A 571225-nucleotide genomic window follows, 5' to 3' on the forward strand; every position below is an offset into this window, starting at 1 on the left:
AGCACCACACTTGGACATCAAGGGACAGTGTAAGCACAAAGCCCTGGACTATCCTATTGCTACCCCTAGTAACAGACCATAAGCTTTGGTACAAGTCTGAAAGCCCTCAGGACTGAGCATGGTCATGCTTGCCTTGCCTGAACTCTTCCTCACCTGCCTCAGCTCTGCTTACTTGGTTGAGAGAGCAACTCCTCTGACTGTTCAGATGTCATGTTCTATATCTAATATCTTTTATTTTGTGAGACACAGTCAGAGTAAGAAGCAGCTGCTCTGCCCTGGGTGAGATGCACCACTCCAGCAGCAGATGCAGTGCAGAGAAATACAGACCTGGGGCAACAGCAGAGATCTTGGGAAGCAGGGACATGGAATGCAACGTGGAGAAGCACAGGCAAGGCATGACAAGAGATGGGGTGTAGGCTGTCACCAGAGACATGGTGGCTATAAACAGTGCCCTAATGGTCAAAGAAACACAGAGATAAATCTGGAGAAAAGTGGGTTTAGGGGTAACAAAGAGAATAAAAGGTAGTACCTAACCAATGTAAAAGTACAGTATTATCTACATTATCTATTCTTTATCTACAGTAAATATGGACACAATGTGAAGTTGCAGACTGGTGAAGACAGGACAGAGGTGCAAGAGCATGTTAGCAAAGGATGACCTGGGTGGAACTTGGAGAGAGGAAGAAGAAATTATGAACATGAACATTAAATTCTTTCAGAGAGGCACTCCAGGTGCTGAAATCTCCCCCACCAACAGCCACCAGCCTTAAGATCCATTGGAGCAGTGGAGGGATGAGAAAGAAAAAGGGTAGAAAATAATGTGCGTGCGTGTGTGTGTGTGTGTGTGTGTGTGTGTGTGTGTGTGTACAACAATTTTTAATTTGATTCTTGTTTTGGGAATCACCCTCTAAGCAGAAAAGTGAGGTACACAGAAATCCTCTGTGTTCTGAAGTGTGGCATTATTATTATTGTTGCTGTTATTATTTTCTTCTAAATTGGGAACTGAGTTCCACAGGAATGTCTATTGTACTTACATATGGCTTCAATGAGTACTTCATGACTTCACAAAATGTCTGTGAAATGCAGGCATCTCAGAAAGGTCACTGACTATGGTCCTTCCAGTTGCAGTTCCACATCCATCCTATTAGATAACTCTGAAACTCCCCATGGTCTATCCATACAGAATTACTTCTCCATTTACATAAAATTGAACTAGTTATTCCTTCCTCTTGACATAGAGTTTCAGTTCCTTCAGTGAATATTTATACCCTCTGACTTGATATTAATATTATTAACACTATAAAATATATTATTGACACTAAGGAAATATGGGGAAAATATTTTTATGGTTAGTGTTTAGCATCCAGACATCTTATGTTTCATGTCTCAACCTTAACAATTAATGAATGCATTCAGTTCCTGAAAGAGTCCCAACAGGCACAAAGAGTCCTATTGATTTCTGGCGCATTTGGGAGGTCTGGAGCCAAGGTTTTAGTGCAAGACTGGTCATGAGATGTTTTCTGGAAACAAAAATCACTAGCATAAGTGATTTAAAGTCTACCAGCACTTAAAGGCCACATGGGGATATTTCTATTACTGTTTTACCTACTACTTTAGTAGGTAAAAGGAAAATTTCAATGCCCAAGGCTATTGAGCTGGCTCTAAGAATGTCTCCAGCAGCTTTGGTTCAGTGTTGGCCAGAGAAGAGTTTGTGAAATCAGTTTTAGTCATCCAAGGTGATCCACCCAGATGATGCAGGGGTAAAACCCCCTTGCATAGTGACTAGAAATACTCATGTAATTTTCAGTGATGGAGGTTGTGATTTGGCATTTGCCTTCTGAGCAAAGCTTTCAGGCAATTTCAACCAAGTAGGCACTGATATTATAGCCTAGGTTTCAATTATCTGGAGCATGTAGAACATGGAATGCCCATACTGTGACTGCATTCTTGAGGTTTTTGATACCCAGACCCTTGGAAATTAAAAAACAGATTTGAAATCCAGTCCAGTATTGCACATGTTTTGTACACAGTCACCCTTGCCTCATAGGTGTCAGGGAGATATATCTGAGAAGTGAAACTGATTGCTGCAATTATTAGAGAGCAGTGACTGAAAAACAAGGGCACCATCTTAACATCAGGGGTTTGTAGATCTTAGGATTTAGGTTGCACTGTGTGTGAGATGAATAACTGAGCAAAAAGTAATGCAGCCTGAGGAGGCTGCAAGAGTTTATCTTGTCTTCCTTCCCTCTTTTATCTAATTATTTCATGGCCCTTATTTATAAGTATTGATTCTTTAGTAAATGTTAATATGGGATTCTCCTCCAAGAAAAAGGTCAGAATATTAAACCATGTATTTTAGTGGTCACATAACAGGGTTAAGTGGGGCAGTGATACATCTTAAATCTACCAAAGGGAAAAAATGTTATCAGAGCCAGAGGATGGGAAAGATGTCAGGACCCCACTGAACAGATTCAGTGGAGTCTTCACTGTCCCTGTGTGTGCATGGCTGGCTTCTGTCTGTCAAATGCAGTACATGCAAAAGATAATGCTGAACAACAGGGAAGAGCAGAATGCAAAAAACCAAAGAGAGAAATACATAAAAGCCCATTGCTAAATAATGCCTTTTTCTAGCTGGGAGAAAAGCAGTGCATGTAGCGCAGTTCAGCAGAAAGCATTTCAGAGAAGTGCTGTGGTGGCTGAGCACCTCATTGCAGCCAGCCTTTCCATGGAGCCTTGCACTTGAAGAGTGAGATAATCTAACCTGAAGTTCGTCTCTGTCCTGCCCACCACGTGCCTGGGAGTGTGACTGCAGAGCCTGGCAGGACAGGCAGCCAAGGGCTGTGTGTGTGCTGGCAGGAGAGGCTGCTGCCAGCCCGTGCCTCTGCTCTCGTGCCCAGCAACGCTCAGCACAAGCATCTAATGTAGAACTCTTTCCTGCAATTTGAGTATGCTGTGATCTGCAGTGGAATAAATGAATCCTGCAGTTCAAAGATGACAAGGAAAACCTGTTCCTCCACAGGCGGCGCAAAGCCCTCAGAACTAATTTGCAAAGAGCGAACTAATGATAGATAACTCTCCACTTTTCCTTTCTTGGGCTAAGCAAAAATGTTCAGAAATGCAAAAATGCTCAGACCACCATTAAAACTGAAATTTATTTCAGAGATCAAACCTTTTAATATAGGAAATGAGAGGTTTTAGTGAAAATAAAACATTTTACATTTTGGTTTCCTGTCACTCTTCATTGCACAAGGCAAGCCTGTTATCTCCCACCAGTTTCCTGGGACTCTGCAGGGCCCCAGGTGACTCAGAGCAGAGGCTGCAAACCTTTCTCCAGTTAGTCACCCTCAAATGATTGCTTCTCTCCGTGGCTCTGTCCTCATCCACCCCGGAAATTGTCTCCCCGATCAGTGTAACACTTTATTTACCTTTGCTCCATTCTGGAGAAACATTCAAGAAAGTATCTTTGTGTGTTGCTCATCTTAATAGTCACCATATTAAAACAACCAACCAACCAACCAACCAACCAACCAACCAACCAAAAAACATTGGATACTTTTCTCCACCCAGAGGTTCCAAAGCCCTTAAAAGCCAATAGACAGACGTCCACCAGATACAGTTTTAACCGCAACAGTCAATAGGAATTTTGTTGATGACGTTGATTAAAGAAGGAACTGAGACAGACATCTCTGTCTCAGGGTGGGCTCCTCAAGTTTAAACAGCAAATTGTTTTAAAACAGAGGGTACAATTCCTGCATGGTTTTCTGTATTCCCAGCTTGTACTGACTCGCAAGTTCCATTATCTTCCTTTACTCATCTTTTCTACAAGCTTGGGCTCAAAATAAGGCTCCAGTTAAATAGCAGCCAGTTCAACCCAAGGTTAGTAGCAGAGCCATAGAATGGCCAGAGAGAGTGGCCTAGGCAGAAATATGGCATTCAGCTTAATTTCATCTGCTTTAGAAATAATATCTAATATTACAAATAAACCTGCACAAATCTGCTCTCCAAGGTAACAGTTATATGTGTTCACAAACATGCTTGCACAAATCTGGTTTCAAACAGATGATCAATTCCTCATCCTCTGAGTGCAGAGGAAAACAGATGAATTTGAGAATGGATGAGTACATTTAGGCCACAGAACCCCACTCCAAAGTTCCTGTATAAAGTCAGGGGTCTTCCCTCATGCTGAAGGTAATTTTTCAGTACAACAGCCAGGCCCTAAAAACTAACAGTGATGCTGAAAGTATCATGTCTGCAGGCTAGCAGCATATTAACCAATAATATCCCGGAAGGAAAGGAAAAGGAAAAGGAAAAGGAAAAGGAAAAGGAAAAGGAAAAGGAAAAGGAAAAGGAAAAGGAAAAGGAAAAGGAAAAGGAAAAGGAAAAGGAAAAGGAAAAGGAAAAGGAAAAGGAAAAGGAAAAGGAAAAGGAAAAGGAAAAGGAAAAGGAAAAGGAAAAGGAAAGAAAAGAAAAAAGAAAAGAAAAAAGAAAAGAAAAGAAAAGAAAAGAAAAGAAAAGAAAAGAAAAGAAAAGAAAAGAAAAGAAAAGAAAAGAAAAGAAAAGAAAAGAAAAGAAAAAGGAAAAGGTTACCATTTTGTTATCACAAAGTGCTGAAAGCCGTACCACTTTGTCTTTGGTCTTGTTGAGCCTTTTCTGTGGGGCTGGAGAACTGTCAATTAGCAGACATTTTGTTCCTGAATAGACCAGGTTTGAAAATTTGGTAGGAAAGCCCAGGAGTAGCATACAGGGAGAACTCTAAGAAATACAAATAATGCATTTCTCTTAGTGTGTTCTGCCTTGCTTTCTTCCAGCACCTATTTGGTTTCATGCCTCTGGAGCAGCCTCAGGAGGCAGCATCCATCCTCTGACTGTGCTCTGAACATGGTGCTGTCACCTCCTTGGGCTGGACTGGTCTGTTGTTGTCCATAAGACTCATAAAGAAATGTTCCTTACATGCCTGTGATTTTCTCAACCAATGTCATGTGTATATTTTAGGCTGAACTCTGTATTACAAAAATGGTCTGCTAAAATCAGGCTTAGCCCACAAGTGTAGCAGTGATTTCTGCAGCTCTTACACAAACTAGATTCCCTTTAGCACAACACTTCCAGTCTCACAGCCCTGGAAGTGTCAGTCTGGACAATAACAGCACCTTCCCCAGCCACAGGTTATTTCAGCTGCTGTCCTACAGGCCTCAATATGTGTCTCCAGTGGCTCCAGAGGGGATGCCACAGTGGGGCCTCCAGTGCTAGGGCAATGTAGCAGGCTTCAGTCAAAAGCCCATTTGAGTCAACAGCAAGACTCAGTTTATGGGTTCCAGTGGACTAGATGTGCATCTGAGCTACTCCCTTCATAGCCAGGGCAAGAATAGGCACAGCTAAGCTATGACTTATTTTCTTCTTAAAGGAGTGTGCTGGTTTGAATGTAAACCAGCAGGAGAAATGAACCACACACAATTGCCTTGAGATTTCAGGTTGGAGTTACAATGCAATAGAAAGATTACAATAAATGCAATGCTGCCCAGGAAACTGGCTTAAACCCATGAAGTCAGAGTGCAGCCTCACACCCTGTTGGTCAGGGTGGTGGTTACAGTCCTGTTGAAGTGATGGTGGTTGCAGTCAAAAGTGGTGGTCTTGTAGAGGTTCTGGTCATCCTCTGAATCCATTGAGAGGTGGTAGTGATGCCCCAGATTCCCAGTTATATATGGTCAGGTTCAGGTGGGAATGCTCAGTACCACTCCCACCCAGGGCAGGATTTTTACAATGGAATGACGTAATCCAGTGAGTCATCTGCCCATTTTGGTGGTGCCATTGAGTCCATGATAGCCCACTAGCAGAACTGACCCCCTCAGGAAGGGTGACTGTGCTGGTGCTTCCCCAGAGGGAGTTATCACAGCTGAGCTGTTTGTAAAGAGAAAAGAAACACAGCCCTGCTTCGAAGGGTTGCCTCTTCTCCTCTGTCTCGTTTGACACCCAGCTTGTAGCCTGTGTGTACTGAGCAGCTCCTGCAAAGGACCCAGGATTAACAGCTTGTCAGAAATCATATAGTGGGGAGTAGAATACACAGTTTGGGTTACACTCACATAGTGCAAAACTTTTCCTGTAACCAGGACAGGAGATGTCTAAAATATGTTTCAAAAGTACCAATTCCACTGCCTATACAGAGACACCACAAGACACATGGCTGTCTGGCTGACCACTGAAATTAGGTGAGATGAGTTCATACAGAGTTGCCAGACAGAGGAGCAGCCTCAAGCTTCAGTACCTGGGAGCAGGCACTGCAAAACACAGGGGAGGTGTTGACACAGTTAAGGGGCATGCATAACCCAGGCAAGGCACTTGAGAAACCCATGCAGCAGGGAATAGAATCTGATGTCAGGGCAGCCAGAGAGCCCAGTTTGTAACAGGGATCAACCATCACAAAATCTGTCCAGTGCCATTAGATGAAAAAGCTGGAAGAGTCCTTTCTCACAGGGGGACTGACAGAGGGAGGTAATGCACCTCTTTTATGCAGATACCAATGGATAGTTTATTTACCCAGTCTTCCAGGGTAGTGGAGCACTCAGCAGCGGGCACTCCTCAGACCTTGCACAGAAAGGGTTTGGTAACACAATAACATCATTCAGTGCCGACTGGAGCAGTGATTAGAGGGCAGGTCTTTCTCAAAGCTACATGCTGATCAGCATCCAACTCAGCCATGCCCATCATCCCCGAAGACCTCAAGGGATCTGTGTGGTTTCACAACTCCCACAAGTGGTTCCTCTGAGGCTGGCTTGAGCTCTTCTCCCAACAAAGAAAAGTTCCAGAGAAAGCTCAGTGGGAGATGACTGCATCACAGCTTCTTCCAGCTTATTCTTCCCCTGCGGAGTTTTGGGTAATAGATCTTCACTTCCAGGGAAGATGTTGTATGTGATTTGGCATCAATTGACAATGGCCTATTGTGGAGCCTTGCAAGGCAGGCACTTATTCCTTAACTTTCCTTTTCTGCATGAATTGTGTGATGTTTCCATCCAATTTGCCATGTTCTTCTTGGCCCGTACTCAAGAAACCACTGCTTTTTTTTTTTAAGAATTTGTCTGGAACAATTCAAGATGTATTAACGGTTATGACCTGGGTACATGTTGTCAATAAATAATAGCATAGTAAAATATAAAACAAAATCACATTTGGATGTAAGGATGATTGAGAAAGAAAACAGGTGTCAACTGATGACTTACAAACAAGTAATCTCACCTTTGGGCCATCTAATTTCACTGTTATTTGGCATCCTTAAAGACAGACCAGCAGCAAGACTAAAGCTGGTCTTGAAAAACATGGGAGTCACCACCCTGGATCCCAGTCTCCTGTTTCACTTTGGTTTGTCAAGTATCCTTGCTAAATGCTTCAGAAGAAAATACACGATATGCTTTGGATAGAAGCAAGGTAATCTGACCTAACAAAAGAATTTATCTTCTCTTGTGCCTAGAAGCCATTTTCAGCCCTGAAACTTGGGTAATTGCATCACTTCCAGAAATTTGTCAGGAGTGGTTGTAATACTGAGATCAGTGATGGCTCCTTATGAGAAAACCCACCAGCATGCTGCTTGGTTTTCACCTGTTGAAACAATAATGGGGTTGTATCACAGGTGCCGAACAAGACAAGACAACACCGTGGTTGTAGCCAAGGGATGGAGAGGAAACAATTAACACCTCAGCAGGTGTTTTGGTTTTTTTTGTCTTCTCCTTGATTTGCTTGGTTCATTCATGTTATCCTTATTAATTATGATTAATTGACTGACCAAGAGTCTGTTCTCCTTTTGCTAACTTGTACAAGTAGGACTAATTCGAGCAAGGTAAATATTCAGCCAGGACAGCAGACTTCTGGAAAAGTGGAGAGTGGATCCTGTAATTTACTTTTCCTGCAGCATCTCCTCAGGAAGCTTGCTGGCTCTTACCTTTCCTGCCAATGGGAAGCAGGCTATGTGCTAAAGTGCTTTTTAGTACCTTCTTCTCCTCCCAAACCTTCCATCTCTCCTGTGCTGGCAGCAGCACACTGTGGTCCTTAAACACCACCCAGATGTTTCACAATCACAGAATTGTTGGAGGGGATCTCTGGAGATCATTCAGTTCAGTACTCTGCCAAGGCAGGGTCACCTACAGCAGGTGACACAGGAAAGTGTCCAGAGTGTCTCCAGAGAGAGAGACTCCATGACCTTACTGGGCAGCCTGTTCCAGTGCTCTGTCACTCTCAAGGTGAAGTTCTTCCTCATGCTGAGGTGGTACTTCCTGTGTTTTAGTTTGTGGCCACTGCTCCTCATCCTGTCTGTGGGCACCACCAAAACCAGCCTGGCAGTGTCCTCTTAGCACCTTCCTTTGAGATATTTGTATATATTGGTGAGCTCTCCACTCAGTCTTCTCCGGACTAAACAGGCCCAGCTCCCACAGTTTCTCCTTAGAAGAGAGGTGCTGCATCCCCTCATCATCTCTGGGGCCTCTGCTGGACCCTCTGCAGTAGCTCCTTGTCTGCTTCAGACCAAAACTTCCAGTTTTGCTCACAGTGCCCAGGAGCCTGGCCATCTTACAATAGCTTTTAATTTAAAAATTCTTGTTGATTTCAGCCTTTCTCCCTTAACAGACTTGCATTTATTTACAGATTTGTTTAAGACCACATGGAGTGAAAGAACAGGCTTCAAATCTGGCAAAAGAAGTGCTGTGTTCCCAGTTTAAAAAGGACAGATTTACCCTTTGCTCATCCACTTGGACTCCCATCTGGCTCTGCCTCCCCACATGCCCAGGTGGCCAGGCTGCAGCTGTACGCAGGGACAGGCCATGTCCTAAACCCCTGCATATGTGCCTGTGCCACACTCACTGTGCCATCTCTGGCATGGCCCCTGCCATGGTTTTAACCCACAGGAGACAGCACTGTCTCAGGAAATACTTTATGGTGGCATTGGAGAGCCCTTGCTCCCAGAAATCTGGGACAGGAAAACTCATTTGGGGCAGGGAAGGAGCAAGAGGAAAGAAAGAGAGTTCAGGTGTATGGATGCAAATCACACCATTCTGCTGGGTCTCCAGGCCTGCAAAATGGAGCTGGCATGCTTCAGTGAGCAGTGCAGATGTGACCCAACTGAACAAGGGCCAGAGGCTGGAGGGAGGCAGGGATGCCAGGACAAGGCTGTTGCAGGGCTCCAGCAGCAAATGGATCTCCAGTTGCTGTTTGAGAGCAGGAGTATGACCAAACCTCATCCAGTGACCTCTCACTGAGGCCAAGGTGAGCCATGGTGTTAGTCTGAAGGGCTGAGGTTTGCATGAGAGGATAGAGAAGCTTCAGTGGGTCCAATTTTGCTCTTCCCCACATTTTTGCTTTCACAATGTTCAATTTCATTGTAATTTGGTTCTCAGGAAGGAGATTTTCCCAGGTGTTTCCTGGAAGCAAAAAGTACTGAAGGGAAAAAGGACCTGATATTCTTCTATGTCTTATCCATAGTGGCATCCTCATTTTAGGAGCTATTTTCATTACCTACCCTGGAAGCTGAACTGCCTTAGACCTCATAGGCAGCTGATACTGAAAAGTGTTCAAAATGGCTTTCCAGATGATCCTAAATTAGAGTTACCATGGAGGTTCTCCTGTCTCTTTTCATTGAGTGCAATTAAATAGACTATTAATTTTGGCCCTCTGAGTTTCACCTAAATTAGATGTCTGAACACAGCCTGAGTATCCATCTTGGACTGTAACTGTGGCTTGACCCAGCTGTCACAACTAAGTTTATAAACCCAACACTGGTTAGGAAAGCAAAGCTGCTGAGGGTGTAAGAAAACTGTATTCTGAATCTGTTGCCTAAGGCACCTGCTTATATTTTAAGTATCAGATATGCATGAGATGTGGAAAAGTCACAAGGAAGCATCTTGGTTCTGGATCCTTCTTAAAGAAAACAAGGAAATAAAAACTGTGCCTAAACAGGTAAAGAAAACAATATAAAAATACATTCTTTGTTAAACATGTATAACTAAAGAAACTAGTCCTACAGCTGCACAGATACTGTGATTTTTACTGATATCATGCTAATTGAAAACAAAAAATCCTGGGTTAGAAATGACAAGAATTTTCAGCAATCCAAAATGAGGATTCTGATGTTAATTTTCCTTAGTTTTTTATCTTAATGAAACTTTCAGAAACTGAAATTGTGCCAACACTGTTTTGTTTGGTTTAAGATTCTTTAAGGGCTGACAGGAATATGTCACCTCTGTATAAATGGGGATTCAACATTTCTTTGTCTATCACCTGACCCATGTATTTAAGGGACAGCTTAGAAATGCAGTTGCATTTTAAGTGATTTAAGTGGCCTTTTTCCCTTCATGTTACCCTTATGCTTCTTGGCTCACTCAGAGATCCACTCTTCTTAGCTCTCACTTTATTTCAATGGCCAAAGCACATGAGGATATATAAAAAATGTCAATTCTCCAAGTTGTATTTTTGCTAGTGAAGAATAAAGTTGTTGGTGAAGTGCCATCCTACCCCAGGGCTGTTCCTAGAGAGCCAGAGCTGCTGGCTTCTAGGCTGTTGAGCCAGAACAGTGTTTGTACAGCCAAAACACAGTGAAGGACAGGACTCACTTGTTTGTGCATGAGGTTGTGTAGCTGTGTGCACTGACACCTCAGGCATGTGGCAGATGGTCACTAAGGTGTCTGGAACGCCAGGTTAGCAAATCTGAGAGTAAGCAGTTCCTGAGAACAAATTCCAAAACACAAAATCATAGCTCAGAATTTGGTACAGAATCAGAACATAGGCTGAGAAACTGTTAGATAAACAAAATCTTTGTATCATTTCTGGTGTGTGGGAGACTGTAAGAGGAAACTTCATAAGTCCTCAAGCTTCTTAACTGAGTTTCTTGCCAAGCAGCAGAACTCGCAGTGTGCTGGTCCCTGAGAGCTGGTGCCTGATATAAATGATTCCTCCTCATCTTCAGGGATCTGTTTTGCCAGTATTCAGGAATGTTGCAGCAAAAATACTAATAAACAAGAAACAAAAGGAGGGGATCAGAATACATATCAATAAAGTATCTGCTACTTTGATAATTTCACATTACTATTTAATGCCTCAGTATTACCTAAATCTCTTTTAATTCTCATCAAGGGGATAATAATTTTGGCTGCTATTGGCACTCTGCACTGGCAAAGGTAATACTGGCCTTATTCTTCATGTGCCAGTTGCACTATCAGCATAGCAGGACCTACTGGTTGAGATTTGGCCTATCAAGTTTTGGTGTTTTGGTTTGTTTTCATTTCAGTGAATGGTGTGACCTTAATATAAATATCATCTTTAACATTCCTTTACCAAAACTGTAGCTAGACAGAAGGACTTTGACTAACAACTCTTACATGAGCCCTAACATCTGTCCAAAGAAATCATGGAATATCTCAAGTTGGAGGGGATCCCTAAGGAGCATCATGTCCAATTCCCTGCTTCTCACAGGACTACCTAAACCAGGTGACTACGAGCATCCTCCAGACACTTCTTGAACTCAAGTCTGCTTCCCTGGAGAGCCTGTTCCAGTGAATGATCACTTTTGTTGAAAAGCCTTTCCCTGATATTCAATCTGAGCTTAGACCAATGCAGCTCCGTTCCATTTCCCCATGTCCTATCACTGCTCCCCAAAGAGGAGATCAGCACCTCCCCCTCCACTCCTCCACTGGCACCTGGGAGGAAGCTTTAGACTGTGGTGGAGTCACTCCTTATCCTTCTCCAAGCTGAGAAAGCCAAGGGACTTCAGCCACTGCTCGTGAGTCTTGCGCTTGAAACACTACCAGTGCCAAACCTGCTCCCACCTCAGTAAGATATCCTAAACCTCCATGTCTATAAAATTAATGGCATCCAGCACCACTCACCTATTCCATCTTCATGCCAACATTACTTCCATTATATCTACATTTTGGATAGCACTTGATAAGCTGTTCTTAGTTACAGGAATAGTCACAGCAGACAAGAACTTTTGACAAACTTTTCCATAGCCCTGTGCCCTGCACCCTCTGCACATCTAGGATGCTGTTTCTTTTCCATGTGACCTCATGGCATATTTTAGGGCATCAGTGCTCTGTTGGTTTAATTAGTATGGCTGCTTCTCTTTCTCCCTGGGGCTGGGCTGAGGAGTGACCTGACATGACAGTGTGTCAGATCTGGGAAATTATTTCACACCCATTTCCTCCTTCATCAGTTATTGGCTGCCTGCTGCCCTCAGTCCTGATAATTATACAGGCAGTTCAGAAAGGTCTTGCTACTGAAGGACTATGTAATCCTCATTCTTATTCCTGGCTATTATGCTTGCATCTGCTTCTCCTAAGCACAGCTGCTGTGAAGGTAGAAATTCAACACAAGCCAGTTTCTGCCTCTGTGGCCAATGGAGAGAGAAGGAGAGAATCTGATGCCCCCAGCGTGACTCATCCCATCCTAAAAAAGATATCAAAAATAGGCAGGTATTAAGCAAGTAATGCCAGAAGTTAATTCATCTTTGGTATTAGTAGCAGATAGCTGTAATTTTTTTCTTGCCAGCTAATCTAGGTTCCATAAACTTGTCCTTTGAAGGTGAACCATTCTTTGCTGGACACGTGCATCTTCTTTCTTTCATTGCTGTTTGCTCCTGGTGAAGCTTTGCTGTAAATACGTACCAAGGAAGGGACAGAGAGGATAGTCACAACTGGAGGCTGATTGTGACATCTACAGATGTGGTGTCTGCTCTTTGCTGCTTGGGTATCAGAGAGGTGAGAATCGCACAGAAATGTGCCAAGGCAAGAAGTACAAACTGTTCTACACTCCCACATAGCATTATCTAACTTTGTGAGGAAGCTATGAAATCTATTGCTTTGTTATCTTTTATGCCATATTAAACATCTATATAAAAAACTATAACATTTTAGGTATTATACAGTTGCGCACAGATATTTGATAGTAGTGGGAAACTGCGAGAATGCAATGATGTGCTGGTTAGGAGGCACTGGCCCCATGCTCACACTCAACATATATACCACTGCTATACCACTGATATGCCACTGCTATGCCACCATGCTACTTAAACCTTCTAAAACTGAAGTAAAGGCATGGAAGTAGAAAGCCCCACAGTTAGGGCACCATGGTGTTTTACTGCATTTTTTACAGGCACAAACTCTTCTCAGCATAACCAGATGAATCAGCCATCTGAGCCAATGTTGAGTAGTCATGAGTAAGGTGGTACTGTTAATATTAAAATGATCTAGTTTTGTTTTGAAATTAAGTGGACATAGACAAGAAGAAATTGGAGAGGGGAAACAGCAAGCACTCTTGAGAAATTGTCTCAGAGAATAGGACCCTTTAGAAAAGTACATGTTGTAGCTTTCTTGGTCTGTACAAAGGGCCTTTTCAAGGATTCGCTGAGTGTAATGGAGTACATTTCTAAAAAGTGCCAAAGACAGACACAGTCTCATGCTCAGCTGGGGGAGGAGGTGTTTTGCTGCCACCCCACCACAGGTCTAGAAGTGATGTGCTCCAGGGCATGGGACAGCCTCACCTGCCCCCAATAGTTCCCACCCAGTTCTCACCCCGAGACTTGCCTGACATGCAACAGCAATGTCAGCATCAGCAGAAGAGGGACCTGCTGGGGTATTAGTGGTTTAACACACCAGAAACCTGGGTCTGTTCCTCCAGCAACCCACTTGCAGATGCAATGCAACAAATGGAGTTTCTATCTTCACAGTTCCCACAACTGCTCTCGGCCCAAAATACATTTGCTTGCTTTTTTGGAGGTTTTGTCTCATGACAGTACTGCAGTGCTTTTCTTTCACCTCATATCTAGAAATAAATACACACACTTTGCTGTGCAAACTGCCAGCCGCTCTTCAGTAAATTTCCAAGTCATAAGTGCTTAAGTTTTGCCCAGTCACCACTGCCTGTGCTGATGCTGCCTCTGAAGGGTCAGGTAGAGATCAATCCTCTAATCTCCCATCTCCACCCACCCCTCTCATCGCTGCAGAGGTGTTGAACCCCTCTCCCTTCTGCAGAGGCTGCGTGAGCCCTTGCAGGCACCACTGTCAGGTGGGCATTCTGTCCTCATTTGTACCCTGCTCATGAAGAAAAAAGGCAGCTAACATTAGGTGGTATCTAGGGATAGGGTGGAAGTCTGACTGGATGGTGCAGCCACTGCACAGCAGCTGAGGGGACCTGCTCATGGTCTCAGCACATTCAGTGCACTGGCTATATCAGAGCTGGAGCCTGTCCTGGCAGCTGGGAGCCAGCTCCATCCCAGGAGCCGTGCACTGGGCACAGCTGGCTCCCACTGCTCCTGAGCCTGGCAGTGACAGCGGCACCTTGACACGGCATTTCACCTGCAGCCCTGTGGGAGAGGAAAAGCACAGTGCTCTCCAGCTTGCTCTCCAGCTGCATGGGCTGCTTGCACCAGCTCCGCCGAAGGGCGCGGGAGGATGCTGCTGACCACCTTAGAGAAAAGCAACAAAATTCTGCACACAAATTCTGTAAAGAAAATGTTTTATTTAAAGTGTTAAATACCATCACCAGAATGAGTTTGATTTACATTAGTTGGTGTTCATTACAGGCCTAATCTGCCCTTTTTTTTCCCCAACTGTAATTCCTTTTAACTTTTTAAAACGTACTATTTACAAGACAGCAGTGATCACTGGAATAGTACTATTTACATGACTAAACCATAAGTAGAATTGCAGACGTGTGAAAATTAAAAAAAATACATTAATTTTTTTAAAATAAATACTGCATAATGACAATTATGTACAAACCTTCCATGCGTCATGTCCTTGATTTTAAAATTTGAAATAATTTATAGAGGACTATGCATACAAGAATGTGTGAGCACATCTCACAGTTTCAGGAAAATGGTTATGTATTTCTGTTTAATATCCTAGGGGATATTGTAGACTGCATGTTAGTAGCATTTATTTGCTGCTGGTAGACAGGTGTCTAAATTATTTCAATAAATATAATTTTACCAGTCTGTCTATTAACAATAATCCATTATATAAACTCTGCAGACAAGACACAATCTCATTTTCTATGATATTGCACAAAGTAAAAGGCATTATAAGTGATACTGTTATTACTTTTTCCCTCTTATGAGGCATGTACAATTTGTTAATGGGAAACTTCAACAGATTTTCAAATAAACTCAGAATAATTCTGTGTGGCCATAAAGGTAAATGTAACATACTTCAAAAATTATTGCAAGATTTCAATATTAAACCTTAAGTAGGTATTAAAGGCATACAAAGACCCAGGAAAAAGAAAAAAAGAAAAGGATATTTTGTTATTAAACATTAGCCAGTTACATTCCCTTTAAATAACGAAACTTAATGAGAAGCTTGAACTTGCAGCACCACCCAATGGTAGTTACTGTCTGCTACAAAACCCAGGGTTCCGAAGATCCATTAACTGCAGTGAGGTTCTGGCAATGGTGTCAAAGAGCTGACAGAGTGGTACTGAGAAGTTTTCTTTAAGGCTATTTTACCAACCAAAGACTGATACTTTCCAGACTGATATTATCTAATTATGTCTTTTGCAATGGAAATGTAATTTATGAAAATTGAACTTTACAGCAGAAGAACTGTATGGATTTGTAACCTTTGTTGCTTCTGTTATTTCAAAAATGTAGCAATCAATTTGGTTTAGTGCAAATAAAAGTGCTTAAATTTGTTTCCTAAAAATCAATCAGGTACTTAATTTTTCCTCTTTCCAAAAACCTTCAAGAAATAATAGTTCAGTCTTTGAATGAAAGATGCTGGTGCTGAACACAAATTTATTGAAGACATCTTACAATGGCCACATGATTCCAGTATTTTGCTGTAGAATTCAATTTGAAGGTGAGAAAAAATGAAAATAAGTTACCATGCACTGTACAATAAATTGCAAAAGTTCAAATATCTTCTTTATCAAATACATGCTGAATTACATTAATGTACTCCCAAGCCATGTTGCAAAATCCTTTTCAACATGCTTGAAAAAAAGTAAGCTCTTAAACAATATTTTCTCAAATAATTCAGAAATGCAGAACAATCTGCAACCCTGAACCAAATATGGGGCATAAGACAGTAATAAGTCAAAAGGTAGCCATTTTAGAATATGCTGATCATCCTGGGAGGTAGAGGGGGAAAAGAGCAAAAGGAAGAAGGGAGATTGGGAGGAGACATAGAGAAAGAAGGAGGTAAAAGAAGTGTACAATTTGCACATTATGTTGAACTTTACAAGGCTTGTACCTTTTACATTTAAATAAATTTAATATATTACACTTATTTCTTGTCACATAAACAGAATTTTAAATATTTTGCTAGAAATTATTTTTTATTTTTAATATAAGTCTGCAAAAACACAGACCATGACTGGTTTAAAGAATGATAAACGTGGTATGTCTTTGTATCACCCTGTTGCATTCTCTTCCCTTTAAAACCATGCACTAGTGAAATTTATCTTTAAAAATAATATAAACTGTTGAAAATGGCTGATTTATTCTTTTTTTTTTTTTGTTTTGCAAGTTGCAGCCCCAAGAAAATAATTTAAGTGTTCAGCTAAATCTGTGTCCATGCAAAAAAGTTTCTTAATTTCATACAGTACAGTATATCCACAGAACTTTATTTTTCAGAGAGTCCATCATGTCTGGGGTTTCACCATGTGAACAGCTGGAGGTATGAAGCCCACCACTTTAAGTCTTGAACCTTTTCAATATGAAGAGTTTTCAGATCTCAAGCAACTGCTGCAAGTGCCAGTTGACTTTTCCATCATCCTTAGATTCTTCTTTTCTTCCAATGTCTGCTAATCCACTGACTTGTAACGTGGCTCCATGGGAGGGTAACTCCGTTTCTGTGGCATAACCAAACTTTAGGAGGGGAGGGCAGATAAATAAAGAAAAGGGAGCAACAAAACAGATATGCCATTGAAAAGGACTTTTGTTGCATGAAACAGATTGATTTTTTTTAGTTTAGTCCATGGCTTCAGATTGGACCAAAACTGAGTCCCTGAACTCCAAACCTATCAGTTCTTCATGATTTCAGTCCATCACCTGAGGGCCTTCCGTAGGGCACAATGTGTGCAACTTCCTTGAGAACACAGGATCGCGTTGCAGCCCTAGAAACAGGCTCAGAAGACACAACATTAAGCATGCAGTGTTACCAGGGTTTGCGACCTGTAATTTTATTTTTTTGTAACGCTGGTTGCTATGACAACAGTTTCACAGCTGCTATGAGCGAGCATACGAAGGTCCTGTTGAACTTTCAAGAGATGATTGGGAAGCTCTTCTAGTGAGAGGAGCTAAGGTTGGGTCTACTAGGGAAGAAGGAGGGAAAAGTTTGAACCACCCAATCACCATGTTGGACAGGTCCAGTTCATCTAAAAGTATCTGTGCCACTCCCATAAAGGATTTATGATCCATACGTCCATAGTCTCCCCAAACAATTATCTGTTAGGTAAAGAAACACAAGAAAATAGAAAAATTTTAGTGAAAATGTCAAAAGCTTTAATCTGATTTGTCAAAAATCTCTGGTTGTTTAATTACAGTAAGGAATGAAATATCCAACTGCTACCATAGTTTAGTTCTGTGCATCCTAATCATGATGCAGTGACAGAAATGATCTGGGCACAAACAACAGTTACCCACGATAGCAGGGAAAGCCCAGTGAGAGGAGCCCATACATACAGCAGAAGCAAAATAATCTATAACTCACTTTTGCTCCCTTCTACTTGCATACTCAATTTCTACTGGCATAAATAGCTATTACTGTAGTGTTTATGTGCTCAGCAAGTATATAAAATATGAGCATTTACGGCCAAATGAAACCTGAAAGAAGTTTGAAACTCATTCAGTGAAAACTGTACAGGTGACATTTTCAGGTTCAGAGGAACATTTATGCAAATTACCTGTAAAACTTTCCCTTGGGGACTTTCTTCAAATGATAGAAGTTGCTGATAAAGTGGTTCCAGCGTTTTTCTTGCTACCTTTGTTTTCTTTTTGGCTATGCAGACTCCATTTTCTAATAGATACACCTTTACATATGGTGCTTAGAAGAATGAAAATAGAAAACAGAAGGTAAAGAAGAAGTCCAGTTTTTTTTTGTGTACACACACACTTTCTATCACCATATAAAAATCTGCTTTTAAAGGATATATAATTTATAAGAAGAAATATCCACAAGCAATATTAACAATTATTCCCATACAAAGCATCCATGCATTTTCTTTACTGTTCTCCTTGGGTGTATTTTTTTCTTGACTTCTTTTTGTATGTCTCTTTTACCATGGAACAATTCAGATTTTGACCTGAACAAATCAAGTATTCCTATATATAGCATCCCTATACAGTGCAATATGCAAAATAGGCCTATTAAGTAAATGCAAGACTTGCAATGACTTTGGTGAAATCTGGATCAATGCTCCAAATTTTTAATAATTTTAAATTATCTACAAGGTGAAAATCAGTGAAGAAAGGACTCTGACACAATTTCTATTTTGGCAGAAGAGCTTGCTAAAAATATCATTATATTGTCCTTTTTACATAGCGTTACAGGACATCAGATTATAAGAGAAGGAGTAAGTATCAAATAGTGGTCTACTTTTTGAGTAGATACCTATTCCACATCTCTTAATTCCCTCTTCATTCCTGAGACTTCTATATAAAATCTTCAGTATATACTTTTCTTCCTACCCCATAACTAAGGATGCCTTTGCTATTACCAAAAATACTTTGAGGTCTTCTGGCAGCCTGATTTTTCATTTCCTCCCGAAGTAGGGCTGATTTCTGATTTCAATACAATATGCATTTCAGTACACAACATTATAACCTACTGGGACTTGAACTTGTTAAGAGTTGGCAAAGCTGAACAGAAAAGCCACAGGCTTTTTATGTAGAATGCCATTCTCAGAATCACAGAATATACTGAATTGAAAGGGACCCATTATGATCATCAAGTCCAAGCCCTGGCCCTGTGCTAAGATTGTTACTAAGGTTTTTCTTCCTTACCTGGCAGTGTCTTTGAACCTGGTTTTACAACAAGGCCACGGGCTCGGATTATTTCTACTTCCAGTTGTCCTTTCTTATCCATCATTCCCACCTGAATATCTCCTAGATAACAAAAAGAAATCCCAGCATTGTAATTCAAAACTACTTTAGTATACGAAATGTTGAAAAAATGTCTAGGATGAATACGTGGTGACTTTTATCACCTGTTTTCCATCAATAAGTATGATCTGGATTTTAACACTACTATGTAATTTAAGGTTTACCCTCTTCACTGCTATTTATGTTAGTAAACAATTTAAAAACTCTGCAATAACACCTTCTCTCCCATCTTCCATGGCCTCTTTTACTTCAAAATAATTTCTACTTCCTAAGAGTTTCAAATTAAAAAAAAGGCAGCAAGGGAATTTATACAAAGCAGCTCTGTAAAGCTGCTTGAAATCTCTTCACCATTGCTCTAGTTAACGACAAATTATGAAAAGATAACTTGTGAATACACAAGCCTCTAAACACAGTAATAAACATTTTGCACCAAAATTACAGATTTTTATACAATATTATCCAAGTGATTCAAAGAAAAGTTTGGTCTCATTAGTCCCATTTTAAAGATGGAAAACTGAAGAAGAGGTAAAAGGCTGAACTTTTCAAAGCAACTTTCTACTTTTGCACTTCTTCATAAGCATCCACGATTACATTCAACTTTGGCTGAGGTTACAGCTTTGGTCTTAACTGAGTTGTTCAAAACCACAAGAGAAATCCATATTTAAAGGGACTCTAGATAAATTTTATGTTCTAACTACCTGACCAAATAGAATATATCCTATCTAGAGGGCATAAACACTTAAACACTTACCCATTGATGGCGTTGCCAATGTCTGTCGTCCTACAAGCTGGGCAGGACCAAGTCCATCCAGAAAATCACTGAACTGGCTGTCTGCAGCCAACCTCACACCAGGGAAGATCAAACTAGAAATAATATTGAAAAAGAAACCAAACAAAAATACACTTAAATTTGCCCTTTGTTTGTGTTTTTATTTATTTGTTTGTTTTTTGTTTTGTTTTGGCTTGGATTTGCTTTTTGTTTTCTAGATGTTTTGCACTTAATGTTTGTGGGTTTGGTAGTACTGTAAGGAACTTACCAAACAATTACTGTAATTTTTGAAATCCCACAGTGTGCAACAAGCAGCAATTTAGCCTCCAGCATATAAACAAACAGGTAAAGAAAGCACTCTCCTCAATAATTTCCAAATTTGTATTCTTCCATAATGTTCTCCTTTTCTAATGCATTAAAGGTCACTGTTAATTAGTGCTGATATGAGACCAGTTCATTAAGATACTAACACACACCCTTACCAGTGATTTAGTTACATGAATGTTACGTTGCTCACACTTCTCAGTTACTGTGAATTCAATGGTTAAATATCAAATGTACACAGTGAAATGATGACATTAGACCAAATACTGGTTGCTATTTTCAAAACTGCCATTCATTCAAAAGATTTTGTTGAAAATGTCTTTGAGAATGACGTCTATTCAATAATAGAACTGAAATCCCTTGTGGCAAAGGACCAAAGTAACTTAAAATTAAAATGCTTGCCATAAATTATCTGTACCCATTACAGAGCAACAAGAACTAATGACATTTGTAATGACCAATCATTAAGAAACGTCCATTTCAAATACATATAGTGCACCAACTTGGAAACACAATATATATTGTGCAGCACAGATGAACACCACTAATAAATCAACCCTCAATAAGACTTCTCTAGGCTATGTCTCAGATACATCACTCAGAAGTTTTAACTTGGGCTTTTATGATGCTATGATAACCATGATACGTGACAGACTTGTACTGCTGCCCAGATAATTTCTTCAGGTTAAAAGCAGCAGAATCTTTGAAAAACTCTTGAGTCCAGTGACCTGGAAATGCTCTGGAAATGCTTTGCTCTGCATAGCACTGACGTATGCCAGGAGTTTTTGGAACAGAACTTATCCATATCTGTGTTTTACTTGGAGTACTGCACCTGCTTCCCCTCCTGACACACCTCATGATGATGATCTGCCCCCCGATGTGCCCTTCTCATGGCACAGCAGAAATGATCCTCCTCCTTCCTGCACCAACACTGGGAGACTCTTTTCACTCACAGGGGAAGACTGAGGCTTAGTCCATCAATGACACTGGTTTGTGAAGGGAATTCTGACTGAATGGGACCTACAGCACTCACTGTGCTTCCCTCTAACAACTAGTTCCATGGAGAAATGTCAGGAAACCACAGTGTAAATGCTGCTTACTTTCCCTCGGAGCTGTAGCTGTTCATGCTCCCATCCGTTGACTCCCGGCTCGCCTGGCGAGTCATCCAGTTCCTCATCTCCACGGCCAGCCCTGTCTCCGTGCTCCTCTGGACGGTGCTCCGCAGCTTCTTGCCCCCTGCTTCTGTTGGAGACAAAAGAGAAGCCCCCATGCCACTGTGCTGCCGCAGCTGGGCAGCCGTGCCCACCCCTGCACCACGTGGCACAGACAGTCAGAGCCACAAATTAATGACCTGTAACAAAGCTTCCATTTAAAATGCATCAGTTTTTTAGTAACAGGAAAACAGCAGCATAAATATCCTTACAGGATCTTGGTTCTGTCGCCACGTGCTTTCCAAGGTCAGACAACACAAGTCTGCCCATGGAGGTAACCAGATTTAAACAATCCATAGTCTAGCGCGTTTAAAATATATTTTCCCTGGATGAATAAATCCCTCTTAGGAATTAAATTAAAATGTTACCATGATGTCAAAACCTGAAGAGAAATGTTCTAATTCAGATGGGTTATTGTTTTAAAAGCATTTGGTCATTATCTCCTAAATCAAGTTACAGATATCCATCAGTGAGGATAGTAAACTAAAAATCAAGAAGCCTTCCTATGCCTTCTTCTCTATTCATTAGCTGATTAATTTTAATTTATATTTAAAATATACAGTATTTATATGCACAATAAGAAACTTTATTACCACCTTCAAGAATAACATTTTTTCTATCTATTTGCATAGTTTAATTTTACTTAGACAAGGGAAAAAATACTCAAACAATACAATAGCATTTTTTAGTGTAGGCATTTTGATCAAGACCTCAATTGGATAAAATGAGTAGGAATGAAGCCTCAGTTTTTCTTTCATGAATAAGACAGATGTTCCATGTAATTTCTGATTTTAAACACTGTTCCCTGCACTGGGACAAGGAATTCTGCATACTTATTTCTTTTAATCTGCTCTATGCACCTCTGAGTGCAGCACAGTTATGTGTAATATACTGGTATTATAAAAGAGAAAAAAAGTTTAAAACACTACAATAATAATAATTCTTAAATACTGATACAATGAGGGCAGAGTAATATCCAATATCTTAGGACATCAATGGACTCAATTTTCTTGTGCAGTTATTTGTAGCATCTGTTACCCTTTACACCTTCTCTGCCTTGTCACGTGCTAGAGGTCAGAAGAACTTCTGGACCTGTGAGGATGGTGAAGCATTAGGGATTTGAAAAAGGAAACGAGCAAAAGGAGGAGATTGTCCTGGGATGAGGACTACCACACCCCAGGGGGAATGTGTGAGCACAGGAACTGGCTCAGAGTAAGAGGATCTGCACCCTTGGCCAGGGAATGGGAGACAGACCTCAATTTCCATGAGTGCACTCATTGTCCTAGGGCTGCAGCGCGGGTTGAAGTCTCCCAGGCCCCTCAGTCAGGAGGAATATTAGGACAATAAAGAACATGGGAAATGTAGTGATGTGGGAGCTAGACACCACAAATACCTTGAAAACCACTGTCTCCTTGTCAAGAAAGATTAATAACTCTGCAATATAGCAGCAGTGAGACATTTCTACAGCAGTATCATGAGTGGTTCAAATAATATTGCTTATTAAAAGCCTTCTGCATATTCCTTAAGGCCATCACTTTGAATCAGTACATACAAATAGTAACAATAATAGAAGTAAAATTTTTCCTCTAGAATTTCAGCTACGCAAATGAATTCAGCACACAGGACAATGAAAAAATAAATTTTATTGCATCAAAATTACTTCTAAAAATGCCCATCATCTTACATCATGTTACCTTATGTAAGAAATGCAAATAAAAAAGGCACCAGGGTACTACAACACACAAAAATGAAGGTCAGAAATCAACAATTTCATTTCTTTGGGTTGTATCATTCCAAGTGCCTGCTGGTTTATTATTTATATTCAATTAATGAAAGCTGGCATCTGACTTCCAACAGTGGTCCAGTTGTTCTAGCATACAAGCACTCATTTCAGAGAAATATTCCCACAAACTGCCAGGAAAATATCGTGCTGTAGTTTTGTAGAAAAGGTACACTGCATCATAGTAACATGTGAAAGGCACACAACTCTGAAGCCCCACAGGACATTACTCCTCTGTTCTAAGAACTCATTTGATGAGTAAGCATTAATTTTCCTTCAGTCTCATTAAATGATGGTCATTCTCAATTCATTATTGTAAATATGAAGCCCCTAATGTAAATTTAAAAGAACACCTCCATCTTGCATGATTCTTCAGTATCTTCATACACCTTTCAAACATTTGGGAGTTTGAGAGAAATATATGTTTGATTATGTCATATGTGAAGGAGTATATAGTAACTTTTATTAATTTGTAAGGCAGATTTTTTTTTCTGAACTAGAATTGTAAGTCTGTATGCCTTCATTGTAGAACAACAGAATTAAAAAATGAACATAACCATTGCACATCAATTTACTGAGAAATCAAGGCAGAACTCATGCAACCGCCAATCAAGTCTTCATAGACACACGCGTTTACAGCATCCCTCTAAACTTTAATTTAATGCAGTTTTACTTTCCCACATTCATTCTAACTGAAATAAGTGGTCTGGTTCATATGACAACAGGCACACAAAGATACAACTTTGATATACCATGAAAGTTAGATGTGTAGTATATCCAACTTTTGTGTAAGTACAAGTGGTAAACAGTAATTATTTTGACCTTAGCATGGAATTTAAGGAGGGCTGAAAGGAGGTTATGTGAATAATTATTTCCTAATTTTCAATAGAAAAAGGCAGTGCTCTCGAATGATCTCCAGAGAAAGATCTGACCTTCCATCAGTAAATAATCCTACAATTCCTCAAACCATTTTAAAGCAAAGATAGTATTTTTGTCATCCATACTTTATGTTTTATAAATTCAGCATTAAAAAATTAAAAAGGTTTCAAACAGCAATGAAACCACAAAGTTGCTGCTCAGCTTAAAGAAATAGCCTTTGGTGCCAGACTTCCAAGCTGTAGCTGGTAGAGCATCTGATTGAAGATCATATCACTCTACTAAAGCCAAACTGTTTTCCTCATTCCTGCCTGGAAATTGAAAAAAGAAACTCCTCTCTTGTGCTAATTCAACTACTCATGTAGCTGCATTCCATACTGGACCCAAATCAAAAGGAAAAACAAAAAAAAAAAGATTTAAAGTTGTCCTTTTTCTTTCAAGACAGATAATTTTGGAAAAGATATTTGTCAAGACAAGCATTCACCAAGACAAGCTGAAATGAACCCAACTACAGCAATACTAACCTCTAGCTACACAAGTAACTTGGGAATGAAACACTCACTCAGAAATAACTATCTAACTAGTGTAACTGCAAAAGTGAGGGTTGGTTTTATAATCCTAATCTATATATACACTCATGTTATGCATGCTGTTTTAATCTTAACAAATGAAAATATACGGAAGTGAGAGCTTAGAAGTGTACTTAGTTTTTACGTTGCTGAGTACCTACAATCAAAATAATTTTATTTATCATTTCCTAAACTCTAAAAAATAACATTGAAAATGTTCTCCAAATTAGTATAAACTAATTGCCCCAGCAAAAAGAAATTTCCCTCAAGTCCCCCAACAAAATATGGAATATATTATCTGAAAAACACTAGCTCAGATTCTCGCAGCCATATCATAAGGAGTGGAATAAATTACCAGAAATAATTGCACTGGTATTTATGAAAGCACACTCATTCTTACAGTTAATCACACTGGTAATTTAACTAATATGGTTGCTGCAAATAGACTCCGCAGGCCACATTTTCTAAGTTATGCACAGAATTATTTGTTCCCACAACTTGGAGTGCAAATCACTTACAAATTAGGGATGCAAAACTACTGATACAATCTTCAGCAGCAGATGAGAAGTCAAAAACTGCAGTGAATGCAACAGATTACCTTCCATCATCTGGGATCCAGCCAGATGAAATCCACTGCTGGTGGTGAGAGTGAGAGCTCTCAGTTTGCCCTCAGCAGGAGCTTCCTACAACTGCGCCCCAGCAGGCACAGAGCCACAAGAAGACAAGGCACAGGCACAGGCAGGCTGGCTATGCCAGTCCCTAGCTGGTCTGTGATCTCTTGCTAGGACTTGTAGGGGGTACAGAGCAGCTGTGGCTTCAGAAACACACTGAAGTGCTTGAGGTGGCTCTTCTCTGCTCTCCCCACCTCATCAGAAAAGCTGCATAAAAACTCCTTCAGCCTTGTCATCTCAACTCAGGAGTTAGATCCACAAAGAGAACAAGCTGCCTTTATGTGCCCATTTTTTAAGACTAAAATAATTACACACCTAGTTACCCACTCCAGATATGTGAACAACTGGCTAGATAAAAGATAGTCTAATAAAATGTGAACCTACAGAAGAAAAGGCAGACAGGGGAGGTCTCAAATTCCCTTACAGCTGCACAGCTCTGTTTCTGGAGTAGCCCAAGTTTTGTTTGCACTGAAGAAGGCATTTAGCTCTTGTTGAAGCACTAGGAAGCACAGCCAAGTTATTTCTTTCTCTGTGTTACCCACAGACCCCAAGCAGAAGACACAGTTTAGAATCTATTAATTTAAGCAGGATTTGGGCAGTACGGATTCCATTGCCACTTGAGTTTGAGCTCATTTCACTGATTCTCTTGGGCCAGTGCTAACAATCAGTTTATGAAATTTTGGTTACAATCCTTCCAATGGATATTTTCACAGTGCATGCTGTCAGCATTTCTGAAACCCAAAGAGCATTTCAGAGCCAGGGGAAACTGTTATCAGGGTCTTTCTCTTACTTGTAAGGAAGAAAGGAAGATCTGCATTCTAGTTCCTGCTTCCATGAGTATCTGAATGTAAAACAATGATAAATTATGACTGGGACAGGAATGGCCTGCACTGATATGCCCAAAGCAGAGCTGCCTTCAGCAAGAGAGCTCTTCAGTTTGGAAGGTGTGAGAGAGTCTGGGCTGAGTGTCAGTCTGCCCCATATGTTTTTAAATTTCTTGGGAGTCCTGACTAGTTTTTCATATTTGGTCAAGGAACACTTTTTCACTCTTGTCCTACTCTTTTTGTTTCTTCCTCTGGCCATAATAGAGGCATGGTTAATCAAGACAGCACCTAAGAAAACATAAAAGATAGAACTGAATTAAATAATCAACAACAATCAACTGCAAAACTGTTGCTTGGACTTCTGGTCAAAGGCTGGTATAGAAGATTTGGCATGCCATTCTTGATGAATTTCCTACAGGACCCAAGAGGCATCATGAATGTCATTTGCTCCTGGCCAGATTGCAGCATCCTTTGCCCGCATTCTGCTTCCCTGCCATGGCAAATCGTATGTTCAGCCGACTCTGTGCCTTGGTGTGGCCATGTGATGTGAAGTCAGTTTGCCATGTGGCTTCTGAGCAATCCTGTGGTTTAAGGCAAGCACCTGCTCCTTATTCTCTCCCACATCTTAATTACATCTTCCACTGTAATTTCACTGTTGCTCTGATGCCCATTCTCCAGTTTTAACTGATCCTTCAACAAATTGTTAAGAGCATCAGAAAAGAGAAACTGGTTTTGTGTGTGGAACCCATCACTTCAGTATCTTCAACTCATGGTTTTATGTTCCCAAAAAGGTTTTTGAAATATTTTTACAGGACTGAACTGTAAACAAAGAGCTGCTTTCCTGCATGCTATAAGTACAATAAGTACTTAATGTTCCTAAAACTTTAGTAACCCCAGCATTATTATTCAGAATCACATGCTACATATAAAAAGCATAAATAACTATCTTGAACACCCTATGGTTTGTTTTCAAGTACCAGTGCTAAGTACCACTCCCGGTGATCCCAGAAAAGTATATACAGCATCAGACTCGTTGTATATATATATGCAGTATATACAGCACAGAGGTCTGATGCTTGGCCATTTCCTTGACAAAGAATTTACCCCTGATAAGAGAGGCTGTCCCAGGGAATCAAAACTAATTAACCACAGCTGTAAGGAAGAGAGCAGTTAGTGCTGACGTAATTCCCACTTTTGGTTATCTGACTCTGGTTATACAACAACAAACAGGCTATGCAGGTCTGGCTGGATCCTTTGTTTTCCAGGTGCTGATTACAGATCTTGACAGTGAGGTGCAGATCAGGAACAGAACTACACACGGCCACTCAGGCCCTTCCAGCACCACTGCAGAGGTCTCTGTTACTGATAAGGCCCTCAGTGTTCTAGGTGTGGTCTGAGGATTTACCTGCCAAAAGCCATTTACCTGCTGTAAACCTGAACACAGAGGTACAACAAAAAGCACATGTCTTTGTAGCCCACAGCTGTATCTCCCATGTGACAAGTGATCTGAATGAACAGACCTTCAAGAGCCCTCATTTAGACCAGTTATGATCTCCACACAGATAAATGTTCTTATCATTCAAATGTAACAGATCTATAATCATTTGTACGTATTTTGTGCATGTGTCAAAACAGAATGGTAGCATTTTATATCCACTTTGTACATCCTGTACAACAATCTATATAACTACAAAAAGTGCAAAGCAGTGGAAAATCAGTCTCATCCCCAATCTATTAAAATCCTGAAAAACAGAGAAAGTAATTTTGTGGAATTACATTCTAATTTTGTATAAAATTTATATAAGGAATATAGATGTACAACTAGATAGGTGTACATCTTAACCACAGGAACTCTTTACATCCAGTCTCTGATTTTGCCAATGACAAAGGATGATCATCCAAAGCAAACAGAAACCATTTCTGCCGTTTCAAGAGGAAATGATTTCTATGTTTACATGAACACTCAATTTTCTAGATGTATATACCATTCTTATGTATTTTTTAATAACCATTATTTCATGCATTGTCAAGAGCAGATTAAAAATGCTTAAGCAGCAAAGAGTACATATATTGAGGAGCTTAGAACTGCTTTTTTTTTTTCATTATATGAAGTGAGAGATACTTTCTAAATTTGGAATAGTGGCAGTAACACTATTCTTTATCCCAACCTGTATTATTTTTATTGTAGCAAGGGTCATTGCATACACTATCAGACAGATCTAGGCAGCATTTTTGAATGATGTAGCAAATGTGTTGAAGCAATTCAACACCCTCTATTAAGGCTTAATGAGGTAGATGGTGCCAAGAACTTGGATGGCTACTGAGATTACACAAATTAGAAACAGCTCTTCCTCCATTTCTTTGTCTAAGATGAATAATGATCCTATGCAAATACCATTATTTAAATAACCACAGTTCACAAAAAACGGAGCAAATTTCACATTGTAATGACCTACTTTCAAACTACTGTTCTTAAACATTTACCTCTCCAAACTGAAACAATGACAACACAGTGCATTGATCTTCTGACTACATTCTTGACCTTGACATTGAAAAATGAAAATTACAGCACATAGATAGGAGATGGGTTTTTACACGTTTACGTAGGTACCACCAGAGATGCACCCTATCATGCACTGTAGCTCCACTGCTGCTGCTACAGCCACATTCAAATTATCTGTCAGCTATTCAGGTACATGCTGCACTGTAATCAGCAGCTCAGAGGAGAAACACAACTATTAGAGAAATACAGCTTTAAAAATATACTGGGCATTTCTAACTCAGTTATAAGTATGCTGTGCTTTGAATGCCAATCTTTCTGCAGTTTCTTCTACTTTTCCCTTAGTTTTCCAGAATACATATGATTTTTTGTCAGGCTCTTTGCTTTGCCTGCAACAGTATAGTTTTTTCTATGCTTAATTTTTTTAAAGGTCTTATCAATTTTGGCATCTACAGCCACTTCATTAGTACAGTACCTGAGTATAACTGGTAAAAACACTTGTGACTAGCTTGAAATGCCTGCTATACTGCCTCCACCTTTGAACTCAGCCCATGGAGCTGCAGAAATGGGACAGACCGACCACCATGATGGAAAGGCTGACCCAAGACAGCCCCTGAACTGGGCCCTAACAGCAAACAGAAAAATTAATTAACTATAAAATTAAATGTCATGCAGATTGTTACGGAACAATTATTATTGCATATTCAGAGTGCTTTTATCCTCCAAGATGAGTGACCCCACTGTTGCATGCAATGTGCAGCAGACGATCTCTGGTGTGCTAGCATCAATTGAGCCAAGATCTTTAAAGGTTCATCTCTTACAGGATAACCTGTCACAGGGCACTATACCCTTCTTTCATATCCTTCCTTGGCTCTGCCTATGAACATTCCACATAAACAAGGTCATCTTTACCACCAAGGCTAAAATGTAGGCCAATTCCCCCAAGATGATGTAGTTATTTTCGTTTTCTTCATAGCCTGATACTCCTATATTACTTTATTCTTTTTAAGATGGTAATTTTAAAGGATAACTACTTAATCTTCAGAATTCTCTTCACTTTAGTAATTACTGTGCTAATGAATTTATTGTTACTACTTCCCCCATTTTCTATTTCTGGTCAAATTATTGTCTGCTTGTTATTGTCTACTGGGACATCCAGAGGGACACTGTGATCTGGCGGTCTAACCACAGGAACAGAATCCAGGAACTGCTGAGTTTTATTCCAGCTGTGCCAATGTGCAGTGATTAATCAGTGAGAAATGCCACTGAAGCCATTACCAGTGCTCAACTGAGCAGCTCCATGTACCTTTAAATAAAGTCCTGAGTCTTCACTCAGGGGCAGCACTCCTGCTGACACCTATGTGGGATCCAACAACCCCTCCAGCAAGTTTCCCAGCTAATTATCAGCCCGGTGACAGGAGAGTGCAATGTGCTTCTATTCCTGCTGAACTCCTGCAGCAACCCTCAGATACTTCTTTCAGTAGACATCAATATGCAAAACTGTAACATAACTTCTCCTCAGCTAATGCAACTAAGTTTTGCTATTTTTGGCACGATTGTCTTGGACTGAAGAACATTCTCTGGCTTTTTTTTTTAATTGCCTTTTGTTTTTCTAACATACTGGGAGACCAAGTTGCTTTCCAGTTCTTTCTGAATTAATTTATGTCTTAAATTATCATAAATTATCTGTTGAATTGTCTTCAGCACCTGCAAAGCATTTGGCTTTCCCCTTCAATCTCATAGCTTCACTACCACCCAAAAACTTCAGCAAAGGAAGATATTAAATTGAAATATACTCCCTTTTGGTAGGCACAGTTCTGCATACAGACCTTGCCATAACCAGCAGCTCCACAGCTGCACTCCTGGCAATGTGCTATTTAACTGTTTATTACAACACCTCAGTGTAAATGCAAATCAGAAGTGAAGTATGAAAAGGAAATCATAGTGAAAATTTATTAAAAAACAATACACAGTGTAATTTGAGGAAGCACCAAGTTACCAGTCCCAATCATAAAAACAGACATAGGCTTTCTAGTGATCACATCGTGTGACCTGAGCCTCTCTTCTTTTCTCTGCATGTTGGGTAACTCTACTTCTTCTCCAGTAAGCTTCTTGTACATAGGAATTCATTTGCTCAGTTGTTCACAGGAAAGTTTAGTGCACTCATGCACTACTTGTAAATATAGCACGTGTATGAGACTTTGCACTATGACTACACAGACATCTAAAAGGATATCACATATATTTATAGTGGAAATTCTCTTATCTTTTGACAGTCACAAAATTTCTTTAACTTCAACAAAGCCAAGATTTCAGAAAAAATATGAATGCTTCAAGAGCATTTATACAGATACTGATTTGCACTCTGTCCCCATACCTTTTCAACAATTTCCATGTAATAAATTACATTTCCATGTAATTCCAAGTCTGTTCTAAGTGGTATTTGACACCAATTCTCACTTCAGTATGCAGGCCATACATTTTATCATTAGTGAATCTAACAAAATAAAATGCAAGACATCTCTTTAAAATCCTTGATACTTTGACAACATAAATTTCTGGTACCATGTTAGTCCTGTGTGTATACATGCAGACATGCCAGAAAGAAATGGATGATACAAAGAATATTTTAATCCTAAATAATGAATGTGCATAAACTTGAAGGATTCATCCCAACTGATCAGCAGGTAAGAAATGCTATTTTAAATAGTAGCTCCCTGCACTGCAAACCAGGCCTACTAGCCATGACAAACCGCCCTGTACTCTGTACTGGTGAGGCCACACTTTGAGTGCTGTGTTCATTTTCGGGTCCTCCAAGGACACTGAGGTGCTGGAGGGTGTCCAGAGAAAGGCAACAATGCTCTAAAAACAGAACTTATGAGAAATAGCTGAGGGAGCTGGGCTTGTTTAGCCTGGAGGAGACTCAGGGGAACCTCATCACTCTCTACAAGCACCTGACAGGAGGCTGTAGTGAGGGGAGCTTCAGTCTCTTCTGCCATGCCTGCAGTGAGAGGATGAGATAAAATGGCTTTACACTGAGACAGTGGAGATTCAGATTAGATATTAGAAACAAAAATTCACTGTTAGGATGGTCAGGCATTGGAATGGGTTGCCCAGGGAGATGGTGGAGCCACCACCCCTGGAGGTGTTAAAGAGGTGTCTGGAGGTGGCTCTGGGTGATGGGGTTTAGGTGCTACAGTGACAGTGCTGGGTGGGCAGCTGGACTGGATGTTCTTGAAGGTCCCTTCCAACCTTCTGATGATTCTGTGATTCAAATTCATGGCTACCAAAACCAGCAAACAGCAGCCTTTCCACAGCCCACTTCTTCAGTACATCACAGCTTGGATGCCAGGGCTTAAGAGATCTCCTTTAATCAGCCGACACGTAAAGGGATCTTCTTAATCATCATGCTCAAAAATAGCTACAAAAATTATTAATTTGTTGTATTGAGTTACTTGCTAATAAATGACTTCTGACCTTGACAACACTCATATTCTTTCATAGCAAAAGATATACCTCTGGACCACTTCAGCAGTTAATAAAAAAAGTCTTCAAGAGAGTATCCCAAATAAATGCCTCAACGGGTCAGATTTTCTAGATTTTCTATTTGTATTAAAAATATGACTGAGTGTGAAATGTAAAAAAAAAAAAAAAAGCACCCTTGTAACAGAGTTTATCTTTTTTTTTAGGATATCCACTACATGCAGAAATAACTACATCACGAGGATAATTAACTTATGAAGTTTGACACCTTTTTCAGATTAAACTGTAAAAGAACATTTGTATGTGAACATGGGAATATTACTACAACTAATGTATTAATTACATTTCATTAATATAATTGTATAAACACTCGTAAGATAATAAATTCCAATTTGAGTGCAGAAGTAACTTGCCATCCAGAGAACACATCACAGTTTTTTCTTTCTAATCCCACTGAGGACACTTGGAAAATGATCTTTGCTTCATGGCTGCCATTCCCTCTGTAACCTGGTATGTCTGAACTGAGGTAGCAGAAACTCAAATCCATAAAACTGCATAGCAGTTCCATTTCTATTTTTTTCATGGGAATTAATGAAATGTATTTTCAAGTGTAGCCTACATCTAAATAGGATCAGATAACATAAATCCACACAATATGTGACATATTCATCATTATACAATCTTTTAACACTTTGAATAATTTGCCAGCACAAAATAAATAAATCATTACAATTATCCTTAAATTTACAGACATTTCTCTGCTGACTTCCATCTACTTTATATTTCTTTGAACCAGTGAACAGTTTTAAGCAAACACAGATTCCACCAAGGAATAAATTAAATGCTTCCTAGAGAAGTAAAGAAAACCAAGTAGAATAAAACAAATCAACACTCTGATTTCACACAGGATTAATGCAATTATTGTATCTAAAAATCAGGAGTGAAAAGAAAAAGCTTCAGGAATGATAAAGAAAAATAATCTCTAAAGAATACCTTTACACATTTAGTTTAGGATAATTTATGATATTTTCAGTGTGTGCTTTCAGCCATAGTGTTTTATTAGCACATCAATAGTATTAAAAATGCCATCTGAAGCCTACCCTGCAGTCTACTGGCAATATTTTGCAGTTCACTTCATTGTTCAAGGCAGGGAGCAGATGAGAGTACTGAAGGACAGCAGAGTTTGCCCCAGGGGGAAGCCACTTCTCTTCCACTGAAAGAGGCAAGCTGGCCAGCCCCAGAGTAAGAGCAGGGAAAAGGTGAGGGACCATGCCTTGGGATTTAATCAGAATTGAGAGATGCTTTGGAGAAAAAAAATCACAGACCATTGCACATGAGAAGATAAATCAAAACACACAAAGACAGACATTACCCACTGAACTCTCAGCCTGAAATGTGGAAGGTGATAAACGAACATGCAGATATTTTAAATAGATCATGAATGGTGTACACACACAGCTGATACATGTTTGCATGGCAGCATTGGACATTGGTTTCTCTCTTTTATAGTGTTCAAATCTATTGAAGGTGCAATTTGCTCCATTAATCTTAGTGGAATTAAAAATCTTGAATTAGTTCTGATAAAACAAGGGAAATCCCAGCGGTTCATTCTATACATAAATATATTTAAACACAACAGATTACTGTCGTTATGAAACCAGTATACTCAAAACAAACTCATGAAATACAAGTTCCGTCCTGGACACAGTTTGGTGCCACGCATAACTATGTATGTACATTTGCACATTCCAAATAGCAAGTCTCTTTGGGGGCCATGCCTACACACAAAATCCACTGTATTTCTCCTGTTAGCCTTCCATCTGCACTGCTACTCTAAGGAAAGGATACTTGGGGCCAGTATTTAATTGCTCAACTCTGGTGTTCTATAAAAATTCTGTTGTAATGACAGGCAAGGGATACTTGAACAAGCCCGTAGATTGTCAGAAAAGCACCCGCGAGGAAGTGTGGTTTGTTTTTCGTATGAATGAGCAGAAAATGGAAAGAATGGAAAGACCCTCTATCCTTTACTTCTCCCCCCAACGTAACTAAAGTTCAGCTAGCAACTTCATTCCCAATGTGACGAGAAACATCATCCGTTAAATCCCACCTCACTCTCCAGCTACAAGCACGCTGTTACCAATCTCTCTCTCAGCCCAAGCCACTCTCCATCACTCGCGTCCCATATCCAGCTCCTCGCCCAGCCGACCCCCGGCCCTTCCCGGCGGGCGGCCGCCGCCGAGCCCCGCCCGTCCCCGGAGCGGCCCGGAGCGCCCGCGGTCCCCGCGCACACCTGCGGCCACCGTGCCCCGGCCCCTCACCTCCGTCCTCCTCCTCCAGGGAGTTCATGCAGGGAAAGTAGACCGCCAGCGCCTCGAAGGAGGCGGAGAGGCTGCTCCGGCTCTGCGACCGCTGCATGGCGCGCCCGCCGGCCGCCGTCTGCCGGCCCATCTTGGCCGAGCGGCACCCGCCTTTGGCGCGGTACAAGAAGCGCGGCGTCTTGGCGGCGGGGGCTGAGGGCGGCGGGGAGCGCTGGGCGGGCTGCGCGCCGCGGAGCTGGGCTCTGCCCCGCTGTGCCCGGCTCTGCCCCGCTGCCGCCGCCGCTGCTCTCGGCGGGGCGGGCCGCCGCAGCCGGCACGGAGCCGCCTACGAGCGGGGCGAGCAGTGAGCCGGCGGCGCGGGGCTCTGGGGCGGGCGGAGCGGGACGGCGCCGTCGTGTGAGACTCGCGGGCGGGACGGTCCGGCCGCGGCGGCTGTAAATACCGAGCGCGCCGGAGGCAGGACCGGGGCACGGCGCCGGCCGGTAGCGGCGGGACGTCCCGCAGGCACCGCCCGCAGACTTTGTTCTCCGCCCGGTTCCCGCCGGCCTGCGAGCGGCCCCTGCGCGGCAGCAGGCGGGAGGGGCGCGCCGGGGCCGGCCGGGGCTCGCAGGGTTGCTGGAGGCGGGGGGAGGCCGCAGAAAGGGCGGCCCCGTGGCTCGGCACGGAGCGGGGAACGCAGCGGCGGCCCCGGCGGGGAGCGGGGCTGGGCAGCGGGGCTGGGCAGCGCTGCCCCCACTCCCGGCCGGCAGGACACACCTGCAGCCTACGGGCGAGAGTCCGCTCTCGGGTGGGATCTATAAAAGAGGGAACGAACCACTGGACCAGAGAAAGGCTGAGCTGGGAAGGTGTCCCTGGGTCATGAGGCAGGGTCACTAGGGCCAGCTGCCCTGACTGGGGGCCAGACGGCTTTGAGTCTCTCTCTCAGCCTCCCTGGGAAACCTCTCTCAGCAATGCTCACTCACCCTCACAGTGAAAAACTGCTGATGTTCGGCATGAGGCTTCTGTGAGCGAGCTTGTGCCCATTGCTTCTGTCAGTGGCCCAGCATCTCTTGAGGAGCTGGCCCTGCAAGCCACAGGCAAATCCTTCATCTCTTCTCCACTTTAGGCCAAGCTGTATTTCTCTAAAGCACATCTGCCTCCTTAGCAAACATGAGTGTACCTTTTCTAAATTCAGTCCTTAGAGGATTTGCTTATAGCTACATCACATAATTTTGGGGCTTTTATATATTCTTACTTCCATATCTTCCTCAACACTATTTAATGTTACCTTTTTTCTTTTATCCAGTATGTTACCTTAATTGAGTATATAGCAATTCGCAAACTTTTCCCTAAAATGCTAAGAAATTAAAGCACTGGGCAGGATTAAAAAGAGGTACCAGTTACTGTACCAATCTTTTGAAGCATCAGTGACTTATTCCACTATAGTTCATGGCAGTGCAAAAGTGCTATCAAGCCTTACACATGCTTGTTGTTTCCTTACTTGCCCTTTGAACAGTAATGACAGTAAATGCAGGACTTGGGGTGCATTCAGTTTTCTTTCAAATAAAAAAAGAATTATCTCAAAATAATCAAACCCTATCTCAAAATTTATCAAACCCTAAACATTAAATATAATGTTTAGGGTTTGATCTAACGCATTTTGCAGACAGAATGATGGTTTGAAGTGAAACTGAAACTCTTCATGAAGAAAGTATGTAGAGTGAAATACACTTCACACCCCTCATGTGTATTTCCTTGAGCTGATGATTGGAAAGTATAATAATAAGACTTTAAAACCAGCCAACACTGTCACTGACATACTTTGCTGAGGAATGAAAACTAGTTGGAACTTTAGCATTCAGGGATGGAACCATCATCACTCAATCTACATCAAAGCAGTGAGTTTTTACAGGTATTTTTATGATTTGCCCAATAACTTGATTTCTAGATAACTATAATATAACAAAGCAAGTCTCATGTAACATCATAGGAACTTATTTTAGAAGAACATAAATCCCTTTTTTCCTCTTTACTGGCTATAAAAGATGCCCAGGGCAGCTTCTCTAGGCTCTGACATCTTTTAGATGTCTCATTCAGGTCATGTTCCAAAATGTGTGTTTAGTTGCTCATCATGTTTCTCTGGCCACATGCCCAATTTTGTCCCCTCCCTGTGATGTTCTTCTGATTAACAAGAAGGTGAGCTGCCAAGACAGATAGACACCTCTCTTGTGAGCCACAGGCAGGCCCACAGGCACTCCATGATGGCAGAGACCTGCCAAGGTCTGTGGAGGACACCTGGTCAGCCTGCAGTACCTCTTCCCTAAAATCACGTTTTGCATTACATCCCTGTAAGGTATTTTCAAGTGGTCGAGTGAGCTTTTCCTGTTTACACTTTACTCTAAAAAGACATTACTGAAATACTATAAAGCAAACAACTCTAAAAGAAAGTGTAATGGTAGTAATAATAATAAATGTCTAGTATACAAAATCATATACTTGGCAAAACCCAATAAAGCATGTTGAAATAATTGCTAAAGATATTTTTAAAAGACTTGGTGACTACAGAATTTTCTATCTATAAACATTAAAGCAGACAAAATAACTTCCTTCAACATTTTTATGAATGTGAGATTTGGCAGAAAAGTAAATGTCCATTAAATAATAATTCATGACTGCTTTTGAGAAGTTGAATGTAGGGGCCTGAATATATGTATTGTTATAAAGGAGTCCTTGTGAATATATATATGTAGTGAGAGTCCTATGTATTAGATAGGTGGGTCCTGTTGCTCTGGATGAGCTACAGCTGTGGGATCCTTGGTTGGGTAGCAGCTGTAGCTCATGAAGGGCTCTGGGATAAAAGGGGGTTGGGTCGAGAGCCCAGGAGGAGCCCCTATGGAAGCCATGAGGAACTGTGCTGCAGAGAGGAGCTGCATAATAGGACCAGCAAGAAGGTATGGACTTTAAGATGGGACTCCAGAAATATGAAATACAATAAGATAACAACAACAATTGGTGACCCCGACGTGATGGAGGTATGCAGCCTGAAGAGCTGTGGAAGATAGGTGTAGCAGCCTGAAGAGCTGTGGAAAATAGGACAGCCTGAGAGCTGTAGCAGCCTGAAGAGCTGTGGAAGATAGGTGTAGCAGCCTGAAGAGCTGTGGAAGATAGGACAGCCGAGAGCTGTGGCAGCCGGAGAGCTGGGACAGTGGAAGATAGGACAGCCGAGAGCTGTGGCAGCCTGAGAGCTGGGACAGATAATGGAGAAATTGTTAAAAGAAAAGGGGGGAAATGTAGGGGCCTGAATATATGTATTGTTATAAAGGAGTCCTTGTGAATATATATATGTAGTGAGAGTCCTATGTATTAGATAGGTGGGTCCTGTTGCTCTGGATGAGCTACAGCTGTGGGATCCTTGGTTGGGTAGCAGCTGTAGCTCATGAAGGGCTCTGGGATAAAAGGGGGTTGGGTCGAGAGCCCAGAAGGAGCCCCTATGGAAGCCATGAGGAACTGTGCTGCAGAGAGGAGCTGCATAATAGGACCATCAAGAAGGTATGGACTTTAAGATGGGACTCCAGAAATATGAAATACAATAAGATAACAACAACAGTTGGATAATAAAAATGAGTTAATGTTCATTACATTTCAGATTAACTACTGGTTACTTTCACAAAAACAGTTGAATAAAACTGAAAAGACATTGAGAAAGCAGAGAAAGGCAAAACAACAGTTGGGTGACTTGGAGATACAAAAAAATAAATAAACTCTAGAATATATATTCAAAAAAGAGCAACATGATTTGGAACATCTGTTTCATCTACTTTCACTCACATTTAGAAATATTCTTGTGTAAGTACTCCCCTTAGAAGTATCTCTTGTAGAAGAAATAATACCTGCTTGGAAGCCAAGAGGCTTCTAAGCCATTAATAACAAATTGACATTTTTGCTAATGTTGTCAATATAAAAAACCTGTTGCTGTCATTGATAAAATCAGTCCATACCAAGGAAAGCACTTTAAAACCTCAACTATCTGTAGTCAATTACAAATTACCCCAAACAGACACTGGGATATTAGGCACCTGTGCAAAAAAATCCGTAACAAAACACTGGATCACCATCCTATCCAAGCTTCCTCAATATGCTTCTGTCCTAATTTTCTTTCTTTAAAATAAATATTTAAATGGAGAATGAAAACAGACACAAAGAACTGAGGTGACAAATCCATAAATTCTCATGGTATTTTGGGAGGCTGTCCTCAGTTTCTAATGATTGCACTATACAAATAATCTAATTGATGGCAATCTAGACACATCCTGAACTGCAGAAAACAAGTTTACTACCCTGACATTGACAACATCCCCCAGCTGTTTTGCTGATTGTTTAAATTTTAACTGACACTCATTGATTTGCTTCACCAGGTAGAAGTGAATAAAAATCCTGTTAAAGAACAGCACCCGAATTCCCATCTCAATGCTAAATGTTAAGACAAAGCAAGAGACTCCAAGGCATGCTATTTTGTTAACATTTATATAGTTTGCTGAAAGAAACCATGTTGTAGGAATCGAGGTCAAACAGAACAAAGTCAAACACCTTCTATAAATGTATGTATTGTCCTAAAGAAATGCTATTTGTAGGGTTGGATTTATTATCAAATATTTTGGTGGCTCATCTAAAGAATTGTGGAAGCAATTGCTTACTAGTTGTGTTCCCTGAAAATTGCTAAAAGATGAATTTGTGGCACTGGATATTTGGTGTCAATCTACTCTAAATACAGCCAGCCAATAATAGAATTCTGAATTTAATAAATGTACCTTTCTCTTTTTATGTAGGTATGCCATGTGAGGTAATTTAAAAAGTACATGGAAGTTAATGTATTCCCCATGCTTTTCCATGTTTCTTCTGTAACTGGGTGCATTTCAGCAAGCTTGCCTCAAGTAAACACTAATTATTAGACTTAAAATGGGGATGCTTCAGAAAAATAATGCTTTGATGATTCCTTCATGAAACCATTACTTTTATCAAGGACAGAAAAATCAAAAGGAAAAATGATATTTCTTCACTTCCCATTTCTACTTCTATGTACTGAACCCAGAGGTCAATTCCCTGGAGTGAAGAATTCAATAATTTTTATGGCAATTATTTTTTTATTATTGCCTATATTATGGATTAATTCCTAAAGCCTGCTTCAGCTTCTGAACACAAGATAAAAGCACACATTGCCATAAAAGAGTTCCTGAGCCCTTGTGCACATTTTGGAGAAGATTCTCCAGGGCAGTCACTATGGAAGGGTGATCTAAAGTTTCTCCTTTAACCTGCAGTTAAGGAAGGTTTCCTGGGAATGGGACTAGAAAGGAGTTAATGACTTTTCTTTGTCACCTCTTCTGTCAAGCATTGCCCACAGACTTCTTTTGTTAGCTACAGAAGGGATTTATTTTGTTCATGATTGTCTTCAAAAAGAACCAGTTTATCTGCTGAGCTTTATATGCTGGTTAATTACCTCTAACTTGTACCACACCTATCAACTACTAGGCACAAAATACTAAAATTGTAATTCAAACTCTATATGTATTCCCACTTATAAGAAATCTTTGTGCAACATGCCACTACAAGAAGGGCAAACTGCTTCCTCTTAAAACAGGAGGAGGAGTCCCCCACACCTCCCACACTGTTTTATTTCACTGAGTTTTTGTCTCTCATGCCTTCAGTCTTCACTAATCAGAGACAGCCAACATGTAAACAGAGAAGAAATACTTGACAAGGGCCTCAAAAAGAGTTAACTTGGAATTGTCTCCCACTCCAAAAAGTAAGCCAGTTTGAAAACCCAGCATTTATCTGATTCTAGGAAGACACAAAAGGAAAAATAAATACCAGTATTGGTTGGAGGAAATGTTATTCTCCAACTGAGTCTCCAATTATTCAAGCAATTTCCAGTAATTTGTCCAGATTAAGTATCACTGGAATATACAACTGCTATTATTACTGAATTGAACCTTTTTTTTTTTCCTTTGTGTAAAGCTAAAACAATACATGGAAAAGATCATTAAAACCATGGCCCAGTTAGTGTAAAACAGGGTTTATGTATAACAACTTGTACCATGTAGTAACAAGCTGCCATTGCCTATAATATGCTAAATGTTAGGACTGTGCTGGCTGTCCTCATTCCCTACAGAGATGGCCAAGTGCCAACTCCAGCCCAGCACTTTGAAAGGGCAGATTCCAGAAATCTACAAGGTCCTTCACAAAGTAATGGCTGCTTTTACTGAATCCTATCTTATAAAAATTCACTGTTCTTGACTTAATATTTTTTTGATCATTATCAAAGAATCATAGAATGGTTTAGATTGAAAGGGACAGTTAAAGGTCATCTAGTCCAATACTCTTGTGACGAGCAGGGACACCTTCCACTACACCAGGCTGCTCAGAGCCCCATCCAGCCATCTAGAATGTTTCCAGGGTTGAGACATCTACCTGTTCCAGAGTTTTTCCACACTTGTTATAAAAACCTTTTCCTTATATCTTATCTAAACCTACCCTGATTTGGTTTAAAACCATTACCCCTTGTCCTGTCACAACAGACCATGCTAAATAGTTGTCCCTGACTTGTCATGACCTTTGTCATGAACTCCATCCCAGGGCAACAGCTCCCATGCATCATTGACCTTCAGTGGTCTCCTACTCTTCTTAAATTTTCATGATATAACAATAATTCCTACGTTATTTCTACATCTAGCAGTTAGAAATGAGTTTTCTAAATTCTACTTTATTTAAATCTTACATTTTGGGTTTTCTGCGTCTCCCCTACTAAGCAGTTCCAGAGAATGCAGGTACACTTTTCTGTCTGCTTACATGGTAACAGTAAATTTTTCCATTCTCCCACTTCTTTTGGCATTTTCTACTGTAAGGTCAACTCCACCCCAAATATCAAGCTAGGTACACAGATTTATACCAAAATAACTTTGCTGACTGACACAGCTGTTCTGGGAGAATTCCCTAGTTGTTAGTGCAAGTGCAGTTATATCAGCAAAACAGGATTCTCCTAGAACTGCTTGTTTTGCATGCCCACCTTAGGACTCATTTATTGGTACACAATTCCAGCATTCCTGCATGGGAATAGTGGTTCCACTGATCCCATCACCTCAACAGTCTCTGCCAATGGGACTCTATCTTCAAGTAATTCAGCCTGTGTGGAGATAATTTCAGTCTTGCACATTTTCAAAGGATGCAGGTTTGAAGAGCTGAAAGAAATTACTTTCACTACATCTCTTTCAAACACTCAACAAATTTCAGTTTCTAAAAATAAAATCAGGAAATTTTAACATAAAAATTGTTTTAAAAGGTAGAAATAGAAAAGTCTTTTGGTTTTTTTCTTAGAAACAGGCTGCTTTCAGATGCATAAAGACACCAATTTTAGTTTGGATTGCTTGCCCTGCAGTTGGCATTCTCTTCTGCATTAAGCTCTCTATAATGAACATAAAGGAAATCTATAAAAGTAACACTTTTTCTTTAATGCTAATATTAATCACATGTGAAAGCTGTCTGTTCTTATTTACACAAAATATATTTACTTTCCCCTTCAATATTTATGAGAAAGCCACAAAACCAAAATAAAGTAGTAATTTTTCTGGATAACAAAAGGAGTTTTTAATGGGCTAGCATGAAGCAACACACTGTAGATAGCTCACAAGTAGCTAGGAGGTTGGAGAGAGAAACTCTACACTGCTATTTCTGTTTTGATTAAAATAATTTCACATCTTTATGATCACAAGGTGATCTGCAAATCACAAGGTGTCTTAGAGGTTGGCAAAAACTACTACTTCGTAATGCTTCATCAGGGAGAGAAACCAAGAGCACAGAAATAAAAAGCTACATGGTTTTTTGAAGAAAGAAGTGTTGAGAAAAGAAACCCATAGGAAAAATATCAAGCTGTTTGAAAAGCTAAAGGCAGGTGGTGGGGTGTTGTTTGATTTGGTTTGGGGTTTTTTTTTGTTATAAATACATACGTTCTATCTGCTTCCTTTGTTTTGATCCCAATCCACCTTTTTGCCTCTGAGAATGACCTTCATAATTCATCACACCCATCAGCTTAAAAACAAGCTGTAGTTATTCATTTATATGCTCAAATTATATTATTGCAGCTGCCTGTGTACTCCACTGAAAGTTTTCAGAATGTCTTAGAGGAGGACAGTGTAATTAGTTTCAGACACTCTAATTTCATGAAACATGATTTGTTTCCCTTCTAATTCCATCTTCAGTAGAGATGGGACAAAACCAGTACAGAACTATTGGCACTTGAGTGGCCTGTGGAGCACGGTGTCCTGAACCTCTGTTGGGGCTGTGATCTGCTGATGCTACTGAAGAGGATGTACTGCAGAAGAACACTCTATGATCTTTTGCTTGTATTCTGGGTCCTTATGCTTGTGTTCTGCCAGAAAAATAAATACAAAGAGCATCCTGCTGAAATGAAATGTGTTTTGCAAACAACATGTAAAATTATGAGCATGTAAACAACAGGGTGAAAAGTGAGGTGTGTACCTGTCACACGTTGTTCTCTGCACTCAAGAACTGCAGTGACTAGAGAGAACATAGTTTGCCAAGGACAGAGCAGGTCTGGTTCAATATGTTTGCCTTTTAAAAGTAATATGTTATCATCAAGTGTCAAAAGCCTTGGGGAGTCCAAATGTCAGCGTTGAAGAGACATTTGTCTTGCAAGTCAGTCAGGTAATTTCAAAGTACCCTGTAGAAGGTTAATATATCAAGGTGGTGTGATTTTGCAAAGTTCTGTGCCCATTAGGTTATCTGTTTTCCTGAGACCACAGATTACATTCATTGAATACACTGTGTGCCAGAGTCCTGTGCATGACTTCAGTGCAGAAAAACAAAACAGGATTTTCTGAGGCTCCTTATGCTCTGCAAAGCACTGCAGAGACTTGCCACATCTATTTGGTAAATCATGCTTTTTCAGACTGCCTGCACTGTGCAGTGCACAGGTAACCAGCTCCATCCATCATCAATGTAACCATCCCATGGTTCCATCTATAACATTATGGTTACCATCCATATGGTTACTCCTAGCTGGTAGAGTGGAATCTCTGAATGCCTCAGACTTCCAGAATGTCAGTGGAAGCTACACAATTTTAATGGTGTCATAAATGTCCCTTCTTATGGGTACAAGTGTATAGGGTGCAAATACTTTAAATCTTAACTAGGATTTTACAAAGGGACCATATTCACTTATGAAACACCTTAATTTTAATGGTCAGCAATGAACTCACTGTCTAGAATCTGAGTCAGCTGGTGGGCACCAGAATCTATCTAGAAATAACAATGAAAATATTTTCCAAGCAAAGTTGAAATATATTTTTATCTGGTGATGTCATGTTTATCTGACAAAATCACAGATTTCAGTTTTATTTTGTAAGTTTTCATATTATTTATAACTCTGGCAGAGGAATGTGTGCTGTTGTCATTAAATGTCTCTCATTTCCATGGTGTTTTAGTCATAGCAGTGTCTCTTCAGACATGCTCACACAATCCATGAATCTCAAAATGCCAATAATGAAAAACAATTTTCTTTTTCTATTTCATTTGTTTATATCTGGTTATCCACAGCTATGTCTACACGAGCAAATACAATATCAGGACACATTCTGATGCACAGAATGTGTTGGGCTGGAAGGGACCTTAAAAATGATCTAGTTCCAACCTGCCTGCTGTGGGCAAGGACATCTTTCATGTGTCACATTGCTCCAAGCCCCATCCAACCTGGCCTTGAACACTTCCAGAGGTGAGGCACCCTATCAGCTTCTCTGGGCTGCCTGTTCCAGTGCCTCACCACACTTAAAGAATTTCTTCCTAATATCTTATCTAAACCTTCCCTCTTTCAATTTTGACCCATTACCTCTTGTCCTGTCACTGCATGCCCTTGTGAAAAGTCATTCTCCAGCTTTTTTATAGGCCCCCTTTTGGATACTGGAAGGCTTCTATTAGGAACTGGATCATTTTACTGCTACATTTGCAAAAGAGTCTCTAGCACAGTATCAGCTTAAAGTTGTAGAGCACCTCCAAAGATATTCTGATTCAGGAGTTCACATGGGCCAAAAATCACATCCAAAGTCTGTTTTGGTGTATCACAATCTGGATTTGTGTAATTGTTCCACCTGAACTCAGTGCCAGGGTTCCACCCTGTGTGATTTAACACTGTAATACAGTAGAACTTTCTCTCAGGTATGACACTGCTACATATTTAAAACTCGCAGGGAGGATTTGAATTGCAGATGTAAAATATGCAGTTTTACAACAACTTATTTGACCCCAGAGTCACTGTGCTACAAAGAACATTTCCTCAGTTAGCTGTTTGAAAGCCAGTTAGCCATACTATCACCATATTAATGAGTTCAAATGGGATTTGAAACACCATATAAAAAGACTTAATGTGTGGGCATAACCTGGAACTCTTTGAAAGCTTTCATTCACATTTCATACATGTAAGGCCACACTGGACATCATTTCACAATCTTGCATTTCAGGACTGAGAGTAACAGATATAAAGCAGTAAAATTTCATTGACTAAGATTCTACTACTGCTACTGTTGTTACTAGTGCACTAGTAACAACATATCGATTACAGACCAGATGTGCTGATACAAATTTGGCAATGCAGTTGGTGTATCCTACAAAATACAGAATAACTTAAGCTTCTTTACATATGCTGACCTTTAAGAAATAAATTTTACTTCTCCGGCCAGTAAGATGTCCCATCCAAGAGGATCTAAATATATCATACTTTCCAAAGATCCCTCAGATACGAGTTTCATTATCTTCCATGTACAATTTAGGCTGTTACCTAAAGAGTAAATAACTGAAACCAAAAGGTGAGAGGTGTATAATTGATATCAACCTGAAGATAATTTTGTTCATCTGCAAAACCAGTTATGAGCATAGGTCTGTGAATAATCTTCTCATTTTGATCAGTTTTGCCAGGATTATACAATGCTTGCTATTTGTATTTCAGAATCTGGCTACTTTTTGCTGCATATTTAGTTAATGATAATGCTAGAAGAGCAAGAAAGCTTGGACATGAATACAGAAAATATTATATGAACTCATAATTTGAGGTTTTTTCCTAAAAGAGTTTGCAATCTGGATGCTACAGCAGATAAAAACCTCAGGCTGCAGCATAGGAAGAAATGGCACCAAATTTACACTACCCCAAGTAAATCAGCAGCAAAAACTTCCTGCCATCTGGATAATCTGCATCAGCATAGAATATTTCAAATGTACTAGCAAATAACATCCTACAAATCTTTTCATATGTTTCTATATTAAGAGAGAGTTTGTATCAACTTCCTTTTCACTTGTGTTATTTCAGACTGGTGTATTGAAGTGAGGATTATGATTTCCTCAGTGAAAGGGACACTGAAATGTGTGCCTCTTTCTTTATCTCCTTGTATTAGCTTTTTAAAATAAAAACCAGCACCAATATAATTCAAAGAATTCTATTCTTTTTCAAGGGTCCTAGCAGTCCTCATTGCTAGTGATAACCTAAGGACTTACCTAAGGACAAAGGTGTTTCTCTGGCTTAGAGAAGAAAAGAGTCTCTTAACTAGAGAGAAAGGGAAAAAAAAACCAACTCCCAGTGGTTCATGCTGAGTGACATAATATGTTTACTTAGCACAATGGACCTGGTATTTTAGCCCCAACTCAGGTACTGGAAACTGCATCAGTGCTGGGTCTGGCCAGGCTAAAAAGCTTTGCAGGAAGTCACTTGTTTGCCTGGAGTTAGCTCAGGTATTTGCAACCCTACTGTGCTGTGTGGCCATGATATGCACCAGGAGTCATCTCATTTCACTTCTGCATACCAAAACTAGGAGTCTAGTCTAAACCAGCTGCCTAGGCTGCCTCTGTGCACAATGGACAAAAATTTGAAACAACATGACTGCAATGCCAGAGTACCAACTATAGCAAATGAATGAATTTTCAGTCCCAGAGGAGTTAACAGCCAATGCCAGCTGAAAATAGAAAGCCTATGGACTCCAACAGGAACTACGCACAGCCAAAAAAATATCAGAACCAAACCTAGAAGATGACAGAACCCCAAAAATCTGACTCAGCTGGTGACTGTAAGCTGTGTAAAAGGGATTCTCAAACCTTTTTGGACTAGTAAAGACACATCCTTCCTCCATAAATTTCAGCTAAACAGTACATAAGCTACTTCACACAGGAGCTAAGAAATATTCCCCTTCTTTTGGAGTGATTTTTCAGGAACTCTGGGTTTTCAGAACCTTAAAAATCAAGCCAATAATTCTTTGCTTATTTCTTTCCTTCTATCCTGCTTCTTCTGTTTCAGAAAAAAAAAAAAAAAAACAAAACAAAACCAAAAAAGATACACGTTTTGTTAATTAAAATTCCTTTTTTTTTTTTTTTCTGTATGAATACTGGCTATTGTTACTTTCTAAAATAATCCTTTGTGGATTTAACAAATGTCAGGATTCTGCACCAGCATACTTGTTTAGAGAGCTCTTCAAAATTCAATTAGAATAGAAGCAACCCACTAAGTTGAGCAAGTTAGTTATTTGAATACTTTTTTTACATCTGCCTATTATGCACTGCATCAAAAATAGTTGACTCTTTTCTTAATTTTGTAATGCAATTTCTTAGTTAATATTTGAATAAAGTTTAGTTAATAAACTTTAAACTTTCTCTATAGCTATCCTTATTCAGTCTGTCCATGTAAAATAATCTTAATATCTTTTTATTTAGTTTGGGGAATATCTTTAGATTCAGGGTCATTTAATACACATATGACTTCAGTTCTGTATGCATGGAAAGAGAGAAGAATGTTCTCCAAGAATGAATGTGACAAATGAGCATATGAGAACATTTTTTTCCCTGTAAATATTTAGAGAACGTTTTAAATTTTAATTTAAGCCTTATTTTAATCTATGAAATGTCATATATAGCTAAAAGGTACAGACTGCACAGCTGAACTCTACTAAAGACACCTCCTGTCAGCTTGTACCCATGCAAATATGTAGCTACTCCATGAACCTCTCTAGATGATCACTAAATTTGAGGTTTCATAAAAGTGTGTCAGGTAAGCACAGCAATCAGTTGAGTTATACACCTATTTGATTTAAAATAATTTATAATTAAGCTAAGATCATAGAATATTGTTTGTAGGAGAAATATATTATTGAGCAGTAGTAAAGATAAAAAGCTTAATGAAATGTAAGCTCTTTAACTGGGATGATGAAAACCAGCTTTGATATGAACTACTTAGACTTTTGCCAAAAGCCAACCAAAATTTATAAGAGATGAAGACTTCAGAGTGAGGAAAGAGATGTGACTTTAAAGACCTGAATCTACCATGCTAGATAAGTCACACAAACTTCTGGTTTCCAAAATCCACACAATCTAGCAGTCAGACTGCTTTTTTCAAGGCCCAGACTAGAGGCAAATATGAACAAAACATAAGAAAATCAAAATGGCCATAGCAGGAAAAAACCAAAGATCCAATTATTCAGTATCCTTTGTCAGCATGGCTAATACCAAAGCTTAAGAAATATATGTAAGAAAAGAAAAGTATGGGAAAGAACACCTTTATTTTGCTGACTGCTGGTTTAGAGGCTGAGTTAGACTTTTTTGTGTTTAATTGCCATTGCTAGATCAAACCCAACTCACTGGTCTGATCTCTTTTCGGGGCTGTATATAAATCAGGTCCATGCAGTATCCTATAGAATGGGTTTCTTAGTCTAAATTTGTACTGTGAATTACTTCCTCTGGTAATGGTCTGCAATGCTCTAGTTCTTGCATTGTGGGAGCAATAAATAAATCATTCGGTAGTCACCTTTTTCACAGTATCCCTGACTTTACAGGCCTCAAATGTCTCCTTCAGTAATTTTTTTTCTGTACTGAAAAAATCCTGTTTCACATTCTTCATCATCCCTGCTGCAATCTCTTCCTACTTTATTTAGCTCTGTGTCCTTTCTGAAGCTGTGGGGCCATTAGATGTGCATACATCAGAATAATTATATTTTCTGTGCTGGTTTGTGATATTATTTTCCCAACAATTGTAACTTCATATTTTGGGGGAAAGAAAGCACATAGGAATTTGAGTGTGGAGACAAAACAGAGGGGAAAAACATTAAACCACATCTTCAATTTGAGATGATTAAATAAGAAGTGAACTCTCTCATTTTTAAAAAACTTTTAAGCTGTAAAGAATGATGAAAATATTTCTTTTCTGTTTTGGAAAGCCTTGACACAAAAAGATCTCTGTTCAGACAGTGAGCAAACTCTGAGTGCTTGAACTCAGGGACCCATGCCTCTTTCAGCACACAGTATTTGACTCAGGTCCTATGCTTACTTCATATTGCATCCAGCATGACTGAGGTGTATCAGATAGATAATCCTATTTCAAGTTCATGTATAATTGACAGAGAGAAAACTATAAACTTGGACCATTTTACAAAATGAAACTATAGAGAAAAATGGAAAACTTTTTGCCTTCTTAAGTAGGAAAGTCTTTGAGTGTAACTAGAATTTTGTGATGGGATTAAGAAAAATAAGTGGCTAAATTGTTGCCAAACAACTAAAGAGATCTGTGAAAAGCCAGCAATAATGTCTGGAGAGAGAAATGTTAGGTGATGATCATATATAAGTGAATGATAAAACAAAAGCATTTGCTTCCTAGGAAGCAAATGCACCCCAAGAAATGACAAAAATCCAAATGGAAACTGGTAAACACTGTAAAACACAGAAAAATACCTCGGTCTGTGGTTTGACATAGATTGTGCAATTAATTTCTACATGAGACTAGGAGAAATGACTGATCCTCAGTGTCAAATTTCAGTTGGAAGGGGAAAAACAATACCATTCATGCAGTTCAGGGTAGATTGATAAAAATGAATTAAAAGAATTACTGTAGTCAGCTACCCAGGAAATCTGTGGCCCAAATAACATAAAGGAACCTTTGGACAAAATCCCTAGTGCCTCCAGAGGGATGGTGATCATAGTGAAATCTGCAGGGACATAAGGTCAGAATAGTCATTTACTAGCTCTGCACCCTAGGTAAAGGATTTTTTATATAGGCAAGTATATGCCAAGACCAATTGGAAGACAGATAATTGATTCAGTATTTGGATTCAATATGTCCAAGGATGGGATTTCTTATGGAGGAGAAACAATTTAAAACAGAAAAAATTCACTCTGAAAGGAAACTTCATTAATCGTATGAAGATTGGGAACATGAGGAATTTTGCAACAACTGCAGAGGAAAATAGACTGAGGACACTGCTGAAGGCAGCTTCAGAAGATTGTGCTGTGAGGGTTACCTTGTGAGATTTGAAGAGTCACTGAAGGGTTCAGAATTTATCCTTTTGGATTGGGTGAAACCAGCAGAGAATTGTGCCTATTTTTGTTACAGAGAGCACAGAGGCTTTGATTATGTTTTGGACTCCTAACCAAATGTCCAGATAACACACATAACTGACATTATAGGAAATTTGACTTTGCTTTCAACTGGCTAAAGCATCAAGTAGTGTGGTCATTGTTTTTTCCACTGCCCTGAGACCCCAGTCCATGTTCCCTGAGGTGCAAGGAGGCAGGTCCTTCCAGCTGGTACCCTGACCAGCTCTGCCTGCCAGCTGTGGCAAACTCTTGGGACAGAGATCCAACTACTACACTTTAAATCACAACCTCCAGTCACTTTGAGGCAGTAAAAGAGGGAGTCTTTGCTCAGTGGCTAAGGTTTAGCAGTTCTGACTCCATATTTTTCTTTTTTCTGCAGTGCTTTTGCAGGTATCCTGCCTGTGGCAGAAGGCTTGGAATTACATGATTTTTAAAGTAAAAAATTAATCCAAACTATTCCATCATCCCATGATTTTATGATTTTCAGTTAATATTTTCTTTCGTTTGCTTGTGCTTTCTCACTGTGGTCCTACATATTGGCATCATATCCAAGGTTGCTGCTAGAAGGCTGTTTTACCTACACATGAAGGCTGTTTTGCAAGATGGCATCATATCTTTGATTCACAGTTTAAACTCAAACATACAAATTATCACACCAAAGCTACCTAAACACTTTCAAATTAGGAAAACTTAAACATTTTGTATCATGGCTACCTCATGAACTGCTTCCTCCTTTTGTAATGACTCCACTAGAGAGTGTCAGCTGTACCTAATCTATCAAACAGAAAAGATGTCAAGAGAAGGTTAGTTTTAGAAAAGTATTCTTCACTTTCTACTGTATTTCTGCTTGAAGATCAGGAATGACTAAATTTTAGGGGAGTCTGTGAACCTTTCCTTCTTCCTTAGGATTTAATTTTTAGAAACAATGCTATATGAAAAGAATCCTTTAAGAAAATGTAAGAAATTTGTGGAAGATCATAGTACTAAATAATGTTTGGTCTGTGAGATACTGCATTTATAAATCAACTATTTCAATAGAGAGGATCCTTTAACCTCAGCTTATATTGGGTTAATTTTGAATAAAAAGTCTGATCAAGTGCCTTGGGCATTGCAGGGGGTGTCAGTCCAAAACACTTCTGGAAAGGACTTGGGTCATTGGAGCTGCAGGTCCTTTGCTGCAGGACTTTGGAATCCATGAGTTTTGAAAAGACAGCATTTACAGGTGGCCACATTGCTATTTTTCAGTCTCTCATCAAGATGCACTAAATGTTTTGTGCCACTGCCCTGCTTTCCTTGGACTTCCACGGAAGGGCCAAAGGTGCATTAAGCATCAAGATCTGTTTCTTTGCCACAGTCCTGTTTAGGAAGATTAACCAGTAAGAATATGGGAGGAAACAGTCAAATGCAGATTAATTGGGGTAAGAAATAATGATGCTGAGGTAAAATAATATTAGCATCATAAGTGCTGAATATGATGAATCTGGATAAACAGTCATATGAAAATCAGGTTGACAGATTTCTAAAAGAGCTGTGGAGTTCAATAGCAAGGAACACATCTGTTCTTCCCTACAACTTAGGTACTTTTAGTGACCTTTTCTTTAAAAAGCTGCACTCTCAAGAATACACATTTATTATTTAACATTTTATTAAATACTTCTGCAAAATCAAAAGATAATGTACATGCTCTGAATGTCTAAATGATGAATTTGAGAGTGGAATGAAGCTGCATTCCTGTTCCTTTTATGGTTCTCTGCACTGACAATTTATTTTCAGAACAAATAAAAGTAACGTTGTAATTACCCTTTTATGCTAACAGTTTTGGTATTATATTAAAAATGTTTTAAAAGGAACACATGGTATTCACTGGCATAAACACTTGTGAAATTGCTTCATTCTGCTTATGCCTTCTTCTTCACTGATATAATTTTCCATCAGTCTGTCAATATTATATTTCTATTTCTGCAAGTTATCACTTTTATGAGAAAATACAGTATTGTTTGACAAAAATTAAGGAAATAGAGAAGTCCTGATCTACATTACTAAGATCATATTATGTATTTAATTGCCAATAAACTTGACAATTCTAATTTAATATGACCAGATGAAGTAAAATACAATAATGTTCAGAAAAGTATCAAAATATTGCATGTTAATAGTTAGGATACAACTCAAAAGGAGTGTGGTTTTCTGGCCTTGTAAGACAAAAGAGGGTGCAAAAAGAAGTGCATGAAAAATAAGTTTACTGGCATCAGATTATATGCTCATCAGATTATATGAATGAAGGTTCAACATTCATTCAGGAAGTGGGAAAAGCACCAAGTGTGCAGAACACCACATTTCTGTCAGAACAGCTGGGGAGCCAATGACATAACAGAGCTGCAGGTTTGGCAGAATAATTTTAGGCACTCAGTACAATCTACACATCAACCATGCATAGGACTAATCTAATAAAAGTTAATTCCACTGACCTCTACCCTGTCTGACAACCTTATATTAATTTCTCCATCACTGAACTAGTATCTTCCTGAAATTTCTTTTTTGAATGTTCACGTTACCTCCCTTGTTGAACTATATTAATCTAAATATTTTTTCTATGACATATGGTGGTGTACATGTATATGTAAACAGAGTGAAAGAAGAGCAATTGTCTTCTCTTCCCACAATAAACCTTCTTCATTTCCTCTCTTTTTTTAAATGGAGACAAAACACTTTGTTCACATGCTCCATTGTTTTCTAGCCACTGAAAAACCATGTAACCCAAACCTGAGGGCCTATAACTGTAAAAGAGAGATTTTTACCTAAAAGAGAGATCATTTACTTAGTTTATAAATATGCAAGGCTGTTTTTTGTAATGGAGCAAAGGAACTTAGTAAAAAATTCTGTATAAATAGATATTGATAACACGGCCCTTGCCATGGTCTACCCAACATAATTTTCTAGTTTTCTTCAGTCTAAACTCTATCTGTGCATCTAGCTTAGCTGTGAGAGTGAAAGGAAAAGTAACTTGCTGAGAAGCAAAACTCAGTTAGGACAAGAGGATGAGGGATGTTGAAAATCAGGACACTGAGTTTAAATTTATGGACAGAAAAAGCAAGAAAGTCTGTCAGAGCAGTAGGTAGGGGAAATTATTTTAACTACCAAGTACATGAGGGTTTGGTGACAGACAGGAGAAACCAAAGCATGCTGGGCTGCAGGACAGAGCTGCATTTACAGCACAGAACTCTACAGTACAACAATAGAACTTGACTACTCTGGGAAAGGGTGTTACTGTAAAATAGTGATTGCCTTCAAAAATTTATTGTTTGCAATTTTCCCTACAAAAACTAATCTTTTCACATAATATCAAGTCTCATCATTCCTGTGTCTGTCATATTCTATCCTAATACAAATAAGTATTCTGCGCTTATGAAGCTAAGAAAGGATCTACAATTAAGTCCTGAAGGAAGTCACAGGAAAAAACAGCTCCAGGAATAATCAATGGTGAAGTCTTTAATTTAATGTAATTTAATTCAGTTTAATTTAATTTCAGTCATTCTTTCAATTGATCTTCTTCCTGCTTAGGGCTTAGTCTTTTGCAAAACAAAGCTTTGTTGTGTTTTCAATCTGGCAAAGAGTGGGTGGAAGTAATAGTCACCATTTAAGAAATCATTTCCATGCCTTCATGTAAATCTCACTCTTCTTTCTTGGAGCACTTATATGGCCTTCCTCACTGATGACTGAAATGTATTAAATTTTTCATATGAACTGCATATGGGGATTGATGAGTAGATGGTCCCTGAAGCTGTCTCTTGACAAATCAGAAGAAAAAAAATCCCATACTCTTTTAGTGCCAATTTATTGCAAAATTAACTGAAGAACTACTACGTTGCAGATGAGCTGGCATGAATGAGTCAGAAATTAAGCTGTTGGTTGGCTTCCAGAGAAAGCATAAGCATAGGCACTATTACATGGCGACTTTCTCATCACGGCTCAGTTTGGAAGATGGGAGTGGAGTTCAGTTAGAAGAATATCTACCACATATATAGAATATATCACTTTTCATCAAGAAAATTACAGAAATTAGAAACAGAGAAATCTCTTAATCCAGCTACCCACTGCCAAGGCCAGAGACAGCTTGTATACTCTCAGGAAGCCCATTCAGGAAAGGAGCAAAAATGCTATCAGCATGAAGCTGTTACTTACTGTATGTTGTACCAATTGCATGTTTAAAAATAACTCAGCCTTTCTACAATATACTATTAATTGTTATGTAAGGAAGACATTAATTTACGGGCTTCACTTACATACATTTGGCTTTAAATTTGGCTCAGAAACCAGTTCATGGCATAGTCCCTCAGAAAGACATTGCAAACTCCATGACCAAGCACCCGAGCCAACTCACACATTCAGCTGGCAACTCTGTGCTCAGCCCAGAAGTGAAAAGTGATGGTGACAGTGAGAAAAGCTCCATTTCAGGACTGAAGTAGGCCACCAATACTGGTTATCCTGTCCCGATGCACCAAGAACCCAGCAGTGCCCAGTGCTGCAGCCAGGGCTGTAATTCCTCAGCAACCCCAGTGAAAGGTTCTCACACAGTTACCTGTCTGCCTATGTGGACACTCTTCTCCTCTAACTAACTTTTCAACCCAAGTAACATTTTCATTTACATCCATGGTAGATAGAGGTAACTTGCCAGGGCTTCAATGAAAGCAAGGAGCCCGAGCTCAGGCTGGACTGTGCCAGTCACCATTTGCACAGCTCATGTCCCGCAGGAGGGAGGGCGTGAGGGAGGGAGCTCCGGGACCTCCATGGATGTAGGAGGTTTGAACAAGAACTGTAGGCTGAATAAGAGATGTGATCTTACTGTTCCAATGAGAGATGTAGCCTCCAATGCTTCTAATATTTGTAGAAAAACTGAAGTTAGGAAGAAATAAAAAAAATAAAATGTGTACACAGAGAATACACATGTATGTATATATGTGTATTTATTAAAAATCCATGACAGAAGTGTGTTCCACTCAAACACATTTAAATCAGGTAGGTATGCCTTGAGACTGTTGAATCTAAATTTTTTCCAAGTAATCAAATATTTTCTATTTTACTATAAAATTAAAAGAGATACTTAAAAAAAAAAAAACAACACCTCAGAGGCATCTTAAGGTAACACAAAAATCCTGATGAACTTTTAAATCAAAATAAAAAGAGAATTTAATACAGCTGTCTAATTTTTTAATGTGTTGAGTGAGGATGGCTTTGTGAAACTATAATCTCATTTCCTATCCCCAGCAAAGCAGTGATTTTCAATTACCATTTTTACTTATTAGAAACAAAACAACAATTTTTAAATTGAATTTAATAGTAATTATTTAATAATTAATATTAAAACCAACAGGGGATACATTAACAATATGTAAATATTTTTACTGAGCCCAAACAACAGCAGAAAGCTAATTAAGTCTTACAAGGAATGGGGAAGAAGAAAGCATAACACTGAGGAAAGAAAAGGAACTGCTCTCTGAGTTGCTCTTGTACTCTGCTTTCTCAGGACTGCCCTGGTCACTCCAAACTGTCCTACACAATTCTCCTCCACAAAAGCTTTTGTCTTTTGCTATAATTTTTTCCAGCTGCTAGGTCTTCCTCTAACTGCCTTGTTCCTGATTCCCACACTCTAATGTGCAGCCAGAGCCATGCTGTCATTTAGTCCCCTCCTGTGTGTGCCTTCTTCTCCCTCTTTCACTGTTATAATTGCTGAATTTCTCCATACTCCACTTCCCTCACCTCTTGACTTTCTCTCACATTAAAGTCTGCATTGCTGCCTCCTGCTGTGGTTCATCCTCATCAATCACTGCTGCTCTCAGACTGTGGCTCATCTTTGCTGAAAATCTTTTCAACAGGCTCCCTGCTACCAGCCACTGACCCTGAGCCCTTCAGCCTGGACCTGTGCACTTCTACTGAGCAGGTCTACCCCGCTACCTTCCTTTGATGCCAGCATTATCCCACAAAATTAGCAACTTTCTTCATACTGATTTAAGGCCCACGTCTTAAAGACCCGTTTTCACAGAACAGAAAAGATTCTTCGTAATATTTTTAACTATTAAGGCTTTTTTCCTAAAATCTAGAAAATTCCTAGGTGGATGCTTTTTTTAATATCGGATATCATGTCAAGGATACTTACTTTTGGTGAGATCCAAGCTGTCTGTGCTGAAAGCAAAAAAAGCAACCAAATATGCTCACATGTTTCGTGTTTAGACACTGGACAGACATGCCATAACTCAGGATGAGACACAGAGAAAAAGCAGGAATTGATGGGCTGAAGGTGGAACTGGAAAACACAGTTAACTCTGCTAAAGGGAAAGAGCTTAAATTAGCTGCAAATGGCTAACTAACTGCCTACAAAGTATTTTCATGTGGAAACAGAATTCTTGGTGATATGCCAAAAATTTAAATGGAAAATAAGGTCAAGGATTTTAATGAGTTTTACCTGTGTGATCACTGACTGATTTTGGCCACTTCTATCCTGTGCACATTTATATATATATGAGTGTGTATGTGTGCAAAAGAAAAGAATTAGGAAACACAAAGCTATAAATCAGAATAAAAAATGTGGAAACAGAGACTGCAATAAGGATTTATATGTAGGTACTTACTATGAGCACATTACTCTGCCATCTACCTTATTCTCCTCAAGTTATTTATTTTTGTGGTCTATTTATTCATATGTAGTTGATATTAACCAAGGCATTATAAAATTGTAAGGAGTTATGGACAGTGCATGCAGACAAATAAATCCTCCATCATGTAGGGATGGCTGCACAAAAATAATTTTCTTAGTCTATGTTTAAAATACCAGAGACTGTGGTAATTTTATTTATCCTTACAGACAAAACCTTAAATGATCATAGGATTGAGAGCTTTAGAGGTCTTTCCAGAAGGAGACCTTCAGGTTCCTTTCCCCATATACTGCATATCTTCAAATGCCAGATGAGTATAGGATTGATACTAAGGTCAAATCAAATGACAAAATTTTTCTTTTTTAATCCTGAAGGGGTTAGGATATGCAACTTGAACAAAATTGGCACATGCTAAGATTCATCTCCCCACTGAGAAAAGACAGGCATGGTTGTAAAATCCAGGATCCAGCTTTAACCATCTGAAAAAAATTCATTTCAAAATTGCAAAGAATTCTTTTCCCAGTAGGGTTCTATTCAACAATTCCTATAATCAGCCAACACGCTGCATGAAAGCATTTGCTTAAATTGAATAGCAAAAGGCATGCAAGTAAATGACTTCTACTGAGCACTGAGCACTTAAGACTTCATAGGAAAGCTGCTGAAACGATTGATCTGTGTACTTCCATGCAGCCTGACCTCTGAGGGCTACCAGCTGCTGGCACCTGGCTTTGGCAGTGCAGAAACAGAATGTGAGGAGGCTCAGCCTGCTCACTGCTGAGAAATGCTGCTTTCAAAGGTAACTCCTATGGCAAAATGGTCTCCAGCCACTGATGGATTGGCACCGTTCTGTCCAGACTTTCATGTGCCTTATTTAAGGCAAGAAAACTGCAAGATACTTGACTGCAATTAATTTTCTAAGCTTCCCTGCATTTCTGTCCTTCTCCTGATGAACACATGACTTTGGCTTTTGACTGGGTGGTGAGGTTAAACTACAAAGCATAGCAATGGCAGCAGTGACAGAGATGAAGAAGATTCATCTAATTCTTGTCTCTTAGTGGCCTTACCAAAGAAAGAGAGCAGAAGAGAAAGGGGGTTGCCTGTATGTGAAAAGTGGACTCATGTCTTCCTCCCCTGTGTGAGGGTCAGATTTCCTCAAATGAACTACTAACTTAAGTAGAGCTACTCATATGCTTTTTAGTAATCACTGTACATAGCTAATTTCCAACATACATAAATAATATTCAAGCTCTGAAATAATACCAACATCGGAAATAAAATCAGAATGTCTGTAAAGCGGACAAACAATAAAAAGTCTGCCTAAATGTTCTTCTTCCTTCAAGTTATGCGGATTCATACAAACCAATTTTATTTTCATCCTCTGGATGTGAGCTCAGTTTTCAGTCACTAATGCAACTCATGGCTTGCAGAGATTAAAACAGAAATTTTTCAGTTACCTACAAACTCAACCAAGGAAAGAACCAAATGCTTGCTCTGTAGGTAGGTCCAAGAGCAGCAGGGAGATCAGCACTGCTAGTGAAACAAGAGGACATAGCAACTGGGAAAGAGTGACAGATCAAGGAAATACAGCTGGTAGCAGGGAGAAGTTCTTTGTCCTTTTCAAGAAAAAGAATGCTTTGGTGAAGCAGGTAATGCTTCTCACTAGATCTTCAAATTCAATGGTATTTTTATGATGTTCATATATCATAGCATATTTCTATGCTGTATTGAAAAAAAAAAGTAGAATATTGCCTTGCTAGAATATGTAAGTTACAAATTTTAAGACACCTAAAATAGAAAGTTTCTATAGAACTTAGCTTTGTTTTTTTAATATACTACTATGTTAACTTTTCTACATAAATATTTAAATTGGCTGTGCCTTAACACTGCAGGTTATAAAAAAGATATTGCATTAAATTAAAATTTAAAAAATATTAAACACATTCACCTTATGAAAAAATCCATAATGTTGATAACTATTAATTAATTTAGTTAATCAGAGGGAAGTAATTTTTCCTTCACAGTACAAATTTGTTCTTGACAGGTCTTACTGCAGCAAATAGTAACAAGAACAGTACTTATTACTGTGAATATTTTCAATTAAGTCTCAACATGATTTCATAGACTGAGCTAAAAATAATTTTTGCTGGCACCAAATTCTAACCAGACAAGGGCAAACCCAAAATATTAGAGTACTATAGTTACAAAAATGAATAAAATCTGATTGTAACTTTTGGAGCAGAGATTTAATTAGTACAAGAAAACACATATAATTTAACATTTCATTAAATGAAATGATCATGACAGTAAAAAAATTGAATGTCATTCACACAAGCACTTGCAAGCATAGGAAAAACTCTTAAAAGTAAATATAAAAGGACAATCCATCATTAAGGAAACTATGTTTTGCTCACTTTACCAAAAATAATGTGAGACTCCTAAAAAAATATCTCCCAAAGGTAGACATAGAACCATGCACAAATTATTTAGGTGATAAGGAAAGAGGTAAATTTTGCATTTGTTAAGAGGCAATTAATCTTTTCCTGGGTAGACTGCATTACAAATGGGTTGCAAACAGCTTAAATGTTTTTGTCCTTCTATTAAATGTTCTCCATGACAATTTTTGGCTCCCTGAGTATGACAAGCAAGTTTAACTGAACCCACATATGCCTAACATATTAGAGAAAATTGTATCACTTTGTTTAAGCAAACTCAAAAGGCAATAACAAAACCTGTACTGACATATAAAAATAATATATGGAAAAATCTTTCAGTTGTAAACTGCCAGAATATAAAATACTGCATCAAAAATACACAGTTAGCCGCTGCACTCCTTGAGCTAGATTCTCATGTTTCCACTTAATTTAGATGCACTTGGGATGTCTTTAATCTATCCATTTCCTAAGTAGCCACTGCCAAAGCATTTGGTATTTGTAAAGTGTAAGGATATGTTTTACTTTCTCAAATTTAAAAAAAATTAAACTTTAACCTGGAATTCTCCAATAGCATAGCTAAGAAGCACAATGTGCAATCCAGAAGGACAGAAAATATAATTTCACAAAATCCTTCTTGTTGTGCTAAAACAGAAAGTAGAGTATTGACGAGTTTTAAGTTTATATTATGGCACTCCATTGACTTCTGCTGGTCTCAAGCAATTCCTCTTTTCTGTTCTTTTCTTATCCTCCCCTGTGTTTATCTCACTTCTCTATACAGACTGCAAAATCACATATGAATGAAAAACAGTTTGGTATTGGATACAAGTTCCTAAAATGCACAGGAATCAGTCATCTCATTCCTAAGTAAAAAAAAAAAGTTCCTCAGATTCAGTATTTTTATCCCAATTTTCCTTCTAATTTTGATTCTATACTAGCTGAGAAACAACTGACTTGCCACACCATGGAGGTAGCAGGGCCCTACACATGAGCATTCAGAAAACACAGGTCATGCACATTCTGCCTCAGGGACAGGTCTGGCAAGCCTTTAAAAATGCAGCTGCAGAACTTGGCTCAAGAAATTTAGTTTTGACTGCTGCTTTATTTTATTATGTCTCTAGAGAAGCAGAGACCAAATGTCTGTCTCATATTGCAAGTAACCAACATGTATCCTTGCAGAAGGAAAATAAAGTTTTCCAGTTTCTTGGACCATACCTGGCATACACCATCTGGCACATACCTGAGATGCACTACTTTGCAAACTGAAGTTTTTGCTAGCATCCAAAAAAAAAAAAAAAAATAGGATGACCCAATATGACAAATAAAGCATGGATAAGAGACTTGAATGTAAACTAATAGTTAGGGTATCTTGATTGGGAGCAAAAGGTTCAGCTTCCTGATCAAGTGGTTGCCTGTGTATTTATCAAAGCTACACTTAAATAATTTTAAATTACTCTGTTAATTTAATTTCTCCAGTAGAGTTCTCTGTTAAGAGTTTACTGTTAGTTTTGGGTGATAGTATCATCACACTTGTTCCGTGGCTAAAGGGCCTGGAGGTGCCCTGTGAGTCATAGCCCAGTTCATTACACACTAAGTGCCTGCAGGTGTGAATAGCACAACTGTGGGCTCAGCACCTGTGTGATTTCCCACAGGCTGCACATCCGTGGGGTGTTTAAAAGCAGGAGTTCTGCAACTTTTCCTTCCCTGTCTTATCCTACAGATATCCTACAGCTCTGTGCTGTAAGGCAGAGCCAGCAGCAGCTGAAAGGGGCAGTGGGAGAGTGCAAAGGAACTTCTGTGACACAGCAACATCCATTTAACTTGGATACCAGTCCAGGCCAGAGAGCTGTTCTGAATTAGTCTGCACAGCATGCCTCTATTACTACCTTTTGTTTTGGGGCTATTTTCATGACTTTTTTACTTCCAGGTAATTATTCTATAAATTCACTTCTATCCTTAGAAAGAGAATTCCATTTCTCAAACAGTTATTAATAGCATTGATAGCATGAGTGGTGTTAAAGACATAAATTTAAGATACCAAAAGATTGCCAAAAGACATTTAATACTGCATTCCATTTAAGTACAAAGAAAGAAATCCTGTATTATTACAAAATGTTAACTTAAAAAAAATATGCAGCTGTAATGAATCTGTAAATATAACTGTAATATTTATTTTTGGTGTGCAAAACATGTCTCTGATAACTGTTTAACAGCAAAGTACTACAGCCCTTTTCCTGCTGGCCTTTGGAGATCTGAAGTAAATCTCCCTTCACAGCCCAGTGTTATTTAGTGACAATGGTTTACAGAGCAATGGATAAATTAATATTTTCCTTCTAGAATAATACAGAGTGTTCATTGAGGTGGCTATGTACGAAATTGACAAAACTAGAGATATTATTTAAACTGAGAAAAAAACCCAACTGAATTTTCTTTCTTGAAGTATAAACTACATATATACACAGAACTGTAACTTCAGATAAATATCACAGACATTTCAGGCAAAGTGAAAACTGAATAATTGCCAAGGTATGAGATTGCCCTATAAAGTTCTTTTTTTTGACTCTCAAGTTTCAGTAGACTGAAATCAGTGCCTTCTTTCACAGAATAATGAAAAAGAAATTTCATATATTATATCACATGTTAACTAAGGGATTAAAAAATCCCAAAAGGAGTTTCTAAATGGAAACTTTCTTAAGGAAAGCCTAAATTTTTCCTTATGTAACAACACAAAAAACTCCCAAATCTTGTTTACTGCAAAACCAGAAATAAAACAGCTTTATAGTTTGGGGTTTTTATGAGATGTCTATTTTTTTTAGCAGGGATCTTATGAGAATTCTTCCACTCTGAAAAAGAAAAATAGTTAAGCAGTATTCTTACCAGGAAAGATCACCCTACATTTCTGTCTATTTTTGCCTCTAATTATGGAAAGAAAGAAATCTTGTAGAAGGTCAAGCTAAATGTTCTGCTCTCACTTAGAACTTTCTCCTTTTTCCTCCCCTTATTAATGAGTTCAAGTAGTAATATAAGAAACTTTCTTTTTAGTAAAGAAATGCAGAAAATAATTTTTTAAATTATAAGGAAGGATTTTTTATATCATAAATGCCTACAGCTTGGGGGATTAGTTCTACTTCTAACACAGGCAGGAGAAAGTCTTAAGGTGAGTACCTCACTGAGTTGATAACTGTATTACAGAAAAGTTTGATGAGTTATTTGTGACTGAGGCAGTAAGGCTCAGTTGGCGTACATGATCTGCACCTTTTTTCCTGAAATAAAGTCTTTTATTCTAACTCTCTAGTTTTACCACAGGGCTTCCTTCTCATTTGCCTGGAGTTTCTCCTCATATATGGTGTAAGGTGTCTCCCACACTTTGTGTGTGAGAAATGTCTTTCAGAGGACTTGTATAAGATCACAGCTAACATTGGCTGGAGTTAGTTCTGGCATCTCAACTCTGTGTTTGTTTTCACTGCATCCATCTCTCAGAAAAGCTTTGTGAACATATGAAGATTCAAATACACACCTACTTCCTCTACAGAAAATCTGCATAAATTTTTCACTGCCATATCTCCTTTCCTAGTGTTTTCCTACATGTAGAGAAAAGCAACAGAATTTAATGACATTTTAAAGCCTTTTTAGTTTGCAATTACAGTCTCTTTATTTATTAGCATACTTTTCAGAGCTTATTTAGTAAAAGCTGATTAATGCTCTTGGTAATGTATTTATTATAATAGTGCTTTCTCTTTGGTAAAGGATTCAGTTCACAATTCTCAACTAATGAGTAAGATAAATATGCCCTAATCTCTTGTCAACTGCTAATCCTATATTTCTATCAATGTATTATGTGTTAATTTTGAAAGTAAATCAGATTAGACATCAAGAATATTGACGCAAGTGTAATACTACACATTAAGCAATCTATTAAATTAGCAGTCTGTCTCTGGGATAGGAGAAGAAACAAACCCCCAAACAAATAGCTTGTTTCAAATTGCCTGTATTATATATATGATTATAAAAAAATTAAAATACATTTCCAAATTAAAAGTAGTGGATGATAATTTCAGTTGCCATTTTGATCACATAAATTAATTCTAGGGATAGAAAATAACAATTATGTAAACATTGTAAACAATTATGTCTTTTATGCAAACAAATACACTTTTATTCAGTAAATTGTATGCTTACCATATACTATCTAATTTTAGATAATGAAAGGCAGTCAGTTTCTCCTTTAGTCACCACAATTCCAAGTGATTAAGCACCCTTTTTTTAATAGGAACATTGACTCTATGTGTAGTAGAAGACTATTTTTATATCAATCAAATTTTGAATTGAGAAATGTGAAGTTCTATACCAATATTACCAATAGATTCCTCTCAACTATTCCATAAGTTGAGAAAATTCTTTTACAGGCTATGTCATTGGTTCCTAACAGACATAAGTGAGACTGTTCTACTTATAAGTACAGCACTTCAGACTGCAGTTTCAACTCTCTTCAAACCATACAGAATCCAAAATTTGTTTTTAAACACAAATAAAATAAAATTTCACTCAAATGTTTTGCTCTGAGACCTGGTTCTCTTACATTTCTTCTAAGATGAAGCCATGAAACATCAACATTTCTAAATGCTTTAATCTCTTTTCACTTGGGACCTCTCCAGAATTTGTTAAAATGGAAATACCTCATTTTGATAAAAACTATTGAGTTCACACAACATCAATCATCATTTTGTTGGTACAGAATCAACTGCTGTTTGTATTTTTCCCATTGAGAACTATAATTTCAATAACATATGGCAAAGTTTACCCTCAGCAGAATTATGAAGGATGTCAAAATATCTCTTAACACTGTCTCAAAATTCCAATGTCACAGCCCTATAACTTCATGCCACATTTGGCATCCTAGCAAGGGTTCTTAGGTGACATAGAGCAACATGTTGGCACAAAGCAAGCGCAGTTCATGCAGCATCAGCTGCCCCCAGCACCACCTGTTACGTTTACATGTGCAGGGCCCTCTGGGGCGCGGCGCCTTGGAGCAGCACTCTGCAGAGACACACGAGGGCTCTGATTTCTATGCAAACATAGTTACACCTCTCTGAAGGCATTCCTGCACTGGTCACTCTAAAGCTGTGCTGTTACTTCCTTTTTTCATCTCTTTTAATGAATTCCATCTATTTTAATTGCATTCCCAAAGACATGATGGGTCTCAGTCCCTGAGAGTGCGCTGGACCTGTACAGGTCACCCAACATACACACGTGATGTTTTAGTATATGTGATCCATGGACCGCCCCAGATTCTGAAAACATGCATTAAAGTGCTTTGGCTCTTGGCTATAATCAGCCTACAAACACAATAGGCTTTGGCTAACTAAAGAAAAGACAAAATATTTACCTCGCTGAAAGAGAAATGTCAGCCAAATAAGGGCAGTGAAGGCACACAGGTATCTGCCTGCCAGAGACAGTGCGTGTAAATTGAAAGGGATGCCTATGGTGGCATGATAAGAGGATGGCAAAGATTTTACTCATTAATGAAATATAACTGAGAATTAGGTCTGCATCTCTATAGAAGTCTGATCAATTCCCTCAGGGCTGACCAGCAGGAAATAATTTCATTCCAGATATGAATAGCTAAGCCTGTTAAGTATTGCATTTTGCATTGTCTTCCTCAGTAAAGAAAGCAGTCTTTTCCACAAGGAAGAATGCCTGTTACAACATAAACTTCTAACCCATCAAATTTTTGCTTCTAGAATTCATAGCTTGACTCAAGAATGACGAGTATACCTTTAGCTATCAGGAGCCCTGGAAACGTACAGGAACCAGAAATAAAATAAATTCTAATTTATCTTGCTGCTCTACTCTTCAGAATCTTGTCATTTACTGAAGTCTTAAGTAAAAGCTACCGTATGAAAAATTACTTTTGTGTCATGCTCTTTACCCATAAAACAACTGTTCCTACCTGAAAAGGAATACAGAGCAGAATAAAAAACCAATTTCTGTATCTATTTTGAGTGTCATCTTCTTAACACTATGAAATAACAAGAAACATTATAAATATAATTTGAAAAAGCATTTAAAACTGACCTTATAAGGCATATACTGTAAGTCTGATACACAGTCCTGAAAACAGTTATGATGACCTACTTTCAGAAAAACTTCTGGCATAGATTTAGTTATAAAATATGAATGAAGAAAACCACTGAAGTAAAACTGTGCTTTACAAAACACTTGAAAAAACTTCAGAGATACAGATAGTATCTCTGTGTGCTCATATGGAAATACTATCTGTGTCCCAGAGATAGTATAAAAAAAAGTTATGTGTATATATATATATACACATATATATATGTATATATATATACACACACGTACATACATACATATATATATATACACACTATATATATATATATATATATATATATATATATATATATATATATATATATATATATAACTTTTTATAGAAGTAGTGTTATCTTCTGATACTGGTATGCTTTTTCAAGCCTGATCTGTAAGGAGATACTTAGCCAGTCATATTATAGGATATAATGTCTTCAGAAAGTACCTAGGAAATTTATATACTTAATCCAGTTTCTGCATGGTACCAGTACCCTGGCACCTGAGTAATTCCTGCCTCTCCATTCCAGAAAACTGTACTTACAAGACACCTGCAGGAAATTAGTGTTTTGGGTCCAGATTGTACCAGTACATGATTCCTTGTGCAGGCACCCACCATCTGAGAAAAGGAATATGATGAGACAAGCCAGAGAAATTTATAAATTCATTAAACACCTTATTTGAAAGTTTTAATTCTCTGGTATCAACGTACAATGCTGGTGTCCAACATTTTCTGTAAGATGTACCAATGGATGGAAACAGAGCACTTTGTGTTGGAAGGGACCCTAAACCCCATCTAGTTCCACCTCCCTGCAGAGGGGACAGAGACACCCTCCACTTGGGTTGCTCAGGGCCCCATCTAACCTTGCCTTGGACATTTCCAGGGATGGGGCATCCACAAGGCAAGCTCTTCTGGTGTCTCACCATTCTTTTTGTGAAGGATCTGAAGACATATCAGGTATTTCTTCATGGTGTGGCCTCACACTCACCAACCCAACAGGCCACCACGTTGTGTCACTGTAGACACAGCACCATGCATGCACCTCATCCAGGGCCTGACCTGTGGCCACAGGCCTGCTCACCACAACCAGCAATGCTTGTGTGACCCAGCTATTAAAGATGCTTGTGCTGTCCTGTAGCAGCAGCCACATGTGGCCACCAGACAAGGCCCCTTGGAGACACTTGTCCAAGAGAGCAGCAGGAGCAGGTGTGCAGTACCAGCTCTACAACACAACCCTCAGCCCTTACCTGCACCCCTGTTCCCAACCAACACCAGGGGCTTTTCCAGGAGAAGGCAGCAGGAGCTGCTCTGGCTGCTCTGGTCAGGGCCAGGCTCAGGCCAGCCCTGAGCACAGGCCAGTCCTGGGGAGCAGCCAAGGGCCAGGGGCTGCCAGCCAGAGCCATGCCAGCTCCCCAGCTCCTGCCACTCCTCTAACAGCACCAAATTACAGCTCCTCACTCAAGAGTTTGTCTGAGCACCCTACTCACAGTCAGTGGGTCTAAAGACTTTGAGTACTCTTTGAGACAGTTAAATTTCACATTTGTCCCTGACTGGAGCATCTAATCAGTCATTGGGCAACTGATTGGATATAACAGAGAGAAAACTTCAGCTTAAAAGTACCAAATAACAAAGACAGTGTGGTATTTAAATCAGACCTAGACCAGACACACAATACAGATTCTCTCTAGTGCTGAGACATACTTGAGCAATGTACAAAGAACTGATATCCTTCATTTAATAGCTCTTATGGCAAGAGAGACCAGATTAGATAATAAAAAGTAATGTAGTGCATGGTATATGATTTGATATTCAAATGCATCTGTACAGTTACATAGCTCTGTACTATCAGAAGACAAAATTTTAGACTTCCAGGTAAGCAAGAGATCAATTTTTTTTTCTTGCCTAACCAGACATTTCCCAGAATTGTCCAAAGGTGATTTCATCTTTTATCTGTCATTTATTTCAAAGAAAATAGAAATGTACATGAACCTGTCCTGCAAGTGAACTGGTAAAAGAACAAGGTTGCTGCAAAGTCTTGTCTACTAACAGATTACTAATGGAGTCATCAGTGTCTGCATGGTATTCTGGGTTTTCCCTACAGACATTATTTTTCCTCTTCTTCATTTCCTCCTGTTCGTACTGCATTCAATAAGTCACAAAGACAAGCTTCCCACCCTCTTCCACATTGTTACCTCTCCTTTTTTCCTTTCTTTTTTTAGTTCTACTCTTTACAGTACTTGAAATCCCACTCACAGCCCCCAAAAGTTTACTTGAAAAATTTACCACATTTTCTGACAGTGCAAATCATTGTTTTGCTCCATCTTGTTGTACATGAAAACTCTTATCACTTTGGTTTGGAAAGAACAGAGAAATCTCTTATCTGTGTTTGAATGGTGGTTGGCACAATGGAGACCTTCAGATGGGACCTCACACAGCAGGGCACTGTAAACTTACATTGAACTGTATGAAAGAATTACAACAGTTTTTTCTTAAATACTGAGAATACAACATATCTTCTGCATACACCTTGAAATATATATTATATATTTATATATGCATACTTATATAAAGTGATTAAATACTTCTTTTATATTAATATTATTGAAACACAAGTAACTTTTTTCCATGTAAAATACACTTGTCCTATACAGTGTCATTATTTGACATTGAGCTTTTCAGAGTGCATTATATGGATTTTCCCCAGAATAGGAAGAAATAGAAAAAAAAATGTAAGATTTTAAGTGCTTTAGACATCAAAGCAGAAAAACTCTCCATTTTCCTAGGCAGCACATTGAAGTATCCAATTTTAATTGAGAGAAACAGAAATGAGGAAAATTTCTACGGATGGCGAATAGGCTTGTAGGCTGAAAAGAAAGTAATCAAAACACAATAAAACATTTGCACTAAAGTAATAGAACATATAATTTTGTTCAGGAAAATTGCTTTGTTTCAAAATAAGGTTGTATGTTTAAAGGTGAAAAAACCTTATGTTGAAATACACAAACACTATCTGTGACAAAACCAAAGGCATTTTGCAGCATTTCAGCGACCCTTCAGAAACTTCAGTAAGAAATCCCCCCAAATGAAAGTACAGCTCATGCTGGTTCCTGAAAAGCTGAAAAGTAAGGAATTAGTGTATTAAGCAGGTTCCAGCAAGCAGAGGATAAAAGCTTCAGTCCAACCTGTAAAGGATCTTTGCTGAAAAAAAAAATTAGTAAATGTTCAGAGGAAAAAGATAATTGACCATTTTCTTCATTCCATAGAATATTGTTGATGAGGCAACTTCAACAGGATCTTCAAATGATTAAACTGTAATACATAAGTATTATATTATGCACATTTAACTGACTATTTGAGAGAGAAAAAAAATGTAGTTCCTACCAGTTTGGCTGAGTTGTGACGTGCTGCGGCTCTTTCTGGACAGCCCCACGATGGCGACCATCTTGGCACCAATGCTGGAGCGCCTCTTTTTGCTGCCACCACCAACAGTGCCCACCGCCGTGTCCGACTGGCTGCCATCATTCTTCTCCAGCGTGTACATCTCCCCGCTGATGCTGGTGCTCTTTGTCATGTTCTTTCCTGAGATGGCCATCTGTCTGCTTTGCATTTTGGATGTAAAGACACTGTCAGCCAGTTGATGGATAAACAGTGCAGACAAAGAGTAAAAAGGGGAAGACAGAAAAGGACAGGTTTCAGATGGAAGGTTTTGGGAGACTAGAGGGTAAAAGCAGTTAATCACACAGATAGGGTTTGGTTTTAAGAGGTAAAAGGAGAAACTTTAATTCTAGGGTCTTGGCTGGTCCACTGTAAACATACTTGACTCATCAAAATTGTGTTTTAAATAACAAGCTCTTATTAACTGATTGACTAAAAACTTATTTCCAGCAAAAGCATACCAAAGAATTAATGCATCCATATATGATATAATACTTCTTGCTTGGAAAATTTAAGTTCTGGCCTCAGTGCTATGCTACGTGCCTCTTCTTCTCACATATATACACACAAATAACCTATATTCCTCTGGGAAACAGACACTTGATTCTTTACTGAGTGGAAAAGAGCCTCAGTCTGAAGCCCAGTTTTGATTACTAGCCATCAAGACATTTCAAGGATGTTCTCATTAATCTGGTTTATCTCAGTTCATCATACAGCAATGAACACCCACAGGTTTTTCCTCCATCTCTGCATCAACAAATACAAGTACTAGATATGCATTTCACACAACACTTGACTGTTATGTGGACAGATCATCAGTACTGATAAAATGGAATTCAATTCTAATGTATCTTTTGTACTTGTTTAGAAGCTCTGTGAACGTGCTCTGTGTGGCTGCATCTGAACTGTCCGCTGCAGCATTTCAGGGGTACCAGGGGAACCTGATCTGTCCAGGCTAAGAGACTTTTCCTTTCCTCAGAAATGGCCATCTACACTGATGACAACAGCACTTATCCAAATTTTGCCCTGACATCTAATTGGTAGGTATCTGAACAAATATCCAGAACTGGAAGCTCTGGGAGACATGTGGGGCTGAAAATATACAGAGAATTTTCTATATCAATGAAGATCTTTCACAGAACTTAGACCTTTATTATTCTTTTCATTACAGTACTTCTCACCAAAAAGTCCCCATGAGACTCCATTTCAAACAATCCACAAAACTGTGGAATATTTCTGGAACCCAGGGGAAATTATTTTTTGTTAAATCATCAATATATATAAATGCTAAAATGAATACTTTTTTCTTCTTAAACAGATTTTCAAATACATGCTAAAGCTGTTGTCAGAACTTTAGTGCTCAGCAAATGTCTCTAGAACAAATTTTTATGTGTATAGAAAAATATATATACTCCTTTTCCCTTACCTATAATGGCCTGAAATCAATTTCATAAAAGGAAGGAATTATTGTTTCTTTATGAAGTTTTTTTGCAATACTCTGTCAGTTTTTTTCAATATTCTGTCAGTAACTTGTCTATGGAATTAATGCAGTGCACTCAAAAGTAGATAAATACTTATAGCTTAGCCACAACCCAAAGGGAAAGCTAAGAGTTGGTTCACAGCAGAAGTAGACCTTTGCCATCGAAAAATGCTGAGTGTACTTCTCAGGGAAGGCACAAGGAAAAATATGAATAAGAGTTGGGGTCAGCAGATGGAGAAACACAAAACAAAGCTGAGAGAGAATCATGGTGGCCTTGCCTGGACACACAATCACAAAATACTGAAAAGTGGTAACCTGAAAGCTTTTTTCTTACTCTCTTTTAGCTCTCTGTGTTGTTATGTGTTAGTACACAGTGACTCTCATTTGTACATTTATCACCAAGGGACGAGTGGGATAGGATGTGGGTAAAGAGGAAGGCAGGGAAACAGTAAAAGAGAATTTGTATTTCTGTGTCTTATTAGCACCATGTTAACTTACTTGTTAGATGATAGCTTCACATGCTGTATTTTTAATCAAACTAACACCTCTAAGAATTCAGTCAAAGAAAACAGATGACACTGAAACCAATTCTCAGTTTCAACATTATCTTGCATGTAAAAATACTAGAGGTCTAGGAAAAACATGGCTGTGAAGAGCTAGTATCTTCAACTTTATCTTAAGCAAAATTTAACTAAGAATCAGAACATTAGAACCCCTTATCCAATAATGCTGTTTATAATCCAAATTCTCAAAGGAAATATGATTAATGTGTGCTTTCAGTCAGGTCTCTCTCTTTTCAGTATTTTTTAAAATCAGATAAATTTGACAGAGCAGTAGGAAACTAAACTATTTAGTTTCTAAAACTGTTTTGAAAACAGATCCCTGGAGAGAGATCTTATGCATGTCTCTTTGGGGAAAGATGGCAGAAGAAGTCATAGAATCTCTCTTAGTGGAAGCTAATTCACAGATGCAGACTGGTGGAGGAAGTAAGTTTTTCACTGCTTACAGAACAACCTATTTCAGTGATCCATTTTTTCAAAAATAATACCCAGAAAATCAGTGAGTTCCTATCATATAGCAAACAGTAATCAATGCATTGTTTTGTAAGTGTTATTACCATTCAATAAAAGCCCTATGTCATCAGTGGAAACAGAAATATTCTGAATTTTAGTATAAAAGTTACACTGAAAAGAAAGTCACCATTTCCTGGGTTGAATGTGTCTTTGAGGTGTTTTTTTGTGTCCTTTCCAAGATTTATAGTTCTATTTAAGTGAAATGGATTACAGTAGTTGCCCTTATTAAAGAAATCAGTGTCTTTAAAGAGGCTGGTTGCTATAGTTTCACTGTGCACTTATCTATGAAATTGTTTTGAATTACTAAAGCTTGCTTCTTGGCTTCTGTACCACAAAATGTTTTGCTGTGTACTGCTGCCAGTAATGATGTAGGCTTCAGTCAGACACCTTCTCTTGGCCAACTTTTTAAGAAAGGTAGGAAAGGGAATTCAAATGAGAAGAAAGGATGGGATTTAGATTTAAGTGGATATACCAAATACTAGTACAAATGGCTGATACTAAAATTCATTCACAAGCCTCTATTTTTTTTTTCCCAGTCGAACTCTAAAACTATTTTCTTCAATTAAAGGCTTGGGGGTTTTCCCCTTCTCTAAAAGCAGCAGGGAATACATCTTTGCTACAGTCATAACCAGCAAACAGCCCTTGGGGAAAACCATCCCATAGCAGGGACTTTGGTTTTCTCCAATTCCTCTCTTAGCAAAAAAACTTTGAGAAATACATACTAGGAGAGTTATGAGTGGTTTATAGTGCCTCAAAATAAACCTAAAGTGGTCATGAGCACTTCCTCCAGCAGCACTTTGAATCCTTTCTGGCCATCCAAACCCTCATTTACTAATTTTTCTTGGCACATACTTGATACCCTCTCCAGCAGAAACCATGCTTCTACCCAGCCCACCTTTTGACAGTGCCACAGATGGATCATTCTCAGAAAAACTGGGTATTGTATGTTAGATTTGGTTCCTTTCTGAACTAATAGAAATGTTGACCTCAGAGTATAATTTAGAGAGTAAATCATACAGTCTTTTTCCTTAACAGGAAACAGAAATTACTGGAAGTTTTCTTTGTATTACATATACACAAATCTAATCTCACAGACATCCAGCTAAATACATGCAAGAGTATTTTAAAATAGATATTATATAAAAGTAATTTATGAAATTGTATGAGGTAATGAATAGATATGAAGTAAAAATAGGGTTCTCAAGGTGTCTAATAAGATAATAATAATTTTAAAAATATCCTCAGCAAAGAAAATATGCAGCCAGATGCTGAGGGGAAGAACAAAATAAAGGGGGAAATAAAGTAATTATCCTAGTCCAAATAGTATGTGCATAATGACATAATAATACTATTATTAGAATGAAAACAAGAACAAAATCAGCACACAACCCCAGCTATGTGGCAGCCCACAGCCTAGAGCAAGAGCTGAGTGAAGGTGGCAGCCAGGCCACTGCCTTTGGCTTAACAGGACCAAACAACCAACAAGAGCAGAATGAAGGACAAAGCTCACACAAGAGCGTTGCTTCACGCACTATCCCAAAATCCAGGAGAGCTCTTGAGGAAACCAAGAGCTGCAGACAGGTCTTAGTGTAAATATCTTTTCAGACACTTCAGTTTTCCAGTGAAAAAAGCAAAAGGAAAGATGCATACACTTTAGAGGAATATATTCTCAAAGATAAAGAAGAAAGTCCTTTAAAAAATCACAAGAGAAAAATAAGGCATTAGAAAAGAAATTACAATAGGATATCTATATAGATTTGTAATTTAAAGCCAATGGTGGAGTATGAGAGCTGTAGCCACGAAACAGTATTCTTAAAAATATACTATGTTAGCCAGCTGAGGAGAGTCAGACTGACAGAGACCTGTGACGTCAAAAGTATTCCTAAGTTTGCTGATGATACTAGATTAAGAGAAGCTCCTGACTCCCTTGAACACAGAAAGGCTCAGCAAAGACTTTGACAAATTAGAAGTCTGGGAAATCACCAACCATATGAAGTTTAACTAAGACAAGTGCTGGATTCTGCCCCTGGGATTGGACATACAGACTGGGAAACAAAGACCGGCACCACCAAAAGGGACCTGGGGGCCACTGGCAAACTGACCATGAGCCAGCAGTGCCCTGGCAGCCAGGAGGGCCAGGGGTGTCCTGGGGGGCACCAGGCACAGCATCACCAGCCGGGCAAGGGAGGGGATTGTCCTGCTCTGCTCTGCTCTGGGGCAGCCTCACCTCGAGTGCTGGGGGTAAATTTGGGCACCACAATAAAAGAAAGATATAAAAGCATCAGAGGGCACCCAAATGGCAATGAATAGTGAAGGGCCTTGAGGAGAAGCCATATGAGAAGCAGATCAGGTTACTTGGTGCGTTCACTCCGGAGGAGACTGAGGGGAGACCAGTCTTTACAGCAGTATTAGAAATCACAATTTTTAATCTCATTGCTCTGCCATAAACATATGCATCAGAGAATCAGATTTACACAAGTCATTTGGCAGACCTTGCAGGTTTCCTTATTTCTTTAATTCAAAGTCAAAGCAAAATTAATATTATTGCTTTCCAGCTTAGCTCTCTGTTAATGATCCCAAATGAAAATAAGGCATCCATAATAGTGAAAATTCAGGTTGCCAAGTACAGCTGTGGGCTGTGATGTCCTAGGGAAAGGATTTTAAAAATTTTTCAGTTGTTGAAAAATATATTTTCTAATATATGTCTCCTGTGAGACTGGAAGACCCACTGAAGACTTTGTTTACTGCTTTTTACAAGCAGGAGATGAATTTTAATGCCATTCATAACAGACCTGCTAACTCAATCAGAGATGCTCTTATTTCATTAGTTAACTGAAGAAATTTAACAAAAGCAGCATTATGGGGACAGCTGTGATGTAGGAAATAACATTTCCATGGGAACAGCGCTTCTGGCCAATACTCGTACTCGTCTGCCAATTCACATCCAAGAGAGACACTGCAGGTTCAAAATGATAATGACTTAGTCTCTGGAGATCCATTTGGTCAAAAATTCTTCTATTAACTTATTGGTGGTATAAATCTCTAATAGCTACTGGACTGACTTAATTATTAGGTTCATTTTATTGAAATTATAACAAGAAAGTTGGGAGGAAAAATAGAGCAGTTTTTATAATCTATTTTGTTATGTATATTGCTATTCAAATAAAACTAGTGGCCACATCTCAAAATATAAGTAGCAATATTTTGATATGAAATTTCTTTTTTCAAAACTCTCTTTCATTACTAATCAGGAATACCTCACTTGCTACAGTACATAGGTTGACTTGAGCTGTATTTCCCCCTTTCTGGTAGATGTAAAGCTGTCCACACTGCTTTATTATTATAAATTAATGGAAGTATTCCATGACATCTCTGGCAATTTTTTTTTCAAATAGGAATAAATGGCAGAGGCAGGGGTCAGAGCATAAGATTATTTCCAAATCATAGCCACAGCAAATGAATGATGCAGAAAAAACACTGTAACAGCTAGCTGTTTCCAAATGCTAGCAGTTGAATTATACACAGAGCTTCAGAGATTTTTGATATAATTTCTCTCCTTCTCTGATAGAATAATTGGATATTTTTAAAAGTAAAACATACAGTTGATATTTTCTGTTAATTTAAATAGCAATTGTAATGAGGATTATATTAATATTCATCTAAAATAAAAATTTTCAATTTTTCCTCTACAAAGTTACAGAAGAGCTTTATTACCCTGCTAACACTAATAAATCTTTGATGAAATCCCTTTTTTTTTGATACAGTGAACTAAAACAGTGATTTACTCTGCAAAAAAAGTCTAGCAAGAAAATTAGTTGAGGTCTAGAAGTCTTGTATTAGTCAGCTGTCATATTCATTAGTAAAAAGTCCATATGAGCTCTGAAGGCTTGGAAATAAAGTACATTGCAGTCAAAGACTGAGTGAACTTTGAATAACATCCAAATTCTTTGAGCTTAGAAAGCATCTTCTTTAACCCAGTGTGGCAAAGAAACAGTTTGTAAAAACTGGGTACCAACTAGCTTGCTAAATTAAAACTGATCATGAGCAACCTGATTTAATCGAGACTGTTCTCTTGCAGAAATGTGCCTTGCATGTACTTCATCTGAAATTTAAATGTTGTGTGCCTGTTCCAGCCTGCTATTTAATTATTCTTACAACAGGGAGGGAGGAGAGGGCCCAGTTTTCTGTATTTACACTGCTATGTCACAATCTACACTGCAAACTTGCTTAGTGCTGCTCAGTGTTGTTTCTCAAAGGGCTGAATAGAGCTCTATGAAATGGAAAGCAAGCAGTGAATAGCTAAACCAGACATTAAATCCATTATGTGTCCCAGACCTCAAATCACCAGAGAAATAATGTAAAATTAAGTCAGGAAAGTGAAAAAAAAATTCAGACTTGAAGGCTGAAGTGCTCAAAAATATACAGAGGTAAGAGACATAATGTTTTGCCTGAGGGTAAGAAGTACTATGATTTATCATCTTGCTAAACTGAAATTGCTGTGAGGGAGATTTATTTATTTAGAAAACTCATTGACAGTTAGAAAACTTTGTAAGATAGACATAGGGGAACTAGACAGGATGAACTACTGAGATTACACGAAGAGAAAAATCACATAATACACAGGGAAGATCCAAATGCCTTGAAAAGTCTTTATTTAAATAAATTTCTGTCAGCAATATGGATCTCACTATAGCTGCATCTATACTTCACTCATGAAAGAATGCATTTCTTTGATTAGTACTGCACAAAGGGAATATGCTCAGGCTCATTTTAATGTTTATATGCATGTATGAGGAAATGGCTGTCTAAAGAATAAAACAACTCTAACATTTCCTTCATCCTTGTGAATGCAGGTTGCTTGAGGACTCTGAAAAATCAGGGTCAGAATAGGCACTGCTAACATCTCCAAAACTCAAAGCATGTCTCTGAATTGATCTTCTGGGACTGAGAACTAAATGGACACGAGCAAGAAATCTGAAGCCGCAATTACTTCAACCAAAGAGACATTATCTGGGACACCATGATCTTGCCTGTCTGACTTCTGTCACTTTGACAAAATGACTTTGAGTCACTTTTGGTCTCTGGGGAAATTATAAAAGCATACAGAAAACTTAAGACCATCATAAAAAAGAAAATGTGAGAAAAGGTGTCTCACATGTTTCTGAACATGAGCCTGAAACCTTTGTTTTTCTGAGCTGGAGAAGGCATGTCTATGACCAAATGTCCCTGCTGAGACAGTGTGTACATGGCACACCATGCAAGTTTGAAGCAGCTTTCCTCTTTTTTACCTTGGGCCTCCACAGGAGTCATTTTTATGCCATGGCTGCTGTCTGGGAAGTGCTGGGCTCTCAGTGGTATTTGTAAGGAAGTTTGATTTCCTCCTCGGGGCAACCGGATGAAATCTCCCAGCTTGTTTAGCTGGCACCTTACGGGCTTTAGGAGAAGTATGAACATGCAGTGAAATTACTGAAAATGTTAATATGTTTGGTCAGAAACCATTAAAAACAGATCTATGGGCAATGCCCAACCCCTGGAGCATTATCTTTCCATAGCTATAAAGAACACAGTAGTAAGAGCAGCACTGGGCCCCTTATCCTTAGTCAAATACAGCACTTGCTAGATGGGCCTGGCAATGTGCTTCAAAGACAATATCACAAATCCAGCAACTGCATTTTAGAAATACTTCTAAGAAGTAACATGAAGGAGTTTATGTTTGCTTCTTAGAAGGCTAAGTGATAAGCATATTCATATTTTTTTATGAAGTACATTTTTAGCAATATGTATTAATTTTACAGAATCTTATCACTATTCTATTAGAATAATACTCAGGTAAAAAGAGTGAAAACTGCATCACTAATACAGAGCCATATCTGTTCAATCATAACGTCCAAAAAAGAAAAGCCTTATATTCTTCAATATTCAATCCCTTGTTTTTATATGTTTCTACACCACTTTTTGCTGTTGCTATTCTTGTCACCAGATCTGTTGTGCTCAGTCCTGTACAAATAAATATTAAAAAGTCTGTCAATTAAAAACCTTATGATTCAATCTAGTTTTAAATATTTTTAGAAAATTAATCTTTTTATAACACACTTAAAAGTGCAAAAACTAATTTCAAAATTTATATTTGCTTCAAACCCTCATTTTAATTTTTTTTCCTTCATCTCTGCTTCCTTGAGTGTCTACAGGGCTTTCTCCCTTCATTTCTTGTGGTTTTGTTTTGTATAAACTACTGACGCACTGTTTTAAAATAAAATTTAGCAACAGGAGTGCACCATGGATCAGGAGTGCTTTATGGATCACAGGTCTGAGCTGACTCAACAGAGGTAAAATTGCAGGCTTCATTTCATGGAGAGAGAAGCAGTCTCAAAGATATTGCATTGCAGTCAAAGTAAAAATGTCTGAGTTCCCTGCTGGATATCAAAGCTGCAGACTGTTTCAAATAACTTATTTTTACTGTTCACCTGTTAATAATGTATACTTCCAAATTCATTAATTTATGATATCCCAGTGTATCAAAATCATTTTACTAACTGTAAAGGAGCCTGTATATCTTTTGTATTTACTCCAAAGTAGCAGGAAAAATAAATCTCCAAGGGTTCTATAGACAGTGACAAATAACTTAGAAATAGGTGACTTTAATAGATTTCTTAAATTATTTTTATTCTTTCCTCAGTACAGATTTCAAAACAAATATAATTGCTCATTCAATTCTGTTTGGAACCATTGATCTTCTGCATATTTTTCCATAGTATTTTTCCAGAAGATATAGATAATTCACTTCTAAATTTCATCTATGAAAATGTAAAAAAACAAATGGCTGAACTATTGTCCATGTGTGTTGGTACAGACCAAGCAGCTCTATGAATTTATAGCTTTTGAATATTTGCCTTTCTGTAGAAAATTAAAGGTAAAAATCTTACATTGAAAAGTAGTGGCCTTGAATGTAAGCTTTAAATGGGCAAGAGTTTTTTTCATAAATTCCTAACAGAATCCACCCAGATGAATAATACGAGGAAAGTTTTACTGAAAAAGCTTTTTTTGAGTCCTCTGTTTTTAAAGACACAGACTAGCAATATGCAAGCAGCTCTGCTTATCTAGTCATAAGAGCACAGAAGAGTTATGTTAGAGAGACAGAAAGCTCCTGCTTCTTGTTCAAGGACCCAGCGCATCACACCTGCCCCAATTGCCTGGATAATGCAACATTTTGCAGCTGAAAAGAGCTGGTGAACATTGTACTGCAAACTGCCATTCTCATCCCAGGAATGGCAAGACCACTTGGCTGTCACGTTAAAAAGTTGAAAAAGACCAACATCTGCTGAGAGCTGCAGGCAAGCTTTCCCTGAAAACTACATCAACATTGGCATAACTGGACCCAGGTTCTCTCTCCTTCCATGGCAGAAATGACACTGGGTGAACTTCATCCATCTATCTATCTATCTATCTATCTATCTATCTATCTATCTATCTATCTATCTATCTATCTATCTATCTATCTCTGTTGGAGGCACAGACTACCTTTACTGCAATTCTGCCAAAAGACTGCTCATGCAATTTCTCTTCCAATCATGTGGCTACAAAGGTTAGACACGATTAACTTCTGTCATTGAATAGTCTAGTTGAAGCAATCATTAAAACACTTTTGAAATAACTTTAAAAACCAAACAGCACATACAATTGAAAATGGATTCTTAGTGTCTGTTATCTTTTGTACACTTTTTTATATTTTTACCAGAATAAAGACTTTCAAAACCATTACTGGCTTCCATCCCTGTGAAGGAGCTTGCAAAGACTGCATTGAAATGCTTTTTCTTCCAGAAAAAATACTGCATTTAACTGTTAATAGCTGCAGTTACAGTGGAAGGGTCATAAAACCTGAAATACTAAAATTAGAATTTAATGATAAACTAAGGAACAAATACTCATCAGGAATCAGTTTTAAAACCTACAAATTAAATTCTCTAAAGTCTTTTTTTTACTGAATGAACTAGAACTAGAAAGTAAATTTGAAATGAATCTTTTTACCTAACAGTGGAAGGGGCAAAAAAGCATTAAGAACCTTTGGAAAGAAATAAGGGTTCAGCTGAATAAATACATTACTTAAAGCCATGCATTGCACTCTGTTTCTTGAATTTTTAAGTGCTCTGCAAAATTACATCCCAGCTGAATTTTTCCACAACAAATTTTTCTTTCTTGGTTGTGTCATCTTCTTACTTAATCAGCTCTATTCCTTCTACTATCTTTTAGAATTTACTTTCTTTTTTCAAACAGGATATCACTGATTCCTTCCAAATACATAGCAAAACTTTGTGACTTGCACATGCTTTTTATTTCCCATCTCTGCCCTCTGTCCACCCACATAGACAATTTCTTTGTCCACTCTCTCACCATTTCAAATGACAGATACTGCAGTGCTTTTCTCCAGCCCTGGCAATTAACCCAATAACACCTTCCAGGATACTAGAGAAAAGGTAAGTTTCATAGCCTTTCTATTTGGTTCTCTCATCTTACTCCACATTTCAGTAAAAAGTTACACTCTCTTTTACATAGTTGTCTATAATTCATCCTTACTTCCTAGTATCTTGGCACATGTTCCTTATCACATTTATCATCTCTCATTCAAGACTGAAAGATCAACTCCTGATCATCAAGCTTGCCCCTCATGCACTTGATGTATTTTTAGCAAGGACCTCATGTTTTGTCCTCATTGTCTTGAATGCCTGAAAATAGCTCTCCAGAAACATTCACAAAGATACCTTATTTTCTCTCCTCAAATCTCCCCTTAGTATTCATTCTCTGTTGTCAAGATGTCTCCAGCACTGTGTTGTACCTATGTCCCGTGGAACATCTCTTTGTTCTTCTGTGCTTCCCCCTCTGGACTCATATGTAATTTCATAATTTAGACTCTGTGTGCTTGGAACAGAAGTTGTATTTTTCTGCTGTATTTCAACAGTGAAATATTGCTCTGTCGCTACATTTGCTCTGTACTCTCATGGTAAAATAAAACTATTGTGACTATCAGAATTAATGCTTGGGATTGACATTTTAAAAAATATAAAGGGATAAAATTTAGGGCAGTCTAAATCACATTGCCTTTATTAACAAGTATCAATGATCAAAGATTATAGATAATGAGCCTTTATTTTTTGCCCTGAGATTATCAAGGAGATGGAATAAGAAAAAAGTTAGTGAACTCTACATAATAAATACCCAACAGCAAAGCTGGAGCCACTCTTTTTTTGTTAACATGTACTGCAAAGAACACAATTATGATTTCCCTACATATCAAGCATATGCCAAAGTTAAGTTTTACAAAGTTTAATTAAGGCTAAATCTGATGCTGCAACTACTTCTGGCAAAAAAAATTAACTGATTTAATGTACACCAGTGCTCCGAAAGCTAACGCCTTTTATTGTGCCAAGGTACTCTGTGAAATAGGCATGGGATTAATTAGTGATGAATGTCTGTGTTTACAGTCATTTCAACCCACCCATGATCTCAGCAGACTGAAGACCTCAGTGGGACTACTACCATTACTCCTGAAGTATATAAACACAGTAACATCAAGAGGTATGAGGTATCCTTAATAGGGTGATTTTTTTGATGATGGAATGATTGTGAGCAGCCCCTGCATTCCACATTGCCCAGAGGAAAGGTGCCTGCTGTCCAACTACAGATGCACCTCTGAAGTAAAAAATACCTTGAAAATTCCCATCTGCAATATATCTTTCCTTGATGCCCAAGATCTCAAGAACTACATGATAATTTATTGCTATTCTATCAAGGGAGAATTGGCCACCTTTGTTCTGCTGGGCATATCAAATACCTATTGATATGTTTAATTGATATGTTTGGTTACTTTTAATATTTGTGGTGTGTCTGAAAACATTCTTTTTTGGAAGCTGAAGTCATTGCCTTATCTTATAAATTTCCAAGTATCTGTTATTTTAAAAATTGCCAGAGAAATGAGCAGAAGGCACTGAATTTTCAAAAACTGATCCTGCCTTTAGGCTTGTCCACTGAGCACACAAGTCATAATATTTCAATATGCTAATGAGACACAGCTACGTGTGTATATAAATGTGTATACATATCTATAGCTGCCCGTATCCAGGAATCAATCTAGCTTTTCTGTTTCATTCTTACCCTAGAAAAATGCTCAGACAATGCTAAAAAATGAGCACTGACTCTACCATAGTAAAGGAGGTGAATATAAACTTTTCTGTTCATTCCAGCTTGCATATTAAAATGGTCAAAATGTGCAAAGTGGGGAAATAATATTAGAGACTTATTTCCATGAAGGGAGCCAAACTCTAACACAAACAAAAGTCACTACACAACAGTCACTTAATAACATCTTGTTTCTTTATAGAGATTCCTAACTTGTGTCACTTCTTCCTGAAGGCAGAGAGCAGCTAGCGACCAGAAGAACAAGCTGGCTCAGGAAACAAGAAGCTGTTCCTCAAAAAGGATGTTACTTTCTATGGGGGACAGCATATTGGCTAAAGATATTTCACACAGCTTGAGTGAAATCTAGAAACCTGGAACAGAGTCATGCTGTTGAAAGGCAAGACTTTCAGATCCATTAGAATGGGAAATTAGTGGGAAATGGAAGAGAAAAAGGTCCTCAAATAATCCTTTCACACACTACCATACTACAGGCCCCGGAACACATATGCCAAGGCACTCTTAAAGACAACTGGTTCTAAACAACTCTTTTTGCTAAAATCTAAAATGCATGAATATGAGTGAAAGGAATGATGGCACAATACATAAAGGCAGTAGTATGGCTATGTTAGTTCATATGACCCAAGATTATACACTAGGCATCTTGATTCTCTCTTTGAATCCCCTTTGTTTTGAGTATGTCAGTATCTTCAAGCATGCACATGTGTAAGTTTGTAGCAAGGAAAGAAAATGGATTTCCATGGATTGCTCTGCACTTACCCTAATGTGTATTACCACAATATAACAGGCATAAGTTATTTAGAGGTAGTGCAGAATTGTCAGGCTAAAAGAAAATGTATTTTTTTCTGAGATTTTCTGCCATTCTTGTGTGACAGAGAATGGGTTCAAAAATATTCATCAAATATGAAAGTCATTTTTTTAATGAAGAAAAGAGGAATGTTGTATTTCTCTCAATAGGACATACATGGATTTTGCAATACAAAAAGTCAGACAGTTACATTGTTTTAAGGATTTGTGGCAAAATGTATAATTCTAGAATATTATCTGATAAAACCAGAGCCAGTTGGGCTGCAATGTTTCTGGATACAACACAGCAGCTGAAGTGCATGACCCTTCCACAATACAGCAACCCTTGACAATTATTCACATGGAACAAAAAAAGGAAAAGGAAGAATCTGCTTTATCCACATAGATTGTCAATCAGTATGCACCACAAAGAGGACTGAAAAGAAAATCCAGATTTTCTTCTTTAGTATGGCCGTAAATATAAGTAAAGATAATTTTGATATTGCTGAGTTTTCACTCAACAAAACATTTTTCCATTAAATAATAATTCAAGTAGGAAATCTAATAAAGAAGCTTACAATTTCTACTGTTTATTACAGTCAAACCCAAACTTTAGTCTAAACTAATTTAAAAAATAATATGCTGCATTTGTATGCATATTAATGAGTCAAGTTGATGTGCTGCCTCATTTGGTATGCAGAACAAGTTCATTGAAGCTGAGAATGAAACTTGATTAAATATGAAAGCATGATGACTGAAAGCAAAAACAAACAAAAAAAAAGAGCTGCAGAGAGCATAGGCAATAAGCAAGCAAAGGGAATAAAAAGGGAAGACAAGTAGGGTGCTGGTACAGGAAAAAGAATAGATCTACATAAACAGAAATATATTTTACCTGTCATCCTCTTTCCCTTCCTCAGCTTGGTCTTCTTGAGCTTTTTCATCATGCCCTGATTCTTTGATCTCCTCCTTATCACAGTTCTCTGTCACCTCTTGCCCTTCCCCTTTTTCATTAATTTCTTGCTCTTTTCCTTTTTCCTCCTCCTCCTCTTTTTCTTCCTCCTCAGGAAATACTTCATCTTGTTCATCCCCTTCCAGCCCTCCCTCTTTTTTCCCCTCTATATCCCTTGTTCTTCTGAAGTCAACAAAATTGAAAAAGGCATGCAAAAAGGAAAAAGAAAAGAATAAATTAAAGTCAGGAGAAGAGCATGCATGAAGAAAGAAAATGCAAAAGAAATTAAATAAAAACTAAAGGATAGAAGCAGACATAATGTAAGTCATGCTTGCTAGGAGCCCAGCCTACACTGGAGAGCTTTGGAGCATTATCTTAGTAAGTCCCTATTCAAATAAAACTTGCATGGCAATACCTCACATTTAGAAAGAAATGTGTGACTGAAACAATGTGGACCTAACAATGCTCATATGAGCAGATGCTTAAATTTGCAAATACTTTCTTTTAAGAGGACAATTTTCTGAGAATTACTATAGGTGATGGAGGTGGTTTACACCTAGAAAAATTATCTTTCATTTGTGCACCAAATGAAACCCAAAGCTCCTCTGAGCGCACACAGGGTGCAGGCAAAGAAAATGCTGTGTTTTAGTCACAGATACACAATGTACATCTTGTTGAAGAGCAGCTCAATGATTGTACACCTACAGTTAAGTTGGACTAGTGTAAGTATTAAATAAATTGAATTGGTCTCTCTAATTATTAAATAATACATCTATAAAAGTTCAGCGTTCTATTTAAAAGAAAAATAAGATGCCTCGTCTGGCACAAAATTTTTGAGTTAAACTGTCTTTTCAGTCATATTAAGTATATTTTACAAAATGGTTTTCAGAAAGCGTGTCTAATGCTTCCTGACAGCATATGTTTGTTATTTCAGGGTATATTAGATAATCCAAGACAACAAAACTTCGCTAAAAACAAATTCCATGAAGACTTGAAGAAGCATTAGATAAAAAAGACATTTGAGCCAGTATTTTGCAAAATCCCTGCAAATGTCATTCTAGGCGAAATGCTAAAGTCAAACACAATATTGATAAGTGTTCCGTTACTGAAGTTACACAGCTATGGCTGCCACTGTAGCTGATGGTGCTCACCTTATTTTCTTGCTGCCCCTGGGGCGCTCTGACTGCACAGACATGTAGCTGGTGCTGCTGAAGCGGGACGCGCTGCTGGTGCGGGACACGGCCGAGACGTCGCTGACATCGCTGTCCGAGGACTTGTTGGAAACGTTGTCCGAGCCTCGGTGAGGATCCCGCCCTGACCGATACTGCAGGAGCAAAGGGACAGAGAGATGGTGTTGTTGTGACATGCCACCACAGAGCAGCCGTGGACCTGGTCCCTCCTGCTATCTAAACTGCCTGAACTTTTAAAGGAAGTTCTTCCCTGATACAGAACAGAAGTTATGTCTTGGTATCTACTAATTTTAGTCTGCTTTGCTATCCCGGTCCTCAGTTTCAATTTGTACAAAATTTCCAGCATGTCCAAAAGTTTCACAAAGCTTAGAAAAGACATCTAAACCCTCAAAGAATATTCTTACCACAACTGCTTCACCAGTGCAGAAAGGAAAGCAGAGAGATTAGTGACTTGCCTATGATCACTGAGCTCATGAAAGATTAAACAGGAGACAGAATGTGATGCATGCTATCTGTAAAGTACAAGTCTCTTTTGGGGCCTAGCCTGTTTACAAGAACTTCTAACTGACAAATATAATTTTTTTTCTTTTCCAAGTAAATAGATAGATAAGGTTATCAAATCAAAAGACAAAGTGATGTTGCAGCTATGCAAACAAACCCACACTTTGCTGAACTGCTGGACTGAGAAGTCTGAAGGATGGGAGTGTACTAGAGGTGATTTGTAGAGAAAATGTACACTTGCCTGAGGAACTAAAAGATTGCAAAGGTATTAGAGCTGGTTAACAGTAATATCAAACATAGAACTGGCAGGTGACTGGTGATCACCAGTCAGCCCATACAACATAAACAGTATCCTGCAGCAGTATTCAGGTTAGATCTGAACAAAATATGATAGACATTTGTTTTTGTTACACATTACACTAAATTAATGTTAAGTCTGTGCCACTCTGCATGGCACTATATATAAATATAGTAAATACCAGAAAGATATTCTTCCTTCTCTTTATATACAGACATGCCTGTGTATACAGAAATCTGATGGGCTGCTACTGGTAACCTTTTCAGGAAAATAGTACTTCAAGATGAATTGTCAATGATCACCAGGTGATTCTTTGGAAATAAGGCAGTACAGAGCAGTACAGATGAAGAGCAGCACAGACAGGACTGAAAGAAAACAATAGGAAAAAATAATCTACCCAACACACCAGTGGCTTGTTAAACTCTTGGGAATAGCGACATTGTACTCAGCCACATGTAGAAAAGAATGTAAATGTAAAATGCAGACCTGTGTAGTACTGCAGAAGAGAAGGATGTCCAGATTTAGCTCTTAAATTGGTCCCTTTTTATAGATTTAGAAGATGTGTCTTTGGTGAACTAGACGGATAATTTGTTTCTCTTCTCTTGCAAGGAATGTTACACGACTGTGCAATACCTAAATAGGATTTCAGATATATCTGAATAGGATTTCAAAATATCATTTCAGTGCCTTTCTCAGAAATTATTTTTACAAGTTATTTTGCTCATTTTAGGAAAGGGAAATGAACAAGACAAAAATGCTCATGCAAGTTAGACTGTACATCTGCTGCAGAGAGTGACCAATCATAGCCATAACTCCACACTTACAAAAATGGTTGCACATTCTATGCCAATCTTTATCATTTTTCCTGATCTCTACTAACATACCATACTTGTGTTCATCAACAACCACTCAAGTCCCTCACAGCCTTTAAGTGTAAAAGTGAACTTAGCCACCCATAAACTCAGAGTACCTCTGTGATTATAACGTTCAAAAGTTTTAATATTTACTGACTGCTTCTATTGATGCCATTCATGTTTTTGCTTGATGAAGAAGACAGTGCATATTATTACCTATATATTCTATTGGAAATGTAAAAGCAATGATTAAACAGCTGTCCTGGTCATTGGAGATAATGGAACATTATACCAAAATAAAAGGAGTATCCTTTTAAAGGAGCAACTACTTAGCCCTTTAGAGAAATAAAAAATAATTATGCCTAGAGATATGGTCATGTATTGAGTCTTATCCCCCCACCAAACCTTCCCAAGGATGATTCTTCATTTAAGACGTAGTTATGAATGTGTTTTCTGCTGATTTAGCCCAAAGCTACCAAGACTGGGAAGTGCAGCCGGGTGTACTGTGCAACCATCACACGCCATGGAAAAGGCAATGCAGAGCTGCCCGCAGGCCTGCAGCACTGTCTGAGCCCTGGGCAGATGTCACTGCTGTGCCAGGCCCTGTGCTGCCATGGCCACGCTGCCACTGGCTCCCGCCAAGCCAAGGGACAGCAGGACATGGATGCCTGTGCGAGCAGGGCTCCTGCTTTGGTGTGGCTCTGCTTTGGGGAACACAGCACCACGAGTAAGCCATCGATGGAATTGTTAATCCTATCGCAGTTGGCGGACAGACAATTAGGTGTGGTGACTCATAGAATAACAGGACTCGACCTGCAGATCCTACACTGAGCTTGCCCAGCAGTCCATGGAAATGAGCCCTTCCAAATTTAACGTGAAGTCACAAACAGAATCAGCATTGCACAAAGTTGTTCTAGAGTCATTCTGCAGTACACAAACTGTCAAAAATATGTGGTTTTGATTTTCTGTTTCATTTCTACACCTAGAGAATGTCAGTTTTCAGACTACTACATAGCAATGTGGTGTGTATAACAAATCAGACATTTCCATAAATAAAAAAAAACCTTATTGTGTTGGTTTGGGTTTTTTTTTTTTTTTTTTAGCCATGCAATAGTAATAATCTAGTGATACACAATGAAGACTGAGAATTGTTTTGGCAAGAAAAGCAACTTAAAAGTAAATAATTTTACAAATATAATGTGGAAAAGGTCATAAAATCATTACCTTGCCTCTTTTTTCTCAGTTGTACCTAAAGATATTTCCTATTAAATGCTTTTTGTTGAGACAGATGTCACTGAAACATTATTTGACTGTTACAACTTCAGCATGTTTTAAGATTAAAACTGGGAAAGTTAATTGATCCTTCCCTTAAACTGGAATGTCTCAATATACAATATTTTTTAAAGGTTTTTTTTATACCTTGTCTGAATTACAGTGTCTTGTACCTTGTCTGAGTTACAGCTACCGGTTCTAATATATACAAAAATGCTGCCCACCAAGGAAATGTAAATTAAATGTAAATGAAATTAAATTGTCTTTCTTGCTGGAAAAAGTTCAGGTACCTCATATTCACTCATTAACTGCTCCTGATTACCCTTTATTCTGCTGCTGAGGTGTACTTTTAACCTTATATCTGACATAATTTTATTTAGGAAACTGATTACAGTAGGGTATTGCACAGTAGTGTTTCTGTTACTCCAGCACAGAAGACCAAAGGAACCATAGTGCTTGTCTGAGAGAAGCTATGCTGCCACTTTAGTTTCGAATTTGTTTCTTAAATTGCAGTTCTATACAAGGCAGCTTTTGAAATGCTCCTTTGCTGACTGCCTCAAGAGTAAAACTGCACTTTCACTGTGCAAATATTGATTTTTTCAAAAGCATTTGGTCCTCATGTCATATACTTTAACTGTAAAATGCAATCATTTCTTTCAGTTTTGTGCTACTGCTTTTTCAGCTTTTGTGTGGTTAAAGTTGCCCCAAGGCATCACATCATATATTTCACATCCAAATTTCTTTCTTCCTCCAAATTTCACTTTCCTTTTTTCCTAAATGTCACCCACTGTATGACAAGATCAACTATTGGACTGAAAAAGTAATTTTTAACCAAGTGCTAGCCCCCCATTATATCTGAAAAGCAGATACCATTTTCCATCCCTCTCCACTGCTGTTCCTGAGTCTTGTGCTGTAGGATTTGCACAATCTGACTGCACATTGACAGGGAACTGCAGTCCCCGTGGCTGGATCAGCATGGCCACTGATTCTGATCATCCAGCAACTACCCTGTATGCTCCAGCATCCCTCAGCAGAAAACATGAGTGCAAGCGCACTAATGAGCATCACACCTCCCCTGGGTTGAACAATAAGATTATCAGGGTGAGGTGACATGTACCTGCACACTATAAAGATTAGCTAAAAGGTTTCTTTCAGATTCTTTTTTTTGTTTGTTTTTTAAATGCCAGCCATGACAGTAGGAAAATTATCTCCTGACTTTCTCCAGGCTGGAAATAGTGTTGGAATACGGTTAAATTTTCATTTCCACCCAAATAAAGACTCATATAATAAAGGTAATATTCTGGACTTTATGACCCAGTAAGCAGTGAACCCAACCTCTTCAAGCTGCTTCAAAAATGGGAAGTCTGCTGAAAGCAGAGGGACTGATTAAAAGCTGCTTTTGAAATTTTAATAGTAAGATGGTTTTGTCCTATTTTGCAGTGTTGAAGAATGTGAAAAATTTCATTATTACAGATTCTATTAAACAAGCATTCCAAAGTTTCTAAAAGCATTTTTATCTGCGTTAGCAGAATAATCATCTGGAGAGCCTAACAAAAGGACAGTTAGGTGTTAGTACCTATGCCTTTTAACTTCAAGAGGTTACTGTCCTTTAGTGAAAAATTCATGATTTTTAAAGCTGAAAAACAAATACCTACTTTGCTTCCTAATACAACAACCTCTGCAAACATTTTGACCTCTTTGTGAACTACCAGTAAATGGCTGACAGGACACATAGAGCTGCAACTTCTCTGACACTGATGCTCTTTTTTCTGCAAAGAAACTGGTTTGGAACTTCTAGTTCAAAGGGGTTTTAAAGTGTTTCATGTTGCTTTACTCTATTGTTACCAGTCTTCTATCTTGGACTATACAGTCATGCAGTTATCCAGACAATTGACATTGTCAGTGATTTCTAAATGTCTTTCTATTTTATTTTCTTTTCTTTTTTTATGGTCTACTCATCAGGTTTTATTTGCTAGCATTTACATAGGGACATACAAATCTGGTCAATGTTTTCAGTGATCAAAATGTTGGGAAGATGTTTCAGACAATTGTCTATTGTGCTACTACCAGAAGATTAAAGAACCATTTTGGACTATTTCAATAGTTCTTTGGCTCACTAACAAAAGCTCTCAAGCAGCCAGAGCACAGCAATTTGAAACGTTCTATACCTCTTGGTGTGAATTCACAACCTCTAAAGGCGCTGCAAATTTTAGTTATTACCACACATTATTTGAATAAATGTTACTGGATTGTTTGATTCCTTCTAAAACTTTTGTTAATGGCTGCCTAATGAAGTCTGCCATTAAAATTAAAGCCAAATACTTACTAACAATTACAGCAATAACACTAGACTCATATAAAGCAAAAAAATCAGACATTTTTACAAAATATCACATACAGATGAGTACATATGTTTATCTTTAGCTTGCATACACACAAACTCAACATGAAGGCTATGATTAATCTGCCCTTTTATGTAATTTATACACAGGCAGCTCAATAATCTGTGTTTACATTTGCCACTTCTGTCAAGATCAATCAAGAAAATTGAGGTACAGCCAGCCAGGTCTGCCTTTGCCAGTTCTGCTTTAGCTATCACATGGCACACAGCAGTCCCTCAGGAGATTAATTCTTGCACTGCTCTTGCATTAGATGTTAGATATATAAGGAGATCCACAGTTGCCTTGGGCTTCTCAATATGGAGCTGCAGTCAGTCCACCTTAGACTCATTCTTGGCCGCTGTTCCTGTCTTCTGCTTTGTGGTCCTGGATCCTATCCTGTCTTCCTCTTTTTTATTTCTAACTCTTGGATCATACTTTTTAACCCTATAATTTACATCTGATGAGTCATTAGAACACTGGCATTGTTCCAACTTTTCTCCTTTTCTCCGTTCTTGCTTTGTAATCAGCACCCTCTGATCTCCTGAGCCTGTGCACCTCTCCTGGCATTCTTGCCTTGCACTAACATAAAGGAGAGAGCTATGATGTCACTACTTCTGAGCAGGACAGTGCCTGGACCATAAATCTAAATCTAGCTGGTTCTACAGTGGTTCTCTATACATTCATCCATCACTTCCATTCCTTATGCAATGATTTTTTTCCTCAGTATTCAAAACATTCCAATCCACTTCTACCTTGAATAAAAAGAACTGACTGTGATCAGATTTGCAAACCCACCTTGTAAACCATCAAAATTTCCAATAAATTTAGACCACCAACTAAAAAATCAATAAAGAAGAACATTCATTTTTCTATTGAACATGTGAAAAAACTTTTTTCAAAAGTTTTCACATACTTTCCTTTGTGGTGTAGTGTCATCTATTTATCAATTTCACTAACCAATACTCACATATGCAGCTTTACAGAGTTCCTAAAACCTGATTTCACTATGGAATTAAGCAATGCTGCAAATAGCATCCTACAGCTAAATTAGGGAAGGAAAACAACAATGAAAAATATCAAGTCAGCTGTGGGCCTTTGCAGGAGAGAAGGGAAGCCTTGGTTGTACTGACTTGAGCACAAATAGAACAAGAGGAGAGATTATTCCCCTCTATTCAGCAGTCACTAGCCTGCATCTACCATACTGTAAGCAGTTTTGAGACCCAAAGTGAAACACTGACATGGATAAATTAGATTAAGTTTATTGGAAGGCCGCCAAGCTGGCTGGGGGTGCTGGGCTCCTTCTGACTGAGCAGTGATGGCCATGGAAGTACCTAACAGCAGATTATCAGGTCATACAGGGAAGAAGACAAAAAGACAGAGCCAATAAATTTACAGCAGCTCTGAGTGGTATAAGGCCCATTTTTACCATAGGCAGAGTGAAGTAATGGATCAAGTTACCCAGAGTTTTGATGCTTGAATATTTTCAAGACTTGACCAGCTAAAGCCCTGAGGAATCTGTATTGATTGACCTTGCCTTGGACTTCTGCTAAAGGTTGGGCCTGACAGCTTTTGAGGTCCTTTCCAACCCAAATTACTCAGGCTGATCCAGGAGTTGAAGTTGAAACTTCAAGGGCAGAAGTAATACAGAAGTCCCCAATGTATCAGTGCCTAGGGACAACTGGAAATCTAGAGGGAAGTAGCCCAGAAGCAAGCCAAATCAAAAGACAAAAAATCATCAGCTTCACATATATTTGCATATGGTGTAATTTTTTAAAAGAACTTTCAAAGGGCACAATGTTATATAAATACAGGATAGCACTAGAAAATATTCTGTCATTACTTCAAGAGAACTTACAGACCCTGTAAATATTTGGTAAAGTAGGAGCAGTAAGGCAGCTCTTCAGTATTTGTGTCTTTAAGTGAGCTTGAAAATTAGCTTGCCAACAAGTTTGGCTTCCTACAAAAGAATATGTTCCTACAGTAATTTTCAAACACCAAGTAGCTTTTTATCTCATGGGTTTTTTTCATATAATATGACTTTCAGAATATCAAGGCAACCTCTAATTTCAACTGCTCTAATACTTGTTCTGAAATCAAGCTGTTATTGATGCAGAATTAATTCACAAAGATTCTTTCATCTAGTCTAGGGAGCTAAATGTTATTATTTAATCTTACTTTAAGTCAAGACCAAATTTAAAAAAATTTGGAAGGAGAGAGAACTGCAAACTTTCAGCTGGAATATATAAAGTTACCACTTTATTCCAGACTGTTCAAAATCACAAAGACGTTCCTTAAAATCCCATCTCTTCTTTGATAAACACAGTGGGTGAAAAACTGTTGTTTAAGATAAAGTAAAAGACAAATCAAGAGAGGAATAATTATAATCATCACCACAAAAAATTCTTAAAAGGCAATCTAAGTTGTGCTACATATTGGAATGAAAATACAGGGTTTATAATGGCCAAGCAGGTGTCTCCTAATATCTCATCAAAAGATACCTGAAAATAATTACACATAGAGAGAGAGACTCTACATCAAATCATAAACATAATTGAAGTGTGGGACATGACACCACAGCAACACAATGGACCCCTTTGGTGGTGTGCCTCATCTACTGTATAACCAGACATCATCTTTAAAAGTGAAGGTAACAGCTTTCTATTATTTATCAATGAAATTGAGATGTTTAGGAGGAGTTTTGACAGCTGGAATAATAGAGGTGATTCTGACAGACTAATTGAGGCAAAAGAGAGACCCAAGTACAGCACATGGCTAGGGTGAAATAGCTATAATTGATCATATAACCTACAAGGAATAGAAAACCTTATGTGCCCTGTGGATGCACTTCATCTTGTTACAAGAGCTGATGCTTTGTATCAAGTTAAAAGTGAAGCACAGAATACATTTCTCTAACCATAATATACCCAACATTTCTTGAAAAAAGACCAAGATCTTGAAGAAATATGAGTCTACCTAATATGAAGGTGAACAAATAAGAGCTTCAAAGGAAGAACCTTTCAATCATACTTAAAGGTATAAGGATATCCAACAGTCACTCCTCCTTTTCCATGTGAAAGGAATTCAGAAAAGTATACAAAATAGAAAATAAAACAAAGATCTTCCAACAATTTCTTTGAAACATTTACTATCCAATTTCCCTTTCATATTGCTGATCTCCACCAGAATTTTAATTGCTATTTAAAACAGGGCAAAGTCAGTCACCAAGTTTCACTTTAGAGAAATGGGTCCACAGTCTGGCTATGTGATGGTGGGTAATAAACTCTAAAGAACATCTTCTCACACTTCCCTGAATCTTTTTGACTGCCACATATTAACTATTCTGCCTTACACAGAAGGCAGAATTTTCTTTTTAAATAGACACCAGCAATCCTTTAGCATTCCACAGCACCACGTCAAGACTCCTGAAGATGCATCACCATGGACACAATTCACTGTCAAAAGTCTGGGCTGTTCCAGTCAGGGCAATTGCAAAAGACAGGTATTCAGGGACATCCCAATTTACTGTGCAATTACATTTGACAGTATCTCCAGTACTTTAAGTCCTGTTGAACTTCAGAATGTTTGTAGGACAGCCTGGTGAGCCTACACTTGCTCAATGGGTCCAGTTTGAGTGATAACTCTGTTTTTTCTGCTCCTCATTGGTCTTTTAACACTACTACATCCTACTCACATTGGATAAAATGAATCAAAGCATGCTTCCTGTATTTGTTTCCATTCCTCAAGTGGTTCACATGCCATTTCTGCCACCACTGCACTCAAAATCTTTTGCACTTCATATAGTCCTGGAATGAAGTCAACAGTTTATTTTTTAAAGAGGAACAAGGCAGAATTCCTGTTTAAAAAAAAATAAAAACCACATTTTTCTATGGTTGTTATACCTAATTTGGGCTTCTTTGAGTTGTTACTTTGCAAATGCAAGCTAGGACATCAAATCATATGCAGTTTATGCAATTTTTTTATACATTAACCTGGATTTTGAAATCTATTTCCATAATTTGATTTCAGTCCTTTGGTCTCACGAAAACAAGTACAAATGAAATAAAAAAGATGGCAAGGCAACCAACTTTTCTTATCACAGAATTTCTATTTCATTGCATTTTATTTCAACCCACAAGCCTGTTAACTATTTCAGCATACCTGATGGCTTAAGAACAGAAATAAGAACTTTCCCCTTAATCCCACCTTCATTATGTAACATTTAATATGCCTTTCACCAAATTTGTCCTGGGACAAAGCACCTTCAAAAGAATTCATGCTGAAGAGAACAGCTGGATTGACACATGGCCATCTGGTGAGTGCTTATTCCTGTAAGCAGAAGTGCCTAAGGCCACAATTGTTCAAGAACAGGATATAAATATATCTTTATACATCTATGATTTCACTTTCGAAGTCCTTAAATCCACAGATATCAGAGGATAGCCTGTAAAATCAAGCATGATTTGAGGGGACATGACATAATCTTATTTCTTAATGTTTTGTTTTCACTGATTATTAGGATACATCTTGGAAAATCCATGTACAATAAGAAAATGCAAGCTCAGCTGATAACATTCCTGAAAATTTTCTGCTGATTCATGTCAAGCTAAAGGAGGAACCAATCTGCTAGATACCACAATTTCCTTATCAATCCATAAACAAGGTAAACTGTTTAGAAAACATTATTTTCCCTAAAACATATTTCCTCAGCAGCTTTACTCTTGTTTTATTGCAACTAGCAAAACAAAGGCTGCAGGGAGATCCTGAGCAAGCAAACTGCTCCTACAGATCAGAAAAACTGAACTCTGTTTTTCTCCCAGTCATTGTCCTTGAGGGAGTAATTAGAAAACATTTACTACTTATGTCTCCCATATCTCATTTTAAACACTGCGATTTACCTTTGCTTGCTTGTAAGGTTAATCTGAGTTCACTTTTACTGAAAACATGCAACATCTATTCATATTATTTACAATTTCATCTTCACCACAGAAACCACTTAAACAGTAGGGCAATAATACGTAACATTTGCAGAAAAAAAACCAATTAAAAAATATCAATTGAAACCACATGAAGAATTTATTCCATTTCAAAAGACAGGTACTTAGATTGGAGCTATTCTGAGATCAAAACTTCTGTAAATATTTTTGAAGATTTTTAATGTCTATGAATTCTTAGAATAACTTCAGATCTTGAAGTTATTTTAATTTTATAAATGTTTCCTCAGAATAGCATTAACATAATATTTCCCAAATTTATGTGACTGGAAACTAGCTTAGATTATGGAAAGGAAACATTTTAAAATGCTTCCTAAATATCACCCAATCTGCTTCTTTACAATTCTTGAAACTCAGAGTCAGCAAGAAATGAATTTAAGGTTTTGTCACTTACTTACAGAACTCTATGTCACAGTGTTTTGATTTTTTTTAATAGAAAATCAGATGCTAATTAAAGTTCAGATGCTAATTTATTAATTAGCTGGTAGTTTCAGGTTAAACTGCAGAACTATGCAAATCACCAGAATTGTTTTTTACATGATGGTATATGTCACTCAAGAGAGAGCAGAAACAGAACTATGTATCCTGGTTCTCTGAAATCAATGCATCTAAGATGCTCTATATGTTGCAACAAATATAACATCCTTCAAGGATTTTACACAGTTTGAAGAAAAAAGATATATTAGAATAATTTTACTGTGATAGAACAAGCTGAACCTCGGACAAAATTGTGTTATTTCCTGCCATTATTCACTGACTCCAGCCTGTCAATGAAATCTCTGGTAAAACAATGATTTCCATCCACAGGGGAAGGATAATACTCCTCCTGATAAATTACTAAAGAAAATATTCTGTTTCCTAGCACTAAAAATACTAGTTCTTGTAAGCAAAGCCTTTAGTTCCCAGAAACAGCAGTAAATACCACAGGTTAGAAAGGACACAGAGGTAATTTCATATCTTGGTAACATTCTCACTGTGAGTGTTATTGAAGACATTGAGGCTTTACAAGAACCTCCCTATGCTGAGCTGAGACTCCAAGGTCCTGACCCCACTTTGATTAGCTCCATTGTGCAGAACCAACTTTTCACAATAATGGCTCTGTAGAATACCTCTCTAAATCCTTCACATGAGCTACTTGCAGTACAGGTGCTTGAAGCCACAGTTATATCAATGAAAAATAACTGTAAGAATTTAGGTAGTTAAGGTACTTACTAAAATAAGAATCAAAAATCCACAGAGAAATCTGATAGACACACACACACATAGCATTCTTTCCCATGTAACAGCTGGCAAAAATTCCTCAAAACCACAAACCTATTGCTTGGAAAAAAATTGATAAGCTGGTTAAATTTTCATTTATAATTTTGGGGTTGCTATCAAAGAAAATCAACCTGTTGAATAAAGAGGAGCACTCCCAGATGTGAATGAAACATCCGGACCACTAAAACATTATTATAGTCAGAGTTACAAATGATAACAGTAATCTCTGGGCAAATCCCTCCTCTAAGGTTGCTCAGCTAAACCACAGGAGCAGCTCTCCAGGGGCTGTCCCAGGAGCACCTCCTGCAGCTGGGCAGGGCAGGAGGGCCATGAGGTGAGGGGCAGCCTGCAAACCTGACCGTCCCTTCTCCTGCTGCTTCAGCCTGGAGAAGAGAAGGCTCTAGGAAGACCTTACAGAAGCCTTCAGTAAAAAATGACAGTGAAGGAGTTTTCTACAAGACTCTGTAGTGATAGAATGAGGGGTAATGGCTTTAAACTGAAAGAATAGACAAGATATTAGGAAGAAATTCTTTACTGTGATGGTGGTGAGGCACTGGAACAGGTAGCACAGAGAAATTGTGGATGCCCCATAGGTGGAAGCGATCAAGACACAGCAGGGTGGAGCTTTGAGCAGCCTGGTCTAATGGAAGGTGGCCCTGCCCAAAGCAGGGGGATAGGAAGCAGATGATCTTTAAGGTCCTTTCCAACTCAGGCCATTCTATGATTCATTCTGGGGTTCATTTTGAATCCGACACATTTAAACAGGCTCTGTGTAAGCCCTGCACTGAGATTTCAGGTCTGTCCTTTCTAAGTGTGTGCCACACTATACTTGATTTTTCAAGGTCAGCAGTCTAGCAGATTGATCTGGCAAACCTGTTTCCATCATGGAGCCACTGCTCTTTTGTACTTCAAAGGTGAATAATGACTTTTTTGTACACATTTGACATGGCACAGAATTAAGTAGCACAATATGGTGTGATTCATGTTATCACAGATTATTATTCCAATTTCTTAGAGTTCCCTGATTGTTGTAGCAATTCAATTAACTTCATATGTTCTCTATTTTTGAATCCCACACCTTGGCACCCAGATATTTAACACATGTTTCCCAGGTAATTTTTTTTCTTTTCTTTTTTTTTCTGTAGATTTTCTCATGTATTATCAGGATAACAAGACTTTCATAAAAACTTAAATCATTAATTCAAGCATAGTCACAGTATTTTGCGCACTAATTGCCACTTAGTTCAATAGCATCTTGGAACTTTACAGCTTAAATTCAGATAAAAACCGTACACAGAAATAATTGAGTTTACTATGAAAAGACAGTAGCTCTGAACCAAAAGACTAACAGTTTATCAATTCACTTGTCTATACAAAGCCATTCAGAAAGGAAAATACATTCTATTATAAAAAGGATAAAAGGATTTAAGATAGATTGCAGTGATTGCTCTGGATGGAAGTTGATCAAAACATCTCCCAGGTGAGTTTAAAATGTCATTATTAAAGGAATGGTTACAATGCTCAATTGAATTTGGCTTTTACAGAAAGCTTTGATATAAATTTTGCTGTATATGAGGGATCTATGTGCTTACTAAAATATTTTTTTTCTTGAAAATACTTGCTCTTTCCAAATGAATATTTAACTCATCACTATAAAACACAGGACTGTGTTACAGTTATAATTTGTGCTTTTTTAATGGAAACCCAATTCTCTGTGATTGAAAAGCCTTTTTTTTCCCTAGTAGACACCTATAACTAATGAAAATTCAGAGCCAAAATAGAATGATGGTTTTACTTTTTTGATTTTGGGGTCATTTTTTCTCTTTGAGATTCATTGTAAAATTATAAGGTACTTCTTCAATAACATTCTATAAAGTATTTAACCTCTTCTTTCTAAACATGATCACCAATAGAAGCTTATACAAAATCTAAGAAAATGTGACAACAGAAAGTACCTGTTGACAGCTAAAGACAGCCAGCATCAGCCTCCTTTCAGATGTTTAAATTTCAGACACAATCATCATATGTGAATGCAGTATTTTTGGTAATCACAGTACTAAATTTTAAAATACCATAAATTTCAGATAGAGACATGGGCACTCAAGATTAAAAAAATTGAAAAATTATCAAAGCCAAAATAAATAAAAAGAGTGCTTAAATTTAAGGAGAAGGAAAATGACAGCAACAGAAATATTTTCTAAGAGCTTGCCACAACTTTTACTGAAGAAGAAAATACTAGAAATCACAGCAACCCCTATCTATCTTCAAAGTCACTAAATTAATTCTAACACATCAGCAAAATACAGCTGGATAAAAATAGAAATTAAGGAAGAGGTATTTTCTACATTACCATGTATATAGAGTTCAGTTCTAGAATTCTGAATTTATTTCATCTAGATATATTTTTGAGCCTTATAACTGAGCTTTAAATCATGTACTTACAGGAACCAGAACTTCCATTTCAGCAATTTATTCCCAAAATTCTTTCTATTAAAAATACAAAGAAATACTTGATTGAAAATATAAATGCTACCAGCACTATGGGCCAGAGAGATGCTCTGCCATTGACCAGCAAAATTCATTAGAGATCACACACATGAGTGATGGATTAGATGACCTGAGCACCCACAGGCCGTTGGCAGTGACAGGACCTGTCCTTCCAGACCAGCTGGTGGAGCTACCAAGTTTCTGCCCGAAGAACAATACTCAATTAGTCCTCAGGAGAGCACAAAAGCCATGGAACAGGCAATAAGGAAAATGTTTCCTCACCTGGGAAGTTCTCAGTTGGTGTAATTGATGTTTGGTTTATTTTCTGAAGACAGGAGCTTATTGGTGTAGAGGAGGGCAGTGGGAAGGAGCAGGGAACTACACAGTGCTCTTCCCTTTGGAAGCCTACCAAATTGTACTGGCAAGGCCCTCAGCTATATGGGCATTCTACAGAAATGTATTACACTGAATATTTGTGGGTGGTCCTATCTGTGTTAGTCTTTGCTTTCTTAACTATTCTCCAGCACAGCTCCTTTAGAATTATTTTGTTTCTCCAAGTTTTATTCAGATACTTAAAATTTTAAAATTTAAACTGGTATAGTAAAAAGAAGTATATACAAAACAATTTATGAGCGGTTTTGAGGGCACATGGATATCTAAATAGCCTCCATTTTGTGTTTAGTATTTTGAATATTTCTAATTACATCCTTAACAGCATCAGCTGTAAGAAACAATTACAGATCAAAGAGGTATATTCATAATTATCATAAATTGTCAAATTATTACAGGGCATCTCATGATCCTCCAAGAACTCTAAAGCAGTTGTCAATATAAAACCAATATAAACTAAATATAGCTTATAGGCAGCCAAATATCAAAGTTCCCAACATCCCTTTAGTTCAATGTTTGTTTAACTCCCTTTTCCACAAGAGTTTCAAGAAGAAATGTGGCAAGTGCTTCTGCTAGCTCACTTTGCTGCTCTGTGTAAGGCTCTGCTTTGATTTTAAAGGAGACAAAGGGATTTCCAAACCACCATTATACGAAATCTTTCAGTTGACAGTAAAGGTGAAAGGATTCCACATGTAGTGTACCCATGGCAAAATTACTTCCTGCAGGTTTCAGAGGGAAAAGGCAACTCTTGGCAGCACTTTTGCACTTTACATGACCTTACAATTAAGATCTGCTTCTGAGGCATTCAAATTCAGGCTCTTCCACCTCCAGATCTTACCTTTTCCACATTCTCTCACACAGGAATCCCTTAAGGTTTTACTTGATTCACTGCTGAATAAAAGTGTCTCATTCTGCAGAGCTGAAGCTGCATCTACACTACTCAAAAAGCTAAACACATGCTTGACTCTTCCACAGTTTAATTTGTCTTGATCTTGTTATCAGGCTAGAAGATCACAAACTAGCATGCTAGTATGCCTTACAGTACACCAAACACAGAGAATTAGGCTTGTATCTAAAACTTGAATTGTGCTGATTGATTATCAGGAAATGCAACTTTACATATATCTGATGATGCAGAAAGTTCCAGTATTATAATCAATATGAATCATTAAAGGTGGATTTAAGAAATCCTCTTTGATGTTCTGTATTACTGTGTATTTGATGTAGGCTTTTCTACATCTGGCTAAATAAGCTTGTTCAGCAAAAAAGTCAAGTTTTTATCTGCTCTTTTACCTCTTTTATTCCAGCTTTATTCCTTGGTTCTCTAACATACTCTTTTGCTAATTACTACATTACTGACTATTACTAATTGCTATATTATGTAACTGGATTTCTCTGCCTTTTTGTAGGTCATTTTTTTTCCTAATAAAACAAATAAAATGAGTCTCAAGATACTTAGAGGTTTAAATGTGTGTCAGATAGTTGTCAGTCTGTTTTACCTTTATTCCTAAAGAAAGCCATAGTTTGTCACTGCTGCTGCTCCTACATAATTCCAGCTCCCTTTACTTTGACATCAGTGACCAGACTTTCTGTAGGGGCTAACATTAGCCCAAGTTGTTAGAATTTTCTTATGATTTCACTCTGATTGCAAACACTTCTAGGTTTCTTTATACCAGAAGTATCTTCTCTCTTTTTTTCTCAGCATCACCAAAGCTTTTTAACTCTCCTCAGCTGATCCACTGTGCATGATCTAGTCATGGGGCAAGGAGAGAGGAATGACAGGATTTCTCTCATCCTCCATCCTCAATTTGTCAGCAGGAATTCCTGTATCTGAGCACTGGTGGGAATGGCCAGAGGAAGATGCTGCTCACCAAACACAGCACCACCAATTTGTTTGCCAGAATGGTGGGAGTAAAAAGCAGGGAGCAAGGCAGAGAGGTTCAGAGAGATTTGATGAGGGAGTTTGGGAAGTGACTCCAAAAACCAGCTCTACAAAATGGGAACTGTGTGAGTCCAGCATGTGGCTCGCTCAGCTCCCATCTCGCCCTTCCCTCTTCAGAGTACATCTTGCTTAACAATTTAGAACAGGGAAGCTTAGCTCTTATGCCAAACAATAAACTAGTCACAGAAAGATTCTTTTAATTGAGGGAAATTACACAAATCAGGCTGGGGTTGCAGAGGCACAGTATGGTAAATGGCTAATTTTGCCTCTGGTGGAACACTCTTGTGCTACTGAGCATTTTTTCTTTATTTATATAGTTCAGGTTTTCCATTATGTCAGCATCTATCAGCACTGAAATTCAGACTTTAGTATATAGATCCTATTTAGTACAAGTTTACTAGTACCCAATAAGCAGAAATAAATAGTTGTTCCAATACCAGAAATTAATTTACCTCATCCTTAGTGCCTAAAATGTTTTTCTCTCATCTGCTTAGCTGTAAATATTCCTATGAAAGTTAATATATTACTTGCTTTTCTTATGTCTGTCCTGAAACCACACTTCAGCAGCTTCTGAAGGAAGTTATTTAAGGAAATGTCTTTTGCACCCTACTAAACTAATGTATACAAAATATTATGGAAGCAGAATAATTATTGTTCCAAAAATCATGAGGAATGTACAAGAATAATAGAGATACAATCTCTATTATCAACCCTGAGTTTAAAATATAAGGAGAATCAATTTCATATTTCAGCAGCTTCTAAGAACACTGAGATCTGGAATTAAACTTTTCCCACAAACTTCTTAATTTATGACTATGCACCACAGAAGGGTACCTTCCTCTAAAGCCTCTAGTACTGACTTCCAGAGGTAGAACAAAGCTAGAGAGATACAACACTGGGTGCCTATTTTAATATTTCAATATTTAATAGAACTTCTATTTTTATAGCTTTTGCCTTCTCAGCAAGGAATGATATTGGATATTTTTTCTTAAGTTAAAGTAATCAAGAGGGACATAAAGATGCTGTTGACCTGTTGACTTCTATTTAAAGAAGGAAATAGAAAAGTCAAAAGAAAATTCCATGTGCTGGCTTTTCTGAATGTGGCTTAATGCCTACTTAATGATATTTTTCTCAGGCATGGCACTCATGAGTGCCATGCTTGTGCCAGCTGAGAAGTCTAGAAAAATCAAAGTCACTGTGCACTGTACAGAACATTACAGTCACCATTCGACATACATGTTTCAGTTCATGATTTCTAAAGAATTTCTGTAGAAACCAGGTAGATAAATTTTACTTACTTGTTTTCAGTCTCTAGATAATATAGGAATTTAATTAAGGGGAATTGAAGCAGTGGTAGTAAAAAAAAGTGAAGACAGAACTCTCACATGGCTTATGAGATTTATGGTTCTCACATGGCTTTGAAACAACACAATGTTAAGAATGCGTGTTGAATTACTACATATATGTGAAAATTCAGTGTCTAGTTCCACAGGTTTTGTTGATAGAATAAAAACTCACTTTCAAGTACTGAAACTACACTTAAGCAGAAGAATAAATTAACTGTTTATTTCTGGAGACATTATTTGATATGTGCAATAAATAAACCACCATATTCATCAAATAATTCCATTTATAATTTTCCTCTTTAATACATTCCAATAATGCTGAAGGCAAAATTTTAATTAAAGAGATAAAAGATGTAGAGTGATGCCCAATAATATGGTGTAGGTGAAATGGAAAAACAAGGGTAATAAATACTTCCTTAGAGAGTCATGTTCCATCTCACTCCTTTACATGAGAACCAATTTAATCTGTACCAGTCCTACTTCTGACTCAAATTTCAGCTAAGCATTGGGGGAGCAGGAAAATCAGCAGATTAATTCTGGTTGTACATACAATACATAAAGTCATATTTTTGTGGTACATACAATCACAACACTTACGATAAGGGCCACTCACAGTGTTACGCTCACCTCTCAAAGGCAACACCTTTCACAGCCAACAATATAGAAATACTTTCCATAAGTGTCACATAAAAAACCAGCTAAACAAACAGTACTCAAGTCCCTCTTACATGTTAATAAACATTCCTATGCTTTGTGCAGTTAAAACTCCATTTGCAAAATATCCAAATAACCATGCAGCACATCTACGGAATTTCAAAGTATCTTAAGCCATTTTTGTGGCTTTGGTTTTGTCAATACTATTTTCAGTAGTAGGGCTTTCCATTTGGAAATGGACTTTGCTAAAGCGCTTCTATTTTCCCACACTGAAATGTATATTCTAGAAAGTAATTATATGAAGTGTATTAGTCTAAATTATCTGAAAAAAAATTAATTATAATAATAGTTAATAATTTATAATGAATAAATTTGATGGTTTATTTGCATTCAAATACTAAATGTCTCATTTTACAGTAGCTTTGCCAATCCTGGGAGCAAGGAAAAACAACCTGGAAATAAAAGTCTAAACCAGATATCTTTTCCTCAGCCAAATTTTATAGGTCAGAAGTCTCGTGTTTTCTACTTAAAATGCGACCTCAATTAATGAAGTCTTTTAGAGGACACTAAATTATTTTTGCATAATAGAAATTTAAATTGAAAATATCTTGATTATTTTAATTAACATACTCTATATGACATGACCCTGTTCCAGATAGCAGGAAATTTTGGATAGTATATTTAAGGTTATACTACTACGTAGATATTCAGATTCTTGGCAATCTGCCACAGCTGGGGTAAAAGCTTTTGTTGCTGCATAAAATACTTTACGAAGTGCTAAAAAGCCACTATTAAACTAAGTAACACTGTATCTTCCAGTTTTCAGTTGATCAAGATAACTCTCTGTTCAACTACATGAGAGCCATGAGCAAGTTTCAATAGCTCTCATGCCATCTGTCACTCAATAAACATCTTTTTTTCCTTCTTTGAGTTTTAAAGTCATGGCACTATTGTTCATTCTGATAGACAATTACACTGGTTCTTTCATTTGCTTTAACTTATCCTTCTTAAATTTTAATAATCAAGAACACTGTATGTTAAGAGTTTTGCTGCACATTTCCAAAATTTTATTATAGACACATTAGAAACTTTTACTGAAGAAACAACCTGGCACTCATCTATTACTTTCTAATAGGGTGTTGGATATTTCAGTTTAGCATATTTTGTTGCTTTTCAAAATAAAACTCCCTTGCCTTAGAATGATAATCTTGTTCCAGCCTGGAATCTGATCCTGCTACCTGTTTGTACTTGCTCATTTTCATTTGGCGATTCCTTTCTTCTACATCCAGTGCACCTGTTAAGTTAAAAACAGAAGGAAAAAAAGAAAATAAATACACAAGCAGTCATCACTTTCAAGGTTAAAATTATGCTCATGGAAGTTATAACAGAAAGAGATGAAATTTGATTTACTTAAGTTCCGTGCATGTAATTTTAGTTCCTGAATTATGATTTTGCAGAAAACCAAAGAGTTGCAACAGGAGGAAAATAGCAGATAAGTATTTCAGCAGAATCTTAATAAGTGTTGTATTATCTACACAATTCAAATGAAGCCAACTTTGTGAAAAAAACTCAATACAAATGAAACACAGTGTTTCCACGGAATATAATTTTATTGTTTTAAGAATATTCAAGAGAAACTGAGTCTTTTATTTAATAAGGAGGAATGCAAAGATAACCTGTTTATTTTGGGTAGAGATTCTCATTCTGCATTTATCATAGTCTGACATATCAAATTAATAATCAAGTAACAGCCATGGACTAGCCGACCTTTCATTTACTATTTCAGTATATTCTTAGTATGCTCCAAAAATTCAAAGAATGACTAAAGGAATCTTAAAGAGCCACCCAGTGGCATCACTGTATTACATTCTAATGAAACACAGCTTCAAGAACAATCCCAGGATTCACTCATCTTGGACAACATATGTGATTGGCTTTAGTCAGGGATGGGGTCTCACTACATGTCTCAGCCAGTAGCTGCTTTCAACAAACTGGTACTGTACCACAATTTACAATGTAAAATAATAAGGAAGTGCCAAAGCTGAGGTGGAAGATTGAGAAATAGAAAAATGAGAGGAAGACAACAGCTCAGAAAAGATTTTCAAACATGATGTAATTAGCTATCATACCCACATAAGTATGATTCTTTTCCACTTTAACCTGGTATAAGTCAAGAATAAATCATTATCCACCAAATGCTAAAAAGCATTACTTTTGAATTACATTTGTCCTAAAATATCCACAATTTTAATGCAAAAGTTACCTAGGATAAAAATTTCAGGATCCCACTAATCATAAACAGAAGCTTCTGTACATTGTAAGTATTAAGCAATATGGATTGCATTTATGGAACTGATATGGGAATGTTAGGTGCCAGTGTACTACAGAAACCTGGTATAAACTCTAAACCTCAGTTGAAAGTCATGATCTAACAGCAAAGTGGGGCTTGGCACCTGGGCCTCTCAGCTTTGTGTTTTCTTTGTGAGAACAATAGGGGTGGTAGCACATACTATGAGAGCTGCCAGGTAGGGGTTGTGGCACTTCATAGGAAATCTGGAAGGAGAGGAGGTAAAAGGAAGTGGGAATGCAAAAACACTAAGCTCTTCTGCTCTCTATAAACTCTCTGGCTTCTAGTTTTTGTATTCTGACTCTAACTTTACACTCTACAACAACATGAAAGAAAAGACTGCATAAAAAATTCTAAGAGAAATTAAAATGAAGAAAAATTAATGAGAAAGAATAAATGGTGCTTTATAGGAAGAAATAAAATGAGAGAACAGCAGATGAAAATTTCTAAAATAAAATTTTTCCTGTCATAATTTTCCTCAACCATTATAGAACCCATAGCACTGTTTCTCAATTTATCATTAAGTGAAATTTTTAGGATCTAGTTTTAAAAGCTCTATTTTTTTCTCTTGAAAACAAAAAGTTACACTGGAAAATATTTTTTTTTCAATTACAGAAATAACACATAAGTTTTTTGAAGTAAAATACTTCAGCCTCCTCTCAAAGAAAGAAATCATATTTTGCTGAAATCAAAATCTTCTTGTCATTTTTCAGTAATGTAAGAAAGGAGACATTTTTCTCAAAAAGGGACATTTTTTCAATTTTTCTTATGTTTTATTATGAAAACGTGGCATTTTTTCTCTGTGTCCAGACATTCTGCCAAATTTCAGGAAAGTGCAAGTGAAGAAATAACAGGTCCTGAGCATAAACTAGAAACTTCACAATTACTTGAGAAAATATTCATTCTTATCTATGATCAGTTGGCAAAGTGAGATTTCCATAAATCCAATTGCCTATGATATGTACAAAATATGCCATTCAAAAGGGAAACAAAAGTATAAGGCCTTGGTGTGAGTCCTCTGCAACAAAACAAACAAAATTTGTGGCTTATTTTTTCTCAAGAGAAAAACAAGACAGAAAAATATTGAAAAAAAAAATATTCAATTCCCATAAAATCTTATTAAAGGAAAATCTAACTTCCTCTCTATTTTTGAAACTGTCTTTAACAAGTGAGAGGATTCAGTTATGAGCAAAAAGAGGAAGGGCTGAGGGCAGTGGATAGTTCATGAGGCAGCAGAGAGCTCTGGCTCTGCTGCGCACGGAGCTGACAAGCAGAGAGCGCAGGGTTGCTGCGTGCCCCGGGCTGAGCTCGCTGGCACTGCCGCCAAAAGCAGCTGGGAGCTGCATGGCAGCAGGAAAGGCTGCAGAGCATCCTGGCACTGCAGCCAGAAGCAGCTGGGAGCTGCATGGCAGCAGGAAAGGCTGCAGAGCATCCTGGCACTGCAGCCAGAAGCAGCTGGGAGCTGCATGGCAGCAGGAAAGGCTGCAGAGCATCCTGGCACTGCAGCCAGAAGCAGCTGGGAGCTGCATGGCAGCAGGAAAGGCTGCAGAGCATCCTGGCACTGCCCATTCCCCTGGCCCAGCATGAGAGCCTGTCACACTGAGCGCTGGGAATGCAGGGCTACCATCACCCCCACTCCTGCTGGCAAGCCTCTGCTCAGTTCACACCTATGTGGGAGGGCTTAGCAGGAGAAAAAATACTTCTAGAGGGCTCAGTAACCCTCTGGGTGCATTAAAGCTACAGCTTTTAACATGAGTTTGGTAACCAAGGCAGAACATTGGTCCTACCCAAGGACTCCACTGCAGGCAGGAGCTGTTCATGGAGCATGTGTCAACAAACCTGAACTAACCTGAATCCAACCATTAGTTATCAACAGGGCTTTAAATGTAGGAGCATAAGCTTTCACACACCTGAAATACAAGGGCTGACTGACCCCTTGTGTTATTAGATCCTGAGCTGGAGCCCAGTACAACACATTTTCATGGCTATAAAGACTGGCACTAGAAAAGTTAAAGCTGCTTCTGATATACTGAAGTGCTGCCACAATATATTGAAGTGTATGCCACCAAATTTTGGCCAGGTAAAGTGAGTTCATTTCTTCATGAACATCCTTCCAGAATTTTATAAACAGTAGTTGTGCCTCCAACAGAACTATCCAATGAGACACTAAAATTCCAGCCATATGAGTGCAAAATTTAAGACTGAAGGGAGGAACAAAGCCTGGCGCTGCTCACCAGACATAACTGGGGGCATTGCACTTAGGCAACATTCTGGAGTTTTGGTTATTTTGAACTCTCTAGCATTAAATACCCATGGCCTGAAGGTTAGTTCAGTGGGGTTTCCATGGGCACAAGGCAATTCCTGGCTGACAGAGAGACAACTGCTGATTCACTACCAGCTATTCCCCAGATTTTCAGAAGAGAATGTGCTAAGGGAAAGTAATATAACTACAGAGCAAAGACTCCTGAAATGCCAGAGTAAGCACAGAAGTACTGTGCAGTGCAGCCCTGTAATCTCTCAGATCCACAAGGACTGCAGTGAGAGGCTGCTGTGCCAGAGCTTAGCTCTGGTGATTACAGTAAATTAAACCTTGGGCCATGTGAATTTGATGCTTGCTTTTATCTATGGAAATATAACCACTAGACAATGAACTGTAATTTCAACTTTAGCTATAGGATATTTTGTAAACAAAAGTAGGGATATTTCTCAAGACACAGACAAAAGGGTGCCTGGAGGCTGTGGGAGTAAATCAGAAGAGAAGACCCCAGATGCTGCAAACAGGATTGTATGAGCAGGAATGCAGTCAGAAAATGAAGCCACCTATAGAGACTATAAAATCCAGTAACAAGCAACAGGCGGGGCCCCAAATAAGAGGCAACCAGCTTGAACTCCAACTACTATTGCCAATTAAACATAGTAGAAAAAGGAACTCTACTTGATACTTTTATTGAACTGGAAGCTAGGGAGAAGTCCTATTGAGGTGAGATCCACATAATTCCTACCATGGTCTAGGTGGTGGCTGTATAATTCCATTCCTGCAACAGGACTCAGGACAGGCACTAAAATCACTGCTTCAGCTTCAAATAAAAAACATTATTTTCATGTTTTACCTTGAAATAAGCTAAGATGTGACAAGATAAGATTCAGCTACTTCACCACTAAAGTGAAAGGCTGCAATCAGTGATTTGGTTAATACCTAACTTTTCTTAACCCCTGAGCTGCTCACTGAGTCAGTTTTACAAGGAGATAAGCCATCATTGAATTCGGCCTAGAGCTAAAGACTGGTATTTTCTCTTCAGGTCAAATACTGGCTACTCTCCTGGGTAAGATTCTTCAGCTGATAGCCTGTGGGCCACACCAGAGACAACAGGGACAACAAATGGACTTATCATCCAGCTAAGGCAAACCTATCTGGTTAAAAATCATAATCAGCTGTGACCTCTGCTCTTTCATTCTTTCATTGTCTTCTCCAGTGGGACTTACTAAACCATTCTAGTTCCTAGAGATTCTGGTGATGGAGATCCTGCTGCAGGAACTGAGTTTGGAAGAGGAGTTTGCTGTACAGTGAGGCATCTGTGGCACAAAGAATTAAAGGGAATCTGGTATGGAAGAAGAGTGAAGTTTCCCTTACAGTATTAGAACAGATTTAGTTTTGAATACATATGGGCAAAAGGGATAGAAAATTTGGGAGGCACAGCCTTGAAGGCATGGGGAAAAAACTCATGATGAGGGGACTAAAGTCTGATAAAGACTGATATTTTGGAAATCCGAAACCTCTAATAGAGCAGAAAAACATGTGCAGATGAGCATGCTCTATGTCTGGAGAGGGGAGGACAGAACAGAGGTCTTAAAGTGTATGATATCTGCATTTAGCTGATTCTGGTCTCTTTCTTACCATTTCTCACCCTTATTTGACACCCTTAAAATAGCAAAGGAAATACATTTAGGGAAGTCCTTTCTTAGGTTCCATTTCCTAGTGTCTATTTTGAAATCTATAAAATACATAAAAATTGCACTCCAACTCTTTGCTACATCTTTGCTCAACATAACAGATCAAAGAATTTAAGAGAAAAACACAAAAATATTTTTAATAAGTCACCCTACCTGTATCCTCATTCTCTGGATCTGTTTTCTTTTCTTCTAAAACAAATGAAAGTAATATGTAAAGCAAAAAGAAGGGGAGAGAAAAAAAATGCAGAAATAATAATAATAAAAGTAATATAAAATGCATTAAAAAGGAAAACATTAACAAAACTCACCAAATTAATATAACATGAAGAATTTAGTCAACCAACCAAGTATGGTGCTCTGAATCTAGAGGCATATTTACTGTATGTTAGTGCATACATTTGTGTACTGATATTGAACATTTACTGAAGGGAACCCATGGATATTTTGTGCACTTCCAGAATCATTAACACACTCAAGAAAAAGAGAGCAAGGCAGGTGTCAGGTAGAGTTACTTTCCAGTTTCCTTAATCAGGATGACACAAAAATAGAAGTTAAAAAAAATGTGCTTGTGCTGTAGGTTTTATGCAGTGCACACACAAGACACAGTCTAATGGTTCAGGCATAAAAATTGAATGTGTCAGAATGGCTTTTGGCAATTACTTTAAATCTTCTTTGGTTTAATCAATTCTCATAGCTTCTACAGGTTAAAAGGTTTAATAATGATATTACTGTAACTTGTCTTAGAGTTAAAAATTATGAAGAACCAAAGACACTACAATCAATACTCAAAAACCCAGTTCATGCACTAAAACTCAGCTGACTGATGCCAACTCTGAATACATATCAAAGGTTGTAAATGGCTCAGGGCATTCATCTGTCACAAAGAAATGAAAATATATTGGATCCCTATCAAATAATTTGGCAGCCCATAAATAATCTGAAATCCAGTTTTGGTAAATAATGTGAAAGAATTTTAAGTCAGATGAAATTTACTTAAATTAGAAATACATTAACTTTGAAATAGGTTCTCTTTATTTTTCAAAACTATATTAAATTCAATTAAAACAATCCCATGAATATAGAACAGCCCCCAGGCTACACACCAAAAACAGTATGCATTAGTAGAACTAAATATTTTTCCAGTTATTGGTTATTGAGGACTGCTCAAAAAAAAAAGATCTAATTTACAGTACACAGACTGAAGAAGAAAACAAGAGTTGTTGTATTTTAAGGAAATATAATTTTGTAATTGGGTATCAAAGCAGAGGATGAAGTCAAATTCAGAGAGAAATCATACTCAAGCAAGGTAGAGTCATGAGAAGGAAAAATGTGTTCCTACAGAGAGCATAAATAATATGCTACACTCCAATAGGATCTGGCTTCCTATCATGTGTGGGTTCAAGATTATTGTTCTACTAGCAATTTCTAGTGGAACTATTAGGCAAATTAATGGGAAACAGATATGGCAGGTCATAAGCCTACACTTTCAGCAATCAGTGGCTATTGAATCAGTTCTTGGAACTTCTCCCATTCCCTGACCCTTCCTGCCCCACACTCTACACCATTTTTAAATGAGGCTTTTTGTGTTCTTCTGAGTTGGCCTTTGGGCAGCCTGGCCTTACTATCTATGTGGGCTGTGGATAGTGCTAGGAAAAAAGCAGAGAATGATAGATTATTTTGCTCTTCAACCTTTTTCTTCAACCAAAATATTTTTATTTTTCTTTCAGTTTTAAATTGCTGTTACCAATATATAATCTACAAATACAATGTCTTTTATTGTTGCATTACTTTCTAAAGTAGAAAGCAATTTGATAGCAATAGCACTGATCCAACATAATGCACAATAGAAGAAAGTGAATTGAGTCATTAAAACACCCATGAGCTTGAGCTCAGAGAAAATGATGTCATTTCTAGGTTGGTCCATATGCATAGTGACAAGAAATATTTACTTTGCCTAAATATTATCTTAATATAGAAATCTTATATAGAGTAATAATTTTTAAGAGGCCTAGAAATCCATTTACCCTTATGTCTAGATGTCTTTCAAACATATATCTTTAAATAAATACATTGTCAAAATAAAGAAGTTTGAAACCTGTCAGACTTTCATTCATTCTTGTTCTAGATATAGAAAGTATATAGGCAAATATTGTCAAACCAGACCATAGAAATTAATACCATAGCATTTGCAAACACAGAAGTCTATTTGATTCTTGAATTTTAAGTGTGATTGAAAGGCTGTAACAAATCTCTACAATAGATATGTTCTTTAGATTTTTAGTAGAAGGCTCAACACAGTAGATCCGACTCTTCAAACTGAGGTTTCATATGTATTGTCAAGAGCTGCCAGAAGAAGTACTAGAAAGGACTGAAGATTGAATTGAGAAAGATCTGATTTGGGTGGAAGCAGCAGAACTGAACAAAACTGATATCATCCATTCACCAAATAAAGCAACATTAACATCACAGTAGCAAAGATCTTCACTGCAGCTATGGGCCTATACATCACCTCTAAAGGAATTCAGAGCAGGTTCAGGATGTTGATACTAAAGTAATTAATGCTTTTGTTTGTAATGTGTTCAAAACAAAAAAGCTCTAAGGACCCTTAATGTCTTGAAACTGCTGAAAACCCATAAATCACTATAAGATTATTTTAAAATGTCTCAAACTGAAAAATATGAGAAGACAAAGTCACTCCTAAAAAATCTTGATCTGATTTTCTTTCTATATATGACCAGTATCATCACATTAGTCATTATTTTGCTATATTATCTAATTTAACCTTGATTTACAAACTGAAAAGCATATATTGTGTCCTGTGGTGTAATGTTCTCAATTCAAGAACTAATTTTTTTCAGAGCACTGTACTTTGAAGAAAATAAATCAATGCTCTCATGAAGGAGATATTTCTGCACATTACAGAAAATGTATGTTTTCTGCTTGATCAGACTACAGATATATTTAAGTATATGGATGAAATATAGAAATGAACTATAGATATAGAGAGATTGAAATGCTAGAATATTCTCTCTCACAACCTTCTTCTACCATCACAGCAGACATTGCTATTATAACAACCACTGACATTTTATTTAATAGTAGACACAGCCATGCTCCCATGGTCTACCTTGTTTTTTCTAACTGGTTCTAATATCTCTGAGAGAGATCTAACAATCTAATATGTATCTGGAAGATAAAATGAATGGAAAAGAATACAAGAGCAGACTTGTCAAGAACTAAAACTGATCTAAAGTGGCCTTGATTTTCTTGGAAATGCCTTAATTGAATGAGCTTTACTCTTCCGATGGGTACCTGGGGGTGCCAGGACTCCATCAGACTTCACCCACATCACACCAAGAAGTGTCATGTAGCAGGGACTCCAAGTTCCTTGGAACAGATGAGACAATAGAATAATAGTTCCACAGAAGAAGTAGGATATCAGGTTTCTCCCTAGTCATAGATACTGTGGCAGTATTGAACAATTTCTCAAAAATTACTGATGGCAGCACTGAACAACTGCTCAGACTTGCTGGCTTCCTGGTGGAGATGAGGGGCAACCTGATTGTGCAGCCTTCGGGTTACACCTGGGAGGCGCTGGGCTTCCCAGGGTCTCTCCCTTCTCTCACAGCTGACTGCTCCAAACTTAAGGTTAGATCCTGGTTCTCTCGTGACCTTTCTCTTCTCATTCACCTGGGACCCAGGTGAATGAGATTTGCATAAACTGAACAGTGGTCTAAAATAAATCTCGACTTAATTGCTTTGAATGGAAAAAAATGCAACTTCCAATGTTGGAGGATAAGCATGTCACTGCAAGAAACAGATATGGAAGTCCTAGTTTGTTTCAGAGTTTAAGCACAAGATATGACAATGACATAAAAGATTTTATCCTTCTATTTTTCATATTTGCAGACACTTAATATCAGCAATATGACTATGAATTCTATTTCTACAGTGGGTAAATTACCTCCTGTACCTATGTGCTTTATTAAAAATTGAGTCTGATTTCTCAAGGTAGTCCAAATTATTAAATAACATTTTATTTTTAAAATTAAATATATATGTAGTATCCAAACTTTGGGTAAGTACTTCAAAAATGCTAAAATGCTAGCTGTATTTCTTACTAGAGATTTCTCTTGAAATGTTATTCATGAGAATATGGGAAAATCAATTTTATTCTGAAAAAAAATCCCTGAAATATCACAAAATCACAGAATATTCTGAGCTCCAAGGGACCCATAAGGATAATTGAGTCCAACTCCTGGTCCTTTACAGGACAGCCCCAAGAGTTTCACCATGTGCCTAGGAGTATTGCCCAAAGATTTCTTGGACTCTGTCAGGCTTGGTGCTGTCACCCCTGGAGAGCCTGTTACAGTGCCCAACCATCTTCTGGCTGAAGAACCTTTTTCCTAATATCCAACCTAAACCTCCCCTGACACAACTTCAGGCCAGTCCCTCAGGTCCTGTGACTGGGCACCACAAAGAGAGATCAGTGTCTGCCTCTCCTCCTCCTCACAAGGAAGCTGTAGATCTCCCCAAGGCCTTCCCTTGTTCTCCTGCAGGATGAATAGACAAAGTCACCTCAGTCATTCCCTGCATGGCTTCTACTCACACCCCTGCACCATCCTCACAGCCCTGTTATCAAATCAGGCAAAGGAAAGAAGATTGTCTCCTAAAAATAAACAATAAAATGTAGAAGTATTTGCTTCGAACATCAAAACTTGCCACTTAAACGTCTTGTACTCAAAGGATAACATTTCCTTCTGTTTGCTGAGCTATTAAATTCCAAGTCTACCTTAAGGAGTTAGCTCTAAATTTTTTCATTCTGGCTTTCAACAGTGTGAAAAATTAAGCTGCCTAACTGGTACAGGTCTAGCAAAGTATCAGATACTGTGATATAAATGGTTACTGAACTTCACTCCGGGTGTTTTTGTCTGATCTGTGGCAAATATAAAAAAAGTATTGCTGCAGCAAACAAGTTCTTTCCAAGTCTGTGATCCACATCACAGTCTGAACGAAAAGAAAAAATAATTAATGGTTGTTGAAGGGTTCTTCAATATATATATATATTAGCTTATATATTCTTGATACTTAATATTACTGTTTAAATGTAACTTATTTCCCTTGAAAGGACATGCTCAAAAAAAGACTATTTCAGCCAGCCAGCTTCCTAGCAGGGAACATGGCTTCACATTCCTGTTTGCTATTTGAGGATTGCTTGACAGCTTTTTTCTTTTTTTTTTTTTTCTTGTTGGTTTCAAACTTGACACACCAAAGAAAGGCTAAAACCTGGGGGACATTTCTTGCCACTTAAATAAATTTTTATCACAATGCTAAAACCATGTTAACAACTTTCCTTTGGATTATTTACAGAATACATGGCACTGTTTAGTAAAAGAACTGAATAAAATGGTGTGGTAATCTAAACAGGCAAGTTAAAGTTGAAGAATCTCTACAATCCTGGGTTTATAAATTGACAGGGTCAGCTAAGGTCTTCATCATTAGGTACAGATCAGTGCAGATGGTAAAGGGCAAATATATTTTTAAGCAAGTTGGAAAGTTCTATTTTGCATCTTTATTAAAGTGATGATTAGGGCTATGGCTAGCCCTTTTTTTATGCTGCATAGATCCTTTTCTATGATGATTTTTGCAGGGTAGCTGGTGATGTTTTTCCGTGCCTCATACAAAGGTGTACACACATTTTGGTGGCTTTCATGAAATACTGAGGTCTACATGGAAAAAGCATGGAAGAAAGAAGTAGTAAGCCAAATATTAGCTAAAATATCCCATTTTGCTTCTCCCAAGAATTCTGGCACATCCTCCCTATATAAATGACATGAAATAGGATTTTGAAAGTGTAAAAGAAAAATATCTGAGTGGCCAGTAGGCCCTTATACTCTGTACCCATAAAAATCAATTCAGATCAGCCACATTATAAGCTCTTCATTGTTTTCAGGAAAACCTGAGCAGTCTTATTATAAAGCTTTCCAATATCCTGCTTGCCAAGCATGCTTCTCAGAGCTCCCACCACTGGTACATTCCACAGCTTAACCACAGAGAATTCCACATTCTGATACAGCCACTTCCAATCATAGGCATAAACATTTGGTAATAACTGTGCCTCTGCTCTCAGAAAAGCTAACAGGTATTAATAGAGATTCTTCAGCAATAGAAGAATGCAAAATACCTCAATTAGCATCTCAATAACTAGAAAGATAGTCAAAGGTTTAGCCAAAGAACACAAAATGATCACCTGCATTTAGAACTCAGAATAGTTACAAATTAAACTAACAAACATTTTGCAAAATTATGCTGTCATTTTAAATTGCATAGTCTGATGTATTTACTATTTTAGCTTCAGCAGACTGATCATCAGCATTTATTTTTGTGGTTTAGTACAGATGGCTACTTCAGAAGTCTTTGGCTTCTGGATTTAATTCTAAACAAACTAAAAAATAAGAACAAAGAGCTGCCCAGCCATCCAGTGTGATACATCTATTACTATGCTAAGTACCTGTACATTGAATTCAGAGTTTAGAAAATTAGACTGAATTTGGAGTTTACCCTTTGGGTTTTGTTGACCAAATACAGATTTAGATGCTTTAAATGTTTCTTTTACAGTATAAGGCACCAGATTGTAAATAAGCCTGTCAAACTAAATATCACAGAAGTGTTCAGAGATGCACAAGTAATTTAATCATAGTTGTGCTAAAATGTTACAAATCCTACCCAGAAATGTTTTTTCAACATAAGGAAAATGGAAACAGAACAAGGCATCATCCTGTTCTATAAAGGAAAGTGTGTCACAGAATACTGACTGTAATAATAACTCAGAAGCAGAGGGGTGTCATGTTCTGTTTATAAAGGGTAAGTATATCACAGAAGATTCACTTTTGGAAGACTTGAAAAACCTCTCATGGTTCTGTAAGATAAGAATGAATTAACAGACCTGTGCTCCTTGTCTTCTACTGCAGTTGATTTCTTAAACACTCTGAACTGTGACTTTTTTGTCCTTGTTTTCTCCTACAGTTAATTTGCCACACCTGTTCACTGTTTGGCCCTTCACTGTCCAGGTTTTTGAGCTCTTCCAATTTGGTCACTCATCCTCAGCAGGGTTTGTTAGTTTTTGTAGGCTTCATTTCCATCAATCATATTATTACAAAGAAACTTCATAATAAAGCACTTAAAAAATGGTATTTCAAAGTCCTTGTCTATTTGAATTTCACTGTTAAAGTCAACAAAAACTCTAATCAAGCCTTTGTGTGCTCTTAACATGACAGTTTTATGTCAGAGGTTGCAAAAAAGGACTTCAATATCTATTTCCATTCCTTTCATGGCCCTTTAGAAATGGAACAGTCCCCACTCTCTTCTAACTTCCATTCATGTTAGAAAGTTTAGGATGGGTATCACTATGCCAGCCCTTCTCATCCTAGAATTACTCACTCAGCACTATTTCTGCTGTCTGTGCACTGACTGCCTTTGTACTGGCATGGATTTGCCTTTGCAATGCTTGGATGATCATTTTTTGGGTAGTTACTTGAGTCAGCTAGATCAATTGTTGGAATTCTGAAGAATGTATTTTATGTTTGAAGAACCCAGTAAGTATTATGTGCAATTGCTAGTAATTTTTGCCACGATGATAACTGGTTGTTCTCACCCATCTTAGAGATGAAAATAAAGATGTATGCTTCTCACTAAGGCTTTTGGGCAGACAAGGGCTCACTTCCACTTCTCCTGAATGGAAATACTCTTAGTGAAAACATTCTCAACAGTTTTGACAACATCTAAACCTATGAAACGTGTTAATTTGAAAAATATGAAAACCCTGCATCTCAAAGCAGGTTAGTGAAAGGCCTGGATCGCAAAGCTCCTCCTTCACCCAAGAAAAACAGGGTTTAATCATTAAGGATGCTATCAAGCTTTACTGCTGTCAGATAACAAAATTGATATTAAAATTCTTCTTGGTCTAATAACACCTCAAATCAATAGCTAATCCTCTGAAATACATTAATGTTTGGTAGCATGAAAAATAAACCATGATAAATAAACTATGTGAAAACCATTTCCTAAGAAAACTTGTAAATTGATAATCCTAGATTCACACTTTTTAAAGCAAATTCTAAAGCAATGGGAAAACACTCTGTTCTAAAGTAGGCATGTGAAATGAATCCCTTGCTTTTTAGCTGTGCTCAGTGCCTTGTACTAAAATGTGTAACCTAATTTGTTACTAAGGCAAATGTGGAAGAGGACCTGTTTCAAATATGCATCTGAAAATATGCTACTATTCACACAACAATTTTCTCCTGAGTTTAGAGGTACTAATAACAATTATTGCAAGGGCAGAGCTGATCATGCTTTTGCAAATGTGTGCTAGACAAATAAATCAGTGCCAAATACATTTATTTAACACTTTGAGCTAAGTAGTGTTTTGTAGAATTGCAATGTCAAAAAATTTAATAATAAAGAGTATTAACTACTTATATATGTTCAAGAAACACAGGTGGTGAAAATAAATGTTTTTTTCTGACCATTTTAAGGCCTGATTTCTTCCAGCACTGAGAGAGATATGAACAGATTCCATATTCTGATTTAATATATGGATTCAATAAATAACTCAGAGGAAGGTTTTGGAATAAAAAGGCCTACAGCTTTTATTATGAACAGATAGGAAATGGCTCACCCAATCTTCTAACTTCATTTTTGTAATAAAAGAGATTCAGAATCATTGCACAGGAACTGGCAGTGAATCATAAGCACAAGGCAAGTAAACTCAGTCTTTCCACAGCAAAATTTATTAATTCCTAATAATAGTGATTTACAAAAGAGCACTTTCACAAAATACTGCCAGTTATCTTCCCTACCTATCCTCAACTTTTTTTTACTCTGTAATTTTAACAATTTCTATATTGAGATTTGTTTAACATGAAAACCACAGCAAATAACATCTGCAAGATTCTGTAAAAATTCTATGGTTCTAATTTGGACAAGACCAGTATGAATGGTAAAACTGAGCTCTGAGGGAGCCAGTCATAGTATAGAAAAGACAAAAATGTTTCAGTAAATATCACCTAAATTTAATGGACCAGTCAATATATCCCAAAACTTCTCCAGATTTGCTAACCTAAATGGCATCCAAGTGGCTTCTCTATTTTGTTGGGATAATAGCAGATAAACAGGGAATTAATTAAAGCTTTTACACAGTAATTGTAAAATTTGAATTTTATACCTGAATTTAATTTAATTAAATTTGGGGAATTGAGGTATGTTGTCCTACATACCCCAACTGAAGAAGCAGAGTAATATGAACAAATACTGCATTTTCAGGGCTAGGATGCCTTGATAGATATTAGTTCTCTGACAGTAATATAAACTACATGGAAAATTCAATTAAATGGCAGCTTAAAATTTGTTATGAAAGAAACCATAAGTAATGTACAATATCCCTCATAATGCAGCTAAGTGAGGACTCCTTCAGTGTTCTGACTTCTTGCTCCCATACTATCATAACTTTTTGATTTGCACTTTTTGGCATGAGAAGAGAGCTTTTGTTCACTAAAAACTCTACTTCTAATTGAAACACGTTTTATTCAAAATCAAACACTAAGTTTGGAATTCCAGTGCATGAAATTTAACTTACTGAAATTATTCTGTTTTGAAATTATATCCTCCCAGAGTCAAAAAGAACTAGGTATAGAAGAGCTTCTGCAGTTTTTGTAGCAGTTTTCAAATGTATAGATAAAACAAATTATAGATTGTTTTCATGTGTTAGCTGGAACTGTAAGGGCTAATTTTCAAATTATTTGAGACGAAATAAGAACTGATGTGATAGAATTGAAATCAGTTTAAAGTCTTAAGGTATAGCCTACTTGTCATCAGCTACCTTTCATGACTTTTATAGAGTGCAGTTTGTAGGTTATAGAAATTACATAAGTGTCTTAAAATGAAATTCTTAAACCTTGTCAATATTTTGCTAGTTTATTGAGGGGGAAGAGAGGGAAAAGTATGTGAAGTGAGCTGTGATAAAATCTATAGAAAAGGTAAAATGAGAAAAAATAACACAGAGAAAAGCAGTAGAAGAGACAGACCTGAGTTTGTTCTCCTTGATGATTCCGCTTCTTCTGTGATCACATCGTGTAATGTACAGACATAGACAAAGGAGATGGGCGTGAGAGGATGTATTCAGAAGGTTAAAACTGACACTGAGGGAAAGGGCCAAAAATTGTTTTAGAGAGAAGTCTGCAGAGCAGAGTTAGTAAGTGGAGAAAAAAAGAAAAAGACACTAGAAGAAAAAAGAAAGCTGAGAAAGAAGTGGTTAAACTATTGTTATTGGAAAAGAACAGGAAAGACAGAGTTAGTATAGAAGCTGAGGAAATAATAAAAGTTATAATTGACAGCAAAGTCAATCCCTGTAATGATGCTGAAGAAAAAGCTGGATAGCAAAAGGTATGTTAACTAGCATAAATACCTTTGATCATGTCTGTTCATTTTTTTGAATGTTATCTACTTGAATGCAAATATTATTTTTCTCTTTCAAGTATTGAACACTCAGTTTAATGTTCAAGGGACTTCTGTTGTTAGATTTTTCAATTATTAAATTATTGTAATTTATGCTGAACCAAACTTCAGATACCCAAAACAGAAAATACTTTTTTTTTTTTTGCAAATGTATGTACAAGCTCAGACATTTCAGAATCCACATAACACACTCTGGAAAGGACTGCATTATTTTAATGCTCTGCCAAAGGCAAAATTATCAAGACCAAAATACAGAATGTGTGAAAAGAGAATGTATAGCTATTAACTCTCATGGTCAGCTCAGAATACTTTTCCAGAACTAATGTTGGTCTCATCTCACACAAGTCTGTTACTACAAATGCATGCAAGTCAAATGCCAAAGCAACTATCTCATCACTTATATTGTTACTTCGCATTCAAAAGCACACTGCCATTTTAGACATGGAAAACATCTGAGGGACAGTGTCTGCTATGTACTGAAAATCTATTTGTAGCAAAAGAATGGGAGGAATTCGTCTTGAAAAGTAATAACAATTGCAAAGAACTGTGAAGCCACAGGTGCTAGCAGAACAAATGCTTTCTCCCCAAAATCATCAGAAATAGAAAAAAAAAATCTATAAGCTTGGTCAAATTTCAACATGCAGTTTTCTAATAAGTCACAAAACACTGCTCATAAATTATTAATGCTGAAGATACTAGACAAAGAAGTCCTGAAAGTTTTACACACCACAAAAATATCTGTAATTTTATCATTGTTTTACAGTCAATATCAAGATACCATTGAAAAAATGCAAAATTAGAATAAGCAACATAAATCAGTAAAACAAAATTAAAGACAACACCAAATTTTATCTGATAACCATTGTCTTCTGTATTTCAACAATTTTATATTATAGTGTTAGATTATATTTCAATCTACTATCAAATGCCAAGACACTACCAAAGTTGTTGCAAAAGCAAGCAGCTTGAAATGTACATAATTAGAATGCATTTTTAGGCAATTAAATTTCCTTGCAGAATGAAGACATATTAGAGCTGTATATGAGATATGTAGTGTGAAAGCACAGCAGCTGTAGTTTTGACAAAGGTTGCTAAGTTTTTGCATGTTAAAAAAACAATAATGGAGTATAAATATTTTTTTATCTGGGCAAGTACAAAGAATCCACTGGAAGAAATACAAATAAGTAAATAGAAAGATCTACTTCTCCACATCATGTTACACTCATACTAATATAATGTAGCTATAGTTGCTGTAAGTACTAAATACATAAATAAATCATGTTTTAGCACCACCAAAACACAGCTAAAAGTATTCAAAATGTTCTGAAAATATTGATATTACTTATGTATAACCCTGAAGTGAGCATTCCTACTATAGCAAAAGCAGTTATTAGAAAGTCTATACCAAGACCCCCACTCCTTGGTTGATTTTTTTTAATATCCATAAGAATTAGTAGCTTTGAGACATATACTGCAGTAAGAGAAATCCTTCTCTATAAATTTTCAAAGTATTGAATCATGTTATTTCCAAACTTGGAACATGTCTGGTAAGATAATGCAAGGTATTCTAGTTATGCCAGACAAACACAACTGAATAGCAAGAAAGTCTCTGAATATTTTAGGATCAAATTACCAGTATTTACATGCATATCAGTCACATATACCAATACTTTTTTAAAATAGCCTTTTTAAAAGTCCTCATGCAAAGTATTTGTTATGAAAAAAATTTACATTTCAAAGTGGCAAACAAAAACCATTCATAATTACAAATATTTTTCAGTTTTAGATTTTTACTTATCAAACATATTAGAAGAATACTTCTAATAGAAGCCAGAGGGGAAAAAAGATAATAGTTGTTGTCTCACTGTGGATACCTGACCAACTGCTACCTCATCTGTTGAGATAAATGGATTATAATATTTTTGTATTTATTGTTGGAAATATTAAATAATTCGTAGAAGTTGTGGCATGGCAATGCACCAACTTCTTCCAAATAGTGATGTGAAGAAGAAAGTACTAACAGACTGATTAATTTAAAAACAGTACAACTTATGTGAATCACTTTTTCTCTTGATTAAGGCACCATGCCAGAAATCTCAAACAATAGTGTGAAAATTCTCTGGTTTTGTAGCTTTTATTCTACAAAATAATCCTTTTGATATAGGTTTAAATGTAAGAATAAAACAATGTCACCAATTCTATTAAATTTACATCATGTATATAGTCAGTCTTCATTTGTAGTTATTGCTTTTTTTTTTGTGGAACCATCATTTATTTTCACCAATTGTTCATCTCAATGTATGAGAGTATTATGTATAAGGCTATTATATGCAGATTTAGAAACAGATGATAATCTCAATAAATAAACATAAAAAGTTAACAAAAACTTTAAGTCTGAAACCTGCCCAAAATAAGTACCATCTCTTTTATTATGCTTAAACATAGAACTGTTCATTGTAAGTAATGTCACCCATTGAAGAGAAGCATTTAGGAACTCAGTGTTCAAAAATTGTTACATGGCAAACACACCCAACCAAAATTCCTAAAGCAGCAAAGGACAGAGAGATATAAGTTAATTACTGGCTTTTTTCTCCCTCAAGAGTTTTCTTAATTTCATTTTTATCTTTTCCTAAGAACCAAAGATCTTGCACTGCAAGCAGAAGCTCAGATTTGTAAAGTCTCATTTCTGGACACTCCTCATAAAATATGATCTGCAATAGTACAATCAAATAAGCATCATCTTAAAACATGGAAGAGACTCTAAGACAGAAATGCTCCATAGAGTCTGTATGTTCCATAATTATATGTCATTAATCTGGATGAGATTAGACCTGATGACTGATATAATACATTTAGCTCTCAGGTAAGATATCCCCTGACATTATTCTAACTCTGCAATGCTAAGGATACATATATACAAGAGTAGATAGAGAAGCTAAGAGTACAAATATTTGTTAGCAGAAGATGTAGATGAAAAGGCCATTTTACTACATTGAGATGTGAAAAAAAATCAGTATTACTTAATATTCTCCAAAAGCATTAAGCCACAATTAAATACAGAGCCTGTCCCAAACTTCTGAACTTCTTAATGAGGTAGTTCCCTCTTAGTCAGAGTTCTTTACCTTAAAGCATAAACCTAAACACACAAAATAGCATCTGTATACTGGATGTATGCTGACATTTTAACTCAAAAATACAGCAAGAAAATACAGGAAAGACTAAAGCAATATATTTAATTCTACAATTACATAATATAGACTATATGTAATACACACTACATAAAAACACAATAGGTAAAGACAGTAAGTATGAAAAATCTTACTCTTATCCAAAGACAAGGATAGTAGAGACAATAGTAGAAAACAGCAGAAGGAATTGTAAATATTCTCAGTATCATAAAATCTCTAATTCAAATTAAACAAAGTAGATTCCATAACTTTCATAAATCTCAAAAGATAAACTAAATGAAGAATCCAGAGAGAGTTTTTATTGTTTTGCTTCTCTGAGTAAAGTTCACATGGTAATTTTATAAGGGGGGAAAAAGACAAAATACTAACACTTCAAAATATTAATGCACTGTAGTTACACATTGGATTGGAATTATTATGAATCCTGAGAAGGCAATTAATTCTCTCTCTCTCTCTGCCCTACCCTTACTTTGCCTTTTCCAACTAATTTCTAACTATTTTCCAACTCTATTTTCCAACTCTTTTCTCCCTTTCTATAATTTTCAATCTCTCATACTGTGAATTCTGACTACAAACTTCTATTGAAATACACACAATTTTGAATGATTTTGGACTACTGTTTTCACACTACAACTGAATTCATGGTAATGGATAAGCTACAATTAGTTTTCATTACATAACATTAGATTTGTGAAAGTCTTTGTCTATGCAGGTGTCATGGCACAGTCCTACCCACGAGAGAGACTTAAATGTTCCACAGATAAAAATAAGCATGATTCCCTTTAAATGGAAAGCAAATCTACCCATATAAAGACTTATCATTTTTAAGCATACATTAACTTTATATTTTCTGATGTGTTTAACCTACCATTGCTAGGATTTCTCTAAGATTTTCTTTTACTTCCATATTACAGAAATATGTCTTTCCCCAAAATAATTACAAGGACACTCAATTTTTACTTAATTCCAATCCAAGATTTATAAATCCATTTTAACTTGTGTTCTTTTGTTCAATAATGTTAATGTATGTTCAGCACTTTCTCACCATTCTGTTCTTCAACTGCTCATTGGAAATCAAAAGTTTCTGTTGTAAAGGTTGGATATTTGATGACACGTCAATGTGCTCAACAGCCAGAGAAAATGAAACCATTACAGGAATGTTTCACATAATAGCCATCAAATCTACTACCTCTCTGTAGGAAAAACAGGGGAAAGCCAATACTCTTCTTTGCTATCCTACAAAGGCAGTTTCTGTATTGTCACCTCTGGATGGAGACACAGGTTGCTAGGCTGTATTCAGCTTCCAATATTTTGGATCGTGAAATGGAATAGAAATGAGTATCTCTGCCATGGTACCCTAAACTATGTCCTTTTCCCATTTTAATTACTTTGATGGGGTCAAAAGACACTAGTGATGATACTGATGAAAAGAATTGCTTTTTAAGAAAAACAGCATCCTGCCTAGTTTTATCCGTATCAGTACAGGACGCATTCTCTACATACAACCTTCTTTTCCAACTTCTTCTCTTAAGGCCTCATATATAAAATGCAAAACCACGTGAAAATGTTTGCCTCCTGTATTTCTTTTTCTTTTCTTTTCACTGAAAAACAAAATCTGATTAGAGGACCAGAGTTTTATTCACTTTCTTTCAAATACCATCTATTCCAGCTCAGATGCAGTGGTGAGTGCTGAAGGTACTTAATAATCTCAGGGATGAACAAGTAACTTTCTCATGCTTTTTGATGTAGTGGTGTCTAGAATGCAGTATTCTCTGACAGAGTACTGACATCAGTTAAAGGAAGGGGACAGATTCAAAATATAGCTTGAATTTTTATGCTATGCTTACCTATGAATCTGCAGTTTTACCCTTCCAATCCTTCAAAATCTTTACATAAATAAAACTGAGTCTTTGAAATATGCTTAACACTGATTCTGCAAATTTCATCAGAACGTAAAATTTTAAAACACTGTTAAAAAAACCCATCACTTTGGTTTCTGATATTCAGGAAGAGAAATCTTATCATCAACTTCTATTGAAAAGTCTGCAACACAAGAATAATTTTGCTATGTAAGTTAATGACCTTCAATTTCTCTCCAACAAATTTGCTAATCCCATTTCCAGTCATGCATATTTCTAGAATATTAATGCTTTACAAGGTACAGCATTACTGCTATTTTTCTGGGGTTTGAAATCACTTTTGTTATCTATTCATTTGCTCACAGATCTCAATTCTGCACTCATGGTACTCATGTAATCAATGCCTATTTGTTCTCCCAGGTTTTCTTAGCTATACTACTGCCATGGCTATTTCCATGGCACTGGTTAGGTTAAATTCTTAACAGACAAAATGCACTTAAAGACAGTATATGCTTTCATAAAAGATCAAATCAGAAAATTCATCAACAGATGAAAAGGCAATCAAAACTGGGGAATATGAGGTGTCCCTATTCCTTCTTGCCTCCATTGCACCCTCTGAATTCAGGAACTAAGTTTCATTAGTATCTCTTCACTGTCTTCTGTGCAGACCCAACACTTAGAGCATTCACAGATGAAAGAAGGTGCAGTCCTGTGCAGAGGGTAAATCCTAAATTGTAAGGGTTCAAGGAATTTGAAGTTTCCTTAGGTAGCTTCTGTCAGGCTGCATCACGATTAGATCATGGTCATACATACAATATAACTCAACATCCAGACGTGAGTACAGTGTTGTGGCACCTTCTTCTAGATGTCCTGACTGCTATGCCTTGAAAGGTAACTGAAATGATACAGGGATGTCTGTAGGGAACAGTGGTGTGCACACATGGCAGATTATGCCAGTCCTGGAAGCTGCATTACTCCACTCCTACCGTGGAAGTACATAAAGCTCTTTGAAAGATTCAGTTTGGAAAAGCATCTGAGGCATGTAGGGATGTGCCATTTGAGGCCCATTGCAGCTTGTTCAGAAGCACCTCAACGTCTCTGCCTCGTGTATCACCACCCCATGCATTACTGATTACAAACATTACTGATAATGCAAATTAAAACAGAAGTTATGCTCTTATCAGGCATCAGCCCTCACAGAAAGACTTAAGACTGTAAAGTGAAGAACACAACTTTTACTTAACTTTTATCTATTCTAGATTTTGATAATGGTGACTGTGGCTTTCCAAACCAATTCTGACTGGAGATCACTGGTTCTTTTCCAGACAGAAAAATAGGTAGAAATCAGATGACTACCATGTTAATATACAGAACACCTGTAAAGTGAGAACTTTTTGTTGCCATATTTGATTCCGATTTCTATTCTTCTGCCTGTTTTTGTCTTTCAATTCTAAGATTTTACTCATGTTCCAAAAGGTAGAATACCCCATCTAAAAAATATGGTACCTCTTTCTAAAATATGGAGAAGGTGGCCCTAAAAGTACCGCCAATAACTATAAATGAATTATATGTCTAGAACACAGTCTTAAGCCCACCTCAGCTGGAAGATGGAGTTAATGTTCCTACCTAGATACTACATAAGAGAAAAGTCAGGGCAGAGGCACTACTGTGCTCAACTCTCCCTGGAAAGACAAGAGTGGAGACGCTGTATTTTGAATCTATCATGCAACAGTTAAAACAGCTAGAAAAGAAGATATATGATATTCTGATCCTGACTGTTATAAACAGCATTTGTTTTATCCTGCAACTTCTTCTGATGCATCAAAAAGTTGGGGAACAGGAAATGCAAGGGCACATCTGGATTTTTAATACTAGGTTGTCTAATTCCTGGGTTAGAATCAAGACAGATTTCACTGGTTTTCTTCAGTTCTGAGTCTGGTACTTTCAGCTGTACAATAGTTGAACTTCAGCAAAAACTTTGGATATTATCAGTAATATATTATAATTTAGGTGAGATTACATTATTAATTTAGGAGGTGACACAGCCAGCCAATCTTGTAAATTTTAATTTGTGCAACTGGGAGAAGGGTTGTTATTAGAGTCAGACAACTAATATGCCCAATAGAGTTATTTGCAATACAAAACTGAACCAAGATATTCTTGCAACTGAAAAATCCCATTTACTTGAGTAGATTCCATCAATCTTTAAATACAGGATGAAACCTGCAATATAAAGATCCCATTTCTCTTTCCTTCCCCTTCCTTCTCTCCTCCCTACCTTCTCTACTCCTAAAAGTGTGCTTCCCCTTTGCAAGTGTATAAATTAATGTGATTAGGACCTTTTATTCTCTGATTGTGAAGACAGAACAACACTATTATTATCATCATCGTTATTATTACTACGTTTACATTTTATTGCTATGCATTTGTAGGAACAAAGATAGCTGAATAATTGAACTTGCCATTTGGGGTGAAAAAAAGTTTATGACAATTTTTAGTTTCAGAAGAAATCCATTTGTGTACAGAATGGAGGAAAGAAGAGATTTTTTAGATTTGAGAATTTCCAAGTATGAAGATATAAACTGCAGCTTGCATAAAAAATTACACTGGAACATTATTTGTGCCTTGTGTGATGGTGAAAGAAGGTTTCAGATTTAAGCCTGTAGAAGATTATTTTCTCACCATACATGCAGGATACCTTGGTTTGGTCAACTAAATAAGAATCAGCATAGATTATATTTGGATTCCTGAGGCTTGCACAAACTTATTTAGTCTTAACAAAATTCAAAACTAAAAGCAAAATATATCTAATATTGTGCCAGAACACTTCTTTTCTAATGTATGTGCATTCTAACACAATTGTTTACAAAAGCAGATCTATTTTGGCTATTCTAAAACAAAACTATATCATCTAAATGGTCTCTACATGCTAAATATTTCACACCAAAGTGAAAAAATAAGGTACATAAAGCACACACGCATTACAAAAGCATGAAATGTGGTTTTATAGTCTCATGCTTTCATGTGGTTTTCCAAACCCTGACAAACCTGTCTCAGACTGGTGTTTCTTTTTCGGCAATGGTTTGTCATCAGTTATTGTACCATTCACCTTTTTCTGCTGGTCTTCCCATGTAACTTCTAGTGTAAATCAAAAAAAAAAAATCAGAAATATTATGTAACTTACATTATAATACACCTAATATCATTTGGGACAAGTCGATCTAAACAAATGTATTATCATTAACAATAAAATTTAGATTAGTTCTTAGAGGCCTGGGGTGAAGAGAATAATTACACATCTTAAACACTCTGGAACAGAACATCTTATCCAAAAGTTAGTGCCTATGTAACTTTTCAAATATTCTGCTGTCTTTAATATTTAACAACTGACATACAAAACAGGGGCTTGTTTACACAATAATGTGGTCCGTTCTTAAAAATTAGTGTTCTACATTCTATAGTGTCTTACTATAGATTATAATACATATATAGCTTATAGTTTATACATAGATTATAGTATATGTATAGCTTATTATTATGGATTCTTATTATCATTGTGTTTCTGTAAGTTATAAAGGAAGTTAGAAATATTTTGGTAAAAAAGTCTATGCAAAGATATAATTAACAAAAATAACCCACCAAACAAAACAAATTAACAAACAAACAAAGAAGCAAACAAACAAAAAACCTGAACAAGCAACCATGCATGCCTAATTTAAGTTGAAAAAGTGTTTTTAACAACTAATTCAGATTTATTTTCAAAACATGGAACTTGATTTAAATTAAGTCTTTAATTTGGGCAGATTAAACTACTCAATAAGAACTTTTGCATCAATTAGTCCTGCATCTGAAACTGGCATTTCTGATGCAACTGCTCAGGAAAAGAGCTACAGACAGAATCAAGTACACTGCTCCACAGAACTACATTCTCCAGACTTGAGTGCTGTTAGCATTTGGAGGTTGTCAATTTTTTTATTTTTACACTTTAATTCTCTTTCTTCTGACAAAATAGGTAGTTAGCATAAATACTATCAATTTTAAACCCTTTGGGATCTCATGGCAAAACCAAATCTACACCAATTAACAGGAGAGATCCAATGCTCCAAGCTCCATTTTTGTTTTGGGCTGTTAAGAATCTGCTAACTTTGCTTATTGTGTAAAGTGCAAAGCTCCTCACAACCATTGCCCCCAGATGTTATCACTTCTACAGTCACAGAAATAGCCAGTGATGGAGAATAATATGACAGATATGGAAAACATTTTTAATCTTACCAATTCAAATATAGTAAACTGACACAAAGTATGTTAGATTATGACAACATTACTATTACTATTACTACTACTACTATTATTATTAATAATAATAATAAAAATAATTTTCCTTTTGCAAGAAAATGGATGGATATCTAACATTCAAAATGTAAACTTGTGAAAGTGTTATCTGTGTGCATCCTGCAGCCTTTTCTCTGTGGCTGTTGATGGTCCATATAGGCTGCTGTCCTATAAAAGGCTGCTTGGATTTTTAAAATGGGTGGAAATGTAGGTTCAAGTACACTGTCACTGTAATGATTTCATGACACTACAGATATACAAGCTGAAACAGACTCTATCATCTTTGAAGTACCATGTGTAGTGAGTACTAAATGAGAAATTTCAAACAGAACATTCTGTTACCAAACCATGGAAATAAAATCCTAATATGATTATTCCTAGCAAGAATGTGATTCTTTCTTTTTCTCTATGAATATACACAGTTCACAATAAAATATTCTTTTTTCTCAAATGAGTCCAGAAGTATCTTCTTAATTTGCAAATCAAAAAACTCAATGACCTTAATAAAACTACTTTTTAATTTAAGGAATAGTCACTGCTAGACAAAAATACCATTAACAGTAATTCAGGCCAAATAGTGGAGATTGTATTTAGAATAAGATAAAAAGCAGGCATAAAGTAATCCAAAGGAATTTTTCATAATATACAACAAATAATCTAAATATGGGAGAACACTGAAGAATATCAGGAAGTCCACTGTTTTCCATGCTATTTTAATGCAAATTTTAGAAGAGACTCACTCTCTCTCTGACTCTAGGTGAGTGTCCTTTTCAGACATCCTGGTTTAGTTCTGAACATAAAAACTGTAGTTGTCTCAGCCACCAAAGTCACTTATTATTAAAAAGTTCCCTATCAAAAGTAAAGCTTTACTAAACCTTGATAATTCTTTGAGAGCTCAGCATCTAGAAAATAGTTAATCCTCTCAGTAACACTCTGTAATAACGTTTGAACTGACAAGAGTGAGGAAATAAAAATCAAATAAAAATATCATTCTTTGAATAAATACTTTTGCCTCATGTTAACCTTAAAAAGAAAAAAACAACAACATTACAAAAAGCAAGACAGGCTACTGTATGTTTTTGAGGAAAGTCATAGCATGAGCATGCAGACACTTTCAGAAAAGGTTCCAAATGACCTCTTTTCTATAGCTTCAGTTAAATTTATGGCATATCAGCATTAAATTCAAATGGCTGTTTAGTTTTATCAGCAGTTAAGTACAACATTTAGATTGAGTATATGGGGTTTGGCAGTACTCCAGATCAAGTCAAAAACTTCACTAACTTCTAGAAAATTGCAAGTGTTTTTCTAACAATGGTTATTGTTTCAACTGAGAAATAAAAATAAATCTACCCATTGGAATTAACCAAACATTTGACCTTTTCTTCAACACTTTCTAATTTCATTTCCATTTCTATGTTTTACAAAGATGAGAAAATATGTTTTAAGGAAAGCTCAAAGGACGGCTTTCTGTTTGGGAACTAGCACAAGATGCTGATGCTTATTCAAAGTGCCAAAATGTCAGTGTTGCCCTCCAACTCTCTGGTTAGACAAATAAGTTTAGTTAAAAATGTACTTTGCACAATGTAGTTTCTAAAATCTTTTTCTTTTTCCCCAAGGCAAAGCGCCACCATCTATTCCCTTGTTGTTTTAACCAAAGCCAACTTTGGTCAGATAGTAAATATTGTGAAAGAAACCATACATTTTCTAGATCATCAGTCTCCTACTATCACTCTCACTTCCCATAACGTAAACTTTATCCTGTCATTTGTTGTGATAATCAGCTTTGACTTATGTATAAAGAGAGATGAAAAACTATTAAATATTTATCCAAAAAGATCTTATGTAGATTACATAAAATATGGGATTCTTGAGTCAGAGTATTTCAACCAGCTGGTGCACCTTTAGGGCTAGAAGGATTTGACAGGTGCCCACTGCAGATTTTTCCCACCAGGACGAGACGGACAATCTTTAGATGCAGTTGTTTCTTTAGATTGAATTGTTGCACCTACACAGCACAGTGAATAATGCAGCTGGGGTGACACTTGGTGTTGTGCCATTCCCTGTGAGAGTGACACTCACCTGTGCTGCCTGGGAGAGGGGGCCTGGTGTGCTCCAGCACACAGTGTCAGGTACAACCTCAGCATTTCTTACACTTTTTTTAGAATATTAGATTAGTTTAGAATATTTCATATGAAAAAAATTTAAAATGTGGAAATAATATATTAGAAGAATAGTTGCATATTTCAGCTTTTCTGAATTTCTAACCATGACAGCTTAGCACCAGGAATGTTGCAGTTGAATTGGAAATGGTGCAGCAAACTGCAGAAGTACAAGATGATGCAGCAAAATACCAGATACTAATGATGAGGATTTCTCTTATGCCAATACTTGCCTCCTCTCTTCTTTCCTCAATACTACAACCAGTAATAGTGTTTCTCACAACTACCCTTCACTTGAAACATATTTTTATATTTTCTCTTTTACTGGATTGTCTTTTTTTTTTTTCAATTAAATCCACTTCAGGTTTTATCTTTTTTTCAGCACCTAACATTTCTGGGAACCAATTTTTATCAGTGCATTTCTAGTTTTAGACTTGAAGTCTTCTCTTTTTCATTAGGACGTACTTAATTTAGTCATCTTTTTCTGCAAATGAAAAGTATTAAAAGTACTTAGAACTTCTTTCTATTTTTAATTTTATATGAAGAATGCTCAGAAAGAAATTATGTTATTAATAATATATGGTGACAACTACTGTAAAAATAAGTCAAAAGTGGATTTGGCTAATGCTTCTTAAACCAATGCAGCACAATAGGAAGTCATTAAAACTGTGGGATAAACTGTCAAAAGATGAGAAACTGTTTTGAATCATATACTTAAGATCTCAACTCATGCATGCAGGATGCAAGAAGAAGAATTAATTAAGACTAAATTCATGGCATACAAGTCTTACTTTTTGCGAAACAAGGTCCGTAAGAAAATTAAAGAACATCAGTCTCTAGAGCTCACACAGAGAAAAATATTTTCAGTGTGTCAAACCTCTACTAGGGGAAAGCAAATGGCTTCAAACCGTGCTGTATGAATTGTCCCAGATGTACTGAATTGTATCTGGAATGAATCCAGGCCCACCTTGCAGCACCAGTGTGCTGCTTAATGGCATCAAGGCCAAGTGACACCAAGGCGAAGTGACACAAAGTCAGCAGTCAAGATTTTATGCCAGACTGCTGATGTTCCTACACCAGAGAAACCTTCAGGTGCCTCATTAAAACAGTGTCGATGCTTCCCTACCCTGATGTAACAGGAACAAAACTCATCCAGTACCCAAAAACAACACACGTAGGAGCACAGGAGGAACACACGTAGTCTTTCTCTGACAAATACAGAACAAGACCTCCTGCCTCCCCAGGTAACCCACAGCCAACCTGAGGACATAATATTTTAGCTTCCTCTTTTGTCACAGTAACAGTTGATCTACATTTTTTTCTCCAGCACTGGAAGAATACTTTACAGAATGTTTCTATACCTTAGAGATCAAAGCATTTATCTGAGACATGATGATCTGTCTTTCCTTCAAAATCTTAAATGCTTCTTAACACTTTGCCCTGAGTGCTGATAAAGTGTGGACAGTATAAAGGCAGGGAGGCAGGGACACACATACACATATGTACACACAACCTTCATGTGAAAATAGTTTGCAAATTAGTGCCAAATCAACCAATGAATGCTAAGAAATGTTCTAAAATTTTAAAATAAAGAAATTGTTGAATAATGGCTTATATAATGATTTTTAATGAATAGAGTGTTCCGATACAATTTCTGACATATCTCAATTATTTGTTGTTTTGATTTAATCTTTCTTACTAAACTACATACACATTCTTCAAAAAAAGTAAAAAACAAACAAAAAAATCCCCAATACCCAAACCCTGAGCTTCATTTCCCAAGGCTGCAGTTGGAATACATCAAAAGAACTTCAATGTAACTCATCAGGTCAGCAATAAAAAGTACAGCAACATATCTACATTTCATATTGTTGTTACTAACATTAAAAACATAATAATGCGCTGTAGATTATTCCTTACTCCAGAAATGTTTTCTTCAAGCTGACTCCAAGGCTACATTCATTATTTGTGACTGCAAATCACTTAAGTCTAGTCCAGTAGCAATCTCTTCTTATAATCTTCTCTACCTGCAAATTCAGTCAATTATATTTTAAATTTATATTTTCAATTTTTTGCTAGTGGATTTCTCTGTATGAGGAATAAATTGATTTTAATCTTCTATTCCTTATTTTTATTAAAAAAATTAGATATACTCAACCAAGGTCTCAGAGAGCCCTTGTTGAAATATCAATCAATAAAGTCATAGCCTATCTTTAGCTAAAAATCAGAGTAACATCTTGCTACTTTTATAAATACAATGGATTTGTAAAACATGAAGAAACGCCAGAAAATAAATTAATCCTCCAGATGGCTGAGAAGAAAACAGTCAGTTAAGGTTACATTAAACATGAGTAAATTAATATTTAGTAAAGTATATTTAAATAACACAAAGATATTATTTGTAATCCACTACCAAGACTTTTTTTTTCCAGTACTGTTTGGGGCATGGGGAGGAGTTGTTTGTTCGTTTCACATATTTTTTCACGTTTTTAAAATATGGCAGCTTTGCTCCCTCTTCTGGTTAAATGCCTGCACCACGGCAGGCTGTGCTGGAGGGAGGTCACTCAATTGGCTCCTCTGGGACATCTGGAAGGACAGCTGCCCCAAGTCCCTCGTTTGGATAAGCACTCCGGGGGCATTTTGAAAGGACTCATTTAAGGAGAAAGAAACAACATAGAGAACCATTGAGGGAGATGAAGACACCCTGCAAAGATACCACTGTTGTTTATGCAGATTCCTGAGGCACAAGGCATAGGAGACTGGGCAGCCAGGATCCTGGATAAGCTTCACTACACATTTGAACAGAATTCACAGAATTCACAGAATGGCTAGGTTGGAAGAGACCTCTGAGATCATCAAGTTCAACCCACGCCCCAACACCTCAACTAGACCATGGCACTGAGTGCCACATCCAGTCTTTTCTTAAACGCATCCAGGGATGGTGACTCCACCACCTCACCAGGCAGACAATTCCAGACATCACTCTTTCCATAAAAAACTTTTTCCTAGTATCCAACCTATATTTCCCTTGGCACAGCTTGAGATTGTGTCCTCTAGTTCTGTCAGTTGCTGCCTGGAGAAAGAGACCAACCCACACCTGGCTACAGCCACCTTTCAGGGAGTTGTAGAGAGTGATAAGGTCACCTCTGAGTCTCCTCTTCCCCAGGCTAAACAACCCCAGCTCCCTCAGTCGTTCCTCATAGAACTTGAAGAGTTCCAGACTCTTCACCAGCCTCGTTGCCTCCTCTGGATGTGCAGAATCGTCTCAAGGTCCTTCCCAAACTGAGGGCCCAGAACTGGACACAGCACTCAAGGTGCAGCCTCACCTGTGCTGGGTACAGGGGAAGGATGACTCCCTGCTCCTGCTGGCCACACTATTCCCATACAGGAATACTTGTCCTGCTTATTTCCCTTTCCCTCAGCATCCACACCTGGTCTACTGAAGTCCAGACACTGGGCACATGGATTTTTAGTGAGGAACTGGTATGGGAATCCTCATACTGCTCCAATAGGTAAATACAATAAAAATCAAAATATCTTCAGAATTTAATGAATAATGAATTTTTAAAAAGAAAGAAAAAGAAAATTACAAGTAATGTCCAAAATAAATATGGAGATAAATATGGAGCAAAGAACAAGCTTCTGCTCTACACCTCTTTTCCATAGTGCCTCCTCAGTTTGCATTTCCATGCCCTGGATGTCAGGGAATACTCTGTGCATAAAAGAAAATGTGAAGAGCCTACAAATTCATTCTGCAGAATGCAGAAGGTAAGGTTTAGCTTGATATAGGGTCTAGTATTTCCTTTCCATGTTATTTTTATATTTATTGAAAAAGATGTAATCTTATTGTAAATCCTCAAACATTTTCTGAGCAGAAAGATAATTTTGTATTATATGATTATATATCTCTCACAAACACACCACACAAAAAGAAAAGCTCTGCAAGGTGCTAAGATGCAGCTAAGATTGAAGCTTATGGTACCATTCTAAATTGTAAAAAAAGTCATTCTGCTCACAAAAGGGGTCTGAAACTAAGCCAATAGATGTAAGCAGTAATACCAACCAATAAAGGAATTACAATAAATGGCTTACACAAAGATGAAAAATACATATTTCTTTCTTCAGAAAGATCTAGGTTTTTCTGAATGTCAATTACTACTACTTAATAACATAAAAGTTTTCTTATTGCTCAAATTTGCATGGAATTTGTACATGCATCTTTACATGCAAATACTGTCTGCACCAAAAGGCCCTCTTCATTCTTCTGCATTACTTCTGAAACATTAGGTTAGTTACCAGACAAACTGCGTTTGTCTAGCAGATAAAATGACATCCCATTGTCACATACCAGCCTCAGAAATGCCATGTGGTATTGCCATGTACTTTTGAAAGATGAAAACTCAAATTTATTATAAGTAAAATTTGAAGGTATTTATGGACAAGTTAGTAGCTAGACTCTTTCTCATCTGTAACATTTCCCTGGTAGTTTTAGAGCTAAATTTGTAAAATAGCCCCCTATATCATAAGGAATTTTAGCAGAATGTAGGTTACTCAGTCTAGAGCATTTTACTGGTACTTCATTTTTCCTGGTTTGTGTTATTGTATTGTGGGGTTATTCTAATTTCACTCCTTTCCCAGCATGCAAATTGAAGTTATGTGCCTGTCCACAACTAGCACAATCTAACCAGGTCTTTACTTTATTTAGACCTTACTTTGCTTGAACTAGAATTTAATTAAAATGCAGTGTTTCTCTAGGTACTCATAACACATAGGAATATGTTAAGTATTCTTACAGCCCACGTAAAACACATCCAGTATAATTTCTCATGCAAAATTCAGAAGCTGTTGTGGTCTTTTAGTGAAGTCTGGAGTCAGTGAGCCAGAGGAAGAGAAAGCACCTAGGAGACTCACAGCAGTCCTGTTCAGTAGTTCAGGCAAAGTGTAGGCCCCAATTCCACAAATCCAAATGGTCTTAGAATGGAAAAAGATGCTCGGATCAGCCATCAAGATAAGAATGCCCTCTGGACTGACAGGAACCTGCTTGGTTTTCAAAAAAGTGTATTTGAACACTGCTTCTGCAAGTCAGTTAAGCAGGTCCATCTGTCATCATTTCTTTGACTGGGGCCCCTCTATTCTGCCTTGTTTGCCTTTCAGTCACCTAAATTCTTTAGATTGTGTCTAAACTGTACAACAGTTCCCCATGCATGGGGAAACAAGAGTGCACAGAAAGGGCAGGACTGGGACTTGGGTCTTGTCTTGCTATAAACTCAAGACACAAACATGCTCCAGACACTTCTCAGTCTGGGAGATGAGAACTGCAAAGCATTCCTAATTCCCATAATATAGACAAAGCTGTAATGTAATCCTATAAAATTTTAAGCTTTTCGTATTCCCTCACTGAAGACTGAGGGAATATGAAAAGCTTAAAATTTTGCTTTGATAACTACATCATCTTCTATGCACCCTAAATTAGGACAGTAAAAGCCAGAATTACCTGGATCCTTTTCCCACAAACTCGAATGATTAAAAGAGGTCATACAAAATACATGAAAGGGAAATGCTAAAGACCTCAGGAACATTGGAAAAGGATGACAGTTTGGGTAATAAATATTTGAAAATCAATAGAAGACACTGATCATTCTTATGGAGAATAAGAGCTCTGCAGAAAAAAACCTAAAACATTAAATGGATGCCTTATAGAACTTAATAAAAGTATGAAACAAACTATCTAAATAGAGGTTAGTAGTTTATTGTGCAATCTACATCTTTCAGGCTCTATAAGTGTATAAAATAATGGTTTTGTTGAAGGAGTGGGAGATAAACCAAGAACAAAACCAACTTTAGCCTGACGAAATCACTGTTAATTGTTTTGTCAGCTTTGCCAGGTCAGTGGCAAAAGTCTTCAATCTTACTATGACTGGAATTTAAATCTTAAAAGTATGACACTGAACTATCTGGTTAGTAGCACAGATTGCAGTTAAAACAGCAAACTCTCAGATTTGAATTCATTCAGGACTATGCTGGCAGAGCCACCAGAGCAAGCAAGGTGACCCCTCAGGCTGGTGACAAGGCCCCTTCTCTGCAAAGGCACTCCACTTGGTTGCCTACACTTGATATGAGAGACATTAAAAATGGTGTGGCTGTCCTTCCCAGACAAGAAACTGGCACAGGCAAAATAGAATCCCTGCTCTGCTGGTATCTGTATTCCATCTGCTAAGTTGTTCTGGGGAATAGACAGGAATGGTCCATGACAGTGTAACTGGGTTTGTACCCCTTGCAGGCTCCTGTAGAGATGGAACTGTAAGAGTGAGTACCCAAATTTTAATAAATCCAAAACAACAACTAGTTCATATTTCATTCACTGGCAGAAGACACCAATGACACAAAATATACATGTAATAGGGTCTTAGAAGTACATGGAAAAGTAATAACATACTTCTTCAAAATTATCAAAGCAGTTTAGAAGCATGAACTCGAATAAAACTTCAAAGTAAGCTATGGTTGTTCATTGTAACTTTCTTGTTCTAATTTTTAGATAAGAAACCTAAATCTCCATTTTAACATTTTAGTGCTTTAAATTAAGCTTATTTCTACAGAATTTGAAAAAGAACATCAAGCAGGACTACAAACTAGACAATAGAAATGACTGTTAATAACATAAGCCTTTCTCTAAAAGTATATGATAATGAAAATGGTCAATTTTTTCTAGTCACATTAAAAAGTGCCAAGCTTGTAAAATATCCAAGCAATGTAAAAGAATATAGACCTGGTAAAAAGTGGAAGATAATGCAGACAATTTTGCAGGTGTCTGCAAACTTTATTTGGCCTCTTAGGGCAAAGCAGCCTAGGAATTCCAAAATAAGAAGAAATAGAAACCTACCCCCTTAGCTCTCCATAGCCAACCTGATCATATATCAGCCTAGTGCAAACTCTATCTTCAGTAATACAGTTAGCTGCAAAAACATAAACATCTGGAGGTTTTGATTCCGATAAATATTTTTAAACCTCAGTTGAAAATAATTATATCCAAGAAGTAAAACAACACACTGGAATTGAACATATGTGAACTTACTAATTTTGAGCTAGTAGAACTATGCAACACACACACATGCAGCAAAAAATAAAATTAAATTTCTCAAGCACCCACAATTCATAAGCAATATCATAATCAACTTGCCTTTTCGCCCATTAACAGGTGGGGTTTGATGTTTTTCCTCACAGTCTTTACAACATTAAAAACAGACAATGATGATTAACAGTTGGAACAGGTACTATGAAGAACAAGGTAACTACAAGCACACACAAAACTGTTGCAAGCTATGTGATCAAAACTCCATGCACTAGGCTAGAGTTACCACAAAACACACAGAGAGAGCAGCACACAGCACACAGCCCACTGAACACCGCAGAGACAGAATCTTAACAAAAGCAATAAAAAACTAAACTGTACTATAACAAAAAATAGGAAGGCAAAGATCTTAAAGGACAATTTGGATGCCTAAGTGAGAACTAAAATTCAAAAAAAGTAAACCTACTTTCCACCACTGAAATTGTGAAATTACTCTAGCATCCAGTGTTTTGAACAAGTAATGAATCCCATCACAGTAATTACTCCTGACTTTTCTTCATAGAAAAAAATACTAATCTGCATTTTCTTCTCTTCAATGGGAAGAAGGTTCAGGGCACAGGATTCAGACACACTTTTAAGCAGCATTTAGCATCTTAGGCATGTGAAATGTGTTTCTTGATCCACTCATCGTTTTTTTTGTGCACCAGGCTTCCACCACTTTTGGCAATTATTAACTGTTAATTCGTTATGGACAACAGAATGTAACCTATTAAAAAGGCATATAAATGCAAATGTATGCATTTATGATTCTTCATTTGAAAAGGAACCTGAAGAACAGAGAAATTATATCTTTAGATCTCTGCATATCTTTGAACCAGTACTGAGTGTTTCCTGAAGTTAGAAGTTAAATTTATGTTTTAATCATATCGTATTTGAATGGGAAAAAAGTATTTGCAACTGTTTGATTTGATCATGAACTGTTGGTTGTCATCACACTACCAACTCTCTTCCAAGCAGGATGGAGGACATCATACCAAATGGTTGAAGTATTTCTACCTAATGCAGTTGCCTACTATTTTTGTCCAGCATCAGTCTGCTAACACAAACTAAGGGGAAAAAAAACTGTCATGATACAAAATGATTTACTTCCCTGCGTGTAAAAATTATTAATGCAAAGTACCACATCTAAGAGGTACCCACCCAGATCTGCCAAGGCTGTTACTTGAGCATAGAGACAGAGTAACTTCATAAAAAAGAATAAAAAGAGTAAAATAGTTGGGTACTTTTTTTCACATTTAATTATCTTAAGCATTCACAACTGGCAAATAAACTCAATTAATTTGTTTGTATTGTTCTTTCATAAAAGAATATAAATGATATAAATATTCTGTGGGGGTTTTTTATGTTCAATATATTTACAAGCTAGCTGGTAAATCTTCCCTATATACTCAGGGGAAAACATATCTAAAGGAGATAGGCACTTGTGGTCAGACAGACCTGCCTCAACCTCTGCCTCCTCAACTCCAGCATCCTTGTTTTCTTCAGCTCCTGCTGCATTAGATAAGCAAGGGATGGGATAGGGAGAAAAAGCAAGACAAAACACGCATGCTTTGTTACAAGCTGTTCAAATAAAATAAAAACATTAAACAAAAGACATCCACAATAACATACAAACCCTCAGCCTGTGGCAGAAATTATTTTTTTTAGTGAACCAAAGATGAAATAAATTGTTGTGCTATTTTTCATTTATATCTTTAGCTAATTTCAATGAGATCTTTCTGCAAGTAATGATGCTCGTATGCAGCCCTTAATGTTCTTTGTCACCAATTTCTTACTAAACTTTTAAGCACTGGAAAGCAGAAAATAACTAGCAAAGCAGAGAAAACAGACGGAGATTGGTAGCTAATTAGTTTAAATCTTCTGCTTGGCTTTATTTTAGTTTATCTGGGAAAAAAGTCCAAGCTTCCATTCTCAAACACCATATTTAAAATTGTATATTAATCACAAACTAGTGGACATACTTGGTACCTAAAAAGAGCAGAAGAAACAAAGCAAATGCTTTTTCAGCTTTGGAAAAAATATCCCACATTTGCAGAATAATATGCTTTTTTTATCTGGATTTCAGAGTAGTTAGAACACAAAAAGAAAGACATTTTCCACTAGTACCTACAGTTGCCTAGAGCATATTTAGATACTGGAGAATACTCTTGGAAACAACAGTGAAAGTGCTATTAATGATAAGAAACACCAATATATTTTTAATGTCATTAATAAAGTACCATGAGCTTTCTTTAGTGACAAAGCTCATGAGGGTAACAACAGTAATAATATTGAAGAGTGTCAAACTGAATTGCTCATATACCATATGCCTGCTTTAATTTAAATGTCAATTATTTATTAAACAGCTTTGATGTGATGCAATATGTGTAATTTTTCAAGGCTCAGATTTTGATTGCTTATTGATTTTTCATGTTATCTGTTTCTAGAATTCTGTCCAGTTCTCTCATTACATGTATATGTTTATATTCAATTAAATAGTTCATTTAATTATTTGACTTTATGTTTAGCTAGCATGTAATAATAATTTTAAAATTAAGGTTTCTAGGAGGGTAGTTAACAGAGAAATTCAGGCTATAATCAATGCAGTGCAATGCAAACTACTCTGTGCTTGGATTTCTGCTCTCCAACTCCATGATAAAACCAGGACATTTAAATTCCAATTGAAATCAGGACATTGAAAATTTCTATTAAAATATTCAGCAGGGATGTAATCTATACTGTCAACCTTCTCTCATAAAAAAAAAAAAAATAGAAGATGTGCCTAAGATTTTTAAAAAACCATTTTCAGTAGAGTTGAATTAAAATGTTTTTTGCATGTAGGTACCCTGAAAGGTAAATGAACAATGGCTGTCATAAGCACAGTTGTATGACTTCTCAGTCATTTTCCTTCTATGCCCTTTGTAGTCTCTGACCTATACAGTAAGATCTTCAAATTTCATGAAGCTGTTTCATTTCTTTTCTTGCCAATCCAAGAGAAATTTATAAGCTATTACTTCCCCTGAAAGATCAGAATTTTTAAGTAAGCACTTTAAACTCTAGGTTATAGGTTAGGTTTGTTCAAGTTTTTCTATGGAAATTGTACCAATGCAGCTTAAATATTTTAATACTCCTCAAGGTCTGCTGCCTCTCAGGGCAGTGAACTGAGCATCCACAGTCAAAACCCAAAGGTGTATTTTTGCAAAATCGTAGTTGAAATCAAAACCCAAGAGTAGATTCAGAAAGTATCCTAAGGAAGCCTTACAGATGTTAACTAACCTATTCTGTTTACTTTGCAAGTTACACTGTGCAAGTATGAAGGCCAGTACCACAGAAGCAGTCACACAAAAAAGGATGGTGCAAAGCTCTTTATTTCCATTTTTTGGGCTGCTGTGTTTGCCTAAAACATCAAGTCTAGATTACTTCACAGCCAAGTTGAAGTAATCTAAGATCATATCCTATATTTTGGATATACATTTGGATATATATTTTGGATCCACATGTGATCAATCACTTTTATAAAACAAAATATCCATATGCCAAATATTTTTAAAACCCTGCAAAATCATAGCTGATAGAGTATGACTGAATTATGACCAGTCTTAATTGCGGTTTTCTGCATTATAACCACCTTTCTGTGTCTCCCATCAAACTATGGTAGGGCTGTGTAAAACACAATAGGATTCCTTTTCATTTTGCAAAATGAATTCCCATTTAATGAAATTGCATTCTAAATGAGATAAAACCCCTTAAAATAAATGGCATGCACTTCTGTCAGTAGAATCTGTGCCTTCCTAACCATCAGAATGTCTCTGTAGCTTCCACTCCAGACTGCATGAGTTGGAAAGGTGTTAGTCACTACACATCTGTCCCTTTTAGAGATTTCAATCTGTATCTGAGAGATTCAAACCCTAACTAATGGCTTCTAGCTATCCCTGATTAAACTTAATCAAGTATTCCTATTAATCCCATATTCCTGCTAATTTTAATATCTAATTTTATTCTGGAAAAAGATTACCCACACCTGAAGTTAAGAGAGGACAGTTAATCAGCATTAATTTCAGGCCTAACAGGTTCTGAAATAATTTTCCCAAGACACAAGATTATTATGAGATCATATAATTCAAGTCTTTATGATAGAGCATAAATAGAAAGGCAAATCCTTACTGAGCTCTGTGATTTGTTAAATTTCTGAGCACTTCATTTCCAAGTTCTAAGGTTTTATTACACCTGTTTAGCCTAACATGATTTCCTATTTTTTTAATGTTGGGTGAATACTTGGGGGATGTTTTTGTGAAAAGAAGAAAGAAAGGGCTTGTCTTTAAAAGGAAAAGTAAAAATCTATATCAGGAAAAAGTACTCTCTCTCTGATTAGTAACTAACAATGAACTGAATGGGTGAATACTGAATACTTTCACTTTATGGTGTTCCATTTTAATTAGGAGCAAGTGATCAGTGATTTCATCCTTCTGCCAAGGTGAGTAAGGTGAAAGAAATACATTGTGGCCACATATAAATAAAATATAATGCTAACCCGTATGAACTATAAATACTGCACTTTTCACTTCTTGTCAACCAGTGCAAAAAATACAGAACACTTGAGAGTACATCAACATGCTAGCACTAAAACCAAATTCAATTTAACAACACTTTCTACAAATGTTCATTTCAACAAGATATTTCTATCTCTTGTGTAATTTAAAAATATAGAAGCAAAAGTTTAGCTGAAAAAAAAGTCTTCTGGCATTTCATTAGTGAAAATTTGTTAGGTGGTCCCAGACATCTTTTCAGAATTATTTTCAAGCCACATAACGTGAAAATTCACCAAAGTAATAAACTCTAAAGCAAAACCCAGACTGCCTAGATGCTAAGGTACAGTCTGGGTACACAAGGCAATGACATGCATTTCAGAAATACCCAGTCATTCCTCTCAACAGGCAAATCTGATACTGCAATAAACACAGTAGTGGCAACCTAAGGAATTAGCAAAAATATCATAACCATAAAAGGCTGTAAATGCAACTTAACTAAAGATATTGTATGTTCTACTGAGCCTGTGGGACACTGATTAAAATGTTTGAATCAGTACAACACAGATAGGTGTGGTCCTTCACAGCTACTCCCAGGCAGCTTTCTTGAAAGCAAACAGTTTGGGCTATTTTGAAATAACCTTCTTGTCCTGGAGCAAACACTCCCAACCACATAACACAGCTCACGGAACTAAATCTAACCCAAATAAATGTTTTTTACTTCTGATCCTAATTTGGAAAGCAATTACCCAAAGGATTGGGGTTTTTCCCTGTAGATTCCTTCCCTTCCATTTCTAGTCACAGCCATAAGCACACCATATTCCACATTCTAGTCAATGCTGCCCTGTAACAAAAAACTACCTCCAGCAGCAAATTACTCCCTTCTTCCTACTTGAGTTCTGGCATTTGTACAACATTTAAAGAAAAGGTATGCAGATACAACCATTGTAAGAAATACAAATTATTCAAATGTATGCAAACTAAATGAGCCCACAGTAGGAGTCTGCTACAGATCAGTTTTTCCTTCTTTCTTTTTCTGTTTTACAAAGCTAGGATGACTTCCAATTCATCCTTGCCTATAAGGTACCTTTAACTAACTCTTTTCATCAGTTTGATTTTAACTTTATCTAGTTGACAATTAAATCCTTCATTTCAAAATACAGAAAGTTTAACCTTCACAGCACGTTCCCTGCAATATAGAAACATCTTTCTCATTTGAGTCTAGTATGTGTTCTGTAAGACAGAAAGGACTACTCTGTGACAACATTTTTAGGTATGGTCATATAGCCTCCACAAACACATAAAAAAAGTTTTGATTATCACTGGGGCTTAATAAAAGGCATTAACACTTACCCAAATATCTACAAAACTTGCAGGTTTACTTGGTGCTATATTTGCTAAATATTAACATAAGTTCCTTCTGTGATAGTCAGTGTTTCCAATTCTATTAAATTTCAGTTTTTGTAACTAGTACTTCCTTTGCCTAAAATAACTTTCTGTAAAATTCAATTCTCCACAGTAAAAAGACTGCTATTGATCTTAATTATTTCTGCCACTGAACAAAGTTAGGTAATCTGCTGTTCTTGCAGAGCACTATCCTTTTAAAAGAAAATTATTACTCCCTTTAAAGAAAATTATTAGAAGATCCTAGAGAAGGACAGGAAAATCTTCAAAGAAAAACTCTATTGGTATTAGAATATGAGCTCTTAATTCATGACAGAAAATTACATAGGATGCTCTATGAAAGCTGTAGCTACGGATTAGGTTTTTAAGAGTGTTTACCATCTTTGTATGTGTAAGTTCAATATGAAATGCATCTTTTTATTGTATCTTGATGATACTTATGATGCTTTGGTTGTATATCAGAACATCAGAATCTGTGGATCTGACAATTTTCCATAACCCAGATTTTCCAAAAGACTACTTTTTCCAAAAGAAAAAGTAAAAGGAAAATATTACTCAGTTTTCAAGTAAAAAGAGATTTCCTCAAGTCCCCGCAATACTTACCAGAGGAAACAATTCTATAATTCCTATAAAAATTAGTTATTTTACTGTATTTATTACATTTCTCTCTATAGAACTCATGACATAAATAATAAATAAGACTTTTGCCCTCTCTAATCAAACACAGCAAAAGGACAGCACTTCAAAATTGCTGCTCTGAGGAGCTCACAGTCTAAATAAATATACTAAGCAAAGAGCAGGGAAGAGTGGTAAAACATAAAAGCATATACAGCAATGACAGCAAACATCATGTGATTAGATGTGATTATTTCCTGGAATATCTAGACTCTATTTTATATAAGCAATTCACAACACATAAGGTGACAAAGAAATTAATATACTAAGAGTGATGATCCAAGAAAACAAGAGTTTTCTTTTAATGAAGTTTTGTTTCCAAAATGGAAATAAATATTGTAAATATTGGAAATACTAAATTAAAAAGTCTGATGAGACAAACACAGTAATACTACATAAAGATCCTTAGTGGTATAACCAAGGACTGCAATTGATATCTTGTGGCTTGCTATTAAGCAAATTAAATTGTTTTAATACTGTAAAATATAAGGGGATTTTATTTTAAGCAAAAGTATTTTAACTTTTTGAAAGACTACTTCAATTGAATATTTTTCCCATAATATTTGCAAATTACCTACTAATTCAGCAAATGTATCACACTATAAAATATTTGGAATAAAAACATTCTGATTAAATGAATGGCTAGCATAAAACATGTCAAATGTCCTCCAATGCTTATATAGAAACATGTGCCTGAACATCTGCTAATCCAGGAAATGTGCCTACATAACTACTGAAATGCTTTTCTTTGCCATAGTGTAAAAGCTAGGTTTTTAAAAATGGGTACAGGTCCAGGTACTTTTCTCATGACAATCATATTTAGATAGCATTATTTATATTGTCTTTTTTTCATACACAATCCTGTAGAATTTATGAGCCACGGGTCTAAAAATAAAGACTAACACATTATGACAATACTTCTGACTATGTCTGTGCAATCAAGTAACATCAATTGCAGCTGGGTTTGTTTTTCCCTATACAGCCTCTGAAAAAAGGCTTTCATGTGAAAAACAAGCCCTTCTTTATGTACAGACCTTCATAAGACTCTATCTCCTTGTCTCCATTGTCTACGGAAAGTCACAAAAACAAAACAAACAAAACAAAAACAAAAACAAACAAAAAAAAAGGAACCAAAGCACAGGGGTTAAAAACAACAGAATTTTTTTAAAGACACAATATACTTGTTAAGAAGGATCAAAAAAAGGAGTGTATATGTCCATTTAGACTGATTTTGCACAGCACACCTAGTTACTAAAAACAGAAGTGTGAAAATGTATTTGCTGTCAAGAATGCACTTGTATACCTTTGCTTCTAAACATTTCAGAAAATATCTCCATCAAGCAGTGCTTTTAATAGACATTAAAGGTAAGCAAACTTACAGTACCAGTAAAACATGAATCATTAAATATTTGACATTTCTTATTTTAAAGATCATTACCTGTCTTCTTGCTCTTCCTGTTCCAAGATGCAGAGGTTTTATATCAGCATTCTGTAATACACTCCATGTGAGCCCACAAATTATCAACTAGGTTCCTGACTCCCAAAAGAGCCAGAAATTTGTCACTAGACACATACTCATTTCCTGTGCCTGTTGAAGTCAATGACCAAACATCTACTGACTTCAAAAGGAATAGGATCTTGCTAATAGTTCACCTTGTTTTGTGTGCATTATACTGCTAATTATTCATGTCAGCCAAAAGTACTGTAGATGTTAAAACATAATAGAAGAAAACAGTACAAAATGCAATACCATTACCAAATCCCAACTCTGTAGACAAAAACTCAAGAGATTTCAACTGTAATCACAAAAGGAAAATAACAAATAAAATCGACCTTCATGAGCAATTTGGCACCGTCATTAGGGAGAAAACCATCCACTTACTTCTCTCCAACGTCCCCTTTGGTGGGAGCTGCGGTAGCTGCCTGCCCCTTCGCCCTACTACTGGAGTACTTGAGGGACTTGTCTGGACAGACCCAGTTCGAGGATGTGACCTATGAGACACATATCAAAACAAACCACAGCCATTAAACCACAAAGTCATTCTTAAATATCCTCAAGAACTGATAACGTAACTAAGTAGATTTTACATCACTTGGGACCCTTGCAGTCCCAGAGGGAAACTATTATCTCTATTCAGAAAAAGACCTGATTAAAAAGAGAAATCTCTCCATTAAAAGGAAGCCAAATTGAGGCTGAGGATGCTTCCATAAGATGCTTTTTCACACAGTCAAGCCAGAAAATATGTTGTGTGCATATTCATGTGCATATGGATATAATAGCCACATACACATAAATTTATTCACAAGTCAAATTCAATTATCTTTACTCAGCTTGTATTTTTTAAAATTACCATTGAGTTGCAGTGAGATTACATTAATTTTTCTAAACAGAGTAATGAACTGAGGAAAGACAATGATATTTGACTTAATTTTCACTGGGGATTTGATGATACTAACTCTAACTTTCAGAAAACAAAAGAATGTATTCTGCAGTTCTAAAATACAGAGAGGCTTTCCTGAACACGATCTAGACCAGAATGTCCACATCTTTTTATTGTATTATGTTTGTTTAAGCTAAGACTAATGTATAGAAATGCTCAAAATATCAATAAGGGGTACTCAAACAGGAACAGTACAGACTATGGCACAGTAAAATGTAGTCAGAGAAAATGGTGGTTAAAATGATAAATAATAGACAAAGTTAGTACAGTGCAACTAAAGAAACTTTTTTTTTTTAAAAAATAGTTTCATTTGATGTTATGATGTTCCATAAGCAATGTCTGATGAACACAAATAATTTCTCATTCTGTAAGAGAAGAATATGATAGTTATGAGGTGCTTTATGTGGAAACCATCCAGGATTCCTGACAAATGAGAAATCATAAACAAACGTAGTTAAATACTGTCAGCAAGCAATTTGCAATGGTAGTCACACCATTATATCCAGAATAGAATATAAATAGTGTGTTCACACTGAAAGGGTTAGTATCTATTGCTGCTAGTGATCGGCTAAGGATGAGGCGATACCAATCAGCTACTGGGAAAATAAAATGGTGAGCTGGTGGGGCAGAAGGGTTTAGTCCGACTGATTTGTCTGTTTCACCTCGGTAAGGCAGGTGAAGGAGGGGCAGATCTTCCAGTCATTAATGAAGGCATCGACCTGATGAGGTTTGAGTCAGGACGCTCTGTGGATCGGGAGCGGGAGTTGGTCCGCTCTAGCACAGGACGTTGCTCTGTTGATCTGGATCTTTGATATGGCTGTCTATCTGCTGCTTCACAATTCCTGTAACGTTAGTCAAAAAGCAGCTCAGTTGAACTTTAGCTTTTCTATTAGTTATAAAATATGCTGCATGATACTGGTTTGGAGCAAATCATTTTATTACATATATTTTTAGGGGGAATAAATTTTCTGAGATAACTTCTTGATAACATATAGCTTGTTTACACGTATGATTTGACTTGCTCCATACTCTTGATAAATGGGCTGAAATGTTTCCAATGTCTCAGTAATGACTATCCATGCAATAGTCTGTTTCCTGACAATTTCTGGATTAAAATATTGTTATTTTGTGTATTAATGTATCAACCTGTGAATAAAAGAGTAGCTGACATAATATTAAGTCTCAATAAAGCTAAGAACTCATTAATAGTGCAGTTTAATTGTGCATTTCTTTCTCATATGAATAGGTTTTTTACATATTTCTTAGAGATTGCATTCTCTCTAGAGGTAGCACTCTTGTTTGTAGGAAAGTCCACAATCTGGTTGTTATAATTACCATGTAGCACTGTTAACTATTATTAGACTTGGGGATGTCTGTTATATATAGGCTAGTCAATAAGTGATAGATTCATGTGTGGTGCTGAGACTGTAACCAGGTGAAAATCTACATCATTAGTACTTACAGAGGTTCCAACAACTAGAAAAAAAATTGGTTTGTAATTCAAAAATTCTTTTAACCCTCAGCCTATGGAACTGTACCAAAACAGCAGTGGAAAGAGTTATAGTTAGAGATGTAATGGGAAGAAATTAGACTGAGTTTAAGAGATTTTTTTGATCAAGCAGTGATATCTTCTACTATCTTAGGCTATTAATTAGACCATTACTTTCAGTAATTAATCAAGCCCCACCTTTTTTCCCAATGTAAATGGTCTGTTTTCAAGGTGTGATATTTGTTAGCAATATCCTGAAATCCATTAAATCAAGGCAATTTAAAAACTAAAATCCATAGCCTAATGGAGCTATTTATTAAAACCACACACTTCCCAGCTCTCCTTGAGTAACTGAACAGATACAGAATACAAATGGGGAATGTGTACCCTTCAGGACTTTTCCTTGAGCGAAGTCATGCATTTTACAATGAAGTCAGTTAATACAATGAGTGGCTTGATGGTGATTAAGTGTAACAAGAAGTCAAATTTTAATTAGTATCAAAAAGGAGAGAGACATACCACAGCCTTATTATGAAGACTTTTATGCTAGTAACAGCATTTTATTTCTAAAAGCATTGAAAAAGAGTATAGTGGCTGACTTTGCTGAATGTGTTTATAAAATATTCATTAAAAACAGTCTTTTCAGGCCTTCCATGAGGTCATAATTGCTCTCCTAGAGCATACAAAGGGCTTGCCACAGACAGATTCAGAATAATACCATACATCATGAACCTACATCTATAAGCTCCTAACAAGCAAACACACCACAGTGACACATAAATGGTAATTATAAGCTGAGGCACTAAAGATTGTAGGAAAAGTACAATGAGCCTGGCACAAAACCACAACAAAATTACCTCACTTCTTCTTCTATCAGTTCTGTTTCTGAATAGGAAGCTTCATCAGCAAAAACATCCACTGTCTCGCTTCTTTTACATTGTTGATAGACAGAGAAACACAACCTTAGCTTTGATAGAAATGCTGTTTAGTTTAAGTAACAGTTTAAGTGAAGTTTCAGTGTTATGGAAGGTGACAAAAATGTCACCCATCTTCATGATGCCAAGAAATGACCATAGAATACATTCTTTGACTATGGGAATAAATTCCAAGAAAAAATATTCCTAAATTCAACAAAATTATAAATAATTATATCCAGGTCTTGAAAAACCCACCCTTATCATGTTTATCCACATATTAAGGAATATTAATGAGCCTACTGACCCTTTTTTGGGTCTGTCAGCATTTCTCCTTTCAGTGAGTAGAGGACTGCTGGAACACCCAGCAGCAGGGACTGGGCCTCATTCTCTTTAGCTCTCCAGGTATAAAAAGTATTTTTTAGGATATTAGGGGTCTGATCTATTGCCTGATTAGAAGGAAGCAGGCATTCCTACCATTGGGATCAATACTAATGTCTTAGTGGGCAGGTTTTGTGCTCTGCAGAATATCATTGAGCAACTGCAGCTAATCAGATAAGGCCTCAAAAATGTCACACTCAGTAGCTAATATACTGCTTGCCACAATCTCCAGTGGGCATTTCCTTCAAGTGCAAAAACAACTGGGAGTTCCCCGAAGTGAAGGAGAGGGTGGATTTTGGCAGTAAACCTTTGAAGCTGAGGCAATGCTGTTTTGTAGACGGAGGGATTTGAAGGCTGAGTCCTGAAGCCAAACTGATTGTCACCCTCAGGTTCCAGGCTACAGGCTGCAATCCTCCCAATAACCACTACGGCAAATGGAGGGCTGTGTCAAGGGGACAGCCTTCACCTTGAAAGCTTCACTTTGCAGTTTTGCATCATACGCATATAAAGAGCAATTAAAAAAATAGTTTTACTCTCTTCTCACTTATTCTTTTATCCTTTTAACAGTAAACACATGTACTACATCATCCCAGTCTTCAGCAGCAGTCTCTTTTACAGGAAAACCATCTGATTACCTCTTGTGCAGGGAAACCCCTTCCTAACCACTGTAAGTCATTACAGTGAAACCCCTTCCTTACCAATGATGCTTGAATATCAAAACCCAGCCATACTTATGGGAGGAAGTTAAATCAAAAATGAAAGTTTCTAAATTTTCAGATATCATTCTTAAAGATTTAGGCTTACAAATTATCTAGATGAAACTTTCTTCTTTTCTCATTAGAGATCATATCATATGAATTACTGATTTTTAAAGAGGGAAATATGGTAGTCTTAGTTAAACTATTCAACATCCATATAATATTTTAATGTACACTAGCACTGTTTACCTTTGCTAAAAGACTTTCATTATGAAAATACTGTTAATGAAACATCAAATAATGACTTCCTCCATCTAATACTACCTATTGTAGCACTCTTCTATTTTTGCTGGGGAAGACAGGCATGGTAGATTAAGATGATAGGCTAATTTCCATGCCAAAGTCTGCAAGACTTGTAAGCATAACAGTCCGTTACTGTGAGGAAAAGGTACAGCAGCGTTTGCTTCTAAACCAAGCAATCCCTATGAGACTGTTTGAGCTCTCTGTAAGCCACTACACAGAAAGCTCTGTGAGTATTCACAGTTTAACTTCTTGTTCCAAACCCATCAAGTATTAGAAATAGAATCTAATATCATTTAGGTACCACTGTAAACTTTAGCTGCTATAGTACCTAACCAAAGGTGCTCCCAGATTTTATTTTATATACTGATTTATCTCCATTTATATATATAGATACTTCAAATTTCAAATGTGAACTCTTTTCCCAATGCAGTAAATAAGACTTTCCGATTTTTGATTTTTCAGATTTGTTACTTTTCTTCACAAATAAAAAAGAATTTTCAACAAATTACTATAGTCATTTATCTAAATTTATGGATAGAGAAAGCTTTATAAAAGATTAAAATTTTCCAACAGTAAGCAATTGTAACAGCTTACATAACAAATAGAACTTTTTTCCCCCCAAAATTACTGAAAACCACTTATTTAAAAGCCCATCTTAAATTTTGTTACTCTGTAAAAGTGATGAGATCATGTCAATCACCATTTTAGCATTAGGTTTTTCTTGTAACAAAAAAACTGAAGAAATAAAAATAGAATTGCTGTAGGATTACAGTACGCTACAATTCAGCTCCTAGTATATCTTTTTCAGCTATAAACACTGCACAGAACAAGAAAAATACAACAACACACTTTCTAAGTATCATAATTTCAAACTCCAGCTAATATACAATGGCAATACCTGTCAGTGTCTGTGGATGGCTGCTGGATTTCAATCCTTGGACATGTTATTCTTCTACTATCTATAGGAACTTTGCTGTTTAGTCACAGACACAAGATCCTCTGTTAGCATAACATAGATAAGCACATCTAAAAACAAATGATATTTCCAGTACCAAGAAAACTTAAATTTGAGTCATAAATATTGCAGTGGAAAATGGGAAGGAGCAGTACACTGCCCAATCTCTAGAAACTGGTGACAGGATATCTCAGCAAGTAACTAACTCATCTGTACTCATAAAGGAAAACTCATCTGTACTCATAAAGGAACTTAATATAAAATCATGTGCTGCTATAGTTTTTAAAAGACAGGAATGTACAGCTTTTAGTTACTCTGGTTTAAAAAAAAAGGTAAAGAAAAATATTTTGGTTGCTGTAATATTCTGTAATGTTTTTATATATTATACACACACACACAAACACACACACACACATATATATATATATATACATACACACACACATATATATATATATACATATATATAAATATACATACATACATGCATCCATACACTGGTATGATCTCGTCACATCCATTATTAACCTGTGGTATATGGTATAACTACCACTATATCCCCATGCCAGTGACAGGCATGATTCAACTGCAGCATGGCAGAGTCTGAACTAATCTGCTAACTCAGCTGGGCAGACAAAGCAGGGAACTCTGCCATGATCCCAGGCACGTTGTGCTCCACTCTCCTGGGTTCTGCTGCAGCCACAGAATTGCAGTTGCTCCCAGCTTGCTCAGGTATCTGTACGTGACACTGTGGTCACTTCATGACCATGCTAACACACGGCATGGTATAATCATAAAAATGCTTAAGGAAAGCATATATATCTACACCTGTGGAGATTTCCTCTCCAAAATATGTGTCATCATTGATGTTTTTGCTGAGGAATAGCAAAGTCATGCTTCAGAGAGGGAGTTAGAGCAGACAGTGTTTTTTCCAACCCTAACTATTTTATGATTCTTCTGATGCAGTTAGAGCTTTATACTAGCTATTACAATCAAATATATACCACTAAGTAATGTAAATCCTTGGAAGACTGAAATTATATGCATTTCATATCATTTTTATCTGCAAAAAAGTTGTAGAGTGTTTTTACTGTATTGCTTCTGGTACTTGCAATGTATCTTTTGACTTATATAGCCAGCTGCCTTATATAATATCTTGTATTTTGCCAACTACTTCTAACTTTCAACATCCTTAACACAGACCCTCCGCTGACACATGTAAAAGAATCATCCTGAAGGAATAAGCATCTCTATGTTCATGAGATGACTCACTGAAGATCATGATAAAGCTGATTAGGATTCAAAAGCTGGGAATTCAAAATTCTCGAAGATGAGAGCTGAAATCCTCTCCTCTCCTTCACCCCAGCTCAGTTTTATAACTGAATGTACTGCAGTGATTCTCTCTAGATAATAATCTAAACTTCCATTAAAGTACTGGAAATATTCCAAACTATAACACTTTCAGCTTTATATTATAAATGTATTCCACAGTTTTTCCCATTTCAGAACAAAATATTTCACCCACTCAACTTGAATATTATACTACAAGGAATGAGCAAAACCAGGAACATGCCTGGGTTTTAATTAACATGTCTCATGACTGAAATATAGGGGTACATAAGACAATGCATAGAGGATCTTGAGAGGGAAGCAATGAAAAAGAATTTCCTAGTAGAGCTTGAGTATTCAAATGTAGTTCAGCAGAGCACCTAGACTATAGACTAATCCATTGAAGTAGTTGTAGGCTTAAAACTAAGCATGAAACTTAAATATGCCTTTTAAAAGTGCAGTACTAAATGCAAAATATGAAAAGTACTTGGTTCTTGATGGATTTTGTAAGATTTTTTTCCTCAGATCTTACATATAACTTTATTTCTATATGGCACACATACATGGTTGCCTTTTTTTCCAGTGACATTTTCAAACACCAATAATATGTCAGATGTTTAAATAGCAAATTACCACAAGAGTTGTAAGTATGCAGTTACTGTATATATACATGGCAGCTATGTATTTATCTTCTTAACTTTTGGCAACAGATCCCTCTCTGATATCAAGGGTCTTGCCTTCTCTGATATCCAGGGTTTTGTGCCTTGATGAGACCAGGATTTCAATCAGATCATTCAAACAGGAGCAGGTATGCAAGACTTTATTATCTTTAGAGTTCTTAAATTATGAATGAACAAAATAGCACTCAGTTTTTGTTAAAGGCATTCTCTAAATCCATTGATCGGTACAGAATCTGATCCATTTCAGCAGTCTTTACTCTATTAAAGTATTTTCTATGCCTTATGTTTTATTTAAAAGTCATAATGGTTCACAACAAATTATTTTATCATTTTTGTTTTTCACCAAACATTTTAGGAGCTAAATTTAAATGGAGAAAGAGAGTAGTAACTAATAAGTTTCTTTTTCACATTAAAAAACTATTTTTAGATATTCACCCCAGTTATTTACTTATGTTAGTATCTAGTAGCTTAAAAAGTAAGAAAAGAGAAGACAGGACTATTTCATGTGACTATCAAAAGCAAAAGCTTTAGTTACACCATGCACTTTCCAACCTCTTTTAAATGCTGTTCATTTTCAGTTTGCTTATGTAGTTTCCAGGATGAAGTAGTAAGTGTGGCCTTTGCTGTGCACTTAAAAACGAAGAGCCAAGGACCAGTGGCACTGTGGTTCAAAAAGCTAGAGAATATGCATGGTCTCAAGTCTCTGCATCTGCACTAATGTTTAGCCAAAAGACCTTCGCAAATCTCTCCTCTCTAAAGAGGAGAGAAGTGCACATTAGAATATTGATTAATTAATTCTGGGTTCTATCAGATTTTTTACATTTCAATTTAACAGTCTCTCATGTTCTCTGCTCACATTCACAAAGGAAGGAAGTAAAAAAAAAAAAGAAAATTCTTGCAAATGAGGGAGAAGCAGTAAAATCAACGAACTAAAAGCAAGGAAAAATTGTGTGCTTTCTTGATCAGAAGCCAACCACAACTGGGAAGAGCTACAGATTCTAAGGCACACAGCACTTTGCATGGGTTGTGCATCAATCACAAAGGAAGATAGGTTAGACAAATAGAACTGGGATTATTTCTAAAAGTAAAAATGCATTAGGTTTCAAAGACACCTTCCCCAACACTGCAGATGTAGGCAGCTATCACTAAAAAGCTGCTTTTCTTTAAAGCAGCCCTGAACACTGAGAACATGTTTTAAAAATAGTTCAAACATAATTAATGTTCTTTTTCTATTTGTAACTGAATAAAACAGTTTAATCTTAGAAAAAAGACTAGAACATAAGTGCCTTAGTTCTGAGCCAAGAAAGAAAGACATCAAGAAAAAGACATTTATTAGGAATAAATTTGGTACAATTATAAAAGAACTCTTATTATAAAGATCCAAAATACATTTTAGCTTTATCTGTAACACTACACTCTTTACTTACCCATATTTTTCAGCTGAACCATTGACTATATCATCTGCCCATGAACTTGCACCATTGTACCACCTTTACAATGCAGTCAAAATAAAAGAAGTGTTATTAAAATTTATGTATTACTATTAGCACTCTAATTCATGTGACATGACCACTTCTCAACAAAATAGGAAGATTTCCAGATGTTTTCAAATAATTTTGTACATTTCATATTTTCTCTCAGGTATGAAGAAAACCAACTTTTTCAAAACCAAACATCAAGAAAATTATAGGGCTTTTTTTCCTTATATAAATTTTATATTTTATCTCTAGTCTTTTCAGCAGTTAAGCCATAAACTTCAGTTACATAAAGATTAATTGATCTCTTATCTTTGCTTACATAAATGTCTTCATGTTTTCAATGGCCATTGAACTTGTGGAATAATAAAAAACTAATTATGGTGACAAAATATTAACAAAAAGTAACATAATATACATTAAGAGTTTAAAATATTGCTTTTAACTTCAAATACATGACCTTGCCAGTTGTGATCTTTTTTTTTCCTTATGATAGGTTAGATGGTTTCTCACAGGTATGTAACAAGCAGAAGAAAATTTGCTTCAATGATCAAACAATGAAAATTAATTAAATTTTTTAGTGGTATTGTTCTTCCAAGTACTGAATATGGGTTGCCCAAGCATCTGCAGCAGCACTTCAGCACATCAGTTGAAGAAAACATAAAACACATATAGAAGTATTTTATCTTAAGAAAGAAATCGAGAAAAGAAATAATACGACAAAAAGTTGCTTTAAGAAATCAGGAGATAAACTGCTTATGTGTCACTACTCCAGTATGTTTAAAATAAATAGTAGATAAAAATCATCCACCATTTGGTTAAGGAGTTTCAACTAAATCTCTGGAGTTTTATACTTTCAGGATCTCACTAGGGTAAAGCCAGGGAACTCCTATGTTGTCTGCATTCAATGATTTCCACATGACAGCGAGTGAGAAGACAGGGATTATCAGAAAATATCAAGACACCGCTATATCATCAATTTGCTTGTCTGCCTTTTCTCCAAACTTCTCACGCTGCAGAATCTGAGCGTTTGCAGTATGTTTACAAACTTAATAACCCCACATCTCCTGCATATTATGTTGAGGGAAGACCATAAGGGGGGCAATATATGTGAATGTCAATTAGCTGCCCTTGTTTATTCTACGTCCAATTGGATGGTATGGGGAGCAGCTTTTTTTTTTTCATGGTTTATAGCCAGATCAATGGCTGGATGAAAGTCATTTCAGTTAAATCCACTTGAGTTTTAGATTAGATTTAGACTTAATCCCATATAAATCAGAATAATGCTGGAGTATGACAGGTACATTTTTATACTCTCCCTGATAATCCATATACTCAAAACTGAAGCCAGTCTCTCCAGTTAGCCAGTATTTTAAATAAGAGTTTTTGATAAAACTACTTCATTGCAGACACCATAAATACATAAATATGGGTTTAAAATTGCAGTGCACTTTATTTTTTTCTTAAATATGACTGTATTTATTTATAGCAATCAAATAAAAACAAAATTTCTTGCTATTTGTTAGGAAAAGATCCTTGCTTTACATGTTCCCAAAACATAGACAAAAATCAGACATTTAAAGAGGGAGAGGAACATTGATTTGCTCTTTTCTTCAGATTTCCTTCTCTTTTGGCCTAGTTCTTTAAACATGAATGGCTGTTATCAAATAACTATTTCCAGAGACACTCCAAAACTTTTCAGATTGCATGCCAGATTTTAGTGATATTATGCTCATTGTGATACATTTTACACATAACAAAATTTAGGAAGAACAACATTACTTTGGTTCCTAGCATGGTAAACACTCAAAACCAATTTGAAAGCTTTGGGTAGTCATTTTTTAAGTCAGTGTGGGCAGTACCATGCTAAAAACTGAGTACCATCTTAGGATACTCAGGTTATTGAAAGAATTAAATTGCCCTAGAATCACTTCTAGCGACAGAAAAGGTTAGCCATTAGAATTATGGTGCAGTTAAGCTTAGAAAAAACCTTCAGTTGTACCTAAGCTCCTCTGTACTATTCAGTTTTCCTCCCACATCTAACGAATAAAAACATTTTCAAGCTAAGAATTATGCTTAAAAAAATCCAAAGTCAAATTAATGGAGGGCTAAAAAGAAAATGAGGTACTTAAAACTATGGAGATTAGTTGTTCGGTATTTAGAGAAATATGGCATAAAGTGCACTGTAAATTTAAATATCATTAGTCTAGGTCAATTAGAATTTTAGACTATGCTTCATAAAAATTTATTACTCAACTCTATCTATTTTTACTATATAAATTAAAGTACCTTTCAGGAGTATAGGCTGTGTCATCATAATATGAATTAGGCACTCTTCTCTCATGCCTAGTCCTCCTGAATGTGGAATAAATAGCACAGATATTTCAGACATTTTAGAGCGTGCTTTTTTCATTATGCATTCCCTTACTGTATTATTAAGATGTGATGCAGATGGAGCTCATTTATGTTCAATTCAGCTATATACTCTGAACATATATTTTCATATATATATATATATATATATATATGAAATTTAAAATCCTGTTCAAATTCGATTCAGAAATAATTAACAACTAACTGAGAACAATTGATCAATGCACACGTATTTCATGGAAGTAAAAAGTTACATTGACAGAAAACTGGTACTTGAACAACAGAGAATGTTCAACAAAAGTAGGATTTTGATGTTAGAAAATGTCTGCTGAGTAAAACAAAAACCAGGAAAGAAAATGGAAGTAAAATCTAATTTCCTTAAGTGAAACAACAGAAATTCTGCCTGAAAGAAACCTCACATCCTACACAAAACATACACAAACCAGCTTTTATGGACCTACAAATGCTAAACTCAAAGGCTAAGCGGAAAAAATAAATTGTACAGTGTGGTGCTCTTGCTGATAAAGCTGAGCTCTTAGGTAGGGAAGTTGAGAAAGAATTTTATACAGTGAGGTTTTCAGCATAATTTTATTTGGAATGAACTGCTAATATTTTTTAAAACACAAGAAAAAGGTCAAGAATAAGAACCTGGAGAACATTACTTTGTTTTTGAGATCAATGGTGTGTCACACAATTTAAAATGTTACTGTCCAGTTATGAATTAGCCCATATAACTCTGCAGGATTCTGAACTGGGGGATACAAATAAGTGTGAGTAAAGCTCAGCACGTCCAGCCATGATGCCTTGTGTACCTGCAGTGTGAGTAGCTGCAGCAGGGCGAATTGATCCCTGCTGGTGCTACCGTGCTGACTGGAACTCTGAACGGTCAAGGGACCTGGGGTGTGGCACAGAGCAGCAGGATGCTCTTGGGAAGACCCCAGGTCCTAAGGGCTCTGAAGTCACTGAACATGCACAGGTGCTTGCTGCCTTTCTTAGGCATGTGCTGGAGTAAATATATTGCCTATGCTGCTGTTCCTTTTGGGAGGGAAAGAGTTGGACTTCTTCAAAAGGGGAGAGCTATCAGAAAAAAAAATTATAACCTAAGAATGACCTCAGAAATTAAGGTTTTTGCTAATGTAAATGTGTCCTAGAACCAATGAACTGAAGTCTGTCGTATCAGATAAACAGTGACTGACACAAACTTCAGCAGAGAAAAGACGAAAGAGAACGAAGTAGTCACTCTGTGGGGAAAAAAAAAGGAAAAAATGCTAGAAGAGACCACAAGAGTTAATGGAGTGGCTGTGAATGGCTACAAGATAAGCAATAAAAGGAGCCATGAATAAAAAAGGCAATTTTGACTAATATGTTTATATCATTTATTTGCCTGCAGGACGCAGACACTGATGGATTCAGAGTGACATGAGATAAAAAAATATCTCTGTCCCAGATGAGAGACTCTTTCCTGAATGCTGAACTGTGCAGAGCAATATTTGCTATTTTGGTGAATAGTGGAAACTGGAAAGTTGTTTCATATGCATGATAAAGTGAAAGTAAAAGACAGGAAGAAATGTGGTTGCTTGATATCAACAAGACATTGATTAAGAAGATGGAACAAAGAAGACAGGAAAAACACCTTGGCCTACAAAATAATGTATTTTAGAGTAACCACTGAACTGGGAAAACTGTAAAGATAAAAGAGGAAATACTGTTTAAAAGTAATTGTTCATATAATTACAATGAAATTGTGGAATAGAAAATGACTTAATGTTTTTCAATGTCTAAGGAGAAACTGGATAACGATTATGCTATAAATTGTTCTTAAATTGCTATTAGAGTACAGGAAGATAAAAAAGATGAAAAATCCAGGAACTACAATTGTGGCTTTGAGGTATTGAGAGGAGTTCATATCTGGTAGGATGACTCAAGTAACTTGAACACTAATGTTACCCTCAGGCAGCCTGGACTCCGGAGGATCACAGAATCCAGGATCAGTTCCTAGGCCCAAGGAATCTCGAGATACTGTTCTAACAGTGAGCTAGAAATATTCCACTTCATGTCGGATTTTCATTTCTGATCCAGACAGAATTAGCTTTAATAACTTTCTGTTCCATAAAGCCCTGGAAAAGATTTTCCCACTGCTTAAATCCTAGCTTTTTAATCTTTATGAAGTACTGTAAATTTTGTTCTTTATTTTCATTGATTTTATTTTTGAGAGAATAATTTCAGAATCAAAGATAGAAATTTACAGTCAAGAACCTCAAAGTAAACCAATTTGAGAATAGCTCCAACTTTCACTATTATCTGAACAGTCACAGACATAACCAGTAATCTGAAACAGGTTCAGAGAAACTAGTGCAAATCAGAGTATATTTCTGAGGCAAAAAATAAAGTGTATAAAAATTCATTCTTGAAATAGCATACAGATGAGCACACTTCATCATGCATTTTAAGAAAATAAACAAAAAATCCCTTTCCTTATTGAAGTTTTTACATGTGGACAGAAATATTATACATTTCCTTTATCCTAGGTTTCATGTAAAACAGAGTCATTTCAAAACAAATGCTTGACTGAGTTCTAAATGTTAAAATATTTAATATACCATAGCTTTGGAGAATTTTAAAAAAGAAATCTTTCTTTCAAAGTACTTTTCAAATCCTTTTTTGTTTCTGCATGCAAAAGTAATTTCACATTCACTTAAAAATATGGTGACATATGATCTGAATACAGAGCAAGCATTAATGAACTTCTCAGACTCATATCCAGAGGGCAGCCATGAAGTTTATATATAAAGAGTTCTTTACTTGCTTTGGAAATTTTTTACATGGCCCCTCTTTTAAAGCAACACCTCTATCAACCATTGTATCTGATCTGAAGTCACCATTTCCTTTTTACTGGCTCACAATTTTCAGTTTGATATTCTTATTTCCATTTACACACAGCTATGTAAACTATTTTGGTTTGCAACATTTTTGAAAATATCTTAATTACAGTACTTGAGCAGCATAACTTAAAAGCCACTGTATTTCAAGTGGCAAGTTATTTCACAGAAATTGCTATGGGCTCAAATTCTCTCTCCATATATTTCATGTGTAAATAGCAACTATGATGTTCTGCAATCACACACAGGTATTGTGAGTGTGTACAAGTATTCCTAAATCACAGAATATGCATTATACAAATATAAACAACATAAGCTTACATAAGCATACACTTTTACTTTTCACTCTATTTTTCAGTTAAGCAAAGTATAAGACTTCAGCAGACACTCTTTCTGTGTACTTTAAAGTAGATAGGCTTTTCCTTGTTATTTCAAAGAGAATAATAAATACTACAAGTGCTCTGGAAAATTGCAACAAAAATAAGGGTTATAAAAGACACAGATATATAATATCCATATAATCTATTTAAAGCTGGCTTCTGCAAAGCTGTTTGGTACCTCTTGGGATTTACCCATGGCCCCAAATAGTCAGTTTCAAGATGCATACATACTCATCAAGTACTATAAAAACATATTCACTGCATGTGTTTATCTCTTAAAACACAGATCACATTCCCAGTTTGTAAATCAAACATGGCAGTGTCAGTGTGGCAGAGCTAATGGCACACTCCACATCAGTTATACCTCTCAAGATCATAGTAAGCACCCTCAGAATAGGTACGGCACATCGTACGGGAGCGGAGCAATCTGATTGCATCTTCACAAAACAGAGGATACATTGTGTGATCCTGGCTGCCAAAACACAATGGGTGAACACAATGAAAAGCAAAAAAAGATGAAACAAGGACAAAACAACATGAAAAGCAAGCAATGTCAGCAACAGAACAAAACACTGGAACAGAACATGACTGGAACTTTGGTGAACTTTGCAAAACTACTTTTAGAAATTTAAGTATATTGGCTCACAGCTACAAGAGCTACTAGGCTGAGAAAGGCACCACTCTCCAGTTTTATCATAACCTTTAGCACAGCCACTCATATATGATTTTATGCTTACTAAAATCACAGTATTAGCAGGTATTAGTGTTTGCTGGTCTAAATTATTTTCTTTATGTATTCTCTAAAAGACATCAGAGTGATGTAAATAAAGCATTATCTTTGAAGACCATCAATTATAGTCTATTGGAAGTGATAAAATATTCAAGTGAAGCACAGGAAGAATTACCCAGTGTTTCTGTGCACACTATGTTAACAAATCTAAGGATGATACTAACTCAACTTCTAAGTTTTCTACCACTATACACAGACAAATAAAACCATAAGGGGACATGTAGGCACACAGAAGTACATGCATTACCCACACATAGTCACACAGAGGAAAACATATACCTGACATCCCTGTAATGGTGATCTGAGGACTGGGTATACCGGGAACGAGGTAAAGTAACATAATGACTGAGGTGATGGCAGAAAGAAAAATACAGATATGAGACAATAAGATGGAGAAGGAATGATACACAACACAAAACAGAAAACATTATAATCATAACATTATGGTTTAAGAACACTGGACTTATTAACAAAATAATATGAGATATGGTTCTAAACATAAAATTATCTAGATGATTCACATATTTATTCTGAGAAGCCAGTTTATGGAGATTATGGATCAAGAAGATAGCTAAAATTTGGGATTTTCTAGTGTTTCAATTAGGAAGAAAAAATGCATCAATCTCTGAAAGCAACTCAAGAAGTTGGATTGCTTATTTCTTTTTTAAAGGCAGTCATAACTTTAGTATGAATAATATCTTTGAAAGAGATTTACCTAATCTGTCTGAAAGGCTGCCACCATTTTGAGATCTGTCCCCACATAGGTCCAGAGCTTTCCCATTTCTACGTGTAAGTTCTCCTAATACTGACTATATTGTGCTAAAAGGTGAACTTAGATCAAAATGTTTCATTATTTAAATAAATAATTAAGAGATGTAACATCAATACCAGAATATGCCAAAAAAAAAAATGCAATTCAAATAATAAAATTATTTATATTTTGTTTGTATTATGAAACAGTGTCAAAATTGATATATTTTAAATATACTGGTTACTCTACATATCTCCAATTAGCAAAAATAGAAGAAAGTAATTTTACTTTTACTACAAATATAAGCACGCAGTACAGGGAAAAGGGTTTGGAAAGAGAGGGGTTTACCAATAACAAGGAGTTAGTGACTACAGTTTCCATGAAGCTGGGATATTTCAAAGGGAAGTCTAATCACAACTGTCCACATTGGAAATGTAAACTGACTTCACAAGAAACATGGAAAACCTCACCCTTCATTTTTATTTCTCATATCTTAATTTGCTTATGATTACTGTTTTCCCAGTAATCAAACACACTGTTACCAGTAGGCATATTACATACACTTATTATATTTGTCTCTTTTGCATGAGGATAAAATGCACCATCACCCACATGAAAATATTCCTCATATTAGGTCAATTATACATAGTATGAGATGTCTTTGTGTTCACTTCTTGTCAAATAAATGCAAAAGAGTTTCCACTATAAACAGCTAACTTAAATCCTTGATTATGCAATTTAAGTTTTACAGCTTGTAACAAGAATGAAGAGCTGCAGACAATTCAACAGGGCCCAATTTAACATGGTATAGTTAAAATTTGAAGAAGAACTAATAATTATTAAAATAGTCACAGAGTTTACACTGCAAGCTGTGAAAAACTATGAATGTTTCTAAAGTAATATAACGACCTAAGTATCAAAAGCAGTCTACCCATGACTGCCTGTCAGTCAGCATGTTGTCAAGAAACATTAAAAAAATTCACCACGATCTTAAAATATTCTTTGGAATATATGCACACCCACAGGAAGAACAATCAAATAAAAATCTAGGAGTCTACCCCCCAGGAGCTAAATGTAGGATGATGGTGAACAACTGCACACAGGTTATTCTCTCCACTACATGGATACATTGCCAGGCTATGTCCACATCAATATGCCTTTAAATTATACAGGTGCAACCCTGGAATTAGCATCTCAAAACTCTTGCTCTACTATTAATAAGTAATGAAGTGTTTCCAGCTGGTAGATGACATTTTAATTTTAACAATTCACTTTATCTTTCCAGTGAACTGCTGACAAGTTTTCCTGGTAGTTTTTGAAAAATATATAAAATAAATGACATAAATAAATGCAATCTATTTAACCATTATTTAAAAAAAAATCTTAAACAAAACTAGGACTTTAGGCAGAACATGTGCTGCAGAACATGAGTGTGCACAGAAATGCACATGCTATTTGCAAGTAGATTACTTACTGCCCATAAGAAGGAACACCTCAGACTGTTCACTTCACTGATTTGGACATGAATGAGACACCATCAGTTCATGTTCTGCTTACGATTTCAGTCCTAATAACTTTTCATATCTCCACCAAACTATGTTGATTGCCCAATTTCTGGTATAGAGTTTCGTTTTAATACTTCTAGAAACTCAGAACTCCAGTGTCCTTACCATGTTCTGGGAATTTTTCTTAGGAATTTCTGGTAGGAAGTTCAACCTTTTCCTTTTTTTTTTTCTTTTTTTTTTTTTTTCCATTCTGTTCAGGATTTCAGAATCAATATGATAGCATTTAGATGGCATTTAGATACAACCACTAATGCAATTTGATATGCAATAACTTGCAACAAGTTTTAAAAAGCTTCTTCATCACCCAGAGCTTTGCCTATCTATATATAGGAGTGGGGTTAGCTTGAGCTTATACTTGACCTGACCCTCTGGAATTACTGTCTATTCATACTTTTCCTTTTTTCTCAGAGCCCATGTTAACCATGCTATGTAACTTGACAGAGTCATAGCATCACTACCAAAGATCATTAAACAAAACCTTTGAACAAATACAATAAGCCCACTAAACTATATTGTAAAATGTGACTTCTACTCATTTTTTGGACACTTTCAGAAATGGTGATTCACCCATTTCCCTGGAGAGTGTGTTCTAATGCATAGACTGTCCTCTCTTTCAGTGAAAAAATATTTCTTAATATCCAACCTGATTCAACATGCAGAGCAAAATGCTTCAACGCCATTTTTCTTCTGAGCATCCAGCCAACACCAAACTAGTTGATTTTTACCATTAAATATATTACAATACATTTTTATCATTTAGGTTCAAATAAATTCCTTTTGTTTTTATAAATATGTTAGCAACACCAAAAATGCCCATGACTTATTCGCAATGTCCAAAACTGAAACATACACCATATTTATTTGGCTAATCCCCAGTACAAACTGCTTAAAATCATGAAGTAAATGTATTATAATGTAGTAAAAACTTTAAGCTTTGCATTGCCTAAGTGCAAAAGAGCTCCAGTAATGTCCCAGATCTCCATCTCAACTAAATATATCATTTGAGCTGTTAATGAAAATCATTACCTTATATGCACATATACATGGGAATGCTCAGAAGACAATGGAGACTATGACATAAGAACTCCAGGATACCTTTTATTCTTTTTCTTTTTCTTTTTTTTGCAACATTGATTTAGATTTCTAACCTCTTATTACACATTCTTTACTTCCTACATTATCTTAGTTCATGGTACTAGTATGTAAAATGATGGCATGGCAAAATGAGCCTAACTCACATCCTAACAGACTTATGAAACATTACCTATTTTGTTATAGATAGAATATACAGAAAATTTGCAGCAACAATTCATTTTACTTAAAATAATAAAGTTATTCTAATAAGGCAGCATTATAGGTTTTGCAATATGATCATTATTATACACACCCACACAACCATCTCCCCTTTCACACCATATCAGGTGAAAAGTGATTTCACTGTACGGACAAGAAGATTCCAGGTACATAGGTAAACAAGATAGCTTTCCTTTTTTTAAAAGTGAACAGAAAATTACTTAAAATTTTTCTGATATTTCTCACCTATTTGTCCATTTTCTTACAAAATTCAGTGAACTATTAGGGTAAGAAGTCAGTGATTCAGCAACTGATTAGATTGCCAGATTGGAAGTACTCAGTATCCAGGATCAGGCTTAGAAAACCAGAAGAGTCCCAGAAGCATGCTTGAAAACACTCACACACACAGAGTACCTCACTTGAGCCTCATGGAATACCTTTCTGTTCTTCCTATGCAGCAAGGGCAGTTTAACCTGCTCTCTATTGCTTGGGATATTGTATTTAATAGTGAAAAAGAGGCATTTAGGAGATAATTTATTCCATTCAATTTTCACACTCTGTGACCAGGTCCTAAAATTTGACTGACATTCCACCTTCAGCAGTACAGTGGGCAGTAGAGGCCCAAATGTTTTTGTGCAAAGGCTAAAGTGCTGTGCATTATTACACCCTTGTGCTTATTGGAATACCCTTAAATAATTCTGAATTCAAAACAAGTCTTTGGGTTCCTTTCTGTTAAAGCCTGCATGAATGAAACTCAATTGATACTGAAATTTCTCTCATCCTGTCACTGTTTATCTATTCTCATATTCAACTCTTTCCAATGTATTATCTAATTGCAATTAAAGAAATATATTGTATCATTTGCAATAGTATTATCCCCTATTTTCAGTAACACTTCTTTACATTTTTTCAATTGAAATAACAAATTAAATGTAGGGAAATTATAAAATTATTTAAATTGTTAAAAAATAAATATTATTTTTTACTGGTATGAACTTGTCTTTAACCAAATACTCCCCAATTTCTCAAGTTACAATTTTCTGAAAAAGTAGCAATGTGATAAAATAGAAATTAGCTTAATCAGACTGCAGAGCAAGAAACAGGTGGTTTTTGGGGTCAACCAGCTGGAAATTTAGGGGGGAAAGAGCCACTGAAAGTGGTAGAAAAGAGAAAACTGCTGTATGAAACTTAGGGAAAGTACTATGGTAAGGAAGGAAGTGCAAATTTGTGCTTGGGGTCACATTGACTGTGAGGTTGAGCACAAAATTTTTCATAGGAAAAGGAGCCAGGAATAATAAAGTTATGTGGATTCAGAGAAATGGCACAGCTCGATGAGGAGCTTACTCATTTCAACAATGGAAAGCAACTACTAAAACTAGTTACTCTTTCCAGGGTTCACTTATACCATTCTAAAAGATTATATTCTCATCTGAATAAAGCAACACTTAATATTCTCTGTGGTAGAACGTTTTCCATGCTGCTTCCCAAACACCTGGCAAATCACATCAACAAACTATGTGAACAAAATGTGAAGTCAAGCTGTTAACTCTTAGAAAATGTCAAATGCCATTCAAGAATAAAGCACTGGTTATGTAATTTCCCCTGCTACATTTCATTGAATACATTAATAGAATAGTTTTATTTAATAATTGGTTTTTTAAAAGAAAAGAACAGATTTTCTTTACTTATAAACATCAACAATTTTTCCACCAGTAATGGTATGGATGCTTTTTGCTACACCGATTCTATAGAAATTTCTGCTAATCTCCTGGAGTAGATGAAATCCTAGAAATGTTCCATCTGAATGTAACTGAAAATTTGAAGACCTTAGTTGTGAAACAATAGCAATTATCAGCAGGAAATTATCAGCTGACACACATTCAATCAAGATGGCTTTAAATAAGAAAATCAGTATCACATTATCACAGTGCTCCCCATACTGCATTTTAAATCATTGCTCCAAAGGTGCAACACTGAAGTCTTTTATAGAACTGCATTGTTTTTAACACAGGCTTGGGTTTGGTTTTTTGGGGTTTTTTTTGGTTTTTTCTTTTTGTTTTGTTTTTTTGGGTTTTGTGTGTATGTGTGCATTTTGTGCATTTTATTCTGAGGAATATATCTATGACTCTTGGTGGTGGGGTTTTTTTAAAAAATCTGACTCAAGGCTTCTTCTTTACCACCTTCCTACTCTGCCATCCCTGTTGGAGATAATCATCCTTCAGCAGACTCATGGAGGTACCAGGTGGGTGGTGCAGATAATTGTGCAATTAAACAGTGATTTGAAAGGAGAAAAAGAACTTAAAGACACACTGCAATTATTGAGATTCAAACTGGTGCAAACATTTTATACCATAGCTATAAGCAAATTTTCAGTAATGCATTTCTTTTACTTTACTGGGTATTTGAAGAAGCAAAGCAGTGACATTACATATCCCCATATGGGCATGTTACCTACACAGTGCACACAACTGAAGCCTGAAAAAATTGTCCCAAAATTTCCAAACAAAGCATCAGGAACTCTTTATACTTTATAATAGCTTTGTATTTTAATTTGCATTTAAATGATTTTGCAGTACAATTTAACTAAATAATAAATAAATGGCTACCTAGTTACCTATTATTCAGGTCTGTATTTAATAAAGACTGGGGGCAAAAAAAGAGTTCTTTTCAGTGTTTTAATATGGGAAAATGTATCAAAAAAACTTTACCTAGTTTGACCTAATCTGGCATCTATTTAATAACAGTATTAGATTAGGAGTCTGCTACCCATAGATGAAGCAACCACACAGTTTAAGATGACATTTAGAGATGTAAAATTTATGTTGCTCTTTCCCACCTTAAACTTTGTGTCAAATAATAGAAGAAGATCTTTACACTGTGTTTTAGCTAATATTTAACAGGCTCATTGTAGTGAATTATTTTGGTCCTCACTGGTTTGATTATAGCAAATGAAATTGTTTGGCATGTATTTCAACATTCACTTTATGTTAAAAAAATCCAAGTCACATGGCTTGAACAGAGTAAAAAAAACCAAACAAGTGTGTATTCAAATATGTGAATGAAATCTCCTCTCAGTAACAGGGTGTGATACTCCTGCTAGTCCCAGCATATCCGGATAACATCTTTAAAGTGATTTTAAAATAATGGACAATATTGCTCTAAATAACCATGCTTATGACTAGCCAATTAGTTTAACAAAACAGGTAGCAACTTTTCTTCTTTCAAATGAAAAGTGTGCAATAGCTTTGATGAAAAAATAGTGGTTGGATAATTTCCCTTTTCTCTTGTTTTCTTGGAAGTGCTTCTCAGAAAAAACACTTACTCCAGAAGCTTTTCCATAGATTTCTCCTGCAGGACTACTTGAGTTAGGCATTCTCCGAATGCTCTGGCTTAACACACTTATGCTAAATTCCCCATAGAAACATTATTCCTCAGGGAGAAGCCATCTTGGACATCAAATACAGTTAAATCAATACTTGTTAAATAATATCTAAGTTTGTTGAAGTTGTGGGCCTGAGTACAATTTTCCCACACTGTCTTGGTTAACAGTTGTTAACTGCTATTAACAGTTGTTAACTGTTGATATATCTTGCAGAAAAGAACACATAGATATAGTTAGGTGGTTTTGTTGTTTTTTTCTTTCTGTAACTATGCTAATATTCTCACATTTTTCCTCTAATTCACCTAATTATATTGATTGTTTAAATATAAAACTCTGAGGTTAAATCCAACTGTTTCCAAAATTTTCTCAATAGTTTTATAGTTTCAGTTTCTGAAGGGAGGTAAAATCAGTTTTAGAAAATTTATCAAAACATGTCAAACTGACATTTACAAGGTTATTCCATTACAGAAAATGTTCTTATGGAAATTGGGTCCATATTAGGTCATAAGCATTCATATTTCTTTACATTACAAACCTTGGCTATTTCATAAGAGTGTGAGTACCCACAAAAATCTTCACATTTTGATAACAATTAACTAGTAGATCTATATTAAATATACAGGTAAAAATTTGACATGGTTTCTCAACTTGAGTTAGCAGTATACACAGTGCAATTTCACACTTTTGTTAATATAGCAACAGATACAAATCTAAACTGTTAATTTACCGTTACAGTTTACAAAAATGATTATATTATATGGCCATATTTTACATAATTAAGGGGGTCTGAAATTAAAATTATCTCCAAATGTGTCTTTCAGGGGTTTTAAAAATAATCTTTTTTTCTATTCTAACTATGCATTCAGTTTTGAAGGAATGTTTCATTGCCATTAGACTTAAGGTCAATAGACTTTTTATGTAGTTTCAGCTAACTCCTCAGTGCAATATACTTTAGAGAACTTAATGCTGAATTATCTAGAAAAGGAAGGAAAGAATTTTCTTACTCATATTCTCAGTCACACTTTAACTTAGCACTGAGCATGTCTACAAGACTATTTCAAAATCCTCTTTTTGCAAGCAGCTTCAAAAGCTGTTTCATGGAAACAAGAAGCCATCAGAGCTGTGGGAAGGAAATATGTGATTTGTTTTAGAGCCAAGTGCGGATAACATGTAGACAGATTACAAACCTATGCAAAAATGCAGTTTTTCAACTTCCCCCAACTGCCTGCCATTCTAGAGCTTTTCAAGAGCAATGCTATTAAGAGCTACTTTAGGGATACCATTGGGTTTTTATTATATAGCAGAGACAGTATCATAAATACTCGCGTAAAAATTGAAATATAATAATTTTTCCATGCAAAAAATCACTGTCAAATTAACAATGAATATAAAAAATATAAATATTTGGAAATAGTCTTTTCCTGTTCAGAGATTGCATGTTGCAATAGAGGCATAGCTAGTCAATAATTTGCTTGCACAGGCGACCATTCACCATGTGAGAAGAGGGGACGTTACAGACAATATATGCAGTACACAGACAATGTATAAAACTGTGTTCAGAGACTCAGAGCACCCCTCTCAAGCAAACACCTATTAATCTAGAACGGTCATGAAAACTCAATAATCTCATCCCCAACAACCTTCTGACATTGTTTTTCTGATGTGTTCTAAAAAACCCAGTTATTTTCCTCTAAATCAAGACAGTCCAGGAGGGATTATTTGACTGAAGGGGTGGAAAAACATTGTGGTACTGAAATTCAAGCAACCTTTCACAGCTATGCATTTATCTGGGAGGCAGCAAGTGAACTTGCACAGTGAGCAAAGGCAGAGCATTCCATAAGGCATACACAGGCTGCAGGGATGAGTTTAGATTCTGTTTCAAGGATGACTGGTCTAAAAATCAACATAACATTGCATCCCAAAAGGATTCTGTAATCATCTTTTAAAGAAACAGCACAGAATCTTCAAGTTATTGCCTTCTGTAAGAAAATCATATTCTAATGAATTAAGTGAATAGACTTTTTTCCATAATTTAAACAGAAATATTAATTATTTTAAAGCAAAAAAGAGGTTGAATTATGATCTACCCTACTTGTGGTGAATACACTTCCTATTCTAGATGATAAACATTTCACTGTTTTTTCATTAGCTTTATTTTTGCCCATTTGACTTTTTTATTAACCAAAATAAATTACAAATCAATTTGAATAGATTTGGGTTTTAATTCCATTTGATACTTTTTTGTAACATGTCTTTGGGAAAAATCAATTGATTTTTTAATCTTATGAAATTAAGATATTATAATATTTTGAAAAGTATTGTCTTGCATTCCATACTATCATTGATGATCACATTACTTAGGAAATACGGTCTCTTAAGAAGTATTTATCTTTTCTGTTCAATATTACTAACAAAAAGCCACTGATTTCTCAAATTCCTTGTATTACTGTAAGAAACCCCAAAGATGTGTTTTGATGTCACTTGAAGAATAACCTGTGATAGCTATCTGTAAAAGCATTAACTTAAATGCAATTCCTACATTCCTCAAGATTACAAAACATATCTGTATTACTCCTTGGTATATGCAATTATAAAATTAGACAAAAGCTAGCATTATGCCTTTCATTATAAAGTGCAGGATTTCAACTTGGTACAAAGCAGCTGAAATATTTTAAAAATTAAAGGTAATAAATGCTTCCTGTTTTGATTTTCTACCTGAAGACAATGAGGCAGAAAAGACCAATAATTTTTTTAATGTAACAAAGTCATTGACACAATTAATTCAGCTAAATTAACTACATTGTTCAATTATTGCTGCAATTCTTTTTTAGATCATTAAAATTCATAGAGGTTGCTGAAGCTCTGCTTACTGTTTGGGAAGTTCCATTAGGCAAAATATTATTCATAGTCAGATGTGCTTCTAAACACAAAGACTCCGATTTCATACATGCTGTCCTAATAATTTTTTCCTTTTCTTTTTTACCAAGTGTCTCAGAAGGTTGAGCAAAGACAAAAACAGAACACAGTACTAGACTATACTTTTGTTACATATGTTACATATGAACTGCACTGTATCCAAAGGGAGCATTACATTTATACTGAGCTGAAATTATCTACTTTTATGCCTCTTTATGCAGCAGCAAAAACAATCAAGTCTACCAAATTTTTTAAAAAAATATTTGATACTTAAAGAATTCACTGTATAGCACACAAAACAAAAATATTTTATATGAAAAAGGACAACTAAACTATTCAAATTTTATATTACAAATTTTGTCATAGATTTTTTTAATTCCCTCCTGGCAAACATACACTCACTGGACAGTTTTGTCAGCCTTATGTGCACTGATATTTTGCAATGTATGTCATGCGACCAGTGGATAAAGGAGAAATGCTAATCTCTGGGATTAGGTGTGTAATGTATTTTAGCAAGCTACCATAGTGAAGTTACTCACAGTGATGCCTGTAGGCTGCAGCTGTTCCTAGTTGCAGCCAGGTACTTACCTCTCTCTGTCTGGGGAGTAGTGGTCGTCCGCAGCTCGGTGTCTGTCCATGCGGTTCAGGGTGTTGTAGTGCGCAGGGGTGGATCGAGTCCCTCGCAGTCCCTGATCCACATTCCGACTGAGGATAAAAGATATCAGATCATGAGTTTTTAGTGTGCCTGCATGAGATCCTCTCGCTGCTTTGTACAAACAATTATCAGCAACCATGCTGGTAACAAGATCTGTTAGCTGCCCAGATTTTTCTATACATTTATAGTAAAATATTTTTAAATCTTAAAGTAAAAAAAAAAAGTCTCATTTAGAAAATTGTGCCAAGTCCATGACAGGGATAGAGTTCTCTTTTTTGTTCCAATGTGTTTCTCCTAGAAATATAAGGAAAGCTTTTTCATTTCCTTCATTAAAAATGTTAATCTTGCACAGCATTACATTAGTCTTTCCAGACTTCAAGCAAAAATTCTATTCTGCTGGAAACATACACTGTAAATAATTTTTCATGAGTTCTTGATTTTGGCTTTATTTTACAGATGTAAACTGTAGTAGGACACAATGGGGACTTGTGGCTGTTACAGTAGAGTGCAGCCTGATGAAAACATGGTCATCTGAATTTAAAAATAGGACTGTATGTGGTACCCACGTAGAGGCTTAGTGCAGGCTTGGGTAAAGACCACCCGTGCTAATTGAGACCAAAGCTCTGCCAATCAATTGTTTTGCTCAGTTTATCTATCAATACCTACTCACACACTTTACTTTTTGTGCTCTGTAAAACAAATCCACAAGAATAGGAAAATAGGAGACAATGGTTAACTGTAATAATTACTGGATAATAAAAACATAACTGTTTTGTACCAAATTCAAAAACACAAATTGGATGCTTCCCTCCACACAAGATCAAGACCAAAAAATTCTTCTGTCTCCTGTCCTTTATTACAATCTGCTCTAGCGTGAGTCTCAATTTCCTTTATTGTTTTGGTTTTGTGTGGCTCAGTTCCCTATTCCTTTCTTGTCACTTTGTCTGCCCTTTTAGTACCTGTCATATTTACCTTTTGTCATTTACCACTTTCTGACTAATGTTAACTTGGACATGTATCCTTCACTGCTGCTGCCATGACATTATTTATTTCTGCATATAAGTGCTATACAGATGTTGCATTACACATAAATTTTTGCCTTCAGCTCTACCTCATTTGTCATAAAGCATTTTCCACTCTGGCATTCATGAATCCAAATACTGGGTTTACTCTGGCTAGTAAAGAGTAAAAGAGCAGCAACAAGATCTTGTCGGCTACGATGAAGTGGGTCTTTGGAGGAGTTTATTAAAAAACTAAATAGAATTGAGGACTACAAAATGGTTTCTAAGAAATAACAGCAACTTCAATGGCCCAAAACCTCCTGCAGAGGTGTCAGCAATAGGAAATCTCTGGGCATACAGAATGCTCACTGCAGTTAGGACATCTACAGAGTAGCACATGTATAACAAATTCACCTGAACAGGGTGCAAAATGTGATAATTCGTATAGATTTCCTGAGTAGACCTGTATTTTCAGTAGAGCTAAAAAAGATATTTCTGTAACTCATAGCTTATACTTCTCTTCTGCAAATCCTCAAACTCTCATAACCCAATTTTCTGAGCTCCACAAGTCCTCAAAGAATTTGTTTGGTATGTGGGCAGGGAAATATTACTCAAATAATGCATTTGATTCTGACATTGTAGGAAACAGCTGCAATAATTTCAAAACCATATTTAAAAATTTAGCTTTAGGAAAGTTAAAAAGCAAGAGATTTTGAACATGTAAAGAAATCCAAGACTATAAGAAAATGAAAAGTGGATTTTTCAATGGTGTTAAACAAGTGTTAATCACCAGCTTGGGTAAAAATTCTGCCAAAAATGCAGACAGCATGCATGCAGGCAGAAAAACATAAAAACACAAACACACACACAAAGAGATTTTGCTCATATTTATGTCTATATCCAAGACAAATAGTGTAGGCAATTACTTAAGCTGAAATCAGTAGATTAAAAATCAGAATAGGCCCCTTTGTGTCTACCACTTATGTCTCATTTCAAGTCAGGCTGACTTGGTTTTAGATGGGTTTAGACTTCAAGTAGAAACACACAGTTTCTGCCACTTAGCTGTATGAGATGATGGGGGATAATTTGAAAACCTAGTATCTCACTAATGCAAAAGGCTATCATACAGGCTACATCCATTAGAGGAAATGGTAAGTAAAAACATAAATAAGATATTATGAAGTCAAGAGAATTTTAACTTAAAAAAAGAACAAAGATAACAGAAGGGAAAGCAGAACAAAAGAGAATTAGGATTTCTGAAAGAAAGGGAGATGAACATGGACCTGCCAGAAAGTATTGGATAACAGATCTTCAGTGTCAAAGGGGAATTGTGAACATTATGGGCAAAACAGAAAACTTCCACTTTCATTTCAACTGAATTACATCATCTGGAAACCTACCCATACACAGCAACAAAAGGACTGGAAAACAGGTTTCATTCCCATTTACATCTATCTCTCTGCTTCCTTTCTCTTAAGAAAGATTATCCTGCAGAGTACTAAATGAATTATTACATGTTATCCAAAAGTACCAGGTTGTTGGAAGAAATTTCCTGGTCTAATTTTCTCAAGATAAATACTTATCAGAGATCTCCCAAGATCAGGAGTTGATACCTTTCACTTTAAAATTGTATGTCTGTCAGTTTATTCTTGGTGATTTAGAAGTGGAAAGGAAGCTACTCTGGGCAGCAAGGGAGGCTTCCCAGAATCCTAATTCTACAGAAACAAAAGGGTTGAAAACATCCACTGTCATATGAATGCTAAGGTAATGTCGAACTATCACATACTATAAAATATGGCACCTGTAAATAGCTCTAGGAAATGACAATGTGGAGAGATATTTTTATTTCCTTAGATTGGACTGTACTGAATTTTGACGAAAAATGAGATATAAATAGGTAGAAGTAAGATACAATTGTGAAATCATATAAGAATATTAAATAATATAGTAATAATAAACCATAAGTAACATAGAATTATATATAAATTAGGCACATCACTATAATGTAAAAAAAAACCTTAATTGGCATTACATAATTTTGTAAGATCTAACCAATTCATTTTTGAAAGTCTGGAGATTATTTCCAGTATTGGTACGAGATGAATACCAGTTTAATTTATTTAACTGCATAGTTGAACAAGAGTTTACCTTTGTGGGGGAGGGACACTGGGAGACCACGATCTAGTCCGTCCTATACTATCTCCACGGTGAGGGGACCCTGATCGAGAACAATGATTAGATGACATTACTTGCTCAGGCACTGACAGTGTTGAACTTTGAAGATCTCTCCCGTTATGTCGGTAATCTAAAAAGAAATGTAAATATTCAGTGAATCTGAAGTTGCACTTTCCCACTTCCTGCCGTATCTGTAGTACAGAGTTTCTCAGTAAAAGATGGGATTTGATCAAGAATGTTATAGTGTGTTCTTGGGTTTTATAATAAAACATACATATGTAAGTTGACTCCTGTTGTTATGCTTTTTTTAAGTACAATTACAGTTCCTATAGTTATACTGCAAAAGTATAGAAATTAATACCATGCATCAAACTGGAGACTTACCATTTATGGTTAATACAATGTATTAATAATAAAACAAATTAAACTGATTTTTCCTTAGAATAAAAAAACTAATTGTTGCATTTTTAATTAAAATTATATTTCAGACGTTTTGTAAAATGTTTTTCAAATAGAAATGTCCATAATTAAAAATTAATCCATAATTTAGTTTAAAAATTTGGGATAGGAAGCCACTATGGAGTTAAATAGTGAGATTGAGTTCAAGAAAGATTTGTATTTCAGAAATATTTAAGGTAACAATGACTCAACAACATCAGATTTCACTCACAATTCTGAATTAAAAAACACATTTTCTTCACAAATAGCTAGCACCCTGGACTAATCTTGAATAAGCCTATCAGAAGGCATAAATGGTCTAAACAAAGCCTCCAAGTTTCACTGTCCTAAAAGGCTACCACATGGACATTTAACACAGGCTTTTAATGAAAATCTTTTTTAAAAGCTGTATGTGTTAAAAATGATGGTCTTCATGTAATTGAAATAGTTGAATTCACTGTCCCATGGTGCAATACTCTCTGTGGAAAAAAAAAAACTACATCTACAGCAATTTCAAGTAAGTTTCCCCAAATTTTGTGATGATGAAATTAAAACATAATGATAAGAAAATGAAGATTTGCAATTGTTAACCTGATTATAACATTTAACAAGAATAGGTCTTCAGAGAATTCCTGGTGGCTATGACAACTGATAGAACTGATTTCTTTTTTCCGAAGACAGTAACCAAAAAAAGAATACTTAGAGAGATCCACCTGGCACTGGAAAAATTCTGGCTCATGCAACTGTTAAACTTTTCCCATGAGAATCTTCCAAGAGTAGAATAATCTTCTGCTCATGATTTTCTTATTTTTCTTCCTGGAAAATGTTCATTAGAACCTAAACAAAACCTTATTAATTCATTCCACTTGATGGTTCCAAGTATGTTCAATACTTTCAACTGAGTACTCATATTTACTATATGGCTTTACAACCAAGGATATATATAAACAATTCTAATTCGTAAACAACTTCTTCCATGTTTAGTATAAATGGATTTGTGTGTATCTGGAATGTGTACTAAAGGGGAAAAAAAAAGCACATCACCCTTACATTCCACTAATATAATGATGCTGAGGATGACATAGTCTCTCCTCACTACACCACAGTCAAATCATGTTATGTGTACCTTCAGCTAAGTCAGTACTGCAATACCAACTTTTATCTTATATACAAAGTAAATTTATTATTATAAGCACTGAAAAAATATATAGGGGCCAGTGGAACATAATTCTGAGATCATCAGAGGCAAGATGGGAAATTTTATGTGTGTTTGAAATGCTGTTATTCACTCACTAGTAAAATGTAGGAGATAATTTAATTTTTTGCAAGTCAGTCTGGAAATCAATACACTCTGCAACTCTGCAATTCTTTAAGTAAAAGAGCTAAAGTAACAGTAGTGAAGAGCCCACCCTGCAGCAGACTCCTGGCAGGGCCTGTGGAGAGAGAAGCCCCCGCTGGAGCAGGTTTGCTGCAGGACCTGTGACCCAGCCTGGAGCAGCGTGAGGGGCTGCACCTGATGGGAGGGATCATGCTGGAGCAGTTTGTGAAGAACTGCAGCCCATGGGATGAACTGACGCTGGGGGGTTCATGAGGGATTGTCTCCCATGAGAGGAACCTCCCTGTGGAGCAGAGGAACGGAGTGAAGGGAGGAAGGAGCAGCAGAGACAACGTGTGATGAAGGAGCTGCAACCCCCATTCCCATCTCCCTGTGCAGCTGAGAGGGAGGAGGTCGGGAACCAGGGGTGAGCTGAGACCAGAGAGAAGGAAGGGATGGGGGAAAGGCTTTGAAGTTTCAGGGGCTTATTTTCTCATTCTGCTACTCTGATTTTATTTGCCATAAAATAATATCTCTGAGTTGTCTGTTTTGCCCACAGCCAGAACAAGGAGTGATCTCTTCCTGGCCCTATCTCCACCCACAAGTCTTGTTTTATATTTCCTCTCCCGTTTCCAGCTCGTGAGGGCAGTGATGGAGCAGTTTTGGCAGCCACTTGGAACCTAGCCAGAGTCAATCCACCACACATAAATGAGCAGCAAGTTATTATAAACTTCTAGATATTGAAATAAAAAAACATTTACAGTACAAGAACGGAAAGAAATATTGTCTTATTATCCTAATAATGCATATCTATTGACAGAAAAGATAGACATAGTGTATCTAGATAGACTATCTCTATTTTTTCTGTCAATAGATCTCCTTGCATACACAAATAGAATTTGTTGAATCTGGAGATGAAAAGCAATGTAGAGTAGTAACATGAAGAAATGGGTAAATTCTTTGAAAAAATCAGTAGTTTTTATAATATTTGGTATGTACAGACATCAAAGTATGAGGGGAATGAGCAATACTGTAAGATTTTCTAGGCGAATAAACATAATGAAGGGCAAGGTAATCCATTAACAAAACACAAACAAAAACCGCCTTTAAAATTCTAAAAAATGCTTTAAAAGTCTAAAAAATTCCTAGAAGTGAGAACAAGTAAATCAAAATTATTGAACTTATTACATATGCACACAGAAACAAATTAATTACTTTGGAACAAAAAGCCTCTTCCAGCTCTAATTTGTTATTGTAGTTGACCAAATGAGCAGTATTGTTGCAATAAATCAAAATATATAACTTTGTAATTAATTGCCAAGTCTAATCCTGATCAAATATGTGCTTTACATTAATTTTGAGGTAGTCATGCAGTACTTTCTGGTAACTAACACTGGTACTGCTTCCTTATAACAATAACAAAGGCAGAAACAACCAGCATTCCTAGCAATTTTGCTAAATCTTGATAAACTTTTGCTACATTTTTTGAAGAAAACTAGAGGTGTTTAGCTGTGATCAAAAAAATAGATTAATGTTGTCTAATAATATTGTTACCAAAAAAATTGACATTTATAATCCATTTACCTAAAACAAAAAATAATTATATTTACAAACTCCTCTTTTTCCAACAGGCCACACATTGAAAAGCAACTGTTTAAGTAAGACAACCCACTAACATGGGTTAATGAGGTAATTTCAAAGTTATCCTTCAGTTTTGTAGAGTTAATGTAGCTCTGATTTAACTGCCTGTACTGTAGGTAATTTACCTTCCAATTTCAAAAACTATTGCACATCCTGAAAATAAGGTTAGAGAAGTTAAGTAAAAAACATTTTCTTGTGAAAAGAAATTATAGACAGAAAAGACAGGTCATAAGGGCAGCTTGACCAATGAGTTGCTATTGAGCAAAGCAGATATTTATAGCAGTAGTAAAAATAGGATAAACATTATCCTGCTTGCAGCTATAAGTATTGAGTCATTACCATAGAATCAAAGGCTCTGTAACTATGGCAAGCCTCTTAAATCAACATAGAGAGTACACAGAACCTGATAATCAGTGTAGACATAATCAGTGGTAAACAACTGTGAGCTGCAGACACTAAAAGACAGACACACGACAAGGATAACTGCAATGCCACCACCTTCTTCTGTCATGGGAAGGTTTCTTTAAAAACTGATACATATGAAAAGAGGGATTTTACAAAGCACACTAAACACAGCTTCTTCAGACCTGAAGTTTTAGTTTTATCTGATTTAAGAGAGACAATATATTTGACTTAAAATATTAATCCACAAAGTATGTATTGTGCTAATATTATGCTATGCAGGTTACATATTCAGTAAATACTGATGATTGAATTGTTATTTAAATTATGAATCTTTCAGGTCCAAAAATGCAAAAAACCACAAACTTCCAAATATTAGGTTCATATCAACAGCCCTAAAATAGGCCTAAAAAGAATTAACTGAAGTGTACTAATGAAGATTTTAATTTAAATGCCTTGCTGCTTGATTTACTTGAAAGAAACTCTTAGTATGAAAATTGTTCTAGAAAGGCAGTACTAGAATGGCTGCTCATCACAGGCAATGTAATTGACTTGCTTCTGACACTGATGTTAAGTGGTATTTTCTCCACTTTAACATCTGTATTTGATTGAAGCATCAAGCTTTCAGATATTTAACTTTTTAATACTCACAGTGGTTGGGCTTTGAACAAGCACTAATTAAAAACAATTATATAATCAAATTGCCAGAAATGCTTAACATACCAACATTTCACATATGGGCACTTTAGAGAGAGTTCAGTTCTTTCATACAAATGTGCTCAGCTTCTGGGCTGACTTGCACATCTAAATGAAGATTTTAGATGTTCTCCAAAAAAAAGTGCTGACAGTCACTGATCAAATAAATTGAATTATTGATATCTGAATGCTTTATAAGTTGAAGATATGTTATGGATTGCTTTGGGGAATTTTTCTGTATTAAATATTATTCTGAAAACATAGGAAGGATGAATGTACAGTGAAAGGAATCAGTAAACATTACAGTAGGAATAACTGGTAACTTGCTGCATAGCAACTCAGTTCCTCACAGGTATAATTAGCTCTACAGCACTAATTGTATTTATGGGCCCATTACACTTAAGACAATTCTTTTCTTATGGAAAAGCATTCCCACACAGTCACTAGAGCTAGCTGAGTTTTCAGTGCTGTTCCTATACCCAGCATGACATGAAAAGCTTGCAAGGGGGAAATACCTAAACCACCACAGGCACTAAAAAGATGTTTCTTCCTAGTTGAGCATTCATCCATGTATATTTGCATCTGTACAGTAAGTCCCTCAAATTAGCCTCCTCTTCACACTGTTGATTGGAATTTATCAGTCTTTCTTGCTATATTTCCTTTTTAGAAGTGCTCTTCTAAATTGCCACAATTGTAACTCATCCCAACCAGTGATCCCCTTATGTGAGAAGTATCCACAAAGAGCATGTCTAATAGGAATGCAATTTCATTGCAATTTTCATTGCCTTTTAATCCCTTTGTTACTTCACAGATATAGGACTATGGTAAAAATATAAACTAACACACCAAGTTCATATTTCTTTAACTTTCCTCAAAGAGAGTACTATTGATAATTAGTAATTATCTGAAAATAAAACTTGAATCAAGTTACGTACTTACTTACAAACTGAAGTGATATAGCTTATATTTAAAAATAGTTTTGACTAGTTTTTACTAGTTTAAAGAAAAGCATTGAGAGAATTTGGATGTTTGAGGAGAAAGACGATTTTTCAGCTGAGGAAATTATACTGAAGAATTTCTTTATTTTTTAAATAATAGAAGTACTACATTCAAAATTTAAATAAGATAATAAAGATGAAAAATGGAAAGTATATATTAGGAAAGAAAACTAAAATGAAAGAAAAGCTTAAAGAATTATAATAATGTGTAAAGAACTTTAGGCAAAAAGTTATAAATAATATATAAATTATTTGTTTGGAAAAAGGAAAATGGTTAAAGATCCATTGATCAAGGCAGTCAGCATAAGGACTATTTAACATGGCTTGAATTTCAGTTTGGAAGGGGGATTTTTGTGACACACAGACTAACATTTTTAAATCAAGGGAGAGCCTAGAAAGAACAGATTTTAGAGCAGGCCATTTGGTATCAACATACAATAAAATAAAACTCTTGTCAGTGTTTAGGTCTGAAGTTACTGGGCTTTTGGGTCACAACAGGTTCCCATTTAGGGCTAGCTGGTAATCTGGTAATACAATGAAATCTGTATTTTAGTAGGGATAAAAGTAATCCACTCTATGTGCTAATGCTGTAAGATATCTTTCTATAAGCAGTGGTAAATTCTAGTCGAATTTAATCTGTAACCAAAGTGTGTTTTCTGCATCTGCTTTGAGAAGCAATCATCCACAGGATTCAGGCATAAAAATTCAGCCCACGTTATCAACAAATAGAGAAAAAGACATTTCCTCTGCAGCAAAGGCTGCAACATGACAGTGAAAGTATTCTTTTGAACAAAGAATTCCTCAGGTGTTTTGAGAGGTGAAACAAAAATTGATAATTTCTTTTCATTCTTCTTCAAACACAGAAATATTTTTGAAGGTTCAGTAATAACTGCTGTACTGATGGTATTCTGTACTATTTTTTCATAATTTACATGGACCCAACTATCTGAATAAATATCTTCTTTGCATTCTTATTTCCTCCTGAAGCATACAGCTATCTTCTGCATAATGACAAAAACTTATCGCTATAAATGTTTTTCTTCTCAAAGCCGGAGACTGCACTCTTTTACTCAGAAAAGCCCTTCTCTACAGAGGCTTGTAATGCAGTCTGTGCAGAATTCACTGCCTTACGTTCTCCCATGATTCATTTGTCGCTTCTGTTGAAACATAGCTCAGATTGCAAGTGTTTCATAATACGTAATCTGTTGTAATGCAGATGAGATATGGGTGTAGAACTGAATTTTAAACATTATTATCTTACTTAATATTTTAGTGTTACAAAAGCAATAGGTGAGAATTTTACAATTAAATGGTCTTGACAATACATGTCTCTGTTCATAAAGTCAGACTCAGTAGGCTGCTTGTATTCCCTAGGTTCAACATACACTAGAAAATATCTGGGAAGAAAACTATTTAGAAATTATAGTCCATATTCCTTGAATTTGTTAACTGAAATGCATGCTTAACTTTGGACACCAGAAAGGAAAAAAAAAACCAAAAAGCCAATCTGCCTTTCACTGAGTTGTATTTATTGTTGTAATATAAATGATGTTTTGTAAGCCTTTCTGGAATTAAAAAAAAAAAATCAATATAAAAATGCTGTATAGCTTTTATCAAAAAGGACACAAGAGCATTCCAAAGGGCAGGTGTAGATGCTGATGTAATCTCACACAGAACTGCTGGTGACAACTTTGAGGGCCCAGGTTTATTGTTCAGGACAGCAAAACAGATGCTTCAAACTGTTTGAGAGCTATGTATAACCAATCTAAAGACATAACCAGAACTGCTAATGCTGCTCATTCCACTTTCCTATGGTAAGATTAATGCTAGCAAAGATGAAATATTAATAGAGATTCTATTCTAGTGCTTTCCAAGATGAATGTACATAATATTTGAAGAGAGATATTTTAGAATCTAGTAAAAATTTGCTTTTTAAATGTGTAATATGCTATAACTCTTTGTGACAATTGGTGTTGGATAAAACATGTAGCCAGAAAAAAAGACATTGAAGTTTTTCAATCTGTTTCTCACTATTTTTTTAAAGGCCTTTCCTGTTGACCGAAACAACAGACTGAAGCTTATTACATTTGTATAAGAAGGCTAAGATCCAATCCACAAGAAGTGATAGATTCAGTAAATAATTTTTCCAAAAGATCATAAAATGACAGAATAGTTTGAATTGGAAGGGAACTTTAAAGGACATCTAGTCAACCATTATGAATAAAAGTAAATTGAAGAGGAGCAAAGAGTTAATTTTTCTTCCTCTTAAAGGCTTCTGGAGTTTTGTTCACAGGTGTGATACTAGGAATTAATTTTATGGAAAGGATCACTGAGAGTACTTGAAAGATGTTGGCAAGCTTACTTCATGTAATGCACTATTTATATAGCAGACAGAAGAAGAGCAAAGTGTCATGTTAAATAAAACCTGAAAATACAAAATGAAAGAACTGGGGTAAGTAAGAAAGAAAGAAAACTAAGGGAGACAAATGGTGCATAACAGTGCATATATTCAAACCAAGATTGTGATGAGTTTAAAAATGAAGAGAGGAACTTTAAACGATTGAGGGAATGATAATGAGAGTGGATGGTAAGACAAGACAAGACTAAACAAGACGACTTACAAACAGTGGCAGCAGCACAAAAACAGTAAGGCACTAAATATTTCAAAACCTAAAACCCATCAAATTTCCTACCCACACAGCCCAGCTGAATTAAAAAGCAAATAAGTTGTAGAATTGTTCAGCAAAAATTCAATAGCTTAAAGATGCTAAAAAACTAAAGGTATGTCAGAAACTCAGGTAAGAAAAGTAGGCTCATTCATAGAAATGTAAAGATCATAATTTTACAAGTTGTCAAAAGATAAGTTTATTGAATCGAAGTTGTAAATCTAGATGCTCCATAAGAATCCTGCTCATGTTCAAGCACCTGGTAAAAAAAATCTGCAAAACTTGGTACCTTTTTCCAGGACAGGAAAAACATTTCACTTTCAAAATGATGCTATACTGGGCACTCTAGAAATATATCCATTAAATCCAGTTACTTCCAACCTTTGTTTTTTAGTTCCTAAGTTAGATTGATACATTTTAATTTAACTGACCCACAGCAATATGAAAGCTCTTAGTTTTGGAAGGACAGGCAATTTGAATGTCTTAGTGACTACTAATTACAGACAGCAAGCTCATCAAAGATTGAAAGTACAGTAAAGAGGAACAAAGGGCTTCTGAGGATGGTTGCCTCTTTGGTTCCAGTACTTCACGCCACTCTGGCTACCTATCCTTCCTGTGTTCTGACTGCAATAAAGCAAACAGGGGAGTGGGAATATAAAAATGCTGTAAATTTTCCTTAGTAGTTTTCTAATTAAAGTAATAATCTGAAAAAATAGCCTGTTACTGTTTGAAGATAAATGTTTTAAGGAACATAGAAACTTTAGTGGTTTTTCAGGCCTAATGTTCTTTCTTTTTTTAATCTGGTAAAACTCCTGGAACCTTAGCACAAATATGACTTGCCCTGTTTATATCACAAAGTCTGTAAAATTTTATCAGTTATTGAAAATAACTGATTTTTTAAATAAAATTTACATGCTGTTTATTAAAAAAAAAAAAAAGTTATCTCCTTATCCCAGCAAGTGCAAGACTCATAGCACGGAATAGTAACATACCAGGGTCAAAAATGAAGCACAGCCTATGAGCTAACCATGAAATAGCTGGAAATAAAAGCTGGAAATAAATGACTATGTAGACAAAACAGAAATGCATCTGAGTTTAGACAGGTAACAGATTTTAAAGCAGGACCAGGCCAACTCATATAATTAGATAGTTCACTAAATGTCTGGATTGATCAATAATTGGCTTCACACCATCTCACAATATTCAGGATTGCCTACCTCACCTCATTTATTCCCTCTTAGTTCTGAGGTGAGCTGTACTCCTCTCAGCCTGAGCAGAAGGTCCTGCAGCCCATGAGCTGACGGTGGCTCGGGCTGAGCTGAGCGGATCACGCTCCCACAGCTGCTGTGTGGAGCAGACAGATTAAACTGCTCAGCCTTTCCCAAACCCCACTGTCTCACACTGGAGCTGGACCTCACCCAAGAGAACCAGAAGCTGTCTAGCACAGAAAACCCTGTGTGTTAAAAATCTCAGAACAGCAGCAGGGCAGCAGAACAAACACTGGGAGGAGTACTCCACTCTGTGCTGACAGTAGCACACTCGGTACTGGTTAGAGCTAGCACAGCTGCCTCCTTTGGACTGGATACTGGGAAAAATCTTCCCAAAAGAGTTGTCCAGCAATGGAACAGGCTGCCCAGGGAAGGGGTGGAGTGACCACTCCTGCAGGTATTTAAAAGACGTGTGGCTGTGGGACTCATGAGCAAGGTTTAGTAGTGGATTTTGCAGTTCTAGCAGGTGGACTTGATCCAACCTAAAAATGTCCATGATTCTTAAATAAATTATCTGTTGTATTCATCAAAACTATATGGTTAGGATTTTATTGTTTTCAGCAATGATTATTTTTTATTTGGTATTATCTTTTCTCTTAGAAGGGGAGACATACTCTTTGACATGATAACTTTTTTCTCCAATGGGCTCCATTCCAATACTTAGTGAAGCAGATTATCTGCTATCTCCTGTCCTGCCTTAAAATGCTCGTGTTTCAGACCTTTAGCAGTGTTATTAGTCCATCATGAAGTTTTACAGGATATATCAACATATGTCTGTCAAAAAAGGAGAAATGAACATTTCTGGACATTTATTAAAAAAAATAACTTTATGCTATTTTTATCCTTATATAAAAGCAATAAGGACATTCACACACTGACTTTTTCCCCCCATTAGTAATTTTTTGAGATTAGACATGCAGTATGCATAATATTAATTCTGTCTCTTAGAAAAATATATACTTAAGTTCCACTTATATTTCATCAGAAAAACATTGCAAAATTCATAACAAATTATAAATAAGAAATATTTCTACTGAACTCGGAGAAGTAAACTTAAACATTAGTACCTGAAACAACACCAATTCCATCATCACAGTCATAATCAGAGACTTCACTGTCACTGATTCTTTTGGATCCTGGAAAAAGAAAATATATGCGTCATCTTCCTTCCTGTAAGTTAAAACTGTCCTCTGTCAATAATACCTAAATTAATGTATGGATTCCATACTATACCATGAAGCATTAACATCAGCATATAAAGGTAATCATTCATGTTATAATTGTTGAACATATATGACTGCATCAATTATTTCAGCTAAATCTTGAAAGTAATATAAAATGAAATACTGAAATACATCTCTACAACATTGCTTTTATGAAATATTTTTATATAGTTTATATTAATTCCATATACACCGATATTTGTATTCATTCTGTACTGAAACTAGCATCACACTGTTCATCTTCCAAGTTTTTATGTACAAGGTACCATCCCTCCCCAAAGTCTCTGAATAACAGAAAGATTATTAATAGCAATAATATTAAATGCATGTAGTACTTTCTTCAAGTTCTTAATAAGGATTATCAGGAGAAAGGGCAGCTTCACACATATAGCGTGCCATGGAACATAATCAAACTATTAAATGTATACCTGCCAAAATATCTAGAGCTGAGTTGGCTAAAGCAGATTCCACTTCCACAATTAGAACCCAAATGTAGGTCACACAGGAAAAGTAAATATGTCAGGTTTTGTTCAGCCTAAATTTACTTCAGTCTTCTGTGGCATATTTAAACAGTATTTTATTGTTGATATCAGGGTTAAACACTGGCATGTGACTGATAATTATTCATTCACTTCTGTTAAAAGTGAAAAAATCCCTGCTCTTCAGCAAGATGGTGTGTCTATTTTAAGTTTCTGACCATCTAAAAATGGGTAATTGGAAGGGAGAAACTTTAATTGTCACCACACTTCCAATCACATGCAAGAATTTTTTTCCTGCCTCAGGACAATTTTTCTGAAAAATGTAGACACAAAAATATCAGCAAAAAACTTTGAGTAAACCTGAAGAAGTCCAGGACAAAGCAGCCTTAATGCTCTATCTGAGTGACTGGCACAGAAGGATGTCTACACTCCTTTCCCAGCAAAAAACTGGGAGAACATGTACTTAGAGTGGTTTTGACAAAAATGAAGAATTTTCAATTTAAAGAAACTTTAGAAATTATTTGAATTATAAGAACTGCTGTCATTTTAGACTGTTGAACATCTGTTTACCTACCCACTAGAGGATAGTGGAAGGTTTTCTTTAGCAGAAAGAGTGTGCTTACAAGATCTGAGACTTCTCCTAAGCCATCCTGTATACAGTAATTAATCATCTTATTCTCTACAAATTCATGTAATTTCATTTTTAGTCACAGTATTCTCTTGGCCTCTGCAACATTCTATGTGAGTAAATTCTGTAGTTGGAGTATGCATTGTGTGAAATCAACTTCCCTATATTTTATATCCGTTATCTCAGACAATGCCCTCCAAGCTTTTGTATTCTGAGAAACATGAATCAGCATTTTGTGTTCTGCTATAGTTATCTCTTTGGTTTGCACTTTTTTTGAGCTGCAATATCATTCTTTGGTTCCTTTACACATGCCAGCCTTTCCAAATTTCTGATTGTTCCTGCTGTATTTGTTTGTACATTTTCTATTTCTTCTCTGCCTTTTATGAGAAGTCAGAAGTCACTGCAGCAATTGAGATGTGGGTGTATGAATTTGCAATCTGGACTGCAGACTATTTCTTTGAGGATTTTTATTCTTTGAGGATAAAAATTTCTCAGTTTAAAACTTATTCAACTAAAACAAGATGTGTGATATGTGCTAATTATTAGAAAACAATTTAGCCTGCCAATACATTAAGTAATTTCAGTAAAGAAATTTTAATTGTCTTTATTTAATTGCACTAAAGGCTGATGTTTTCCTCACAAATAGGAAATTAAAGCTCAGGGAAAATCATGCAATTCTTATATGGTAGCTCAATTTATTATAAAATTTTAGAAATAGCCACACTACAATGGGTAGGGGAGAAATATTTTTGAATTCAAGAAATAACAAGTCTTCCTCTAAAACAAATAAATTACAAGCAAGTGATGACAATTAGCACTCAGGAAAACTTAGATGATGAGAGCAGAAATGAAGGAAAAGGTTTCAACCTCCTCTGATTATTTTCTTAATTACAGTATTAAAAGGCCCACTCTCTCTTTTTCCCCAAAGAAAGGATCCATTCCACCTGTGATGCTGTCCCTGTTGCCATTTTCAGGAGAAGCTTCTAATGGTGTAGTGATACATGTGCCAGTGAGCAAGAAGGATTAGTCTCCATTCTTCTCAGCCGCCGATTCAAATCCAGGTCCATTAAAAGAGGGCGATATTTGTGACCAAACACTGAGCAAGAGAGCCCTACTATCTGGCTGGGCTTTGGCTGGCACCTGGAAGGCAAAAGGCCCCAAAGAGAGCGCAAAGCAGTGGGAGTCTCTCCTTTGGTAGCCCTGACACTGATGTTGCAGTGGGTCTGTGGCTGCTGTGCAGAAATGCCAAAAAGTCACCCAGGCCCTGTCAAGAGGGGATTGTGGCATGGGAAGATGAGGGCAATTCAGTATGCTGATGCTCATCACATGGCTGCTTGGAAAGGTTTCTTCATGAAAGATGTAAAAAGGCTGAATCAACTATGATTTGAATAGATGTCATTTACTCATCAACTAATTCATTCTTATGAATGAATCTAATTAATTACAACTGAGGTTGCTTTTTATTTATGTTTATATTTACAGCTAAGTACATCTGCTTTAACATATTTTTAGAATATTATATTCTGTATTCAGGAGGAGATATTTGCATCTTTGAGGATGAAAATAGTCAGCTGTTGTCACAGTGGGCTCTACACTTCCCAGCTGTGTAGCTAAAATTATATATTGTTGTAGTCACAGGATACATCTGGCACAAAAGAGAGATTAGGAAGCTTCAACAGAGCACAGGTATAAAAGACAGGGTTCTCTCTCTCTCTGTCCTCTCAAGCCACATCCACCTGTTCCAGAACCTCCTAATACTTCAGCTCCCCATCATCTTCCAGGATCTAGAGATCTGAGCCTCAGGAAAGAGCCAGCGCAAGAGAAAGTGAATGGGCCAGGATTGAGACCTGCCCAAAGGACAGGAGTAGAAAAAGAATAAAGTAAAGGAAGAATCAGATTTCAATGATTTCTCAAACTGTCCTTGCCACTGAAAAGAGGAGAGTCTCTTGTAACACCTGACATCCTTAAAATATGAAACTTGATCTGTAAGATGAGATATGAAGCTTGTTCAGCTCAGATCATCCACTCTATCTCCTCAAGCTGCTACAAGCCAGCTCTAACTACTAACAGAATTAAACCAATTGAAAAAATAATCACGTTTAAGGAATATTTTTCATTTCCTTACAAATGTAAATTTAAATGATAGTAAAGAAGTCAGAAGAAATTTAAAGCAGAATTAATGACTTGGTTTTATCTTTGGCAATCAATTTTTTCAGGAAGGGGGAAGGAAAGCGATGTTATGTCAATTAAATGTGTAATATCTAGAACTACTGCCTGGAATACATAATTTCTGCAAAGGAATCAGATTATACCTATTTAAAACATTTTCCATTAACTTCAGAAATGGAACAAACTAGAAAGTGCCCAGGTCAAAACCTTTTATTGAAGTAAGTATTTGAAATGTCAGTATAATTACTAGCAGAATAGTTTAATAGTTCTTGGAATTTTTGCAAGAGTGATTTCATCTGCTTTATATTAATTTTAGATGGTACTTTCCTTTTTAACCTATTGTCAATGTAAATGTGAAGATTTAGGCATGTGTCCCACCTTAGCCATGTCTTTTCAAAGTACTACTTCACTAAGTAATTTGGACCACTGATTACAAAAAAGAGAAAAAAAATTTCATATCTTATCTATGAAATGGGACATTGAAGCCTCTCACAAATTATTGCAAATTAATATTGTGAATGAAACTGTTATTTAGTTAATATCTTAAACTCTTTGACATATACATTATAAAATATGGTCCAAAAATCAAGAGCAAAGGGTTTAAGTCCATTCTTACATAAATTCAGAATTCAGTAAAAATCTTATATTCCAGGATACTGTCTACATTAAATGAATGCATTGGTACCAATGGTTTGCTTGTAGTTAACTTTCTCTTTGATGCCATTCCACTAGTATGTAGCTTATTTATAAAATTTTATTGGAGGTATTATTCACCTTTTGTCTGATAACTGGGCAGTAATAGATGGTGAAGACAAACTTTCAAATCCCTTCCACCCAGATTAACAATTATTACAGTTATGGATTGAAGGCAAAATAGATCCCAAGCTACTGTAACCCTCAAATGCCTTAACTCAGCATAGCCCCCGGGAAATAAAAATGTATTTTTTTATTCCATTTATCAAGTTTGGGTTTAACAGCCTTAAACTATCAATAAATCTTTTCAGGGGAGCGTTTATACTGGGGACAATGGAAAACCTCCCCAACCAGAACTTGCCAACGTTCAGCATCCTCCTGCCCTTCCACACGCCCCTACTCCTTCCCTGCAGTGCTGCTCGGGCTACCACCTCACCCAGCACGAGAGCTCTGGGAGAACACGTGCACAGCAGGACTGGAAGTTCACAGCACTTGCAGGGTTGGGAACAAAACCCTGTCACCTAAAAACCATTAGAACCATTATTTTTAATTTCAATTTAGCAAGTACTTTCTATTTAATTTTTTACTATTTGGATTTTTACTTTCACTTACACAGAAAAGGAACTTATAATACAGTAGTTTCTTAGTATAAAAACATTTCCATTTTTCTTCCTTGGGGCTGAAGTAATAGGAAGTAAAGAAGTAATAGGAAGTAAAGAACAAAATGAGGTGCTTCATTCAATTTCATTAAGGAAACAGTTATTTATTTTTTGTAAACTTTTAATGAGATGCAGTGTTGATGGCCATGGAAAGCTTTAACAGCTTCTAAATAAAAAAGAATATGGGGAAAATTGAAAAAATGTTTACAGACTATTCTTTGGTTTTCCCAAAGCTGTCCATGTTTAAAAAGCATTCGGACCATGTATTTAATAACTTGCTTTAGATTTTGGTCAGGACTGAATGGTTGGGCTCTTGGGCTAGATGATTGTGGTAGGTCCCTGCCAACTGGAATATTCTATTCTATTTCACCAGAATCACATTTCCCTTCATAACAACATTCTAAATAATTGGAACTCTCCCATGTGAATAAAACAATATGCAAAAAAAAATTATTTTCTTACAAAGCAACCAAAATCTGTGGAGGGTTCCAAAAAACCTTCTGCCTTCCACATGACAACTGCAGTTGGCACACAGCTTTTCTTTGCTCTCTTTTTAATATACAGAGGAAATAATACAAAATACCTTCTGCACTTCATAAATTCCCCACAGACATTTCTGATAGACCTCAAGAGAAGATTAACACAGGAGGTTCAAAGGTCTACTCAAGTGCATTTGACCAGCCAACATAGTTACCAAAATGAACTAGGACAGGGTAGAATGAGAAATAAAATTAGTGTGCATCAGCCTAAATACAGAAGAAAGTGCCAAATTTATGGCTCAGTAATTCTGCGCTTTTCTTGTGGAGAAAGGAAAAAAAAAGGAAAAAGAAAGCAGACCAGGCTCCCAATCCTGTCCCTTACAATGCAGGAAGCTTTTACAAGGTTTTGTGGACTCCCTGGGGCAACCAAGGGTAGTGAAGCATGCTTGCAGTTCCCTCCCTGGAGCTCACAGAAGGCCTTCACCACCACTTAAAGTCACTTAGCATGGCCTGTATTTCTTCTATGTTCAGAGCTGACACATAAGTACCCCCAAAAGAGTCTCACAACAACTGTTTTAAGAATTTGCTCTCTGATATTCATCCAGGCCGTGCCCGAGGGTCCTTAGTGTGAGCTAATTTCTCACGCAGTCCTGCTGTCTCCATGTCAGTCTGTCACTTCATCTTCCTGCACATAATAGTGGGGTTTAGAGGCTTTAGACCACTTTCATCTACACTGACAGAGGAGTTTAAATATAAAATTCTATTAAGTTCCTACAGGTCTTTGAAAATCGTTAGAATAGGATAGATGAAAAAGATAAAAGAGATACAACTTCTAGATAGAAGAGAGAGATACAAATTGGAAGTCTTTAATCAAAAAGAAACTTTATCCATATAAAATTTGAATCTAATCTACATGTGTTCAAGCCCACAGATGCCACACCAAACTTGGTCTCTCCCCATATGAAGATATTGTAAAACATGAGAAGAATTTGGGATTATTTCAGGAGAGAAAGGAGTAGAAGAAATATGGGAGATTGACATTAGATGTAATCAAAAAAGGATTTTATTAGTACTACTCTCAAGAAACTTCTGCCCTAAGGGGCTTTTGTTTCTCTCCATCATGGTATGGATCTATTTTCATAACAATGTGAGTTTCATTTTTTAAACATAACTAAAAGATAATTAGTTGAACCAATTCTCAAAGAGATTCCAATAATTAAAACTGCAAAAACTGCAAAAAGTCCCAAATGAAATGCACTACAAAATTTAAGTTGGTAAAAACTGTATGTTATTAATTTACTTATATTTAATTAAGGCAAATTCCTCCGATAGAGCTGGATTTGTAATGGGGATTTCTATCAACAAGAAACTGTAAAAATATATACCAGTGTAAATACTGATTTTGCCAGTACTTCACTTACCCCACGTCTGTATTCTAAATATACTTACACTAGTTCTCAAACAGCTGTAATATAATAGCATTCCTTTTAATCCAGTTAAAGCTAGATAGCATTTTCCTAGTAGAGTTAATAAAGCTCACTACAGCTTTCCTACCATATCTTTACCTAAAATAAAGGCAAGCAAAGCAAGTGTGGTGCTACAGTATTGCTCCAATATCAATACTGAGACATTAACAATAGAGAAAGAAAGCCAACAAAAGACCTAATACTCAAAAGCAGACAAGAAAAGCCAAAGAACTTTTATGCAATTTAGTATCTGCACAATAGGTAGCAAAAGCACACCAATAAAATATCAAATTAAATTTTGCACATATATGGAAGCAATAAGCATTTATGGCATGCTGAAAATTTACCTGAATGATATGAATATAAGCCTTTATCTGGAAAAAAAATATTGAAATGAAGTAGTGTCAGGGAAAAAATATATGAATCAACACATGTAACAGGGATGATTAGAACCTTAAACTTTTCTATAATTGCTGCCAGAGATGGAAGAATTTGATAGTGTAGCCACACTACTTCAAAATTATAAAACTCAAGCAGCTAAGAGAAATTAAACCACAAAAATGCCAATAATCACTTCTGGATCAACAGTTATATACAACAGCCACAGAGATCTAGTAGAGCAATTTCAGTCATTTCCAATTTTGAAATACAGTTGCACATTTTTATTACAAGTGTTTAACTTTTTAAGGGCAAAATGTATATTCAGCTGGGCATACAATATGAGCTGCTACCCTTAAAAATATTGCATGCTTCTCTTGGCCCTGCAGCACTAGCAGAACTTTCCCAAGGTGTAGTTTTGAATGCTCCTTTAAAATTAACAGACTCTGAAGTGATGTGCCAGTCAATCTTCTCCCTCCTGCTAGGTCTTGACCTGGTAAATACGTACATACATGAGAACCTTAATTATATACTGTTGTTACCACTGAATTTTAGAACCCTGATATGAGCTGAATGATTAAATGCTTGCAATACCTGATTTATTGTTTGCACTCCTTAAGTCTGACTGGTTTATGTATTTTAGCTTTCCAAACAATCATACCAAGTTTTCTAAACTGAGCCAAGGAATAGGACGCGGATATCTGGACAATTCTGGAAACATGAAATGTTCATTGGATTTGTAGATTTTGAAATATGACTTCCATATTAAGATGTCATAATACAAAGAAGGCAAGAAGCCAGAATAACATTAACAATATCTTGTCATTAGCAAGATTTTGTAAATATTTTTATTCCTTGTAGTTGAAAAGCTCCCAGACAACTTACTAAACAGAAGAGTGCCAGTCTGTAAGTAAATGATGCACCTCAGATTATATGATATGACAGTGTTAGAGAAAATTTCAATTTCTTGCCAAATGGTGCTGTTAATGGATTCACTGGATGACTAAGTGCCTTCTGGCAAGTCACACTTTTTCTGACATCCAGGTACTAACTATTTTAATATGTGGATCATACTACTAAATCACCTACTACTTACAATTTCTAACTCTATATTTTCAACTTTGGTTTCTTGATAAATGTAATACATTTTTATGTCTCAGAATTCCATTAGTCAATGTAATTTCAAAGTAAATTATAGGGGTTTTTCAGCATCACTTACAACCTTTTAGATGGGATTTATTGTGTAAGTTCTCTAATATTTGTATTCCTTAATGCTAATCTCTTCTGGTTATGGACTTCATTAAAAATTATACTTTTTTGGCTACAAAATTATGAAAAATGCAGTTTAGAGACTTTTTATAGCTTACCCTGACAACATCAGGTGTTACCTGAACACTAAAGGTGGAAGTGTGCCATGTGCCCACAAAATAAAATCTATTAACACAGTGTAGAAATTATTCATCTAGTTAAAAGTTAGGGACTTTCTGAATTTAACTGCTGGATAGATCTTCAAAAACATACAGTTTCTTGAAGACAACAAGAATATAAACTTAGTGAGATTATAATGGGATTGAGGACTAGGAAAGCAATGTTTGTTTCTATATGGTCATAACACAGAAAGGAAGAAGTCAGAATAGTATTAAAACCATCTGAAAACTTCATTGCACAACAGAAGAGTAGTTTAATAACATGATTTTATCATGTATCAGAGAAATAAAGTAATTATCTTAAACTGCTTCAAAAAAGCTTTTTAAGTATTTTTGTAGTTTAATTACAATTTAGTAAATTAATATTCTAAATTAGTTTCTTTTATTAGAAAAAGAAAAATATTTTGATAGTTTAAGGCCTTTTTAGACATCCCTGTATCATGCTAAATACCTTTTAATTAAAGTATTTAAGAAACCATAGATGTACAATAAAATATAATAAATAAATAATAGATGTACAGTAAATACAATACTGGTATATATATCCATATTCTATGAACAAAATATCAATGCATGCAAACCAAGATAACATGCCCAAGGCCTATGCTTCATTTAAAGAAAGAGAAAAACTAAGGAAAAAGCATGAAGGAGAAAATTAATTGTCATTTTGGCTCTCTAGGATAAAATGCATATAATAAATTAATCATGGCCTGTGCCACTGACCATAAAATGCTCCATATTATAATTTGGAAAAAAGTCTCTGATGCGTGTGTCCATTAGGTACAATTCACTTACCTACCAGTGAACAGCATTATTGTCATTTCCTCAAGTCAGGTTCAGTGACATTCATTGAAAATTATGGTGCTGACTTCCCAAACTCACAACAAACTAAAGGAACTTGCTGAGACAGCAAGATCCTGATTCTGCAGTGAAATGAGCCCCTACAGGGCTCCAAGGAAGGGAATAATTTTCAGTGGAAGAAGATTGGCCATCATTTCACAGGTGCTCATATTTCACAGATTAAAGTTCCAGATACATTTGTAATTAATTGTTGTTAAACTTTAATGATTTTGGTACTACGAAATGTATATCTTGATGTTCTACAATATAGACTTGATAGCTTTACCATTTAAATAATGGAAGAGAGGGATTAAATTAACAGTTATGACATTCCTCCTTGATCAGATGGTAGAGCCACATAACATTCAAAAACTAAAAACTGTCAGCACTCAGCATTGATGAGTCCCTCTAAAAATGTTTTTCAAAAATTAATAAGCAATGGGATTATTTATTTTTTAATTCAGTCTATCAGTTTGATTTTTTTCTAGTCGGATTTAATAATTTTTATCATGTTAAGGTCTCAGCATTGCTGCAGAAAATACAGTCTGATGGAAAAATGTACAAAGTAAAAAATTGAAAACATGAAAAAATTTTCATGTTACTCAAAACACTTTGTTTACACATCATAGCTTTTCTTTATTCCCATTCAAAGAATGAATAAAATCTAAAGAAAAAGAATTATATATAGCTTTTTGCACACTATACGCAGATTTTTTTTAGAACATAACTGCAGTCAGATTTTGTCCCAACAGTTTAAACTCTCATTACTGTAATTTGTCTCCTTCCAGATTTTTATGGACCTGGTGAATCATGAAATTCAGTGAATGGAGTCATTGATGAATTTAATTCTAAAAGTAATGAAATTCCTTTTACAAGAAAACTACTCCAAAGTAGGTTTATTTACATTTACTTTAATTTTGATTTATTTTTTCTTGTCTTCAGATGTTGGGAAAAAAAATTGACTCCTACATGTGGATTTTCAAACACTGTAATTTCTAAAATCTTTGAGATCTTGTTCTCAGCAGAGTTTATCTCCCGTAGATTTATTACTTTTCCCTTACTGAGGATGTTCAAAATATAATTTTTTATTTTTCAAACCATATTGTGAATTCTCATGGTATTCAAAAACTGTAGAGACCTGCTGCTGTACAGACCTATGCTGCAGCAAGAGACCTGAAAATGTCTGGGTTTATTGCTATATTCATATTTCTTCTCATTTGCACACTTAGCTGTTACCTACACTGCACATTGCACTCTCTGTGGACTGCAGATCAATAATTCAGACAGTTTCACTTTAAAGCTGCAGAATCTGACTTAGAAAACAAGTGTCAGTCACTTTTCAATCCTAAGTATTTGGGAAAGTCTTAAAACACTTGGAGTAAAACAAAATCTGCTTCTGAAACAAATTCAGCATTAATATAAAACTAAAATACTGTTGTTCTTCAAAACATAAAATATCCCCATATTCTTTCTCAATTCACAATACCAGCTCACACTTCAAAAATGCTCACATTACATAGATAAAACTGTAAAAGATGGAGTAAGAATGCATCATATGCAATTTGATTTCTATCTCTATATTCCGGGCTCATGGAGAGAGGAACTAATTTTAGATACATGATCCCATGGTATAAACCTTGTTTTATTTCTGTATCATTTCTCAAAAAACAGAAATAATAACAATAACTTGCACATCCTAATAACCACGGACCCAGCACCCAAAGCACATTCAATTTTGTATGTATTCTCCAATAAGATTCTTAGCTAATGTGAGATGGAAAAACAGCCTACCAAAAATGAGAATTCCTAAATATTGTCTAACATTATTTTTAATTTTCTGGTTGCAATCTTTTTCAGAGGCAATATAAAAAGAACTTCAGTTTGGCTGTAATTCTAATTAATGCTGGAATTCTGGGTGTATGGCTGATTTTATGGTAATTAGAGAAAATGAATTCTAAAAACTCACTTTTAAAGCTGAGCACAATAAGTAAAAGAGACCTACTCATTACCCCACATTTCTCATAAGAAAAAGTTTAAAATATACTCATTGGATCAGGTTATGAAAATCTCAAATATAATTAGCTGAAAGAGCTAGTAAGTCATAATCCTATGTTCTATATTAGTTCCAGTTTCTAAGTAGATGTCTGTCAAAAAACACAAAGGAGAAAGTATGGGAATGATTCTTTATCACTAGGAAATTAATGGAATGTATGGATCAGAGGACTGGGAAAGAGAAGGTGGACAGCTGACTTAGATCAGTCTGTACCACAACACACTGCCCACTCAAAGATATTGAGAGATAAATATATGTAGAAACGAAGCTACTGGCTCTGAAAGCTGGCTCCTAAAAAACCAGCATATGGGGCTCCGTGGGAAGCTTGCACTTTGCTACTGGCAATCTGTAAATACAACTTCACTCTTCAGGGCTGACAGTCTGCTCTTCTTCAGGAACACTGCAATCCAGGGATATTAAAAAGAGAATAGAAGTGCTAAGCGTAGGTGGTTCTTTTAAACTACCTTTAGAGAGTAACACTTAAGTATTGTCTTCAAATAAATATGTTTATCCCTACTCGACAATCATAAAGATAAAAAAGCTTAGATGTGTAATGTGTATTTATATAAACAAAAAAGAAGCTTGTAATTCAAAATATCTCTCCTGTCATTTCCCACACTAGCAATTTTTGAGGTTATACAATAAATTCTTTCATCACTAATTCTATACATAGAGAGAATGCAGAAAAGAACAAAAGGTAGGAGGACTAAACTGCTGAGATTTTGCATCCCCAAAAAATTGAAATCATCCTGCTTAATAACAGCCCAGTACATGTTCTAAGAAGTGCTTTGAAAAGCATTGACAAACATGCTAGACGTGCCTTGTTCTAAGAGATTTTCTTCACGTTGTCATAATGTGCTGCTGGATAGCATCTTCTGTTTCATGATATACAAGAATGTTATTGAGAGATACAAAAATATCTTCAGATACAAGAAACTGATCTATTGACTTCATACTCTTTTGACATCTCAAAAAAAGGTAAAAAATCCTAGACTTCTATGTGTTATTAATATAGTATAAATATTTTACTTAGTGACGGCAAACAGTCTTCAGAGGTGCTGTCTGCCCTTCACCAGTTCCTGGTGATGACATTTAGATTGGGAAGAGCATTTTTGGAGCCCATCTGGTGCAATGCCTGTCTCAGGCCTGGCCAACTGACACTGCATTGTTTACAGCCTTGTTCACTTGGGTACTGGACCTCTCAGTAGGATATTGCATGACCTCTTTGGACACCAAGAAGTACTTTTATTTTCATTTCAGAGGTGTGACAGCAATAAAAGAAAAATTTTGTTTTCCCAATGCTAAATGGATTCTGCTGCCATAGCTGAGCTCTGATCAGATGCTAAATTTCCAATTGTATACTCTTTCAGACCCCAGAAAGCAAGGATTTTAATTCCAGGATACCTTGTTCTGTACATTAAAAACTATCTGTTTAAACTGAAAATTATTTATGATACACAAGGAATCAAGACATTAATATATTCCTAGACCACTAGAGAAAATCCTTCTTTATCAGGTTCCTATACCTGTACAAAAGGAAATAGGATTATTTAGTGTAGGAACATCTGAATTCTCCAGCAATAATAGTGAACATCTGAAATTGCTTATTTGATTGGAGTTTTTAAAACCAGAGGCTGAAAAACTAGTGCTCTGGGAACAGCCTAGCTAAACTATCTTCACTGAAAAGCAGGACTTTTATACCAAATCGTAGTATTTCACCAAAAAAGAAGATATGCTAATTCCTTTCCTCTATATTTACAGACAAGCTTGTACAATTGTTCAGTTGAGCACATTATGAGTATTAGTATTTATTAGTTTAGTTTTATTATTTATTAGTACATAGTAATATTGCTATGTAAAAAAACCTGAATGTCTTCCAAATTTTGAGCCAATATCATCCAACAGAACTTTACTCAAATATCACTAAAATTTGTTAAAAAACAAATCATAAATTCATTCTTAATGTCAGTTATTTATTGCACAGACAGAAATTCTGACAGACAAATAGTGTTTGTTTGCAGGATTGGATATTTCCTGAAAACCAGAATTTCACTAACTTCACACACAAAGAGTCCAATTGGTCTGTAAAAATAGTCGTAGATGGAAACTTCTTAAAATGTATTAAAAATGGCATAGACTGTATAAGAAGTACAATTTAAAAACTTTAGTTAAATAACAGTCATGTCATGTAAGACTGAAGAGGACTGAATTGCAATAGAACTCCTTATCTTTTAACTATCACTTCTTCCAGCTTTTTGGGGACAAGTATAATCTTAAAATATCAAGGCTATGCAGTGTGAGTCTCTGACAGTGTGTCTATCCCAGAATATTATGATATGGAGCATTTTAATCCTTCTCACCATCAAGTGCACAGAAGCAAAACAGATCAACTGCTTGAAATACTTGTATACAATGGGTTATGCAATAAAAACTCTACATAGCACATATGAACTATCCAAGCTTGTTTTCATGACTACACACATAAGGTTCTGTGAGTTTGTGTGAAACATGCACACACACTCACATACAATGACTCAAAGAAACTCCAAGTAAATCTTAAAAATTACATTTGGGCTGTTGTTGTGTTGTTAGGGGTTTTTCTGTTTGTTTTGGAGTTTTGGTTTTGTTTTGTTGGGTTTTGGGGTGGTGGTGGGTCTTTTGGGTTTTGGGAGTTTGGTTCATTCGGTTTGTTGGGTTTTTTAAATAACTGCCAACTGGTATTTATAAAATTTATTCAGTGAGGAAGAGCTTTAAATCACTGGCAGTATTGAACAGTTAAACCGGAGAAACCACGAAGTATTGAAGAAGCAGATTTTTCCCCTTTACTGTCTTATTCTCATGTATTTATTTTTATTACCATACTTTAAATATGCTAGTTTCAAAATATATACTGATAACTACTGCAGACCAAGTATAAAAAAACTCTACAAAGTAGAATTTTTAAAGAAATTTCATTTGTGAATCTAAGCACATAATATAATATCAAAGGAAGACAACAGGCCATGGTATTAATTTATCTACATATGATGTTAAATACAGGTTACTTTAAGAAATACGAGCTAAAGAGAGAGGTCCTGCAAATCTACTTTTGCTTAAACAATGAAATTATGAACATAATACAAAAGAGCTTCATGAAAAAAAAAAGCCCATTGCAAAAAACAAGATAATTTACTCCAACTGAGAATCTGAACTGAGTTATAAGAAAAAAATGGTGCGATGCACAGTGGTTGATACCATTTGTAGCATGTCACTCTCATCAGTAACCACAATGATCTAATTCATAACAGCTACAAATTAACATAAAAATTCTGTCAGCTTTCCATTTGCAGGAATTTAATAGATTTTATTATGCATTCATTCAAATGAACTATACACAGAGTGAAAAACTAATAATAACCTACTTTGTAACCTCCGTGTGGGACTCTCGCCATGGAGCTGTCTGCGTGGCAAATATGGTGAGGGATGGGGAAGTGGCAATGAAGAGACATCATGTGTTTGAAGTTTGTACCAGTGGGGTTCATCATCTAGTAATGCTGTCTCTAACTCAATAAGAATCTAAAAAAGAAAAAATGGTTAAAAGTAGGAAAGCATTGCGCAACAGAATATTTTAAAATAGAAATACCCATGAAATTTATTCTATTATTCTCTTACTGCTAAGGACTTTGTTTGAAGTTATATAAAAACCTTGCTTTAATATGCAAGAATCTTCTGTGCCTTTTAGAACACTAAATATACCCAAAAACGTTCACAAAACCCTTATTACCTTATGAGAGCCTTTACAGTTTTCAAATAGGTAAATGAGCAATGTTCCAAAGTTTTAGTAAAATATGACTATGGTTAATATAGATTTGAATGAGCAATTAGAAATTAAGAAACCACATTCATGCTGTTACTAAAACAGAAAAAATGCAGAAAGAATCTCATATCAGGATTATGTAATTTGTGTGAGATCACTGTTTGTTTACTACTAAGTGAAAGAAAAAGTAAAACAATAAAACCAGCTTTGCTTTGAGCAGTTAGTAATTTTTTGAAAATAAGTATCTATACATAAGTATGAGAGAGCAACTGTATTTCTATAGCAACTACCAATACTTGTATACCTCTCCTAAAAATTCACTTTCTTCCTCTCGAACTCGTGCTTGGTCCCAAAGAGTGATTTCTAACATTCGTTCTCTAAACTCTCTCCGATGAACTGGAGAATAAATAAATGTCTGATTCCACTTAGGTTCCAATGTTTTCTTTACTGTTTTTGTTCTTCTTTTATTTTTATCACTGAAAAAAACAGTTAAATATTAAATATGTTCAAAACACCATTAAACTGCATTAAGTATATAATGGAAAATAGGAAATCTTAAATCAGCAGTTCAATTTGTAGGATCAGGGGTACTATAATCTACATCACGTTATAATGGTCAGTGCATATATTGAGGATAATTCATAAGCTCACATTAAAAACTCAGGTTAGGTGATTTCAAGTTTATGTGCCAATTCCAATTTTAAGATGTTTCCCAAAACCCACAAATTTTTTAATATGATTTTGCATGTATTCTCTTTTATTTTGGAAACAGCATTTTATAAAATAAAATGTACTTCCATAAATGGGATATCCACAAAGCACAGCCTGACAGTAGAACATCTCCACAGACAACATTGGGCATTGAGCTGCATTTCAAAAAAAATGAGCCAGCTGGTTCACTGGAGTTCCAGTCCTACAGCAGCTCCCTCCAACTGCAGAGCGGGAAGGAGCAGCTGGCCCACATGCAGGATGGGCAGGGAGCTGGGGGCAGTGCAGGGCTTTCCTGGCTAAGGGCTCCTTATCCACCTGGGAAACCAGAAGCCCCAAAAACAGGTTACATGTTCTTTTCCAGCAATACTGGAACAAACAGCCTTCTCAAAACAGCTTCCCAAATCCTTTGGTCACTCCAGTGAATCGCCAGGCCGAAGGTGGACCTCCATTGTGAGGTGAGGTCTCCAGGCAAGGCTACCCTGGCAGCCTTGGCTCTGGCTCCAGGGTGCTGTTGAAAGCAATGTTTTTGCAGAATATTTCTGCTAGAAAGAATTAATATTTTCTGATTGAAACAATTTTTGCTGGAAAACACCCACACTGCTCCTACTGAGAATACTGACAGGAGTCCTCATAACAATGCTTATTCTAAACCTGCTGATTGCTGCATAATGCAGCTGCCAGACTAATTTATAAGGATTTTTTAATAGGCAATGCAGATGCAGTCCATTCGTTAATACTTGCAATTTTAATAAAGTCATTGTATTTCTGAACTGTTACTTGGAAGTTGGATCAAAAAATTACCTAAGTAATAATACTTTTAGACACACTGTTAAAAAAGACCATAAATTATTTCTAGCATACTAAAGGTTTGTTTACTCTTGTGAACTGTTACATTGTACAATATTTTTCAATTAAATTTCTTAATTAAAAGAGAATTCACCATCTTCATCTAATTAAATGATTGACTTACTTAAGTGTATTTTACCTCCAGCATGTTTCTTTCTACTACACTAGAAATATACTGTTGCTTACTTAGCTTTTAAATCTAAGGAAACAAAACTGAATTTCCACATCAGAAAAAAAACCAAAATTCTGTAAGACAAATTGCTGATCATAAACACATAAAACAACTAAAGAAAAGTTCTGAATGTTTCTCATAAATGGGAAAAAATATAGATTAATAAAATTTAATGTCACTATATTTTAGTTATCACAATTTACATTGTAAAACATTGTGAACACACTTTTGTTAGTCTATTAATTATTCATTATTATGGAAAAAGCAGGTAAGATAATTGGAGCAGACCTGATTCTCAGTTTAGCACAGCTTCAGCAGCTACAAACACACTACAGCATTTTGAATAAAGTAGGGATGTACACCAACTGTTCAAATACTGGTGAGGCTGGGAAAATCTATCCTTTTAATCATCAATGACACAGCAAATTAGGTAGTCACATCAAATTTGCTTGTCAACCTATGGTATACAACAAAATTGGAAAAGCAACTTGGAAAAGTCTTCCAAAATACTAAATAGCTTTAATTCGTACTGAACTCAAATGGTAATGGAGATAGCTAGCATCTTCCCAGTTTAGCTATTTGGAAAAGCAAAGGAAGTAAAAATACAAGTTGCATTCTGTTCCACAGATTCAGTAATCCAATGATCTATTATTTTGAGTGGCATTAAAACTTTGAATTATTTGGTTAGTACATTATAAAATAAAGGTAAACATGTCCCCCTACTGACACAATCTGAGGAAACATCAATTAAAAAAATAAACTGGAAAACACACTATCACTTCTGCTGGTCTTCCCAACACCTAAATTGAAACACAGAAAATCATGGACTAAGAAGTGAAAGTTCTTTTCAGGAATAGGGGTCCTACTGCAGTTTAACTTTTCCTAAGTGCATCTATGATACCATCCAGATTAACACGAGTCCTGTGCTCTAGGGAAAGTTTTCAAAGTGCAAACGTGAACTCTCAGTTGAGTCCCCTTCAGCCTTACCTCAATTATACTGTGAACAGGTATCTGTGTGTTTCAGATGCCAAACCTGTTATTGCCTTAGTGTATAAAGGTGGGGCAAACCAAACTGCTGGACTCATCAGTCCAGAAATTTATGAACCCGACCGTGTAGCATCTTCTTTGCTCTAGAGAAGAATAACTGCCATAGGAAATAAAGGCACTATAATACACTAATAACATTCTTTGCAAATAACAGATCCCCATGTTTACCTTTCTTTCCTTTTCTATTCAGTATTTTATAATATAACCAGGGAAAGCAAGTTTGTGCTTAGTGTTCAAAGACACCTTGCTGTTACATACCATGTTCAACACAAGAGCTCAACACTGCAAGCCATTATTCATGTAAGCATGGCTGACAAACTCAGCTGTGCATGTCACCTGAGTATCAGACTAATTCAAATATTCCTTGTTTTTGTGTTCACCCTACCTTCTGTCTGGAAGAAAGTAAATTTTAACATAAGGATTCCTTGGCCTCCCATCTTCCCTTGAAGGAAGATCCTTTGCTCCCAGTATGGTCACTATTAACTGATGACCAACCTTGTCATACCACAGTTTTATCTGTAGGAAGAAAATATTAATTAGTGAACTCATTTCTACAATGAAGTTGTATAGTAATCCTTAAAAATAATTTTGCTCATGAGCTTCTATTTATATTGGTTACTTAAACAGAAAATATTATATTCTACTTTTCATTTATAACAAAGAATAAAAATAAGTTAATACTGTAATAGCTTCAGTATATACCAGGAGTTACTCTTTTTTTAAAACCCTGTACTATAAGTACCTTGCTTCACACTAACTGTTTTTCACATGGTGCTCTGGTTAGGATTATTTTCCCTTGTATTGTATTACTTGCATTATTAATGTATAGTATTCATATATATACATCTCTGAGGAGTTTGTGCACAATTAATTAATAATGTTTCATCTGCTGTTGTGCTAAAGAGACTATGGGATAAACCCATAAATATTTCATATCACTTAATATTTTTCAACATATATACACTTATTCTGAAATAATACAAGTCCTCCATAAATACTGAGAGGAAGGCTCAGTAATCCAACCCTCTTCATAGTCCAAGTAACAAGATAAAAACCACTATTATTCATTTGTAGATATTGTTATTAACCAGTCTAAGGCTTGATTTGCTATCCTGCTTTATTACAGTCATTACAAGCTGCTATTTAGCTATATCAGTTTGAATTCTATGACTGCAAGTACATCAGCCAAGAAAAGGATATGACTACTCCAGAGCAGTCACTGCAGAAGGGGGAAATGTTGCAGTTAGGGTAAAACAAAGCCTTACAAATAGCCAGGAAGCCACTGCATGCTGGTAGCAGTGCAGTGTCTCTAGCTGCAGCTTACTGAGGAGCCTCTCCTCATGAGGACTTTGCCCGAGACAGGACAAACCAGGACATTTAAAGAAAACAGTGACCCTGCCTGAACTTAAGGGAATCAGAGAGGATAATGCCCAGCTGCACACCTACCCAGGCAATACACCTTTAGGCATGAATATACCCTAGCTCAGGTAGATATAAAGAGGAGAAGGTGCATTTTCTGTGGAAACAATCTCACTTAATTTCAGCGACAGGGTTTTCTTCTGCTATCATAGCTCCTCATCTTCAACATTTCAGTCTCCTAAAGAAAGGTCTTGATGTAATTCTCAAGACTTTTAACCCATAAAGAAGAGGCTAATTTAGCTCTCTGCCATTCCTAATACCTCACTAAGTGAGATTACACTAAGACACACCAACTCAGTTATTGGTGGCAGTGTACTTCTTCCTTCACTGCTTCAGATCTTGCAACTCCTGTAGCCACTAACCATTTGAATGGATATTAAAAATGGGATATTTGTCCTCCATTACCCTGTCATTAGCCCTGCTACAGACTTTAAAGGTGTTTGGCACTAATAGTTAAAGGGCCCTGTGGCTAATCATCTCAGCATGAATTTTAGATATTGTTCCTACATTCTTACAAGCCAGGGGCTTTGAGAGTATTTTTTCTACACTGAGAATTATCTGGACTTCTAGCTATTTACATCCAGCTACAGATGAAAAGCAGAAAGCTTGTACCAACAGTACACCTTTAATGACCTCTGAAGTGCAAGTCAACTTAAATGTTCTTTGACACTAAACCCACAGGTTTCCTTGGGAGTCCTGAAGCAAAAGACAGACTTGGCTGGTCCCACATCTCAAGTGGAATAGCACTGAAGACAATCTTCTTCATTTATTTTTTGTGGAAAATTATGCTTGCTTAAGGAGAATGAAATAAATTTGTGATACAGATACTATCAAAAACTGTGACTGATGAATGTGAAATAATCTAGATATAGGCACCAAGAATACAACCAGAATTATGTGTTCATATGCAAGCTAAATATATTTGTTTCAGACTGATTTTTTACAGGAAAACTTCAGTCAAAATATTTAGAGAATTACTTAAGCAGAAACTGAAATAATCTGACACCACTTCATTGAGATGCTTTAACAACTGCAGTTTGGATCAGGAGCTCAAGATTTGCATTGACTTGTACCTTCTACTTTTCCCTTGATGTTCTGAAATAAAAAATTGGAAAAACTTGAACTTAATGGGCATATTTTCCCTGTAATGCTCTTTAATTTGCCTTGTTACAGGAAAAGCCAGGAGTCAGAATTAAGACCAGAAAGCTCTCTCTCCCCTACATTCACACTGCTAGCACTCCAATACACAGCACAGGTACTTGTAACCCAAGCAGTCGTTTGACTAGGATGCAAGGAGAAAAAGGGAAAAAACTGTGAGAGAATGGTCAAAGAAGCCCATAGAGGGGAGAATGGGATTGCATTCTTATGGGATTAGAAGAAGGAAGAAGGGACAAATAAAAAGCTGCTTTATAATTACAGTGAAAGTAAAACAGACAGGATACTTTTTGGTGAAACACGGGAAGAATGAACCACTAATGTCAGGGACCAGAGATTAAAAGGGGAAAAATAGAATGAATGAGAGAAATGTTATGAGGTGACAAAATAACTAGCCATGCTAACTGGCACAAAATGTGTTGAAAGAGAGACTGGGATGAATAAGAATCTAGCAAGATTTTTTTACAAACACACACACTTGTATAATTTTAGAACATCTAAGAAACTTCAACAAAGCAATCCTGATCTAAATGAAGGAAAGGGAAAGCTAAACTAACAACACATAAAATATGCTATATAAAAAATCATGCTAGCTGATGCTAATGTTGAGACTAACACCTGAACAAAACCTTCTTGAATGGGATTTTGTCTGTCTAGGTTACTTATGATGTAGGCACCCAAGATTTGCTTGGAAGTGGTGCAACCTGAATACTTTCCCACTTTGCACTGAAGTCTTGGAGACAAATGAGCCATACACATGCTCATATACTTTCTTTCCCTGGGCTCCTTCAGCAGCCAGACATGCACCTAATGCTTTATTAAGCTTTTGCTGTGACCTACATTCAGGCAAACAGGCATGTAAATTCAGAGCATCCTGATACTGAGATGCACTGAGATGGTGTGTTATTCACAGAGGGGTGCATCTGCTGCAGACAGGCTGCCAGGTAGGAATAACTGCCACAGAGTGCAGGAAGCAGGAACTCTTCTGCACTCAGAGGATTGAAGGAAACGGAGATGTGGGTCTGACCCCAGCTTCATTCTTTCTGGTTTTTAACCACTAGTGTTCTAATACAAGAGCAATACAGGTCTGGAACCTGCCATGCTAAACTGAAGCATGCTTTGGTAACACCACACACTCCTATTCCCAGCAAAAGTGTGTCTCAGCTTCAGATGAGACTTGGTACTCCAGAGAAGAATGCAATGTGGCATAGCTTGATAATAAAGTCACTATTTTGATACACAGGTTCAACCTCTTCAGTCTAAACAGTATTTAAACAGCAGTACATGTCCTGCTTCTGGAATAAGCTTCCTACACAAACAGTATATAAAAGCTGACTGCTGCTGCTGCATTCTGAGAAGTGAGGATGCAGGTATCTAGTACATCTAGCTAGCATTCCTGGTTCACAGAATCACAGAATAATGGGTAAGATTGGTCCTCTGTAGCCTCAGTAGAAGGTGCCTCCCCTGGAGAATCAACTCACCCTCTGGAGCAGCCTTAGTTTCAAATAGATTTAATGGGCTTAGGTGTCTTTAATTTGGGTTAATCACCCACTGCAGGTATTGAGGCACTTCGATCTTTCCCTCAACTGTACAAGTGAAAGATCTTCCTCAAGGCACCTGTCCTGGGTTGACTATATGATGCTTTTATCCCCAATCGTCTCATTCTGTTTATGTTGAATAATAAGTTTTGCACCTTTATTTGAAGTTAGTATAAGTTATATAAATTAAGGATATAAATTCAGTTTACTAGATTTCATCTTTTTCTATTAGATCTCATCTTCACTAAAATTTTAGAGCACTGACTGAGGTCAGAGTTTAGAAAAGAAGTAATCATGTATAAGAACCCCCTACTCTTATTCCCCCTGACAAGGGAATCAGTTAAGAAATTCTAGAAAATATTATTGTTGCACTTCTTATACTCCTATCTCATGAATGTTTGACTGTTTCCTCAACTATGCAATTCTAATGGAGTTTTATACACAGGACATACAGGCAAAACATATCTTCAGTCATAATTTAGATTTAGAAACAGAGAATATTTGAAGTTTTAAATCCTATGCTACAGTTATGTCTTTGTTATATAAGGGTTACTTCACGAATCTCATGAAAAGAGATAAAACTTGTGCCACTGGGAGAGACCATCTGCCCTACAGCTGATTTTTACCACACAACCTATTCAAACATCTCTGGCTTTTAGAGACAGCTGGCCAGGCATTTTTTTTCCTTCTGTTGCTCATTATAATTTTTCATGTAACCTACACAGATGTTTATTATGCTTATTATTATTTTAAAATTACATACTACTTTTCTTTCTCACATTATTCTGAAACTAAAGATATACCAGTGGGATCTGTTGTTTGAAAAAAAAAATCTCAGTTTAATTTAAAAAATACTTGCAATAATCTTTTTTTGGACTTAAGCTTATGTAGATGCTGAAACTGCCCTGAGGTGGTGATGTCCGTGGCATAGCTGAGGCCAGTTTTGAATGTTGTTAAACACACCTCTAAAAAATCCTGAGCACTGAGGGTTGCTAAATCAAACTACTATTGCTTTCTGCTTCAGCTGCTGTCTAATATGCTTGAACAATTACAAGAAAAGGGTGTCAAATGGAAAAGCATGTAGGATATAAAGGCCAGGAAATTATAGAAGTATTTATGCTGCCCTAATCTATGTCTCCTTTTTAAATCTCTTTTTTAGTGGTTTCACCTTTTACATATTTTTATACATGATCAAATATATTGATGTTCTGTGTTAAAGCCAAAAGGATGGCTGAAATTTTTGAAGTTAGAAAAACCCAGAGGCAACTCTAGCTCAAAAGAATGCTTTGCCAAGTAAACAAGAGATACTGCATAGAAAATACAATTTTAAGAACAGATTTTTCCCTACAGAGATTCATAAAGCATCACTCTGCAAGTTTGAAAATTACTGGTATGGCAAACTGAATCTAAAAGTTCAGGAAATGAAGATGCACTTTTACAAGTAATGTAAAATTAGTAAAAGCTCAGTGGGCATTTGATAGGAAAGAAACTGAATGTCTTTCTTCCCAATGAAATAATGATGATTCTATGAAATCATCCAGTGAGCCAGAAGATGAATGCAATGTCATGGAGGGAAGTGTGGAAGAGGAGCTTTTGCCAGAAAGGATCAGTTTCAGAATAAAAAGTAAAGAAGATGCAAGCAAGAATAAAGATATACATTTCCTGTTTAGAGTGATGAAACAAATAAGTATAAACAGAATGTTTGGAGATTTTCATTCTTGTAAGGAGTTCTACAGGCACAGCTATACCTCAGCCCACAATGAAATGTATACTTCCTGACAACCGTAAACAGCAGCTCAGAGCTCTGATTTAGTGAATTTGTCATGCCAAAAAAGTAACCAGAGTTCTGCACTGCTGCTGGACTGCTCCTAATACCCTTGTTTGCAGACCACTGGAGAATTCCTGTTCTTTCAGCAGCTTGCATGGTAACTATATCTAACACTAATCTTTTTATACTATCTACTATCACCACTAGAAGTGGGCAGATGGATCACTTTTTGTTTCAGAGTAGGTGCAATGATTTTGCCAAGGTCATAATTTTGAGTTCTTCAAGAACTCTTGTCAAAACCCTTATGTTTAGCATGGACTGTTACTGGGCTCTGCAAAAAAAACCTGTTAGACATGTCCACAAGGACTCCACAGGCACTGATTGTTTAGACAAAACTGGGGGTAAGGACAATTCTTACCTACAATATAAAAAATAATGCAAGGGTGAGCAAGTAAGCCTTAAACATTTTCACCTCTTGTTAGATACTTTCTAGCAAATGACTTTTTTTTCTTTTCTCAACTACCATAATCATTTGAGCAAAGTATTTTTTTTGTTTCATGAGAGGATATTAGTCTAAGTGGAACAGACAACTTTTATGTCTATGTCTTTATTTTGTATAATGGAATTAAAATATGGAACTACTACATGTTATTTCTACATTACAGTATTTCATGAAACATGCATATTTCAGGCAGAGATTTCCTTTTTAACTTGAACAATAACTGTCATATAATTTATAATTTATTTAGCACATATATAAAAAGAAATAAATATTAAAAAAGCTACTTATATAATATTTACCTCTATGAACTACTTAACAACTTGTAATTGTACTTCTCTAAATTCATTATCATGAGCAGAATACAGCTTTCTTAATCGTGCTAAAGGAAGTTTTAAATTTTTCATACAAAGCCAGCTTATGTCAATAGCACATAATAAATTAGCTTTAAATCATACAATCAAGGCATTATTTTATAATCTCTTTTTTCTTTAGAAGTTCTTAATTTTTGAATTTATATTTAAGCAGTTGAAAGGAATACTCTTGAGAATACTGCATTGTGAAAAAAAGCGTACTTAATCAAATATGGTTCATATCTGATGTCTTAATTACAGTCTTATTTAGAATTCCTTTATTAAAAAAAATTATCTCTTTTCCATTTCATAATGAAATTCAGTCATCTCCTTCTGATCACTTAGATCATCCTTTACATTTTGGTCAATTAATCAAAGAAAAACATTTATAAAACTGCCACACAAAAGATTAACATCACCATAAAGATATTTTGTAAGAAAATCAGATAATATTCTGGTTAAAAAAAAAAAGACAAACATGCAGCAAAGCAAGAAAAGCATTGTGAAATATTAGTAAAACCTATTTTTGCATAAATCTATCATACCTCAGAAGCTTCCTAATGAAAAAAAGGCAAACAACTTGTACCTAAACAGAATATCAAAGCTGAATAAATTCAGTAAGACAATGGGAGAATTTATTTTTTATTCAAGTAAAGTTTTGGCTATAATGATGTAGTTAAAAATACAAGAACCAAGTTCCATAAACAACAAATTTGTTTATTTAAACAAGGTACAAATTTTTTGCCCATCTTCTACTCAAGGAGCTACTATTATGAGGAAAATGCAAAAAAAAAATGTGTTGAGTAACGATAATGAATTATTTAAAGAGACATTCATCTTTACATTATAAACTCAAGCACAAAATTACTTATTGCCTAAACAATACACAAATTTTTTATGTGGTATGCATAGTCATCATCACTATTGAAACCTGTTTAAGTTTAATATTGAGCAACTAGAAAAAACTAGATGTCTCTTTAAATTTAAATTTAATATTTTAATCCCCATGCAGAATTTTACAAGCTGATCACAAGATGACATGAAAGTTGTTAATATGGTTTAAAGCAACACACTCAAAATATGGGAAAACGGACTATAATGTAACGTTTTCCTACTATGCATTTTCCATAACAAACAAAAGAAAAACCCACAACTTTAGTTTCTGTCAGGCAGACGAAGTCTTTACCTGAACCCTAGGAACAAAAGGCGTTGTTCTTCTACTAAGGCTTTGGCTCTGGTAAGCAAAATTAAAGAAAAAGCAATAAAACAAAACCAAAAACGACAACACGCTGGAAACTAAAAGACCAAAAGTAAAAACAAAGACACATAACTATTACTTTAAACACAGCTTTACACCAACAACATATTTATCTAACAAAAAGTATTTTAATGCAATGCATAAATTAAATCTGCAAATCTGTTACCAAATCATATCAAAACTCTTTGGTGGAAATTCTTGCCGTAGGGAAGTCAGCATGAATTTTGCCACTGATTCCCCACGAGCAAGGATTTCTCTTTGCAAGTCTATAGACAACATTTACAATAGATTTAGAAATAACATGTAACAGAAACAAAAGGTAGGCAAAGTGTGATTTAAAAGTGGGGTTGGAAACATAAGGTTGATCATCTCTTTCAGGGAGATTGTACATGCATATTCAGAGAGAAACAAGTACAATTCACATACTGACAGCTTTGGTTACTTAGGAAAGTGAGTAAAATAAAAGGTTTCCTCTTTTTTGCAACTTTAGGAGTCATGTCTTTGATAAGTCCTCCTAAATACTTAGAAAACAATTAAAGAAAGTTCGTGCTCTCTGATATTAATTTTACATGAGGGAAGGTACAATGTATTTCAATTCTCTAGCAATCACGACAGAAATGACATATGGTATACACACAAAATTCTTGCATGAAATGGGATCTAGAAAATTTAACAAACTGCATTTATAGATGCATTTACAACATATTTTTGTGCTGTAACACTTCAGACCCCATAGAGCCTTGTGGCCTCCAGTAGGTTCATCAAGACTACATTGAGTACAGGCAACACAAGTTCCTGGACTAGCTGCAAATTCCAAGCAACCACTCCCCACCTTCAGCTTAGGGCAACAGCTAATGGGGTGGCACAGAATTAGTACAGAGTATAGGGCATGGACAACCTCAGAGGGCTGGTGAGGGGGAGAACAGGAGCATGGAGTAGGTCACAAGAATCACAGCCATCTGACACGTTGGAATCTCCTTTACTTATGCTCAGTTTTCCTGATATTATTGCCACCCTCCTTGCTTATTTGGCATGCACAGATGATCAAGAAATCTGTTCTATAAAATGTGTGAAATAATCTGTTCTTATACCAAAGAAAGAGGATACATAAGAAAATTTGGCAGTCTGGATCACGGGTTTTGTCTGATGTACACCCTGCGTTCTGCAGGGTGCAGCAGCTGCACTGTACATGCCACTCTGCACAGGCAGGACTGCAGAGCCCAGAGTGAAGGGTGTCAGAATGTGACCTAGTCACAATAAAAGTAGACCTTCAGCTTGTTTCAGTTCAATTTTACAAGGGAAAAAAAATTATCACAGGCTATTGCAATCCCAAGAGGGACAGAATCTCTCCCACCATGCACCACGGGCTCTCACCTGTCATATTCTGCCTTGGAAATGGAGGAAAATCAACACATTGTGTGCACTACCTAGAACTTTCCAGGTTTTGGTGTTAGAGCAACAGCAATTTAATTTTATAGATGTACAAAGGGAAGAAAGAAAAGGAAAAAGAACACATGAAAGGGGAGGGGTTAGCATGTGTTGTACTTGATCTCATCCCCTCAATGTGCTGACATATAGGCCCTTCTTAATGTACCATAAAGGCTTTCAATTATGTTGTATATATTACAACTATAATTACTATAACTTTATTTTTTATTGCTTTATAAACTGAATATGTATGGAAAATCTATTGAAGTGGTTCTATGGTTCAAGTGTACAGGGATATAGATTAATTTTATAAATTATACCCTTTTTCTGCTAGAACTTCCACCAGCACAAAAATTTAATACTGTGATTTTATACTGGTATTCATTTACATGGTCTTATGTTGTTATTCCCCAAACCTAACTATTGGAAAAGAATTTCAAGTTATACTTTTCATATAGTATCAAAAATGTAGATAAAAATCAGTAGTTAAGCTAAGAGCACCAACATACAAAGAATACTTTTGATTTTTTCAAAATTATATTAAAGGAAAAACAACTCAGTGAAAAAATACAGAAACAGAAATGAGACAAAGCAAATAATAGAAAAACTATAATTGCAATAACAGATACTCCCCTGAAAAACAACATGAATAAAAAGTGCTATAAAATAAAACACAGATAATATGGATAAATTATATGAGCCAGTTATAACACACAATAGTTTACTGTAGTTGCACATAATTTGTTCAATTACACATGTACTTGGGCAGAATAATTATTAATGTAAAGAGGATTTTCTGTCTATGTGCAATGGTTTACTTGGTGGTCAATCCTATTAGTCAGCTCTAGACTGACACTGTGACCTCCACAAAGAAAACATTTACACAGACCAACGCCAATACAGAGGAAAACACAGAAGACTGAACAGAGAAAGACATCCCTGAATGCTACAGTGGCATTGCTGCAGCTAAACCAGCCAAAACCATACTGAACATAAAGAAATAGATTCCAAATACCAACTTGTATATAAAAATGCTTTAAGGATCTATAGTACTGTTTGAATAAGCCTATACTCCAGTATTCATTCAAATACTTCAGACTTTCATCCAAATTGTTATTTCCATTTCTGCCTACAGCTTTTGTATTTCACTGCCTATGCCAGTAACCACAGCTGCACTAATAGCAATCCCTCAGGATACATGCTACTGTTCAAAGGCACAGAAAATACAGAAAACACTTCCAAAATCTTGCCTTTCATCTGTTCCCTCAGATCCATCACACCTGCTTGAATTCAGCCACCATCAACCAGAATATCACTGACCCACCACTTCCACAATAAACAACATCCTCATTTACTAATTTACAGCTCGTTTGTTGCCAGGGTTCTGTAGTTATTCTCCTGTCTAGGCACTCCCCACAAAGAGCACATTCACAATTACATTCAGAATTTAGTATTTCCTTTCATTTCTACCTTACTTAGCTATTTTGAATGAATATATGATCCATCAACTGTTCTGTTAGAAAAGAGACGATTAAGACATGGAAAACAAAAATACTGAAGCACATCCATTTTGAGGCATTCAAAATAAAATATTTTTTGTAACTTTAAAATTCTTTTACCTTACTACTTCACTTTTGTTAAAGATCCAAAATTAGAAAATCTCATAGTTTATTCTAATTTTTCAAAACATCTCTAACTTTACAAACAGGATTTTTTCACTATCTTTTCTAAAGTTTCAAAACTTCCAAAAATGGTAGAATGATAAACCCAAATATTAAAAAGTGGAAGAAAAACTATTCATCATGCTACTTTCAAGAACATAAACACCCAAATCTGATGTTACAACATTTTTAATTTTTCGAAACTATCTTAAAGGATCAGACCAAAAAGAAACTACATTGATTGTTTTGAAAATACTCTTCCTGTAGAATACTTCAATTCTCCTGAAGTCCTCTATTTCTAAAAATGCATATTAGCCTATACATTGCAATTTACATATATATACATAGCCTAGACCCCATGTTGCCACCTATGCAGAGCATCCTCAGACACTATGACAGCCATCTTTGCTAGCAAAGCAAAAAGTTTAGTACTTCTCTCCCAAAGTCTTGACCCAACAGCAGCAGGAGCTGGTTTGTGCCCTTAACATGATTAACATGAAATACAGCTATTTCCATTGTGTCATTAGCTGGGCAGACAAGGCCAGCTTCCAAACTTTCAAACTGCCTATTAATTTTAGATGTCTAAATTGCAACTTTAGAGAGTTACAGAGGATTTCTGACTTCAGTTTCATCCAGCTGGAGCTTTGTGTTCTCAGATAGGTATCAGCTGCTCTCTGAGGGAAAGAGATAATATGAAGTAGGGAGTATTGAACATAATTGCAAACAGTAGATAAGGAAGCACCAAAAAAAAAGGCAAAGATTTTCTAATGTCTTGTAATGTTATTGGGTTTCCTTGGATGGAAAAAACATTTTAGAATAGGCATTTATATATTGAAACATTAAAAAAAGAAATAAAAATAGGAATTATGTCTTCTTGAGTTAAACACTGAATTTTTTATGCCATTCTGAGAAATAAAACCTTTGGATTTCTGTTATTCTCAATAAAATAGAATATACCTCAAAATTTCCCAATACTATGATTATATACCTTGAACTTCAGAATCCTATGAAGCTCCTAAATCAAAAGACTTACTGACTTTACTAAAAAAATCCTAATCTTAAACTCATGATTTTGATCTGAAACTGAGAAAGTGAGAAAGTCAGTTCTATGTGGTTTCTTTTTGGATAATTATTCCATCGTGTGTGTGCACTGGTCAACTAAGCAGCTAACTCTGGCTCTTGAATTTCCTGCTGGGAGCTAGACGCCACAACTTTTTGATAGCCTAATCTTTTATGAAGTTTAGAAAAAATAAATTTCTTCTTTGTCTCCCCTATCAACAATTTTTACTGTCTTGTAAAAATAAGGTTTTTAGAAACTTTGTTCAGTGTATTCTGACAGTTCATGTTCCCTTGTCATTGTACTTTTGCAAAGCACTTTGAATTCTGCAATCAAGATTTTTAGTTTTCCATTTATCCAAACAATTGAATCTTTTAAAGTAGTTAAGTACAACAACTACAGAAAATTATGTATTGTAAATGTTTTTTCTGATGAGCAAACAAGTAATGTCTCATGCACCGCAAGATGGAGCCAACAGGGCCACTGAAGAGACAAAAATATTCTGTCTCCTCTATCCATACCATAAACCATTTCTGTGAGACCTAGAAACAGTCTACTTGGATTTTATGCATATTTTTATGGTACACTCAACATATACAACTTGGAAGTAACATGAACGTGACATTTCCAAACTTAAACACGAGTTTTGCACTGCTTCCCTTCCATTTGCCTTTCCTTTTCAATATGTCGGGCTTCACCTGAGCACTTTTAAAAAATCACACTTTGGAATTTTAAATAACATGGAAAGATGCACAAAACCCAACTTTTTCAGTTTATTACAAAAAAAGTATCCTTTAAAAGAAAATATTCACGTAATGAACTTTCTTCTCAGTGAGAGTGAAGAACAAAACTGAGTAACATCAGTACAAAGAATACAACATGAGTAAAATATCAGAGGGATATCTGGGGAAGTTATATATGAAAGTTAGTGCATAAGAAATAACGAGCTGTAACATCCAGGCACACAGGTAATAAAATCTACCAACTCTACACACAAGTATGACAGTTTAAAAATGTTTACTCTCAACAGCACAAACATAACTGGAGGCCAAGATAAGACCTTTAGGAAAATTTGACTCTACATGTCTAGCTTATCAGATACATATACATGTATATATCAAATTTTCAAAAGCTAATAAAAGGAATATGATTATGAAATTCTGTTCCTGCCTAGACTGAGATGTATGGCATTAAACAAAAAATGTGGCTAGTTTAACAAGAAATTTCTGTAGCTAGCACTACAGTAAGAGTTGTATATGCTGCAAAAAGTACAACATTAAAATCAATGAAATGTTTACATACTGAAAGTTGTCCAGACAAGAACTGTGGAACATCCCTTAACATGCCAGGACTCATAGGAGAAGTCACTGAAATAGAAGGTCGGTCCATTTTTTGAGATTCAAATGAACTAGAACCTGTAATTATAAACAAAAATATTTTATACATAGTAGAAGTTATGCATATATTTCAACATTCTTTAAACAGAAATGGTAGAAATATAACCAAACATGCAGTAACATTGTGAAAAATATCCATTTTTAAAATCTATTTAAAATTACCAAATGATGATACTCAATCTTTTGGTGATCAGATGCAATCAGGAGCTTTTATTTATAGAATGGAATATAGATTATTCAGATATTTGTGACTGTAATTATGTCAGTAAGTTGAAGGTCCAAAAATAAACACTTCACTGTGGTCAAATGAATTCAGTCTTCTGATTTATTATCTCATACAATTAACTAATTTTTAATTAGATTTTTACAAAAATATCAAGACGTGCGCAATGATTTTGTATATTTTGTTTCAAATCTACAAGGTCTGAAAATGGTCAGAGGACAAATTTTGACAAAACATAGAGGAAAAGTGAAGTATTTTTGTAAATACAAAAGACAATCCACATCTCACAAAACATAAAATTAATTTTAAGAACTGGGCAATGAGTAAAAAGTCATTGAAGGAGTTTTTCATATTATTATAATCAAGCTTATGCCATTTCATTTATTCATGGCTTCTATTATAATAGCGTTCTGAAACAATGATAAAAAATAACTCCAGGCTGAAATCCATCTTATCAGATCCAAGCCAAAGAACAAGTTATTCTTCCCTACATGAAATATGGGTGTAGTCAATTTAAGTATCAGTGATTGGCTCTAATAAAGTAAGGGTATTCTGAGTTCAAAGTAGCTATCACTCAGGCTGTAAACAAAAAACATTTCTTTCCCATTTTTAGTTTATAAGATACTATTGAAATGCAAAGCAAGAGAAGAGGAATTAAAAATTGCTATTAATGTTTTTTTATATTATTTAGAATTATATTTTCTTCAATCAAAACTCATCTTAGCTTATAACCAATGTTGAACCTAAATCACAATATTCTGTTTTGATAGCTTATTATTAAACAAAGGTAGATAGATAATACAGTAAGATGACATATGGAGACAAATATAGACAAAAAGACGAGACCTATACTGACTGCAGAGGACATTTTTCGTTCTATTTGTGCTTACATAAAAGAGAGAGAAGATTTTCCTACCCCACAATTGAAACTTACTGGACTCCAGCTGTGCATGTGTGCTGTCAGGTATTCTGGGAATGTCCCTGAAATCAGGAAAATTAAGACAGGCTGATCCTTCATCTAACAACATATTTAAATTTCAGTTAAACTATAACACTTCCCAATCCATCATGGAATGCCTCAGGAATGGTGCATGATCTGCTGGCTGTCTTCAGCTACTGGGATGATTATCTGTTATCCAGTATAAATAATTTCAGTGTCAACTTAAATCCTACAGAAAAGATTTGGTGGAAGTAGGAAACAGGCTGCACAGTCATAAATAAAATAATTCAGTAAATAAAAGAACAGTCTCAGAGTTAACTGTAAACTAAAACTGTGAGTAGTAGCTTGACAATGACATTATACATTAATTAAATTTACTGGACCCTCACCAAAAGATATTCGGCTGCCAATCATGGCTATCCCAGCACATTCTTTACTGAACTTGAACCACAAATTCAATCTTACCTTTTCCATAACCAAATAAAATGTATAAATTCATCTGGCAAAATTGCATTCGTTCATATACAAGACATGTTGCAGCACATGTACTAAATTGTGTGCAGAGCCACATCATTTTAAATCACTCAATCACATCCCCCCAAGCAAAGGAACATATTATTCCTCTGGGGGGGCAAACATTACTGTATGCTAATAAAAATTATCAATATGCTAATAAACAGTTTCAGAGCTATTTGAGCAAAACCGAGCAAGATGAAGAGCTTCAGTTCTGAGTCACAGCAAAACCAATATTTACAATCCTGTTGTGTGTTTCAGTGCAGTTGGTTTCTCCAAGGCCACAGCCAGTCCTGAGGGTGGCCATGGTGAGGAGAGGCTGTGGCTGCACCACGCTGGGCCCAGCTGGCTCCTTGGGTGCCTCTGTGATAACATATTTAATAAAGGACAAAACAGCTGTGCAGCAGCTGTGAGAGAAAACAATGAGGAAAAAAAGGCCATGAGAGAAAAGTCATTGCAGACACCAAGGTCAGGGAAGAAGTGGAGGGGGAGGACTGGCTGCAAGTCCCTTTCCCCATGCCATGGACTGCTTCGTGGAGAAGGAGGCAGAAAAACCAGGGGGAAATGAGTGAATTTGAGCCTGGGAAAAAGAGAGGTAGGGGTAAGGGGGCTTCAGTTTTGGTTTCATTTCTCACTATTATTTTATTTTATTAATTCCTAAAAAATTAATCTTCCTCAAGTTTGTTTTGCCCACAATGGTAACTACTGAGTGGCTCATAAACTTTTTCATCTTATTTCCTCCCCAAGTCCTGCTGAGGAGGGAAATGGAGAGAGCAAGTCTTTGGTGCTCAGTCAACCCACCACATAGGTAAATGAAAAGGAAGGGGAAATTAAAAAAGTTCCAGTGATATCTACTGTTTCATACAATGAAAGAGTCAGTATGATACATAAATAACTTATATATTTTCTTTAGTATCCATTTGCTTTAGAAAAAATTTTCCAGAATACCTTCAGTATATCTTTTCCAAATATTTTTCAAGACTCACTAGAAAGACGGCTTTACTAAGTAGACGAGGAATCTTTCCAAGTGAGTTGATGCACAGTATCCAATGATTGAAATAAACCAGAAGGCATGAAACTGCTCTAAGTGCCCAGTACAGACAAGAAAAAAAATCTCTGTTGTTAGTACACAAAATTTGTGAGAAACTCACAAGCACTGTTGAAGAAGCAAATATTTAAGTTTGTATATAAGGAGAATTTATAACAGGATCCAATACTTGCCTAGTAATTGACTCTGAGTTACACTCTCGAGCTTAACTCATAAATACAAAAAACCTTCTACCATATGAGTCTGACAAGAAAACCTTGGGAAAAAAAAATACATATATATTACATAAATCATTCTGAATAGAATGAATAGGAGTTTTCTATAGATAGCTGAAAAAATAAACTTGAGAGCTTTGAACATTATCATTTACACTCCTAAAGCATACAGATCCCCATATTTCATGGTAGTGTGAATGGTTTTTCTTATAAGGAACTCTCATAGAGATAAACAGATGGAGGAGAAGTAAAATTAGTTTCATAAAGACTCTTTGCATAGTAAGTCATGTTCCACTGCAAGCAGGTTGTATAGAGTAATTATTAAAACACAGTGCATTATTTCTTCCAAATCCAAAACTGAAGAAACCATGAAAATAACATGTTCCCGTTATAGGGACAGCCAGCTCACACTGATTACCAATTTGGCCATCAATTTTATTCTAAGATTTAAAAAGTGATAAATTGCATGATTAACTGGCATGTTTTGTTTTGTTGGGATTTTTTCAGAATGGCTTTCAATTTTATCTGCCTTGTCAGCTTAGCTTGTCATCTTCAGTTTTCATAAAACTCAGCCCGTAATAAAGAGAAAAACAAATAACTGTCTTTACTTGAATTGGGTTTTATTCTCAGAATATCAGGATGTGAACAGGTTCTCGCTAAGTTAATTTCTGGTAACTGAAGATTTCTTGCACTATTTAAAGTGTTGCCATGAAACCATCAAGAAATTCTCCTTATAAATAATAGGATTTATCTCAATCCAAAAGCAAAATCCTTCAACTGGGCATTGATAATTCTAATAAAATAAATTTCACTTCTGATATCTAGGAAATAAGAAACTTTAAATATTGTGCATACACTGAAACTTTACATCCCAGAGCAGAAGACAATCTTATGAAGTTATGGTTCCTTGGACAAACATGACTTATTAATTTTTGTTGTGCATTTGATTCTGAACATAAATCTAAACTGAAAAGAGTAATAGCTCTTCTAGTTCACCAGCTCTAACCTCATGAAAAACATTTCTGACATTATGCTGTTAATATCAAACTCCTAAGAGTTACACACACCTAACCAAAATCTAAAACCTAGCAATTTGTAGGAAGTATTCATCACTGAGACTCTTTTACATATACTGCAAACTGACACTGGGAATCAAACACACTGATCTTTTATCACTGATCTAGCTCAGTTCTTCAGACTATGAGGTGAGTGGTTATGCAGAAAAAGGCATCTTGAGAGCCAACAACACTTGGTTTAAGGAATTATAGATGAGCTGCTCAAGTGACAGCAACATAATGGAGGGCATGATGATAAGGAAGCTGAAAAAGAGGCAGGAAATATAAAAGCACAAGAAATAATACAGGAGATTTTACACAATGAAAAGAATGCAGAAGGATTTTTAAAAATAGGTTTTTTCAATATGTGAGTTGTTCTGAGAAACTTTTGCTCTAAACTTCTATTAGAGAGATACTATGGAAGATTTGTGCATGAAATTAATTTGGGACCTCCTTTTCTGAGACAAGTAATGCAGTCTGTCCCTTAGCATTACTATTATACCCACATCTCCCAAGTTGTGCAAAGACATGACAGACGATACAGTCATTACCCTAAAGGGGTTGCAATTCCATATGTATGCAGGACATAACCTCTCATCTCAGTGACAACATAAAGCTAGCTTTTGTTATTATCAAGTTTGTTTAAAATTGGCATACCAAATTAAATTCCTACACCTTAAGTTCCTGATGTGTCCAACCCAATAAGTTCCTATTATAGCTGAAACTCTAACAGTGTCATCCTCACTGAAATGCCATTCTCAGATTATATAGCTCTAGATTTTTTTAGTACTTCTTAATTTTTAGTCATGATTTCTTATATTAAGTTAATGTGCGTCTTATACAAAATAAAGGGATACATATATTTATTTAAATGTGATTATAAAATCCTAAAACAGGCCAGGTTGGAAGTGATCTTGAAAGATCACCTGGTCCAACCTAAAATGGAAAAGAGAATCTAGATGATATTACCTATCACCCTGTCCAGTTCTGTGTCCCATATATCACAAAAAATTCTGGGGGAAAAAAAGAAAATTCTTAATAACTGTAAATATCTTCAAAATCAGTGATAATCATTCCCCTCTTCACAACCCTGATGTGACCACATATAGAACTTCCAATGGAGAATTAAAAATGTGATACATCTGCCTTTAGGGTCTAGGAATTTGGAAGAAAAAGAACAGTTGAAGAAGAGGAAGTACAGTCCAATACAACAAAGCAGCTACTGCTATGCAAGAAAAAAAAAAGTTTAGACATTGAGAGGTAGGTTTGAAGCTTAATAAGAATGGGCAATGTACAGCACTAAAGAAAAAGTCCTATACAATTCTAACTATTCATTTAAGTATGTTCTGTATTGCATATCAAGCGATAATTTAATAGTTCAATAGATGAAGGTGATGTAAATGTGGATCAAGACATTCCAAAGCATATTGATCTTTTCATTAGCATATTATATTTCAAACAAAATTCTACATTGCAGATTGTCAATAAATGGAGTTCATCATCAGTTCATAGACTAATTATGATCTCATAATTTTACTTATGTATTATAAAAAATGGGGATAGAGAAATAAAAATCAACAGTCAAGAATCACAACAACCAGTATAACCACAGTTTCAGAGCCAATATAGGCTGGCTCACCAACTGAAAAGCCAGAGAAGGAAACATATTTTTTAACCATAACAGCAGATGATGCTCGAGACTCTGAGAACACAGATTTCACACCAGCTCTTTTTACTCACTGGCACGATCTATCATTCTAGCTACATTTTTGGTTTACAGAATTTTGCGTAAGATTTTTCTTTTTACAATGTCAATGAATGTTTGAAATACTCCATCCTAAAAGTGAACAATTTTATAATATATAATATAAAGCACATGAAATTACTTACCCTATTGGTCTTGAAACTACAAGCTCTACTTGTGGCTCAGGTTTGGATTCTAAAATGATATTATACACCTCCTCAAAGGTGGCTCCTTGTAGTATCCTTCCATTCCATTCTAATACTTCATCACCTGTAAGTAATAACACCTTGCTTAGGAAGTTTGCTGTGGACACCACTTACAACTACTATTTAACCCATTCTACTCTCAGTTTATTGGATTGTGAAACCTGTATTATAGAACAAGTTTGGAGGCCTTCATGCAGGAAAAACCTGAGTATTAAGGGTTTTCTGCAGCTCAGCCTCAAACATGTAAAGTTCTGTGAAACAATAATATAATCAGTAGGACCCCTACTGACTCAGATGGTGCTCTTACTTGCTTTGGCAGCTGTGGCTTACAGAAATCCCAACATGCTCTTTAGAAAATTCATAACTAAAACGTCATATCTCATCAATTTGGTTCAGATAGTTCATATGCTAATATTTCTTGAACATCCAGTGTAGCAATCTATGGTTTGTATGTTGAAACAGAAGCAGCTTCCTAGGTAAGGTGGTTCTGCTCATATCTTTGTCACAGCTTGGTTTGCACTAAACAAAATATACACCACAAAATGACTGGGGAGGGCATCAACAGAATATTACTTTGAGTATAAAACTGAGCAAAAATATGAAAATATTTTTTGAATAGCATGAGAATTTATATTTTATAAAAGCAACCATCTAGTAACAGTGTCAGGTCGAATTCTGCAGTATTTCATCACATCTATTCAATATAATTTCACATGTAATTAAACTTGCTCACTTGTTACCACCTTCAGAAAAGAAACTTAGCAGTATAGATCTGTAGTAGATACATACCTGGTCTAAGATGCCCCACTGTATCAGCTAAGCTTCCTTTTTTAACTTTGGTGATAAATGCGCAGAGTCGACCTGATTCAGTCATCTTTCCTCCTACTACCTGTTTCAAATAGGAAGTATTTTCACAGTATGAAAATTTCTTTAGATTATTTAAATGTTCTGGCAATAGAAAGAATTCAGCTTTTTCCTTGGGTTTTACATAGTCCAGGTAATACATATACACTTGGAACAAACACCACACAAGTTTGGCTATGGCAGGTTATTTTTGTAGCTATTCTGGCAATGTGTACAATTGAAAAACAATGCAAACAGAGAATCCTAAAGCTTTTAAATTTTAGCAAATACATGTATAGTATCTCATTGTATTGTAAATTACCACCCAAAACAATGTAAGTTATTGGTCATTTAATTGCTCACTTCGCTATTTTTTTAACTGGGAAAAGATATATTAATGTAACTCAACTCAGGATGTTCACAGTAAGCAATGAAATTCCCTTTGGCTTGGCAAGTCAGATGAAAACACTTGTCACACTGAAAGTCCAGACAGGATGTGGCTTTCTCTACAGGGAACTTCAACAGGTTTGACCTTAATATTTATCTTACAATCAGACTTACATGTCAGAATCAGTAATAACTAAATAATCTTCAAATTCTTGAAGTTTCTTAATGGCCTTCATACTGGGATTTAAAATTTGTAATACTAAATCCAGTTTAGTTTACTTTCAATATGTAAATACTTGAAAATTCAGGTCAGGGATAACTGTTGGAAATCACTCTTTCCAGATGTCTATTGAGATTAAAAAGTAGTTACTCTTGAATCTGAACTATTAATAAATCTCACTGAAGAGTTCATCTTCATAATATGAGATTTGAGAAATTTTAACATAGATGTTTAAACAAAAAGTGCTTCCTAATGGCACTGTTAATCTTTTCTCTTGCATTTTCCGACAAGACAGAAATAAATATTTAAAACTTGATGTTCAACTGGCTTCTCCATTGACTTCAAATAAAATTATTTATTAATTAAATAAAAAATTTAAATCTTTGCAAAATACGTTAGCATATGTAATACATAACCACACTGATTCAATCCTTACTCACTGGGTGTGACAATAACATAATCTGTATACCTGAGGTGAAGTAGGAGTCATGCTAAAGGAGAACAGAAAATTTAAACTCCTTTATAATTTCTCACAGCAATGGTATGGAATCAAAATAAATACATGTTTGTTTCTTTCACTGTTTATAGTTTGTTCTCATTCTTGTACTAGCATTTCTGGGACTGCAAATAATAATATCACAAAAAATTGAGATTAATATATGAGCTAGAAATAATTAATAATGTATTTAAAGAGCACTGCATCGTGAAAAAGATGTTAACACATTAAAAAGAGTACATTTTGTGATAAAAACCAAAAATACTAAACAATTTTCCGTTTTTTGTTTTTAAACTGTGGCAAATCCAACAATCGTTGGAGAGAAAAATTCAAAGAGGAAGTTCAATTGGCATACTCTGATCTGGACTGAAATGTCATTAACTCACAGATGGCCCCCAGGTCTTCAAAAAGGGAAATTTTTTTTTTCACTTTTCTTCTCTTTCTTGGGAAGTAGAAGTAATACCATGGTGCAATGCTCCCTACTGAAGAAGACAGACAGGACTTGGCTTTCCTAGCAAGGGTGCAATTTGCACTTTGCTGAGAAGACGTCCTCAGAAAACATCTAAAAACATGTCTAGTCTTTCAGAAAGACACAATTTTTTAGTTCTGCCAAGGACCCTACAAAATTACTGCAGGTAAATTAATATATTATGTCTACATTTTAATTTTGAGAATGGTAAGGCATTATCAATATTGGTATGCATGCACTATATGGTATGAGAATGCTTTAATTATGAAAGTAGCTAGTTTAACTGAGTTGTTAGTTTCAATATTGTTCATCACCAACCTTCAATCCAAGCATTGCTCCTGAATCTCTAGGCACACTTCCATCTTTCAGTCGCTTATTTAACAAAATCCGACCAATGAGACGATCTCCATCTTTGGATGGCTGCCAAGTTACTGGATGCTATCATATGGTGTTAATGGAAAATACAGTGAATAGCATTTTAATGAAAAATATTTCAGTAATACTTTTCATTTGCTGATATATTTTAAAAATGCTATGGAAGTATTATGATTACACTAAACTTTAATATAAAAATGACAGAAAACTGTGCCGGAAAATATTTATTTGGACATATCATTCATCAAAATGGATGTCTAATATTTAATACCATTATCTATTTTACTAAATCAAATTTGTAAACATCTAGAATGATCTTTCAATCTTGATTTGACAGATATAGACAAATACCCATAGTTATCTACACACAATGAGATTTATACCTGAGTACTGAGAAAAACTTTGCTAAAAATCTAGTATAAGAATAATACTGGAAAAGAAGTTTAACTCAAACTGAAAGTTTGATATCATAAATATCTTATTTTTCCACTACTTCAAACATTTCAATTTTTATCCAAGACCAACAAATATTTTTAGTGTTTTACTTTCTCTGAGTAGTAGCAGATTCAAATTTAAAAATACTGGTAAAAGGTATATTCATTGATTAATTTTAATACTCTGTTTCTTTCTTGGAATAATTAATTCACACATGAAGCACAGTTACAGTGAGCATTATTATTCCATTACTATACATGGGCACAGTTATACTTGTCTATTGGCCTAATTAATGAATTGTTCAGATTTTCTTTTGTGTAATCATAGTACTTTCTCACAGAAAAATATTATTTCATGCTCTATTTCATGCAAAATTAGCAGGCACAGATAAATTTGCTCCCATTACCACTAATAACTCTAAAAAGATTTATCATAATCTCCACCAAACAGAAAGCAAAAATAAAAAATACAAAAGCAGATGGCAAAGCCTTTAATTCTGCACAGTACTGCACAAAATTACATGGCAACAAAACAAATGAACAACTATGACAGTGAAAGGGAAAAAAGAAAAACAACTTTTCTGTGCAGAGAGACCCAATTTTCTCCCTTTTTCACCTGGGGTTTCAGCTATTAATTTAATTTCAGCCCCAGGAGTTTGGAAATAGTAAATCAAATAAGCCAATTGGTAGAATCCTTATTGTTAATTACTTTGTTCTTGAAGGTAATATCAAGATATGCTAATTTGCAACCATAAGAACAATATTCCTTTATGCCTCTCAATTTTTTTTCTTAGTCTGCCAAACAGTAAAAGCTGCAAGCATGCAAAGACTTTTCATTTGTTTTTCTTTTCTGCACCTTAAGAAATGCTATATTGCCTCTAGAAACACCCTATCTTTTATTTTATGCGCTATTTTAATGAGTGACAGAGAGCAAACAAAGACCAAATGAGCAGGTTAAAATGCAGGCTCCATAATCTCAGTACCTTCTCACTATGGCTATGTTCCTCGTTTAGAGTGGTGCTACTACACGTATCTACCCCAGAGTCTTTTATCTGAGGCTCAGACCATTCCAAGTCCTCTTCCAAGGAGTGGCCACCAAAGCACACCATTTTCTTTTGCCTCTCGGATAAGGCGTTAGAATCCGACAAAACTGCCTGCTCACTAGTTTTTCTTTTTCCCCTTTGACTGTCCCCTATAGGTGTGGGATAAAAAAGGATACAAAAAAAGAAAACATGCAAAGGTGTAAATAAAACCAAGGAAATGTAAAATGATAAAGGCAACTAAATGGTAAGGCTCCACATGTCTCACCAAAGACATTGGGGATGCCTCACTGCTATGCCAAGACGTATGGTCCAACCAGTTGTAATCCATGTCTCCTGCGAGAATCAGACAGACAAGATAGTGCAGTAAAGGAAAGGTGAAAGAAAGGACAAACAAAGATACAGTAAAATTGTTGAGACTTCTGATCATCCTATCTGATTCATAACATCTGCCAGGAGGACTTGCAAAGGGCTTCCAAGAAAAAGTTAAGGCTTCAACAACAGAGTACATGGAATATGAAAAACATTGAGGAAGGAGATATATTTGTGTGTGTTGATGTGTGCAAAGAATTATGTACAGAGCAAAGCATTCTTGTGCCAGATTTATTAAGTGTCTTGATAAAATTATAAAATTAAAAGACAAATTGTATTTCTAATAGAATATCCAGAAGGGGAAGCATTTGAATACAGAATGTCTTAAGGAACTTATTTCTTTGCTTTTCTAACACAAATTAGTATTTATTCTAATCACATCAGTAAAATACTTAAAACAATGGCACACTGCATTCATTTTGCAGTAGGTGATATTAAGAAAGGTTAAATGAAAGTAAAAATCTAGAAACTATACTGAGAATAAAAAGCATATTAACTTTGCTTTGTCTACCGGTCAAATATTAGGATGAATTCTAGTAAGTGCAGGTACCCCACAAAAGGGAGTGTTTAGGGTTTTGACAAAACAAGTATTTCATAGAGTCAGAATTTAACCTCCATGGCAGACACACAGTAGAAAGAAAAGTTTGAAAAACAGTTTAAGAAGAGAGCTAAATTAATGCTGCTGTCCAAAGAATTAGGGAATGACTCATGTATTTTAATAAAACATTCTCTTTTACGTAGGTACTTTAAACTGTAAATTATGCCCACACATTCTGCACTATTACGTTTATCTCTTTTTTTCCCCTCACCATTGTTACTACATGTAATATGAAAAATATTTTGTTACTGAATGTTACATAATATTTTTATAGTACTATGTGCAGGAAAAAAATGTTTCATTTTCTATCAAATTTGACCAAACTAAAGCAAAGTAGTTCAGGGTTCCTTAACAAAGACCTCAAAAAACATTTTTCTATTTCTGTTACTTCAGATCCTGCTTCAACATTGCTCAGCCTATTCCTCTGGAACTACATCAGTAGGGAGGTGAAACGTAACTAACAAGTCTTAGCACTGTCTTAATACTTGTCTAGAAAACTTTACAGAAAGGATGTGAAGATACAGCCCCATAAAACTACAAAAAATAAAAGATGCTTTAGTAAAGTAAAACGTTCTCCTTGGAGAGGTATCACAGAATTAACTATGTTGGAAAAGCCCTTTGAGCTCATCAAGTCCAACTTAGTATATTGTATATGTACAATAAGAAATACAATTTTTCAATTGTCTCCTCCAAAAATCGAGACTTGCATATGCTGTATGGAAATAAAAAATCAAGTCTCATTTTCATTTTAAGGGAAATATTCAAAATACAAAGGCTTTGTTTTCAAAAAGATACTTTGAACTTAGTCCCTTACACATTGCAGAAATCCTGTAGCATATTAAATAATCTTTTCTTTCATAAAAACAATGATAAAGTAACTTCATAGAATTATTTTAAGGCATCAAATAATTAATATTTTCTAAATAATAAATAGGCTGTAAATCTTTAACTATGTTTCTTGACTCTTGAAAGGAAGATAACATTTAAAAATGGGAAATTCTTACCAAAACTGCTTTGCCATGAATGTTAATATCTTGCCTGTGTTACAGATAAAAGTGTGGCTATCCTGCCAAAGGGGAAAGAAATACTCTTTTGAAAGCTAGTAACATTTTGCTAAAGCTACTTCTGCAAAGCAATTTCCAGGTCTCCTTTTGCCTCCAGACACTGCTTTGAGGGGTACTGAGTGAAATCATCAGGGAGCTCGTGAAGATCTAGCCCTTACTCACAAATTAGAAATCATCAGAGGATAGCAAGAGTTCCAGCCTACATATTGCCTGTTTTACAAATTCCCTGGGGCCCTTAAGCATTGGTCCCAGGCTCGTCTGCTGGTATAGCTGGTTTCTGCTTATTCCAAATCCTGTTACCCATTTATTACTGTATGGTGCATCCACAAACAGTATGTGTCCAAGATTAGATTCAGTCATTTTGCAAAAATAGTTACTCTTCATCAAATGATAAACCCTGGAACTAAATCTGCACAGAGGAAGACTTGAAAAATTGAGCCTGTTACCTGATAAAAGCACTCCCTCTTCTTGCTCCACCATTTTCCCTTCCCTTTTTCAAACAAGATGTAGAAGGCTTTTTTTATTGTAGTTGTGTCTCACAGTAAATACTAAATAACTGGCATTTATAAAATGAAAAATTAAAATAAGCAACAACTCCATCCAAATACTGTTTTGGTTTTATCTGTGTAAAATATGTAGTTACATGTTTCCAAAAATTATCATATAAATTAGAAGTTGTAAAGCTACTGTAGATCTTATAGATTTTGCCCTTAATACTGTATTAATTGATCTAACTGACAGGCATAAATACTATGCAAGTTAATAAAAGGATGATTGTCTGGAAGCTCTGTAGTGTATTACATTTCTATGACAGACATGTATGGCTTACCATACCTACAACTTTTTGAAGTAAAACTAATAGCTTGATAAAGTCACTGGACATCAGTTTTTCAATGGGAGTTCTAGAAATATTAAAATCTTGACAAGGTAAATGATTTTTGAAATCTTGTAAAATTTAAAGTAATATATGTAAAACACATAGGTCTTTGCATACAAGAAAAAAATCTATAAGTAAATAAACAAAATAAAAGTAAAGAAATAAAATAAAAGTTAAAACATGATCTTTTGTAATATAGACACCATAGCTGTAACTCTGAGTACCAGAAAATACACTTGCTGCTCTCTTAAAAATTAATCATCCACCATAGAAAATACTTTATTATTGAGAATATATACATTTAGGGTATGCAGCAGAAATTACACAGGAAAAAATGTGACTTCATTGATAAATTAAAAAGGATATAATATCAAAATCATGATTCATGGAAGAGGAACCTAATATATTACTAAGGAAGATACAGTCCTTGTTTATGCCATTATAACAATATTCAGATGCTTTTTGAGTTCAGGAGTACAGCTGGATATAGGAAAGGACATATGTGAGGTCTGCTCTTATTAATGTCAATGAGTTCTATGTGTATATGGAAAGCTTCCATGGACTAATCAGGCTGGGAGAACCACAACATCAGTAACCTTGCCCTTCTGCAGAAACAGGGTTAAGCTGAAGCCTTTATAACCTTACTAGTATTCAGTGTGCTTTTCTTATTTTCTCTTTACAAAGCCAAACAGGCAGTGGAAAATATTTTTTTATTCTACATGCATTCAGGACCCCCCATCAATGGGAACTTTGTATTTTGGAGTATATTTTAAAAGAATATACTCTATTTTGGTCAGTTTCTGCTTTTTGTTTACGATAATGCCTTTCCCACACAGAAATACGATAATTGAGTATTTTTTATAAAGCATTAAGGAATTTGTATCTAACATACAAGGTGCGTGTGTACTATTTTTTGAATGCTGTTTAAGTTCATGGTCAAGTGCAGAACCATTTATCTTCCAAACAGGCTAGACATAGAGCACTCCATGTAATTGGCTGTTCTCCTCATACAGAGTTATTTGGATGCTCTAAAGTGCCCAAAATCTTCACATAGGATATAAGCATAACCCAGGCCATTTCTACCTAAAGCAAGACCTCTCTAAACTGTCATCTGTTTCCCTTAGTAAACTAAAAACATAATCTTGTTTTGAACCAAAAACTTGTCTTCAAATTCATATCTCATTGCCAAAAAGGACAGGTCACAGAACTTTAAATTCTTCAGGCTGAGGAGACTACCTGACTACATGGTGTATACTGAACACATACTCCTGACTACTTGAGCCACTAATGGTACATATATGTCATTACTCAAAACTGCAAATTATTTAACCTTGCAATTGAGTATTTTCCTCCTCAAAGCTTATTTTCAGCATAAGGTACAGTGAGCTGAACACATCCCATGTGTCTGTATCCTCCTCCTAACTGCACAGCTCCCAGTGCAGCCTTGTACCGGAAGGTCTCTGGAGTGAAGTAAAAAGTGAACTACAGCTATTAAGAGCTTCCATTTAAGCAGGTTACTTTCTGTGTTTGCAGTACTATCCATCCAGACTGCCACACAGTGGGTGACTCCAAAGAGGAGCTACACAGCTAGAACTGCCTGGAGGTGATTATATGAGTGCTTAAACAATTGCTTTGTCAGCTCTGGACATTTCAGGGACATTCTAACTTTTGGTGCAGGAGCAAACGTAAAGCTGCCTGTCACACAGCTGACTGTAAAGCACAGAAATATTATCCAACACAGTCACTGATGAAGTCTGAGTGCTGATTTAAAAAGAAGCACCTTCCTGCAGGGTTTGCAGAGGCTTTGAAAATTCCTACCATGCATTTCAACATTTCTTCTTGGAAAACTATTATTTCTCTGGATTTGTCAATTTTCAACATGGAACAGCCTAGGAAAATGTCTGAAGCATCTGATCCTAGCAAAGAAAAAAAAGAGAAGCTGTTCTTTATGTAACGGATACGAAGTATATTTTGACTTCTAATAAGTGAAATACAGAGAAATATAGCAAGTAAGAGAAAAATGTATAAATCTCCATTAGTGAATAGCAGAGTGCTGCATTCCACAAGGCAGGTGAGAGAAAAGATTGAGGGAGGTGGGAGCAGGTAACAGTGCATACCCCTGTGGCAAGAATGATGACATTGACACCATACAACTATTGAATAGAGATGCTGCACCAAAGAAATGTCTCAGGACCTCATGGGCTAGTCATTGAAAACTTAATTTCTTTTTTTTGTTGTTTTAAGCAATACTGTTCAGGGGAAGATCTTACTAAGAGATTTTATTTGAAGAACCTGGTTTACCCTCAAAAACTATGTAGCCCTGCTTTCAACTACTACAAGAACCGCTTAACAGAAAAGTTATTACTCTTGAAGTAAAGATCACCTAATGGAAAGGTGAAAGGGTTTCAGCATGTCTATTTCATTCTGCTTCTCTTTCTGAAACTGAGACTTAGGATCACTATTAATAGAAGAATATTTACTGGAAGTATTTTTTTCAATTATGTTTTGTTAGAAGGATTTAAATTGCTTTCTTCAAAATTACATATTCTAAAACAAAATTATGCTCGGTCTGTTCATCAAACATATTTTGATAAATGTTTTTCCTTGGAATAAATTGAAAGAAAACATATCAGCATGGCAAATACACTTGGTCACAGGTCAGTACACAAGCTGGGTGACCTTATACACTTACAATTATGTCTCTCATATGACACCTGAAGTGTGACGCTGTATGCCACACCATGACCTCTATCATATGATTCAGTACAAAAACTTAATCAACAAGAAAATGGACAGGTACAGTTTAGTTATGGGAGACAGCCAGACATTTTATACTGTGGTTGCAGTCTACCATGGCCAGTTTGTTTCCTAATTAGGATTCAAATTTTTCAGGTTTGCACACCTTTGTTATATATTTCCTGCTACTCTAATGAGTAAGGGAATATATAACGAGATGAGGGAAAACTAAAAAGAATTAAATATAATTTCCTGTGGGTTTCTCTCTTGCTTGATTATCTTAAAAATTTTATCTTAGGAAGATACCTATTTCAAATTATGCTTTTGACCCTACTTGTAGCATTTTCATTTTTTTCCTTCTTCCTTCTGCTGTTACAAAATTTAGAGCCTGTACCCAAAAAAAGGAAGTTCTTTTGGCAGAATGCAAAGGAAAACACACATTGAAAAGTTTCAGTAAGACTATTTTTGGATCCTGCCCAGTGGTAAGTAATCAAATGCAATTTATTACTCTTTCATTATTATTTTTAAAATACTTCTTTCTCCCTTTTTCTTCCCTATTCACATCCACAAAGACCACATATGAATTCCTGGGCTGACCTCACACATCTTCCCTGATTGTGTGTTATAACCATGCATCCTTTCACCTTAGATTTGCAACTGACAGCTCGATCACAAGTTCTTCACCATCTCAGTCCTGCAACCAGTATCAGCAATACCAGCTTGCCTACATCTGAATGAGGGACTCATATAAAAAGGAAACAATGCATGGGAGAATAATCCTATTAAAGAATCTCATATCTGGCCCTTGTTTCAGCATCTTAGAGTTGTATAATACTGTGAAAATGTTCTCATCATCTAAAACCCGATAGCATATTTAGGTGTTCCCAATGAGCCCAACCTTTTTCACAGACTAGTCTGCTGAAAGTCAACAAGTTCTTGGATGTAATGCACAGAGGAAGTGTTTGGTGTCTAGCAGGTGAGGAAAACCCCTGTATTTCCTGAATCACTGAAATCCTGATTCAGAAAAATGAGCCATCTTGACAACTGCTAAGGAAGCACAGAATCCAACGTTTCTGTGATGTGTTGGAGCTGCTGCACAACTGGGAACCAAATGGCACATGCACAAGAAATTCTGTCCTCAGACTTTGAAACCAGTCCAGGCAAATTCAACTGTTTTGCTGCCAACAGGAAGGTTATAGTAAAACCTGACAAGCCAGTTGGAAACAAGCCTTATAGCCCCCTGGAAGTGAAGACAGTTCATAATTGGAGCACTTTCAAAATTTGTGAGAAACAGCTGCAAAGTTTAGGAAACAGGTTTGGGGTTTTGTGGGCTCTCAGTACCTATTTCCATTAGACTTTTCATTACCATTTTATATACACTCACTGAAGAAGGCTTGGTTAAACTGAAGAAATAAATAGCTTGATGAAAAGTCTATTTAGCATTAGTAGACATATTTGCTTATGCAATTCACTTTGTGCTGGCTTACCCTATACCCAGCTTTATGCAGATATACACTTTTTCTACATCCTGAAGTTGTGACTGTGCCAAAATTACTGTCAGAGTAGCTCCAAAAAGGCATCTCCAAGTCTCAAGGCCATAGGATTTAATTCACATGAACTGAATCCTAAATGTGACCCTATTTCTATTTGGACAGAAATAAGCTCTCTACCTTTGAGAGGCAGTGTATAACCAGGTGCATTTTCATTCCTTTTAGTAATGGACATATGTTGACAGGGAGCCTATAATAATGTTTTCTATATGCATAGTCCATTCTAATACTTATTAACAAAAGAAAAAAGAAACCAAGAAAAAAAAAGTCCTCTATATTGTGTACTTATTTACTTTCATTCTTTACTGCTTTGATGCCAACACTAATTACTACAGAAAATAACCCCAAGCTACTTTGAATCAGTATATCTTAATTAATAAGTAAGCTTCAAATTTGCAAAATTAAGACAACAGGAGACCAAGAAAAACAGCAAAGGAATAGATTCTTCATGAGGCACAATATCAAATTCACAAATAAGGACATGGACTTAACATGCCAGCTGTACTCATGACAGAGCTGTACTGTCATAAGTACAACTGGCATGTTAAGAGTTCATCAAGAGACCTGTCAACCATAAGTAAAGCTGAAATAGTGAACATGTCAAGAAGAAAAGTCTCCTTAGCTCAGGTTTAAAGAAACATAAATATATTTATTCATAACAGTTTCCTATCTTTTATCCCATGTAGAGCTAATCCTAATGAAAGGAGACATTACTAGAAATGGCTCCTCTCATAGGCACATCATTATCTAGAATCAATTTCCATCACCAGACCAGCAGCCACCCATATATTGTGACTGAGGACCACCCAGTTGTTTCACTGATCACATCTTTTTCCTTTCTCTCCACTAGTTCCAGTCAAGATCACTGACATCTTGCTACCAAAAGTGATATTAAGAGTTACTTATTTTGTGTTTTTTTCAGTAAGAGATAAACAATATAAAAATAACCTATACAATTATTTTTATCTAATAGAAAAATTCATCATCAACAACAATAATAATAAATTAAAAATATAAAAAACTTTTACATTTTTGAGGTGAAACAGTTTTTCTAAAATAAATCAAACCAGTATCTAAGTTCCAGATACTTTCTGCCTTTTTCTGTTCAGTTCTTAGATTTTGTTTGGGATGAAAATACATTCTTACTTTTACCCTTGGACATGGCTGTTATCCTACAAGGACAGCTGAAGGGAAGGAGTAATGCAAAAGAGGTCTAGTTCATGTTTTTAAGCATAGCATTACCAATAATTTCTTACAAACTCTCAGTGGGTACAGAACACTCTAAATTCACTCTAAATGTCTTGATAACTGATGAGGAAATGCACATTTCATAATAGGAATAAAAATAACCTTTAAAACAATCCTCTGTGTTACATACTTGAACAACTAGTATTTCAATAGTAAATCATTTCAATAGAAGTTAAACTGATTAATTTTCTTGTCTGTAACTCTCAATTTACATTATGCAGAAAGACATGGGCAAATTTCAAAATTCTACCTAAAAATCAAGTGGAAAGTAAAACTTCTGTGGCAAATGTCACCTTTTACACTGTGCATAACATAAAGAAATTCAGCATTTCTTTACAAGTCATAGCAGTTTTTTGGGTTTTCTTTTCTTTAAACCTGACCTAACATTTCTCATGTGGAGTACAAATAACTTTCTGGTTGTCTAAACAAGTATAATTTTTATCCTTCTAGCTTCTCAAAACTAAACTGCAGGAGACACAACATTTATTCACTATACTTTTAAAATTGTTTGCTTTAAGATATAAGAGCTTAATGGCAGGTGTAAGTCCAAAGCATCATCCATCTCTGGCAGCACACATGCCATAAATGATCTAGAAATGTGCAGTGCATCTGCTGATTCAGTTAGCTGTAGTGGAAGCAAAAATAAAAACAGTGCAGGAGGCTCTTTCATCACCTTGACACTGCAACAAAAGCCTTTGTAAACTAGTAATTGGATCATTAATTATTGATCTCCCCTGTAGCAGTCATGATGAAGAAAGTAATTTGGTATATGTAAAAACACCTTTTGTTTTGAGCTTGCTTACATGTTATTTTTGTCAAACCATCTTCTTTGAAGGAAATTAATTACCTCTTTAAAGAGGAACAGAAATCTGAAAATGAAACTCCAGTGGATCCCAGAAGTAAAAATCATATCCAACTGTCTTACTACTTTCATACCTTCTGTGCATAGGCTTGACAGTGTGATACTGTATAATCAAATTAGTTTAGAGCAATGATCTGTTACACCTGGGTTACAGCTTAAAGAACAGATGTGCAAAAATAAAATACCAATGATGGTGGTTGATTTTTAAGACACTGAAGCACAATGAAGGTTATTTTGCTCATGTAGGCACGTTTATACATACATGGAGGAAAATTCCCATACACATTACATTAAGAGGAAGGGCAGGTTGAAAAATTAAATATTCAGAAAGTAAGGGTGGTACAAGACTTAGCTTGCCATGGAGGATTTATTTAGTCCCTATACAAATGTCTTTACGTATAATATTTCATAATACTATGGTAAAGTCCCCCATCCTCTCAATGGATCTTCTGTGCACAGAGGGAAAGGTGTAACCTAAATAAGGAACTAGTTCATACCACTGTTTCTTCAGTTAATGACCCCTTTCATTAGTTACTGAACATAATCTAAATGCAAAAATATTTGTCTCCTGAGAGCTCTGGTGCTGTGAGAATATTCTCCAGGAGTCAGGGTTAAATTCAAGGAATTGTTCTTTGTGGACTGTCTGCATAATGAAATGAGCAAGATGCTACAATTAACCTCTTAAAATGAGCTGCTGACATGCAGATGTACCATCAAACACTTTAAAATGTTCCAAACAACTTTCAGTGCCAAACATGAGAAATACAGGGCACGTTTGGGTTTTTTTTCCCCTTGGATTTTAGTTCTGCCTTTTCCCCACTCTATTATACCTATTCTTAGAAAATGGCAAGAATTTACACAAATCTACTCGCAAAATTAGCAGCAAATTTTATTATATGATTAAAACTAACAGAAAAAATCATATTCCCAACATTTATCCAAGCCTGCTCATGTCTATGTATACAAGCTGGATGGAAACCTCCTTCAAACAGAAATTCCCTAAGAATGTATTTCAAAGAAAACCGAAATGGTTTAAAAAGTGTTGTGGAGATTTAAGGGTAAGATTGTTACAGTAATAAATAGAGAGATACAGATGCAATTTGTATTTTAAATTAATTTAGAATCCTAATGTAAAAAGGTATATTTTTTCATTGTAATTTGCACTGACTTCATTATTATTTGAAGAATATAGAACAATGGAAGAAGTGTCCACAGAAGAATAGGGGATGTTAGCTCTGCAATTATTTCATTTCTCTGAATACATGAAGAAGCACACTGCTCAGGGACCTTTCCACAGTCAACAAGAACTACACTCATAATTATAGCCTTCATGGTAGCTGAAGCTGTAATAGAAGTTACATAAGGGATTTAATCTCAGTCTCTTGTTTTTCTATTACCACAATTACCCAAAAATATATCTCCTGAGGCTAAATATTTCCAGAACGAGTTTAAGTAAAAGGTCAGTGTTTTCCACGACTTTTCAAGGAAAATTCCCTCACATCCTCTACTTGTTCACGTTCAAATTTCTGGAAATTTGTGATAAGAGAAGAAAACCATCAGGGTTTTCAGATGCATCATCAGATGCAAAACCATCAGGGAATTCTGCCTCATAAATTGGACCAGGCCCTACACTATGGAGGCTCTGATTGCTCAAAGCAGTTCTTCAGACAATGTAATTTGTGTGGGTCACACAGAGGTTTTCAGAAGCAATCACATCGTGTAGCAAAGGGTGGACCAGCCTTCTCTTCTCCAGGTAGAAGAGCTACATCACAAAATAGGAGGTGCATAATTGTGATGTAAACACAGAGGCTACTGCTTCAAGGGAGGTCAGTAACTTAATCTAGTTACAAATGTATTTAAGACAACAAAGCAATATACTCAAAAGGCTTCAGTTGACTTCAGACAGAGTTGAGTAAGATACTTGTAGGTACAGCCAGTTTGAAGCCATCCTCTCCCTTGCTTCATTTGCTCATTTCCTTAGGTGTGCACCTTACTTGGCAATATAATTTATCCAGATTAACACAACTCTTCAAACCAGTTTTACATTTCCCTGTGAATGTCCAGTTCAATTTAATTTTCAGATAAACTGCTAGCAAACTAACCTGTTACTGCTTAAAGAAGAAAATAAACAGAAAAGGCATCATGTTATCTCCATATGTCCAAAGACTTATGCACTTCACTCATTAACTACTTATTCATCTCTATGCAGTATGAAGCTGAAAGTCCTTAATGAAGAAACATAGCAAGAAATATGAAAATTACATGTAAACATTTTTGATTGATTGGAGGATTTTGGTATTTTTTTTAAATTAAAGAGGCTGCCTCTTTTCATTATGCATTTTTAATCTGAATGAATATAACACTCAGATGTCAAAAAAAAACAGGTGTGGGATACAGCTGGCACAGGTGTCTACACATTGACCTAACCAGATATGGCCATCTGACTGTTAAGCAACAAAAGGATCGTTCCCCTGATTTAAATCTGGCAGTGAACACTTGGAAATGCCTCCATTAGACCCTTGGAAGACTGCTCAGCAAATTTTTCTTGGAGTTCCCTAAACATTCTTCTGCCTCTGTCTGCTCAGCGCAGACAAAATTGCATAGAGCATCTTCACTGTACTGTAAGTACTGCTGACTTGTCAGAGTGAAGGTTTTATAAAAATGCAGACCATGAATAAGCTATAATAAATTTATTATGATTAGACTATGTTATTACCTAAATCTGCCATTTTTTAAAAGTCTGTGATAATATTTTACTTATTTTATAGTGACTAGAAATAATTTAGCTGTCAGTATTTTTCTGTTGCTCCTTATTATCATGCAAGTAAATTTGGACTATTCATATCTATCAAAAGAAAATAAAATTGTATTCAAATGAAATTTTGATTGGTAATACTGAAAATGTACAAATAGTAACACCATTAACATTTATTATTTTACATTTTACAATGGACTATGATTTGTAATTCCCTTTCTTGAATTTGTTGAAGTAAGGAGATACTACAGCTTTTTGCAAATGTAGAGATTAATTTGTTGAAAGAAAGAGATACCACAGGATTTTGCAAATGTAGAATTGGCTATGCTCACAGCTATACACTGTATACAACACAAGTAAATGACTTTTTAGGGTGACATTGCTGTTCTGCTTTTCTTTTTTTTTTTAGATCATATTCTGTCAAATCTGATAAAGAACTGGAAAGTATGATATGCTTTGGGAATAACAACTTTGGCAAACTACTCATCCCAATGTGAACAATTACAGATTTTGACTGCTTCTCTGCCACAACTCAGCATCTTTTTTATTGTTGATTTCAAATGAGATCTTATGCCATAAAAAACGGTTTCTACATTTCATAGAATCATAGAATTATTTGGATGGGAAGATTCTCTAGTTCCAACATTCAACTTCATAAATGACTGTGTTATTAAGGTGTTTCTTGGAACTTTCTTCTTTGCTTGTTTTGCAACATCCTTTCTTTTATAAGGAAAGTATAATAAGGAATTTGTTATTTCTTCAAACAAAGTCAGAAGCAACAAAATTTTACAATAAAAAAATCCTATTTCCCAACTTCATATATTTCCAAGTATTAAAGTATTCCAATAGGGGGAAACTAAAACTTCACGGCACTTTGTCTTTAATTTCAGCTACTGCACACCGCAAGAACTTAGTAGGAGATTGCCTGTTCCTAGGGAGCACAGAAGTTCAATAGGATCCTTCAAAGGGACATTTAAGTGTCCCTTGCAACCATAAAATCTTTTCTACTTATTTTCAAAATCTTTTCTACTTATTTCCATATGCAATCAACATCGTGTAATCAGACATGGGAGTTAAAAAAATAGGTGAGTGCAATCCTAGAGCAAGACAATTTTGGATTCAATTTCACTCAGCTACTTGTCTCAACCTACATCAAACCAGTACAATGCCATAGTCTTCTCACTGGCAGCTGCTGCTTTCATACTTCATTCCTTGTGTCCCTGAACATGACAAGGAAGCATTCCAGGTGACACCTTAGAGTAAGCCATAGGCTATGAGTTACCAATCCACAGCGTAACAAAGACCTACATGACCACTGACCTCATCCTGACAGCTTGGGCACGCTGAGGAATGGGAGCTCTGTCGTCTAAGACAGGCATAATAAAATAGTTGACTCTGCAAGATTCACGCACTCTTTAGCTTCTGTGGAAGCTGTCTACTCCAGCAGCAAACACTGCAGAACTGTTGTGTAACCAGCAAACGGGGTATGGTGGATGTCAGGGCTGCAGTTCTTTCCCTGGTTTAAAGGCACCCGTCAGGAGAATGAGCGGGCAGACGGCACAAGGAGGCACCCGTGTGGGTTGCCCTTCCTCAAACGCTGTGTAACAAAGGCAGACATTCCCCACTGGAGACTTCAGGCCCTGTTCCCAGCCCTGGCCTTGTACAATGCCCTAGTTACTTAATCTGCTAGAAGAGATTAATCATAAAAAGAGCAAATTTGGGAGAGCTTTGAATGCAGAAAAAGGGTTATGAAGTTGATGCACAGGAATGAACAAATGCTAATAGAAGAGAGTGAAATGCATATCACAGTTAAAGAATTTAGAGATTTTGATTTTTGCAAATTTTACAAGACCCAGAAGAAGGAAGAGTGTCATGCAGAAAGTGGAAGGAGCAAGCCTGGCAGTTAGAGGGAAGTGAACTGAATGAAGGAAAAAATTGATCTTTTGCTTTGTTTAAATGCTTTGTGCCTGAACAGAACCCAGATTTTAGCAAGCAACCCCAACTGAAATCTAATAATTATAAAAATAGTTAGCTGAAATGTGGATCTTCAGTTCCTCACAAAAGAGTAATGAGCAAAGGACTCAAAATACAAGGGATTTGAATGCTAAGCTGAGTTCTGACAGTGATCCATTGATTTGCAGTCCATAAAACCAAGATAATAAAGCTTTCTTCCACTTATGGAGATAAAGGAATAAATGCAAGTCATTCAAACACTACTGTGATGAGTGTTCTGCAAAGGACTGTTAAAAGATGGGACCGTTAAAACAATCCAGGCTCTCTTAATAAGAATGAAAAGAATGTCTCATTTCTCCAGATACCATCCATTTCCTACAGTGAAAAAGGCAGATGCTGAAAAAGGACCATGGGGTAATAAGCAAAAAGATTGGTACAAATGAAATATTTCAAGAAGCAAAATATAGCTGACCATCTACTTACTTACATTTTTTAATTCATATGTGATTCTGAAAGACAACAACGTTGTTCAAGGGAAGCAATGAGAGATGGGCTCTGATTCTGTGCACAAAGGAGCAAATACCTTCTCAAAGGTGAATACTCAGAGTGTAGATTCATCTGGCTGATATGTAGAATCATTTTTTGGCACACTGTGAATTTAGTTTTCAAGAGTAACCTTAATTTTTTTGCACCAGTAACTTTTTTTAAAAGCTCTTCTTTACAGTTCTTGTTTGCTTTTAAGTCACATTCTAGAATGATAACTTGGAAAAGAGAAAGAAATTACATTAAAAATTCACCTAGTTCAGCTATTTCACACAAAGCTAATGTAAATTAAATTAGTCTATGTATAAATAAAATAAAAGAATAAATAAATAAATGTGATCACAGCTATGATGCTTGGGAGTATACACACACACTTTTTTACTCAATTCAGATATTGTTGACTTCAATATTATAATAGCATTAATTATACCTCAGCAAGTATTATGCTGTATTTACTAACATCAAAATACTGTTCTCAGTCCATATTTGACATCACCCAGAATGTTGTCAGATTGCATTCCAAATACAGATGTGAAAATAATTTGGTCGGCATTTCTCACATTGTATTTATGCAGTAGTTTATTTCTTCTGGCTTAAGAAAATACTTGGCTTTGTTTTATATAGATATAGCCCTTTTAAGTAAGTATTGATGGGGATTTTTTTATTTTGCTTTCTGCTAACATTACAGAAATGAGGATCATTGAAAGAGAAGTATGCCCATCATTAAACCACATTAAATAAACTGTATTCATGGGCACATTTTTTTTAGAATTGAGGGGAAAAATGTGTTTCTTCATATACAAAATTCTCATTTTTGAATTTATAAAATACAGTAAGAATTAAATACATCACTTTCATCTGTCAAGAGTAATTACTTTTGTAGCTTGAAACAATTTGCCTTTGGTGACTAGGGTCACATGAGGTATATTATGCCAGAATGTGCATTGTTACAAAAGCCTTATGTGAAAAGTTGCAAACTTTTGGTCTTTCTGTAAGCAGCTAATGCTGTATTTAATGGAATTTTTCCAGGACCTCACAATGAAAAAGATCTGATTGCAGTAAAACAATACTCATTTTTCAGATGTTGAACACTGCTTTGTTAGTCAGTTCTACATCAATTGTTTTCAGTATTTGGCCCTTCTGCACACAATGAACATAAATCCCCAGCCTCTTTCTCATTAGAACTTCCTCCAAAATCTGCACTACACTGTGCACACTATGGAGAACACAATGAACTTGATAAAGAAAAATTATAGTATTATGTCTGCTTCAACATTACTATAAACAGTCAACATTTTAAAATATTACCACAATGCTCCAATACTTATTCCTGATTTTTCATATAACCAAATTATTTCACATTGTTTCTGCTGGGACAACCGAGTAAGTTGCAGATATAAACAAGCTCACTAGATTTCTAGCTTTGACTATGCATGAACATTATACTTAGTAAAAAAGACAACCATAATCCGTATAAATGCCTCCAAAGGAAATAGAAAAATTCTCAGCTGACTTCTGAATTCATGACTTGGATGTTTTGCCCTTTGCTCTGCCTTGTTCATTATTCATGATTCAGGATAACAGATACCAGGACACATTAACATTTAAAATTGAAAAGAAAATTCCATTTTTGTACCCTTTCCTACCAGTAGAAATACTTCTCAACTACAGGCAAAAAGTATCTTTCAGTGCATATTAAAATCTTTCCCTAAAGCGAGTTCCATACTTTAATGAAGAGCTTTCAGTCTGCCAGCATTAAGTATCACATGCACTTGCCATGCTGCATTTCCACTACCAATTGCTGGTACTTTTATGCCATTTTCTTTGCAGAGTTCTAAAGGCCTGATGCTGGGTAAAAGACATGTAATTTCTTAGAAGCTGGCATAAGTGGAAATTCATATAACTTAATTTTCAAAACAAGAACTTCAGTAAGTCGCCTTCGCTCAGACAAAACGCAAAAGTTGCCAATGAACATCACAAATAGAACTAAGAACAAATTGAACTAAGATTTCCAGTCATTGTTCAGCAAAAAGGAACTATAAAATGTGGAGATACATACTGAAGTCTGGTGATTTCTGGATGAAATCTGCCCCTACTGCAAGCTTAAAAGGCACTGTTTCCACAGGAAAATCTGCCTGTACCTCAAGACCCTCTTCAAGCTTGTACAACTCCAACTGGAACTTGCTTTGCAACCAGAACTTTTCTGATTTCTGGAATTGAGAAATAAACCATCTTTTCCTCCCACATCTCTGGGGTGTTTACAAGGACACAGCAAAAGAACATTAGTGAAGAGATTTGACAGGGATGGCAGCTCTTTTCACTAAGACACCAATTTGAAAGTCATTTTACAGAGGAAATAAAACACTTTCAGCTGTGGCTAAAGAATGAATAATACAGCTGTTATTAAACAAATACATTGTGCCAAGAATACAATCTCATAAGATTAATGAACACTTTGCTTTTCTGAATTTCTTCATTGAATGAGAAAGTAACTGCAGAGTTTATTTGTTCCCCATGTTTTAATTTATTTATAAATTTGCATATAAATCAAATAATAATAGGACTCACCACTAAGAGTAACATAATGAAATACATGAAAACAATTTTTGTTATAAATAATGACAGTCACAAAACAAATTAATAAGAAATGGCAAATGCTTTGGCAGTGTCAAGTTCTTTGCTTTGTCTCTAATTTCTATTTCTTCAGTTGTGAGTTCTGTGTAACAATGCAGAGATGTAAGCAAAACAGGTGAAGTGTATAGCAAGCCCCCCATGGTATAATGGACTCATTTCATGTATTTTAAAAATTGTTTTAAAATGCTGGTAGCACGCAACATGGATTTACAGCATCACCAGGGCCACTGTCATATACTTGCCTATTTTCTTCATCAAATACCAGTATAGCAAATTTCACCCTTAAATCTCTGAATACTTTAAATATATAAATCTGTAGATTCATAGAATAGTTTGGATTGTAAGAGATCTCTAAAAGTCCTAGTCTAACTCCACTCCCCATTCCCATGTATCACCCCTCTGGGCATCCTAGTTCTAGTGTTTTACCACCCTCTTTTTAAAAACCTTCTTACATCTAGTTTAAAACTCTCCTCTTCTGCTTGAAAACAATTCCCCCTTATTCTGTCACTACATGCCCTTCTAAAAAATCCATCTCCATCTTTCCTGTAGGCGCGTTTTAGGTACTGGAAGGTGCTCTAAGGTCTCTTCAGAGCCTTCTCTTCCCCAGGCTGAACAGCTCCAATTCTAACAGCCTCCCTCCACAGGAGAAGTGCTTCAGCTCTCTGATTATCTTGGTGGCCTCCTCTTGACTTTTCCCAACAGATCCATATCCTTATTTTGGGACTCCCAGAGCTGGGTGCAGTGTTACAGGTGGGCTCTCATTAGAGCAGAGCAGAGGGGCAGAATCCCCTCCCTCACCTGCTGCCCACAGGACTCTGGATGCAGCCCAGGACAGGTTTGGCTTTCTGGGCTGTGAGTGACCATTGCTGGGACATGTCCAGCCTCTCACCCACCAGCACCCCCAAGCTCTTCTGGGCAGGGCTGCTCTCAACCTGTTCATCCCCCAGCCTGGATCAATACTGATCTGGGTGTAGCACAAGCACTTGGCTTTGTTGAACCTCATGATGCTCCCATGGATCTCTTCTTGCGCTTGTCCAGGTCTCTCTGGGCAGCATCCCATCCTTCAAGTGTTTCAACAGCACCACTCAGCTTGCTGCTGTCTGCAGACTTGTGAGAGTGCACTGGATCCCACATCTCATTCACAAAATATTTCAAATTAGAAAGATTAGGTAAGGAAGAGCAAAACAGTGGAAATTTGTATAGACTTACTTAAGACTATAGAATCTAACAGCATTGAATGGAAATAAACTGCAAATTTTGCTTCCTTAATTCTCTCAAAATTTATCATTCAAAAGCTGAAAAGAAAGAAGGAAGTATGCCTTTAATTTCTTTGTATGCAGAACTGCTTATTTGTAACTCTCTTTTAATTGCTGATCTGTCAGTGGGATTATTTTGATCTGATACGCACAAGCAAAAGAATAAATGTTCAGAGTAAAAAATATGCCTCATCCCCACTGCAATTCACTTTCTCTTTAAAAACATGTCATTCCATCCTGTTTGTTGACCAAACCAGCACTGAACTTCACGAAAACAGAACAGCTGTTTCAAGAAGCTGAAATTGCAATAAAAGATAGAAAGTTCCAGAAACAGATCATTTGAATTGTGTTTCACAAGGGCCGTGCAGTGAGCAGCCATGAGAGAACTTGGAAGATTTGCATTAGAAATGCTTTTAGCCATTTTATCAGTCTGACTCATGTCAATGACAGGCATTATCTTCATGACTGCTCTGTTTGCTGCACTGCAATTCCGCGCTCTTACGTGCGAATCCAGGGTGTTAGCCTGGATTTACTGCCCTCCTGTCCTACTGCAGAGACCTACATCAGCCCCGTGTCCCAGTTCTCTGCGCTGCAAAGGCCTCTTGCCAGGTCCACACTGTTCCATCCTCCTCCCTTTTCCTTGCTACCACTATTATTTTTTTCTTCTCTCTGCTCTCTGTTCTTTCTTTACTAGGGTGCCAGAAAATGCAAAGACAGATCCTGCCCTGTGATTCTGATTCTTCAGGTTGGCAGATAATTTCTGATGACTTCATTATCCATATTTTTTCATATAATTAAACCATCACTGTTAGGAAATGACTTGCCAAGTGTTTTACCACCAAAGTACCACGGGAATGAATTCACTGTGAACAAATTGCAAGCAAATGAACATAATTTTTATCCATAATATAAAGGTTCTAAGTTGTTTCCTAATTAAATTTCTTATGTGAATATGATTACTTTGTTTGATCCAATCTTATCCTGTGTCAAACTAATGTTTTTTGAAATTTAAGTCACAAACAGCCTTCTTCTTCCCCTCAAACTAACAAAAGCCCTAATTTCTCTGTTTTCTAAGAAGTAAAAATATTAATATAAGAAAAAAATATTAATATAAGAAAATGGTGGTGCCTACATCTTCCAAGACAGTTATTACATTAAAAGTCTCTCTTAAAGGCAATGCTTTCACCAAGACTAGCAGGGGAAAAAGGCTGGAACACGAAAAAGGCTAAAGACTAGACACAGAAATATGGTTGGATAAAAGGTGGTTAATCCCAAAGACTTGAATTAGAGGATTATGGGGCTTCTGTAGGGCAGATGGTTGTTTATTCATGTCACAGGACATAAAAAGTAAACAGAGGGAGGAAAATGAATAATCTTTCACTGACTAAAGACTTCAACATCCTAGATACACCTAGTAGTACAGGCATTCTTCAAAACCACTCAACAAACTCTGGTCTGCCTACAGACTGCAAAGGCACTAAGGAGTTTTTTTTTTGTCAGTTTTCAGTTATTTCCCCCATCTCTTTTCAGCAGTTTATAACTGGCACACTGCAAGTGTCCTGTGTGGCAAATATTCACAAGATGCATTCACAGGGAAAATCATTAACACTCAGAGAAATTATAGCATAGAAAGAAGGTCACAACAAACCAGTCTGCCCTTTGAAGTTCACCTCAGTGAATGAGCACTACATTATAATGATTGCATTCTCTCATCCTTTCTATTCTTAACAAATAATGTGCTGCATTGTTCTCCTCACTGGCTTAGGAGAGCATTCCATCTCAAATGAATTTGTTCTGCAAATGTGAGTAATGTCAAACTAAAGATAAGAATGTGTAGGTTGTTTACTAATAAGTTGAATCAAGAAGCTAATTATGAAAAATTAAACTCTCTGTAGATATAAATACCTACAACTGCAAAAATAAAATCTGGGACAGAAAACCTTGAGGTTAGTTTGGATTAAACACTATATTTTATTGTCACTTTACCTGAGCATAGTATTAAAAATTTAAATTCTGAAATTACATTATCTTAGCCTTATAATACATAGGAATTTGTAGTGCTGAAACACTTTTTTATTATTTTCTAGCTGAAGCACCTGGCTAAAAGCAACATATGACTTAGATTTTTTCTCATCTATAATTTATGCAGACTGTGGGCCTTTTATTTTGTGAGGAATGCACATCATGGAAGCAAAATATGTCATATGCACAATTTCAACTGCATTAAAATCCCACATTGTATCATGATATAAGTCAAGTTTTACAGCACAACCTAGTTTAGAAAAAAGAATGTAGATGACATGCTTTTTACTGCTTAGTCATATGTGTGATGCTATAAAAAGATGTAATCCTTACAACCTTCTTATCAGAGAGATATTTTAACCCTGGACTTCAAAAGTCCATATGTTACTCATCACCATTCAGAATTCCCCTGGTTTGAATCTTACTCTTCCACCAAAACAATTCTCTTTTGTATTGCTGAAACTACATTCGTCATGATACTTTTCTCTAAATATGCTCATAAAAGAAACTTTCAGAAAATCATAAAGATAACTCACCAGCCTTCATAGTAAAGTATTTGTATAGATGTAATTCAAACACCTCCTCAAAAAATATCAATGTATTTGGAAAGATGACTAAAAATTTCAATCAATGATGAGGCAGAGCTTTGCAAAAACATTGCAGTCTTGGCACAGATGCAATTAATAATTATGTGTAGATGATTTTCACAGCAGATGTATAAGTGCTTTACTTAGTCACATCTGCACATTTGAGAGCAGACCTTATCTGGTGTGCCAATACATTACCATAGCAAAGGTTTACCATACTAATAATTAAACATAGTTTTGGTTTCCTCTTAAAGAAAATAATTTAGACTTTTCTTAAAGGCAAAAAATATTTAATTAAAAATTATGGCTCCCAGGAAAAACAGGTTTGGCTTTCAAGACTTTTCCCAAATAAAAATTAGGAAAATATAAATACTGTCATTGAAAGTGCACAAGCAAGCAAAATACTTTCTTCTTTATTTCTTTTTTAAAGTTTTGTAGTATATAGCAAGCAGAAGTTGTTCCAGGTATTTTACAGGTCCTCCACATAAATGTGGATGTGTTTCCAAGTCAGTTATTTAAGTATTTATAACTTAACAATTTTTTTATTCATGCTCGTGCCTGATATTAAAATTTTCTACCACTTTCAATTTTTATGTTGTTTTACTTGAGAAGACTTCTTAAGAATTTTGAGTCAAATGAGTCAAATGAACACTTAAAACTTACACAAACTATCATGTTCAGCTTCTATTGGCTTCTAGCAGAAAAATCTAGTCTGCAAACATTAGTCTTTGAAAGAAAGTGGCTGAGCATTAGCATTTGTTAAAATAGGCTATCTTGAAAGTGCTTAAGTTAACTGAATTCATTTTTTGTAATTAAAACACAAATCCTCACTCCAATTGATGCATTTCAGAAACTTCCTACTAAATTCAGGGAAGTCAAAAATATTCTGATGATTCAGGTTGATTCAACAGAAAATAATCTCATTGTCTAGGTCTTTGTGCAAACCCTTCATATACACATTTAAAATATAAATTGATGTTAAATGTAGAAAACACATTTTGATGGTTTTATTATCAATGATAATGCCCCTCTCAACAAATAAACTTGGTTACATCTAAAAAAGGAACAAAAACTCCCACTGACTGCAGAGCCTAGATTTCTCTACTGCAGAGCACCGTGGAGAAGCCACTGGCCATCAGGGATCTGCAGCTCCCACCTTGTCATCCTGGAGACCAAACCTTTGCTTTCAGGCTGCTTTACTCACCACTCCTGATGGCACTGCTCTTCCTGCTGATTACCTATGTGGGTCACACCAGAAACCTGTGAGGGGGCTGGCTGGCTGAAACAGCCTTCAGCAATACACTCACAATCACTATTACATTTTCTCCTTCACCATATTCAATTTCCTTCTCTGACATTTTCTTGACTTCTATATAACCAGTTCCAAAACTGCCCAGTTTCTGAATTGACTTCATGCTATCACCACCACCATAACTAGTATGAGAAACCCCCAGATGTAGTTAGCAATATTGTCCAGACTGATAGCAAAAGTAAAGGAGGAGAAAAGCAAAGCAGTTAGTATAACCCCAAACTAAAGTCTGGAGATTAAAAGCCTGCCTATTCTCAAATATTATGTTTTCATATTCCTGTACCTATTGCACAAAAAAAAAAAAAAAAAAAAAAAAAAAAAAAAAAAAAAAAAAAAAAAAAAAAAAACAAATGGGAAAGAAGCTTCCTTATTTTTTTATGAGTAATAAGGTCCTAAACTGAAGAAACAAAGTTAGCCAATACAAATGAGCCCAAAATCCTCATTTTATTACCTCTCCTTTTCCCCAGTAGTAACAATTTGCACTTGTCAGAGTCCCTTTAACAGGTAGGATTTTTCCTTCTGAGGATGTTAGATAATATGAAAGAAAAAGAGTCATTCATTATTTCACTTTAATATTCCAGTCATCAATTCATCGTCTGGTTTTGACTGTAGATATTATAGATGTCAGTAGCAATAACTTTAAAAAAAATTCTTCCTGTGGAAGAAAAAACTATTTTAAGGGCCCATCAAACATAAAGAGCAGTTCTGTTGCTGCAACAGTACTTTTGCACATATTATTCCCTTCCTTATAATAGGTATCATCTATAGAGACGTGTGGTTTCTATAGGGAGAGTGGTCAATGTGCTGGTTTAGATTATGATCTGAAAAAATTAATTAGAAAGACATCTACCCATCCTTTGATCCCCTCTGTTCTGCAGGAGACCAGAAATGTTAGCAGGCATGTACAGAGCCAAAGAAAAGTTTCTCAATTTTGTAGAGAGAAGTGAAATTTTCTGCACTGAGGGCTAGTGGTGTCCTGTATTTTGGGAGAGGGAGGCAGAGGACATGGAGGTGAGGGTTAAGGATTCAGGATCAGGTTTGCTGTTCCTGCTTCCTTCAGGCCATGGCTGTCACTGCAGCCTGAGGCGACCACACAGCTCATCCTCTCCCTGTTTTCAGCAGCAGCCACTGCACCAAACACAAACTTCTCTTACAGCAGCAACAGCAAACTCAGCATGCAAAACAATCAACTGGGCAATTTCACCAACCCTAATTATTCTGGGCTGCTGCCTACTTAGATTAGTCCTGAAACTCATCCAAGACATTATCTCCACAATCAGCTGCAAAGTCAGACCTGCTTTCCTCTTCTACCACTTCTGCCAAAGATGCACAAACAAACCCCCAGTTGGAAAGGGCATAATTGTATTTATGCAAACTGTGATCATGATTCTAACCCCAGCCACTCTATTGAGTTTATTACCAGTCACACACAAACTGTAGAAATGTCTGATGGCAAATGCTGCTCTAGTTCAGAGCACACAAGGGGATGGCACTTACCTCTGAGGGTACATTCAATTGCTAATTTTACTCATTTGCATCTTGTTAGAAATTCAAGCCAATCCAAGTAACACAATACATCAGTCTTAGAGACACAGAAAATTCAGTTCTTTTCAGTAAACATGAAATACTTCATTTGTTTTAATAGTCTCAATAGGTCACTTCTACATAAAAAGGCCTCATAGGGCACGTGATGCCAGTACCACAGTTTACATAAATATTTTTACCTTAGTTCATTGCAAGTACTTTAAGGTAGAAGTACCTTCACCAAGCATTTCAACCTGCTCCTTCAGGCAGATGCCACCTGCTCACACTGTCAGGAAGGAACAGTTTGGTACAAACCCTCCCTGGCATCAGCCTGCTGCAGGATCCCCCGTGCCACCCGGAGCTCAGTGTTTGCCCCATAAGAGCTGGCAAGGGACAGTTTTCCCACTTGTCAGCCCATCCCACCAGCAAAGAGGCTGAGGGTGCATGAGGAGCTGGGAGGGGACACAGCTGGGACAGCTGGCCCCAGTTTGACCAAAGGGGTGCCCCACACCACACAATGTGTGGTCAGCAATAAAAACTGCAGGGGAAGATAATAAAATCTGAAAGAACAAAAGTTCTGCAGTCCACAGGAAAAATACTTCATGTCTGTTCTCACTCTTTGACAACTATATTAATCAGGAAATAGATGATGAAATTGACCTATTTTTCTTTCTTTCTTCAATATTTGACTTTCAGTTGTCATAAAAAAATTTTTCTCTTTTAAATATGATCTCTTTCATCAAATTAATACAGCTTCTAGATTTGATGTAGTAAAATATTGTATTAAACTTCAACAGTCACGAATTCAACAATTCCAAGTAAATTTCCAGTTTTCAAGTACACAAAACATGAATCATTTGAACCCAACTTATGAATCTCTACTTTGTCCTCACATAATTTTAGAACTGCCTCCTCTCACTGATTTTAAATTCACTAAGCATCTTTTTCTAATAAAATAAATAGTTAAATAATTACATCATATATGTTATTCTCTTATTACTGGAATGGTAATGATAGAAATAACCATTTTCTTGGATACTCATTTTAAAGAGCAAGAAAACACTTACTCTAAATGCATTTGTTTTTGAAATTTTCTCCCAAAGAAACCTATTGTTCTCTGCAGGTTTTTTCCTATATAAACTTTTATACAATTTTAATATTCTTCCTTAAATAATATTAATCTATTTGCAGGTTGTTAGCTCAAAACATCTAGACCATCTTGAAAACCTAAAACAAATCAGTCAGTTATATGATGCACACAGCAATGTATGTTCTCAAACATAAATATTCTATAATTAAAATACCATTTAATCTGTTCTGCTTATTTCTTCACATATTTTAAATTCATAACTTCTCATATTAAAAGATGGAAAAGACATCTAGCTGAATTCCAGAGCACAGCAGTTAGGAGATCTGTTCAGGCATTGAACTAAGGTTATTTTGTCTTTTTTAGATAGGCTCAGTCCTCATAATTATTAATGAAGATATATTCAAGTTTAATGAGATGAAGTTTTACCATTTGCAACAATCCTAGGAGCCCAAATTACATGTAGTTATGAGTGTTGCTCTCTATTTCTGTTTACACACAGTCTTGGGCAAATGCAGAAACTTACATTGTAAGATTAATTCCACTGACTTTACCAGGATGCTTTAGAATGCATAAAATTAAGACTGCATCTTTCAAGATGAAGGTTTAAAATACATGCAAGGCTAGATTAATATTTTGAATGTAAATTCTCACCTTAAATGGCAACAGAAATCATCTATTTAAATGAACTTTTAAGAGACATCATAGATTCTCATCTCTCCTTCACACAAATGCTGGATGCCTTTCAAGAAATGCCCTTTGATCAAGCACGAGATGTTCTTCAGTAATACAAGTTATTGAGCTCAATAACAAATTAACAGCATGTGACTGAATGGACTGTGATGAATAGCAGGCTGCATTAGATGTTGTAATGGTAATTATTCATTCTAAATTCTGTGAAGCTATAAAAACAGTTTAGAAAAAAGGAGCAGAAACACTCCACAAGTCCTAAAGCAGAGCTCTCCTGCTCAATAAAGCATTGCCAGTTCACCAAGTTAGACTCTGGACAGCACTATATTGGTTCTCTTGCAATAGTAGCTAAAAGCAGCAGTCAAGGATTAGGACTCTCTTGACTATTCCTCAGCCTGTAATTTGGAAATGCAGCTACAATTTTATGCTTATGTTTTTATCATAAATAGTTTGCAAGTACATGATCCGATGGAGCTGTCTAGTTCAGCAAAATCTGCTTTATTTTTACAGGGAATATAACAGCCAAAGCATTTGGTGGATTATGCTATGTAATACCAAATTTAAACCTCTGATAGGCAGGCCAGATCCCTGGCCTTGAAAAGGACCTACTGTGCACTCCTAAGCCATCCAAGCAGGCTTAGCCAGGCTTCTGATGAGCCAGAGGGGCTGAGAAAGTTTTGGGGTAGGTAGCATGGAAATGAAAGTGCCAGCTACTTGGCATATACTTGTGCAACCAAAATATTTCTGCACCCCAGCAAGGCTCAGCCTAATAAAGAATAAATTGGACAGGCAAAAGTATGTGTCTACATTTCTGGAGGACACTAGGACATCACAAGCTGATGTGACACAGTCCAGTCACAGCTGTGCAACACTTGAACCGCAGCTGTATCCTCCAGGAGTCACACTGACACCCTACCCACTCTGTCCTCCAAGGACAGTAAAGCTTTTGGGAGCTGTTGTATATGTAACTTCAGTGACAGATAAAATAAACAAACCTCATGAAGTAGGATCAACAAATGAATACAGATCCAAAGCCTAAAATGCAAGAGAAAACTCAAATCCATCAATCTTCTACAACTGAGTTGAATTCCCTTTTGTCACTTGCTATTAGGCAATCCATTTGAAAATTATTTACAACCCCTCTTGACAAATATGATTAGAAAGGATTTGGCGACTGTACTAGCTGCAATCATCCAAAGATAAATCTTTAATAACTTCTAACCTTACAGCATCAGTTTTCAAAACAAAATTGGAGAAAAAACATTCAGCTAGAAAGATCTAAAGAATAGCAAATACTGAGAAAAATATAGAGCAGCTAAAAGAATGATGAAATATATTAAAAACTAAAAATTTATTGAAATTTGTTTCACAAATTGCAATTCCTGAAGTTTTCTTTTTTGAGCTTGCTTATCCCATTGCAATTAACTGACAAGAACCATGTAATAGAGAACAGTAGAGACAGTTTCCATGGCTTGTTATTGCCAAAGAAATCACTTAATAATGTATTTTAGTGCATCTCTGCCAGAGGTCTAGACTGCAGGAATTTACTTAAGGAACAATATTATTATAAGTACAAATAACTTATAAAAATGATTTTAATTAAATTGCAGAGACTACTATCTGAACAATATTTAACATAATTCTCACCAACCAACATAAGGAGTCCCGGGGTCAGCAGGATGTAGAAGACATATCAAGAATACAAAATACATAGTCTTTAATTTGTAATCCTGTACTGCCTTGGTTCAGAGCACTTAAAGGGAAAATGCTCTTGTGGCTATGAGTATGCAAGACAAAACAACTTAATTCCTTAGGAAAGGTCCCTATGTATTGCAGTTATACACAGCAGCCTCAAGAAGTTCAGCAGAGCCATAGATATGAGCAACCAAATACTAACAATTCTCTCCTAAGCCTCTGTGAATTATGATTTTTGTTCAGAGGTTTACAACAAACTCTGCCAGTTTTCCTCAGTGACATAAAATGCACACCCTCAGAAGGAAGATTATGCACCACTTCAAATTAGTGTCTTAAGTGTTTCAACATGGACAAAAAAAGACATTTTCCTGAAGATTCATTCTTTGAAATGGCTGAATTACATTTTCTGAATTGTTATGGGGATTAAAAAAAAAAAAAAAAAAAGAAGAAGAAGAAGAAGAAAAATCAGCCCACAGCACAAATCCAGCACATACAGCCAAGTCTCACTGATATAGAACCTAAAGACAAAGCAAGTCACAGACAGTGCTACAATCTGGGTTTTTTTTCAAACAGGTGACCTGCAACTGTTATCTATAATTAGGAACAAAATTACATAAATACAATGTACTTTCATAGTACTTCTTACAGCACAATTTACTGTCAATGAAAAGGGAGCTTGAGCTTCACACAGCTCTGTCAAATGCTCAGCGAGCTGAATCTGCGCAGTCACTGAAGGTCAGCGCCTTCAAAGGGTGATGGGATTTCACACTCACAACACAAACGTAAACCACTCAAAGAGACAGGGCACTGTGTACAAGTCTCTTTCCAGATATTTAAAAAGAACAAAGGTGTTGACTAAAGCATTCTGTGCTTTCATTGAATTTCATAGACACACTGAGGCTTTACCACTTCTGAAAAATAAAGCTTTTATCTTCCCCTGCAATGCATGTTGTCTAATCATCTGATCTACTGTGGAGTGAACACAAGGAAGGTGTTAGTGTTAATGTTAGCAAATCAGAATATTAATTTTTTTACACCCGCTTTTTAGTTACTTTGTACAGATAAAAAGAGAAGGGAACAACACTAATTCAGGCTCAGAAAATATTGAATGAGAATCATGTCAAGATTCCTTATTATGTATCTATTTTTGCTGCATTTTTCCTTTCTTACAGAAAACTATTAGTAAAAAAGGCAACAACATTAAGTAGATAATACATTTTTCTGGTACAAAGTTTGCCACAACCATATATTTTGTGAACATATCCTAGAGTAACAACACAAAGTACTGGCATTTTCCTAGATGCTTGTTCTCATCTTACACAGGTGCCATAAAGGACTCTTATTTGCACAAGCTTACTGCTTAGAGTAGTCATCCTTTTCCAAGAGGCCAGGGTTGAAAAGCTGCTTATCTCACAGGGTATCTGTACACCAGCAGAGCCTCTGTAGTAACAAGGACATGGACACAGCAGCTCAGCACGCACTCATCACGTGAATATTTACCCAGGGTCTCAGCAGTCAGCACTCTGCAGCTCCAGATATCAGCACTGTAACTGCTGCCCTCAAAACTGGTTTGCATCTGCCAAGATGAGCTGCAGTCATGCTTTGGGCTGCAGTGCAGACCTATCTTTAGATAAGATATGTGGTTTCAATTTTAGGAAAATAGGAATACCAAGAGGTTCTCACCTACTCTGTCACTTCTCAATCTGTCACTTACATCACCCTTTATAATTTGCAATTTTGCCTGTGATGTTGCCAGTGTTGCTTGAAAGTCATACTATTATTTACTGCCTAGTGGAAATGTGGTCCATTAGGCAGCTGAGTTATCTAAGAGCTCTTTGTCCCTGGGCATGGCTCTCGCTCTTCTCCATGCTGCTCCCAGCAGTGTGACTGTGCTCTTTTGTGCCAGTGCTGGTAAGGTGATATGCCATAGGAATTCTTCAGCTTATTAAGGTGAAAGGGATGTGTTCATTTGTTGTAGCAGCTTAGTTTCATACCAGTGTAGTCACCTAAAATGGCTCACTAAAAGTCAGGTAAATGATGGATTTAGTCCAGATAAGCAATCGTGAGGTAGGATGAGGATGATAGGATGATTTCCTTCCAGCCGACAATGAGCTTCTGGCTCACCACAGCTCACCTTTTTGAGCCACGCTTCAAGACAAAACCTTGTGTTCTCAGTCTCTTGAAGTGGGACCCTAGCACTTGGTGACTTCACTTTTTATGGGGTCTTTAAATTGGTTCACCCACTCAACTGGCCTGAGTTTCCATGACAATTTTTTACATTTACAATGAAATTCATGGGTTTGAAGAGATTAATTTTTTCTTGCAATACTACAAACACAAAGCAAAGAGCAGAAAACCTTCTCCAACTACCTCTGGTTATACTGAATTACATCTATGAAGATTTCAAATACTGACCAGCTTTGGGTTTTGTAAAGGTTCATAATGATTGACTTGAGGCAATGGACTACATACGTCAGAAAAGAATTTTCAGCCTCGTAAATATACTTTGTACACTAAAAAACAATTTTAAAAAGCAGCCCTTTAAATAGTGCTGGGATATTAGTCTGAAGTTCAAACCAAATTCTGATGACTGCCCTCAGTCAGAAGCTTTCAAGAATAAATTCAATTTCTTCAACACATCAATATCCTAGCTTTAAAAAATGGTGACTTTGTAATATTCTTTTTTAAAATGTATTTAAATTGTGTGATTAAAACAGAACATGAAGACTTCTCAAAGGAACTCATCTTTTAGAAACTTTCAGTATGAACAGATTTTCAGAGTTAATCTTAAAAAAATTAAAACAAAATGATACTATGCAGAAATGGCAAAATTATTAGAAATTATAAAATCTAATGAAACATACTGCATACATTCACTTCCTAGGACTAGTAAGAACTGTGGTATCTAAACATCTTTCATAGTGCATCACAAGTTCAGCCTTTCCTTGTTATAGATGTATATAGAAAATGGCCTATAAATAGGGAAAACAGTAAATAGTCGTGGAGGTTTGTGATGAAAACTTTTATTTTATTCTATTTAGATTATATAACTAATGCCCATATATTTACATTTTCCAAGTAAACAGATTATATAACTGGGAACCTAAAAGATATTCATAATCTAAATGTTCAGAAAGGCAGAAAGTATGAACACAGGAACTATCTCTTATAGAATATTTCTCTAGAATAACACTGATCTGAGTACATTTTCATAAGAATTGGTGCCTTCACTCTGGTGTAAACCTCAGTGTGTGACACAGGTGTTTTTTATGCACATATTCATTCAGTTCATCTGCCTTTACACATTTTAAAAGAACATCTTAACATAGAATATAGTGTTGCATGAACACAGGCTACTAGGTTCACTTTTCTATTGCAACAGATGAGACAAAAACCAGGAGCTTCAATACCACACACTTCTTCACAATCTACTTCTCCATGCTCATAAATGCTACTCAAACATTCCTTGGAAACAACTTAATCAGTGAGGTGAAATGGAGAAATCAGATGTACCTGACTTCTACAGCACTTTTGACAATTTAGCAAGTTAAATATTAACTGAAATAAACTTTCAAAAGTATCTTCAAGTCTGAAAGCCTGTTAAGTGCTGCAGCATGATCAAACAAATCCTTGCCTAAAGTGTATGGCTTCAAAAAAGAGGGAAGGGTGAAAAAATTATAGAAGAGAAAAATTGAAAATTCAGTAAAGGGAAGAAAAACCACTGAGTAATGTAAAGCCTTTGATGGGTTATACAAAGGGACACCAGGCTGCAGTGTGAGTAATGGGGGAACTCCGTGAAATTTCTGAGAGGTATTTCTCCATTTTCCCCTTTCTTTTTTATTATGTAATGGTTCTGTAAACATGTGACAATGACCAACTACCTTCAGTACTAGTTAGGACCAAAAGCTTGCTTTGTCCTCAATACAGCTGAATATTATATGATGCCACTATTTTAGTGGAAAAGCATGACATATTTTGTGTGAAATATTTTCCAAAGTAAATTAGAAATTAATTTTTTTAATCCTTTCACATTTCAATGCCACATACTTTATGGCAATAAAAGTTATGATTTACACCCAAGAAAAAGCAATGGGGGCTAAACATTCTTATTTTCTTTGTGCAATAGTCTTTACCCTTTCCATGAATTATAAGACTACTTCAGTAGAAGAGATAAAAATATTATTATATATGTTAGCATAAAACTTCACTATTAAGAGAGATGCAGATACCTTGTATTTCAAAGCAAAACAAGTTGCTCAACACAACTTTATAAAAAAAACTATTAGCACTAATTTGATAGACTGCAATGACCCAATCCTCTTCAAAGAGTTTCATTTAATATTTTCTTAATTATCATAAATTTCATTATCATTACATCATTTTTTTCTATCTTCCCCCTAAAATGAGGATTTCATCATCAGTGGACCATCAGAGTAGAAACGCGTTAATAATTTTTTGATGTTACTGACAAACACCAAAAACTTTAAAACACACGTATAGCATTTTAAATATACTTTTGACAGAATATTACTATTGGAAAAAGCTAGCTAGAATTTTCAACTTAGCCAGAAATAGGGTGAAATTGCACTGCTAAATCAATAATCAGATTCCTAGGCAGATGGCCTGATTCTTGAGGCACCCATCGCTCGGCACCTGCTGAGGCTCTGGCTGGGAAGGGTTTCTGCAGGACTGTCCTTGGGGCTGCCCCAAGTGTCTGTCTCAGCCCTCACCCTTGCGCCAGGGCCTTCCCCCAGGAGCAGCTTCGCTGCTACACAGAGCTCCTGAACAGCTGAAACTACAGCCAGGCAGAGGGGGACGCAGAAACTGGCGCCACTTTGCCCAGACTATTTATATAAAAATATTTCTTCCTGGTGCCCAGATTGTGAATTGCAATGGATGAGACTTGGATGGAGTGAGAACTGCGAGAAGATGGAAAGAACATGCTTTCCTCTGACAAGCATATGCCTCCAGGTCTCACCCTTGGCAATATTTAGTTTAATCTCAAGCCGTTTCTGTGAACAGCTCCAGGTCCTGAATGGTTCATTTTGGGGAGTTTGGGACAACAGGGCCAAAGGACAGAGCATCTTAGGAACAGTTCTCACTTGAATGACATATGCCAGTTCTGCTTATTTCCCCTTCACTTTGGTTTCTCTATTTCTCCCATACTGATTATCCTATCCCTAATGAAATATACATCAAAATAAAAACAGAACAAGAAAGACATGTTTTTACATAAAATGAAGAAAAAACCAACCCAAACCACACAAATGATAAAATACAACCAACTAAATAATCATTTTTTTCATTAATTAAATTCATTTGACAGTGACCCATTTAGTTTCTGACAGTTAACAGAAGAAGTAACAAAATTACCTGCAAAATCAATTTAAATATGCCATAGGAAAGCACTAACAAAATCTAAAATGACACAGAGTATAATCTGTGACAGATAGATTTGTTTTGTTTCATTAGAAGAACAATGATTTCATCAAAGCATGAAGAAAATTATAATTTGAAAAATACACTTCATGTATTCTGGAGATAGTACATGAGGAGTTTTTTTTCTTTTTGTGTTGTCATTATTTCTGTTTGTTGGGACTCTGTAAAAAAGACTAAAAAATCCAGTATTTACATAAATATTCAGAAAACTTCAAAAGAAAAACTCCATGATGTTTTTTTGTTCTAGCATGGCATTGTAAAGAACTGAAATGTTTCACATAGAATCCAATAGGTCTTCATTTTGTCTTATGTGTGCCAAATCTGTATTAATTATTAGCACTTAGCCCTGATGCAAGATTTGATTATCGAGTTAATCTTTCTAACTTAGCTAAAGTATAATTGCAGTTTGAAATAAGTGGAGCAGGTTGAATAAGATAAGAATTCCCTACATTGGAAGCCTTGCATGTCATAGGATGACTCCCTTTCCAGCCATGTTTGTACAAAAATTTCTTTCATCACTATTAAAAAGTTTATGGATATTTATTGATTTTATTCAGCATATATTCCACCTACCACAATGGTAAAGGATAGTGAAAAAAGAATCTTGGAATGATAATTCAAGTTTCTTTTGTTTTCTATTTAAATTTCAAAAAGATAAAAAAGGGTTACAGAGAAAGCAAAATTGTTTATGATACTTTTAATATTGGTCACTCATATGATTCAGTGGTCTACAGTTTCAACTGAAAAACAACAATCTTTACCTTAAGAATAGCATATTTTCATAAATTCCAGGGGAAACTACATCTTGCAGTTAGTGTTAAAAGGTAAACTACAGCTAGGTTCCAATGATCCATAAGTTAACAATATTAAAAACCATTTTGTTTGGTTAATAAAAAACTTAATCTCACCTTAAACCCCAGATAACTACAACAAATACACTAAAATACTTTAGTAATAATTCATAGTTCTTGTGTTACACTATCTCAGAAGATTATTAATCTTTTGCCCAGACAACATTTCACCTACACTATAGTTCCAGCAAAGTCACAGAGTAAAAGGAAATATGATTAAGGAATTAATTTTTAATAAGTTTTAATTATTCCTGTACATTTGTATACAGAAGGTTCAGATTGCAATTTAGGCAAGGTTTTAATCAATAAAATTGAATATTAGACATTTTAGTTTGAATTTATGTGCTAGGAAATTATTCATGTTCATTTAACTATGATAAAATATTCTGTATGTTCTGATTACTATATGAAAATATTTCTTCTTCCTGACTTCAGGAAATCCCTGTCTATCCCCAGATTCTGAGAATGCGCAAGTTACACACCATCTTTTCAGCATGTATTCTACAATCTTAGAGGACAACCATCATTTTATAAGGAAGCTTCTAATGTTAATATTTCCATCTTTTCACCTAGTTAGAGTTACCCCCAAAGGTTTCCTGGCTTGATGCAGTGTGCACCTGCCAGAATGCTTCTGCCAGCAGGAGTGATAATAAGGATGTGAATATGCAGCCAAGAATAGGGAAAAGGCAGGGCTTTTTTCAGTGAGGGATGTTATTGTCTTACACCAATATTTTAAATTACTGCAAATTTAAAATATGTTACAGTAGAGTCCTCAAAATGGTGCAAAAGATCACACCCTTTTCATATATTCTAAGTACCATGGAAGTGTGTAAGTAGGAGAAGGTTGAGCAATACTTTATTTAAAAATTCTCTACAATTAGAAATTTCTGTAGTTGAAACATTCTAGTTCTATTCTCATCTATACATCTGTGAAAGATATTTTTCTATAAAAAATATCATAGGCAATACTAACATTTTAAAGTAGTTAGGTACTTCTTAGTCAATGTTATAAGTACTTTCAAAGCAGTGACTTTTTATTGCTTAAAAATAGACAGAGAAAAGCGTAATATTTCTTATCTCTCAATATTTCTTATATTTGCACTTAAAATAGAGGTAGTTCATAGGAGTAGGATTAAAAAATGGAATAATAGCATTCTGAATTTCCAGTCAAACTCTTTATATATTTAAGTTATATTTATCTTACATAAGAGGTAGAGGTGTCTATAAAAATAAAAGTTATTTAATCACAAAAACAAAACACAATCTCCTAAACTGCAATATTAAGTGAAATAACAAAAGCAAATTTTGTGACTCTCTGAAATCTGTTTTAATAAAACATGTCAAACATTTCATCATTTTAAATAACCATTTTTCTTTGATCATTTAAAATTTGTACTTTGAATTGTAAGATATTTCTATACTGAAACTGTGTGAAAATTCCAAGTCTTTTCGTTCAACTGCTGCAGCTTAATCCTAAAATTTTGCCTTCTAGTATAATTTGTTCCAGAGAAGTTAGACTTTCAGGAACTCTCTAACCTGAATGAAACAAATTTTAGAAACAATGACCTCGTTCTGATCTAATTTAGCTCAGTGTAACTTTGAAGCCAAAGTTGTTGAAGACGTATGAAACTGGCACAAGCAAGATTGAAATCAGGTCCCTTATCTCTCTGAATTTAAAAGTGAGAGCTCTCTGATGGAATCCCACTTCCTTGGCATTTCTGCTCATGTAAGACACGCACTGTTCTTGCAGTAGCACTCAGGAAATGTGCTTTCTGCTTCTCACACCATGAGCTACCACACTTTTTCTAACTTGTGACAAGCATATTGTTTTCAAATAAACCTAATTCTCCATCAAAAACTAAACTGGATGTTTACCAGATTGGTTTCAAATCTGCAATAAACAAGTAGGCCCTGAAGGCTATTCCAGACATGAGGATATTTTAACTTCTATCGTGAAAAAGGGCAGTTCTTCACAAGTTTGTAAATGACCACAACACAGCCAGTGCAAGGTTATGTATTTATGTTTTCATGTGCTTAGTGACAAAGTGTATTTTCACCTGGTCCTGCAAGCACACATTTCTGCTCAGACAGCCTGCACTCTGCAGCTTTCAATCAACAACACACGGATCTTCAATGTTTTAAGTTTGCTCGAGTCTATCCACATGTTTTGTTAGGGGGTTGGTAAACAGCTGGCTGAATATGAGCTGGCAGCATGCCTGGATGACTAGGAAGGCGAGTCACATCCTGGCTGGTATCAGCAAAAGGGTGGCCAGCAGGACCAGGGCAGTGATCAGCCTCTGGTACTCAGCATTGGTGAGGCTGCACTTTAAATACTGGGTTTGGTTTGGGGCACCTCACTACAAGACAGACATGGAAGGGCTGGAGCGAGTCCAGAGAAGGGTAACAAAGCTGGTGAAGGGTCTGGAGCACAAGTCCTGTGAAGAGGAGCTGAGAGAGATGGGGGTGTTTAGCCTGGAGAAAAGGAGGCTCAGGGGGTACCTTATCACCCTCTACAACTACCTGAGAGGAGTTGTAGCCACGTCGGCGTGGGACTCTTCTGCAAAGTAACAAGCAACAGAAAGGAGAGAAGAGGCCTCATGATGTGGCAGGGGAAATTTAGACTGGATATAAGGAAAAAAATTCTTCACTGAAAGGGTTATCAAACACTAGAACAGGAACAGGCTGCCCAGGGGACTAGCTGATTCACTAGTCCCCTGGGCAGCCCTGGAAGTATTTAAAAGGCATGGATGTGACACTGGTTTAGTGGTGACATTGTCATTCTTAAGTTAACAGTAGGACTTTATCCCAAAGATCTCTTCCAAACTAAAGATTTCTATCTTTCTATGCATATGAGTTTCTTTGACAATAAAAACTAACTAGCTATGATGTTTTAATAAAATAAGAGTGAAAGCAAACACTAAATTTAAGAACTGACAAAACGCAAACACATTTCACTTTCCCACCACAGATTCCACCCACATTAGATGTCAGCCACCATTTGTGCAAACAGATACCTTTCACAGGGTGCTCTGAAAAGTGCTGGGAGCATGGTTTGCATGTATGCCTGAACTGTTTACCATCATTGGAGAGTCTACTATGTCCTACTTTCTATTTAGAACAAATTAGGGCAATATTTAGAACTATCACACACCTAGATTTCCTTGAATGAATTCTCTTCTTCCATGTAGAGATTGTCTCTTGCTGAATCCCTAGAGTTTGAGAGATTTGTAAAGACTTGTTTTTAAGACCCTCAAGTGTTTGGGGAAGGTGCAGACAGAACCCCAGCTTCAGCACAGGTCGCCTCTCTCGTGCCTTTCCTCTGAGTGGGGGTAAAACAACCCCAGGGATCACAAGATTTCCTGAGTCTCTTCAGATTGGTCCTTTGGCAGACTGCAGGTGTGACAGTATTGCCATAAGGAACACAAGGGCAATGGTACTGTTTGATTTTCTAAATTTATCTGTAAAGCCTGTGGACACACAGAATTAGCCACTCTGCTTCACATCTGCTTCATGCTAGCCCGCAAATTATGGGGGCCCTTTCAAACCTCCCCTTAAGGCCTCCTCCTTAGAATTGCACTGGAAAACATCAAACTGAACATGAAGGTAAAAAAGTACTCTAATTGTCCCTCACAATAGAAGACAGTTAAATTGGACAATCAATGTAGAAAGGTTGGCCTGACTTGCACAACACAAAATTCATAGTTCTTGTGTTTTATACATATAGCTTTATTTGGACCTCTGTTGGTGACATAGTTGACTCTGCTACAATACCATCACAACTGTTTTCTTTTTATAAGTCACATTTCTCAGAGCCTTCAAACTACACCATGTAAACTGAGATGGTTTTGGGAAAGAATTGGTGATTTGAACAGTCTAGAACATTTATAATGTCATTATAATACCTGGGTTTAGTGATGGAGGTGGCATTTTACAGCCATTTAAAATTCATGATTTCATAAAAACATTGACATTTCAATACTTGTTTTTCTCTAAAATTTTAAGCAATTTTGATCTTTCATTATTAGGGAAAATAGCAATATACCTAATATTTTGGTCCAAAACATAGAGGCAACTTCTTTTTTTCCTCCAAAGTGTATTTCCTAAGACAGCCAGGAGGTCCTGTCATGGAGATACAGCTTTGAACTGTCTGCTACACTGATCTCAGGACTGGCAATAAGTGTTGTAAATTGAGACATCTTTGCAGTTACAGAAGCCTGGTATTCACAGCAAGAGTGAAGAAGGGTCTCTTACATAATGCAGAGAAAATATTATTAGTTTCAGAAAAATTTGAATAACACAATAGGAAAGGATTGTTCATCCTATTCACAGAAAAAGGCAGAGGCCATCTATTAAATTGGTGCTCAGTTATGTCACTAAAGAGTTTCAATGTCTATGAAGATCTGCACAAAATTCACTCTGAAAAATATGTCTAATTCTGGCACAACCTATGTTTCAGGTAAACTCATTTGTAATCTCAGCTATGTCCATTTAACACTGTTCTCATGCGTTGTTTCCTGAGTTTCTAAAGAATGAACTCACCTGTCAGTGTCAGCTCCTGACCGTGGTCTTAGCATATCTCATCCCACCAAACACCATCCCAGCCCTTCATGTCAATGCTGACAGGTCCACATTTCTTGCACAGGAGTCCCAGTCCCTCTTTGCAAAAAATGCCACTCCAGGGGTTAAAGAGCAGGGGAGAAGTCGGAGGGTCTGAAGATATTATTTGATTACGTGACATGGGCTGCTGAGCCTGGCGCAGCTGGCTCTGGTTCCAGTACAGGAGTTACTCCTGGAATGACTTCCTGCGCTATGCATGGTCCCTTCCCCCAGCTCAGGATCCCCAGCACAGGCTGGGAGCAGACACACTCAAAGCAGTCACATCCTTCCCCAGTTCAAGCAGTTGCTCTTCTCCTTTATGAAAAACCAAGGTTTTCTCCACATTGGTTCCAGCTGCAGGCCACCACTAGGCCACTTTGACACAGTTATACTCTATATGTCATTAAAAAGTGCTTACACTAATTCAATCAAGATGAACAAAGCATAGTAAGGAATGTTTTTTCCCTGCAAAATCTTTGCAACTTTTTAAAATTAATTTGTATAACAAATATCTAGCTTCATTCATTCCCTCAGAAAACAGGACAGACACGACATTGTCATTATTATTTACTATTGTTATCAGTAAGAATGTTTTCTTTGACACCTAAAATGAAAAATTATTTACGTGAAAGCTGTAAGTTTTGTAAGATGACAAAGAACCTAGAATTTATTACAGAGAACCTAGAATTGTTAGAATTGTAGAGGATGTTCTAAACTCTCATCTGAAAGGAGCAGAAGATCCAATATGTAGACGAGACCCACTTCTTGTCAAAGTCCAGTGGATCCCTGAGACCCAGACATGAAGGGAAAGGCTCCTATCCAGGCAAGGTCTTCAGCAGTTATGGATTTTTCAGGTGGGCAGAAAAGTGGCAATAAGAAATCCAAGGGCAATCAAAGAGAGACATCAGTGCTTTAGGATGACAGGTTAAGGAACCAGGAGTACAAGTGGGCTTCTACTCTATTCTCCCAGTTGCAGGAAATGAGGAGGGAAGAGAGGGAGATCCAGCAGACCAATATTTGACTCTGAGCCAGCAGAATTTTGTGGGGTTTTGATCATGTTTACATTACATGACACCACACCGGCTGATGACAAATGGGGATCACCTGTCTCAAAAGAGAAAAAGGATTTTTCTCAGGCATTAGCAGGGTTCATGGACAGAGCTTTAAACTAGGTCTGAAGGGGAAAGGCATGAAACCAGACTTGTTACAGATAAATTAGGCAGCACCCTTCCAGTGTCTGAGAGACATTGTGCCAGTGGGGTCCTTCATTCTGCTGTCTCCATGGAGGTAGGGGATAGAGAGCTGTGCAGCAGCAGACACAAGGGTTATTGATGTGTTAGAAGACATGGAAGTGCTAAATTAGTGGAAATCAATAATCTTGTAGATCTTTTCCAACCTAAATGATTCTGCGCTTTTATAATCCTCAATGTATATGCTTTGTTATGTGTACAAAAAATATATTGTCTATATTACCTTGTATAATACATTTCCTGCACTGAATTGCATTAAATAAACATTTTGTTACTACTTCCCCTGTATTGATTGGTTCTATCTTTCTCAAGGTTGCTTCAAAGAGCAAAATCATGAACACCATAAAGTTGGTATAAGTCTTTTCTACTCATCAGGAACACTAAGGGGGTCAAGGTTTCAGCACAGCTGTTTCACAGAAGTACATGGAACTGTCTACTTCGACATAGTGAAAATTCCTTCCATTCTACACAATCTTGATCCTTACTTATCAGACCATGGTTGTGGATATTGACATATGAAAATTCAGAGTTATTACACTTACTCAAGTTAATTACTTGCTTCAGAACCAACTTGATAGCAACTTAATAAAATAAATAGTAGTAAATTTTCTATTCACAATCCAAAACAGCAGATAACCATTTAGAGGAAGTAACAAAGGTTCACTGGTATAAGAATAAAAACTCAAAAAAAGCTTAAAACAACATACATGAAGGTAAGTGAACTCATAATATTCATTTCATTGAGTTTAAATTCATGGTCCCCAATACTTTCATATTTAATTAGAAATTATCCTTTTATAGGCTAGGAAGTAATTTCAATCAATCTTAGTTTTCTTTCTGAAAGTAATTCCAAAACTACTTCTAAAAAGCACTAAAATAAAAATTCATCATAGCACCACAAGGAAAAGAAACCTCTATTGGTGTAAACAACATCAGTAATTTTAAATTTGTCTCAAAACTTCAGTGGGTTAACCTTACATACACAGATCTTTTTGCAGATCAGACATTCTTTAACCTGCAGCAGACAGCATGAAACTGGCATAAGGGCTGTATCATGTGCTCCAGTTAATTCAACAAAAACGCAGTCATGCGCCCACACTTGATCCAGATCAAGTATGCACTCATTGTGATCCAGGAGCACACAAATCTGGTATTAAATAACATGAAACCGTGGCCTTATATGACAGCACAGCTTTAGATATTTTGCAGATTTCATTGATAGGTTTTTCAGTAGGCATGTTTTTTCCTTTAACTAATCCAAATACTTATAGGAGCTGTGATGATCTTTTCCACATAAATCATCAAATTTATGTAAATGAAACACAAAATCAGAAAAAAAATCCCGATTCCCATCACAACAAAGTTGAGTCATCTGTGAAGGGCTGGAGATGTGTGGTTGCAACCATTTTAAATAGCTAAATGTCCAAAGCAGTAGAAACCAAATAAAATCTATATAGTGAATCAATAAAAAAATTAGAAATCTTACCTTTTTCACTAACACTTTCACTTTCAATCTCTACATCATCACAACTTGTATATTCTGGAGTGGATGCCAGTTCTTCTTCTGAGCTACTTAATGAAACCTGGCGCATTTTACCTCCTTTTTTTGTTTTATGGGGCTTTGGTGGAGGAGGTCTGACGGATTCAGACTGGTCCGAGCTGAGCGAATCATTCCGTAACATGGTCTCCATCTTTTCACGCTTTGTTTTCCGAACAGCAGAACTGGGATCCAAATGGTGCTGTTTCCTTAAAGAATCAGAGCGCCTCATGTCTGGTCTTTCCAGAGGAATTGGACTCCTCCTAGGTGTAGGAGGGCTATGATTTGTGGTCCTCTGACGATTGGGACTTGGTCCCTGAGCCTCTCGAGTTCTTTCCATAGAGTATGAACGTTGGTTTTCCATGGCGGCCCTGCGCTCAGACACTGATCTTTGTCTTGATGGCCGTTCCATCCTGAGCATGGACATCCGAGAATCATCCAGCTCTGTATTCGCCAGCGAGACATCGCTATGCCTGCGTTCGTGTCGTGCGCGGGACACTTCAGCGTGGATACGCATTTGTTCCTCATATGGCTGCGGCTTGACTGGATAACGAGCCAAATTAGGATCACTCCGGTATCGTGCCTGGTATTCCTCTTCCCTCCTTTGCCTCTCATATTCTTCCCTGCTTTGCGCATCTTCTTCTTCTACCGGATACTCCTTGGAACGCCTGCGGCTCCTCCTGTTGGAATCTCTATAATCACCCAGTTCAGGCTCTTCGTACAACTGGGGCCCACGCTGTGACCGCCTATCTGAATAATCTGATGGTGACCTGGGCATCGCACTGTCTGATGTAGCATACTGCGAGTATTCGTCTCTCTCGTCCCTTTGGTCGTATCTTCTGCTCTGTTCTCTTGATATTGAAGGGCTTCTTTTCCTAAATAATCATGGCAAGAAAGCAGAAAGAGAATCCTGTCAATATTTTATGTAGCACAAATATACAGTTAATGCTAGTTAAAAGATAAAATGACCAGCTGATGGAAAAAAAAAATCCATTCATTGCATTTTTTGTGAATATGCTCCCACATTTTCTGTACCAAATTAAAGAAAGGATGTCATGCTATAAATCTGCTTACAGTGCGCAGTTTGAATAAAAAACAGCTTTGAAGGAAAAACGCTGATGTGACTTTATAAAATATAGAAGACAAATACTTAGGCTACTTTGTAGTCATGACTGGTTTACAAGTATCAAAATTTTTTAATCCTTTAAATCATTTTACAGCAATATAACTTGACCATATACTTGTCTTCAATGGAGTTTTTTAATCACCATGAAAATTAGGGCTAGAAAAATCATTCAGTTAGTTTATTCTTTTAGCAGCTGTTATTGCTCAAAAACACACATTTCAGTTCCCACAAAACTATAATTTGTGCCAAGGGCAGAAAACAGACAAAGATTCAATGGCAGCACTTTTCTAAATCAGATGAACTCAGAAGTCCTGAACTCAGAAAACAAACCACATTTTTTGCTGTGAAGGGAAAGAGTTTCAAAGTGCTGCCTCTGTCTATCTGATAGGAGAGAAAACATTATTTTCACAGCCAGGAAGGAAATGCAGTCTCTGCTGACCAAGAAAAAACAACAGCTGTCAGTGCAGAGTGTGCATGGCCTGTGGGGTGTCTGGCAAACTGGCATCCTGTACTGTTTTAGGTACCATACAGAATTATTAAACTGTGCTTGAAAGATTTGGACCCAGTATTGCCTTGTAAATAGTAAAGTACTTTAGCTTTGCAATGGCATCTAAAAATGAGGAAACTAATTAAATCTTGCAAAAATGAAACTCTTAGTGTGAAGCATGACAAGTTCTGTAAGAATCATGCAAATGCCTATTTGCTTACAGTGGAGCTAAGACATCCCATCTGTGTTGTTACAGAGGTGTGTTAGTTCCAGCAGAAATTATAACTTCTGTACATTTTACAAAATCTCTACAGACTCTGCTACTGGGGACTCAACCTGAATAATTCTAATGTAACATGAACAGAGTTTCAGAAGGCTAAAACCAGAATGGCCAACAGGAAGGGACAATTAGAACAACACAACTACCCAAATGCAGTTTGCAAAGACATAGAAGCTTCATTAGGACAACAGCAATTAGATGCAGAAGTGCTTTAAGGAAGATAAATATTTTTCACTTAAGTACTTGAGATGATGAAAAATTATGCCACATCCCAAAATAAATTGTTCCAATAGAAAATTACCCAATTCCTGAAAAATTCTGTCATGGCTATAGCAAAAGTGTGCATAACTTCCTCTCCCCGATTGTGTCCCTCATATAGGAAAAATCTGCATTCATCAGATACAGGCATTAATCCATGTGAATCTCATTGCAAAATCAAGACAAATACATGTACACATGAAATGTACACATACTATACTGCCAATAGTCACACTGTCTATACTCAGTCTATATAACCTTCATGTGTCTTCAGAGCAGCATTGTTTACATCAATTTGATCCTCCAAAGCATTCAAATTCTCTAGAACATATGGTTTGTGGTATCAACTCCATGATGAACAGTGCAACACACAAAGCCATACAGATTCTAGTTTGACAAATCTCATGTGTGTCTTGGAGCAGCCTGAGTGTACACATGCTTCAGTATTAAACTTCTACACACTTATATCTACAGCAATACAAACAACACAGCAGTAGGAATTGGTTTAGCTACAAGTAGAAGATTATATAAACATACAAAAAACATGCACATGTGTATATATACATAAAATAAATAAATATATCACTCCGTGTCACAGCAACCTCATATGGATACGATCCTCTTCTGATGACATTACAGCTATAATGTCATGGGGGGGAGGCTGAGGGGCATAAATGACATGGATTTCTGTACAAGTGAAAATATTGTTGTAGACTTGCTGCTGAGGAAAATGTATTTCTGTTAAGGAAACACATCATCAGATGAACTGCCACAAGACTTACTAAAAAGTACACCTGTTTTTTCTATGTTAATGAGAGGAGAATTTGCCGATTTAGCATTTTATTTTTAGGCATTTATACAAACATTCTCTAACCTCATGTGCTACATTTACTACAAACAGTAATTTTCCTTCCTCCATTTAAGATATAAAAATAGGAAACCATCTATGGCTGACAGTTATGTGAAGAGCAGCTGGGTCCTCAATCTACTCTAACCTTAATGAAGGAAAAAGCTTTGCATGGCTGGCCTGTGTGTGGCAACTACTAGGGCACATGCAAGAAAAAGGACTTACCTGCAAACATAGTGCTTTTCTTCAGAGAAATCAGCCTAACAGAAAAAAAGTAGCTAATTGAATTCCTGGCCTAAGTTGACTGACATCATCAGGCCCTCTTTCTAATTAATTTCATTCCTGTTGAAGTCAGCTTACTTCACTACTGAAGTTACTGAATTAACCAGAAGCTGTAATACTGTCCATCAGAAATAAATTAACTGTACTGTACACCTGATCAGCCAGAAACCTGCTGCAGGAGAGGGCTCACCCTGCCCCACAGTCCCCAGACCCTCAGTACTAAAGTCTGTCATTCTCTACTGAATATCACAGCACAATTTGCCTCCCTTTAACATTCAACAATTTTTTAATTTTAAAAATATCTGCTATATACAGAGTTGTACAATGAATGCTATACATTTCAAATCAGAATTATGAAATCACAGTAAGAGGCAACTAGTACTGATGAAAACTTAAGGCCTGTCCCTACTATTAAAAATCTGCTGCTATTTTCAGATCACTAGCTAATTCTCACTCACCTTCATCTGTCTAAGCCATTTCTCACCATTAATTACCCTAAGGACACCTTAATAAAACCCTTCCATCAAGCACCCCCAGCTGGATACACTATGGAAAATGACTACTCCTGTCTTCCCAGGACTTCCCTGGAACCTTAAAAGCTAAGTGAACTTTAAGGGTGTGATATGCACCCTCCAGCTGCCAGCTGAACTAAGCACTATATATCTCTTGTCAGAAGGATTACCACCTTTTCTGGAAAGGTTACCACACCTTTTCTGAAAAATCCTCCAGGCCATTGTGATTGCTACTTGTTTGAAACAACCATAAAATAAAATCTCTATTATGGTTTAAAAACTGCAAAAATCTCTTTGTCAGGCACATTCTATAAATGGGGGTTTTTTTCAGATACAGAATATGAAACTTATTTTTTCCTACTTATTACTGTGTATTTATTTTTACTGTAATTTATCAATACGTGACATTTGGTCTTTTAATACACAACCCATAACCCTACACTGATGGAAACTTTATTTGCAGTGCACTACAGATATTACTAATATTATGGAAAAGCAAATAGCTTGACTGTAATCTGTACTCCTGCTCATAAAGTTAAATTATTCAACTCCCCCACATCACAATAGAACTCAAGGGCTTAAAATATAGCATAGAAGAATATAAGACAGCTATTCAACTTTGATGGCTGTGATTTCCATAATGGAACTAAATATCTTGAAACTCTTTGACATTCACTTGGATTCTGCCTTAAAGAGAAAAACTCTTTTGCTTTGATTTAGGTTTTTAGAAAATTGACCCAAATGTATTGTAGAAAAGGATATTTTAAAAATTAAGTCTCCATCACAATTCAGAAGTCAGAGACATTAAGAAACATTGTAATATGTAAAGTAATTATATCACTGTCAAAACTAGATATCAGACCCTCCTGCTAATGATCTTTTCCTCAGACTAACAAAATATACATTTGAACTGGAGAAAACCTTCATGAAGATATAATTCTTAAGTTATATTTGACCACCTGAAGCAACCTGCAGTTACTTGAAGAGTATGATTTATCAGAAGCTTTGGGTCAATTAAAAAATGATAATTTGGGTCAATTAAATAATGCTCTCAGTGGGCCTGAGCCATCAGCTACTTGGAAATGAATACTGGCCATCTACTTGTAAGACCTAATTATAATTTACTAGAAAATACTTTCAAATTTTGTTCTCTCTTTCCTATAAATTATCAAGGAATAAAGTTGAATGGAAAATTAAAACTGAAAATATCTCTCCTGCATATATTGTAATTTTGCTTAACTCAAAATGTGATCCCTTCAATACGTGGAAAAATAATTCAGAGAAGGTAAAAAATTGTCATTTGCCACCAGAACTTTTTCACAAAAGTCATTCAAGATACAGAGCTTCTTGTTAGAGACCTCATCATACCCTGAACACAGCTTCATTTCTCCTTTACTGTATGGCTTCTGTCAGCAAAAGTGCATTTGTTGGCCCCTGAGCAATCGTTTAAGAATAGTTCTTCTACTATTTGAAATTCTGTACTTCTATGTGTTGAATTCAACAGTCAGGACACTTGTTTAAAACAACAGTGACAGGGAGCAGATAAAGCACTTGTCCCACAGATCCCAGGAGCTGAGCTGGGCACTCTCTGGACCTTGCACCCAAAGCCCCATGAGCGCAATGAGCCCAGAAAACTTGCTGTGCAGCTTAGAGTCTGCCTGCCTTTCACAGGGAGGGTTCTACTCTCTCATTTAGGAAACCATCTCCACAGACCTCCTTTGCCAGACTGAAAAATCTCCAATTTTTTTGGCAGTGGTTTTAAGAGGCTATCTGGTAATGATTTAACTTCATTCTCCTCGTAACTTCTGCCTCTGCTGAGTCATACTGTGCAGGAGAATTCATTTTGCACATTCTACGAAGCAGCTATGGCTGCCTTGTTGAAAAAAGATGGTTTTTTTTTTTAGTTCAAAGCAGTTCCAGTTTTCACCAAGATCTCTCTTTACAGTTACTCTATGCTGTCTAGTTTTATACTAGATTAAACTTATGATTTATCAGTTCCCCATTCTTAGTTTCTCACCCCTCAAAAAATGAAGAATGTAAGCAACCAGTGCACAATTCACAAGTTAATTAACTTAAACAGCCTACTTTGATAAATAGAAAAGGTGTGTATTGCATTTGACCAATATGGTTTTCAAAATTTGTTCTGAAGTACATCTAACACTCACATATCTAAGGAGTCCACTAGGTAAAGCTCATGTGAGACAATATTTCCTTCCTCATTTCAGCCATGCCTTGCAATTTTGCCTTATAGAAACCATACGTAAAAACATTAGAATACATTCCAGCTAAATATCTCCAAAGAATATGAATTAAGTTTACAATGAATATGAATTAAGTTTACAATTCAATAAATTTCCTGAAGCATGAGATTGGTAGAGCGGATGTTGATCTCTATTAGATTTTATCTGAAAATAAGAATTCACTGACTGCAGGCTTGTATCAACAGAATGAAAGGAAATCTGCAGTAACAAAATGTTAATATAATTAAAGTCACCACTGATAACAATTTTGCTTTGAACTTGACATGATTGCACAGACATATGAAACAATACATTTTTATTCTATACAAGAAATTCGTCAAAAATTCAGCATTGCAGCAGGGCTACTTTCAATTTGTATGAGGAAAAGAGTTACAACATGGAAAAAACTGCTGAACAAAAGAGGTGATTTAAGTATCAATTGCTAATTTACAAATTTTTAGCTAATACTTTTGTTTCACTTTTTTTTCTTTAAATAAAAAACAACAGAGATAGGAAAACTGGACTAACATTAGAAATTATTTTGTCCTCCTTTATTTTGCCTGAGTATTTAGCAGCTCTTAAATCATATAATGTTATTTTAGAGAACTGCAAGCTGAGAAATAAAGCAACAATATTTTACTGAGTGTTCTTTCAGATATATTGAAGAATGCTTACCTCTTAAAAATAGGTTAAACATGCCAAGATTTTTCATTATTTCTACTTCTGAACATTTTCAAAATTAATATTTTGCTAATTATTTCCACTTAATAGATAAACAAGCAATATTGCACCTTTTCTTTCAGTAAAAATTTTGTCCCAAAGAAAATAATAATCAAAACTATAATAAAGAGCAAATTGATTAGTTTTCAAGAATTGGTAGGAATGGGCATTCTTGTTATCTGCATCAGTACTGACACTACAGAAACCATTTGCAGAAGGGTGGAATCAATTAACATCTGTCTAACAGCAGGATTTAAATTACTTTAAAACACAGGGTATTAAAAGAATAGTAGGTCACAAAAACACTAACATAAGAATGAGTAAATATAATACTGAACTGTTACTAAAAAGTACAAATAATATAAAATAAAAGAACATTTCAAAATTCTACATATACTATTTTTATTAAGATAAATATAATGTTTCAAGAATTATTTTTATCACAGAAATTAGAATACAATTTAAGAAACTAAATTATAGAGTAGCAAAAGATTTTTTAAAGATAATATTTGCATATACTTGAAGCACAAGAAAAAGTTTTTCAGTACTTCCACTGAGTTTTTTTACTAAAAGTAAAAAAAAATCTCCCTAATCATCCCCCTAGAAGAACAAGAAATGCTGAGCAGAGACATTGTTTTCACACAACACATTCGGTATCTTTCTTCCCTGCTTTACCTTTTGATCAGCCACTGCACATCTGGGTAGTTGGAAGCCTCGGGTTCATGAGAATACATCAATTTCTGCTCTCGCTAGCGCTTTCATTTAATCCTCTAGGTTCAGTGAAATCACACAAACAGCCTCTTCATTTCGAGACACAATTTTTTAGGCATGTATTTTGCAAACCCTTCCCTGCCCCCAAAATGTGCTTATAAAATATAAGGCATCCAGGAAAAAAATAAAGTTCAGTGTCTGCAACAACAGCAATGCAAGTCAGAGAGCTGACCCAATGGGAAGCTATTGAGAGCATGAGGGGAGTGTTATAGTTTAATGCTGTTATCATGTGCTGTATATAGCTGGAGGTCAAGTAAGAATTTACCCTATAAGGAGGATTATGGTATTTAGCTGATTAGTGCCTTGCTACAGTACTATTGCCTACAAATGTACATGCTGGTCAGGACATTTCATTTAAACTATTTTTCAAATTTGGCAGGTCCAGTATTTCATATTTTGTGATATTAGTTCCAGCATTTTCTTTATGTTCTAGGTCTTCAATAAAGTTATGTATTATCATACTTTTAGTTTGAAGTTTTAGTTTTAGTAAGAAGTCAAATTTTGGCATAATTTTCAACTATTAGGCTAAAATGGTTGTGGCATGTATTCCAGTCTGATGTGTTGCCCATACTGTAAAACTGAAAACGTTTTTCTTACGCAGTTAAAAAAAACAGTGAAAATCAATGAAAAACAGTCATCAAAACTCACATTAAAAATATGTTGAAAATGTGAAAATAATAGAAAGCAAATGCATATCTTCATTTGCCTTAAATATATTATAAATACATTTTTGTACAGTTTTCCACAGCATTTCCTACCTATGCAAACTAGCTTATGAATACATTATGTTTATTATAAAGCACCAACCAAATCTGACTGCAATATATTTAAGTCATGACAAAGTAGCATGACATGGAAAAACTAAAGACTTAGAAGAAATCTAGATTTTCTTCACCTCAATAAGAGTTCAGATTCCAAGGAAAGCATTCTGCCATCAAAGTTTATTTGTTCAGCCATCATAGAGAATATATTATAATAGACTTAATCTATACATAATTTCATCTAATTTTGAAATCTAATCTAAGCGTTTCAGTTTCTTACCCCAAGGATTGTTCAGCAGGTGCTTTTACCAGCAGCTGGAAGTATCCTGGTTCTTCAAAGGAAATCTTTAAGTTTGATGACAAGGAGAATTTTCTTTCAAATAAACACTCCATTATTGTGTGGGCATTATTACCATTACATAAAAATTAAAGCTATTTCAATAATGACCAAACTAAGAAAATATCAGTGACATGAACTGTCACTTGAGAATTGTTTTTCCTAATAACATCTGGAGGCTATTTTGGACTGTTGAACTTTTAAAACTAACTTTGCTAATGAACTTGAGTCGGTACATATTCTGTTCTTTCTCTCTATCTTCATTGTGTCCACAATTAAAATATAAATATGATATCATACAATGAACATAAGTCTTAAAATATCTCTGTGATTCATATTTCAGTCTGGAAGAGATGAAATAGATCATACTGAGCTGTTTTGATGCCTCCATAAAAGAGCAAGCATAAAATAACCGCTGTAAAAATGTCCAGTTGCCTCAGTAATGGGAGGTAAAGACCCGTTATTAAATCTTGTGAATTTGATCAGTGGTGGCTCATCAGTGAATGATGGGCTGTCTGCACCAGCTTCTCCAAGACCAAGATGTCAGGGTAAATGTGTTCCTGCTAGGGAACATCAGCTGGACCACTATGGAATGAGACAAGTGCATTAAATAACTCTTGGAAATTACCTTGGTACATAAAACTTTAAATTTCTGGTTCAACTGTAATTCTCAACATACTGCTGAGACGAGATTAAATGTCTGTATTTTAAAGAAGCACCTAAGTCTATCATAGAAGCAGACCACAAGTTTAGGTGAAATTAAGTTGTATTTCTGTAAAAACTATAGCATCTGTGTTATGTGTTGTTAGGACATGATTTTACAATGTTTTTTAAGCAAAAGAACTTTCTCCACAGTAGTTTAAGCAGTGGGCTCACAATCCACAGCTGTTATTCACCAAAATGTTCAGGATCAAATGATTATGGCTGCCTAGACAGAGCCCCTTCAGTTCAGAGCCCCTCAGGCAGGAGGTTAGGATGGAAATCATGTCTGTGTTGCCGGGTTTTCAGAGACACTATCTGAAAAATTTCCCATCGCGCTACCATGTAGTAACAACCTCACAGGGGATAATAACAGCCTGGTTTTTGAAACATCAACAGGTCAAAGAGACATCCTTAGATAGTCAGATCAGATCTCTGATGTAGATATTTCTACCAGCATTAATTTGTTTTTCTGCAGTGCTGAGACCAGCTCAGGATATTCCTCCCTTTTATTCTCTTATCATCTGTTAGAGATGTCTGCACTAGAGCAAGCCTTCCCTAAAGAGGCTCAATACAAAGCCTTCTGAAAAGAAAATATATTCATGGATGCTTGCAAAAATCCATATGGAAAATCACTAAGTACTCTAGAAAGTGTGTGGAAGTGAACACTTGGAAATGAAAAGGGTAACATGGCATCTTAGCAACTTCTATACAAAAAGGTGGCACTCAGTTAACATGACACCAGTACAGACCACATAGAGGAAAATAGCAACCACTTCTAGCAGGAAGCAAAACAATACTGAATAGTCTTTATAGAACTACTAGCAACAAAATAGCACTGAATAAAATTCACTGAAATGTTGACTATGTTTCTTCCAAGAAACAAAGAAACGTGTGGAAATCTAAAGCAATTTAAAATGAAACAACTAAAATAAACTTCATCTTGTAACATAAACAAGTCCATGGATGTATTCTACATTCTACTGCAACGAAGGTAGACTTAGTTACTCTAGTTTTACTTCTAAAATAAGATGACAGCTTTTTATATTCCACAGGAGAAATGAATACTCATTTTGTAACTTCATGTATATATAAACAGCCCAACTCATTCATGTTTTACAGTTCCTGTCACCAACATTATCTGCTTTACCCAATAAACTTGTTTCCAGCAGGATCCTACAAAGTCGAGTGATGAAATTATGACTGAAGTTCAGACTGTGCTATTCGCAGATTTTTGACATAACAGTGGCCACTTTTTCCATCAATTACAGAATTACTGTTATTGTCAGATTTTAGGGACCAGAAGTATGTTTTAAGTTAAACTTTACTTTCATTGTTGACCCGAGCACGAAAGGTTAAATGTTTGCTCACTGAAGCACTTTTCAAGAATAAGATCAACTGGATAACAGGCTGGGGAGCCAGGCTATAAAAATTATTCGAGATGCTTGAGTTGACAGAGCAGAAAATCACAATCAAGTTTCAGTAATTTAGTTACTGTAATTTAAACAGTAGAAATGGATAGTTGGACAGATCTGACTTTTACAATTAGCAAAGAATATTTCATGGTATATAGTAATTTTGAAATGCATATTGAGGTGAACTAACACAAAATAGTTACAATATTAATAGATTCATATATAAAAAAGAGAGAAGAGAAACCATGATCAAGTAGTTTGATTTCATTCTTCCTGGATACTTTTACAGAAATGAGATTAATTCCAGATATAAATGAAACTTTGCTGACAAGGAATAAAAAAATTAAATTAAAATCCTTATATTTGGCCTTACAGTGGCACCAAGCTCATTTACCGTTATCATTAGAGAGATATATCCCAAAACAATGAATCTGATTATTTTGGATGATTATTGGATTATATGCTATTAAAAGCACAACCTGAAGAACTACTACATTTCCACTAGCTGGCCATTTCCCTACTGCTGTAAGTCTTGTAGCAAGGTGAGAAAAACCAACACTACTCTGTTGGAATTGAGTTTGATTCATAAATACATAGAAATTTGGAGTAGAGGGTGAAGGGAGAGGCAGAGGAGAATAAGTGAATAGTTATAGCCATGTTAGAATGTTCTTGCAGCATATAAAAACCACTTAAAATACAGGGAAATTCTTAAGAGAATTATCATCAATTCCTCATAGAAAAGAAGAGATTTTCTAAGGTCAAGTTTTTGTGAAAAGTGGACTGAAATATATCACTGGGGTAGTGGCTGTGGACATCACTTCTTTGGCCCCTTTTTGCTTTTTTTGACTAGTTTCAATATTTTCAATAACATATTAGAAACTGACTGTGAGTGAAGACCTCAGCTGCAGCTGCTGATCAATAGAGTGAAGGGTAAAAGCTGATATTTTTGATACAGAAGCATTTTCTATTCAATGTTAGAAAAATACAATATTGAAACACAAATTTTGTTTCAAAAATAGAGAAATATTATGACGTATTTTCTCTTCCTCATTCCTTTAAGCTAAGAGGAAGAACTTTATTTATGTTTTATGATGTAAGAGTGCCCTGCCTGGCTGATTGTTTATTCTGCACTGCTCTTGTGCCTTGTGATGTCTGTTCCACAACAAAGTTACACTGCACCAGCATTAGTTGGGAGAGGATAGTTCCTCCCAGTGCAACATACCCAGAGACCTCCAGAGACAAGTGCCAAGGCAGATTCACCTACTCTGCTTCAACATTAAGGTAATGTCAAGTGGAAATTTTTTACACTGAAATACGAAAAAAAAGTCAAACTTCTAAAGCCATTAGGAATAATACACATTTCTGCAAGACAGAAACTTAACATGAAAAACTCTTTCATAGCCAAAGATTCAACATTTTAGCAGACACTATGAACAACGTTTGTCAAGAATCATCAAAGATTGAGACCCACAGGCTAGTACAGCAAAATACCTGAGGACTTTGCAAGACGGGCAAAAGTGGGCAATTATGCAATTCATCCTAATTCAACTTAATGCAAAATTCTGTTTTCTCTCTTTCTCAACATTTTCAGGTCAGGTCAACCTAACATTAGAAGGGCCACGTTGTCTCACTGACTGCAAATGGTATAATGTTTTCTTCAAAAACTCTGGATTTGAAAAAGAGCCTTTAACTTGTGCAAGAACCTGGAAGATTTTGTTTTGGATTTTCAAAGATAATGGATCTATTTATCACAAAAAATAAAATCATGAAAGATTTTAATAAAGTCAATTATATGATTGGCATTTTATGCAAATTATGTATAAACAGAGGGACTACCACAGGGGCCTGTAAATCCTGCAAGAACCTGGACTGGGAACTGCTATTATCTTAAAAATACAGGGAAGCTACAAACAAACATAGGCATAAGCATTTCAGTGAAGTGGAAAAAAATGCTTGCATTAATTATTTTATATGGAAGGTGTATGTGTTGCAATCAGTATTGATCACCAGTTGGTACAATAGGCAAAGGATCTCATTAAGGTAAATTCTTAATCTAAGGAAGTTGTACTCAAAAAGGTAATGAAATTGTCATTAATAGTGATTTGGGAAAAAAAAACCCAAGAACAGTAAATTGAGACTACAGCTTTTCAAATACTGCCTACAGAAATCAAAAAATAAAAAACAGTGCCTTGAAAGACAGACACAAAATAAAATACAAACCAGGATATTTCTAATCTGATAAGTTTCTGTCATTTCATCCTCTGTAATAATAATGCCAGCTAGAAACAAGAAGGAGAGTTGTACATTCTACAGGAGCTATAACTTGCTCAGTGTAAGTACAGGCTAAATACCTGTGCAGGAACAAATCGTGATACTCTTTTTTATTTAGTTACCTAAAGACATGCTCAGAAATATTCCTGCTTTCAAATGTTTCTTATCATTCCCACTGCCAAGTTTTCCAATATAATTTTGTTAGGCTTTATATGATTAGGAATGATTTGTCCCTTATTCTTCCTTGTTGGAATGGATATTGCCCCAAAGAATCTTCGGGTCTGGAATAGGACAGGATTTCTTCCCAAGGGCACCTTCTTGTCTATCAACTCAAAGGAAAGTAGGGAGTTAACTGAGAAACTTATGTCCTAATCAGCCTTAAACTAGCAACAAGATGATAATAATTTACTCCTCACCTTAAAAGAAAAAGGGCAAACAAAGCACACACACATAAAAAACCAGCCCTTTGTCTCTTAAAAAATATGGGGGTGGCCAAGATTAAGAATTCAAGATCCCTAAGGTCCTTATGATATATACTCACAAACTCTAATTTTCAGTAAATCTCCATGATAGAGTTTAACAAGAAGGAGTACAAGTCTCCATATTTCATTGTTTATGGCAAGCTTGCAGGTGCCCGAAAATGTCTCTGTGGCAATTATCTTATAAAAAATAGGAACAACTGCATGACTAAAGTTAGGATAAATATACCAGCACTAGGAACCCCAACAGAAATGCTCACATAAATAGCCTTCAGAAGTGAACAACAACAGGTAATTTTGATGACGGCATGTGAAAAAGCAGTGGTATAGCGTGATTCCATGACCAAGCTCAAGCCCCAGCTTAAGAGGGGGTTTTTAATATATATTACATCCAAAGATCAAGTGACAATTAATCCCCTGAACTTCTTTCTTAAGCTCGTTGACTATTAAAGGGAGCTTCAAGTCAGACTTGATTTCCTTTCCTGATCCCCTCTGCTGTCAAGCTACCTGTTGTCTAACAATAATTATGCTGATTTCATATACCACACCAAGACATAAATACTCCAAATATTCTAACACAGAAGTTCATTTGTTTTGGTGCCCAAGACCCAAATATAGGTCTCTTCCAGCAACACAACCTGAACACATATTGTATTGCAAAACTTGTTTTCTGCTCATGCATTTTTTAAACTTTCCAATTCTTTTTATGTCCAGTAGTTCACTGGCATACTGAGGCACACAATGCCAGGTGGCAAAAGAGTTAATTCAAAGAAATCCACTTTATATGGACACACTTTTCATATTTTAGTTAGCCTTCCTGAATCCACATATATTCTTGTTCTTTGCCATCAAAAGTATCTTGTGACCTTGGTTAAACCACAACATTACCAACACAAGGGATCCAGGACCTCTATGATCTTACACCATTTTTTACAAAGGGGTAAAAAATGAGGTTTCAGATGCAGTGCAGTGAATCAATTCTCTTCCATCAGAGAATCTATTTCCAAATCAGGCCTTTCAACAAAATATATTTTTAAGCATTTCTCTTCAGACCATTTTTCTGACAAATCCTACTGTCTTTCTGGGTCATCTTTTATGACACCCCTTTCTGAGGTAGGCAACAAAAAAACAGGCATGGGACTGAATGGTATCCCCTCATATGAACAGGAATATGCAGGCTTTTTTCAAGCAATGATTCAAGATCATCATGGGGGATAAAACTGAAACACATTCATATAAGAAGTGGATAATAAGCAAATAGAAAGATTAAAATCAGCAATTTAAATTAGAAAACTCCCAGAATTCTTGGTTTGAGGCAACCTGTGTGATTATACTACAGTAACTAGTACACTGAGGAATAATTGTACAATTACTCTCCAATTTCTAGCAATTACTCTTACAGCTAAAATTATTTAACACTCTATCTTCACTATTCCTATTCAATATTGTGCAGAGTGGTGCCCAGCCATGAATGCAATTTAGGTGAAATCACAACACTTAAGCAAAGCCTCCAATGCTGCAACTGTATGAGGGAGTTTCAATGCTCATTGCCCATATGCTCCTGTATGGAAACCAAGATGCATAGAACATCAACACACACACACTCTGATTGGAAGTAACACTTGATTCTTCTGAATTTGTTACTTCAGTAATGGATCAAAAAGTAGTAAGTCCATGGCAAATATAAAACCTTTATTTGGAATTTAGATGGAAAATGTAAAGTATAAGAATATATGTCTCAATCTTCACAAGCTACTGTGCTGCCAGAACAAGACCACAGATTACTCCTCAATGCCTTCAGCACAAGAAGAAATGGAGAGAAAGAACAAAGAGGGAAGAATACATCTGCACAACTTCAAAGAGGAGGCTGTAGAAAAAGAAATAGGAAGAGAAGCCAAAGAGCGTGTGCACCATAATCTGCACCTACTGTAAATGGCATTCTCTTCATTACTTTTGGAGGCCTATTTAGTGGTTCTGATATCAACAAATTTAATACAGCAAGTAGTCTGAGATTCTCAAAAATGCCTAGTATCTCAGTCCATATTTCCTTACTTTTCCCAAAACCATTACATTAAGACAGATAATCTTCACCAGAAAAACTATTTTCCTCTTATTACTTTTATCTCAGTAGAAATGCTGTAGGGGATTTAAAACCTCTTTATAGCTGGTCCATAACACTCAGCCAAATAGCACTGTGAACGTCAGAAATCTAAGCAAAAAACTGTTTAAAGACATGGTCTTTAAAATAAAAAGTCCTGACTATTGACCAGACCATTTTTTCCTCTCAAAAAAACTTTAATATAGAAAAACATTAATAACTCTAAACATTCTTTGTGAATATTCAGTATAAAAAATTTATCTTAATAGTGACTGGTTGAAACAAAAATTTTTCTTTTATCCAGACTACTGCTTTAAAAAATATTTTTTAAGACTTTATTATACTAAAGAGTAAAAACTACTCTAGGATCACTAGCAATTTTCTGTGACTGCAGAACATGCATTGTCTCATCTTTGAAGAATTAGTCACCTACTCCTTGAAAGCTGATGTTCCTGTCACACATATTGTAGTGGTGGTTAATAACACAAAATTTATTCAGTCAGGACAACTATCAGCAGCCAGTAAGCTTCAAAGCCTATTTAAAATGTAAGTTATGAAATCAAGTCCACTTAGTCAGTCATATCTAGAGAATTCAAGATATTTCAACAATATTTAAAACAGAACTTTTAAAAAAGGAGGGCTGGCAACAGGAAATAATTATTCCATCTGTCATTGGATGGTTTATTGTACTTGACTTTACTAAAACTTTTCATTTTCTCCTTCTTTTGGTTGTGATAAAAATAAGACCAAAAAAAAGTATTGGTTGAAATTCAAAACGATGCATCTTAACAAAGCTTAATCTGACATTTGTCGAGTGTGATCATCTCCTGTTGATATCACTATTAACAAAAACGTGGCATCCTCTAGAGTCCAAACCCTCTACATCTGGAAAAATAGTCCATTTTAAAAAATCTCATACTAGGTTAGATTTTCTGATGGAAAGCACAATATCAGGGGGAAAAAATTTCTATATGGATAACCTCAGCCTTTATTGTAAGTGGCTAAAAGTAAGTATTGGTGGGAAGCCTGACTTTGGAAAGACAGAGATGTCCAAGTAGACATAACTTGAATTGCAATTCCAGGCACAACAGATATTGTCAATTTTTAAAAGACGTCCAGAGCTCTGTCAGGATGATGAAAGCTGGCTGAGACAATGGGCAATCATGCCATAAGTTTAATAAAGTTTCAAATCTTTTAACCAGCAGAGTGTTGACAATTCCATCAGACAGTTTGGTTTCACCGTAAACCAGTTTTCAGGGCTTAAACAGCTAACATCAAAACATTGAATAAGTGCATGTTTATGAACTCTCTGGACCACTTTGTGTAGATTAAGATTTATACTTTTATATAAATCATAATATTGCTATTTTACCGCCCTCTGATCAGATAAAACAGAGTAAAAGAGATATTTCTGTTATGTTTTCATAATGAACACAAAACCAAACGCAGCAAGTAAATGTCTTTATAATTCAAATCTTTTTTCCTAAATTCCAGATTCCATTACTTCTGAAATAGAAAACAATTTACCAGTGCTTCTAAAACATTTTGAAACAAAGGACAGTAAAATTACACACGTTATGCTGTTGTAGTTAAAACTGCAGCTGTTTTTCTTCTCGGGATCTAAGGGGGACATTATACAAGATATAAAATGACTGCTGGATCAAAAATGTGAGAGGGAGAGATGCTTCTTTATCTACTTTGGAGTATTGCACCTACATTTGTCACTTTTCCAAAGACATTTGTATGGAAATTTCTCAGTTATCAAGGTTCAACATGCCCCTGAAGTATGCTCCTCAGAGTAAGAAAGCCCTGGAAATTTTTACATGTATTTTCTCTCTTGAAAATCATACTTCAGTGAATTCATTAACTTCAGGTTTCTATACATCACATCTTTTTAAATCCATAGCATCCCTTGCTTCCAAGACAATGAGGTTGAACCATTTTTATTATCAGCTTAGAATAGAAAATATATTAAAATACAAGTAAATTATATTTTTCTATATATTTTTCTATTATATTCAGAATCAAAATTATTTTTTACAATAAATGCATTAATACATTATTAAAATGTCCATCCCTCTGGCATTAAGTATTTAACTACTTTTACCTATCTTTCCCCAGTATTAATTATACAATGAGATAATTATATAAAGCAACTGGCATAGTGTCAAGGTGATTTTCTGTTCTGCTAATGCATGTATTTTTTGAGCCTTTAAAGGGTTAGGATTTTTTCCAGACAGTTTCTAAAAATCACCATAGTATTTAGTCTCTAAATATTCTCTAAAACTCCATGCTTTTTCTACTGGAGGGTACATGCTGGGGTTGTATTGTACTTTCCAGTTGAAAGAGCAGCAAAAGAAGAGAACTGCACATTCATTCTGATATTCACTAGAAAAAACCTTTAATCCCTGCAAAACAAAAAACATGTTCACTCTGAGAGGCACAATAAAAATTGCAATAAAAAATCCTTTCAGCAAATAATGACTCATGCACTTAGGCTTTGTTCATTCTCTCTTATGGCTCATACGAAATGCTACAAAATATTGGGTCACTGAATATATAAAATGTAACTGCACACTAGTATCACAAAGACACGTTCCTTTACAGGCTCCTTTAATAACAGGACATAGCTAACAAATTCAAAATATGCAATGCAGTCTACTGAATAAACCATAAAAGTGATGTGTCTCAGTTTACATTTGTGGCTGTGTTTAAGAAATGTGATTACATGATGAAGAAACAGAAGAATCTAATCAGAAATGGCTTTCTGAGAGAATTCTGTGCCCTGTACAAACAGAAATTTTCAGAAGAATTCTTAGAGAAAGTCAGTGAAAACAAAATCATCAGAGGAAAATATACAGTAATACATAAGCAGTCTGATTTTGGTTTATTTTCCAAAGAGCAGACAACAAAAGAGAAGAAATATCTACAATAATTAAGGTTCTGAGTCACTTATTTAGAAGCGTTATATTACAAAAAACATAAGAAGACCATAGAATTTAAAACCCCAAAAGGAGACTGAAATCTTTTAAAAACTATTATCTTTACTCTTCTGTGAGTCACCAAATATTATGCAACAGCTCTGGATATTTGAAAGCATACTCAGTTCTTCCACCTGTGTATGCAATAAAAATTTCATTTATCTACTCATCATTTAGTCACTGCAGATAAGAGAGATCCATAAAATTTCACGGGAAGAGGCAGACTTTTTGGTAGTTTATTTTTAAAACTAAAGGCTAAAAGAAACCAATTCAAAATTAGTTTTACAGAGAGCTTTGGCAGCCATCATTTTTTCAGATAAGCCCTTTAAAGCACACATAGAGCCTTAATCAGTTTGCCTGTTTGTGGGAATAACCATGGGAAGAGAGAAAAGAAGAACAAAAGAGAGAATAATTCCTTACCTTACAGTAACTGGAGTTGTGCGAGACGAATGGCTTTGGTGCACAGACACCTCAGGCACCCAGCATGGAGTCCTAAGGCCATCAGAGTGATCACACCCTGCTCCCTACGAGCACCGAGAGGCTGAGGCGTGGTCCCGCGGCTCGGCCGCTGCAGGATCCAGCTGGGAGATGCCCAGTGGGAGCAGGGAGGAAGCACCATGCCTCCACGGGCACAGGATGCCTCTGGGAACCACAGGCATTGACATCTGCTCTCTTTGGCAAATGACAGGTCATCAGCAACTCATTTTTGCTGACTCACCAACAGTAACCTGATATGCAGAGTCTAGATGCTCCAAGTCCATCTAAAAATGACTCATGCAATTCTGCCAAAATGAGCAGCATACCTATAAGCCTTTATAGAGGAATACTATCCCACAAATGTCCATATTAATGCCAGAGAGAAGTGTTTTAAGAAAACCTGCAATCCAGTTCAGAAAGTAAAAACTCAAGTTCCAGCATGTTCATGTTCCTTAAAAATAATTCACTAAAATAGTAAAAAACAAACAAATAAACAAAACCAGAAAACCGCCAAGCAAACAAAAAATCCCTGCCCCAAAATACCAAATCACCCAGTGATTCACTGTGTTGTATTCTAGACAGAGTGACTTCCCAAAACAAAATACTTAAGAAGGGGGGAAATGCTGAATTTCCTTCTGTAAGCTTGTTTAAAATTAACTACAGGGAAGCATCACCGAAAGCTTATAACTCGGGGTTTCATAAACCTGTACCATAAAAGTGATGAAAGGGTTAGTCACAAGCAAAATCTTTCTTGTCAAATTCACTACAATTTTAAACTTGAACATAAAACTGATGCTGTCAAAGGTACATTAAATTTCAGTATTGCTAACAAAGAAGGAGTGATTTTCTGGACCATTTTGCACATTGAGCCTTATGTTGCATTCATCCTGTTATCCCTAAGAGTTTAAAATAATTTAATTTCTATTTCACTACCAAATGACATCAGAAATACACAGGAATTATATTTTTTTCTTTTACTTTGAGGTACCTATATAATGGTATTTTAGTAAATCATGTTTATCTATTAAAAAAGAATAAATACTATGGCTAACATTATTAAGACTATACAAAGATCACATCAGATAAAAGTCATTAAATTCAATAAATATATTTTTGCTGCATTCAACAGCAATAAAATTTGATCTGTCAGGTAACGAGTGTGTGTATGCATATTTGAAAGCCCCTATCTGTAATTCAGAGTATACAGAAAAAAATCAGAACTAGAAAACTAAACAACATATGCACCCAAACCCCTATCATTCTGTATCTTAAAATAAAAATGAAATCTAGTATATTTCACCCTGGAATTAACAGATTTTACTCCATCTGACATGCTACAGTGTGATACTGCTTTTAAGGATGCAAAGAAAATAGCCTGTGGTTCACTCCCTCTATAAAATATGGGACAAGAACCTTAATTCCCAACAAACCCCTCAAAGGATGTACAATGCCTGTAATGCTTCCAGAGCACTGGAGCCCCTCCCTGTGCGCTTACCTGGGGATATTCTGACACAGTCACACCTGAGAATCTGCTCTCCCAGCTCCCCACTACAGGGCAGAGGGAGGCAGAAGTTTCCAATGGGCAATTCAGAACAGAAAACTAAGTTTAGTTTAGGTTCTCTCAATGATCCACTCAAAACCCTTTCCCTTGACTATAAAGAGAGCCAAGGGAAACAACCTTCTAGCTAGAGTTAACTTTTATGAACCTGTTGCATTTTACCACATTGTGTAGGGTCTGAATGAACTACCATAGCTGTCATGGCTAAGAGCTGATATCTACATCTCTTTTGGATGATGTTTTGTGAGGAGAAAAAAAAAAAAAAAAAAAAAAAAAAGAAGAATCATTCATTTACATGGGCAGTTTCCAAAACTTCAAAATTAAATTGAAAGTTTTGCCTGATATTGATCTTTACATGTTAAGATGTCCAAACTAGAAATCATCACCATCATCATTAAGACTCAATTGAAAATCCAGAAGGAAAGCAACCTAAAAACATTATCAATGTTGTTTTCAATAGAACTAGTGACCATTTTACATTAAAAAGAATGAAAATTTTCATAAAACAAAAGGAAAAAAAGAAACTCCAGACCCAAGGGACCAGGTGATTTTACCTTGTTGGAAAGAACCAGTAGTTTAGGCACTCCAGAGCAAGCTCCTTAAGTCATCTGTCAGTTCCTTAAACTAACTAGAAAGAAATGGCACTTAGAGAATCTAAATTTCATCTCTTTCATAGGAAGAGATGATTTTTTTTCTAGACCTGCTTATTATCTCCTTCTAAAGGAAGACCAGACAAGATAGACTTCTACACTGTAGACTTACAATGTCAAAAGAGAAGAATCCAAACTGAAGCCAAAAGCATTAAACTATCCCAACCAAACAAAATCCTAAACAAATAAAAACAAATCAATAATGTAAGAAAACAAGAAAAATAGAAATAGAAAAGCCATGTTCTAAGATACAAAAATAAGCTTATAAGAAAAGCAAGTTTTACTAGGACCAGAGTACAAGGGAAAAAAAATCCCATTCTTAACTTTCAGACTGTGTAGGTGAGGTATGTGTGATGCAGCTTCTGCATCATGAATTGTGATGAATGGCATATTGATCTAAAACTAAACAAGTCTGACATGTAGTCATACCTGATCTGGATGTTGTTTAATACTCTGCCAATGATTATATAACTTTTCATTACATGAAATTAAAAAATATTAAAATAATTTGTTTAATAGAACCCCTGTGCATCTTGGTCTCCTTTTGCTCGTGTTTTCACTGAGAAATAAAAATTATACAAGCAGGTTATTTACTGCTAGAACAGGGAGCATTCCACAGCAACACTGAAATTTTGGGGTAAGAGATCTTGAAGATCTTCTAGTTCCAATCCCCCTGCCATAGCAGGGACACCTTCCACCAGACCAGGTTGCTCAGAGCCACATCCAGCCTGGCCTGGAACACTTCCAGAGATGGGGCATCCACAACATCTCTGGGCAACCTGTTCCAGTGACTAATCACCTCCTTTTTTTTTTTAACCCTTTCGTGCAATCTACCCTATTTAGGTTTAAAACTATTGTCTCTTGTCTGGTCACTGCAGGCCCTAAAAAAAGTTTTTCTCCATCTAGCATGTAAGTCCATTTATATATTGAAGGCCATGATCAGGTCTCCCTGGAGCCTGCTCTTTTTTATTCTTTGATATTTCTCTAAAATCTTTCAAGCAGAATTAGAGTCCTTGAAAGCAGTAAAATCTCTCATAGAACAAGCAATAAAGTTGAGGAAAACACAGTGTATTTTTGCATCACTATTATCCTAGTGTTGCCCCTTTATATGTTGTAAAGCCCAGAATCAACAGGTATGTTGCTTTTCAAGATACAAAGGATACCTGCCCTGCATTGGTCTCTATTCCATTGTTCTACAAGACAAAAGATTTAAAGTAAATTTTTGACATCTATATTTCTTGCTACCGTTCTTGTTTCTCTTCTTGCTGCCCAACTCACATGCTGTCTATCACCATTACACACCTGATAAAAGGATGAGACCATCTGGCATGAGTGTTCTTTTCTCTCTCTGATAACTAGCAGCCAGGATGACAACATTACCCTCCAAATGTCCAATGTGAATTTTGAAACAAAAAGAGAATTGACTGAGACCTCATCAGGTTTAAAGCAGGATCTGAAAGCAAGGTCTTTTTCATTGATAGTGCCTCACTTGGTTTGTTGTTTTTGGCTTATTTTCCAAAACAGTATCAAATAACTTTTCAAAACAACCTGGACAGCTTTAAATTTATTTTAATAAGTGGCTTCATGGAATAATTTAAATGTCAGGAAACAACAAAGGACTAATAAACAGTTGTTATAGGATTTATGTAGCTTGAGCAAAATTTTTAAAATTTAACATATGTCTTTTTAGTTGACATTAAAAAGAGTTCATGATTTTTGAACAGGAAAATATTCTTTTATATATTTTAATCACAATTTCATTAAAATTTACAGGAAAAAGGCCCTAAGTCTAAAGATGTTTTGTAAACTGAGAAAAACTGGAGTATTGATTAGTTAATCAATAGTGTTCCTGAAAGGTTCTGATTTTTGAGTTGATATTAAATAAAACTATTTCACATTATTCAGTCAATTTTTCAGTTGCTAACCTTGCATTATAAGTATCTCCAGGCTCTGCCTACAAATATAAGAACAATGCTATTTTATTTAGTAAAAAATTAGTATTCTATATAGGTTACAGAGCTTTAAATAACACAGAAACTGAATTGTAGGGTCATAGATATCTTCCACTAGACCAGGCTGCTCAGAATCCCATTCATCCTGGCCACAAACAGGGATGGGGCATCCACAATTTCCAAGGACAACCTGTGCTAGTGCCTCAGCACCCTCCTCATAATTTTTCTTTCCCTTTTGTTTTATCTTAATCTACCCTCTTTCAGTTTGAAACCATTGTCTCTCATTATTACTGCACTTCTGATAAAGAGTCCCTCTCCATCTTTCTTGTAGTTTCCCTTTAAGTACTGGAAAGTGCTATAAATTCTCCTGAAGCCTTCTCTTTTTTTTAGTTTTTTGGGGTTTTTTGTTTTTGTTTTTTTTTTAATGCCAACTCTGCAGAGCACTGATTTTTTATCTTTCTGGCTGTCCTCTGGAACAGGTTTATGGGTTTCTGTTGCTGAGAACCCCAGAGCTGGGCACAGTACTGCAGGTGGGGTCTGTGAGAGCAGAGTAGAAGAGCAGGAACATTTCCCTTGACCACACTTCTCTTGAGGCAGGACAGAACAGGACTGGCTGTCTGAGCTGTGAGCCCACATTGTCTTGACTAGAAAAATACATATTCCTGAGCTCTATCAATGCCTCGTGAATCAATCCGTATTGCTGCGACAATTTATTGATACCAGTTTAGATAAAATTAAGTGACTCTTATTGCATCAAATTTTACAGGAAATTCTAAATTTTTGTTAAATAGAGAAGACATTGCTGCAGTCTGTTGTGCTAGACTGACCTGCCAAAAAAACCCCAAAGAAATAAAATTTAATAGTCAATGGTTTTAGATAATGTGCAATTTTCCTGCCAGTATGTGTTTTAAAATAGTTTGTTGAAGCACTATATTATTATCCCAAATATAATAGCCAATCCAACAGAACAGTTCTAGCCAAAGCTCTTTCTAAATGCTGGTAAGTATAAAAATTTTCTTAAGGAAATGCTAGTGAAGTATATATTCATTATTCTTCTGAGAGACATTCAGGCACTGTTCAGTATTATCTGACTTGAGTAGGGAACTTTTGCAGTCAGTCTTGAAAACCCCATTCCCTAAGAGGGTCTGAGCTTGGATGCCTCCATTAAGATATTTTACTGAGTTTAAGCATTAATGTGAGCTGACAGAGCAACTGGCTCATGCTCGCAAGGTCAAAATGCAGGGCGATGTAAAATACACACAGTTAAACAGTGCAGGGGAGAAGAGGTTCTTGTGGGAGTTAATTCCATTTCAATAGAGCTTGTGTTGTTTTGCTATGAGATCTGAGCTCCTGCATTTCCTGACTAAGAGATTCTCAGCTGGTGAGACAAGAAATGTCCCCTAAGCAAACAATGGTTAAGTGTACACCTGAAAGTCACACATGGTTATTAAGGAACCATTTTTGTATTGCCATCTATAACTGTTATTTGCTGAGATTATAGCAAATAACACTCACAGCTCTACCAAAAATCTAATTTGCTGTATCTCCTCCTTAATAAGCATTCTCAATCACCTTTTTTTTTCCTCTTTATTCAAGTTATTTAGTAACAGGAAATACCTTTAAAATTTACTAAGGAAAAAAAATGCAAATCACTTGCAAACTTTTTGCGTATGATACAATGCAAAAACCAAATTTGTATCATCTAATGTACATCAAGACAAATCACTTTGATAACGGTTTTTAAATTGTTAAACTTCTACTTACTTTTCGCCTTTCAATCAGACTGCAGCACCTTCTTTCCCAGTTTCGACACGCTCTCACACTGGGAAATTATGGTACTGCTCTAGTTCCAAAAGGACTACATGGAAGCTTGTGTTCTTACAAAGACCTTTGAATCCAAATTTAAATATTTTCTTAGATTTTGAAAGATAAAATGGGAAGTTATGTAAGCAGCTAATGTTACACCCAGCAGGTATAAGGATTAGAAGTGCAAATATTCAGAAAGCTGTGAAACAGCTTAGATAAACATTCCTTTCCTCATCCTAGTCGAAATATACCCCAATATTATTTGCTCGTAGACCTTCACAGTAAGAAAAAAAATATATTATCTCAAAGGTAATTCACATTTTTATGGGAATCTAAAGCCAAAATGAAAATTAAATCTCCATACTAGTTCATTTTTTAATGCTAAGATCAAAATACAGAACTGTAATTTTTAACCTTCATCATAAAAAGCTGTGGAAGCTACAAAAATATATATTTAGAGCCCATTAAAAAAGAAAGTAAATGGACTTTGTGTCAAAATTAAATAAAACTGCTGGAAACTAAAGTCTTTTATAATAACACTAAAAAAGGAATAAGAATATTTTAAGAGCAAATTATTTCTTAAAGACAAATGAAGGCTCAATTTCTAGTAGCACTTGCAGCATGTACAGTGGTTCTTATGTCATTTACTGGGAACAGGCACATGATTCTATTGTAAATTTCAAATACACTACATGAATGTTCTGGTAATACAATTCAACTTTTTTCAGAGACAAAAGGATGTTTCAGTAATGTACAGCCTAATTTCAATACAGTATATCCAGATTAGCTGGTCAAATAATGCAGGCACTCCAAATAAAGAAAAACTTGTAGTTACGGTATAATGAAATCTGAAATATTTTGCATTCTGATCATTCTTGGCATTCTCAATTGTGCTTTCACAGTTCACTGCAACCTTAGTCAGCTATTCATCTCAAAATAAAATCAGCTTCAGCTAAAATTTTAGCATTTACATTTTGTTCATTCAAGTTACTGTAATAATTCACTTTAAAGCAATTGACAGAAGGAAAAAAACCCCAACACTAAAAACTTGATTAAAATTCCTTTTTTCATGTCATTACAGAATAACCTCCACCTTTTTGGTAATGGAATATTATACTGTATGCAATATTATGATTTGCAACAATCTATATTCTGTTACATGAATATTAGCATGCTGGTGCCCCACATAGAAAGCCTATTCAACCATTCAGTACTCAAAAATAATGTGTGGAAAGTAAAATGTCTTCATAAAATACGCTTTATATCTTTGGTCCTTTATACTGCAACTTGCCAAGTAAAAGAAAAAAAAATTACCCTGCAACCAAAAAGTAAAAGAATAAAAAAATCTAATTATGCTTTTCTTCTAAAGCTTCTTTTCCTATGTAGGAATGGCCCATTTAAGCCAGAGGCTACAAGAATACCTTACCAAGCAGAATACATGACTAACTAATTAATTTACAGTGTGATCTCATTTAAAAATTTCTCATTTAAAAATTTTCTTCCCAAAAATAATACTTCAGCAAGTAAGGATCATTTTTGACACATTTACTTAAGAGGTATAACTATGAGGAGCTTGTTATTAGTCAAAGAAAAACAAAATACAAGTAAGAAGAGAAGGCAAGAGATGCCCATTTTAGCTGTGTAAGCATTATATGTATAGCAATTCTTAACTCAGCCAGAAAAATTAAATTAAAAAAAAAATACAATGGTTCACATGGGATTTTTCTCCTAAATGAAGTTTCAAACAAAAGCTCAAATTGCCTATGGGAGCTAATTACACAGCCTTCAAAGATAGTTGGTATAGGTGTTTAAGGGCATTGAGGGTAAAAATAGAAGTCTGAACAACTAGTAAAGTATCTCTAATCCAAACGTTTTTCAAAGGGGAAAAAAAAGTCACTGTATAATGTACAGCTGCATAACTAACAAATTATCCCTAAGCACTACTATGGAGTTACAATGTATGAGAAAGAGCAATGTAAAACAAATTTAGTTTATGGGGTAATTGCATGAAAATAAATAGAAGTCCAGTAATGTATAAGCAGACTAACACATTATCACTGAATTTTATTTACAGATATTCTCTTTACCATGATCAGTATCAATACTCAGTACCAATAACAAATAATGGAATAGAAAGCCGTGGTACTGCAGGACCCCAGTGAGAGCACAGAAAGTACAGGGTCCCCCGTATCTATGCTTTCCTTCTGACTCAACTACTGGTTTTTATTTATTAAGTATCTAGAATTCCATAGGAAGTGCTCAGGGATGCACCACCTAAACTGAAGGAGCAATGAATGAGCACTTGCAGCACATCTGTCCAAAGGGATGGCAAATTGGGCCTCTAGAGCTGGGAATGTGTGAGATGGGATGTGGGACTGATGAGAACAGACCAAAAACTCTTCAGCTATCAAAGGCAATGTGTCATCTAAACTGTATTCTGAGCAGACTAATTGATGACTCACATATTCAAACTTAGGCAAAACACTTTGTTATGTTCCTGCACAAGATAGTCACTTGCATTTTTACAGCTGTATTTCATCATATTCGTTTCATTATAAATGGTATTTTACTAGGAGTCATCCTATTTCACCCCTTTTTTCCAACTCAGGTGTTAGCAATTTCTCTCATTTAGCATTATCAGCATATTTAATTCACATAATATCAATCTCAACATACTTTAATAAAAATATAGCACAAAATCAGATTACACTTTGCTATACAATGACCCTGCAATAATGTTTGAATAATAAGCTGGTTTATAATGGTAAATGCCAAAAAGCATAAAAGGGCAAAAAAAACAGTAAGCAAATTTAACTTCTAGAAAACCATAAATAAGCTATTATCTCAAAAGCCTGAGACATTGTGGTAATTTTTCTGAAATATCATCTTAGTGGTCAATAGTGGTTAAAAGCATAGAAATAATGCTTTGAAATGTTGAAAAGAAACTGTAGGCTAATGGAAGAAGCTTTCAGTTTATAAAGTCATGTATAAGAAGGAAAAGATAAACAGAAAACACATCATCTCACAAAACTGAAAATACCAGATGAAACTGTCAAATTACAGATTTCAAAACTAGCAAAAAGGAAATAATTTTATTCCACAAAGGATGTAACTCACATGTTGTAGTATTAGTCTGTGGGTGCTAAAACACTACATGGAATAAGACATTTGTTTAAAAATGTGAGAACAGATCTACCAGACACCATCTATGTATAACAATGCCTCAAAAAGTCCCCAAATTTTTTGTCAGTGAAGCTGTTCTCCACTTTCGCTGCTGTTCATATTCCTCCCTAAACATCTGTTGCTCGTCCCTGTCAGAGACAAGACATTTGTATGGAAATCTCTGACCCACATGGCCTCATTTACATCATGAAAATGCCCAAGGATGGGAAAAGAAAAAATAAAGCTCATCCTTTAACAGGCACAAGGAACCAGACTTTTTATACAGCATGGTCCTATGGCATTAGAGTAGGAGCACAGTTATAAGGGGAACTATACAGCCAAAATAGTTTTTCTATTTTCTCCAAATATGTTTGCTTTCCAACGTATCTAATAAATTTTTTGTCACTGAAGTATCAGAAGGTGATTTCTGTGTAGTAGACCATGTTTTACCCTCTATTAAGTGATGGAATCATTGCTTCTTAAAAAAATCATGTAAGTTGAATATTACTTAGATGATCTATGTATTTAGCAGGGAAAAAAAAAAAAGAAAAAATAAGGAAGCTCAGCTCTCTTATTTAAAAATCAAACGCATAATTTTTGAAATAAGTTTAAATAGTTCTTACAGTGGACCCTGAATCCTAAAAATACCAAAATGAAGATTTATGACATCCACTCTTGGGATCAGAAGAAAAAAATCCAAACCTCTGATTTTACAACCAACCTGAACTGAATCTTTAAACTTTAGTTTTGCTTTTCTTAGTCATAAAACTTAGTTGTGCAAGTGTTGTTTTATAAAGTTATATAGTGTCTGGCAACAACTAAACACAGAAAAGTGCAGTCCAGAATGATTCATGTTTACCAGCCAAAATTGAGAGTTTCCAGATATGAAAGACAATCATGGTTCTAGGAGTAATCAGAAAGTTACTTCTGGCAACAGAAAGAAGTTTGGTAACATTGTATGATGCATTGTAAGACATAATTTAGAGTACCTTATATACTTTGAGTCACCTTTAAAAAAAAGTAAGTCACAAAATGTACTGGAATAACTTAGAAAATTAAGGATTTCACTAAAAATTATTTTAAAAATAGCTTGGCTTATCTAGCTATGCAAAATGAAACTCAAGAGAGACTATTATGACTCCAATTAGAGATACATATTGAGAGAAAGGAATAACTTTAGCAGGATAATGTTCTAGCAAGATGAAATACATACACATCAGTCATGAATAAACTAAGAACCGAAATGTAACCTAATCATATAAGAATTATTTTTCTGTGACTGTGTTCCAAATAGGGTAAGAGAGGCATGAAATCTGCATTGTTTTACAACAGAAAAAAGTACTTTTAACTAAGGTATCATCTGACCAAGATATATGAATATGAGCCTGAATTTTAGGCACATAGAAGTCAGTTTAACATTCATGAAATGTTGAAAAGCAAGGCTTGGATCCTGCTTGTTCCACCATCTTAATTAACTAGTCCGGCACTTCATGGCTTTCAGTTATCTAATTCTTGTTTCCAAGAAGCATAATTTGATTTTAGTTTTGCTAGACTTTAGTTTTCACCAATGTGTGAGAATCTGGCTCTATCTAGCAACAGATTTTTGAGAGGAGGACAAGCATGCTCCAGATGGTATGAAAAAAAAAAATCTCAGCTGTCTTATTGTTGCAACTTCTTTACCCTTTCATGGATAGCCTAATGGATGCAATTGGGGTCAAGAATGAATTTTAGGTATGTCAGTTTACCAGGGATTTATTTATTCTTTCTCTGAAGTATTGTCTACTTTTAGGGTTGTCATTTGGTATTCTTATCTATGAATGCTTTCAAAAATATCTGATACTGGTAAAGCTCTTGGTCATTCCTTTCCTTTCCTTGAAATCTCACACAACATGTCTCATTTTTTTAAGTGTAAAAAGAAAAGACAAGACAAAGAAAGAGAAAAAAGCAAGCCACAGTGCTTTGTAGCATGCAGTATCTTGAAAACCTTCCAGAAGTATCAGTTAGCATCCTAAACAGCAACGAAAGTGATTGGACTCAACTAAAATACCCTATGTTGTATTTGAAGATCTATGATCTCCTTTGAGAACCTTTATGCAGTTCTGAAGGTAAGACACTAATTAGCAGCACAACCCAGCTGAGAAGGGCCAAAGGGTTCTCATGCAAACAAAGACGTACCACTGAGTCAAAGTGTATTTATTAAATGGGTGAATTTGGCTACAAAGAATTGTTTCATAGGCTGCAATATTGAATGGGTCTCAAATAAATGTGGCCATAGCCCTGCTTGGCTGAGCTCTTTATACAGAAGAATGTTCTTGTAAGTTTCATTACATGATCTCATTGATTTGGAAAACTAAATGCAATCACCTGTGCACTTTTTCCCCATAGGGTACATACATTCCATTTTAGTTTTTAAAGGTCTTCTCTCTCTCTCTCTCCCCCTCTCTCAAAAAGGATTCTTTTTCACATTAGGGGCATGTAAAGGTTGGTAGATTGTTGCATTGTTGGCTTTTTTCCTGAGTAGACAGGAGCCTACAGGAAAAGGACAGAAAGAAAAATAGGCCATTTGACTTGAAAGTGTGCAAATAATAGGGAAGTAGGAAAGTGACCTAAGGGACATTTTGTTTATATGTCCTGTGGCAAGTAGTAAAACACTACAAACCTGTCTTGCAAAATATCTGCCAGATACTACTATGGCTATCAGAAGGCAGCTTTAAGTAATAATTGTGCAAAGGAACAGTGTTTTGGAGAAAAAAGTGCTGCTTGCCTTTGCATTTTAATCCACTGAATTTCATTTCAGAAAAGGAGTGCTTTTCTCACTAGTAGAAAAGCACAGGTAAGGTATTTGGAAAGCTTCTAAAATTTTTCAAGATGTCAGTGAAGTGCTGAAGAACAAAACCATATTTTGTTCACATACTTGTTTTAAGGTCTATCTAGCCCAAAGAGCAAGCCAAACAAAGATGTCCAAAGAGAGAGAGAAGCAGGAAACATTCAAGAGATAGATATGGTCACTGATGATCTCTGCTGATAGAATATAATGAAAACTTTTTTTAAAATCAGTCAGAAATGAATACACTACTGGATGCTATACTGCCTTCTAAAGTCAACTTACAAGTTAAAATTATTGCCTGATGGGCTTCTGCCACTAGTAATGATATATATTAGAATTAATGACATTGCCAACACAACCCCTTCATAGGTTAGAAGAGTGCAGAACACTAAGAACGAATGACTAATTTTGAAGACATTCTTGATCACATTTTGGAATTGAACATTTGTCTAGATGTAGATTTAAAGAATAAATGCATCATCTCATAAAAGACTAATTTCTTCATACAATTCATGTCAATGAATGGGGGTCAGATAATTCAAATAATTCACTTTTCTAAATTACTTTCCTTTAATTCCTTTACCTGTTTTACATTCTCTGAATAACTTTCAGCAAAATTATGTCAAATGTTTTAGCATATAAAACAAGAGACAGAGTACAAGCTTGCTATAATTTCCCAGTCATGCATGAGCATCATCATGCACATACTTTGTGAAAGGGCATCAATCAGTTGTTCCACTTTCATGTAGCTTCAGCCTATCTACAAAGCATCCAGTCATACTAGCTGAGTAAATGACAAATTCATCAGGACTATAGACTATAACCTACAGAGCAACAAAATAAAACCTTTTCAATAATGGGGAAACATTAGAATAAGCAAATATGCCACATACTGGACATCTCAGGCTATCAATGCCAAAATGTATCTAGAATTTTTTAGAACTCTGTCAATACTGAGAAAAAAAATACTTCATCAACAGAAGACAGATGTCATCCTGAGAGGATGATGAAGAACAGGAACTAAGTCTGAGTAACATCCAAGGTACAACTGATCACAATTACTTTGTATGTGTTATATGATTGGCAGTCAAATCCTCGTCTTAAATACAATGTGGTTTAAAGTCATCTGCACTCCAAAGCTCAAAACAATTTCAAATCAGGAACCAAATCTAATGATGGAAAAAATATTAACTGAAAAGCTGAAATTCTGATCTATTACTCTTAACAACATTTTAGCACCTGTCCTTTACTTGAATGGTTAGTGAAAGCAGTTACACAAATACAACACACAGAAAAGAGGAAAAGATGAGTAATTGACATAAACCTAGAAGTTATCAAGAACCTATTAATTGAGCCAAAAATATACAAGGAAAGTCCCTTGTCAGATGAGATTAGAAAGGCATGAAGTATTTCTGCAAGTACATTACGAGCACAGGAATTCTAACAATTACATGAGCCTTGTTATGAAATAGAAATTTTTTCAGCTGGCAGAGAGAAACACCCAGCAAGTATTGCTCTCCTGTAGTTTGGAAGGAAGTCACATGATTTATAGATATTAGGTACTATTAGGTGGCATGATCACAGCATTTCCCATTCCATCACTACCAACATTACTCTAAGGTTTGCAATGATTGGCTTATACTTTTTAATGATACAGAGTTTATGAGTTTGTACACAGTAGCTTCAAATGGGGTACACAATGAGCAAGGTGATGTGTTAGCTGTGATTTCCTAGACCCTGAAGCACTGCGGGTGTTGTGCCAATAGTTACTTACACATTGAAATTTATGTATCTCCCAAAAAGGCATGCACTTGTCAGGATGACACTAAGTGAATGACTAAAGGGAGGAATAACTTCAAAAATCATGTTGCAGAAGAGCTATAAATGCAACTCTTAGCAGCATGATAAAACAGGCAAGTCACAATATTAGAATGGAAGACTCCAAACTGGGAAGCGGTCACTTCAATTTTCAAGAAAGAGCAGAGGGACTGATACAGATACAATCCTTGAATTTATAACTAAGAACTGAGGAAATTCAATTGATTACAGAAGTTGTATTATTATATTAAATTTTTATTGAAACTGCCTTTGAAAATCAGGTCTGCATCTAATGATTGAACTCCAGGAAGCACAGATAGGCACAGTCCTACCCCGGGAATATGTCACTTAAGAAAGACTCCATCAATGCAGTGTATTTTGTTTATCAAAAGAGAAACAAATTTCCTAGGTTTCCCTTGATTTAAGAGAAATAGTAACATGATCTAATGCATGGAAATAGAAACCAAATGATGAGTTGTGTTTCTTTAACAATAACCCCGTTAGAATTGGAATGATTTGGAAAGACTACAATGGATTGTAATGAAAGCTGTTGCTTGCAATATGAATATTTTCTGAACAATATAAAAGCATGAGTCCATTGAGCTTCAGTATTTATGAGATTAATAAGGACAAATAAATTTATGAGTATCATCATAAATACTTTGATGGGGGCTACAGGAAACAGCAATACACACCCCCTTGGAAAAGCTTCTTAAAGTGCACAGAAGTCTACTACTAAATCTACTACTTAATTTATACATAAGGCATGCAATAAATACAATTAAAAACATACATATATTTAAGTAATAAACAAGATATAAAATTATATTTTCAAGTAAGATTGCGATGCCTTAAGGCTTGTTTTAAAACAAAATTAATGATAAAATTAATACTATTTGAAATGTCTGCTATGGAAAATTTTCTTGAATTAAAATATATGTTCTTGACTGCTGGCAGGTACAAAACACATTAGTAAGGATGTCAAAAGAAGAGCAAAATTTTCTAAAATCCAATAGTCTTTCACTGGAAAAAAAATGGATGTTGCACAAAGGAAATGTCTAAGGAGAAAAAATTAAATTACATCATCGTGTATAATATTTTATTATCAAGATGAATTCTTGAATTCAAAATAATTTCTTAAATTCAAAAATTTTGCTTCAAAAGTGAAATAATATTCACCAGTTTATGCTCAATTAATACTGCTGTTTTTTTCATGTTATTGTTGATACTGTTCTTATATATAGACAAAGTAACAAAATAGAAGGAATATTACGTTCACAAAAAATAAACTTAGTGACCATTTCTCACAGGAATATCTTGGGGAAAAAGGTCTATAAGATGACCATGCTGACTGATATATTTCCAGCTGTGGAGCACCATGTGTCCATAAGCAGACTGCATTACTGCTATGCCCATTTACACTCTGCTCCTATACTAGCACAGTTCCATCTCCACCCAGACACTTACTCCCTTATATTTACTACAGACTTCCTTATCTTTCTTTGTCTCAAATCTCTGAGGATATAGATTTTTGTAGGTTTATAGCCTCCACTTGGACTTTAGTTACTATATAAATTACATTGTAAGGAAATTATTCTTATCAACATCTGAGCTCTCACAGATAACAAAGACTAGAAGATTTCTTATACCATGACCATAAATTGCATTCCAGTTGAAAAAAAAAATTTCTGAAAAATATTCAGTTGTTATTTAGAGTATTTTGATGTCAAATCTCTGAACCCAAGAACAAAACTTCCACCTTATTCTAGTCTGAGATATTACTTTCCTTGCAGATAATGGATTTTGTTGCACCTAAGAAAACTTTTCAGGGAGCAGACACTTATCAACCATTGTAAAGTGAATATTTCACCTTCTTTAAATATGCTGCATCTTGAGCGTCTTCAACTTTAAGGTAGGTTTTCCAGACTTTGAACTCAAATGTAGAGCTTTCTTAAGCTCTTCCCAGGAGGGAAAATCCCTATGGAAGAACTGAATCTAAAACTGGCTGCAGGTAATGATCTTACTCACATTTTTCACACTTATCTCCCACATGGGTGAATCTGGTCATACTTGATTTATATTCACTCCTCTCAGAAAAACAGAATTTTATCTAAATGAATAACTAAGTCATGAAACACAAGCCAAAAGTCACCACCAAAAGAAAGGTACTGACTCATCAAGCCATTACCCCATTGTCAAACTCATGCATTTGAAACTCTAATTGTTCCTTTATTAGCATTCTACCCAACTAATTTTCTTTGAATTTTACCCCAATTATGACTGAACTTCGGAACTGCAACATTCCTATGAGCAGTTCCTGAAATGTTAGAAATTCATTCAATTTTTCTGATACTTATGTTCTTGCTCCGAACTGTACCTCATCTCCAATCCTGATTGAGCATCCTCAGATCTTTCTCTTTTCTCACATGTAAAATTTAATTTCAGCAACCATAATAACTCAGCACAATAACCATAATGATGATAACAATAAGTCACATACTGCTGAGAAGATGACAGATTTTTTGCACTTCACTTATGATATCCACAGAGAGGCTTCTTCCTATGCCAAAACCATGGGAAAGAGCCTTGTGACTCTGAGTCCTGCCTCTTTCACTCCCCTTCATTAAACCCATCACATTGACTATCTTGACTGCACTGTTTGGAGGCCAGCTGGATATCATTTAACCACTTCCACGATATACTGTACTGGAAGATGGTCTGCTTTATTACTCTTCTCCACAACTTGTAAGTGATTATTTCTGTTAGGGTTTGAGCATCTTAGAGCTGCAGAATTGTACAAGACTACAGTGAATGCAGTAGTGGGTCAGCAAATCTATACAATAATAATCTATCAATTTATTAAGTAATTAATTATCTATTTATGGATGACAAAAATAGTAAAATATTTTTATGCTGGACCATTATTATTATTATTATTATTGTGTTGTTAGTACAATACTTTTATTTAAAATAGAGAGCTTCATGGACATTTTTCACTCAACTTATGTGTACAATTAAATGTTCACAGAGCAGTTTAGACCAAACATCAGTATCTGGAATCTTTCTAACCTAGAAATTAATCTTCTAACAGCAAAAATAGAGAACAGAGTTTCTTTTAAATAAAAGGATATATTTGCACGATACAGCTTTGTAGTTGCCAAAGCTTGTCATCTGTAACCTATGGACAAATGGTTAATACGTAACTGATAATAATAACAGCACATACTCCTTTTCTGCTCCTTAGGAAAATCTCAAATGCTACCGAGATATCAAAACCCAAAAATATAGAATTGTTTGGATTGGAAGTGACATTAAACACCATCTAGGTCCAATGCCCCTGCCATAAGCAGGGACACCTTTCATTACATCAGGTTTTTCAGAGCTCTATCCAACCTGGCCTTGAAAACTTCCAGGTATGGGGCACCTCTCTGGGCAATATATTCCAGTGCCTCACCATCCTCACATTAAATTACTTTTTTTCTAATGTCTAATCTAAACCTACTCTCCTTCAGTTTGAAGCCATTCCCCCTTTCCCTGTCACTACATGGCCTCATAAAAAGTCTCTGTCCATCCTTCTTGTAGATTTCCTTCAGCTGCTGGATGGCCTCAATTAGATCATCCTGAAGCCTTCTCTTTTCCAGACTGAACAATCCCAATTCTCTTAACCTAACCTCCTAGGAGAAGTGCTCCATCCCTCTAATCAACTTGGTGTCCCTCCTCTGGACTGGCTCCAGCAGGTCCATGTCCATCCTGTGCTGGGGACCCCAGAGCTGGGTGCAGTGTTACAGGTGGGCTCTCATTAGAGCAGAGCAGAGGGGCAGAATCCCCTCCCTCACCTGCTGCCCACAGGATCTGGATGCAGCCCAGGACAGGTTTGGCTTTCTGGGCTGTGAGTGACCATTGCTGGGACATGTCCAGCCTCTCACCCACCAGCACCCCCAAGCTCTTCTGGGCAGGGCTGCTCTCAACCTGTTCATCCCCCAGCCTGGATTGATACCAAGGGTGGCCTTGATCCAGCTGCAGCACCAGCACTTGATCTTGTTAAACCTCATGACATTTCCACAGGCCCATTTCTTGAGCTTGTGCAGGTCCCTCTGGCTGGATGCTGTTCGTCATGTGTGTCAGTCAGTGTCAGCTTGATGTCAGCAGCAAACTCCCTGAGGGTGAACCCAGTCCCTTCATCTATGTTATCGATACATTTTATTGCAGTCTGAGAACACATTCTAGATGAACAACTTCATTTAAATGAAAGTATTTGAATCAGTCCTGTCACTCTCATACTGCTTCTGACAACAAACCTGTTCATTAGGTTATCAAGATCAATCTCATACAAAGAATTTTTACAATTATTCCTTCATCCATTCCACCATTCCCCTGCAGTAAATAACACAGTAAACAGGAGAAAACAGAAGGAAGGTAACTTTTCAGTATCTCTAGGTACAGCCTGAACTAAACACACTACCATCTAGAGCTAAAAATTAGGAAAAAAGCTGCTGATTACACACAAATTACTAATGTTGTAGATTAAACTCTAGCAGGTATCTTTAAAGTTCCCTGATAACATCTTTAACTATGAGAATTCATATAAGGAGATTCCATTGGTAGCTAAAGATTCCACTGGTAGTTTAGGATTCCTTTGAGCTCTTTTGCGTAGAAAAAAGGGAGAAAGAATAATTAGAAAGCAGGGAGAAATAATGATTAAATCACTCACAATTTATCTATGTCACCTGCTGATATTCTTACGATACAACACTTCGTCCATTTGCTCAAAAAGCTGGACAATACTTGTCTTGGTATGATAATTTTTTATTCCATATCTTCTTTGAAACTGCCCGTCAGTAGAGACCTGGCATATTATGTATTATTGTATCTTCCCACAAGAACTTATCTACAACCCATTGCTTAATGTGCTTAGCAAGTAGATTTTGATATGCAGTCCATATCAACAGTTGTTTAATTACAGTTACCAAAATCTCAGTTACAGTAACCAAACTATTTTATGTAAGAGGGAGTATATAAAACAGTGTATCAAAGTAAAACAAAAAAAAACCCAACAAATCACTTTTAATCACTTGCTATTAACCGATACAGATTCCTTTATTTTCTCCAATTTCATGGGGTCTATCTTTATCAACAACCTGCTTTCAATATAATTTTTTTTGCTTGAAATTTTATAAGCTTTACATTCACAGGAAATGAACTGAAACAGAAACATTTGTTTGTTCTTACTCTACGAGATAATGATATATTTTTACATGTGCTGCTCAAAGATTTTATTGCATATGTGCATAAATATCCATTACACATAGGAGATGAAAATACATGCAACTGTTTGTCCCACCTTCTAATAAATCATATCTTAAAATCATAAAATAGGGTCTGACTACGCTAAGGTTGCAGAGTCAAAAAGGAGAAAACAAGACAATCTTCCATCCTTGCAAGAACTTCGGTATGAGAACAATAACAACTTCTTCCTAAGTAGTTTATGAAGTGGAAGTAAATTGCAAAGTTAATCATTAATCACTCTTATATTGCAAATTAGAAGATTAAGGAATCTGAGAATTTGGCTCTTTGACCAGATTCCTGGCCCTAATGAAGCAGGTCATATCACTAGCAGAGAAAATTCTTTGTAGGTTTTGGCATTTTTGGTATTTTCTTTCATTCCCTCATCTCCTGCTTCCCTTGCCTTGAGCATCCCCCACCTCCCTGGTGCTTCCAGGAATAGTGACCACTGCCTGCAGAGCTTTGCTTCGTGTCTCTCAACTCTGAGCCTTTGACTGTGGTCACCTTCTAGGATGTCCTTATTCTTTCACCAACAGGGGGACAGAAGATGCCAGGCTGCAGCTGTGCACTTCTCACTGAGCTGTTATGAGGGTTCTGAGAGAGTTTCTGTCAAGGTCAGAGTGCCTTGTGCTGCCTTCAGGTCTGGGAGTGTCCTCTGCCTCTGAGCACTCCTACTGCCCCAGAGTGCTCCTCCTGATGCCTTGTCAAGGCTGACTTAGAACAGAGGCCAGACAGAATTAAAGAATAAAGCAGGTATTTATTACAAGGCCTCAATGGATACACCTTGGGCAGTACAAGAGCCCAGCCAGGGCTACACCCAATATGAAAGCAAAATGGTCACAAAATGACAACAAGTCACGAGGTCTCACACTTTTATAAGTTCTGGTCCATTAGCATATTGGAGTTAATTGTCCAGTTACAGCTTCAGGTTATGAAGTCTCATCCTTCTTGTTTTTCTCCCTTCAGTCCACTCCTGTTTATTCTCTCGGGCCTGAAATTTGGATCATTTGTCCTTGGTCCACAGCTAAAGAAGGAATTGTTTTGTCCACCTATTCTGTGAAGAGAGCTCACCATCCCCTAAGATGAAGCTCAGCACTGCACACTAAAACAGTAAAGAATCTGAAAAGTATAAAGGCTAAAACCTGAGCCATCACACTCAGGAACCTCATACAGTACTACCTGCTTGTTAGGTGACAAGCCATTGCAGAACTGGCAGGAATTTCTCAGAACTATTTCAGAATTATGCAAATTGATTCATAAAAATGTAGATGTCCGTGATCTATCAACTACCTACGTACTTATCCACAGATCTCTATGACCTGCTTGATTTACAAAATGAACACTTATTTATTTTTCAAAATGTATTCCAAATATTTTTTAAAAAGTAATTCTTCTTTAGGATAGTCACAAATTTTTGTTAATTATTATATCTATTTTAAAAAATGTGTACTAGTGTATGCATACATATTCTGAAAAATATCCTTGATGGATTTTTACAATAATTTACAGTCTAACATTGCATCTCTAAATGACTGAAGAGAAAACTTATCTGGAACCAGACAGTCTGGCAGTGCAGTTGGATATGTGTTCTGAAGCATTTGGTGAAGTATGCTTTTTGTTTGAGTGAATTAATTGCATAGTGTTTCAGAGCTATTAAATTAAATTTAATGCTGCCTCTACTTTATAGGAAAAGCAAAAAAGGAGAAATTTCTGGAAACTATAGCGCAGGAGATAAAATGAAGTTAAAACAGAAATAAACAGAAAATGATAAGTTTAATTTTAAGCACTTATTACATTTTTCTCCTGTGGCTATTCTTTAAACACGATCAGAATCAAGGCAAACATCTTCTTAGAGAAACAACTATTTGACAAGCATTTCTTATTACTTTTAATTAATTAGTAATATTATTTTTCTTTTGGTGCACAGAGCCTAAATTAATATTCTGTAAAAAGTGAATATATTTTATGCTGATTCTTTTTCATTTCAGTCTTTGCACCAGCTGCTGCTGACAGCCATAAGGAAAGCAAAGGTAGGCAGCACTGTAGTTATCTTTAGGTTATCATGGATGTAGAACATATTTAAAAGAAATTTAAACAAGCTGAAATAGACTCATGTAAAATGTATCTCATCGGGAGTATGATGATTTTTTATGAGTCTGAAATATCTTCTGAGAATTATTTGTGCAAAATTATATTTGAAGTTTTCAGTTTAGAAATCAATCTCTGTAAAGTGCTGGAAATTGAATGGTGTTAAAACAGTGAAGGTGTTTGAAAAAATAACTCTGAGAGTTACTACTCTGATATGTAGTTTAGTTGAAAATAATCTGCTTCTATGGCAAGTATTACAGTATAGAGCTCACTGTTGGAAAACCACATTAAATTGTGGTTGCAGTGATAGATTTAATAAATTTACCTTCTGTAAAGTTCCAGTACTCTCAAAGTATACAAGGATAAACAAAAGTTGCTGCCGGCTTAGATCCCTCATAAATAGAACATTCAAAGATTATTTTTGGATTTTAATAGATATATTTGAGTAGCCTCAGTCAGCATTTTAGTTTTCACAGACTCAGGCTGTGGTAATACGAATTTCATTATTCTTATGTATTTCATTTAACTGTTACATAATAAAATTATAAAGTTTATTCTCTAAGCAGCATCATTGCTCTTATCAACAATCATAGTAGCTAGAGAAAAGAATATGAGGGTTTTTAATAGACACTACATATCAACTACTAAGGAAAAAGATAGCATTTCTCTATCACACTATTTGAGATGATTTCTTTTCTCTGTATGAATCCTACAATCTAAGTAGAGGCAATTGCTTTACTTAAGCAAAAATACAGAAACTATTAATGTTATAAACAAATTTATATTCATTAGCAAGTTCAGTTTTCTTCAGATTTTACATTATCATTTAATATTTCCATGCATTACAATGCCAAAGTAACCTCTCAAATCCCTCTAAGAAGGATACACTGACCTCATTTAGATGACTGATTCAAAATCTGGGTGCATCTAACGGTCATATTCATATGAGATAATTAATATTTGTGTCACAGTCCTTTTCTCAGATTACTCTGAGTTTCATTATAATTGCCATTAACTGGTTAATTATCTCCAGCATGTGAAATGCTAGATGGCAACGTGAGCCAGGAGCATGAAGTGGGGATCTAGGCATCAAGGAAATTTTCAAGGAACAGTAATTGCATCCCTTGCACCCACATCCCTCTGTAAATGAGCTCTCCAAAACAATGAAGCTACTTCTGCCTCCCCTCTTCAGGTCAGCCAAACACTCCAATCAATGCAGCTGCCTAAAATACGGCAGTGGCTCTGCCCTAAAACACTGATGTGTCTCCACTGATTTCACTGGAGGCCTGTGGTGCTCCCAAGCAGCATGGGAAGTCAGGTGAGACAAAAGCCTCGTTTCCTCCTGGGTACCTGATACCAGCCCCTCAAACACTGTGTTAGCTTTTGAAATATTCCTTCTAGGTTTTGAACTTTTAATATAAGCTCCATTTCATGTGTTGGTAAATACACTGTCTGACTCATAAAGTTTATATAACTGAAAATTATTTTAGCAATGCAAAGGGTAAAACCTTTTACTGAAAATTTAGAAACTGCAGATAAGTGTAGCAAGCACTAAGAATGGCTTCATAATCTCTACATTCTGTCCCTGGAATTTTTTACTACTTCTTTATATAGATATTTGATTTCAGAATTAAGTTGTGTGAAGAGAGACTAAATATACAATTAGAATTTAAACAAACACAACTGCTGATGATGTCTCAACTACTGGTATGACCAGGTGAAAGTTGCCTTTTTGGAAGAAAGAGTCTTAGATTGGTGCTAGGTCAAATTAATTTTTAACCTCATGGGAAGAAACACATTGCAATATTATTCTTTAGAGAATCCTCCAAGCAAATAATTTATGTTACAAAATCTTGTGTAATGGGTAACATACAAACATGATAAACACATTTTTCTGAAAACTAGGTCTTTCTTGTCAAGCGGATAATTTAGATAAAGGATAAATAAAAATAATTCATTTTCATTTCAGGTCTTTGGCTTGCCTTTCATTGGACTGAGAGACAGCACAATTAGATAAATATAATAGAAGTGATGCTCACATGATGCAGAAAAAACTAGGAATAATAGCAGCAATATTTGAACTCTTATTAATGAGATTTATTTCACGTATTTTAATTAGGCATTTATGCTTTGGAAACAATAATTCCTAGTTTATCTTAGTGAAATATAAACTTCCTGAGATAGCACTTAAATCTCAGCTGTTTTATACTATCCTGTAATGCCAGACAGTGAAAATAATCAAAAATACCTCCATTTTCTAAATTCACCTGAAAGTGAATGGCAGAAATAGAACACAGCTAGAGATGGAAAACATTTATTAGATCATCTAGTTTGTTTCCATGACAATGAAAGCTCTTTCCCCACAGTACATTTTCTAGAATTTACTCAATCTAATTTAAGGCTTATACCATTTCCTATGGGATGAATTCTATACTGTGGTAGGTTAAGAAATTTGCATGGGCATTCAGTGTAAGCCTTCCACTCTTTACACCACATTCTATGTTTGGTTTTTTTTATATCGCCTAAATAAATCTTCTTTCTTCTTGTTTAAGTAATTGCATACATATAGCTGCTGCTACTCTGTCTCTTTTAAATGCTAGCTAAACTAACCTGGACATATTTCCACCTCTCTTTACAATTCTCTCCTGAAATTTTTTACCTTATGCTTTTTCTGAAGCCCAGATTTGCTAAAAATGCATGTCCAGAATTATGCACAGTGATCCAAATATCAGGGTCTCAGGTACGTGTTGGACAGCATATTACCCCTTATAGCTAACAATTAGAAATACTATGCAAAACCAAAGACAGTCTTCAAATCTTTTTATTTAGTTGATAACGTACCAGTCATGGTCAGCCCCAGCAGGCATCTGTGGACTTTTTGTGGAAAACATTAAATTGCCATGCTAAAAATTATGTTTATCTAAAGTTCACTGTTGTTTCTAAAATATTTTCCATATTATCTCAGGCTTAGTTTCTAAGTGATATACAATAAACATATGTTCATCTTTAAGAGTTCAGATACAAAGTTCCTTTTTCCAACTAGTTCTGTAGAAGCCAAAATTTTCATCAACATATAGAAAGACAGTTTACAGAAAAATATAAGGCTACTTGGGAGAGGTACTGATTTTATGGCAAAATGTATACCTACTTTGTTGAATTATATTTCCTGAGGACAGCAATACTTAGGTACATTGAGGAACCTGATCAAGTGGAAGGTCTCCCTGCCTATGGCAGGAGAGTTGGAACTGGATGATCTTTATGGTCGCTTCCAATCCAAGCCATTCTATCATTCTGTAACAATAAATATTGAATCCTCTTTTATCAAATAAATTATTTCTGGATATAAAAATTAAAATAAAACTAACCACCAGAGTGAAAAAAAAAATCTTAATTGACTAATCAAGGTCCATAATGATTCAGGGAAAGCAGCCTTGGCCAGCAACATTTTTTCAGTTAGCAGATCGTATATTTAGAAAGAAATTGGGAAAATTTATCCTAATACCTTATTCCTTTTATTGTTTGTACAGAGTTTAAAATACAAAGAGACCCAGTTTATATATAGCTATAATATTATTTTACAGGATTAAAGATGAGATTTAAAAATATTCAGATAAATTTAACTTTCCTGAGAGAATGTTAGGAATACCTGAGAATGTTTTCCTTCATACAAGTAACAAAGTTAAATATTCTCCTTCGAAGGAAAAAAAAAATTTACATTACCTATGGAACCATAATTAATTCATGATAATTTATGGATACCTGCATTAATGTAGTGTCATTACTGGCTAAATATTCAAACAGCCTTATTTATTATACATGATTATATAGCACAAATAAAATGCAGCAGCCCTGCAGCAGAAAGTAGAGCTAATCAGCACACAGTACATCACAGATAGAAAATATAATCATGTGAAATGAAGACTATGCTTTCACTGCAGAGTTAATACAGACTTCTGCTGTGATACTGCCATTATTCTCCATCACAGCAGCTCTCAGAATCCCCTTTTTCCCGTTTAGTAATGCTTCTAAATTGGCCTTCACAATAAGTTTAAAGTACAGCAAAGTCTAGGTCTATATGCTAAGGTCCTTACTATGTTTCTTATTTTCTGGAGATGTATATAGGTATATAAACATAAGATCAGATTCATGCTGGCATTAGTCAATTTGCAATAAGTATAAAGTGCATTCAGATTGATGATTGTAGCATTGATGATTTCTTTATTTAGTAGATCTAGTTCAGTCTTTGCTAAAGCATGCTCCAAAATAACACCATATGAAGTAATTAAAAGAAAATAAAATTTTCTTCCTAGATCTGCTCAGTATATAGACTAATCCAGTACAGCACTGAAAAAAAATTGAAATTAATTTATTAGACTGAGAACATGTTACCTTCTCTTGGTTTTGGTTATATAACTTAAATTAGTGCATTCTCTTCTGGTAAGTTAAAAGATGTACCAATGGCCATTAGTGCAAAATCATTTCAAAATTTTAAAGAAAGGTAAGTTATTAGGTCATGGTATGAGCAAAGAAAGACACTGGACTTTTAGTTCAGTGCTTTTATGTAATAAATTCAGATTCAACCCCATATAAAGTAATAAGGAGAGAAATTAGTTTCTGTAATATCTTATTTAGGTACATGGAGATAACGAAATATTCCACTCTATTGCCATAGTTTAAGTTCTGCATTGCACAAGGGATACATGACATAGGATTTAATGAGATATTCTATTATTTTGAACCTTTTTGTCACCAAAGCAGGAGAAGAAAATAATACAGAGAGGCAAGAGACAGAAATAACTGCAACTCAGTGAATATGTCTATACAATAAATTCTGTTTCCTATCTTACCTCTGCCCTGTTGCGCTCCTTACATTGCAGTCTACTTTTTCTACACATTTTCATTCGAGTTAACATCACGTTCTGGAGACAAAACCATATCACATAAATACCACATCACTCCATATTTGGAATTGCTATAATGAAACTCCCGGAATTCAAGTAAAGCTGATGTCCTGCCAAAGATGTATTAAAAGAAATGTAATTATTTCCTTTAGTTAGCTCATCTCACTTCAGCTGAAAGAGCAGTAGATTTGAGATTAGTTCTCAACCTGATCTGAGCTCTGGTTTCAATATCCACTTGTTCCAATCAAGGTGAATATATGCGTTGGACTTCTTTCTGTATGCCAAAAGTGCAGGTCAGATATCACCCGTATGTGATCAAAACTAAATACAACTAATGGATTTTGCATCATTTCCATGAAAAAAGTGATTTTTGAGACAGCATTTAGACACCAGTGATTATTCTAAAACCTTCCCAAATAAAGGTAAGTAGGAAATGGGTTTATTTCTATATTCAGCCATGAACTCCAAGATACAGACTTACTCATAGTGGATTACATCAGAAGACCAAAATCCAATAAAAATCCCTTTGCATTAGTTACATGGAAGTAATAATAAAATCCACAAAAATGTAGATTTGCTGTTTTTCAGTTTTTTGACCAGTATACTGTCAAGAGGCCGCACAAAATTCTGTGCAGAATTAATAACAAAGAAATAATTATTAATTAATAATTAAAAATAAGTTTTTGTCTGTGCTTAACAGGAGAACAGGGTCTTTTTATACACTACTGCAGAGACTATACTCTTGTGAGCATAGTCTCTGAGTATCTTGTATGGTTACACAATTTTTTAGTGCCTCCATTACACTCTATATTTTATATTACAATGTTTATAATATTAATATGTGTTTCATATATTACATGTGATATAATAAACTTTACATCATGTTATTATTATCTTTCAGGGACATGATTTAGTGGTGGACTTGGCAGTCCTGGGTTAACAGTTGCAATTGATGGCCTTAAAGGTCTTTTCCAACCTAAAGAATTCTATGACTCCACAATTTTAACATGCTTACTGTACATCCTCACAACTGCTACAAATTTCTTTGTGAATTGCTTTATTTGTATATGAATAATGTTCAATATTTGAATTTAAAAGTTCTGAAGAACTATCTCAAGAAAAAAATCTCACTGTATTAAGGATACATCAGCCATGTAGCTGGCAGTACCAAAGGAAACAATCTGGTTAGTAATGTGAAATAATGTGCAGCTGCTAAGACTAAGGGTGCAAATGAAGGGCAAGGCACAAAATCCAGTATCTCTAAGGTACTTAAGTTACTCTGCCACGTGTTCTAATGCCTAGAGATGTACCTAAATTCCAAAAGAAAAGGGAAATTTTAATTTGTACTTTCATTTGTGTATACTCACGAATTCATGATCGTAAGACCTCTACAAATACTTATAAATTAAAATTCATAGATGCACACGAGGCATTAAATAAGACATATATTCCTGAGGCATTAAATAAGACATATATTCCTGGGAACTCCAGCTGTGAAGTTCACATGATTTTCCTGGCACTACAAAGGAGATGTTGACAGCGGCAAGTGTAGAAATCAGACCTCTGTACTTGCCAGGTTCTTTGACTGAACAACACTATACTTTCTACTCATGCTTTATTAAAAAAAAGATTTGAATTATGATTTCAGGTACTCCTTATACATTCTGATTATGCTGTGTCTTACAAATTAGCAACTTCAAGATGAAATATATCTGTTAAGCAAAAGCAAGCTTTTGTGGACATAAATAATTTGAATTATTCCGTTTTTTATATCGTAAGCCTTCCTGCGTTTTAAAAAACTTGCAAAGTATGACAGGTAGATGAAGCATGTCTTACTGGAAGAGTTTTTACAAACAGGGCACTTAGAAGATTTTACTGTAGGTTATTTGAATAATGCTTGAACTGTATTAGAGCCACTGTGATACAGAAGAGCAATAAAAAATTAGTTTTCTCTAAAACACTCATTGTTCTGGTAATTTTGTAGCAGAACAATGCCACCATTAGCAGGGGAAAAATGAAGGTCCTTAAGTGAATGAAAGACTGACTGCCCCTGGGGTCCTCAACTCCACACAAAATGCACTTGTTCTGAGTGCAAGCTGAAGACACAGGAGCAACAACCTAAAACATAATATTAGGAAAATCAAGAAACATGAAGAGAAACATCATTGTATGTATAGAAGGAAGAGGGTAACAGGGGAGGAGAGATTTTAAACATCCTGTTTCAGGCAAAGATTTTAATGTTACTTTAATTTAGTTTGTATATCTATACTTGCAAACATATTTTGTAAGATAAGAAATAGTCAATACTCCTGAAATTTTGAGGTTCCATCTTTTACTAATGTTTTATTCATCATCTCCTTTGGTCACTTTAAAACTATTTTTAATGTCTTATATAGAGAAAAAATACTAAAATTTGCAAAAAAATATTCTTATTTCATTATTCTACCATTTATTTATTACTGAAACAATGTGTTATCTATGACATGTAATACATGCCAAAAGGTCTTATATTTGGTGCACAGTAGTCAAACCATAGACTAAACTTTTTGATTTAGAGCATTTCTCTTTGACTATACGTTCTCTTTTAAAGGTTAATAATGAAAACTATCTTAAAGGAATTATAATTGCATTACTTGCTTGTCAACTTAGTTTTGTATACCTTTAGCAATCAAAGTTTATTATTCCTATTATGATATATGTGACTACTACTTTCTAAGGCACAAGGGTTTAAAACTTATTTATTCAAAATGCTGATGAAGTTTCATGACAAAAAATTGACTTGAATACCAGATGTGAATTTGGAAGTATATCTTAATCATAAAGGTGACTCAAATATTGCAGCAAGGATAAAGTGTATTAATCAAGACATATTTTCATTCTTATAAATACAGACACCATGCAAATTCCCTCTGACTTGCAATATATCCAGCTCAATTCTTATTATAAAACAAAGTTAAGGTTTCAGCATTTCAATCTCAAATCTCTTTCAAACTTAGGCAACTTTGGAACAAGTTTCTCCAACACATAACATTTTTATTTCATTTCTCAATCTCATATTCTTCCTTCTCAGGTTCAGAACTCAAAAAGCAGCTTTCAGAAGGCTGACTTTCCCTCCCTATCACTAAGCAGATGCTGAAGTGAAGCCAAGGACTTGCAGCTTATGCTTCAAACCTTTTATCTCAGGGTAAAGTTAAAATTATGCCATTACCTCCAAACTTATCTCAGATTTCACAATTCTTCAGGGGTCAATATCATATTCATTGATTCCTTTCTCAGAACCCTGTAAATCATTTGGGGCTCAATACCAATCTTCCTTGAACCACTTTGAAACACAGTGTTTCACACAGTTCTATGAGTAAACCTTCATTCTGCCTTTATAGTGGAAAATTCAGAGTATATTCCTGAGAAATATAAAGGGATGATGGGTCCATAAATAGTGACTGACAGTCCCATCACACCTGACAGGAAAGGAGCTGAGTAACTGCAGTAATCCTCCCTTCCATTCTCCCCAGCTTAGCCAGACCTACACAGCCAAACATCCCAATGTTATTTGTGCTATTCTGTCCATCTGTGCTTTCTATCCAGAAAGAAATAATGAAGAAATGTCCAAACTCACACCAGCAGAAGTGGTCCTCTTTCCACTGCTTCAGTAAATAAGTAACTGTGGTAGGAACAGCAGCAAAACTTCTCAATCAAGGAACAAAGTGAAGACATAGCTTTTTTTTCTGGTAAGGAAAGTTTTGCTTTTCAAAGCCCCACATTTCTACCATGCAGGATAATTACTGCTGCTGACCTGCTAAAGGGATAGTGCCATTAGTAGGCACATCTTACCATAAATGTGCATGTGATTACTAACCCAAAATGGAAAAAGCTAAAAGGATAAAGGAGTGTAAAGAAGGTGAGGGCTACACGAGTGGTGTTAACCATTATTTTGTGCAGTTTTGGACCCAAGAATATAAGAAAGATTAAGCTCTTAGCATCCAAAGGAGGGAAACAGACAGTGAAGGGCCTTGAGGGGAAGCCATAGATATGAGGAGTGGCTGATGTCACTTCAAGAAGAGACTGAGGGGAGACCTCATTGCAGTTAAACTTCCGCATGAGAGGAGGAGGAGGGCCAGGCACTGATCCCTGCTCTGTGGTCCCAGTGACAGGATCTGAGGGAATGGACTGGAGTTGTGTCAGAGGAGGTTCAGGTTGGATATCACAAAAAGGTTTTCCCCAGGGGGTGGTGGGGCACTGGAACAGCTCCCCAGAGATGTGGTCACAGCATCAGCCAGCTTTCAAGGAGTGTTTGGACAATGCTCTCAGACACATGGTGTGGTTGTGACTCCTGGGGATGGAGCTGTGAATTGGAATTTTATGATCCTTGTGGGTCCCTTCCAACTCAGAATATTCTATGATCTTTTAACATACTTGGTAACACGCAAAGAAGGATTGGTGAAGACTCTCACTAGAAGCTTTTGACCATATAGTTGGGGAAAATGAAATATTTATGCATATGACTCTGACCAGTTTCAGGAAACAGTCTGGGACATTGATTTTGCTGCACACCAATAAAAAACTAACTCCCAGCTGAGGCAGGATTTAGTTAGCACTCATGCCAGTTTTATCAGAGTGACAGCACCCTGAAGAAGAGTAAAATGGATACATAGGGCTACTTATTGTTGTAGTCACCGCAGCTCTGCCCTGCTCTGCCCTAGTCTTGACTCTTGAGTGGATAATAGGATGCACCCATTATGCACTCAAGGGTCAAGACTAGCAACCTTGATTTCTGGATGTTGGAACATGCAGTTCCCATAAAATACTGGGCTCTTGTCATTGAACAAATCTCTTAAATGCTTCAACTATAAAATATCATAGTCATTTTTAATATCGTGCTCTCTGCCTTTTCTTTTTCCAAAAAAAGAAGATAATACCCACATCTTACTGGGCTGTTCTCAGAAATGACAGGAATCATCTGCGTTATTCAAGAATAGAAAGAGATTTTTTTTTTTTACATGTTCTCTTCAAAAAGTTGTACTTGGTAACTCAGCTATTCCTTAGATTTCTGTTGCTCTCACCCAGGTGAGGAAAAAAATCAAGTTTTAAAGCATATTTAATCATTTCTAAATTTAGGATTATTTAAATTTCTGAATTTAACATAATAGCTGAATTGAGACAAATTATCCACCTCTGATCCATCCTCTTTTTTCTTCCTGGTGGGAGGTTAGGATCATATGCCAGCTAGGATTTTATTGCCATCATCAGATAACAGCAGTTGATGCACAATGAGAATAGAGAGAAACCTGTTATGGCTGCAAATATCCACAGCTCTGTGAGATGCATGGAGGAAGCATATGTCACCTTATTAAATCTGTAGCAACTGAGGTGGAAGTAACAGAAGGTATCTCTCCCCAGAGCTGGAAGAGATGGGAAAAGAAATGGCTCTGTAAGGAAATCTCTTACTTTTCTCTCTCTGAAAATATCTGTAACAGAATGTTACAGGGATGGTTATTCCTAGAAATAGGGACTTAAAAACAAACCCAAAACCCAACAGCCACCTAGATGGGATGGAATACACAACTTCCTGTGAGAAAGAAATAGCTCTGAGGCAAGCTAGTACGTTCAGCTGCTTCCTCCAAAGAAAACAGAAAGATGACAAGATGAGAAATATCATACTACTCGTCCCACTCTGTCCCAAAGAAGCTAATCAAGGGCCAAAGGACTGATGAAGTCAGATACACTTATCGCAGCACAAAGAGCACATCAGAGTGTTCTGTGAGGAATGTTTGGCAAAGATGCAGAAAAGACCAAATACACAGCTGTATGAGTTTCTCTCTGCCTTTTATACACAACTTGCTGTCCCAGCTGCCAGTCTTCCCTTTGTGTTTAGAGAAGTTCACATACATATAGATATATAGGCACATAGGGATTCACCTGAATATGGCTTATTTCTCTAATTTTAGGAAGAAAATAAGATAGAGGACTATTTGACATGGACAAGTGTCCTACAGTAATACAGAGATCTAGAATTGGAATCAGCTTAGTTTTGGAATTCTGTTTGTGTCTGAGGCAAGACACAGACAGTTAAGAACAAGAGGAGGAAATAGCTTTGCTATGTCTTTAATACATTACATGGAAAAATTACATGGTAGGAATACAAACAAATGTATTTACGAACACTGTGTATGTTTTACTTGAGAAAGCACATCAACTACAAATTTGAGGAATATACTTAAAGCACGATTCTATTAATCTAGTATGGAGGTAAAAAGAAGCAGATGTGAAAATCCCAGCAAACTAAAATTTTAAAGGTAGCTATAGACAAGCCAGTTTTGAAAAGGGAGGAGAGGCAATTTCAATCACAGTATTGCACCACAGAATATGGACAATATACTGTCAGTTCTAACACCATTATCGTGGTTTTCTTCTTGGCTCTTAGAACAGTAATATTTGAAAATGCAACATTCTCTCAGAGTATTAGAAAACCTCTTGCTATGTTGAACCAATATAGTCAGGGGAAAAAAAACCTCAAATCTATTCTACAGAAATAGTCTGACAATTTTTTTTCCCAATAGGAAAGGGAAAATTATCTTTTTCCTTCAATGTCAAAGTAATAATTGTCAACACCAGAAAAAATAACAATTGCTCGTGACAGTAATTCCAACATCATTTGATGGCTTCATTATAAAATGGACCTTTGGTAAATAGCTACTATATATATTGGTTAGATATATTGGAGGAAACAAAACAGAAAATTAAGTAACGAAAAGAAATCATATGTTTCTGCTAAAATGATACTTTCAGTGGAAATGTCTAGTTTTGCCAAGTAACTAATTTATTTTGTAATTTTATTCATCTTTTAAAAATCAATACATATATGTAAAAGATGCTTACCAAGGCATTTCAAAAGTGAAAACTCTTAAGAGTCTTCAAAAACACTGGGGTTTAATTTAATGAAAGAAAATACAATTTGTTTTTTTAAGCTAGGTGTTTCTAATTTCAAAATGAGACAATTCCTAAGTCTCTATTGTACACAGAATTTGGTGAACAATCTTTGTACTGGTTCTAGGCTCAATATATTAGTTATCTTATGCCCCTGTGTGGCCAAGCTAGACAGTAAACTGACTTTCACAGAACTGTAAAAAAATCCTAACAATATATCATCTGAGAAACCAAGTTTAGGTAAATTGACTGCTTTCCATTTGATGAGAAAAGCTTCTAATAGAAACTGCAATTGCAAAATTGGATTGATAGTCCTCTGTACATTTTGTACCAAGTTGAGTCACAAAAGATGCTTGCCATTATGCAGTAATGTGTTAATCTCAATACTGCCCAAAGCAATTGTGACTTCTCAAAGCATGTTGCTACAAATAGAGCATCCAACAGCACAGTATTTGTACACTAAACACAAAATGAAGAATGGAAATCTGAAAATCCAGCTTACTAATTTACTAAAGGTTTAAAATATATTTTAAAACTTTATTTCATTGTTTTTTGTCACTGAAAGTAATCAGAAAAAATTTAGACTGCACAAAAAGCAAACCTCCTTTAGATGCTGCTGTAAAATTTGGATGTAATGCAAGTACATACTGTGTTTTCATAAAAGGTCTCTTGATTTCTTTTCTGGACACATGATGAATTTATTCCATAAACTACTTATTTGCCAAATGCTCAAAATACAGAACAATTCTTATGGTTTCCCAACATAAGGCCATTCTAATAATTTTTCCATAAAAAATAACTTATTACCCAGGAAATAGCACCCCAACCCCCAGCACAATTTTGAGGTGAAATGATAGCTCTTGCTGCTTCATCTGGCTGGAGTTGGTAAGGTCAGACAGAGCTGTGCAGGAGCAAGAGGGAGGCCCAGCAAACCAGCTTTCTCTTTTACACTCACAATAGCATCTTACAGCAAAGTGCTGCCCTGCAGCTGGCAGAGGAGAACTCAGCAGCAATATTCCTCCATTAGAGGCTGCTGGGAGGGGACAACAAAACCCATTTAAGTACTAAAATCAATCTAACTCACAAGGACCTTAATATCATTTGGGCCCTCTCACATCAGCTACTGCAAAGCCAGAACTATGCAAATAAAAAGCCAACTCAAAGTTTTTATGGGAAATCATAAAAAACAGTTTAATGTATGTTTCTGTCAATGGTTAGCATAGCTAGAGAAAGCAAAGCCTAAGATCCCCATCTTTCCCTCAAGAAAATTTCACTGTATCTTAACTTTCTGAAGAACTGAAGAACAAGAACTCCAAGAAAAAAATGATGTGAAACTTAAGAGGAATGTCTATTCAATTAAAATTATCCATATACTACCTCCTCTCCTATGACTTTGTTTTACTCTCCATTATCTACTGTACAATTTGTATGCATGAAGCTGTTTTCTTGACATTGTTACTTTGTGGCACTAGCAGTTAATCACTCTGTGTGTAATGTCAGCCGTTATTTTTCTGGACTCTGACTTGTACTTTTCAGATGTAAAAACAGAAAAAACCTTATTCAAAAGAGAAAGTATCATCAAAGGACCAAATATATAACTTTGAAGACTAAAGAGATAGAGCACACTATACCTCATCAAAGCAGACTCTGACATGCTGGAGGTATACCACAGCTCTGAAGCATTAACTCTTAATGCATGAACAATTAGTTTTTAGCAAGTGCCTTACATTTATTGTGCAAAGCTTTAAATGAAAATTCTATCTAAATTATATACTACATTAATTTAATTAAAAAATATAAAACAGATTTTTTTAAATCAGTAAGACAATCAAAGGACTACCCTCTGTAATAAATGCCAGTGAGATTTTTCAGTGACTAATAGATGATTTCTTCAACAACCTTTTACCAAGATCAGATTTAAAATACAAATAGTTCTTTGGAAGAGGGAATCTTTTAACTCAAAACCTTAAAATACTTTCACATAACTTCATTATCAGAAAACAGAGAAACATGGATTAGTCTCTCACAATTACTGCTGCATATTGTTTAAAAATTGCAAAATGTTTTCTTGAGGCCAAAAGCATTGATACCTAGAAAAACACAACATTGCTCCTTATAAATACAGGAATATTCTCATCCTAAGCAAAACAGCCCATACTAGGTAGGAGGCTCAGTTTCCTAAGAATCCTTTCTTGTTTGACAGTCTTCTAGAATAAATATACTCCTAATCTAAGGCACAGCAAATGAATAAAATAACTCTGTCTTTTTATCTGATACTATATGCAGCTTTTGCCCAGGTCTCACAAGCAAAATAAACAGCAAAAACAACCATGTACATGTATCTTTAAAAAAAAAATTTCAAAAAGCATGCACCTTGATCTACAAAAAGCATGTACTCTGATCTGCAAAAGCAGATCCAGGGAATCAGGACTGGGATGGTGGCTGATTAGAACAGTTGCTAAGGGCTTTGCTGGTTGCTGCAGGCCTGAAACTATGCACTTGGAAAAATGCAGTTTTACAATCCCAGCTGATAATACGTAAATTATTGCTCCATTTTGTAGAGCTTCAAATATTTCACAGTGTACCAAAGGGATATAAGAAAAATCTCATTGAATACAGATTTCATATATACCTAAAAATACCTTAATTCATATCTGTGATTATGATTGCTAAAACTACCCACATAATTTTACATACCTAATTAGAAATTCATAACCAAGATAACAAAACTTGAGAAGAGTAACATAAAATAAATATCAACAGATTTTAAAAGGAAATATCAGCAGTAAGGGAGAGAATCCTTACAACAAAATTATGGGAAATAAAATTATAACCATCTTCTGAATTATCAAGTGCAAATATCCCTGTAGTTAAGAAATTATATCCCATTTAAAAGAGATTTCTCCCACAGAGGCAGAGAAGAAGATTAAAATGCTGGATATAGTCTCTGCCTATTACTTCCACCCTTTTTCCAGAATGTTTCCATCAGTGCACTATCTTTATAAAAAACTACAGGGTTCTTTTGCTTCCTGACCTGCACTTCCACTCTCTTAGATAAAATTATTAATATTTTTATGTGTAATATTTAATAGCAGTATGAAAAAGTTCTAAACATCAGCACTATAATATGTTTACTGAATAATGACACAGAAATGTGGCATTATTAATTCATTTTACCCCCCCAAAAGTCCTAAGAAACCTATTCAAAAATTCTCACACCAATAAACAACAACTTCACCCTATCATTTCTAATTCCCACAAAACAACAGCTATTCACAAAAGGATACCCTACAGGGCTGACTGACCTGCTGCAAAGCATCCACTAATCAGCTATAATTTGACCAGTTAACAACATTATTGAAAAGCATTACATACAGGATCTAAATCTTTTAAAAATAAGGAACTGCTTTCTATTTTGCAAAAGGTATGCAGGACTACTAATTTGCATCTTCCAATAAATTATGCATGGTTAAACAGACACATCTCTGAGCATTTAATCTTTTCACTGCCATATCCACATAGAAATAATTTTCTCTGACAAATTTGTTTATGAATATTTAATATGCTTTAAGGATTACAGCTAATAATGCTAGCTTCTAATGGCAGCTAATGTACTTGAAAGATACATAACCATCTTAAATATTTTATTCTATCTTTGCTAGCTTTATTTCTGCAGATTGAGTTCTCATGTAAATCCTTACATAAAACATAAAAACACTAACAGACTCACTGCTACCATGAAAATATTAATATCTAGGAGTGTAGTTATAAAAGTACCCCACTGAAAAGCATGCAGACAGATTGCCATCAGCATAAAAGAAATGATAAAGCAAAAATATTTCATTTCTACTTACCTAGTGTTGTTCAACGTTTGTCCAAAAAGATCATTTTGTAAAATATTTGGAGGGGATGAGAAAACCCCATGAAAATGAGATAAAACAGAATTGCAGACCTGGCGCAGTGTTTCAAATTGCATTTTCTCCCTTTCTTTCCCTTCTATTTTTCTTCACCACCTGTCTTAAAAGTCATCTATTTTGTACACACCATCAAAAACAAATATGCCAATCAAGTTCCATATTTCTCCTGATCTCTGTAAAAACTGTGCCTAAATGAGCAGGGGCTGATAGTTAATTGTACAGTCATTATTCTTCTAATTCAGTCGTAGAAGATTTAGTACCCGAGCAGCTTTCTCCTGACTGTAGCAAGAATTCTAAACAGCAGTAAGCTTTTTGGGCATTCCCAGCTGAAGTGTGAAGCTGAGCTGCTTTCATGTACTCTACTCATATTTCTCTAAGCCTATTAAAAACACGCAGTGAATAGATGCTGTCGTCAGGAGTTTCAGCACATCTGGCTGCCAGCAGTAAAATCTCAGAAGTAAAAAAAAGGAGGACAAGGCATCCTCACACTGTTACTACTATCTAGAAGGAGGAGGATTTCTGCATCTTCCCCTCCTCCTTCCCTCCCCTGTAAAAATGACTAATATCCATGACCATGTATGTAGAATTCTTAATTTTTTCATAATGTAATGGCAATTCTAAAGGACCGAAAGACCACTTTAAAAAAAATCTGCACATAATAAACAACATGTAGCACTGAGACTGTAACAATAGATCTTTTGTCTCATATCTGAAAAGCTATACTGTATCTGAGATAACAGGATTTTAGTGCAAACATTAAAATGTAGTATCAATTCACGACTGAAGCAAACAGTATACATTCTATACCTCACCACTCTGTCAGGGATTGCACATACAGCATCGAGGCGATGATTTGCCATGCAAACTTGAACAATTACTAAAAGGAATGGCTGCATTATATATAAGCACTGCATTACAAAATGAAATGTCTTCAGTATCTTTTAAAAGTTTATTGCACTGAATCAGCCATGACAGAGCCGAGAAAAATCAATCACTTCTTAGGGTGCTCCAAGCCCATCTGCTTCCAGGAAAACCCACTATTTTAGGAGCCCGTGTACTGGTACACAGAAGTATCAGATATCAAAGAGCAAGAAGCAGAATCAGTCATCTAACAGAACAGAGTGAGCTTTTGCAACACAGTATGCACTGTGAATACCATGAAACGTACAGAAAATAAGTATCCCTGACTAAAAACCATTTTTTCTTTTCCTTCAATGCTTGTGCCAGAGGATCATGTTACATAACAATACAGAAAATAGTTTATCATTGTCAAATCAAAAAATAACAATTAAAAATATTTTCTTTATAATACCTCATTTTTTATCCACAGCTTTTAACATCTTAGCACGAATTACAAAATCTCCAAGTAAACAAACATAAAATGAGGTCTATTATTAAACCTCTTCCACTGAAAGCAATTTGAATCTCAAATGATATGGGAAAAAGCATCTTTCCAGCTAATTCAAGTGTGTTGATGTGCTCAGGAGGAAGAAGTCATCCAGGCTTCTTTGGCCAGAATGATGGCAGCTAAAACACAGATTTTATAAGAAAAAAAAAGAAACGGGAACAAATTCATCTCCTGGCCCCTGTAAAAGGGATATACTTGTGACTCCCACCTTCCACCCAGCTTAAATATTTTTTTACAAATCATGAAAATATCTGCTAATAAATCTGTTTGCAAAACTCATGTGAAACCCTACAAAGTACTACCCAAAATAGTTTTAATACCTATTTTTTTGTCCATAGCATACTGTGCATTATGAAAGCATTTGTATTTGAGCAATGTATTACAATTTAAGATAAAAGTAATAGGCTCTATGTCTGCCAAAGCTGGTAACTTTTGAGATCCTAAAGTAGGAACCAATGGATATTTGTGGCTATCTTACTATAATAAAGTGAAAAAGTAATATTTGGTAACCACCTTACTTATATTACAGAGAACTCATGTTTGTAATGCAAGAAAATTTGCCTTTACATTCATTCCACCAAAAAAACCAAATTTTCTAATCTGCTCCAAGAAACAGTCATCTTGTCACAAAAGTTCAAGTCATTCCAATCAGTATAATATGTACCACTTCACAGTTCAGAGGCAATGTTGGCCACAGAGTAGGTACAAGACCAGTATTTATCATATATTTCAAGCACATTATCCTTTTGCTGCATGCCTTATAAATGGGAATCACAGTCAAAATGCTCTTGTAGTTGCAACAAAATGCTGAGCATTTGACATCCATCTTTCTACATCTTTATTCTCAGATATTTAAAATGGAAGTTAGGGCATACACTCTTTTTTTTTTTTTTCTCTTTCTTATTTTTTTAAGATTTGTCCTAAAACTAGAGAGAAAAGAAACATATTTAAAACTTTAAGTTTTCAAGTTTTATTTTGGAATAAGGAATAAAGAGTACCCTGCAGATGCTCATGCATGTAAAATGTTTCATAGAGAAGTAAAGAATACTTTTAAAGGCAAATACTTCATAGTTGCTGCTAGCAGAAAATTCAGCTATAAAGAAATTGCGTTTGTGCCAATGCATATGTTTTTGGTCATCTAGAATACTAGAGTACTACTGATTTAAAATACTATTTTTTATTTCAAAAAAAAGAATGGAACCGAATAAAATAGAATCGCCTTTCTCTCCTGACCCTTCTAATGCACTCCAAGAGACCCTTTAGCCAATAAGCAATTGTTTCCTGTATTTATTATGTGGCCTAGAGTAGTATAGTGACCCTACTATGTGGACTTCTGCTAACATCTCTTTTAGGTACTTCCACCTTTTCCAAAACGTCATCATTCATCTGGGAAGAATCAAGGAAGTAAGGAGACCTAACAAGAAGAGGCTGGAGGGAATGGAATGAAGGAGCAGGATCAAAGTAGGCTCTGCCCACTGAAGCACCTGACCTTTGAGAACCAGAATGAAATTGACAATCAAACAAAGTCAGCAGAACCACACATAAAATTTATTCTCTGTACATTGACATTGTTTGTGAACAAAATGGAACAGGTACTATTTACCATATTTCAATGCTTTTACAGATCTTCAAATGTGTCACTGTTTCTTACACTAAAAAATTCCTGTTGGGAAGGGCAGTGATTCAGCGTAATTTCTAAGGCTCAGGAAATTATACCCTCAGCGTTCCCAAATTAAAAGCTTCGGATAATAACGTTGAAAAAGACAGGGATTACTTTTCTGCCTATTTGATATTTAACTTGATATCCCCTTTTCTGTTCTTCAGGGCTCTCAGTCTATACTCTCCAATATCCACACTAGAAGAAAAAGACGTCTGATATGCACAGGCTTCTTTCTTTTGGAACACCCCTATTTGTGTACTTAATGAGCACCAGGTAAGCCAAGCACTGCTTAAACACTTCTGTTTCTAGCATTTCCTATCCTTTGAGGGCCTCATTAAAATAATTTTGACAGTGTCTTTATCATGGTATTTGGTGTATTTATACTTGCAAAAAGATATTTGTACATGCTCTTGCTATTTATGGTTTCATAATAATATATTTCATTTTCGCACAAATTTTATCAAGGATTTTATGGAAATGAAGACCAAGTACTTTAAAGATATTGCAGAGAAAAAGCAAAATGAGTACTAGATAGTCTGAACAACTAACTGACATGGTTGACAGCCTATTTCAAAATGAAAAGACAAGCCTGAGAAAGCATCACTGGATCCATTAAGCCAAGCTACACTGAGGTCCATACAGATACCTGCCTCTGTAGCCAAACTGAATCTTAATAAAGGTCCATCAGATACAAGCTTTTAAGACAAAAAGTTATCTAGAAATCTCCCAAATATGAGGTTTTCAAATTTATATAAAATATTTCAATTTCAAACATAAGATTAAACTTCCTTAAATTGATTCTAGATTTCAGAAATGTAAATCTATTATACAAGAAAGTTGACAATATGTATAAATATGTTATCTCAAACATTACTTACATGCATCACTTATAATAGGCATACAAAAAAGATTTCACAGGACATTGTAGTTTAAACAAAGTAGAGTCATACAGACTTATTAAAGCTACACATTACAGCTTACAGGACAAAGACTTTTCTGGGATAAAAGATACTATCAAGAACAATTTTGGATTCAATTCCACTCTAATCTACTGGATAGTATTTAAGTATAGCTTGATAGAAATGCAGAAGAAAATTGTAGAGCTGAGTCAATTGGAGTTTGGGGATAATATTGGGGTTTTTGAAATGTACAGAAAGTCTAATGTCTACTGTTTTTTCCATCTAGATACTACATAAAACTTTGTCATTAATAGCACATAAGTACCTGTATTACACCACCATCGCTCTCCAATATGCCCTTATTAAAGCACTTAGTTAAATACTCATGATCAAAAAATTTTGACTGACATCCATTATGAAAAGAATAAAACTCTGAACAAATTCTTTTCAAAGAGGTAAGTTAACAACAGTGGCCTTGGACATTAGATAGTGTTGTATTATTACTGTTTATAAAACCACTCCTTTTGGGTCAGCAAACTGATGCTCCGAGGTGGGACATGATTTTAAGGACTATTGAAAATTCCATTCAAGGATGGGCATTTCCCTTCACTACTACAAGTGAAATGCAAGCAGACTTTCTTTTGGAATAAAGCACACACCCATTTGTATTTCATCACATCAATGTTCAAAGGTTCAGTTTCACAAGAAAACTTTATCTAATGCAAAATCCATAACAAGAAATTTAAACACATAACAACAGGACTCATAGAAGACAGTATTCTGAATACTTACTATAGAAAATAATAAAGAAAGGGACGCTGATAAAGCCTCAAACCCAAAAGGATAAAAGTACCTAAATCCAGGCTACAGGGGAGCATCAGTCTCTGTCCAAGACCTGTAAAAATGAATCTTCTTGTTCTGCTGGCTCCTGAGCAGTCATTCAAAATGCACCATTCTTCTTATTACAGGTAGCTGGGCCGTTAGAACAGTGTGAGGAAGCATGGAAAACTGAGTCCCAGGTTTCTCTATTGGCTTCCTAAAATATGCCCACAAAGTTCTTATCAACATGCCCCTGGTTATTCCTAAGGGAATTTGTCTTTGCTGTTGACACGGTTCTCTCTCCCGTAAAATAATTAAATATTGAAAGAACTATTTAATTCACTGAGTTAAACATTAATCAAGAATGGAAAAGTGATACTGATTTTAATCCTTGGTAGTCAGGTCACAGATCTACAACGGAAGATACTGAAATTCCAGCTAAGAGAGCAAAGCTCATTACAGAAAATATCCACTACTAAAGTATAGTAATGTAAAAAAAAGTAAATTCATCCTCATCACACACCATAACATACTGGGATTTTTTCTTGTGTTTTATTTTCAGCATCTTCGCATTTCTTTCTTCCCTTTTTGAGGCACTCCATTTAATTCTTCTCAGTATCCCTCTTCATAATTCTCCCATGTAGCCATTTAAATTAATCATACTCTTCCTTTAGTGTAATTTACACTGTTTGGGCCAATTTGAGACTCAAATCTGGACAGTCTGTTTATCCCTTTTTTCCTTGATACTACCATCTATCATCATGACTAATATGCTTGAGGAGACTGGGTAATTTCAAAGGGCATAAGTATTTATATAGTTAAATTCCAGCAATCTCTGAGAAAATTTGTGTCATCACAGGAGGACAAAGACCCAAGTCAGTGTGCATGGAGGAAGAGTGGGTAGAACTGAGAGCCATTACTCATTGACTTTTACAGCAGAAAGACAGTCAGAGCATGGTCAGCAAATAGCCACAACACTGCCATCTGAACTTTGGCAGAATTATCAAAAGTGACAGGAAAAGTTGCTTAAGTTATTGTGGTCCTCCACCACATCACAGAAGAATTAGGATGAAAAAACATGATATTCCACTATAGGCTATACTGATTCTGAAGCTCATGGAATTGCCTCCCAGGTGTATTTAACTCTCCCTTCCTCATTTTTTTATCAGATTTTCTATTAGAGGCATCCCATGCAGAAAGAACTCACAAAAGTTAATCTCCTGTTCCACCAACATTAATATTGAACAATGAAATATTATTATTAATTTATTTTTAGAATAAGTTTCAAAAAAGAGTTAATTATAACAAACCTTGTAAGCATATTCTCCATCAAATGCTCTAGGATATGAAGCTTAAGTGATGTGATTAAGGTTGCAGGTAAGAGTAACGTCAGTAGTCCACGCACGAAGTGTGGACCCCAAGCCCTTGCCTAACTTGCTGTGTAGGATACTAGAACTTTGCCATTCCAAAGTCTGTTGAAATACATTCCTTGTAGCATCAAGTGTTAAGTAGCCTGATTCCAGTGAAATCAGGGATAACACTGCATGCCAACAGCCTTTGGATTAAGGCCCAAAAGCGCAGTTCAACACTGTGCCTCTAGCACGTTCCCAGATACTGGAACTGCTCCAGTGCCAGCGGAAGCAGCCTGTGCTCTGCTCCTCAGTCAGGAACTCGCCCAGCAAGTACAGCAACACCCAAAGTGGTAAGGAGGATGCTCTCATTAACCTACTTACATTGAGGATAAAGTAAGCTGTCAGCTTACCTTTAGCACCTTTACAGCTATCTGGACATTCCCATCTCTGAAAATTCTCAGTACTTATGTCTTCAACACACAGAGAAAAAAGGTAAACAACTGTCTATTTTTTAATAAAAGACAAAACTAACCTTGGAATCTATAGATTCTCAAGGAAGTCAAGTACACCAGCCCAAAAAGCGAAGTCTTGACAGTAAATTCCAGGGCAGCTTAGGACTCCCTAAGTAGAGAAGTGCCAGCTGTCCTTTATTAGATGTGCTGAGTTCTGTGAGGACACAACTCATTTCCCTGCATCTCATCATGGACTAAGTAAATGAAAGAAATAATCATGATCCACTGATCAGGACGCCTTTTAAACTTCCTAGAAAGTCACCAACATGTTAAACATCATCTTTTGCCTGCATACTTACTACTTAGAAAAGAATATATTCTACAAATAAAATACTTGGAAGCTGATATTTTGCATTTTTAACCAGCTTTTTAAATAAAATTTTAAATCTGTGAAATGAAAAAATAAAGACTTGTGAAAGTTAAATGTCAGATGACTTACAATAAATACTTTTACTGATAAAATAACTCTACATTTTTTAAAACTCAGATAACACAATGGTAGGTCTAACTTTGTTCCTTACACAGATACTAGGAAATGTGCCATATGTTCACTTGGGAAATCCTACTGCTAGGGCTGGTATGGACACATACAAAAGCTGGCACTGACCACACACAAATTGCGCACTTGAGGATGAGTAAGACGGGAAACAAAACCAAACAAATTAGACAAAGGATATAGGAAAATTATAATTTGAAAACCTATTGTTATTTATTATGATAGACCATACCACAACAGTACTAATTCTTGAAATGAATAAGTAAATATGCCTCACAACTGAGTATACCTCCCAGTATAATTATTTTTAAGACATCTCTAAGATTAATAACTTTGACTTATTGTTCAATTTCCTTAGCTCAGTATAGATTATGGCTTCTCAAGCATCTCTGTGGAATTCTCTTTAATACATTAGCTGAAAGGCAACATGGGAAGTATTATTTAAATATGAAAAGGCATAGAATACTTGCAAATAATTACATAAAATGTATAATTTTAATTATTCCTCATATCTTTTTTCTTCTGAATATTACACAATATATACAGCTTGCTTGGTCTGCAATGAAGTTCCAGTGCTGCCTTCTACCTCATTTGCCAATTCTGGGCTTTACTAAGTATTCCTTGCTTAGGGAAGTCTATGCTTAAAAATGAAGATGTTACTGATTTTAGGCAAATTCAGAGGTTGAATTTAGATTGTTAAAAACAAAGACACCCAGATTCATCCCACCTAAATGTAGATGACTAAGGAGTGCAATTTGGAAAGCTAGCCACCTTTTCCTTCCTGTATGATTAATAGAAAGAAAGAGGAACATGTAGGGGGGAAAAATCATGCGACCCAAAATTGCATGAGCACCCAAAACCAGATTAATGAAGTGTTCTTCTTCTTGTCTAATTACTTTATTTTTGGTTTTATTTCTATTGCTAGATCTGAGAACACTTTCCAGTTCCTGCCTTAGCTGTGTTCTAACACCAAAAAAATACAGGTGTGTGCATCCTCTCCCTTTTTCCAACTCATGCATTTTCCCCACATATAACACAGGTGTTTTAGGGATCTTCACAGTTTCTAGCAAAACTCCTATTGATGGCAGATGTCACATATAAAAAAGAAGCCTTCCAATCTAGGGAAATGGGGTTTTTCAAACTATCCTGACCTAAGACATAATTTATATAAAGAGCTACTGAGGCAGAAATTGCATTTGACAAACAAGAAAACTAACCTGTTTTTCTAATAAATGTACAAATCACTTCTTCAATCTGCAAGAGCATGATTCTACTTTTTACTAAAATAACTCATAAATGTTACTAATTTTTTTTTTTCATTTCTGCAGGGCTTATCAGCTTCCTATAGGAGAAATACATCTCCCCAAAATAAATTTCTTGAAACTCTGGATCAAATTATGGTTCCATAATCAGTTCTCTGCTTTCCCAGAGTTCTGATAGTTTACTGAAATGGCTAAGCATCCTACCTTTTTGGTGTGAATGTATGCACTTGTCCATGTTCATACATGTAGTATACAATATATAAATAATATTTCTAAAAGTATGGAAGGGGTACTATTAAGGTGAAAGAATCAGAGTTAGAAAAGATCTAAGTGAGACCTCATTGCCCTCGCTAAAGCAATAGCTCCTTTTCCAACAGGAACATCAAATTTTCTATATACTGGTTGAAGAAGTAGAGAAGTCTGTGGAACACTCAAGGATGCAAAAGCTCGATATTCAGTAGATGCTACACCTTGTAGAACATGTGGTTTAGAATAGTATATTTCAACCAGTTTTACCTTCAGCTGACTTACATTTAATTGATATTTTCTTGCACCTCATTATAGTACATGAATCCTGCTTTATGCCTCATTGGCAGTTCTGGATGGTTCACCAATAAGATGTGTCTCACTAGACAAGAATTGCTGGCCTAGAACAGAGATTTGATTGATTTTTGAAACAGTGCACTGAAAATTTCATCTGCTACAGAAGAGATTTCTGTTCCCCACTTTTATAAAAATTGATCATTTTTCATTTTTCAAAAACATAAAAGTTGATTTAAACACTACTAAAAAAGTATTATGCATGATTAATAATGTAAAATACTAAAAACAGGATCTGAAAATACACACTCACTAACAGTTTGCAGACACCTGTCTTTGCTCTCCATTTCAGGATGAAGTATTTAAGGTGCAAGTTAATTTCTTCAGTGCTCACAGGCAGATTGTACTTATACCCGTTATTCTCCAAGTTATAGAAATTTAAGCAAACAGTCAGCAAAAAATAAATCCTACAACAATCCAATGATGTTTATCAACTATGTAAATGCCCCCAACAGAAATTATTCCAATATATACACACAGAAGAGATAATGTTTTCTTCATGAGAGAAACAGTTACCACAGTTACAACATCCTTAACACCAGTGCTTTTTTGGTGAGCAAGCTGATGATAAAGTTCCATGTTGTATAAAGAAAATAACAATTGCATTGATCCTGAAATCCATGGTAGTTATACATTGCAGAAATTATTTCTCACTCACAATTAATTTGGGAGTTTAATAAATTTTAGAAATTACTTTTTTTCACTTGGAAAATATCTTGAGATTTATCACCATATCTATTTTCAGATGACTGATTTGGTCCTTAAAGGTCCAAACTTGTGTTGGGTGTCAGTGTGTCCAGGTGATCTGTGATGGAAACACAGACTACTATATGTGCAAACTGAAAGATAAACCATTGTCCGAATGACAATAAGATTAAAATCAGTCTTTTTATTTCGTATAACAGAGGCTATGACAACAAATCTATGCACTGGATTGTGTATTAATTTTTGCTGCTCAGTCCACTGGTTAAAAATTCGAGCCTTCCATATCTTGGGGATGAGTTCAAAGAGACTAATTTATCTTCCTTTCACGTTATTATGAGATTTATGGTCTCCTGGGTTGCGCCTATATTCAGCTGATTGGAAAACCAAAAGAATATTTTCCTGATGATCACACACTTCTGGAATTCAATTCCTTTGACAGTGCCATGGAGCCTGGATTTTATAAGCATTAAGGCTGTATAAATATTTTACTTTGGAAAGATTTCCATTTAATACAGAAGTTCTATTTTAGTGGAATAAAGGCATCATTGGTCACTTGGGAAGGGAGTAGGGGTTAATTTCATAATTGATTGTTGTAACTGTAAGGTTTTATGATACTTGGTGACATACCACAGAATACATTCCTAAATAAATCTCATTTTCAGACAGAAAAGAAGTGCTTCTGAAATATCTGTATGCCACATAGAGAGTGAAATTTCAAATCCTTGTCTTGAACAAAATCTCCTGGTTTGGTTGGCTTTGCCCAGCTTAACACTGAAAACAACTGACAGCTTTTGGGAATATCTACCAAAAGGACACTAACATTCTTATATATGCTCTTAATCACCCAAAGGAGAAGTAAAGCAAAGTAGGTGAAAATTATCCAGATCTATGTTAGTGCATCAGTCATTACTGCAATGCAGTTTATCACCATCCAAAACAATTTTTTTGAAAAGTTGAGACACTATAAATACTGTACTTAATATCCAAAGCTCGAGAGTTTGAGTTCCATCTACTAAATATTCCTATATTTTCCATTATTTAAGTGACATATCTTCCTCTTTTCCTTCTTAATCTGGTTCTCAGTGTCTTTAGAAGAGACATTCTAATTTTGGAAAGAATATCTGCATTAAAAAATCTGCTGAATAGAAATTAAATTATATTTTACTTCAATTTTACTTTATTCAGAAGATCAAATGTCTTGCTTCAGATATTGATATATATTTTTAAAATGAAAATCAGTTCTTCAGTCTTCATTGCATGTACTTGAGACACAAGAAGCACCCAAATTATGCATTGTTTTTTAAGAAATGAATATTCAAGTTAAATTTGGTTTCTTTCAAGAATACGTTTTTGTTCTAGACCCTGTTAATAAATGGTACAGGAAGATTAATCACTACATGTCCATTTTAGGAATAAAATACAATTATCTCATCCTAGTGAGGAGGTGGAATTACTGAACTAATCTTTGAGTTGTCAAATTTCTTATATTCAAGGGTTGACATTGTTGAACTAATTTTGACTCTTCTTCTAGCTTAAATATTTTTCACAGTTCTAACTGCAGCACAAAGATGCAACTCAAGCAGGTCATTTTTTTGTCAGCCCAGCACCTCATGCCAGATTCAAAAAGATTCAATTAAAATTAATCTACCTCTTCAAAAAAATCGGGTTTGTGCACTGATTTGGAACTTTAGAATGCAATGTCCTTCTGAAGCTTAGCAATTTATTTGGCATTATAAAGCAAATCAGGTGTTTTTTGCTTTAATCTCCTTGGCCTTGCTAGGTATTTTTAAAATTTTTTTAAGTGATCATCAAGAACTTATTTAAAGTCCAGTATTTTCACAAAGTCATTACAAATGTACCTTCTTGCAGCTAAAATGCATTTCTTTCTATCACAACCTTACAATAAGAACTCTTCTTCTTGCCATTTTCTTCTTACAAAGAAGACAGGGTTTCTGCAGCAAAGTTCATGGTTTGTCCTATTGCATGCTGCATAATGGAAACTTGCTTAGGCAGATAAATTACATCTGGGGGCCAATTCAAGCAGATAATACCAGCTGACAAAACAGTGGAGCAGAAATCCAGAAAGCTGCGTTTGGAGCAACTTAACCTCTTGATATTCTGCGAAGATGATAGACTTTCTGAGGTCCCTAACAGCATTTTCAGGAAGCTCAGCGCTGCAGAACCGGGCACTTGCTGAAGTCATTTTCTAAAAACATCAGGGCATGGTTACAGGGAACAGAGCTGCATAGTGCAGGAAGTCAGAACAAGTTGCACATATACACAACCCACTGCATATCATATACAGATATTACACTGGATTTTAGAACACCACTTCAAGAGCCACTGACTTCAGGTCACCTACATTTCCTACTTAACTGGAAATGACATTGTACTGCACTACTTTGCTGCAACTATTCCCTTAAAATGTCTGTGGCTGTCTTATTCTTGTTAGTAAAGAATGGAGACCTCTGTTTTTTCTGAAAAGCACAAAATTATGATTTCTCAAAGCTTGGGAGAGAAGTATCCAATTAGTTCACCACGAAACTGAAAGGACACTCAGGAATGGTTTCAGAATTATTGGTTGTGAAGTGAGGAAAAGAAGTGAACTACATCATGGGGAAAGTAAAAGAAGCGGCATAGAGAAGAAAAGAATGTCTGTCTTTAGGGTGAAAAAAGATCATGGCTATATCTTTGAAACCACTTTCAATGTCTAGCCAGAGTTTGGTTTTGTTTCTCACACTGGTGGAAAAGAGATAGTGATACACAAAAAAATAAGTTAATAAAATAACTAACTAAATAAATAATTCTATAAGGACATTCCAGAGTAGGCAAAGGGATGAAAGGATCTCTCTTGAAGAGCAGAAAAAGAAATGGAATAATCGTGCTAAAGGAAAGGTACAAAGAAAATCGTATGGCTTAATAATGTAACTTTGAATTATGAAAAAATGGTCACCCTGGTCCTATTACATTCATTATTGTTACATTTTTTCCTCAAATCTGACTTAATAAAATAGATTGACAGGTACTAAAATTTTTAATCTTACCATCTAAAAGATAAGTGACAACTAAATTGCACTACAGAAGTGATTTCTTTATCATTTGTGACTTCTAGAGACACAAAGGAAAAGCCAAAGAAATTGCACCAGTCCATTTGGACCAGACCATTTGCATGCCATCTCACAGTTCTAGAATTTTCCTTTTCTCTTTCTCTTTTACAAACAGATTACCTTTCTCAAAAATAAAAGGACCCAAAATTGTAGCTGACATTGGTTGGAAGCCCAATGTTACTCAGTATAGGTTCTACAGCTAGATAAAGGTTCTGCTTAAAATAATCATAAAAGGGATATTTTAATCAAGCATAATCATTTAGAAAAATAACAGGGGAGGAAGGGAAGCAAGGCACAGCTCAGACAAACCCCACAGAAGTCACAGGGTGGCTCACGTCCTGAACGTTGTGTCAGAGATGACACTGCCCATGCCAGCAGGAGATCCACAGAACCAATATTAGGAGACAAAGAACTGTACAAGGAGTTTCATTTCTCAAAAAACAGACAGTTCTGCAAAGGTAATGGAGAGAAAAAGCTACACCTCTTTTTCAGAAGTTAGAACAGAATGAATATGCTACAACCTGCTGCAACCTAATAATGACAGGTAGAAACAAAGTGTACCCACTATGTGTAGTCTGGACTGTTAATGGACAATGTAAATATCCTTCAGGAACTCCTACAGAGACCTTGCCTTACAAAAAATATCAAAATCCTTACTCATCTTCATGAGTGGGTGTAGCTTAATCCTTGTCGTGTCTAATTATTTAATTAAAACTTCTGCACTAAAGGATTTCTGACTTTCTTAGACCCAAGGTACTTCTTCTCAATAATTAAATACTGTACTTTCTCTGGCTGTCTTCCCACAGATTTCAATTGCTTCCTCTGGCCATAGTTATTATTAAATTATTTTTTAATGTCATGTGAGATTGAGACTGCAGATCAACTTAACTTCAGTTTCTACCTAAAAACTGGAACAGCCATGAAATGCTGATCCACACCTATAATCCTTTGTGTAGATGAATTAAATAATTAGAAGAGCAGTTTTGTGAAGAAAAACCTAAATTATTATTTGTTCTAAACTATTATCTCAAGAATCATAAAAAGTCTACAACAAAATGAAAGCACAAGAAACACAAGAAACAAAAGCAAAACTACTGAGAGTAGTTCAGATTGACATTTTACTTTACAGCTCTAAGGACTACTAAAGTGGTAAAAATGCTGGATTGGGAGTAGGAAAATGAAAATAAAACCTTATTCAGATGCATTTCCAATTCTGTAAAACTTAAATATTTAGTCAATATGTTAAAAATACTGTAGAGTACCTCTAAAAACTTTTGCATCCCATTCTAGCACCATGGGAAGTCATTGTGAGGCCTTTGCAGTCATGCATGGAAAAGAATACCGATTCAATTTTAAACTCAACCTGCAAATTTCTTGTATGGAGTATTAGACTAATTCATTAGGTGAAAGAATATAATTATGCTTATCAACAATTGTGGGGTTTTGCTCCTGTGGTAGTTAAAATGTCTAAAAAAAAATCAATTTTTTTATGCCTTACATGAAGGATTCTAAAATGTTTAGAGACACTGTTGTCTGAGCATGAACAAATCTGCACACAGCTTCATCAGTCTGACTCTTGAATGCCAACACAATTTAAATACATTCTCTACATAATTATTTAAATATTTCTCACTGTATTTAAATATGCCAGAAGCTAAAAGAAATAGGTTAAAAATTTAAAATACCTCTATTTTATTTGAAAATCAGGTATAATACTTTGCTTTCAAATATGCTTAGTCTCCACGGGTCCAAGTAAAGGGGTTTTGACACATCTGGCCTAGAAATCTATCAACTCAGGTACTCAGAAATAGAAACAATCAAAACCAGAGGTTGCACTACAGTGACATGTCATAAGCCTTGCAGCAGAAAAATAGTGATAATCTCGAGAAATGGGCAGTTTTCAGCTTTTCAAATATCAGTATAATTGCCTGACTTTAATGTTACACTGTCATTTTAAATTGCAATAAACTACCATCAGTGCTATTCTCAGTGTCAGCTGTTCATGATCCAGCAATTAAAGAAGAATCATTTTAAAAAGATATAAACATGAAACAGATGGACACACATTTTCATTTTCAAATTCATGCTGCTCTTTCATGTTTCTTGTCTCACTTATGCCTGCTTTTTTCCTCTCTCCTTCTTTTTCTCTCTTGTTTTGGTCTCTTTTTTCCTCTCTATTCACACCCTGACATCCCCAGCTGCAGTCCCCAAAGACAGATCCTACGCTGCCAGCTCATACTGGCATTCCTCCCAAGAATGGAAGGAAAGGGACACAGGAAACCACTTTCAATGCTGCTGCTATTTGGTGACCCAACAGAATAAAGCCTTTATATGTGGGAAGCACACGTATGCATTTCATAAAGAATACATACACAAATCCTTCAGACCCTAGTAGCCTCTTGTTTGCATTTCTCACTCAGAATAAAATACATCCTCCAAGCCTCCTATATAGTGTGTGGAAACCACCCTAAAAATCCTCTTTTTTTCTGAAGTAAGAGGGTTGATAGAATATAATAAACCCCAAATACATATGTATCACTGAAAGGAGAAAACAAGGGAGAGGGAAGTAGGATATATCTTTACTGTGTCTGCTGGCCTGGAAAATAAATACCGCTGTTGTGCAACTCTGCAGCTGCTCACTCTCTCAATTTGTTGTTTTCGTTCTGGTTTTTATGATTTAATCTCATATCCTTACAGTTAATCTGAAAAGGGTTCAGGCAGCTTTATTTATTAGTCTTCCTTCAGATCATGAGCTTACAGATCATGATCTTTTCCTATACCAAGAACCAATTCTCTCTTTGTGACAAGGCTCAACCTCTGATAGATATAGCAGGAATAAACTGACTCATAACACATTAAAATGAACATTCTCACAATATTTTCATTTTCTTTTTTTCATTGAATTTCATGAAAAATATCCTTGAGGAAGTTTTTCTTCCATTAATATAATTCTTCCATTAATGAAAAATATATATTGTAAAATTAAAGTCATCATTTTCAAATTTTGAAGAACATTTTGGATTCTTAAAATACAGACTGGGGAAAATAATAATAATTTTTTGAAACCCTCAAAAATCCACATCTACCTGAACTACATAACACCGCTTCAGATATATATTAATAGCTGTGTCATTGTAACCTTGCTTTGGGAAGATGCATGAGTCGTTTACTACTTTTAGAGAGCTATGTATATGTATACAGAATAAAGGTTTGTGAAGCAATACTTCTGGAATGTCACAAAATATTTACAGTTTAAAACACTAAGTACATATGTGGAAAATTACTGAAATGGCTTTTCAATGGATCCTACTGAGAGGGAAAAAATAATTATTTTAAAAGCTAAGTATGGCAATACCACATAAAGATCTAACAATTCAGGCAAAGAGAATGACAAATAAAAAAAAGCTTCATAGGTTCCTTGTTTCCCAGATTTTAATTTTAGGGTGTTGTACACATTTTAATAGGGCATTATAAACATGGGCTTGGAATGAAGAAAACAACCATTTCACAAGCTGATTGCCTCCTGCAGAACAACTGAAAAAAAGAGATTATGTCTGTTCAAATTATTTTTTCTTCTAGAAACAAAACACATATTGTATGATGAGTAGTGTAGATCTTGGAAACAATAGACTACATGAAAGATCTTAATGAAAATAAAATAAAATCAGGCCCCTTTGCCTAATCCAGAATTAACGTGAATCTGCAAATCAAAGAACTGCAGCTACAAATCTACCATCTGTGCTCAGCAGACCTCAGAATAGACCTTATGAATCTATGGATTACTTAAAATTTCTTGGATTCACATCATTTTGCAGTTTTCAGGGAATCTGGTGTTACACTGTATCAGCATTCATACAACCTGCACACAAGGTTAAGTCTGTGAAAACCACTACATATGATCACAGTTCAACTGTCCTTAGCACAAAAGATCCATGTGGGACAAATTCCCTTAGTCTCACCCCAAACAATGTCAAATACACCATGGCCATTTACACACGTGAATCATACACGTGTGCCTGCTGGCCCTGCCCTACCCACAGGTTTACTACATAAAAAGCAGTAAAAGCACCATGGGCCAGATTGTAAACACTGTGGTAAAGAATTTAAACTGAGAGAGGGTAGATATAGGCTAGACATAAGGAAGAAAAGCTTTACTGTGAGGTTAATGCCACACAGGAACTGGTTATCCAGAAAAACTGTGGATGGCCCCATCTCTGGAATGTTCAAGGCCAGGCTGGGTGGGCTTTGAGCAGTGGTCCAGCGGAAGCTGTCCTTATCCATGGCAGGTGGGGGGGATCTAGATGATTTTAAAGTTGCAGTCTAAGTCATGCTATGATTCTATTATATGAACTAGAAAAAATAAAAATGTAATGGAAAACTGTTCTGCTCTTGTTAAGTACAACTTACTTCTGAACATTTTTTTTTTTACATTTTGCTTTTTTCTGTTATAGATCCCATATAAGAAACATGCTCCTGGAGAATGTGTAATCCAAAATCATCCATTCCAGTCTTCTTCAGGCAAAAAAATATAGATCAGCCAGAGAAGAGCTATAAACAAGTACCTATCTATCTGTCTAAACAGGCTGGTATCTATCAATTGCAAATGGGACTGTTGCTTACATCAAGGAAACAGAATAGTAGTCTAATGGTTGAAACAATAAAATTTTAATGAAGAACAATACTAGTAAAGAGAACAGGAAAAAAAATATGGTGAGTACTATTCAAGGATGGAAAAACAAAAAAGCACAACCAGAAAAGACACAGTAAGGAGTGAGACAGAAAGGACATTGATGACCTTGAGATAAAAGGAGTGAATGTTGCCCTTTACTCTGTGACCAACATGTTTCCAGATGACCAAGATAAGATATATGACACTTGATTTAAACAACTTCTAAGCAACGATTGCTGCAACACCCATGGAAGCTACAAAAAGATGTAAAAAAATTTGACTAAAATAATATATTTTACCTTTATAGTCAAATCATAACCCAAATGTATAAAGTCTTAGCAATACCTTTCTTTTCACAAGTGGTTATTGATTTTAACATTTTTAAATTATTTTTTCTGTCAAAACGAATGTCCTTCTGATGAAAAATAAGACAGAAAATACAGTTCTCACTTTCTACTTTTGTTTCTATTTACATACTTCCATTATTGTGATTATGCAAGGCAAGCAACAACCACTTCTAAATGCTTGAGATATTTGGTTTATTTCCTTATTACGTTGGACATTTTGAATGGCCAAGTTTTTCTCAAAGAATTCCTTCATGTAGACAAATAGTCTAACATACTAGTTAGTGGCTCAGTTTCTGCAGATACCTAGTTGAATTCTGGGATAGTCTTTCTCAGAACTGTCGATATTCTCCTCTAAAAGCCCATTTGACCAGTAAGACTTTGAATGGGCATCACAGAGGAATCTTTTAGACCTTCCATTAGAACCAGAAAAAACGTATATGTGAGGAGCATTAGGGAATAAAATTATTCAGAAGACTCTCTATCCTTCAGTAGCATATAATATATATAATATTCTAAGCATATTTGTATATGTAAATTAGGGAACATCGGTATTATTATCCAAATAAAATATGAAGAGGCAAATGACTGAAAAAGCTATCTGAACTTAAATAATATATCAAGTAGAAGTAATCACAATCAGCAAAATAGTTCTGATTTCAGGAACAAAGCCTACATTCATCCTGTTGGAAAGTATCACTTTATATTACCCATGTTTATCATTTAAGTCTGTTTAGGGTAAATACATATTGCATATCTCAATTATACATTTATTCATATATTACTCTCTACCTCCATATTTCTGTGTGCATATAATATAAAAACACTTTCAGAGTTAAATTGCTGCTGCTGCTAACAAGGGTTTGGGATTTTTTTTATTATCATGTTATCTATGATACCAATTTCCTGGCAAAATTAATGGGAAAAAATGAGCCACAAGAGAATCAGCCTGTCTCTCCTGCTCTCTAATGTCAGGTTAGGGTGCCAGTTGTGTTTTTCAGACACTACACATGTAACTGAGGAGCACTCAGGACAACTAAATACTGAATCCAACAGCTGAAATCAGAGCAAACAGCCATAGGCACAAGACATTAAACAAAAAAGGTTAGATTCATTACATTCAATTTGCGCTCATCTAAGACCAAAAATAAGAAATAAAATATGGGGGAATACAAGATGTAAAGAAAAACGGAAACTCTTTTCCTTATACTGAATGGAAAAGATACTATATATGTCTAACTTGTTTCAAGCTCACAGAATAAATGCCGTAATGAGGTCATTTCTGGGCAGCAGAGAAGAGCTGCCAGATTATACTGCTCTGGCTGCCAAATTCCAAGGCAGTTGGAGGTCTCTCACACACACGTGAGGATATCATTTCCACGGAAACACCTGAGCAACCGCACTCTCATCTTTCCCTTCCCACCATATTTAAAGTTCTATAGAAGTGTGGTTTATGAAAAAATTATATCAGTTCAATGAAACCATTTTTACTTTTGTGTTCTCGTAAAACCTGGCCAATGAGATTGAGAGTTTTCTGGTGCCTCTTGGAATAATCACATAAAGAAAAAGAGAGGGAAGTTCTTGTTCCAGTCTCTGGCTAAACCAACTCTTACTGCATTAGCACTCAGAGTTACAGTTTCAAACAACACAAGCAACACCAATTTAAATCAGGGAAGAAAAAAATATTTATACTAATGACAGTAGCTAACAGCAAGAAACTGAGAAACCATGAAAAGACTCAGGTCATTACACAAGGATTTCACTATCCTCAATACCATGTACTGCAGGTACAATCACGTCTTAATTCAGTAGTCTGAACAGATGCTGTCCTCCATTAACCTGCCTTTTTGAGTCCTATTTTGGGTTTGCTATAGTGACCACAAAAGAAATACGGCGACGTTCTGCACAGCACAATTACTGTAATTTGACCAAGTTGCAAGCACATGGACAAACTGTCACACTGCAACTGTCATGCCCCACACTTTTTGAGTAAGAAGGAATGAAGAGCACAAACTGGCTATGACCATCTGAAACCAACAAAAGGTTTCTCAGTCCTGCTTCAAAATGCCAGTATGTATTTTATAGGCTACAGACTAAAAGCAAGACAAAATTATAAAAGATAAAATCAATTTTGTAGCATAAATTCATCAGATCTTATCAGGATAATCATTAAATACTTTCTTACCTGTCTGATGTGTCACTTGTTACTGGATGCTTTACTGTTGAACCATTCTTAATTGAGTCTTGTCTTGTGAGCCCTTGAGATCTGTTTTTGTCCAAAGCTTGTGTGGATATGTCACCTGGTGGTCCCTGGTACTGCGGATGCTCCTGCAGTTTTGCTTTTTTCTCCTGAGGTGCTTCCTCGTTCCTCAGAGCTCTCCCTCCCTCCTGGTCCGGCGGCTGCGGCGCGTGTGAGCCGCTGTTGTAGAACCAGGCTCCCGATTTCGTGAGGATCTCCTGTTGCTTTCGGCACAAGTTACAGACCCACATTACCTGCGCAGACACATTTAAATGCAAAATCCGTTAGCTCCTGAACACTGTATGCAACCTTTCCAGCAAGCACACATCAACTGACTGTTACCATTTCCCAAAGTAGAAAGACTACAGCTTTACTTCTATTAAAATTACAATATCTTAGCTACAATATAATAAAATATGTCTCTACAACCTTGGAGTAACTGGTTTTCAAAAAAATTACAAAAATACTTTTATTCTTTTTTTTTTCATTATTGGTAATGCAAGGAAAAGCAACAGGTAGTAGCAACAGAAATGAAAACGTTCTAATACTGAGGTTCTAATTGTAATAAACATAAGCTTTGAGAACTAACACTATACCTTGAGGATGACAGAAAAAATGAATTAAAAATTATTGAAATTTTAATCCATTTTAATTCTCTCACTAAGGAAGGAACTTTATAAAAAGTCATCTGCTGTTGCAAACAAGTCATTTTATAATTCTCCAAAATGCTCTGCTAATTTTCTTCCATGGTGCTCTATAGCCAGTGCTTACTTGAAGATGCTGACTTCAAGATGCAACTTCAATTCCATAGCAATTTTAACTTAAAGCTGTTTTATAACTAAAATAACACAATGTGTAAGGCGGTGTTTTTCTCCACTTCCCACCCACAATTTAGCTTGCACTATACGCTTACTAAATTATAAAAGTATTACAGCTTCCCAGGTGTGTGATCCTGCATGTAGTAATGAGATTTTTTTAATATTCTAAAATGTACTTCTTTGCAAAGCTTTTGACTCTGATCACCCTAGTCACATGGCAGTTCAGGAAATCAACACCAACTATCTGTAAGCTAATTTCATAATAACATACAGTTATTATGCTATATGAGAATAAATCAGAATGCAGTGAATCAAAAACAACACACCAGCTATGAACACATTCAAACTGATTACTGTGTTACTCTAAAATTTGGATTGTAGACAGTATTAATTCACTGCAAGTTTCCTCCTTCGCTCTTTAATCTTCATTTTTCTTAATCCTTAGTTTTCTTTTCTTTTTCTTGCCTTTATATATTTTTGTTTAAGTTCACAGACAGAATTGTACTAGTTTTACTATACATTCCTTGAATGTCTATGCTCAGCCTTCAATCTAGTTATGCCTCCAGTTTAAATTCTACAGCAAACTGCCTTTTTTCCAGTAGTTTAGAGTTTAGGACATGCAAAGGCTTACATCAACATTCATCACTCTTTTAAACGCAGCCAACTCCGTGGAATCACATGGAATATGCAGTTTCTACCTCCACCATAAACCTAGCTCAGTCCTCCAGAAAAAATTTCAGAAGTCGCAATCTGTATCTTGCTTTCATTCTCCAGGCCATTATCTAATAGATAATTTGGGCCATGCTCTCTAGCCAATTCTCACAAAAAACCTTTCAATGAGAGCTTCATGCAGAAGGTTATTTGGGTGCAAGGGTCAGACTCAAACTGAAGCCACCAACTGCCTCATTCTCAAACTGTCGGGCTGGGGCAGGAAAAGGAGGCGTCACTTGCCTGTTTAATGGTGGTGGTATATGCCCCATCCTAGTAAACTTCCTTCTTATCTTTTTAGAGGGCTGTTATAATTTATGAGAACTCGTGTCTGCTTACATCAACAATATAGAACAAATCACCAAAGCACTGAGGGCAAAACAGAGAGACTCCTCAAGAAGCAGCTTGCTCTCTGAGGTACATTTGATGTCCTTAGGGGACATTCAAAGGACAAAAATGCGTTTGCTTCAGGCCTGGACATCATTCAAATACACATTTAAGAACAGGTCTGTATTAGCTTTGCTAATTAAGCTAGAAAGCAGCAAAGTGAAATTTCAGACCCCAAGACAGAAGTACTTTTGCCCTCTTCAATCAATAGTAATTAAAAGGCTTTAATATTTCTGCTAGGTCTGTACACAGCTGAAAACAGTTCTAAACTTTCCATGTATGTGTCAGAGCAATGAAAGGACCAGATGTGATACAATTATGTAAGTATACAAACATATAACAACTTGAGTAACAATGTGATAAAATCCCCTGAAGTTCTCATTTGCTATTTTCACTTCATTTAGTAGATGTTAAAATATCAGAAAAGCTAGATACTACAGTCAAATCACTTGGGCAACTTTTTCCTTGGCTGACAGTCATAACTTTGTCCCCAGACAATGGACTCCAGGATGACCAGTTTTATTCTCCTTTACCAAACAGAATAAAAGTTCCCTCTGAATTTATATGATTTCCTATCCCCTCCTCTAAAAGCAGAATCAGGAAGAGTACTCCTGATCTAACCTGATTCCCGAAAAGTTTATTTAGGGTATTTCAGATTGAAAAAAAAAATCAAACACATGGCATTTAAAATACAAAGATGTATGAATTTTGCAGATTTTTTTTTCTGCTTTTCTAGGAGCGCTTAATAATTCCAAGTTACACTTCTGATGAAACCTTATTTCCAACATAACTTCAACATGCAGGATTTCATAGTGTTGACCCTAACATAATTTTAGCTTCAAATGTCACACACAGTGGAAAGAATGGGAACTGTCACAAAGACACAAATGTTTGTGCTTTCAGTGAGCACAAAAATTACAAGCCCACAAATAGCTCTGGACAAAATTGCCTTCCCCATCTTATTGCAGCACGTAGAAGTATTCTCACAATTTAAAAAGTACTGGTAATTTTTGGTGCAGACCTCTCAATTAAATCCAGACACACTTGTAAGAGGGTGTCAGAAGAGCACAGAGGGCACAGTGGCATGTTCCTGGGCAGGATTTCTCCGCCTGGGACACAGTGCTCAGCAGCTCCCACACATACGGAGCAGCTCTGTCCCTGCCAGGCCAGAGCAGCCACTGAGACTGTGACAGCAGCACTGCAGAGAGGCAAAGGCCACACGAGTGGACTGCATGCTCAATACAGCCATTTTGGCAAACCTGGGAGGAGAAAACATAGAATTTTCCCTTCTAAAACTGAAATAAAAAAGGACTAACCCCTTACATCAGAAATCTGCTCTCCAGGGTAGACACATGATCTATTACACACATTTGCAACTCTCCTGCCCACCCTCCCAAAAACAGTCATAAGCATATTTTGTACACAAAAATCAGCGTTGAAATCTGTGGGTGTCAATCCTCCACACGAGAACAGTGCCAATTTGAGAAGGAAAATATGGGGGAAAATCTCCTCTCCAACCTAAGTACTAATTCAAAACTAGAACCTCAGGTGCTAGTGGCACTGGATCGGGATGTTCTCCATAGGAAAGGTTGAAACTCCACCTAGTGAATACATGAGGCATTGCTCAAGTTCAGGTAAACTTCTCATTGCTGAAAAGAATGCACTAAACATACCTGACATTTTCACATTACCTCTTATATCCATTTTTTCAAAGAATAATTTATTTTTTCATATACAACACTGAAATAAGTATTCCAAATATGGATTAGACAGATTTACCTTAAACCTTCCATCTGCTTTCCATTCTCAAAGGTTAGTTCTATACAGTGAACTAATAAATTCTAATTCATTTTTGATTTCTTCACTATTTTTGGTAAAATTATTCATAATATGTTCCCACTTCTAACACTGCCCAGCAGCTTTCATCACATATTATTAGCATTTATTATTACATTGGCCAATAAAATAAATTCTGCAAAACCTCCAGCAATCAGCCATTTCCATCTACATATCAGAAATAAATAATGCACAAAAATCACTTATTTGTATTGTCCTAAAAAAGATACTAAAATTTTTTGTTCTTAGATAAAACAGATTTGAGATACCACTTTAACTTCAATAAATGCAAAATATATTTATCAGGAAATTACATCCACAGATATCTCAAGAGAAAACAAAACACAATTTAGTAAAAGGATATAGTATGACACTCAGTATTTTCATATGGATCATGTGAAAAGACAGCTATCTTAAAAATCACTATTCACTATCCCTGTAAGTTATTGATGGTCTAACCCTAAACCCTGAGAAGAAAATGGAAGCCTTATTTTATTGAAGATGAGATTAAAAGGCTCAGTATATTTGATTATGGATAACCTTTTGTTTGATAGCTGTAACACTACAACCTAAGAAATAATTACACCAAATCCTCACCAGTCTTTAGAACATTGCTTCAAATTACAGGTGTGCTGAGGTGAAAAATTGTAGTGCAATGCTTGCACAGTATTTCACCAAATCTATTAGAGTCACCTGCTTGGCAGAAGCATCTAACATATATCAGCATTATATTAACTGCTGCACTTGCTGCTAGTAATCTTAAGCAAATTTCATACGTTTTTGTTGGTTTTTTGGCTGTCATATTTCACATAGGATACAATTCTTTAAAAATCATACAAGGTAACAAGACTGCAGCACTGAAAGCAAGAAGGGCACAAAAGGAGAAGTAAAAAAACTCTGCTTGGGTCATCAAGGTAATTAATCATGATTACAAACACATTACTGCTTGTCCTTTTTTTTTAACTAATTTGTCACCAGTACAAAACTTCATTACATCATGGAGCAGGGCAATGTTTGAAGCCACCCTGTACTAAGGAAGTTTCTTTAGGGATGTAGTACATCTCTCCATCAGGCACTGTGTTGATGACAGGTGCACAGAATCGTTAGGGGGTGAAGGGACCTCTGGAGATGATCCAGTCCAGCCCCGCTGCCAAGGCAGGGTCATCTGGAGCAGGTGACACAGGAACGTGGCCAGGTGGGCTTGGAGTGTCTCCAGAGAGGGAGCGACATCCCTGGGCAGCCCCGTTCCACTGCTCTGCCCCCCTCAATGTTAATAAGCTCTTCCTCGAGCTGAGGTGGAACTTCCTGTACTTTACTTTGTGGCTGTGGCTCCTTACCCTGTCCCCGGGCACCACCCAAAAGAGTCCACATGCCAGTGTGGAATGGACACTGCCAAACCAGCACTGCCACGAAGTAACCTGAGTCACCCTCCTCTGTGCAGTCAGGGAAACTACAATTTACTGCAGCAAATCTGTCCATCTTCAGGGAATACAGACCCAGTATCAGTAGGGGTCAATGGTATCTTCTTTACTTCTAGCCCCTATTTCTGCTAATCTTTCTTCATTTTGCCTTTTTGCAAGGCAAAACTGCTTCCATGGAACTGTAATAAGTGAGTGTCCTGGGTTTAGGACTGTGAGGATCCCTTTGAACATCATATCCCCAGAAAATGAGATGGAATTGCTTTTCTGGTTATTGGGGTTTTTCAGAATACACTAAAATCTCCCAAAAATTTTCAGCAGCATTATTAGTTGTCCCTGTCAGAAGTAAAACTTTTTAGTACCCTACTTATTACTTAGAATTCAATCTTCCTCAAATCAGACTAGAAAACTTCTAGAAGTTAGCTAAAACTTAAAATCTTATCTACTTGGTTCTATACACTACAAAAACTTGTCTCGTGTTTGCATTAAAAACACAGTAGTTCCCTTTTGCTATCTAAAGTCTTTGTTCTCTCTTACAGCCAGAAGTACTGATTTCCACAACTGCTGGGGGAAAATTTGCTGTTTTCTATAAGAAATTCTTTAAAAATTTCTGGGTTGACATTCCTTTTTAATCAAAGTGTCTACAACTGTGGAAGATTTATATATAGCATGTGCAATCCATAGCCAACATTTATATTTTTGGAAAACACAGAGCCTTTTGCAATGTCTGTACGATCTCTCTATAGAGATATAATTCTAGAGGTTTGGGTCCAGAATAGAGATGCATCTTTTGCCGCTGCTAAAATCTATTTTAAAGACACAAAACCATTATTTTGAAGTTATTGGAATAAATCTTTATGCTCATATACTCTAAGCAGCAGAGTCTGGTTATAACTTTAATGAAAAAGAATCTTCTTTCATTTTACTGTTCTGACTGTACAGACAAGTTCCCTTTACATTTTCTTCTGTTACATTAACACATTTAGTCAGTGAAGTGCATTACATAAGCAAAGTTAATCTCTGAATTTGTGACTTTTATAAAAGTTGATAAAGATTACATGTTTTTTCAATATTTTTCTATGCCACTAGTCTGTGCTATGGTACTGACTTTCATGTTATAATCAGTTTGCCTGAATATCAAAACTGCTAGGATAATTATCTGTCTTATATCTGTAATGACAAACAGATATCTATCCCTCAAATTTGTATTAAATACCACAAGAATTCCAATACCAGCTAAGAAAAGTGAGAATGTTTACAATACTGGTATGAGACCAACACCTTTACATATATTTTAAGAGATACGTGTATTTGCACTACAACAATGCTTTGTACTGGGGGAGTGATTACATTTGTTCTTGACTTTGTAGTGAATGGATACATCATGTATGAAAAGTTATAATGGCTGTAAACAACCAAGTCAGAGTGAAATAAGCATATCATATCTTGTGCATGCATGTGATACAGTATATATTTACATGACACTACCCTTCTAGCAGAAAATTATATGACTAAATTTTTTAAAGGTACACTCTTTGGTACAAATGGTGACCTTATTCTAAGGGACAGTGTATCTCTTTTGTATCACTCTTTTACTATCCTCAAAACATATGCTAGTAATTTTGTTCATACTTTTTTCAACGCCTCTACATGCACAGTAGGACTAGAAACTGTTAGAACACTAATCTAGCTGGGTTAATAAAAGTCAAAGCACATCCTTGCTAAAAAATATTGTATAAAATGAAGAAGTTCATGTATAAAATATTTGATATGCTTCAAGGCCTGTAAAGGCAGTAATCTGGGTTTTTTCATTATGGCACAGGCACAACTCAAAACTGTCCAGTCCATGCCAATGAAGACAGTGCAAAATTCCTACACAGTGCCATATTTACCATACTTAGCTCCTTCATGAGCTTTCATGATTTCATTAAGAACTAGAATGCTATGCAGACTTCCAGTGAGAAAATGGCTATTGTGACATGGGGTGTGCTTTGGACATAGCACAAACTGGTCAGTATTATGTCTCAACAAATGCTGCTGCACTCCTTCCAAAATGGAATCCATTAACCTACACAGTAGTTCAGAGGGCCATGAGGGTTTATTAAATTAGTGCACTGGGTTTGGCATGAAATAAACCTGCTCTAAGTGAACAGAGTTTACAGCATGGTTCACAAAGAATGTCTTTAACTTTGGAAATTTAAATAATTACTTAATATACTGAGAATGTACAGTTGACCAAGTTACATGTTTACCAAACTTTCAGATTTGTAACAGTCTCAGAAAAGCAAAAGAACTGAGTACACAGTTCCTGCATTTTTCTTAGCAGACTTAAGCTCATTAAGTGTACTGAATAGGAAGAAACCTCATGGATTGCTTCCAGTTGCCTGCTGTTTCAAAGAATTTTTTAAAAACTTCATAATGTAATAAATTTTCTTAAAATTAACTATAAATAATGAGCCCAAAATCTGTCAAAACACTTTTCCAAGTCCTACAGCTACAATAGAAAGAATGCCTTTCAACTTCCAGTGCTCACATGTTCCAAACTAGTTTATTGCTATTTATTCTTGTACCAGTATTGGCACTGGCATTTCTCTCCTGTTTGCTGCCTGATGTTTTCACAGTTACCAATCACATACCCTCTCTGCTTTCATTTTTCAAGACCAAATAGATTTTGCTCTTTGAGACTACACCTATACTAGGAAGACATAACCCTGTCACAGGGCCAGGTGCTGGCCCAGGATTCCTGCGAATTCTTGTGCTTCCTGGCACAGTCAGGCCTTTGCTAACCAGCATCCCCCAGACAAGGCCAGCACACAGTGTAGGAGAACGGCATGGAGCAAAAACTGCTCCTAACAAGCAGCTTGGACTCAGTTACCCTGCTATGGAAAGCAGAATTCAGCACTGTTGATCAAGACTGTGCCACACAGGAGTCCCTGGCCTGTAGTTCAGAGAAGAAAACCTTATTAGTCCTTAAATTCCTGATTTTACACTTAGTGGTGTTTTATTGCATTCATTTTCACTATGGGAGTTCAGAAGGTCATCTGGTTCTCTAATGTGCAGTATCCCATTGCTCTCCTGTGCTGACAAGTATCCAACTTTTTGTAATGTATTTAATTACAGCTTTCTTGTTCTCTATGCCAAAGCCACTAGTGACAACATTAAAGGTCTTCCCCGGTACTAAGGCTTGAAGAACTCATGTAGGAAGTTGATTGCAACACTCCCCTCTTTTTCTTTATTCAATTAATTCTCATAGTTTCAGTTTAACCAGTAATTACTGTTGGTCTTCTATAATTTAAGCTTCTGCAAAGAAGTTAGTTTTTTTTACACTAACCCTTAGCTGTCCCTGCACAAAAGTTATTTAACCCCTCAGTCCAATTGTTTTTGCCTATTTGTTCCCTTAATGCCTCAAAAAATAATTATCCCTATAAAGACTGTTTTCAGAGCAACTTTGTCCATTAGAAATTAGGATTAGAAATTTGTGATGGAGAAAAGGCAAATTTTTTTTGTAAAACATACAAATAGGCAATTATGATTGCAATAAGGAAATACAAATAGGCATTAGAATTACTATTATTCAAAATTTTTCTAGCAAAGTGGATGCTATTAACAGCTTTTACACAAATATTGCATGTTTGAAAATATTAAGGGTTTTTTAAAAATAAAATATTATTACGATATTTTATTAAATTTTCAATAAAATTTAATTATTATGAGCTACTATTATACTAAATACTTGTTTTCCACCAAATTTGGCACATAGGAAACAATCCAAATGACATCTCCAAGTTGTTTTATTTTACGAAGACTTTTGCTCTCAAAGGCAATGTTAAATAATATTCAAGTATCATAAAATTATTTCATTCTGAGACTTTTGTTTCCTACAATTCTCAATTAGATGTTATTTATACGTCTTCATGCTCAAAAAATCTGTAATGTCACAGCTTCATTAAGGGATCAGCTAATAAAAATAACAAATTATCTACAGCCCAGAGGTGCTGAGCATATTCGTTAATTAACACCTGTAAACTGTCTGAAGATGAATGCACTAAGTGTTCACGAGTTATTTATAAATAGAAGACACAATATCAACATCAACAAGGGACCAAAAGGGAGGAAATGTGACAGGACCACAATAAGCCTGGGGTCTGTATGCAGATGGCACTAAATTGAAATAAACAGAATTACACCATTTGCATCATCTGTGTCATCATTCATTACTGAAATTGTCTGAGAAAAACGAAAGATCCAACTCTAATGAAGTGTAACATAATGGCAATAGAAAAATTGAGATGCTTATCATGTAGTTACTGCTGTATTGAATCCCACATAAACATTCTTCAACTTCACATGAACTTGCTGCCTGAGCTCTAACGATGTAGTCACAGCAGCATAGCTCTCAGACAAAATGTAAAACATTTAAAATCATAGAATATGCTGAGTTGGAAGGGATCCATAAAGAGCACAGACTCCAACTCCCTGCTCCTCAAAGGACTGCCTACAACCAACGCATATGACTGTGGGCATCATCCAGATGCTCCTGGAACAGGCTTGGTGCCATGTCCAGTTCTCTGGGGGGACTGTTCCACTCAACACCCTTGCTCTGGTTGGAGAGCCTTTTCCTAATGTCCCATCTGAAGCCCCCCAGCCCACCTCCCAGTGCCTGTGAGGAAGCCATAGACTGCAATGAGCTCACCCCTCTGCGTTCTCTTCTCCAACCAGGACAAGCCAAGTGACCTCAGCCACTACCCTTAAGGATTGTCACCACTTTACTCTCCTTCCCCTCGACTCACTCTAACAGTGTGATGTCCTTTGTTCAGTGTGGTACCCCAACCTGCACCCAGCGAGGCCACACCAGCTCATGGTATGGTGGGACAATCGCCTCCCTGCACCATTCTCAGTGCTGTTCTGTCCAGCCTGGAAACCCACACCAAGCTGCATGCTACAACAGCTGCACATCTTATGCCTGCAATAGATCCAGCCATAGCTAACCCTGAAAGAACAGCAAGAAAATCTAACATTTAAAAAAATTATATGTATGTCAGTATGTTTGTTTCATGAATTTCAAAATAGAATAGACTACAGGTAAAAAAGCAACAGACTTAGTGACACCTTAGGTATATCTGCCTATCAGTATGCTGGAGAGAACAATTGTATTTAACAAAAGGAAAAAAAGAACAGTGAAATAAAGCTCTTTTTTTTTTTCTTTTTTTTAATCCAATGTCAAATAGTCCCCTTTGTTAGGAAGCAAATATGGTTAACTGCCTATACTTCTATTTCATTTCAATATACTATGCTTCTATTTCAGTTGTGCACTTCCATAATTACTTCTTCCTTTAAAATAGCTACAAATTCCACATATGCAAATCCTTCTGCTGCTTCAGCAGTGGCAGATTGGTGAATGTTCCCCTTCTCTGCTAGTATAAATTAGCAGGCTTTGAAAGCATTATTAGTGAGAATTATCACCTTCCCTAAATTTAGTTCTATTTTAACTTCTCTCAGATAATTGTATCTACAGTTTAATGACCACTTCCTGCTTCATAATTCTTTTGTATCATTCCCTCTGGCAGGAAAAGTTAGATATATCATGATAGAATCTTCATGCACATATTCTGTGTATGTGAACTGACAGTCCAAAGGAGTCATACTTTAATAAGTCCTTCATGCTCTTCCAAAATCTTAGTATGAGAATCCAGATGAAGCAAGAACAGCAAAAAAGCCATGGACAAAGTGTCTCGAAGAACATCAATCACTGAATTTCTCTTCAAAAAACAACCCACACTACAATTGCAATTTGCAGCTAAGTAAGTAGTAGACTTTCCAAAGAATATTAAAGAAAGAATTTTGTCCTGAAAAACTTTGCATCAGTGTTTGAAGCTCTCAGAAGAATAAAAGGCTTTCTAGAAGTATATCCTGGAAACTATGTCTGTGCCTTAGAAAGGACACAGAATTTGCCTAAAAAAACCCCATGTAATTTGTTGGGAATTCTTTCTAAATAGGCTGTGTAGTTTTACATTCCAACTCACAGCTGGAAGCTCCTATCAATTTACCCTGTTAAACCACTGAATCTTACTATTGATACATCTCCACGTGGCTTCTGCTTCTCCCTTCATTTTTTCAATATTCACTACAGACAATGTCAAAGTCAGCTCTGTGAAGACACCACATGCAGCCTATATAATTGGGCTAGACTAAATGTTGGAGGCTTTAGAAAGAAAAGTGGTTAAACAGCCACTCTTGTTGAGATTAAATCCTGACACAATGGTTTCTTTATGCAAGAATTTTTAATCTCCTCAGAAGGTTAAATTATATATGGCTGAATTCTCAATTCTATTCAATTCAATTCTGGACCAGACCTAAGCCACATTTAGGTCCATGGAAAGTGAAGATGGTGGTCTGCTTCTCTCTGACAACCCCTCTGTTCCTTCCTTAACTGCTAAGTGCAAGTTGTAACTGGTGGCAGGCTCTCCTCTGAGTAAGGCTTTACACAGCAGGCAGCCTTTTGGTGGACTTGGGGCATGAACAAACCCTTACCTAAGATGGTATCAGAATCCCATTCATAATATTAAATATATCTACAGCATTTTTTAAGCTTATGACACCAGAAAATTACAGAAGTCATTCTAGGATCATAGCTATTCTATTTCAAAGTCTCTTATAAATAGCCAGTTAAAATCAATACATGAATAAGATATAAAAAAGAAACAACCATATTAATCTAGAAGGAATCTGGAAACACAAATTATGACCAAAAAAATCTTTTGCAATGTGGTCATTATTATTAAAGCACTTTCTCTTGAACAAAATATAGCTTTTTTGACATTTTTAAATGAGTACTTGAGATTGGTATCTGAATCTCTACACTACATTTTTAACTAATTTTCACTTTTTGCTATACAAAAATGTTAAGAACAATCTAAAGAATTATGCTCCTCCCAAGTTACTGAGGCCAGACATTCACTACATGGAAAGTTTTCTTTGGCCACCCACAATGATGTCAATAAAAAACAGAAGTCAAACAAGGATTAGTTAAAAATAAAAAATAATTTAAAGCAAAGTAGGAGGAATTTGCTTCACATCTACAGAGCAAAACCAATTTGTTAAAAAAATATAATCAACATGGTGTTATAATCTAAAAATTAACTAATATTGAATGCAAGGACACTAGGCAATTGCACACATTGGGAGAAATAGGCATTTGAATCCTATCTTAAATGTAGAGGTTAAACTATTCCAATCCCTTAGAAAGATCCCATACTTTGTCTACCTAAAACTGTAAGAAATCCAAATCCTCAACAGTAATAAATATAATCTTTCATAATCACACGATCAAGTATCTGAGAGCAAGAACATCTTAATTAAACAGGTCATGACTCTGAAGTTATGTAGCCATTACACTGAAACTTAAAGATGAACAGGTTAAATGAACACTAGTGATTAATACTGACCAACTTTAAACATTTACAGATAAATGGGAGGTATTTGTATTCATAGGAAAAAAAATTACTCAGATGCCCACTTAATAAAGATACATCTGGATTCTATCAGTAGTAAAACATTGTAGGGATTTATTTTGTGAAAGTATATTATCCCCCATATCAAACAGAAATCCTTTTAATATATATTTGGTTTACAAACCTTAGGTATTTTATTTCTTGCAGATCTAAAATGCTAAAAAGGGCTTGTGAACTACATGAAACTTAATGTTTGTGGCTTTTTGAGAATTATACATATAAATTGACTGAAATTGAATTAGCTACCTGAAATCCAGGCTTTTCTGTAGATCTTGACGCTGAATGATGGGATCTTTATAATAATTCAAACCAAGTTTTTGGTTTGAATTTTTTAATACCCTGTTTATAGTTCATAGGTGACATCTAGTTTTAACACAGAATTTTTCACATGTATTTAATGTTTTTCTTGAATGCACTGAAGTTCAACATCTGCTAAAACTGTCTACATAAGTGCACTCACACCAAGCTGAATAACTGTCTTGTCTGTGCATACAGTATTTCACATATCAACAGATACTGGCCATGCAAATTCCATTCTTCACACAGGAGATCTACAGAGCAAACAGATATTAAACCAGATGCAAGGCCTTTTTCATTTAATTCCTAAACCTGCCACTAATCTGTTCCTTGAAGGCACGAGCTAAATAAAGCTCTAAATAAACACCTTGGGAGGTTTGTTGCTTTACTCTATTACTAGCAATGTCTTCATTATTTATATATATAGGCACTGGTTTCCAGCCACTGAAGCTGAATCTAGATAATTAAACATTTATACCATCCCCTGCTGTGCCATAAAGTCTAACTGTGTCCAAAGAGTCCTAGGTGTGCTGTTACACACCTGGGACTGAAATGAGGAATTTACTGAGCTACCTTTGATAAAGGCCTACACCTGGAACTTAATAGCACATGGTAATGTTTCTGAATATTGCAACAGGTGGCAAATAAAACTTACTGCTCAAGAACTGTTTCATCTTCTGGTTCCAGAATTGCTATTTGTAACTGCTCTTGCTCTATTAATTTGAACAAAAGTGAAAATTTATTGATGTGCTATAGTTTTTATTGTTATAGCAATGTTTCCATACATGTTTTAAGACAAGATTATTTTCAGATAGCTTGAATAAGAATTTCAATGGAAAATTAATCTATTTTGAATAATTTGAAGTTAAAAGATAAAATTCTATTGCTACCAGGATGGGAAAAACAGCTAGCAAAACAAAAACAGGTCACTCTAATTTAACCAGACTCTCTCTAAATCACCCCTAGGGCATTTCATAAATTCAGTACACCTAAAACCAAACCAGCTACTTCTAATTTCTGTACTGTAAAATTATACCACCATAGTATATATTTAAAGGACAAGGTTTATAGGAAGGACTAGCATCTTTTACACATACTATTGTGGGTTAAAAAAAATTATTCAAGTTTTTGGGCTTTTAAACCCTTGCTCATCTAGTACAGAAGTACAAATATGACTGTAAAAAGAATTTTAGACTCACTGTCAGTTTTTTTCTGTATTTGCCTCTGTTCTTAAGCAAGAAACATATCTGAGTGTGTTCTTTAAGCACGGAGCATAGATAATGAAAGAAAAGTCTCCTTACATGGATCTAAAACCCCATGTAGCTATTGGATTGACATAGCTAAGATCATTTTAAAGCTACATCATATGAAGGAGTTGTCTTATTTTTATTCTCCAATTAAATTTCAAGCAGAAGCTGTAAAAGGAGATTGGCAGTTCCTAGGAAGACATTCCCCTTTCCTTGAAGCCAATAATCTGTGCATGAGAAAACAGGGCAATGGGCATTGCAGAAAAGGCAAAAAAGAAAAAAAAAAGGGGAAGAAAATAAAAAATTAAATCCTCCAACATCTTCAACTCAAAAGCTCAAAGAAGTTAATATAAAGTTGGAGTATGGACTACAATGAAGTGTAATCTCCCTGTACTTTGACTGTGACGGCCAGCTGACAGTGTGTTTTGGTATGACAGTAAGGCCCTAAAAGTTAGCAACACATGAGATCTAATTCAGAGAAAACATTTGTATGCCAATTTAACCATTAGTAGGAGGTATTTACTATGTGTTGTCTTCACCAGGATTTCAGGCAAGTTTAAGTCTGCTACTTGCAGATTTAAAAATCTATTTATACTGACTACATTCTATCATGTCACATCACTGTAGTCCTGCAAACACTGAAAATAAAGCTGTATAACATATTTTGAGTAGAAGACATGTCTTGATTGCAGGATAATTTTGATAGGCAAAAGGAGAACCTCGTATTGAAATATGTTTGGCAATCCAAGTCCAATTTCAACCAAGAAGTTTGTTCACCTTCTGCTACTGGAGGTGCTTTCTGTTAGTGATCAAGGAAACAAGAGTGCAGTCTGAATGCAGTAAGATAAAGGAGAGCAACGTAGACAAATGGATATGTGAGAAACAGGATCAGAGAACAGGCTGGGACAAGTGGCCCAAGTGGATTCAGGAAGATCTAAGTTGCCAACTCTCTGAATGACTTTCAGAGATCCCAATCTGAAAGACAATACTCACGAGCTGAGGAAAATCATTAAGCTCCCCACAGCAAAGAGATATCTCAGAAAACAATCCTATGTAATAGCTGGTACAAGAGACTTTTCTCAGAGATATTCTAAGTATAGGAAATATTATATATTTTATAGTGAGTCTCTTTCTAAAAAATTGATTTTTTCCATATTTCAGTGATCTGTAAATTAACATATTTCTTTGTTTAAAAAAAGATACACAGAGCATACACAGGCCACAAAAACCTTGATGAGACTCTGAGTCTGTTTCTTCATAAGACAGAAAATCAGCTCGAGTCAAGTGTGGAGAACAGGGCAAGAGTTTCCCCAAGCAGATCTTTTCCAGAAGCAAGAAGGCAGAGGTAGGAGAAGCAACCTATGGCTTCTGCAAATATTTCTTGCATTCTTTCTATTCCAGATGAGAAAGTTTTCAGGTGCTGTGGAGGTATAGAACTACAACACTGATGGTTTAGAAATAATACAGAGCTTGGTAGGGCCCAAGACCTCTTCAGAATGCCAGAAGTAAAAGGAGAAAAACTTTCTTTTTTAGCAGTGAAATTTTCACAAAAGTAACAGAAAATACCTAGGTCAACACCTAGGTCTCTCCTGACTGGAATAACAATGTTGATTACTTTGGAACATGGTGAAGTAAAGCTGGGGAATAGGAAGTTTTAACTGCAGTAAGATAAAGGGATAAAGAACAATGCCCTATGATAATTGCTTTTTTATCCTTTCTACTGTAATTTTATATAGAACTGTTTTAGGAAAAAAAACAGTTTTTAGGACTGGTGGAGGTTTCAGAATAGATTTTTAAATACAAGTTATTTGTCTGTGTCTTAAGTATTTCAAAATTAATAACATTAGAAAGGTAGAAGACTTACTTCAAAGAAAGTGCCAAATACTTTTATTTCCTTGCTCAGGAAATAAAGACAAAACAAAAAGCAAGTCCCCTTGCATTCTTCCTCAGGTTTATCCTGTACAAAATTATAAACAGTTTTGGTGAAGTCTTTGATCTGTAGCAGTTTAAAACAGATTCTCTAAAAACAAGATCCTGAATCCACTGGAAAAGAGGAATGAACCAAAAAAGTATCAGAAGCTCTGAGGGCCATGCCACTACTGATTTCATGTCACTACAAAACTTCTCACTTGAAAACAAACATTTAAAAATATGAGTCAATGAATCTAAACCTCAAAAGTCCATAACAAAGCAATCCACTTGAATTTTATCAGCTTTAAAAAGCCAGATAATAACCAGCAAAATGAAGGAACCCCATTTTCTCCTGTCAGCTCTTTCCAAAAATGTATTAGGTTACTTACTTATTTGTTGTCTCCAGAGTAGCAGTGGTTACATTAAAGTCATGGTCTCCAATGAAAGGTAATGTCTATAATTTCATTTAAATCCAGGATAAAATTCAGTAAAAATTTAGAAATTCTACTACTTTTGCATTTCCTACTATTTAAAGACATTTTTGCCCAAACTGCATTGCACTTCCTGGTTCCTCATCAGTTTAATCATACTTTCCATGATTTTCAGTGATATCATCACACAATTTCACTATTCTAGCTAATGTGTTGCTCATGTCAATAAAGTTATTTGATTAAGAATATAATTGTCCAAGTATAAGTAAAAAGGAGATGATCCTGTATACCTTTCTTTTTTAAATCAACTTCATTTTTAACAGTCTTAATTTACTCTAGTTTCTCAAAGAAATCTCTACCTCCTAGTCACATTTTGACTGACAATTAGTGATTGAAATGCAGGAAACCTTTTTAAATGTACCTTTGATTCTTAAAGAAAAAACATCCAAAAGTTGGAAAAAATTCACACTATTTTTCAATTTTAAAACACTACCTGTTTCCTTCTCAGACACTAACTAACTCTTTTAATCTTAAATTATTCCTTTCTGGCACACTGGGGTCTCAATTTTGTAAAAGTACTTCTTTATATACCTGACTAAGGAAGGACTGAGACACGAATGAGTCACTCCCATGTTCTGTGTGGGAAGAGGCACAGTGAGCTGCAAACTCTGAAGTGATATTTAATCTCATAGAACCAAAGAATGGTTTGGGATGGAATGGACCTTTAAAGCTCATCTAGTCCAACCCCCCTGACATGGACAGGACCAGCTTCAACTTGACCAGGTTGCTCAGAGCACCACTCCACCACATCTCTTGCCAACCTGTTCCAGCATTTTACTTCCCACACTCTAAAAACCTTCTCCTGTACCTAAGTAAACCAACCATATTCCCCTCTTCCTATTGCAGCAGGCCCTGCTAAAACTATGTGTCCTCATCTTCCTTGTAGGATCCTTTTAGGTGCTGGAAGGCTGCTATAAGGTCTTCCCAGAGTCTTCTCTTGGGATGTTCAGCCTGGAGAAACATCTCAGCCTTTCCTTATAGGAGAGGTGCTCTGATTCCTCTGATCATCTTGGTGGCCTCCTCTGGACTCACTCCAAGGTCCATGTCCTTGCTGTGCTGAGGAGCCCAGAGCTGGATGCAGCACTCCAGGCAGGGTCTCACAAGTGAATAGAAGGACATCTAGTCTAAGTTCCCTTCTGTGTGTGCCTAAGGGTACAGCACTAAAACACAACCAGGATCCATGGCTAACTCCATTCCCCATCACCATTAATAGCACCAGTAAACTGCTTTATGGTTGTCCCAATTATTCAACTCCATGTGCAGTCCCAGCTTTACCCTGCAATATTATTCAAAAGATGTAACAATTACTGCTACACTAAAATATATTTCTTACTCTTTACAGACCTGATGCTTTGAATACATCCCATTTTCCAAAGCTATTTTTTAAATTGGGTCAACAAACCATCAACAGTCACAAAGTATCTATAGCTTTATCTAGGAGCATCTTCTATTGAACTTGCCATTCTATTGTTCCAAAATACAGAATAGGCCTCCTAAGAAATACTGGAATTCAGACCTTCTACACTAACACTGGAAAATGAAGGATAGAAAATAATATTAAGGCTTCACTGGGTGTGTTAATCTCCTGGTAAGTGCTGTAGCATACAAAAATCACTGTTTATATTGAAGGTACCTATTTTGATACATTACACTGCATTCAATACACCAGGGCTTTTAACCTTATAGTTAGTACTAAAATATAAACAAAAATACCCCTGCTGTTCTTTCTTTACAATGTTATAGCTGAGAAAAAGTTGACTTAACGTATTGGATGTTTTTTCTGCCTTCTAAAACATCTATTTCAAAATCAGCAGAATCAGACATTACATAATGCAACTTAAGCCACTGTCCTTTTTCATGGAAAAATCTAACTAGTTGATTAGCTAGAGAAATTCCTGTCCCTTTCCTCCTTAACACATGCACATGGTAAAGTCAGATAATAGTATAACCTTCACATGTTTTTAATTTTCCAGGTGAATTTAGTATCTAACATGGCTCTAGCATGGATGATATCACAAGCATCAGTTGTTGGACTCGCTGGGAATAAGCACTGTTAGGATGCATCAGTTACTTGCAAGGTTATACAGAAAGGGTACATTCTTCAAGGAGAAAATTGTTCCTTTTCTTCATCTGCTTTTTCTATTCAGCAGCTACCTCTGTATTCTCCAAAATGCCGTTACTTCACAGCTTTTGAACTTTCTCAGCCTTTTAACTGTGAGAAACACGGATGAAAAAGGCCAAAAGAAAGCTGTGTACCCTCCAACAGACTGGGCCACCAGGAGATGGCCCACCTCAAATGTCACTTGCCTGCTACTAAAGATATGTCCTCAATGGTATCAACAGCACATGGCTTACAACTTCTGTGTGAAGCAAAGTATTTCTGAATCATATGTGCAAGTCAAATGTGAGCCTTGACACTTCTATCAGGAAGAAAAAATTACATTTTATTATAGCAAAAGCCATTCTCTAAAAGTATACTAACTTTAAAGAATATCTTTACTCCATTTCAATCTGCAACTTATATTTCAAGCATTACAGGGCAAATTGCTTTTGTAATTTAAGTTATTTAGAATGCAGCAGAGAGTTTGATGGACAAATAGATTTACACCAGCTCATGTAGTTTTCTCAATTCTCTTATTTAGAAACCATTACACTTATTTGGTGAAAAAATTGAAACCTACCCAGGCTCATTCCCAAATTCAGATTTATACTACCATTTAAACCTGGCTAAACTAAAAGATTAAGGTAAAATATTTTTTCTATGTGCATTATTATCAAGACAAACAATGTCAGTGACATGCATAACATTTAACATTATTTTGACATTATGCTGAATACAATATGTGCACTATATTTTAGGAAAGCCTACAAACCAGTTTGGAAAATAATTTATATTAGTGGATAACTCTATGACATTGCTGGCATATTCCTAAACGTTTAAGATACATATTTTTTCTTAATATTTACTGGTATCTAATTGTATTGTCATTGACAATCAGAACTGAACTACCATGCCAAAAAAATTACAACCTAAAATGTGGAGAGCATACATATCAGTGATACAGAGCTTAAAAATCATTTTGATCACTTTATGCCACTTCTACAGGAACACAAATGAATTTTATCAAAGAAACACCTGTGACACAAATGACATTTACCCATTTTAAGCTGTGCACATATATTGCAAAAGCAAAGGAAAGGCAGGGGCATGCTCACAAAAGCTGCAAACAGAGAGGAATATCATGCATACTGTTCACAACAACTCACAGGTTATTAGAAAGCCATTTGTAAAACAGTTAAGCCTTTTATGCCAAGCATTGCTTTCATTTTAATGACAGTAATTCCCCTTGCCTTCAGTGGGAATTACACCTGTGTAAATGAGAGCAAATGTAGGGCAGGAAATAATTTGACCATAAAAGAAAAGAACTTTAAACAGAAAAAAGGCTCTAACCACTTTGTCCTCCTGGAGTTCATATCCACGAAAGCAAGAAAGAAAGGACAGGGGAAAAAAAACCACAAATAAGGAAAGAGTCCATCCATTTTAAAAGTAAGTACTAGAATTTTTTTGTAAGATAAACACATAAATATCAAAGGAAGTAATATATATATTTCTTATTTTCCCTAGTGGTGAAGGAGATATAGTGAAAATAAGTAATTTTAATAATTTTCATGATTTTTTCATGAGTGAAATTGAGACTATCTTATAATAAAAAATTGTAGAAAAAATGCTCAAAGGAAGTAATTTTCATAAAAATAATTTGTGAGTCATTCCTGAATTATCTTCACAAAAGAATGGGTCATCTCATCAAAAGGATGCAGCATCTAGCTCATACCTTGGACCCCAATACTGCAAATGATCAGCATTCATCAATCCTTTGCACTTGCAAAGAGTGATCAGCATTCATCAATCCTTTGCACTTGCAAAGAGTTCAGTGAAATTAAGAATTTTTGTTTACTACAGACAACTTGAGGGTATTCAAATGGCAAAACTGCATGTTAGTCACTCAAGATATCTTTAAAATCCTGGAGTTATAAAGCACAAGGAGACAGACTTTGTCACAAGTGTTTGCTGCATGTCATGCCAGGTCTATAACACATATACTTTCCTTTTCATACCCATCAGTATTATATACAAACATTCCTATTGGCTATTTTCCTCAAAGAAATTGTCTTCTTAGCTATCTAAATTGTAAATGGAACAATACTTTAGAAAAATAACTTTTAATATTTTTAGTAAAAAATATTCCCTCTTCTACTGAATGAAGAATGGTGATTTTTATCTGGTATTTTAATTTCACACGCCAATACAGAGACTAAATGAAGGCACTTGGTTAAGCATTGACTGTGCTGGGAATACAACTGCTTACCAAAAAAGGGTGACAATTAATTTGTTTTTCCAATACCTGTATGAAATGTAACTTTGTAACACCTAACTCTCAGAGAAGGCTTAGGTTCCCTCCAATCCTAAAGTTACAAACAAACAGGAGAGAATACAACAGAGGCCAAACAAGACAGTCAGGCAATAAAACACACAATATACAAGGAGAAGCTGAGGGAGATAGGATTGTTTGGCCTAAAGAAGGCTGGGATAGGGAAGGATGTGGGAAGACAGGAACTACTTGCATCCCTCAACTATTTGAATTTTAGCTATAGGAAACACAAAGACAGAATTTTCTTGAAGATGCACAGGAAATAAACAAAATGTAACAATTAAGGTATGTATGGCACGTAAGAAAAACAGAAAACCACAAGAGTTGTTAATCACTGAAAGAGGTTGTCTCGTGGAGTTTGGGATTCACTCTCTTAGGAGGTTTTTACAATTCAGTTGAACGAGGTTCTAAAAACCTCATCTGACTTTGAAGTTAATCCTGCATGGAGCAGGAGATTGGTCCAGAAAAACTTCCACGGGTCCCATCTGACCCAATTTATTCTATGATCCTATGTTCAGTGGCAAAAGATTAAAGCATTTTAAAGATGCTATGGGTTTTAGTGGTGTTCTCAGTTATACAAATTGTAAATAGCATAGGAAGCGATCTAAATCACAGGACATCCATGCATTATCACTCTGTGGGCAGAGAAATATTTTTCTGCTCAGTACCAGGTGGTCTCATACTTTCCTAGCAAGGTTTCCTGTCCCATTGCAGTAAGAAAGAAAGCAGTGTTCAGAGACATTTTGTATGAAAACATCTACAGCCTTGATTTCTCATGCTCACCTCTGAAGAAGTACACTCTACTATCCAAGAGAATTACAATCCATAAGCATAATTCAAAATACTGTCATTCATACTTTGATCATAACAGTAACCAAGACTTAATTCACACAATCAACCTGTGTTGAATAATGTCCAGGATAAAGACTCTCTTTTCAGAAACAAGCTGCAAAATATAAAGATATGAGAAGAAGTTCAAGGCACGCCATCACGCTTTACCAAACACCTATGACTTCCTCCAGCCTCTCAGCTTCCTCCACACACACTGACAAACATTTTTGAGTTCATAGCAGTACCCTGCAAGCAATTATGTTATTGAGAATCTGAAAGACAGCCTAGTCAGGCATTTCAATAGCAAGGACATTAGAGAAATCATTCTATTCAGTTTTCAAAGAACAGAGGTATTTGTCCTGTTCCACACGAAAATGCAGCTGTATTTTAACAGTGGTTTTAAGGAGAAAGGTCTTATCTCCATGAGTATTCAGTCACACAGAAATGTTAACAAAATAAGTGGAATTCCATCCTATACTAAAAAAAAAAAAAAATGTAGAATGAGTCAGTATTTATCCCTTATCCTTTTTTAAAAGATCTATTACAAGGTCAATCTGGCATCTGACTGCATGAGCCAAAGCTACTCTTCAAGACTGTACGTTTCTCACTTTAATTGCCTAAAATTTTAAGTCTGGGTAAAACTTTGTGTTCTTCACTGTATCAGGATCATAACAACCTCTAAGGTTTATGAAAGCTTTATAGTAAAGAGTTCAAACATGAAGCTTCTGTTGAAATTGAGACCATCATTTGCTGTATATTGAGATCAAAATAGCTATCCAATTTAAATAAATAAATAAAACTAATAACAGAAATAGTTTGTGCAGTTGCCATTTGAAGGACTGATAATATCAACAAAGCTTGTATTAAAATCACAGGGGTTTTTAACAATCAAGAGAATCCAAAGAATCAGAACAGAAATGCAGATTCTGAATATTGGTTCTGCTAGGTATAAGTTTGCAAGCAAAGTAGTTTTTAAGTAAATTTTACAGGAGCAATATCTCTTGGTTCAAAATGGTAGTTTACTGTTTAGAGGAATCCTTTCCTCATGTTTGCAGCGTTATGTGTCTTTTGTAGAGAAATGCAAACTCAAACCATATTTTCTAAAGACCAACTTACTCGTATGCAATAACAAATCATGGAGTTTATTCCAAATCCTAGTGACTTAGAAAACCTGATTGTGACAGACTAATTCTTCAGTGCTTGCTAATTCTCAACAGAATGGAAATGATTATGCATTACCACAAGTATGCTACAGTCTCGTGTTGCAACTCCACACAGATCACATTGCAAGTCCAGCAGTTAGAATCATTCAGTAAAGGGAGCTTGTTTTTTTCAAAATCAAACAATCCCAAGGAAATTATCAGAATGCAAAGCTTGCACTGAACCAGGGGAACTGAGAGAAGTTCCCTACCTACACCGTGCATGTTTCCCATGTTGTTTTTGGGTCCTACAAAATGACTGAAAATCTCTTACTATTGTTCTTCAAAGACAAAGAAATAAGGATGTTTCAGAGGCTCCAAGTGCTAGTGAGTTGCCAAACACTCTGAAAGAAGGTATTCAGGATGCATTAGGTTAACTTTCTAGACAAGCATTGTTTCCTTTCTGTACAAGTAAAAGGTTGGTTTAGTGAACTGCCATTCTGAGGTGCTAAAATTCCTATTTGCTGCACAAAATGTTGTATCAAATCTGGAGGCTGTATTTTAGCATTTAGATTTCTCACCTGCATAAACCTCATTCTGCTGTCTACTGACTTATTCAATGTGCATTTCCCTATACAAATTAGTATATAATAAAAAAAGAACAGGAGTATATTTAATATTTCAGTGGTACTCTTATCACTAAGAATTATTACTGCTTGCTCTCACATGATTTATTATTTAAATTTTAATCAATCTGAAAGTGTTCATAAACATAAAAGATGACTGTTCAAGGTTTTTTTACTCCCTTGAAATTTAATCCCCATTTAGCTAAATACACCATTCACCAAGATAATAAATTGTACAGAAGAAGTGCTACCATTATCATTTTTATTTGTTTGAGCTAGAAGGAACTCCCACATAATTATAATTTTGTACAGCTTGAACTGAATGCTAATGCTCACATATTTAAGGCACTTTAACAAAACTGAAAAAGGAATAAATCATCCAAGCATTTTGAGAATCCTAATCTAATGCTCTGACAACTGTCAAAACATTTCCACTCCCTGCTCTTTCTCATGGCCATGAACCATGTAAGCAGTAGTCAGCCTTGAGACCTTTGAAAGAGGAGCATTCTTTGCAATTCTCCATCATCTGAGGTGCATGCTGCTAATACTGGCCTGTACTAAACAATTTAGGAGGAGAATCTGGAGTAAAAGGCAAGAGTTTTGCTTGAAACTTGATATTATGAACATCTCAAACAGATCCACCAAAGAACATTTCAGACAGCATAACTATCACCTTTTATAAGGTCCAAGGCAGACATTAAATATATATATAATGTCTACAGAGACCAAAAAAAAGCAAATTTAAAATAGGAAGTTAATAGAAGTCATCTTTCCAGAAACTGAAATTGTATTCAGGAGAGAGATAAGGATGAATTCTGGTAGACCAAAATAGTTTTAACAGAATAATCAGTGTAGGCATAAAGCAAGGAGACTGCCACACTCTTTCTGAATTAGATCTTTTTTGTTCATATTCACAGTGATTAGGAAGGTATTTACTCTAGAATATTATTTCATGCAGAATAAACTGGAGGACATACCTTGAACTAATATTTCAGAAAGAGAAGCAATAAAGTGAGTCAACAAAAAACATGTTTTTCATTAAATTATAGTTAGTGTAAAGAATCTCCAGTCTAAAATAATTAGTAACTGTAATACAGTCTTTCACTGATAAGTATAAAAGTTGGCAAAAATCCCAAAATGTTTTTAAGGAATTTCAACATTATATCAATTGAAGAATAGACAATTGAGTCTGACGTCCACATTGGACAGAGTTTTAGAAACTCAAATACACAATAAAATTACCAGCATGTGAATAAATTATGATAAAACATGGAGAAGTCAGAATGGATTTAGTAGAGGGAATTCACATCTGCTACATGTATTAGAATTCTTTCAAGTAGTCACAGAGAAAGTAAGAAAATGGGATTTAGTGCTACTGCTCAGCTGGAATTACATGCTTTTAAAGAATCTCAGCTGCCATGGAATAGGAATAAATTCATCCATGAGAAAATTTAATTAATGAAAGGAGAAGAAAAAAACCCAGCAATAAATGATCAGGGTTTTTTTAAGCAAAAATTTCACCAGCAAAGCCTCACAGGAGATCAGTCCAGAGATACTCTGTTCACCTTATTCACAAATTATCTAGAACAAAAATGAATGAGGTGCGGGGAAGCCTCACACTACAATTGCAAAAAGAAGAAATAGAAGAAAATGCCAGCTGAGAAGTGTTGCAGAACAGTCTCAGACTGAATGGAGAAGTTGACTTATTGAAAGACAGATTTGCATTAGACAGTAAGAAAAGCTATCTGTGGTGAGCATGGTGAGTAGGAATTACCTAAGACTCTGTGGAAGAACCTCATTGGAAATCTGTCAAGAGAAGTCAGACATATCTGTCTGTCAAGCTCAAATGATCCCTCTCAAAGAGAATCTAAATGGTGTATCAGAATGTGTCATTAGGAAATGAAGAATTTTTCCTAGCTCTATGTTTCTAAGGATGTAGGCATAATGATATGCCTACATCAAATATCTGTCATAATTGGTTTTTGTAATCAGTTGAAATGAATACAGAAATTACCTCTCTTTTTACTAGCAACATGACTTAGTTATTTAAAAAAAAATATGTAAACATACTGAAGGCAGCATTTTTAAGTTACCTTAATGAAAACCAAGGTGATTTCACACATTTAGACATAATCTCAGTTACTTTAATTATCAGGAACTATTATTAAATTTTTATAATTTTTTATTTTTTTATACTTTGTTAATCAAAAACTTCAGTCTGTTATTTAAACCTACTTTTCAATCTTAGGCCAAGAAATACATAACATGCATACTATTGTCTCCTACCTTACAAAAGATAATATTTACCAATTGCATGGTACTTGTAACGAGCATATTACTGAAAAAATTGACTTATGTAACTAAATTATATAAAAATATCACATGAATAAACATTAAAATAATTAAATTGTATTGTTTACAAAATACATATTTTCAAAAAAGACTAGCATAATACTTCCTGAATATTGCCATAAGTCTTCCACAACTATGTGTCAGAACTGGAGAAAGATTCTGTGTATCAGATATGAACATTTTATCTAAAATGTTGAGTAAAATTATCTCAGAGGACTTTTCTGTGATTACATCAGTTGTGCTGAATTTTATACCCTATCCTTCAGCTTTTTTAACAATTCAGATGGCTGTTTACCACTTGTTATACTATAAACTCCACCATATACAGAACAATATATCTTAGTGCATTTAATTATTTCCCAGAAATAGGTTAACATTTGCATATGTATGCACATATAAATATGCATAATATGTGTGGATATGTACGATAGCTAATAAATATTCTAAAGCACAATATTATATTATATAAAATTTTCTAACACTAATTCTACAATAATCTTGTACAGAAGAGCCTTTGCAAGCAGGAAAGAAACAAATCCTTGCTCTACTTTTTAATAATCAATATCTCAATATTAGCATCACTAGATCACTAGATATACTTCTGTTTCTCAAATAGAGATTCACTCTCCAACCAAAGAAATTTACTTGCTTGTTAGTCAAAAAAGGATATGTGTTAACATAAAAGCCATAATCACAAATTCATATGCAATTGGAAATTACATGAAATGAGGCCAGGTATCTTAAAAAGCCCTGGGTAGATTTCTCCTTAGAGGAAATCCATTTCAGTAGTTATGTGATTTGGATTCATAAGCAATGAGTTCAGGAGGAGCCTGCTGCCCAGCCCTCACAGCTCCGTACCTTGTTGGACCGCAGGGACACTCTTCCTCCGCAGCGCGCGCAGAATTTCGTTTGGCAATAGGAACAGTTATGGCCACAGCCATCAGCAAACTTGGTTTTGTGGCAGATGCCACAGGTTGGGGCATCACCCTTCTGCTCCTGGTGCTGCTGTGATTCTTCACCCATCTTCTTCACTTGCTCCTTATACATCTCAAACTGCTGATGTAATTTTCTGCAGAAGAGAAGAGATCATTAGTTGTTGTTTACTTTTTCCCACAAATACTTCACAGTCACTAAATTATAATCATTTTTACAAATCAGAGAAATACTGCAGTAAAGAAAATATATTTAATTTATAGTGTTCCAGAAGTGCTACATTCAAGAACTACTTCTTTTTCATTATAACTTAACTCTAGGAGGAAGCTCAACATTGACAACACTGAGCTCACAGTCCAGCTATTACAAAGAGATGAAACTTTCCTTTAGGTGGGACCAGATGTTTGCTATAAATACAACAGCTGGAAACACAGGATAAGTGATTCAAGAGCTCAAGTGTTAAATAATAAACTAGCTTAGAGGAGGGAAAAAAAATCTAATTAATTCTTTAAAGTATACCTTTATCTAATCCCACCAGATAGATGCAAATATCTTCTCTTGATCTAGCTTATCTTCATTTATCTAACAACACTGCATAGAATAATGATTCCAAAATTATTTTCAATGACTTTCCAATCACCAGGTTTAAGCTCATAATAAGTTACCTCATATTAACAAAATTATAAATCATTTAAGCCATTCATATCATTGGATAGGAACTCTCATCTCAAGTAAAATGTAAAGTAGAAGACAGCCTTAGATGTAAAATCCAGGAAAAATTGCTTAAGATACACACATACATTTACCATCTATTTCCAGAACTAGAAACAAATGCAGTCAGTGGCCATGAGTGCCAGAGCTGCAATGTTAATTTGTCATGTTAATCCATCCATATTTCTGAGTCCACAATCATCTAATCAATACATGATAATAGGAAGTGTGTCATGCTGACCAAACCTACAGACACATCAAATGCTCTATAATGGTAGTTTTTCTCAAAAGCTCTCTTTCTAAAGGTAAATTATGTCATGGGAAATTTAATTTTCATTGCAAATAGCCATAATATTTTAGCTTTTGCAGATTCTGAAAAAGATGGGAAGGGTGGCATTGCATATCACGAGAGTTTCAAACCCATTGAGAAAGAAAAAAAGAACTTTTACTTCGCTTTTTTTTTATCACTGTGATTTAAAGGGGTCTGAACAGTGATGTTTAAATTCTTAGCATGGAATTCAACTTGCCTAATTTTGCAATCAAGACTTTAAAGCTTAATAAATTAGATGTTACTTATCTAATTTAGGCAGATTTTCTAGTTCCCTGAATAAGTTCACACAACACCCAAAAAATTAAACACTTTTTATCAAACATTAAAAATGTAAAGTAAGACCAAAAAAAAAATTGCAGAAGGCATTTATTTTTCCTTAGAATTATTCTTCTTGAAAATATTGAGATTAAGTTAATAAAAAATACACATTAATCATAAGATAGAACAAAAAATGACCTCCTAGAAAACAACTAAATCCAGGAGACCAACTTCCTTCGACATAAATATGCCATTTATGTAGATCACATATAAATTAATGATGCAAAACTATTTCATCAGAATTTTCAGAGGTGCCTACCAAAACAAATATTACCCAAGTCAGTTAAAAATTAACTCAAGCAGTTATTTACCATGGATATTCACACATATGGCAAGAATTGTTGGGATTCACTTTGTTTTTCAAGCAAACTCCCCTAAGAATGTACTTTACATTAGACCACAGAGGAATTGTAGGAACAGGCAAGCAGCTCCCTCTCTCCAGCAGGAAGGACAGGAGGCTGGAGTCGTGCCTCTCCTCCGTACTAACCTGCAGCCTGAGCTCCCAGCTGCCACCAGCCCTTTCCCAAGAAGGGGCAAAGAGGGTTACTTCACTTGCTGATGTGTCATTTTTCTGTGTACCTGCTCTCGTCACTTCAAGATCAATCCTGAGTCCAGCAGTGTGGACTCCCAGCAGCAGTGGCTCCCTTTTCCCTCGCCTTCAGCCCTGTCCCACCCATACCAGCAGGGAGAGGGGCTCATCTGGGACCTCTGCAGGAGGGATAGCAGGGTTGGCATTGCCCTAAAAGCCATTTGGGCAGTCCGGAGCGAGGAGCTTCCTCTGCCTTCTCCCTGCTTCCAAAGAGCTCATTGTTGAGTGCTCTTTGTTGAATGGGGCAAAACACAAGTTACTAATAAGAAAAAGCTGAATGAAGTTGAAAAAACTGGAAGTCTGGAAATGTGGCACATTTCAGTTTTTACACTGACAACGCTATATAATTGGTAGTTGGTAGTCTGGCCTGTTTCCATCAATAACACATGTAATCTCTGAGACCTTGCCTGCCTTTTAATTTTGCTTAACACTGCATTCTTCATTTAAAGCATATTATCTATGCTGAACTCCAAGTTTATTTTTAGGCTGCATTCAGTTTTGTGGCTTCCTTATAATCTACAGCCTTTGTTTGTATGATTACTTGCTTACCAGTCTCACTGATGCATAAAAAGCACAAGGCTTTTGCCAAATCTTAAGCCTCATGTACTGAAATAATTTCACTTGTATTTCCTCTTGGGCACAAGAATCTATGTAAAGGTCATAACTTTTCCTTTAAAGTATAAACTTTCCAAGGTTATACAGAGTAGTTTTCCAAAATCCTTGTTTTGTAGGAGACACATAATCTGCCAAAATTGTTCCTTATTACATATTTTTCTGTTTTGAGAAAAATATTACATGCATTGATAGCTGTCAGAAAAATTTAAAACAGAGAAGACCAGAATCTATGAAATATTCAGTTAGACACAATATGTGTTCTATTTACTAAGCAGAACCACCTAAAATGAATATGTACTCAAAACAAAATACAGAGCATTCATTTTAGGAATTTCATTTTTTAAATGTTGATCTGTTTTGTAGATAAATAATTTTTTTTATCATCTAGCCTGTACAGGTTTAAGCCAAAATTTAAGCTGAAAACACATAGCAATAATTAGGTGCTTAGAATAGCACAGTATCTGAAACACATTCAGCAAAATGTTTTCTTTTCAGAAAACATAATACAAAATAAAATTCCATTTTGTTCAAGCTGTCTGCAGTCATTGCTGCCTGAGGGGCTTGGAAGTTCACTTACTAGGGAAATGAAAGTAACCAGTACCAAGGCAAACTTCAGAGACTGAAACCAAACTCAAGTATCCCAGACTACAACTTCCAGTCCCGACATCCAGTGAGTTACTCTGTTAATGCAAGAGGTGAAGATGCTAGAGCCATCCATGATAGCTTAGCTTGGAACAGACTTCTAAGATCATTGAGTCCAACTGTTCACCCAGCACTGCCAAGGTCACTGCTGATCCATGTCCCCAAATGCCACATCCACACATCTTTTAAATGCCTCCAGAGATTGTGATTTAAACACTTCCCTGAACAGCCTGTTCTGATGCTTGAAAACCCTTTCCATGCCGAATTTTTTTCTTAATATCCAATCTACACCTCCCCTGGTGCAACTAGAGGCCATTTCCTCTCATCCAACCACTGGTTACCTGAGAGAAGAGCCTGACCCACACATGGCTGCACCCTCCTTTCAGGCAGAGAGCAACAAGGTCACCGCTGAGCTTCTTTTTCTCCAGGCTCAACAACCCCTGCACCCTCAGCTGCTCCTCATGGGACTCCAGACCCTTCACCAAATTCATTGCCCTTCTCTGAACACACTTCGCCACCTCAATGTCTTTCTAGTAGTGAAAAAAAAGGGTTCTGACCAAGAGTTATATTACAGGCCAAACTTTTGTTCCACAATGAAAAGCCTTATTTTTAGAAATTATAGAGACTTTCTTTGTTAGCAAATTGTTATAGTTATATTAAATCATAATTAACTGCTCATTTAAGTAGAAAACTCAGAAATGCATATCCATGACCCTTATATAAGTGTAATTTGGCAATGGCCCCTGTAGCACATGCCATCTAGCTATACTGATTCAAAGCCTCACTCCATTACTACATTTGTTTCAAAAATACAAGTACGTACTTTAACAGCTGCGATAGATTTTAGAGGAAAAGCAGAAGTTGGCATGAGTTTACATATACACCTAATGATACTGAAAATTTACTCTGGGAAACTGGTAATTAAGTTCTGTTCTTGTGAGAATTACTTCCCTGAACCACACTTGTAATTGGCTGGGAGTTACAGTGGTGAAGTACATGAGGCTTATATGACCAGAAAAGTTTGTTTTCTTTAAAATAACATATCCAAGATAACTTCATAAGAAGACATCTCAGTGTGAAAAGTAACTGTTTTTAAGAATTAGGATTGCTCTGCCAGCATCAAGATATAGTTCACATAGGAATACTTGCTTTGTTATGGAATGGAGTTAATTTAATTCTGCTTTTCCTGATTGTCCACACCTCTCCAGAAATGAAAAATTCAATATCAGTCAAAAATTCAATATCAGTGAGTCTCTCCTGATCCATGTCAAAGGCCAGTAAGAAATCCAAGTTTATTATTGACATTTTATTACTGTCCTGAAATTTTAATTTTCTCCTCCCTTCCAGGAATAACCCTAAAACTTTCAGCATTTTACCAAAACTAAAAAAAAATTTACTGTCAAGAAGTTCTGAAACCATACCTACCTCCCAAAAGTTCACATAAATGTTTCTGAAACTTCTAAATCTGCTAAAAATCTGCCACTAAAAGGGCAACTGCTAAGAAAGAATCCAGGATGTTTAGGCCAGATGTGAGCGTAGAAGCCGCTTCTCATTTCCTCATTTCTCTCTCAAAGTTTTATTACAGATGTAGCACTTGCCTCATTTCGTATTCCCAGGCACAGAGCACAGATGTGGCTTTAATCCAGCTTCAAAAAGGGTTTGTTCACTTTCAGTTCTGCCAAGTCCATTCATTTAACAATTTTTCTGCTGGTGGCAATGACTGGTAGCATACAACATTCTTCCTGTACTGTACTCTTGAAGTTCTTGTTTTTACAACTGTGCCAGCTAACCTGTCACTGCCTACACCCACTTCTTAATGGATTTTACTCTTATATATAGAACCCCATGTGCTCGTAGAGGTTGGGAAACAGCAGGCTGAACAGCAGTTCTGCTGATAAGAACCCCTGGAATGGGTTGGAAATGGGCAATGGGTGGAAACCAGGCAAGGAGCCAGTGGTGTGTGTGCTTGCATTACAAATTGGACAAATTACATATGGTCCATATTAGCAAGAGTATGAGCAGCAGATTAAGGGAAGTTATTTGTTCCCTTTGACTGGCAGTGGAAAGGCTGCACCCGGACTATTGTGACCAGGTTGGTGTCTGCCTGCTATTGATGGATGTGGAAAAATATGACACATTTGACAAGTCCAGTTTGTCAACAAAAAAGAAAATTATCACATCTTAGCTCAATCCAGTGAAGAGGAATAGACTAAGGAGTGATTTAACACCTGTCTGAAACTAGCTATCTAATCTAAACATTACCTGAAAAGAAAAATTACAGAGCCAAATTCTTCCTAGTAGTCAAAAATCCAAGTCGAGCAGCAAAAGGCACTAACACGTCACTTAGTGAGGAGGTTCAGGCTGGGCACTAGAAGAAGCATGTACATTTGGAAGGCAATGCAGCACTGAAAAAGTTGTCCCGAGACACTGTGGGATCACTATGCTTGGAGCTTTTCAAAACTTGCCCAGACAGAGCACCATTAGAGTCTTGGCAATAACCATGCTCTGAGCAGGTCAGTTCAGAGACTCTCTTCAGAGAGAATTCCTGTTGTTACATCATTGGCAAGAGCTTTATGGAATCAGACAAGAGATATGAAGTATAAACCCAAGCAGAATCATAAGGAAAACTATTCAACAAGAACTATTTGGCTTACCAGTGTTGAAAAGAAAAAAACAACCACTTTTACTAAGAGAAAAGCCCCAGATCTTTATGTTTCTCATAAACTACTGTGAGAATAGCTCTCTCAAAGTCTAACCAATGAACCCACATTTGCTTTAAACTCTATGAAGTGCAAAGGGCAGAAAAACCTGGTTTTGCTTTATGCTTTGATATGGATATGCATAGGTGGTAAAATAGAAATGAAAACCAAAAAGCCCAACAATGTCCAGCAATGCAAAATAGGACATGTATTAATTGAAAAATTATCGTTTTGCCAGTATTCAACCGAAATGAGAAAGGGCACCACACAAAACTCCTCCTCAGAAGACTGTGATTCTGCTCTAATTCTACCAGATAAAGAAAAACTATTAAGCAACCAAAGACTCAAATCTAACTTCAAACAAAAACCTTACATATAATTACACTTGAAATTAACGGGTTATCACTCCGAGGCAGATAACACAACTAGAGTATTGAAGCCATTCACAATTCAGAGTTTTCAGCTTTCATATCAGTGAAAATGAAATATTGACAGAAAGTAGATATCAGCAGAGATCTCTGCAAACATTCACTCAATTCACAGCACTTTAACTTTCTTGCTGGCAAGATCTCAACAATCTCATTGGAATTGACGTAGGATTTCTAACTGTCTGACTTCCTCAAATAAAAATTCATTATTTTCTACTGTCAGTAGGTTTAAGTTCAGGAGCACCTAAGTGAAATATCTGAGCGTGGACCTTAGATTAAAAAAATATATTTCAAATTGAAAGGGCTTAAAAAATACAAGTGTCAAGTAAAAATGCTGCTTTTTAATCTATGCACTGGGATTTACAATAAGTAGGAGAAATCTAAGATATTGAAAAGAGCTAGACAAGCACTTACTTTGATTTCTGATCAAAGTACCAGTTTTAGCTAAACTTTCACGAACTTTTTCTTTTAAAACAGAAAGATACCATAAAATCCAATTCATTTGAATCTCTACCTGCCTTGAGTCCAAGAAATCTATTCAGACACAGCAACTCCCAAGCTTATCTCAGAAATGCACATAGTTTCTCCTGTGAGTTGTACTTGGCATAAATATTCTGATTTTCTTTTATTTAAGCAAAGAATATAGCAGAAAATGAACTCTACTAATTTTTTTCAGGCAGGAAATGTATTTTCCCTACTTTAAAAGTTAACAGGCAGATTTTTTCCTAGCATTTTCAGTATTTTGTTTAGAAAAAGAAGGTTAAAAGCCATATAATGACAATATTTACTGCTATTCAGCACCTCAAACAGTGAGATACTTCATTTTGACATTTTTTCTTAATAGATTAAATCCTCCTGAAAATTTCAGTGGAAACAAATCTGAAATTTTTAGCTTTTTCACCTATTATGTTTTGAGTTGGTTTACGGGTGGAGCTATCTAGGAAAAGGCCCATGATTTTCATGTCTTCTAATCTCTAACCTATTAAGGAGTTATTCTTTACTTTAATTATTCTGTGATATTCATTAACATGAAAGAGACACAGAGGAACAGTGACATAATTTTAAGTGCAGAACATCTTTAAAGAGCCTACAGATTTAACCACTCAGAGAAAAAGGCGGCCCTAAGCATAGTAAAATATTACTTACAAAAAATTAAATTTGTTCACAGCAAGAAAAATACTACCTGCCTCTCAATCAATGAGGTATTTATTTTTCAATATCATATTCTTAACAAATTCATAAAAAAACCTTTAAGAAACCAAAAAAAACCTCAAAAAAAAACCCTCTCAATATGGCCAACGCCTGGACCCCAGGTAAAAGTGGCAGAATTAAAATAAGTTCACACATATGGAACTTGATGTCTTTGGATACTTTCCCTAAAAAAATACTGTAAAATTCATACACTTTTAGTCTAATGCATAAATATATTCTAAATCTGAGTGAATTACACTGACTGTGCCATAAATGCTGAAGAGTAGAGAAAGAGCTAAGAGAAGAGAAAGGAAGGAGTGGCTGCTAAATGATCTTGCCCTTGGTTCATGCCAGTCCTGCTGCTCACTTACAATTCAAGTGGGAAAAGCCAACTATATCAGAGCTAACGAGCATCCAAAATTACCAGATCTCTCTTTCAGTGTCTTTTTTCCTTGCAAGGGAGCAGATGTAAAGATATAAAGATGTAAAGAATGTAAAGATGTTCTGGTTTGACCTAACATCATTTGCTTCATGCTGGAGAATGAACCCAAATATTCTCTGTTGGTGGGAACCTCATAACAGGCTGCTCTTAGAGGTAAAATACACGGCCAATATGATGACTTCAAGTTGGCCTGGCTCCATTATCTCTTTTCCCCACTTACTAGGGCCTCCGGCAAAGGCTTACAGGTCACACTGCATCACATTTTGTTCACAGTTTATTTGACCTCCCTAACAAAATAGAAAATATTCTCCCATTGCATTCTTCCTGACATCAGAATGAATTACTTACTTTGGTATGATCCTAAATAAATTTTTGGCTCAGATGAAGTCATGTCACTGACTCTAGCTTAACTTAAAACAGTCAGAAAGTCATTAAAAAAAAAAGACAAGCAAGAATGTGGAAAAAAAGACTATGTATTTTAATAAATGAATGTAAATGAATCAACAGAAAACACACCAGCTAGACAAACAGCCTACCTGGAACAGACCTATTTATTTTCCTCTTTATAATGCTCAGTATTGAATAAAACTGCAGCCTTTGTTTATTAACTTTGCTTATTAGCAGAAGTGAAACTGCTCTTTATTAACAGGGGAGCAAGGAACAATAGCTAAGTACAAAAGTCCTGTGAACACAAGAAGTGAACATGAAGAAGATTAACATATGGACTAAAAAGGACTGACATAATTAATGCTATCATATTTCTGTGTGGGTTTAATGATATCGAGATAAGCCAGACAAAATGCATAAAAAGGGAAAAGGAAGCGGGTAGCTCCTGGCTATACCTGTTACTCCCAGTTTTCCTCAGAACAACAGGCACTTGCTCCTAGCTTTTCCTCCACAGTTCAAAGATTAAATTGTAAGATTGTTTCTTGTGTCTTTCTAATTGTTTCTTGTTTATTAAAATTCATCTTCTACTGAACTGTTTATTCTACTTTTACAATCTATAACAGACATAAAGCTAGAAAGTTGCAACTAAGTTTTAAACAGACATAATAGAGTAAAACATCCAATTTATCAAGATCTTTTCCAACACTTGTTTGGTTATAAGAAATATGGGCATTTAAACTTAAAGACAATACCACATTGCTCCAAAAGTTTAATGGCCAAATCATTCAGACAAAGCTCCCTAATTTCTCCATAGCTGATAGTTATAAGAGTAACCACCTGTAAACAAGTAAGGTTCCTTCGTAAGTTCATATGGAAACTACTTTACACCTTTGAATATTTTCACACCACTCTGTTTTATTTCAATGTAACCGAGAAGGTTGTAATTATTCTTTTCTGGATCCTATTTAAATAATTCTATGTTACAACAGAAGTTTCCACAACTTTCATGCAAATATTATGGTGATTACACTGTGATATTTTTCCTCATGCTCCATAGCTGCTTATGCTGCTCATAGTTAAAAAGAAAATCAAAAAATCTTTTCTTAAACCATTGTGAGCATGTCTATTCCTACCATGCTTTTCTTATTTGACTCTAAAATAAACATTCTTAGCTGCATTTTTGATTCTTTCTCCATAAACAAAGTCTTCATTTTTCCTCTAATGGATTTTTTCATCTAATTCTTTACCCTCTCCAGCTGTACTGGAAGTATCAGTGTGACTCTGGTTTTAATGCCTAAGAATCAAGAGGGTAAGCTAAATCCATACTGTTACACATAACAGTGGTAGTTTTCCTTCTGCTCTTTACCCTTGCAACAAGGCCAACACTTCCCAGGTAATTTTAGGTCTCATTTAAAGTAAGATTAACCATGCCAGTTGTAATTGAAAAAGTGCCTGACTCTCCAAGGAAACTCTCCAAGTTCATTCCACAACTGCATTCATGCAGTTAAAAATATTTTATCTCCAGTTCCATGGCCTCGTCCCTGTGTTTGTAATCCACACTATCCCAAAGGAGCTGCTTTGATGAAGTGCTGAAGCTGTAAGAACTGAACCTCAGCTGACAATAAGATCAGGAGCAAGCAGTTCAACTTACAGCAAAAGTAGGTTTCCAGGAACTGTAAAAATTACAAATAATTATGGGCAATTTTTTAACTAACCCATTACAAAAAAAAATATGTAAAAAGTCAGTCTGTACGCTTTACATATCCAGATACCTTCAACTTCACGTAAATAAGTTTTGCCAATTCTGATACAAAAAAAAAACAATTGTCTCAAATACAGTGGTGTTTCAAGTTTGGAAAAATAGTCCTAGTGACAGAAGGAACCTTTTAGAACTCTCTCATTTAACAGTAACAATGCAACATGAGCTCAAGCTTTACTGAATATTAAAAAGGGCTCCATCAGAGACACCTTACAATAGGTGATACTCTTTGAATCTTCAGTTCTACTGATGCCATGGTATTATCATGCACCACTGCTGCTAAGCACTTTGGACAACTGAAAGTGGAGTTTTCAGAAATTGTGCATAGGAATAGTGAATCTTTCTTTCTGCATTCAGTCTGATGACAACCAGCAGCTGTCCTTAATTTCTATAAGAAAAGGCACAATGGAAAGGGAAGATCTTTAGCCTTATATTGCAGTAAAAGAAGCACATCAGGCATAGCATTATTCACATCCAGAATCATGACACTCTCAACTACCACCCCTTGCAGTTGTCTATCTATCAGAAAATCCCAACCAGAAACCAAAATGTCTCTAGACCTACAAGTCAATCAACCACAAAAGATCCCCAGGTAAAAAAAAAAAAAGCAGAAAGGGTCAGAACTCCTTGCTGAACGGAAATAACATCTTGTGATTTTTTTTTTTTAAACAAAAAGACAGAAAAGTGTTTTATTTTCTAGAATTATGCTTCTTTTGCAGCTGTTGCAGTACCCTTAATACATTATGAGCTTTATGCAAAACTCAAGACTCCTACTGGGATATTTTCCACACACAGTTCAGATAGGATGTATACAAACTTTCATATCCTATACAAAAATTCTCACCTGAAATCTAAACTCCTAGAAATACACTTGGCTCCCATAAAAGTTTCCTTTTACAGTCTATTTTTATACTACCATTCTACTTTTTGTATCTATGCTGATAAAAACATGCTGATTTTTATAGTTAGAAGTTTCTTCCTGATTCACTTGAATGCTGTTTTGAAGCAGAAATATTACACTAATAGAAAAGCATTAGAAATCCAGTTGTCCCTTAATTATCTCCACATTTTTGCAGATACTGCTTATTTTAGGAATTGTATTAATTTTAAAGGAACCTGAGGCACATTTATAAATATTTTAATTACTAGAAGTTATTTTTATACAGCCTTATTATTTAAAGTATACAAATTACTGTCCTAGCTAAATTATTCACTCAGAAGAAGTTTCACAGTTTATCTTATATTTTACTTGTTTGCCCAAATGACACTTTTATTAACTTTATTCTAAATTTCCTTCTAAAGGGATACAGTATTTACCAAATGTGACAGAAAAAGAGGTTAATTCATATGTTGGCAATTAAGCACATTGCAACATTATTACATTTATAAAGGGCATCTCCAGCAGAGATAGTATTTCTCATAGTAACTCGAGTTACTTTTTTTGGATCATCTGTTGACTTACAGTAGGAAGTCATTCACTTCACAACTGTAGTTTTAGAAATGTCCAAAATAAGTAACATACTGTGATCAATGTTTTTATCCTTACTATAAATAGAAAAATTACTTTTTCATTGGACAATTACACACATAGCCAAAATAAACACATGCTAAATAATAGGTCAGACTGTCTCGGCTCCGAAATGTAACACCTCCTGACATTGCAGTATCATGATTAGAATGAGTTCATTCCACATTGTTTACAACATTCATGAGCATTTTCAATTATTAAGTAGCCCCTATCTTTTTACTTCTGTGACAGGAGTGTTCCTATCTTGATGATTTTCCTTTTCTAACAAACAGGAAATAAATGTGACCAATGCTGGGAAAGCCAGTGTAAGCAAGTCTTGGTTGTGCTCAACACATGGTTGTCTCAACTTCACCCAAGCAAACTACATCAACATGTCTGATGCTGAATAATCACCACCAGAAGTGGAATTTGCAATTATTCCTGATGCATCTCAGTTTTGACTGTGTCAGAATTCTTACTGTAAAAGTAGCACCAATGAAGCCACATTGCCAGCAGCACTCTAGGGGGAGAGCCTCTTGAAAGCTTGCCAATTCTCAGAACACTTATTTTCCATACTGCTCATATTTTTAAAGTAACAGGAAGTAAGGCCAAAACACAAATTAATTTCATCATGCTAATAGATACATAATTTTTTTTTAATGAGGAAGGAGCTCAGTGAGACTGCTCACCTGCAGAAGGGTCTTCTTGTAAGTGTGTGAACAAGGTGTGTAATGATTTTTGCCACACTAATTATATCTAAATCCATGCCTCCATACCTCCCCTTTACTGTAAAAGTGCACTGAACTCAAACTTCGCTTCTCAGAAGTAAAATATGTCAGTTTACGTTGCAGCAGTATTTCTTCACTTAAGAGTAAAAGTATTTGATAAAAAGTATTTTGTAAAAGACAAGAAATTTTGGCATCAAAAACTGTATAAATAGTAGTAAATCTAATACTATTTCTGACAGATAATGCTTGAGTTTTCCAAATAAGTGTAGTTGTACAAAACCACCCCAACTAATCAGTGTCAGAGAGAAGATCAGAATTTAATCCTATATTGAAATCCTTTAACCTCTTAATTAAAGCCTATTAATTAACCATTAAGAGCTCAGAGTTTCTGGGTACACATGAGGGTTGTAAGAGAATGAAGCCAGGCTGCCTGCTGCCCATAACCCCACAGAGTGAAGGAAGCAGCAGCAGCAGGCCTGGGAGCTACCAGAGGGAGCAGGGACACTAACAATTCTGTGAATATCTGCTTTCCTACAAAGCTTGAGTACTGCTGCAAATATAAATAAATTTTACTCACATTTGTATAAGCGCAACTGCACTTAAACACGAAGAGTAAGTCTTAGCCTTTTTTTTTTTTTGTATTTTTATTGCTCAGTGCACATAGATTACTATCTTGTTATGCCATCGTGTAAATTGCTGAGAAGCCTTTTTTTCCTTTTTTTTTAATAATAATATCTGCAGGCCTAATCCCTTAGTGGGTTCAACGCAAATCAAACTTTGTAGACTCTGGCGGAAGGAAAGTCTTACTTTATTAGGTGATTTTCCTTTTGGTCTTTCTCAAAGAGGTACCCTCAAGTACCCTGCCATGACTTTGTAAAAAATCTACTATCCTAATTGTAGACATTGTGGAATAAAATCTGGGGGGAAACAATATTTATTATCCTCCCTACTGCAGAACGTGGTCAATTCCATCCTGCTCAAAATCAATTGCCACTCTTATTTTGTATGTCTTTTGTATGCAGGACTGACCAGACATCACTATTCAAAGATGAAACAATATCAATACTGATACACTACCAATTTTTTCTGCTATTGTAACTAAGCTGCTACAACAGGATCTTTGTAACAGTCTGTTTCCAACCTTGGGAGAAAGAGCCTTCTTTAAATATGGACACCCAAAGAAGCAGTTTATTATACCTGCATCTTACTTTCATCTTTCTCTGGCCCCTGAAGGTAGAGTCAAAAGAGAGGCAAAGGCACAGCTGGGCTATCACAGCCAATACCTGAACAAATCACCAGAGAAGTTGTGATCCTAGGATTATCACAACTCATCAATGTTGCATGTCTAAGCAAAGAAAGAATATTCATTTAGTGTACATAGGTAACTATTATTGTAACAGCTAGGAAATGGGAAATGTACACAATAGAGTCCCAAATCCAATAGTTAATCTTTCAAAGAATAGTTTCCAACAGAGCCCACAGCCTAATATTTTCTTAATAAAATTCAATATAGCTACTGTAAAGAGAAGACAGCAGCAACATCACTAGACATGATTAAATACGACTACAGTATATTTGCTAATTTAAATTCACATTTAATCCTGAAACAGACAACATGCTGCTGTTTCTGAAGTTACCTGTTAATCAGATTTTTGGCATACAAATATTAGTGGTTTTCACCCTGTTGGTGAACACTGCACTAGAAACAATAAAACATGTTTAGCTCTTAGGTACATAAATGTGAGAAGGGGCGTCCACAATTGCTCCAAAAGTGTTTTCTGACATGTTCTGTATACATGGATAAAGTACACCTGAGATTAGAGGCCTGACTCCTCCAGCTGACAAAAATCTAAGTTCTCGCTGCTTCATAGCCTCACACTGAAACAAGAAAATCCATTTCCTACAACAAACCTATTCTTACTAATCAGCAGTTGAAAAAGAGAATATACACATGGATGCAAAACTTCCTAAAGGATGAGAAAAAGGTGACATGTGAAAGAGTAACTTGAGTTACTGATCACCTTTCAAATTTTGGAGCAATTGAATCATGTCAGTGACAAATCCAAATTCCAAATATTCCTCAGTAAAAACTGGATTTTTGTTTCTGTGACAGTGCCTTTTTTTGCTCTGTGAGAATCTTCACCGTCTGTTAATGTTATTCATAGATGAGACTTTGTACCCAGTGGTATTCCTCCTCACCCCAGGCTTCTGATCAACTCACTCTGGTACCATCTGTGTTTGTTCTGAGTCCAAGATACTCCAGGAGCCACATCACTATGAATTTACTTTCTCTCTCTACAGAACATAATCAGAAAAACATTTTTTGAAGAGATAGGTAAATTTGCTACTTTGTAAAAATCTATATTAATTCTTCTATCATCACAGAAAGCACCCATGAGTGCACAAGTAAAAGCAAATGGGAATGATGATGTTGAAAAAGTAAAAAGTACACTCATCTGGAAATAGAAGGGCTGATGGAGGGTTTCATGACACAAATATTCTGTGGACTGGCCTCCTTTTGGAGCACACCTTAATGTTCTGACTATTTGTTCAATTGTCCTTAAATCTCTAAAACCACAACTAGAGTGAAGACTACCATCACATAAAAATCTTCTCCTGGTCATAAAGGACAATTGTCTCATCTAGCATGTCTTCTGTAAGTAAACATAGCAGAGCTCCACATCCTGTAGTTAGTCTTTCTAAATCAGTCTAATCCTTTCCTGCCTTAAATAAGGGAGAATAGACACTTTTTTCCTCTAGCCTTGCTGCCCGTCAACAACACTTCAGTTAATTATAAAAAATATAATTAAATGTTCATTCTTTAATTGAGAAAATACTACAACTATTCCTTATCAAAAGGCTAAAACAAGACAACAGTGATAACACTTTACTCATCTCCACTCTGAAAGTTATATGACAACCACTGCAAATCCATCAAAATAAAAGTACACAACAGAGAGTAACCCTCCCAAAGACAAACACAGCATTAACTCACAGGTTTCAATTTAACAGAAAGGTTGTTGAAAGAAGTTGGGAATTTAAAAGCAGGTAACCAACATTACTGAACTTTCACTTGAAAAGCTCTGCAGCTGGGAAGCCTAATTGTATTTTCAGCAAGCCTAATTGTGTTCCCTGACTCCAGGGGACAGGAATTTCCCAGATACTCTTGACTGACAGGTCTGGTTCTGCTTTCAACCTGCAAGTAAGCAAAAATACCCACTGCTATTCAAACTAAGTATGAAAAGCATCGCTGTTTCCACTGGTATCATTAGCAGCTGGAAGTGCCCATATCAGCATTCCGTACTGGCCACAGCTGGATCATTTGTAGAAGTCATTCCAGAGATACAAACCAGTCTCAGCACCAGAATTCAGTAGTAAATCATAATATATCTGGCTTAGGCCACACAGGAAGACTCTGTGAAGTACCAAACATTTTCCATATGAAGTTAAAAGATATCCACCAGATCCACGTCTAGAGTTACTGGCATTGTTCCAGAACTTGCTTCCTGGTTCTGAAATTTGGTATTGTTTCATGAACCTAGTTGCTGATTTTCCAGGAATTCAATCCAGCATCTTGAGGGTATTTATGCAGTTATGGTGTTATAATTGATTCAACCATGGTCTCTGAATCTCTCCTCTTTCCTGAATATTTATTCAACATTTTTCATTATGCTTTCATCATGATATCGCTACCTGTGGTGCAAAATAGAAAAATTTACAATATTTTTAATATCAAATTACTGTCCATTAAAACTACCCATTGAAAGTCTTTTTTATTGCACCAATCACTACTGATTTAAGAAGCCTGATGTATTTGATAGAAATAGTTAAAAGTAATTAGTAAAGATAGATTGTTTCAGGAAATGTATAAAAGTTTATTTAGTGGTAAAAATAACATCTCTGACTTCAAATCTGTCATCAGAATTGGATGAATTGTCTTCCCAATTCATCCAATAATTAAAAAACTTCTAGTTATTTCCAGACATTTTTCAATCACTCAGTAGTATGCACAGCAGAAGAAATGAAGGTATCTTCTGTTCATGTTTTCTTACTAACAGTTTATATGGGAAAAAAAAACCCACACCACACCAAAACTGGGATTACTCTGGATAAAGATACTGCTCTCCAAAAATTATACAAGCTAACACCTTTACATTATTCATACCCTTACTCATGTGTGATACCTCAATAACCTCAATACCCTGGGAGGTTATTCCTCTTTGGTAAAAGCCATGCTGAGATTTTCCAGGCAAAATGTCAAAAGGATGAAACAGAAAGAAGGAGATAAGGAGAAATATATTGAGGAGAGGAACCAAAGGACTGTTTTGATCTACAGCCTCATGCAAAAAGTCTAGAGAATCATCCCTGGAGAAAGCAGCTCTTAACCTATAATACCAGGTGAGCCTAATTACAAGTATTGAACACTAAAAAGCTCCAGTCAGCAATTTTCGTAAAAAAACAGGAGCTGTATTGCCAAAGCAAGCCCAAGTCAGTCACAATTATTCTTCCTAAGTGATGAAAACAGACACTCATAACTCTGCTGTCTTGTGTGAGTGCATCCTGAACATACTCTTTACATCTACAGTACTACGAGGGTGGCTGCATGACTCACAGAAGCATGGCTTCAGGGAAGAGAGAGATCAGTTCCATTGAAGTCTAACTAGTTCCAACATCCTTTGATTTCATGATTCTGACTGCTAAGCTTATTTTCTCTTGGAAAATGCAACCAAAAAGAAGAATACTAACCTATAAGCAACTATTTTAACATCTTTTCAAACTAGATAATATAGAAAACACTATAATGTGTTGTTCTATTCTCCAAATCCAATAATATTAAATTAAATTTAAAATGTTTAGAATACAGAAAATCCTGAAAAAATAACAAATATCCATGGTGAGGAAAACTTCACCAGAATGGACCAGCACAGAGAACCAAAATAAAATACATGGGAAACGTGCCAAAGAGAGCTAAGAAAATCTTTAAACTAGGAAAACAGTAGTCTTGAGTTTGAAGAAGGCAGTCTATGAAAACAATTTTTGTACTATTAAAAGTAATTGTCTCAACTAACTGGCACCCAGAAATCATATACACGAAGCACAGCCTGGCTGGTTCTCTGTTAGGTTTCAAACTAGGATTCTGTCTGTGCACAAAGGCCAGAGAATTGCTGAACTCTCAGGCTTCCCTTCAGCTTCAAGCACTCTAACTGCTGTTCTACAGCAGAAAGTTTTTGTCCTGGGCATATATTTCTAGTGGGAATATTAATTCAAAATGAAAAATTACCAGAGGGCAAATACTGACATAAAACATGCCATGCAAAGTGATTCAGATAATATAAAGCCCATGGAAGTTCAGATTTTGGTATTTGCTATGTTCACAATGAGAATCATAGTCCTGACCACAATTCATCAGCATACTATCACACATGTATTTTTTATTTTCCCTGAAGACAATTGTTCCCTGCTTGAAGAGAAAGGCAAACATATTCAAAAAGCTGATGAAATTTTCTACCAAACTAACAAAACATAAAAAATAGAAGATATTCTCTTTTTCTTCCCTTTTGCTTAGTCTCTACCAAGTCATCTCCATGAATTGAATGTGACTAAGAGGTTATTTTATCAAAATAGAAACTCCATAAGAAATCTAAGAATGTCACTTATCGCAATATTTCCTTTGTTAAAAGAAAAAACAGTTATTAAAAAGATACTTCCACAAACTTGAATTTCCCTCAAATTGACAGAAATAAAAATTTATGTACCATGAATGGTTAAAAATTTATAGATAATCCATTAAAAAAACCTCTGTACATCATAGCAGCTGTTTGTGAACTGAATAGTCACTTCTCATAAAAGAAAAAAAAAGATTTCCTTTAGCAAGTCAAAACCATCTTATGCCACCTCTTGGAATAATCTTACTTGGGACTAGTAATATTCCATGTAAAATAGGGTTCACATCACTTCCACTCACAGAATACAATATTTCCAGCCATTTTAAGGAGAATGACATTAAATTATCATGAATAATGTAGAGCCAGTGGAGTACAGCAGCTGGAGTCTGATTTTCTCTAGAAGTTTTGACCTTCCTAATATCAAGACTTGATAAATCATAGAAATTGATGCATGATTTTTAGCGTCAATTCTTCACAGAATGAAATGCATGATTCTTCTTTGGAAAATGAAAATTAAAGCACTCATTAGGGTTATAGTTAACGCCAAAATGAGTGTATATAGAGCCTCTATGTCTTGCAAGAACACCTTTTGCCTCTATCCTAAATGTTGCATTTGAAACAGAGTTCACTGATTCAGCGGCAGGCTTAACACTGTTTCCTCTTATGATAAGAGTATCACTTCTGTCTTAAGCTTAAGCCAGCATTTTCTAAATCTATTTGCTTATCTCATTCAGACAACCTGTCGTCCCTCTAGGGGTGCTGTCTATTTATTTTTGAAAGCAGTTCAAATCAGGATGTTGTCAGCATATTAGTAGTGCCACAGCCTGTGACATTCACAAACCCTGAGAAATTGCAAAAATAAGAGTGAAAATATTTCCCACAAAGCTTTTAGGAGCAGTTCTATGTTAATATAGTGTCTAGAAATCATCACTTTACACCTTTATGCATATACATATGGAAACATTCCCTTCTTCAATCATATTATATGTTTTACTACTTCTGTTATATAACACAAAACATCTAGAGATTTTAGTACACAAAATAGGTCAGATATAGCTCCAATTCAGCCCTACCTTATAAATACGTTGATATTTTCCCTTTTTATTCTTTTATCCAGTTTATTATTTGAGTAATGTATATAAACACAGATTATGTCATTTTGGGGGACTTCTTTCACCTTTTCCTTGCCCCTAATGCCAACTGCTGGCCAGGTAAGTACTTTTGATTGTATTCTTTCTATATACAAGTCTGTTTTTATAACCCCAGATCCTCAACGAATTCTTCATTATATCATACTACCTTGTTTTTTGTTTAAGTTCAGCTCTTTCACAAACACACAATAGGTTTCTTACATTTTCCCTGATCTTTTTAAAATTTCTTATTAATTAAGTTTATAAATAAACATCATTAATTTTTTTAATGCAGCATCTATTCCTTTTTAATTAACCATATTCTGTGGTTCTACTGAATTACAAAACCATGTATGTTTCAGGATTTAAATAGATCAGTTGGGTTACAATAAGAAATATGTTTCTTATGATTACTATATTTACCTGTGCCAAGCATTTATTATTTATATAATGTTTTATACATGTTTGTCAGCATGTCTGCTGATGAAACTTAGTTCTACTATATTCATAGAGTTGTTAAGATTGGAAAAAGACCTCAAATATTGAGTCCAACCTCTGACTGAACACCACCATGCCAAGCACCACATCCAGTCATTCCTTGACCACTTCCAGGGATGGTGAGTCCATCTCTTCCCTAGGCAGCTTCTTCCAATGCTTAACCAGCCATTGCTTAACCAAAAGGGTATCCTAACCTCATAAACATTGCGAACAATCCAAACAACATAGACAAGTTTTGCTTGTATTAAATATTTTGAGAAAAAGGTCCAGGGCAACCATACAGTCAGGAAACTACCATGTCATGTTGCAAATGGTAAATTTAATAGTCTCAGCAAGAGATGTAACAAGCCATCAAAATGACCAAAGCAACAGAAGTTCTTTTGGTACCTCATATTTACTACATTAAGGAGACAAAACCAGTTTCATAGTTAAGAGGTATTTTGTGGATTTCTATTTTCATTTACAGTAGCTACAATCTGCCTGTATTTTTTTAATATACTGTATACTGCAAATTATAATTTTAACTCACTCTGTTTTCTTTCTATCTTACTGCCCAAGAAAACACAGCAGAATGTCAGACTTCTCATGACTCCAACGTAGTATTGGCTGCAGAGACCATTTTTCTCTTTCCTGAAATTATTTTTTCAAGTAGAGTGTTTTTAACAGGTTCTATAAAAAAGCAGCCTGAACAGGAACTGCACTGACTGCAAATAAACCCACTGAGTGTATATATAGTGTAAATTGCATTAAATAATGGTTGATGTGGGCTTGCTACCACATGCCCATTAGATAATTTGAAGACATTCAAAACTACCTTGTGGTTGGCAGACATGCTTTATGCAGTAAATTTAGAATTCAAAATTAATGATCCATTGATTTCTGTTAAGTATGTGAGAAAAATTAATCTAGTTTAACTAGAATTCATTAGAAATTCTCACAATTGAAAATTTTACTGTTTTGCTGATGGAGTCTACCACGACAGAAAAATTAATTTACAGAAAAATATGCACAAAAAGGTTTTACTAGGTGTAATCTTGCAGTAATTTTCAATCTTCATTTCCTTAAGTGATAACATGACTTCCAGAAAAAACAAATATCTATTTATTTACAAGCCAGTTTTAGTAAAAAAAAAATCCCTGTTGTGCTAAACAATGTACATTTTTCAATCTCTCCTAGAATTAGTCTAGTAAAAGTACAAAAAGACAATAATGTATTTATTTTGAAATTATTTAGCTACAAAAAGCATTATGTTTAATAACTTTTGATGCTGACTGCATTTTGTCTACTGTTCATTACTAATGTGCTCATAACTACCAAAAACTGAAGAGAGGCTCAATTTCTGCTGTCAGATTCAATGATGGACTTCTTACAGTTCTTAGCAATTAACCAAACTTTCAGCCTGAAAATAAAGAAAAATGTTTATGGGAAAAGGGATAAAACCCACCATCTTTTCAATATTTGGATATCTTTAAGCAGCAAACATTAGAAACTTTCCTACATCACTACTTAAAAACACAGAGCTCTCATATCTTGAATGCTGTGACACTGATCACTGTTAACTAAAAATACCTAATTGGGCTTTTAAAAGGAGATAAGACAACAATGACCATAAGCAGTTCCTATCATAGAAGGAAAAACTCTGACTCTGCAGCTTAAAGGGATAACTATGAAATATAATAAACTGTGTGGAGCATAATAGAAATGTGGAAAGGTTGTCCATTTTATAGATAAATTATATAACACTAGCACTTCCCATTGAAAATATCAGAAAGCAGTTTTAAAACAAAAAGGTGACAATTTCTCCATACAGATAATTAAGTTGAAGAATTCAGTTTCACCAAGTTCTGAAACCAAGAATACAAGTAGGTCTAAAACAGGACTGCAAGTCACTGTGGCAAACAGATTCCTTATTGCCAGGGAATAAATCCAGCAGTGTGCACACAGCCACTGCCTCAGGAAGTCACTAAAATACCTGTATCAGAACCATTCTATGCACACCCTTCTCCTTATGTGTGTTCTCAGGTATTCATTGCTGAATACTGCCAATATACAATATTACAATAGTGGAATCTTCAGTGCCTTCAAGCACTGGAATTCCTTTATTGTGATTGGAGATTAACACCATTACATAACATTCCAAGATTCACTCTGAAGAAAGATATAAATCCAAGTCAAACAAGACCACCACATCCTAATGAGAAACAACCCAAATACACCTTTTACAAAATATATACCCTATAAATCTGAAGAAATAAAAACTGGTAGACTGATTGTTAAGCATCAAAACAGTTGCTTCAGAGGGCAACTAAGAATTTCTACTCTTTAAGGATTAAAATAGGGAAATATCTCCAACACTGCTGATAAAACTCATGATGAAGTACACACATGCTGGAGATAGAAGTATTCTTCATCAAGCCAAGCTATGCAAGACCACTCTCAGTATCAGAATCATCACAAAAATTGGGAGTGGTGCCAAATATCTGTAGAAAGGAAAATGTCACTTCCATCTTGAAGAAGCATAAGGATCTACAGAGCCACAGACTGGTCAGACTCATCTCAATTCCTGGGAAGGTGATGGTACAACTAATCCTGGGAACTATTTCTAGGAACATGAACTACAAAGCAGTGATCAGGAGTCAGCAGGCATCAACCAAGGGAAGTCATACTCGACCAATGTAATGACCCTCTACAATGAAGTTACTGCAGTGAGGGGAGAGCAGTGAATATTGTCCATCTTGTCTCAAATAAAGCTTGTCCCATTGGCTCCCATAACATCCTCATAGAGAAGCTGATGAAGTACAGACTGGAGGAGCAGACTTGAAGTAGAACTGGGCCCTGGCTGAATGGCTGGGCCCAGAGCAGGGAGATCAGTGGCACAAAGTCTAGTTGGAGGTCAGTTCCTAGAGGGGTCATTATTGAGTCCAGTCCTGTTCAATAACTTACTTACCCAGAGATTTTCTAGAGTCTTCATCCCTAGATATAATCAAAATCCAGCTACATGTAGTTTTAAACAGTGTCCCTAGGTGGCAGCATGAAAAGAAAGGTTGGGCAAGATGACCTCCAGAAGTCTCTTCCAACCTCAAACATTTTGTGGTACAGAACTCATGTCCAAGAGCATCAGACTAATCCTACCTCTGCCCATAGGCATACATGGTCAATGGGCCTACAAAAATACCTTTTCCAGAGCAAAAGTGAAATCTATAACATGATACCTTGTTTTCAGACACTACTTACTCCTATTCTGCTATTACTCACCACATTTTGTCCTCCTCAGATTCACTGTAAATAAGCTTTTTCATCAGCAAAGGTGGACAATCAGTATATCTCAAAATTAGACTCAGATTCTAATAGCAATTTCAAGTGGAAAATACCCTAATATGTATGAATAGTAGTAAAATTTCTACAGACATTTATTCTCCTCCCCAGTGTCCCACAGTGCTCCCCAGTACACTTTTTTGCAAGCCATTAATGTCAGAAAAATAAATAAAATTTAAAAGCTGCACCATTAGTATTTCTGTTCAATTTTCTCCCTGAACGTTTACAATAATCACAAAACCAAATCCTGATAATTAACAAATTAATTAAATTATCACAAACACTGCTGGAAGACACTTTTAAAAGTCATTTAGTCCATTCTCTTGTTCCAGCACATGACCAGCTACACTTGTGTCTCTTCTAACAGGTATTTGCCAAACCTGCTCCTTAGGATTTTCACAGCTTCCAAACAAGGCCTAAACAAAGTTTGCAAGCATTTTAAGTTTTCTTTCCACTAAAAAATTCTCCCTACCAAGTTCAGTCCTCCCTAATGCAACTTAAGTTTACTCCTTTCAGCTTCACCATGAGATGAACATGGAAAAGCTATAATTTCCTTTCACTTGTCCATCTTCTTCATTCCCTGGGATTTTCTTTTAGGAGGCTAAATTAACTCATGTGTTTGATTATTTCCTAACACATACCATGGTTTTTAGACACCTAATTATTCATTCCTATTACTCTCCACTGAATTACAACTGCTCCACATAATTTTTGAAGGCTATGCTATTCCAGATGAGACCATACCAAAGCCTAGCAGTGGGAAAACTTCACAGTGCTTCCTGGCCAGTGTCTGTACATTCCTGTATGACATTAATCTCTTTCAGGATACTGGCTACAGCTCAACTTACTATTAGGGCTCCCTGATTCTCTGACAAAGATTATTTCCCTACACAATTTTTCTTTGTCCTATGTCAACCACATAAACTACCCCTACAGAACATCCCTTTGCATTTTTCCTTTTGAATAGCATCATAACATCATAACCATTCAGGATAATTTTTAATATAATCATGCCATGAGTTGTTAACACAAGAATGGGAGAAGTGTACCTAAAAATTCAGTGAGTATACCAATTAATTAATTTCTCAGTAATATAATAAAAACACTGAACAAAATTGGTTTCCAAAGAGGTCATCATTCAAAAAGATCCTTCCATTCTAACAGTAATAATTTTTTAATATTTTTTACATCTGTTTACACTGCCAATATAGTATTTTAAGTTTCTTGAAAGCCATATGCTTCATATTCACAACACTAGTGAGCAGAACAAACTTTTACTGTTAAGAAAACAGGGAATACAAAGTACTGTATAAAAAATGTAATATTGCCAGTTTCTAATAGTAACCAAAAAAACAACTATTAATATGTACAGAATTTTATAAGCAGTTAAGTGAGAATATCAGAAAGAGAGCTCAGAATAATACATTGCTTTACAGAACATCAATTTTATGTCCTATTTTTCCATTTTAATTCATGAAATGTTTTCATCATGTATACTCAAAAAACATCACGGCTTTCATGACCCACAAGTATGAAGATCAATTTAAATACATATATTAAAAAATAAAAAAAAATTGATTCTGCTTGAAAAGTAATTAGCAAGTTATACGCATGCTTTAAACCAGTTATGCATGAGTTCAAAAGTAAACATTTCTTTCATCACATGAACTCCCAATGTATAAACCTCTAGAAGAAAGAAGAGAGCAACTTAACTGTTTAAGGCTCAAATAACATCCAAAACACATTTTAGCAATTTGAAAATTTATAATAATAAATATTTTTAGTTTCTCTTTATGAAAGGAATATTTTCCTCTCCATGCTTTGTTCTACTCTAAGACTCGATGCCCTAGGCTTTGCCAGGTTCAGTTAAAACTTAAGATTTTCAGATAGCAAAAAAATCATAGAAAAGATTCACAGATGAAACACTGGCTCCATCAAAGTCAAAATTTCTTCTGCTTTGATTGACCCAAGATTTCACCTTACATCTGTTGAAATTCTGAAACATTACAGATATTCTAAAAGCATTAAAAAAAATTACATGATATGTTCCTGGTACTTAGAAAGCTCTTCTGACATATTATGTAGATTCATATAGCATTCTATGCATGACTCAGACCACACATATGCATAGACATGCTATAATTAATGCTATATGCCTTAGCATTCCAGCTTCTCATGCACAGAAAACATATCACTTGACCAGAAGTTTCATTATAAGGAACGTTTGCCAAGAGACAGGGAAAAAAAAAAAAAAAAAAAAAAAAAAAACCACAGTAGCAGTAACTCCTTAAATTGTACTCTAATGCAATCACTTAAGTTACTGATAAGGAGAGTAAGACCTGATTTTCAGTTTTCCCTTTGCAAATGAAGGGTTGGAAAGCAAATGGTGCTCAGCTTGTAGAATGCCCTCACCTGCATGTTCTAAAGGGGAAATTATTTTAAACATACCCTCCATCATGTTCTAATGCTATACAGATGTTACTTAATCTACAGAGAGCAGCTTACTTACGTCTGGGGCTCCTTTTCATTTTGCTGTTTTTGCTGTGGTTGAAGAACGTTATTTACCAGCTCAGTGATCCCACTAAAGGGAAACCACCTGTTTAAACAAGCAAATAATGTGACTGAATAACCAACAAAACCACGCTAGTTGAAATGTTTTCTTATCCAACATTAGTAGAAATAGACAGGCGGAAAAGCCAGAGCCAATGGGAATGTGAGCTGCAGCACTACAGAACTACGTCAGCCACTAAGGGTGTAAGGGAAGTAAAGTTCTACAAGTCACCAGTTCACAAGCAGGCAGCAAGAACCTACATCCAGCTAACATGTGGATGGAGTAAGAAGCTACAGGCAGCTCTCTTACAAGCCAGTCAGGAAGCAGATGACAAACTACCTGCAGCCTATCAGGTATCAGTGAAAGCTAATACCATCAAAGGTGCAGAGAGCAGAACATGGCAAAGGTAGAAAAGTCAAGCCTAGTGCATCTTGAAGAGACTTTACTTACTGTGTCGGCTGTGGTTTTTGCTCTTCTTTCACCCTAAAAAGATAAGTTTGCACAGCTGAGTGCAACATGTTGAAAACAACTACCCTGAAGTACTAACATCTCTATCAAATGGGAAGGGAAAAGTTCCTATTTTGAATTAAAAGGATTTGCTTTAGTATTTGTTGCATGTTTATATTAAGTTGTACTATGGGTTTGTTTTTATTTCCATTTATTTTTAAAAATGGGGAGTGCCAAGAATAGAAAATTTTAATATGCAACTAAAATTAAATCAGTCATGTTACCTGACTTCCAATCTTTTTGCACATAATACCATATTAAAACATTTCCAGCAACACTTTCAGCAACAAATACAAAGAAAGGTGCTTTGATTATGTGAACTACAACCTATTTCTTTATTTCCAACTTAACTGCCTGTCATAGTTCAAGGCAAATTTCTAACATCTAATATGCTATTTAAAATACAATAGATTAAAGGAATCTGCATTATATTTATTAAACTACAGTGATGTCAGAACCTGAAGACAACATAACTAAAAACTAAGGAAGGAAAGCAAGGAATTTTACTCATCAGTGAACTTTACTAGGACTTGCTTAAAGAACTAACTGGATAATACATACAGTAGGTCTGTTTTGTACTGATCAGTAGTTGTCCACTGTCTTAAGCAAAATATTCCAACTAAAATACATGCTTTAACTTAAATGAGCAAGCTGATGTTCTATACCAAACCTGCGCTGGTTTCAGCTGGGGTAGAGTTAATTTTCTTCCTAGTGGCTGTATGGGGCTGTAGTTTGACTTTGTGTTGAACACAGGGTTGATAATATAGAGATGGTTTTGCCATTGCTGAGCAGGGCTTACACAGAGCCACGGCCTTTCCTGATTCTCCTACTGCCACTCTGGGGAGGAAGTTGGGGGTGCATGGGAGGTTGGGAGGAGACAGAGCCAGGACAGGTGACCCAAACTGCCCAAAAGGATATTCCAGACCATGTGGCATCATGCTCAGTAAGTAAAGTTGGGAGAAGGAGGAAGAGGAGATGTGTGGAGTGATGGAGTTCCCCTTCCCAGGTAACTGTTACACCTGATGGGGCCCTGCTCTCCTGGAGATGGCTGAACACCTCCCTGCCCACGGGAAACACTGAATTAATTCCTTGTTTAGCTTTGCTTGTGTGACTAGCTTCTACTTTGCCTATTAAGCTGTCTTTATTTCAACCCACAAGTTTCCTATCTTTTACCCTTCTAATTCTCTCCCTGATCCTACTGCTGAGGGAATGAGTGAGCAGCTGCCTGGGCCTTGTTTACTGACTGGGGTTAAACCATGACAAAATCCAAGAAGAGGGACATTTACCCACAGGAATACTTACATCCTCTAATTGCAGGCATTCATCTTAAATATCAAGTTGAGATTTACTTTCCCTATATGTTCAAAAACCCAAAAAGGTTCCTATATAGATATTTTGAATGTCTCTCTATAGAGAATACTCTCACCTAACTAAAGAGGAAGAACCAGGCTCATAATGTTAAGTGGATGCTTGGTGTTGCACAGAAAAATAAAGCTCACCAAAATACATCCATATCTTGTCCATCACATGATATCACAGGAAATAACTTCATAAACAGGATTCAGTGACTAAATAAAATTTAAATAAGTGGATAATGAGAAACACTAATATCTTTCCAAAACTGAGTACCAAAAGGGAAAACTGAATATGCAAAACACAGTAAAATGTCTTCTAACACGGTTTTGCCTCTTCAGCACTTTAGAAATGTATATTAAAAGTAACATTCCAGTACAAAAAGCAAAATAAATAAATAAGCAAGGCCCACAAAATCAAGCAGGTATATTAAACAAAAAAGAAAAAATAAAAACAAAAATGTCACATGCCATTGCAATTCCACTCTACCATGCATCTTAATCATATTATTATCTATAATCAAGATAATCCAGACTTGTTTTTCAATGTAGAAAATTCAAAGCAGGAGAAATGGGAGGGATAGGAAATCAAAGCATGCCCATACTTTTCTCACTAGGTAGCTCAGAACATTTAATTTAGATCCCCAACATTATGAGCCATGAGGCTCTGCAGCAGTCAGCTGTGAGGAGAAAACTCCTAGATAATGATTCAAAATACCTCAGTTGCCTATGCAGAACTAGACACTGAAATGTGACCTGCCTGACAACTGGACATTGAAAATTGAATATATCACTGATCTAGCCATTCCTTTCCATACATGATTTCCAAGCCTTTGTACTCGACTCTTTTATTACTTCATTGTGAATTGTTCTATAGAACTAAACAAAGGAAGTCCAAGCCCTTCACATAATCAGATTACAACCAACATCCTTTTTTTGGATAGTGACCATGGTCAATCATTTTTCACATGTGGAACTGAGATCAAATTAGTGTAAGATCCTAAGTGTGCAGTTTGAAATCTTTGGTACACTTTTTTTCAACAAGATCTAGCATATTTACATTATAGTATATATATATGATGGCTTCAATTGCAGCTGGAAACCTTTGGTATTTTTGAAAATCTTACAATCAATTTTTAGTTTTCCACCATCAAATAAAACACATTTTCCATTATCAGACATGTTGAAAACCTACATTTAAAATTAATTTTTCAGCGTTTTATAGAAACACTGTGCTCTAAGTCAGGATATGATATGACCCTAGAATTCAAAATATCTTCCTTACAAATTAATCTTTTTGCCTCCTAGAATTTTGTCTCCTTCACTATCCACTTTCCAACTCTGCAGTTATGTGAGGACAAGAGCTTCCATTATTATATAACAGTGATGCATTCCTCGAGCACTCTCCATACATCCTTCAGTCCCTGGATTAGGAAATTATCTTCCTTGACTTTATAACAAGCATAGAAGACAAACTACAATTTTAAAAGAAATTATTAAGAAATCTATTTAATTAATAGATTCTACCATATGATTTTAAATTAATATTAACCTTGTGGATCAACAGGCCTGAAGCCTTCAGGTGTGCAGCCAGGTATTTACCTTTCAAGGTCAGAGAACAGATACAGATTCTGGATCTAAATACAAAAACCACTGACTAATTTCTGCTTCTTTTTTTTTCAGAAGACTTCATTCAGATGAAATTACAAGTTGTAGCAACTGATAGAAATAATTATATATTAGATGAAATGCACTGAATGTATTGTTAGCATTGCTGTGGTTTAAATATCTTTTTCTAGACAGAAAAGGACAAAAGAGACTCCAGATAACTTGAACCCTGCCTACATGTACACATACAGTTGTATTTCCTTTGGTTACAAGAGCTGGTTTGTGTTTCACTGGATTGTGTACTCCCATATTTATGCATTGTTTCTTCCCTCCTTTCAAAAAATCTGCAACAAACAACTGCTTAAAAGAAGTGCCTTGCCAGGTCAGCAAACCCCCAGACTTCCATTTTCTCAACAGACCAACTGAAATACCCCAAGCAGTATAATTCTGCATTCTGTAGTTTGATAAAACTACATCCTGCTCCTTCCAGGCTACCTGTCTTCATTTAACCTTCCTATGTCTTTCCAGCTCTATCCACTCAAAACTCTACCAAGAACAGTGCCAGTTCTCATTACTCTCTAGAAACAAATTCTGCTCTAAAAACACCAAGGGGCTGCAGATAATGTGTCTGATCGACAATAACTGAGACAATGTATTCCAACAGTGCAGAATACTAAGTATTTTATCACCTACTCTAAAACATAAGAGGAGTTTGAACATTTTGTCACTACTTATTTTTTGAAAGACCACAACTCCATTCACTACTCCACTTGAAAACAAGCCAGGACTTTTCTACTTGCCAACAAAGAATTTTTACACCTAGCACTTTGTTATGGGGAACCTCTGCCCTTTGAAACACTCACAGCACCATTACTCTTGTGTTCCTCTGCAAGCCTACACAGTCCAAGTGCCAGACCCCTTTGATCTTTTCCAGTAGCTGGAATCATTAAGCTAAATCTCAAGTTACTGTGAACAGTTTTTGATGTTAGATCCTCTCTGTGTACTAAAAATTTCCTCAAAGATTAAGGCTATTCCCACTGGCACAGGAAATGAATATGAGAACAGAACAGAAAGAAGAGGGAAGAGAACAAGAAAAACGGAAGCAGGAAACTAAGTAATGAAAACATCAATATAAAAATTATTATCCCTTTAAATTCCTAATACTTTTCTATTTTTCAATTTACTGCCACCAGTAAAAGCTTCTCTCTAAAATCTACTATGGCAAAACCATAAAATATTTTTTCCACAAGGTGCTTTGGAGACAGGTAAACTAAAAAGCACTCTGTTACCAGAGCTTATCTCTATTTTCACATACTTCACATGAATCGCCACAAAAACATAGGGGAAAAACTCAAGTGCCTCAATCTATGAAAATAACACTTAAAACAGACTCTACAGCTCCTAGATATTTCTATTAGTTCTTCTCAAGTGATGTTTGGGGAATCTGTATTTTAGAATCAGCCATCCTTGGCAGGGATAAACATAATATTTACCTCTAACCCAGTAATACTCACAAGATTCACAACTTGCCATCCATGGACCTACAAGCACAAGGAGATCAAATGTTCAGGAGTAAACTGGGTGTACCTAACGTGTCCTAGAAGCACTTAGTTGAGTGTATAGCATATAACACTCTATATCACTGTCATTTAAAAATACACAGGTCAGTAATTTCAATCTTTTGCTCAATAATAGCCTATATTTTCCATATTTCCTAACCAACTCCATGGATTAGGATGGACCAGGATAGAAGTTTTTTCTAGCCCTTTTGTTGAAATTGAGAAGATTGGAAAAGCAAGTCAATTTTTTGCTTGGAACTCATCCATGAAAAAAACCCTAAATATATTATGATTACTGTTAATGCTGTAATGTTGTGAGCATCAATTTAATGAAGCTGTTGGTGCTTCTACAGTAGTTATTTTTATTAAATATATGGCCTAGGAAATCCAGAGAGTTGGACACTTGTATGAAATGTTTAAGTTCAGAGAATGTAGATGCTAATGACAAAGCAGGATATATGTGCAGTAGTCTCAATGAGCAATGCATGTTGCACTAAACTTAAGAATCAACATGAGATTAAATATTAATGCGCCAAACTATCTGGTTTTCCTAAAGCAAATCATACAGGAAGGATGAGGGACAGTCTCAGATCTATATAAAGAATTGCCACATTTTGCTTCCTCTGCAGATATCATACTGACATTGACCTCCAGCTTTGTTCACAATAAAGAAATAGAAATAGTTGAGAGAAGACAGCAGCAAATAATTTCATTTCAAACCCAGATTTATATTGTACGCAACAAAAACGCGCAAAGCTGCTATTTTTCAAATAAAAACAGCAGCATGAATGCTAACTAGTTCATAACTAACTGTATTATAAGGTGAATTAAACTGAATACTAGTCTCAGGATTAGTATTTTCATTTATTTGCATTCTGGACCACACTAACCCAGAGGAGAGCACAGAGACACAGCTTTCTCAAGAGTCAAGGCACCAACATCTTTGAAGTGTTCTCTTTCTCTTCAATAACTGTCCACAATGTTAAGAAGAATTTGAACTATTCCAGAATCACTTCATAGTTAGCAAATGTCTTTTCAATGCAGAACTAGTGAAAAGATTTTAAGGAAGGGACGAAACTAGCTTTACCTGGAGTTTATATATTCCCATTGTCATAGCATATGACAAAATCTGTAAAAGTATTTACCATTGGCAATATTTCTTAATTTAGAACAACTTCCTCCCCTGTAACTTATACCCTTGAAAATCGCACTGAAAATAATATAGATTTAAAGAAACAATGATAAAATTCTAACCTCCCTTCTCTCTCGCTTCCCTGTGCCTTCCATTATTTGTCAAAAAAATTGCATTCCATGCATAACTATATCCAAACCACTCTAAAGATACCCATTCCCTCATTTTAATTTTGCTGAATGGGAGAGATCATCAGCTCCAGCAACATTTAGAGGTTTCCACACCCTGTCTTAGAATGCAAGGTCCATTAATCCATTTTCCTAGATTGCCTGCTGTGGACTCTTTCCTTTTTTTATTTTTCCTAAATCTTCATAACAGTATTTCAATTATATGCCCTGCACCAAATGAACAAAAAAAAAGGGTTACTTGCAGTGACTGCACTCACACATTGGAAGTCAAGGCACAACACAAGCACAGTATATAACTGTGCCTGCATCCACCCTTGACAGAACAGGGGAGTTAACACAGACATATATTCAAATACAACCAGCTATTTCCTTGAGAAGGCATCTCTACAGATTAATTATGTTAAATTACATAAGTATGTTTAACTCCCAGAAAGCAGGTCAAACATAAATCCATGCCAATTACATAACTTTAAAATACTATATATTACTGAATTGATTCTTTGCATTGATTATGATCATATTTAAGAACACACACATAATAACATGCAGTTTAACTATTTTGATCAAACAAAGTCTTTAATTTATATTACTGATCCAAGTTTTTTATTAATTTAGAGAGTATGAACAGTTGAATTGAGGAGGATCATATTTTGGACAACAAAGTAATACTCAAGGAATATTTTCCTGAATATATACACAGGTGATTTTACTGTAATTTTGTTCTGTTTGTAACAAACATACCAGTAGTTTCCAAAAAAGCACTTCCACAATCAGTAGATGAGTGGTTATTGGATATTTGATATAAGTGAACAAGCAGGTGGAGAAGTTGGGTACTTGGGCTAGAAACAATATTTTTCCTGGTACACAGAAAAAATATAAAACCTAACTAAACCCAAGCTTAAAAGGTCAAACATTGCTTGAAGTCCAAACTAAATTTACTTTGAAGATATATGACAAACAACAAGAAGGCACCATACATCCTTTACAGATAAGCACAAACATATACATGCTTCTGTATAACAGTCTAAGCTGAATGAGGTCCCTGAATGAGCCTCAGATGAACATCATCCATAAACATAACAAGTTCTGTGAGATAAAGCCTACTCTGACATTTAGATGTTAATTAGAAATGGGATGGTTTAATCTAAGGTTCCAGACAAGGTGCAAAGTGATATTTTGACACTAATATTTTTATAAAATATCTACTAAAATGTGGTTCACTGTGACCAAAACCAGTGCTCAACAGCCCTGTACTTTTAACTCTAAAACTGAAGATCTGACAGCATGTTTTGATTATTTCGGAATCAGCAAAACAAATCAGATTCTGCTTATCTTAGGATAAGAACTCCTCAGGGCAGAACTGTTTCCTACCATTCATTTCTGGGATGGGAAAAGGAGACACTGTGTTCTACAAAAGAAAGCTCCCTTGCTTCTCACACATCCTAACTCAGCCAGGCTTCTTCCCTGCTATTTGTTATGGTGTTCAGAGTGAAATGATAAAAATCAATGTCAAACTCACCAATCAGCACATGAGAAAGTTATTATAGTAATATTAAATAAAAACTGTACTATTAAATAAGTACTACAATGAACAGTAGCCATTATGTTATATACAGTTATACATACACTGTATGTATAGTATATACACATACTATATATAACTATACATATGTTATATACAGTCCCAATAATTCATTCACCAATCAATGCTCTTTTGAAGGTTATACAAAATTGCAAGGAGGAGGCTTATACCAGGGAGGTGATATTAAAAGGTCTATGGGTTTGTCCAAACCTACCACAGTTTAAAGTGAACTACTGCAGCTTTTCCCTATATTTAGTAAGGAAAAAAATATTTTAGTTATCACATATTAAGTGGGAATTTCTAAGACAGATTTTTAAAGTCCTCAGCATTATAATTTGTTGCCCAGTTGCAGCAGGCCAGCTGCTTCCCACATAGGCATCGCGTCTGCTGAGGGAACAACGCATGTAAAACATGTTTCCAAACATTTTGGAAAAACAAAATTTTAAAGTAAGAAATAACAAAGTCATAGATCACACAAAGTTTTCAAAGAGGGGCAACAACCAGAAAACAATATAAACAACCATAACAAAGGAATTCTATTGGGTGAAATTGTATCTTTCAATCCTAAAACTTCAGAAGTTTTTTTCAGATAGTCACATTACTAATATTTTTGAACTAGTAGTCCCACAGATTTGCTTTTTTATCTGGGTAAAGCAACCAATATCTGTCAGCTGTTCATCTCTACCATCATAAATAATGGCTGCAAGATTGGACCAGCTGACTTGCAACACAAAGCCAAAAATCAGCCTGTTTTAGAAATGCAGTAAGAACAACACAAAGATCAAATTCATGCATAAGAAGTATGTCAAGAGCAGCAGACAAAAAAACACACACAAATTTAAGGAATCCTTGAACCATAGTAGATACTTCTTTAAAAGTAGTTTACCTGTTCAGCTTTTATCAGCTCATTTAAAGAGCAGCTAATGTTGCATCATTCTTCACTATAATGAATTTCCAAATCCATTTCAAGGACGTGAGATACAAGTAAATACCTCCTTGAATGCAATCAGTTTGTTCTGTCAGCAGACCCCTTTTCAGACAAGAAAAAAAAAGGGCAATGTTCCTACAAATAACTTTCCATTTCTGTCAAAAGTTCAAATTTGAGACAACAGTCACTGTCCTGCTGTATATCTGGTCACACTAATGTCTCCCTCACACAATCTGAAAAGCTCTGACTTCTCTCTGATCTCCATTCTCATATTTTGAACAGGCAGAAACACCTCACATGGGAGCCTGACACTTGTTCACAGCCTCTAGGTAAGCAGCAACTGCCTTCACTCAGGATGTTTGAGCTGATTGAACTTTGGGCACATGCATATTTCAATTCATTGGAGGAAAACTGTTTTATTTGGATTTAATTTTTTTCTCCAATTTAGTAAATGTTACTCTCCTAAGTCCCTCAGATATGCGGATATTTCAGGCAGATGACTAACAGAGAATGAAAGAAATCACTCTGAGACAGCAGGCATCAAATCTGAAAAAAATGTTGGACTTTCCTCTAATTTTCCAAGAAGGAATAGAGACAAAGTTGTCCAATTATCACGTAGCATTTGTTATTAGATGCAATTTTCTGTAATTATAAGGACCTCACAGCAAACCTTGGGTGAGATTTACATTGAAAAAATGTTGAAGATACAGATATCTTTACAACCTAAAATCTAGCAAAGATTAATTTTTGACAGCTAGCATTCATTTGACTGCATCTATTTTCAAAAAGTCAGGTTTCTCCAAGGAAGTGTTGGAATAGCACTTGGGTCTGCCACAAATTTTGTGTAAAGAGGAAAAAATATTATGTGTATTTTTTTACACATTTTCTGGAAAGAGAAAAAAAAATGCTTTACATTCTTGCCCACAGGATGTGTGAAATGCACCACAATAGCTGCATTACAGTGAGCCATATTTTACTTCTGGAAATAAGAATGACTGTAACAAGGTAAATTTTATAGTCTTTTTCATGACCAAAATGCAAACATTTCTCACTATTATAGTAATAACACATCCATAAATATATCCAAATGTAGCATATACATGTACAAGACTATTCAAACTTTAGTAAATTATTATCTCCAAACACAGTTTTACCAGAGTGAACTTCAGTAATGGATAATCAAATACCAAATAAAGTTTTGTCCAACAACAGTTTTTCTTAGAAAACTCAAAAAAGGCTTAAATATTTTAAATTAGAATTTTAATCATATGGATTTCTAAGGGAGATTTATTTCAGTGTCTGGATCACAACTTCCCTTACTTAATGCAATTTTTGTTCTTCCTGTATTGGAAAGATGAGACTTTATTTTTTACTTATGCTTCAAAATGTTTTGCAATTAACCAAAATTCTCAAGGAATTCATAAAATGAAACAGAATCGTAATTTTAAAATTAATACAAAAGCTACAACATCGAAATTAAACACATTAGAACCTTTTTAGAACATGAGTTGAATTCTAATGTAATAAAGCGTCCATTAATATAGAAATATCTCCTAAGGGCTTTGAGTTACTTTTGGATTGGATTTTTACTTTTCCAACAGTAGATGGCATTCCAAGCATCTGCTGCAGAAAGTGCTTTTATAGATTCTTGTTCTGTCAGCTGCTAGTGAAATATGCAACCCTGGGCTCAGATGCTAGCAGGTGAATTAAAAACAATTAATTTTGATTCTGTAATTAATTTTAAATGCTCTGGTAATTACTTTGGACTTGATATGTTATTTTGCCTGTTAAATAGCTATTTTATAATATTATTATCTCTGAGATATCCACCAGCTGAAAATCTTATACACTAGAGCTTAAAAACTACACAGTAGACAATAAGCTAGCATTTCTCAGACTGTGACATTTAATTGTGTGAAATAGATTCCAATTTCTTCCAGAGTTCAGGCAATCCTAGAGAAGGGTTATTGCAGAGGATGAAACAGGAATAGAAATAAAACAAAATCATGAATTTGTTCCTGCTCTCTTCCAAACCAGCTTTAACAAAGAGCCCCTTTTTGGAGCAGACTTGTGTCCTGCAGCCCCTCTGCACATGAAGCTCCGGATCACTACTGCAGAACAAACAGGGTGTTGGCAGGACAAGTGCTCCAGCTGTGAGGCTGGATTACTAAATGGCTTGAAAAATTCAAGTTCCCTACCAAAAAAGAAACACAATATAACTTTTACTACAAAAAAAAAGATTACATTCCAAGATTTAAACAAGAAGTGAAAAACCAGAAAAAGAAAAATGAGTGAGAAACACAACAGTAATGCATACAAATTCAATGACAATACTTTCAAATAGTCTATTTATCAAGAAATCATCCATTTTTTGTGATTTGGTGGTGTTGTTCACATAAATCTTGAGAGTTAAAATATTAAATAAAATATATTTGATAAAAGTTTTTTTATGAGGTAATCATGCCTATGTTATTACCTTGTTCTATTATATATTCTATATAATATAGAAGCTATTATACATTATTATGCTGATGGTGGTATTATGATGATAATATCATTATAGTATGATGCTATTAAAGTATTAATATCTCTTTTGTGAGACTAAAACATAAAATACTGGAGTTTTTCCTGAGAATATATTTAGTTGAATAAAAATATAAATGGGAATACTTGCAGATAGCATTGAATTCTCTATTCACATATTCTATATAATTTGTATTTCATATCTGGAGGCCACAGGAAATTACTGTGATATAATCTTACCTGTGATGTAATGTCCCTGATCACATGAGATACTAGAAGTAAATACAATGCCCAGTTTACATGCTACTGAGAGAAATCATGAGTGGTTTTCTTTAAAACTAGATGTTGTCTGGGGATTCATTTGATGACTAGAAAATTTAGAATCATAAATAGAATATTATTATAAACTGACTGCATGACTAGTTATAGCAACACAGTTACAACAGTGGAAATGTTCTTTTCCATTGGTTTTATATGCCTGAAACAATGTTCCACTAAGAAAGACAATATTCCAGAATTGTTTACTATTTCTGTCTACATTTCTCTTTTTATCAGTATTCTGCTGGGGTTTGCTTGCTATTTGCACCCTTATTTTGAAATGAACCAAAGTTCGATGATACTTGGAAGACCATTTTCCTAAATTTTTTTCTGATACTTTGTTTTTTATGCCCTCGTCTTCTATTTTTTGCATGAGTAAGGCTCCCCTAGTTTGAAGAGTTTATTTTGATCATTTTTGTGCACATTTTTCTTTCCCATATTGTACAGACTTATTTACAGTGAGCAAGCAAAGTGATTCTAGAGCTGCATCATGGATGCCAGCTAAACTGGGGCTTGTGTTTGTTTTAGTGAGCAAACTTTGGGTTCCAGAGATGAACGTAATCCAAACCCATGAGCACCAACAGTTTTGAAACTACTGACAATTTTGCATACATTCCGCTCTCTCTGCACTTAAAACATCCAACTCTTAAGGTTTTAAAAGAGAGATGGTATTCTCTGAATATGGGTTTTTAAAAAAGGAACTACTTTAGCAAATGCCTTCTAAACAGAAGACAACTAATCAATAAAGGAAATAACACATACAAAAAAAAACCTCATACAGAACACATTGGCAAAATTAATCTTTAACAATTTTGATTTTTTTACCAGAATTAAAATTCTTTCAAATCATTTCTATGTCACAAATAACACTGTAAGCAGAAGCTTAAAAGCATTTAAATGACCTGCTATTAAAATTAATTAAAATATCTTCTTTCAATCTAAGCTGAAAGGGCTTCTGATCAAAATATCTTGTCTTGGCTGAAAATGCCAAGTTTTAGTTTTAAAAGCTAAAACTATATTAACAATTAAACTATATTAATAGTTTTCATTGATTTGCATTAGGTCCTGCCACATTTGATCCTCTGTAGTGGCCAGTGGCTGAATCAGAGACATTTCCAGGTTGAAGGAGTGGTGGATTTACTCGGCCTATGAAAACCTTGGGGTTTTGGGTCCACTGGGTTTGACATTCCAGAGTACAATGAAGGATGATGTATCAAGCTGTTCTAAATTTCAATGCTGCAGTGACATTATAAATTTATTTTTGCTTTGTGTGCTAATTTCCTTCAGTGTCTTTTTACAGTTTATTCAGAAAATTGCTTTAATAAACAATGAAAAAAAGCCTTAAACTGCACTTCTGCCTGCATCATAGAATTAAGAATGGAGTGAGAATCTGATCTGTGTAACTTCTCATTTCTCAGTGAAAACAAAATATCTATTCTCTAAACAGGCTCCAGGAGAGAACTCTGGATGCAAAAAAGGCAAGATCACAAACAAATAAAAATGGTACTACTATTTAGTAAATTCCATGTTTATTTAAACTTCTTTAACTGGCTTTCATAGGGCAACGACTCAGAAATTACTGTAACTATTCCTCTGAGCAAACTATCTAACCTCTGAGGTTACACATAAATTACAGTTTAAATCAATACAAGTTGTTGGGGCATTTCCTTCTTATTCTGATTCAAAAAGTATATCCCAGTGGTTCCTGAAAGTAGTACATTCATTTCTATAAATTTCAAAATTCTCCCCCAGAATAAAGAAAAAGATTGATTGTGTGATTACTTTTAACATAGATTCTGAAATCAAATACAGTATCCCTGAATTTGTTAGAAACTTACCATTTTCTATCGAACTTTTTCTATATTTTTACTAAGATTAACTTTCCTAGTCAGGCTGCAAAAAAAACTTCAAACAATCTTCAAGACACAAACTCAAGTGCTGGTAACCTCTAAACCTTTTCACCAAAACTAATGGAAATTTTAAATGTACAATTAAACTTCATACACTACTTAAGAGTACAGTATTCTCTCAAAGTTCAGCATTTTGATGTTGAGTCAATGTCTAAATTTCCTGAAAGGATGCAATGTCATTTGTATGACATTACAAAGTAGAATCTGAAGTTTTCCTCCTTTGTTTTCTATTTCCTGGGAATAAATTTACTAACAAATTAAGAACTCAGAACGCTCTCCCTGACACACATCTCACCTGAAATGATCATTACTCCTTTATAAGAGTGATCAGTCTGGGATTCCAGAAACTTGGGGCTGGCTATAATAGGTGAAAGGCATTTGTAGCAGGGGGGAGGCAGGGATAGAAAAAATAAACTTCAGATCTCAAATTCCTCCTTCAGGAAGGCTACACCTGTTCTAGATGCATTAACAGAATGCTACCTGTAGAAATAGTAATTTTGTGAGAATCATTATTCCTAAACATATGTTATTCAAACTCTTATCTGAACAGAAGTTCTAAATGTTTAATAAGGGAATCCTGCATAGCAGCTCTGAATGATCTTTTAACTCCTAAATCTTTATTGTAATGCAGACACTCATTGTTCCCATTCCTAGTGAATTGCAAACATTCATTCATGTCTGTTTGCAATTAGAATACATTCAAAATTAATAGAATTGCCATTCATGAAGACAGTAAATATAAAAGAAAATTAGTAAACAAAGTGACATCAAAACCAGCTCAGATAATAGTTCCATGATTTAAAATGGAGCATATGCTAAACACCCTTGAAGAACTCACAAGTTAACAAATTCTGCAGAGCTACAATACCAGCATCAATCTCCAGCTGGGACTATGAAACTAAATTTTGTAGATTCAGTATTTCTTTTATACCTATACTAGTAAGTATAAACGAGAAGTAAAGGCAATCTACAGAAAACAAGTTTAAAAGCCATTCCCAAGTTCACAAATTGGTAAATTTCTATGTTGTTGTTTTGTAACAAAAATACTCAACCCTTTCTTCTGAGTAAAGATGTGCATGCATTTTTGTTTAAAGAAAATGTATTTCTTAGATTAAAAACCTATCCAAAACCAAAGGAGTCAATTTCTCAAAACTGCAGAAATTAATGATGGAAGGATGAGAAATGGGTATTTTCATTAGTCATTGTCTACCCCAATCATAAGTTCAATGCACTAAGTTGTGTGAGAGGCAAATGAGAAAACAGTACATTAAATAGCTGAATATCTAATAAAACTTAGATCTTCTATTTTCTATCTTCTCTGAATCTCCCAAACTTCAAGTTGATCTCAATACTTCTTGTCCCATAATCGACTCAGGGCATGAAAAACAGCAGCCTTTCATTTCTTTGAAATTTTGAAGTTCCCCTAAGTCTTCTGTCCTAAAGCTTATCTGAAGTGTTTAGCCTTTTCTCATGGCCTGTTTTCTAGAGATCTCACCTGGACTTACTGTCAACTTACCCACTGCTATTTTCAGCTGCAATTTTGAAAACTAAACTCGTTCTAGCTGGGCATTTAGTGATGCTCATTATTGCCTGACAGCTTTGTAGGACATTGTAATGTTTATGCAACTTATGATAGCAAGTATCCTTTCCATAACCACATGTGCAATTAAAGCTCATTTTCAGCATAAGAGGCAGTTTGGAGCCTAGATACTGAACTTGGGAATAGATCCAGAGTCAGTAGCTAACTTCAATTTCAATGTATGATTACATGTAAGCATAGTACTTACTGAATAATGTCCCTGTTGAATATCATTCAGTAATTTTAGACAATATCTCTATTTTCTAAAAATAATTTATAACTTTTCTTACATGCTTGTAAGTGCACTCTATTCCATCATTCTTAACAATAATGGATGTGCTTGACAACTTCAGTAAAGTTTCGTTTGGTAAATCTTTGTTGAGACAGAAAATCATCCATATATAGGAAGTAAAACTTTCTGGTTTATTACTCATGGGTAAATATTACTATTCTGCAGTAGTTTTCTCTGTATCACCTGCCCTGGATTACTTAGGAATGTGTTTTTCAAGAAGATATGAAAGCCCTCCTGAAGATACTCTATTACCACTTCTCTGTCTACAGAAGCTGATATATGTAGCAGAATTAAATTAGATTTTTCTGGCATGATTTGTTCTTGATAAATCCACATTGACTACTATTCATTTATTTCTTATCTTCGAGATACTTACAAAAAATTAGCTTATTTCTTTCCCCTGGCTTTCTTGGAATTTCAGTAGACTGATTCACTGCTGAACCTTGTCTCTTCTTCCACTCACACCACCCCAGTTTTCTAAAGGGGGATTCTGTTCTTGTTGTTTTCTCATCTTATATAAACGCATACCCAGAAAAGTGATTCCAAAAGTGAACTCATAAAATAGCTTACAATAAAATCCACAGGACCACAATAATAGTAATTTTATCTTTGTGACTTACAAATAAATTTAAAGTCACAATTTTAGATACAATCTTAACATCTCAATTAAAATACTACTTCAGTCTATTTTCCAAAGCCCTGTCTTGTTGTTATTATATTGCAAGAGTGCTATTGTCATTACATTACAAGGGTTCCATATTGCTGGAGTTTCACACCTCCTGGATGTTTCTTGTAGGCAGCTCCTCCAGGCACTGACTCCTCCTTGTCCTCACAGCAGCCAACTGACCCCAGTTCCCTCAACCACCCAATCCACTCTTTTATAACACTCTTCTGATTGGCTACAGCTGGGCCTGTTAACACCAGGCCTGCTCCTAATCCTTGATAATTGGCTCAGCTGCAACTCTTTAGGGGGCAAGATTACATTCTATACTATCTTCATTTAGTTATATTGCATCCCTCTACACTGTCTATTCAGATAGATACCTTGATCTGAATAAAAACATTAATAGGAAGCATGATCTTGACCTTCTAGAATAAGACAAAGTATAGAATATCTGCAACCACTTCTGAAATTTTTCTCATTCCCATTGCAGAAAAAAAAATCGCAATGGTCCTGTGTAGGTACAATGTGCTCTCTCTGAAAACAATCATTAACCAATGAAAAAAATTTAAAACTGATTAATACTTTTGGGCAGCACTGTCTTGGAAAGCACAATGGTTTCATATTTTTACATATGATCCCTACTCACCAAAGACAGAGCAGGCACATGTATCATGACCCTGTGAGGCCTGTCTGTGGCACTGCTTGCCTGTACAAACATTCTAGATTTCCTTTGACTTATATGGTCTATTTCCTGATGATCTCAGTATTCTTAGTCAAAGTTGAACTCTTACTTGAAAAGCCAGCGCTGATTGAGAATACAAAATGCAGATTTATGGATGTGCTTGTCACAGGTGCAGAAATAACACATTTTGAAACTGATAGCCTCAGTTTTTTCATATAGTTAATAATGTACTTCTTTTTCCCTTTAAAAGAGATCTTAACTCTAAGAAAGACAATGGCATCTAAGCTGAATCCCAAAATTCATGAACAGTGTACACAATTCAAAAATTTACTTAAACCTTTTTTTCCAAACCATGTACAGCAAAACAGGAGTGAAAACTGACAAATAACATTAAAGAGTTCAGAAAAGATGGGCAGGAGTGACATGGGAATTGGGAAAATGTGAAACCTGAGTTCAGAATTTTTAACCTTATTGGAAAATTGATAAAAGTATGGTTTTGATTTCCATCTTGTCAATTTTTATGTTCACAGGAGACACAGGCACTTTACCAGGCGTTTTGACTGTTGGTTCATTTTCTCTTTGGCACTGTAGCCCCCTGACTATTCAAAGTGTGCACATAGCAGTTTGTAGCCAGCCCCATTGTGAGTGAACCAAGCTGCTGCCTTGACTCAGGAAAAGCAGCTATGGAGAGAAGATAATGCAGGTTGGTCTGCATGATGAATACAAGTCCTAGCTGGGTTGGATGCCTGGGTTTGTATCCTAACATATAGAACAGAACGGGATTGATATAAACTGAAATATCTGTTCTTGAGGAAGAGACATTTTGAGGAAAGAGGGAGGAAATTAGAACTAAAATGCAAATTTTGAAAGTTTAAGTTTTGTAAATATTGAAACATCTTACTCATTAATAATAGTGAAACTTAAGTCAATATTGGTTGTATTTCAAAATATGTCCTATTTCAATCTCACGTTCCTGAGCTTGATGTGATTGCTCAAAGAGATTGATCACATTTGTGATGCAATCAGATCTTAATGGTCCCTCAACTGACTTTAAAACCTACTCAACCACTCTTTCCTCCTCTTACTATGAACTCACAAAACTTCCTCTGTGGGATTTCAAGTATGCAGCCTTTTTCAATTCATCACACCCTCTCATATAAGTCATATATGTCACCATCTATGTCCTAATGATAAATTAACAGCCATTTAACTGCAAAGTGAGATATATTTGAAATTAACTGTATGTGAGGGTATATTTAGAGGGTAAAAAAGATGCACTGAAAACAAAATAAAGATTGCCTTCTACACGAGGCATATGTTATGTTAATACAATACCACCACCACAAAATTTAAATCCATTTCAAATGCATACTATATAGATATTTTAAAAATATAATTAATTAATAATATTATGTAAAGTTATATGGGGGTTTATGTGCCCATTTTTCTCATGAACTATCCAAACAAATCTCTGTAGTTTGCATAGCTAAAACTATGAGAGTCCTTTTTTTAGTTTGCTTAAAATTGTTTCAGCATTTTACTGATAATAGTAATAATTTTATTACTATGAGCATAGTAATATGCTGATAATTTTCAGCATATTACTGATAATAGCTGTAGTACAAATGATGTAATACAATGTAATACAAACAATGCCCTTCCCAAATAAATGAAATATTATCTCACTGCCTGCATTGATTTACTGATTAAAAACAGGAGCACTACACAAAAGGAAGGGCTACATTTAATAAGACTTTAAAACTACAAAACTACTGAACTTCAGAAGGAGAAATTAGCAAATTCTTCCAAGTTATGAGAAAAGAGATCTTTTTACTTTCTGGAGAACTTGCATACAGTGGCTCCTATTGCAGCTCAAAGAAGAAACCACACCTGGTTAGCATATTACTTTAGATAATGGACCTGACTTCTGCAAAGAATATATGATCTATAAAAAGCACAAAAAATTACTACCTAATTAATTATACATAATGTATCACACTGCTAATACAATAACACTGCAGAATAACACTGATTTGCAAAATATTCTTAGAACAGAAAGCAGTGCTAGAAGTACTCTGCCATCTTCCACAGTTCTCAGAAGGAAATGGCAAGCTCTTTTGATTTCAATAAAAAGACATTCTATAAATAAAATGTATTTATATCTTTGCAAATAAGCAGAAGAGTTGCACTGATCATGGCTTTAGAAATCCTGCCTAATTTTTTAAGATGCTTCAAAGCTCAGCTTAGCATCTGGATGTGCTGATTTTTATCGCTTTTATAGTGATAACAGGGTTTCATTACTTAAACAAGATCACCTCAGGAATGAAGAACAGCTGGTGCAAGCTGAACAAAAAGTAAATGGGCACAAGAGACCACTTTCTGTATCTCTATTTTGTTGGACATCTATATTATTAAACTGGTAAATTAATCAATTTAGTCAATCAGAATTCAGAATTCTCTTGGAATTCCTCCTGACAATGGCTTACCATACACACCTCCAGCAGTTTTCTCCTTTCCTCATTTGCTAGGAAAGTTTGCTATTCATCTTTAATTGTACCAGTATTTATCAGCTACCATTATCATTACCTACCTCACCACAGTAATCCAAAATTCATCAGCAAGAAGCCATCAGCCATTATCACATTCCCTTTAACATTTTTCCACCATAAGCACTGTGGCCTACTTTTCTACTCTCTGCATTGATTTTTAAGAGAAGAGAGCATCAAGTGGGACATTTCAATTCTTATGTTCAAAATGCTCAGCACCTTGTGTCCAACATGTCCAAGACAAAGATCATGGTCAGCAATTTCCCTCCTCAGGCATAATAATGGTTTTAGTCTATATAAATGGAGACGGAACTTTCCTACAACAATCCCCCACTCCTAAACCATTCTGTCTTTTGTTGTATGTGCAAAGTGCACGGATCTCACCTCCTCTAATATGAACACAAAGGAATAGACATATTTTTTAAAACCCCCCTCCATGTTATAACAAACCCCACTAACTGCCCATGAAATTCCTCCCCCAGGGAGAGAATGTGAGAGAACAAACCAAATGTAACAGATGTTAGTCATATCATGTAATGCATGACTGAACGACTAAAGATATATGTTGATGAGGACAGCATAAGAACCTCTGCAGAACAGAATGGGATCAGCACTTCTTCAGTATCTATTGATAAAATAAGGGAACAGTATAAAATAGAAAACAAATCCAAACCTCTTTTTCACATTTAATTAAGTTGAGAACTACAAAATGAGCAACAAAGGCACATCAGAACTTCTAATTTGCTATAAAGCCTGTCAAAACCCCAGAAGCCTATAATTCAAAATGAACATTAAATCTGCCACAGATGACCAGACCACAACGCTGTGGTCAAACTTACTGACACTAATAATACCCTTTGTCTTTTTTTGTTCCTGTGTATAGTTTCAGGATGTAAATGGGTAGACTTCATCATAAGCATTATCTTAATTAGTTACTGAAACAACAAGTGAATACCAAAATTCCTATAATTATTGTATCATTAATTACGGATATTATTACAGCAAGTCAAAAAAAGGAAATTTGTTCTTTACAGCAGTAACAGTAGCCTTGAAAAAGGTATAATTAAATAAAAAACATTAAAAGCTATGTCTAAAAAACCTGTATAATAATTATATTTATTGGCAGTTACCTAAAAACCTCAGAACTCAACATGAACACCCATGAAGAGAGTACATACATTTTAAATGTCTTTAAATATCTTTAAGAATATTTTTAAATGTTAGCCATTTTCCAAATATTAATTGAAGTTAAGAGAATTATTAAAGCAGGTGGTCAACTAGCAATTTAAAAAATATGTATTATGTCAAACATCCCTGTGGAATAGCCACAGTAGCCTTTCCTGTTATGAAACTTCCAATAGGCAGGAAATGTAAGCTATTTTCTATAAAATGGGCCAGAATAGTAGCATCTCTGATGACACTGTTATAATTAATGTATTTTATCTAAAAATGCCACCTTCATGATAACTCTACAAAAATATATTCTGGTTGGAATGTCAATGACCACTTAAAATTTTTATAGCTCTTTAAATATAAATCAATTTTGGATACTGCAAGTCCTTCTAAAACAAACAAAACAAAAATTATCATTCATTCCCCAGGAAAGAAGGGCAAATTCCCTGTATTCATTCCTGGAAGGAATTCTACCCCAGGATTACTAGTCTTGTATACAATTGATAGCTTAGACCTTTTAAGCACTCAGAGACAAAAAAATCTTACTGCAAGAGCCTTACACTTTTCAGGTTTCTCATTTAAAAATAACAGCATTATTTTACACGTCTGGTATTTTTTACTCCATCAGGGGCATACCCATATGCTGTGGCCATAATACAGATATAGCTATCAGGCAAGCAAATACAAAAGTCTTACACAAGGCAGGGCTAAATCAACCCTCAAGAAACAGAGCTAAAGTTCCAACAAAAAAAAATTATTTCTCTGCATAATGATACAACATGGAGGCCAAAGGCAACTCCTTTCCTCCACTTATATGTTAAAGCCCATAGATACAGCAAAAAACTGCAAATATTTAGGAACATCCCTAACTTCACACAAGTGCCTTAACAGACAAGGACTAATAGCAAGATTTAGCACCTACTGTGCTGCACTCTTATGAGGCCTAAAGAGTACCCAAGAAAACTAAATTATGCACTAAGTATAATAAAGGAAGTATCCTCAAAACATAATGCAGACACCCAAAATCCGACAAATAAGCTTTATAGATCTAGCCAACATAAAGATAAGGACACTACTCTTCTGAATTTCAGTCTGAATTTCCATGAATTTGGATACCTGACTGAAGCTTCCCTACATGTATGAACTTTTAAATTATGTGCAATAGTGCCACAGATTATCTTTTCACAGAATATTCTTGTAGAAGTCAATATTTAACTGAAGAAATTAATTTGTTTTATAAATTGGTATTGATCCTTTGGCTAATAGCTTCTCTGGCCAGAAATAAAATTAATGGGACAGAAATCTGGATTGTTTTGCCCTCTCAGATGAAGTCTGTACTTGTAGGACTACAGAGCTTGCTTTCCTGTCAGCCTCTGCATTTTCTACATAATATCATAGGTTCAACACCTGGGAGAATGAAGGTGCTATCAGACATTCATGGGGGGTTTTGGGACATATCCTGGTGGATGCCATTTCCAAGCACAGAGGAGTGCAAACGAGTTTGAATTATCTGACTGCCACCTCTGGCTGTGTGAGGGGACCGCAAAGCCGTGACCTGGTCTCCCATGGCATCCTCCCAGACAAACTGGGGACACATGGGTTGGACAAGCAGATGAAAAACTGGTTGGACTGCCAGGCTCAGGGGGCAGCGCACAAAGATTGGAGTCCGACTGGTAGCCCAGAACTAGTGATGTTCCCCCAGGACCTTTTGTTGTCTGAGCTTGTATTCTGGTCACCTTCTTTCATTTCCTTATCAAAATACCTTTTATGACAGACTCAAAACCATAGGTTTTCATAGGGTGAGCCTGCTGTATGTCTGATGATGCTCAGACAGAGTTTAGGAAATTTTCTGTCTGTTTTTTGATTGTGGCAAGCTGAATCTACTTTTTCTTCCTGTTAAGACACATCTGTGCACATGCTAAGGCCCAAACTTAGACACGCAAGGAGCTCTAGAGCAAACACCAGGTTGCATGGTGATAGGTAGGCATAGGTCAGAAGATAAATTTCTTTGACATCCTGATCTTGCAAATATTCCTAGGACTGTGAGTAAACTTAGAAATTTTGGAGATTGTTCACTTTTCTCAAGTTAATCATGGCTGTTCAAAGCAAAGCAGCACATTCATTGTTCCCTGCTAGTATAAGCATTGCTTTCATTCTATTTCAACAGAAATGGCTCATTCCACAAACAAGTATCAGCTCCACTTTTTAAATTAAATTTTTTTCTGTCATCATTCATTACACTACCTATCCATTTCCAAATATTATTGCAGTCTATAAAACCAAATATTTGAAGGAGGATTCAAAGAAACTTCTGGAAAAATAAGATTGGCCATTTTTCTAAATTACAGATAAGTACTAGTGTAAAAAAAAGTTATTGTGCTTTTCATTTAAGTACATACTGTCCAAAAGAAAGAGTTGAAGTATCACCTTTGTCATCTGAAAAGCTGAAACAGCAAAATCTATGCAAGTTCAATTTTTTTGATTGTTGGAACTTAGTACAAAATTGTACTAGCTGTAAAAAAAATTAAATAGGGTAATGAATATTTGTGCTGAAATGTGCAAACACAGTTCCTGTAACTGTTCTTACCTAAAGCAAAACGCATCTAACAAATAACTATATCCAGTAACATGACAGGTGGGTTCTAACAAATGCCGCTGATCCTTTTTTGTTTAATACAGAGCAAATTATCACTATGTGACAAAGTGAACATAACATTCTTAGAATCATTTAGGTTGGAAACAGCCTTTAAAATCATCTGGTACAACCATTAACCTAACACTGTCAAGTCCACCACTAAACCAAATTCCTAACATTTGCTTTGCAAAAGATTCACCATAACTTAAAGCAAGTGGACTGGCTACTTCCATTTTTAAATTATTTTTATTTTCAAAATCTGCTGTACAAAAGGGATAAATTCATCATCTTGATGTTATGGATATCAAACAGGCATTTCATCTTTGGCTGTTCACAGAAGTTCACACAAGTTATCTAAGGTGTTTCAATTAGTTGATATATAAAAGACATCTTCCTTTCTAATTGAAAACAAGAGATTTAGAGCTCCAACAGTTGTCCCACTATGAAAAGTTGCTCAAACCTAAGGATTAAAATAAGCAGGCAAATGAAACATGTTCAGGAGATCTGGACAAATTTTTAAAGACTATGTTTCATGATTTTTTCAATTGACCAAATATGTTTAAAATATGGGCTTACACTAATACCCATTTGGAAGACAAGAGATCCTGTGATGTGTATTCATAAAAGGATGAGTACTGGCCTTTATCAGTATTTCTTTTTGGTTTTACAATGAAAGGACACAATTCTGCTTGCAATCAAAGCACAAAGTTCAATATCCAAAAAAAGGTGAAGATATAGAAGACAAGCTATATAATTTTTAACTAGCTCTCATGGCCAAAGTTTTTACCACAGACTACTACAAAAATTCTGCAATATGTTATACAGAAGTTAGACCATATGGTCATAATGACACCTCTTTAGGAGGATCTTCTCATAGCTGTAAAATCGATGACCAAACACTTTAACTACGAAATGTTAGGATGCATGATGAATTAATTTTACAGCAGCTTGACATTTTTTGAGTAGAGCTGACTAGTGATAGCAATTTTGTATTTCTTTCTGAAGAGGAAGCCTAAAGGGTCACATGAAAAAAATTTAACTATGTCCAACAATAACTATTATTTCAATTGTGACTTTTTTTAATAAAGCACAAAAAATTCAATTCTCTCCTAAAATAGAAGTCATTCTTAATTTTCATTGATTTAGTTATGACACAAAAGGATACTGATCTTTCATTATGAATTTATTATAGAACTGAATTTTGAAGTAATAACACTGATAAGCAGAATATTTAGAAGTTATACTAAATAAATCAGTACAACTATTTGCCTCTAAATTTTGTTTGAATTAACTGATTTCTATCAAACGTTTTTATTTCCACTAAAATATATTTCTTTTTGTTTGTAATTTTTCATTAAAAACAATGGAAATCAGCAAAAAAATTGAGTCCCACCTTGATTAAGTAATAATTACACTATTTATAATTAATGTACACATTATTTTGTTCTTCTTTTATGTTGACTGGTACAAGAATAAAAAGAAGGGACTCTGAAGGATGAAAAAGGTCTGCTTACACCACTGCAAGCATGCAGTTTTCTCTGTCTTGAGTAGAAGGTTTATGTGACAACTGATACAACGACAACTTTAGAGTAAAAAAATACAAAAAAATAAATCTAGGTGTAAGAGTAGTGTAAATATGAATCCGACAAGATTTGAAGACCTAAATTTCAATTTAAAATAACTAGTTAGGTTATTGTATTGGAACAGTGCTTCTTGAAGTCTCAGCTGTTCTGTCACTGTGCTTCATTCCTAATCAACTCAGAACATGAAGTTACTGTACAAGAAGGAATCCTACATTTGCAATAAATCATAAGTCTTCCATGTTGAATTACTCTTAAAATTTCAACTGCCTTAGAACAATTGATATTGACAGGAAAAGATACAGTAGACAGAAAAAACAAGTTAGCAACTGAAAAGAACTTTTATTTCAAAATATACTTCTATCACCAAAGGACAATGTGTTAATAATGTATGGTAAACTAAACAGAAGATCAGAAATTAGCCTTAAATGATGGGAAAATACCAGCTGAAGAATGGGCTATGTTGGATTATGTCTTTAGTCATCATTTGCCAGAGGACTATTTGCATCCCTTCATCTCCTGCGACCCACTGACCAAAGCATCAGTAACAAGCGTTCATTGGTCTGATCCTAAGAAATATCCCCGGCAGTCCAAAATTGTCATAAAAGACACCTCAAACAGGTGTTCATAAATCACAGAAAAAAACATTGAGGAAAGACATATAACCTGTCCATCTCTTCTTTGCCTTTTACTTCCTCTTTCATTTCAGCTCCCATTGGCAGCAGGTCAGAAACCTCCTGCAGAGCCCCAGAGTCATGACTGGAGCACCCCCATGAGCCAGCACCGAGTACAACAGCGAGTGCCACATGCTCCCGGCCGAGACACTGTGCTCTGCTCTGCTGTTTAATTATTTGCTAAACCCATTTATCCCCTCAAAACTGACTGAATATCACTCCTCTATGGCAGCTCAGCTAGTCTGTTATTATTAACCTCTGCTCTGGCAGCTTCCTGAGTGTTGAATGTTGTATGAAGTATAAGACAGCATGACCCCTCACACACCAAATCACAATTTTCAATCACTAAACAGAAAAAAAAAGACAGGGGAAAATAATCCAATATTCAGTAATTTAGTAATACCATATGAAAACAGGGTGAGTAACCACCATCAGATCAGAAACAAAACTTCCTTACTGAAGAACAAGCAGCAAACTGATTGGTTTCATAATTCCATTTGAGAAAATCGACACAATTTAGTGAACAAAAAAGTGAAATTGAATTTATTCTTCCAAGCAATTACATTGTGATGTAGAAGTTATTGGTTTTCTGTGAAGACAGCAAGGCCCATGAACTAAAGTTATTTAAGGCTTCCATTTTATCAACAACTACAATATTAATAAAGTATTCAAATTATCTATTTTTACACTAATATAAGACAGTGTAAATACAAAATACATAGTATTATTTAATTTTTATATAAATACTACATATACTTCAGAAGGCTAAGTCCTTCAAATAAAATTTCCATCTCAAAAATAAAATATACCTTGACACACTGCAAAAACTTTGCAATAAAATTTCAGAATTATTTAGAATCTTACAAAGAAAATCTGGAAATACATTTAGCTGGACATACTGGTTCTTTGTGTGCTTTAAAGGCCATGTGCATCTCAGCTGAGATTCAGCACTGCCCCTCTAACCAGGAGCCATCCATGGGAAGTGACCATTCCTGGTCCACATTCCACAGTGCACGTGAGCACATGCCAGGTAAAACAGAACCTCTGTAAGCACACACTGCTGTGAGAGTGACACTGATATGTGTCCTAAAAGTAAGAGTCAGAAAATCAATTATTTTATTCCATGTTTACATCAGTGAAGCTAAGTGCTCTTTTAACTTCAAATCTCATTATACCTCTCTCACTTGGCATTCTTTAAAAATCTGGCACACTTTCTTGCTTTGTTTTCCTTAATAAAACAAGAACATTTTATATAAACATAAAGAATTAATGAATGTAATGCAGAAATTTAAGTGTACTGTCTTACCTACTCTCCATAAAAATGTATGTCGTTATGCAAAAGGTTGTCTTCAATGCACAATTGAAAACAAATTGCAATTCTCTTTTTACAAATGTACATTTCATTTCTGTAATATGTGAGGATACCATGTTTGTAGTATTAAGTGTACATTCACAGACAACAACCTCCCACAAATACATTTAGAGTGGGAAAAAAACTCCCTTTACAGTTGTGAGTAATTCTAGAGTTCTCCCAGTGTTGTCAGAGACCATGAAAATGGCAAATTTTTGCTAATAATGTATAATTTTTTTAAGTTAAAATTACTGTCTTAATATGTTTTCCCTCTGTTTTAAGTCACTTTCCTACATTAATAAGTATGTTTTCATGATTTTTTTACCTCCACTAATTTACCCAGCTAATTTATTTCTGACAATGAAATAAATTCTATTTCAATTTACAGCCTAATTTTTCACTGTGTTATATTTTATAACCTATATATTTAATAACTGTGCTATATTTTATATATTTTAACCTCTATTCATTTTTAGGAAAATTATTTACTGACATTCCTTTTCCCGACACAGGAATTTTCATATGATAAAGAACATAAGTGAAAAAACCATGAGTTTAATTTAAAATTCCCAGGATTTAAAGTCTAGCAGCTATAAAGCACTAAGATTTTGTTTCAAAGGTTTTGTTTTGTCTTTTTGCTGTTTCCTTAAAGGCAACAGACTCCACCACACGTACGTGGAACTCCATACTGTCATTTCCACTTAGCCATTTTTCAAACATAACCACATGATCGGTTGCCTTTAGCCTCTCCTGTTCTCATTCACTCTACAAAAGAGATACTATTTCATACAGAGAACATCAGCCCCTACATCCTACCAAATGTAAAATTAATCTTATTGAGTGTTCAGAGTAGATCATGGACTCTTTTTTTTTAGCAACATCTGTGCCCTGCCCCTAAATTATTTTTCTGTGGTAGGAAATCAAAACTAATACACTAAAATTTTAAAGGGAAATATATATATATATATATATATATATATATATACACACATACGAATTCAGGTATGCTTAGTTTAGCCAATTAGTTTAACAAATATTCTTCATTATTAATAGACAGGATTGATAATGAAGATTGATTGAACAGAATTTTATAACACTTCCTGTTACAAAATACTGTTTTCGATTGCATAAAACTTTATCACTTTTCAACCATTCAACCTGACATTCTACATCACGGGTTTTAATTCACTCTTTCTTTAAATACCTCTATAATGGCCTGTATTTACATAAATAAAGCTGCAAGATAACAAACTGCTTTATTTAAAAAAAAATAAATAAATTTTTTAAATATTATATCATATTGAGCAAAAAATCTCTTGTGGAAGGCCTTAATATTTAACAAAGGATGTTCCACTGGACATCATACAGAAACCAGGGGGAAAAAAAAGTTACTCTGAGAGTAACTTCAGATCACACATACTAAAGAGAATTCTTATATTTTAGAAGACAAATCCTCCAGACATTTTGTCTGCAAGGAGAGGCTTCTAACCTGGGCTGAACACAACCATATCCATAATGATAGGTCTGATCTTCTGTGAGTCATATCAGGTTTTGATCCAGACAGTTGAAATAAGAACAGAAAGACTTTTTCCTGAGCTCCCTGCTGGCTTCAGGCATCTTACAGGAGATGCATTATAATCCTCCATAAATCCTAATATGTGTTACACTTATTTCCCAACTCAGCTAAACCCAGAACCCACAACCCAGAGCATTCCTCTGCTAATACTGTTGAGAGTCACTGGCCAGATATCCCATCACATGATTTCTGTGCATCCAGGAGAAATCAAGAACAGTCAAAGCTAATTCTTCATTAGCTCCTGTAACAGAGATCAGAGCTGTCATTCTAAAGGTTCCATCCTTATGAGGACCAGTGTAAGGCAACCTGATGTAGCATCTTTGTACACCTTCACTTTTCTTTATAAAAGGAGGACCTGAAGAGTTAGAAAACATATTAGAAAACCAGTGGTTTTTCTGTGTTCTTAGTGCTTTCATACTAATCAAGAATTTTTATGTGCTTTACTGTGAGGGTCTTTGCCTCCAGTTCAGAGACAGAAGGGCAAAATAGTTTTGTTTAATATATATAAAATGTAAATTATTCTATACAACCCATATGGAAAGTGACATCCAAGATGTGAGGCCATGTTCCAGTTTGGGAACAATATACAATTTTCAATTATCTTAATTAAACAAACACTTTAGAACTTATCTTGGATCCTTTTCTAAGTAAGATCTTATTGAGAAAAACCTATAGGGATAATCTTCTATAAGACTTTCTACATTTCAGACCAAAATTGCAGCCAAAAAGCAGCACTGGTCCAGAGATGAAAGAATTACTGTATTGCCCGAGAATAAAACACAGTGAGGCACATGGGCACCAAATGAACCCACCATCACTGATACGATTTATCAATGTCTAAATGGAAGAGAAAGGTCACCTCAGGGTATAGTAAGGAAAAAAGAACTGTTGGGGAACTGGAAGTAGAACAAAGGAATGTTTCTTCAATCTCCAAACCACTTGAATAGCTGTGTGTCACACGTAAAAGGCACAACTTTGTTCTACACAGCACTAGGGGATTCCAAATAATCCCCTATTCTACTGTTCCTTTTGTGGAGTTTTTTTTAGATAGGATCTCTGCAGGTGTACTGAATTTGGCTGGGATAGAGTAAATTTTCTTCACAGCAGCCTCTATGGTCCTGAAGTTTTTTGCATTTGTGACTAACACTGTTGATAACACACCAGAATTCTGGTTATTGCTGAATGGGGCTTGCACAGTGCTAAGGCTTTTTCCCAGTCTATCACTCCAGAAGTAGGCTGGTGTTGGCAAGAAACTGGAAGAACACACAGCTGGAAGAGCTGATCCTATTGATCAAAAGGATGTTCTATACCATACAATATTTTTCTGAGCCATAAAATCCCAAGAAAGAGGCATGGAAGCAGGGAAAGTCATGGTTACACCCTGAGGCCAAACTTACCAGAAATCGGTTAAATATCTGGCTGCTAGTGGAAAGTAGTGAATAAATTCCTGTATTTTGCTTGTAAATATAGCTTTTGCTTCACCTACTAAACTGCCTTTATCTTGATTCACAAATGTTAATGCCTTTCTTTTATTTTTCTCCCCATTCCACAGGAGAGGGGAAGGAGTGAGCAGCTGTGTTTAGCTGCTGGCCAGGGTCAAACCACCACAACAGAAGAGGAAGAGTATCGACTAATGGCTATGTGCAATGGGAAAGAACATGATAACAGGGTCAAAACTATGCTCTAAAGACTAGTTCTGTGGATGAAACACACTAGGTATTAAACTAATCTTGACAATTCCTCACTTATTCAAGCAAAATTCCAGAGAGAAGCCCATATTCCAATTAATAAATTCATTTCTATTCTGACCTAAGCTGCCAGAGTGGAAAATATCTGCTCAAACTCTCAGACAAGAAGTTTTGAGATTTTTTTGCAGTTCTTTCCTATTTCTGAGCTCAAACATCCGGCAATCACTGAATTCTTCCAAACATGTCTGCTCCCAGACACACATCCAAGAAGGTAAGAATGGCTGTCTGACAGAAGGTTGCTGTACTGCATGCCAAGCAAGGCCAGAAGCCAGAGCACTTTTTTAAGAAGCAGATTTGTGAAGAAAGTAAACTAAAGTCCAGGGAAAAGTTGTAAGAAATGAACTTTCCCACTGTTTATGAACAGATAGGAAAGGAAAAAAGAGAAAATAAAACATAAGTAAATAGAGCAAATACAGGGGGGGGAAATTAATGAAAAAAAAAAGAAAAAATTATCAAAATTAAGATAAATTTTCCAGCTTAAAGACATGACATCCAGGATGTGCCTCATTTATTTGGATTTCTGAGGAAAGTATATAAGTCTGAAGAGGAGTATGCTGCACATAAGTCACTAAGGATAACAATAAGTTCTTGAGACAATTATCAAAATTACTCATGGCCAGGGACACCTTCCACTAGACCAGGCTGCTCAAAACCCCAACCAGCCTGGCCTTCAAGTGGGGCATTTACAGCTTTTGTGAGCAACCTGTTCCAGTGTCTAACTGCCCACACACTAAAGAATTTCTTATTAATATACAATCTAAACCTTCCCTTTTTCAGTTTAAAGCCATTCCCCCTTGTCCTGTCCCTACATGTCCTCATAAAAAGTCCTTCTCCCTCTTTTTTGTGAGCCTCGTTCAGATACTGGAAGGTTCTATAAGGTGTCCCCAGGGCTTTCTCTTCTCCAGTTTGAACTACCCCAAATCTCTCAGCCTGTCTTCCAGCTCCAGAGGTGCTCCAGCCCTCTGAACCTCTCTGTGGCCATTCTCTGGACTTGGCCCAGCATGCCCATGTCCATCATATGCTGGGGACTCCAGAACTGGTTGCAGTTCTCCAAGTGGGGCCTCAGAAGACAGGAGTAGAGCTATTGACCTGCTGGCCACACTTCTTTAGTTACAGCCCAGGATACAGCTGGCTTTCTGCTCTGCAAGATCACATTGCCAGGCTGTGTCCAGCTTTCCATTCAGCAACACCTCAAAGTCTCCTCACAGTTTCTCTCTCTACAAGAGACTTCTTGTAGACTTCTTGCCCAGTCTACATCTTTGCATGGGGTTTTCCTGACCCAGGAGCAGGATCTTTCATCTGGACTTGTTGAATTTCATGGGTTTAGGAACTATAGAATCACAAACTAAAAGGAAATAACTGTTTCCCCAATCGTCAGTATTATTCTGATGTGGAGCTGCTGGAGCAAGTCCAGAGCAGGGCCACAAAGATGATTAGAGGGATGGAGAACTTCTCCTATGAAGACAGGCTGAGAGAGTTTGGATTGTTCAGCCTGAAGAAGAGAAGGGTCCAGGGAGACCCCATTGCAGCCTTTCAGTATTGAGGGAGGTTTGTAAAGCAAGGAGAGCAATTTTTTGCACAGTAAGACAAGGGGAAACAGTTTTAAAGTAAAAGATGAAATATTTAGATGTTAGGAAGTTTGTTAGTGTATGAATGGTGAGACACAGCGAAAGGTAAATTATAGAATTATAGAGAAATTATAGATGCCCCTCTCAGAATTGTTCAAGGTAAGGTTTCATGGGGCCCTGGGCAATCTCATGCGGTGGGTGGCACTCCAGCTCTTGGCAAGGGGGTTGGAACAATACACCAATGATTTTGAAGGTCCCATCCAACCCAAACCATTCATGACTATAATCTCTGCTGACAGGGGACCATGTAAGGAACTGTAATGCTGACCCCCAGCTTTGCTCCTAGGCCTCGCCCTCTACCTGGTGGAGCAGGGAGGTCACATAATTCATTAACATCAAATATACCTGTGATTAAGTGTGCTGCTTGTATACAAGATCATTTAGTCTCCATGCTCCTATTTCCCTCTCAAAGTGCTACAGCCACTTGTACCCAGTACAAGATCAAGTCTTTGGAAGCCAATGTACAAAAGTCATTCATACCAGAGAGCAAGCAGGAATGGCAAATAATTTGCAGAATAAAAGAGGAGAGCAACTGGAGCAAGAGAACTAATCCAGCCACTTATGGTAAAGAAAGAAACTAATCCACCAACACAGTGGTCCTGTAAAAACTTTGCCTTGAACACCACATACAGTCCTGTTTATCTATCTTCAAGAAAAATGAACTTAACACCTGGAGAGTTAGCAGGATGATTAGGGGATACAGAATATGTTTTAAGAAGTAGGAGACATCTGAATTGTAGCAAAATAAGAATTAAAAAGTTGGAGTAAAGGTACAGTCAAATATCAGAGAAAGAAGAAAAACAATAAAGAACAGGCATAAATTGTCTGGGACTGGTTTAAGCAGGAAATTAGAAGATTGCTTCTAGCTGTAAAGAGAATGGTATTCAAGTAAGAATAGTGAGAGCAGAAGACAGTTAAACTAATCAAGCTCTACCTATAAAATAGTTATGAAAGAGGCTATTAAGACTGCTTGACTGAGAGCTAGGGTTTGGACCTTATAACCTAAGAATCATCCATTCTGTCTAGGGATTCATCTTCCATTCATTCCATACATACTAAAAGAACAGAAATAGAGAATAATTATCATGTTTCCTCTTAAAATCAAAAAAAAAAAAAAAAAAAAAAAAAAAAGAAATTTTTATTTGGTACCAAATATGTGTATACCAGTAGAAACTTGGCATTTTTCCCTTTTTCCTCAAACACTTCCAGATATTTTTAAGTACACATGTCCTCACCCACCCATCCCAAAACATCTACATTTTCAAGAGTCAGCAATAACGGTGGCTTGGATATTTAAACATACTGGTGAGACTTAGGGAATAGTCTTCAATAGGTATTTCTGTGTTATGTGGAATCCTCTGGTTGTAGGAACCTTGCACATTTTTCAAGCACAGCTCTCACAGAATGCAGTGTAAATGCAACACAGCAAGTACATTATAATCTTCCCAAAACTATCAGAAAGCAGTGTAATGCCAAATTTTCTAAATGTTACCAAAACAAACCAACCAACCAACCAATTAAAAAAAAATCCTTGAAAACACAGAGATGAAAATGGATATTAAATAAATAAATTTTAAAACTTTAACCTGAAAAGAACAGCACTCCATCTGTTCTGTTATCTAAATTACAGTCACATATATCATTTTAACAGGAATTCCAGCTAAGTAAATAAAGCTTGTACTATGACCATATACACATATGTCTATATTCTCTAAATTGTTCCACTTAGTGGAGCTTTGCTCTTTTTAAGGCAAACCAAATACTTGGCAAAAATTCTAAACAAAAAAGGGGTGAGTTTTACTGCATAAAGTCATATTTATGTTTAGACCATTTTTTTCAGAATTTCCCTTACATTTGCATATATAACTATTAAAGTCTAACACTAATTATAAAATGATGTCTTGTAGTTCTGAGATACAAAACTATTTATGTTCAGTAACTGCATCATTAGAAGGCAAGTGAGTAATATTTGTATTCAAATCTACTTCAGGTCATATCAATTTAATAAAATTATCAAACTACAGGAATTTCTCATCCAGACTGTACCTAGGACAAGAAAAATCTGAGAAAACCTTCACTGGGAGCATTACAAAGTTTTAAATTAAATATATATGTTCAATTCCATATCTAGTACATTCTTATTTCAAGAGGGCAGTTCTCAAAGCATGAATATTGTCATCCAAACACAAGGCAAATATGAAAATACAAGTTTTGGTGAATGAATTCCCCAATGGTACAGACTTGCTGTAATTTTGTAACTAAATGCTACATAACAGTCAGTGTGGATACACAAAAAAGTAATGCATGTGACAAAAACAACCCTAGCAGCAGATGTAAATCTCTCTGACATATTAGCTATTATATTTCAGGAAAAAAAAATCAGTTTCTAGTAGTAATCAAGAAAAGCAAAAGCAATAACTTTGGAGCTTATTATGAAAGCCAATATACTACTACATTACTTGATTAGTATGTGGTATTCTCATATCTTTAACCTTTCAGATCTAGTTACCACCTATCAGAAAAAAAAATGTATTTAAAAAAACTTACAAGAAGGACAGTAAGGGTGATCAATGGCAGAGAATTATTTCCACATTGGAAAAATCTATGTGTGGTACTTTTAAGAACCCAAGATCAAACTGAGATAAACTGAAAATATATAAACTGTAAAATCAAACAATTCAGGGGACATGTAGAAAATTCTATTTAAACACAATGAATTTGGTCAAGGCAAATTTGTTTTCATATACAGCAAAAAAGGCTATAAGACTGCCTGGTGAGATATTCTTTCTTACGTATGTATGCATGGTCCCTGTCAAAGACATCAGCCTGTGTATGAGTGCTGGGGACCAGTTTGGTCGTTTGGACATCTTAATCATTTAGTCTGTCATTGTACATATTAATCTTTTAGTCTCTCATTCACAAATAAAATTATTTTGTCTGTCTTTTGCATTACTGAGAAGGTGAGGCAAAACAAAGCATTTATTGCAAAAATTCAATGAGGTTTACAATCCACAGGGCAATCCAGATCATTCTCCACTCTGTAATTGACTGTAACGCCAGTGTAGATCAGCCTCATTTATAGTCAAGATGGACTAAATGATATTTCATTCCAACTCTTACAGAAAAACTAGAAAACATTGAAAAAATATTTTTATTCCTGTTCTGTGGAGAGGGGGGAACAGACAGATCACCTCTAGTATTTAAAGATTTGTTCCTGAATTCCACTGTAGGTTCTTACTACATCAGAGAAATCAGGGAAATTGGGGTTTCTCTTACTATTTCAACTCTTGATGTCTCTGACCTTTGCAAAATGTACATCAGAAAACTGAGAAAGGCACAGTGCACCATTTCTTTCCCAGCATATTTATTAATGAATGATCAATAATTACTTAGCACAGGACTTCAGATATTTATCTACATAGTAAATCACATTGGTATTAACCTCATTTTCCTATTGCCCATCCATTATTCTCTCAAGAGAATGGCTAACTTAGCACCTCATATTCCTGCAGAAGTTGACAAATTCTACTTATTTCTTCACCACTATTTGAGGTGAAAATATTAAAAGTCTAAGGATGCACTCACATGACATGCCTCATGTTGAAGGTTATTTATCTTGGTGCACATGACTGTATCATTTACTGAATTACTGAAAGCCTCCTTTGGCCCCAAGCCAAAAGTCATATCTGATTCCTCTGCAAAACCTCTCTTTCTTCCCCAATACATCCGTTATATTCTATAACATTTCTCTTGAATAAAATATTCCATAGCAAATAGCAGCCCACTATTAATACAATATGTGTTTCAAAAATCATAAACAGATGTCTATATTCCCAGCTTCAATCAAGAGGTTTCACATTATTTTTAATGCTATTTCTCACCAACCAGGGGAAAAACAGGGCCCACTGTTACAGGCCTGTTACCAAATGGTATTGCAAACTACATGACTCGTGCCCAGAAAAGAGATCTGTTGATAGGCATTACCAAACATAATTGGGTTAGAAACCCCTTCAGTTGTAGTGCCAAATTGTAAAGCACTGTAGGAAGTGAAAAGAGCAGTCTGGAATTAGCAAACTTTTTCTCAGCATGCATTTACACATCTGTGACTACTTTGCCCCATAAATTAGTGTTTTGAATCTCACCCATGTTAGCTTCTTCAATCCCTTTTACCACAGCATATCCTACAAAGTTTGAGAGATGTCATAACATTTCTTTGGTGTCATGTTCCTCAAAACAATGGCCTATAGCTTCCCCCTTAGATTCTTCAATCTCTGATTTTATTATATCCCTTCTCACATATATTTTCTAACACAGTCCTGGCAATATTAAACCAAGTTCCTAGCTGTCACAGCTGTCTTGGGAATGCATACTAGCAAATGTGACTGCTTTATCTATCATCTTATACCCTTAGCTTGGAAAATAATTACTTATAAAAATTAGAAACTGAAATTCCTGATGTTCCTGAGACACAGGAGCCTCATTCATTTACAATTTTAAATTTATAACTATTTTAGCAACTGGGGAAAAATTAATAGCTTCATTTTTCACAGGTATTACAAGCCTATGAAAGCAATCCCAACTCCTACATTGTGGATTTGGCAAACAGAAAGGATTTTCTGGTTCTGTAATCAGACAGAGGTAAAACAACACATCCAATCTGTCAAGGCTAGAACTTACAAGTGAAGCTACATCCATAGGGATCCCAGAAGGGGCAAAATAGCATTTAGGAAAGATCCACAGAGTCATTCAAACATGACTGGCAATAATATGCCAGTTGAGCTTTGGATCAATAAAGTAACATAAAGCAAACAGGTGAAAATGGGCTAAATATAGGCATAGCTATAGCAAATAATAAAAAAAAATTATAAAACATGGTGGTGATTTTACATGGCCATATTACAACAGACTTTCTGATCTATGCCACTTCGAAACACAACAAAACAAAACAACCCAAAACCAACAATCTCTCTAAAAATCTATCTTCTGAGAAGTTCTTTAAAATATTTGTGCATAACATAGCATGAAATATTCCTTGTAGCTGGTTATGACCATAACCTTTTGGGTTGCATCTTTTCTAAATGTTCTGTAGATGAAATAGAAGACACCAGATGAACATAAAATTAAATAGAAATCCTGATTTCAATAGATGTTCTCAAAAAGTAAGCCTATAAAATTTTATTATGCTAACACTTCATAATGATTGGATATCCTCAATTTCTTCATTCTCTTCCTGGAAATGGGCAGTGACTAGACTCTGCAAAGGTTTTTGGTGAAAAGCCAGAGATTTCCCACTGTACTTCTTTTACCTTCTAACTTGTACCTGGAGGAAAACCACCTCCTTTCCAAAACAGTGGAACCTCAGAATCATTAAAATTTAAAAGACCTCCAAGATCATCAAGTTCAACTGGATACCTTAGACTGAATATGAATACCACCAGACCCACAAAACCACATCATGATAATATCCAAACTGAACCTCCCCTGATGTAACTTGAGGCCATTTTCCCTTGTCCTGTCCCTAGTTGCCTGGCAGAAGAGGGACAACCCCCACCTCAACAGTCTCCCACCTCATTGCAACAAAAAAGGACACAAGCAAGTTTCAAATATTTTACTTATTCAGAATTCTCCAAATGTCTCTTTGTTCAGCCTAATCTTCTGACATTTACTCCTTCAGACTTTTTGGTTGGCATGCCATGTTATAATAGAAACTAAAGAAAAAGGAGGAATTTAAATAACCAAAAACTGTGAAGGACAGAAAGAACATGATTTCAGTTCCATTGCTACATTGCTGTCTAGAGAGAAGTCCTGAAAATCTTCTTGACAGACTTTCCATCACAGAAGACACCATCAGGACACATAGCCCTTCCCAGAAAATCCAACTCTTATTTAGAATGAGCAAGGAATTCCAGATGTGAATTAAGTGTCAGGTTGAAAGGTGAAAAGTCCAGTTTGATCCATAATTTCTTAGTATGTTTTCAGTCTGCTATGGATATCAGGTAAAGAGATTAATGACAAAAACTTTCAGAACATCCATACTGATCATCACTCCCCAAATTAATTCCAAGATAATAAAAAATTCCTCCAGTTTCAAAGATTTCAGACTAAAACCCACTTTTCTTTCCAAGAAAATTGCTTCTATTTGTATGAAACAGTCTGTCAACAGCACCACAGCACTCCAACCTTTCATGCAGATTTGCATGTGTAGCCCGCAACATGGAATAAATACAGTTCTGGAAAAACACGCCATAAAATCACTCAGGCTTAAAGCAAGAATGGCGAAAAACAGAGGGAATTAGTTATATTCTTCCAAGTATAGATGAAGCACTTCACTTCACCCACAAGCCAAGCTTCAAGATTTCTCACTTGGAATGCTAAATAAACTCAGAGAAAAAAAAATGAAAATAAAAAATAAAATCTTCCAGTTTTTTAGGATGTTGTGATCATTTCCTCAATGGAAAGAGTCAGTAGACTGCAATTTATTTTTATCATATAGATGTAAGACCACACCCTCAGCATCTTCCAAAGCATTTTTCTGACTAGAACACTTGCTCTTCATCATTTAGAAAAAATTCCAAAGATAGTACAGAAGAATTTTCATTTTTCTCCAAACTGTTTATCTGCGAATACCTCAGAGATCTTCCTCCTATTCTCTTGCTCTTTTACCTCTTCTTATGCAGCTATCTATTCTTTTTTCAGAGATTGACCCCTGACTAAAAGGGCAGCTGTCTGAGTGTGTGGAACTGCTCCAGGAAAGTAGTCCTGGGAGAATAACCCAACATGAAATTCAGATGGTAGAGGAATTTATAAACCAGGAAACAGAAGGGTGTTATTCTCTGGCCCCAACCTTTTTTAGTGAACAAACAAAAGTAAAACCCCTAAACTAAAAAAAAAAAAAAAAAAAAAAGAAAAAATAAACAGAAACCACCCCAAAAAACAGGTGAAAGTGTGAAACTACATACTTTTTATCTTAATGTCTTTGAATATCTGATGATAAATGGAAAAAGAAAAAAATCCACCATATCTGACTTAGCAGTTTGCCTAAATCATATTTTTAAAAACTTTAACATGGATTCAGCATTCGAATAAATTTAAAGTTGAAATTTGTGTTAATTTTGTTTACTATTCTCCTATTACATTTATAAATTTTTATTCTTATCTCTTTGTATGCTTTCAGAGATCTTTTCCAGATTGCCCAAAAATTAATGAAAGCAGAGGCTTATTTAAGATTAGATCCTTTGGGGAATGCCAATCACAGTTATGTTTTAAAAAAAACCTTAAAGGCAAATGGTTACCACAAATTTAGCATAACCCAGAGTAGCCATGAACATCTAAAATAATAAAAACTCCTGAGAGCTGCCCCAAATGCTAACAATATAAATTAGACAAGGAAAATAAGGAAAGGTAGGCAATTAAATTTTTTCTCTACTATTCTGTAAGGATGGTACTAATTTAGTTTTCTGAGGGGTTAAAGAAGTTTCTAGTACTAAATTAGACAACAGAAGGCTACTTGTTCAGTGATAACAATAATTAGAAGTACGTTTTGTTTGTTGTCTGTGTTGAATACACAGAAAAGTATATTTAAATAATATATAGTATACGAAATATCAAATTTCACAGCAGAGGTTTAGCCCACTATGCTGCCAGATTAATATAAGAATGAACCATTGGTTCATTTTAATAAAATATTGGAACAAAATCAATTTAACATTTTATGCCTATTCAGGATGAAAACTTAGTTGGTTTATGCAGTTTCAGTGGTTATTTCAGAGACTTCAGCCTCCAGTAAAGAGAGAGGCAGTCAAACTTAATAAGAATCTCTCACTGTATAGACTAACTGGGCTGAAATTTTCATCTTATCTGAAAAATGTCAGACCATACATTCCTATATTTTCAATATTTCATTTGTGAAAGTACTCTTTAACTATAAACATTGTTCTGCCACCAACAGAAGAGGGAAAGGTAAATCAGAGAAAGGCATTACATTCATTTGAGATACCAAAAAAATCCAGAGAGGAGAGCATTCAAAATTCACATAAGGAAAGGAGTATACAAGCTGCAAGCCTAGCAGTGATTCTGTTTTATGAAGAATCAAGACCACATATTTAGAATTTTTTCACAAACCGGAATTACTTTTTTTTGCCCCACTTTAACTGGGAGTTCGGGTTTTGCAAAGCTGCCTGACATGCTGCCCAGAATTCGGGGTCCTGGAAGCTCCAGCTGTCTCTGCTGCTGAAGAACCAGGGACTGAACAAGTCAAAGGATGCAGAATATGGCTTCCCACCAGCCTGCCAGTGAGGCTGCCAAAGAGCTGGGGAAAGGACCTGGCAGAAATTCAGGTTTCTTCCATCAGAATCCAGATATCAAAACCTGTCTGGCTTTTAGCATCACATGAAAAGTTCCGTCAAAAAAAAAAAATCCTGGCAAAAATTGAAAATAATCTTTCATTACTTCAATGAACACGCAAATTCCCAAAAAAGTTAAGAAGTAGTAATGAAGCTTTGAGTACATCAAGACTTTACTGAGGATCTGAAAAGATTCCAATGAGCTTAGAACATGCACAATACACTACAGCAGAAAAGTCTGTCGGTAGAATTTGAAGATAAATAAAACCCTGAAAACTCTACACAAAAGAAAGGTGCTTTCTCCTCTTAAAAATTTCCTAATATCACTTTTTACCTAGAACTGCCTTTCAGTGGTTGCAGCGAAAAAAACCCAAACACTTCTCCTCCTGCCTTCCTGACATCTCCCAAATGCCATATGTGATGCTGAATTCCTTGTCACTGTAGGAGTGGAGTAACACCTGCACTAGACAAAACCTACCTGTATCATGAACAGCTCTTACAAGGAATAAGGACAACAGGGGGAAGAAAAAAATCAATATGAGAAAGAAAACAAGTGCTAACAAATTCTTTTGAAGTCAAAATAGACATACCCATCTACTCAATCCCTAAATATTACGAATCAAATAAAATCTTGTGTTTATCCTATATAAAAAGTGTACAAGGAATTTTTGCTCCTATTTTAACCAGACAGATTTAGAAAAATAATATATATTGAAATTGAGTGTTAGCCCATAAAAGAAATTGACAAATACATGGAAGCTTCCAAGGCTCACTGATGAGATCAGGAAGGAGTAATACTTTGTCACAGATCACTTCTTTAGTCACTTCAAATGAAACCTGAGGAATTGATAGCAGCTGAGATTTCTCCTTTCCTTGCCCTTTTTTCTTTATTTTTTTCTGTTTTATTTCCTCCAATGTTATATCACCTTTATTTCTGAACCAAGGAAATTTATGACAGCAAGGTAAATTCATCTATCATAAATATCCTTGCAACAAATTTCCTGACATATTATTTTTTTTCCTGAAATGTAAAAGGCCTGAAAGAACAGATCAAATAAACCCCACCTAATAGTATTCAACAGCAAAACTGTTGAAACAAGAATAAATGTCATTATTTGCTCTTAGATTACAGCTAGGGGCAGAGCAAGCTGATTGCTTCATTACAATGGACAGATTAGATTATTAAGAGTGAAATGATTATCAAGTGCACTATCATAGAGTTATACTGGATTCCTCCTGGTGGCACAGTTGTACTGATGTCAAAATAGTGTTTTTAAAACCATAAGTATCCAGTAGGCTGAACTTTCTGTTTTCAAATGAGAACAATGTCACCTTTTTTCATGCTTAAATCATTTCCTATGTAGAGTATTTCAACTTTTCCTTAAAATTATGAGAAAACATAACTTGTATAAAATTCAGCAACCTCCATGTCCAACAAGAAACAAGAACAACCTGAGAGAACCACATCCACACACACTACAGTTAAAAACATGACTGCAGGGCAAGCTACAGGTTTTGCTGCAATGGATACTGCTAGATTACATGGGAAGGAGATGCTACAATGCCACGCACCCTGCAGGTAATAGAATTTAGGAGGGGACCGAAGGTAAACCTAAACAAATCCTTTCTGATGCATCAGGACTCAGATATCCTCACCTCTGTGATCAGCTATTTTTTATAGTATACTGCAACTGCCACAGAGAGGCTTCCTTTTTGTGGAAACCAAGACACAGGAAGCCTGGAGAGACTTGAAAGACACTTTAATTTTGTGCTATTATGGATTAATACCTCAAAGTTGAGTTGCATATCTGAATCCAGAGAACATGGAAGATGTACCATGCTGCAGGTACTGGGAAATGTGTTCTGAGAAGCTCTTGGACTCTCAGTACTCAGTAGAGAATAATATTCTACCTGAAACACAAGTTCCTCAACTTTATTTTCAACCACTAGACTTCCCAGTGAAAACTTTTGCAATAATAACATCCTTCCTCAAGGACGGAAAATAAAAGAAGCAGAAAGAGAGAGACAAAGATGAGCACACTAAGATATGAGTCTCGTGGATGATGTGCTTTTGCTCTATTTTTACCAAAAGCCCAGAGAAAGGAACAAAACCTACTTGTGCTGCTTCAGGGGCAACATTTGTTCAAGGCAGTAAAAATGTATTTTGGGAGTGCAAAAGGATAATCTAAGTCAGATTTGTTCTTGTTTCTAATCACCTCCTTCTTTGTCAGAGTGTAGATAATTACAAAACTTGTTAGCAAATGCTAAGGTCAATTCCCTCTCCACTTTTGTCCAGGAAACACCCACATAACAGCTGGAGATGGAAAGTACCAGTCCTCAAAAAAACTTCGCATTCCTCTTCAGTACGGGCAGAAACAGGACTAGGTGATTTCCCTGTACCTTCAGCATTTTGGTGTCATTCTTACAAGCACCTTGACTCAATCTATCCACCCTCCAAAGAACGTAGATCAATCTGCACTAACCAAAACTGGATGAAACAGATTGTTAAAATAAAGAAACATGGGGAAACAAAACTAGGGTAGAAAGGTAGAGTACAACTTCCTTTAAGTGTATCTGACAGATTGAGAAAGCACAAGTAGGTTGTAGCAAAGCAAGGAAGTGAATAAGCAAATGAACAGAAACTGATAGGAACCAGGCTCACGCATTTTGACTGGCACGGCTGTCTGTCAGAAGCAAATTAAAAACAGTACTTCAGTTGGAAATGGTGCAGCTGACAGCACAAAAAAAGCTTCAACTATCAGATGCCAGCTCTTAGAAATAACATTTAATAAATAGGCCCTTTTAGGATATTGTTACTTTGATGCTTACTTGACAAAACTGGATAAATTTATCAGGACAGCAGTTAATTTTGTTAGCACCCATTTCTTTGGTAAGAGAAATATAGGGATTTTCCACCAAAAAGAGCTAATAGAAAGCTGTAGGTACAAAGATCATTCTAGGCAATACAACAGCTATATTTACATATTGTCTACTACAGATAAAATAATTTTAAATTAAGACATTTTAAAAGGTAAAGTAAAAAACTTTGGATCAGAAAGATTTTCTTAATGAGACCCCAAAGGATACTGAGTAGCTATTGTTTATTTTTCAAAAATAGCTGTAGTTTGTTATTAAAATTATGGGTACAAACATACAGAGGATATTTCAGATTTTTAGTAATAGTCAAGTGCATTCATAACTTCTACTTTGCACTTTATTATTGAAATAACATTCTTTTAGCTTTAAATCAGAAATGTTCTTCAAATATTTTTTTTATTTCCAGAAACATTTGTATAAAAATTGATTCATGTAACTCAAATAGTGTGTGTGCTCTTAAAGGTGAGCTAACTGTAGAGAGACAAGAACCACCAAAAGCCCTACTGTCCTCCCTTTATCTACTGTAAACAAACAAAAACCTAAAGCTGTATCTACATAAAAGGTGATGTCATAAGTGAAAATATCAATTTGCAATTTCCTTCAGCTCCTTCACTTTCTATTACTGTAAGCAGAATACTTGCTACACATGTGATTATTCTTGAACTTCAACCTAAAGCTTTATCATGTTTGTGAAACACACACTAATTTCAGTTTATTAAATTCTGAACCTTCATACTGTGTGTATTGCACAAATTAATGTTACACAAAAATATCCAGAGGCAGTAGAGTAGTCAAAGATGTATGAGGTTAATCAAGTAATTAAGTTTAAAAAAAATAAAGGAGCATGCTCTAGAACCAACAGTGAAAACAACTGAGCGCTGATACTACAAGGCTTGCTAATGTCTTCACCTTTTACAGGTACAGTGGATAGCTGGATTAATTTCAACAGTTATAATGGATAACTGTAATTTTACTCTTGCTAGGTTATTTCTGGACAAGGTGGCTCAATTTTCATTTTATCTATTTTATATTTATCATACAAATATTTACATATAAATTTATATAATAAAATTGTATTATCATATGAATATTGACATATTTTATCTATTTATCTATATTCAGCAGAACACTAGATATTATGATGTTTATCCACTTCTTAGAATGGGAAATAATATCAATCTTAACAGAAATTACCAGAAAACACCTTACTGTGTAAGAAAAATAAAGACATCTGCAAAATATTAGGAGTCGGTCTACAATCTATTCTTTCACTACATGCACCTCCTGCTCCAGCAATGGTAACAGTAAATGCTAATTTACTGCTAACAGGAAACTCCGAAGCCTGTACAGTGAATATGAAAATGAAATAAGTATCCTTTTTATCAAGTAAGAAGGCAAAAAATCTTACAAAACCAAAGAATACAATTCCAGTGTGACAGATTGTGTTTTCATTTGCTTCAAGATTTCACCAGAATGGGCACTACACCTCACTTCAGATTGCTGTTCTCTTCACTCTTCCTCAGGCAGCAAAGACAGTTCAGGAAGTACAAATTCATGGCTTAAATTCTACAGGGCTGGAGCAAGGTGGTCTGCAGTCTCTCACTCCCACCTGGCCCTTATAGGTTTTGACATAAATGATGAGAAATGATGGGTGTAATTTCTTTTCTTTCACAATAAGATTAAATCAGAAGTGATCTAATGACATTAGTAGACTTCTAACAGAATAAAAGAATTCAAGTTAAACCAAAATTCAGCTCTATTGTTTCATTATGGAAACAAAATTTTCAGGAAAGCAAAACAAGAAAGCCATGAAGTGTTTTACTTGCCAGTGAGAGGGTCTAAACCAAATATTTTCTTATAAGCTTCACTATATCTCTATAAAATGAGTTGGAGGAAGTGAACAACCTTAAATAAGTGTATTAAAATACAAAGTACTGACAGACTTAAATGGTCATCTCCCAGAATTCTTCTACATACAAAATGGATTTTAAATTAAAAAATTTGGAAATCCTATCTTGTATAACTTAAATGAAAGTCAAATAAAAATATTAAACTAGAATTTACTGTATTTAAAACTTATTTGGAGCATTGGAAGAAATATATAACTTCTTCTGTAGAAAAAATTCTTGTTAAACATGTACATGTCTTTCACAATATCTTTCATTTTTCAGAATAATCCCATTATCATCACAGCTAGATCTCTATAGATGTTCTATTCTCGTTTTTTAGAGAGAGAAACATCCAATATAAGTGCTCCTTCTTTACATATAGCATTAGGAGGAAAGACCTGTTGGTATTTCACTTTACACTAACACACACATTCTAGGCACCAGTACTACAAACCAGTAATGAAGTCACCGTACAGTCAGACTCTGGAAATTTTTAACCAGCCACTGGAACAGTCCAAATATTAACCTGTGAGAAGGTAAAAGTTCACTATATCCTCCGGAAATGTATATCTGACATTCATAGGAATAAATTCTAAACAAAGTTGTAGTAAAATTACTGGCTTCTGAATGAATATGACCTTTTTTAAAGGTATAATTTATTCAGATGTGGGGGCAGCAAATCTTTCCAGAAGAGTGGGCTTTGATTATGAAAGGAGGACCATCACAGTCATCTGGGGATATTACACATGTTAACATGTTAAAATATTGCTTTTGTAGTAATTTTTACCAGGACTCTGGAGGGGAGACATAAGAAAGGGGACAGCTGTTTTATTTTTTAATACAATGCAGATCAAAGATGAAAGTTCCAGCAATCCAAGAGAAAAAAAATTCTAACCAATAGTAGAATGTAGATCCTTATGAGTACTGGGCTAATATTAGCAACCAAGTAGTACAAAATATGTGAATATTTAATATTCCTACATAATAGTCCTAGTTCTGATAGATTCATTTCTCTTCTGAAAGAATGAAATGTCCTTCTAAATATAGCATTGCTTAAAAATAAGAATGCTAGGTAGGCATTCAGAAAATTGCAACTAGCATGGCAATATTTTTAATTGCTACATTTCTCAGACATTTTTTTAAATTCAATTAAGCCAATGAGGCTACATCTCAAATGCACAAGTAAGTCTGCAAGCCTGCAACTTAGGAGAATCAATTACTTTTATTGCGATTATAAAAAAAATTAAATGCTTTGATGCAAGGTCTATCGTTATCTTATGTGTCGGCATAGACAGCAATGGTAAGTTCACACCTTGTATTTCTCTAAGTAATCTTAAAAACATTCAGTAGTTAATGAATTCATGACCCTAGCATATTTAAAGTCAATCATAATTTTTGTAATCTACAAGATCTCTATTTAAAATTATGTTTCAGTAACAGATTAAATTAGAATAAAAACTATTTCTGTGTCCTCTTTTTAAAATATTGATGCAACCTATATTTCAAGTAAATTGCAAACTTAGAGCCAAAGCCATCACACAGTTTAAATAATCAGAAGATCTTCCCATATATAATCTGAAATACTAGGGGTGAAGCAGCTCTCCCATTTTACACAACAAAAGGACTGCCCAGTCACCTGTGAAAATACTAGTGTGCATGTGTGCAGCAATTACAATTATGGCCTTTGCTACATATCTTTCATTATTTATGTCCCAGATCATATTGGAAAATGCAACAGCTTAACCTGAGTCATCTGAAGTATTTTACCTCGCCTTTGTTTCTTTTTCCTAAGTGCTGAACTAACTTATGCCTGAAAATCATAGATTTAAAAGTGTTAAAGAAGAAAACCTGCTGTTTAATATGAAGATACAAAACCTAGTTCTATCTAAAGTAACAACACTAATGACTTTCCAACTCCAGTTATTCAGCAGAAAAATTTTATGAACATTTTGTTTGCTTCACCAAAAATTTTTTCAACAATAATTTTGGTGGCATTGATTCACAGACCTTAAACAGCAACTTCAAAATCAAAACTTAGTTTGTACATGTTTATCCACTGGTTTTCTCAATGACAGCCACATAACCAGTCTTTGCAGACTGTGGAAATAGTGGTGGAATAATTCCATTCCTCTCAGAGACTCCAAAAGTACTGGAGATAATCTCTCTGAGCCCCTCAGCTGTGCTATCTCAGCATTTTGTAGGACTGCACAGTAAATCAGATGAGTTCCTTTCTGTAACTTAAAAAGATGCTCTGCCAAAGTGATGAAAGGAGAAAATATTTTTTCATTAGTTTAACCTCCCTGAAATAGTTTCACTAGGCAGCTCAACAGATACTTGCACCAGGGCCATGATGGTGCCATGGAGGCAGGAAGGAGCAGCTGGGCTGGCAATGGAGCCGCGGGTGCTGCACTGACAGCACGGAATTGCCTGGGGCTCTGGAGCTCAATTTAGCCTCTCAGATCTGCCTTCTAGAGAAGCCTCTCTTTTTCATACTGTATTGATTCCACAGGGACCCAGGAAGAGTAGTATCATCTATGCTCAAGTTAGACTTTGCAAATAAAATTGCTAAATAAATATTGTGGTGCATTAACCTTGGATGGCTGCCAGACACCCAACAAGCTATTCTTTCATTCCCTTTCCTCAGCAGGACAGGGCAGAAAATATAATGGAAAAGCTCATAGGTCAAGATAAAGACAGAGAGACCACTCACCAGTTACCAGACTCCAATTTTGGAAGATTAATTCAAGTTATTGTCACTTAATAACAGGGTAGGACAGTGAAAATAAAAAATCTAATAACAGCTTCCCCCCCCTGCCTCTTCCTTCTTTTCAGGCTCAGCTTCACTTATGAATCTTCTACCTCCACGTGGAGAAGTGCAGGTGGAGGGAGCAGGGACATTGTGGTCAGTTGAGAGTCCATCTCTGTGACTCCTTTTCCCTCATACTTGTCCCCTGCTCCAACATGGGGTCCTTCCCATGGGATACAGTCCTTACTGAACTGCTCCAACATGGTCCTTCTCACAGGCTACAGTTCTTCAAGAACTGCTCCAGGTCTCTTCCACGGGGCACAGTCCTTCAGGAACATCTGCCCCAGCTTGGGGCCCCTGGAGAATCAGAAGTCTTGCCCAAAAACCTACTTCAGTGTGGGTGCCTCTCTCCACAGGCTGCAGTACCTGCCAGGAGCCTGCTCCAGAGTGGGCTCTCCATGATGTCCCAGCCTCATACGAGGTGCATCCACCTGCCCAGGCACGAGGTCCCCCACAGGCTACAGGGGCACATCTGCCTCACCGTGATCTTGACCTTGGGCTGCAGGGCAATCTCTGCTCTGGTGCCTGGAGGCACCTCCTGCCTCTCCTTCCTCACTGAATTTGGCACCTTCAGGGCTGTTTCCCCCATATTTTTCTCACTCTCTCTCTGTCTCACAGCTGTTGCGCAGGATTCTTTATCTTCTCTTACACATTATCCACAGAGTTAATGTATGACTGTCCAGCAGTGTCACTAATGGACAATACAGCCAGTGGCAGATCCATTTTGGAGCTGGCAGAAACTAATTTTTTCTGACATGAGGGCAGGTCTTGGTGTCTTTTGCAACCCCTGCAGCTCCACCCCAACACCTGGACATGTCAATGCAGCACAAATGCTTCCTTCACACCAGAAGAAGTGATACCATTTTTAGTTATGAATCTAGTGAATTATATGCTTCCATATAGGTTTTTATATAAGTTTCCCTTTATTATAGCAATATAAACTTAATTATGAATTAAAAGGCAAAGAATAGTTGGGTTGGTGAGCATCAGTTCAATAACTCCTTTCCTTCCTTTGTTTCACATACTGAGAAAATTTTTGAAGAAAATCTTTATATTAAACTGAAACTAAGGGTAGAATACATTTCGGTGATGTAATTAGAAAAACTATTACGCAGATGTTCAAACAGTCCCTAAAAAGATATTAACAATGTCCAAACATACCAAGTAGTAGAAAGGCACTGTAGAATTTAAACTTCCTTCCACATCCTAATACCATTCAGGAACTAAATAAAATACACTTATGTCCACGATAGAAGATTTTTAATGGCAATTTCCCTCTTTTAACACAAACCAACATCTTTCTTTTGGGCAGCTTTACTGAAAATCCAGCAGTTTCAATGGCAGGCAAGAGCTGTTTTAAAATAGGTCATCATGTTAAGTCTTATTCATGTTAGGACCAGCAGTCCCTTTGAAATACAAATTTTTTGTGGATTACTATAATAAAACGCTCCTAAGCCCTTATCAAAGAAAAACCTTGTGGCTATGAAGAGTGACAAAATATGTTACCAATTCTAAATTGCTCTTTCTTATTTAACCTAAAAATAAAATTAGGAGCATATGATTAATTATTTTAATAATAACAAGAAAAAATATACATCAGTGCTTTTACTTATTATAATGACCACATGATCAATACCTATTGAATTATGACTTAGTTTCCATAGTGAAACTCCAGATTCAGTGAATGATTTTTGATTATTGAAGTTTTATTAGGAAAAATTATAAATCTAAACAAAGGCACTATTTTAACCCATATTCCTTTTAATAAACAAACTTCTTACTTGTAACTAACTGGTCTTACTTAATTAAGCAATAGTTATTTATGTTGAGACATTAAGTTAGGACACAGTGTTATCATTGACTAATTCTATCCTTTTTATCACTCTTCTTTGTGCAGAACAAATACTAAAAGTTAAAAATCTAACTAAATGTTTATTCTGTCTTTCTCCAAACAAAACCTTCTTCTATACATGAGAATATCTGTGTGATAGAAAGCTTGGGAATATATAACTCAGACCAAATTTTAGACAAGAACACTCTGAAAATTCTGCAGAAGACAAGTTCATGTAAACTCTACACAGTAGCTAAAAACACTTATCTTCTGCCTTGTCTAAATAAATTCAAAAAACATAAATGTACATTAGTGCTCAGCTATAGCACATGCAATTTCATTCCGCTTTGGCCACCTGCATTTTCATATATCAAGCAGACAGAATTCAAGGCTTTCAAATAACAAGTACTTTCTCTGTACTCTACCCTGAAAGCACCTTTTCTTGGCCCAGTGCCTTCAGAGCATCCTCTACACCAATTTTTCAGATGAACCATAAACAGAGCAGGAAAAAAATAGATCTGGATTTTTTATACACATTTTTAAACTTGGAAGCTACAGTTTTTAAAGAGAAATATGGATACTAGGTAAAAATACAGTTTTCTTTCAATCATATTGGGATTTTGCTTAACTTTAGAATCTGGTGGAATCTTTGGTAAAGTTCCACAAAGAAATTAGAATTACTGCTTCACTTGAAATGTCTTCTGATGTAGTATGTATTAGCATGGAAGTAATATCAACACTTCAGAAATATTTACCATTCACTTAAACTTAGCCCATCAGAGTTACTACTTATATGTAAATCAGACTGTCACCAAAATATCAACAGGAATAACTTTACTACCAATCCAAAAAGCTAATACATTAATAAAAACCAGAACAAGCTGCTTCATTCTATCCATAGAATAAAATTAAATTCTTAATTTTAAAGTCATAGTGTTTGCTATGCTATTTCATCATTTCATTACTGCAATGTTACAAGTAGTTTGAAAAAATATTATATTTTCCTGAAGTATTTCAACTTTAGTAAAAAATATATGTTTGATAAAAGCATAATCCTCAGCCTTCTAGAAGTGACAGTGATGTTATTTTTCCAGCTGTTGGATAATACATAGTTCAGCTGTCACTTACTGTGCAGCAGTCGGTTACACAGAATGAAATGAATCATAATCACAATGACTAGCCAAATTAATGAAAGCATGCTGAATCAAAACTCATGCTCCCAAACTGTCTTAGGGCCTGATTCAGCAAAAATATGTTTGATTTAAACACCATACAACATATTCCATAGATACCTGCTTATCAAGACTTCCAAAGCAAGTAAATGCTGAATTCAGAATGCATAGCAGGACAACAGTATGTTTTTAACACCCTACCATCAAAAGAGACTTATCAGCTTGTAAATACACAGTAGCTAAACAAATCCCATTAAAACAATACATAGCAAAAGAGAGGTGGTGTGTGACTTAAGGAAAGAAACTGTCAAACTGAGTTTATAAAGCTTTCTTTGGGTATTAATGTTACATTGTTTTAATCCTACAAGTAGTAGACAAATTCTGTTTGTGACTTCCCGTCTAGCAATCTGACTAGCTTAATCTATGAGATTCTACCTCAAAATATCTGTTAGTCATTCTTATTGGGGAATGGCATTGGAAGGTTTTTTTTGCAATGTTCTTTTGATGATGGGCATGCTTAATCCCACATGCTGGAAAGATTTTATATTCCAAGGTCTTCTTTTAGATCTCATTCTTCAAAGGCTTTCTGAATTCAGTATAAAAATTTACCAAATCCTAAGAATAACCAGGGACTAGAAGGGAAGCATACTCAGGTTCCCAGCAGTGAGTCTCAAATAGTAAAGTTATAGATAAATGAGCATATCCTAATTAATAATTGATAGAAATATAAGCAAAATATGTAGATTCACAAACAGCTTCTAGGGAACCATAAACATCAGTGTCAGCTGGCAAAGTGTCCATGGCATTCTTACAAGACCAAATATATGATGAAGAGTTACTCTCTGCAAGGCAGACTTAACTGACCTAGCTCCAGAAGTCTGTGAGATAGACCTCTACATCTGACATATTCACTCTATCTTATTTTTAAGCCCACAGCCAGAAATAGGCTCTGCAATTCATCTGGCCCATTTGAAATGTCTAATTTAAGATGAGATGGATCACATCCTAAAGGCACCTCTTTATTTCCATTTGCTTCAAATTGAACCTAAGTGATTTCAGAAATGGATGTCTCCCTCTGTAGGTATTCAGATCTGGTCAGAAGAGCCCCAAAGAATTTCTGGACTCAAATAATGTAATCCAAGCTTTAAACAATGTAGTGTGGAAATTAAAAAGATATCAAAACTGAGGCAATGATGTTCATTATGTGAACAGTTCTATGCATGCTGAAGTTAAAGAAGTCTGATTTTGTGGGGACTCACACCTCATGATAGATTTATTTTGATGCCCGTGGTGGTTCTCCCCTGTAAAAACTCCTCGGTATGTAGAATGGTGTGAGTAGATTTTTTCAATCAGGAGTATGGACAATCACTTCCATTATCCATCTTATTATCTTCATTAAACCCCTAATAATTATGTATTTTTGGGACCTCAAATTTTTGTCAAATTTTTTGTAAGTCAACCAACATCTTGCACCTACTGAATAAATATGGCAGCAGATACAACTGTTTCCCTCAAAATAATATAGCATTTGTGTATTTCCAAGTTGGTGAAAGACCTCCTTTATCAGGAATAGATTTGAACACAGCTCTCACTTCCCAGCTGAACCAGTTATGGGTTCTGGAAAAGTTTATTCTGCATCCTAACAGTGAAGGCATACAAACATGCAGTCAGGAGTGAGAATGGACAGCCACGAGGAAGTCAAATATCTCTGTGAGTAGGATACTCTCTCTCCAGAGGCAAGTCCTCATTCCTGCTCCAAGGGCTGTTGTGAATTTTATTTAAGCAAATGGAATGCAAAATTCATAAGAGGCATCTGATATAGACAGAATACAACTCAATGGCACTAAAGACAAACACTGCATAGCTGAGGTAATCAAATTCAAAATACTAAATGAGGAATGACTGATTCAACAAGAGCTCTGCAAAAAAGCATGGTGAAAGGATAGTAGATCACAAGCTGACCATGAATCCATAAGTGCTGTACCACAACAAAAAGCCCAAACACATGTGACATTGTCTATATGAGGAAAGAGTTCCATGCAAGACAGTTTTATCATCATGCTCTCCCCATGTTTTTGGAATATGCGTCTGGGTTTGGACACTGTATTTAAAAAAAATCAGTCAAAAAGTATATATAAAGACTAGCAGCAAGAATGGTCAGAAGTCTAGAAAATATGACTTGTTGAATCCACAGAAAGGAGCAATGAAAATACACAGGAGGAGATATTATCACATTTATGAAATACATAAAGGGTTGCTGCAAACAGAAAAATAACAGATTCAATTACACTCCCATTGTGGACAGAGCAAGCAGCAAATGGCAGGAAAGAGATTTAGGTTTAACAGTAGGGGGGAAATTCTAGTGGTAAGGATAAGGACTTTCAGTAACTGAGACAAATTATCTAGGGAATTCAAGAAACCTCCATCCCTGGTTGAGTAGGTAGTGTAGTCATTCTTCTCACACCTTTCAGTAGTAATCTATCATTTGAAAAATGTAAAATTTTCGTACTGTATAGAAGAGCTTTACCCTAAGATCTGCTTGGCCCACTCTTCACTTTCTGCTACATAGGCAACACAGCACTTGCAGAGATGCTTAGCTTGAATTCAGTGCATTGTCTGCTATGTGCCCTTGCCTCGGCCAGGAAAGCTATTTATTTCACTGGTTAGGTGGGGTCTCACATTTGCAAATCACTACTTTATGCAAATAAGTGTCAGAATAAGTTCTGTCAAATAAGTGACAGAACTTCTGTCTTGAGAGCCGGTCATGCCTTGAGGCAAAGGATGAACTGGATGATCTGTTGAGGTCACAACCAGCTATGTTTTCTATTATTCCATGTGTTCTCTGGGCTTTAAACAGCTTTAAAATCACTTCTTCTCACTCCTCCTTTCTGTAATCAGAAAAATGTATAAATGCACCAAGAGTTAGATAAACACTATATGGAAAAGAATTTCTTGATAATACACTGGAGTACACATTTCTGAAAAGTTATACAAAAGATTGTTGTAAACCATTTTCCAAAACAGGTTAACTTCTTCGAACTCACAATTTTATTTAAAGGTGAAAAATGTTTATGTCCTTTGTATGCTTAAGATAGTACAGATTCTAAAGTAAGTCTGCCCTCAAAAATACACAGAACCAAAATGCCACGTTATATTGAACACCTAGTGATGTTATGACCTGTTAAATATTCTGAGTACAAATATAATATTATATTTGCTATAAGAAATGATTCACCTTAAAAATATTAATGTCAAATAAAGAATAGGTCATCAGGTAGTATTTACGCAACCTCATATGAAAGAAGAAGAAAGAACCAACCCCATAGAGACAGTAAACAAAGAAAATAATAGGCTTTATGTGTTATTTAAAGTTTAAAGATTTTCTTATGAATTTTCAAAATAGAAGCACTCAGACTTGTTTGAAACACGAGTTCAACTCTTGCTAACTGCTGCTAGAACAAACTCACTATATTTTTAATAAAAAGGATATCTCACTATATTTTTAATAAAAAGTTTAAAGTTTAAGTCAAAGATATTATTTATGGCCTCACATCAAAACTTAGAAACTCCTAAAGATACAGATACATAAAGTCAACTATTATGACTATTGCTTTTCCTCTATCAAAATGCATGAGTTTGATTTCTTTATCAAAATGCAACTGAGATCACTCTGCAAGCATGTACTGTGATGACAGCTGATACTTAAACTCAAGACTATAAAAACACTGTCTGCCACTTTCAATGACATAAACCAGCAGAAATTGCTTTGAACTCTTACTATCCAAAAATTACATGCATTTACTTCTTATATGCTCTGCTATTCCCCTACACAATCTCTTACTGTTTGTCACATTAACTCTTACAGTGTCAGTCCTTACTGACATCTTCACAGCTTCAAGACCATAGCTTGGAAAAACTACACGAGGACACAGCCACCACATGATATCATGCAGAAGCAGCTGTTGAGCACAGCACTGATTTTGCAACTGAATTCAGTGCATTGTCTGCTATGTGCCCTTGCCTCGGCCAGGAAAGCTATTTATTTCACTGGTTAGGTGGGGTCTCACAATTGCAAATCACTACTTTATACAATAAGTGTCAGAATCTTCTGCCTTGAGAGCTGGTCATGCCAGCTTCTGAATCACCAGAAGTACAAATAGCTCCTGAGATGAAGTTGTTGGGGTTTACTGAGTTTACAAATGCACTACCAGATTTGGTGTAAACTGTTTTTATTAATAAATTATAACAAACCCTCAACTGAGTTACTTCAAGGGTGTAACAGCTCCTCCTGTTACACCATGTAGTCCTGCAAAAGAGATCTAAACTCAGTAAGCATTGAAAACAATATAGGTCAATATGAACTTCAGATTTATAATATGAATAACTTTGCCTGAACAACAACTGCTTTTAAATGCCATTTGTAGAAAACTAGTATTTCAAGAGATTCTTCCTGCTTATGAGTTTAAATTAAAACAAAGACTTGGCCACTCCTAGAGAGATGAGGTTGTCTAAGGTAAATTGTAGCAAATAACTTTGATATAGTAAAACATATTATTAAAACAGCCCTTGTGCTCTAAACTTAACTTAAAAAATCATCCTCACCTCAAAGCTCATTGTTAATGTATAATGCCTGTTGCAGTAAAACAGGAATAGATGAGATCATAATGTGTTCACTTAAGGTGTTCTTGGGATTTTATCTCCCCCAGTTTCTGTCAAAATGCATCATCAGTGAAGACACTGGGGGAAAAGGAAAGATCATACCAAAATAATCCTTCTTGGAAAAAGATGGTCTAATGGTCTTAGAAACTGCCCTAGCATTCTGACTGACTGTAAATATGACAACAAAACTTGAAGGAAGCCACTAAAGCAAAAGGGTGAGGGGTGGCATTAAACTGAAGAAAATCCCATTCCACTGGATTAAAATTGCAAGTTCAAACTATCAGTTTACTTTTTCCTTCTTATTTATGGAACTTTGAATATGTTGCAAGTATTTTAAAACTTCACTGGCAGGGTAAAACCACATTTTACACTAGTTCTGCAGTAACCAATAACTTCTGTGTATTTTGACACTTACAATATATACACTAATTAACCATTGTTTCAATGGAAAAATCAATTATTTGACATTCTCAGTTATTTAAATGTTACCCAGCTCAGAGATGCTGAGATGCAGAGATGTGGACAAAATCCAGAATGGACCACTCAGTCTCCTAAACTCACCTCCAGAGACCACTGCATTTCACCCAGTCACTGCTTTCTAGGATACAGTCCTAGCACCTTAAAATTATGATCTTCACTCCTCTCTTTCAGATGTAAAATTAAATGTTTTTTTTTCTCTTTTTTTTTTCAAAGAGTGCAAAAAGATATTAATTTGACAAGACTGTAGAAAGCACATACTATCTGGCATTGAATGTCTGTTTTGGGGGTTCTTTTTTAACTAAATCCTGTATCTGTTAGACTATTTCTCAGCCCCATATGATGTCAAGCCTTTCTACATCCAACTGATCCTCCTTGTACTTCCTGAATGTGGGAATGTCAGCATTATTGCAGTCTTCTAAAACTTTACTCAACATAAAAATTATCAAGCCAAATAATTAGTGTAACTGGCACTCTGTATAATCTCCAAATAAATTCTGCTTAGTCACTAAGAGGAAGTACTACTTTAATCACTTGTAGACAGTGTCTAAAAGTGAGTTAGGTTCTTTAGAGAACAATTGTAAACACTGAGTCTTCTTGAAGAGCAAATGGTACAAGCCATAACAAGCTGACAAGTATTATCTACAGTACAAAATCTGTCATCAGTCTAAGCACGTGATAAGAGTGAAGAGCAAGGAACAATGACAACTTTGAGAGAGGCCCAAAAAGCAGCACAAATTATTAAAACAGAAGAAAGGGGAGACTATAAAGAGAGCAGAATAAGGTGGTTGGAAGAGAAGAGGACCTGGCAGGGCAGGAAAGAGGGCAAGTATCCTTCTCAACTATATATATCTATATATATTTGTGTAACTTTCACTATCACTTATTTTATACTGCATAAAGTTATAACTTTTAATGTCATTTGGACCATATTTGATTTTATAATACACAGAAACAAGAGCAAAATTATGAATGGTGTAGCAATGAACTGTTCTAATCAGCAGTCCGAATTCAGACAAAATGTGGTGCAAAATTATGGGAGCATAACATAACTAACATTGCCTGAAGTCCTAGTTTACTTTTTAGTCAAAAGCAAATCTTTTTGCCTTTTACTCTAGAAACTTTAGGAATTCCTATACATATCTCCATTTTCCAAAAGCAAAATCAATAATCACCACATATATCTTCTTTCCAGCCCTGAAATCCAAATCCAAAACATACAATGCTTTTAAGACAGTGTAAATCAGAGCTGATTATTTATAAAGTAGGATAATTACTTATAAAATAGTACAAAAGCTTTGTCAGTCTGATATTTACACTTCTGTGAGTCATGGCCATCAACTTATTGCTTCCTCTTCCCCAGGTGAGCATCCTGCCCCACACCTCACTCACTCAGTGTCATACAGAGCTCACAAAGCCCAGCTTCCTTGGTTTTGTTTGTCAGAGGTTTTGTTTCATTCAGTGTAGCTACCCCATTTTTATCACATCTGTGCAATCCCTGCCACAGTAACTGAGCCTGCAGTCAGTTGTGCCTTCCTAAAGTTCACTCTGGGCTTGACAGTGGTGGCTCACAGAGAGCCACCATCCTCTAGCTAGCCCACTATGTTTCCACCTTTCTTAGGTAAATCAGCTGACAAAGCCACACACTTTTTAAAGAAATCTTTTACCAGGACCTCATAGTAAACCTGTAATGCTTTGCAAATATATGAAAAGTTGGATGATTTCATTAAAAATTTTTTTCTTGGGAAAATTTGTCTACTACTGATCCAGACTCTTGTGAAAAGTTGAAATACATGTCTTTTCAGAGCTATGAGTTTAACTTTATGAGGAGAGCATTTTATCTTTAGAATTGCTCAGCAAAGGAGATGGAAACTTGTGATATTTCAAGTAGGAAAGTGTAGATGCACATCACACAGGCTGAAACAGAAGTCTTAATAAATAATGGCAGCACCCTAACGTCTATTTTTATTCCTGTGTGCATTCTCTCAACACAGTTCTTTGATACAAAAATAAAGTACAAATTAAAAGTAAAAAAGCACAAGACTGATCCCATAAGTCAGTCCGTATGGAGGAAATGTGCTGTCTAAAATCTGTTAAAAAGCTTACACACATAAAACCAGATTTTATAAGAGGAAGGATGTGCATGATTTAAAGGAAAAGTGATCATCAAAAATTCTATCCTCCTTCCAAGACAGTAAAATATCCACAAAGAAAAATGTTGAAAGTATGCAAATACTCTTTAAACAGCAAAGACTTACACCCAGAGTACAGACATAAATTCACTCTGTCACACATTATGCATATTAAATATTATGCAAAATATATATTCAATAACCTTGTCAAAAAGACAACTTCTTAGCCCATAACACTCAAAATGCACTCCAAGGGTCCCAAAAATTCCAGAAGAGAGACAGTCAAAGCAGCAGAGTTTACCACCCATCCTTTTTAAAGCAGAAGCTCCACCTCAAGAACACAGTGCACAACTGTGGCTCAGCGTATTTCACAGACCAAACCAGGCCAAAGGACAGAGCAAATCTGGAAAGCTTCTGCTTTCCATGCCATCATGTTCCATCAAATCCTGGCAAGAATTCATGCTGACCAGATCACTATTAGTTGCTACAGATTACAACTCAATACCATCTGTATTTCCCTTCCCCAAAAAGAGTAAAACAAGCATAAGGAGAAATTATGTATCTATTTTAAATCCACACATCTTTACCCCAGGGAGTGAAAGGAAAAGAATAAATAGTCCACATTACAGATGTGAGTCACACTACTTAATGCTCTTTTGGAAAATGCTCAAATACCACAGTGATGGGAACAGCATAAGAATTTGAAAAACACAAGATACAAACAGAATGGAGAAAGGAAGTAGAGCCCAGGGAGTAGCCATTCATACTGACAGTCAATCACCATAAATGATTTAAAAATAAATAGAGGGAATACATGCTTGCTGCTTTCTTCAACATTTGAACAGTTCTTGTGTTAATATCTCTAAATGTCAACTCTTGTTTTCAGCATTTTTTTAATCCTGCTATATGTCTCCATGGGATGAAATGACACAATTTTATTGCTGAGGCAAAAATACCTTCCACTTCAAAAGAAGCTTGCCTTCGAGGAGAATTACACTTGAACAAAGACTGCAGGATTTAGCTCTATATTTATCTCTATGCAATAACAGTAGTTCATTCATATAAACATGGGAGGGTTTTTTTATTCTTTCTCAGAAGGAAAATATCTCTAAAGAGAATTAAACTCAGTAATATCTACATAAATATGCTGGTATGACTTTGGTGGAGGGTTGTGCTTGATAAATCTGTAGATATTTTTAGATTAAACATGTACCTGATGGCTCAAGGAGACACTTCATTTTAAGAAAAATGAAACTGATGAGTTATTCATCTGACACCAGCTCACTTCTCACTACCCTCTAAAATATTGTGGTCCATCTATTCAAATTCCATTGACAACAGCATTTTCCTAATAGCACTGCTTTAGGCTATCCTTTATGTATAAACTTTACACCTTACCATCTCCCTCGTAGCTTACACAGAACTCAAGAGGACACTTCTAGGGAGACATAATGGGAAACTAAACCCTACATAAATTTTATCCTAAGATATGATAAAGACCTTTTATTTGCCCATTGTCTGCTTCCAAGATTCTCACTATTACAAATGAAAAGAATTCTGCTTCATTTCTTAAGTTAGTTTTACCTTACCATTACTTGAGAACAGTTTATTCTTCATTTGCAAGTTTAACCATTCAAGCTGATCCTAGTATTGTACTGATGTTTTACTTCACATTTGATCATAAATAATACTCTCCACAGCAAAAGTTGACAGGAGCCTTCTTTAAAACTTTAATGCCATTATTATATATTTAATAAAAATAAATGAAACCTTAATTCCTTGAATTCCTGCAGCTTCCAATTTGAACTTCTATTTTTATTAATAATTTTTAAGAGTGCAAAAATTTTAGACAAAAATTTGCATTTGTTTTGGTATATCATGTAACTTAATAAAATAGTCTAAATTGTTTCAAAATAAAGTATCCCAATAGCAAACAAACTGTAGAGCAAGACACTAAGATGTGGTGACAAAAGAAGGTATGGTACTTTATTTCCAGTGCTCACATTACACTGTCGTGCTTCAGAATGTTCATCCAACAAAAAACCTTTTTAAACAGACTTTGAAATGTTTTTAGGAGATCTCCTCAACATTTAGGAGCTGTCACACAAAGTATATTCGAAGTTTTTGGTATGATGCAGTGAATCTGGGAAGCAGACTTCCAAAGTCAGCAACTAAAGCCCAGAAGACAGCTTCCAGGTGCTGAGTGTGAAAGACCAGCTGCAATTAACATGTCCAAGACACAACGCGAATTTTGGTACAAAAAAAACCCGCTTAGAACTTAGAGCTTCAGCTTCACCACACTCATCAAAGTCACATCCACGACAGCGGTAGCTTTGCATATTTTTAAACCACTAGAAGTCAGCGGGGTTACTCCATCACTAAGGGAGAACGGTTTTCTCGACTTTACTCAGTGTCTGCCAGCCGACTGAGAAGGGCGTGACCCATGCCGTGCACGGCAGCGGGACCCCCGGGCCTGCAAGGAGACCGGCGTCACCCCGGGAACGGGGCACGGCGCACCGGGAAAGCTCGGGCTTCCCGGGCCCCGCGCTCCTGCCCGGACGCTCCCGGTGCAGAACGGGGTGGCTGTGGACAGCTCCCGGGGCTGAGCCGGGCCCGGGGACTGTGGACAGCTCCCGGGGCTGAGCTGGGCCCAGGGACTGTGGACAGCTCCCGGGGCTGAGCCGGGCCGGGGGACTGTGGACAGCTCCCGGGGCTGAGCTGGGCCCGGGGACTGTGGACAGCTGCCGGTGCTGAGCCGGGCCGGGTGGCAGTGGACAGCTGCCGGGGCTGAGCCGGGCCAGGGGACTGCGGACAGCTCCCGGCGCTGAGCTGGGCAGGGGGACTGTGGACAACTAGCTCCAAATGCTGAGCCGGGTCGCTCCGGACAGCTCCCGGTGCCGGTGCTGGGGCCGGGGCAGCCCTCACGCCCGCGCCGGGCAGGCGGAAGACGTCCTGCTTTCCCCGGCGCCGGGGCTCACGCTTGGAAAGAGCAGCGGGGCGGGGGCGGGCGGCAGACACGTTGTCGGGGGAAGATGGCGGCTGTGGCAAACCCACCCAGCCGGGCGGCCGGAGCCCAGGCCCCGGTGGTGCCGCTCCGCCCGGCAGGGCCGCCGCCGCCAGCGCGGAGCCCGCCGCGCCCCCGGCACCGGGCCCGATGCTGCCGGTCCGCCCCCTCCGGCGGCGCCGACCGCCGCCCCGACCCACCCGCGTCCTCCCGATGGAACACGCCGGGTGAGGACGGCACCTGTGCGGCCATGTTGGGCGCCCGGTCCCCGCCGGCGCCGGGGCGTGCGGAGCCGGAGCCGCCCCGCCGAGCGCGACTAAGGCAGGCGCCGAGCGCTGCCGCGTCCCTGGCCGCTCCCGCGGGTCCCTCCCGCCGTGCCCCACACTCGCCCGGCGCCGAGCACCCCTGCCCGACCCCGGCAGCCCGACTCCTCTCTCCCGCCCTGGCCGTGCCGCCCCCGGGGCCAGAGGAGAGACTTTCGCGGCTCCGGGCCCGGGAGGACGAGAAAGGGATGCGCCCGCCCTTACTTGAGCACGGATTGCTCCTTCTCCTCTTCCTTCTTCTGGCGGTCCATGACGGCCAGGATGATCTTCCGCTCTTCCTCCGTGAGGTGGCTGAGGTCCGGCATCTCGGGCTGCGGGGCCGGAGGAGGCTGAGGAGCGGCGGGGCCGCTCCGGGGCCCGGCGGGAGCCGACATGTTTAGTAGGAGCTGCCGCCGCCGCTACGAGAAGCGCTGCCCGAACTCCAGCAGCACCAGCGGGAGCGGCCGGCGCCGGGAGAAGCACATACAAATCAATACCCTGTAATCAACCGGCAGCCTAATGACGGCCCCGCCGGGGAGGGGCGGGGTGCCCGGCAGCCCCGACCTCGCACCCACCCGCCGGGCCGCCGGCGGCAGCGGGAGAACGGGGACGGAGGGGCCCCGGGGGGCGAGCAGGGGGAGCGGGGAGGGGAGAGGGCAGCAGAGGAAGGGCCGGGGGCGGGGTGGGGAGGGAGAGGGGAGAGGGCAGGATTAGCCGCGGGAGCGCTGTGGTTTGGGTGCGAGCGAGATTATCCCAACCCCGAGCGCCAGGCAGGGAGAGGGGGGACGGAGCGAGCGTCGGGAAGTCAGGAGACGGGGGCAGCGACTGCCGCCGTACGAGAGCGGAGCCCCGGCGCCCCGGGGCGCGCAGCGGGGAAAGCCCCAGCGGGCGAGCGCCAGTCCCGGCCGCCGGCCGCGGCTCATAATTCCTCGCCGCCGTCCATGGAAGGGGCCGCGGGGCGCCGCGCTCGCCTCCCGCCGCCGCCTCCCGCCGCTCCTCTGCCGGACCGCGCCGCTTCCTGCCGCCGCCTCGCTTGGCTGGTGCCCTCTCGGCTGCGGGATGGAGTCCGCCTAACCCATGGCATGGCGGAGAGCCGGAGTCACGGGAGGGGGCTCCGCATCGCCCCGCTGCCTCCCTCTCCTGAGCCGAGCGGCGCGGGGCGATGCGGGGCCCGGCTGCCGCCCCTAGCGGCGCCGCGCGGGCTGGCGGCGGGGGGCGGCGGGCGGCAGCTGCCCTTATTTATTTATTTATCCCCGCACAAAAAATGGACGCGATAAAAATCACGCGAGGAAGGACAAGGAGGAGCCAAGGCGCCGGCGACGCGCTGGGAGGACCGAGCCCGGCGGCCGCGGGGGGGCAAGGCGGAGGGCGGGGACACGCTGCGCGGCCGCCGCTCCCGCATCTCCCGCCGCTCCCGCTGCCCCTGCCGCCCGCAGGGAGGCCGGAGAGGGGCACCCGCTCGGCCGGGCCGGTCCCCGAACGCAGCCCTAGGGAGGAGGATCTGGCGGGGGGGGGAGTGCCGGCTCCGGGAGGAGGAAATGGAGGCAGAGGGAAAGGCGAGGGCGAGCCGCCCGGGAGGCCAGCAGAGCACCCATATCCCCGTCCCCTCGTAGCCCCACGGCACGGTCCGCAGATCGGGCAGAGAATCGCAGAGCAACATCAAGGGCGACGCGGGGTGTGCGCCGGGCCGGCCTCCGGTTCCCCCGAGCCGGGAACCGCATCGCTGTTCAGCCGTGCGGATCCAGCCCAACAGACCTGCTGCTCCACCATCGCCCACATAAGGTCCTGCTGGAGTGTCCTTCACCCCACGCTGGGGTGAAATCTACCACAGCCTCTGTCTGGATAGATTCCTCTAACTCAGAAGAGCAAGAATGTGACACCCATTAGAGAAGATTGGAAAAGAAAGTCCTCCTCCCACACGGGCACCAGGTAGTGGTGAAATGAACCTCTCAAAACTCTTTTGCTACCTATAAATCCCCCACCTGAGCAGTCATTTTGTAACAAGAAATAATTTCTGGAAAAAGCATCCTACACTACCCAAAATGCCATTCAGACCAAATAAATGGGAAATACCCCATCCAAGAATGCCAAAGAAACAATTCAATCCAAATCTGTATGTTTTTACTCTGTAAGAGACAATAGATTTCTGCTTGCTATTCTCTCACTTTATGAGACATAACATCAGTGCTGGATAACATGGAAGTGTATACAGCAATAATAAAGTGATTTTAAAAGGTTTCATTTTAGCAGTTTGAAATCTCATCGCAGATCATATAGTCTTGGAGCTGGTGTTGTTATCTGCCATGATATCAATTTATAACCAAGTATAAAGACATGGGAGGAAAAGTAATCTTTCAGAACCTATTGTGGTCCTCATTAGCTGTATTTCCACAAAGAATAAATTCTAGGATGTAGGTCCACAAGCTAAAGAGTTCTGCCTGCATGTGAAAATACCATTCCTTTGTGGAAACAAATTCTGGAGGAACAGATTGTTGGAAAGACATGAGAGGTTTGCTGTAGTAAAGCAGGTCTTAACAATTATCTCTACCTATTATCAGGCACATATATTAATTGAATTTTAATTTTTTCTAAGAAATGTCACGGCATCCTGAGCTAAAGGAGACCGTTCTATTTCTTGATGTAAACTTGTTTATAATAGACCCTATGGTAAAAACCATAAACCATTGTGTAAGACACTGACCATATTATATTTAATCAGATATCCTTGTAAAATAAACTGTATAATTTTTCATTCAGTCCTGAAAGCATTCTGCTCCTCCAGTTCACATCACCTTCACCTTTCAGGCTGGATTCCAGCCAGCTGGCTCTCACCGAATTCCTGGTTTCTTCCTAGATAAATCTGGCATCAAAATCAAAAAGAAGAAGAAATTTAGAACCATGTGTCATCAGATTCCCAAAGATAGTACATTCTTTATCAATCTATGAATGTTGAATGGAAGAATTAACTGTAGAGAAGCCTTTGAAAAATACATTTTATCCCAGGGAAGTGAAGAACATGAGAAATCAGTCAATAACTTCTAAGAATGATTACAAAGAACCAGACCAATTGAAAGTAGTCACTCCAGTCAGGTTACACAGTTGGTTCAAAAATATTTAATGCCATGCCTCAACCATAAACACAAGCAGTATTCATGCTGTAGTCTTGTTGCAAGACATCACTACAGTTTTCTGTGCATTGCCTCATTCAGCTGAGATTCTTTCCAATGGATATTTACCTTTGAACTCTCTGGATGTACAGTGCCTGCTTCATTTCAATGAGCCTGTGATGTTTCATCCACAAATGACAAATACTTGCTCTCAGCATTACTGTAGAATTTCAGAGCTTTCTTTTCTCTTTGGTATTTGCCTTGTTTCCACTAAATCCCCTGCCATTACTGGGTAAGTGTAAACAAACAAATACAGGGACAGGAACTGTAATCCCCATATGTTATCTAGCTATTTGTTTCGAAAAGAGAGAGCAGATTCAGAGTAGAAGACATCCTGTCTTGATGACAATGAAAAAATGGTTCAGCTTGACCTTTCTAAGCTTCTACCTTCCTTTCTCACAATCAGTTCCACCTATCATTCCTCACATTTTTCTGCAATTGAAAACAAACATTTTTTTCCACATTCCTGTCAGCCTGCACAGCATCGTCTCATGTTGTTACTGTTATTTACATTACTCAGGTGATATATTAATGAAAATATACAGCACAGACTTCCCTACCCACTCCAGTGTAATGGGGTCAACAGCAGTTTATAATAAACCAACAAATGATCATACTATAATGTAGTATGATCATTTACAAAAATTATTTATAAGGAGCATTCAGTTTTAATTCTGACCTTCCCATTCATGTTTCTCCAGTTTCCCTGCCCTCCCTGTTATTTTCATTTCTCATTCTGAACTGACTAACATCCTCCAAAAAAACAGATTCCCATTCCTGGTTTACAATCCTCTGCTGAAATTGTTCTTCACTGCAAAATCTGTAAATGAAAATTCATTCTAATTGTATATCAAAGTCATGTGATACTTTCTTTTAGTGGCTTCTGTAAGTCATCTAAATGTACTGACACCAGCAGTGTTATTAATATAATTTTTCTGATATCCTTTTTTTATCTGTTCCTTTTCAGTTCTGCTAGACATGAGGGGTTCCCAAGGAAACAGTGATATTGTAACCTAGTTTTATATATCATCACAAAATGTCTTTCTCTAAGGGTCTCATTATACTTACTCCCATTTCCTTCCTCATAGCAACTACAAGAGTAAATGAGTTGGTAGATTCATTGTTTAATCATGTCAAGTGTAAGTCTTCTCTGAAAAGGAAGTGCTAACATCTGCTTTATAATGTTTTGTATAATGGGGAAAATCCAGTGTAACTAATTATTTTTTTTTTCTGTCCCAATTTGAAGCTCAGAAAACATTTTTATGTCGCTGACATGAAGAGAACTTTAAAATATTCTATTATGGATCAGTGAATGGAGGAAATTAAAGACATATTCTTGGTTGAAAATGACCAGTACTCAGACTCTCAGTGGATCAAGTCAGATGTATAACCAGCAAGAAATGTTTCCTGCAGGACATTTCATGGAAGCAGACTGCAGGGAACTCCTCAAAGTCCCATACAGGAAGGAAAAACTACACTGCAACAAATTGTGTTTTCCAGGTCCTGTACTAAATGCTATCCAACTATCATGGACTGGTTTTCTGGTGCAGTCTTGGATCGTTCCCAGCTTTCTCCTATCTAAATTGAGGAAACATATTATATAATATCATCAAATTGTCATTTGATTGCTTTCAGGAGGATTTTGCTAGTCTCTATGCAATTTTTTTTATGCTCCAAGCTAATTTCTATTAGTTGGATGCTTCCCCACAAGTGATTTGAACAATACTAGATATTTATGGGTAGAAGTTAGATTTTTTTTTTGTTGTTAATCTCATTCCCTATAAAAGAGTGTCATCCATAGTATACACAGTGCTGGCCATAACCAACTATATTAGTGGAATACTTCCTCCCAGTTTAACTGGTGTTAAAGATCTATCTGCAGCAGATGGAAAGGTATTGGTCTTTTATCTACAGAACACATTTTTTCCTCTAGACTATGAATATGGTCAGTATCTTCACTGAGTCAGAATGGTAAATTTCTTAAGTTGCTCTGAAATGTGTAACTTAATTTTTACCCACTTCCAAACCCTTTCCCTGCTCAAGGAGAACCATTAACAAAACCCTTTTGGATTGGAGGACTGGAGACTCTCTATCAGCACTGTTTGGGTTATGGAGGATGTCCAACCTTATTCCTAAATTGGCTTTGCTTGGAAGAAATTGATTTCCCTTCTCTCAGTGGACTGAGGAGCTAGGATCCAGGCTGTACTTTGAAATGCAATATAGTAGAGGCCTTAGCACGTAGGTTTTCTGTAAGCACTGCTGGTTGAAAACTGAAGAGAGGTTCAGATCAATTAGATAGTTTTCTGGTTTAAGGTTGGGAGAGTTAGGGCAGCTCACCCTGGAGAAGATAAGGCTCTGGTAACGTTAATGTGGCCTGTAAATACCTTAAGAGAGTCTGTAAGTTAGATGGAGAAATATGTTTTAGCCTGTTGTAGACTAAAGTAGATATATAGAAGGAAGAAATTTTTCTATCATAGGGGTAGTAAAACTGGAATGTGTTGCTCAGAGAGGTGGTGGATTAGATGACCTTTAAAGGTTCCTTCCCACCTAAACTATTCTATGAATGGGATACTTGCTAAACATGATTTATGCAGCTTGGATGTTTTGTCCAGAAAAGTTATACACAGACACAGGGTACATAAGTTTGTAAATATGATCAATGCTATAAACTTTATTATGTCTCATTCCTGCAGTTCTGTTTCCATGCTCAGTTTGAAATATTCTGTCATATTTGTGATATAAAATATGCTGAATTAAAGGTGCAGGCTAAAATCTTTACAGGATCTTAATCTCAGTATTTTCTGTCTGAATTTGACAGTTCAATTTTGATTGTTCTGTTAGTTGATTGAAAGACATGGGAGGAAGTTTTGAAAGAACCTAAAAGTTCCTGTGTAATGACAATTCTTTGGTTATACATTTCTATTTGATTCTCTACATGAACCAGCAATATTTCTAAGTAACTGGGCAGAAGGTTTATTCTTATAATCTAACAATCCTGATTGTAATAAATCAACAGTGTTGCAATTGTCCAGCTAAAAGAATTGTAGAATCAAGAATCCTAACAAAACCATACAAGTCTATTTCTTTTGGTCCCTTACAGATCATTCCTTGATATTTAATACCTTTATTGGTATTAAAAATTTTCCCCAGCTTGAGCACTCTGGTTTCTTTTCAATTGTTCTGAGTTGTCAGATACTACACTGGTTTCTAAATTATGAATATATAGGCATTATTCAACACAAAAAGCACAGGCTAACATTAGCACAGCTGGTGCTTAGAACATTATCATATGTTCCTGTAAGTTATGGATGCAGCATTGTCTTCCCTCTTTGCTGCCTTCTAATCCCTCTTCCCTGACCCCTCCTGCACTTGTGAAACTCAAGCTGTTTCAGAAGAAACACCAGTATTCTTAAGTCCCATGTGATGTTTTTTTTTTTAATTCAGTCATAAGATTGTCCTCCAGAATAGGTACAGAATATCCTGTTCCAGATCTCAGGAATGTATTCATTTCTATTGTAGTGACATCTTGAAAGTCCCCAATCTCCTGGTTTTATACAAGATAGAAATGACTGTTTTTTCTTTTTTTTCTTTTTTCTTTTTTTTTTTTTTCCCTTTTTTTTCTTTTGTGGACTGCACTATGTGATTCTATCTCTCAATTTATTATTCATTATTAAAAGTATTAATGGTATCCTGAAGAATTATTATTACTACTACTACTATTACTACTACTACTACTACTACTACTACTACTACTACTATTATTATTATTATTATTGTCATGCTTAGAAAGCCTAGTCATGTATGAAGGGTCTAGTGTCCTAGAAATCAATAGAAAAAATAGCACAGGCAACAGCCTATTGCCATAGAAAACTCAGAGAGCCACAGACAAAACAGAGTACATGGGTAACTCAGACAAATGCAATTGAAATGAGAAGACAGCAGTAAGATAAAGGTAGCAACACTAGAGAAATGGAAGATGACTGTTTTTTCATGGACATTATTACAAGATGGTGTTAAACTGATCTTTGAAGAAAAATGAGACACAATTTGGGAGACAGAGCATCTTTGCTGGAGTGGAACTGTTTAGAGTTTTCCCAAAGTAGCATTTGAGAGGAAAGTTCTCAAGGTAACATCCATTATTGTAAAACCAGTCCATTACTGATGTTCCTTTTTTACTGCATCCAGTTTAAGTTCTGACCTCTCTGTTGGGAAGAGATAGAAAATACTGGTTTGACTTTTTGTTTTCCTCAAAATCCAAAGGCAGCAGGTCTTTAGCTGTTTGGATTTTCAACTACAGTATATTCTCACAGACCCGGACTATAGCAGTTTTGATAATGAAAACATGCCTGAAAGGGATGATAATTAGAGTTTAGCATCTGGTATTTTGTATCTAGAAATCTACCTTTCTAGGTTGCACATCTGTCAAATGACCAAAAATTATCAGGAAGTTCAATTAATTCAAATAATAGATAAAGGCAGAAGGGGTAGCCTTGTGAAACTGTTCCTAAAAGCACAATGGTACAGGCAACTTAATTTTTTTTAATTCAAGTAAGCATACATTACAACTTTAGCTCTAGTACATGAAGAAAGGGGCCAGTATCTTGTGAAAGTTCATTTTACAGTCCGGAGACAGAAGGCACTAGAATGGCAAAAGCTAAAGTCTAATTGGAAAACAATTTCTTTCTTGTACATTGAAATCATTAGCACTTATTTGACACTTTGTAGCACTGTTTCCCTGAAAAGGCTCCCCATGAGATCCTAGTTGACATGCCTCAGATAAAATCAAACTGTGCAGCATGAAAAGTTTATGAACAGTCTTAATCAACGTTAATCAACTTTGGCATTTTACTAGGCTAAGGGGAAAATTGCATTAGGCCAAATGAGAGTCAGCAAACGCGTAGTAACATGATGATGGCTGCTTTGTGTTCTGCTCTCCAGACCAGGATTCTGCCATACTTAGAAGTACAAGTATGATTAAAACAAGATTCATTCACTAGCTACATTAGTATAATTACATTCATAATGATTTTCTAATAAGTAGAAAATCAAAACATTCTGAGAAGGGATTCACATGCACAAAAGCTTGGCTATTTTTACTAGCAATATTAGTCTCAGAAAATACACAACCTTTGAGTACAATTATTACCTTTCTCATGCTACAGCATCTTACAAATTGATACAAAAACTGTATGTTAGGATTGCTGTGAGACAAAGGTATTCAAAATATAAATGGATTACAAGTTACAATTTTATTTCCAGCTTTCTTGATCATAGTGAAGTATAAGCAGGCGGACTTGAACAAAGTCTGTTTTTATAGTGGACAGGAAAAAATTCTCTATAAAGAAAGGTCTTACAAAGGAAGGATGGAAGGGAAGGAATAAAATATGAGATCATTTTTGACATTTCCTCTTGCATTTCAAAGAGGTATATCAAAAAAAGAAGGTGTAAGGAATCTCCTACTTTGAATGCAAAATGAGTTATTCCACTGCCAATGTGCAGAGAATCTTTTAGAGAGACAATATTTTAGACTTATCAGCTGCTAAAGTCTGCCTTGTCTTTTATAAAAGGGACTACATCCACTATAAAATTAGTGGATGACACTTTCAAAAACAGAGGATTTATGAGTTGGAAAAGAAAAGAACAAGACCAGTAACTATCCTAATAGCCACGAAGTATGAAACACTGACTTAACACAGCTGCTTAGCCTAAATGTAACAAATGTACAAAGCCAAATAGGATACACTTGTGCAGAAAGACTTCCCAGCCTTGTCTCTACTTTTCCACATGAAATATTTTCACAGCAATTGTTCATGCTCTCCCATAGAGCAAACTGAGCTGGTCTGATGAGTAGCCACGTTCTGTGTGCAGTCTCCCCTGTGCCAGCTATTTCAAAAGCTACCAAGCAAAACAACATCAATAACAGCTGATGGCATTTTGTTAGTGATACTGTGGATTTCATAGGTATTCATCCATCATTCACAGTTGTTTTCAAAAGTATTCATGGCTGTCAAGAGTTCAAACCCTATAAAAAGAGTCTGTAACACATTCAAAACTCAGCCATAAAAATACAGAAAACTAAGTTATACACTAAAATAAAGCATTGCTTCTTATGTGCAAATCACTGCAGTCCGTGAGTTGTGTAGGACAAATCAACATTTGACAGTTTTGGATGCAGAGGGAAACAGTGACATAGGATAAGGACAAGGCTGAGGTACTTAATGGCTCCTTTGCTTCAGTCTTTGACAGCAAGACCAATTGTTTTCTGTATATCCAGTCTTCTGAGCCAGAAGACAGAGACTGGGAGCAGAATGAAGCTCCCATAATCCAGGAGGAAATAGCCAGCAACCTGTTATGTGATTTAGACACCCACAAGTCTACGGGGTTAGATGGGATCTGTAGAGAGAGTCCCTGTAAGATCTATGTATTGGAATAACTGGGACCCACTTATCCAATACATAGATCTTACAGGGACTCTCTCCACAGGGATCCACCTAAGCGTACTGATGGATCTGGCGGAAGAGCTTGCCATGCTGCTTTCAGTCATCACCAGCAGTTCTGGGTAACTGGAGAGGTCCCAGTTGACTGGAAATTAGCAAATGTGTACAGGAAAGGCTGGAATGAGGTTTCAACAAGGTTTCAGCCTGACCTCAGTGCCAGAGAAGTCATGGAGCAGATCATCTTGAGTGCCAACATGGGGCATGTACAGGACAACCAGGAAATAAGGCCTGGCAAGGTTGGTTTTATGAAAGGCAGGTCCTGCTTGACCAACCTGATGTCCTTCTGTGATGGTGTGACCTGTTTTGTGGATGAGGGAAAGGCTGTGGACATTGTCTGCCTGGGCTTCAGTAAAGCCTTTTAGCCTAGCCCCTAACCTGCAGCAGCAGATGACTGCAAACAACTCCAACACTGCTGACTCACATCCTGAGAACAAAGAGGACTTGTTGGATACATGGCTGCTTGCTTCTCTCACAAGGAATTACTTCTCAGAAAGTTGCTTCCTGTGACTTTGTCCACCTGATGTAACATATTCAGCTTTCATAGAGTTACCTGCTATTGCCCTACACTGGTATTGTCCATAATTCCATATCCAGCAAGCATTTAATTCCATTGTTTTATGTCATGTTTCTTTCTATCAGTTCATAGGATGAGAAGGACATGCAAAGATGTCTCAGCTTTGCTTTACTCTCTCACAGAATATCTTAAAAAGAGGAAAGGAAAACCTGTTCCCTAGCTGAGGAGAAGTACTTTGTCTCCCTAGTGGATGATGTCCACATGTCCTTCAAAAAGACATTTTGTTGTGCTCAGATCTTCGAAGCAGGAAAAAGGTAACATGAAGAAAGCAGCACAAATTATTCTGTTCGTGTATACATTTTTTTCATATTTGGTTCTACATCATGTATATACTGACTGCCTCTTGTACTTCTCCAATTTTGGTAAAACGAATTCTACGCTATTTTTGAAAAAGAAGAAAAATTAGCACAGTATCTTTTCCCCAAAATGGTGAAGTTAGATGAAGTAAAAAAATATATGACAACAGTGTAGGGTGAAACAGAGCTAATCACTCAAGAAAGCAGTATCTGGGGTGATAGGAGACAACATTTGCATGATTCAAGAAGGTATAGAAATTTCTACAGGGCATGAATTCACGAGTCAGAATCACATATTAAAAATAAGCAATGGACAAAGTAAATACTTTTGATTTATAGAGGTATTATTCCATTGAGAGTTTCTGCTAAGTGGACCATAAATTATCTGAACTTTACTCCTGTGCTTTATAACACCACTGAAACCTCCTGGTATAGTCCATTATGTGTCTTTATTTTCCCTTATATTCTCACACACACAAATGTAGCAGTCTGCATAACCTGAAAGATTACTTAAATACTGAAAGAATTTCTCAGATTTCTAATCACATGCCATTTAGAAATATTTTACATCATGTGAAGAAAAAAATTTCAAAAAAGAAACCAATCATATAACAGTCCACCGGACAACATATAACAGTTGTAGTAGGTTCTATGAAATTAGCTGATGGCTGAGAATAGGATTTTCCAAATCCTCTAAGCACCAGACATGAACAAATAGAGGAAAAGCTAAATTAACCTGCTTAATTCTAAGTACAGTAGAATACAAATTGCCAGAATTATGCAAAGTACACACATGCACGCACATGCACACGCACCCCACACAGAGGCAAACCCACATTTTCCCCCATTTCTGAACCTGGTACCTTGCTCTGTTGGGCTGTTTAGGAGACTCTGATCCAAAGTTACGTCAAGCAGGATGGTGGAAGCTCCCAACACATCTACCAAGGCTGGGTAAATCAAAGATAGAGGCCAGACAGAAATTTCTCTCTTGATTCTGGATGCAAGGCTGACCACCTTCCTCTTCAGAAGTATTACTGGCTAAGCCTTCATTTTGTCTCCATGACAATATCCATCTCGGTTCCTTGGATTAGTGGATAGCCCCAAGTGAATCTGTACAACAAGCATCAGTCCAATCCCATCTCAGCAAGAAGCTCAAACCTTGAAGTATCTGCTTCTCCATGTTATGTACAAGATCCTGGCATGTACATCCAATGCTGCAAGCTGGAGAAATCAGCTCAAGTTATGAGGGAGATGGAAAATTACAGTATTGATATTCTCAGCATGAGTGGGTACAGATGGTCAGGAACAGATTGTACCAAATTGAAGAACAATAATAAAATCATGAACTACTGAGGTTCCCCTTCTGGAGGAAAACAGATAAGTTGCACTGATTGTGAGTGACACCACATAAAGAGCCCTGTGAGACTGATGAGGAACCAATTAGCAGCAAAGCAGCAGGTACACAGTTCAAGTAAGTGAGGATGAAAACCCTCCAAATGGTACCATGATACAAAAACACTTCCTAAAACATCTTACAGAACCTTTTTAACAGTAGCACACCCTCATCGACATGGCTGGGCATAAATGGGAAAGTAGAGAGAACTAATTATGGACAGAACATGACTGGGTATCTGGAATCTGTTCACACAGCAGCCCTAATAAAGACATTATTCAACTTTAGTAACTAAATTATCTCCTGATGGCAAGAGCATGTTCTTCTGCCCACAAAATCACATCAGACTGGCGATAATAAAATATGGGCACAACGTGGTTTTAACCTGCATTAATTTTTATTTGTTCCTCTGAATGTTTGGGCATGTAAGTTTTAGATGCCAACAGTGATGTGACATATATGCTGCCATTGTGGAAAATAAATAAGATACTTGCAGAAGTAAATAAAAAATAGCCACTCAAATGTATGGTGTTTAAATGTCAATTCTTTAAAAAACAATTTTTCCACTGAAAGGCATAATTTTCAGGTTTCACAAAAACAAAACTTGAGTATCCTCAGCAAAATATGTTAGTAGAATTAAGATTTTCTGGTATTTTTCAATAAATATAGGGCTGGGTCACTGCAATGCTGTGGAGTAGCAGTGCCAGAAAGGGACCAGCAAAGCAGTACTTCCAAAATGGTCAGGACAAAGCCCCATTAAAATGGAAAAAGTGAATAAATGTTTATGAAGAAAAGACATCACATTGGTAGGTAGCAAAAAGGGGGTTCCTGATTTTAATAATAGCTTAAAAGTGAAGAACTGGGAGGCACAACACAGTGTATGGTAAAACAGATCAGATCTGCTCAAAGGCAGCAAAAAGAATCACAAAAGGATGCTCTAAACCTTGAACTGAGAACAAGAGAATGGATCCACTTTAAAAGAAAGTAGAAGAAAAACATACAAAACTACCTGAAAGACAATTTTTGTGACTGTAAGGCTGACATAGCATCACAGTCCTCTCCAGAAAATTATCCTACATACTTACACTGAATTGGATTTGCAACATCACTGCATCATCAGGTACCTTAAGAACAGCAGATTACTTCTGGCAGCTGCTCTTGTGCTGACCGTATGTTCACTGTCAGTGAACAACCAGTGCACAGTGGGACACAGGGCACATTCCAAACATACCTACACTGTGGTCTTTGGTACTGACTTTCAGGAAGCTTTCAAGAGGATCTCTGAAATTTTTTAGTGAATCCGTACAATACCCAGAAAATGTTATGGTTTTCATTAAGACACGAGATAGATGGACCAAGATCTCTAACCAGCTGGCTTAAAGTTCATAGTGAATTTACTGTATTTTGGAGGTAACACATCTTCGAGACAGTGAAATTCTGTGGTCAGGTCACGCACATGTAGGTCTGGACATTGCTGATGGTATCTGCTTCCTGGAGACATTGATAAAAAACACACTGCCTGGGAACTGTCAGAACTGAATAAAATGTCCTGAAGTCAGAAAGTAGATAAACAAAGGTGATAAAAACCAGTGTGACCTCAGAGAATTGTATTGCTCCATAAGAGGGAAGTCTGAAGTATCATTACCTCACTAAAACAGCAACTTCTGCATGATTTCAACTGTGAGCAAATGACTCAAGTGGAAAGCTTTGCTTTGCCATGGCTGGCCTCCAGCAGGGAAATCTAACGCCCTCCATGACAAGCTAAGAGTCTTTTGTAGCTATGCATTAAACATATATCTGCAGGTCAGGAAGGAACAGATGGAAATCTGCTGTCAGCATTGGTATTCCCCTTGGCTACTCAGAAACAGTTGCACAGAATAAAGCAGGCCCTGATCTTGGACTGGACATTGTGGCCCAAAACACCTGACCTCTGGCATCCCCAAAGACAAGAAAACCAGAGACATTTTCAGCACAGTATTCACTAAAGCAGCAGTTTTGCAAGAGAATTTGGGAAACTGTGATGGCGTTGGCTTCTGATAGTACTTCCTCAAGGCAGCTGAAGTCTTATGCTTCTGGTGATATGAAAAGTAGGTTGAATTAAGACAGATAAAATGAGAACCTGACAGATTTGCAGTTTCCTCCTTCAGGTATTTCTCACTGAAATATGTAACTGGTTAGTTTAGCAATCCAATGGATACAATTTTAGCTTTTCCTATCTTATGAATAAAATCTTAGGTTACTAAACATTTTAATGAAACTCATTTTAATAGGTTTTTTAAGAATTTAGTTCTTAAAAATCTGATCTGTTCTGCCACATTTTTCCCGTGTCTGCTACTGTGACTCCATCCTTTAGTGTGACCATCCGTTTGAATTTTGGCTCTGCCCAAAATTCACTATGACATTTCTTCAACATAGAGAGCTCTGTCAAAATCTCTGTCTAGGGCTGTTCACACAAGATTCTCTACAGAGTAAGGCACAAGACACAAAAGTATTTGTCTTTTGAAGCAAATTACTACACATTGTCCATAATATAAGGAATTGTCACTAAGCCAGATTTCTGGTTTTATTCCTTTATTCCTGGAGGGGAAAAAACCCTCTTCTGACTAAACCTTAGTTTCAAATCACATTTGGACCCAATTACTGAATTAAGTTTATTCCACAGTTTGACATCAGTATCATAATCCAGTTACCTATCCCATGCTGCTTTAACTTGTGATAGTGAACATTTTCTATTTGAGATATTGTACCGCAGCTACTAGACAGCCATAACTGATAGGATTATGTAAAAACAGCAGCTTATCATGAATGTCCTAACATTTTCTGATGTTAAATACTCACTTGAGAATGATGCAACTGAAAATATTGCCAGTGGTTTTGTTTGCCAAGGTTATATTTTGCCTTAAGTGATGCAAAAGAACACAGGCTCTTTTCCTGAAATAGCTGGTCTATAAATATGATACCTTTAGATACCCAGCTGAGCCAATGATTCTTTTGCCTTCAGACTTAAATGCTGGATTATCCCATTTGTGAGGGAAAAAAATAGGTGTTTTTGATATTTCACCTTACATTCTTATAGCATAAGAGGGATTGAATTTTCCCTTTCGTCTTCATTCAAACTAAGTGAGAAAACTGCTGACATGTTCCTTTCTTTTTGATCTGTGCTTTATAGCTCCCCCATCTCCTGCCATGCCAAACCGCACCCCTTTGGCCAGTTTGCAATTATATTCTGGTAATAATCTTTCCCCTTTGGCTCTCCTGGCTTCTCACCCTCCATGAATTTTTGAGTCCAGGTTTCCTTTCCCTTAATGAATCCCAAATACTGCATACACCATAGTGTAGATTCACAGGCATCTGCAAATGATTAAAGCAACCATAGGTCTTTAAAAGCAAAACTATTCTCATTTTTTGAAGGATTAGGAGTAATATTGCCCCAGATATAATACAGTAGAAATTGCCTCAAAAAAGAAGTATTTCTATTTTCTGATTAGCAAAACCTAAGTCGTTCAGCCAAGTCAATGATAACCACAAAAAAAGCAAGAATTTCTGAGGTGCTATTTTGGGAAGCAGGGATGTGAAGAGAACAAAAACAGAAGAGAAAGAAAACCATAATGCTGGAAAATCTGGAATCCTCAGATCAAAAGAGTTTTACAAATAGGAAGAAGTGATTTCATCGTCAGGTACAGTTCGATCTCTATCCTAGATCTCAAAGTGCAGAAAAACAGCAAACTGCTGTTCTCACAGGACGGAGTGAAAGGGAAATGAGTAATGACGAATGCTGCTGCTTAGCTACCCAGGGATGTTTGCCCCAGATAGCAAAAGCAGGAGTGCCCAGACTGGGACTCTGCAGCTGTTGCTAAGGCTTGGCTCTGTCATGAACTCGTGGAGTTGTTTTAGGCAGTTGTTTGATGCAATGGCCTCTCTTAGCAGGTGTAACAGATCCCCTATCCCTTCTACACCCCACAGCCCACTTGTATTTTACACCACTACAGCTTTCATATACTGCTTTGTAAGTAATTGGCATTTTTCAGGTTGCTGAAAAAAATTGTCATATTCTACAATAAGGCTCTTAGATAAAATCCCACATCTTCAAATAATTCCACTCTGACTGAATAGAAGTTAGAGGTTTGGATGTCAGTATTGTAATAAATACATGAACACAATATGTCTACTGAATCTATATTAAATCTGTGGGTTTCTATCATATTATGGCTTTTAATCACATTTTTACAATGACAGTCAAAATACCATCTCCATCCATTTATCTTCTTAATAATCAGCAATGCTCTTTTGTCTGCTGAAAGATCTTTGGTTTTACCCACACAAGCCATAAAAGTAGAAAACATGACGCAACATGCTATAAGCTCACACTTTTTGTACCTGCTGAAATTGCTCCAGTCCTGGACGAAATGAAATAATTCAATATACTAATATTCATTAATATTTAAAAAAACTAAATTCAAGATATTCCACTTTATATTCTAAAAACTTCAGAGATAACAGATCAAACTTTGAAGGCACCAGAAAACAGCAGCTCTGCCTTAAGTGAGTCTAACAGTAATTACTCATTACCTTTGAAAATAAGTCCTTGAGGTTGTTTCAAACTGTTTATAAAGCACACGATCTTCAACTGAGAGAAGTGTATATTTTTTTCATTTATTATAGTAAGCAATGACACTTTCAGCAGTTTTTACTTGGTGGTATTTGAACTGTGATCTTTGATTTCGTGCTAGAATTCTTCACATACCTTCTAAGGCCCTAGAAGTCTTGGGTGAGAACATCACAGTCTTTTCTTTCTAATTAAAGTCCCTCTTCTTCAAACACCTTTCCATCTTTCTGTAGTTTAACACTGAGCTTGTTTCCCACAAACCATTATCCATAGAAATTTATCTTCAGTTACAAAATCTCATTCATCTCTTTTCAAACATTTTTAGACTTTTAGGTGCAGAATTGCAGAAGGTACACAAGGTGTTCGTTTGTCACCGGTTCTGCTCATCTTAAACCTCATTGCCTCTGTGTGCAATTGTGTCCAAACCTAGACAGATACTCATAAGTTAAACAGTCATATTTCACATCATAATGTTAAGTACAAAAATCAAGTTTTAACTAAAATACAAATGCCTGAAGCATGAAACAAACACCTCTTGAAATAAGCATTTACCCCCATTGAGTACAGATCAGGTATGCAAAGCTGTGCACTAGGTCTGCATATAGACATGTAAAGTTAAGCAAGATGAAATCTACTGCCTCCACCACATTCTTGGTCCAGTCACTGGGAAAGAACTGCAGAGATACTTCCATATAACAGAGCATGTTACCTGACTAAAGGTTACCAATTAAACACAAAGCCATGGCAAGGATCTGAACAATTAGAAAAACCAAGTGCACAGACTCACCAATCAAAAAAATATGGAAGGGGAACGATACAGATGACTGCTCCTAGTGTAAAACCCACTAAACAAGTGTAGGAAACTCCCTAGAAAACTCTGCAAACTGAGGTATTATCTAAAGATTGTAAAACTTCAGAGGAGTATGAATTTAGGGAGTGTGTAAAATTTATTGGAGGATTATTATTTTAGTGGATTGCATTGTGCCAAACTTCCTCTGGGATGTTTAAGGTAACCACGAAAAGTGTGTAAAGGGAGTGAATGAAGTAAACTGGAGATAAAGAGGCATAGGAAAACCAAGGACAAAGAGGATAAAGGGGACCAGTCCCATGTGGACAGCTTACCAATTACACTGCAGTGCTGCAGTCCATCCCATATTAATATTGCACCCTATTTCCAACTAGACTTGTGTGCATGTACCTGTCAAGGCTAGCAAACCTCAAGTGAGACTAGCCCACAAGTAGGACAACAGGAGCATGATCCACTGGAGCAGGACCACATGGCCAAGGCACTTGAAGGTCCAGGGGCCTGCAAAGGGGAACCATGGCAGTCACTCCTGGAGTGTCCCCAGAGCAGCCACCAGAGCCCCAGTGCAGCTGCGTGCACACCCAGAGGTGAGGCTCAGCCTGGCCAGCCGGAGGAGGAAGAGGGAGGAGCAGCAACACCCAGCCCAGTCTGTGTTTACACAGGCGCCGATACAGGCACTGCACTCTGCCCCTGGGATTTGTGGCTGGCAGTGTTTATTGTTTGTATTGTGTGTAGGTGTGCACACAGGTATTGTTTTATATTGTTACAAGCTTGCTGATACAGGAATCACAACAGCCTGGGGTCCTCTGGCTTGGGAGGGGAAACTAAAAAAGCCCTCATCCCAAAAGCCAGGGTATGGCTAAGGTATTGTTATCATGAGCAAAGTGAAGAAGAGTCATGCAGACACAGGCAAAAAATCCTCCTGTTGAAATTTTCAGTTGGTCTAAAGGTTTATATATTTCCACATACCTGAGCGGTCATTTAGTTTGTTTTAGGTATCTGTAACATATGGAGAGTAAAAGAAATTACTTTATTCAAATATCTGTTTCATTACATAATTTGGCTATGACGAAATAGAAATAAAACATTGATGACTCCATAGCTGTTTTATCATGAAACACCAAGGCTATGAACTCACCAATGCTATGAATACTGTTCTAAGTATTTATGCAATAAAGAAATTATTTTTCTTTCAAACCACTTCTTAGGTATCTTCCCAAAGAAAGAACATACACAGAAGTCTGGGGGCTTTTTTAATTAGCAGGTCTGTAGGCATTGGTTTAGAAAACAATGTCATTTTCCTTTTTTTCTTTAATTAACACCACCAAAATTTTGAAGGGAAACATTACCAGTTTCCTTTGATTTTCAGTATTTTATGTGGTCCTAATGATTTTACTATGCATACACTTGGGTACATACATGCAGATGTATGTGTACCCAAGTGTATGCATAGTAAAAATTTCTACATACAGTCATTTTGATAAATCTAGGCAGCACCATTAAGGTGATTAAGACGAGGTCTGATTACACCCCTCAAATCACTGAAGGGAAAAAATAATAAAAACCCCTGCCAAATAAAAATTTATTAAGAGTCTCCTGCTTCTTTATTTTAATTTCTAAACCATTTCAGCAATGGCCTGTAACAGACTTACATGAGCACCTCTTGCAAGCACAGCTACCACCTGGCAACTACTACATTTACATAAATGTTTTTGAGTGTTGTTGCATTATGTACTTCAGGTGGATGACCACAAAAAGCACCAGATACAAACTGTAAGAGTTTCCAAAAGGGATAAATCAACAGCAGATGGCCCAACAGCATACAAATCCATTGCCATGGATCCTCTGAACTGAAAGAATATCCGTGCAAAACTCCAATTAACTGATTTCCAAGCAGAAAGTCCCAGCTCAGACCTACACTCATTTTGCACCTAGCATGTTTCTAGAAGTCACAGCAAGACTTGACTCTGGAAAACAGAATTTTTCCTGGAATGGTAAGAGGGTGCCCCACTTGATGCCAAGACAAATCTCTGTGTAAAACTACATCCACAGATTTTGGAGAAGGAATTCATAACCGAACACACAGACTCTGAGTACTTTCCTAACATTAAAATTCCTTTTTTCAGCATAGTTACAATCTTCCTAGTAATTTTTAGCCAACCCTGATCATTTGAGTTGCACCACTTGGATTCTCTCTGGAAGCAGCAGTTCACAAAGGTGTTAGAACATGAGGAGATCCTTGGGACACGGCTCACACCCACTGCTCCACACCAATGCCACATCACAACCTAACCAACTCCACAACTGAAAGCTCTCGCTACATTCAGAGTTCTGCAGCAGAGCTAATAAATTCCAAGCAGCAGGGCTTGTTCACACCAGGGGTTACCATGACTCAACAAATCAATAATCAACAGCTTCAACTCACGCAGAACTGACAAGGCTGAAAATTTTTAATCACATTTCAGGAGATTAGCCTGGTTTTGCAAATCGTGCAAGACTTGACTACAGCTGTGTCACAAGCCATATTTTGGACTGCATATTCTCCCTCAATTTTTTCAGTATTTCAGGAAGAAAATAAACTGTATTTGGCACAGAGTGCACTGTATTAGTACAACAGGCACACAGCCAGCATCAGCCTATTTCCTGATCTGTTCCACTTCTTCTCATCATCCTACTTATAGCTCTTCAGATCTGCTTCTCTTCCTGCATCACCCCATAAAGGTAAGTGATCCAGAGAGTCAAAGATACATTATGGCCTCTTATCACCAAAGAGCCATAACTTTGCCATGATGATTCAGGAATCTTGCCTAAACAGTACTGCAAGAGACAACTTAAAGAGTAAGAACCAGAAATGCATATGGATTAGTGTCAGCAGAAACATTAAACAGGATACTATATGAAGGCAAGTGCTCAAAGTGCTCAATTTCCAGATTAAAAAAAAAAAAAAAAAGTTTACTCTAATTGAGTTCACCTTTTTTTTTTTTGTGCATAAACTCAGGGTAAGGGGAATATCATTACACACTGTAGTGTTAAGACTTAAAAAGAGCTTTTTGTACCGATGATGTTAAGCAACATTACAGTTATTACATATCTCATATCTCTCTTCAGTCTAGACAGCCTAGTTTCATTCCAGCAGAGTTTTCTCATCACCTTGGCAACTTCAATAAAAGGCTGTTTATTGCATGGGAAGAGAAACAGGGTGTTTCCCAGGCAAACTGTAAAGGAACTTTGGGATACAGTTACCTTGTAAAGTGTGAAACTTCCATTTTTCTTCTATAAATGTAAAATAGAAAGCTTATAATGAATCTCATACAAAGGAGTTTCTGTGGTTTATAAAATGTATGTAATTTTTTTAATCCAGATTTTGCAAGTTTTAAAGAGAAAAAAATTATTCAACTAAGTAATTATTAATATAGCAACTTAACAGTCTGAAATTTGGTCAGCTTATATAACAACAGTTAAAAAAACAGAGCAAAACTATAAATATTTACAGATGTCTGAAAATCCTGTTGAATTTCTTTCTGGATAAAAGAAAAATAATTCATTGTATTGTAAGAAGTATAATGTAGACATTAAGAATAATCAGTTGAAATAATCAAAATCTGGTCCATTGCTTAAGGTCACTTTATTAAATTTGTTTAAATAAAAATTTTTAAAAAGGACAACATAAGGACAATTTTTGTAACTTTTTTTTTTTTTGCTTTGACAAGTATTAACCAATTTTATCCCTTTTTTGTAGTAACAGTACCAAGGAATAGAACTGGAATTACAGATATTCTCCACCAAGTTATCTGCTTGTATCAAAAGGGTCAAACTCCACTGCAATATGCAGTGTTGGGCCAGTAAAATCAGAAAAATTACAAAAAATATTACAGGGAAAATTCTCATAACTACTCAAAACAGATGATGACTTGACAAGTCAGAGGATGAACAAACTTGGAAGAAAAGTCATGTTTCTGGAACCACATGCTGTCTTACCAAAGTCCATCAAATTTGTACAGTGTATTATTTCAATAGTGACATTTTTCTTTCATTGTGGCATTTTGTACATGTGAAAACAATTATTTCACTACTGCCACAATATGCTTCTTCCTCTCTGGCACGAGGGGCACGGATCCTGGCTTGCTGTGCTTACGACGATTCAGTTCCCTAGAAACAAAACAGAAAAATGAAACTCAGTAGTCAGCACAAATGTTTAAGAAATACTGTCTTCCTCCTAAAGCTACCAGTGAAGTCAGCCTACAAAGACAGCCTAAAAAGTTAAGAATTGCTCTGTTTCTAAGAATTGCTCTGTTTCTAATAACCAAAAGCCATATACTCCTTTGAGAAGAAGGACCACCCCTTTTGAAAGTAACTTTAAAGTTGGCTAATTTAGAAAGGTTTCAAATGAGCCTTTCTTTGGGAGCTCAGCTTGGTTTCATGTCAACACGATCAGCTGCTCAAGTTTGTGGAGTTTTTAGCTAATAAAGACGACTAAGACCCACCACTTTACTGTTAATCCAATGGCGACAGCAGAGTAAGCCACTTTCTACTCCTAGAAATTCCAACATGGCAATGATCCAGGAGGTATAAAACACTCATCCGGGAATCTGGCATTATCAAAAAAGGCAAAACCAGAAACCCACAAAAAGCCATACAGAACCCAAAAAACCCTCCCCACACACTCTGTAACAGCCCATCCTATTTCCACTGCAATGGGGCACCATGTCATGCTTAACTCAGCACTGTGGCTCTTTCCAGCACGGCATCTGTTGCCATGTCTTCACTGTGCTTCTGGGAAGCAGCCAGCCCTCACTGCCACTGGCACTCATCTGCGTTTGCCTTAGCATCAATCCAGCAGCTCATGATCCCTCACTGAGATGCTCAAAGGAGCTCTATCACTCCCACAGGCCACAGCAGCACTGCAGGGATGGTTTTATTTAGAGGAAGAGAAAGTGAAGGCGAGGAGGAGCACGCACTTGCGGCGCCGAGCCTCCCTCATGATGCGCTGCTCCTTGATCTGGCAGTAGATGCTCTTGGGCAGGTGCCGGTGCTGAGCTATGCGCCGGATCTGCGGGTGGAACTGGAACTTCTCCTTCAGCTTCTGATTGTAATTCATGGCTGCCTTCTCTCGGGGCGCAAGCTGCAGGGAAAGTAACACAGACAAGCATGTTATAAAGGAACAGGGATTTAACTGTCAATCTCCTCTACAAAACAAAATTTTAACTTTTCATTCAAATGGCTTCTTTCTAGTAAATTCCCCCAGAATACGGGTAGGTAAGTATTAAAAACCCTAAAATTCCAACAATATCCCAATGCTCAAACACAAAACATTATCATTTTAAAGCTGAGTGGAGTAACGAAATATAATTCCAGAGAATTAGATTTTAATGTGCTGTAGAGTGAAAAATGAGAACATATATAGCTGATTAATCTTTCCTAACCTCAGATGACAACCAACTTTCCCTGTAAAACAAAGATTTTCAGGCATTTTAATCACTAGCCAGGGTAATTAAAAATGCTGTAGAGGAACTGCCCTCATGAACAGCTTTACAGAAAGCTCTTCAGGTGGCCTGAATCTTACCCAGCACCCTGATCCCTTGGGAAGCACAAAGCATGGATCAGATTTCAAGTACTAGCTTCACTATATAGCAGAGAGCTCCAACTTTCATCAAGCAGCTAAAAAAGTCTTGGTATCATAACCACAGGAAATACAGGTGAGCTGGTATTGCCATAAAAGACTATTTTTCAATTCATGTTTAAAATTCTATCCAAGCCACCATCAACAACACCAAAAGTAAGAAACATGTTCTCTTGACAGTCAATCTACAGAAGATTTTTTTTTTCAACTAGGCTTTTTCCCTTTGGTCCTAATGTCTATTTATCAAAAAGAAAAATGTGTTTCCTGTGGTTTTCTTTAAAGCATGAATTGCTTCATTAGCAACCTCTATGTATTTTGGATTTACTTGGATCTTTGGGAATTTCAGCTGCATTTCAGTCTAGAGAGTTTTCATATAAATATAAAATCTGTTAATATAAATTTAATATGATTTTAATCCCATCTGCTTTTTCCTACCCTCCTGCCCAAACTATGTAACTCCAATATTTCAGACATTTTTAAAACCCTTCACATTTTCCATTAAACCATGGCACCAGTCTTTTGCCATCCCACATTTGTGTCACAGTGCTATCTCCACCTAAAACATTAAAAGTAAAACAATAGTTCATGCAACTTCTATTTATTCAGCTTTGCAAATGACTCGGTGTCACTAACTTCTCACTTTCCAGAAAAGACAAACTGATTCTAACAAAAAAAAAAAAAGAAGCAGTAACAAAACCAACAACTTTATTACACACACAATTGGAAATTTCACTTACAACATAATGAGACACATGATTTCCCCCCCCCTTGAAATCAGCAATTGGCTGTTTATTCTCCACTCTGGAGATCACTTTTGTCTGTGACTTGTGGTACAATTTTTCATGAATTCTGAATAAATAATTATCACACTCAGATTTTGGTCCAGAATACCATAAATGGTCTGAAAACAAGTACTGATAGAAATTACCCCAAAGGAGCTTCTGATTTGGGACATTAAGGAAACCAGGTACCAGATACACAGTTGCTCATGGCTCAAAAAATTCTTATTCAAACATCAGAGATACATGATGCTCTTGACCTGTTTCTCCACACCCTCTTGTTCATAAAATCCAAATCCTTCTGCTTTACTTACACTCATTGTGGCCTCTGAAATTGAAATTGAGTATATTTTACAGTCTTAGCCCACTAAAGTTACCCTCCCCCTTTTACTGAAATTCCTCCTTGTGAGCCAGCCTGTGAATAGCTGGTTCACTCTCAGTAAATCCCAGGTGTTCCCACTTTGCGGAAAACTGCCAACATAATCCAAATTAAAGAGCTTAATTTTAATTAAATGCAATGATTTTTCTTTAATTTTAAAAGAGCAAATTGCTGCCTATTTAGTATAACCTTGATGATTCTACAGACAAGAATGAGGTGATTCTTTAAATTAAAGATACATCCAGGACATCTTATTTAAAAAAATGATATAGATTAAGAGGTGGTGGAGCCTGACTCCATTTTTATGGGTAATGTGGTATAGAGAAAGGGACACAGCTGGTGACTTCCACCTAACTACCAGATGCCAGCAGCCAATACACCAACTGTGCCAAGTGCACCCTCATCCACAGGATGGGGAAAGAAAATGTTGCAGTAATGACAAGTTTCCTTCATGAGAGGTAGCAGATAGCTAAGAAAGCACATTGCAATAATGCACTGAATTCCAGCCTTCTCTTGTAAGTCACTTTACAAAGTTCAGTGTGAACAGCTCAAGAGAACTGTGTTACCTCCCATTCTGTTTTGGGCTGGAGAAGATGCACAGGAGGATTAGAGATTTTATTTATAGGGACTAGAACACTCTCCAATTCAATATATGTAATAAATTAGGATTTATGTGATATTATGAGGGGGAGACATACTTAAAGGTGACATATGACTGTTTTTTCCTATGTTCAAATAATGAATGCGCAATTTCTTTCCTACACGAGAAAAATGAAGAGTATGTGGCAGAAACATAACTGATTTGTGTCCCTTACACAGGAGGACTTCACAGCAAATACTTAGGGTGAAAAAAGGGAGAAAGAACTCTTAAAAGCAACCAAGTTGCCAGCAATAGGAAAATGCCTCTTCGAGTAAACTGCCCATGCCTCTTCTCCTCCCTCTTGATGACACAGACTGCTTATTTTTCCATCTAAGCAGAAGGAAAGTAAGCATTTTTGCAGAGCCCTGATTAGAAGCTAAAACCACCCTTAAAAATTCTTCTCTTCAAGAGGGCTGTATTTAAAACTCCACACTATTAAGACTTCTGTAATTCAGCATGAGAATATGAAATGAATGTTTATCTGTCCTCTTCAGGTTGCCCTTCTAGGATAGGGCAGGCAAGAGCACAGATGCAATATATTTTTAGAATCCAGATATATCCCAGCAATTTTCTACACTATAGCTTGTCTTATTTTATTTTTCTATTGCTCTGCGGAAAACACCTTCTAAATTTATAGCCATGAAGTTCATTATTCATTCTTTCCTGGACCAAAATTTTTGATCTAAATGGATGACAAAAGCAAAAAACCAGAAAGGTAATGTAGGGCAATGTAAATGTTAAGAGTATAAAATCATAGCTACAGGGCTGAAGTTGCAGGTGCACTGAATCACAAACTGAAAATCACTATGAAAAGAATGCCATGACCCACAGTGTCTGGTACTGCTTGTTATCAGCATTATCTCAGAAAATGGAACCACATACTAGAAACAGACTGAAAGGATAAACAATTGCTTAAGACAGTTTTGACGTGCTCCTGCTAATGCACTTTGCTAGATCAGAACCAAGACTTCCAACAGCACTTTCTCCTCTCTCTACTAGCCCATACTCAAAATCTGCTATTTCTGCATTTTTAAGGAAGCAGTAAACCTATGCTCCACTACTGTTCACTCATTCATCAATAGTTTCACTAAAATTCTAAGCATCCTAACCCACTGCTCTGTACTAATTCACAAAAGTAACAGAGACAAAATTTTGCAGCTGCTACTCACAGAAGTTAAGTTACTAAGAATTCACACTCTAAGAAATGCAGGTATAGTTTCTTTTTAATGTGGTAGACTGAAGAGCTATACAGCTTCTACAAGTTTTACTGATGGTTCATTACTTTCAGTACAATTTGGAGAAACCCAGTCTATCCCTTTCTTTCTATCAATTACATTAATTGTACACTATTAACTGAAATCCACTATATTACTGCTGCTTTTTCAGCCTTTCCACTCAGACCAGGCTCTATCTTCCTCCTCAAAAGTCAAAGTCATTTTCCTTTTCATAAATCCCAAACTTCTTCAAAAGCACAGGTTAAAAAAGCATCAAACATACTTAACAAGCCATATATTATGTATTTGAACAGTCTAGAGTTTCTCAAGTCTTAACAGTCATTTGCTTCTGGGCATGCTGAGATAGATGTTCACTGCTTTAAAAATAACACCTGTTACATCCTATTATTAATAATACATATTAATCAATTAATGAAAATTTATTAAAAGCTAAATGTAGAAAATTATTTTGAAGCAACCTCTGCAGTAGCTCCAACACAGATATTTGGGTTTTGTTACCCCTATGTAAAACCTGTGCTGACTTAATTGTCAGTGGAGTAGAGACACAAGATGCCTCTGGCTCCTCCAGAAACTTTTCTTCTTTCTTTCATGTTTCACTGACTTTGAGTAATGAGTGCAGTGCCAAATACATTAAAACCCAAAAGAAACATGCATGTCAGAACTGATGACTGCTTGGGTACAGCTCAGAAAGTACAACTTTCCAACTGGATAAATGTTCACCAGCCACAACATGAGTATCACATATTCACTATAACTTCCTTTGAACTCAGCAATGCGAAAAAACAACTAAGTACTCACCAAAGGAAAAAAAAAAGTTTGATTACTATATTTCTTTCTCGGTCAGGATGTTGATTTCTATCCACCCCCAGCACAAAAAATATCCATCTTAAAATACAATGTATTGCAAAATTTTAGCATTATATCAGAAATACAGTGACCTTTGGATGAGTCATTCAATCAAATCTTCTCAGCAAAGAAAAACAGCAGACCAAGCAACTAAGCATTTAAGACATATTTTGACACTTCTGACAGAATTACTGAATGTTCAGCTTTGAATATTCAAAACATTCAAAAAATAGCCACAGACTGTGGAATGACTGGACACTTATAAAATAAGCAAGCATATGTCTGTTAAGATAAGAACACCAACACTCTAAAAAAGAAGCAGATACTAAAATAACATCAGTGGAACCTGCTAAATAGCCATTAACAGTTGCATTCTTAAGAATCACAGGAACTACCAGGCTGGATCAAACAGGGATTTGCACTGAATCCAAGCAACATTCCCAAGATATATCCAAGAGCATGATAAGCCATGAGGACTCCTGAGTCCTATTAGCTACAATTGCTCTCTAAACATCTGAAAAATAAAACTTCATAGTGCTTCTAAAAAAGTTTTAAACAACTATAGCCACTTCAGACAGCTTCAAATTCTGTGTCTTGCTAAATTCACGGCTTCAACAACACCATGCTTGAACACATTACCACATAAGATACAGAGGTGTGAAATGTTCTTTTCTCATTATAATGTAATTCTTCACAAATTCTTCTCTGTTTTGTGAAGTGAGAGCAATTTTTCTATGCCCCTTTTAAGTTCTTCCTGTATTTCTAAATAGTTTTGCCTCTTAAGATGACTTTTTGATGTTGCAAGGTGTTTTCTCTAAGATAGGATCATAAATTATGGGAGGATTTTCACTTCTGACAGTAAAAAAAAAATCCCAAAAAAACCCAACCAACCAAAAAAAAAAAAAAAAACCCACAGGAAAAAAATCCTCCCAAGAATAAATTTAAAAAACAGGGAAAAAAAATCAAATAATAAACCACATGTCCCTTGACCTGTGTCATAGATAGCTATTGATTTGGTTCTCTTGGGAGCCGACAGCCCAAGTGCTGTGACAGAAATACACACCCTTACAGACATTACAAAAACTTCATTGGAATGATCCCACAAGAGCAGAACCATATTGTGGGTGCAGCCCCCAAGGGTCACATCAAGCATCAACACTGTACTCACAAGGGAAAACAGCAAGGGCTGTTTTTTGTAGGACTCCTGCCAGGTCAAGGAACACAAGAGTATTAACGTGCAGACCATATCCAATAGCCAGTAGTCACAACTAAGTACTGTCTTTTTTTAGGCCCATCCATGGCCAGTTTTCGCTGACGCAAATACTACAGAAAAGAGCAGAATGTCATTTACCAGTCTGTGTTCTGAACACTTCAACAACAGCTAAGCTGTCCTTTTGGTATGCAACATTTCTGCAATTAGGAGTAGCTGTGCTTGCCTATTACTTCCCAGAGTCAATTATCCTTACTCTTTCATAACAAAAGCAGCCAATGCCATCTAGTAGTCAGTGCAGTGAACTTTTTGTTCACATCTGAAAATATCGGGAACGTTTCTACACAAAAATGATGTTTGTGACATTCTTTTTACCCACTTGTCCTTCACATGAAAGGCTCAGAGTAAAGATGAACGTCAAAAATACCAGACAATTCTGTTACAGAGCAGCATTTTAGAGAAACATCATGATCTCTTGCTAAAAATATAGTGAGCAAATGGAGAAAGCGTCAGTTAATATAATAAAATTAGGTGAAAAGGGTTTTGCTATGGGCATATGGATATAACAGAAGGAACAGAGACAATGTTTCTATCCAACACTGCACTATCTAAACAAATTCAACATGAACGTTAAATCCAAAAGTAAAGTCTCAAAATAAGCAACTGTGGAACTGATAATTAAGTCTTTGACCAAAGCACCAATGGGAAAATACCGATAATCAATGCAGAAGAGCAGGAGGAAAATAAAAGAAAAAAAAAGTATCCATTAAAAAATTAAAATAAAAAAATTCAACATAAACAATCATTTGTAATCAGAATTACTGCAGAGACCACAAAGCTGTGCAGTTTTTTTATCTACTGCTCTGTAGCAAAAGTGGGAATACTAACAGGACTTCCCAGTACCTATGGCGGGCCATGGCTAAAGATATACATGTTATTTTAACTGCGCTACTCCACATCCAGTGCTTCAGAAAGCACAGCAGTCCATCAATTATCCTGTGTCCAGAGTAGCCCAAAGTACTCCTCCACTCCCTCCACCTGCCACCTCTGCCAGCTCTGTTTCACTTCCCTCCTACAGATAATTCACGTTGATGGAGCTTCAGGTAATCACAAGCAGTCCCAGACATCAGTATGCAAGAGATCCAGCATCTCAGCTGTACCACATTCTTCCCCGAGTCACAGCTTCCCTCTCCTCTCCCCACAACCTTTCACAAGACCAAGCAGAAACTCCCCCAGACATTATCTGACAGCTCTGCTGATGGGCTAAGAAAAGGCAATGTAAGCACCTCCAAAATACCATAACAATATAAAGCTACATAAAGGGATTACTCCCAGCACACAAAGTGCCAAATTCATTCTCCCAAGTCACTCAGTACTTTGACTCATCTGTGCAGATGAATCTATGCAATTTGTGACTGAAAGGGAACATTTGGGCTTTGTCTGTACACAAACATTTGAACAAGTATAACAGAGAAGTCATCTCTAATGAGGCTGGTGATCGTTCACACTAGGAACACCCCGACCAAACAGACTGACACTGCATTAAGCAAACCTCAGATAGCACCCTAGTTTGCCCACTAGGTATCTCAGAGCTACAAAGGTTAACAAAAATCTCAGTGTCAAACTACACATCAGTGCAAAGAGCCTACTTTACAATACACATGCTTATCACAGCATGACTTTTTTTAAACAAACTGCATGAATGAATACAAACTAATCACATTTCAGTCAAAATCTTTAAAAGTAGTGACTCTAAACTTCAAAAGAATTACTTAAGTACGGCTAAACACAATTTATTACCTTTTTCCCATTAGTAAAGGATGAATTCTAACCATTAGCACACACGTAAAAAATTCAATTCTAGTTTAGATAGAACTGATGATTATTGTTAACATTAAACAAGACCAAAAGAAGTCATCTTGTGTAGCAATAATGAGGCATCTCATTTCCTTCTTATTATTATAAACTGCAGTAAATGCAAAGAGCTGTACTGCACATGTCAATGTACAAATTAAACACAAATGTCATAATATAATTTTACAGCTTCCCTTCATAAACAAGTTTTAAAAGTTGAAACGGCTAACTGGTTGTAATAATAACAAAAACCCCCAAACATCTTGTGTTAACAAAAAGCAAAAAGCAACTCTTACCACTCCCAGTTTTTCAGAGGCATTAGCTTTCCACAGGCGAATATTCATCTCATCTGAGCCACACAGAATGTATTTGTTATCTGAAGTCCATTTTACAGTGATGACGTGCTGCATTCGTTTGGTATGATAAACCTCCCTAGAGCAGAGACACATTTTTAAATTATCTATCATCACTTTTCTCACCATTATCTTTCAAATAGCAGAGAGCATTCTGTTCAAGGCAAAATATTTTTGTATTTTCTTGCTGCTGTTTTTAAATAAATCTGACCTTTTTAAACACTGCTGATCTTACCTTTTTATAGATAGAGATTCAAAAGAAGTGTGATAGATTGATAAAGTACTACCTAGGATAAGATGCTTTTTAAATAAGTGCTTTCACAGAAATCACAGTAATGAGTTAAATAATAACTCTTTTTGCAAATCATGCTAAGGGTATACAGTATGAAATGCATACTGTTCCTGAAGTAATTTTGATTAATATGCTTTTACATTGAGAGTATTACAGAATGGGAATGCAGAAAAATAGGTGCCAAAGAATCTGACACCAAACAGCAACGAAACACCTCCCAGCTGTCCATTTATGATATGGCAATGGATTTGCTACTCTTCATTGTGATTTCCCTCCTTAACCCAAAAATGGACTCCATTTCTTTTTTAGTTTCTGCTGATCAGTCTCATGCTCAACAAGTGCTGTTGAAAAATGTTTCTGCATGCTGCATTTAAACCAATATTGAAGTTAAACTTTCGTCTAAACTTTTGTTAAATTTTTGTCTTATATTTTGAAGTATGTATCAAACAAGTTTATTCTTTTATTTCTGCTATAAAAATAAAGGACTAAATACACTTTTTTTGGGAATTCTAGTTATTTATTAGCATTCTGAATTAACATTCTGAAAAGAAGGAAGAAGTAAGGTCTATTTATTGTCTACCAATAGTCATTCCTTTGATGCATCAGTCATGCACTACAGCTTATTCTCCTTCCTCCATTCAGTTATTTTTGCAAGGAAAACCCAAGTAATAATGTAAAAGAAACACAGAAACAACACCTATTCAAGTGGTGTGGAGAAACTTGACTGGGGTTGAGCTGAAATGGTTGCAAGAAAAGTAATCAATATATCAGAATAAATAAGCTTGAATAAGCTTAATCACCTCTTTTCATTCACCAGCAAGCAATACTCTACAAGAACAACTATGTGGAAGACTGAGCAGAACTACCATCAGAAAACATGAATACTCACATCAGCTTTTCACTGTTTAAAGGCATGTGTGCACATCTGCACCTTCACAAGAACTTCTATGTTTTACTTTCCTTCTACCACATGACTCAGTAACAAAGCTTTTCTTCACCCACCTTTGGGGAACTAAGTAATTTCGCTTTTCATACTTTGAATTTGCAGCCTTTGCCTATCCTGTGGCTGTCATCACAAGGTATTAAATGTCATTTTTCAGGGACAGGAAAAACTGAAAACATGGCCAAATAACCTGAATCTGTCATTTAGAAGTTTGCACAGAAATGCAGTTCTGTTTGTAAAGCATTTACTAAATTTAATCAACTTCATAAAAATCTTATTTCTTAGGGCTAAACAATTTCACTATTTGAATTTCCATTTAAAAATAAAATAGAAAGCAACTGCAGTTAGGAGTTTTTCAGACTGGGAGGACATCAGAAGTAAAAACTAGAATAGCACCAGGATCCTTATTTACAGGTATTCCTAAATGCCCTCTCACTTTTCCATGCAGGATCAGATCTTCTATTTAGAGACTTTCTCCATTCTGTGAGATTAATATGAACTGTGCAATTCTAAAGAAGCCCAGCTTCTAAAAAATTTTAAGTGTACCAGAACACTCTAATCAGCTTACATGAGGCAAAATTTTTCATTTTTAAATCTTCTCCTCACTAGATTTATGGCTACAACACAAAAGGGGGAAAAGTGTGGACAAAGAAAAGCTCCTTCCACAGACCTTGGCAACAATGTGCTAAATGTGAAATAAAGCCTTTATCTGTTGTGCTACGGGGTCTGAAAATTTCTCCTCAGTGATGTGTGTTAACTTTACATATCACCACTTCTGTGAACATTCTTAATTCATACAAAGAAGCTGCTAACCATAATTTTTAGTCATGCAAGTCAGAAAAAAAACCCCAAACCTACAAAGAAACTGCAGCATCTAATTACATTTAAAGTATTATTGCAAGACAAAAAGAACATGAAAACTATCAGCAGATTAGATATAGAGGGAATGTAAACAGCCCCTCCCACTATTTAATGCAGCATAGGAGCACAAACAGTTACACAGCATGCACAATTTCATCAACCATTAATAAAAATATACTCCTTCACCAAACCAGTATTTCAACATTTTCAACCTCAAACCACCTAGAACTTGACTCAGTAACAACGTTCTGGGAGGACAAGGTTGGAGAGAGGAAGTCAAGCAGAAGTAAAAGTTAAGAATAAAGAAAAAGGAGGAAGAACTGACAAGAAAGAATAATGAAGGCAGGTTTATGAAGATCAAATGATACCAGAAAGATCAGATAACTTGCCCCAGTTTTCATGAAACTGAAAGAAAACCAAAAAAATAATGGAGACACAGTAGATTCAATCTGAACTCCAGCAAAATATTTAATATACTGACTTATGAAACCTTACATGAAAAACAAACTCCATGTGAATTGTATTCAAAGCGCTCTATTACAAATCAAAACCAGGTTAACAAAATATGAACAAAAGGTAGTAAGTGCACTGAAACAGATCACAAAAGGGTCCCAAACTGATCCTCAGGAATTCATACAGCAATCTATTTTACATAATGCCTTCAGCAATCATCCACATAGGATGAAGACAATCCCTAGGAAAGCAAATGCTACAATGCTGTAATACACTGCAAACTTAAGTGGTGACTGAAACAGAACAAAGCAACCTAAAAACATTAAAGATGCATCAACAGGGAAATCAAATGGTATTCACCATGGTAAAATACAAATGACATGAGCACAGTAATCCACTCTAATTTTAATTCCATATTGTGGAAGTACTGCTACTTGTTAAGTAGTTCTACTCTTGATCCATACTCCAGACTTAAGTCAACTACACAGCCTGTCAGTTTCAAGCTACCAACAGAATAAGATTTCAACACTCACAGGAAGGAAATGCCCCAATGAAGATGTTAATGAATGAATCAGTAATTTTGAGGATTTGGGAGGAAGTCACTGGAATGAAGAGAGAGAAAGGTGTAAAACTACTCACCTGCTGTGACCTTTGTCTACGGGAAAAATGCGGATGGACTTGTCAAAGCTGGCAGACACAAATTCTTTCCCAGTGGGTGAATAATCCACATCAAGGACAGCAGACACGTGATCCATGTGCACCATCACAGGTGATTCAAGAAAGCGCATATCAAAAGTATATAAGCTTTAAAATAAATACATCAGAAGCTTAGCATCAGAACAAGTCCTAAGTAAACAGTACATTTTACATAAACCACACTTAAGGATAGAGCCATATTGCAGAGGAAACTCCTTGAAACAGCTCATAACAGGTGAAAAGAAAGAAAATGGCATTGTTTAGGGTTTGAAAGAAGCTTGTTAATCAAAGGATCTAGTTATCAGATCAGGTTTCTTGCTCCCTATCAGAGGACAGATAGGCTCCACCTCATCATCTGTCCATGGGTCAGATTGCAGGCATCACACTGGCCTCCTTTACTCCATCCTCCCATGTAAGTATGCACCCTGAACTTGTAAAAGCACCTCTCAATCATTACAGCAAGCCCATCAGTTCTGAAAGGTTTCCTAATATTGCCATGCTGTAAACTCCTAGTAATTCAGAGTCTACTGTAAAGTTCCATTTGGTTGGCATCCTTTGTTACTGCCTAATTATCTTAGGCAGACAAGTGCAAGGAAAGCTTGGTGTAGCAAGTCTAGGAATGCAGGGAAAGCTTGGTCCTTACCCATGGAGATGCTAGCCCAGCAGAGCACACTATCCATAGAAAAACATGGAAGGCAGGTGTTTTATGTTAAAAGTAAACATCCAGCTGCTGGACCACAGCTGGTTTCCTCTAAGGACTTGAAAGTTCAGATAAAGCCTACCTCTACTCCCTCAGAATAAAGAAGCGAGGCATAATCAATATGCAGATAATCAAATAAGCATATGTGCTTTACACACAATGCATTTATTGGAACCTGATTAAGATATACTATTTAGTAGGACTGTTATGTTAAAAATTTAATTCAACAGTTTTCTCACCTTCCTTTCTGCAGATGAATGCATAACTGAAATTAAATATATCTTACTGAACACTATAATGGTGATTATTGCTTTTTCCTTCTAAATTCCCCAAGTATGCAGCATCTTATTCAAAATTGCTACTCCATATAACCAGCAAATACTTGCATATGCATTTTTGATGTGTGCATTTGCCTTTGCATACTAAATGCTTCAAGCTGCAAGAGAACAGTTGTCCCTGACAGCAACAGCTATAACTTTTAGTTTAGCAAGAGGAAGAAAAAAAAATTGAGAAAACCAAAACCAGCCAAAAACCAAATTCATAAACAAAAACTTCAAACTTATAAACAAACAGATTAGGTAGTCTAATAGTTTTACCATAACATAAATACAAGAAAAACGGCACATTGAATATAACACCACTTTCAAGGTCTGAGCCAGATTCCATTTCCTTAGAAAAACAGCCTTAAGATAAGTAATAAAATTCCTATGTTCTAGAAGAAAACAGTGATCTATTGTTAGATCACTGACTTCCTGGAAAAAAGGATATGGAGCATATTTGCAATGGCCTAGTTTTGAAGAGACAGCTTTTTCAATATCAGATTAGCTGTTCACATGAATAGTATTGTTCAAAAGTAAAAAACTGCTCCGAGACATTGAAAGGATAAGTACTGCAGTCTCCAGAACTGTCTCACAAAAGATTAATTTATTTTTTTTTTAAGAAATGTTCTCATGAAAATAGCTGATCAGTACAATGTATCAAGCTTCACAAGAGCTGGCAAGAAAATAAACATTTATATTGCCTCAGACTGGACCAAGAGTACTTATTTTGCAGGGCCCATCTCAAGTTATACTTGCATTCAGCTGCATTTATTCTAAGTTACACTGCTTTTTACACCCCAGGTTCTGAGATACACAGAGGCAGTCTACCATCAATTCATATTTCTTGAAATCAGTATTCCTGTAATTCTCTAGGTTATAAAGCAATTCAAATTTAGAGTTTGAGTAGTCTTTAAAAAATTTATTTTAGCACAATCATAAATAACCAAGATACAGATGAAAAATATAACCTGTCCAGGATTATCAAAAATCAAGGTTACACTTACTTGTAATCTTCATTGGCTGCAGTAAAAATGAAAGCTTCCATAGGGTTCCAACACAACGTATTTGTCCTCATGTTCAAGATAACCTGAAATATATTTACACATTGCTACCTTGTTAAAGGCAATAAAATACTCACTGCAGTTCAAAACTTCCTACATACCCCTGAAGACAAGGACTTAGTAGATAGATAACTATGGCAGAGGAATAGTACATGACAGAATGTTTCCTCAGCAGTGTTAGAAGTGAAACCCAAGAACCTCCTGTCCCTCATTACATGCTTCTGCTTTGGGCTACACAACAATTAAATTTTCCTCTGTAAATCACCTTAGAATCAAATTCTTCTAAGTGGCCATTTAACATGGCAACTGGTTAGTGGTCAACAAGTAAATATGGAACTTCTAAAAAATTTCACTTCTCTGTCCTATTTACAGGAACCTTTAGTTAAGTAATCTATAGACACACCTAATTAAATGGTTATTTCAAGGGACATGGTCATTAATTGAAGCTGTGAACCAACATTTGCAAAGCAATTGTAACATGTTTATGTTCTCCCAGTAATTACGCCTTCATTATTTTATGTTGAAAATTGCAGTTCACCAATTCTCCTGGCCAGCTGCCATTTTTTGTGGAAGTGCCAAGCAAGGCACACAGAAGTTACTGTGTTGTCAGGTACTCAACACTCTCCCTGTACCAGCAGTGAATCATCTCACACATTTTTAAGATTTGCTTGCTGCTTCTAAGCATATGGCCAACAAAGAGGCCAGCTGGCCCTGAAGTGGGAGGAAGGCAGCTGATAACAGATTAATAAAATCCTTCTGCTTTCTAACTGCAGACTAGACAAGAGGCACTAGCAAGCTGTATGTTGAATGTCCCCACCTTGGAGGACAGCTGGGGCCCTGTGGGACAAGGCAAGGCAGGGACAAATCTGACACATCAGACACTGCAGCTTTGGCTTCTGCCGAGTCTGAGAGGAATTTCCAACCATTTATTTGAAAATAAGAGCTATACAGTATGCCTGACACAAAGTGGATGTGTAATTACAGAGCAACTGATTAACAAACTGAACAACTCTATAAACAGGATTTTCTACAATGCTCCAGGCCAGCTATAATCCTACTTAAAAATCCTGAAATTTGTTGAACGGTATGGCATTCAAATCTCATTTTTATTCTTGACTTACTACACTGAACACCATAAATTTACACACCTATTTCAGAATATAGTTGTACAATTATAACCCTTACGGTAATGAACACAGTCTCAAAACAAGTTAAGTGATGATTTTACTGAACATACCTCCAAAAGATTGCAATGAATGTGTGTCTTTTCCTGTAATTCTCATTCTCCCTAAATCCTCATTCCCTAAGTGACACCACCCTGTTCATTACAAAGTCTGCGCTGCAGAACACTGCTTAATTTCAGGAACTGCATGCTACCAGAAGGGAATGCAACCATCAGATCTCTAAAGTGATCTCTAGTTAAAAAGCAGACACTGAGATGTCCTCTGTTTACACTAATGTGACAACTAGAATTTGCTCAGATTTCAGCATTCTTCTAATTATAAAACTTGCACAAAACTGGGAAGTTAATAATCAAGGACTGTTCTTTATTCCTTCCTGGTGCAAGTTCACCGGCCACTGCAAAATGAGCATACAATTAATGTTAGCCCACCATATCTCTAAGTACTTTAGGTTGTTTTACAAAATAACTTCAATATTGCTAAAATCAAGCTCTTTCAAACACAGTCAAGTCCTGTCATGCTCTCAATCTCTATTTTACACCAAAATTTACAAGCCTTCAGTTGATTTCAGCAGTGGCTTTTGGAAGTAAAATAGTGCCTAAGAAATGAGATTGACTCTACAGTTCTAGCATTAGGTTTAGTAACAAGTATGTAAGGCAACCTGGCTGGAAGTGATTTAAGTTGCTGTAAATACATTAACTATCTAAACCCATGCCAGAGCCATTTTTAACTGCTATTTTTAATCTATTGTACATCTTCTTAGAAAATGGATAAGTTTAAGTCCCCATTAAGACAAGTCAAAATTGTGAAGTACCTGAAGACTTGGTTCTCTGGGTTTAATTATTTTAACTGTGAACAGTTGCTTACAAAGAATGTCAGTCTGGAAATGCTGACATTATTTTAATACAGAAACATTACCCAAATAATTAACCTGTCTTCCTTTACTATCAGCAAGGTTTTTGGTTGAGATGAACACCTAAGAATGTAATAAGTAAGAGAAAACACAGCTCCTGTCAGCTGCTAAAATGCTTAAGTCTATCTTTACAACCCCCTAAGCTTTCCTGATCCCACAGGTTGCACAAGAATGACTTTTAAAGTGTACCAATTCCTATCAAAACAATTTCCTCTTGTCTCTCAAGAGAATTGCTTTCATTCATCTTTCCCAGCTTTTTTTAGACTAGCTCTTCTTTTGAACCTAGGTAGCATCTCACTATCTCATCCCTCCCTTTTAAACTAAAGGCTTTGAAACCCACACTCAGGACAAATGGGCAACAGAGCTACACAATGTGAGAATTGTGTGAATAGGAATGCATGTGTGATGTACTCCTATTTCCATTCATGAAGGGACTGCCACTGAGTTCCAACTGCTCTGCTGATCAAATCCCAGGAATGCAGCAGCGCCAGAAACCCGTGCCCATACATAAGTATGGTAACATTAATAAGCAAAACCAATCTCTTAGGAGTTCCAAAGCTCTTAGCTCTCAATGCAGAAATGGACATTTCACCTCCTTTCCACAGGAGAATTACCCCTATCCCAGGAGGAAACGCAGTACTGTGTCCATGGAAGCAAGGAAGTCCTAACCTAAGTGCATAATTCCTACAGCAGGAAATGCATGTCAGCATGCTGCTTACATGAGATACACATACACAAACATGTGCACAGTCTACAGTAATTCTATATGCACACGTATGTACAGTGTAAGCTAAATATATATAATTAGCATATATACATATGTAAAATTCTCATAGATTCAAACTTAGTTCACAAAGGACTCAACTGCATCCTTTGCTGTAGCTCTACAGCACTGGCTGGGCTCATTTCAATATTCAGGTCTTTAGCTGGCATCACTGACAAGTTTTTATAAGCACTGCCTCAGTGGCCCAAATGAAACTTCACTAAAAATTATTGGGGCGCAGGGAGAGAAAGAAACACTGCTACGCCAACAACTTTCTTTTTTATAACTAAGTACCATTTTAATGTTGTAGTGTGTATCAGCTCAATGACACTGCAGACAGTATGTAACACTGAGTGCATATTCACAAGCCAGAATATTGCATTTCAAGAAGAATATTGTTAAAATAGAGCAGGGGCTTAGAACTACTGGACTTGATTGAGGTTTGATAGGTGTGTATGAATTACAAGCCTCTTATCTAAATAAATACAAATATTTTGTTAAATAGGAATCTTTAGGACATCGGTATGTTCCACATATAAATATTATTTTGATTACACTGCAAAGGATTTCTGAATGTTTATGGTGGGTGTATAGGGAAGGGTTTATTTCCCTTTGAAGGAAAAAAACCTTTTCAAATACAGAGCAAGGCTCTCCAGTGGTGAAGTTAACTTGTTTCCTTCTGGTAAGGAAGAGGAAAAAAAAAAAAATCACACATACATAGACAGAATGCAATACAGGAACATAAAGTTCTTATTGTGAAATTGCTGTCAGGTCAGGCACTTGATCAAGAATTACAACAGAGTGAGCATGACAGCCTGTCTGAATGCAGAAAAAGGCCCTTCTAACTCTGCATTGTTTAAATCCCAACATTAATTCAAACTCAGAAGACTCAGACAATGAAAACTCAGTTAACTCAGATTTCAGAGCTTCCCATTCTCTACTGTCACCAACAGTTACATGCTATTAATATATTCAGTATGATTATTAGCACCAGTAATTAATCTTAAAAAGAAAAATATTACCTTCTTTAATGGAGTTGATTTTCTCATATCATACAGTACAATATTTCTGTCAGAAGCACAGCTTCCCAAAAGATAAGTCTGAAAAAAAAAAAAAAAACAAAAACCCAAAACCAGTGTATATAGTCTTTTGAACACTTCTAGAGTGGGTTAACAGTTTACATCAGATACCTAAGCTATTTCACAAAGCTGGTCATGAGTTTCTTTTTCAGTCAAGGAAATACCTTCATCAATTTTTCTGTGCAGCTAATTACCCAGCACAAACATTTTAAATAGCTTTTCCTGTAAGATCCAGAATCCATGCAGTGCCCTCTACTTTAAAACTAACAGACAATTCCTCATAAACACTTTTTCTATGAGCACAGCCCAGTGAAGGGGTATAACAGAAGTGCTGTAAAAGATCCAATTTTTGTTTTGCCATAGGAAGGGTGAGAAGTCTCAGTCACAGGGAGCAGAATACGGAAACAGATGAACTGGCAGCTCCACAGCCACTTAACTGCTACACTGCGTGACTGAGTTACCAGGTATGTTGTTGTTGTGGGCAGAATGGAGACTGCTCTGCTTTTGTTTCTCCTCTCCCACACCAGCAGAGAAAAAAGATAGGAAGATAAAATTGTATGGTACTACATTCCAAAATAATATAACCATCAAAATCTATATATGCATCTCCTTACATATTCCATTAAAACATAAAATCGAAATTTGGAAGAAAAAAAATCAAGATGGTATAAACAGAGTTTATATTTCATATTGTTCAAGAAAAATACTAATTTCCAATATATTACACAATCATTACCTCAATGGGATTAAATTTTACACTGCTTATGCTATCAAAACCCCAAGTCAGAGAACACTTGGGGCTTGTCCTTTGTTCATCCCAAATGTCCACTTGATGGCCACAGGTAGCAAAAACAGGCTCCTTCCAGTGGTGATCAATTCCTGTATACACTGTCTTTAAGGGAAAATAACAAAAAACAAAGCAAAAATTTAAAAACCCAATTGTATGCATAAATATTCAACTATGTTCTGTAAGAAAAAAAAAAAAAATCAACAAATCTTTGCATGTGGAGTCTCACATGGTTTTTCTCATTTATATTACTGAAAATTAAGTCACCATTGCTACTAGAAACTAAGCCTTATCAGATGTACCCCTGCCAGTAGGCAAGCTTTCTTTTCCATTTAAGGCGCATGTATGCATCTTTTGGTAATTTACAGTGGAGTTGGCACTAAAGGCATATTTACAAAATCCTGGCTGATTTTAAAATAAATGAAAAATTTAAGAGTGCAACTGTATTTTCAGTAGGGACTTGAATGGATTTCACAGACATTTCATTAACTAAAGACTTTCAAACCATCAATTTGAAAAAAGCATTTAATGTTCTTCTTAACACAAGCTTATCATAAATTCAAAGTGCCAAAATATGTATTTTTAGACTGCTTTTGTCAATAAGGAAGATGTAAAGTTAGTATTTTGTATTGAATGTCTGTGAGATTGGTATGAAAAGTAACTTATTTATGAAAAGTAATGCAGACTAAGCACTGACAATACCCATCTGAAGAGACTACAGAGAAATGTGACCAGTTTGCAGGAAAGGGATAATTAGCACAGACAGAGCTAAGCAGTCTGTGGTGGCATCAGAGGAGTCCTTTCTGGTTACATGTAAAGTAAGCACAATAAAAACATGAAGATACTTTAAAAATGCCATAATAAAATTTGATGCCAGCAAATTACAACCCATTATGATGATAGGTGATATCAAGTTATTGCTCTCTCCTTCAAAAGCTAGATAAGATATGATTCAAACTAAATTCAAAAGAAGAGGTGTGGGAAAATCAAAACTCAGATTTACTACCTTTCCAAGAATTGTATGAATAGGTTCTTCTTCTTCTCCATATTCTGGGCTCTCCATTTTCCACTGTTTTATGGTTTTGTCATCACCAACCTGGAAATATTGGAAAAGTTTTATGTAAATATAGTCCCTTTTATTTTGCTAGATGTGTTTTGCAATTAAATATAGGCATCCTTTCAAAAAAATACTCTGTGATATACACAAATGCTTCCTCCTGCCTGTTCATTGCTCCATTTTATACCTCCAAGCAACAGATTAGCTCTCCTGGTCATAACATGTCATTAAAACATGTACATGGTCTGGCTGCAGTGAACATTCTTCACAGCAGCCCACATGGCACTGTGGTTTTGATGAAAAAAACATCAGGGCTGAAAAACATATTTGGGCTGAAACAGCCCTGATACAGCCCCAAGCGTTGGCTGTGCATTTCCCCTGCTCCCACTCTGTCTCCATGACCCCTGCCTCACCCACCAGCCACAGGCTTGGGTGGGCAGCAGACTGGCAGGGGACACGGGCATGACAGATGTCCTGAGCTGGCCAAAGGAGCATTCCATAGCCCAGAACAACAGTCTGCAATAAAAGCTGCAGTACTGGGAGCAGGAAGAGGAGGTGGGGGCTGGCTCCACAGTGGCTGCAGCTCAGAGATTGTCTGGGGACCTGTCGGCTTCTGAGAGCAGGCGATGGATTCCCAGCTTGTCACTTGTTTCCCACCACCACCTGTCCTTCACCTATTCCACTGTCCCATCTTGATCCACAAGGCTTTTCCAGTTTCCAGTATAGATAGCTGAATAGGAAAAAGGTGAGCTGGAATGATGGCTATTTTGTAAGGCCGAATTTTGTGGTTTTTCATCACCCTAAACTGCAAATTATCTTCTGGAAGTCACTTTGGTGAGCCTGTAATCAGTTAAAAGGCACTTTCCACCTCAGTTGCTCTGGTTGCCTGCCCCAAATTTTGTTCTACCTCTTGCACTAATGCCAGCAAAAGCTTTTGCAGGGCTGTGCAGTGACCTGGATCAAGAAAATAGGCCTAAAAAATGTTAGCTTTACAAGTTTACCCTCCCCTCCATGACTGCACTACTACTATTTCTTTCCCTCTCTCAATTTTCAGGCAGACAGTTTGTCAAAAGGGGAGTAACTAACTTGGAGTCACTTAGGATTTTTTACTGTGACTTTCCCTATATCCTAACTACTGTCCCTGTGATCTAGTCCATACCTTAGAAAAAATAAATATACTGTAGTGAAAATGGCTCTTCTATGACCAGTTTAAACAAAGCACAACTTCAGGACACTTCCTGTTTTCAAAAACAGTTCTTATTGTGTTATCTCAGAACTGTTTTAATGCCAACAGGAAGACATACTATTTCCAAGCAGTTTACATGCAAGTGAATCTGTTGTGTATGAATTAATAAAGCTTTATTCACCTGGAATGGTCTTAACTTAATCAGATTACTTTTAATCATAGTATATGCAAATGGTTAATGGTTATTTTTTTACACGGTATATGTGTATGCAAACGGTTACTTTTCAACTTTTTTACATCTTGCAATAAACATAATCCATTTACTACTTTAAAAAAAAACTATTTACTTGAGTTTTAATTACATGACCATCTGTTAGCTCTTTGCTGGTATTTATCCCTTCCATGCTCTTGAATGATATCCATATCCCAGCATCAGAAAAAACTTCATCCTAAATAGAACTGTCGGGTTCACCGACACATTTAATAAGTATATTCATACAATATTTAAATGTTCTGTGGCAGAGAGCAAGCTTCTCAGTGGAAAACAGATGGTGAGCAGGTACTCTGTGCTGCTGCACTGCTGAGGAGCCCCATAATACTCACAGTGAAGAATGATGTGCCACAGAAACGGGCACACATGCCTCGAACAAAGCCTTCGTGGGCTTGTATCGTGCGGATACACTGTCGTCTGGTCAAGTTCCAAATCTTAACCTGATAAAAACAAAAAGCAAATATTCTGTAAGCTTTCCACAGCTGCAGTTCAGTCTTCAAATACAAGAGACCACACATGTTGTAATGAAATGGCAGAGTTGGCTTGGACACCAGTCAGATTTTATCTTCGTTTTTTAAAAACTAATTATTTCTTTCTTGAAAAAAATTTTAAAAGTGAGGCTCTTTTGTTCCTATCCTCCCCCCTGACCAAAGCTGTATACTTTCTGCATTTTGTACTTCCATGTTTTTGAACTAGAATTCTTGCTAAAAAACAGCAGCAGTTATAAAATTAGCAAAAAAATACCCTTTTAAAGACAAAAACACAAAGAAATTTGGAATCAACAGAATTTTTTCTGTCCAGCTGCTGTACTACATTGTCTATAGATGTCCACCTGTCACAGAGGTTTCTGTTTAAAAGCTTTTGGGCTCATTTAAAACCAACAACAAAGAAATGGAGCTTACTTTTTATATTTTTATGTATTTACAGCACCCAGTACTTTACTTGCTCTATCAGTAGATAAGAAATTTGCATTAGAACTTTCACAGAAATTTGTTCCCCTTCTCTCTGAAAAGGTTAACCCCCCATTATAATACTGCATGACATGAGCACTTTCTATAAAAAGCAGAAAGCAACCAACTGCCTAGAAGACCTTTAAACTGCCCTTCATACCTTTAAAGTATTCAAGTACTATGAGCAATGTAAGGGTGAGAAAAGACAGGTAGTTTTTCCTGCCACTAGTTCCACTAGTCCTTGATTGCTATTTAAAATAGTTATGTAAAACAATAAAATATATATATACATAGGGTTAGCCTTTTTTAGGCAATATGAAACCCTGCTATTCCAAAAAAATTTTTGGTTGTATGCCCCTTCACCCTAGCTAATCTGGCAGTTGAACTTCTTTAGGGGGAGCAGTCCTAACATGTATTGGGTTTGCGTGGCCAGGTTTTGGTAGTGGGAGTCTACAGGGGTGGTTTCTGTGAGAAGCTGCTGGAATCTTCCTCCATGTCCAGCAGAGCCAATGCCAGCCAGCTCCCACACAGACCCACCCCTGGCCAAGGCCAAGCTAATAAGAAATGGTGGCAACAACTCTGTGGTAACACATTTAAAAAGGAATAAAACTAACTGCACTCAGAGAAGAGAGGAGCAACAATACAGGAGAGGAATAACTCTCCAGACACCAAGGTGAGGGAAGAAGGAGGAGGAAGAATGAGGTTCCTCTGAGCTGCTGTGAAGACCATGGTGAGGCAGCAGTGCCCCTGGTGCCCATGGAGGAGGTTCATGGGAGTGCAGAGATCCACCTGCACCTGTGGAGAAGACCGAGGCCAGATGCACCCAAAGCAGTCTGTGATCCACGGCAAGCCCTAGCTGGAGCAGGCTCCTGGCAGGGACCGCAGGACCCATGGACAGAGGAGCCCACACTGGAGCAGGGTTCCCAGGACTTGTGACCCTGTGGGGACCCACCCTGGAGCAGCCTCCTCTTGAAGGACTACACAATGTGGAACAGTCACCCACACAGCAGCTACTTATGAAAAGCTGCAGCCTGTGGAAAGGACTCACACTGCAGAAGGACATGGAGGGGAGGGACCCATGGTGGAGCAGCAGAGCACCTCCTCTCCCTGAGTAGAGGCAGGAACAACGTGTATTGAACTGACTGCAACCCCCTTCCCCCATTTCCTTGTGCTGATGGGGAGGAGAAGGGAGAGCCTGGGAAGGAAGGACGGAGGGGTGGGGGAAGGTAATTTTAAGGTCTTATTTTACTTCTCATTATTCTGTTCTGAGTTTGTTAATAATAAATTCAATTATTAACCCCAAGTTCAGTCTGTTTTGTCCCTGGTGGTAATAGGTGGGTGATCTCTCCCTGTCAGTATCTCGACCCATGAACCTTTCTCACTACAATCTGTCTCCTCTGTACAGTGGCAGAGTTACAGAGCAGCAAAACTGCATGAGGATAGAGGTAACATGCTGAAGAGAGGCAGAAAAGTAAGGTGTGGCAAAACCAACCAAACAAGCCAACAAAACACAAAAGAGAAAAAAGATGTGTGTTTGTTGTGGTTTGCAAGCTTACCTCTCCATCACAGGCTCCAGACAGCACAGTAGACAAACTTTTTGGATGTTTGGCCATGCAATTAACGCCATCTCTGTGGCCATCAAGTGAACTAAGAAAGGGTTTTGCAAACACACGTTCTAGCTTTGTGGCATTCAGAGCTCTTGTGTACTCTCGTGCAACCTCAAATGGATGCAATGCAGGGTCATAGTTCCTTGGAACTGCAACAGAAAGAACGCACATTAGAAACCCATGCTGGAGCAGGTCCAGAGGAGAGATGAGCAGATGGATGAGCAGATGGACTACCTCTCCCATGAGGAAGGGCTGGAAGAGCTGGGGTTGTTCAGCCTGGAGAAGAGATGGCTCAGGGCAGACCCCACTGTGGCCTCTCAGTACTTAAAGGGGGCTGTGAGAAAGATGGCGACAGACCTTTTAGATGGTCTGTTATGATATGACAATGAGTAACAGTTTTAAACTTAAAGAGGATAAATGTAGACTAGATAGTAGTAAGAAGTTTTTTACAATGAAATGGCACATGGCCCTTTAAGGTTCTGAGCAGTCTGATCTAGCTGAAGATGTCCCTGTTCTCCACAGGGCAGGGTGTGGGACTGTTCACCACAAGGACTTATCTAGTCCAACCTTCCAACCTACGAAACTCTATTATTCTGTGTGTAAAATCAACACAATTTTTGGCAGTTTTAATAATGAATGTGCAAGAAGCGGAACTCGATGCACCAGGAATGAAACAGCATTAAGTGCAAAAAACTGCAAAGGGTAACCTAGGAAATATCAAGAACAATCTCGGGGTACCAAATCAGCGATTAAACCCCCAGCCTCGCACTCCTGCTCTGACCAGGCTCTGGAAGACCCAGGCTCTGCCGCGCCGATGGGAGCTCCCGGCAGCCGCCGCCCCGGGCCGCGGCACGGCAAGGCAAATTCAGCTCCACAGAGGCCCCGCACGGGAATCCCCGCCTGGGAGCGGCACCCCGCAAGGAGGGAAGCCCAAGGCCCCTGCCCGAGCTCTCCGACTCTCGCTGCTAGCGGGCAGCGGCGGAGGGGACGGGACCGGAGCGGAGCGCGGACGACGGGCGCTCGAACGCCTTCCTGGGCCGCCGGCCTCATCCCTTCCGGGCGGGCCGTGCCTAGGGCCGTGCCGGGCCGTGCCTAGGGCCATGCCGGGGCCGGAGCCACACTCACCGCGCTGCAGGTCCAGCTTGGTCTCCCTCACGTAGTCATCGGGGTTGCGGCTCAGCACCTTCACCCGCATCGCGCCGCGCCGGCACCGCTGCGCACGTGACCGGATGCGCCGCGCGGGCCGTTCTCGCGCGAGGCCGCGAGCCCCGCCGCGGTCCCGGCCCCGCCCCCACCCCTGCGCGCGCGCGGCCGGCGATGGGTGCCGCGGGCCCCGCGTGCACGGCGCGCGAGCCGCCGCTGTCACGCGAGCCGCCGCTGCGCTCCGTGCTGCGGCACGTGCGGCTGGAGAACCTGGCGGCGGGAATGAGCGGCGGCGTCCTGTCCACCCTGGCGCTGCACCCGCTGGACCTCGTCAAGATCCGCTTCGCAGGTGAGGCCGGAGCGGCCGCCGTCCCGCGTTAAGGACTCACCGGCGTGCCCGAGCTCGCCGAGCCCGGCCCGGACCTGCCGGGCTTCCCGCCCACAGCCCGCGCTGCTCCGCCCGCCCCGTGCGCGGCTGCAGCGCCCCGGTGCCGGGGGCAGCCCCACGGCTTGGAATAAACCGGCCGTGAGCCGAGAGGGTGTCCCGTTCTCTCCCCCGCTATCCCGAGGTGCTCCTTGTCCCGTGTAGCGGCTGCCGCCTGTGCGGTGCCCCGAGCTGTCCGCGGGCACGTCGGGGAGCTCCAGCCTCTCCCCCTCCCGTGGCCGCCGGTGCCTGAGGCACCCGAGCGCTGCCCGCTTGAGCCGGCGGGCTGCCCGAGCCCACGTTCAAAGTTCACCTCTATGCCAGACATTTTCAACACTCAAAGCTAGCGGTGGTTCTGCAGTAACCTTGGCTGTTAACAATAGTGGTGTTGTTTTGCAGAAAACTCTGTAACTGGTTTGTTTCTCCACAGGGAAACATGGCAACTTCTCTTGACTTTTCTGCTGATTTGAGAAACTCGTCAACCATTTATCATATTTTCTTTCAGAGAGGTAGAAACATTTTACCGTATCTTTGGATTGTTTTCTTAAATAGATACATGGATGTTTTAAGATCTGAACACCAAACTATGACAGGGACATTTTTCAAAATTCAAAACGTTGCATGTCCTAGTTGGGCACATCCTGGGCTGCATTATGAGAAGCACAGCCAGCAGAAGGGCTCTCTTCTCTCTGTTTTCCATTTGTAAAACTATGTCAGAAGTACTGTGTTTATTTTGGGGCTCTCCAGGACAAGGAAGGAAGACAGTGACACACTGGTGTGACTGCAGTGAAGGGGCTGGAGCACATGACACAGAACAGGATCCCTTTGGCCTCAGAAAGGAAGGGATGAGGGGAGCTAAAATTGTAATCTATGACAGTGTTCTTGGAAGACACAGAGAAGGTAAAGCCAGATTCTTGGAGATAGTTAGAAGGAGCTGAAAAGGAACAGGCACAAGCATGGATCATTCCAGTTATTTTACTGTGAGAATGGTCAAATACTGGAAAAGGTTGCCCAGACAGGCTGTAATCTCTTCAGCCATGGAAACATTCAGGAGTCAACTGGTCGTGTCCCTAAGTAACCAGGTCTAATTAGATCTGGTTTAAATACAGGTTTGGATTAGGTGGCTTTTGGAGGTCATGTACTTTCACATGCTTCTTTGGATTGAAAATAATAATTCCTGTGTTTTGTCTTCAATGAGGGAGCAGGAGCTGATATCAGAAATGAATGTTGTTGAGATTCTTGGCAGCATCATTGACAGAAAGACTTGCATTCATGTGTCTGATTTGCGATCTTGTTTCATATGTTTATAAACTTGACCTAGTGTCTGCATGGTAAAAATTTCACAAATGTCTTTGGGAAAGGTCTAGCAGCACTTAGGAAGGAGAAAAGAGGTGTTTGTGTTCTAGCTTTGAGTGGTTGTCAAGGTGTCGAGGTGTTGTCACACTGTGCTCAGCAAAAGCATTTTGTCTTTAATGCTGAAGTCTGTCACAATGTCTATGGGACAAAGAGTTCAAAAGGAATTAGTAATAATGTGGCACTGAACAGAAGATGCCTGTTTACGAGGATTAATTTTGGTGGGGACACAAAAACTACACTTCTTGTAAAACTTTGAGATCAGTTTTCAGTACAGTTGCAGTCTAGCCATATGTCTGTAGTAAGAATGAAAGCTGCTGCTATGTTGGCATCACAGAGTAATTTAGGTCAGAAGAGAGCTGAGGAGTTCACCCCCTACCCAGATAAGCTCTGCTTAGATCAGTTTGTTCAGTCTTGTGCACTGGAGTTTTGAGTAGCTCCAAAGATGCTCTTCAGGCAACTTTTTCAAGTATTTGGCCATTCTGCTGGATAAAAAGTTCTGGTCAAAATTCCCTGTATTTCAGCTTGTGTCTGTTACCTCTTGTCATCTCACCATGGACTGCATCACATACCTCATCAGTAATCAACTTACTCCTTTGTTGTTATGGTAGGAGCAATAGTAGTCACCACTCCAAGCTTTGTGGATGTCCATGTTCTACATGATCTGTCAGACAAAAACTTGTTGTTTTCTGTATTTTTGAAGTGGTATTTTCTAAACATTTGGACAACCAGCTGTTAGGTTATTAGGTGGGAGAAGAAGCCTTTGTGTATTCTGGTAAAAACTGACTTGGGAATCAGTAAGATGTGACCCATTGCTTTATAGAACATTTTAAGGAGAAAATTTGAATTTAAGGGTTGTTACTTAGGACTTGTCTAAACAACTTAGAGAAACATGTCAAGGATGCCATCCATATCACTTGAAATATGATGCACAATTGCTGGAGTGCTAAAAAGAAGACACAGAAAACTTCAGATCTGCTGCTCATCAAAAATGTACAAAAGTGCATTTACTTAGGCTTGTCAGATTAATAGGAACTTTCCTCTTACTGAGCTAAGTAGTTATCTCTGGTTTTTATTTCTTTTCCCCCCCTTTTTTTCCTAAGTTCTTCAGCTCTAAGCTTATAAAGCTGTAAACCTCAGCTCTTGCATACTTGTGAAATAACACTCATGTAATACAGTTGATCAATTATGTTTCATGTTCATTTATTGCTTTGGAGGCTGTGGACTCCTGGGTTGGCTTGGAGGCAGTTGAACTTTATGCTTCCCAAAACGTTTTCCATTTCTGTCTTTTGTAGTAAGTGATGGATTGGAGCTGAGGCCAAAGTACAATGGAATTCTTCACTGTATGAGCACAGTCTGGAAGCATGAGGGGCTTCGAGGCTTGTACCAAGGGGTGACTCCAAACATGGTGGGAGCAGGAGCCTCCTGGGGACTTTACTTCTTCTTGTAAGTACAACTGTAAAATGTGTCACTGCCTGCACAATGCAGTGTTCAGATATACATTGCATCTTCTTTGTGAGGTATAAAAATGTGCTAAGGGACTTACAAACTTGTCATTCTCTTAGCTAGTCCAGGTCTGTTAACGTTTATTATGGTTTGCTGGTTTAGAATTTAAAGCAGTTTGAGTCAGAGAGTTGTTCCTTTGTCAGATACAGTGCATTCCCTTGCTGCTGTGAAAGTACTAAGGAATTTGAGAGGTGGTGATACTATTCAGAAAGAATTCTCTAAAAGTGCCAATACACTGTTCTTAAAACCCCATGAAAAACAAGAATCTAAATTGATTTCTTGAGATCAAAGAGTGTGAAGTTTTCTACTAAAACTAAATGTTTGATTGTTTTTAATCATTTTAGTGACAGTTTTTTCATTGTTCTTGTCAGTTCATAGGCTTTGCTTTTAAAGCCCATTTTTTAATATTCTACTTTATTAACTCTGTTAATACTTATCCCTATTAATTCAAACATTTTAGGGACTAGTTAGCTGGCATGCCTATGCAAAGCTCACTTCTCAGTTGTCTAGACTCTATTATTGTTTTACTTGAGTCCTTAAGCTTTGCTGTAGATTGCTATTGACACTTCATCTTCTGTTGACAATTCCTTAATTCACAAAGATTGCAAACTGGATCAAGAGAAGAATGCTCAGTGTATTTCTGAGCTAGAGGGTCAATACCTAGCACTGTGGGTCCCACTAAAATTCTTTTTAAAGTTAATTCTGGATATCTGATAATTTTCAAGATGCAGTCCCATTGATACTGACAGTTTAATTTTACAATTTAAATATATATTACCATAGTTCACTTTAAAGAGCTGACTGCTCAGAGACAATGAATCAATTAAATAACAGTAGTTTGGATGCCTTTTCCTCAAAGGCTGTGTACCCCTATGATCTTAAGTATGTCTTAGGTATGTCATTCTGGATTGGGTTTTTTGTGATGTGGGTCTGTGTTCACCTTCACTAAACTATGTTGTACATTTTCCAGTTACAATGCCATCAAAGCTTACAAGAAGGAAGGGAAGATGGAAAGTCTCAGTGCGAGCGAACACCTAGTGTCAGCTGCGGAGGCTGGTGAGGTTAAATGCAAAAATTAATGTTCACTTGTAGCTGTTCCATATGCTGCTACCTGCCTTTCTGTGTCAGTGCAGCTTTTTCTTACAGATGGCAAGTGTTCCAGCCCAGACGCAATAGTTTGTTGTCTGTAAATAAAACAAAGATGTCTAGCACAAATAGGTGGGTCACTGTGGTCCTCCAGTTTTGTGCAGAATTAGCAGTTGACAAAATGTCTTTTGTCCTAGTTTTCATTCTGTGTAGGCACTTTACATATTTAGTACTGTATTGGGTCCCAAAATGTAACTATGGAAATCTGCTGCTATCAGATTGTTAACTTGTTAAATATTTAACACCTGGACCTGGAAAGGAGGTGGCCTGTTGAATCATGGAATGTTTTGGGTTGGAAGGGACCTTAAAAATAATCTAGTTCCAGCCCCCTTGTCTTTGGCTGGGACACCTCCCACTAGACCAGGTTGCTCAAAGCCCCACCCAGCCTGGTCTTGAACACTTCCAGAGGTGGAGCGTCCACAGCATCTCTGGGCAACCTATTGCAGTGCCTCACCACTGTCACAGTAAAGAATTTTTGCCTCGCATCTAATCTAAACCTACTCTCTTTCAGTTTGAATAATACCCCCTTGTCCTGTCACTACATGCTGTACAGGCAATTTGGAAAACTTCATTAGGATTTTGAAGCATTCATTTAACGTTGAAATATAAGGCATATTGTTTGAATGAAATGTCATAATGGATTCTGTCACAATGGTATTTTTAATAACCTATAAAGCTATAAGAGGTTCTTGCTGTTAACCTGTCAAAATTATTAAGCAAATCTCACATCACTGAGGTATCCATTAAATTTTGAATTATTGTATACTGAAGAATAACTCAGATAATCTGTGGTACATTAAGAAGCTGCATTTACTGTCTACTCAGATTATACTACCAACTGTGGAAAGGTGAAGCAAAAAAGGGACTGTACTAGGAATATGGAAAAATACTTGTGCCCTGCTAGAGTACCACAGCAGGAGAGAACTGGACTTGACTGTGAGCTTTGAAGGGGGAGAAAGGGAGCAATAGAGGGCATAAACTTCACCTGTTTTGAACAGTATGAGTACTCTGGTAGGAGAAGTAGTTTTGTCATTGTAGAAGCCTGTGCTATATTGGACTGAACAGACTGGGACAATCTGCAGAGTTGGCATAACAATGGGAGTAACTTCTGTGTGTTCCCAGGAGCCATGACCCTGTGCATTACAAACCCAATCTGGGTAACCAAGACTCGACTTGTGCTACAATATAACGCTGGCGTGGATCCATCCAAGCGGCAGTACCGAGGAATGTTTGATGCTCTCATAAAGATATACAAGACAGAGGGCATCCGTGGCTTATATAAGGTAATCACTTTGCAGAAAAATTCCATGATTGCCTGGCACCACCCAGTAGCATGGTGAGACTTCTAAATATTTGTCTACAAAAAAAAAATTGTAACAGCTCACTTTCATTCTGTGAGTCTTTCCCACTGAAGAACTGCAGCAAAAAGGCTTAGTCAGAAGAAAAGCCATTATACTGGTGATAAACTGCTTTGTAATTTTTTTTGAATCATCCTATAATTAGAATTTGGATAAGCAGGTCAGCAACAATGTAACCTATGTTGCTGGCAGTGCTTCCTTGCATTTTATCCCTTATCTCTGTATTTCTAACCTCTTCTAGAAGATAACATGACTAAAGTACTTGCTAATTTTTTCTTCCACAATGGATAGTTTCACAACTGCTTATTTGCCCTCTGGTTATTGATGTCTGTAATCTGTCAGCTCTAGATACATTAAATTTGCAGACTTCTAAATAGGGCCTGCATATGTGTGAGGTTTTTGTTCCCTTTAATTTAGGGAAATAGGTGGCAACAAGATTTGGACTTTTTGCCTCCTCCTCTCTTCAGGTCATGACATCAAGATGCATTCATCAGTGCCTGGAAGTTGTGAAGAAACCTATTTTAGTTCAGGCTGGCTCTTCTCCTGCAAGTAATGCTGCAGAATCATAGAATCATAGAATGGCTTGGGTTGGAAGGGATCTTAAAGATATTCTTGTTCCAACACCCCTGTGATGGGCAGGTTTACCTTCCACTAGCCCAGGCTGCTCAGAGCCCATCCAGCCTGGCCTTGAACACTGCCAGGAGTAGGGAACAAGACCACTTTCTCTTAGAAATTATCCTGACTACTGAACATTAGCTTATTTTATTTTCAGTGAAAAATGTGATCCTTCTTATTCTTGCATGCTTCATGGCAATGATTGCCAAATTCTAACACCAGGAACAGAGCACCTTACTTATTCCTAAATTGAAATTGTCAGGTTTGCCTGCCTGGATGTCTGCTCTGTTCCATGTAGATAAGTTCTGATTTCTTGGATCTGTTAGGTTTTAAGATGTCCTTCCACCCTTCTTTTCAGATTATTCCTGCCAGTAGCATGTGTCGCCTTTGGCACTAGACACTTCTTTGTAGTGTTAATCTGCAAATGTGGGACTAAAGCAGCTACTTCCTTTGAAAGAGCAAATTACTTGCTTAAATCTGCAAAGAAGGTGACCTAAATAGGTCCTGAATGACCTACATAAGTATGCACACTGTGCAGCTTCCATTTGACGTCAGGACTGTCTCAACCTTGTCTGTACTGGGGAAAAAGGCACTTCTTCAGGTGGCTCATGGACTTGTACATGATTTAGCTTCCCCCATTTCAGTGTTTCGGGGAGCTTTTATTTTTCTTGCTCTATTTGAAATTGTACAGCTAAAGCTTTGTTAATTGCCCTGAGTCAGGAGTTGTAGTACACGCAATTGTCTTCTTTTTCCTCATAATCTTCATTTCAGATAGCATTCCTTGTAGCAGATATGGGGATATCAGGTAGTACCACCTTATGGTAAATGAAGGGATCTCAAACAGAGCAACTGTCTCAGATAGAATTGGAAAAAAATCTGGAAAGAGTTTCTGTTTGAGATTTGTCTCCTTAGACAATAAAGAATGGAATTTCTGACCAAGCAATTCAATATTGCTCTTTACTGCACAGATGCTGTTACTGATCTGAGCAAATCCTTTCAGTCCTTTGAGGTACAAATGGGTTATGTCAGGCTACATCAATCTTTCTAGCAGGGATCAAAGCTGTCTTTATTAGCTCTGCTGGGTATTGATTGTTCATCAAACAGTTTGCCTGAATCTGGGTTTCTTAGTAAGTTGTTCCTCTTGAACTTGGCCTGGTTCTGAAAAGGCAGGAGGAGTCTCCTTTGCTCATTATCCCAGTAATCATCCAGTCAGTGATCTTCCACACACTCCATCCACTGGGCTTTGTGTTTTGGCCCCCTGATGACAGAGCTGCTCTGCTGCACACCAGGCTGAGTTAAAAAACAGCTTGGGGTTATGTACTTTGAACACACCCATGGATCTGCTGGAGATTTGAGCTCTAAAAATTGCCTTGTCATTAATGAATGCAACCATCTCCATTTTATGAGTGCTGTGTTGTTCTTTTCAAGCATAAGGTAGGAGTGCCCAAACATGGTAAAATAGTTGTAAGATTGTAGGATTGGTGCTCTTAGGAAAACCTAAAATATCTCTGAGCTATTGAGAAACTGTTAGATGTATATTCTAGAGTGACTGGCTACTAAGACATCAGTCAGGAATGCAACTAGCATCCTTCATGGCCTCTGTATTTCTGTATGTGCATTTTTTTAATTCTCTTTTATTGATGATATAGAAGCAGCAGTTGGAAATAGAGCAATGCTTAATAAACAAGAGTAAAATACCAGGAAATTTATAAAATCTAAGGAGATTAAAGTAAAATCCAGGTTCATCAAGCCAGAATAATAATGTAGCATGCTGACAACAACAAAAGTCATATGAGTAATGTGTACTCATTACCAAGTGAAATATATTTGGGCACTTCTGTGTTGGCATTTCACTTTTGGTAGGCAAGATTCTATGCTCTGAGGATAAAGTACTTTTCCTGGCCCCTCAGTGGCTAAGGCACTTAGCTCTCTGTATTTTGCATGCTTTGCTTCTGTTATTTTTCTTCTTGTAAATGTGAAGCTTGTAAGCTTTCTATATCTTTGTACTTGTACATAGCAAAATCCATTGAGATTTAGCCATCTTGATTTTAATTTAAGTTGCGGGTTCTACACAGAGACATAAGCATAAGTGGCTTTCACATAAAAGATGGTAACATTTTTCACCATGAGGGAATCAAGATGGTAATGGCAACTTCAGTGTCTTGTCTGCACAAGTTGTCAGTGCAGGGCACTCAGATGCTGCAGGTCTCTGACACACTGAGAGCCCAAATGAAGGCAGCACTGGAGAGATTACAAGAGGTATTTGCTGCATTCTTTTGAAACAGACAGCAGAGGCTGTTCTGGCTTGAGTGCTGTCAAACACTTGAGGCAGTAATGTGAGTACCACATCACCAAATGAACCTTGTTCCCCTCTTTACTAAGAAGCACAGGTTTTCCAGTGTGTACATTTGCCTGTGTTTCTTTTTATTGTGATGGGTAACCTTTGAAACACTAACCAACAAGACATTTTCTTCTTGTCTGGATTTTCAGCACTTAAAACACTTTACGCCAACTTTAAAATATTTCTTTATTCCCACTGTCTGCTACTCAGAATTATGTGCATTTAAATTTCTAATTATAGAATATAAATATAGAACTATATTTAATTCCATCTATTGTTCTAATCCATTGAAAGAGAATTCAAGTAAGACTTCTTTGAGGAACCATTCATCTTGTCATGTTTTCATTGGAAAAATCAAATATTAAAGTAGAAAAATAACAAGAAGTACGTGAAGTTATTATAAAATTTCTCTTTACAGTCATATTATGTATCTAAGAATAAGAAAATAGAATATGTTTCAAAAACTTCCCCAGCCAAGATATCTCAGTGCTGTGAAGTCAGTTTTGCTTTGAAACATTTTTCCGTAAGAATGCATGATTTTCTATGATCAATAAAGGTCTGGGTCAGCTCCTATTTTTCTGAGGCACATTGGCTGACAGTTGCCTCACTCCCTTCTTGCATTTTTTAATATTGGCCCGACATTAAAAGTCCCTCAGTCTTTGGAAGCTCAGCACAAGACTTTAGGTCTGCTGGTATTTGTGTATGAAGTACAACCAGTAGATGCTTTAGGACTCAAGGGTGCAAGTTATCCAAATCTTCTGGCTGAAGTTTAAGAGTTTAGCTCTCTTTAAGGTTGTTTAACATTCTTCTTTTGTTGGCAGGAAAAGTATTACCTCATTTTTCTATGATATAAATACATTGTTCTAATTCTTTCCAAGTGGAGAACAATTACTTCCACTGTCTTTTAGTTGTTTTACTGATTAATCACTGAGAAATGTTTGTGAAGATTTTCCCTGCTATCACTGTCCATGAGTTTCATACTGGTTTTGCTGACCCAGATAATTTTTTCTTTGACATTTTTGTATAGTTTTTTTTTCTTCTTCTGCTGTTTTTATATTGCTTTTATTTTCTTCTCTGATCCAGGATTTCTGAAAACCAAAGTTGTCTTTTTCCCTCTGTTGGGCCCTTTGGCTTCAACTTCACTTTGTGCTTACAGCTGACAAAATACAGATAAGTGGTTTCATTCCACTTGTTCTCATTTGAGGAAGGTTTTTTTCCTGGGACTTTCATTAGCCTTTAATGCATTTCATTAGTTTGTGATTACTGATGTTGAGTTCATGACCATTTTTTCTTACTGTGAGAAGCAGAAATTCTAAAAAGTCATTTCCTGAAAGACTGAAAAACCTTAGAAATCTATATGTAGCATTTGGAAAGCTGATCCCTGAAGTGGTAATTTGTGTATTATCCATGCAGTTTTTGTGCCTGCTGTAGTTTTAGTTGTTGGGGTTTTTTCTGCAATTTAGGAGTTTTATTATTTTGTCTTGTTAACACTAATTCAGTGGACTCCTTCAGAGATCTCTTCTCCTTTTCACCTTCTCCAGGCTTTTAATCATATTCTGCTTAAGTCAGACTAAGTCTTCAACATTTTGGGCTTGACTTTTAGTCTAACACAGACTTTGGCATCTGAACACATTTTTAAATTCCTTTTTTTTGCCCAAATGGATCATGGGAAATAAACTTTGATTCTTTAAGTCCTTTTAACCACATTTTGAACATTTTACTGTTACAATTGTTCCCTAACAGTTTGCAGCAAGCTTTAGAGTCCCTTTCTGGCCAAGATGATTAATCCTCCATTTATTTGTGTTTTTCAATGCAAGTGACCAACTCTTCAAAAAGAATTAGTGCTTTTCAGAACCCCTGCAGCTGGCAACTCATTTTAGTGGAGCTAGTCCTGGTCCTGGGAGAACTCCTGTCTTCTCTTTCTTGTGGACACAGTTCAGAAAGTACCTGTTTTCCCCCTTCATTTCAAGTTTTTTGAACCTAAAGCTTGTGTATTTTCATGTGTTTGTGTATGTAAGAAAGACAGTGCTGGAGCAGCTCACTCTCTTGTCCCACAGGGACATGTTATGGTAGTGGACCTGGCAGTGTCAGGTTTATGGTTAGATTTGATAATCCTAAAGATCTTTTCCAACCAAAATGATTCTATGGTTCTATATAGGCACAAACATTTTTAGTCTAGAAATATATACATCTCATAGACACACATTTTTGTAGAGACACTCATGCAAACACATGCCTATCTATTTCCCAGGCTCAATCACAATAATGTTTTGTACCTCTGCTCCTGGTGGCTCTTCTCTGAGTTGCCAGCATCTGTCATTGCTTTACCAGTCTCAGGTGGAACCAGACCCCTCAGTGCCAGTCTCTGGAAATGTGCACTGAGCTTGATTTGTGGTCTTGCAGTCCTAATCTGTGTTACCAGCTTGTTCTCTGTGAGGTGGAGTCTCTGGGCCACTTGTTTCATCCCAGTGACTCAGGAGGTGACTTTAGGCTGCATGTCAGGAAAGCAGCAGTTACTGAGTGTTGGTGTGATGCCTGCCCTTAAGGACACTGAGTCAGACTGCAACTGCTGTGCAGGCACAGTCTGTACATTAAGGGAGGACAAATGTAGGGGTGGGAGCTGTGCTCTGTCAAGTTGTTTAGATTTTGTGCATCACCCTTTAACCTTGTTTTATCATTTTCTTAGGGATTTGTGCCTGGTCTGTTTGGAACATCACATGGAGCACTTCAGTTCATGGCCTATGAGGATTTGAAAGAGAGATACAACAAGTATAGAAACAGAGTATCAGATACAAAACTGGTAGGATGCTTGAGAATAAAATTGTGTTGTGGCATGCAAATAAACAGAAGTAGATTCCACTTGTCAGGTTTACAGCAGCCAAATGTGCAAAGTATTGGTACATTAATTAAAGTGCAGAATATATAGAAGGAAATAATACTTTCTCACTTTTTAGGAACAAGCAGCTGGTTTTCACTGGTTTTGAAACCCAACTTCTTATTTTAGCAAGTGTTTTGAGAATTTTAGAAGTTTTTTCTTATGTTGTGGAACCAGAGGGGATGGTATTAAACCCTGGAAAACTGTTCAGATGCAAGTTGGGCAAAGGTAGCTACTATTGGAAGAAGTGTTTTAATGGGAATGAGAAGGCACATGTTTTACAGTCAGTTACTTGTAGCGCTGCATGTAGTAAAAACTGACATTTCTTTTAATGTGTTGTATCATAGGAGGGAAAAATCTAGAGTATTGTTTGGTTGTACATTTAAAAATCAAATAAGATTTTGGGAACTGGCTAATTTAGACCATACCTAAGGCAAGCCTGACAATTTTTCTTGCTTTTAGAACACTGTGGAATACATAATGATGGCAGCTGTATCCAAAATATTTGCTGTGGTAGCAACATATCCCTATCAAGTCGTGCGGGCTCGTCTTCAAGACCAGCATAACACCTACTCTGGGGTGTTTGATGTGATCCACAGGACCTGGAGGTAGGTGTGCAAAATTAAAAGCCTGCATGTTGCAAACTGAGTTTTACAGAATCAGAGCTACCTTTACTGGCTCCTGTGCTGACTGCAGAACCAGAACAGTTCAGGGCAAACTAAGTGTTAGTTGTACAAAGTCACGTTGTGCAAGATGCCACCAACAGCACTAAGGTAAGGAGAGAGGAGGAGATTGGAGGGAGCCAATGCCCCCTGCAGGTTTCTGTTGTTTATTCTGTCTCCCTTCTCTCTTCTCCAGCAAATTTCACAGGCTAAAAAATAACATTGTCGTGGCTGGTTTGGGACACTAAATGAATTCTCACTTGAACTGCTTTGGCTTATCACACAGGACAGGAGCATTGTGCTGCTGGCAGTTGTGGCTAATCCAAATTCCTGGCAAGGTGAAGTGAGCTAGCCAGAGCTGATTATACTGATGTCCCTGGGTTACCCTGGGGCCTGCCTGCACTTGTTGTCTGGTCCCAGCTTCCTGTGGGACCTTTAGAGACCTGTGACCTCACACCTATTCATATCTTCTCCTGAACCTTCCCTGAGCTCTTGCCTGAGCTGCACAGTGCAAGGGAGAGTTTTCACACAGAACCTGTGTGTTTACCAAGGGTGGCCACCTCTGTGTGTGCATCCATGGCTTTGGGCAGTGCTTCTGGGTTGGGCCATACTGCTGCAGAGGTGGCAATGGGCTCCTGGCTGTGAAGAGGGGCCAGCTCAGTAAGTGCCTGAGGCTCTGTTGTTCCAGGAGCACCCCTGGTTCAGAGGCTGTGCAACCATTTCAACTGGAGGCAATTCAGAGCAAAAGTAGCCCTGCTGTGTCAGTGCTGAGCCCTTCAGTGCTGCAGGCTGCAGGAGGGCTTTTTAGTTCTGCTCAAGTGTAGTACAGCCATTCTGGAGCCACTGCTGAGCTCATGATGAAACAAATGGGACTTAGGGAGGGTTGTGTGAACCACACCCAAGCATTTCTTGGGATCTCTGTTTGCTCCTCCTTCCAGGTGTTCTATGCCTGTGAGGTCTGCACCTGAAGAGCTGAGATTTAATGTGTCTATAACTTTTTAAGAGCCCTAGCATGACACACTGATTGAAATTGGGTGAAATTAGGTTCTTATTTATTGGCCAGTGGAATCAAAATTCTGGAAGGGGTGCTTAAAATCTCAAAAAATGAATGGTGACTTTTCTTAGTTGTTGTAGCATGAAGAAAGATGGTAAATTGTCTTTCTTAGACAATACCCACTAAAAACACTTAAAGCCCGGGCTAAATAACTGATCTACATAATGCTATTATAGTTTAGAAGAAAAAACAATGGGTTAATACTTGATGCACTTTAAACACTGTCTGAAATGGTTATTTCTAACCTGAAGTACATCTCTCAATGGGAGTGTGAGAAATAAAATGCCAGGCCTTGTTTTATGTCTCATTTTTTCTATTAAAAGGCATTAATTAAAACCTTTTTTTTTTGTCTTTAAAGGAAAGAAGGTGTTCATGGATTTTACAAAGGAATTATACCTAATGTGATCAGAGTGACTCCTGCCTGCTGTATTACCTTTGTAGTTTACGAAAATGTGTCTGGCTTTTTACTTGGTTTTAGGAAAGAAAATAATTAAAGGTATGGACTTTGTTCCTAGGAAGGAATCTATCCTTTATTTTTTATATTCATGATCTGGGAGAAATTTACTTCAGCAGTCTTCTTTGACACTGTGAATTGATCTGGTATTTTAAGGAAAGAATGTAGAGACAATAAACCCTGCCAACATCTCTCCTTTTGAACGTTCCTGCACTGCTGCCTTCCTCTCTGAATCAGCTGTGTCTGCTTGAAGCAGATGTCTGCAACCCTGAAATAAGAGTGCTGTGACTGGGTGAAGGCAGCTGCACTGCAATTCCATTCATCCTGGCCTGCCTGGAATAACTCACTAAGCAGTTTCAGCAAGTCTCAAGATAACAGTTGGTGAGATTCTCTCCTTCCTGAAGTGGAAAACTTCATATGAAAGCAACCCTGGGGCCTGTCAAAACTTTCTTAAATCTCTGAGTCTCATTAAAACAAGGAATGTCATCTGAATCCACCTCTGTGTTATTCATCAGATTTTAGGAAGTGGAATGCTCCAGACTCCACTGTTCATCCAACACAAAAATGTGTGGCTCAGTGGGGTGCAGTTTGGAAACTGAAATTGTTTTTTTTAAAACAGCTGTCCATTCTTGCGTTTGAATAATTGCAAGTCTGATGAAGCTCAGTTCTTGTCTCATAGCAGGCCAGGTTTGCACTGTGGTTTTTGACTTGGTTTTAGCAGCAGACCAACATGCTGAAAGTGCATACATCGCTGGCAACTTAATTCATTTTCTCTTTTTCATTCTCTCTCCATCTCTCTCTGTGCCAGAGTCTGTCTCCATTAATCATACAGCTGACCACATATTACTAAGTAAATGCATATTTTAAAGGAGGCTTACTTTTTAAAGATGAGGATTTTTTCTAGTAATCCCATAGTGATGCCGTGTTCAAGCCAGTGTAGCAACAAATAGGACCACACTTACTTTCAGTAGTATTCTTTGGAAAAAAAAAATGTTTCTAGTCTAAAAAAATCCTGTGCACAGGACTTTATTTAAAAAACCAGAACAATCTGTTAATGTCTTCTGATTTGGTTTAAGGAAAAGATTGTTGATATATTGATTGCTAATTTACTGATAAATTATAGTACATATCAGTAAATCTGCATAATAGTTAGGGTTTTTTTTCCACACCAATAATTGCCATCAAGGATATGTACTTTTTAGAGTTCTGTGTTTGGTGGTTTTGGGTAGTTTATTTATTTAAGAAAGACATTACTGACCTTAACATCTGCCTCCTGCTGTTGGTAAGAAGATATTAAGTATCTAGTAAGTATCATTTAGCTAGGAAATAAGTTAGCAAAGGCTATCAACGGGGGAAAATCATCAGTTTCATAGGGAGCAGAGTAATCACTTTGAGAAGTTTCCTGTTTACCTGACTAACCTAAAGCAGAAAGAACAATTTTTAATAAAAATTTCACAGATTAGGAACTTGGTTTTAAATTTTAAGTTAAAATCTGGAAAGCTACAGAAACTACTGAGTATTTTGAATCTTCATTCAGTAGTCCACTCACTTGTTTTTGTAGATACTGTTGCCAAATACCATATTTTGTATATAACTAAATTTATTCATAATTTACACTTTCTCTTCCACAATCCCATCCCCTCTACTGATATAGTTGATCATCTCATTGGAAAGAATAATCTCATTGGAAAGAATAATCTCATCTGGCTGGGGCCAGCATGGCTGGCTTTGGTTTTTATTACGGAAGGTGCTGTGTATATTTAGCTGAAGATAAATTTACTGGAAGTTTACCATGTAAATAATGTAGATACAAAACAGCAGCTTCTGCCTTTGGAGGGTGCTGACTGGGCTTTGTGTCTTTTGTGGTACACAGAACAAATTTAATGGAGCACTGAATTAACTACCACCCAGGATCCAGAATATATTGTGAAGACATATGAAAACATGATAAAAGAGAAAAAGCTGTGCACATAATCCAAGCCTGAATTAATGTGCTCTCGGCCAGAACAGCTTACCCATGCTTCAGGATAAATGCAGGGGCAGGCTGTGAGCATGTGCACAATCACTCACTGTGTGTTAGCGGACGTTCTGTAAGTCCACACCACAGCTCAGCTCATAGTAACTTGTTTGTTCAGGTACCTTAAAACCATCCTCCAAGCCAGTGAAAACATTGCAGTTCTTCAGAGACAAAATACCAGCTGTGTAACTTGCTGGCTTGCAGCAAATCTCACACACCATCTTGCAGTTGAGCAAGCCCGAGTGCTCCCCTCGCTGCAGGTGTCCTCCCCTGGTAGCTGCAACAACAGCTACAGGCAAGGGCTGCCCATCCTGGGGCAAATCGTACAGCTTGTTCAGAAAAGAAAATGAGATTTAATTCTAAATAGCTGAAATAAATTCATTATCTCAGATTTAATGGGTTTTTTTCCTTTTAATTTCTGGGAAGAGTGGAGATTTTTGCATGTTGTACATGCTTTTCATGAGTTTTTTTATTTTGTTAATGTAAAATTGGTTTTGTAATACAAACATAATTGTTGTTTCTCTTTAGAATGTGTACAAATTTAAAAAATGTTTGAATATGCCACTTGCAGCATTTGGAAGAAAATACTAAAAACACTGAAGCTTATGTTCTGTGTTAGCGTGATCGGTGTTGTCACTTGTCAAACAGCTGTGACATCATTGTTTCACTCTATCAGTTCAATTTTGGAAAGCCTATGCATTTCAACCTGTCTTATGTCTATATCTTCTAAACAGTTTAATACATCTAGTTTTTAACTAACACCAAAGTGATTCTGTATAACTGAAAGGCTAAATCCAGGAGAATTATATTATTGGAGCAATGAAATTAAGTGTCGTAACTGTAAAATTATTTAGTGTCTGCATCTTAGTAATGGAGACCAGTCATAGATATTACACTGAAATCCAGTCTATCAAGAAGCAAGAGAGGGAAGAAGAGCTTAGGTAGTCTGGTTTTGCTCAGTTATTCATAATATGAGGTATTTAACACTTACCACATTGTCTGGGTCACAGTTAAGTCACCAGGAGTTCATTGAGATAAGACTGTAACAGCAGAGCATCCTATTCTGCAGTCAGGTTTACAGGAGTGCATTTTATGTGTGTTTTCTGAAGGCTGAAGCCAACACCTGATTTTACTTTCTTTGAACTTTATCTATAAAGCCTTCTAAAAAAATCGTGTATCACAACACCATATAAAATACTTTAAACACATTAATGTTCAATAAAATAACCCGGATTTCTTTTTTGTAAAAGGTCTTATTTATTTGATACAAAAAGTTATGGTTAATTCTAACAACAGTGGTGGTATTACATCAAAAAAGAAATTTAAAATGTTAATGAACTTGGTTTTGATATTTGTATTCTAAAATTATTATTATAAAAAGCCTCTACTGTGTACAAAACAAGACAAAGGCTACAGATGCAAGGCTTTGGTGCCTTTCAGTCCAGTACTTGTGTCCAACTCTATTGAAATAAATTCTTTAAAAAATAGTACAAAATTTTTAAAAAAAGGTATTATAAAAAGAGAGGGAAGTTATTTTGGCAGTTCTTCAATGATGATTCGGGAGACTGAATTCCATCCAGTAGAAGCATCTCCCCGTGGATAATCTGAGCACGTCCCCACCCAGATGGCAATATCCACCAAGCCAGCACTGATCCCTTCACACAGACCTTCCACTGGTTAAAGACAAAAGTCAGGTTACCTCAGCAGACACAATCCCTTTGTGTTTCTCAACTGAAGGTGGACTCAAGTGCTTAAAAACAGCAACTTTAGTTAAAGGTGAAAAGGTTTTAGAATTTTAAAACAATTTCAGCAATAAAAACTCTTATGTAGAGATGTGGCAACATCAGTTAAAGCCATGCAGTGCCTCTCTCTCTGTGCTGCTGAATGGATGAAAGGATGGCAAAATGGGAGGTATAGCTGCTGCCTTAAATACCCAAATTTACACACTGGGAGCTGGAATATGGCTTCATACCCTTCCAGACATCTTTCTAGCAGTGATGGGAGGGGGTGGGGGCACAGCCATGCCTGGTTTACAGCTCAGCTCTGTAAAGGTGATGGCCACCCTGTAAGCTTTTCCACACGTCTGTCACTGCTTCTGCATGGAGTTGCATTCCTGATGCCCCACTAGCACCACTAGATGGAGGTGGGGTAATGAGGACAAGTCAGCTCTACCCCTACGCTGAAAAAGTCCTATAACAGCTCTAGACATTAGATTGCATGCAGTCATGCAGTACAGGGAGAAAAGTGGAGAAAGGACACAGAATTTATGTTCCTTTTTCTTAGTATCACATCCCTTTATGTTGAATGAATTCACTAATTTGCCTCTGCTAAGCAAATGAGTAATTGCTCCCAGATATTTCACTTTGGAGGTACTTTTGCGCCCCTCCTGAAAGCAGAATAGAAATTGCAGGAGGAAAGTGTCATTTCTGCACAGACAATGTGCAAACACCGGTATTTTAAGCCAGGATGACACTGTCTACTTGGCAGTAAGGCTGTTTCTCCATAAGTTAATACAGCACAGAATGTCTCTGTAGTCATGTTGTGGCAGAGATCAGTAGACCTGTCTGGACAGAAATCTCTTCCATTTCTAAATCTCAGAATATAGTACCACGAAAAGTACCACAGCAAGAAAGTACCACTTAATAAATAATTACAATACTATTACTTATCAATACCAAACTCTGAGACAGCAGAGTAAGAGAACAAGTGTGAGTTGGCCACTCTCTGTGTTTGCTGCTGCTGCCTCCTGCTCCATCTCTGCTCCCCCGGCATACGTACCCGAGGAAGTTCTGTGTATGTTAATGGTAGAGTTCAGCTCTGGGCTTCCTTGATCCAAGTATATTATGGCCTCGATGGGCAGTGGGCCAGCACACTCTGCCCCGTTGAAGGTGAAGTACCAGCGCTGGCAGCAGGCGCTCCTGCACTTGAGCCGCAGCGAGCCGCTGAAGAGCACGCGCAGGGCGCTGTTGGAGCGCATCTTGGTGAACGTGCATTCCTGGCAGGAGACAAAGGTGCTCTGGCACAAACCCCTGGGGTTGAGCCCATTTATTTCCTATATATTTATATTTAGGACACAGATTTAGGAAGACATTTATTTCAAAATATTTTGGCTATTCTCTTTAGGCCCCTCTGGGAAAAAAAAATAAAATGACAGCCTGGGAAGTCCCTTGTGGTGCAAAGATGCAAATCAGAACAGCACCTCATAGATGGTAAAGGAGAAAACGGATTATGGAAATTCTTAACTTTATTTAGATAAGTCCTGCTGTTAAGTTGCTAGCCTAGTCACCTTCTGGGATTTATGTAAAAAGATATAAGCTCTCTGAAAGCTGCACTCAAGCCACAGGATCACACAATCATAAGGATTGGAAGGGACCTCTGAAGATTATCTAGTCCAACCCCCAAGTCCTTGCATGACAAGAAAGCACAGTTTCTGTCTCTGCTAACAGAAATCCTGGGCTTAACGATTATCACAAGACTTCTGAGCAGTTTATACCCAGCAAAAGCTCCACAACTGAAAAATAAGCACTTTCAGTTTTTTAAGTGGTTGTTAGCCTGTCTTCAACATGCTGGATTTCACAGGGAAAAAAAAAAAAAAAAAAAAAAAGACAGAAAAAGGAAAAAGAAAAAAAAAGAAAGAAAAAGAAAGAAAAAAAAAGAAAAAGACAAAAAATACCAAAAAAAAAAAAAAAAAAAAAAGGGAAAAAAAAAAAAAAGACCAAAAAGGAAAAAAAGAAAAAAAAAGGGAGGGGAAAAAAAGAAATAAGTAAAAAGTTAGGGACAGTTCTGCAAGTAAGAAAAGTCTACTGAAAAATTTGATTCTCTCTCTAGCCACAGCACAGCAGTTAAACTGCTATAATCACTCTGGGCTTTGCTTCATAGCTGGGATTGAGCAGGGATTTTTTCTAAAAGTTTTACACCCAGGGCTGCAGTGAGGACAGAGTGTTTGTGTCAGTCTGGGTGACACAGGCAACTCTGCTCCTGAGCAATGCTGATCCTTTGCAGAAGCATCCTGCAACTGCAACTGAGTTTCAGTGAGTAACCACTATGAAGCAAGAGTTATAAAGAAGGGTACAAATAACAGATTAAAGATGTTCATCCCTTCTTAGGATTGAAATGGTGAAAACCTTGCCCTGTTTTGGGCAAGCTAGAGAGGTGCTTTTTTGGTACTGTGACTTTCAGCCTTACAGTGACAGATCTGGTCTACTGAACGTACTCTTACACCAGCCACAAAATTCTTCCGAAACCCTATTCCAGGAATGAAAGAGGCACAGAGCTGAAACACAGCTGAGAGCAATCCAAAGTAGCTAAGCCTTTGAGAAGTTCACCCTTGCATGCAGGAAAGCAGGAAATGTGTGAGGCTGGAGCTGTGCAGCCCCGGTGCGGCGCCGCTTACCGCGATCTTGCCCAGGTCGATGCCGTAGTTCAGCGCGCTCCACGAGCACTGCTTGAAGTTGGGCGTCCAGGACTCCTCGATGCTCTCCCGCATGCACTCGCCCTTCTCCCCCTTCAGCCCGTCCCTTCCCGGGATCCCGGGTGTCCCAGGGATCCCGTTGGCTCCCGGGTTTCCATCCCGGCCGGGAACGCCGCTGGGGCCTTGCAAGCACATGCCATTATACTGGAAGAGAGAACAGATCTTGCTGCTCCCACCCCTCAATTCCGAGGCTAACCAAGTCAAACACAAGTGAATAACAACAAAGCACACCCCCCTGCTGTACCACAATGGGCTATTTCTGCATCTCCCAGAAAATGGTTCCACTGAAGTAGAAAAAACAAAGGAAGAATAAATTTTCAAAGATAAGCAGTGCCAGCAGAATTTGCTGTAAAATAGGATGCACCTTTTTTTAATGATGCATAAATCCTAGCATTAAAAAATTATCTAGTCCAAGAATTAAAACCTGTTGGAAAATTTCACCAGAGTCAAAACAGAAACAAAAAAAAGAAGTCACATGTTAATAGTTACTTTTTCCTAACCCACCATTACTTGTATAACTGTCTATGCTAATACATGTTTAGTATGGTTTTTTTTTTCCTAAGAAAATTTTCTATTTCATAGAGAGCAAAGGTTAATGCCACTTTTCTTCTGTCACTGCTCCTCTGGTGAGAGGTGACAACCACATGGTGGTAATCAAGCCCCACAGTTCAGACTCCAATATGCACACAAATGGATGGTGATATGAATGTGGGAAGCTGCATCCTGGAATAAAGCTGAACTCAGGAAGCCTGCTTGTAACAGCGGGAAAGCAGACATGGGAGGAGGGCACACTCACATCCTTCCTAACATCACAGCATTAGGAAAGGTCAAATGTTGCCCTCCCAAACTCCATGTTAACACACATCACCTTCTCACCTTCTGCCCACCTTGGAGAGTAGGTTTGTGAAGCCCAGAGCTCCCTCCCACAGCAGCCTAAGGGCTGGGATGTGAGAGGAGCACTGGGCATGGGAATGCTGAGCAGGAACCTGCAGGGGCTGGCCAGGGCTTTTACTTCATGTGCTCTGTCCTCTCTGGTGCTGACTGCTTCCTCCCAGTCTTCATCCCAAATCTTCACAGATAGCTGTATTCTGCTCTTCCACTTTCTCATATTTATTTGTCTTCATCTAGTTTAAACCACCTAATGGCCGTCTGTTTCAAAAAGAAACTGCTGCAGCTATTCCCCCTCATGCCAGCCATGCCCCTGTCTGCCCTGCAGGAGCTGTAAACTAAACTGTAAGCTGTAAACTGCCTCTGCCCTCTTTCCTTTGTCAAATTGGTGAATTTTCTTCACTGAGGTTGTGCCTTTTCACAGGCTCTGGTGCAAAAACCAGCAGAGCCATCACAGGCTTAGCTGGAGCCACACCAAAAGTAAAATCAGTGACTACATGGAGAGGTCTAGTAAGAAGTCAGATGAGGGTATGACTAATGGTTGCTAGCTTTCCCTTACTACCTTCACCAAAGAAAACCCTGCTGGCTAAAGGCAGTGGAAATATTGGAATATTTTCACGAAGAAAACCATGCTTCAGAAAAGTTCACTGAGAAAGGGTTAGTTGGCAAAGCACCAGCCCAGCAGAACAATGCAAGGACATTTCTATGTCACACAGCAACAGTGATCTGGTTTTGCTGTTGCTTTCCCACTGGACTCTGTTTGTAACAGTGACTGGCTCTGGCTTTCGCATGTGGTTCCTCACCACAGAAATCCTGCATGTGGAAATAGGCAAGAGCTGGGTCAGGCCAAAGCTGTGGCCGACTGCCCCCATCCCCAGAGCCACCAGGAAGGGCTGGCCTGTCCCCACACAGGAGCTGCCACCCACAGCCAGACAGGGAGAGCACCTCAGCCATGGCACATCCCAAAAAATAAATGGGAGCACAAGAATCACCTGGGCTTTGGGGTCTACTCCAACTAAAATTGTGTCTTGCCAAGTCAAGTCTTTTTCATGTTTTCTTAAGCTGGAAATGCATAAAACATACTTTAAACATCCACTGAAGGCAGGATCCCCCCTCAGTCCTGCCTCCACTCTGCCCTGGCAGGGCTTCTGCTGAAGCGTCTGTACAGCTGGGCTGTGCATGAGTCAGCTGCCACTGATTTACCCACACTTTGCTGCTCACTCTGCTGCACCCAAAAAGCACTGAGCAATTTCAAAGCACTGAGGGATCCTGAAACACGGCTCAGAAAATGTTAACTCGTCCATGCGTTCAGACTCCTTATTCTCAATGCAATTCAATTTCCACAATAAAAGTGAAAAGATAATGAAGTGGTGTGGAAGGGAAGGAGCTTTGCTAGCAGTGGTGCTTCCAGCACATCCTTTCAGGGATCTCTCTGGAGATCATGGAAGAAATGGTCATACCACTGATTTTCTATAGAAGGGGAAACGGCAGTACAGCAACTCACAGAAATACCTTCACATCTGCTTTCTACATTCCAAGGACTGGAAAATTTCCCTCCTGTCATCTATCCCTGAGATGGGATAGTCCCAATGCATTCAGGTTTCTAGTAGCAGTGGAATTTCAAACAATGGTGTGCAGTCCCTGCCGCCCAAGGAAATAATGCATTCAATGCCACTCCGATGGAAAGTGTGCTCGGTGAGCATGCAGTTTCAGAGCATGCAGATAGTTTTTCTCATTACTATTTATCCACTAGCATTTTAGGAGCTAAGCAGCAGTTAAGCGCTTACGTTGGAAGGAGCTAAGCAGCATTCACTGCTGATGTTTGATTGTAAGGTTCCGGCGCTGGCCCTGCAGTGCGCGGAGCGCAGCGCCAGCCCCGGCACCGGGCACGGCGGGGAGTGCGGGCTCGGCCGGCGCCAGCCGCCATCCCGGCCCGGGCCCGGTGGGGCAGCGCTCACACACACACCGGGCCGCCGAGACCCCGCGGTTTGTGTCAATGCCCATCAGCGCCTCCTCCGCGTTTTCCTGATTCAGCGCAACAAGGGCTCGATTAACTGAACCGAGAGATGCCCAGCGGCGCGGGACCGGCGCTGTCTTGTCTGGAGCGGCCGCCAGGCTTTTCCAAAGCCTCTGATCTATCGCCTTTTTGGTATCTTTGCAATAACAAAGCGACTGCGTGGCTCCTCCAGCCGCCCCCCGCCCGCCCCGCTCCCGCTCCCGCTCCCGCTCCCGCTCCCCGGCCCGCCGCTCTCACCACGTCCACCACCTCCCGCTGGCGGAGCGCCTTCTGCTTGCCCCGGGGGCTCTCGGAGCCGCCGTGCGGCGGGGCCGCGGCCAGCAGCAGCGCCAGCAGCAGCAGCAGCGGGGCGGCGGCGGCGGCCGGGCCGCGGGGCATCGTGCGGGGCGGGATGCGCGGGGCGGCGCGGCAGAGCCCGGCTCCCCGCTCCGGGCGGCAGCGCGGCGATAAATGAGCCTTTCAGAGCGCGCAGCCCGAGCCCCCTCCCCGGGGAGGCCGGGAATTTCCATCCCGTAACCGGGCGAGACGGCCCGGCAGAGCCACCCCCCTCAGCCATTGGCACGGGGCCGGGGCCTCCCGCCCCTCGGGCCGGCCCCGCCGAGCCTTCCCCGGGCCGCGCCGGAGCCCCCGGCCCCGCCGAGCCTTCCCCGCGCCGCGCCGCGCCGCGCCGAGCCGAGCCGAGCCAAGCCGAGCCGAGCCGACCTGAGCCGAGCCGCGCCGAGCCGAACTGAGCCGAGCCGCGCCGAGCCGAGTCGAACCGAACCGAGCCGAGCCGAGCCGAGCCGAGCCGAGCCGAGCCGAGCCGAGCCGAGCCGAGCCGAGCCGAGTCGAACCGAACCGAGCCGAGTCGAGCCGAGCCGCGCCGAGTCGAACCGAACCGAACCGAGCCGAGTCGAACCGAGCCGAGCCGAGCCGAGCCGAGCCGAGCCGAGCCGAGCCGAGCCGAGCCGAGCCGCGGCAGCGCCGCGGGGCCATGCCCGGCGCTCCCGGAGCCCTCCCGGCTCTCCCCCCGGCTCTCCCCCCGGCTCTCCCCCCGGCTCTCCCCCCGGCTCTCCCCCCGGCTCTCCCCCCGGCTCTCCCGCAGCCCCAGGCAGTTCCCTTCCACGCCTTCAGGTGTTTGCCCGGCGCTCGGTAGCTCCTGTCCGATGAAGGAGCTGTGTCTGCAAGACACCGCCTAACGCCACAGCGGGATGCTGATGCACCGCGAGGAGAAACTGTGATAAAGTATCAGCCGGGCATCAGTCACAGATTTCACTGTAACAGAACCCAAGGTAAGGACGCAAAATCCTTCTGAACAATAAAGGATTTGGGGCTTTTTCGAAAAACTTGGTATTGCCAGACTGAACATTGGCAATTTAGTAACAAAGGGAAAGTTTTCGGCTACCCAGTGTAAACCATCCCATACTGCTTTAATTCCAAATCATACATTGCTTTTCATCATTCTCGGATTGAAAGCACTGTAAAAGAAAGGATGTGATATGTCCTCAAGAATTCAAAATAGAAATAACAAATGTTTGAGGTAGCTCCTGTATACTGCAAACTTCGCTGTATTTGTAGAGGTAGAGTTTCCAGAAGGGGGAGATAAGCTTCAACTCTTTTTTTCTGAAGTATTTAACAAAACCACACATTTCTCCTGCAGGAAAGAATGCTGCAGCTATTCTCTACAAGAAGTTGAGTCATTCAAACAGGCTGCATGGAACCACATTTTTGTGTGGACTGAACCCCTTCATGTGGCTCTTCACTTAAGCCACTTCTTCCCTTTCCCTGTCTGTGCTGGTGGAACAATAGCAGTGAAGGGAGAGCTGCAGCACAGGTCAGTCCCAGTGCTGTCACCAACCCCGTCACACGCTGTCCTGAGGGCTGGGACTGACGTCAGCCACACTGCTGAGGTGAGGGCTCCTACCTTGTGAAGAAGAGCAGCATTACATCCTGCCAACTTCAAAAAAACAGCTGGTAAATCACAATGGTTCCCTAAACCAGCTGGGAAATTTTATGGAATGATGTAAATCCTTAATTGTAACAATTGCTTTGGTGACAGCCTCAGTCAGCATCCACAAACACAGGCAGAGGCTTCATTGAGCAATGGCTCGGTGCTGCCTCTGGGCTGATGGCAGTGCTGTGAGGGCGGTGATGTTTGATTTCTGTGTCACCTGCATGTCCACACAAGCGTCCTTACCGCGGGCTGGGGATCCTCAGCATCAACACAGGCTGTTGCTAAGGTGTGTCCCTTCACAGGGTGCCAGACTTCTGCACTACAGAATTAATTTCCTCAGGCAAGGTGCAGCAGCTGAAGTACACAGTGCAGCAGCACTGCACGCCTTCCCAGGCAATCACTCAGGGTTTTAGAGAATAAAATTTCCATGGATGTTCACAATTGTTTCCCCACCTGGGTTTGCTCACCATATGTTTGAGTGTGGTTTAGAAGCTTTGAAATTCCAAATGGCTTTGCCAGAGGAAGCAAACTGAGGAGCACTGTAAGAGAAGGTCTCAGCAAACAGCAGTGGGACATCTGCTTTGAGCTCTGGTGAGAGCATTGTGCAGCTCCTAGCCCTTGCTTGACTTGCAGTGTGCATTTCCATCTGGAAAACAGCAATGTCAACATCCTCCTTAGCCTTCTTCAGCCCAAGCAAGCCTTGCCATCTGTTAGGCTTATGTTTTGTGGTCTTCTGATATATTTAAATGCTTCTGAGGGCACACACCACTGCCAAATGCTGGTGAGATACTCAAATTGAATCAGAACTACTGATCTACTTTGCCTTAACTATTTCTCATAGCTCAAACAAGTGATAATAAACTTGCCTGAGCATCCTCTGACCATGATCCAAGGACTTGCCTGAGCATCCTCTGACCATGATCCATATTACATCAACTAGGGATTCTTTCATTTTATCCATCCTGCCATATGATACAGGCTTTATCTTTTATATATGGCCCCACAAACATATCAGAACATATTAGGAGTTGTTATTGATGTCACTAAAATCTCCCAGATGGCCAGTCTACTCCTGCACAGCCTGGGCAGGCTCACACAAGGTCACTGTGGCACAGTCAATGCATCTTGCACCACAGAAGCTCATAGATGAGGCTGATGCCAGGAGTGCAGTCTCTCAGCTGCAGCTTGAGCTGCTTTCCCCCTCACGCAGCCTCTCAGCATCCCAAAAATCCAGACACACAAGTCTGGAGAGAAGGATGTTCCCATACACACATGTGTTTCCATTCACCTCAGCTCTAACATATTTAAATTCAAGGGACTGCCCATGGGGTCACTGGGTCTCTCTGCCTTTCCTGTCCAAACTATTCCAGTTTATGGATCCTGTTTGTTAGCACACTGGTTTGACTTCAAGCAGTAAGTATTTGTTATTCAATGTAGTTGTTATTCAGTCCTCAGTCTTTACAGTGTGAAATAACTGCAGGGAACCAGGAGCACCAGACTTAGGTGTTCATAAACATTACAGAAAGTTCAAGGCTGAGGATCCTGAGACAAAAGAGGCCCATTAAGTAAGTGCCAAGACTTGGACTTTTCATCTTCCTTTAACTCTTATTGCTTCATACATTTCCCTGTTCTGAGGATGTCTGGGGATTTTGACTTTGGCTGGCAGCCTGATCTCTGCATCACTCTGTTGTCATACCCTGGGTAACACTCAGCATCCTTGCCAACCTGTCTTTGGTGCTTTTAACTGTGGAGTTCATCCTTTTAGATCTTGTTCACTTTAATACTGGCATTTTAGGGTGAGTTGTAAGTTGGTGTAAAAGGCTGAGATCAGGGAAAACTGTTGAATTTTTCAAATGGCTCTTTGCAGGCTGCCTGTCTGATCAAGGAGACAAAGAGCTGTCTGTACTGCTGTGGAAGAAAACCAAAGTAAGATCTCTCATGTAATTTATTACAGATTTAAGAAATTGATTCCAACTTCCACCAAAGAAGCCTTTGGAACTGCATAAAAACCAATAGGATTGTGGCCTTAGTCCTTTCTAACACCTCTTAATTTAAATATATGATTGATATAGCATGAGTAAGATTTTTTAAAAAATCCAAAACATCTCTCTTTATTTTTTTACTTTTCTAGCACAGATAGACCTATTTAAAAAAAAGTTCCAGTAGCTTCTGCATAAATGATAAAAGCATTATAGCCCCAGCAGTGCTTTGCAGGTACACATATTAACATTTGAATCTTAAAATATATTTGGGGCATGTGCTCCCACTTCAGAGGCTTGTCTGCAGAAGAGAATTCCTGTGTTCACATACATGAGGACAGCATTTTTTGAGTGTGAGGGAAAAAAAATCATGATGGTAAATGTTAATTCTTTTTTTCTGAATAAGCACATGGCAGTTTTAATGTTACTATAGGAAATGTATTTTTACACAATAAAAAACATGAGAGAATCAACACTTTTTGTTATTCATATTAATTATGTTTTCTATGGGGAGAAATATTTAACATTGTCTCTGACAAGTCAAGACCAGGACATAGGTCAGATACCAGTGACAACTTATGGAAACAGTTCCTTCCATTGCCGGCTGGGGTTCTAGGCAGATCTGGTTTTTTCTGTCCAAGTCATCAGTTGATTTATAGTTGCATTTGCTTGTAGCTGTGTTTCTACAGTAATAATGGAGGCACTGAATATTGTAAACTAAACACTATTCACAAACAGTCAGAGAGAGATAAACTTTAATAAAACTATTTGGGAGAACTGTCTGCCTCACTGATAAAGGATAAATCAGGACATCCAGATGTTTCCATAGTGCAAACTTTATGATGAAAAGCCCATACTGTTTCCATTAGCTGCTGGTTGCAAATTTCAGACCCTGAAGGGGTCTGGTCTGTGCCTCTGCAAGGCTGCTCCCCAGAGCAGCTGGCACAATCCCAGCTGCAGTCACGAAAACATTTGGGTCTGCAGGGACATCAGGAGCACATCTGGCTGCAGCAGGTCCACTTGGGTTGGGTTGTTCAAGGACTTGTAGGATGGTAAAATTAAATTCACTGGGTGTCCAGTGAATCATCACGTGCAAGGGGAGAGCTGAGTCTCAGGAGGAACATTTGCTCATTAGACTGGCTGGGAATCAGCCAGTGGTAGAAAAATCACTTGGCTACCTCATGAAACCTCAATGAATAGAAAGGCTTACACAGAACTGAAAAGCTAACTTTCCTTAAATCCTGTGCTAATAAAAGGTTATTAGGATGTGAAATACAGTGCTCCATTCAGACAAGAAGGCTTCTTCAAATGAAGGGCACAATCTGCATTTTTCTACACCATTCATCAAATGCACTGCCAGAAGTTTGTTCTTCCAGTTTTGGAAGGTAGTAGCTCGAATTAGTGATAATCCTGAAATTAAAGGAATAGACTTTAACTTTGAAGGTTTTATTTTATTTGTGTCCAGTAAAACCTTTGAAAAGAAGTTCCTCAGGATAAGCAAGCTATGAGCAGGGCTGAGGCAGGGCTCTGCAGCCCTTCAAGGTGGCTTACAGAAACCAGAGGTCTACAGCCACCATAACAGGCACACACAAAATGCACAGAAGTACATGAAAGATTTGGTCAAAGAAACAAACAAAATTTGGCCCATTTGCACAAAACTCAGAAGAGAGACAGATGAGCAGAGCCAGACAACAATGACAGAGGGGAGCACACGTGATCACTGCAGCTCTGCTTCTTGGATGTAGTGGTGGATCTTGAACCTGTGGCATTCCTGTCGCCTGGCTCCCCATGCCCACACTGACCTCAGTGAAAAAGTGCCATGGCTTGAGGCAGGCAGGGCTGTGGAGCTTCTGGGCACCACCTCCAGCATGTGCTCACTCACGACCCACTGTCACTGAAAGGGCAATACATGGACAGGGGCTGCTGGGTCAGGCACAGTGAGGTTCACCACAAGTGGCTCAGTGAGGTCATCCTTCAGCCCTGAGGATACTGAAATAGGTAAACTCTTGTATTTAAGTTGTTTTATGTGCTAATATAGGAATCATATTTGACTTGCATCAACAAGAGACTGATACAGTGGCACTGGAAAGGATCAAGCACCTGAATCCCTGGCTCATGTGGAGATGAAATTGTATTTGGCCAGAACAGCAAAAGACCCGCCAGGTTCCTGTGAAGAAAAATGTGGTTTTGAGCCCTTCTTTAAGTTATATTTTTACAGCAGGTGCACATCTAACTATGCTTTTGTGAGGCATAACGTAGTGCTGGTTTCCTCGCTTCTATCCTTGTAACTTTGCTGTAATTACAGCACCTCTTGGTTGATTACAGATCTTATTTATGAGTCCATCATTTCCCATTGTCAAATAGAGCAGCTTTCAGGATGTGTGCCCTAAAAATGCTGTTGAAGTAATATTAATTTAAAAGGCAAATTCCTCCTTTTTTTTTCCTTTTGTCTGTGTGTGTGTGCGTGTGTGTGTGTATGCATGTGTGCTTTCTTGGCTTTTCCTGCAGGTTTGGTGACTGTCCATTTCTCTCCATAGAGAACCTCATCACAGCTGTCAGCATCTTTAAGTTTTCCTCAGGATAATCTTGCCTACTAAAATTTTGAGAAAAATGTTAGGAAAAGTTTTAGGAAAAATAAATTAACTTGCATGGTGAGCCTTGACTTCAGCCAGCCCAACACATTTGCATCTTATCCACCCACTGGCACATCACACCTGTCAGTGCCACATCTCCACATTTCACAGATTCATGTGTCTAGATTATTTATCCCTGCAGTGCATCCACTTTACTTGGAAGTCTGGATCACAGCCATGCCTGCAGGAATCTGGCAGGAGGAGAGCAAGTCCCAGACAGGACTGTGTCCAGTGGGCAACACCAGTGAATCAAACCCAGTGCTCAACTGCTTCAGCTTCATCAAAGCCTCCATCTTCAGTCATTCAAGACTTACCTGCATTCCAGATAGATACCTGCTACTGGATTTGGGTCTGGAGGGAATGCTTCCCAGAGAGATTAAGCCTTCAACTGATAAATAATTGACTATTAATTTCTTGTGATCCAGTTTCATGTGGTAAGGTAGAACATCAGGAAGATAACTGGGACACACATTCTCTTCTTAGTCCTTCATACACAACCAACATGGAACATCCTTTTTCCCGTTAATCCTTTGATGGCCCTGTCTAATCATCCCCCCCTCACCTCTCTGACAAACCTACTCAATGGCAACAAAACATCTTCTTGTTGTTTCTCTTCACCATGTATGGCAAAAATGAGTCCTAAAATACCTTTCTCCTTAAAATACCTGATGTTCTCTCATGACTATCCTGCTGTACCATGAGAGTGCTCTCTGTGAGGGAAGTCAGCGTCCCTCCAGATCACCTCCACCCAGTACTGAGTGCCTGTTTAGCATTGCCCTTCCACAAAAAGTGCCTTTTCCAAACAGCAGGAACTACTCTCCTCTCCAGCTCCTGTCTGTGCTAAGAAACCAGCTCTGTCCCGTTTAATGAAGGTAATTTGTTTAAATAGCTCATTGGCCATTACTTTATTTCAACTAAAAAAACTTGAAAGAAAGCAAACTTTTATTTCATATTTTGTTTCAGTGATCAAAGTTTGAAATGCAGGGAATAAACATTAACAAAGAGCTCAGATATAAATGTCCTGGCTTGTTTTTAATTATAATTTAAATTATAATTTTTTAAATAATTTTAAGATTATACTTTTAATCTCAAGTGCTTTTTAATAGGAACTAAAAGCCAGTTAATAAACAGAAGTGGATTTCATAGACATAAATCAGAAATACATTCTGAGCTCCACTTCTAGGTATACAAAGCAGAAAGCTAATGAATGCATTGTATAAGTTGCTTTAATTAAACTCCAGTCCATTAAAAAAATACAAGTATGATAAGTGTAAAGGCATGAAAGAATAAGTGCAAAAAAAAAAAAAAAAGAAACTTGCAGGAAATAACATCTATACTCATGAGACTCTGAAATACCTTTGGTGCCAGCCATCTCAATTACTGCAAATACCACTGGTTAATACTGGCAGTGAGCTTTACCAGTGAACGCAGGCAGAGAGCAGCCAGATGCCTTCAAAGACTGATCCAACAAGTGGCCAGTGTGAAGGGAAGGATGCAGAATCTGTCCTTTGATGTGCAGCCTTCTGAAACAGCATGTTGAGACTGGGTGGTCAAACTCCACAGCAGAACAGGATTTTCATTCTCTTCAGCTACTGCATTTTTCAGAATGCTAAACTTCTTAAAGAAGTTCAACTTTTCATATTACTTTTTTTTCTGTTTTGCTTCTGAATTGCAACTGGATTTGACTGTTTAAACCAAATATATTCTGTATCCTGTAAGGAAAAAGGAGCTACAGTTCTCTGTAAATCAGCTGAAGAGTTGTCAAAGAAAATTGTGTGATACTTCAGCTTGTTAGTGCTCCATCGCTGAATTGTTGGGGTTTTTACTCTAAAAAAAAACCAGGAAGTTTTAAATACTGCAGGGTTTTGTGGTTTTTTTTTTTTTTTCTTCTCTGGTAATAACACATTTTAAATGTTACAAACATTATTTTGTTTACCTTTTAAAACTTAGACTTATTTTTTCAACTATATGCATAGATTTACCCTCTAGGTAAAGTCTACCCTGGTTTTCACCAAACACATTTAGCAAAATAGAGCAGTAAGATACAGTATAAACAACATGTACCATAAAAGTACCATATTGGTAATTTCAGATGCTGTTTATTTCACAAATCAAGTATTATTAGATATGCTAAATTTATCTTGTCCTTTGAAAGATTTTCTATGCAACCTGAAAACTCAGTGCAATGCATAATTTGAACTGATTTATGACATCTTCATTCACAGAAAGACTCTTTGGCACACATAATTCCAGGTTTGGAGAAGCTGTCAGTATCCTGTAGTCTAGCTTCTTTCTAACAGTGGCAGCAAACAAGACTAAAATGGCTGTATCAGTGTAAATAGCTGGATTTACAGTACATCTTCCAGAAGACTGCAAGCCTCCATTAAACAGCTTCAGCTGATGGAGATCAGCTCCCTTCCCAGGGAGAAGTCATTCTCACAGGTTCAGAAACGCCCTTTGAGCATGAATGGTTTAACTTCATTCAGATAACAAGAGGAAAGCAAATAAATACCTTTTGTTAGAGAAGCTGCTTATGAGATTCTGCACTGCCCCTCACCATAAGGCAGTCAGTCTTCCAGGCCCTGACTCATCTCTGTGCCCCTTTTCTCTCAGTTTCCTTCTCCTCATCACTGCTGTGAGCATGCAAACAGAGCCTTAACTTCCCATTCACTGCTTGGGTACTTAGTGGTTAAAGCACCCAGAGAGGTCACAGCCTCTTTGCCTGCAAGGATCATCTGGGAATTCCGAGTCTGTTTTTTCTGGTGCAGCTGCCCTGGAACACACAAAGTGCTACAGTCTCAATCTAACACTGATGAGTTTCACTGCCAATGTTTTGATTATTGCTTCATATCTCACACTTCTTTGATAATTTACCTATTTTTAAGCCCACAGTATTGTTATAACTTCAAAATTATTTGATTTTTTGTAGAGCAGTTACCACAAAAGGAAATTTGTTTCAGAGCTTCCTAAAAAGAGGGAATAGCACTAAAAATTAAAAATCAGTATTTTAAGAAGGTAGCAGCATGGGCAGTCTGGAAATACACATTCTACATAATCTAAAGGAGGTCTTTAGAGGTCATGAAAGAAAAGATGCTGTAAACATTAGGATGAAAGAACTAGTTCAAGTTCCTCACCGTGTTCATGTGCACAATTCCCAGCATTGTTCTCAGTTTCTCACACAGGAGAAATAAAAACATTGCAATACTTACTAACTCACACAGCCCTACTAAAAAATACTTGGGGTTTAGGTGCAAAAATACTACAGTAGTGGGTAGAGCAACAAACATGCCACATGTGGTTACTGAGAAATATCCACTCAGAAGCTCTTACTATACAACAGCATATTTTATTACTAACAAATACAGTAAAAACTACTGAACATGTGTATAAAGTTACCTGGTTACAAACAGAAGTAGAAAAATGAAGGGTATTTAGTGCACCTTTTCACAGGAGGTTTTTCATATCTTTTTTACTGTCCACTCAGTAGCAAGAATTCTGTGTACTTTTAATGGGAAAATTCTAAAAGGAAGAGCATATCCCATTGATGACAATAAATTACAAATGCTAAAATGCAGATACTGTAATATAAAGGTAAAGAATTTTCATTTTTAATGCATGATGGATAAAACAAATAACTTTGGTTTATCAGAACCGTAGTTCCTGTTGTTCCAGCACTTACATGTCCTTTGTACCACGCAATTTTCATCGTTCCATGCATCACCATGAATGCTATCCCAGCTCACAGTAAATTCTCTGCCTAATACCATAACATCGAGACATATTCTTATTAGTGGTCAAATGCAAGATGCTGGACAGTTTTACAAAATGCACTGACATTTAGGTTTAGAAAACAGCAAAATCTGTCTCAAAATTATCTCAAGTAACAAATCCCATTGGGTCTTAAAAAAACATTGACTCAAAGTCAGACAATGAAATTGTTATCCACATCAGCAGTACTTCCTCCTGAGAACCACCTAGCATAGGAAAGACTATATGTATTAAGGCCTTTTTGATTTAGAGAAAATATATTGCTGTAGCATAATCAAAAATTAGGCTTTGTAGAAAATTAGGCTTTGGAGGAAAAGTACTAAGGCTGTCTTCTCTGTAAATAGATTGTTAAAGAAGCCTGCATATTTATAACTCACCAGTTATTTGCAGCAGTTATCTGGAAGATATTTCTTTATAGCATTTTTAAACAATGAAGTTACTCACATAGAAACAGCACAAGATGAGCTGTCACTGCAGCTCAGGACAAAAGCCCCAGGCCTGCATGTCAGGCTGTGCCCACTGAGCCCAGGAGTCTGAGGTGTCCCTTTGTCACCATGCCCTGGATCACCAGGCCAGGAGAGGCTCCAAGAGGCATTTTTCTGAGACAGTGCTGCACCTTCTGCAGCATCCCTGCAGCAGGGCCTGCCCCACCCCAAACATCAGTGCATGGTATGGGTAAAGGTCCAGCCTGCTTTTCTCAGAACTGTGTCACATAGGCTGATCACCAGGGGACTGCTGGCTTCAGCAACACCCTAAGGGGAGCACGGGAACTTTCCCAAGTTTGTACAATACATACAAAACAGCAGTTCTAAAGATTGACCTTATGCAGTCACTTATTTACAAAATTAATTTTTATGTACAAAATAAACTGCTATAATTTCAGATTCCCTTTCATATTCAGTGTACAAGCTACCATAAACCAGTGCTATAATTGATACAGCAGGATGTATAATTTAGAGTGTTTAGAAATTTGTGCATCACTTACTTAAGTGATACTGTTGTTTAAGAGACAGTAAAAAAAAGAAAAAATTAACAAGTTTTGAAAAATATTGAAGAGGCTGATGGAATTTTATACCTTGAGAAGTAACAGTGCTTTTGAAGCATTATTTTAATGCAATTCATTACAAAGTGTTCTTTATATAAGGAATAATATTTGTCTCCCATCTTTTTCTTACATTATTGCCATGTCCTACAGAACTTCAATTTCCATTAGTCCTGGACAGGATTAAATACAGTACATTATTGCTAGCTGTCCCCACAACAAAACATAGATTTATAAGTGCAAAGCAGGATATATGTGTTTTTTAATAAGGCACAGAATATCCATTATTTCCAGTGTAACAAAGAACTCATGTCAGTTTTATACAATGCAAATGTTCATAAAAATTTTCAGTCTTATGCAATACAAATGTTGATATTCATTGTCCATCTTTCAAGGATTGGAACTGTTTCCTGAATCCAACTCTCTTCTGGTGTCTGAAGCTGAGTAGACAAGTAGTGATAGTGAAGGTGACTGTGGGACATCAGGTATTTGGGAACAGCTCCTTTGCAGTGAAGGAGATTCACTAAAATCATTTTTAGGAGTTATTCTGTAAGTAAAGAAAAATAAAAGACAGCAAATTTTAAGCACAGTTTAATTTCTATTACACTGGAAAAAAACCTGAGTAGTGAAATTGTAATATATATATTCAGCTGTATGAATGCAGTACAGTTCTGTACACTTTTCCAAGCCTGCAGTCATCATTGTTCTTTTTCAGACTCATCACCTCTCAAAGTGATTGCAGTGCAGACACAGGTTTCTTGAGGGTCACTGTTCAGCAAGGCAAGAATATCCTACAAGCTGAAGCTCCAGCACACAATGCTTAAAAGAAAAAGAAGAACCCTACAAAAATACAAAACAGCCCAGAGGCTAAACATACATGGCCACAGTCTGCAAGTTCTCTTGACAGCTACTGAAGGTCAGGTGCATCCTGAGAGTACCCTGATTCTTCAGAGAGAAGAAATAGAACACTTAGAGAAACAGTGGTAATATGTAGAAACAAAGAAAATACTGAGTTCAGGAGCCTTACCTTCCTTCACCTACTCTCTTAACACTCTCAGCCAAAGTACCCATGTGGCAGGTGCTGTCTGCTTTGTTTCTCCTTTCCAGCTGATCCACGGTCAGTTTAGCGCTGGGGAACATCTGATCTCCACTGGTTTCACCCTCCTCCACTCTTCTGGCAGATGCTCCATCTGCCTCCATCTCCTTCTCAGATGTCTCTGGAGAGCTTTTAATTTCTGCCACAGTTTCTTGGCTCAAGTAATCATGATTAGTGATTGCTACTGCAGAAGTTCCATGATTTGTTGTGCCACCTGTACTGGTCCCCATTGACTTTGAAATGACTTTCAGTCTGTGTGAAGTTGACTTGTAGTGCTTCTTTTTATGTTTAACTTTGGAATTGTGCCTCAAGAAAAATTCACATGATTCTTGCAGCACCCTTCGACTCTCGCTGATTGGACTGGAAGAGAGTACAAACACATCACTGAACAAAGAGGATAATGTTAGCTATAATATAATAAAGAGTAGCACACAAAACCTTGAAAGAATAGCAACCAGTGATGCAATCTGAGCTGGGTGTTAATGAACAAAGGGAAACAAATTGTATGTGAAAAGAGGAGGAAAAATCATAATGGCTCCAAAGTAACTGTCTGTGGAACAAATAAATAAAGCACATTTCTACATTTCTTAGTTCTGCAAATAGGTCCAATGTCTACAGTGAATTAATGATCTACTAGAGAGAAAAGAAGAATTAGCTCATAAGCAGTTGCATTACCAACTTTATATATAGAGTCAACCTCCTCCAAATGAAAAAATATAAGCATATTAAAAATAACTTCATTATTTTTAAATCCTTGTAGCTAAAAGCAATTAACATCTGAAACACAAGCAAAAATTATACAGGAAATGGAAAAAGAGGGGAGAGGGAAAGGAAGCTATAGATTCACCATTGAGGAATGGAGATGTAAAATAAAAAGAGCTTAGAGGCTACTGCCTTGGGAAAACCAAAGAAACAAAATTATCTAAAGCCACACTATCATTTATAAGTAACAGATAATCTGAAAAGAAATAATTAAGACATAAAAAAGAATTGAAAAAAGCAACAACTATAAGAAATGGAGACAAAATTTATAAGCTATTTAAATCCACAGATATAAATTTGCTTAAATTAGGTAATGAAACTGAATTCTTCTGTTTAATTAAAAAAAAAAAAAAGGAACACTAGATTAATGCAATAAAAGTGGTAGTAAGGAGGGTTCAATGAATATTAATTTCAAAAGAAGACAAGCCTGGCAGAGGAGAACAGAGAATATTATTACTGCATGACAGTAAACGTAGTACTAAGTACTGTGTCAAATGAAGTGGTCACAACACATGAAAAGAACTAAACTGATGGCTGAAATTATCTTTCCTCCTTTGACTGTGAACCAGATCTGTATTAGCCAACACACCTTCTGCTCTACAAAAGAGAAATCAGCAGAGGAAAATATTTTCTGTCTTCTTGAGACTGTTGTTAAAGGGTCACTGTGTATTTAAAACTTCCCCAGATTCCAGTGGAATTCTGCCGATGCCCAAAGCAGCATTTATAGTCTGAGGACAACATTTTGATTATCTCAGCTATATATAAAAATACATGTCTGAAAGGCAAATTTAAGTATATGCTTTAAAAACAGAGAAAAAAAAATTCTTACTCTCTTTTGCGGTTTCTGTTGAAGAAATTGGCCCATTCAGAGCAGGTCTTTTTACTTCCCACCCAGAACACTGGAGATATGCCAACAATTAATGTCAGCAAATATTTCATCAGAAACAAAAATATTTCTGGTCTTGCTAGTGCCTTTGCCTAGAAGATAAAGAAATTTAATAAATGCAAAGAAGAAAATATACTCATTGATTTATTTTTTTAAATGAAGAAAACAAATACATTTCTTAAACGAGAGACTTTCTCCTTATGACTGTTGCTCTTTGTTGAGGCTTGTACTGTGGACAAACATCAGACATGTACAGACAAGTCAGATGTGTTCAGCTGAATATACACACAGAAGAGATCTGTCAGAAGGAATTGTTTTTCTTTTAAATTGAAAGGAAAGGTAATTTGGGGAGTAATAGTATTAGTAAAAATATTCTCCAGAGGCAAGTGTGAAAGATTTATCCCTTCAACTTAAAAGAAACAATAAGTGGATCACTGAACGGTTTGGGTTGGAAGGGACCTCAAAGATCATCAACTTCCACCCCAGCTGCCACAGGCAGGAACACTCCCACTGGACCAGGCTGATCAAAGCCCCATTCCAGCCTGGCCTTGAACACTTCAGGGATGAGGCATCCATAACTTCTCTGGCAAACCTGTTTCAGTGCCTCTCCACCTTCAAAGTAAAGGTTTTCTTCCTAATATCTTCCTAATCTAAACTTACTCTCTTTTCAGTTCAAAGCTATTCCCCTGTGTCCCGTCACTACATGCCCTTGCAAAAAGTCTCTCTTCCTCTTTCTTGTAGGCTCCCTTCAGGTACTGGAAGGATTAGTTGGGAGTTAATCTGATTAGACAGCATCTTCAAGGAGCTGCAGGGAACTACACAGCAGTTGTTTATTGCAAAATTAATCCACCTATTTGCAGAGCTGTATCATAGGAGCTGAGACATTTAACCCAGTGAGAGATCATTATCTTTAGCTGTCATGCTGCAAGTTTAATTTATGCCACTTGTCTTATCTGCTAGACCCATCTATGAAAGCCACTATTTTTGTTAGCCAGGTAACATAAGCTACTTCAGTTTTTATTGGTTTTAATCTATGTAACAAAAGTCTACAAGCCAGCTCAAATAAGCCAAGGCCAAGCACACCACTTTGAGCTATTCCACAATTAGCACACACTGTCTATCATAGGGACAGATCCCACAAAGTAGATCTTTTTGTAATATTTAATGTTGATATTTCTTCCTTCCAATGGGTTAATTAAAGGCTAAAAATACATGCTCTGTGTTATTATGCCAAGCTGTCATATTTAAGCACCACAAAACAAATTTATTGATTATTTTTAAAGCATAAAAGTCTTGTTTTCAAACTTGTATATTCTGAAGCATTTAGGTTTATACAGAGCTCAGAATAAAACCCACTGAAGTCAAAATACACTTGTTAAGAAACAGCATTGGAAGCCAAAATAACCAAGTAGTCTGTGAGCTGTGCTACTCAGCCTACACTGACTTCAATCCAGAGGATATTAAATGGTGTTTAAGAATGAAAAAGGTCAATCCTGATCATTCCATAATGCCTGTATTTCTATTCCTCATTTTTAATGATAGTTTATTCCAGCAAAAAAACATAGATAGGAAGTGTAATGCAATGAAAGATGACACCAGACACTTGCATTTTTTAGTGATGCTGTCTTCTTATGTATTTGTTCTTAAATGGAAAGAAATAATACTTGTCAGTATACAAAACTCCCTGCAACTGCAGCAGATTTAATCTACTGAACATGGGCAGATTTTAAATTAAAAGTCTTTCCAAAGAAGTTGGATTTTAAGAGGCAAATATTAAACACAACCACCTCCACAATTTTAGTTGAAGTTTTTTCTTTATTTGCTTTTTTTTTTGTTGTTGTTGTTGTTTTTTAATAAAGAATTCTTTGCATTTCTGAAAATCAGCCTGCAAACTACAGCTATTGTGGAAAAAACATATGGGAAATTTGTGCTATAATTTCACATGGTTTACACTTCTATACTTTAAAGAAAAAAAAAAAGTGATTCTAAATCTGTGGTTATAAGCAGCATTTAAAATCCAATTTAGTCTAAATTTTTAAGAATCCTTATTTCAGCTTCAATTAAAATTGATGAAAATTCAACTTATGTACTCTGATACTGAGCTTGGCAATGAAGTACTAAGCAAATGCTTTCAGAAGCAAATATTGTGAGGAACAACCCTCCTCCATCACAATTTCTAACATGAAGTTCAAAGATCATAAAAAGCTATATATTCTGTTAGAGCTGCAAGTTGAATTTAATTGCTGAATGCTACCAATTAGATTAAAATTTTCAAAGCAAAAATAATATTTCATTGTTTTTTGACTTAAAAAGGAACTAATCACTCCATGTTTCTGAACAGATTACTCACTGCATGGCAGATATGCATAAGGGTTTTTGCTAATTAACTTTACAGTATTATTTATAAAGGAAAACGTTACTTGCCTGGTAAGGGCAAGGAATATGGTACTGGTCACAGTGGTCAAACACCCAAGTGGTTTCCCAGATTTTCCGATTCACCAGCTCATAAACGTAACATCCAAGAAGGGCTACAAGAGGCACCAAGTACAGCCCACTGAAAACCCCAATGCGGATCATGAACTTCTTGAGCTTCTCCTGGTTCCTGCCGTCGTGCTGAATGACCTGCCGCACGTGGTTCAGAGAGATGATGCCGGCTAGAAGGAGAGAGAGACCGAAAAACACACAGAGGCACAGCGGCAAAAGCACGAAGTACAGCGAGGCGTCCAGGTCGTAGAGACCCACAAAACAAACTCCACTGATATTGTCCCCTTCCACTTTGTTCATTGCAAGGAGCATAATGGTTAGAAAACCAGGTATTCCCCAGGCAACTGCATGGAACCACATGGCCTTCTGTGCAATAGCTTCACAGCTCCATTTTCTTCCCGCCGCAAGGAACCAAGTGATGGTCAGAATCACCCACCATATAGTTCCTGCCATGGTGAAAAAGTACAAAACCATGAAAAGGACAGTACAGGCTTTGTTTTGGGAGCCAAGAACAACCGTTTCACCAATTTCTAACTTCTCATCTGCCTCATTACAGGCAGTCCTGTTCCCAAGTAAAAATCCAATAAAGTACATTAGAGAGACTATGCTGTAACAGACAGAATAATAGATGATTGGTCTCTCTGGGTATCTAAACCTTTTGACATCAATCAGAAAAGTTAGGAACGTGAACAGTGTAGCACAAAGACAAAAGATTGAAACTATTCCAATAAAACTTTTTGCCACATCCAATTCATAATTCTTGAAGTACATATTGGGACATGGGGGTGCACACTGATCAATTCCTAGAAACTTGTAGCCTTGTCCATTGGTAGTGTGTAGGTGTCGGGGACACCAGAATCCATAATCCCTTCGGATCTGGCTTGGGGTCTTCTGAGTTCCATGTACATTTGTGGTTACAGCAGCAGTGGCAGGAGCAGCCTCATCACAATTGATTAACCTGAATAAGTAAACAGAAGAGGAAATATCTCAATAGCCCTCATTCTCAACTAGAATTGATGCCTTAGGTTTTATATTTTTCAGACTCTGTACTGCTTTAGTGTGTAGTTCTGAGCTTCATATTATGAGACGGTAAGCTCTCTTCACAGAGCAGCTAGACAAAAACAATTCCTTTCCTAGCTTGGAACCAAGGACAACTACTCAAATTTCAGGCCCAAGAGCATAAACAACGTGGACTGAAGAGAGAAAAACAAGAAGGATGAGACTTCATAACCTAAATCTAAAATTGGACAATTAAGTCCCCAAATGAAGTATTAATTGTCCTCTATCACGTGAACACCTTTGAGGAAAAGGTGACACTTCAAAAAAGGGAGTTTTGGCAGGCAGCACAGGAAAAGCAACACAAGACTAGGCTGGCACATTTAAACAGTTAGGAGCAACGGAAGGTTTCTACTATGCAATGTTCTGGGTCTGCTGAAATACAGAATATTCTACATTCCATTATCTTATGAGCAGTTACTTCTAAAACCCCTAATAAAGTAAGCATGATCATCCCTAGTTTAGAGATCAGAAACCAAAGCAAAATCTATGCTGTAACATGTAATATTTTAAACTTTTAGAAATGTACAGTGAAAAAGCTACCTCTTGCCAGGATGTGATTATTGAAAAGAACTGCCACAGAGCTTTGTTGCAAAAACTGTCACAGGCAGAAAATGCAGGTGATAATTTGAATTACAAAAAAGTTTTAATAAAGAAATGGACCCGTGCACAAGCACTGCAGGGTCAGCATACTAAGGAAATTACTGTGAGGTGATATTTAACAGTCTGCCTCAGATTTTCAACTCAGTCTGTGTGAAACATAAAAATACCACTCCCACCACCTGTCAATATGAAAAATACCTGGTACATTCCAGCTCTTCAGGCCATGCAATTCCAAAAGTGTCCATCAACTGCTTACAGTCAGAATACACTTTCTCACAGAGGCTTCGACAGGGGTGAATCACATGAATCTGATCTAGGCAGGCTGGGACAAAGGCTCTGCACAGAAATGTGTGGACGTCTGGTGAACAGTGAAGATTCATAAGAATAAGGAAAGGCTACAGGGAAGAAAAAGGCTTTGGTTAGCAATTTTTAAAAGAAAATTCAAAGCATCAAAACTAACTTTCGTCACTAGGGCTTACATTTAATCCTATGTAGGTTTTGAAAAAATACTAGAAAATAGTGTTTGTTCAGCAGTTCTGAAAAAGCAAAACCAGAGTGGCAAGAGGCTCTGTTGACACTTCCAGCCCAGCCCTTGTCCCAGGATCTTGGACAAGAATCTTTGGATTTGGCTATCCAAACTTCATTTTTCCTATGTGACAACTTTGGAAATCTGAAAGGTATTATGAATGCCCAAGATATTTAAAAATAAAGTAAAACATTGAATGTCTTTGTACACCAGTCAGCTTCTAAACAAATGCCCTGAGGTTTTCCAAGGTGTGTCTGTTCCTGTAGTTCCTGTTAGATTACATTTTCAGTCCTAAGTGGTGTGATATAGTCATCTCTCATGCTAATTAAATTTAGGGCTTTTTTTTTTTTTTGTTAATGAGGTCAAAACATTATTTCTCATTTTTAAACGTCTCATTTAAAATCTCTCTCAACATGACTGAGAATTTCTTTGCCTGGATTATCAAGTAACAGGCAGTGAGTAACTGATGACTGTTCTTACTAAAGAATTCATAGAATCAAGTTTAACTTTTTCTGCTCAATGCATTCAATTGCTTATTCACAGTCAGACAGGCTTTCAAGTAAAAAAACCCCAGCCTTTCCACTTTACATTTTCTCAGCTTTATTGTTAGGGCAAATTATTTTGCCCAAAATACTACTGTATGTGCAAATGTTATGTCTGATGTTAAACAGGGATAGTGCATGCAATTTTCAAAGTAGGCCAAGCTTTTAGTAAGATTTTTGTTTAGTAAGAATTTTACTTAATTATTTGCCATCAATATTTATGTCTTTCAAACATTCAACCAATGGCTACAAAAGGAAAGATTAGATTGAGTCCAGAACAGTATCCTTATTTTTTTCTAGCTTTTAAGCATTGCATATCTATCTATCTATCTATCTATCTATCTATCTATCTATCTACCTATCTCTCCTTACTCAAGAAGCAAGTCTTAGTACTGAACATGCAGTTTAAAAGAAAAGACATTGCTAAATAAAATTCCCTTACAAAATGGAATACCTACAAGTCCTTAAAGGACCTTGGTAATAAATACAGGAATGTATAGGGAGGAAGGAAGAAGATAAGGCAGAGCAAGAATAACACACAAGTGCGTTATGACAAACCAAAAAATGCTGGCAGTACCCTTCAGAGCACTCCAGCTGTGTGCTGCATCTGCACAAGCCATTACAAGAGGCACACATTAGTTTGACCCCCTCTCTGAATGTCTCCTCTTGAGCTGCCTTTGCTGGAACCCAAGATTTGAGTATTTCATGACAAGGACAGAAGTGCAGTTCTGGTATACTGCGTTCCAGTTCCACAAATTGGATTATTTCCTAAAGTCTGCATCGCTTCAGATGAAAAAAGTACTCAGGAGTTTACCTTAAATGAATTAAATTCCCTTTGCATAATTATGATGCTTCTTTTCTTCTCAATTCTTAATTTTTATTTGCTCTGTTCTTCCTGGAACTTAGGATAAACAACATAGCCTGGGTAGTCATATTCAATTGTTACAGAAATTGAGTTTATTTTTGATATTGTCTTGCAGAATTTGTCTTGATTGTTCTGAATTCTTCCTTTTTGTCACCCACAGTTCACCTCATTCAATAAGAAGTAAAATTAATTTTCTAGAGCAAATTTTAGACTACCAGCCAAAAACTTTTTCATCAATCTTATCTAGAAAAGTAAAGGTTTTTTAGAATCTCAATATTTATATCAATGAAACTGAGTTTACCTACAGTGATATTTTACCAACTATTTTTATAAGCAACTTGACAGTTTCTAAATAGCATTTTCCAATACAGATAATAGGCTTACATATTTTAAGCCTGCTCCTTTGATAAAGAAAATGAGCATGAAGAAAACATCCAGAGAAGAAAGTCAGGACATAAAACTAAACTCTACCACTCTAACAGAGTTTCTGTCATATGAAGCAACCTAAAAGCTAAAAATCATAACATGTATAATGATATTGTGTATTAGAGGCAGATAATGAATGACAAGACAAGCAAGAATAAAATGTTTGCATTTGCATAAAGAGTTTTACTAAAGCATGTTGTCATTGTCTAAACACTCATTTAAAGAGTATATTTTATTTAAATGAAAAACCACCCTAAATTTGAAAATTTTTTATTTAAATGAAAAACCACCAGATAAATTTTAAATTTTTTAGGAAGAATGCCATGTTTAGCCTATAATGTAATCAGAGCAGTATTCCAAGGACTTGGCTGCCAAGAGTAACTGTTCTTACAATATTTCTTTTATTTCTTTCAGCTTGCTAAAAACATTTACCTTCTGACACTTGAAAGTATGAGCACAAGAGCAAGAAGTTTGATGCTCTGAAAACACAAGCTGACCTTCTGAGTCAGACCATTCAGCTGGACACCTCATTTTCCCCTGGCTGGCAGCAAGGGGGCTGTAATAAGACAAGCTGACATCTCTTCCAGTTTCCTACTAGCAAGGGTTTAGGAAACATGCTGCACATTGCAACACAGCCACTGTGTTGAAACCTTTCTTCCTAAAATGCATCTTCTCCCTTTTTCAATCATTTACGTTTGAACCCTTTGTTAAATACTACAGCAATAAGTTGCCCTGCATAATTTAAACAGACATTGGTAAGAAAATACTGCATTTTATGTTTATTGTAACTCCTGGTTTTGCAGCCTAATGTGTGTTTTGACAAACAGGTAAAAGATTGCACTATACTTTTTCCTTTCCATTTTGTCTTTCTGCAATAATTTTTATAATATATTTTTATATTAGTATAGTAAAGCTTTAAATTTTGATTTCTGCTCCTTTTCATAGTATACTTTGTCTTCTATTTGCCTTGACTAAATTTGAAGACTGACATCACATTTCCAGTGACAACAAAGACTTTCTGAGTGACAGTAACTGGTAAAATACTGTGCCCACCCAACTAGTACAGACAGTGGGTGTTACCCTTCCCCTATATTTATTACTCTGCGGGTTATTTCCCCCCAAACTTATTATTCTGCATTTCCCTACCCTAAATCACACCTATCATTTTATTGTCCAGATGCTTCTAGTACATGATCTCTCTGCAATTCTTTAATCCCATTTTGTTTTCTCAGCAAATTCAGTACCTATCCCTCTTCTAGACCCATTTATGAATTAGTTTGTTATCAGAAGTTTCAGTAAAAGTAACAAAGGGGAACCATTCTAGAGATTTATTTGGTATAGCATGAAACTATCAGCTCAGGATTTAATACCTCTTATTGGGAAAAAAACATTTATCTATTTATTTATACCTACTTTTCTTCTTGTTCTTTAAGCAGGCATTGGAAAACAAAGTCTACAATGGGTTACCAGCACAGTTTCTTAAAAAAATATAGGCTGTGAACATGCTTTTGGAAACTGAAGTATATATAATCTCAATTATCCCTTTCAACAGAAGCAGAGAGTCCATCAAAAAACTAATAGATTTTACAGCCAACGAGTTTTCTCAACTAAAAAGACCCCCCCTATAAAACGTAAAACTTTGCCTCAAGCACACACAAATGGGATTTGAAAAATACAGATATAATTTCAGCAACTGCCTACTTTTACCATTTAAGAACATCAGAAGTGTTAGTGAATTGTGCCTGGAACTCTGCTAAAATGAAGTATCTTTAAGTGTGGGCTTCACTTCCAGCTAGCCAAAATGGAAAAGTCTGCTCATAGAAAATAGTATGTCTGTGTTTCCTGATGGACCATAAAAGCAAATCTTACCAAAACCAAAGTATTTGCTCCTCCAGCTTCACAGTCTGGAAGCACAAAGTAAAGCCAAGATCACAAACTCACTGACAGTAAAATTCAAGGACACTTTACCTGAACTGTGGATGTCCCAACCACAAACCACATTTTACCCACGTGGTCAGCTGGGTAAATTGCATGCATGCACATGCTGGCATCCTAAACCTGCAAGTCTGGGATTAAACTCACAATCTTATACCGTAATCCTCCCCTCTTCAGGAAGTTCAGGGTCTGCATGTGGCACAAACAAACAAAATTCGCTCTTCCAGGAAACCAAGGCACTTGGCATTTTAAGCATTAGCAACCACTGCCCTGTCATATGAAGAAGAGATGAAAATCTGCACACTGGGTGATGAGAATGCTAAAAATAGAGTGAATCTACACTCTTGAAAAAACAGAAAGGGAGCCTCACACAGTCAGTGTATGTTCAAAAATATAAATTCCCATCTTCTTGACAATGGGAAACAAAACTCAGTAAATGTAAGACAAACTAGAATACAGTAACAATCTTTTAAAAAAAACAACAAAACCCAAACCAACAATCTAATAGCAGCTGTAAAGTCAAAGATGATGTAGCCTGTAACAGCAAGAGGGGCATGCCTCAAGCACTATCAGTGAAGAACCAAGGACTGTGGGATGCAAACTTTCCACTAACAAACATGAACATCTTATGAAGTCCTAGGATCCTTACAAGGTGTGTCTATGTTATATTATCTCCAGCAGCAAAGACAAGCTACCTCAGAAATCCAGTTATGGTGTGGTTCTGCAAACAGTAACACCACAGAGACAAGTGAAGACAAATGGAGCAAAATACAGAAAAAATGTCTGAGTGCAAACATGTCCTTAAATGTGCTTTGCCAACAAGTAAATTGCAACCTAGAACTATATATGGATCCTGTGCTCACCATGCTTCTCTGTTTTGTGCTTAGCAGGCTTACAACTGCAAGACACAAGCGAAACAAGTTCATTATTACATGCAAACTTTTCAAATGCTCTGCTGTACCTCACTTCAGTCTGATCCTAGAGAGAAGCATTACCAGAGATGATCAGTCTCTGGGGCTCTGATGCATGATAACTACCAGCATATACCAAAACAAGTAAGTGAAAATACTCTCTCTGCTGATTAGTGTCACAGAGACACTTTCATAATATAGAAAATTGTGGACTGAAACATCAAGGTCTTTGTTACAATCATCCATGGCAAACCTTCAATGTAAAAGACAGGAAATACCTTGAATTGCTGAGACACACAGAGGACTTGAGCTTTTGTTCAGCCACTGGAGTCAGATACCTAAGACAGTAAAAACCTGCTTTCCCAACCACTGGGCTCTACCCACCATGTGAAAGCATTTAACTTCATTAATCTAGTTAACATTGAGGTTCACTGAGTTAAACAATGACAGACACTAACTGTCGTGGTGTTAAGCCACGTCACCTCTTTGATACACGTTTTGATTAAAGGAACAACACCACAACCTTGTTGCTTACAGAACTCTCTATTTCAGTCACCAAAGCAAAGGCAGGCTTAAATCTGTATTTCTACAATTGTACTCCACTGTGTACCTCAGATTCCTACCTATACTAAATATATAGTTCTATATATTCCTACCTATACTAAATAATACCTATACATTGCTACTCATGTAACTATGTATCTGCTTTACAGGGAATAACAACCACCTAAATAATGAATAATTAGAGTCATAGAACATCTCAGATTGGAAGGGGCCCAGAAGGATCACCAACTCCCTTGCTTCTTGCAGGGCACTTTCATGATTAATAATTAAAAATTAATTGTTAATAATTTACAGTACCATACAAACAAACCTACTATCCAGTCACTACAGAATTGAAGTATAGCCTCTAAACTCTAAACCAAATATATTTATAAACATGTAAGTTTTCAGATGTGATAGGAAATACAGCCACTGTCAATCACAGTGCATATAAACTATCTCAGAAGAGGAGACAGTAATTACTCTTTCTACTCCCAGAGCTACACTAACAATCTTCACAGTATCTTTAGCCACTTTTACAATGATAATCTGTTTCCATTAAAAACAGTGGAGCAAATATGGCACGGCTGATTTAATCCTACACTATTGTTACAATGGAGTTATTCTCAACTGGATGCAAACAAGATTAGCATCACACCCAGAGGGATTAATGCCTTCATGCAATTCCTAGACAGGCTGGCAAGGGTGGCAATTTGTGATGGCCATAGTGAATCAGCTGCCAAGAACCTCCGACTTCTAGTTCACGCACAATTAACTAAGTCATGATAAATAAATGTCCCAACACATGAAACTAAATGAAGGATGAAATGTACAAGTCCAATAGATTCACAGCAAGGTTGAGAAAAGACTAGGTTTTTCCCATTGGAAGTTACATTGAGAAATTTAGATCAAAGGCAAGTTAAATACACTTAATTTGGTATGTAAGGATTTTGCAGGAAGCTGAGGCAGTTTAAGTGTCAGTGCCTTGTTGCTACATGCCTGCTAAAAGCTGCTTCTTAACAGAACTGCAAAACAGGAACATGGGAATGCACAGAAACATTAGTGCAATGTCAACCACCCTTTAAACCAGCAAGGAACACGGTATGAGCTCATTTGAGAGCCCATATACACCATGTCTCTACCTGAGCTCTGAGTAATAATCAACTACTGCAGCCAGCAGCAAGTATCAGCTGTAATCTCTATTTTCTCAATTCAGTTAAAACTTCATGGGTAAACCAACAAAAGTTTTTCAGGACTAAAAGTCACCATTTATATTTTAGCTATAAATGCATATAAGATGTATATTATAAATCTGAATACTTTTAAGTTTAATATGCATTATTATTAAATGCATCTTGATTTGACAGAGGTAAAAAGAAAACCATCAAAACATACATGAATTTGACTTCTACTTTAATAAGCTGCTTTAAAAAAACAGCATTACTTTCTGCAGCTTCCACAATAAACTAAAAGTACACGAAGTTGTGTTTAATCTAAAAGCTTTTCAAACATTTTTAAAATGTAACCAACTTAACATTTACATAGATAAGAATGAAGTATTCTGTCAGAGTACAAAGTAAGTTGCCCCGTTAGTTTAAAAGACAATAGTTTGTGTTTCCTTCTCCAGGAAATCTGAAGTTCAAAGAGCTGGTAGAGGCTGGGGGTGGTGCAGAGAAAGAAATGGGCAGTAAACAAGCAGTGGGACAAACGATGCCGTTCTGCAGAAAGATGTTTGCAAAGATATAAGCTTATTTTTGTCCTTCAACCAAACAGCAAAGGCAAGACATGCACTTAGACTGTCAAATTATATATATATACACACACACATGTGTCTGCATATACATCCTGGTCTGAACTTTTATATTAGCTATTGAAAGGTTATGGGAATATGAATCAAAAATTCTACCAGGGCAAGGACAAAGCACATGGGGGAATGGTGTCAAAGGTTGACAGGCCAGTAAGGCACTCATGCACTTTCAAAAAGAGGTAAGACAAACTCCATAAAACTACTCCAATACCACACCTTGGCACTAAGGTTGCCGTTGACACTATAATGGGCACAGACACAGAAGGATAAAGCAGGCTATTCTGCTTTTTTACTTTTATACACTCTGAATGGTTTTGTACTAACCATACAGAGCTGCAAGATATTCTGAGTTGGAAGGGACCCACTAGGACCAAGTCCAACTCAAGAGAATGGCCCACACAGGGATCTAGCAACAGAATTTCTTTCTGTAGTAAAACAATTTCATTCCATATTTTCTCTTTAAGTATTTTCACATGCAAAATAAAAATACATATATACCTATATTTTTTAAGTATAGCAAAGGTTATAAACAATATAGACAGGAATTTTACATCTCACTATCTGAAATAAACTAAAGTACAAGTATTTCAAATACTTTTCAAAATAGCTTATGACCAAAATCCACTGCCTGTTTTTGTTCTAACCTAAATTATAGCTTGACCTAAATTATAGATATTCCAGCCTCTGCAATTTACAGTCCTTAACAAATATGAGAGCTTTTTCCCAAGTGTTACAGAACTGAACTATTTTTACAAAGATTTTCAGTTATACATCGTATCTGATTTAGGTTTTGCGTAAACTGGACAGCATAAAAGACAGAAAACTGTAAGTTAACTGAAGGAAGGTATACTGCAGGCCCTCAGACATCTGAAGTCTAGACAAAGCTTCATTACATCTGGACTGCAGTAGCATAAGAATCTCAAATCTTAAATTCTCCTTGTATTTGCTATGTGTTACAGGAGTATGTGGATTTATTGCTAAACTTTTGTGCAGCATTCAATGTAAAGGATTACCTGTAATAATGTTGATAGACAGTCTTATCATTAAAAAAGCCCCCCATTTCTAAGAAATTCTGGCAGAAGTTATTACTGCTCTGGTTCCAAAAGTCATCCATATTTATGCTTCCCCTTCTCTCTGTGAGTGTGGAGACACACTTCAGCACAACAGCACCACCCAAGTTACCAGAGTAGTAGACCTGCACCATTTCTTTCTTGGCTACTGCATTTTTAAGTCTTAAATGAAAACTTTAGTAGTCTTTAAAAAAACAACTTTGTTATGATGTAGGAGATATCAGTCAAGTCATTTGCACATGCTGAAACAACATCAGTTGGTCAAATGCACAAGTCATTTGACCAAGCTGAAGCCCATGAAGCTGCAGTCACCTACCTCAGCATCTGCAATCATTACCTCTGTCTGCTGCTTTCACTGCTTCCACTTGGTCACGCTTTGAGACACTCCCAGTTTTGAATGCCTTCATTAGACACAGTTTCCTCATTGTTAGCCCACAGTGCTCATCTTGGTGACATTCCCCTCATTATCCTCCCTATTTCTCCTGTTCTAAAAACGTAAGGCCACCTTTTCTGTTTACGTTATGATTTGTGGGCCACGACAACCTTCGACACTTAATGTTCTGTTTGTAGCTCTGTGCATAATCCCCAGCCAGATCCCCCACCCAACTGGACTCTTAGAATGGTGCACCTTGTACCTTCCTTACAAGAACATCAGCTCAGGTGAAACAGTAGGCAGCAGGGATGTGACATCCTAGCAAACAGGTATTGCTAGGTCACCATGAGGCTGGATGGGTACAGTCCCTCTCCAGAAAAGCAATGCTTTTAATTTTGTATGCAGGAAAACTGTGTGGAGAGTTTGGCCACTAAGTGCTTTGTGGCAGTAGCTACTGAGTCTAAAGAAATCTGGTTATGCAGGCCCTCTGGGCAATACAGCATGAGCCAAACTTGGAAGGATGTGGTCACTCTTTGAAATAACTTGATCTACCAGAACTTTAAGTACAGGAAAGGCAGATTTTTTTTTTCTTCCCAGGAAGCTCTTGTCTAGAGGAGAGGTATCTTCAGTAAGAGGACATCCTTACTGTCCTACAAAGACTGATCATCCAGGCCTCTCTCCCCCCCATATACTGTAGCTACTCACACAGCTCTTACACACCCCTGCCCACCTCTCCCAATAGCTATGCAGAAATCTAGCAAGTCTCCACTCGTCTACCCTACACAGCTCAGAAGAAGAGGGCAGACATATGCATCTTTTACTCTGGCAGGCAAATTACCAACGTGCTACAGCAATCACAGATGCACACAAATACACAGAGAGGACCCAAAAAGGCAACCATGTGACAAAGGAACTATGTTTGCCCCTAAGGGCTGGTGAATCAAAAGTCAGCACTGAGAGAGAGAAAAAGGCAGCAAATTTTGTGGTGCAGTTACTCCCACCCCCTCCCTGTGGAATACATAAAGAACTAAAGAGATGACACAATAGTACTTTTAGAAATTGTCTGCTTTAATCACTGCACTGTCAAACTAGAAAAGAAACCATGGACATGTGACCACATTCCCCATCCAATGTGGTTTTTTTCTGGACCATTTGCTTTTTATGGTCTTTATCAATGAAGGCACAGGTAAGACCTTGTAGCCAAGCTGTCACCCTGAACATCCATCCTGCAAATGGAAAACTAAGCCTGCATTCCACCTCCACCAGCACACAACAAGGGCCTGAGCTCCATCCAGCCTCCTGACCCATGCAGCACTGTGGGCAAAGAGCATCTCACACCCAAACACCACAAAGCTCGCTTCAGAAAGACATCAGGATCCTCTGCCATTCTTAGGCTAGATTTGTAGATGACAAAATGAGGAGCCTTGCAAAGATGTCCCACAATGTACCTTGCTTCACCAAATCCTTCAAGACTGCCCAGTTGCTCTTTCCAGAGCTGCTGTGGGCCAATGCACTGGGTGTGAGTTGTTACCCAGTTGTTAATCCCACACAGTTTGACATCTCACAGACAGCAGAGGGCAGACAGTGTGGACCACCAGCACACAACAATATACAATTTTGTCTTACTTGCCTACTATTAAGGAAAGATATGTGAAGATGACCTTCAAAATCATGGTCAGCACATCACCCTCAGCACACCTATCCTACCTAATCTAATGCTAGGTTTTACTAATGACCACGTGAAGTTCACAAGGTTCCACTGGGCAGCAGCCACTTCCACAAAAACACTAAGACAATTTGGAAATTGCATCTGTGTCTCAAAGCTTTGTACCCACTGCTGACTCTCCCCAACACCAAGGATGATGTGTTCTCAGCAGACAGCTCAGCTCCCAGGCCCTGACTCTCCTCCATCAGTGAAGGCAAAGTAGTCAAACTCAGCTCTGTTCCTGCTTTCATTCTCTATATAAAAAGTTTCAGGGAAGCTGTTCTGTTCATGCACAGGTCCTCTAGGAGTAGGCTACAGCCACAGGACTAAGTCCATCACTACCTTCATTTACCCAGTGACTGCAGATTTGAGCATGGAGAAGAGAGAATTGGAGACAGGGCTGGACTAAGAAACCACCTACAGCTTGCAGCTGCACTTGAACATTAACCAGGGCACTGCAGAAGGGACAGACATCTGCAGGAGACAAACAACAAGATACCATGGTATTTCTCAGAAGCTGACAAAGATCTGCAAGACAGCCTTCCAAAGGCCAGCTTCAGACCCCATGCACAGTGAAACTGGCCAAAATCTAACCCAGAGTAGAACTCCTCGGTCTCACGCAGCAGTCAGGTAGGAAGTGTGCTGACAACTTCACCTACTGATCCACTCCTGTAACACCAAATTACTTGCCAGAGGAGGCATAACCTCTGAAGATGGATAGAGAGGAGGCTCTTGGAATCACACTGTCAACACCATCTCCAAGAACCCCAGCCACCATCTCTTTGCCAAGCAAGCAGTATTTTGGACCCCCATGCATTCTAAACAGCATCCTTGCAGAACAAAGAGCAAGGCAGTGCTATTCACATCATCAAGTGGGCAAGTCCTGCTGCTCAGAGAAAGCAGCAGCAGATTTTGCAGATGACTGATATGCTCAGAGCCAGGATAATGGGATTACACAGATTTGCCTGCTTTCAGTCAATCTGCACAAGCCAATCACACTTGAAGGGCCTCAGTACTACTGAGGTAACAAACACTTTTTTAGTGGCTGTAATTTACTGCACCCATAGGAATCAGCAAAAATGGTTTATGAATGTTGCTATAAGCACCACTCTAAGAACTAAGCATGATGTACGTTTCTTTGGAATACCTGAGAGCAAGAGAGTACAAAAAATGAACATACATCTCAAATTTTTACGTTCTTTTACAAAATTACACAGATAATTCACGTTTTCAAACCCAGTCAATGCTTTTCTGCAACTTCCAAGGTGATGTTCAAAAGAATTGCTCATATCCACTATTCCATATTTCTTGAGACATAACCAACAGAGAAGTCAGTTGCACTGTCTTGTATTTCCTTTGATCCATATGAAGTATATACAAAAATACTTTGGCATCTGCCAACTTGCATTTAACAAGCATCAATTCAGCTGCTTCATCACCACAATCTTTTGTGACATGCACTACACTCTGAGAAGCTAGAAAAGAAGTTTGTAAACAGTAACACATGATGTTCTAAATTTACCACTTTTTACAAAGGCCTCCCCTGCTCTTTAGTACCATGGTAAAGGAACAACAAAAATGTTACAACCAAAATATGAATTAAAGACTCCTTTGTGCTTGTTCCATTGGGTCAATATCCACACCTCTGCACACATTTCTCCACTTTAGGGTCTGAGGCAGCACCAGGGACAAAACATAACTCCAAGCAGATCAAGAATACTGATTGTTTTCCTAAAAGATGCTGAGATTTAAGCTTCAAGTTTCAAGTATTAGTGTTTCATGTATTACACCAAGCACTGCTCATGTGGAGCACAAGCAAGAAGCAAAGATGGCTGTCTCTAGAGATTAAGTAAATTCACACCTGTGATACTTTGCAGGCTATCCCAGTAATAACCTTTTCATAAAACACCACTTATTTGCCCTAAACTCCCAACCTACAGTGGTAGACAGCTTTTTCCTTCCTGTGAGTACACAGACACATGTATCAATTCATGCTTGCAGACACCAGGTTTGCAGGATTTTATAAGTATTGTTATATTGAATTAACTGCAAATTTGGATTTAGTGGAAGCAAATGAAGCCATTACATTACAAATTTTAACTCATGCAACTTCAGTATTAAACTTTGGAAGGTACTTTTTAACCCCCTCTAAATGGCTTTGTTTCAACTGACCCCAGTTGTCACACAATTTCTGCTACTGCTGCAGCCAGCTGCATTTAACCCTCCACAGACATGCACACACATATTCTGGCACATGGCCATGAACTCAGAAGTGAATGGAAAACTCACTACTGAATCATTTTTTCAGTCTCTCTGAGGTACTTCATAGTTCTCTGTGCAACATTTTCCAGTGTTTTCTACAGTCTGCTCTAAAAGCTCACTGGCAAGCCTTTTCCCTTTGTACTTCTACAGGCCTGGATCTTGCCCACATCAGGAAGGCTTAAGGGCTTGTCTCCTGTGGATACATTCCAGAACTGCAGCAGAACAGATTAAGAGATATGAATGTAAGTTACAACACAGGAACTCGCTGCCTTGATGGAATAATGCCTTCAGTTGACAACCTACACCAGGATAGTTAAAGTAGGAATTACTTTGGAATTCGAAGTGACTTGTTTTTGTGGACGACCACGAGGGGGAGTTACACCTATTTAAGTACAGCTGTAATGAACCAGATCTTCTGTTATGTCCACTTATTTTCCTTATCAGACAAACCCTACATCTTCCACCTCCCAATCTGAACCAGTAGTAACAAGAACAGTTACTGATAAACTGCTTTGAGATACAGAGATGGTAGGCATCTGCAAATAATCAGATTCCACAGTCATGCAGCTGTTTAGCAAACATACACAAAATGTGGTTTTACTTTCCTAAAGCCACCATCTGTTGTGTACACAAAACTAATCCAAATATAAAGTAAAACTCAAGAAGCCAAAACTCGGTCTGTCAAGTTGAAAGCTCAAAATTAAACTAAATAAATAAACATGTGAATGGAGGGAGCAACTGGAACTTACATATTTTTTTATTGCAGAAAACGAGATCCCAGAGGGAATATCCCCACTAGCCAGAACATCCACACCAGAGGCCCTAGGACTGAGTTAGTCATCTTCTTGCTCTAGTGTTGCAGTGTTCTGGTTTTAGCACATCATTATGAACAGCTGATCCATGAGGCAGAATTGTAAAACCATCTATCAGCTGCTTTCCTTGGAGACAGCCACTACTGAGACAGTAGCTCCACATCATCCTCTTCTGGAGGATTACTGTGAAGACACCATCCAGAAATACCAATTTAACACATCCCCAGCACAGCTCTTCTTGTTATACAACACTCCCATGCAGCAGTTATACAACACCACCATGCACTTCAGAGCAGGGCATGGTGAGTTACCACTGTTTTGGAGAGTGAACTTCACCTTGGGGTGAGACTTGTCCCCTTGACAAATCATCATCCTTTTGGGGAGCAAACACTCCCCAAAGATTCTTAGAGGGGGCAGAAACGTAAACTTGCACTAACACTAGGGCTCTCTGCACAAAATATTTTTGATTTGTGGAAGAAGCCCCTACATTATTCCTTAGGATTGCATGATCCTACTAAAAGTCAGTTATGATACAGGGAGCAAAATACTGCAGGCCTCAACCTCAAAACCCTGTGAGATCTTACATGCAAATATGTAAATCTCATGCCCAATTTTGAGAACAGGCAGGGGGAAGGGAGGGGGAAGAGCAAGACAGAATTAAAAAGAAAGCCTTTAAGCATTCCTGCTGAGGATCAAAGGAAAGCACTTCTATAGAGTGAAAACATGCCATTAAAATTCTTTCTTTGGTATGAATGAAGTTTGGACTGAAAATTGGAAAAAAAAATTAAGCTCTTAAAACAACAGAAGTCTCCTCCACCTCCTAACACACTGCCTTGTTACGGCTGCAAACTGAAATTAAACACCATTCCAGAAGTGAGTGACTCCTCCTACCCTGCTGCAACACTGAAAATCCCCCGAAAAGCAGAATCCTTTCACAATCCTGAGAAGGTTAGTTGCAATCAACTATGGACAAACTGGCACCATTACTGAATGATACGAAGAATGACATCAAAATATGTGACACTGCTACACACTGGTCCCTCTCAGAAAGAAGGCCCAGCAATGAAACACAGTAAGCTTTTACCATATTAATGCCAAATCTAACCACTAGAAGTGGATTCAACATGAACTTCATACAGAATGGAGCAAAGACCATTTCACCTGTAAAGCAGCTGTCTAAAAAATTCTCTTTGACCAAGTAATCCATCATCACTGCTGGACCACAACAAAGGCAGGCAGCCCACCACACAAGAGGCAGCTCAGAAATGTCTGCACAGCACCACAGTAGTTAGGAATATCAAATTAGAGGCCAGGCAATGGGAATGACAGGAGACTTGGAAGCAAATCAGAGAGGGTAGGCAAATTAAACCCTAACAGACACTGTTGTTCCCTGCAGCCACCCAGCCAGTTGACTGAGTAGTAATCCAACACTAGCAGTCAGGTTATAAGGGTGACAGGATGGAAAAAGAGAGAAAACTTCTCACTACCACACAATTCTTAATGAAATAGCTAACAAGAAGGAAGTTGGTAGCTATATGCAAGGCAAGCCATGAATACTTTCCAGGAGGAACTCCCTCCACACATGCACTAGGCACAAGTTACTGATAGCTGAGAAAAGTCAGCCATGGCAACCTAATAAAAATGGCTCTGTGGCCTCTCTGCCCTAGCAGCAGCATGACTGGAATGTCGCCCTGGTTTTCTAGGATTTTCTAAGCCTTCTGATCCAGATGTCGCAGATCGACACGAAGGGACACAGGCACACACCGCTCTCAGGTGAAGGGAAAAAAGGAAAGTTTTATTCTCTGACTCCACTATTTATATTTTTACAAGGGTGACAGTGGATTGGAAGGTGACAGTACCACCTCTGCAATGCCACAGGTCAAACCAACAGTCCATCAAATCTCTCTTCCTCCAGAAGGAATGAAAAACAATGAGTTGTTTACAGAAAAAGTGTGTGGGAAAATTCACTACAAGAATGTCAACATCAGAAGGCTTAGAAAATCCTAGAAAACCAGGGCGACAACTGGAAGGCACAAATGCATTGAGCCAAGTGCTGGCTCCATGGCTGCAGTTAACACACACAGTCAGAAGCAGCAGCGTACCTGAGGAGATAAAGTGGCAGACACTGCAGGAAGCATTCCTGAGAAGTGATGGCTAGAGAAACACTGCACAGCTCACAGCTGAAGCCTACAGCCTACCTTCCAACTAAAAAGCCCTCAATTTCTCAGAGATCTGCAGCAAATTCAGTTGCCTGCATACAAATGGCTTAACATTTGATACCAGAATTTCCCACACATCTACACTGGGTTGACAAAACCAATGTGAGACCAAAGCCTGTGCTATCCCAGGCTGGCAGGGAATTGTGATCATCCCAAGCAACACTAAAAACATGTTTCAGCAACTGAATCAAGCCCCTCCTCCAAGCTCAGTAAACAGTATGCAAATAAGATTTTAGTAGCAGTACCTTCAACACCACATATAATTTTTTTAAAGATAGAAACTTAATATTCACCTCATTTCTGTTGCACCCTTTGCATAGCACAAGACACTGAGCTTTTCAAGACCTGTGTTAAGATTTTCCCCCTCTCTTACCACTGAAAAGCCATTATTAAAACAGGTTCAAAACTTGTTTTACAAGCCTCTCACCCAGAGAGGCTCTCACCCTTCACAGGTATTGCTATGGGCAAAGTCTTTCCACAGCATGGCATATTCTCAGGGGAGCCACACTTACAGCTAGTTCAGGTAAGAAAAGTGCTTATTTTCAGTTCAAAAGAGTAAAGTTCTCTTTCAGTCAGAAGTTTCAGCATCCAGTCAGAAGACATCAGAATGCAAAAGCCACAATGGAGAATAGGGCTAAGAATAACTTCAGGTGATCCTCCTTAGTAGATGTAAGGTGACAGAGGAGCAAAGAGCATCTTCTAAATATCATTTTTGCACTGAGTTCAGGCAGGCCAGGATATCATAAACTATTTCTCCTGAGAATTTCAACAATTGTTCTGTCTAACAGTAAAGTGCCTGAGCTATATGTGATCAGCTCTGCCAAAATGCTCTGAATAGCCACATTGCTGTGCTACACCCATTCCTCTTCCACTCTAATACAGGATCTAAGGCAGGGTGGAGGGAGGAAGTCGGTAGCTCCCTTATATAGCGCCTTACCAGGAGCGCCACAACACTCTGAAGACACATCTACTCACTAAACATTACCAGTCTTGTCATTCAGTGCAACAGGTATCCCAAATAGTTTCTGAATGACAAATTTGTTACATACAATTTGGGGGGGAACACGGGGGTGAGAAACTTACGTCCATTTTGCGAGCAGCCGTGTCCTGATCATAGTGTCCCATGAGGTTTGGGAAAAAAGTCATATTGTAAGGCATTCCTGAACATCTGGAAATAGTAATTGGCTCACAGGTGAATAAGCTGTGCCCTTCCACCAGAGCTAGAAGTAAGCTGCAGGTCGCAGAGAACACAAGTGCTCCCATTTTGTCAGGATCTCCAACTTCAGCACATCGCTCTGTTCAGTAGTTAGACAGACCGGCGTTGCACAAGGATAAAAACACGCATCTTCCTCTGCCAGCTCCGGCGCAGGGCAGCAACGCACACAATCAGACTCCTCAGAGCTGCTTTAGCTATTGTCCCATTTTAGCCGAGCGCGACTTTGTTAAATCCCTTCTTCTTCGAGTCTGCACGTGCAAAGACGGGACAGAGAAGTGAACAGCAGAAACAACCCGACCGCGACCACCCGTCCGAAGGCCGAGCTCGGCCTCCCGGCCGGCCTGCAGGCGAGAGGGCGGCTCCGGCCGGGCCGGGTGCCCCCGCGGCGCCTCCCCGACCCCACACACCGCGCCGGGGCCGCGGCTCGCCGCGTTCGTCCCCCGCTCCCGCCCGGGCCCCGGAGCCGCCGCCGCTCCCAACGCCCCGTTCCCAGCCCCGCCCTGGGAAGCGGCGCCCGCGGGCTCGGCAGGGCAGTCGGGCCAGGACCCGGGGCTCGCCGGGCGCGGCCCCGGCGCCGCATCCCCGCCACGCCCGGGCCGCGCCCCCGCCGCCCCCTCACCGGGACCCGCCCCCGGCGGCCACCCCGCGGCAACGCTCCGAGGTGGAGTCGCTGCTCCCTGGGACGAGAGAGGGCCCTGACCCGCTGCCCGCACTCACCGGTGGCGGCCCCTCCGCGATGGCCGCCCCGCGGCACCTGCAGGATGTGGCGTCTGGCGGGCGGGGCGGGGCGGCTGCACCTTCCCGCCCCGGCGGTGCTGCGGGCCGGTGGCGGCGGGCGGGCCCCCGGCCGGGGCTGTGAGGAGCAGCGGGGAGCAGCGGGGAGCAGTGGGGAGCAGCGAGGAGCAGCGAGGAGCAATGAGGAGCAGTGAGGGGTAGTGAGGAGCTTTGGCCCGGCTATGCGGCCACGGCCCCGAAGTCGTCCGTGTTGTCCCAGCGCGCCTCGCATACCGGGGGAACCCAGGCTGAGAAGGGCTCCGGCACTGCAGCACAGACGGAAACGGCGTGAAAATCCCTTCAAACTGACTCGGCACTGGAGTTTTCCTAAACATCTCTGTAACGCACTGTATAAATTCTGTAGGCAATTTACAGAGTGTCGGGTGTCGGGCCATGAACCTGTCCCACCACTGGAAGCGATCTCGAGGATTGTTTCCAAACGCACCTCGGCCTCTGCCAGGCGGGAGGGCCCCGCGGCAGAGGGCGGCAGAGGGCGGCGGGCCCCGCGCTGCCACCTTCAATGTCGCCTTCACCGCCACCTTCACCGCCACTTTCACCTTCACCGCCACCTTCACCGCCACCTTCACTGACACCTTCACTGACATCCTTGCTGCCACCTTCACTGCCGCCTTCACTGTCACCTTCGCTATCACCTTCACTGACACCCTTGCTGCCACCTTCACTGTCACTCTCGCTGCCACCCGTGCTGCGACCTTTACCGCCACCCTGGTTGCTACTTTCACTGCTAGTTTTCCTGGCACCTGAGCTGCCATCCTGCAAAAGGCCCGAATCCTCAGGAGATGATGGATGCAGACAGTAGATGAGGCTACAGCTGAGGAAGAGATTGATATTAGAAGTCGATGTTCAACAATTGAATTTAATGAAGGAAAGGGAAGTAATCAGAAATATTTGGTGAGGAAAGGGATGCTGTGGTAAGAACAAAGGAAAATGACTATTCAAATGAAGGAGGAGCATTGTGGTGACTTTGGTGCTCAGACTAGTGCCGTCTTCCAGAAATGCAGCTGGAGGATGTGTGAACTGTCCTCCCACTGCTCCCACACCCGCTGCTGGCTGAGACCACACACACCAGACAAGTACTGGCCAGTAGTGCTCAACTGTGTTCACAAACACAGGCCTGAGCTAATGAGAAGTAAGTATAGAAATTCAGAATGTTACTAAGCAGAGGTGACCGAATTTCTCAGCATGGAGCCATCCAAGGTCTCATCAGGCTGTTGCTCAGCCATGCAAGTTGCTCCATGCTCCAGGACTGGAACAGGAAACACCAGATGCCGAGACATGCAAACCAGATTTAGGAATGGTTTGATGATGTTCAGGCAGCACTGCTTCTCTTCTAATGAGCCCCTGGATAGTCTGTGCAGTCTGGCACATTCATCCAGAGAATCCCTCCATGGATTGTGCTTGGAGAGCATGAAACCTGCATGTGGTTATTCAGAAGACAATAAGTATCTGGAAGCTCTCTATTCGCGCAGGTATTTTGTGTGTCATTGCCTGTGTCACCCTAAAGAAACATAAAACTGCTCCATGTTCCCTTACACCAAACCATTTCAGCACTTCTGTGAATCATGAGGAGGATTATATCTACCTGCTGCATATTCACATAGTTCTGGCACTTGAGCACATGGAGTAACTTGATACCTGGAATTAAATTTGCTGTACAAACAAGCAAATGATGCTAAATTAAATGTTATTTGCAGGTTGTGGAAGTTATTGTACTTCACTATTTGATAAACCCATCTGCATTATCCTTTGTCGTTGCTCCATTTCTCATCTTGCAGCTATCTTCTGTCCTAGTCTCTCAGTAGCTCTACCTATCCTGGAAATACTATATTTTTCTTTTCATGAGCTCTGAGAGGCCACATACTCCAGGGGTCTGGAAGTGAGAGCCCCAGGAGCATGGAAGGGACAGTTTCCCTACTCCACTTCTGCAGAAGTTCTTATTGGGAAGTTCTTGATCAGCCCTTGCTGAAGTTCCAGAGTTGCTCTCAGCTCTGGGAACAGCATCAGACACACTGAAACCTTGCAGAGACAAAGCATGTTCAGTGCAGATTCACACTCCACCAGGTTTCTAATGAACTCTATTTCCTTTCTAGTTCCATTGACTAAGGCATTATATAAAGTTATGGCTTAGTTTGTTCCATCAGAATGCATTTTTAACATAAATCTCTGAAAAACAGATATGGTTAAAGTAACATTCTTTTCCTTCCATAAAGACTCTCATGTTTTTATTAGATGACAGGAAAAGGCAGAGAACAGGAAGCATGAAACCTGTCTTCAGTCACTCTATTAATATACTTTCTTTGCTCAGAACCTAGTTGTTAAGCAAGTTATTCCAGAGGCTGGTTCTCAGAGTGTGATCTAAATATATTTGTTTCTGTCTCTATTAAGGTCTTGAATAACCAGAGGAGGAAATGTGAGCACTCTCTTTGGTATCTAGCAAAGCACCATGTGCTCAGCTGTATTGCTGATTAGGGATGCAGCTACTCAGATGTGTAAATATTTTTCTTACCTGGCACTGGAGATATTGTTAACATTCCAGTTAATATTGATTTGCTGATATTCCCTGGCACTGCCTCAAATAATTATAGTTTAAAATTTTTACTGCAGAGAGTATAAGGTATTTAAAGCCTTATTTAAATCCTAGGTCATCTTCAGATGTCTTTCATCAAATTTAGCAGAAGGGAATTCAGCAGTCATGCACAGCAGATCCCTTCCAAGCTCTGCTTGCTCCCACCATCTTTGCAATGGATGTTCTGGAACAGGCTTTGTGCCATCCCCTCCATGCCCATGCTCCCTCCAGCTAGCTTAAACCCACCCTCAGCAGAAACATTCACATCTTGCCTGGGCTATGAGCTAAAGCACCATTTTCTCCATCCAATTTTATTGTGGTGACATCCCTCCAGCCACACAAACAGCAAGGCGACCATGTTTACCTGCTGCATGAACATGTTGGTGCCCCATGTGCTTTGTGGAGGAGGGATCTCCAGCAGTGGCAGTTGTCAGGAAGAAGCCTTCCTCTCCCACACCAGGATGATGTGTATGGTGGTAATGCTAGAGTCTGCACACTTGTACATGAGCTTTGTCCTCCTGACACATCTAAAAGTTTCATAATTGAATTGCACTGAAGGAACATCGTACCAAAGTTTCACGTAATGTAATTTAAATGTTACAGATTTGCCAATTACGCAGCTTGATGTTGGCTGATTCAGTTATAAGGCTCATAATGTTCTTATTATTCTGCATTTAAAACACATTATTCATAATTTTTTGGAATTTAAAAGGACTAAATAGCCAGTAGATGGCACCAATCAATCCTGTTGTGAGATTTAGAATGGCAAAGTGTAGTTCTTGTCTTTTTTTCAAATGCATTTTGGAAATGAAAAAAACTAGACAAAACAGCATTACTGACAAAATTTTACTTTTTAACTTACAGTAATAGTTTTTGAACAGAATGTTTGTCTGAAGTCAAAACCCTACCATGTTATTGAACACATAAACTTGTGAGGAAGAACATAAAAATTTATTTAGAAAATCCAGTCTTTGATGGGTTAGTCCCTTCTGAGTACTTCTGCAGTCTCATTCAGCTGCATCAGCTTAAATCTTGTTTATAACATTTTCTTCCATAAAGCCTTTAAACTGTAACTCACCCCTCTCAACTCGCTACAGCAATGAAGACTAGAGAAGGAGTCATATAGAGAAAGACAGAATGTTGGTGCATTGCTCTGTATTAATCTCATTACTGGGTACTTGGAACCCATGTCATGTTCCTCCCTGAATAAAGAATGTTATTTAGACTTCAGTCCTTCAAAATATTACAGCTGTGTGGGTTGTGGCACCCACACACAAGAAGATGTTGATTTCTTTGATGTAAGAAAGATCTCAAGAAAGATCTCATCTTTCATTTGTCTGTAAATGACAACACCATGCCTTCACAGCATTGCTTTAATAAAACAGTGATTATGCTAATAGTATTTCTTTCCAAACAGGTTACCTCGCCTAGCCCCGGATATTAAGCACTAAACAGGAAGTATGCTTGTAAAGAGAAAGCTGTCCTAACAGTTTAAGGCCAAGGACACTTCATTCCTTGTGCACCTTTAGCAGCTGCCTTCACTCCTGATCAATCTGCAGCCCATCTGGGTGGGGGACAGTAATGGTAGCAGCAGCAGTGAGTGTTTTTCTTGCCAGAGCCCCTCTTGTCCCATTGTTCCTGTGGCTGTAGTGGAACTCACCTTAGACAATGTCACACAGACTGGGGAAAGAGAAATCTGTGTTTCAGAGCATGAGTGATTTCCTATGGAAAAGACTGATACAAACCAAATCTCCTGGAGCGGACAGGCAAGGTATAGGTGATTCTGACAGCAAAGCAGAAAATCCTGGCTTAATGAGCTATATTGTAGCTTTGAGTTTTACTCCCTCCAAAAGACCAACCCATTAATTTGAGGTGAACTGTCCATTTCAGTACAATGTGCAATTATTGAAGCAGAAGTGTCACACATAGGTAAAACCTTACAAAAAAAGGCCTTGTAAAATCATGGTTCAGGGCTTGTTACTTCAGCTAAGTATAGCTAACAGCTAGCCTGTCCCATGAGAACCTGCAAGCACGTCAGCCATTGCTCATGGAAAACCTGTGAAAATAAGAAGTCTATCCCGTGAGAATCTGTGAAGAATGAACGTGAGCATCTGTTGAAGAAGATGGCCTTAGCACATACACACACGAGCACCTATGAACCAATGAATTGAGTGGCAAGAAAGTTACTAACCAATTAGAATTAAACACAAGGCTTTTGAAAACTGCATAAAAATAGGCTGTGAAGATTAAAGTGCAGCTTTTGCTGCTTGACTTTGAAAGTGTCGTGTCCATCTTTATCTTCCTCACAGCTACACAGGAGTGACTTCACATAGATTTCCAGTGCTGTTCTTTAAGTTGGTAGTTCAAGATATTTATTGAAATGTGAGCATGCTAGAGATACAAGAAAACCATAGTTTTGGAAGTTCAGAGGCACCTACTGCAAGGTGATTCATGTCAGCCTGTAAAAGGCAGACTAATGAGCATCCACAACAGTGTTCCAGGACATTGATAATTATATCCACCCCTTAACCAGCTACTGTATCATCTCTCCTCATCATACTACTCCTGTGCTGCAGGGATTTCCCAGGTTCTGGTGAACTACATAACAGAGTACCTTGTAAAAATAAAACAGATCTGCCTGTAAATACATCCTCTCAACACCTTCTCCCAGTGGGAATTCTGGAGTAGCAGATTCACTATTTGCTAAAATATGAAGGAAGAAGTTCAGATAAGAAGCACAAATCTTTCATTATTATTGCTTTTCAATTACATCCTGTGGAATAAAGTTGTTGTTAATGTGTGGAAAATTCATTGGAAAGTGTCGTGATCATTGTATGCATTGCCCTTACAAACAGAACAGCAAGTCATTTTCTGTCTTTTTTTAGTCACTGTTTATGACAACAAAAACTTATTTTAATAATGGTTTTAATGCTCAAAAATAATATTTTTCCTAAGCTTGCTTGCAGGTGCTCCTAAACTATTATAAATAGAAGCATCATGCAGAATACTAAGCATGTTTTCAGCTGAGACATACAGTTTTGCCTGAGATCAATGCACAATACAAAAATGAGTCACACTTTAGATCTTATAGTAAGTATAACCACGTAAGAACTAATTTCTCAGGTTAATAAAACCTGCTACACTCCAGGAATTGTGTCAGCATAACTTTTAAATTAGGATTTGCAAAACAGGGTTCTGAAACCAGTTACACCATGTTCTGGGAGATAATGCTGACCACTTTTAAGGCTTCCAAATTATATAAACCTCATTTTCTTAGCCTCCTTACATGTTTTTTCATCCTTGATGTTTAAGATCAACCATAGTAGAACCAGTCAATGTCTGGAAACTAAGATTTTCCATCCAGACATTTGTAGTCAGATGATGGAGACAACTGTGTGAGTGTGAAAGCATCTCAAATACAAATTATAGCAGAAAATAAAATCATGGAATTATAGAATGGTTTGGGTTGTAAGTGGATCTTAAAGATCATCTCGTTTCAATTTCCCTGCCATGGGCAGGGACATCTCCAAATAGACCAGGTTGCTTAGAGCCCCATCCCACCTGGCCTTGAACACCTGCAGGGGTGGAGCAACTGGAACATGGAATATTGTCAGGCAAAAACATTAAAATAGACAAAGCCAATAATGAATGAGCTAAGAAAGATTTCAGTATGCATCAGTAGTAATCACAGTAGGTCATAAACAGAAAAAAAAGCTTCATTAGCGAGGGATTGAGTCTAACCATAAAAATGTTTTTCTGACTACATCTAGTTAACATACAAATTTGTCTTCCCACTTGGCATGCCAGAGTTTCAGTAATTCACAGATATCATCAACTGTGACAGCAGACAATTTGGGACACAAGGAGGCAGACAAGGGGCTAACCACTCTCGTGTATTTTTACATGACTTTTATACAAAGATTTCATATTTGTGCCTTCATTTCCCTTCTCAGACTTTCTGACATATAACTGAGTGTGTTCAACTTGAAGGTGAAATAGGAGGCCAAAAGTCAGAAATTAAAGCTTCAGATAGAGAAGGAAGGCCAGGAGCCAACAGGGACAGAGGGGCACGATTCTCTGATGCATAAGTATGAGAAGCAGAGGAATGCCAGGAGGTTCTTTGCTTCTCTGAGAAGAGTGTACGGCCTGCTGGGTGAGAGTTTACATGCTGGATGGAAATGGAAATTGTAAAGCTCAGCTGTGGGCAATTGCTAAGGATCTTACAAAGCATCCAAAATGGCAAAGCAAAGCAGAAATGTGGCATACAAGCAAGAAGAAAGGGGAAGCCTGAGATACCAGGTGGGATTTATGCCTCTCTGTGACACAGGAATCCTAACCCACCCTTCTCAGAGCCATCAGTTCCTGGATCCTAGAGACCTTCTGAGAAAAAGGAACATTTAGGATTCATGGGAAAGTTCTCAAGGCTTCCCTCCCAACAGCAGCC

At 36.9% G+C, this 571225-nt stretch overlaps 5 protein-coding genes across 8 annotated transcripts; 1 reads left to right on the forward strand and 4 right to left on the reverse strand.

The window, feature by feature from the left end:
• Positions 1-14475: 14475 nt before the first annotated feature.
• Positions 14476-459015, reverse strand: RIMS2 (regulating synaptic membrane exocytosis 2). Of its 2 annotated transcripts, XM_059490825.1 has the most exons (27): positions 458494-459015; positions 371461-371671; positions 344547-344854; positions 268551-269476; positions 227835-227902; positions 226036-226155; positions 224092-224191; positions 223243-223366; positions 218516-218562; positions 217264-217376; positions 211744-211791; positions 204211-204341; positions 201354-201525; positions 200655-200808; positions 185827-185895; positions 175309-175465; positions 172093-172209; positions 147614-147793; positions 146393-146502; positions 103643-103743; positions 84035-84207; positions 68354-68595; positions 21266-21407; positions 19824-19936; positions 18974-19075; positions 17875-18014; positions 14476-17416 (listed from the first exon to the last, which is right to left on the reverse strand). In XM_059490825.1, the coding sequence occupies exons 1-27, from the start codon at positions 458661-458663 to the stop codon at positions 17198-17200; spliced, it is 4557 nt and encodes a 1518-aa protein (XP_059346808.1). In that variant the 5' UTR covers positions 458664-459015; the 3' UTR covers positions 14476-17197. The 2 variants fall into 2 exon arrangements, with proteins under 2 accessions (XP_059346808.1, XP_059346799.1); XM_059490816.1 differs by lacking the exons at positions 68354-68595; positions 84035-84207; positions 103643-103743; ... (17 more) ...; positions 371461-371671; positions 458494-459015 and adding an exon at positions 34398-34532 and having other exon boundaries at positions 14478-17416.
• A 20199-nt stretch (positions 459016-479214) lies between these two features.
• Positions 479215-504926, reverse strand: DCAF13 (DDB1 and CUL4 associated factor 13). Its single transcript, XM_059484634.1, has 11 exons — positions 504768-504926; positions 503592-503791; positions 501418-501525; positions 499578-499667; positions 498521-498676; positions 497728-497805; positions 493792-493874; positions 491711-491875; positions 488466-488601; positions 480565-480728; positions 479215-479755 (listed from the first exon to the last, which is right to left on the reverse strand). Exons 1-11 carry the CDS (start codon positions 504835-504837, stop codon positions 479668-479670), a joined length of 1338 nt encoding a protein of 445 aa, XP_059340617.1. The 5' UTR covers positions 504838-504926; the 3' UTR covers positions 479215-479667.
• Positions 504927-504958: 32 nt separating this feature from the next.
• On the forward strand, positions 504959-521839 carry SLC25A32 (solute carrier family 25 member 32). 2 transcript variants are annotated; one of them, XM_059483795.1, is made up of 8 exons: positions 504959-505134; positions 505640-505718; positions 507858-508008; positions 509039-509124; positions 510337-510497; positions 516215-516328; positions 516866-517011; positions 518478-521839. In XM_059483795.1, exons 2-8 carry the CDS (start codon positions 505646-505648, stop codon positions 518611-518613), a joined length of 867 nt encoding a protein of 288 aa, XP_059339778.1. In that variant the 5' UTR covers positions 504959-505134; positions 505640-505645; the 3' UTR covers positions 518614-521839. The 2 variants fall into 2 exon arrangements, with proteins under 2 accessions (XP_059339778.1, XP_059339771.1); XM_059483788.1 differs by lacking the exon at positions 505640-505718 and having other exon boundaries at positions 504960-505134.
• CTHRC1 (collagen triple helix repeat containing 1) lies at positions 521824-528350 on the reverse strand. The gene is made up of 4 exons (XM_059483807.1): positions 528204-528350; positions 524984-525205; positions 523369-523585; positions 521824-522263 (listed from the first exon to the last, which is right to left on the reverse strand). Exons 1-4 carry the CDS (start codon positions 528342-528344, stop codon positions 522121-522123), a joined length of 723 nt encoding a protein of 240 aa, XP_059339790.1. The 5' UTR covers positions 528345-528350; the 3' UTR covers positions 521824-522120.
• Positions 528351-537835: 9485 nt separating this feature from the next.
• FZD6 (frizzled class receptor 6) lies at positions 537836-564175 on the reverse strand. Of its 2 annotated transcripts, XM_059479522.1 has the most exons (7): positions 564138-564175; positions 563288-563668; positions 546407-546603; positions 544490-545507; positions 542009-542157; positions 540349-540777; positions 537836-539868 (listed from the first exon to the last, which is right to left on the reverse strand). In XM_059479522.1, the coding sequence occupies exons 2-7, from the start codon at positions 563465-563467 to the stop codon at positions 539712-539714; spliced, it is 2130 nt and encodes a 709-aa protein (XP_059335505.1). In that variant the 5' UTR covers positions 563468-563668; positions 564138-564175; the 3' UTR covers positions 537836-539711. The 2 variants fall into 2 exon arrangements, with proteins under 2 accessions (XP_059335505.1, XP_059335513.1); XM_059479530.1 differs by lacking the exon at positions 564138-564175 and having other exon boundaries at positions 563288-563843.
• Between the last annotated feature and the right edge of the window lie 7050 nt (positions 564176-571225).

The sequence above is a fragment of the Ammospiza nelsoni genome, chromosome 1 (genome assembly GCF_027579445.1).
Source record: "Ammospiza nelsoni isolate bAmmNel1 chromosome 1, bAmmNel1.pri, whole genome shotgun sequence".
NCBI lineage: Eukaryota > Metazoa > Chordata > Aves > Passeriformes > Passerellidae > Ammospiza > Ammospiza nelsoni.

What these genes read in the sequence shown, in the direction of transcription:
- FZD6 (XM_059479522.1), bottom strand. Translation starts at nt 563,467, where the DNA reads ATGGGAGCACTTGTGTTCTCTGCGACCTGCAGCTTACTTCTAGCTCTG. An exon ending in CGGCTGCTCGCAAAATGGAC is followed by an intron (nt 546,604 to 563,287) that starts GTAAGTTTCTCA and finishes TCTTCCCTGTAG; the next exon opens with CCTTTCCTTATTCTTATGAA. An exon ending in AAGAGAGTAGGTGAAGGAAG is followed by an intron (nt 539,869 to 540,348) that starts GTAAGGCTCCTG and finishes CTTTACTTACAG; the next exon opens with AATAACTCCTAAAAATGATT.
- CTHRC1 (XM_059483807.1), bottom strand. Translation starts at nt 528,344, where the DNA reads ATGCCCCGCGGCCCGGCCGCCGCCGCCGCCCCGCTGCTGCTGCTGCTG. An exon ending in AGCGGGAGGTGGTGGACGTG is followed by an intron (nt 525,206 to 528,203) that starts GTGAGAGCGGCG and finishes TCTCTCTTCCAG; the next exon opens with TATAATGGCATGTGCTTGCA. An exon ending in CATACACAGAACTTCCTCGG is followed by an intron (nt 522,264 to 523,368) that starts GTACGTATGCCG and finishes GTCTTTAACCAG; the next exon opens with TGGAAGGTCTGTGTGAAGGG.
- DCAF13 (XM_059484634.1), bottom strand. Translation starts at nt 504,837, where the DNA reads ATGCGGGTGAAGGTGCTGAGCCGCAACCCCGATGACTACGTGAGGGAG. An exon ending in CAAGCTGGACCTGCAGCGCG is followed by an intron (nt 503,792 to 504,767) that starts GTGAGTGTGGCT and finishes TTTCTGTTGCAG; the next exon opens with TTCCAAGGAACTATGACCCT. An exon ending in CCTCTGAAAAACTGGGAGTG is followed by an intron (nt 480,729 to 488,465) that starts GTAAGAGTTGCT and finishes CTTTCCCTGCAG; the next exon opens with CTTGCGCCCCGAGAGAAGGC.
- RIMS2 (XM_059490825.1), bottom strand. Translation starts at nt 458,663, where the DNA reads ATGTCGGCTCCCGCCGGGCCCCGGAGCGGCCCCGCCGCTCCTCAGCCT. An exon ending in TACTTTCTTCCAGACAGAAG is followed by an intron (nt 201,526 to 204,210) that starts GTAGGGTGAACA and finishes TGTTTTTTTCAG; the next exon opens with TGATAAAAATAAAAGAAGAA. An exon ending in CCTTCACCTGCCTTACCGAG is followed by an intron (nt 146,503 to 147,613) that starts GTGAAACAGACA and finishes TGTGTCTCATAG; the next exon opens with GTCACATCCTCGAACTGGGT.
- SLC25A32 (XM_059483788.1), top strand. Translation starts at nt 504,960, where the DNA reads ATGGGTGCCGCGGGCCCCGCGTGCACGGCGCGCGAGCCGCCGCTGTCA. An exon ending in AGTGTCAGCTGCGGAGGCTG is followed by an intron (nt 509,125 to 510,336) that starts GTGAGGTTAAAT and finishes GTGTGTTCCCAG; the next exon opens with GAGCCATGACCCTGTGCATT. An exon ending in GCATCCGTGGCTTATATAAG is followed by an intron (nt 510,498 to 516,214) that starts GTAATCACTTTG and finishes TCATTTTCTTAG; the next exon opens with GGATTTGTGCCTGGTCTGTT.